Source organism: Balaenoptera borealis, assembly GCF_965194805.1.
Source record: "Balaenoptera borealis genome assembly, chromosome: 11".
NCBI classification, from domain to species: Eukaryota; Metazoa; Chordata; class Mammalia; order Artiodactyla; family Balaenopteridae; genus Balaenoptera; species Balaenoptera borealis.
In genome coordinates this window covers 28,195,383-28,727,798 of record NC_138868.1, presented here as the reverse complement: position 1 = coordinate 28,727,798, position 532,416 = coordinate 28,195,383, and the positions used below count along the sequence as shown (strand labels likewise).

Below are 532,416 nucleotides of genomic sequence, written 5' to 3'. Positions count from 1 at the left end.
CTATAAATTAAAAATAAGCTAAGGGTTTTTAAATTATGTTCTTTTTTAAAAATCAGGGTAGCTATTTTAAGGCAACAGTCAAATATTTAAGGATCATCTTATATGGATATTTCAGCCACTGTCACTGGGAGGAAAATCAGCCCTTGCTAAGTAACTCAGGTTACTTAACACATGGGCACTAACTTATCATGTGTTGTCATTTACTAATCGATCTTTTTAAAAAGTAAATGTTTCCCATATTTACTTCCCTACCTGCTTTTTTTTTTTTTTTGAATTTTATTTTATTTATTTTTTTAAACAGCAGGTTCTTATTAGTTATCCATATTAGTGTGTATATGTCAATCCCAATCTCCCAATTCATCCCACCACCACCAGCACCACCCCCCCCGCCAATTTCCCCCCTTGGTGTCCATACATTTGTTCTCTACATCTGTGTCTCAATTTCTGCCCTGCAAACTGGTTCATCTGTACCATTTTTCTAGGTTCCATATACTGAAGAAAGTATATTTCACAAATTTAAGTTGTGATTTAAATAGACAACAAGCATATTCACCAGGGTAGAACAAGGTTCTGTAAGAGTCAAGGTGTTCAGAGAAAACTAAGAGCGGGTATCAATGATTCTTAAATTTGGGGTTATAAAGGCCCCATTGAGAATATGCTGAAGCCAATGGACCTTCTCTTCACACATGCATGAAGAGAAGGGGCACGCATGCACGCTTGCCCTTACAAGCAAAAATTTTCATTTTGGTTCAAGGACTCACAAACTCTCTGAAGCCCCTCCCTGGAGCCCAGGTTGAGATCTCCTGCCTTTGAGGTTATCATATAAAGCTATAAAGTTGTGACATACTAGGATGCAGTGATCAATTGTGAAGTGTGTCTCAAGTCAATGGTTATTAATAGGTAAAGTGTAGATGTTTGCAAATGATTTACTTTTTAGAAGTATATGTAGTTGCGAAGATTCAATGGTTTTCCTATAAATAGCTTTGCTCTTATTTATCACCATAGCCAATGAGACCTGTGTGATCTAGCACCTGTCTACCTCCCTGACATCGACTCTTACCACTTTTCTCCTCACCCCAAAAGCTCCAACCACAGGGCCAACTTTCTAATTTCCAGCCTTGGGTCACTTCCATGTTCTAGGTATAGTTTGAATGAGGCCACTGCATCTGTCTTTTCTGGATCTTAAATTCTGTGGAGGGAAACAGACAATAGGCACATGAATACATTTATAAGTTTGATGGTTTCAAGTGTTATGAAGCAATTAAAATAGGATGATGATGGGATAGAGACTGACTTATGGGTAGCCAGGTAAGTCCTCTTTGGGGAGATTTTATCTGAGATGGGAGAAATGAGAAACAGCTGCAGGTCAAAGGAAACATTTTGTAGTAGCAAGTGCAAATGCCCTGAGGCTGAAAAGAACTTGCTGGTTTGGAAGGTCAGAAAGGAGCCTGTGGGGCATCTGATATGCTATCTCAAGGAGAAATGTAAATGATCTCTGCTGCTGCCCAACTCATTGATAGGCCATAAGCAGTAATTACAAAATAAGTGCTTTATTTCCTGGAATCATTTTGAGTTTTTGTAAAAATCTAGGTATGAAAGTTGAGGCAATTCAAGATCTAATTTGAGATGGAGTAATATGAGGCCCAGAGAGGTTAAGTAATTTGCCCAAGGTCACACTGCTGGTTAATAAGTTAACTTAGTGGAAGAAACCAAAGGAAAGCCCTGGCGTCTGCATTTGCAGGGTGGTGTTCTTGACCCACACCACTCTGCCTCCCAGGGGTCTTCTTAGAATTTACCAAAGGTTACTTTTTCTTGAAAATTATTCTGGTGTCTGGTTCTATATGCAATTATGATCCAAAGACACACCATCACTATATGTCTTTTTAGCCTTTTTGACTTTTGTTAAAAATCTAGCTCAGGGTTCCTGATTTCTTGGGCTTGTCAGCAGCCAAAGGTGAGCTAAAAATCTCTCACCCCTAACAGGAACCAAACACCACTATCTCCTCTGGGCCAGGCATTGAGATCAGTGAGATTATTATAAGTTCTGGCTGGGCTGCAGATGGGACAGGATGGCCTGCTTCCCATTACTGGATATTCATGTCAAGAAGGATGACCATATGCCCCCGCGCCCTCACCTTGTCCCTTTGGGTCCCCAACAGCAAATGAATTGACAGCAGTCTTTTTCTTTTTTTCTGTTTTGGCCTTGCCGCACGGCTTGTGGGCTCTTAGTTCCCTGACCAGGGATTGAACCTGGGCCCTCGGCACTGAGAGCGTGGAGTCCTACCCACTGGACCGCCAGGAAATTCCCTTGACAACAGTCTTGATTCTAAATAAGTGTGGGAATTCTCTGATATAATAGAATCAAATGATTTTTAAACAGTAGAAAAAAAAATGGAGGTGGACAAGTGAAATATTTTCCGTGATTAAACTGGCAAAGACTAAGCTAATTCCAGCCACTACTACATAACTAATCATCACTGTACTAGTACTGAAAAAATTCCGAGTCTAGCCCAGTCCAATATTGAAATGCCCTTTTAGTAAGAAAGTTTAGAAAAGTGAACCTAGCCCCTTCTCCAGTACCTCTGGTGAAACTCAGGTTCACAATACTCTCCTTCAACATCTAAAATCTGTCTTCTCTCCAGCAAGTCTCTCTCTCCTTACTCATACTGCTGGGGGGAATGTAAACAAGTCATTTTTTCATGAGCACAATTTGGCTATTAGGTATCAAGAAACTCAAAAGACTATGTAGACTTTGACCCAACAATTGTAATTCTAAGATTTGATCATAGGGAAATCAGAAATACCTGCAAGATTATATGGCAAGATTTATATCACAAGATAGTCACAGCAACGTTATTTATGATAGTGAAATACTGAAAATAATCTAAAGGAGATTGGAATCTCTCAAAATGCTTTTTGTAGAAACTGGTCTCATAATATTCTCCACAAATCCACACATACACATACACATACACACACACACAGGATTCTGTGATTAAATAAGTTTGAGACACACACACTATATCCCTCTTCTAAGGAGTCACAAAGTATATTAGCAAGAATCTTCTCTGAAAAATTCCTGCAATAAAGAAATCTATTTAACAATGTTTAACTCAGGGTTTCTCAAAGTCTTTTGGCCATGGAACCCCTTTATTGCATAATCTTAACATACTCCAGAACTAGGGCACTCCAAAATATACTTCAGGAAATACTAGGTTAAATAAATTTACATAACCATATTATGGAATGCTTTGCTGCTATTTAAAACAATGATAAAGAAGATTGATCCTATGGCATAAGTGCTGAAGATACATTGCTGAGTGAAAAAAAAAAGCAGATTACATAAAAAAGAATATTTTGTTATCCTAATTTTGGACAATTGTGTGTACAATTATACCAAAATAATGACAGATTTAATCTTTTGGTGATAGAATTACTGATGGTTTTACTTATTTCTTTGTACTTTAAAAATTTTTCCAACTTTTTATTAATAATAGACATTGATTTTTGTATGAGGAAAAAATATTTTAAACTTTTTATTTTTAAATAATTGTAGAGTTACTGCTATAGACTGATTTGTATCTTCCCCAAATGCATATGTTGAAATCTAAACTTCATGGTGATGGCACTAGGAGGTGGGGCCTTTGGGAGATGATTGGGTCATGAGAGTGGAACCTTCATGAATGGGGTTAGGCCTTATAAAAGAGACCCCACAGAGCTTCCTCACCCTTTCTGCCATGTAAGGACACAGCAAAAACGCAGCCATCTCTGAATCAGGCCCTTGCCAGACATTGAATTTGCTAGTGCCTTGATCTTGGACTTGCCATCCTCCAGAACTGTGAGAAATAAATTTCTGTTGTTTATAAGCCATACAGTTTATGGTGTTTTGTTATAGCAGCCTGAACAGACTAAGACAACTACAGAAAAGTTGCAAAAATAGTACAGAGAATTGTCATACACCCTTTACTCATGTTCCCCTTGTATTGACATCTTGTAAAAAAAACCACAGTGCAATGATGGAAACCAGGAAACTAACACTGATGGAATATTCATTTGGATTTCACCAGTTTCCCCACTAATATCCTCTTTCTGGTTCAGGATCCATCCCAGAATCCCACACTGAGCTTAGTCATCCTGTCTCCTTAGTCTTCTATGTTCTGTGACAGTTTCTCAGGCTTCCCTTGTCTTTAATGACCTTGACACTTTCAAAGAGTCCTGACTAGTTATTTGTAGAGTGTTCTCCCACGTGAGTTTGTCTGATGTGTCCTCCGGTTAGATTCATGCACTTTTGATATTTTGGTAAAAATGTTCCAGAAGTTGTGTCATGCCCTTCTCAGTGCATCATATCAGGAATTACATGATGTCAGTATATTTTATTACTGGTCTTGTTAACTTTGATCACTTAATAAGTACCTTGAGGGAAGATATTTTGAGACTATGCAAATCCTGTTTCTCATTACACTTTTACCTACTGATTTTAGTATCCATTGGTGATTATTGTCTGTAAAAGTTATCACTGTTGTGTTTTTCCTAATGATTTTCTATTTCCATCATTCCACATTTATTACTTGGAAATCTACTATAAGAAAGATTTGTCCCTTTGCTTCCATTTATTTATATATCAATTATTTTTATATAAATTTGGACTAATGATTATTTTATTCATGAATTATCATTACTATAATTTTTATCCTCAAACCATCCCAGAATCGGCCATTCAGAGCCTCTTTAAGTTCATTCCTGTGTCCTTTTAACATGTTTCCATCCTTTTTTGAGCACTTCATTACTTTCTGGAACACAGAGATATTCCAGAATCAACTCGTGCTTTCCTTTCCCCAGCCCTGGAATCAAATATTTCTCCAAGGTTCTTTTTATTGGAGACACCAAGATCTGTCACATGACGAGCTCACTTCTACCAGGGTATTATTGTTTCTAGGCCCTTTTAGTGGACAGAGCTTGGGAATCTACAAAGTGTGCTCACGCATGCATATAGAAACATTTTTTTTTCATACATACTCATTATATAGACATCTATATACCTACCACCATGATTTCACGCTGATACCTCTGATCCCAGGCAAGCTCTGCAAGTTCCTTCTAGTCTTCCTCCTTTTCTCATTTGTAACCCATTTCTCCAACAGTGGGAAACCCAGCTCTCATGATCCACGATACATTTATTTTTGTTTGTTCAATCCTGGAATATATATAAACAGTTTCAGAATTGCTAGCCCATACCCCTGTGAAAAAATTTAAATTTACCAACTGGAGTAGAATATTTGTATGGAATTCTTTTTGTCTTTAGGTGAATAATAACTAAGTACTGCTTTCCAAAGCTACTTAGGTTAGTTTTTTTTTTAAAGCGAAAAGCTGACACTCACTTTAATTTTATTTAGATATAATTGACATATAACATTTTGTAAGTTTAAGGTGTACAACGTGTTGATTTGCTATATTTACATATTGCGATATGATTATCATGGTAGCATTAGCTAACGTGTCACATAATTATCCCTTCTTCTTTGTGGCGGGAATTAAGATTTAGTCTCTTAGCGGCTTTGAAGTATATGATAATGATACAGTAGTGTTGTATTTAATCTTAGGTTAGTTCTTGTCCTCTCCTCCCCTTTTGGTGTAGTTACAGCTGCCATCCCTCGGTATCTGAGGAAGATTGGTTACAGAACCTGCTGTGGATACCACAATCCAGCCAAGGCTCGAGTTCCATAGTTGGCCCTCTGTATCCATGGACTCAGAGCCCCACATTCAACCAACCACGGATAGTAAAGGTAGTATGTGATCTATGGTTGGTTGTATCCATGGATGCAGAACCCTTGGATACAGAGGGCCGACTGTATATGTGTTGTTAATTTGTCATACAGTTAGGTTCATTTTTATTATTTGTATTCCATTGGGTATCTCCTGACATCCTGGTTGATTTTACCTTTTTAAATTTATTTTAGTGATTCGCTAAATATACCTGAGTCAGAGCTACATATTTAAAAAGATACATTCAGGGAAGTGTCACTCTCCCTCATCCCTGGTACCCGCCCCCCCTTCCATTCCTCATTCTTTCCATCCTGCTCCCAACCACCACCTCTCAGTAACGAATTCTATTAGTTTCTAGTTTATCTTTTCTGTATTTCTTTTGCACAAATGAGCAGATACCTATATATTTTCCTCTGTCTCCTTTCTTACATGAAGGGTAACATGCTATAAATACACTATATACTTTGCTTTTTTTATTTAACAGCATATCTTAGAAATCACTCCAGCTTTTTAAAAACCAGTTACATAGTACTCTGTTGAGTACTGTATGGTACAGAGTACAGAGTACTCTGCATTGTTTATTCAACCACTCCCCTACGTATCAATATCTAAGTTCTCACTAATATTTTGCAGTTACAACCAATGCTGAAATGAATAACCTTGTGCATGTGTCTTTATATATTGTTGGACATATATCTTCAGGATAGATTCCAAGTAAAATTGCTGGGTCAAAAATAAGTGCATATGTAGTTTTGTTAGGCATTGCCAAATTACCCTCAAGAATGGTCGTACCAGTTTGCATTTCCGTCAGCAAGTGTATGAGAATGCTTGTTACTCCATAGTCTTGCCAACAGAATGTGTTGTCTGCTGTTTAATTTTCCCCAATCTAATAGATAGGAAAAAGTATGTAAGTTGAGTGTTGGTTTAATTTTCATTTCTCTAATAAAGGTTGGTGGGTTTGAACATATTTTTTGTAAGTTTAAGGGCCATTTTATGGCTTTTTTGTGAATTGTCTGTTTATATCTTTTTTTTCATTTTTCTATCATGCTTTTGGTCCTTTATCACTTAATTTTTAAGAGTTCTTTATGTAGTAAGTCGATTTGCCCTTTGTGGTATATGTTGCAAATATTTCCTCCCAGTTTGTTAGTTTTTGTTTTGTTTTGGCGTTCTTTTGAGCTTTTTAATAGGTGTTTCTTGCCCTGCAAAATTTTTATTTAATTTTATAAAACTTATCAAACCTTTCATTTAACCTCTAAACTTTATTATATATTTTTAAATGTGTTGCCTATGCTATACCTGAAAGACTGAGATACTACCTCAGTGCAAAGAAAAGTAAGAACTTACTCTAGGATATTTTAAACCCGAGAGTAAGAAAGTAGAAACCTCAAGGGTCCTATAGTCAGGGAGATTCTGTTCCCACCTAGTTCACTTTCATCCTTTTAGCTGTGAGACTTTTGGCAAAGTATAAAACCTCTTGGAGCCTAGTTTTTCTCATCTGTAAAATGGGGTGGTAAAACCTACTGTGTGCTGTTGTGAGGATTTGAAAGGCTTGTTTCAATGCTTGGAGACATTTTTTATTATTATATACATAATACATCTAATTCTAAATGATAATTTAATAAAATCTCAAGAGATGTACTTGACATTTTATTCTCCATGTTATCTCATCAAGACTCCACCACTTCTATAAGAGCAAAGAACCTGAGAGATTTTAACGGATTCACCTGTACATTCATCAAAATTGTTCTTCTCTTGGCTTTCTGAAGTACTTTATCTTCTGAAATACTATCATGTCTCCATTCTAAATGAATTCAGAGAAACATTATGAGAATGAAGGAGTTAACATCCATAAGGCGCACTGAGCTGGCAGATAAGAGCATCAAAATGAGTTCCAGAAAGGATTCTAATGAACCCAATTTATTATCACCTTATCTCTCCAAAGCCCTTTCCTGCCCCCAGCCCCAAGTTCAAAGTTTTGTGGTCATTCCCGAAGGACATGTATTCTGTAGAACCAGGAACCTTCAGCTGACACTGGTTCTTGTCAGTACCATGAAGGTACTCATTGGAATTCCCCTTGCCAAATGTGCTTTTCCCTCAACAAGCAATTCCTTTTCAGTGTCCCTATGAAATGAAACAGATGCCCATAAGGAAGTCTGATGTCACTCTTGTTTTCAATACCATTCAAAGCAAACACAACCAAGATGAGTCCCCTAATCCTTTGGCAGCTGCACCCAAATTATTTGAACATGATGAAGTTCCCATCTACGAATAAGTTAATTAGGTGGATGTGTGTCTTTATAGAGTACAGATGTCTAGCAGGACAAAAGAAAAAAAAAGTCTAAGGGCTCCATGGATGGGAATGGATTTTTATCTAGTTAACTGATGTTTGTTTTTCTCATGACTTTATTCCCAAGAGGGTGATTTGGACATAGTTGCCCTTCCACCCTTTTACAATTCCGCAGGGCCTCAGGGTCCATGCAACTGATGGAGGGAAAAAAGAGTGGAAGTGACAAGTGAAAGGCAAATAACTTTGATTGCACCTCTTCTATAATCTGGGCAGTATCCTAGCTACTTAGAGATATATTACTTCATTGGTTCTTAGTCAAGAGGGTACCACTCCCAAGTGGCATTTGAAAATTTGTGGAGCCACTTTTTGTTGTCATAATAATTGAAGAGTACTACTGATATTTATGGGGTGGTGTGGTATCATAAAAAATAAATATTTGTTCTTTGTTCATGTTTCCTGGCACAGAGCCACTAAAGCCCTTGGAATCTCCTAAGTGATGAGTGTCCTTTGTATTCTAGTGAGATGATTCTTAGTCAGGGAGTTTGGGGAAAGGTATGGGGGACTTAGATAGCTTCAGGATAGGGTGTGGTTGCCAGAAAGACCAGCCATGATTAGAGGGTTGGAACTTTCAGCCCCACTCCCACTTCTGTGCAGGGAAGAGGGGGCTGGAGATTGAGGTCAATCACCAATGGCCAATGATTAAATTAATTGATGTCTACGTAATAAAACCTCCACAAAACTCCCTAAATAATGGGGTTTGGAGAGCTTCTGAGTTGGTGATCACATATCCATGCTAGAAGGGGGGAATGCTCAGGAAGGGCATGGAAGCTTGGCAGCTCCTGCAACTCCATACCTGGCCATATCTCTTCCATTTGGCTGTTCCTAAGTTGCATCCTTTATAATAAATCTGTAATAGTAAGTATAGCACTTTCCTGAGTTCCGTGAGTCAGTTATTGAACCTGGAGTAGGGAGCTAGTGGTGACTTCCAAGTCTGTAGTCAGTGGGGCAGAAGGGTGGGTAGCTTGGACACTCCATTTGTGGCTACCGTCTGAAGTGGGGACAGTCTTGTGGGTCTGAGCCCTTAACCTGTGGGATCTGCACTAACTCTGGATAGCATCAGAATTGAACTGAAATTTTGGATACCCAGTTGGTGTTGGAGAATTTGTTGTTGGAGATGGGAAAAAACAACTCAGATGGGGCACAAACATGCATCATGTTAGGCATTCTGCAATGCTTGGAATAGTTCTGCAGAAGGAAGAATTGTCCTGCATCTCACATGACATTCAAAGGGCTCACTGGTGAAAACCTGCTTATAATTATCTGAGTCTAGAACCTGGCTTTATCTTATTTAAAAAGTACATTTTGCCTAGGTTTTTAAAATATATCTATAACTTTTCAGAAATGCAACTGTAAAGTTAAGTAAACTGAGGGAAGACTGCACTTTATTTTGTGCTATGTGGTACTTGAGTTGCTAGTACAACACACCTGTATTGGTCTGCATTTGACTGTCACATATTATGGTGAAAAATGTAGGTGCAAACATTGGACCATTTTGTTGTATTATCTAGTATAGTTGTACCTGAGCATTTACAAATTATTTTATTATAAATTACTTTCCTTTTGTATCTTCTTTATATCCCATATGGGAATTTATTGATTTTTTATGTATGTATATAAGTTACGTTATTTATGAATTTTATTTCAGGATAGTAAAGGAGGCATTACAAAATATTTGCAATAAAATTGCAACATTTGTTCTAAGAGGGTTGAGACTCACTGTATCATTTCATCAGCTCCTCACAATGATTTTAAGAGGATATCCTGTTAGCCCCATTTTGTAGATGGAGGCATTGGAGATCAGAGTGGTTAAGTCTTTTGCCCAGACTCACACAGCCAGTAAATGGCAAAGCCAGGATTCAAACGGTTTCTGTCTGATCCTGAAGCCCTAAATTTAATGGAAATAAGAGGACAAAGGACAGAAGGATAGATTAAGGAAAAAGGATAGAGAAGGCAAAAAAAAAGAGAAGAAAAAGTATAGAGAATAAAAAAGATGCAAAGTAATTTTCATTTCAATTGTTAAACGCTGCTGAGTAATCTAAATACATGTAAAAGTTTCTCAGTGAGAAATATTATTTGATGTCTTCTATATATAACATATGTTAAAAAATGCTGAGGATACAAAAGTAGTTTTTTAAGTGTAAGACACAACCCTATCCTTGAGAAACTCATAGATGGGAAGATAACATACATTTATTTAAAACAAACGAGCAAAAGAACAAGCAACACAGTCCAGTATACATACACTAAGTACAAAAGGAGAGGGGCAGTGTCATCTCTTCATCGAAATGCAAGGCCGAGTTTCTAGATAGCCTTTCTCTTCTCGTGCTGCATTCAGGGGATGGGAAACTAATTGGTTATATGCTCAATGAAAACTTCATATCACAGGCACACACACTTTTCCCTCCTAAGTAAAGCTGATTCTGAGGTTTATCCTGGGTTTATGAGACACAACTTACTGCCAGTTTTCTCTTTCCAGAGCTGATGCCTTGGGGTCACCTGGATTTTTACTGGAAGAAAATACCACAGCCCCCAAAGCAAGGATCAATCGAGTTGTCAGTAAATGCATCACGTTTTGTGCCATGTCCCAAAGCCACAGCCACCACAGCGTGGATGCGTGGCCCACTTCCTGATCCTGTCTGATGCCACTGTTTTTCTGCCATTCTCACTCCTCACTGGCCCTAGGACCAGTCTTAAGGGGAACTGCTGTCTTTTTATCCCAGGGAAGTTATTTCTTTTTCAGGACTCACAGGCAGAGGCAGGTTTCTGTGTTTGCTAAAGAAGCTTAAGATTCAGAGCCCCTCATTTGCACAGGTTCCTCCTAAGATCCAGGGAGGGGGCCAATCATATGTTCCCATGGTCACAAGTTTTAATAACATCCGCAAAAGTAAGATATTGTAATTATAATTGGTTAAGGCCACTGTCTTCATGTGGGCTTCCCCTCCCTCCCAGGCCCCTTTGTCAGGAGGGTGTTGGAGTAGTGACTGTAGTTTTAGCTCCAGCTAAGGAGAGTTTGAGATAGGGATACATTTAGTTTGGGTGTAGTGGGATATACCTTTGCGGTTTGCACTCATTTCTTTTTGTGTGTTTCTTTTCCTTTATTTATTTATTATTTACATATTTATTTATATAAAATTTTAAAATTGGGATGTAATAGATATATAACATTACATTACTTTCAGGTATATAACATAATGATTCTACATATGTGTATGTTGTAAAATGATCACTCACTTCTATATACAGTTAAGTATGGCTAGTTGTACTGGGATAACAATGGCTTCTCGGAATCTGCCTTTCACTGATTATACTGCTCACCTATCATCAAGTGTGTCATGAAGATACAGGCCAGTGGCTGTATGGCACTCTCAAAATGTCATACATACGGTGCCCGGCATCAGACGTTTATAGGTAAAGTAGAGAAACAAGGTGTGAAAGAGCCAGGAGTTGGTCCATGAAAAATTCTTCCAAATCTTAGAGCTCATATACAAAAGAAACTTGTAGAGGCTTTCCCAAATTTGACAACAATCCTGAAAATGTACTGATGTTACCCATCACAACTGGTGTAGCTGAAAGAAATCTTTCCTAGTCTATCAAAAATGAAAGACAAATTTTGATGTGAGGAAAGATTGAATTATCTTTCTCTTCTTTCCCTTAGAAAGTGATATTACAAAATTGTTGTCAAATAAAGAGTTATTCAGAATATTGATCCCCCAAAATGCAAGGAACAAAGAAGTATTAGAGAAGTAAAGGTTCTGAACACCCCAATTCCAGTGTGTCGCAGGGTTTTTCCAAGTAATTCTCAGATACCACCAGGGTGTCCTACAAGTCAACTCAATTCTGACACTATCTACCTGGAGATAGCATCAGATCCCACAGATTAAGGGCTCAGCTCCACAAGACTGCCTCCCACTTCAGATGCCAGTCACAAGTCCAAGTGGTCACCTAGGCTTCTGACCTGCTGGCTGTAGATTGGAGATTCCCACAACCTCATTCTTGGGTTTGATTAATCTGCTAGAGCAGCTCACAGAACTCAGAGAAAGACTTTACTTTCTAGATTACTGGTTTATCATGAACAGATGGAACTCCAAAACAGCCAGATGGAAGAGATACACAGGCAAGGCATGGAGAAGGGGCACAGAGCTTCCATGCCCTCTCAAGGGTGCACCATTCTCCCCAAATCTCTACACGTTCACCAACCTGGAAGCTCTTTGAACCCTGTCTTTTTGAGTTTTTATGTAGGCTTCATTACATAGGCATTATTGATTAAATCATGGGCCATTGGCAATTGATTCAACTTCCACTCCCTCCCCTCTCCCCTCCCCAGAGGCGGGGGATGGGACTGAAAGTTCCAACCCTCTAATCATGTGGTTGGTTCTCCTGCCAACCAGCCCCCATCCTTAGGTGCATTCCAAAAGTCATCTCATAATATAATAAAACACACCTTTACCTTTCTCATCACTGAGGAGATTCTGAGGCTTTTAGGGGCTCTGTGCCAGGAATGGGGATGTAGACCAAATATATATTTCTTACTATAAATCACAATGTCACAGAGGTGTGTTGGGCAATTAATTAATACAATTATTATGCTCTTTTTCTGGCTTTGTGATGTTTGGATTATTATCAGCTTTTTAAAATGTGTAATTTCTTGAGATTTATTTTCTTATTCAAAATAAATATCTACTTTTGTACCTAACTTTGTATTAATAATTTTGTATCACTTTTATGAAAGAGGGCCTCTGAAATTGTATAAGCTTCAGGTCTTACAAGACTTGGATTTATCCCGGCTGGCTTAGTTATTTTCAAAGTGTTGTTATGCAAAGATGATTTGTTTCATAGGGTACCAGAGGGTCAGAAATTTAATTGATGGTGGGAGTAGCAGGAGAACAGATTTCAGGTCAATTTAAGAAGAATATTTTAATATTCAGAGCCTTCCAAAGATGAAGAGGGAAATCATGAGGAGTAGTGAGTTCCATGAGAGTGGAGATATTTAAGTAAAAGCTTCACCATCACTTGACATGGCTATTGTCGTGTGGGCCCAAGCTTGGAAGCCCATTTGGGCATAATGAATTTTCAGATATACTTTGATGCCTAGAGTTTCTGCTTCTTCCTTTCTGTTGTACCCATGGCCCCCTTCTTATGCCCTCACACTGCTTTCACAGTAGATTCTTACTTTCTGTCCAAGTAATGAGGACAGACAACAAGGAACATGAAAATCTTTTTATGAAGAGGAACTGAGGGCTCAGAAGTGAGGTTAATGGCCTGGCATGTTCAGCCGTCAAGAGGGAATCCACTGCAGACAGTTTCTAGAAACACCTTCTACAAGCTTCCCAAAGACCTAATCACATCCTAAAGGAAAGGCCCAGCTTCTCACTAAAGGTGGAGGCAGTTGCTTTGCCATTAACCTTTTCAAGGGGTCACTTCCACACCATGCACCCGACACGCCACCCAGAAAATGTAACTGAACATCAGTTTTGCTTTTCGTCTTGCTTAACTGTTTTAAATGTCCTTGAACTGCATTTCTCCACCAGGCTTAATGTTATGGATTGTGGATTACATTTACTGCTCAGCACTTCTTACTCAATCCTGGACAATGGCAGACCTACTGAGTTGTTAACTCACGCAGTCGGCATTACTGTCTGAGAGTCGTTATACCAAATGACTGTAGCAGAGAACAATTAACACCTGGCCTTAGTGAGGCCCAGTGAAATCAGCACTTTGGTTCTTCTTTTCCACCCAGCAAAAACCCAGGGGGAATGTATGCATAATGACTTGGGTTAACTGTCCTTATCTTCCAGAGAGTTCAGATTACTACTCCAGCCTTCCTAGCTGCCTTATCTTGGAAAATTATATTTGAAAGCTGCAGGATGGCCACTTCTCCCTTCTTACAGGCAGGTTATAGAATTCCAGAGAAAGATGTGAGTTCTTCCCAGTCACACAGAAAGTCAGGTGGTTGCTCCGTTTTTGTTTTTTTTTTTCGTACTAGCACAAGTCACTTGGTTAAGAGATTTCCAAAAAGTTGTTGTGGAAGCTACAAAAAGCTTTAGAATCATAGACTCTTAAAGTTGAAAGGGACCTTAAAAGTTATTTAGTATTTGCATCTCTACACCTTGAACATCTTCTCAAATAAAGATGACTAGAACCTGCTGCAGGTATGACGTCCCCCTGAAGCTACTTTATCTCCTGATCAGGATGAGAACTCCACTCCTGTCAGATAGATGAGCCCAGGAGAGGGGAGCACAGTGGGTACAACTGGCCTCTGAAGGGCACTGGAAATCATTGCTAAAGGGTTCGCAGGTCAGTGTTAATAACTTCGTGAACTTTTCTGGGTCTTTTTCTCATTTTGTCAGCCCTATTCAGTGTAGATTGCTCTGTGCAAGTCTGACATGTGTTGGGACGCTCAGGTTCAGAATGTCAGCAGTTCTATCTAGGAGGAGGACAGCCTGCAGCTGCTGAGAGTAGGGAGAAAATTCCGAAATGTCCTCTCCTGATTCACTCAGCCGTCCCTCCCACCACTCCCTTGAAGGGGAGGTTGACAAATTCCCGATATCAAAACCAGCTGTCAGAACAACATAGGGTAAAACTGTCCTCGTCAAAGGCACCAATTAATTCACTGACTGTCAATGCTAGGATAATTGATAGACTCCACAATCTGGCTGAGTAATGAAAGTCGAAGGCATTGCTAAGTCCATGTCACCTCCTAACAGGTCTGGGAGTGGAACTAGGGTTGTCAGAGCTGGACGATATCAATAAGCCTCTGCAAAAATTAAAGCTTCATTTTTAAAAGTCTGTGTGTAGGCAGGGGGAAGGAGGCTTCCTAATCAACTCGATCTTTTACTGTGGAACAAGAAGTTCCCAAGACTATTATCAGAAAATGCTAACACGGCAGATAGGTAAACATTCTACTGGTTTATTCTGAGGTTTGTTTGCATGTAGGCAGCTCCCTGCTTGGGGATGCTGTTTCAGACTGCAGTAGCCTGGATCTTTCTGCATTACTTACTCACTTTGTTAAAAGTAGAAAATAGAAGTCTGCATCAACAGAAGTCTAGCCAAGAGATGTGGTAGGAAATATTCTTTATTCTTAAGACGGGATAATCCAGTGACTATCATGCAATGTGAATATTCTTATAAGGGTCACAAGATCTATATCTGAGAGCAAGGTTGAACTCTGATCTGCTCATTCTAACATTGCTGTATGTTTCTTATACCGATTTATACTCTTTGGTGAACATGGAACATACTTAGCCCAAAGGTAATAGTAATAACAATAATACAATTTACTGAGCACTTATTATGTTCAAATACTTTGCTTAGATTTTATTTTATTTTTTTAAACATCTTTATTGGAGTATAATTGCTTTACAATGGTGTGTTAGTTTCTGCTTTATAACAAAGTGAATCAGCTATACATATACATATATCCCCATATCTCCTCCCTCTTACGTCTCCCTCCCATCCTCCCTATACCACCCCTCTAGGTGGTCACAAAGCACCGAGCTGATCTCCCTGTGCTATGTGGCTGCTTTCCACTAGCTATCTATTTTACATTTGGTAGTGTGTATATGTCCATGCCACTCTCTCACTTCGTCCCAACTTACTCTTCCCCCTCCCCGTGTCCTCAAGTCCATTCTCTATGTCTGCATCTTTATTCCTGTCCTGCCCTTAGGTTCTTCAGAACCTTTTTTTTTTTTTTTTTTAGATTCCATATATATGTGTTAGTATACAGTATTTGTTTTTCTCTTTCTGACTTACTTCACTCTGTATGACAGACTCTAGGTCCATCCACCTCACTACAAATAACTCAGTTTCGTTTCTTTTTTTGGCTGAGTAATATTCCATTGTGTATATGTGCCACATCTTCTTTATCCATTCATCTGTCGATGGACACTTAGGTTGCTTCCACGTCCTGGCTATTGTAAATAGAGCTGCAATGAACATTGTGGTACAGGATGCTTTTTGAATTACAGTTTTCTCAGGGTATATGCCCAGTAGTGGCACTGTTGGGTTGTATGATAGTTCTATTTTTAGTTTTTTAAGGAACCTCCATACTGTTCTCCATAGTGGCTGTATCAATTTACATTCCCACCGACAGTGCAAGGGGGTTCCTGTTTTTCCACACTCTCTCCAGCATTTATTGTTTGTAGATTTTTTGATGATGGCCATTCTGACTGGTGTGAGGTGGTACCTCATTGTGGTTTTGATTTGCATTTCTCTAATGATTAGTGATGTTGAGCATCCTTTCATGTGTTTGTTGGCAATCTGTATATCTTCTTTGGAGAAATGTCTATTTAGGTCTTCTGCCCATTTTCGGATTGGGTTGTTTGTTTTTTTGATACTGAGCTACATGAGCTGCTTGTATATTTTGGAGATTAATCCTTTGTCAGTTGCTTCATTTGCAAATATTTTCTCCCATTCTGAGAGTTGTCTTTTCGTCTTATTTATGTTTTCCTTTGCAGTGCAAAAGCTTTTAAGTTTCATTAGGTCCCATTTGATTATTTTTGTTTTTATTTCCATTTCTCAAGGACATGGGTCAAAAAGATCTTGCTATCCTTTATGTCATAGTGTGTTCTGCCTATGTTTTCCTCTAAGAGTTTTTTAGTGTTTGGCCTCACATTTAGGTCTTTAATCCATTTTGAGTTTATTTTTGTGTATGGTGTTAGGGAGTGTTCTAATTTCATTCTTTTACATGTAGCTGTCTAGTTTTCCCAGCACCATTTATTGAAGAGCCTTGTATTTTCTCCATTGTATATTCTTGCCTCCTTTATCAAAAATAAGGTGACCATATGTGTGTGGGTTTATCTCTGGGCTTTCTATCCTGTTCCATTGATCTATATTTCTGTTTCTGTGTCAGTACCATACTGTCCTGATTACTGTAGCTTTGTAGTATAGTCTTAAGTCCGGGAGCCTGATTCCTCCAGCTCCAGTTTTTCTTTCTCAAGATTGCTTTTGCTATTCGGGGTCTTTTGTGTTTCCATACAAATTGTGAAATTTTTTGTTCTAGTTCTGTGAGAAATGCCATTGGTAGTTTGATAGGGATTGCATTGAATCTGTAGATTGCTTTGGGTAGTATAGTCATTTTCACAATGTTGATTCTTCCAATCCAAGAACATGGTATATCTCTCCATCTGTTTGTATCATCTTTAATTTCTTTCATCAGTGTCTTATAGTTTTCTGCATACAGGTCTTTTGTCTCCTTAGGTAGGTTTATTCCTAGGTATTTTATTCTTTTTGTTGCAATGGTAAATGAGAGTGTTTCCTTAATTTCTCTTTCAGATTTTTCATCATTAGTTTATAGGAATGCAAGGGATTTCTGTGCATTAATTTTGTATCCTGAAACTTTACCAAATTCATTGATTAGCTCTAGTAGTTTTCTGGTAGCATCTTTAGGATTCTCCATGTATAGAATCATGTCATCTGCAAACAGTGACAGCTTTACTTCTTCTTTTCCGATTTGGAATCCTTTCAGTTATTTTTCTTCTCTGATGGCTGTGGCTAACACTTCCAAAACAATGTTGAATAATAGTGGTGAGAGTGGGCAACGTTGTCTTGTTCCTGATCTTAGTGGAAACGGTTTCAGTTTTTCACCACTGAGAATGATGTTGGCTGTGGATTTGTCATATAGGGCCTTTATTATGTTGAGGTAAGTTCCCTCTATGCCTACTTTCTGGAGGGTTTTTATCATAAATGGGTGTTGAATTTTGTCAAAAGCTTTTTCTGCATCTACTGACATTATCATATGGCTTTTATCGTTCAATTTGTTAATATGGTGTATCATATTGATTGATTTGAATATACTGAAGAAGCCTTGCATTCCTGGGGTAAACCCCACTTAATCATGGTGTATGATCCTTTTCATGTGCTGTTGGATTCTGTTTGCTAGTGTTTTGTTGAGGATTTTTGCATCTATGTTCATCAGTGATATTGGCCTGTAGTTTTCTTTTTTTGTGACATCTTTGTCTGGTTTTGGTATCAGGGTGATGGTGACCTCATAGAATGAGTTTGGGAGTGTTCCTCTCTTTGCTATATTTTGGAAGGGATTGAGAAGGATAGGTGTTAGCTCTTCTCTAAATGTTTGATAGAATTTGCCTGTGAGCCATCTGGTCCTGGGCTTTTGTTTGTTGGGAGATTTTTCATCACAGTTTCAATTTCAGTGTTTGTGATTGGTCTGTTTATATTTTCTATTTCTTCCTGCTTCAGTCTCGGAAAGTTGTGCTTTTCTGAGATTTTCTCCATTTCTTCCAGGTTGTCCATTTTATTGGCATATAGTTGCTTGTAGTAACCTCTCATGATCTTTTGCATTTCTGTGTGTCAGTTACTTCTCCTTTTTCATTTCTAATTCTGTTGATTTGAGTCTTCTCCCTTTTTTTTCCTGATGAGTCTGGCTAATGTTTTATCAATTTTGTTTATCTTCTCAAAGAACCAGCTTTTGGTTTTATTGATCTTTGCTATCGTTTCCTTCATTTCTTTATCATTTATTTCTGATCTGATCTTTATGATTTCTTTCCTTCTGCTAACTTTGGGGGTTTTTTTTTGTTCTTCTTTCTCTAATTGCTTTAGGTGTAAGGTTAAGTTGTTTATTTGAGATGTTTCTTGCTCCTTGAGGTAGGATTGTATTGCTATAAACTTCCCTCTTAGAACTGCTTTTGCTACATCCCATAGGTTTTCGGTCAGCGTGTTTTCATTGTCATTTGTTTCTAGGTATTTTTTGATTTCCTCTTTGATTTCTTCAGTGATCTCTTTGTTATTTAGTAGTGTATTCTTTAGCCTCCATGTGTTTGTATTTTTTACAGATTATTTCTTGTAATTGATATCTAGTCTCGTAGCGCTGTGGTCAGAAAAGATACTTGATGCAATTTCAATTTTCTTAAATTAACCAAGGCTTCTTTTGTGACCCAAGTTATGATCTATCCTGGAAAATGTTCCATGAGCACTTGACATGAAAGTGTATTCTGTTGTTTTTGGATGGAATGTCCTATAAATATCAATTAAATCCATCTTGTTTAATGTATTATTTAAAGCTTGTGTTTCCTTATTTATTTTCATTTTGGATGATCTGTCCATTGGTGAAAGTGGGGTGTTAAAGTCCCCTACTATGATTGTGTTACTGTCAAGTTCCCCTTTTCTGGCTGCTAGCATTTGCCTTATGTATTGAGGTGCTCCTATGTTGGGTGCATAAATAATTACAATTGTTATATCTTCTTCTTGGATTGATCCCTTGATCATTATGTAGTGTCCTTCTTTGTCTCTTGTAATAGTCTTTATTTTAAAGTCTATTTTGTCTGATATGAGAATTGGTACTCCAGCTTTCTTTTGATTTCCATTTGCATGGAATATCTTTTTCCATCCCCTCACTTTCAGTCTGTATGTGTCCCTAGGTCTGAAGTGGGTCTCTTGTAGACAGCATATATACGGGTCTTGTTTTTGTATCCATTCAGCCATTCTATGTCTTTTGGTTGGAACACTTAATCCATTTACATTTAAGGTAGTTATCGATATGTATGTTCCTATAACAATTTTCTTAATTGTTTTGCATTTGTTATTGTAGGTCTTTTCTGTCTCTTGTGTTTCCTGCCTAGAGAAGTTCCTTTAGCATTTGTTGTAAAGCTGGTTTGGTGGTGCTGAATTCTCTTAGCTTTTGCTTGTCTGTAAAGGTTTTAATTTCTCCATCGAATCTGAATGAGTTCCTTGCTTGGTAGAGTAATCTTGGTTGTTGGTTTTTCCCCTTCATCACTTTAAATATGTCCTGCCACTCCCTACTGGCTTGCAGAGTTTCTGCTGAAAGATCAGCTGTTAACCTTATGGGGATTCTCTTGTATGTTATTTGTTGTTTTTCTCTTGCTGCTTTTAATATTTTTTCTTGGTATTTAATTTTTGATAGTTTGATTAATATGTGTCTTGGCCTGTTTCTCCTTGGATTTATCCTGTATGGGACTCTCTGCGCTTCCTGGACTTGATTGACTATTTCGCTTCCCATATTAGGGAAGTTTTCAACTATAATCTCTTCAAATATTTTCTCAGTCCCTTTCTTTTTCTCTTCTTCTTCTGGGACCCCTATAATTTGAATGTTGGTGTGTTTAATGTTGTCCCAGAGGTCTCTGAGACTGTCCTCAAATCTTTTCTTTTTTTTTTTTTTTTTTTTTTTATTCTGCTCTGTGGTAGTTATTTCCACTATTTTATCTTCCAGGTCACTTATCCGTTCTTCTGCCTCAGTTATTCTGCTATTGATTCCTTCTAGAGAATTTTTAATTTCATTTATTGTGTTGTTCATCATTTTTTGTTTGCTCTTTAGTTCTTCTAGATCCTTGTTAAACATTTCTTGTATTTTCTCCATTCTATTTCCAAGATTTTGGATCATCTTTACTATCATTACTCTGAATTCTTTTTCAGGTAGACTGCCTATTACCTCTTCATTTGTTTGGTCTGGTGGGTTTTTTACCTTGCTCCTTCATCTGCTGTGTGTTTCTTTGTCTTCTCATTTCACTTAACTTAACCCTGTGTTTGGCGTCTCTTTTTCCCAGGCTGTGGGTTCGTAGTTCCAGTTGTTTTTGGTGTCTTTCCCCAGTGGCTAATGTTAGTTCAGTGGGTTGTGTAGGCTTCCCAGTGGCGGGGACTGGTGTCTGTGTTCTGGGGCATGAGGCTGGATCTTGTCTTTCTGGTGGGCAGGACTGCATCTGGTGGTGTTTGTTTGGGTGTCTGTGAACTTATTATGATTTTAGGCAGCCTCTCTGCTAATGGGTGGGGTTGTGTTCCTGTCTTGCTAGTTGTTTGGCCTAGGGTGTCCAGCACTGTAGCTTGCTGGCTGTTGGGTGGAGCTAGGTCTTAGCGTTGAGATGGAGATCTTCGCTGTTTGGTGTTACGTGGAGCCGGGAGGTCTCTGGTGGACCAATGTCCTGAACTCGGCTCTCCCACCTCAGAGGCACATGCCTGACACACAGTCAGAGCATGAAGACCCTATCAGCCACACGGCTCAGAAGAAAAGGGAGAAAAAAAGAAAGAAAGAAAAAAATAAAATAAAGTTATTAAAATAAAAAATAAAAAAATTATTAAAAATAAAAAAATTAAAAAGTAGTTAAAAAAGAAAAAAAAAAAGAAAGAAAGAAAGAAGAGAGCAACCAAACCAAAAAGCCAATCAACCAATGATAACAGGCAGTAGAAACTATACTAAAAAAAAAAAAAAAATGGACAGACAAAACCTTAGGACAAACGGTAAAAGCAAAGCTATACAGACAAAATCACACAAAGAAGCATACATTCACAAAAAGAGAAAAAGGAAAAAAAAAAAAATATATATATATAAAGGAAGAGAGCAACCAAATCATTATCCATTAAACTCTAATTACTAAAGTAAGATAAACATAAAACCAGAAACAAATTATGTGCAGAAAGTAAACCCCAAGTCTACGGTTGCTCCCAAAGTCCACTGCCTCAATTTTGGGCTGATTCGTTGTCTATTCAGGTATTCCAGAGATGTGCAGGGCACATCAAGTTGATTGTGGAGATTTAATCAGCTGCTCCTGAGGCTGCTGGGAGAAATTTCCCTTTCTCTTCTTTGTTTGCACAGCTCCTGGGGTTCAGCTTTGGATTTGGACCCGCCTCTGCGTGTAGGTCACCTGACGGCGTCTGTTCTTCGCTCAGACAGGACGGAGTTAAAGGAGCAGCTGATTCGGGGGCTCTGGCTCACTCAGGCGGCGGGGAGGGAGGGGTACGGATGCGGGGCGAGCCTGCAGCGGCGGAGGCCGGCATGACATTGCACCAGCCTGAGGCGCGCCGTGCGTTCTCCTGGGGAAGTTGTCCCCGGATCATGGGAGCCTGGCAGTGGCGCGCTGCACAGGCTCCCGGGAGGGGAGGTGTGGAGAGTAACCTGTGCTCGCACACAGGCTTCTTGGTGGCGGCAGCAGCAGCCTTAGCGTCTCATGCCCGTCTCTGGGGTCCGCGCTGATCGCCGCGGCTCGCACCCGTCTCTGGAGCTCGTTTAAGCGGTGCTCTGAATCCCCTCTCCTCGCGCAGCAGGAAACGAAGAGGCAAGAAAAAGTCTCTTGCCTCTTCGGCAGCTCCAGACTTTTTCCCAGACTCCCTCCCGGCTAGCTGTGGCGCACTAGCCCCCTTCAGACTGTGTTCACACCGCCAACCCCAGTCCTCTCCCTGCGATCCGACCAAAGCCCAAGCCTCAGCTCCCAGCCCCGCCTGCCCCGGCGGGTGAGCAGACAAGCCTCTCGGGCTGGTGAGTGCTGCTCGGCGCCAAGCCTCCGTGTGGGAATCTCTCCGCTTTGCCCTCTGCACCCCTGTGGCTGTGCTCTCCTCCGTGGCTCCGAAGCTCCCCTCCTCTGCCACCCGCCATCTCCGCCCGCGAAGGGGCTTCCTAGTGTGTGGAAACCTTTCCTCCTTCACAGCTCCCTTCCCGAGGTACAGGTCCCGTCCCTATTCTTTTGCCTCTGTTTTTTCCTTTTTCTTTTGCCCTACCCAGGTACGTGGGGAGTTTCTTGCCTTTTGGGAAGTCTGAGGTCTTCTGCCAGTGTTCAGTAGGTGTTCTGCAGGAGTTGTTCCACATATAGATGTATTTCTGATGTATTTGTGGGGAGGAAGGTGATCTCCATGTCTTACTCCTCCACCATCTTGAAGGTCTCTCTCTGCTTAGATTTTAAGTATATTATCTCATTTAATTCTCACAACAACCTTATGAGGCAAATTAAATTAAAAAAACGTTTTTAATGTTCATAGACTTCTAGCCTAAACAGAAAGACACCTGTGATCTTCATCTCAATTTCCCCCCATTCCTCCCTCTCACAGTGGTAGGAGTCTTTCTTGCTGGTAGAGGGGCTAAACACGGATCTAGTTAATAAGATGCTGATAGAGAGAGAAGAGAGAAGGGTGGGAGAATGCCTGTTGATGGTGATGGGAGGCAGTGAGGTTTAGTTTTTCAGGAGTATTTGAGGAGAGAGGCTTGGAACAGCTGCAGAGAGTAAATTAAGTGGGTGGGAGAGTATAAATATTGAATAAACATTGTTGTAAACCAAGTATTTAAATCCTTTATCATGTCCTTTGAAGGAGCCCAGCAAAAACCAGAATATCTTTTCAACTACTTCTGGGCTGTTGAAATCAGTGCTTAGTATATGTGACATTACTCTGAGCTAGAACTACATGATCTCTGAGTTCATTAAGGATTAGGGTATAAATATTACTCATGGATAGATAAGGATATTGGACCTCAAAGAAATTACATAATTGACCCAAAGCTTTCAGAACATTTTGTGGAACTGTGTGATTTAGCATCCCAGATGAAACTACCCATTTTTGCTTTCCTACGCATGCCATCCTGGTACTGTTCCATGTTCAAGGATTTTGCTTGGCCAATTACACCAATTTCCTTCAAAGCCTCAATTCAGAACTTAACTGCTTCTCTCTCGGTAATAATACTACTTTCGAACATTGAGTACTTCCAGTGTGACAGGCTATATGCCAAACACTTGACTTGCATGCTCTCACCTAATCCTCACCTAAGCCCCTGAGGTGTAGGTATCATTATCTCCAGGATATAGGAGAGAAAACTGAGACTTCGGGAATTTAAGGCACTTGCCCAAGGTTGCAAAACTAGTGTACACCCGAACCTGAAGTTGAACCCAGTTCTGCTGAACAGCAAGCCTCTGCCTCCCTCCTTTACTTTAGGGTTGTTTTTGATGCTCCAGGTAAATGCAAATTGTTGCTCCTGGGAGCAGGAGAATCTTAAATCTTGCTCAGAAACACTCTAGGCATCTTTCTCACCTTGGCCTGTTTGCTTTCCAATTGTTTGGGTGGCCACACCATTTGAATAATCTGTGTACTCAGAGGAGAGAAAATCGAGCAAAAGAGTGAGCAGTGAATCCCAGACAGGCTGGGGCGCTAGGGATTAGCTTCCTTGGAGCAGCCTGATTGATAAACTGGGATTTGTCTAGGCAGGCAGTCTTCAGTTTGGATTTGTCAGGATCAGGAAGCTTTGTTTTCTTCTGTAGTAATGTGAGCCTCGGGATGAGTTCAGTGTAATGTTTGTTCACCTTGACTATGATCTTTAAAATCACGACCATGTTTCTCCAGCCACCCACCTAAGAAAACCCAGAGATAGATTTGTGTTGTGTCTTCCAGTGGAAATCGTTTCTCTTGAAATGTAAAACATTTTTCCTCCTTTCTATACTTCATCTTGAGTAAAGTTATTTAATGAAAAAAAAAAAGATATGAAGTAAGAAAGGAAAAGGAAAGAAAGGAAGAAAGGTCCTATCCTGATTTTTGCCCTGAGACCAAAGTCCTTGTATCAATGCAAAATAAATATTTGGTGCCCAGTAGAATTATCTCTCCTCTTCTCCCCCATCACCCCAATTCAAGAGGCTTTCATTTCATTTCATTTTATTTTTACATTGACCAACTAAAGCTGTCATGTTCGGGAGCTAAATGTGTTATCCTCCGTGGGCATCACATCCATCAATTAATGTTTCTGCCTTCTGTGCTAAAGGAAGTATCTCCAAGTTCATCTTGGTGAATTTTTCTCTCTACCTCATTACCCAAGCTAGATACAGCAGAGACTTTTCATGTTTAATGGCGACCATCTTACACACATTCTGATTCTTTTGAATGCACACGTGCTTATTTATAGGGGCCCGTGAACATCCCATCGATTATTTTTGCATTAAAAACACTTAAATTACAACAGCCGTACAAGTCCCTTGTAAAATAAAATCAAACATTATAGAAGTGTTTTTAAAAAGTGAAAACCCTCGAAGAGAATTTCTTTCCAATGCACAATCATAATCAAATCACACTATTCATATACTACTGCAATTTGATTTTTTTTACTTCCTTTTTTCAAATCTGAATACATAGTAATAAGATGGTCATTAATAACTGATAGTTTTCTTTATACCACTTATTACTAATAAAACTTACATTTTGAGAGTGCGTTTAACTTTTACAGCACATTCACATATAATTTCTTAATTGCTCCTTAGATGGACCTACGAGGTTTTATTAGAGGAGACCCTGAGTCACTAAGATTCCTAAGGTAAATTCCTTATGTATTTCTCTGTGTTTACTTGCTTATTTTCTGGCTCTCTCAGTTGAATGCAGATTTCATGAGGGCAAGAGACCCTGTCTGTCTATGTCATGCCTGATTCTCTCTGGTAGATTTTAAGTTGTCAATAAATATATGTGTAAAAATAAATAAATAATTTATTCTAAATATCTCTATCTTCTGGATAACTGACAGTTTGGATTTTTAAAAATCTAAATGAATTTTTTGCTGAAATGTATAAAAGGCTTTCTTGCCTTTATAAAGAGGGCGTATTGTCCATAATCTAGCTATTTCTTGGGAGTACAAGATCATCATTGTATGGTTGACTATTACTTTGTTGTATATTTTACCACTCTGATTTTAAGGCTCAAGATGTACCAGGCTCTCTGCCTCTACCCTAACTCACCTAGGCATTTATTTAATTCTGTTTGAATTCTTGAGTTTTCTGACCAAAAAAAAAATAGCTACAATTGATAGCATCCATTTTATTTCAGCAAACGTCTGTATTGAGTGCCTGGTATATGCAAGATGTAATAATGATTACAAAATACAGTGACACAGTCCCAGTACACAGTGATCATGGCATCATATGTCCTTGATGACAGTACACAGAAATCCTTCTCATTTTGAATCCACTTCTGCTCTGTAATGCTATGTAGTGAGTTTAGGAATCAGTAACCAAGTGTGTTAGCAATGTATGTGAAGTATGAGAAAGCAGGTATAGAAAGGAGTCTCCTATTTGGACTGTCAGGAGATTTTGTATGTAGGTTAAGTGATATCTAGTCCGATGTTTATGGAGGATTTTTTTAATTACATCTGATTCTCAATTATGTTTAGGAGACCCAAGTTTTGTTTGTTTGTTTTGTAGAGGAAGTATTAATCTAGACCCATACGATAGAAATGAAACCGAGGCCCGAAAGAACAAATATCTTGTCTAAGTTTGCGTTGCTAGTTAGAAGCAGAGTCAGAACCAAACTTTACCTTTCTTGACTGCTAATTCTATACATTTCCCACCAGACCACAGACTCACAAGAAATTGTAACAGAATAACAAAGCATACAAGTAAACCTTGTATGCATCTCTGTGTAATATTCCCAGAGCTTTCCAAAATGAGGGACAAGAGCCACTTACCTTCTTCCCTATGAAGCAGCTGTCCTATGTGAGTCTCCTCATATCAAATCATAGAAGAACAAAGAGTTGAGGAAAGTTTTGCAATATGTGTGTAAGGGACAGGGACTTAGGAAAAACAGCCACAGACATGGTAGTCAATTCAAAAGATAATCAGATGTTATCACTTGCTCTTCTCGAAATCTTAAGCTTTTACATTTGCCCTGGGTATTAATTTAAGTGGAGCAAAAGTCCCAGACCAGTAGGAAATGCGATGTCAATATAGTTTAACTTCATATGAACTTGTCCTCAGTACAAGCTTTTCTCGGGCTTCTTGTTGACGTGAGTTTCTAGATCCGGGTCTCTGGCGGCTCAGGCCTCCTCTTGTCCTGGCTTTCTGAATTTTTGTGATAGGCTGTGGCATCTGTGTTGACTGGTGCTGTGAGGGCTCTTCATGCAAGTGCACTGACGCTGAACACAGTAGCCAGAAGGACCTCCCCAACATACAAATTAAATCATGTAATTCGACTACTGAAAACCTTCCACTGTCTTCCTATGGCAATTAGAATGAAATCCTACATTGAAATTTAGTAAGAGAGTAGAACTTAAATGTTCTCACCTATATATATATATATATATATATATATATATATATGTGTGTGTGTGTGTATATATATATATATATGTGCATATATATATAATATATTATATATATATATAGATGTGTTAATTAACAAGTTGGGAGGAATCCTTTCATAATGTAAATATCTCAAATCACAATATAGACACTTTAAATGTCTTACAATTTAATTTGTCAATTATACTTCAATAAAGCTGAAAAAAAAAAAAAAGAATGAAATCCTAACCCCTGCGGGGCCTCCAAGGACTTTGATCATTCGGCACTTGTCACTTCCCCTCCCTTGCTCCCCACCCACCTGCTCTGGCCACACTGGCCTTTTTTTTTTGCATCTCTCTTACTAGAAGCTCTGCACTTGCTGTTCCCTCCGCCTGAGCACTTTTCTCCCAGATCTTCATGAGGCTGCTTCATTCTCATCACTTAGGTCTTCACTCAACTGTCTTCTCATCAGAGACTTGTCTAGGGCTACCGTCCTCCAGGTCACTCACCCACCTCACCACACCCTGCCAATCCACTTGTAGTCCATGACTTGGTTATTTTCTTCATAGGGCTTATCACAATTTGAAATTCTTTTTCAAATGTACATTTTATTTTCTTTCTTCCCCAAAGAAATATGAGTTCCCTAGAGGCAAGGACTTTTAAATTCTCATTTACTGCTGTTTTCCCAAAGCTTAGAACAGTGCCTAACACATAGTAGGGGCTTAGAATTTGGTTGTCAAATGAATGAATAAGTGAATGAACAGAGCACAGATTAGATAAACTTTAGTAACTCTCATCACTGCTTAAGTACTTAGTCCTGCTCTCAAGCTCATTCACAGCAGTCAGGCCCTTCTGACTGAGTGTGCTAGATGCACAGTCAATATTTCTTGCCCACATTCATACCAGTAGGATCATTAGAGAAGCCATGGTAATAAATGTGTTTACAGGTCATACATAATGACAACAAATGCAATAATAATACCACATCATCATCATCATCATCATCATCACAGTGACACTTACTGAGCACATGCCAAATGTTGGACACTACACTTGTCTCACATTTATTTCTGACCCTCAAAACAGTTCTGCAAAGAAAGTGATAGAATTCGTGTTTTGCAGAATAGGAAAACCAGGGCTCACATTCCTTATGTCTCAAACTTATTTGCAGACTCCCTTATTCCTCTCAGCATGCTTATCAATGCTTATTAATAAACTCCTCCTCTGAGCAGATATTCTGCCAGGGACCCAGGACAAAAGAGGCTCTCGGGGAGGGATAGGGAATGAGAGTAGTCCCAGGGCTGCTGACCACAAGGGGCTGAAGAGACACTGTCCCCATGCTCGGCTCCAGCCAGAAAAGGAACTGAGCTGTGGGATGGAGGAGGGTGTGGGAATGACCCACGTCACAACAAAGGGTGAATTAATTTCCTGTTCAGGGGGAAATACTCAGAAGCTTGCTAAGCATGCCAGCTTCTTTGGGATTCCGAGGTGCACTATCCCATCCGCTTTCCAGCAGAGCCCCGCGTGCAACAGAAATTTTCACGGTAACCCCCTTCTCCACAGCCCTCCACGCCATTGCACTCCACGGTCACCCCGTGACAGTGATGCCCTAATAACAGGCAAATGCCCAAGCTTGGCCCTTTCAGAGTTCAGAAGTGGGGACCAGCGGGGGAGGGGCGGTCATGTCGTGTCCTTGGCAGATGCCAGACATGGACGTGGGGGGAGGGCTTTGTGGGAGGAAGGTGGGAGCCTGGGTGTGCCCAGCTGGAAGCTGCCCGTAATTTAACACTCGCAGATGGAGACTGAGGGTGATATGATACCCCCAGCTGTCTGCCACTGCCGCCTTCAAGGGCCCCCCTCGGCTGCCTGGGACTCGGGATGCTTTGGGAAGGGCCCCGCGCGGCTGGGGGCGGCCTAATAAAGCAGCTGGTCTATTAGAAGATAAGCTTTGTGGAGAATCACACAATCATTCCGAATCCCCCTAATCCCAAACTTTATTGCCCTAGATAATAAGCTTTGGTGGCGACGCTCCATTGAAATATGGAATTGTCTGCAGGCTGGAGGCACCTGCTGTGTCACTCAGCTCCCGGCAGGCAACTGCCGAGCACAATTCAGAGGCAGGTGCACAGCGTCGCCTCGGCTCCCGCAGGGAAGGGGGACAGCCAAGGGGGCCGGGGCTGCTCCCATGGAGGACTCCAAATGCCGTGCCCAGGAGGCCCGGCTTAGGCCTGAGAATTTCTCTCTGAGGCTTGTGCGTTAAGCTGTTTGGGGGACTTGGGAGAGAAGGAGCAGGAGGGGGCATTTGGAGATGCTGGGGCTTAGAGGAGGGACCAGCTCCATCTGCAGACCTCGGTGCTCAGCGGCTGGACAGTCGCTCCCTTCCTCCTGCCGCTCGTTCCTGCAGCTGCCTAAGCCCTCCTTGGCACAGGCTGTTTCCTCCTGCCCCCTTACCTGCATGCCCACCTGGTGAGCATCCCTGAGCCCTCCTCTGTGATGCCTCCTGTGCCCCCACCAAGGAGATTTATGTGTCTTCTGTGCGCCTCTGGAGTCCTGGATTCATGTCAGGAGTGTAGTCCAAACATTAATTAATCAAATCATCAATTAATTACTTCTATGCCTGTCTCCTCCACTAGATTGGGAGTCTTCAAGGGCAGGGACAAGATCCCCTGAAGATGCTCAGATCTTGAAGAAGCTCAAAAGATTTAACAAAAAAGAAAAAAGAAGACTAGAAGCAACCTAAATGCACATAAAATGGAATCTTATGTGGCCACTGAAAATACTGAGGCAGATCTACACATACAAAGAATGAAGTCCAAAGCGTATTGTTAAGAGAAAAGAATGCAAGGTACCAGTGCCAAGAATGTTATCTTATGTTAAAAATAATAATGGTGGTATAAGAGCTGCCTCTGGGCAGAGTACTTGGAAAAGGGTTATGATGGGTGGAAAGGAGACTGATTTCACACTTTAAACTCCTTTGTAAAACTGAAATTTTTAGCATGCATGAATATTACCTTTTAAAAAGGTAGAGACAAATACACTTGCACATGTAGAAAGGTATTTGTTGAATGCAGGAATAAGCAAGAAGTTCATGCTCAGGTTGGTCTTACTTCTCTTATTCGTTGCCCAAACATGATCTAGAACAATGGGATGTGTCTGCCCAAAGGTGTTTGCAACAGATAAAGGAAACGTACCATGTGAGTTCCCTCCACACTTGTGGGCTGGAACAGGAATTTGTCAGCTGCCATCAATGAGCTGAGAAGCTATGGATGAGAAGTTTAGAGGATGCAATACAGGAATTCAATGCCTCCTCCAGAATGTACAACTGTGGGTGAGAAGAAATCAAGGGGGGCATTAAATGAACCTCTGTCTGACGAATAATAAATCTGGCAGGGAACATCTTTAAAGAAAACTGTCAGTTTTTCCTCATTGTCCTGATTAGGACAAAAGTGTTCAAATTCTCCTTGGTAACATATCCTTTTTTGTTTCTTCCTTCCTCCCCTCCTCTCTTCCTCTCCCTCCCTCAACCACGGTTATAGATGCCCTTTCTACAAGGTCTGCCCTCCCTCAGATGAACATGACCTAAATTATTTGGCTCCCTCTCTGATGGTGTATTGATTACTTCCCCATTCCCATAAACAACCCCTTGGCACTTCTCCAGGGGACTGGCTGCGCTAGATTAAATTAAGAGCAATCTTGGCTTTTAGCAGGGCCTTTCCACCAAGCAGTTGCCTTGCGGGAGTGATTCATGAGTTTAGTTTATGATCCTAATGGCCTCCAGTAAGGCTGACCCCTTCCTCCAACATAGCCTTTAGGCTACATGGACTGGATTTGGAGACCCTTGATTAAGGTTGGGTATATTCCCAAATACGAGAGAGAGTGTGAGAAAAAACATGGTGTGTGGTCACTTGCAGAACCAAACTGAGAGCTGAGCTCCACTCAGGCAGAAGTGGCTAATCCTCATTTTTGAAAATGGCATCTGGGGCATCGCCGAGTCTCTGTGGGTTAATGTGGCAGAAAGAGCTCTTTGTGGTCCCCCTGCTAAGCTGCTATGCCTGTTTTGCTTCTATGTTTTCATAAAATGTGTGGCTGTGGTTATGATTCTGACAGTCAGAAATTCAGGAGCTCGCTGCTTCCTTTCCTCAGGAGGGATTTAGGCTTAAAATAATTCTCAATTAGCTAATGAAGAATTGTCCTTACTGGCTTCATCTTTGTACCCCATCATGCACTGTGTCCCCACAATCCTGCTTCTCTAGAAAACACTCTGTTGCTTTTCTATGGCCTTTCTGCTGAATTTGGTTGCCTTGACCTGCCTCAAGAAGCCTCTGATTGGCTGAGCCAGGTGATTGCCTGTTTGGTAACTAACTTGGGTAGATAAGGCGCCCTTAGTTTTAGGAACTCCTCAATTAATCTTCTCCCGGGGCTTCCCTGGTGGCGCAGTGGTTAAAAATCCATCTGCCAATGCAAGGGACACGGGTTCGAGCCCTGGTCTGGGAAGATCCCACAGGCCATGGAGCAATTAAGCCCGTGCGCCACAACTACTGAAGCCCACGCACCTAGAGCCCATGCTCTGCAACAAGAGAAGCCACCACAATGAGAAGCCTGCGCACCGCAAGGAAGAGTAGCCCCTGCTCGCCGCAACTAGAGAAAGCCCGCGTGCAGTAAGGAAGACCCAACGCAGCTAAAAAAAAAAAAAAAAAAAAAAATCTTCTCCCCAAGGACAAGATAGTATAACTCAGCCAGAGTTTGGGGCATCAGGGTAGAACTTAAAGACCAAATACAGAGTTCTCAGGTCCATCAGCACGCAAAATGCCCAAGATACTCAAGATCATCAGGGACCCCAGATCATATACCTTTTGGAAGAAACATCCTGTATCATTGATTCAAGCATAATGGTCCACATTAAGTGTATTTTGTATGTAAGCATTGAAATGTAGGCAACTAACTTGGCAGATTATTACATTTGCATTCAATGAAATATTAATTTTGATTTTTAGCTTTCCTTTAAAATATTGGTACAATATTTTCTCCAGATCTCAAATATCATCAGTCTAGTATTCCGGGTGCCCTGCCTGTGCTGCTCAAAGGATAAAAGAGGCCTGAAACCATCCCATGTTCTCTGGAGGAATTTATGGTAGTGGAGGCAGCCTCCTGGAGAGCATCGTTTTCATTGATTACACAGTGGCAGCCTCTGGAGTGTTCCAGAGAAGAGTTTTAACCAAGGATACACCCTTCCAGTGCTCTGAACTTCAAAGGAGCACTGTTTCAGTCAGTCTTTGCTGTGTGACAAACCACCCCCAAAAGCGGCTTAAAACAATGATTATTTTTTCATGATTCTTTGAATTGGCTCCAAGCTTGCCCTGCCCGTTTTGCCGGGGTTCACTCAAGCAGCTGCCTTCAGCTGGAGGGTCAGCGGGGCTCAAGGTCAGGATGGCGGGCACCCCTGGGCTGTGTGGTCGTGGGTGCTGGCTGTGGGCTGGGGTGCCTCACTTCTCTCCCACTTGGCCTCTCATTATCCAGTCGTCTAGATCAGCTTCGTTGTGTGGTGGCCTCAGGACAGCACTCAAAGAGGGTGGAAGCAGACGGGTTAGAGCAAGTCATAACACCACCCAGGTTGAAGGAGGTGGAGAAATAGACTCTCCTCCAGGATGGGGAAGCATGTGGAATTATAGTGCAAAGGGGCCTGGACACTGGAATGGAAGGAATTCGCAGTCATTAAACAGCATACCACAGTGATGCCACAGAAGGATTGCAGGTCCCAGAAGCGAGGGAGAAGAGAATGTCTAGAGCCTTCAAAGAAGCTGGGGCATTGGGTCTGACCCACAGGCCTTGTGGCTTTTGGGCCCCGCTCCCTTTATAGAGCAGCTTCCCCGTGGAGGGTAGCTTTGCAGCATTATGGCCAAGCAGCTTGAGACACAAAGGCTAAAGAGGCACCAGTTTCACATGTGGTCATTTTGCCCTTTCTCTCGCAGGGCTCATACACTCTGCAGTGATGTTGCCAATCAGCCCCTAGATTCCTCACGAGAGATCTGGGATGGGTGCTTAACTCTATCAGTCAGGGTAGGGGAAAAGGAAAACATATTGCCTGAATGAAACAGCAGGTAGGAGTAGATTCTCAAATCAAAATGCCTGGGTTTGAAACCTGGCTCTACCACATACTGGCTGTGCTACATGAACAAGAGACGTAAACTCTCTAAGCCTCAGCTTCCTTCTCTGTAAAGTGGGATGATTATTAAATCTTCTTTTATTTTTAATTATGTATGTATGTGTGTTGTGTGTAGATTTAATGAGATCGTGGCATTTGGCTTTAATATCTGGCATATGTTGTCCTAAATATTAGTTCTCATTATTTTCCAAAGACACAGAATTCAAAGGAAAAAGAGTTGTCTGAAATGAGTATCTTAATATATATTCGTAGAATCTAAAAGAACAAAGAAAAATTCGACCTGCCCAGTTACCCTGACATTTAAAGCCCTGTTGCTGTGCTTTAATGTGGGTCAACAGGTAGTGAGAAAGTGTCCAGGTACTTAGTCAAACCAATCTGGGTTCTCATCTTGGCTCTGCCAGTTACCGTGTAATCTTGAGCAAAATACCTAACTCTCTCAGTTTCCTCATCTGCAAAGTACATGTAATAATAGCATATACAATTACATCATACACAATTACATCAAAGGAGTAGATGTGAGAATTAAGGTAAACTTATGTGAAGCAACTGGCAATACAGTAGGCATTCGAAATATATTAGTTCTCTTCCCTCCACTTTTTGAATTTCTAATTTCTCACTTGAGTTCAAATAACAAATTCAACAATATTTTTGGGGCACTGGTCTGTAGAGGATAGGACTTGACTCTAACCATTTTTTTGTTTATTTGACTTTGGGGCCTTTGCCAGAAGCCACAAAAAGAAGAAGCCTCCCGTCTCTTCAAATGTCAAGTGTGTTTCTGTCCTTGCTGACTGTTCTCACTGTTCTGTCCCTTTAAGGAAAAGACCCTGAACAAGCAGCTAAAGGCTTGAGTTAATACTAAAGGCTGTGAGTTTTGCAGTTCTACTGAACTCTGCATGACCCTCGCAGACAATAATTGCTTTAACATAGGGTTAGGCAACAGCAACAAACTTGTCTAAAAATAAACCAGGGCTTAAAATACAACTTAACCTGGGAGATTTAAGTAGGTAAAGAAGATGGCTTCTCTCCGGAATTGCTTCTTGATTAATCACCCCATCTGAGGCCGATGGAAAAATGACAGTTTTCAAACAGGGCTTTAAATGTCTCCCGCTCTACTTTTTCACACTGGCAGGAAGCCAGTCCCTGTAAGCCATTGGTTCTTAAAGGGGACGGGTTCCCTTGGATTTTCCTGAGCTGCAGCCCAGCAAGAGTGTGGGATAGTAATGGCTGATGGGGGGAATTTTCATGCTCCCCACTTAAGGTTTGCTCATCTTCAAAGCAACCACTGAGCCTTGGAAAAGAGAAGAAGCAATATTAAGGGATATTTTCAGCTTTGCTCTGGACTTAAGGCAAACAGGCTTCAATATGTCCACTAGCTTCTTTCCAGTCACATTATCCACTATCTTGCTATCTATACTGGGTTTCTGGCTTTATTGACTTAGCCATAGTCTGCCCTCTGTCCCTCCTGCTGACCTCTGTCAACCCTAGGGTTCTTCCCAGGCTCCCCTTCTCTGAACATCCACCCCTTGAGTTTGGGAAACTTCAACCTGCAGTCAATCTGGGGATCACCTCCCATCTACAGTCGTTTCTCTTTCTCAGGTTAATTATGAACCATCTGGGCTGCAGTCTTGACACTCCACCACACCTGTTGAGTACCCACAGCATCACTGAAAGATACTAGTGGTCAGTCTCCTCTCCTCTGTGTCTTTGCTAATGGACAAATGGATTTCTGCTCTCACCACACGCTGGACATAGACTCTGTGGTCTTTAGGTGACTTTGGCTTTATCAGCTAGGCCTAAAGCATACCTCCAACTGACAGGAGTTCCATCTTTGGCCTTGGGTAAGAGATTTTTTTTTTACCCAAGATAGATTTCTTCTTGACCTCAAGCCAAATAAGCTCTGTACAGGGATGGGTTGGCTTGGTGGTTGTCACATTGCGTTCCTCATCCAAACCCTAGGGTTCTGCAAAGGATTCTCTGGGAACCTCCCACCTGGTTTTAAGGAGAGTGGTTCTCCCCTGACCAGTCTTGTGTACTGGACTGGAGCTCCATCTAAGATTGCTCTTTCTGTCTGCAACACTCATCCCAAGATATTTGCATAGCTTGCTCCTTCTCTTCCTTTGTGTCTGTGATTGAATTGTTCTCCACAACCACCCCATATAAAGTGGCAACACTACCTCCCCCAATTTCCTATTTCTCTTATCATAGTATTTATACCATCTGACATACCATATAGTTATTACTTACGGTGATTCAAGCTCCCGTGAGTGTTCGTTATGTTTAGTACTTCATCTCCTGCACCTAGAACGCTGTGGACACATAGGAAGTGCTCGAAAAACACTTTTCCAATAAATGAATAAACTATACTAACAAAAAGAGTCTTAGAGTTCCTGGATAGTATGTCTTATTTATCATAAGTCAGATTGACTTTTTTTTTTTTTTTTGTAATTAATTAATTTATTTTTTTAATTTAATTTTTGCCTGCGTTGGGTCTTCGTTGCTGTGTGCGGGCTTCTCACTGAGGTGGCTTCTCTTTGTTGCAGAGCACAGGCTCTAGGCACGCGGGCTGCAGTAGTTGTGGCTCGTGGGCTCTAGAGCGCAGGCTCGGTCGTTGTGGCGCACGGGCTTAGTTGCTCCGCGGCATGTGGGATCTTCCCGGACCAGGGCTCGAACCCGTGTCCCCTGCATTGGCAGGCGGATTCTTAACCACTGCGCCACCATGGAAGTCCCCAGATTGACTTCTTGATGGAATCATTTTTTCTTTTTATTTTATTGCATTTAAAAATACAGTCAATTTGACATATTTGGCATGTATTTCTGAGTTTTAACACATGTATCCATTTGTATAACCACCACCACCATAGTCAGGGAACAAAACAATTACATCATTCCCAAAAAACTCCCCCATACTGCCCCTTTGGAGTCACATAGTCCTCTTGCCCTAATAACCCCTGGCAACCATTGATTACTATAGTTTTGTCTTTCTGAGAATATCACATAAATGGAATCATAGACTGTAACCTTTTGAGACTGTCTTCTTTCACTCAGCATAATGCCCTTGAGATTCATCCATGTTGTCGTGTGTTTTAACGGTTTGTTCCTTTCTATTGCCTGATTTATTGCCAAGTAGTATTCCGAGGAGTATTGCTAAGCGGTATGAATGTACCACAGTTTGTTTATCCATTCACCCACTGAAGGACACTTGAGTTGTTTCCAAGTTCTGGTGCTTATGAAAAGACATGCAATCAACATTTGTGTACAGGTTTTTGTGTGAACCTGAGTTGTCATTGCACTAGGGTAAATACCCAGGAGTGGGATTGTTAGGTCATGAGGTAAATGTACGTTTAATTTCATAAGAAACTTACCAAACTGTTTTCCAGATAGCTGTACTATTTTGTAATCCTATCAGTAACGCATAAGAGTTCTAGTTGCTCTGCAACCTCATTAACACTGGTGTTATCAGGTTTTCATTTTTCACTTTTTTTGGTCTGTTTTGTTTGTTTTAACTTATGGTTACCAGCCGGGAGGGGTGGGGAGGAAGGATACTTAGGGAATTTGGGATTGACATGTACACACTGCTATATTTAAAATGAATAACCAACAGGGACCTACTGTATAGTACAGGGAACTCTGCTCAATATTATGTAACAACGTAAATGGGAAAAGAATTTGAAAAAGAATAGATGCATGTATATGTATAACTGAACCACTTTGCTGTACACCTGAAACTAACACAACATTGTTAATCAACTATACTCCAATATTAAATAAAAAGTTAGAAAAAATGAACTGGTCATACTCATATGGGTTTATTTTGGACTTTCTATTCTATTCCTTTGAAGTATATATCTATCCCTTCCCCAAACCACCCTGTCTTGATAAACGTATCTTTATAGTAATTGTCAAAATCAAATAGAATGAGTCTTTCAACTTTGTTTTGGAATAATTTTCAAACCTCTGTCATGCTGTGCTACAAAAGAAGGAGAAAATAAAGAAAAAAAACTTTTACTGAGCACTGCCCATGTCATAGGCAGTGGACCATGGAAATTTAAAGTATTTAATTTTTAAAACAATGTATTCCAGGTAGGTATTTTTTTTTCCCATTTATGAAGATAAGAGAACTGAACCTCAGAGAATTTTAATAACATGCCCAAGGCTACAGAGTTAATATGAGGCAGAGCTAGGACTTGAGCTAGGGCTTAACCCAGGTCAGACGGACCCTCAAGCTCATGCCCCTTCTACTACATAATAGTTCAACTCTTCTCGATTCTGTAGGTATGGAATATGCCTGAGAATACCTTGGATGCTCTGCTGGATTTAATTTTTAAGATATAATTTATGTTAAAAAAAAAAACCCTCCGTGGTTTCCTAAGAGTTATTTTGTTCTCATGGTTGAGATGCAAACATATTCTTATTTGTACAGTCTGAACAGAAGGTTTAGTTTGGCCTCTTGTAAAACAGTGCCCAGTTAATAATCTAAGAGTAGATTGTCACACTGGCTACAGGAAGATAAATAATCAAGGATTATAAGTCTTTAATTTAATATAACTTATTCTCATTAATTAAACGCCAATTACCTGCTTGTCTTTCCTGGGAACTGGCCTTTGCAATTAATCTTTTCAGAAACGTTGTACACACATGCTCACAGAGGTATTAATATCACTCTCAAGATTTACAGGCACTGGATTCTTTGGCTTAAACCATTCTCAAACACTCTACACTGTAACCGCAGATAATCGTCATAAATTTCCTGATCTTTGACCTAACTGGTTCTTAAATTTCCATTCCCTAACGGGCTTGAGGAGTTCGTATTTATCATACTGAGTCACTTACTTCTAAGGATCAAGACATTCCAGCAAGGCTCTGGATTTCAGATCTGTGACCCATCCTTCCTACTTTGGGTTTTTGCTAGTCACAACAGATGAGAATCCTTGGGGACTAAGAGAGTACTCTGTCCTCTGACTCCCCTGTACAAAATCATTCACTCACGGACAACATAATCTTGCAAAGTACCTGGAGCAACCTGACCCCACAGAAGCTTTTTGAATGCCCCACCTGCACTGATTTAAGCATTCAATGACAGTGCACATCCACTGCTGAAAATACTCCCATTCCAACCTTTAGCAGCTGGCTGTGTGTATCTGCAATTTTTATTAAATTCCTTACCTTCTAGACTGCTTATTCCTTATGCAGGTACATAAGGATACATTTTACAGGTGCTATAAATTTAAGTCTTGCAAGCAGCTGGTGGTTTGCTTCCCAGAGCTGGCCTGCAATATGTGCCTTCTAATTCCATATTTCATCTCAACAAGACAAGGAGACTGAGGTGGAAACCACCTTTATTGAAGGAAATCCCAGGTTTACTCGCAAGCTCAGTCATACCTTCTTAACATCTGATCTGCTTCCACTCTTTCTTTGTTAACATTTTGATTTGAGGGTCCAGAATAGAATTATCTCCATCTCGATCATTAGTTGAAGGTTCTTTGTTTACTTTTAAAATTATATTTAGAGAGTATAAAAAAGTACAAGGGAGATAAGTCATAAAACAGGAATTAACATGTATGAAAGGTCTACTTAAACGATCTGATAATGGTAGCGCACACGTACCAGGTACCATGCTAAGGTCTCTGCATCCTTCTTTTCACTGCTCTCAACAACCCTGTGAGATCAGTACTGTTATCACTCTCATTTTAATGATGAAGGAACTGAGGCTCAAAGAGATTAAGTCATTTGATCAAAATCTCACAGGAAGTGAGTGGTGGAATCCTGTCCTGAACCAGACCTGACTCCAAATCCCATGTTCCAAACATGATACCAAAAATGTGAGCTACTCACCACCATTACCATCTCAGATTCATCTCTTCAACCATACACTTGTGAGGTTGCTTAACCATGTAACTAAATCAGTCTATTATGAGTCTTTAATGTGGACAGGGCCTAACATCTTGCAAGAGATGCTTCATAGCTTATCTTGGTTGGCCAGTTCATTTCTCCAATTTGTAGGTAAACATGGTACTACTGGTTCCTATCAGTACATCAAGGGCTATGAATTATTGCAGCTTTTTCCCCCCTTCAGTAGCAGAGAGAGATTTGCCTCAGTTCACTTACGTACTTTCAAGCCATCTCCATGGTCAGGGTGATGAGTTGCTAGTAAAGGGGGTAGGGGTGAAATTGTTTGGGGCCTTGAACAAGAATAATAAATACTTGTCTTCATGAACACACTGCTCTGACCTAAACTCAACCTATTCCACTCATTCTTCAAAGCGGGTAGCTCTAGGCCCTGTATAACCTTGGCTACTGATCAGGACAGACACATGACCTGGAGTAGACACATTGGCCAGGAAGAAGCTGATCAGATGATTTTTTACTAAGCATCAGATAGAAGATCCATGAACAACTGCTACTGAGGTGCCTGGAGATTCTTGGTTCATTCCCTCCTTAGGCTTACTTGTTTCTTGCTATTTATTATGTCTGTATCCTATAATAAACCCTTTTTTTGAGTGTATTTGAGTGAGTTTTAGTTCCCTGCAATCAAACATCACCCAGACAAGAGAGATTTTTAAACTTTCTTTAATATCAGAAAGAATTCTTTGGAAGTATAAATGGGTAAAAGTCCATCAGCTAAAGAGCATAAAATGGTATGTATCAGACTTGAAAGAGTTAACTTGCCCACAAAGAACTAAAGGGTTGACTTCCTTCTCTTCAGTGGGGCCCAGATTAATTTTGGTGGGTTGTAAATGGTGTTTTTATTCAGGAGGTATGGAACATATGTGATAAATGTGAGGACTATCATATGTCTTATAAAGAGCTAATTGTTTGTGAAAGATGCTCTCCCAGTGACACTCACAAGTCTGATGTACACTGGTTGCTGGCTCTTCCATAACAGTTTCATTAAACCATCAACCCTTACACCAGAACATAATGTGACAAAGCAAAGATTGTCTTCTTTGACCTTGGCAGGATCTGGAAACATTAAAAGAAGATCAAATACTCTTTTTTTTAATAAACAACCTTATGAAGACCTAATCCCCCAGCATACTAAATTCAAGCACAGAACTTATAAGTCGACCATTTTCTCATTAACATTATTGTTAATTTTTCATGCTGTATCCAATTTTCTCCATGTCTTAGACTAACCACTTGCTCTAATTTATTAGCTTAAGAATTTCAAAGGTAAGAAAAAATTATATGTTTCGCCTTTCCTCCAGACTGAGACTCCCATCCTGGGGAACTAAAATTCTTCACTCAAGGAATCATTTCTTCCGATCCTTTAAATTGGTATTCTATCAAATCTCTGACCTCTGGAATGTTGCGAGCACTACCCAGAGTAGAATGTAATGTACTGTTTCGTGTCCTTGTAAAAGTCATTTTACATTTATCTTCAGAATTATTTTATCATTTTATGAGCAGTTTAACATATTTACTCATGTGTAAAGGACAATGGGTGAAGATTAGAGAGGCTTCATTTTCAGTGAAGACCTCAATGGAATCTCAAACAAAAAATGGTTGAACTACCAGCTAAAGATTATAAATTGTGGATATCAAATTATGGCCATAATCTCTAACCTTTAGATACTGCTTTTAAACAGAAGAGACAACATTTCTGAAAAAAATATGGTATATATCTATATCTTTCTATCTATGATATATCAGCCTGACAAATAGAGTCGTGGAACTCAGCACTGTACTGGAGAAATATTTAAAGTCTTGAGTTTGTAGTTAATTCTTTAACTGTAATTAGAGAAACATAGTTGTGGAGAGAAGTCTTTTGGCTGACTTACTTGGAATAAAAGGGAGACACCCTAAAACTACAGGAACATTCAGGAATCCCCCAAAACTTTCAAGCAGTCAAGGCCCTGGCCCATGGTAGAGATATTCCATTCCTTATTATTTGGGTGTCCATTTCAACATCACTTTGCAGATGTCAATGTTAATATTAGCCAGAGAAGTTCTAAATCGTTGAAGAATAGAGAGTGTACTCATTAGCCTGTTTTAAGCTGTATCATCCAAACAATGAAAGTTTAAAAGGCCTAAAACTTTAATTTCCGAGATTTAACGTTAGCCAGACCTCTCCAGCTTATACACACGCACTCCTAACCACATGGTCCGAAGGTCAATTACTTCGTATTCATTTCTTTTTTTCCAATAAAACATGTTTGTCATCAAACATTAATAAATGAATTTACTGGCACCTTTTGCTCTTTATATACATCATGGCTACAAAATAAAAGTTATGAAATACAAATCGTGGTCTGCAAAAATCACTACAGAAAATGGAGACTCTGTGTTACAGGATAGCAGGTAGAGAAAAGGGAGTAGCACCAATGATTTCAATGCAGGTCACTTGGAGGAAAACAGGCTGATTTGCTCTGATGCAGGTTAGATCACTGTGGTTAAGGCTTCAGTTGGAGCCTCTCTTTGGCCTGACTCTGGACTGAATATTATGCTAAGCAGAGTGCCTGGTGCAGAGTGGCCACATGAGAAATATTAGTTACCTGGTACATGGCTAGAGAGGTACAGATACGCATTTCTGCCCTCCATCTAACATCTCCCAGGTCCATGTTACTGGCCACTAACACCTGAAAAGTTATGTACTGGGTGGGCCACTTCCAAACCTCATTCCTAGAATGAGGACTAAAACAAAATCTCTTTGACGTTAGGTGAATAGTAGAGACATTTTCTAACAAACTAAAAGAACTGTGCATATATTCAACTAAAGAATGACAGTTATAATTTTACAAAACTTTCAGATGAAAGGGAACTACATAAGAGAAAAAAATGGCCAACATACATCTCCATCCAGAATGCCTCTAGGTCAGCAACAATTATTTGGTAGGTTATGAAAGGAGAATGCTTCTATTGAATTGCTTTTAACATTGGTCGAAAGTGGTGGTGATGAAGGGCTTCTTTAAATAGCTTTAAGAATGCTGAGCTTTAAAAACAGTAGGTGATGTCCTCAGCATCCCAGCCAAGCTATTCACTGCAAATACTACTAAACAACCACAGCACGACTGGCATGGATATAAATATTCATATCAGTAAGTGGGAGACTGCTGAATCCACAAGTAGAGCTGGAAGAGCCTGCATCTTGTCACTTCACTGGAGGTATATAATTTATTTCTTGGGAAAAGTCTTCTTTAAAAGTAATATCCGCACAAAACAGTCTCCCATGTGCCATTGTGTTGACTGTGTTGGAAAAACCCATCACATATAGGCTGTGATGAGGGGTCCAGCTCTCCCGGTCCCCTATAAAACCAGCAGACCTCATATGAATGAAACAACCAGGTGTCCTAACATTAGAGAAGATAAATCAATCAATTCATAGTTTAGAGAAAGAAAGTGATCAAAAGACATATACAAGTCACACCTATTGGCCTGGGAAATCCAAAAGTTCATTTAGTTTTGGACTTAGACCTCTTGCTTTCTCTCCTTCTTCTTCTCATTCCCTCACCCCCACTTTATCTTTATTGAGTACATTTCTCTGTATAATCTCTGAACTCAAGTATATTTTATTGCTATCCTTGGATGCTGTACCCATAGACCTCATCTTTCTCTGGGAAGATGATCTATTCAATACAAATGCAAGAGAAATACAATGCCAATCTACCACAGTTTCTGACTTTTCTCAGAACACACAGCTTCCGTTTATAAGATGTGAAAGCAGCAGATTTTTCCCACTACTCCCAATGGTCTTATGATTAGCCCCAGATTTTTTATTTTGATTTTTCAGACCTTTAGAAAACAATGTAAGGAAAATTCTTATCCTCCTGTACACCTTATTTCAATTCCATTTTTACCCAGAAATATAGCCAGTCAAGGAAAAGGGTTAATTTGTTATATACAGGACATAGTATTGTTGAGGTATTATCGTCTCTTTCTCTTTCTCCTGTAAGGCAGAAACAAATTGTGACGAGTATCACTATTTTTCTTATTTCCATAAAATTGGAAATAAGAATTTTCTCAGGTGAAAGAAACCCTCCAAGTTACATTTTTCAACATTTTGAGATAAGAACTAAGAAGGTAAACATGCTATTTCGAATCTTGCCCCAATTTGTTAATGCTGCAGATAGGAGTGCTGTGTTTAACGTTCCAGGATCTCTGTACTATTTGATGCTTCAAACTTTTAATCTTTACGCTCACCATCGTTCAATGAGATGGAAACTTTGTGGTGTTTGGGTCAGTACCAGATCTTGTTTAGAGAATGCCATTCTCTGCCTTCTCTCAAGGAAACTTCGGCAGATAAAAATGATCTTTTGTAAAAAATTCATTCATTAATTAATTGAAGTATAGTTGACATACATTATTAGGTTAGTTTCAGGTGTACAACATAGTGATTCCACATTTAAATACATTATGAAATGATCACTGTGATAAGTTTAGTGACCATCTGTCACCATACAAAATTATCATAGTATTATTAACTATATTCCTTACCCTGCGTATTATATCCCCGTGACTTATAACTAAAAGTTTGCCATCCTTAATCCCCTTCACTTATTTCACCTAACCCTCCACTCCCATCCCTTCCGGCAACTGCCAGTTTGCTCTCTGTAAGTCTGTTTCTGTTACGTTTGTTCATTTGCTTTGTTTTTTAGATTTCCCATATAAGTGAAATCTCATAGCATTTGACTTTCTCTGACTTATTTCACTTAATCTAATACCCTCTAGGCCCATCCATATTGTCACAAATGGCAATAGTTTATTCTTTTTTATGGTTGAGTAATATTTTATTATATATATAATGGAATATACACATATATGAGACATCTTTTTTATCCATTCATCTATCAGTGGACATTTAGGTTACTTCCATATCTTGACTATTGTAAATAGTGCTGCTATGAACATGGAGGTGCAGATATATTTTCAGATTAGTAATTTTTTTTTCTGGTAAATACCCAGAGGTAGAATTGCTAGCTTGTATGGTACTTCGATTTTTAATTTTTTGAGGAACCTCCCTACTGTTTTATGTAGTGGTCAAACTCATTTACATTCCCACCAACAGTGTACAAGCGGTCCCTTTTCTCCACTTATTTTTTGTTGTGTTTTTGATGATGGCCATTCTGACAGGGGTGAGGTGATATCTCATTGCGGTTTTGATTTGCATTTCCCTGATGATTAGTGATGTTGAACATCTTTTCACGTGTCTGTTGGTAATTTGTATGTCTTCTTTGGAGAAATGTCTGTTCAGGTCTGATAAGAATTATCTTGATGTTCCTGTTTATCTTCCATTTCTGCTCCAATGATGTGCAAAACTCTGAAGGTTTAAGGGCCAGATGTCTCCAGCCTGGGGAGCAAAGTTCAAGGAAGTAGGACAAATTAAAAAAGGAAGGGAAGTGCATTCATGCATGTAATACCCTTTCTCTTCCTGGTGAATATGAGTTCAAGAGAGCTCATAGGGGAATCTCATTACTTGTTCAAATGCCTACACATAGCATCCAAGCCCTAGTTTCCACCCCCCATAACCCAACCCTAATGGCCACACCCACAGGAATACAAGCTCTTATATCCGAGAGTTACAAACCGCAATGGACCCCTGGACCAGCTCTCCAGGAAACACTGGTCAGGAGATATCAGTGCAGCCCAGGCCAAAGTCACCCTTCCATACAAGTTCAGAGCAGCATAAAGAAACACCTGCTAGGGCAGTATTTCTCCAGGGAGCTATTTCAGATTCCACATAAGAGTAACTGGTGGCCTTGGATAAATCATTCCTTTCATTTATGTGCTGAACAGGAGAAAACAAGTCAACAACTGATGCATGCAAAAGCATTTGGAGGTGATGGATGAAGACATTAGGGTGCATTTTGTCAATGGCTTGCCATTAGAGAAAACCATTTCATAGAGTAAATTAAGAAAACAAACCAGCTACGCGACCCACTCGGAATTGCCACTGGCCAGACCTTTTTTTCTCCTCCAGGAATGAAGCTGCATGGGATTGACATTATCATTATCACTCAGGCTCCCTTTCCTAGGGTAGCTGCCTGTGCTTGTCTGAGACTTATACCCCCACTGAGCACTTCCCCATAACGATGGTCACTCACATAACTGGAGAAACCTGTGTATCACAGACCCTGATTTTCTTGTATTGCTGTCTTGAACTATTAATTAAATCTCTTATTACTATTTAACTTCATGTGTCAATATCTTGCTTTTTGGAGCAAATTATAAGGACTTTTCATGGCAAGAACTGGGTCTTACAAATGAAGCTTTCTAGTACATCACTGGGCTTACAGTGTTCAGTAAATATTTGTTGATTTCATCTGTGATTAATTTCTCCTATCTTTCTCATAGACCTGGCTCTTTTCTGCCAAACAAACACTGATTAATTTATTAAGAAAGCATTTCTCTGGACCTAAATGCTGGGAATGCAGAGACAGAAGACCTGGTCACTGACCTCAGGAAGCTCACAGGCAGACAAGCAGTAATCAGAACGTGGCGCAGGTAGAAGTATGTGTGTGCGTGGCGGGGGCGGGGGGAGGCGGGTGAGGACCTGTGACGGCATCAAGGGTGGGGGGGTGTTCTGGGTAAGGATAAGGGATCTCAGGGAAGGCTTCTAGGAAATATGAGTCCCTTTAAGAATTAAGTTGTTACCGAAGCATCATTGCCGATACGTGCGAGGGCATGTTGGTGAACCAAATCAGGGCGCATTTGGGTTCCGAGTCATTTGCTATTTCAGGAGCTCCTACCGAAAAGCTCAGCCTATGCCCAAGGTCAGCCGCTAAGGTCGGGGCAGAAACGGGCTATGAAACCACAGGCCCTTTTTCCTTGGTAAGCGGGCTCTGAGAGCATTCGGATGCACCTCATGGTAACTGTGGCTTCATAAAAATCAAAGCTGATTGATGGGCGCAGGCTCTCCGCTTCGTGTGTTTAGTCTACCCGTGCTTTTAGTACCACTGTGGCCATGCTTCCTAATGGAAATGCATTTTTCTCTCTCACCATTACCCAGATATAGATGCTCTCAGATATAAAAGGCCTTTTACCTCAAGATTTTTGTCTTGTAAGGCATCCCTAACTCAGGAAGGAAACGAGAAGGAGTCAAGAAGAACCTACCACAAATGTTTTGTCGGGTAGCTCAGAGACAGAGAGAGACAGAGAGAGACAGAGAGAGACAGAGAGAGACAGGAATTTAAAGAGCTTGATTTATGGACGGCTTGGGGCTGCAGCTCCTTTACCCTGACTCAGTTCAGTTCAAGGAATTCACTTTCTCTTGGGAAGGGCTCTGACTAACAGAGAAAAATAAGCTAAATGTTTCTTTCTGCCTTTCTTTTTATGAAAGTATGATGGGCAGCATAATAAAATCTTCCATTTTTTTATAATAGCTCACCGGGCCCAGGACCCTACTGATGTTATATCAACTCTGACAAATCCATTGTCAGGTAGGAAGTATCCCCATTCCACAGGCGTGGAACATGAGGCTGAGAGAAGTAAAGCAGCACATCCAAGGCTACCCAGATGCTAAATGGCATAGCTGGGGTTTGAAAACAAGCATGACTGATGCCAAAGTTGGGGGCTCTTACCAGCGCCCAATGTCTTCCAGACTAGATGTGCATGTCAAAATGCATGACAAAGAGCTGTCAAAGTTCAGAGGTAGCAAAGGCAGCAAGCATGTACCCCTCTCTTTTGCAGGAGGAGGAACTAGCTGCCCATCAGAGGAGGTGGACTGCTTGAAGTGAAAGAAAGTGAACCCTCATGGGAACCCTTGGAGGTCAGAGTCTGAGTTTTTTTTCAACTAATCTGGTTTAATAAGCCTCATATAGGCAGCTTGTTCTCTGCTACAAAATCATATCATGTCTGGCAAACTGATCACCCCATCTTCCATTATTCCTGAATGTCAAGCTGAAAAAGCAGTTCATGTTCAAAATTGAGAGTCCAAATGCCAATGTGGGGCTATCTCTTTGAATTGCTGTGTGACCATGGTGGTGCCACTGACCCTCTGAACTTCTCATAAGCTGCAGAGACTGACACCATGGGCACCAGGGAGGAGGGAGGCTTCTCAGAGAGGCTTTTGAATCAGTGTGGTTTTCTCTTCCATGGAAAGGCAGGATAGGAGCAGAAAGGTAGAGGTGACATTTTGAAAAGGAAGGGAAAGTAGCTTTAAACTTCTGGAAGAGTCATACTAGAGAGTGGACAGACATGCAGCAATCCTGCTACTTCACTACAAAGTAGGACAAAAAACATTTTGTAGGGCTTCCCTGGTGGCGCAGTGGTTGAGAGTCTGCCTGCCAATGCAGGGGACACAGGTTTGAGCCCTGGTCTGGGAAGATCCCACATGCCGCGGAGCAACTAGGCCCGTGAGTCACAACTACTGAGCCTGCGCGTCTGCAGCCTGTGCTCCACAATGGGAGAGGCCGCGATGATGAGAGGCCCGCGCACCGTGATAAAGAGTGGCCCCCACTTGCCGCAACTGGAGAAAGCCCTTGCACAGAAACGAAGACCCAACGCAGCCATAAATAAATAAACACAAAGTTAAAAAAAACAAAAAACAAAAAAGAATTACCTCTTTAAAAAAAAAATTTTTTTTGTATTAAGGAGCTGACATCCAGAAGTGGACCTAGAGCTTTCTGTGAAACCACCCACTAAGACTGTCCAGTCCAGGAACCGTCCCCACATCCCGTGACCTCCTGCCTCATGCCCAGCAATGTTTCCAAATGCCTCAGCTCGTAGCCGAATTCTCAAAATTCACTTAATCTCTTAAGTTGCGTTGGTTTAATAATTAAAAAGTACCTTAAAACTTTTAGGAAAGTGGGACTAGGGCATGAGAAGACACTGGAAAACCAAAATAATATGTGGATGTTAGCTCTGTGGAAGCAGCACGTCCTTGCTGGATGAGGATTGGGGGAGGGGGACATTATTCAGGGCCCAGCAAGTGTTTCATCTGCAATTGACAAATCCTCCATCCTCCCAGCTTCTGTTTCTCCCTACTTAAGACCTGGGTCACAGTATTTATTTACTTAAGTGATGGAGATGAAGGCAGGCTTAATGCTGGCCACCTGTCAGAATAACAGTGACCTGCCTCTTAAGGGGATTTCGGCAACCCCTCGACATCTTTATAAGACAAAAGGGCCTGGGGAGAAAATGTAGAGGAAAAAAATTCACTAATTGAACTTGAAAAAGATGGTGAGATGAAATGGAAAGACCCAAAGGGCAAGCGAGGCTGAGATCCATGGTTACCGTTTAATGAGACTTGAAAGAGTACAGACCCCTTCCTCTTCTGAGATTAGATGGGATTTTGCAAACTATGATACCCAAACTGAAAAGTCAGTCCCCCTTATCTGCCTCTTGCAGATGCCCTTGGCGTCCTTCATATTCTTATAAAGAGAGATTTGTGAGTCTCCAAGGAATGCAAACAAACACACTTTCTCGGAAATAATGCTCTTGAGAGTGAGACGTACAACAACTTCAACGAGTGACTTACAGCTTCAACTTACAACAACTTCATCATCATCATCACCCCCATTTTACAGGAAGGGTAAGTACCCAGCCAAAGGCATCAGTGCCAGTTCAAGATGGAGCCAGGACCCGGACAGGCACGCTGGCTCTAGGCTCTGTGCTCTTCTGCACCACGCTATGCTGTGCTTCAAGCAGAGAGAATGGGCTTCAACTTGATGCAGTCATAAAGCCCCAGGCAGTGCGCTCCAGCAGGCCCCTAGGTGAGGGATAGGAAGTACCCCCAGGCCTGCATCAGTCTTCTATCAGCTCTTGGAGGGCGTCAACTTTTCTGCCCCAGAGGCAGGGTGATGAAAAGAACATGGGCTACGGAGTCAGACAGACCTTCCATTTTCCTAGGGAATGATTTTGAACCTTCCATTTTCCTAGGGCAAGTTATTTAACTTTTGGAGCCTCGGTTTCCGATCTAAAAAGTGGGGCTTATGTGACCTTTCCCAGGATTTTGTGAGGATTCGAAACAAAGTATGAGACCCACTCATTAGAGTCACTGGTGACAGAAGGATAGAGAGTGCCTGGTGTCTAAGAGCTATTTCCGATATTTCCTTGGGACAGTCATCCCGGCCCCCACGGAGGCAGTTCACACATATGGATTGGTGAGCCGGGACCGGCCAAAGGAAGCTCTGTCTGAGCCAGTCCACCCCGTAGATTTAGCAGACTGGGTTGCTTCCTGCTCCCACACAATGGAAAGCAATCTTAGTAAGTGCCTAGCTTAATTAGTTTGTGTCCAGACGTGCTCTCAAGGGCTGTGCACGCACACATGTCATCATGATCACCCACCTGTCTCTGGAAAGCCTGTTTTTCCAGAAGTCTGAGCCTAACTCCCTGTACAGTAACCAGATGAAATTTCCATTCAGTCAACTCTCAGTCCAGCTCCCTGCAAATGAGCCTGAAGTCACGACCCTCTTCTGCTGATGTGTCAGGTCAAGGGAGCACGGTTCATCTCCCACGGCACATCTCAGCTACTACGGTCATGGACCACCTCCAGCTCTGGGTGGCCACCCAAGACACTTAATGAGTATTAAAAGTATGAGTCTGAGCTGGAATTCTGTCCTAGAACATTCTCTGTACTCTACTGGTACTGAAATCAAGAATTCTTTGCAGGAATTACACCAAAGGATGCACCATGGGTAGGAAGGAAGGAAGATGTGTCAGAATGCAATCGAACAGACACTGCAATGCAGACTTCCGGGGGGATAGACTGCAGATTCAAGATCATGCTGCTTTTCTTCAATGGCTCTTCCAGAGAAAATAAAGAAGACATAACAGGGTTTTTTCCACCCCGCCCTCTGCCGCCTCCTGGCTGCCACAGCATTCTAGCTGGGGACATCATTAAAAAAACAGCGACGGGGAGATGGTGTCTGCTCCTAGGGACAAAAGGGCACGTGCAGGGGTTACTCTGTGACCCACTGGTTTACCCTCTCACTACCACACACACGTCCACAATAGCATCTTCAGCCTCCACTGCACGGTCCCTCTGTTCCTGTAGAAATTACTATGGCCAAAGATGAAATCTTCACTCTCTGAAATCTACAGCCAGATAGATGACAGCGTGATGGAAGGAAAGCGTACACTGAGTGTCTTATCGATCTACCTGCCAGCCCGTGAATGGCGGGTAATAAAAATTTATTGAAAATTAGAAAAAAAATGTCACTTATTCTGATTCCACTGAAAGGGAGTATTGATGTTGCATATGAAGAAATCCCTCTTTCCCCAGCACTAAACCGTCATCCTCCCAGCCAGCCAACCCTCCAAACAGCACGGATTTAAAAATCTTGCAATTTTATTTGCATATAAAGGCCGCTAGATATAGAATATCACAATAAATTTAAAGAAACAACTGCTTTCCTAAATTTCATTAACAAGAGAACATAAAATAGAATAAAGCTCAACAGCATTTACAATGGGAAAACAGAAATGACTATTAGCGACAATATTTTGTGCTAGCGCAGATTGCATCGACACACAGTGCAAAATGGGGGGTGGGGTAGGGAGAAGGAAGTAAGGAGACGATCCAGGGTATTTAAATATAAAGGACAACTAAGCCTTATTTTAGTCAGCTTCCATTGCATCCATTTAAATCTATACACGCCTGCGACTGTACCTAGAAGTAACTCAAGCTCTTTAAGACCTTGAGTTCTGAGAAAATGTGTCAGCTCCTTCGGACTTCTGATGCCCTGCTTCAAGCACCCCTTTACAGTTGTACTGTCCTTGGCAATATTAAACTCCTAACTTAGTCATAATACACAAAAAATATTTATATATATAAACCCATATTGAAAAGGAGTCTGCACGCTCTTTTTTCTTTTTTTTTACTGCATGAAATACCGGCTCTTGACAGATTCCATTTCCATATTTTTAAAGCTAAAATAATTTAAAAGAAACAAACATACAATGAATCCTTGTATAACTACAATATGGATCTCACTAGCTAAGCCATCCTCTAAAAGAGGGCCGTTTTCTTCCCTCGACACAGCTTTCTTTATAGTGACAGTGTTGAAGAGAAGTCTTTTCCACGCCTACTTTTGTTGAAAAGATTGTTCTAAATCCGGGCCACGTCTGCAAAAAAGAAGCATTCCCAAGAAAAACAACAACAACAACAAAACATCAAAAAATAAAATACTTCAGACAATACTCTTAAACAGTTGTGCAAATCTGGGTGGTTTTTAAAACACTGCCTACCTGTTTTTTCTTTTTTCTTTTTCCAGCTTAAAGCATATTAAAATAAGACTTTTGTCACCTTTTCAAAAGAAAGCTTGGCTGTCCTTTGGCGAACACTAACAATTTACAATGGCGTGGCCTTTGAGAAAACAGAAGTCATTTTACAAATTCACAACGGTCCTTTGATTCCAAATGGATGCCCCATTTTAAAAAAAAAAATAAAGAAGAAGCACAACCTCTAGCATCATTTGTGTTCCAGCAATTTACAAAAAGAACTCACATGATCTGGAAATAAACAAGGAAGAGAACTAAGTTTATAATTAGAAAAATGGCAGTTTTTAGACCTTCCCTCACATTCCAATTGGGCATTTGGAGGTTCAGGAACCCTGTGGGTTTGGAAGGTCAAATATAATTGGAGGGTTGGTCGGTTGAAAGCTGACTGTACACGTTGAGGCATTGATGTACGTTGTGTAACCGTCGGTCATAATGCCGTAACCTGTGGAGATAGAGTGTCACACTTACTGTAAAATATACAAATGATAGTGACTCAGTGCAGGGCCATCAGACAAGGAAAACAAAAAGTCTTTGCCAGTGGGCAGTGAGATGAAATTCAGTAGAGCATCCCCCAGGTATTACAGCTTTCAGAAGCTGCCTCCCGATTTTATTTTCTTTTAAGGGAGAATCCTCTACTTCAAAGAAAAGTGATTCTTTTTTCTTTATTTCAACACTAGATTTGTTGGGGGAGAGGCTGTGATTTCTTTACTAGTGAAAATAAAGAAAAAACATTTTTTCCTCTTTTTAAAATACGATTTTCATTTCAAAGCCCTTGTATTAACTATTGAGTTCCAGGGAAGAGAATGAGTAACATACAAAACCCCTCAGGGGCAAACACATCGATCATCCAAACCTCAAATGGGCTTCAGGACAGGTGAGAAGGGAAAGAGTATTGCATTGGGAGTTGGGAGAGGTGAATGCTTAGCTTCCTTACCTATAAAATAAGCTCTAAACTGCCTCAATGAAAGTTAACAATAAGTGACCTTATCTTGAATTGTGTGGCTTTAATGCTGAGTTCCATTTCATTCAAAAGAATCAGGTAATCAAATGTCCAAGTGATCTGGACACCATAGGACACTGCTTCCTACGCTTACCTGGACACTGGATCAAGCAAAAACACTTCCCATAAGCAGTATAAACCTCTTGTTACCTATTGGAAGAAAGCTAAGAAAGTTTCTCTGGGTCTTTGGTACGTATATTCCTTTTATAAGTTTTAACATGTTGAAATTTCTAGCAGGTTTGCAAATTTGCACATTTCCCTGGATACCTTATTTTGTCTTACAGCCTCTGCAATTAAGTTTGTAATCCTATGTTGGTATCGGGCTTTTATGGCACAGAAATATATGTCTGTGAAAAAAGAAAATTATCAGGACTACCAGAAATAACTGGAAAGATTTTTTTCTTCCATTTGCTAAAATTTCTCCAAGTAAGCCTGTGGAGAGCTTAATGAGGGTCAACGGAAAAATTTCTTAAGAAAGGAAAAGAAGCATTTCAAATGTGCACTGTTTAGTTCTGGGGTCATAAAGTCTTGTTATCTCTCTCCATCAAGAGGTTGGTATTTGCCCTCTCTCTGCCCTCTTCAGCTGTCTTAAGCGAATAAAAGCAAGACAAAGTTTATTTGAATATGATCTCCTCTCTTTTAAGCAAGTTTATTATTTTGGGACTTCAGTGGAATTCCCCAATTGTCTGGCTAGTTTAAAGCTAATTAATGATTAAAAAAAAAAAAAAGATGAAATGCAAACTTATAGGCACGATGCAGGAATTCAAACCTGATAACTGCTCCCCAGAAATGCTGTTTAGACACCATCTCCCATCCTATTCCCTCCCTCCAGCCCGTATCATGCCTTAGTGCCCTCCTTTGCAGGGAGTATGGCTTAAAGCCAGGGCAGGATGACATCCGCTCTTGGGGAGCCGCCCCCCCGCTGCCACTGCTTTCCATCCACTCAGCTCATGCCTGGCTTGGAGCAAGATGGACTTTCTCTGGCTTCTGTAGGATTATTTTCAATATGCTGTTTATTACCTGCCTAGCCAGGAAGCCACTGGATTGAGGGCTTTGAAAAGCAAACTTCACTTTTTGCTGTGTCAGGCCTAAACTCCTCACCTGTTGCAGGTTCATAAATAACTCCACAGAACAGCCGTAAGCAGGGGCTCGAGTGAATACGGAGGCTGCCTACATACACGCACCCACTGCACACAAATGTCTGTAACCAGGAGAGGCCGGTGCGGCCAGAAAACCTAAGGCCTGCTGAAAGAGGCCTCGGGTCTGTCCCAAGGCCCAGTTACCCCTGGTTTGAAAAAGTCCGGAGAGACAAAACTAGAGCCCTGAAGGTTCCCGTGAGGCTTTCCGGTTCTGTCACCTTGATTCTAGATTACCTGGGAAAGCAGAAAACAGCAACTGGACCAGTTCCCACCTAGGAGAGATTTAATTATGCTGTTTAACCTCAGCCCGAGCTTATAGCACTGATGATTTCTGAGAAGTCTGAAATGGTTTTCTGAGATTAGTAAGGAAATGTCTGCCTGCAAATGTGTGGGTTCTGTCACTTCGGTTCTGTATCTTTCATTGCACATCTGAAGTTATTTTTTAGACAGAGTCTTGTCTTCCTGGGTCTTTGTGTGCATTCCACATGAAACACAATATTTAGGTAGAAGAGGACGTGGAAGTTATTTAGTCTAAAATCCAGGTCATTTCTTCTGATGCTCTTAAAGAGAAAATCTGCCCTTTATTCTCTCAGGGCTTCTCTACAAGCAGTGGTTATCAAACATTCTTCACTGGAGCCCTGAGATTCCAGAACTTGTCTGGGGTTAGTGCTGGGTTTTCCAAAAGGTGGTTTCTTACTCTCCACTCTGCTTAAAAGAGAGCAGCTCCACACAAAACACTTCTCAGCTTTATATATGTGTTTCTCCTAAGATTTCATCTCATGAAAGGGTTCCACTGGGAAAAAGAGTTTGGAAACCACCACGCCAATTACTCCTGGTGTAACTAAGGTCCCTGTTGTGAATGAGATCACGGATAATGACCCAACATGTTGTGAACTCCTTTCTCCCGGTCTTACCTTCATGGATTCCACCAAACACGTGGAGTTTGGGCCGGACTCGCCTCTGGACTGTGTTTAAAAGCTCCACGCAGCCCACTCTCTGAAGCTCCTTTGGAACCCAGTCTCGAAAACCTAAGAGTAAAATGCAATCAATACTCTTAATTTTCTGTCTCCAGGTAAGGTTTCATTTAGACTTTCAGGAAGCCATAACTCACAGAAGGTTTATTACATGATCTGTAATCCTAGCCTCTCCATTAATGCTCACAATGGCTTTTAAGGAACTTTTCACTCGTCACTTTGTCTTCTTTAGGTTCTTGAATTTTTTTTTGGTTTCCCATTTTTTTTTTTCTTCCTGTTAATTAACATTTTTTTTCTGTAAGGGATTTGATTTATTCAGCCCTGGGTTTCAACTCTTCATGGGCCAGTGACATTTATTCCCTACAGTCCCATAAGCTCTCTTTTTCTCTCAATTCAGTTACTTTCTCTTTTTTTTTTTTTTATTGTATCTCTCTTATAGCAGTCTACTTCAAGATGGTTCAAAGAAGAAGGGCTAGGAAGGGCTTCCTGTAAACTGGCCACAAGATACCTTGCTCTCTTTATTTTCTTTTTATTTTTAAAATTTTTGGCTGAGCCATGTGGCATGTGGGATCTTAGTTCCCCGACCAGGACTCGAACCCGCACCCCCTGCAGTGGAAGCGTGGAGTCTTAACCACTGTACCGCCAGGGAAGTCCCACCTTATTCTCTTTAGACACATCAACTCTTAACCCTTGGCTCCTGATGACCCAAGCTTGGGAATGCCAAGTTCCTCCTCCAGTCTCGTCTTTAACAATAGTGCAACCATGGTGACCCCGTGGTGGCATGCAGCAAGCTGGGGCTGACTGACTACCTTTATGCAAAAGCCACTTAGTTCTAAGTCTAATGCAAAAAGTCCATAAAAACTGACATCAATTATAGCAAAAGTCAGCTATCTGAATGATTATGGCCCGGAATGGAATCCAATCACCTCATTGGGATGGGGTATAAAGAAAGCAGACAGGACAAAAGGCTAAATCACAATCAGTGGGAACCCATTCCATAGCTCCATTAGTTGATTTCTACTATTCAGAAATGATCAGGCAGAAAGGGACAGGCCAGCTTATTCCACTTTGTTTGGCAAATGGTAGAAATGAAGGTTTAGCATCTCTGTAAAGACGTGTTGGCTGGTGAGTGGCCAGAAAATATGGAAAATACATCAGATACAAGTAGGGGCCCTATAAAAATCCAGCCAGGGATTTCAAAACTTTGTTAATTAGAGGGAAAAATCTCTAATCCACAGTGATTGGCATATTCCCTCATGGATGTGTTTTTCTTGAAGAGGGAAAACATCTCATTTCACGTGCAATCACCTAAGAAAGTGCCTTGCTCGTACCACAATAGTGAAGTCCCATGTGCCATGGCTCCCTTAGCAGGAGAGAATTCAAGGCCAATCCCCACACCCACCCCCTACCTCCTAGTCCAGAATGTTCACAAGAATCCCAATAACTACACTGATTAAGGTTCAACATTACCTTATGAAAACTTTGCCTGACATTTTATTTTGGAACTCCGTGATGTAGATCTTACTCTGCTATATGCACAGCCACTCTCTGGATTACTCCATCTTTACTACAAAGAGAGGGATGGTAGCCTCTCTATTAAGAGTTCCTGGAATGTCCGAATTCTTTGGGGGCTAGAATTCAGACTTACTGTTACTGCCACTTGCTTTTGCACCAAAATTAATGACTTGATGAAGTCTGTGAATGAACTGTTCTGTTCAAAGTTATATTCCAAATAATACTTCAGGTATGTAAATGTTTCTATGCTGAGGATGCCCAAGTCCCTCACAGTAAACAGCCTAAGGGGGATTAAGCCTGCACCCAACTAGGCTGCTCAGGGGAAGGATCAAGTTGGCTGGGATGTGGTCTCTGTAGGGTCTCACTGTGTAACTCATGCTGAGCAGAATATTTAGCCAGCAATTTAATGATTTGTTAGTCTCTAATGATCGCAAAATAGGGAAATTAACTAATCATGACTTGATAAAGGTTATTGATAAGTATAATCTTGTAAAGTATGGAGGGGGTAGGATGGGGTACGGAAAGAGCATGGGGATGGTGATTCTGAAGCTTTGAAAAAAGTCAGGAAGTGCTGATCTTGTGCAAATCTGTACAATTTCCCTGTCTGTAACAGAACTGCCTTCCCTTCTCTTGCTTCCCTCCCACCCCCCATCATGAAAATGTGCCACTGTGGCTCATGCCCTGGTCCTCCCTTCCGCTGTTTCTTTGTGAAACACAGAGCACTTCCCTTGTAAGGGCAGGAAGGCAGCACTAAGCGGCGTGAAGGGGAAAATATCTACAAAGATTAAATTCACATTAGGGGATGCGTGTTAGATTTTTTATTTTTCAGGCCAACAGAGGAGGGAAGTGAAATGGATAGTAACCCCAAACCACAGGAAAAAAATGATGAACATCATTTATTTTTGTATTGTTTTCCTCCTCTCTCCAAAGCAAGATGATCACGAAAACTTTTCTAGCCCTGTACATTTAACAGTTTGTTAAGAGGATAGATTTCATGTTATGTGGTTTTTAATATAATTTTTTAAAAGAGGAAACTCTCCTACTAAAAGGGAAACATCTGGATTGCCTGAGCATACCTTAGTTTGACAAGGAAGGCTGCTGGTGTAATAGACACCCAGTAGATGGGAAGATCAAGGTGGTAGTCCTGTTTGAAAAATGTTCTGTGGCTAAACCAAACCACTAACAAGCTCATGAATAATTAGAAGATTATTATATAAATCAAACAATCATCTTCTGACCTATAATCTGGGTGACTGAAGGTAGCTTTGAAGCATATTGGCAATCTAAACCTGGATGCAGGTTCACTGTATCTATAAGATGAGTATCTTTAAGTAATATTCAACATAAGTCCTTACTTAACACCTTAGCTAAAAAAAGGATTCTTTTCTTGTATAATTAGCTCGATGTTATACTTAAAGATCTCCTAGGTTCCACTATTATATGGAAAAGGAGAATGAACTACTTTGAATGAAAGTTTCCATCATTTCATTACCATTCAAAAGCCCTGTGATTGGGAGGTCTGTGTCTTCCTTCCATTCCCCATCCCCCTCCCTCACTCCAAAGTGAATATAGTTCTTAAAATAAATTATCAAGCTCAAAAGACTGTGGTGCTCTATACTCATTTGATTTCCCCTGACCTGACTAAATCAAAAAATTTAATTTCAAGAACACCTGTAAGCCCAGCAGAACTGCTCAGTTCAATGATCATACTGGGTTTCTTTAAAGACACTGACTTTTCTTTTTGTATTCACTTTTTTTGTTTTTTTTGGAGAAAAATGATTATGTCCCTGAAGCATTATTCATTATGCTTGGGAAAATAAAAGGCATCACGTATGACGAAAGAACACCTTTGCTTCACTTACCGAGAGGAGGTCCGTGTGTCATGAGTATGTCGATGCCCTCGGGGATAAGGTTCCACTTGTCCAGCAGAGACTGACCTCTGGGCAGGTTAAAGCCCCAACCATTAAACCATGGGGTCCTTTGGGGGAGATAATGCACATGGTATCAGGCCAGCAGAGCCACGTTTCCGCTCTACACTGTATTTCTCTCGCACATTCCCCCACGGTTTGCATTGCTCTCTTTTCTCTTTTTGATGGTTGGCCCTGGCAGCAGGATGCTTTTTTGTTGACTGCTTCAAAACCAATTCATTTGAAAGCAAGTGTGGAGCCTACAAATTGTTCAACTAGAAAGAGGCACAAGAGCCTTTACAGTGGAGACTTTCCCAGCAGACCTCTATCAAAATCTTAACAATGTTTTGTCTTCCCCCAAATCTCAGTGCTTCCTAAAGATGCCCAGCCCAGATCCGAAGCATGTCCATCCTTCCTGTAGTGCCTCAGGGCTAAGAAATTCCATCAGCCCTCCTTCTTCCTCCCCATCACTGTGGAACGGCTTCACTAGAAAGATTCTTACTGAAATCCTTGGGGAAAAGGACAAGTGCTCTGAAGGCAGAAACCTCCACACATAGGGATGTTCTGAACATCCCAGACTGAGAATGCTGAAAAAATATTGGGCGCGGTGGGGGGGTTGGTTAGAAAGGTGAGACGGGACACTGAACAAAAAGCCAAAGTGGAACTTTCCTCCGGTCACCAAAGGGAAGATTTCTGGGGACACCTCTGTTCACTCTGGAATCCAATCTCCTGACAGTGAATGTGAGCATTCCACCCTCTCGGGAATTTCTGCTCCAGGAATAAGTTTCTGAGATCGATGCTCTATGTAGAAACGAATGGCGTCTTTGTCCATCCAGTGAGCATTTCTAACTGGAGCTGAAAACGTCTCTACCATTTATAATAACGGGAGAATGATCCATTTTTCTCTACAAATACTACAGGCTACATCACATCAGAACAAAACAGTGCCCAGTGCTGTCCTATTCCCAAACATCTAGATGTAACCATTATTTTTTGAAATCGACTCTCTTTGTCCTGGAGGAAAATTCCAATTTGCTAGGGCGTACACGTCAAAGACAAGTTGGTCAATATTCTGGCTAAGCCCAACTTTTCCCTTCAGCTTAAGCTGCCCCTTCCACGCCTACTGAGAGAGGTAACCCTGTGTACAAGGGCACCTGGTCTGTCACAGCTAATCAAACAGGGGGCATTATTATTTAAAGCCAATCATGGCTCAGACTAACCAGTGTCTTTCAAGACTCTGCACTCAGAAACACTAACCATCATTCATTTGGTGGTGGGCATGCATAGTCAAGGCCAGAGGTGAAAGGATGGCCCCTGAAAGCCATGTGAAAATCCACCTTACAGGTAAGAACCGCAGTTCCCACTGAGGTGCCTGAGAGAGTAAGTTCCAGAGATAAGAGACTGTGTGGCCTCAGCTAGAAAAAGAGAAACCAAGGAAGTATTTGACTTGGCCCCACTTTCCAAGTCCCTAAGCCATCCTCAGGAAGCTTACTTGTAATAACAATAGCTATATAACAACAATAATCGTTATTAAAGTTATTATTTATCGAGTGTTTGCTCTATGTCAAGGTACTATTCTAAGTACTTTATTTGTATTGACACACTGAAACCTCACAACCAGCTCATGAGGTGGGTGCTATTATTAACCACATTTTACAGATGAGGAAAATGAGGTACAGAGAGGTCAAGTAAATGCAGCCAATAAATTGGACATAAACCCAAGCAGTTTGGTTCCAAAACCCAGACTCTTAACCTGCATGCAATTCCCCTTCTTATATACTACCTGAATTAATTTACTACTTGCCCTGAGTGAGCCCCCTTTGTACTCTTTCAAGTTTGAGTGTCTTATTGCTTGAAGCCAAATGAGCACTGAACTAGAATAATACAGCCATAAGGTGCTGAAGTGCACACCAATGGTTTTTGCCTAGCCAGCTCTTTCCGCCTTCTTTTGGTAACAACATTTGAATTTCTTATGGAGTACCTTTCCCTCCCCGACTCAGTACATGTGCTCTGGTAAGGCTGACTCATCCCTGCTCAGAATGAAGCACGTATGGCCTCTCCGTGAGCAGCGATTGGTCTAGGGATGTGTATATGACCCACGTTGGGCCAATGAGCGTCATCCTCAGGATTTTGTCGGTGTTACCTAAAGAGAAGTCATAGTTTCCTCTCTTTCCTATCTTGAGAACTACGTAAGCCTGCTACTGCCTGGGAGCTATCTCAGCCACCAAGCGGATAGCTTGTGCTTGAGAAGCAAATCACCACAAAGAATGCCAAGCCAAGAAGCAGAGTGCCTTGATGACCTTGTTGGACATGGGGAACCAGCTGTGCCTGAAGCCAATCACATTTTTCTTCCAAGTGTATAAGCCAGAAAAATCCTTTTCTTCTTATTAGCTTGAGTTAGATCCTGTTTCTTGCAACCGAAAGAGTCCTAATATATACAGTTACTGTATTTAGTGTAGAAATGACCTATGTACCTATTGGCAATGATTACCCACCCCCCAAGATGTCCACGTCCTAATTCCCGGAACCTATAAATATATTACCTTACATGGCAAAGGCGGATTAAAAGTTTGTTTGGGAGCTAATCAGCTGACTTTAAATTAGGGAGATTATCCTGGATTACCTAGGAGGACCCAGTGAAACCACAAGGTCCCTAAAAGTGGAGAAGGGAGGTAGAAGAGGAAATTAAACAGGTGCAATGTAAGAAGGACTCAACCTGCTGTTGATGGCTTTGAAGAGGAAGGAAGAGGAGCATAAAGCCAAGGAATGTGGGCAGTGTCAAGAAGCTGGAAAAGGTAAGGAGAGAAAACAAATGCTCCCACAGAGCCTCCAGAAAGGAACACAGCCCTGTTGACACCCGGATTTCAGCCCAGTGAGACCCATGTCAGGTTTCTGACCAACAGATTGTGAAGTAATAAATGTGTTGTTTTAGATGAATGGATAAAGAAGATGTGGTATATATACACAATGGAATACTACTCAGCCATAAAAAAGAATAAAATTTTGCCATTTGCAGCAACATGGATGGACTCAGAGGGTCTAATGCTAAGTGAAATAAGTCAGACAGAGAAAGGCAAATACTGTGTGATATCACTTATATATGGAATCTAAAAAATACAACAAACTAGTGAATATAACAAAAAATAAGCAGACTCACCAGATATAGAGAACAAGCTAGTGGTTACCAGTGGAGAGAGGGAAGGAAGGAAGGGCAATATAGGGGTAGGGGAGTAAGAGGTACAAACTATTAGGTCTAAAATAAGCTACAAGGATATATTGTACAACATGGGGAATATAGCCAATATTTTATAATAACTATAAATGGAATATAACCTTCCAAAATTGTGAACCACTATATTGTATGCCTGTATATATAATATTGTACAGCAACTAAACTTCAATTAAAAAATAAATATATGTTGTTTTATGCCACTAAATTTTTGGTGATTTGTTACAGCAGCAATAGAAAACTAATTCGGTATCTAAACTGTCTGAGCTGGTTATAAAATCCAGGGATTGTGAGTGGCCTGAGTCTCACCTGGTACACAGCATGTGTTCAATCAACACAGCCCTTCCACAGCCACACTGTCTTGCTCAGCTAGGTGCAATGCTTTTGGTTTCCTCTGAGGAAAAGGCAGTGCTCACTTTCTTATCCCAGTCTGTCAGGGATGCACCAGGCATCGTGGGTATGGGGGTGATGCCTCGTAGACCCTTTCAAAAGGCCTCATAGACCCTTTCAGAGCTTAATGAGTCAACCCTGCTCTCTCTTGCCTTCTAGGACTCCCTGCCTGCAGGATCTTAAACATTTTCATTAGACTCTAAAATAGAGTTTTCCCAGTTTGGGATACCCATCTTTCCCCTTTACTTTACAATAATAACCCTCTTCCAAGATTTGTTTTAAAAGTAAAAAGAAAAAAAAAAAAGGCAAGTTCAGAACCCAATGAAGACTCAGTGAGCATTCTGGCACGAGAGAGAGAAAAATAAGCAAAAACATCTGTTTTCCTAGATTTTGCAAACAAGCTTCTGGGCCTATGGTTCCTGTCTGAATGGTGAATAAAGAAGGGTTTGAAAGAGTCCCAAGCACACCCAAGTAGTTGGTACAATGAGGGGCTCTGATTTCACTGCCAGCGTCTGTCTGAAGGCGGTCAGCCCCTGAACCCCGAGGATATCCCAGGGGCTTCCAGAGTCAAAGAACGGGACTTATTTTTTTCACTCTTTCCAGTTTTCCCTCATAGAATTTTCTCTTGGAAACCCACAGCCCTATTCCCCCAGGAAATGCTCAGTTTTACAAGTGGTCTGTAAAAGATTAAGGCAGGTCCATGGTCTAGAGGTCCCTTAAATTTTCTTTGGTTAATGTTAAGCCTGTGACAAAGCCCAGACATTTCCAAGTTAAGGGTAAACTTTGAAAATGTTGGGCTTTTCTTTTGACTCAAACCTGTATGTGCATGAGAGAGAGGTTAAGTTATATGAAAACGAACATTTATGAAGTCCCTGATACGTTTTTACGTAGGGGTTTGGTTTTACATAGGCTATTACATTTAACTCCTCATAACAATACTTGGGCTAGGTATTATCAGCTCTGTTTTTAGATAAAAAGCCTGAAGATCAGTGATATCAAGTAATTTGTTCACTTTCCTAGGATTAGTAAGTGGCGGAACCGAGATCTGAACCCAGATCTGCTGGCTGCAAAGCCGGTGTTCTTTCTTTGCACAATGCTGAACTAAAACCTTCCAGCCCAGTTTTGGTTTTGGCTCTCACATACATAAAGTTAACCGGGCTAATCCATACGGTCTCTGAGGCTGTGCACTGTGCAACTCCAGAGGGCCCCATGGCATTGTGTGATGGAGGTGGCTCTTAGTGAAAATGCAGTGTGAATTCAACAATGCTGGTACGGCTTCTCTGGGATGCTTTCTGTTCCTCTAGATCCCCTAGATCAGGCCTTTTCCATAATACAGTGACCAGGAAATGGGAGAAGCAGCCCAGTGAGGGGCTCCAGAATTATCCCAGCATGGTGTAATAAATGAGGCATACAGAAATGGGAGACCCATGTGCTAATTTGCATTCTGGCATCAATTTGCTAATGCACAAGACCCTTGGATAAGAGAAGGTCCTCAGTGGGCCAGTTTCCTCATCTGAGCAAAGAATGAATGGGCGGATGCGATTACGGGAGTTCAGGATTGCTTTTAGGCTGCAGAAATCTTATGCAGAAGCCCCAGACACAAAGCAGGTACGTGCAGGAGTGTTTCTTGCCAGGGGATGGGGAGGAAGGGGCTCGGAACCTGTTCACTCACTCAGCCCCCTCCTCCTTTCTGACCTACGCCTCTGAGCACAGCTGGCAACACCTGACACTTGATAATCTTTCTGTGATCTGGAAATCCCCAAATTCTGTCATTCTGTGCAGGCTATCAATGTTCTGAGTAAATGCTGCGAATTGCTCTCAATGAATTACCTAAATTGCCTGTAAAGGACCAAGTCCACTGGGGGAGAAATAGCTGCACAGAGCAGAGACCGACTGTGTCAGCATCAATGAATAATGCTTTATCCAGTTGAGTTTCAACCTGAAACACGAAACCCCAGCAGTGAGCCCCCCAGGAGTTCACTGGAAAACGTGTGCACAGCCAACCTCCCGAGCCCCACAATGAGTTTTGTTCTGTAGCAGTGGGGAGGCGAGGGGGGAAAGGAGGAGGAGGGAGGAATCCAAGGGAACAATGTCTACTGCCTTGGCCAAGGACTTAATAATTAGCTGTGACTAACAAATGCCACATGGGAACCGACTTGTAAGAAAATGTCCCACAAAGCACCCTATTGCCAGTGGGCCAATCCGAGCCCACGACCGCCCCTCCTAGATAGGGATTAGAAAATCCTGGAAGGAAGGGGAGTACTTCAGCTGCCTGAAGCCAGTGGACCGAAGACTCAGATGGATGGAAGCTGGGGATGCTTTCAAGGCGCCCTCCCCCTTATTCTCAGAACTAGAGGCACTTGGCCTCTCGGGGCTGAGAGTCCAGGGGCAGGTGCTGCGGGAGTTCACATAGGCAGAACTTGTTCCAAACAATGTCAATACAAAACAGGTTTGCTCTCTGGAAGCACGTTGAGATTAAATCACTGCAAAGGTCATCTGTGTTTGCCGTACACAATGCTGTGGTGTGGGCGGAAGGGAGCTGCCGGAGCATAAATCCCAGGTTTGGACAGGTGAATGGCCATTCACTCCCGGACCAACTTCGGTGGGAGCTGGGCGCACCCCAGGAAAGCAGGATTTGGAAATGAGCAATTGGTACTTGTTCAGCTCAGATGGGCTACCCAGGTTCACTGCCCTGGTGTTGGTCAGCGCCGACGACAAGTTCCCCATGGACCCTGGGTCCTGGGCGGACTGCATCACAAAGACTTGGGATCCCTCTGAATACAGTCTCCTGGGTGCCTGCTGCAGAGATTAGGGCTTGGGATTCTGCATGAAAGCTGTGAAGGGGCAAAGTGCAAGCTCACGAACCCCCAGACTTAATTAAAGGGCTGGCGCGTTGGCTGCGCCACTTCAAACTACGAGAGCCTGGGGGTTTTGTAAAAGTTAGCCATTCTTGTTTTGGAGGCAGTGGGTACGAGTATGTATCATGGAGTCAAACAGACCCACGTTCAGTAGGTCTGCTACTTACTGGCTTCTCTGACCCTCAGTCTCCTCATCTTTCAAAAAGAAGCAGAATATCCACCCACGTGGATAAAGTGAGATAATGAGATAATTTATGTAAAACTTTTGGCAGAGAACTGCCATAGAGTATTAATGTGCAGCTTCTAATTTGTATATGATATACATTGGTAGTGTGTGTGTGTGTGTGTGTGTGTGTGTGTGTGTGTGTGTGGGTATATACACACACACACACACACAAAATTGCTCATGTTATATTTTTTTCTCTCTAGAATTTCTCAAGCTATGGCTCATCAAATCATAGACCCTGCTGCTCCAGACTCTGGAAAAGTCCCCAGTGCATAGGCAAGCATTACTAGATGGCTAGATAGAGCCTGATTTCCTCCGGCTGATTACTTATTAAAAGGCACTTCCTCAGCTCACTTTTGAGTGGAAGTTTTTCAGAAAGGCACTCACTGCCTCGCCTGCCGGCCGGCTCAGTCTTGCATAGACAATCCTGTGGAATGTGAGAGCACAGGGTAAAACGGTTAGTCAAGGCTGCTTAGCCGGCAAGTACAGGTGGCTAGATTTTGACAGGATTTTAAATTGGGGAAGTTCAAGGAAGGGGTTTGCTTTGGGCCCTTGGAATATTTATAATAGGGGGCTCAGAGAGGTTCACTGGAGGAATCGACACACTACTAATTAAAGCCATCACCACCGCCTGGCACCTCTGTGAAGCAAAATTCAGAAACCAGGAGCCAGTTTCCACAATCCCTTTCTTTTCTAAATGGTGGTGCTTCAGAATTGCAACCTCTTCCACACCCGGCACTCCCAGCCGCCATCGGCCCCTCTCCGACTACACATCACACCAGGTCCAAGGGAAGCTAATTTAACCACCGCTGGTTAAAATCACACCGCACTTCACAGTGCCTTTCACATGCCATGAAGCTGTCATGATAATTCTTGATCTCTGGCTCACCTGACAGCTCAGCCCTCCCTTGACTGCAAAGCTTCCCGTCAGTTAGAAATAGCAGTTTCCCTGGCACCAGATGTGTCATCCTGAATATCCAGATGAAAGGCAGACACCTGCCCCGCTCCCCTCCTTGCTTCCCTTTCTCTCCACAGCTCTGGAGATTGTTTAAGAAGCCAGCCTTCTCCCTCCCCAAGTCCCTCCACTTGGAAGCCTGGAAGTTACTCTTCCATGCAATTAAAAGGCTGTCTTGCATTAGCCCACGGAAGAACGTCACATCTTGTGCAGCAAAGAGACGCACATGGTAATTGACATCACTAGGAGAGAGATGCAAAGCTTAACTTCAGGGCAAGATTGACACCTCTGGGCAGCTGCCTGGGAAGCCTGCCTCACCCAAACCAGGACTCAGCTGCCTCCAAAGGGCAGTGCCGGCTTCTCTCACACCAGCTGTCTAGTCCCATCACTTCACTATGGCTTTGTAGCTTGGTCTTCCGTTATAAGGTCCTTGGGATGAAAAGAGATCCTGTTTTGATAAAGGGAAGGCCTGGTTGAATAATGTGGTCTGCTGCCATAGACAGGATAGGAACAAATCATACCCAAGGTAGTCACCTGAGGCCCATGAGCTACAAATAGGGGCTTCATAAACCAAGGCAGCACACACCGCTGTCTTGACAAACATGCTGACAGTGTCCCCATGCAAGTGTCAGAATTAAGCCTCTGTTACCCATTTTCCTCTCTTGCTGGAAAGGAGATGGTGTAGGCAGAGTTTGCTTTAGGAGCCAAGAACAAAAAAAAAAACCACCCTGACCTGTTTTTGAACTTGGTGTGCCCTGAATTATTAAAAATAATGTTACAGCATTTGCCTGGTCCTCCCAAGCATACCTGCCTTTAATCTTATAAACAAGTTCACAGCACGAAGAGAAAGATTTCCAATAGGTTTCCTTCCCATAGGGTTGTGAGGGAGACTATTCCCATCCATCATGCAAAGAGCCTGACAGGGGAGAGGAAGGACCATGGCAGGACTTCCATTTGGTGGGCAGGTGAAGTGGACTTGGGGTTATGCCCTGGTGCTTCCAGAAATGGCTCTTTGTTTTGTGGCCGAGGAAATCAGAGGACCAGGTACCAGGGTACCCTGACCAGGATGGGCCTTGATCTGAGCAGCCCTCAATGGGACCTGCATTGATTGATATCTAATCCCCAGCAGGGAGAATTCCTCAAAGAGGGACATCACGGCCAAGTTTGAAAGGAAAAGAAGGCTCAATGGGTAGAGAGGAGTAGAAAAAAGAAAAGCAGTATTCATCTTTTTTTCCACTAACATTTATTGTGGTAAAATATATATAACAAAATTTAATATTCTAACCATTTTAAGTGTATAATTCAGTGGCATTAAGTACATTCACAATGTTGTACAACCATCACCACTATCCATCTCCTGAACATTTTCACATCCCTGATAGAAACTCTGTATCCATTGACAATAGCTCCCCATCTCTCCCTCCCCTCAGCCCCTGGCAACCACCATTCTTTTTTTTTTTTTAAATTAATTAATTAATTAATTTATTTATTTTTGGCTGTGTTTCTGTGCGAGGGCTTTCTCTAGTTGCGGCAAGCGGGGGCCACTCTTCATCACGGTGCGTGGGTCTTTCACTATCGTGGCCTCTCTTGTTGCGGAGCACAGGCTCCAGACGCGCAGGCTCAGTAGTTGTGGCTCACGGGCCTAGTTGCTCTGCGGCATGTGGGATCTTCCCAGACCAGGGCTCGAACCCGTGTCCCCTGCATTAGCAGGCAGATTCTCAACCACTGTGCCACCAGGGAAGCCCTCTATTTTCTGTCTCCATAAATATGACCACTCCAGGTACCCCATGTAAGTGGAATCTTACCAGATTTTTTCTTTTGGGTCTGGCTTATTTTGCTTAGCATAATATGCTCAAGATTCATCTATGCTGTAACATGTATCAGAAATTCATTCCTTTTTGTGGCTGAAAAATATTTCACTGTATTCCACTGTACGGGTATACAACATTCACTTTTTTTTCATCTAAGGTTTCTGTAAGTCTAGGATGTGCCAGGCACTAAGCTTGGCCATAAGGCGTCATGGAAGATGAGTCTGAGTCCCTTCCTTCAGGAGGTACACAGGTACTGGGTTGAAAGCTCAGAGGACGGGATCAGTATGGTCCTTCTGGGGCATTTAATCATTCCACAGACATGACCTGGATGCCTGCTATGAGCCGGGTTCTAGCAAGGTCATTGCTAGGAATACAAAATTGAATACAGTTTCCAGGATAAACCCACAGCTCACCATTTCATAGGTAAAGTTGCCCTGGACAGAAGTCTTTAAATGCTGGCCTTCATTCCAAAATAACCTAATTTCCAAAGAGCTTGGGGAACATCAAAATGATCTGAGAATGAATCCAGCAATTCCAAGTGCAGACTGGATAGGAGGTGACCTGGGGCACAGCTGGCAGGACTCTGCGGGGGGAGGTCTCCTTCCACGTCCTCCTGTACACTCCTTGAGAAAGCTCTTCAGCCAACACCAGGACCATGAAACACAGAACCACATCCTGCTAGAGAATAAGCCTGCGCGGGCAGCGTGCATCACATGCCTGGCTGGCTCTAAATTGTGGGACAAACAGGACAGGGCAGGAGGCAGGAAGATTGCCAGGTACTCAGCAAACTCAGCAGAGCGCACCTGCCCCCCACCCCTACCCTGTAGACATGTCACAGAAACCTAGCCAGAAGACAGTATTTTTCTAACTTAGATTTCCCAAAAGAGTAAGAAAAAGAGGAAAGGTGGGTTCAGGGTTAGCTGGATTTGATCTTGTTACACAGTGAACTCTTAAGAATTGATGTTAACAGCAGGGATGGACTGATAAAATCTCTGCCCCGAAATAGGGGATAATACAATATTTTATTATGTTTCGTTTAGTTTAGAATGTGCCTGTGTTGAGCGTGTGTTGTCACACATTTATTTTGCTAATGCTGGTTTCTTTTTATACAATTTCATATTTGGGGCGACCAGGGGGAGGACTGCAATGGTAAGAAAGCCTGCTCCTGAAAAAATAGACCCAAAGAGGATAAGTGCTAAGTGGACCATAAAATACTAAGCAGCCAGTCATTAAACGTAGCAAGGAAGACTGGAAGTTCAATGACTCTGGCCTGGTTCACCACCGTGTCCCTAGCACTTGGCACAGAGCAGATGCTTAAGTATTTGTCAGCTGAACTGACTAAGAGTGAGTGTTCATGAAGAGTTTGTAACTTCATGAGAAAATGTGCATTCCGTGATGGTTAGTGGCAAAGCCAATTTGCAGACCAGTATGAACGCAAGGATGTAAAAAATGCTTAGAAAAAAAGAAAGCGATCAAGATGCTGAATGGTTATCTCAGGGGTGGGAGGAGAAACCAGGAGTGATTTTTCTCCCTTCTTTCTATTTGTCTATTATTCTCTACTTTTTCTATACTGACCACCTATAATTTGGAAAGAATTTATCCAGTGTAAAAATCTCCATGCAGTCAAGTGCAGCTTGAGCATGGATGGAGGAATCTGGAGGATTCGTTATCTACTTAGACTGCAAAGCAGTTTCTTCCAGCGGGTGAAGAAACTGGTGGATTTGGGGGACTTGAGCTCAGGAAGCTGACGTATGGCTTGCCTTCTTTCTCTCCCTTCCCCATTACCATTTGTGGGGACAGAAAGGCGTCCTGAGCAGCAGAGTCTTTTATTCATTCAAGTAATTCAATACACATTTACTGAGCATCTGCTACATGCCAGGCACCAGTCTGCTGGGGGTGGTTCATCTTACTAAGGGATTTCAGTTTCACTGTAGATAACATTATATAACTGCATAGTACTTTACTCATTACAAATCATTTTCACATTTATTAGTTCACAATTACCCCCAAGTGGTGGGCAAGGTATTAATTATAGAGAAAACAGTATACAGAAATAGGAATTTTAGTAACTTGCACAAGGTCACCTACAGCTGAGGTGGCATGGATATAATTCTGTAGTCCAATGATTTCAAATGAACGGTTAAAAGTTAGACAGGTCTAGGTTCAAATTCTGACTGTTTTCCACTCAGCAACGTGACCTTGGGCAAGTTCATCCGTCTGATCTCAGTTTTCTCATCTATACAGTGGAGATAATAGGACCACCCACACAGGTTTGTTGTGAGGACTGACTGTGATCATGTATGTAATGCATTTCCCAGAGTGTTTGCCCTACATTAAGAATTCAAAGTGGGACTTCCCTGGTTGTGCAGTGGTTAAGAATCCACCTGCCAATGCAGGGGACACGGGTTTGATCCCTGGTCAGGGAAGATTCCACATGCCGCGGAGCAACTAAGCCTGTGACTACTGAGCCTGTGCTCTAGAGCCTGCGAGCCACAACTACTGAAGCCCGCGCACCTAGAGCCCGTGCTCCACAACGAGAGAAGCCACTGCAATGAGAAGCCCGCGCACCGCAGCGAAGAGTAGCCCCCGCTCGCCGCAACTAGAGAAAGCCCGCGCGCAGCAACGAAGACCTAACGCAGCCAAAAATAAATAAATAAATTTATTTTTTAAAAAAAGAATTCAATGTTAGCTCTTGTTTCATCATTATGAATGTTAATATCATTATAACTATTAATATCACCAACCCTTAGGTGTTTGTCCCCTAATTTATCTTCTTCGTACCCTCACAAAGTGTACCTTCTCTCTCCATTTCTCAGATTTAGAATGTAGATACCAAAGAACTGAGCGGATCTATCGCAAAGCAATGAGTGACGGCATCTGGATACAGGTGGACCAGCCTCGGATAAGGAACGGGAAGGCACTGACTTGGCATTTAGAAGACCTGGGTGCTAGTCTAGGCTCTTCCAACTTACTTGCTACAAAACCTTGAGCAAGCAACGTCTCCCATCTCCTGTTTCCTTAACTGTGCAAGGGGGATAACGATTTCGATGAAACTTGCAAGCTTGTCACACAAATGCCTACATAAACGAGTTTGCAACTATACAAAAAGTGCCTTCTGATGAAGTGCCTTCAAATTCCCATATCACTGGCTGTCTGTGTTGCCTGCTTGTGCTGTTTGAAAATCTCAGAGGAGCCAGAATAAGTGACAAGTAGGTCAGATGTACGTTAAAGTGCTGGCCTCCATTTATCTACCATTTTGGCTCTAAACGACTAGTTTCAGTCCAGACCGATTTAGTAAAGTGAGGAAACTGTGGCTGCAACCTGGCAGGACACACAATCAGAGGAATGAGTGAGAAGTTTAAGCTGCCCCTTCAATTCAGAGGTTAAAGCGAGCAGACAGACCCCGGTGTCTCTGTCTCTGTGTGCCAGCCAACCATGTATTATTAATTGGGCTCAGCAAACGTTATCGAGCACCTTCCACTGCAAGGCTCTGGCAAGGCCTCCAGGGATCTAAATACAATGCAAGACCATCCCCACCTGCCATCTGGTAGGGATAACGAGATAGTCACCGGCAAAACTGTTCTCCCCACCTCGGCCCATTAAAATTCTACTGAGCCCTTAAGGCTCGTTATTTTCCCTAAGAAGCTTTCCCTGATCCCCTCAGCACTTTCTTTGATCATCATTTGTGGAATTTCTCATACTATGCGTTATTCCTGGCTTGTGTGTGTACGTGTGTGTGTTGAACTTATTTCCTACCTCATTCCAACAAGCCTGTGAGTCAAAGTTGTGCTATGAATATGCCTACTTTCCCCAATGGATTGTAAGCCATGTCCTATTTATATTGGGGACCCTGAGATCTAGCACCGTGCTTGGTACGTGACAGATGTCAAGAAAATATTCATAATAATGAAAAAAGCAAGAAGAGTTTAGAATAAGTGCCCAAGGGAGTGATCCAGATAATAAGTGTGTCTGGAGGTTAGAGTAGGGCAAGATAGATTAAGGTTTGGGTTTTTAAAAAACAAAGGCCATTTAAAAATACTGGATTGGGACTTTCCTGGTGGTCTAGTGGGTAGGACTCCACACTCCCAAATGCAGAGGGCCCAGGTTCTATCCCTGGTCTGGGAACTAGATCCTGCGTGTATCCCGCAACTAAGAGGCTGCAAGCCATAACTAAAGATCCTGCATGCCGCAACGAAGATCTCTCATGCCACAACTAAGACCTGGAGCAGCCTAAATAAATAAATATTAAAAAAAAAATACTGGGTTATAAATCTCACAGACCTGTGTTGTCAAATACGCCAGCTACCATGTGGCTACTGAACACTGGAAATGTGGCTAGTGTGAATCGACATGTACCATCAGTGCGATACTTCACTGTATTTTGGATACTTCACACAAAAGAGAATGGAGAATTATCATAATTTTTATATTGGTTACATGTTTAAATGATAACATTTGGATATACTGGGCTAAAGAAAATATATTATTAAAATGAATTTTTTTCGCTATCTAATGAAGCTACCAGAAAATTTAAAATTACATATATGGTTCATGCTATATTTGTATTGGACAATGCTAGCACAGGCCATACAAATGTTTGTACTATGATTCGGTAATCCCTATTTAGGGATTATATCCTAATGAAATAATCTAAAAGTAAGTATAAATGCTACATACAAAGTTGTTCACCTCACTGTTACTTATAAGAGCAAAATATTGGAAGCAAGTATATCCAAAACTCTGTATAAAAATAAGAATGGTTAAGAAAAACAATCGTATATGGAAATGTATAACAGGTGAGGTGGCCGTCTGAAGCAGGTCATACCTAAGCTTTCCTGGGTTGAGCAGTGCAGTGACTGGGAAAAATGTGAAGAAAAACAAGAAAGCTATTCTTTTTGTCAGAATGGTATGGATTTTTCCTCGGGTTCCCAAGCTTTCTTGGAATTTTACGATAAAAAAGCAGAATGGAGATCAGCATCTCTGGCGAGCCTCTGGTCCTGAACAGGTCTATACTGTTGGCTCAAAGAGGAACTGGGCAGTGCTCAACAGCTTTGCTCTGGAGTCAGATCTGTGTCTGAAGCGGTGCTAACACCTCCCACCGCACCTCTCTGAGTCTTAGTTTGCCCATCTGTAGAATGGAAATAATTATAGTATCTACCTCATCGATATGTGACTGAGAAATAAATAAAATAATCCATGTAAAGTTCTTCACAGGGTGTCTTGTACACAGTAAGCACTAAATAAATGCTGACTCTATTACTATTATTGTAAAGATTAGAGGAAGAACACGACATAATTGAGCAGGATGGCAAAGCAGAAGGGTGGAACCTGCGTGCTCTTAACACTGCATTCTGGTTGTACTGGGTCACTTCTTTTCAGTTTCTAGAATCTTTTATAGCCATTGAATTTACTCAGCCAAGGTTTCTTCTTCGTTTTTCATGCCTTGAAGGATGATGAGATTATAAATGTTCTATATAATGTGAAATAATTTAACCAGAGAATCATTTAGATCTGCTCTCTCTCACTCAGCAGCATAACTCTTATCAAAAGCCAGGCTGTACTCTCACTCAAATTGCACTTTTTTCCCTCCAGCATGTTATTCATTCAGTTCCAATCTACTTAGAATATTAAACACAATCTATCAATCTCCAGGTGACCTTTTATTAGTCAAAAACAAAACTAGGTCAATTGTTTTGTTGTTTCTTAAAGAGTTGCTGATGAAGTCAAGAAATCTAGAAAAAGAAACATTTCATTTTTCTGATACTCCGTCCTGCTCTTTCTCTAATATAAGGGACGAAGCAAGTTTGCCTAAAAACAGACTTTGTTTTATAAATAGAACATTGTTCAAGGTTTTCTAGAGGTGTCTGCTAAAAATAAAGAGGGTTACAGTTTACTTCTTTATAGCTTTCAGAACAAAATAAAACAAAACACAAAAGCTTGGGCTTAACTAAATGTGTTATATTTCTATTTTGAAAGGCATCTTTATGTGAGCCAGGCCTGATTTCTTGAAATGAAATTCCTCAGAAATTAGATTTCCTATGTTTATACAAGGTGTGCCTATGTAAAGTAATGACACCAAAGTGGTTTTTATTTTCAGACACAGTAGTGTTTTGTTTTAAACACCTGCCCCGAAATGAATACAACTGAATGTTATACTTCCATCCTATACAGTACTCACACAAGTCCTCTTTGAAAATTGCTCACTTTGAAGAGCACAATAATGATTTCGATATATAAATTCTAGGTTATCTGCTCACATCTTGACAGCATTACTTTGAAGCTGAACCCATTGGTCCCCAAATTGTGAACGGACTGTGTTCTAAACTGTTTCTAGGTAGCCTGGTTGGAACTTAAGTGTCGTGCTGTGGAAACAACGCCACGTTCCCAGGCAAGACCCCGGAGCCAAGCAAATTCATGACTAACAGACAATGACACAGACAATGCTAAGAGCTCCATCACTGCTTAGAACAACGTGAACTTGGAAAAAAAGCTCACTTTTCAGCTCTGGATTCTAGGGATTCATTTGTCCTTGCCCTGGTGGGATGGGGGCTCCCCAGTCCCCAGTTCAGTGGTGGCTCTGGGGCCAGGGGCAGAGACTATGAGTTAGACAGAAGTGAACTGAGGTTTCCTGGTGTAACTTTCCAGGGCAGTATTTCCCATACTATGTCCAATAGAGCTGATTTGCTGAGAGTGTTCTGGATCACAAAGGGTTCAGGGTTAAGTAAGTTTGAGAAATGCCACTGCTTTCCCCCTCCACTTTGGGGCTGTAACGTGAACGCTGCCATAGTAGCTCCGAGAAACCAAGCAGGAGAGAAATGTTTAACTTTATATAACCGAACATGTTCCAAACATATCAGGCCCCTATGAATCCTGTCCCACTTTTTTCTATGATGCCTATTAATAATAGCTAACATTTATTTAAAGCTTACGATGTGGGAAGAAGATACTGTTCTAAGCACTTCACATGCATGAACTCAATGTCCACACATCCAACCCTTTGAGGTGGAGGCTAAGATTAACCTTATTTTATGGATGTGGAAACTGAGGCAAAGAGAGGTGACAGATTCCCAAAGTCACACAGAGACCCGTGCTTAATGCCCATGCCAAATCAACCCTGGAAACCAATCTCCTTGAAAGTCCTTTTTCGAAACACTGTCCAAGGGGCAGGTCCAGGCTGCCTCAGGTGGCCCGTCACCCCTTTCCTTTCTTATACTAGTCCCTCACTCACATTAGTCCCAGCCCATGAGTCTTTAAAAAGCTGGATTTGGAAATTTTCTAAGGGTTACAAGTTTCCCTCTTCTGCAACAGAGACAAAGTCTAACAATGGGTTTTTATTCACAAAAGAAATCCATGCTTCAGAGAAAATCAGGTTTACTTTATCCTGGTGTATTAGCTTCCTACTGCTGCTATGACAGATTACTGCAAACTTATAACAACACACATTTATTATCTCACAGTTCTGGAAGTCAGAAGTCCAAAATCATTCTCATCTGACTAAAACCAAGGTATTGGCATGGCTGGCTTCTTCTGGACGCTCTAGGGGAAAATCCATTTCTTGGCGTTTTCTCGGTTCTAGAGGCCACCTGCATTCTTTGGTTCCTGGCCCTGTGTCACTCCGACCTCTGCTTTTGCAGTCACATCGTCTCCCAGTCTGACCTTCCTGCTTCTCTCTGGTAAAGACCCTTGTGATGATACTGAGCCCACCAAGATAATCCAGGATAATCTCCCCAGTTCACTGTCCTTGATATAATCACATCGACAAAATCAATTTTGCTATTGTATGGTGACATTCACAAGTTTTGGGGATTAGGATGTGGACATCTTTGGGGGGCCCTTATTCTGCCTACCATACGTCTGCCTACCATACTGGCACTGCACTGCTGGGGAGCTGAAGAGGAAAATGGGGACCTGGAATTGGCAGGCAGTGGGAGGGAGGAGATGGAGATTCCTTTGGGGCCCCAAGCTCCTGCTACAGGGGAAGGGGGAAGAGACAGGTCATGGGGCTTCTCCCTTCCTCACCTGCCCCCTTCACCATCACCAGCTCAGCTATGATGGCCTCTGAATAGCAGAGAAGAGATGAAAAAGGAAGGCAGAGCTGCACTTCCCAAACAGGTGCGGGTTTATCCCCAGGGGGCAGGGTTCTATGCTGGGAACACCTGAATCCATAGACCATCCTGATTTATCATTCTGGAGCAATAATTTTCCTTAAAGATGTTGCGATTTTCAAAATTGAAATCACTTTTTTTCAGAATATGACAAGCACAGGCATATTTTTGGTTCTGCTTAAATACAACACTTTAAAAATCTTGCTGGTTGCCAGAGTGTATGAGATAATACCATCTACCTCAGTGGTACTAGGGATGTTTAAATAAATACCGATTCAGTGCTTGGATCAGTGCCTGGCACACAGGAAGCTCTGGTGGAGCAGTGGTTAAGAATCTGCCTGCCAATGCAGGGGACACGGGTTCGAGCCCTGGTCCAGGAAGATCCCACGTGCCGTGGAGCAACTAAGCCCATGCGCCACAACTACTGAGCCTGCGCTCTAGAGCCCACAAGCCACAACTACTGAGCCTGCGAGCCACAACTACTGAAGCCTGTGCACCTAGAGCCTGTGCTCTGCAACAAGAGAAGCCACTGCAGTGAGAAGCCCACGCACCGCAACGAAGAGTAGCCCCCACTCGCCGCAACTAGAGAAGCCCGCGCGCAGCAACAAAGACCCAATGCAGCTAAAAATAATAATAATAAATAAATACATAAATAAATAAATTTATTTTTAAAAAAAAGTGTTACAATTCGATTTGGTTGTTGTTACTCCAGTACCAAAACAATAACACAGTCACCTGCCAGGTGCTTTCAATACACTGCCTCTTTGTAGCCTCACAACAACCCTATGAGATACAACTGATACTTTTTTCTGTTTTACAGAGGATCAGATGAGGCGAGGTCTACAGTATTTAAATCACTCCATAGGGTCGCACATCTGACTGGTAAAGTCAGGATCCCGACTCTCCCTCCAGAGCCCACAGTTTCAGCATTTCCATCTCTCCTTCAAATCTGCTGCTCCGGTTCCTCTGGGGCCAGCAGAGCACAACCACGAGTTAAATCAGAATTAGCAGAGCCTCCGCGTGAGTTCCTAAGGGGCTCTTGTTTGTAGGCTTTCTGAGTTAGTAATTCTGCAGAGAATACACTTCTGTGTACTTCCCTGTTGGTGCCAGTGTCTTAAGAGGATGAGGGAACCAGAACTGGTATCCCCCCACTCTTCCCAGGTCACCTTTCCTCTCCAGTGACACACCATCTCCTGTGAGAAATGGCCCCAGCCTCTAGCTAGTCGAATCCCTTCTTCTCAAAGCCTTTTAATGAACAGTGTCAAAAGTGGCATCGTCTGACTTTTTCAGCAAGTGGAAATTTCCAAGCATTAGAGTTTTGCTCGCTTTCCCTAAAACAAAAAGCTTTGAGCCAATCGTGGCAGCGACAATCACAGTGGCTCTACATTTGGAAGAATACCTAGTATACATACATTTGGGCTGCTTTTGAGGATGCTGGCTAAGCACACCACAGGGAGAAAGAGGGGAAAACGTATTTCCCCCAAACCACCACAACGGTGAAGGACAGGACGTTTGCAAGCCCAGGAGCAGCGACGCCCAGCTGGCCAGCACAGCCTGCCTGTACATCATTCCTTTCTCTTCCCCAGACTGGAGTTTCTCTGGGCTTTGTGAGCTAGAAGTAACTGGGGGTTTGAATTTCCAGCTTTGTCTTTACCAACAACTGTCAAAGTCCCCATGTTAATCCACGTGAGATCAATCTGTAGATGGCAGAGAAGGGATCTGGTCTCAAGTCAGCCTGTCTATAAACTTCATGTTTTTCTCCTGACAAGATAACAGGACAGGGGAGCTCAGGAAAGCATGTCCAGCATAGCACTGTAGCAAAACATTCCAGGCAGGGACCAAGAGACCTGGGTTTTAAACCTGCCTCTGAATGATAAACAGTTGTGTCCCCTGAGGTCAGCTGCTAAACCCTGGTATGCAGCCGTCCCTTCATCTGCCCATCAGTGGGTAGAGGGCTGAGGTTTGGCATATCATTTCTTTCACCGTCTGACCATGTAATCTGCCAAACTGAGAGCACAGAGCTTGGTATATCAATTACTTAATTTTCTTTCGTGTCTGTCTCACTCTCTTAAGCTGTCAGCTCTATGAGGGGAGGCATTTCTGTCTTTGCTGTATTTCCAACAGTGCCTGCCCCTTATTAGATGCTTGAGAATTATTTATGGAAAGCAAGAAAAAAGTCTGGAGAGGGAGCATGGTGTAGTGCAGTGGTTTTCAAACTTTAGGGTGCAGCAGAACTGCCTTAAAGGCCCGTTTCATTGTTTAACAAGGGTCTAGGGTGGGGCCTGAGAACGTGCATTTTCCAACAAGGTCCCAGGGGCTGCTGCTTGTTCTGTGGGTCCTGAGACCTCCTGGTGTTGTGGGAAAGCGCTGGCTCCTGCGGCAGGCCTCCTTCATCCCAATCCTGGCTGTCAGCTTCTTTCACCGCTCTGAACTTCAGCTTCCTCACTTGTAAAAATGCAGATACCAACAAGAACCGACCTCACAAGACTCTTGTAGGTAAAATACTTCCAACAGGGCCTGGTATTTCAAAAACCTTGTGTTTGCTAGTATTATCGGGAGATTTTTCTCTCCTGCTTTGATGTTTTAGTCCGTATTTATATTCGTTCTGCCAACAACAAAACGAGGATATATAATTCGGAAATCCTGGTTCTTACCTCAAGAGTTATTCTGCACGCTACTAGGGACCAGCTTTTCACCGTTAAGATCTATATGGATTTGGACCTATGCTGAGTAACAGAAAGAGATTTCTCACTTAAGAAGTCAATGTACCTTTAGCCTTTTAAGCTGAGTACCTATACTTCCCAAGCCAGGCAACATCTAGGTTCCAGCGATAAATAAAGAGGTCAACTTCTGCCTAGAGAGAGTGGCCATGACGGTCATCTCTGGATGGTCAAGGCCATGATGGATATCACCTTTCTGAGACCGCCTGGGCTGGCTGTGGGAGGTGCAGAGAACTTCCTCTATTTAAGCTGGAGGAAATTAAAACAACAATCAGATTTAAGTGGCCTCTATCAGGAAATTAACTTTAATGGATACTGTCATCACCAGGCCTACTTCAGAGTTGCTGGGCTCACAACGTTGGGATGCAATAAAAAACCAGGCCTAAACACTGAGTTACCTATCCGCAACTCATGATGAATCTTGTCTTTACTACTTTATGTTTGCTTTAATATGTTCCTCTCCCTGTTCATTCAAGCTTTTCTGTGATTCTGTTAAACTGATCACAAAGCTTTGCAAATGATTGCACACCTTACCTGAGACGGAAGCTCCATTGGGAACCAAGAGATGGAATCGTTTTTTGCCACTTTCTCTTAAGTGAGATCTGAAAAATTCTCTCTTCTCCATCACATTCCAACCCTAGAATGGAGCAGTCCCTTCTGAGGGTGCTTGGAGGGGACTGCTCTCTGTTTCTAAGTAAGTCCTTTCCTTGCAGAAGAAGGAGAACCTGCCTTGTTATCTGGGCTACGTGATCTGGGGCTCTTCCCGATCAACACTCACTTGAATTCCAGACCCAGTCCAGTCTCCAGCCCTCCTCGACCCAGCTGGCCTATGAGAACCTCCCTCTATTCAAAACACCTCCAGATGTTGCACTGAAATTCGGGCCTGCGGTTCAGCTGTCATCTTTACTTGCGACTTCAGGATCAAGAGATCAAAATCAAGTGATCAAGGGCAGGAAGAGGGAGGCAGTTTGAGGGAATCTTGACCTCATGGGAGAATCTCTGACTTGTTAACAAAATGGGCCTCTGGGGCCAAGGAGCAGGAATGTGGCAGAGCTGACAGGCCCGGCCACCCGGTCCCTCTGACAGCAGCACACGACGGGGGAGAGCATGGACTCTGGAGCCACACAACCGGGTGTGAATCTTTGTTCCACCACTTGTTAGCTGGGTGAACCCTGGCACACCTCCTTGTGCCTCAGTTTCTTCATCTGTAAAATCGAAATAATAGTTTTTCTACCTATTATTAGGGATTATTAGGAAGCTTAGTTCAAATACGTAAAACAGAATGGTGCCCAACACACATTAAGTGTTAGGTGTTTGTTAAATGAATAAGATGTATTGAGCCCTGCTATGTGTCACAGATGGCCAAGAAATGGCTTTATTCTTAAGGAATTCATGGTCTGGTAAAGGAGACAGGCTTGGGAAGAAGTAAGTGGTGCAAGTACGTGTGGAGTGATGAACTCTAGTTGGAGGATAAATATAGCAGCTTCCTTTTATTAAGCATCTATTAGGTGCTTTCTACATTTGTCCTCTCTTTAATCCTTCTAAGAGTTCTGCAAGGTAGGAATTATAGTCTCAAGATATCTATGAAGGAAGTTTAAGTCACTGACCGACTAGTCACAACCAAGTGGCTGAGCTGGGATCTGGATGCAGAACTGCCCGACTTCAAAGTTCACGCTCTTCCTCCTGACAAGATAAAGGGGTGAGACGCTAGGAAACCACGTGCCATGTGCCCTGCATCCCAGAAGAAACAGGTGCGGCCAGAGGACAGGAGACTAGTTTTTTTTTTTTTTTTTTCCTCAACCCATAGATAACTGTGTGACTTTGGAGCAATTACCGTTTTCCCTTGTGCTTCAGCTTCTCCAGGTGTAAAACAGTGCTCATCTGTGTCCTACCTGCACTGCCAGTTAAGAGTTAGTGTGAGATCAACAGCAATAACCAGGGCAGCCCTGAGACGCATCTAGAACGCTAGAGAAAAGTAGGATGCTCCAACTCTAAACCTCAGAGCACAGCAGCCTTGGTGGGATGATCTGTCATCCTGTCTTTCTCGAGCTGTTACCATGCAGTCCTATCTCCTTACCCAGACTGGAAGCTCCCTGAGGGCAGGGACAGTGTCTCCTCCTTCTTGTAATCCTGTAGCATTCTGACCCCTGTTAGACACCAAGAAGGAACACACTAACCAGTTGTTAAGGAGCAGAACTCCAGCAAGAGAGAACGATTTCAGTAAAAAATGACAAAATGTGTCCAAGGAATCATAGAAGGATAAGGGGTTTGGTAGAACAAGAGGACTAAAACAAATAAATTCAGAAAGGAACATTGTCTGGTTCTGAGATGTCCCAGGCACAGATAAACTCAGGTTAGGTCCTTGTACTTCCAGATTCAGAGAAGAACAAACTCTCTAAACCTCTAAAGGTTTGCCAATCACTAATTATATGGCAATTATTCTATTTTGGGCTTTTGCTAATGAGATCTGGGAAGTGTCTTAATTACCCCAAATTATGAAAATAATTTCAAACTTGACCCTAGGGCTAGTTTTACTCCACTTAGGAAGAAAAATATAAATGAACGTACACGGGGTTATTTTTTATTAAGAAATAGTCTGCATTTGCTGGAACTCTAGGCTCCTATTGTAAATCCAAGTCTACAGCATCCCAATACTTTGATGTTTGACGTTTCGGGCACGTTTGCAGTGTCACTGTTACATTCAATAGACTGCTGGTGGATTTTGGTAACTTCCAGAAAAAGGCAATCTCTTTCAACCGTGGTGCCCTAGAAATCCCAGTCACTGCCAAAGGAGAAGTGAGTAGGTGGGGCCCTAGGACATAGTATAGAAGTAGGAGTAGAGAGGAAAAGAGGAAATGGTAAGCTTGTTATATAATACACGCTTTCCCTCCTGAACTGCTTCCTACAGCCAAGTAAAAGGGAATTTCCTCAGATAGTACTACATCCTATTTGGATATACCTTTGTAATTTAGAACCTGTTTTTGTGATGTCATAAGGAGGGGAGTTTAGTATGGAAGGTAAGAGCATAACTCTTAATCCTATTTAGCAACTACTTAACTGCCTTAAGCAAGTTACTTAGCATCTCTATGCCTCCCTGTCCTCAGGTATAAATCAAGGTATTAATTGTATTACCCCACAGGGTTAATTACAGGCAATATATGTAAAGCCCTCAACAGACCCTAGACTAGGGGTCAGCAAACTATGGTCTATTGCTAAATCTCACGTGGTGACTGTTTCGGTAAATAGAGTTTCGCTGGGACACAGCTATACATATTCCTCTGCATATTGTCTGTGGTGCCTTCCACGCTGCAGTGACCGAGTTGAGGAGTCACGGCAGAGCCCATATGGTCCACAAAGTCGAAGATATTTTACTATATGGCCCTTAACAGAAAAAGTTTCCCTACCCCTGTTCTAGACTCTAGAGCACTGAGTGAATGATGGTTAAGAAGGCAGAAGACCAGGTACTGTTACAGCATTTTACAGATAAAAGAAGAAAAATTCAATAGGGTTACATTCCTGACTTAGGGTAGCAAAGCTAGTAAGTGCCAGGCCAAGACGAAGCCCTGACTGTCTGCCTCCAAGCCCAAATGCTTTCCTACTACATTCTACTGACACGTTCATTTCACTCGCTAAACAAGCAGGGCTGAGTCGGTGCTGCCAGCACATCAGGGCTGAGCCTCGCCGTTGACTTCTGTATGAAGGACACACGCTTGTGAGTCCTGCCAGCTAGGGCTCATCACAAGGATGCATCCAGAGGATGTTAAGAGACCCCACTACAGCCCCATTTTCCAAAGTGTGTTCTGTGGAATGATAATAGGTCTTGGGTTAAAAACAGGGTGCTGTAGTCAAGCCTATTTGTGAAAAGTTGAGTGAAACTAAAGAAGTTTCTTTGCTGCAGGACTTAGAGCCTTCAGTGTATCAGCACACACTGGCACTGATAACACTCCAGGAGGACACAGTGAGAAGCACTTCCCAAATCAACCCCTCCTCTCCCTCCTCATCCCGTGAGTTACCCAGCAGGACTGCTGCTTTTCGGAACACTCTTTGGGAAATACTGCTTTTATTGGCCTCAGAGATACTGTTTCCCTGTTTCTAGGAAGGGACTCTACCTCCCCATAACAAGATGACATATTTTTTAATTAATTAAAAGAAATGAAAACCAAGGAAATGCCCTTTTAATGACAGCTGAAGCATTCACTGACCAAATAGTTCCCAGGAGTTATTACTAGAAACACATGCTTTCCAACGCTGCTGAGAAAAGATTTAAGTAGCAGTTTATGCTCCTTCTAATCTTCCTAGACTTTCATACTTCTGGGTTGACCATGAGACAATCAAGACCATCTGTTCCATGTGGGAATCAGAAGTGGAACAAGTGAGAGATCATAGTTTTGTAAAACATCTGCCACCACCCTCTCTATGAAACCAATCACTTTTAGAAACATCTGTAATGTATGAAGTACTTACAGTCGACTCTAATCTTGCGGTAATAGCTTAATTAGGCCTCCAGAAAAAACGCCCCCTCCTTCCAGGAGCCTGGCAACACATCTGTGATTCTGTGGTTCAGTCTCATGTTGCTCTCCCACTTTGTCTTTTAATTCAATCCCAACTATGAAAGTGGGAAACATTTCTAAAGCTTTGGTCCCCACATGCTTTTCCAGCACCATGGCCTGTATTTTCTTTGTTCCCTTTCTTTTTTTGCATGTTTCTCCATTCCTGAGACCCAATGGGAACATGGCAGTCTTCAGAGACCCTCCCTCGGGCTAGGCTAGGCTGCCCTCCTATTGCCAGCTTAGCACTCCGCAACATTCAGAGTGCAATTCAATCACTCTTGAATTGCTCCATTACTAGAGATTAAGTCCCACGAGGCAGATCCTGTTTACTGCTGTGTCTTCACAGCCTAGTCCAGTGCCTGGCACCTAGTAGACGTTAAACAAGTATTTCCGTTTGTTGATCTCTGGCTCTGTGGAATAAGTTGTTTCAAGAGGGCGAGAAGGGAGCAGTTCATACATGGTCAAGGTAACCTGGTTTCAGTAGAAATATAAGAATTGTTGGGAAGCTGTGGAAGGAAGTGGGAAGAATCTGAAGAAGCACAGAGAAGACCCCTCAAGCACGGCAGCTTAAGAAGAAAATTCTGAGACTCTGGAAGGGGAGAAAACTAGAAAGAGTAGCCTTGAGACAGAAATACTTCAGGGGTGTTTTAGAGAAAAAAGAAACAGAGCCCAACTAACTAAGACGTATGATGTGCGAACTTAGTCGAATGAAGTTGTGAGTGTTTGGAGAATTGTCTCTGATAGGAAGAGTCTCCAAAAGCAACAAAGAAACACTGGCTGATTGCGTACTATGTCGGGGCCGAAGGAAAAGGGGAAGAGACAGACACTGCTCTGAATATGACCAATTTCATGGTCTGATAAGGGAAACAGATATGAAAATATTTAAAAACAATGTGAAAAGTGTTGGCATTCATTCATTACTTCACTCATTCAGTCACACAGCAAAAGTTACTCTACACTCTGTGTAGAGACTGAAATGACCACGTCCACTGGGAGAGTCCCAGAACATCACATGCAAGGTGATAATTCAGCAGACTATCCAATGGGGCTCTTTTTTTAAAAAAACAGTTATTATTATTAATCTTTTGATTCTAATCTGCTTTGAATCCATCACATGAGAAATTCCTCAGATGCAGTATTAATACATCCCTTTGCTCACAGACACACAGACTCTTGAAGCCAGTCCTCCACACCTGCTTCCCCATCTACTCTGCTGGGGATCTAGCAGGAAATAATATATTTTAAAAAGTCATAAAACAGAAACGGCATTTACGATGAGAAGACAGTAAAAATAGTTAACACTAGTGAGAGCTTCCTCTGTGTCAGGCACTAGGCAGAGTGCTTTACATGCTGGAGCTTATGATAACGACTTCTCAGTATCTGTACCGTCTCTGCCTTCACCTGAGGCATCTGAGGTTGAGCAAAGTTAAATAACCTGTCCAAGGTCATGCAGCATGGGTGGTAGTCAAGCTCTGGTCTGCTTGACTTCAGGGTCGGTGTCTTGTCTCAGTGAGCTCCTTTCCCGTTGTGGGAGGGGAGTGCTGGAGGGAGAAGAGGCAGGAGGTGGGAGGGAAAGAGAGAAGGTGGAGGAGAGACAGAGTGAAAGGAGACAGGCGAGAGAGAGGCCAAGTGTTTCCCAGAGGTGGCAAGGGAGAGTGGAACGGCACGCTTTGCATGCAGTTGGGGTTAATCAATAGTAGACCTCTCCTCAGGGATCTTTTGTCTCAAGAGAATGACCAGTAACTAGCTGGATGGAATTCTGTCTGTTTGAAAACACTACGAATCAGTGACATTTCTCACCAGAAGGCAGACTGCCTAACTAAATAAAAAACTCGTCTTAAGCAGGGATGAGCCCACCGTATGTTTCTCCCTTCCGCCCAGGTGCTCAGAACCGTGTACAGCTCTCAATCCACATTTGATATATGGATGAATGCAAGTTGCTAAGGGGCACAAAATTTTCTGGAAGAAGCACTCCTTTCAAAGCCAAATAAACGTGTTTGTCTTCTTGCCATCTTGTGAGAGTTAAAGCAAAAGCAATTACTTGGAATGGAAATTGATTAAAGCTTTTGGTAATGAGTTCAAAAGCAAGTAACAAAACCAAATGGCTGGGAAAGTCAAAAAGAAACCAAACAGGATGGAATCCTAATGTTAGGTGAAAACTTTGCCCTTAAAGCACAGGAAGGTAGAACATATGAAACTGAGAGAGGCAACTGATGAGAGGCATGATTTGCATTCCACCTGCATTCTAACCTAATGAAAATAAAGCCATGTGCTGGGGCAGGGCTGTCACTTTCAATTGCTCCAAATTGTTTTGCTTGTCTCACAAAGTGCTTCAAACATATCAAATGCACTTGCTGTTTTGAAGAAGTAGTCCATAACAAGACTGGAAATTAATAGTGGTTTCTGAATTACTCTCAAACAGACAAAATGTCATCCTTTTCTTTTTTTTTTTAAGACGGAACACATTTTTCCAAGATGACCTAACTTCCATGATGGCTAAATCTGTTTAAAATAAGCATTCCAAATAAACTCACCTCAGGGCTGACATAAGAAATAAAATGCACATTTACTGTGATGCCAAGTAACGTTACACGTTAAGATTTAACAAGAATAAACAAATTAACTCAGTTTAAAAAAGACATTTATTGTAATCTTGCTCCATTCCACTTTTCCTTTTGGTTTTATTTTGATTTTTCCCACTTGTTTAATTGATTCTAGTTTAAAAATGCTTAAATTATTCAGTAATGCACCAAAACATTAAACAATCTCAGATGCACTCATGACAACATTAAGTTCTTAAATCCCTATAACTGTGTATGACATGGAACCAGCCCCTGTACCACCTTAATTAAATAAATTCCACCATGTCCTCTGACTGTATTTGTCACGATTTCTGGGAGTCAGTGATCACCCACATTGGGATGAAAGAACAGGACACACAGCAATTTCTTGACAGCAACTGCATTAATTTTTTTTTTTCTCTTTGGGAACTGTGAAATTAAGTTTGGGGGAGATGAACAATCCCTTTAAAGCTTTTGGTTTTTTTTCCTCTCTTTTCCCTTGACAACACCTAGTCTAGGTGTTCAGTCATTGCCTGAATGACCTGTGACAAAGAGAAAATACAGAGAGCAAAAACCAGGCTGGCCTCATTAAAATATCCACAGGAGAACCAGCAGATGAGGAAGTACCCTGGATGTGTAAGGCTGGCATAATGGGAATACTGTCCAACCCTTGCACATCATAGATAGGAAATAAGTCTCAAAGGGCTGACGTGATTTGTCAGAAGACCTCTGACTAATACATGGACCTAGCATCCACACTTTCTGACTCCTGGGCAAAGATCTTTCCTTTCCACTACCGGACTAGGAATCAGGGGACCTGGGACCTGAGTTCCAGTCAATCTGTCACTAGCTAATGTAACCTTTTTTTTATTATGGTAAAATATACCTAACATAAAATGCACCATTTTAACCAGTCGTCACAGTAGAGTTTGGTGGCATTAAGTACATTCATATTGTACAACCTTCACCACCTTCCACCTTACGAACATTTTTATCTTCCCCAACTGGAAGTCTGTACCCATCAAATAGTAACTCCCCATCCCCCCTTCCCCCATCCCTGGCAACCACCATTCTACTTTCTGTTTCTATGAATTTGATTACTCTAAGTACTTCATCTAAACAGAATCATAGAATCTTTATCCTTTTGTGTCTGGCTTATTTCACTTAGAATAATATTTTCAAGTTTTATCTATGTTGTAGCAGGTGTCAGAATGTCCTTCCTTTTTAAGGCTGAATAATATTCCATTTAGGTACATACATTTTGTTTACCCATTCATCTGTTGATGGACACTTGGGGTGCCTCCCCCTTTGGTTATTGTGAATAATGCTGCTCTGAACATGGATGTACAAATATCTGCTTGAATTAACGTAACCTTTAATCCAGCAATTTCTCCCTTCCCTAGTGTCAATGTTATCATCTCTGAAATGATGGCAGAAGGATATGCACCTTCTTGAGTACCCCATTTGCTACTAGTACAATCACTTCTCCAGGGACCACCCAGTATTTCACTAAGCTGGTTGCAAAGAGCTGTTGTTAACCCAGCCCAAATTTGGATTGCCACAAAATGAATAGCTTTGACGTCAAGGTTAAAGGTGGCAAGTTCCTCCCTGGCCCTGGGAATTCCAACTGGGTACAGAAAAGGGAATATGCTAGAGAATACTGGCAAGTTCCCTCTCCTACTCCCTGCTCCTAGCAACTCACCCTCTAGAAATTCATCCTGTGCAAAGATTCAATTCAGTTCAACCCGACAACCATTTATTGAGCACCTAGCAAGCACTGAGCTCTGTGCTAGGTATTCACCGGCTGGATCTCAGCATCACTAAACTATTTTTCTTTGGAAGACATTGTAATGGATCAGCATATTTTTAAAAGTGCTAGCTGTTACAAGTTGTGACTTTAAAAAGAATAAATTAACTCACTGCAAAGGAAAGAAAAAAACAGTGTAAGTATGCAGAAGAAACAGACACCTTTCCATCTCCTGGCACCTTTGTCCCTGTTTGCTTCCCTCCTGCAGCCTCCATACTCTTCCCTGGCTGTTCCACTCTTCCTTGCAGGCAGGATTTAAAACATCTACAGAGGCTGCTCAGCAAAGCAGTTAGAGAGCCCCGCTTACATTTCAATCTGGTCAGTGGCTTCGCAAGCCATTCCCTGGCTCAGGAAGTGCTTCCCAGCACAGGCAGCGAGAAGCATCCCTCACCTCCGCACCCCTCCGCCCTCCTGTAATGGAAAACAAGCAGGCCAACTTATTTGCCAAGACTGCTGGAGCACCCCCCACCCCCCATGCTAAGTTTCAGTCTAAAACGACTTTTCCTGTCCAAGTTACTGATTTCCCTGAAAACAGCGAGTGATGATGAAACGGTGGACGTTTAACTCAAGTGCTCTTTCGTAATGGTCCTGCATTAGCATTCTGTGAGGCAAAGCAGCAACAAACTTAACATATTGTGTTTTCCAGCTGGGAGGGAGAGACCAAGGTAGAGAAAAGCTGTTGAAAACAAAAGGTCATTTTATTTGATAGCATTTAAAGAACATTAGATTTGTGCTCTGTGACCCGGGCTGTGTAAACAAAGGGTCATTCTCGGCAGACAGGGTGCTGTTTGTCAGGTAGGGTTCTCCCTGCCTTGGAGCAACTGGCATCAAGTCCCATCTCTAAGTGACAGAGCCCAGTGGACCAGAAGCCATCCTCCTGAGCTGCTGCTCGCCATGGAATCTCAAACAAGTTCGGAACTTCTGACTGATCTGATAAAAATCCCAAACCCACAGTAGCCCATTACGTGGGCAAACTATTCATTTTATATTCACCTCCTTGTCGTGTTAGTACAGAGGTCATCCAAAGAGGAGGCCTAATTAATCAAACTGTCAGAGGCAATGAGGAGGAGCTAATAGGACTTGTATTTCACCCAGGAAAGCGGAGGCCTGACAGGGACCAGAAAATATGGCCTTGGTGTTGCTGTTTATTCGCAATGCTGAGATCAGTGGTTACAGGAGCCAAGCAGTGTGTGGTTGATAAAGTGCGGGGTGTCAAGCGGCAGCAGCAACTCGAAATTAGACTGACAAGAGCCAGCACTTGGCGGATATTGATAGCTGATAAATAGGAAGCCTGGCTCAGAGGGGCATATCAAAGAGGGTGGCACAGCCAAGAGGGGTGTGCAGTGAGGCAGGGGTCAGGGAGAAAAGGCAGAGTGCAGATTCTGTCCTTTGCTGATAGCTGAAAGGGTTTGCTTGAAAATGAGTCTTTTTTTTTTTTTAAATTGAAGTATAGTTGATTGACAGTATTATATTAGTTTCAGGTGTACAGCATAGTGATTCAGTATTTTTGCAGATTATACTTTACTATAAATTATTGCAAGATAATGCCTACAATTCCCTGTGGGCATTCCCTACAATTCTTGTTGCTTATCTATTTTATACATGGTAGCTTGCATCTCTTAATCCCATACCCCCAATTTGTCCCTCCCCCCTTCCCTCTCACCTTCGGTAACCACAAGTTTGTTTCTATACCTGTGAGCCTGTTTCTGTTTTGCATATGTATTCATTTGTATTTTTAGATTCCACATATAAGTGATATCATACAGTATTTGTCTTTGACGAATTTCACTAAGCATAATATTCTCTAGGTCCATCCACATTGCTGCAAATGGCAGAATTTCATTCTTTTTTAGGGCTGAGTTATCTTCCATTGTACATATACTTGAAATGAAACTTTACTTCATTCAGCCAGTGTTTCTCCACAGGCTGGTCTGCACTAGTCCTGGGCTGGGTGCTGTGATGCCAAGGTGCATGAGAGGTCACCCCTACTTGCTGGGCTTATTTTGGAGAGCAGCCTCCCTTAAGAATGTGATGAAAGCTAGAGACCTTCAAAAGAGAAGATTCACATTTACACCAAAGACACCGAATTAACATACAATTTCAGGGCTTTTACAGACTTGAAGCCCATTCAGGGGCATTTTCAGAGGGGAGTTCTGGCTTAAGAGTTCCCTGTCTGCTGTCACCACCTACTACAGAGGGGGTATATTTTCAGAGGTGAATGAGCATCATTTGGTGAGGAGAAGGAGACACACCACAAGGGCACCATTTTCATAACAGGATTTCCATCAGAAAACTAGACAATGTCTTCACGTCACTCACATTGAACCCCATCTTATTCTTTCTGCAGCAACATCTCTGTTGCTGAGGAAGCAGCCACAGTGTTCAGAGGCGTCAGCCAGCAAAGCAATCAACAGCTCCGGGAACGAGCAGGGCTCTGAGACTTGAGGGCACAGCAGTTGCCCCTGAGGAGTTCCATAAACCTGGCATAGATGCCAGGCCCCCACAGGGCAGCCCCATTCTCGACCTCTGGGAAGGGGACCAGGCTTCTGATGGTTTCCTGGGCTCCACAGAGGATCACGATGTGCCCAAAAGGTTTATTACAGCTTTATCACATTGATTCTTACAACAGCCTTTACGGAGGCTACTGCTATGTGTCCAAGCTGATCTGTGACTAGGACATGGACTAAACCATTTTAGACAACTTTCATCAACAAGGGAGAAATGCAAAGGGTTAAGTCTTTTGCTTTTTGAATGTATTCCCCTGATTTTTTAACCCCCCCTTTCTATGTTTCTTTCTTATCACTTATTCTAATTCAAAACTGGATGTATTTGTTTTACTCACCTGTTTACTTGCTTGTTCTTTAGTCTCCCCTACTAGAGTTTAAGGTCACCACAGCAGGATCTGTGGTCTATTTTATGCCTAATATATATCCATTGCCAAGCACAGAGCCTGGCACGTAGTAGGTGCTCAATAAATGTTTGCAGAATGAATGAATGAGTGTACGTCCCTAAGTTCAGCTGAAAATACAATTCATCAGAATACCATGAATCTGTGTTTGAATATGAATTCATTACTTCACTTCAAAATATGCATTGGGCATCTAATAATATTGCCAGCCCTTGTTAGAACCTAGGGATTCAGTTACCAAAAGAGCCTTGACACTGCCTTTAAGAAGCTCTACAGTCTCACTCCTTGTCTAGATCAGAATAAATAATAAATATAACGACTGAAACTATATTAGTAATCATAGGTGTTAAATTGTTCTTATAATTCAGGTTACTCAAAGTAATTTGCACATATCTCATGGATGCTCGTAACTATCTTATAAATGAAATGCTGTTATTGGTCCCGTTTTACAGATGAAGATCTGAGCTCTGAAGGGGCGAAGTAAGCTGGCAATGGCCAGCAGGGGGCAAATGGGGGAGCTGGGGTTTGACATCAGCTGGGTCTGACTCTGAAGCCTGGATTCCTAGGATGAGCAATAGGGTCACGCGCAGGTGCTTCTAAAACATCCAGGAAACAGACCCAGAAAAATATTAGCTACATATGTGAACTTCCTTGCGTCCTGTTCTGCACCCAGGTTTTACAGCCAAGAGTTTAATGTCATATGTCTTAATGGAGTTTTTCAGTTTGCAAAGAACGTCCACATAAAACGACACATTTCACCCTCAGAGAAACTCTGTAGGGAGAGAAAAGAGAATATTAGCCTCTTTTTTCAGAAGAGGTAACAGTCTCAGGGAAGGCCTGGTTTGGGGGTCACACAGCTGGTAAGCAGTAGTGAAGAGGTTCTCTGGTTCCCAGTATCATTTTAGTTTTTGCATTTCAAGGATTCAGAAACTATCCTAGTGGATCTTTGGAAGACAATCTGTGGGCGGCACAGGATCAGGAGACAGGAGAGCAGCAGCTTGCTGTGGTGCAAGAGCCACCTGGCTTCTTTGTCCCAGCCTCACCACTGACTAGCTGCGGGGTCTGAGTGAGTCACTTACTCTCTCTGGCTCTGCTTCTTCCCAGCAAAGATGGGGATGGGGACCCCGACGAAAATGAATCTATAAGTTACTTTCCAGCACTGACACAATGGGAAGCTATATCTCACCCCTTGTTTCTTTCTCCTTTTTGGCTTCCTTTCTTCATCTTTTAGATTCTTTTATAACATTTGGGAATTGGATGTGACAAAGGTTGGCTCCTCAGGACTAAGGACCTTGGCTGTCAGGTCTCCGAAACACAATTGCCCCTTGTGCAGGGTGAAGTAGCAGTTCAGAGGGAGGCGGTGGTCTTCGTCATCAGGCAGCATTTGTTAGGATGGATAATGGGGATTCCTAACACCCCATGTCTCATATTTAAACTGGACTGATTCAGGGACTTTGCTACTGAGGAATCTTTACTTTAGGGCCAGAAATTTAGTCTATTTAGAATCTTATCAGGAACCTCCCTAATACTCCACGGGAGATGTTATTTTAATGTTAAAAGAAGCCTATTACCACAAATGTCCATTTAACTTTTACCATTTTCATGTGTGTTCCTATAATGTTAGAGGAACTTTCAAAAGAATACAATTGCTTTGTGCAGTGGGCCTCATTATCACAGAATTTAAAGGGGTGGGGGAGGGATTTTTTTCTATCATCTCCCTGACTGACAGCCCGCAGGGAGAGAGCCAGTTGGAGATTTGGAGGAGGCCTGTGCCCTAGTTCCCGCTCTCCCTGTAACTCAGTGCAATCATGGGCGAGTCATTTAACCTTGATTTCTTAAATTGAGAATGGAATCACACCAATTAAGCCTGCCTCAAAGGAACGGGAAAGTAGAATGGAGCCATGAGACAGTTCCCATTTCCTGCCTCTTCTCGTTTTGCCCTTTCTGTTCATTTAATGCTGCCTAAAACCACCACACTTGGCCACTACAGAATAAAAGCAGAAATCAGGTTGTTTCAGTTCTCTGCTTAAAATTCTTTACAGGCTTTTCATTATCTAAGAATAAACCCCAAATCTGTGAGCTCCCCACACAGAATCCTTACCTACATCCACTCCTTTGGCCTCTCTGTGCCCTTTACTCTTTCGCCTCAGTCTCCTTGATTCTGCTATTTCCTGTTCCGAAGGCCTTCCCTCTCTAGCACTGCCAAGTGGCCGTGGCTGGGTCATCTTTCAAGATCTGGCTTGAACACAACCCTGTCTTTGGGTCCATAAACGTGCGCCGGACCATCTTTAGGGCGACCACCTTCTTTCTCCTCTGTTCCTACAGCCCTCTGTGAGGACCTTCATTTAGGCCGTTTCTGCAGTATTGTAATTAATCATGTTTCAGTGTTCTCACCCCTCACTATATCAGTGTTTCTTTTGTGATCCTTGCATCAGGATTACCTGTGATGCTCCTTAGAAATGAAGACTCCTGGGTCCCACTCAAACTCAATGAATTCACACCTCTGGAGGCACGTCTGTCTTAGGCACGCTGAAGTTTAAGAATCACCGGGCTTGTGCGTGAGCTCTTGGGAGGTGGGCATTATGCCTGATCCCCTGTGTATCTCCAGGGCTTAGCACAGTATACGTGGCACCTAGCAGGCACTCAATAAACATCTGTGAGTGAATAAATCACTTATGCCCTTAGGACATAGGCAAGTGGAGTTTTTGTCCTGAGGGTTTGGCATGAAGATGTTTTGCCTTAAGATGCCTCTAGAAACACATTTTGTCTAGCAGTGGGGCTATAAAAACCACTGTTGGGACGAAAGAGCTCAGAGAGAATTGCCACGTTTCTTTGCCAACACTGTTCTACGTTGCTCTGCAAAAAGGATGGTGGGAACTTACAACAAAAGTGGAATCTGGGAAAGAAGGGCTTTGGGCAGGGAAAGCTGCTGCAGATGGAAACCTTGCAGAAGAGACCCTGCTGGCTGAGAATGCCCGGAACGGACTGCCCCCCTCGTCCACGAGTGACTCCGTGGTGGAGTCAGCAGGCGTTCCCTGCAAGGTTGCACGATCAATCCAGTTCTCTGCTGTGGGCACTGAGAGGAAACACACCCCTCTGAACTTTTTTCTTCTACCCAGGAACAAATAAATATAAAAAAATATAAAATTAATTTAAATATATATTTATGTTGGTATATATTTATATTTCATATAAATATAAAATAAAGGCAAAATAAATATAAAAAGCTAAACTATGAGCAGCTAAAATGCAGCCTCTCGTGACCACCTAAGTAGAAGCAATGGATTCCCTAGGATGACCTCTTCACTAAAAAGAGAATTTAGGGTCCAAGACTAAAGGGGTACACTGTCCCGCCGAGCTGCAGGCTCAGTCTAAGAAGCTCCACACCTCGAAGGCATTGCAGGTCCAGAAAGACGTGGGGACCTGCAGAGGTGGAAGAGCTGCCTCTATTATCCATTGGCCCTCCGGCATCCTTTCATTTAGCTGTCTTGAAAACCCATCTCTTTGAACTGAGACTTTGCAGGGGCCATGACAAAATGAAGATGGAGACTGCTTTATTTTATTTCTGAGACAATCAAATTTCTCCTCAATAGGGCAATTTCAAGACTGGCTATTTCTGTAAATAGCGTACTGCAGCCCACCAGTAATACCACACCCTGCACACCTGCTTCTGGCTGCGTGGTGACATTCTCACTGAATTTGTTTCCTCCGATATTAGGAAAATAACTGATTTTCCCTTCCCATGGGGAAAACTGAGTGCACCAAAATTTGTGGTCATTTTCTACAGTGTGCACTGTGATTTTGAAATGGCAGATTTCCTTGTGCACTGATAAAACCGAGCAAAGGAGACTGCTTCTTCTCTCCTGCGCTTCCCCAACTTGGCTCAAAAAAGGGCACATGCCCTCCCGCTATGTCTAACTTGATTACTCCCTTAAAAGGTTGGCAGGAGTCTCAGACTTGCTCTCTGTGGGGCTGGCTTTGCCCTCCTTGAGGAGGGACCAGGACAGCATCTGAATGGCATTTGCATGGAACTGGCATCAACAAGGCAACTTCCGGTGCTCTCCCGGCTGCTGCAGGACACAAAAGAGGTCAGGGAAGAGTCATTCCTTTCCCAAAGAGGTCATCCCAGATCTTGTCTCCGTGCCACACACCTTTGTTTCATGAATTCCTTTGAGCAAGCAACAATTTCTTCAAAAGATTCCTTTAAAAAGGAAGGGGCTTCTTTTTACCTTGGCAAGGAGACTACTGTCGCCTGAAAACAAAAGGAATCTGCACCTTCATCCTGATGACATTGCTATAGGAACCTTATTTACAGTATGACAAAAACCTGGTCCATTCTTACAGCCTCATTAAGTCTAAGCCTCATTTAACTAGTAGGACATTTTTTACAATGGGTTTACTGGCGCACTGTGATAAATGGCTGTCTAACATCCTTCAACAATAGCTGGGCTCCAGCCATAACCATGATGTGTATAAACACAGCCAGTTTAACAATGCACAGTGCTGAATAGCAGGAAGTGAAGGCAAACATTTTCCCCAAGCGTTTTTTGGTATGTGTAGGGGGGTAAAAAAGAGAAGAAAAATTTACTAGAGGGAAATTTATAATTTTTTTTTTTTACAAGTTTAATGTTTCTGCTGAGGAGAGTAAAGATGACCTTTGAAATTCATGATAGTTTAAAAAAAGTTTTCCTGAAATCTGATCTCTGAAAGATAAAAAGAGTTGGCAATAGACTGAAAAATGACCCTGTTCTTCTTTTTCAAAAATCCTATATCTGAAAAATGAACAGAATGGCTTGTGAATATACATAGCTCACCCTTCTAGAAGCTGAAGTCTCGCTTGCTTACCTGAGAATATGGGTTAGGTTGCTGGGCAACTTAAAACAACCAGTAGCAGGCCAGATTCTAAAGCACTATTTTTTTAAAAATCAGAAGGTCTATAAACTCTGTATTTTTACTCTGTGATAGAGCATTTAACCACTGGATTCATATTCAAGACTGTGGAGGCCTCTTCCAGGTACTTGCGGGGGCCAAAGGGTGAAGAAGCATAAGGTTTCCTAACTTTGGGGAGAAACTCAAATGCACTCATCACATTTAGATCCTACCCGGATTTTCACTGGCCTCTGATTTAATTTCACACCAAATGCTATTGCATAACTGGACAGAGCAAAGCCTCTAGTATTTACACTGGAGACTAAGGTCTGACATTCTGTCTAAATGAAATTTCCCAGATGCCCCAAGAAGTTTTTACCTTGTTTCCACTCTAGCAGTTTGAAATGTCACTACGTATTGCTGGAATGACAGGTGAGCAAAAGCCAAACCTGGCTTGGCTGGTGCTCAGAGCAAACAGGCCTGGGAACCAACCTAAGATCCTCCGCTCCACTCCCCTCGGAGGCGCTGGGAATGTTCTGTCCCACCAAGCAGCTCTGCCAAAGGGGCTCCAAAGCTTTGCCAGTGACCCTCTCAAAAGGCTAATTAGGAGAGACTGTGGACAATTATTACTGAAAATAAAGGACATGATCTCTCTCTCTTTCCCTCTTCATGCTTTAAAAATAAAAGGCTGCCCTTTGGAGTGAGTTTTGGCAATAGCTCTAATTTTATTATTAGAATATACATTTAAAACAGAAAACCAGTTTTCCATAAAACTAGTTTTCATAGTGTTAAAAAAATAAAAAAGCTAAGTGTATATCCTTAGGTTACTCCAGTGTCTGGTCTTTTTCTTCTTTTTAATACCAAAAGGCAGCTTCTACAACCTACGCCTTCCTCTCCATATGGGATGGGAGGTGATCAGAAGGCATGGCTGTGTGCTTCATCAACAGTGTAAATCAATTAAGCATCGCTATTCCCCCCAGGAAGCCATCCCTTTGCAGATCAGCCTGGCTTAACATGATGAGATATGGGAGCTTCCCACTCACAAAGGTAAAGATCCCTCACCTGGACAGTCCTGCCCAGATCGGAACAGCCTTTGGGCATATCCAGAATTCATTAATATGCCATCCATTCTGCGCTTCGAGACTGACATACTGATGCTCTAACCACGAGGTTCCGTGCCTCAGTTTCCCCAATCTAACATAGACAGGACACTGGCCTGGATAATGTTTCATCCTGAATTCAAAGCCTCTACGTCTTACTTTTGAAGTAGAGCATAATTTCTAAAAAATTGAAAACTCTCTCCAGGCATGACTTGAGTTGTTCTTAATAAATATTGTTTCTCTATAGAAAACCTGCACTAGGATGAGTAACAGAGGAAACATTGTGGCAGTTCCTTTAGTTTTGCTTGTCATCCCCAATAATGAGGTGCAAATAAAGAATCTGGGGGAAAATTCACCTGGAAACGAGACAACAGCTAAGGAAAACACCCAATTCTCTTTGAATATCTGAGAAGCTGTCTGACATGTGGACTGAGGCATAGCTGGATATAGGTTCAATCAAAGGAGAACATACAGCCTTGCCTGATGAATGGCCCTTAGCTGAGAGAAACAAAAGCGTTGCAGTGCAAGTGGAAGGAGAACCAGCACCCAACCAGCAAAATCAATCCTGACCATACACGTGGTAACAGGTGGCCTGGCCACATCCTTTATACTACTCAGGTGATTAAGCTGAGAGTGGATGAATTCATTCATTCTCATTCTCTCTCATTCTTAATACCTCTCTCTCTCTCTCTCTCTCTCTTTCTCTCCTGTGTTAAGGACTGTTGTAGAGGCAATGGATGGCTACCTAAGCTTTAAGGAATGTTGCAATCCAGAGATTCTGTCATCCTAAAAATCAAATGAAAACAGGAATGAAAAGAAATGGCCTAGTCTCCTATTTCTTCAACTCACATTTTTTTCATAGGACCAAGTATATTTATTTGGGGCCTTTCCAATTTCTTAAACAGTGTTGTAACAGCCTCATATTTAAGACCTTTTACACCAGCACTGTCTTTCCAGGAAGGTTAGGCTCTTAAAACACTATGTGAGCACTAATTATTCATTCAACCACACAGCTAGCAGTATGAACAAAAACCGTTTAGGCCGATAAATACATGGCAGTAGGAATTAATTCACACCTGGAAAAATAGTGAGCCATACCCCTGTTAAAAATTAATACCTCTGCAAGAGGAATCAGTTGTAGAAAAAAATTCCTGGTGGGGATCAGTCTTCTTAGTCTTTGTTTGATACATTTTACTCTCCATCCTTTGAGACGAGGGAGTTCGCTCAGAAGGTTTTAGTCTTTCTGTGAAAAAGGCTCATCAGCATCTATGGAGTAAACCACCAGTCTCTGAGAAGGCTCACCCAGCTCTGCTCCCTGAGCACGTTCTAGAGGGATGCTGAGAACCAGAAAAGGTGGGGACGGAAGGAGAGCAAGGTTTTCTGTCCTGGTCTGGGACAGGGTTCTTTCAGGGGCTGGATGCTTAATGATGACATAAACCCATAATAAGACAGCTCAAAAGAAGTTTCTCACTCATATACTGATTTGGCATTTCAACCTTCTAAGTTTTCAAAATGGTCCTTTCTTTTCCAAAGGCTGGAAACTGATAGCTTCCTTAAGTCACCTGAGAAGCTTAAAATGACCCCTTGTCATTTTCAAATTGCTGATGTGTGCCCCAAATTTGTAAAGTTTCAGACCCTAATGATACCAAAAAGTAAATAGAAGTCCATGGAAGAAAGCCAGCATTTACTCAGTGCCCATTAAATTCCAGGAATCTGTACATAGGTGGTTGCATTTAATCTGCAAACCAGCTATTTCACAACCTTTATGCTGATGAGGCTCAGAGAGGTAAAGTAACTTGCTCAGGATCTCACAGTTAGTAAGTAACTGAACCAGGGTTCAGACACAGTTCTCAGTCCAAAAGCCATGTTCTTTCCAATGCACCAGAGGCTCCAATAAAGTTTGCAGTCTACGCTGTTTTGGCATTCTAGACCTAGTAACAAGCGTCATCCGGGGTTTACTTGTGGACTGCCATATTCCTAATTTGGGTCTTCATTCACATTTGGGTCTCCCCAGAATCTAGGTTCTCAGAGTGAAGATATGGTTTGATGATACATGCACCCCAATGTTCATAGTTCATAGCAGCATTGTTTACAATTGCTAAGATATGGAAGCAAACTAAGTGTCCATCAATAGATGAATGAATAAAGGAGATGTGATGTACACACACACACATACACACACACACACGGTAATACTACCTAGCCATAAAAAGAATGAAATTTTGCCATTTGCAACACCATGGATGGTATTATGCTAAATGAGATAAGTCAGAGAAAGACAAATACTGTATGATATCACTTACATGTGGAATCTAAAAAACAAAACAAACTAGTGAACATAAATAAGAAACAGACTCACAGATATAGAGGACAAACAAGTGCTTACCAGCAGGGAGAGAGGTGGGGTGGAGGGCACGAAAGGGGTAGGGGATTAAGAGATACAAACTATTATGTATAGAATAAATAAGCTACAAGGATATATTGTACAACACAGGGAATATAGCCAATATTTTATAATAACTCTAGATAGAGTATAACCTTTAAAAATTGTGAATCACTGTGTTGTACACCTGTAATTTATATAATATTATACATCAACTATACCTCAATTTAAAAAATGACACTAATGAACCAATCTGCATTCAATTCCTAATATCCAAATGTCCAGGGCAACCTCTGATGCTACAGCACCTAATGCATATGGGGTGTTCCTGAAACGTAAGAAATGGAGCCCTTCCTGTAACACACAATTCATGTCACAGTGGAAGGAGCCCTGGGCTCTCGTTCTGGCTCCTCCAAAGCAGCACGTCCCATCTGCTTCTCAGTCTGTTTTCTCTTGTGCTAAATAAGCGATTAAGATTAGATGATCTCAAAGGTCCTTTCCTGTTCCATGCATGAGAAAATGTTATGCGGTTGGGAGAGAAAAAGTGAAAAAATAAAATAAGGAACCATGAAATGTTAGTGAGGGAAAGAAACTCGGAGGTCAGTTAGAAATCAATCAATATTTTCATTTTATACATGAAGAAAGTGAGGGCTAAAGGGACAAGGTGACACCCAAAATTACACAACTACAAAGTGAACCATGTGTATAACTGGGTTCCCTGAGTTGTAGCAGCAACCCTTCTGCTGTAACACAGAGCAGAACGAGCTTGAAATGAAACATATAACTAAGGGGAAAATATTTTAAAAATCAATAAAAGTCACAATTATCCATACCTCAATAAACCCAGAGTCCTGAATTAACTGGATTTTAAATTATTTTGCCCTCCACTTTACAGGAAAGAGGCAAAAATATATCCCAATCAGGAGTCAGTTTACAAGGAGAAATTCGAGGAATAAATACACTGCCAACTCAAACAACTGTAACTTCAAAGCCAGTTGTTCTCACATTTTAGGGGGCATAAAAATCACCCTGGGTGCTAAAGTGCAGATTTCCGTCCCACCGTCAAAGGTTCTGATTCAAGTCTAGGCAAGGCCCAGCCACTGGATTAACAAGAACGGAGGTCAAGGCTGAGACCTGTATTCACGAACCACGCGTTCTGAACCTAGATGAGTGGGACCAATAAAATTGTGTTAATTATGGTCACCTGGAGACCCTAGACGACCCTGACTTAAAATCCCTAGGGCAATTTCCAAAAGGTATTGAAATAAAAGAGTTGTTTGTTTAATCCTCAGAAATTTAAATTTATCCAACCACTCCATCTATCAAAGATGCCTGTTTATCAGGGAAGTGTTACTTTCTGTGCCCAACGTCAGCGCATTCATAAATAAACCCAATTTCCTAAAGTGGGGCTTTTATGGGACCATGGAACATCTGGTTTGAAACAGACAAAGTCACTATGACAACTCTAATTTTATAATAAGAAAATCCACAAACATCCCAGCAGAGAAAATAGAACCTCAACTATGGCTTTTGAAATGCTGCATCTCTTGAGGCTTTTCTGCAATTGGAAATGTTCAAGTCTTCATAAGAAAGAAGCCATTGTAGCACCTGTAGGTCACTGTTATAAGGCGAGGCCTTGACAAGAAGATCATAAAATATTCAGTAGAGCAGTTTTCAAATCCACAAAGTTTCACATAGAAGCTCTTTCTCTGGGTCATATTATTCCAAGAGGTATTTCAAGCTAACAGAGTTACATGAAACTGGAAGCAATGTTCTCCTGCCCGTTGCCTCAGCCCCCGTCCCCAACCCAAAACCTGCCAGACGTGGGGTTGCTTAGGTTGGGTTGTCTATACCGGCATCAAACATGTCTTTCTTTCTGGAAATCCTGAGCAGAACATGTGTATTGTGACAATTAGTTTTGCCCAAGGGTGGCAACTGTTTTCAGAAAGCCAAACAGACATTGTCTTCTTCCAGAAAGGAGAGGACACGGTTTGAGCTATCTGGAGGCAAATGGCAGCAAGGGAGTCAGACCGGCATCTGTTCCACTTTGCAGTCCACACGGACACTGGTGTAGAAGAGAAAACACCGCGGGCTCGGTCACACGGAGGCACGTAGGGCGTCCTGTACTTGGCACACAAAAGACCAGGTGCGCCCTGAAATGAAAGCGTGCTGGACAGCTGAGAGTTTCACACCCTGTTTACAGCATTTTCTGTCTAAATCTAGAGGATCCTGTATTCTTTGTGAAAGCTCGCTTTGCTTCTCTGCATTTATTACGCCATAGTTTTAACATTTTATTATTTTCCTCTTTTTTTTATACATTTCTGCTTCCCTTGGTCATAATATAAATGTGGAGTCCAATTCTCACTCTCACCCACCTTCCCCCCAAGTGGAGAAAACCTTTACTGATGAGAATTAGTCATCTCCAAGTACCATATTTTGGGGTGTAGGGTGGTTGGGAATTGGGTGTGCCAAAAAGAACCTGATAAATTGCTGGTCGGAATGTAAAATAGTGCAGCCACCATGGAAATGATTTTGTTTTCCCCTCAAAAAATTAAACATAAAATTACCACAGAGTCCAGAAATTCCACTTCTGGCTGTATACCCCAAAGGAGTGAAAGCAGGGACTCAAACAGAAATCTGTACACCCATGCTCATAGCAGCATTATTCACAATAGTCAATAGGTAGAAGCAACCCAAGTGTCCATCAGTGGATGAATAAACAAAATGAAGTATATACATACAATGAAATATTATTCATCCTTAACAAGGAAGGAAATTCTGACACAGGCTACAACATGGATGAATCCTGAACACAGTACGCTAAGTCAAATAAGGCAGACACCAAAGGACACATACTCTATGATTCCACTTACATGTGGTACCTACAGTAGTCAAGTTGATGGAGACAGAAAGTAGAATGGTTGCCAGGGGTTGGGGGGGAGGGAGAAATGGGAGTTATTATTTAATGGGTATACAGTTTCTGTTTGGAATAATAAAAATGTTCTGGAGATGGTGGTGGTGATAGTTACACAACAATATGAATGTACTTAATGCCACTGAACTGTACATTAAAAATGGTTAAAATGGTAAATTTTATGTTATGTATGTTAACATAATAAAAAAACGTAAAACACTCTGATAGGAAAAAGGAGATGTTGCACCAGAGATACCACTGAATGGGACTCGGTTAGCGCTTCATTTGAGCCACAGCGAAGTCCAGCGCCAACCTGTCTACCCCTGCTGGAGGGGAAAGGAGGCTCTACCGTCTGTAAGTCACACTCCAACATCGGTATCACGTGAAGAAACCCCAAAGGCTGTCAGGGCTGCTACGGGATAAAGAAATGGCTACACATGACCCGACAGCGCAAAGTCTGGCACCATGAGGCAGGCATGTGATAAAAAAGACCTTAAAAACGAGAGAATATTCCTTGAAAGCTGACTACAATGGCTACATCTTTATGAGGAGCAAACGTTCTTCTGGCCCTCGCATATATAAGTGAAAAATCACCTTGACACCTTAATCTCTAGAATTTTTTTCCCACTCTTATTTCAGATTCTGAAGGTAAGCATCAGACATTTCCTATAACAAATGGAAACTCCGCTATGTTTCAGGAGATGGTCCTGTGTAAACATTCAGGCAGAGTTGCCGGGCACTCACTGTCATGCATAAGCTCATCTGGTGAACTTATCAACTGTAATTCAACAAGTGTGTATGCCCCCTTCAGGTGTTGCCAGACCCAGAGGGCTGGGAAGTGGGGCGTTGGGGGATGCTGGGGGAAATACTGCAGGTACCAACACAGTGATCCACACTAAAGAACTAGGAAAGCTCCGCTCTGGTTCTGGGCACATTCTGAGGACATAAAACTCAAAGTTCACAGGCAACACCTGTTCTTCATTACCTCCCTTTCCAGGGTAAAGATACCCCTGTACCAGGGAATAATCAAAGATATAAACATTCCGTTAACTTAACAAGAAACCAAAGACAGCAAAAAGCAGAATGCAAACAAAACCAACTATAAGTACCAACCACCAGCATGAACTCACTTATATTATTCTTTGACCCATCTGGAAAGAGAGAAAAAATCACTCAGCCTACAGATTCAACTTGGGCATGAAGGAATAACAAGACTTCAGTGTATGCTCTGCATAAAAATCGCTGCATAAATAATCCAAATTATTTAAAATAATGTAAAGATACCAAGAATCTTTTAAAAGTATGTTCAGAAACTTTTTTAAAAAGGAAGTGGGGGGGAAGTTAGTCTCTTTTAAGTATTATTTTAAACAATGACTTCCTTCATTTAAGGGGAAAAAAAATCCTATTTCTATTTCTGGCCCTCAATCTATTTTCTTGGACTGGATCTCCAAGAGGAGTTTACTAACGTCCAAGTACTTGCAAACAGGGAATCCAGTAATATCCCATTCCCATCCACTCTAACGTCCATATAACTGATTAAATAAAAAGCCACTGTAGTGTGTTTAACTGATGGAAACTGAAATAAATAGATGTATTTATTACCCACATGGCAAAAAGTATGGAAAAGGGCACAGTTCCTATCATCTGGTATTCCTTTGATGGATGGGAAGTTTAATAAGAAATCTAAAAAGGCATACGTGAAGAGATTTTAAATCTGGAAAGAAAAGAATCCTACAGAAGGGAACTGGTTGGAGAAAAGAGTTTTAACTGTTGGAGGAAAGAAAGAAGGAATTTCCTCAAGAATCTGTGGTTTAGAAAAAAAAGGAAATACAGTAGTTAAGAATAGTTGAGTGACTTTGGAATTTAATTTGTCCATTTTTATTCAAATGGTACACTTTTAAAAGAGAGAGAAGAGGTAAAAAAGAAATCCCGAACATCTTTTCTTTGTACAGATTTATGTCACTAAGAAAGGTTTCTTTGCTATCTATTCAGGCTGATTTTGAAATATCAGTTCCAATAAACCACTGAGAACTACTGAAAGAAATAAACACCAAATAATTGTAATTATGTAAAGGAAAGGAGCTTCAAAGGGGGAGCGGTCCGCTTCCCGCCCCCAGTAAACAGCTCAGAGTGGACATTTGTTGGCTGCTTTCCCATGTTCATTCCTCCATTTCTCTTCCCCACTGCCCCAGAATCCACTGAGCATCCACGGGAAGCTGACTGCACTTCAGGCCCAACAAGACAGCGCTTGCAGCTTAGGCTAAGGCTGTCAGTTTCCATCACTCTGGCCCTGGCGATTGGGCTTATGACCCAAGTCAGCCAGCAGGATTAGCTTCAGGATTTTACTGAGTCTGTCTTCCCCCAAAGCCACAGGCAGCTGTTCTGAAAGCATGAGGAGACGGTATGCCTGAGAATAGAGCCAACCTAAGAAATGGAAAGAGAGACAGTGCCACAGTCACGTGGCTAAGGCCACGTTAAAACCTCCTCTAAAGCCATATTTACCTTTCAAAATACGTGTGCCAGTACATTTGTTCAAGCCAGTTTGGGTTTTCTGTCACTTGCAGCATAAAAATCCTCACTGATATAGAGCTATGCCTAAACTGTTACAATACATATTTTAGTATATTAAAACATCAATCATATGGAACCCATATTGGTGAACTTTTAAAAAATGTAAGTCAGGGAAAGGCTAAGTTGAAATTTACCCATGCAGTGTCTAAAGATACAAGATTAAAAGAGAATATTTAAACTAGTAGACTATAAGCTGGTATATAGTAAGCATTCAATAAAAATTTGATTAGTTATAGTGATCATTTTTAGGCTATCTTAACAGCTATGCAAATACTCATTACAAGTAAGTGAAAGAAAATAAACACATATCAGCCTCTTTGATTTGATCTTTATCATAAAAAGCCAGAGGTAACCAAACTTTTGGATCTCACGGACTTGTAAAATTTCAAGGAATGTTTAAGGTACTAATAATAAGTTGTTAATTTTTATTCTAGCATGAAAGGATACTAAAACACAAACATGCACACATGCACTCACAAACACACCACACTTGACTATCATCTTCTACGTTTCATTAAAAAATAAAATTAAAGCCCCAAATGTAGGATGAACATAATTTCAGAATAAAGAATACCCGTTCACAAGAAAAGTTGATTCCATACAATGAAACATGACACACACACACACTGTTTGTCTTTCTCACTGTCATAATAACACCATGAAAGTTTACTTCAGTTCCTCGATATACATAACTATAATAAACCATTTTGAAACTTAGCCTTTTCACTAATTCAGACTGGCTCTTTCTCAACTGTCTGTATCCAGCAGATAATGAAATACACAGCATTTCATGAGTCTCTTCTGTGCCACTGGGCAGAAACCTGTTAATTTGAGATGATTTTGCCTATCAGGAGAGTCTCTGATCAAGTTCAGAGAAAAACGCATGAATATTCAAAGTTGTTTCCTATTGCTCATCTTCAATCAGTTTACTCTTATGATTTATAATTTTATAAAATTACAATCTTATAATTTATTTTATGTTTGAGTTTCTGTCGTGAGGGTGCAAGGATTTATGTAAGTGCTCAAGGAAGTTATCTGGTCAGGAAGCCAGCAGGAACACCCCTGAGGCATCTGGGTACCTCACAAGCTCTCTGGGACCATCCCACTCAGCTAAGCACTCAGCTTTGCTATTAAGCAGACTGAGTCTGATTACTATTTCTGCTACTCAGTAACTCTATGATTTTAGGCAAGTCACCTGCGAGTCTTGGCTCTGGGGTCGGCACAGGGACGAGTAATATGTCTTTCCCACTAGGTTGTGAAGATGAAATAAAATGTTCAGCGCCGTCTCCGGCACATGGTAAGTTCTCAATCAAACAGAAAGAGCGATACTAAGCAAATTAAAAGGATCTCAAGTGTTTCGGGCTGGGATTGCGTTTAGAGTTCATGTAGGTATGGTAAGTAGGTGAAGCTAGAATATGAAAGCAATTGGAAAAAGTGATGGGGTCCATGGACCTCAGAAGACCTTAAACTTATTTATTTATTCGCTTAAACAAAATACCATACATGGAAAACAACACATTTGGGGTCCAAATATAGCCCTAATTCCTAGTTTAGGGTCTTCGGCAGGTAGAATCTGAAAAGATAGTGAAAAGGAGAATGTTTCAGTGAATGGAATATCTTAGAAAGCTATACCCAAATTTGTAGTAATTATAATGCCTTCCCTAAAGTAGCCACTTGCTAACACATCAGTCTATTTTATTCCTGTGCACCACACTTATTGGTCTTTGACATTCTTCTTTTACATTATTTTTATTTTGGGTCTGCTGATCTCTGGCTAGAATGAAAATTCCACGAGAACACAAACACAGACCTTGCTCCTAAGCCCGGCAAAAGAAGGTGTTCCACAAGTATTTGTTGAATGACTAAAGGAAAGTTATTATGATTTGGTCTTGTGGGTTTCTACACAGTATCATTACTTTCAGATTAGGAATTTCAGTTTCTGAAATTTAACAGATTTATCTTCCGCTTTGAATGAGGACCCAGCTAGGACATCCATGTATGGTAAACAGGTAATTTAATAAAAGGATTCATGTTAATATGAAGAGTTAGTTTCAAAGGTGTTGAAGGGGAACTTGGATTTAGCAACTGTAGGATGCCACTGCCCTCCCATGGGGCTGGAATGACAGAGAGAAGATGCCGTTGCTGGCGGCCTGGACCACCCGACAACCGGGGCCACAACGGCCCACCCAGCAGAAGCTGTGACCCCTGAGGACAGGGCTCTCCGGGGGAAGCTGGACTCCAGAGCCCCACTGGAGGCCAGCTGGCAAAGGAGCCTGGAATCCTAGCTGGCAGCAGTCAGTCTGCCCTGTGATGTAGACAGGAGCAGGGCAAGGGCAGAGAATGGATCTGAATGCAAAGAACAAAGGATCAGCGTGGCCTGTGAGTTTTAAAACATTAATACCAAAGGGGCAATGACGTGCTTGGATCTAATCATATGCCAGGGACTGAGCTGGTTCTCTGTTATCTTCCCCCACTTTAAAGGCTTTTGCAAATTCAACTGAAGTAGTACTTATTGGCCCCCAAAACCTACTGAATTTTTGGATAAAATGCATTTGAAAGAGGCCTATTATTGAACTGTTAAGGCCTATGTGACCATGTCTTTCTGACTCTACTTTTGAGCCAACTCTATTTAGTAAGAATGGGAAACCATGTTCAGTACTGTACATATTTGAACACACTTCTGAGTCTCTGAGATGAAAGACAGAGAGAGAGAGAGTTTGTGTGTGTAATATTATAACAAATACTTTCAGCATATACACATATTTCAAATTTTTACCTTCACACATGACAGAATAGTTAACAGAAATATTAATCTCTGTTTGGTTTTCCTCTGTTTTTCTCTCCCTTATTCCAAGAAGGGCTTTGTGTCCCTTTGCCTCAGGGGTGTTTGTAGATCATGGTTTAAGTGGAAGTTGCCAGAGACACTCCCTACCCCCACCCTTCCTGGCTTTTGTTCTCACTGAGGGCATGAAGCTAGGTCAGCACCCTGGGAGGTGAGCCAGGTGAGTGCCCTTGGGGACAGGGGTCGGGGTGAAGGATGACCAACAGAGCCAGGATAAGCAGGAGTGGAAGCTCCTCAACAGTGAGATGGGAGGTCTGTCTGGAGTCGTGAGGACTCAGCTGGAATTCCTGGCAAGGGGGCAGGGGGGGCGGGGGAGTGACAAGCCCTCAGCAGGAACAGCTGTGTGACGTCCCTCAGGAGGCCAAATCATGCCCTCACCCACAGCTTGGGCAGAGATTCCCCAGCCTGACCCAGGGAAAACAGAGACATCACCTGCTTTCAAGGGACTAAAGGGCCTTGAAACGCCACCAAAGGGCCCTTTGGCAGTGGACCCAAGTCCAGAGGGCCCTCTCCAAATGTCCAGGTTCTTCTCTCCAAGGCCCGGGGTTGGGAGCCTCAGTCATGAGCGAGATCTAATTTCTTCCTGCGCTACGGGGTAAGGACTCAGATTTAAATTTATTTCAACTCTAAAAGCAAACAAACAAATAAGTCGATGTGAAATTTCTTGCATCTGTGTATCCTAGTGGAATAACATTCACACCTTAAAAACTGAAGTTGCTGGCACAGAGTTACCGCTCATGTCTTGGGCTTTCGTCAGTAGATGCAGCTGTGGAATTGCTGGGAGTGGGAATGGTTTGGTTATATTCAGAATCCTGACCTCAGAGATAGACTTGCTGATGGTATGACAGAACCACGGTAAGATGGCAGGGGTGTCTCTTAGAGTAACTTAGGGATGGCCAATCCCACAATCTCTACAGAGAAGGCACCAGAGCTCCCCAGAGGCCCCGGGTACAAGCAAAAGATGACGTATCTTACAACAGTGTTTTCCAAGCTTCAGTCCTCGTGTACCAGAGTCATGATTCATTTGCCACATCTGTGTACCACCTGTATTAATATTTACTAAATATTTCTCTACATATGGCCTCATTTTTAGTACTTACTTAAATAAATTTATCCTCACCCTAAACAATAATAGCCATGAAATCACAAGTTTGGTGTGCTACATGTACACACACATACACTCTCACTTTTCAATGCGCATGCCATAAATACAAAATCACTAAAGGACAAATGTTCATCTGTGCACTGCCTGAGATTATGTCATGCTTCGTTAAGCGGCATAACTTAGCACTGTTTGGGAAACTGCATCACACGCATTTCTGTAAGAAATACAGTTGTCCTGGATGTTCTGATCGCATTTTCTCTACCCTTCGATCCCAGTTTCCAGACTTTGACAACTTTCTGATGATGAATGGTCTGACTATAAAATGGTACAGAGAGAGAGAAAAAGAAAGAAGGAGGAGGAGGAGAGGGGAACAGAAAGAAGGAGGAGGAAGAGGAGAGAAGCAGAAAGAAAAAAGGAGAAGAAAGAGAAAGAAAAGATGCCCAGGCAAGAGATCCAAACAAAAATATGAATAGCCTAGGAACCTCTATATTTGTGTATGTGTGCGTAAACAACGCGATCACTCCAGGAAGTCTGTTTATCAAAAACACGTTACCTCATGAAGGGGCACTGTTATCCTGAACAATTATACAATGCTGGTCCCAAGCACAAACCTGGAAATAGGATGCATTTATACTCTAATCCTCCAGATTCTTCCCTTGCTGCTCCCGCTGCCACTTGATCTTGGCCTCTTCCGTCTACAGAGACTCATAGCTAGCTGCTCGGCCAGCCCTCCCCTCCACCCTTCCCTGCTTACCTTCCTTATCAGCTCAGGAAGAAATTTCTGCAAAACTCTTCCTCTGGTCACTGATATCTCTGGGAACCAAATCCATTAAGATATTTTTGATCCTTACTCATGCTATTTTGAATGTCTGGTGCACAGGAAGGAACCGATAAAAATAGAATTACAATGCCCTTACTGCCAAAGTAGCAAAGGGGCTGATTAAGATTGATGTCTGAATAAATATACAATAGCAGGCCCTACAATTTTAATAGCTTTTGATGGAAGCAGAAAAGGAGTGCAGTTTTCACTGGCTGTATGTGTGTACATTTCTGTTCCCTTACCATGTACTTTTTCCTTAAAATATGGCCTCTCTTTTTTGAAATATTAAAAAGTCATGTAGAATAATAATGATAATAATATAAAATAATGGCTAATATTTATTGAGCACTTACTAGATGACAGGCATGGTTCTAGGAAGTTTACATGTACCAACTCATCCAATGTGCACAACAAATAACCTAATAGGTAGGGATGCATGGTTACTCTTATTCCCTTTTTATAGATGAGGAAACTCTGAATGAGAGATGTAGCAATAGCATAGCAGAGAGATCCAAGTCTAGCCCTGCTTCTCCAAATAAGTACATTAGCATGAGAGTTCCCTAACATCGCTTCTTCCCAGTCTCCTCTGTAGTGAGAGCTATCTAAGATGCAGGTTGCTATGAGGACTGAAGGAGAGGTGTGTAAAGTCCTTCAGAGAGTGCTGGCCACAGAGTAAGCCTCAAAAGCAACGCATCCTCGTCCTCATCACCATCATTCCTTCTTCCATATCCTCCACTGATCAGGAAGATAATGCTTTCTCTCTCTCTCTCTCTCTCTGGATCTAATGATATTAAACAAGTAAATTTCAACGCAAGGAACATGGCCTAACCCCTAGGATCTCTCCAAGGAAATGAGCTCGGGCTCGTTGTCATGATGTCCTGGAAGGTACCCAGAGAACTCCACGGGGAGTGCCTTGAGCCCAACTAGAACCACGTCCCTTAACCAGCAGCATTCAAAGTATGGTTGGCAGTCACTTCAACTCAAAGAGCCTCTCTTGCCTATGAGTGCTTATACTTGTGCTTGGTGATTGAATTCTTTCAGCTATCCATTTGAATCACTCTATTCACTTTTATTTTAGCATGTTTCTTTATGTAACTTTATTATTTAATTTCATTTAACGTTTTCCTTTTTGGATGTAAGTAGGATGGTCCCTCATGGAGTGGTCAGTGGATAGACAGTTAGTGATTTAAACACAAGAGTTCCTGATTCAAACACAAGAAGTTTTAGAAAACATTCTCCCTTCATTTATCTCCTACCCTATCCATCCAGCGTAGACATTCAAGCCAACAACTCCACATGATCGGCAGCAGGCACCAATTAAAAGTAGAGTGCCAACATCTTCATATCATTCACAGCCTTATTTAAATCATCCATGCTCTGAGCTACTTGTGTCTAAGTTCCAAAACTCTCCCACCCCTCCCAGCTGAGGACCTGGGAGCTTATTCCTTGCACACTCACCCTGCTACTACTTTAGCCCAACACTTGGCACCCAGTGTCTGGTTTCAATGGACGCTTCTCTCTTTGCTTCTTCCCCCACCTCATCCACCTCAAGTCATCCTGTAGTCATCAAGTAGGCTTCCGACCTCTAAGACTCTACATGAATATGCCTCCTAGGACAATGAAAGAAGGAAGCTTGTAGGATGTGCCACATAGGAAGGTGCCCAGCTATATCCAAGACAAATAATCAAACATCTCTCAAAATAGGACTCCTTGGAAAAAGACTCCGTTAATGTTAATGTCCATTATCAGGTTACTGGAATTATTTAATTAGTTGGCAAGCCAGAAATCTAAATTTTTCTCTTACCCTCAGCCCATTGGTCCTAAATCTTTCAATTCTATCTTCTCAACATTCCTGGAGTCTTGCTGTCCTTTTCATCCCTCCTGAGAATGTTTTAAGGAGGATTCTCAACATCTTGTTCCTGAACAATTACAACATTTCTGATTATTGTTCCCAGTCTCAATTCCTTCCTCGCTCCGTTCATTTTCGTCTGCTAGAGTTCTTTCCAGAAGATAAATAGAGCCAAATAATTCTCCCACTTCAGACCTTTCCATGGCCTCACCAGAACCAGAAGATAAAGTCCAAATTCTTTCACCTGGCTCATCAGGCCCTTTATGGCCTTCATACCCTACCATACCCAGCATTTTAGGAAAATGGAATTACTTGCAGATCCTAAATTCTGAATTGCTTCTTTTCATTGTATGTGTGGCTCTTTCCGCCTGAAATATCCTCTTACAGATTCTTCTCAGTCTTCCTGAAGGATTTCCTTACCCACCCAAAGCTGAATCGGGTACTCATCATGTCTGTCTCCAAAGGAATCTTACAAAATTAGCTGTAGCATTTGTGACAATCTGTTAAATGAGCGACTTGTCCTCTCTTTAATAAGAGACCTATGAGGTCTTCTAGGGTCAGTATTTTGTTTTGTTCATTCTCATATTGCCAGCATCTAGCACTGTGCACTGAGCAGGCAACTCAACAAATGTTCACTAAACTAATGAACAAATGAAATCCAAGACAGGATAAAAATAAGTTTTACCACTGAGAAGGGGCTCTAGAAGGATCCCCTGAGAATGTCTATCTTCCCTAATTTGCTTTATTTTTCTCATGGACCCAGAATCCAAGGATCTCTGAAGGACAATGAATCAGTTTAAAACACAGATTCAGAATAATCTCTATAAACCTCATGCAATCAATTGACAAAAAGCATTTTTCTTTTCAGGGTTGGTAAGGTCAGGTGTGATTCTTGTTAATCCTATATACAATGCCCACCATTTGTGGACTGTATCTGGGTACTTGTACAGACTATGTTTACGCTCCTCAGGTGAAGCATGAAAGCCAAGGGAAGAAAGAACCCTGGGTGCAGTTCAGGATACTGTGAGACAACAGCGATTTTCAACCTGATACTCATGGGGAGGCTTCAGACATTTGCTCCAAGTACATTCACAGAGAGCCTCCGAATCTCCTTCTCAGCGCACCAAGGACACCCTTCCCAGTATCTAACAGCCTATGCAAATCATATTCAATCTGCTTTGAATGCATCTTTTTTTGTGCCTTAGAATGTAAGCTCCAGAGAGGAAGGACCACACACTCTTACTCATTACTACAGTCTCAGAGTTTGACGCACTAAATACTTGTTCACTGACCCACTGGGGCTCATTTCCTTGGGAATATACATGTTCCTGTACATTCTTCTAAGTTTTCTAATTCTTACAGTCCCTTTACAAAAACCCATCACACATAGACACAAACAACCTCTTTTTTTTTTTTTTTTTTAAGAAAATAAACACATTTTCACTTCCAAAGATTTTGGAAGAGCACAAAGAAAATTTAAAAATCACTGACACCACCACTAGTTGGAGGCAGTCTTTATATTCTGCACAAAGCTTTTTGGCCCCACCACTAAGTTGGGACCATAATTTGACTTTTTTCATCCAACAATCTCAGAGAAGAATTTTTTTTCCAACTGAGGATTATGTCCCATTAGCAGGTCGTCAAAAGATTTTAGGGACCCGCATTTAAAAAATGAAATACGTAATGAGATACTACTTCACACCCATTTGGATGGCTATCATCAAAAAAAACAAGTGTTGGCAAGAATATGGAGAAACTGGAATCCTTGTGCATGGCTGATGGGAATGTAAAATGGTGTAGCCACCGTGGAAGTGGTAAGGCAATTCCTCAAAAAATTAAATATAGCATAATCCAGCAATTCCATTTCTGGCTATATACCCCCAAAGAAATGATAGCAGGGACTTGAAGAGGTATTTATACACCCATGTTCATAACAGCATTATTCAGAATAACCAAAAGGTGAAATCAACCCAAATGTCCTTTGACGGATGAATATACGTACAATGGAATATTATTCAGCCTTAAAAAGAAAGAAAATTTTGATACATGCTACAACATAGATAAACTTTGAAGACATTATGCTAACTGAAATAAGCCAGGGCTTCCCTGGTGGTGCAATGGTTAAGAATCCGCCTGCCAATGCAGGGGACACAGGTTCGAGCCCTGGTCTGGGAAGATCCCACATGCTGCAGAGCAACTAGGCCCGTGCGCCACAGCTACTGAGTCTGCGCTCCAGAGCGCGCAGGCCACAGCTCTGAGCCCTCATGCCACAACTACTGAAGCCTGCGCGCCTAGAGCCCGTGCTCTACAACAAGAGAAGCCACTGAAATGAGAAGCCCGCACACTGCAACAAAGAGTAGCCCCACTCGCTGCAACTACAGAAAGCCCATGTGCAGCAACGAAGACCCGACACAGCCAAAATAAATAAATAAATACATAAATAGAAAGAAGCCAGTCACAAAAGGATAAGTATTGCATGTAAATATATAGGTATATTTCACTTATATTTATTATCCCACTTGTACAAGGTACCTAGAATGGTCAAATTCATAGAGACAGAATGTAGAATGGTGGTTGCCAGAGCTGGGAGAAGGGGAAATGGGAGTTAATGTTTCATAGGTACAGAGTTTCATTTGGGGAAGATGAAAATGTTCCAAAGATGAATAGTAGTGATGACTGTACAACAATATGAATGTACTTAATGCCGCTGAACTGTACAATTAAAAATGGTTAAAATGGTAAATTGTATGTTATGTATATTTTACCACAATTTAAAATATGAAATAGAATAAAGAATATAAAAGTACATCTTATATACAAAGGATAAGATGCAATTTTAATTTCAAGTAAAAGTTTGTGTATATTTATTTTTGATGTAAAACAGATTTTTTATTATGAGCTGTGGTCAAAAAAGTTTAAAACCACTGTTCCAAAAATTATTTTTAATCACTACATGACATTCTATCACATAAATATACTGCAATTTTTAAATCAGTCTCCTGCTTTTAGACATTCAATTCATTTATTTCCTTCTTTCCTCCCTCCCTCCCTCCTTCCCTCACTCCCTTCTTCTTTTTCTTTTTTTTCTTTTTTTTGCTAATTCTAAGTGTTATTTTGGTTGTTCTAACTTACAAAAGTGATTTTGAATAAGAAATACTTGGTGTTCTTTTTATAACCAGTTTTTGATTGGTAACTGTTTTCTGTATTGTTTAAAGGGGATCAAAAAATGTAAGTCTATTGGTAGAGATTAAGTATTTATTGCTACAACTTAGTTGATAAATTGATGTTATTGTAAAGCCATATGTTCTGTTAAAGTCTTGTTTGCTAGAACTGATTATCCCTACAGGTGAAACACTAGAATATTTGGAGTGTACGTGGCTTGTTGTTTGGGTTTTTTTTGTTTTTGTTTTTTGTTTTGTTTTGGTTGTGCATCTGCCTTTTAACCCATTCACCAAAATTTACCTTCTTGACAAGCAACACCAATGAAAGCTTCAGAGAAATCTGCATATTTAACATTCCTAAATCATATTAGGCAAGTCAGTGGAAAAATGCTCATGCTGCTAATGGAATTAGAGTGCGTTCATTTTACAGGCTAGTATTTTTAAACTAGAAATCAAAATCTGGCACCTAAGCATGTTAATTGTTTTACTGTACCTTGTGAGGTTTTCACTTCTAAATTCTAAACCAGTGTATTTTTTTTTAGAACTGGTTTGTGTACATATACAGTGATTATGGATACTAATTCAATGTAATTTATAATTTTCTATGTCAGTATAAAAATACATCACAGCCTTCTCAAACAGCTGAAGCAATATATTGTATATTGCCATACTGTCTGGTGAAAGGGTTAAACTACTTCACCTCCTGCACTTTTAGATGCAAATCAGTTTTTCATTTCTGTAATAGAAAATTATTCACATATTTTTACATCATTTGTTTTTCCTGACAAGTATTTAAAACCAAAAGGATATTCTGAAAAATGGTCAACGATTGTTTTAGAAATAGCATCCCAAGCAGCGTGCCTAAACATTACATTGCATATGGAAATTAAAAAATCAAATGTCAAAAAAAAAAAGTTTACATTTTTAAACATAACTCTTTGTATGCATCTTTATTTCACCTCCTGTTATGCAATTATTTTTTCAGTTTGTTTCTGTAATAATTTTCTGTACCCCACAATCCAACTTCTAACCATAAACATAAAACCCCCTCCTGCCAAAGCCCTCATCCTACTGCGGGAATTTCCTTAGTCCACTTCATGCACCCAGGCCACCATTCGAAGTTCCCAAAAGAAAACTTTTCAAAGGCAAGGGAGATGGGCAAATTCCTTCCTCTACAGCCATTGCCACTGTCACTGTCATGTGCAGCTTCTAAGATGCTCCCAATGATCCTACTTCCTGCTATTCATGCCCATGTGTAATCCTTTCCACCTCGGCTAAGGGTACGGGCTGGGCCTAGTGACGTACTTCTAATGAAAATCATATGGTAGGATGATAGGATGTTACTTCTGAGATTAGATTACCGAAAGACCCTGGCTTCCATCTTGCTGGTCCTCTTTTGCTCTCTCTCTCATTCAAACCAATTGCCAAGTTGTGTGCTACCCTATGGCGAGGCCCACATGGCAAAGAACTGAGGAAGGTCGCTGGCCAAAAGTCAACAAGAAACTGCAAGAAACTGAGGCTCTCAGTCCAACAACTTGAAAGGAACTGAATCCTATCAACAACCACTGAAGTGATCTTCGAAGTGAATTCTACCCAAGTCTAGCCTTGAAATGAGACTATAGCTCTGGACAACACCTTGACTATATGGTCTATAAACCCTTAGCCAGAGGACCCAGCTAAGCTGTGCCTTGATCCTCACCTATAGAAAGTGTAAGATAAAAAATGTCTGTTATTTAAGCAACTAAATGTGATTTTTTTTTTTTTTTACATAGCTATAGGTAACCAGTACAGCTACATCAGAATCTCAGATTGCTGGGCCCATTATAAATAAAGGCATGTGCCACTCCAGAATTTTCAATTCATCATTGCCACCACCCACTGTTGAGAGTGTTTCTAGCTTCCAGTGCCAGAAGCAAAGATACTGGGAAGAAAAAATGACCATGGTTCATGAAAAAATAGGCTGCAAGAAAAGTGGGACCAGAAACTTTAAAAACTTTACCACTGGCAAGATACTCCTCTTCTTACCCACATCAGGTATCTTTTGTGTGTGTGTTTGGATGATCAGACTATTATTTTTGTCTGTGGAACATTCAGTCCGCCTTCTTCTGGTAACAGCACATCAATTTTCCTTGGAAAACTCACCTCTATTCCATTGTTAATTCAAGTGGTACAGGTGGGGCCCACCTCAACCCCTGCCTGCCTGAGGAATGAACTCATGACTAGGCCTAGCCAATCAGAGCGTTCCATCTTTCTTCTCACACTGACTGGTTTTAGGAAGGACATGTAAATCAAGCTGAGATGGTTAGACTCTCTTGATTGAATATAAAGCTGAACGTGTCAGCAGCCATCACAAGGGAGAGTCTGTCTACAGATGAAGTCAACACCTAAAGACCTAGCCAAGAAATAGAGCTGGATTCCTATAATAATGCCTGGGTATCTGGGTCAAGCCATGCCTGATGCCATTATCTCCATAGACTTGTAAGTTACATGAGTCAATAATTTCCCATTTTTGCTTGAATTATTTTGAATAGATTTGTTACTTGTAACCAAGAGTTTTAACGAATACCCTCATCCTGCTTTGCTGCTCCAACACACACACACACACACACACACACACACACACACACACAAAGCTGTGTAACTTGACAAAGAATGTTGCTGATACAAATTGAACTTTTCCTGATTATTAAAAGCAGCAATAGCCTTGGGCTATAAGTTATGGTAAACTTGGTTCTAGAAAGGCCATTCTCTTATATCTAAGATGGACAGATAATGGAATCTAGAATTTGGGTTGTTTTGTTTAAGAAGATGAACTTCTTCCCATCTTTCTCCTATGTTTTCTCCTATGAAAGAAATAACTGGCATAAATATATCTCATTAGCTCCTTCCTTCCTTCCTCCCTCCTTTCCTCAAATATTTGATTAAACATACCAATAAGTGTTGAATGAAATAAGAAAGCCCCAGAAGACTACATGCAGCCTAATATCCTTTTTAAAATCAACTTTATTTGGATAAAATTTACATACAATGAGCTGTATCCATTTAAAGTATACAATTTGATGGAATTTTTGATATGTATACACATCTGTGATGATGAAACATGACCACAATCAAGACACCAAACATCTCCATCACCCGCCCCCAATATTCCTTGTACCCTTTGCAGTATGCCCTTCCCTCTACACCCAACAGTGGTTGTAAGCAACAACTGATGATCTTTTTGTCAAATTAGATTAGTTTGTGTTTTCTAGAATTTCACACAAATGGAATCATACTTTACATACTATTTTGTGTCTGGCTTCTTTCATTCAGTATAACATTTTGAGCTTCATCCATATTATTGCATGATTCAGTAGTTCACTCCTTTTTCACTGCTGAGTAGTATTCCAATGTATGGCTATATCATACTTGTATATCCATTCACCTGTTGATGGACATATGGGCTATTTCCTGGGTTTTGTTATTGTGGATAAAGTTTCTATGAATGCTTGTGTACAAATCTTTACTTGGACATATATTTTCATTTGTTTTGGTAAATATCTAGGAACAGAATGGCCAGGTTGTATGGTAGGTGTGGGTTAACTTTTTAAGTAACGGCCAAAAGTTTTCCAAAGATGTTGTACCATTTTATATTCACACCTGCTGTGTGTAAGAGTTCTATTTGTTGCTCCATACTTGTAACTCTTGGTATTGTTAGAAATTTTAGTCACTCTACACAGTGCATTGTGGTATCTCACTGTGGTTTTAGTTTGCATGTCCACCATGATTAATCATGGTGAATATCTTCCTGTATGCTTAATGACCATTTGTATATATCTCTTTATGAAGAGACAATTAAAACTTTTGACCATTTATTGGGTTATTTGTCTTCTTATTATTGAGTTGTAGGAGTGCTTCAGATATTCTGGATAGAGATTTACATAATTGTGAGCTTTATGTATTGAGAATAAGTTCTCCCAGATTGTGGACTGCCTTTTTATTTTTGTAATGGTGTTTTCTGAACAGGAAAAGTTTTTAATTTTGATAAAGTTCAATTTGTCATTTTTTTTCTTTAAGATTCACGCTTTTTATGTGCCCAAGAAATCTTTGCCTATCCCAATATTTTCTTTTAAGTTTTCTTCTAGAAGTTTTATAGAGTTACTTTTTCTATTTCAGTATAATATCTATTTTGTATTTATTTTTGTATATGGTGTGAGGTATGAGTCCAGGTTTTCCATATGACATTTATTTGTCCAAGTTGATTGAAGACTACTGTTTCTCCTTTAAATTGCCTTGGCACTGTGTCAAAATTCGTTTAACCATATATGTGTGAGTCTGTTTCCGGACTCCTTTTTCTCTTCCATTGATCTATATGTCTATCTTTCACCATTATCACAGTGTTTTGATTATTAAAAGATTTATAGTAAGTCTGAATATCAGATAATATAAGTCTACCAACTTTTATTTTTTAATTACTTTTGGCTATTCTAGATCTTCTTTTTTCATTTTCAAAAAAATATTAGAATCAACTTGTTTATTTCCAAAAATCAAAAGTCTGCTGAGATTTTGACTCAGCCGGTAGACTAAGTTGCACCTATAGATTAATTGGGGGAGGACTGAACAGTCTACAAACACAGTACATCTTCACTTGTTTAAGTCTTCTTTAATCCTTTCAGCAATATTGCTTAATTTTCAGTGAAAAGATACTCCAGATCTTCTGTTATATTTACCCTTGCCATTTTATGGTTTTGGTACTATTGTAATTAACATTGAAAAAAAATTCATTTTCAATTTTATGTTGCTAGGATATAAATAAGCAGTTGCTTTTTATATACTAGCCCTTTATCCTGTAACCTTGCTAAATTTACTTATTACTTCTTGATTCTTAGAAATTCCTTAGAATTCTGTTGTTTTGGAGATTCCTTAGAATTTTCTAAATTAACAACCATGTCACATGCAAAAAAGAGACAATTTTACTTTTTCCTTTACAATCTTCATTCCTTTTATTTCTTTTTTGTGCTTTATTATACTGTTTAGGGGCTCCAAAAATTGGTGACTAGAAGTGTGAGTCCAAGAACCCTTACATTTTCCTGATCTTAGTTTGAAAGCATTCAATATTTACCATGAACTCTGATGCTAACAGTAGGTGTGACCCTGTATCAGATGATGAAGTTCCTTTCTACTCCTAGTTGCTGAGACTTTTTATGAATGAGTGTTGAAATTAGTCAAATGCTTTTCCTGTATCTATTTGAAAAGACAAAATTCAAATTAATGTATACCTGGAGAAGGAAGGCGTAACAGTAAGAGAGGGGAAAGCACAAAGACAAACACAAATTATTGTCAGTTGTCTAGTTCTCTGGCTGTGTAAGTGTGGGTCAATGGATGTTCACTACATTATTCATAAATGGATAAATAACACGATAATAATAAGGGATATGCACAGGCCCATGATAACAGTGTGTCATGAACCAAGGACTTGGATAAATTTAATTTTGTCCATCTAAAAACAAACTTTACAGAGTCCTCATCTTGATCCTAGATTCCTGAAAAGCCTCAATACCAACAAGATTCTGAGAAGCTCTGGTCACAGGGTCTATGAAATGGCTTAGGATTTATGAGATTCATTTATAGGTAAAATTTATGGACTATTCAAATTTAGGCACATCTTAGACACATGGTTAATAATGAGAAAATCCCCTAAATAATGCTGTCATTTTGAATGAGGAGGATAAAAAGACAAAACCATGCATGTGTGGATTGTTTCTTTGTTCACAATACATACAGGCTGTTTGACCGAGACAGGAAAAGTTCCTGAGGGTCAGGGAATAAGAAGAGAGACTGAAGGTAAGAACGCAGAGGATTCTTAAAGCGGAGGAAACTGCAGCTCGCATGCCTGAAAGCATACCCACATGTCAAGGACCGTGGGACATTTTCCCAGAGGGGACTGAACAAGAAGCCTCTCTGGTCTTAGTATCCTAACCGAGGCTGAATGGAACACCAGGGAATATGCTGGAGGGAGGGGAGCCACTGGCCAAAGGGGTGGAAAAAGTGATGCCATCAGAGAGCTCCTGCCCATCTCTAATTTTATGGCTCTCCGTAAAAAGGAAGGAGAATTCAAACCACTTCAAAATAAGATCACTGGAGACCTGGCTTGGAAGACTGGATCTGATGAGAAAGAAGTTTATAAGGATTTATTTTCCTAGTTGATAGTCACAGACCATGCCAAAAGACACCACCACCTGACTACTGCTTTATAGCAAATATAGGGTAAAATTTTAAACTAATGCAGAATAATTTCTCTGGGAATTGGGAACAGTAGAAGGAGAAGCTACAAACTACGTCACTGAGAAATAAAGGCTTTCCTTCCCGACAACCTAAAGCTTGACAAATCATGCCAACATTTTATTTCTCAGGATGTTTAAAAGAGCACAACAGATAGAAAGCTCTCCTCCACCTGCTTGCTAACTGGTTTGATTTTTAAGGAGAGTGCACTCCCAAAGACAAACCTCTAAAGAAAAAATAAAACACCGTTAGATTTCCTTTTCTTTTTTCTTATTTGATGCCATTAATACTAAATTGTATGGGTTTTCCTTCCCCAAGGGGGAAAAAAAATTTTTGTTGCTTTTCACATAAAAACACATTTAAAAAGTTATGCCTTTTAAAAGAACATTAAAAAAAAAAAAAAAGACAGAAATTTGCTAATTGCTCTAAAATTCAAATCTCCAATCAAACTGAACACTCCCATGGGTGTGAGGAAGTAGGGCCTCTTTTGGGGAATGTAATCCTAATTATGCGGCATGAGGCACCCAAGTTTCTGTCAGGAGCAGATTCTGATAAGATATGCACCAAAGGAATCAGGTCTGGACTGTTTCAATGGGAGAGTGTTGGTGTAATGTTGGTATTTAGCTGTGATCTAGAGGCCAGCAAAGGTCAGGCTGGACAAAGCAGAGCCTAATGAAGCTGCTAGTGTCTGGGGTGAAAGAGCCACAAAGCCTTTCAAATTAGCAGCTGAATCCTGACACTCATTAGTGATTATATGTGTGATGGCTGCAACTTAAGTCCCAACCAGTAAAACAGCCTAGACACCCAGTATACACGAAGGAAATAAAGTATGTGCAAAAATAAAGAACCAGAACCTTTCAAATGTTTTCCGCTTTGCATTTTGACATTTTTTTCTTTTTCTTTTCTTTCTTTTTTTATATTAATGACAGAACTGCAGTGTGCTTACCTTCCAACTTGGCACTAAAATAATTACCACTGCGACTAAAATGAGACTTCATTTTTTTTAATCAAGGAAGGTCTAGTCAGAAATTGCTTCTGCTAAGTTCTGTACAAGACATAATATACTCTTGGTAACTCACAAAACCAATAAATCAAGCTGAAGCACTTATTAAAGTATCTTACAGCACTAAATTTATCACTGATGACAAATTTAATTTGGGACTCTGACAGTTTGCTCCTTGCATATACTTCAACAGATTTTTTTATTATTGTTTTTTTTAGAGGGGGCATTATTTCACAAATGAAGGCTGAAATTCACTAGAAATTTTTAGAGATGTAAAAGATGACTTCCAATAGAAAACTGTTTTTCTCCAATAGCATCGCTGTCACTGGGAAAAGTTACACATTAAAATTCTTTTCCAGCAATCTTATCCTTTGCACATTAGAGTTCGCAGAATTTTTAAAATGGTGATAACGAGCATTTTACAAAGCAATTTATAATCATCACTCAGCTCACCCACACTCTATCTCACACAGTTAGGTCAATGCTTGTCCCTTGATAATGAAGATAACAAAATTGAGATACAGAGTTTCCCCCTACCTAACAGGTAGAATAATTTTAAACTGTGCCAAGGTCCTTCAGCACAAGGGAGGGTGGGAAGAAAAGAGCAAGGAAACTCACAAAATCGTATTGGGTCTTCTTATAATTCCTCAATATTGGGGCTAACAGGATGCTGTTCCCACTTTAAGTTATCAAAAAAAAATTACATATAAACACACATAAAATTATTATTAATAGGCAGCCTTTGCTGCACACCATACTTCTCGACTATAGAATACAAATGATGCTTTATTTTCTGTTCCAGTCAACTGCACTGTGCAGTGTATCCTACAGCACAACAAGGCTACACAAGTTATATTTTCTGTAAACTTTTCCTCTTCCTAAAACACATCTCTACAATCCTACATTAGCATTTTCCTGTTGTCTTTTCAAATGGTATTTTCTCTCTTTACAATGCAATCAGCATATAAAAACCAAATTTCACTCTCTGGTCCCATTTAAGGCAAACTGAGCAGCCTGAACCACAGCCTGACAAGGAGAACACATTAAGCTCTGGAACAAAAGCGTCCAAGTCGACCTGTTTTGCAGGCTGATTAATAGAAACAAGCTCCAAGGACTAATCACAAGTCGAGCCCAGTTTTGCAGATTAATAGAACAAAGACACACGAGAGGAGGGGAGGGTACAGCACTGGAATACAAATAAGCAAAGGTAGGCACCAGGCTTTCCTTGACTGAAGTCGCATCCTGTAAAGCCAGACCTACAGACCCAAGTCACACAGGGGGGTGAATCAAAAATGCAGCACCAAAGAGGGCTGGGTTCCATCAGTCACCCCATCACCAAATGAGCCATCTGGGTTCCACCTTTTTTGGGAGAGACTGATTTAAAAGAGGAAACAAAAATTTTCAGCAGAATGAAGCACAGCTCTGGTGCTTTCCGGGAATCTTTCCATTTCAGCAGGGCACACACAGAACTTGTTGATGAGGACAGACATCCACCCCCCCCCCCCCCCATCTTTGGCAATGGCCTGTGACACAGGTAATCCCTGAAGTGTGTGCATATGTGCAGGCCCACAACTCTGCAAGAACTAGATACACAACGACGGCACAAAGTTAGAAAAAATGAGAGAGTCAACGTCCAAATTACCCCTAGCATACATCTTACAGCTAGAGAATGTGGCCTTTTCTTCTGACTGTAAAAATAAAACTTACCCACTGCAAGAACACATAAAAGTCCCAGACAAGTAGAATGAAAGAAAGAAAGAACAATTCATAAGAGAAAACTGTTGTTATACTTGTGGTGTATTACCTTTCGGTTTTCATTTTCTCTATATATGTATATACATTTTTTTGTGATGCTATTGATACCTCTGTATATTTTTGGTGGGAATATAGCTTGTGAAAAGCTTACTGCTAAATGTAAGAAGAAAAACATACCATTGCTCTCTGATGTCTGATGCTAATTCTTGAATGACCAAAACCAGGTGAATGGATGAATTTTCACTGGAATTGTAAAGCTTTTATTCATGTGAGTGTCCGATTAACTGAAGAGAATTTACACAGCTTGGAAAACATAACCTTTAGGAATTGAGATGTCTACTTTTTGCATGATTTCTACCCTTGATATTCTGTAATAGTTATTTTCCTTTCACCTTTTTTTTTTTGTTCTGTTCTTACTTGTAGAAAACCCAGAAAGACAAGTTTTTTTGGTCTCATTCACAAGAAGAGTTATTTGAGTCAATGCACAAAGAAAATGGATTTTCTCTGGCATGTTTGTATTCTGCTCTATCAGTAATCCAATGATTCTGTTTATTGCAACAATCAACAAAGTAAAAACACATTTATAATGAAAATCATAAGTATCAACAGTTACAAAACCTCAGAACTGACTTTAGCGTATGGTTAAGCCTGTGGTTTACAGGCCAGCCAAACTTCAAAATTTCCAAAGAAGTGATCCTGTTTCTCTCAGGCTTTTCAGAACAGAGTTCAAACTCTACAGAGGCAATTTCTATAACAAATAACCTTAAAAACCAATACCGTCCTTAATATCAGATTTTCCCTTTAAGAGTTGTACTGAATGGCATATATGGTGTGTTTGAATGTAGGCAGGCACTTCAATACCCTGAAAATTCCCTCACCTCTCCTGGGCCTGCCTCTGAAGCTGCTCTGTAAGCCAGCAAACCACACAGAATTCGCCTCTGGTAAGAGCTATTTAAAAGCACAAAGGTCAGGGCCAGCATTATATGCACACACTTTGGTCTCCCGTTTTTCATATTCATTCTGCGGGACCTACAGGTAAGTACTTCCCTGTACAGAATTACTACATGTTTTTAAGGGAGAAGCTGAATTTGGGTAAGAAAAATAACTAGTCTTTGCTGTTTCATCTGAAAAATCGGGAAGCATTAAAAAATGTTTAGTAACAAAGGCATCATAAACACAGCCTAAAACCCTCATTCTCAAGTGCTTCCTATGTATTTATATATTTAAATATAAAAGCAAAACTCACGAATTTGAGTTGAATTTCTTAAACAAATGTCCTTTCCACAATTTCTCCCCTTAAGTCATAACACCCAAGGAAAGAAAAAAAAAAAAAAAAGCGGGGAGGTGGCTAATAATAGCCCAACAGCCTATTTCCAACTAGTTTTTCCATCAACCATTTCTGATTAGGTTTTAGTCTAGCAGCTTTTATTTTGTTCTGAAAAGATCAAAGCAAGAAGGTTTTTTCTATTAATTCTTGATTCAAAATGAAAATAGAGGCCCCAATTATGGCCTAGTGATTTGAGGGGTTGGACTTTTAAATCAATAAGACAATAAAAACTTTTTTTTCCCCTAGTTTCTGTTTTTGATAATCCTATTTCTGGAATTATGATGCTTTAAGCTACTTCCCATTGTTTATGGAGCCTTGTGTGGCACGGAAAGTCAGCATACCTTACTGGATTTAGAATTAAAATTGATATGTCCCATCATTTCAATGCATAAAGTAGCTTGAAATGTAGTGAGAGAAACAGTCATCTCCAGTTAAAAAGCCAGGCAGGCATCAGAGGCACTTAGTTTTATGTGCCATCATTTTGTACATCGTATGTAAAAGAAGTTCGTAACAAATTTTAGGAGAAGATGGAAAATCAGTGTGTCAGCTCTGACCTCTTTTTTTTCCTTTACACACATAGCATTGGTTTTACTTAGTCTTCAATGTTGATTTACTGTAGGTTCTATGAAATTTTAGCACTGTTTATTTTTTAATTAAATTAAATTAAATTAAATTTTTATTTTTTTTAAACATCTTTATTGGAGTATAATTGCTTTATAATGGTGTGTTAGTTTCTGCTGTACAACAAAGTGAATCAGCTGTACATATACATATATCCCCATATCCCCTCCCTCTTGCGTCTCCCTCCCACCCTCCCTATCCCACCCCTCTAGGTGGTCACCAAGCACCGAGCTGATCTGTTAGCACTGCTTTTTTAAAAAAATGTGATCCATCCTAAACCCACCATGCCAGACATTAGGTTTTATATACCAGGTGCTTCTCTTCATTTATTTTTCATTTTTTGCTGCAAATTTCGTACTTGGACATTATTAGTCACAGTAATTGTATTTACACTTTAACCTAGCTGATCTTTTCTAATATTTGTGCAAAACAATCTTCCTATATCCTCTCCTGAATTAAAGCAGATTTTCAAACTCATTTTTTCTGCTCTTTACAGAATGCAGACACATTCTGCTAATCCAAAAGCTTTCCGATTTGCCACTAACTTCCTGTTTGAGCAGCCCTCACGGAACATTCCACTTTCAATTTATAGTTCCCATCCAAGATTACCTTTATTTTTTTCCTGGGTGAAAACGCAGTACCGAGCATTACTCATACATTTAAAATGATGCTCCATGTAAGTGACCTTAAAATGCCCCATATGTCTTCATTTAACAGACATCTATTCACTCTTCCACGTCCTTTGACCACATGCTGCCGATATATGGGGTTCCTTTCCTAAATGGTTTCCACTTATCCAGATCATTAGCAACTTGCCGTGCAATGAAACCATACAATGTTTGCTTTTAAAAATTCTTTTCTCTCCCCACCTCCCTCACATACACACACACATAGGGGTAACTATTTTCCTAGACTAAGTTTTTTATTCACCTCCTTTCTGTCCCTTTTTGCTTCTCCCCTTCCACCCTGATATACCATCATAAAAAAAGACAAGAACACAGACAGACAAACAAACAAAAATAGCCATCACAAAACTACACAACTATTACTTGCCAGGGAAGAAAATAATATTTATTGAGCATTTACTGAGTGCCAGGAACTTAACATACACGATCGCATTTTAATCCCACGAAAAATACACAGAGCAGTGAAAAAATTAAGGCTTTGAGGTTAGACTTCCAGTTCTGCTACTTAGGAAATGAGTGTCCTTGTGTAGTTATTTAACTTCTCTATTTTCATCATAAAACTTCAATTTTATCATCTCCCAAGTGGGGGAAATATTACTTTCTTTACAGGGTGGCTGTGAGGCTTAAAAACTATTTTACGTAAAATACCTGTATGTGGGTGATGCTCAAGGAATAGTAGTTGTTGTTCTTTGCATACCCATTTCACAGATGAAACTGTGGCTTAGAGATGAAACAACTTGCTTAAGAAGGTAAGTGAGTTCTAAATGATAAAACTGAGACACAAGCTCGCTGGGGACAGCTGCTTCTAAAGGCTAAAGCCTGCGGCCTCTATACACACACTGCTTCCCCCGACAGTGGGTAGAACAGGGCTGCAGCTGTTTAAGCTACGTCCAGCCTGGGGATAAGACCTTTCGGGGGGTGTCTCCCTGCTGGGGAGGTCCAGCCAGAAGTTTGTTAACCTGAGGAACTGATGTTTTAAGGAAAGAGGGAATCAGCAAGAAGAGCTCAGCCAGTTTCAACAAACCCTTCACTGTCAGAGGGATGTCCCTGAGCACAGCATGTTTTGTCCTGTCTCCCAACAAGCCTCCCACGGGCATACAGGTGACTCTCTGGGAGGCTGAGTGACATCCTTTGATGGTCCTCTTACAGAGCAGCCTAGAAGGGCACAGGGCCTCTCCCCTGTCGAGCGCAGAACACAGCATGGCTTTGATCACCGTGACTCTGTTGTGAAACAACTCTGGCAGCAGGCAGACTCACCCAAAGGGGTAAAGGGGTGACCCGAGGCCATGCAGGTGAGGTGCCCGGCAAAAAGGGAGCACTAGGTAAAGTGGCAACCTCCAAGCTGTGGGCTCCGAAGCCCATTCACCCTCCCTACGGATCATCAGGGGGACTGAAGGAAGCTACCTGTGTAGTTACCTGGACTTCCTTGTGAGCACACCTGAGCTATAGGGTAAATGTATGCAGGAAGGCAGAGCAGCAGCAGTGCCTGAAACCCGGCAAATACGGGTCACAATTGTCAAAGGGACGCCAGTGGGCTCACCATCTGGTAATATCCGCAGAAATTCACATTACACTTACAATTCAAAGGATTAAATAAGAAATACGTGTTTGCCAAATAGCTTGAAAATAAATGGTACAGAATCTGTATGGCTGTAATTCAACTCAAAGAATTCAACCATTGAGAACTCAACCATTGAGAAAAGAGAATACTGCATGTTTAATAACTGGTTTCTAACGTCCAAAGGACATTCTGAGGGCCCACTCGGTTTAGCTTCCAACCAAACTCACACTTTACACTGGCTGCTTTTACTGTAGCTGGAAGACGTAGTCTCCAAATCTAATAGAAATTTCTGTAGCTACTCAGAGCATGGGGATAAGGCAAATGAGGTACAGAAATGACAATGAAGAGTCTAAAAATACTGTTGGAGCCTTTCTTTGAAAATTCTCACTGCCTTCTAGGTAGGTCTGTCCCACTGCCCCCTCTCCTCACCTTTACTAGACCATGCTCACCTGGAGAGATGCCGTGCACTCTATCTTTCCGAATGTTCGGGAAGGATCTAGACATGTTCATGAAGAGCTCATGGACATAGGTTAGTGCTTTGTTTGGTTCCACTTTGTTCTACCATCTCTAGCTGTCCTTGCAGATTCATGGCTATGCTTGATCTTGTCTTGGAAATATTTTTTCTTTTGCAACTGGGTGTCTCATAGGTGTGGACCTTCAGTCAGCCAGCCACAGACACATCTTTACCACTACCATCCTCATTCATGCATTCATTCATTCAGCAGAAACGGACCGAGCACCCCCTGTGTGCCAGGCCCTGGGCTGGCCTAGGGTATGCATGGAGAACAAAGTTGACAGGGTGCCCGCCCTTGTGGAGCTTAGAGCCACTGTATCATCTCCTTCCCTCCACCAGCATCAACTCTGGGTTAAAAAGGAACCTGGGGCTTCCCTGGTGGCGCAGTGGTTGAGAATCTGCCTGCCAATGCAGGGGACACGGGTTCGAGCCCTGGTCTGGGAAGATCCCACATGCCGCAGAGCAGCTAGGCCCGTGAGCCACAACTACTGAGCCTGCGCGTCTGGAGCCTGTGCTCCGCAACAAGAGAGGCCGCGATAGTGAGAGGCCCGCGCACCGCGATGAGGAGTGGCCCCCGCTTGCCACAACTAGAGAAAGCCCTCGCACAGAAACGAAGATCCAACTCAGCCATAAATAAATAAATAATTTTTTTAAAAAAGGAACCTGTCAGTGTAACATGAGAAAATGAAAGAACCCCCAGCAGCGAGCCGGCAGGGTCTCATCGTGAAGTCCAGGTGTGCCTGGAGCACGGTGTGTGGGTCCCACACCAGCCCGACTTCCGTGCGGAAACACGGTCAGCACTTCCTTCTCGGTGCGTGTGCCCGGAGCTGCCGTCTCTCTCAGCTGCTCCTTGGTGCTTCAGAGGGAAATAGCCACGTGCACCCGATACTTGCCCCTCTGACGTGTGTGCAAAGGAAACGGAAGTTGTCGCCATGGAGCAGAAACACCAGAGCAGCTGATCCGTGCCTTATGACGCACAGGTATAGATCCTCATTTTTTGAACCCTAGGCTCTGGGGCACACCATGCAGAAGATCAGGATGATTCTTTTGTTCTGTCCCCCCAACATTCCCATTGTCCCCCCCGCCTTCAAGCACCCCATCACTGAAGCCTGAGAGCTCCTGAGAGGACTGGCCTGGATTTCTGTGTGTCCTTTTTGCAACTAGATGGGAACAGCCAAGGCTTCTAAGTGGCCACTTCCTGAGTTGCCTCAGGTCAAGGAGTAGAGTGACATGTGCGGTTACTAGGATATCCCGGCTCAGCCTCAAGAGCTCAGCAAAGGAAGGCTGGATTCTAGTCCTATTTCTCCCCAAACTAACTTTGGGCAAGTCGCCTTTTCTGCCAAAAGCTCGATCTTGGTTTCCTCTGTCAATAGGAGGCAACACCGGGCGGCACTGTCACGACATAACAGCACTTGTAAATGCTGGCTATTATTAATAATTATTATGAATACATGCCCTTTGCCTTTTAATTGTTTAGAATTGGTTTTAAATTTTAACTATTTAGAATTGTTGTGAAGCCCAAAGGAGATAACACATGTGAAAGTTCTCTAAGTGAAATATATCATCCAAATAGAAGTTTATTATCGTCGTTTGCTAATTGAGTTGGCCTCTCAGAATGTGCCCCCCAAAATTTAAATTAAGCCAATGGCTGATATTAAGCATAACTGAATGCCCAGGAACACTTCTATACCCCCCTCCACATTCGTCTATACGACCACCACCAACACATCAGCTAAAGGCACACGACAAGCAGGCGGAAAGGTATGAGTTGCATCCAACGTCCTAAACTCCACATAAACCAGCGTTTGCCAAGGTATGTACTGGTATGGCTAGCAATGGGAGGTAGGAAGCAAGCGGACAGGGTTTGCTTTCTCCTTTTCCAAATAAACAGCGCGGTTGTTAAACCAGAAATGAAGCTGATCCCGTGCAGCTTTCAGAGCAGTCAGCTGCATTCTGAAGCAGGCGCAAATGTAAACAGAGCCTGTAATTCTAGAGCAGGACAGACCCGCCACAGGTTTCAGAATGGGAGAGTCCGTGGGCCTCACGCCAAGAAAAATGAAACGTTAGCCTGGGCCCTGGAACAGAATCATGTAGAAGGAGAGTGCGTATTTGTTTAACACACACACACAGACCTGTTTCTGTGCCAATACCTTCCTGAGCCCTCCTGAATAAAAGCTGGAATCCCTGAAATCGTGGCACAATATCAGTCTTGTTCGTACAGTCCTGTTCTTTAGTGTGAAAGGACTTTCCTGCTGAACATGGAGATGTTTCTTTCTTTTCTTCTTCCCTTTTTTTTTTTTTTGGCCCAAGTTAATTACAAAGTATGACTTGAAAATAAAATAAATGAGCCCATTCCACCCATCCCCAGATCTGAATTCTATCATGAGTGGTCAATTGGTTTTCTCATCCTCTCACTCAATATCTGCTGTTAATTTTTTCGCTGCTGCAAGAACTTGAAGACTGTCAGCGAAATACATGATGCATTACAAACCTTATAATTGGAAATAAAAACATCTGAAGCTTTCTGACAGGGTAAACTTACAGTACCATTGTGCTGATCAGAACAAGAAAATGTGAGCAACCTTGTAGCTGTTTGGATGCAAACACAATTATAAAGGCTGCAGAGAGTGGAAACAACGCTTAACTCCCACTTTGAAAAACGCTGAGAAAATTACATCTGAACGAATAGACAAACTCAACATGTTGATGATCCAAAATGAGGGGGAGAGAGGAAGGAAAAAAAAAAATATCCTGCACACACTTCCTTTGAAAATGCAGCTCAATGGACTTTCTCTTGCTATTTCAGCCATTTTAGAATCACGCTGCCTAGGCTCGATCTAATTTTCCTGCTGCAGAAGTTAAGGCACTTCCTCTACAATTACTAAATCTGACAAATTACACCTGGGTCTACTCTAACATGAGAAAGTGTGCTCTTTGTTCCTGACCCCTTGGTCAGAGTAGAGATCAAATTCCTGGACATTGGAAAGCCCTGCTCATATTCATTAAAAGCCACAGGAGACTAGCTCTGCGTTTCTGTTCAGGAGGGGAACAAGGTGCATTGCTGAACAATACAACTGCCACACTCAGGTCGGAGCAAGACGGACTTTTTACTTTTTGTGGCTTGGCTACTGATCCGTTTGCACCTGGATTGTTTTTTCTACATAAGCATCTTAGTAGCCAAAGAGCAACTGAAATCAGAAAAAAGGGGCTAGTCGATTTTTAAATGCCCAGTCCCACGAGTGAGTTTATGGAAATCTACTTGCACTAAAACGCTGGCTACAGATCCAGTAACCAAAAATACAAAGATGATTTCAAAATGCCACCTCCCCTCCACCCTGACCAGACAAGCAGTGAATTAGCACAAATATCAGTGGCTGATATTTGACAGATTAGAATTTTGTCTCCTCTTTCTGACCACAATCAGCCTTTGGAAAAGACATTTTTGGGATCAAAAGCTGAAAGTGATCACAAAAGGAGATCAGGAACCACCTCGGTGGCAAAAAATCAACACAAGGGATACAAGAAATCCACGAGCTGTGCTGTTATGAGAGCAAAGTCCTGGGCAGATCTAACTGCTAGGCCACACAAGACCCTCTTCTGTCCCCCAGAGTGGGAGAGAAAAATGTAATAGGAGAAGTTAAGAAAAGCTGTGACTGAACTGTTAGTCCCATGACAATACATCACGCCTGACTCCTTTCTTCACGATTGTTGGAAGAACGAGGTGGCGAAGGAATACATACAGAAGCCACAGAACCCGGCGGAAGGCCTCCTGAGGCCGGGCTGCCCCTTGAGAACTGGTCAACTCTTGCCTTCCTTCCAAGGGAGCACCTTTCTTCCAGAACAAGGCACCCCATGCACAACTTCTTCAGTGTAGGCCGTTGGATTTTCCCAGACCCATCGAACCACATCCAAACCCTCTTCTTTGCAGATCTAATAAGCACGACAGTGTGCTCCAACTGCAAACACACATGAGTGCTCAGGATTGTTGTAAGTTATTTTCCACATACAAGTTCCTCCTAAATTGTAAGTTAGGAGACACTGCGTTAATTCTCTCTGGTCTTTAGGAAGCTTTCAGCGGTGCTACAAGTTACAAACATGTAATGAATATGAGCTAATATACCTTGTTTAGAGTGAAACTGAGTCACAGTCCACATTTTGTAAATACATGAGTTAATAAGCTCTCTCCCTGGTCAGACGGCAATTACTTTAAAAAAAATTTTTTTTTGATTGAAGTCTAGTTGATTTACAAAGTTGTGGCAATCTCTGCTGTACAGCAAGGTGACTCAGTGATACACATATAGACGTTATTCTTTTATATTCTTTTCCACTATGGTCTATCACAGAGATGGCAATTACTTTTGAGAAACCTGTGACAGGATGGAAATCCTTAGTATCAAGGTTCTTATTTTGATTTCTGTTTTTAAATGAAAACCACTAGCAATATCAGTAAATCAGAACTAAATATTCCCTCCAGAAAAGTTATAGGAAAAGCATGGAAATCAAAGTTAAAACTGTTCACATTATATTGGAGTTGGAGGATCTAATGGGTTACTAAGCAGATGTCCACCTATGTGTGAATCTTAGGATGGAAAATCCTTATTTCTCATAGGAGAAGAGTAGCAGCTCTAGTATAAATCACCCACCACCCTCAGATTTGCTTCCAGTCAAATTCTTAATAGTGAAAGAAGCTAAAAATTGTACAAGATATTAAAAAAATCAAGCATGCCTGCAAATATGTATGCTCTTTAAAGATTCTAATTTTGGTGACTATTGAAGTGAGTGGCATCAGAGAGAAAGTGGGGCAGACCTCACTACCCCTGTTTTACAAAATAGAGAAGGGATTTGTTGTACAGTCAGCAGAGACTGAACTAAGGCTAGAAGCCAGCCCATCTGACTCCTAGTGCAATTGTCTCCATGTGAAGGTAGACAAAGGTATAAAGTACATTGGAAACACCAACCCTACTACATCAGTAATAGCTAACACTTATCCAGTACTTACTCCATGCCCGGAAGTCTTCTGCATGCTGTGGATGCATTAACTCACTTGTAACAACCATGAGAGAGAAGTAATATTGCTATTTCTCACTTTAGAGATGAGAAAACGGAGGCATGGAAACATTCAGAAAAATGCCCAAGGTCCCAAGGCTGAATAAATAAGTAGTAGAAATGGGAAAATCTGTTCTCCTTGCATAGAAATGCTAACATAGGCATTCCTAAATCAATGTTCAGATTACAGCAGTTCTGGGAATATTAATTTTTTAACTATTTTAATTATTATTTTTTTAATATCAATACTAATTTTCATCATAAAAATATGATGAAATTGCCATTTCCTTTTCATCAACCCCTGTATTCTTGGTCAAAAGACAAAGTATCAACAATTCCTATGGGTGAGACAAATTCCATTTAAAGATCTCCCTCATTGTAAAAAGAAAGGAAATAGTTCAAACTTTCTAGAAATCCCAATAAACTGTGTGTAAAAACAACTTCAGGGTAACATTTTAGAAGACTAATGCTGCGTGTTTTCTTGACTTAACCAGTTTCTCCAATATTAAAATAAACAATTTTGAATGAGATCAATCCAGTTCAGACATAAACTTTGTCCAAAGTTTGTACCACCACCAAAACCAAATTATGCCCCATCACTTCACATATTTGAACTACTATGTTTTGTTATTTCTTGAGATGCTACACGATCTGCCTCAGAATCCAAAATCACTCCCTCATGCATCACGGCCATAATCTGGTTGAGCTAAACCCTATCCTAAACAGATCTGGACCTGCTCAGATAATGGAGGAAGCTTGCTGTCATCACACCAACAACCATCAATCCAGGGAATCTCTGAAAATCCTGTTTGTTCAGGAATGGGCTTAAATGTTCTGGGCTCTGAAGATTTTTCAAAAATCATCTTAAATTATTGAAAAAATCATCTCAACTCCATGTAGAGCTTCTCTGCCAATTAGAGGTCATTCCTCAACTACTGCATAATCATTAAGAAGTGAGCTGTGGGGCTTCCCTGGTGGCGCAGTGGTTGAGAATCTGCCTGCCAATGCAGGGGACACGGGTTCGAACCCTGGTCTTGGAAGATTCCACATGCTGCGGAGCACCTGGGCCCATGAGCCACAATTACTGAGCCTGCGCTCCGCAACAAGAGAGGCCGCGATAGTGAGAGGCCCGCGCACCGCGATGAAGAGTGGCCCCCGCTTGCCGCAACTAGAGAAAGCCCTCGCACAGAAACGAAGACCCAACACAGCCAAAAATAAAAAATAAATAAATAAACAAATACTTTAAAAAAAAAAAAAAGAAGAAGTGAGATGTGAAGCTGAAAAAGCTCTCTCTCTCCTGCCCTTTACCCAGAAATGCTGATATCGGCATCCTACATTACCCCAAGATCAGCTTTCAGATTATTGTTTGATAGGACTAATTTCTGCTGTGTGTTCTCTTGCCCTTTACCACCTTGTCACATATAAAAAGAACTAATTGACGTGCATTCATAAAGCTGGATATAAACACTGCAGATTATAACCACCAATTACCACAGCACTACCACCACCACCTCAGGCATACCATGTACCCTGCAGCCAGACTCAAATTAGGATGTTATCACTTAGAATCCGTGTGATTCTTGAGCAGTTACTTAACCTTTCTGCGCCCGAGTTTTCTCATCTGCCAAATGAGAATCACAATAGTGCCTGTCTCTTAAAGGTAGTTTGAAGAAAATGAGATAATAGGTATAAAGGACTTTTAGCGCCTGACATTTGGTAAGTACTCAATTAAGAGTTCAGAATCACGGTCAGGTTGATTTTAAACGGAAATATACTTCCTGTATCCACTCATCAGTCCTTCTGGATACCAACTAGTAAAGCTAGAAAACCAAATTACAGGAAATACCTCAACTTTCTATTTTACAGAAGACAATCCAAACTGTTGAGTGGGGTGGCCAATCTGAATTCACTCTGTCCTTTTCCAGCCTTATCCTTAACTTCTAAGGCAGGACTGGGATACTTTACCAGGTTAAGTGAGTAAAGGTTAGTTTTTCTGCTCTGTATACACATAGAGCTCTCAAAAAGTAAGAAAGCAAATAAATAAAAATCCAAGACTCCTCTGCTACTGATCTTCTGATCTAACAAACACTCCCATTTTAGAGATGAAAAAACTGGCTCTAGAGGCTAAGTGACTTGCTCAAGTTCACATAAATATCTCGTGGCAGAGCTAAGGCCTGAAAAATGGTAATTGTTATTCTAAGCAAATCACCAGGCGCTCTTCTCAATCCATTGCAAACATCACCTAATTTAATCCGCATAATAACCCTCTAAAAGTAGGTATTATTTTCACTGTCGTAGAGAAACTGAGGTTCCTTCTCTATGAATTAACTTCTTCAAAACCAGACAACTGGCAACTGATAGAACCAAGGTCAAAATGCTTTCTTGTCTGGTCCCAAGGAATACACGCCTGCTTCAAGTTTTCTAGAGCTGAGAATTTCAGTACTGAGAATTCTAGAACTGAGCTCTCCTTCAGTCTTGTCTGGGGAGCTTTAAAAATACAGGTCACTGGGCTCCACCTCAGGAAGGAGAATCAGAGTCTCAGGGGGGATATGGCTTCAAAATCTGTATTTCTTCAGAGTTGGTCAGGTGATTCTGATGTGTAGCAAGATTTGAGAAACTCTAATCTAAGCAAGATATTTTATGAGTGCTTCCAATGTAAAACGAGAAGGAAACGAGTCACGTAGGCTGATGGGATGTTCAGAGTGGCTGAATCTGCATGAAGGGTAACACGGTGACCTTCCACCAAATCCTTCTGTGTCCCACAGACACACATGCAGCCCCGGTCACACAGACAGACACGTATCTACCAAAGCCATGCTCCCATTGATCTTGCCTAAAGAAATCTGCATCGCAATGAAAACAACAAGCATCATGTTTTGCAGCAAGCAGTGCCAAAATACGTGTTATGTTCTAAATACAGCCAAAAGGTTTCTCTTCATCTTTATCCTTTTGGTTTAAGGCACCTAAGCCGGAACCATGCTTTCTGAGTGCTGAGCTAAAAAAACAGAGGGGAAGACTGTTGGAATGAACACTTACCAAGGTGCACCGTATATCCTGAATCCCTTCACTGTTACCTCCGAGTCTTGTAAGTAAATACTGTTTGTCAGGAGGGACTGAACGTTGTCAAAGTCCTCTGGTTTCAATTTGGACACAGAGGGGAAACGGTAGTAGTCCTGCTTAACAAGGTCTGCCATGAATTCCTTATCAAATGTCAGTTCATGATTCCCAGCAATCACTATTTTATATTCATATGGCAGGTTTCCTGAAATAAGAAAAAAAAAAAGCACCAATTAGCACGTTCATTTCCCATCATGAAGTACAACAGCAGAGACTGCGTGATTAGCAGACAGTATCCCCAAATGAAATAGCTCACGCATCCCTTTATATTTCCATGGGAACCAAAATTTATGACTACTTTTTTATGCTAACAAAAATGACAATAAACGGGAGATAGGAAGTTGCTCAGAAGCTAAAAAGCTACTAAGGAAACATTAAGTTTGCTAGTTCCATTTCCCTTTTCTGTCTGCTACAGATTCACTGTGATGAATCCATACTCTATAATTATCCAGCAAAAAGTACTTTAATCACGAGCCTTAAAAAGGTCTGGACTTGGTTTTGACCCTTACAAAATAAGCCGACCAACTATTCTTAACAACTCAGATAACTGCTAGATGTTTTAGTATAAGCTTCATACAAAAGACATGGCATAGCCAAGCATTTCACAATTTACATAAATGAAAGGAACTACACAGTACAATTGCATATGGCAAGTTAAAGTTTACCTTTTGGCTTGCGAATAAAAAGAACATTAAGAATGGCCCCCTGATTAGAAGGCTAAATTTCCTCCCGTTGGGATGGGAGAAGAAACTGTAAAGCTTAACCCCCTTTTAATATTTATGGTATGGAAATGTGAGTTCTCCATGTGTGTTTTTTATGCAGAAGTTTCCCGATCAAAATGAGATAATTCTGGGAAGAAGAATGAAAGCTATAAAGGAAAACCCAAACACCAGACTTCTGCATAGATTTATAATGTTTGAATAAAGTACGGACCATACATATTAATAACTCACCGTGATGCTATAAGAACCAAAATCCAAAGGGAGATGGTGCCGGGCAGCTGCCCCCATCCTGAAATTAATGCCTTTTTCTCTTCTTTGTCATTATCCATCCCTCAAGCCTCACCACTGGGCAGCTGCTCGTTTTATTTTATTTCATTTTATTTTGAGGAGGAAAAGGGCGGGACGACGGTGCCTATAATTCCAGCTTCCTGAGACTCCTAGGTCCAATGCAAAATTAATGTTTCCTGCTATTCCAGGAAGAATGAAAGTTACCACTAGCAGGAAATTGGATACATTTGTTGTAAGAATTGGTCCTTACCAGCAAGCCAGAATCAATGATTCAATTAATGAAGCTTATAGTGGGGGAGAGAATTATATTGTTTGGAAGGGAAGGCAAGTTTTGTCATAGGCCCACTTGGATTTCAGCAATGCAAATTGTAAATAGTATTAAAACTGTATATATAGCATGTGGGTTAAGGGCGAGACTTAGGAGAGAGGTGAAAGCAGTCAGAAAATAACACTGCAGAAAGACGAAACCGAAAACATTGTGACCAAGCATCAATAGATATCCTTGATTATTAGCCCACAATGCTGTGTGAAATGCCTTTGGCCTCAGTTATTTGCAAGGCTACAGTGAAGAGCTCATACAAAATAGGAAGCCTCTCTTAAATGCATGCAGAGCTTATAATCTGCACTAGCATAAGGCAAAAGACTGTGATGTATGTTGCAAGCTACTTGGATAGAATGATGATATTTTGCACAATTCCCTGCACTTAAAATACGGATGAAAGATATATTAAGGAGCCTGCAAATTCCCAGCACTGCACACGCTGGAAATTTTTGAGATGCCCCAAAATTTCAACATTATGGCTCTGTGAACACACTGGCCTGATACTGCATCCCCAGACTCACCTGTGCTCCCAAGGCTGGAACGGGCTGAAATGCTTTCCTGGACAGTAATCTGCTCCAAGGCAGGTCCTACCTGCATGAACCTTTGAGCAACTCTATTTGTACAAGTCATGCTTTAGCTGCTGGTCCTCCTTTAATCATTCATGATGATGGACTCGCTGTCAACCCTGTCTTTATGTACCACTGCTCTTGCAAGAGGCCTTGGCTTCTTGTTTTTTCCATTTCAGAGCTTTGGTTCAGGGATGGAATGGGTGAGACTGGGAAACAAGGTGAAGGAAGTACATTTCTCCCCTTCAGATCAGTTAAGAAAAAAAAAAAACTGCTGCAAAGTAAATCTTTCTCAGGAAGACAGCCTCTTCAGTGTCTTTCAAATCAAATTTTGGAGACTCAGCATAAAGAAGTAGCCACCAAAATGAACAGCCACAGAAAATCGTGATGATATTTATGCTTTGCCAACAAACTCATCTCTTTCTGAGAATCCAATAGTAGTTTCCAACTTCCATCCTCTGTTACCTATGTTATGAGATTGTCTGACATATTTTTTTTGCTGAAATGACCTTTCATCTATAATCTGCCAACCTTTGTGTTTTATATGAAAATTGTAAGCAGGGCAGCTGACAAATCTCCTGTTACTTGATGGCATTTTTGTTTTTTTCCAGACTAGATTAATTTGGAAGGCTCTGCAGTCAAGCTCTAACTTCTTGTTATTCAAATAGCATTATCTTAAAATTGTCAGACAAAGAGGTGCCTGCCTTTATCCATTTTATTCAGATCAGGCCATCGAAGCTGACCTGCTGGAATAAAAAACCAAGGCCATAGTGCAGTTATTCTAATGTGGAAAAATTCTTGCTTTGAATGACCTAAAGAATTCTACCAACTAACCAGTTCTATCTTTCCTAAGACACGGTATATGTTCTATTGGTAAGATACAAGATTATTTTAGGTGGAATAGAGATGAACTTCTGACAAAATGGCAAGTAGTTTTGTATGTTCTAAATATGCATATTTGGAAAAACACAACAATGCAAGTAATGATATATGGCTTCATTTTTCATTTCTATTTTCATTTTTCTATTTTTGTATATAAATTAAGAGATGATTCAAAGAAAACTATTGTGCAAATAATAATACAGATAATTCACAGATATGGCAAAGTGATGGCTAGCAAGTGAATGAATGAAATTTGGGAAACTAGCCCATCAATCAGTTCAGTTTAGAGCTACTGATCATAAGTAAGACGATAAGCTCTTGGAGGCAGCAATTAAGTCTTATTCAAATCTGTATCTCCTACTGTATCTGTATCACCTCACTGTATCACATAAATAGATGCTCACTTAAAACTAATGGATAATGGAAGTCAGCTGGGTCCTCACTGTTATTCTACAATTCTAATCATCCTATACTCTTGCCACTGCCTATTCCTTAAGCCGCTATCACAAAACTTTTCCAAGTTCCTCTCTAGGTTCCAGGCTCCTTTTGACTCTGCACTTAGCATACAATACCTCACCTCAAGATAGACTCTCTTCATTTCCTTCTCTTCACTTTCCGATCACTGTTTACATCTTCTCATCTTTCTAATAATTGGCCTCTTAATCCATTTCCTGCCACTGGCACTTTAATTTTTCAGACATCTCTCTATGATATTTTGCATCTCTTTATTTCTCCTCCTTAGTGAGCTTATGTTTACCCACCCCAAGAAAATAAAAACAAGCAGCTCTTCACTCACTCACACACACACACACACCCCCACACACACACACTCCTCAAATGCAATCCTAAACCATCCCTAACCTTACTTCTTCTTTGAGATGCTTCCTCATTTTACTTCTAAACTTCTGGAAGCAGGATTCTAGAAGCTTGCAGCTGGTATGCCAAATTTAGCCCACAGATGTATTATAGTGGGCCCTCAACTGTATTTTATTTTATTTTCTTAGTTGAACTAACATTTAGAAATCAGGAAATATCACACCAAAAATTCAGGGTTTCTGGCTTCTTTTGGAAGCTAAAAAATCAGGCAATACTGACCTCAGTCTGCTGCAGACCTCCTCATTCCCTGTTCCTTCTCACACCTTGGCCCACTTATCACGATTGTGTTGCCTGATGGGGCACCCTACTATTAGAATCAGCAACTTAGACATAAATGGCTACTCAGAATTTACCCAATGCAATCTGCCTCTGTTTCTGTACTCTTCCAAAAGCTTCCCTGAATGTCAATAAAAACCTCCTAAAAACCAAAGCCAAGGCTTTTTCTCCATCCTCATCTCCATGGATATCTCCGCAGTGACATCCCTGTCTGACAAAGTATCTCTTCCTGGATTAGTGATGCTGGACTCTGCCTTCTCCCCCTCCCTCTGCGGTATTTCCTCTCCTCTCTTCTTCCTCAACTCCCTTTGTGTCCCACCTCATTCTCAGCTGACCCATGACACTCTCCCTCTTCATCTTTACTTCTATGAATATTATTTAATATTTTCTTACTGCATGTGTCACACTTCTATTCTCTGCGATTTAATTTTCAAATTTTTAAATTTTATTACAAATTAAACTGTGGAGGCAGCAAGAGGGTAAGAGTGGGGCCTCTGCAGGCTTCACGACATGTTAGCTGTATGACCTTGGACAGAGCCCTTATGTTCTCTATGGTGCGTTAGCGATAATAACTGCATCCACCTCATAGGTTGCGTTCAAGATAAAATGACATAGAGCTTCTAAAGCACATGTGTGGTATGGAGTAAATAATCAGTGCACTTTATTATTTTACTCCATTTTTTTAGTTTTACCCTTTGCATGTGACTTGTCTCCTCCTAGACTGTGAGGTGCTTGAAGGCATGGATTGTGGCTTGTGGTTCCTTGTTTGACCCAAAGTACCCAGTTCAATACCTTCCCAAATGGCTGGCACACAATAAGTATCTGTTGAAGGGATGAATGAACCTCTGCAAGACTTATCAGGAACTTCCTACAAAGAATTCCAGGGATGGGCTTGTCATCTTGAGCTATATGACAAGGTTTAAACCAGTACTGGGTTGTCCTCCAAGTTTAAGCCCTCCTGAATTGCTAGTTCAATTAAAAACAAACAAACACAGTTGGGGGCCAATTCTAATACATCTAATTTGGCCTACCAGCTGCAAGCTTCTGGAATTCTCTTTCCAGAACTTCAGTAGTGAAATGAGGAAGCATCTCCAATCCAGTCTAGCCAAATATTCTCCAATACACTGTTTTTAAACTGCAGTTTCTTCAAATATAAATGGGGGGGAAATAATAATACTACCCCTAAGGTTTGATGCACATTAAACAATATACTGCATGTAAAGATTTGCACAGTTTCTCACACTTCATCATCACTCAATACATATTAGCTGTGTTATAATAATTATTATAATGATTGCCCTTCCCAGTTGCCAACCAAGAAAATATTAGTTTACCCGCAAATTGAATCACTCCCTGGTCACATTGCACAATGTCATTGCCTTCAAAGAAAAGCATCTGGAGATGAAAAAGAAAACTTCTATTTTCCAAAGGCAGAAACTGGCATGGTCCAATGTATCCTTCAAATTAACAAAAACATTACTAGGGTCATTAAGATATCTGGATCTGAGGTGATGGTGGGTGGACCTATGAAGCCTTCAACCTATACACAGTGCAAACCTAGCTGCCTCTGTCGAGATGCTTCTAACCTTGAAAATGTGTGCCCTCAACACATCACTTCTTTCCTCCTTCTAACATCCAGTTACTCATCTCTTCTAACATTTACTGATTGCCAAAAAATGGGCCAGGATCGGTCCCTCATTCACAAATGAATAGTGTAACCTGTGATAAGTAACGCCCAGATTCTATGTCTCTAAAGAGTGACTACTCATTTGGAATACCCCTAATATCTTCATAGAATCAGATGAAGGTACTCTTCGATGAGTATATAGAGAGGAACAGAAAAAGAAAAGCTAAGATCTTTGGCTATGCATATGTCTGATAAAGCCGTGACAACTTTAAAGCAGACACACAGCGGATTGTGTCAAGGTCAGCCTCCCTTCCTTCCCAAACTCTGGACATTTAATGTGTCACTTAAAGCGGCTCCCATGTTTCACACCCTGAGTGATTTGAAAGCTGTGCTCTGTAACCCTCCCCGGGGCTGGAGCAGGGCGATGTGAGGAAAGAGACAAGGGGGGAGGAGAGGGGCCTGCTCCCATGTTCACCACTGCAGCACTGCTTTCCTTTATTTTACGATTTGGGGAAAGATTTGATTCGAAGAAAGTTAGCCCTGGCTTAAAAATATTAAAAAGAAAAATCAATGATGTATCCAATTCAATTTTACTAATGAAGAGAGTGAGTGCCAGAGAGGTGCTGTCACTTGCTAAGCAAAGTCACAAGTCAAGCTGCTGGCAAAAGTGGGACAAGAAAAGCTCTTTGCCTCCCCTGCTAGTATTCTGTCAGGTGAGCCCAAATCTTTTTTTTTTTGACACATGATTTATTTATTTACTTATTTTTAACATCTTTATTGGAGCATAACTGCTTTACAATGGTGTGTTAATTTCTGCTGTATAACAAAGTGAATCAGCTATACATATATATATATCCCCATATCTCCTCCCTCTTGCGTCTCCCTCCCACCCTCCCTATCCCACCCCTCTAAGTGGAGGTGAGCCCAAATTTGTAACAGCCTCATGGACTTTGGCTTAAGACCTATCTCTTACATGAGTCCTCCTCATACCACACATGCTGGCTCAATTTAGGCATTCCCCAAATGTTACTGCAGCTGTGGGTGTAATTTCTTACCCACTAGCTCCCAGAAGAATTTGGGAGCCTACCCAAGGAAGGGAAGGTCATAGACTTGAGAAGAAGGAAAAAAAGCTCCTTTGTCCATTGTCATGCAGAGTCCCAGAATTTAAAAACTTGTTGACTGTATTATGAGAAATAAGATGAGGCTTTGACAGTAGAATAGAAGTCCAAGGTAATAAACTAAAATGTCTACAGGGACCAGAGAAATAAGACAAAAATGTGAACTGAGCTAGGTAGAAGTAAGAGAGAGTGGTGAGGACTGGGGCATGTGTGTATCAGCATTTTACAATAAACATATATAAGCACTCCTCTGGCCAAACACGATTCCTTGCTAGCTTGCCCCACACCCACCAATAAAAGTTAATGTTCCTCAAAATTATCACACAACTGCAACCTATTTTTTAAAATCATTATAGAATGTATTCCTCTCGAAAACTCAAGTTCATGTCAGATCAGAATCCAAGGTCATTCCAGAATACTTTCTTTTCCTGGGAATCTGCCTGCCACCTACCAGGAGTTGGCTCCTGCCCCATATTCTTTATTCGTCATGAACGGGGAGTATGGGAAATAGGGGCAACCAAAATGGCCATCAGGTTGTGACTTACGACAAATACCACCTTCACCATGCCCAATTTTTATCAGGGATCTGACAGGCAAGGTTAACTGACTGCTATCTCCTACTTATTTCTGCTAAAAACCCAGGGGGAAAAAACCCAGAGTACAATAGTAGTTCTTTGTGAAGGAGATCATCCCAAAGCAAACATGGCTTGCTGGGTTTCCTGGGTAAAGGAAAACCTACTTATACGAAGGTGACAAATTGATTTAAATATCTCCAATCTCTATATACACTCCCCTCCATACTCCTAAATTCCAGACTTTGAAAATATATGAGGAAACCAAAAATGTTTCTGGCATATCACTCACATAAAATAAAGCTCACTATGTAGCAAGAAGAAAACAACACAGAGATAACAAGTCAGAAGAACCTGCAATGGCTCCCAGATGCCCAGGAAAGTACAACTCACAGGGCATAACCTTCAGGCTCACCTTCCCTTGCCAATGTGCTAGAAAAAATGAACTTTCTGAGATTAAAAAGAATAAAACAGATATATACTCAGACCTATTATCATGGACTGTTATACACAAAAGAGATATATTGCAATTCAATCACATTTCTGAAACCTTTGGTCTGTGTGGGGCACTGTAGATGTTCCCTAATGCCAATGTTATAAAGGGACCTTGTTATAGCCCCAAGGTGGATAATAGAAGGCATTTTTTTCTGTTTAAAATTATTATTATATTTTAATATCATAACTCCAGCAGAGAGGGAAATGTTTAAACTCTTGAAGGTTCTCTATTCCACTGAGGACTAAATAAGAATAACTTGGGCTTGAAAATTGGCCAAGCAGAAAATTTTGCAGGAGGATGGAAGGAAAAAAAAAAATACCAATGGCTATGAGGATGGAAGAACTATGAAGCTCTGGGATGGACTAAGGAGATGTGTCAGTTAAATTCCTTCCTTGATTGGGATTTGGGATTAGCAGATACAAACTATCATATATAGAATGGATAAAACAACAAGGTCGTCCTACTCTATAGCACAGGGAATTACATTCAATACCCTGTGATAAACCATAATGGAAAAGGATATGAAAAAGAATATATATATGTATAACTGAATCACTTTCCTGTACAGCAGAAATTAACACAACATTGTAAATCAACTCTACTTCAATAAAAATGAAAATAAATTAATAAATTCCTTCCTTGATGACTGCTGGGGGCCAATAGCAGAGAAAGGCTGAGTCCAGCCTGGAGGCAGGGAGAGGGCTCTGAAGCTAGAAGCAGGTAGAGCCCACCTTTCCCTGCTGTGCTCCCAGCACCTAGAAAAGTGCTTGACACATATTTGGTGCCCACGGCCTGCATGTTAAATGAATGAATGGACCTTCAGCACTCCCTGTCGGCTCCACGGTTTGCACTCACTTGCCTCGGCTGCAAAGCCACCAGAAACATTCAATCAGGGCAAGCTCCGTCTCTGACCTCAGTCTGTCCCCCGTCAGGCTCCATTAATTTTCACAAGTCCTGACAGCTCTAACGTTAATACTCACACTTGCTGATGGAGCCACACAGCAGGTTCAGACTGCTACCTTCTCCTCTGAAACTCATGCATTAGGGTTTCTTCCATGCTTGCAATGGGAAACCAAGTCTAAGAAATATTAAACACAGAAAACTATATTACAATAATGTCAAGGCTGAGCCGGAAACCCAGGAGCAAGTAAGGAATGCTGAGTGAACGCCCAGTGGTCTGCTGCAGGAATTAGGGCTAGTGTTAAGAAGCCACAGCTGAAATGCTCCCTCCTCCTCTTCAGCCTCCGCCATAAAAAGAATCACAAGGCATCAGGAGATGTTATAAGCCTTAATCCGCAAAGGAGACAAAAGTCCATCCCTCACCCAGGAAAGCAGACCTCCCTCTGGACCCGAGTAGTCACCAGTATATGGCACTGATGACAGGTAACGTGACTAAGAAGTGTAAACCACAAGGCCATTAGTACCCATAATTATTATGGACCTGAAAACATCTCAGAGATTTGATTGCTGCTCAGCAGCAACTTGTTTGCATGCATTCTCGTCTCAACCATAACCTTATTCCAACACAGCTTTCTGTGACTTAAACACACACACGCGCACAAACACACACACACACACATTCACACACTTTACTACCACAAGGTATTAAAAATGAATGACAATCTCCTCCTTGTTTCCCAACTGAGTACCTCTAAGTTGCTACCCAGACCAACATGGCATGTTCTATATGTAAAGCCGTGATGGTAACTGTCCAAGGAAGCATGGCTCCAATTATACTTGAGTATTACCATCTGCCTATGTAACTGGAACCATGGGTAGTCTCTTCACTGTTTATTTTGTCCAACCTCTTCCTTACAAATGAGAGCCTTGGCTTGTTGAGAAAGATTGATACGCCATACAACAAATCTGATCTGAAACAATCAGACTATCTCCTAAAGAGCCTTCAGTCGACTTCCTCAAGTTTCAGAAAACTGGATCCAAATCAGGATTTCACTGGATCGTCACAGGAAGAATTGGTAACGACATTGTCAAGTCTCATCTCAACCAGCCATGTACATGTTTATATCACTGGAGCATAACAGAATGTAGAAATAATAGCATGATGGAGAGATCATGGGCTTTGGAGTCAGACAGATTCGGGACCAAGTTTCTGATTCTGTCACTTACTACCTGAGAAACTGAAACTCAAAACATGCTATTTAACCTTCATATTACTCATCAGAAAAAATAAGGATAATTGCACAACCTATATTACAGAGTGGCCACGCAGACTGAGTGAGATTGATAAAGAACTTCATATAAAACTGACACATAAAGGACGATTATTATTATCATTATTTTTATCCTGTCTTTGTTCTGCATTGTAACTTCATTCGAGATAAGGGGTTCATCTCCTACTTCTTACCATCTTAAAAGAGTGTTCAATGAGTATCTTTAACAAACTAGTAGTGTTGACTGACAAAGTCTATGGTGAGCTGAAAAACAATATGTTGGGATTTTTTTCCCCACAAAGCCTTTAAAAAAGCAACTAAGAAAAAGGTGTTCCTTCCAGCAATAATTACAAAACAAGTGGTAATTACTCTACTGAATAATTAGAGGAACAAATACAAATCCTATGTGTGTGCATTTTAAACCATTAAGTATGGTAAAAAAAATCAAATAAAAATAACTCTGGCATAAAGGCCATCTGCTTTAAAAAATAATAACAATTTTAGAGGCTTTTTAGATTCCCTCCCCACTTTAACCCCACAAGTAATAATAAAAAAAACCTTTTTGTAATAACTACTATGATTTTTGCATGCTGAAACAATGTTTGGGCAGATGAATGCAGGATTTCAGTGTGCAGTGATTCCAAGGGGCTGGTCCACAGAAGCCAGAACAGAGGGTTGACAGTGGAAATAAAATCTCTGCCTTAACAGCGCCACTGGGGCTAGATGAAAATGGTCTTCTAGAACTTGATTAAAACTAAATTGAAAAAGAACATATTTGGCTGATATTACATTAGACTAAAATATAGAAATGAACCCTAATACTTTTGAAATCTAATAAGAAAAAGCCATCTCAATTTCCAAACTTTCAAAAGCATCTTCTTTAAATGCATCACAGATGAATTTACATGGTACTTTTGCCAATAAGCAAAACCAAATCACAGGCTCCAATCGGCTTATATTGGAAAGTGTGAGAGCAAATGCTAGAAAATGCAATTACTGCAAACAAACTCCATTTTCTCCCCTCTGAAGGGAATCTCAGAGAATATTTTATTGCCATCAAATAATATTTCTGAAGGCATCAATACACAATTCTATTTTCTTTTCAGAGTACCCACTCGCTATATAATCTAATCCACTCTATGGATATCTTGAAATTTAGAAAAGAGTCTACAAAAAATGATATTACCTTGCACACACATCCTATGTCAATTTTAATAATTTGCACTCTGGACAGGAAGCCACATAGAGCAAAATTTAGGATCCAATAAAATCGACTTTTCCCATTTTATATTTCAAAATTTTAATGAAGCCTTCCAAGGGTAAAAATTTAAAAGAAATCTCTCAGGGAAGGTTATTTTGATCAATAGTGACAGTGATGAGATGGAGAGAACGGAGATCGCATTCATTTCCTCTTCCATTTTTGCTTCTCCCCCACCCCTCAGCTGGCAAAATTTTCTACTAAGAACTCCAGATAATCGGAAGCTACAAAGAAGACTTGCTGGGTAGTATGAAATCATGAAGTCTCCTGCTAAGGTTTTGGTTTCATTGAAACACTAGTTCCAACAGTCTCTGACCTCTTCTCTTGGGAAGAGCTTTGTGGCCTAATGCCCCAAGCCTCCCCTTTGGGATGAAGCAGTACAAAATATGTAGTATAATTTCTCAGGAAGAAAGGATTTCTGGAAAGTCCATCATGGCCCTTGGGGCCCAAGGTTCCAGGAAGTAGAGTTGGAGGTCTATTTCACTTTCTATATTTTTCTTCTTTACCCACATGTTACGGTCTGAAGATTTGTGTCCCCCCAAAATTCATATATTGATATTCCCAATGTGATGGTATTTGGAGGTGCAGCCTTTGGGAAGTGATTAGGTCATGTGGGTGGGGGTGGACGCCCCATGAATGGGATTAGCGCCCTCATAAAAGAGAAGCCACAGAACTCCCTTGCTCCTTCCACCATGTGAAGACACAGAAAGAGGACACCATATATGAACCACAAAGAGGGCCCTCACCAGAACTCAACCATGTTTGATTCTGTACTTCCCAGCCTCCTGAACTGTGAGAAATAAACTTCTGTTGCGTATAAGCCACCCAGTCTGTGGTATTTTGTTATAGCAGCCTGAATGGACTGAGACATTACAGTTTACTAGTTTCTTGAGATCTAGCCCCCAGCATCTTAAAGCTACAGTTCAAGAGACAAATTTGCATTGTGTCTTCTTAAATCTGTTTTCTCATAAGTAGTATGCTTAAAGCATAAGGTGTTTTTTAAAGCTCTCATTTAAATGATTCAATTAAATATTTTAAGGAATCCAGATAATCAGGCCACAGCTGGAGAACATACCCTGTCTGTGGAACACTGTTTGCAACAAGACAGTAAAATGAAAAAAAAAAAAAAAGAGCACAGGTGGTCTTGTTCTATGAGGGTCCCTATTCTTGAACATTTGAAGTCAAGTGAATACATAGTGCTTTAGCCTTAAAGTGGTCATTAAAATACATGTCCATTTCTGTCCCTTATCGCACACATCCATGCTTTCTGACAAGGTGTGGATTTCCCTACCTTTTGGTTTGCTTCTTTTATGGGCTGAATTGTGTCCCCCTAAAATTCTTATGTTGAAGCCCTCTCCCCCAGTACTTCAAGTATGTGACTGTATTTGAAGATAGGGTCTTTAAAGAGGTAATTAAGTTAAAACGAGGCCATAGGATGGGCCCTAATCCAATCTGACTGATGTCCTTATAAGAAAAAAAAAAAAAAAAAAAAATACGGGCACACAGAGAGACACCAGGAATGTGTACGCACAGAGGAGAACCATGTCAGGACACAGCAAGAAGGCAGCCATCTGAAAGCCAAGGAGAGAGGTTTCAGGGGAATGTAAACCTACAGACACCTTGATCTCAAACTTCTAGCCTCCAGACCGTGAGAAAATAAATTTCTGTTGTTTAGCCACCCAGTCGGTGGTATCTTGTTGACAGCCCTAGCAAACTAATATACCTTCTTATAAGGCTTAATCCATCCTACTCACTAATGCTAAGGTGATCTTATCAGAATAGAAAACTGATCGCATATATTCCTCTGTTCACTTACACAATCACGCACGTTAAAATCCTCCTAGACTCCCTATTATTGCCTATAGACAAAAAGCCAAACTCCTTGTGTGATGTGTACAACTCTTTGTGACCTGGCCCCCATTAGTCACCCCTCCACTCGTATTTTGGGCTCTGAGCTTGCCAAGTGCTTGCAGTTCATAGAACGAAGAATCTGTCTACAGGGCTCTCTTTCCCACTTGACTACAGACTTCAGGAGGGTCAGACTCTATTCTATTCCTCTTTGCATTCCCAGTAGGCTTCAATAATTATTTATCAAATGAATGAATGAAGAAATAATTTTATCCTGGTTAAGGATAATGTGAATATGAGTAGCTAGTATCTCAGTTTTGGATTCCAGATGGCCTTAAAGTGTGACAAATCCTATTTTTATTTTATCCTAAGATGGCACCAGTTATATCCATCACAAGATATTCTATTCATTTGTCATTGAGAAACCAAATCTGATTTTAAAAATCAGTTATAAGGGGACTTTTTGTTGGGGAAGGCAGATGGAAGCAAAGAGACTGGTCTGCACATAGTAAGGAGTCAAATTTGTTGAATGGGTGAACAAATAAATGGACAAATAAATGAATGAATAAGCTATACACATCACGCAAATAATGCTTCAATTTCAAAAGAGAAGGGAATTACTATTGTTGCATGATTAATACTATTCGTGTAAAGATTTTTCCAGCCTTTGTTCCCAGGATTAGGGAGCTCAGAGGAGATAATCAATAGTGGAGTTAATGCAACAGCCATTCATTATTTGAGGAAGGTGCCTGTATTTCTTCTTCATTGTATTGGGAGCTCAGAGGAGATAATCAATAGTGAAGTTAATGCAACAGCCATTCATTACTTGAGGAAGGTGCCTGTATTTCTTCTTCATTGTATCCCTTCATCTGAACGTTTTCACTCCTAGGCCTCTCAGGCAAATCACTGATGTTTTGACAGCTGGCTTTGCAGAGGCCACTCTTCACGAATGAGTCTACTGACCAAGCCAAACAGGACATGTGTGTGCATCTTCTCAGGCCCCCAAGTCACTGGGTCAGATGAAAGAATCCAGGCTAACATACTTGTAGGGCCAGCTTTTTCCTTTTGCTTCCAACAGAAAATCAAGAGGCAGCAGGGTGCTCCTGACCTCTTATCCTCTAATTCCAGGCTCGCTGAGATTCCAACCTAGGCAAGTCCTCTGAGATCAGAATCATTCCTTCCATGGAACAAGAAACTAAGAACCAGCAAGGTTAAATGACTCAGGTCACCCAGTGAGTTTGTGCAAGGTGAAACTCCTTATTTCGCAGACCAATCCTCTCCTCTTCTACCATATCATACAATGGCAGGGTCAGAGTTTTTGAGTTGGAGATCATTTAAATGATCTGCTTTAAAGATTAGGGAACTCAGGTTCTGAAAAACCAAGAGAGTTTTCTGAAGACGGTGCCTACAATCATGAATCCTGACTAAAATCAATCTGCCACTACCTGCAAGGACCAACCAATAACCCCCAGGCATATGGCCACTAATTTCATCGTATCTCATGGACACTCAGGACTGCACAGAGTTTATTGTTGGGATACTCTTTCCTGTTCTTTTTTAAACTTCTACTCTTATAGTTTAAGATTATTTTCTTTCATTTGATCCATAAGGGCATCTGTTTAGCCACCTTAACTGTGAGCTTAAATCAGAGAGTAACTTAATAGAAATGACTGCTCTGGGACTTCCCTGGCGGTCCAGTGGTTAAGACTTCGCCTTCCAATGCAGGGGGTGTGGGTTCGATCCCTGGTTGGGGAGCTAAGATCCTACATGCTTCAGGGTCAAAAAACCAAAACATAAAACAGAAGCAACATTGTAACAAATTCAATAAAGACTTTAAAAATGGTCCACATCAAAAAATCTTAAACAAAAAAAGAAAAAGAAAAGAAATGACTGCTCTGAATCCAGCCGCTATCCTTCTAAACTTTTCTTCTGTTTCTGACACTATTGCTGAAGCATCTTTAATGAAACCCAACAGTAAAGATCTTCCATGAGAGCAACATCGCCATTTTTACTTATTTTTTTCCTTCAGTAGCTAAGGAGCTATATTTGTTGACTCTCAGCCAATTCAGCACCCCTTTTTCATATAAAATACCAAGATGATTTCTCAAGGCTCTGAGCAAAAGATTTTCTAGATTGATATTTTTATAACACATAGGCTCATCTCAACCATGGTATTTCATGTCTGCCTGTCTCTGAAATACTAGCATTTTTCACTAGGATTATTCTCTTCAGAGTGGGAGGTAAAAGCAGTATCATTGATTCTTAAATGCTGAAAATGGCAGTCAAATTTTTTTGAAAAAGACTACTTTCTTAAAATGAATTCTTTTGGAGTGTTTTGGCCAGAAACTGGAGATTAGATACACTAGTAGGAAAAGAAGATATTTTTGCAGGGTCTAACAATTCCCCACAACAGAGAACTACAACTATTGCTATTCAAACCCATCCAAAGACTGTAAAGTTGATTCCTTACTAGGAAGGTCTGGCCAGATTTCAATTATTTGGGTTCGTCTCTTCTCACTTTTTAACTCTGTAGTGTGGCATTTCACTTTAAATGCCACATTCTTAGATTCACCCACTTTGTGGTTTCCTTTCCCTTTGGGCTCATTTCAAAGCTCTTGCAAAGTCGGGTCACAACCTGATTTCCTAATCCAGCAGCCCTGGGGGAAAGAAATCCTATTAGATCCCATTAAATCTCATTAGATCCCTGACCCTCTCAAAGTTAGGATGAGATCTGATAATGAAATAGGGTCCCGAATGCCCATGGAATGATCAGTCTCCCTACAACATTCAACAACTATTCCCTGGGGTCCTAGTGTATGACAGGCAGTGTGCCTGACATAATGATGCACAAAACACAAAAGGTCTCCGCTGTTATGGAGCTTAAATTCAGCTGGGAGTAAGAGACAATAAAGCAGTAAATATCCACTAACGTAACTCAGATTATGGTAAGTGCTAGGAAGGGAATTAGCAGGTGCTATGACAGAGAAAAACAGAGGAAATCTACTGAGATATGGCAATCAAGGATGGTGTCTTTGAGGGAGATCAGTGGACATTTTCAGTCTGCCCAGCCCTTTTTCAATAATAAGATACATAAGAAATAGACTTCCCTGATCATGTGTAACATAATGTAAGGAGGCAGGAAGCACATTCATGCATGCTTACACGCACACATGCACGCGCGCGCGTGCACGCGATGTTTAGAAGAGTATATCATCCACATGGTTCCTTTAAAATCTCAATTTTCATGAGAACACCCATCTTCTATTGTCAATTAGCAGAAAATTAACTTGAGAATATTTTTTTAAACTTACTCTTGTGATCGAAAATATTTCTAAAACGTGTTTATTCAACTTCCTGCCCCAGGAAGACAAGCATACTCAGGGCCTGATGGTGAAGCAGCCATGCAGGAGGTAAAAAGGTACAAGATTGGGCTAGATGTGCGCATGTCCTGCAAGTTAGCTATTGCTGCGGTCTGGGGGTGGTTGGGAGCAGTTCAACAAAGCTGATGTATTTGCTTATTTTCTTAGGCTTTACCTTTGTCATCTTAAAAATCCTCATTATTATAGGGAACTGGGCTCTGGGTAGTTGAGGTTTACTATAGCATGATGGCTTAACTGAACGGATGTCAAACAGGAGGTAAGACTGTCTCGCGAAGACTGTGCTGAGTGGCGTTGAGCCGCAGGAGACCTGGGGGAGGGGATGACTAGGGCTGACTCCTGACAGGGGCTCTGCTCCCCCCCCTGCCATGGTCATGCTACTTGGCCACCACTGACTTTCCATGTTCTATTCATGCAGCCTCAGACCTTCAAGGCCTTAATAGGATTTCTCTCAGCTCTCCAAAGATGCCGTGGACAAGGCTTTACAGGAAGTCGTACCAGCCTGTGTCTTGGTCCAGAAGCAGATCGTTTTTGTTTGTTGTGTGGTGGAGCAAGTGGAGCGAAGGGAAAACTTTGTTCAAAGAAAAGTTTATAAAGAAGCTTGAATTAAAGAACAAGACTCAAAATGCGTCTGCTGTGGTTGAAGAGAGCCTGAAGGTGAGGGGCGAGAGGTAAAGTTCTGCCCCCTTGGCCCCCATTGCTAGCCCCTTGCAACACGGCTGAAAAATCACTGCCCTAGAAGTCAGATTGTGCAAACCCTTTAATCAGTATAAGGTCTGAGATAGTTACTCTAGGCCAGTGGTTTCCAAACCTGTCTGATGTCCTGAATTAGGTAGGGAGTTAAAAAAAAAAAATCAGATTCCAGGCTCCCTCCTGGGAGACTCTGATTCTCTAGGTCTGAGTGGGCCATGATCTTAAGGAAAAATATTCTCTTTTCTCACTTCCACTTTTTCTTTGCATCTTCTAGCAATTAGGTAAGATCTCAGTGGCCAACATGACCCTAGCAAGAGGGGTATTGGAGGCCTCTTGTCCTACTTTCGTTCTTGTCCAGAGGCAGATGGAGTCCTCAGTCTACCCATGGTTCAGGCTAATTCACCTATAAAGGAAATTGAGCTCAAAACCACTAGAACTGAACAATGATATCATTCATTTCTGTTTGTTCTTGCTTTTACTTTTGCTTTTGCCAGGCTTCGACTGCTGTGCATGTCTCTTTTACTGAGGGTTTAACAGGCATCCTTGCTACCCTATATCAACGGGTTCAGATTCCAACCAAGGGTCTTTCCATCTCTTGATGACCAACTGATGGTGACAACTAATTCATCTGGATTATTAAAAGGATACTCCCTGTGCTATCGTTAAGAATCTTGACATGTCAAGTTTAGATGGGTAAGAGAGAAAGAAGATTAAACTACTCTGAACAGCCAGCCATCAAACATAATACACGATTATGGGTTGAGCCTCTCAAAGTTTTGGAATCTGACTGCATAACAGGAATCTTCTCTCTGGACATCATTTCTACTGGAAAGAGACGTAGGTGACTAGAAGCCAATCATCCTGTTTAATATATGGGGCCTGGTAGTTGTTCCATGCGAAGGGCAAGAGATGAAACAGAAGAAAGAAAAGAGAAAAAGAATCAAAGGAAAAGGAAAAGAGAAAAGTAAAAAATTTCAAGATGAAAATAGGAAACAGGTGATAAGCATGACATTTTAAGTGTTACACAAGGCTGTCTCAGTCACCAGCTTGCCATGCCACAACAGCTGTCTCCTGAATTACAGTAAGTCATACTAAATGAACTCTATTCTAGGAAAATAGTAGGTGACTCTCTCCAAGGTGCCATCCAAAGATCCTTCATTATTTGACTCATGAAGCAGACACTGTTGATGGTCTATTAAAATCCTCACCCCAGCTTTCCAAGATAGCAGAGCCTCCAATTTTGTTCATATATTCATCCCTCTTGCCTCCCCCCGACCCCGCAAAGCCATGTGCTCAAGAAAGAAGGGCCTATTCTTAGAAGACCCAGGCAAGTGGATCTTGATTAATCAGCAGTTCTATTTCCCTTGCCAGTGATTGATTTAAAAAGGTGTATGTCACCCAGTCCTAGCCAATGAGACATGAAGGCCAATCTGCTGACGGGCTTCTGAGAAAGGGTCACCACCTGTACAAAGAGACAATACAAAGAGGAAATGGCCCTCTTCTTCCTCTGAACATTGTCATGCCTTCATTCTATGCCTGGAACTTCAACAGTTACTTTCCAACCTTAGTAGCAAGACTAATAGCATATGAGAAGCGGAGAAAGGAAGACTGAAAGAATCCCTGAACTACCAGATCCCGAAAAATGCTTTACTCCCAACCTTCTTGTTGTATGAGATAACAAGCCCCTTGTTGTTTAAGCTATTTTGTTTCTTGCAGCCAAAAGCCTCCTAACCGATGCAACTCACTATGTTTATATGTCCACATGTTTAATTAATAATCTTCCTCCCAAACAATACTGTTTGTATACCTTCTATTCCTCCTTACAACAGCCTAGTAAGGGATACTGATAACTGTAAACAAAATCAAATGATGATGACCATTATGAGGCTTAGAACTAACACACAAAACACTCACCCTCTGTTGGGCTCTGCCCTAAAAAACTTTATACATTAACCTACTTAATCCTTAGAACAACCTTATGGAGTGAGAACTATTATCCCCTTTTACAGATGAGGTAACTGAATTAAACAGAGATCACAATGGAAAAGAATGGCCTATTGTTAAGGGTGATGAGAGTTTGCAGAACGTATCCCTGAACTTGACCATGGGACACTGTCATAAGTGAGAATGGTGGCACTGGACTTGCAGGAAAGCCACAGAGGAGTTCATTACAACTCCAATTATTCAGACTCACCAGTAGAGAATCTGATTCAGTATGTCTGAGCTAGATTCCAAGAATCTGAATTTTTAACCACCTATCTGGGATAAGCAATCAGTTTTAGGAGATAGGGAACTGGAGAAAAGTGAGCTGCCCAAGATTTGGGGGACATAATAAACTGAGTTGGTCTATTAACTCCCTTTTAAGTAAGTATGCAAAAAGCTCAAAAGTTAACTCCTATCAGAGTGATTAGATAACCTTGATTCTTTATAGATTAGGATCATAAACCAAAATTAATCTGCTTCCTAAATCCCATAGAACACAAACAGTTTTGTGTTTTCTTGACTGCCTGATTCACATAATGACCCCAACTTGCCCCAAGGTACACTAAGAACCTCTAGCAACAGACATGAAACTGCCTACAATGTGAAAGAAAGTTAAAAATCCCACCAAGCCAAGGTCACAGTCATTTCAGGAACTTTCTAGTAGAGACATTTGAAAGTCTGGATTGGCCAGAGAGTTAAAATAAAGCAGGCATACATTTTCACTATGGCAATTTTCTGTCTATCACGGTCAGAGAGCATGAGTTTGATAAAAGATGAATGACACTAAACCAGGACCTGTAAACACATGGTATGTGTGTAACCATCTCCCCATCCTACAACATGGCAAACGTTGCTAACTGATCACAATGTCTTTCCCATTGAGTCTGGATGTGGCATGAAGATCCTTCTTAACCAAGTGCTTCAGGGCTGAAATTCCCTAAGAACATGGATAAAAATTAAGATCTTTTACAACTAGAAGAAAAAAAAGATGTGAAAATATTATGCATTCATCTCCCTTACACTCTTCTGGTGCATCCAAGTCTCATTATTATTATAGCTCCTCGTTTCTTGTTCATAAAGAGCATTTGGATAAATGTTTGCTGAATGTAATTTAGTTTTTTCCTACTACTTTGGCCAAAAGATTTAGCATTTCCCTAACATGAATATTAAACTCAGCAGAGCCCATGAAGCACTGGAACCAAAACAGTTAATTAGCAAGTCACCAAGACTGGAGCAAGAAGCAGGAGGTACAGCTTAGGAAGCTGCCCATTTTTCCTGTAATAAAGAAAATAAAGACAGTAATTCTAAGAACATTTATTAACCCCCCAGTATGGGTAATTGCCATCAGATGTGGGTCTGTCAGTCTTGCATTAACATAAGCTACTGCATCTTGGTTTTCAATGGCACAGTAATGCCTATGATACTGCAGATAAGTGCTAACGCTGGAGTTTTGAGAACCAAGCCCTGTGTCCAGCAAATGCTTTTAAAAGAATTTCACTCTCAATGGTTGCTTGCCCAGAAGAAATTCATTTTATGTTAAAAAAAAAAAAAGTAAGAAAGAAAACAAGGAGGCATTCAATTGAGCAAGCATTTTCTTAACTCATTTTAAGATAATCTCTTGCATTCACCAACAATTTCTCCAATGGGTGGAACCACAGAAGGAGACTTTCTATGGTTCAGCTGTATGCTCCATTCTACATTGGTGTACGACCTAAAATAATGGAATGGCGATAAAACAAAAAAAAAAAAGAAAGGCTATTATAATGGTCAGGACACCCCGACCAATTTTAAATTGAATTACACAGCCTGCTAATCTTTATGATGGGATAAAATTTCTTTCTACGTTATGCATTATACTAAAATTTGTAGCACCTCCCCCTCCCCACTTCTTGAGCTAACAGACTCCTACACACACCTCCTGGGTGATAAAGCCTCTCTTCAACCCCAAAAGCATTGCTCCTGCTGACTGCGAAGGCAGGGCACAGCTTGTGCAAGATTTCATTTTTACAGCTATTGCTAGTTGGTGGGCATCTATATTTGACACCAGAATATACACACACAGTATTATGAACACCGGGCCTATTTTCTTAATACCACAAGCACACATTTTTAAAAAGGATGGATTCAAACATACACATATGGTAGGAGAGATTTTTAAAACCAACACTATTGGAGCTTTGTTAAATTTTTAAAAAGGATGTGCAGAATCCTGCATACTGCATATCTGATGAAGCAAGCACACTGCAGAAGCTCTGAACTATCCAAGTCCAGAAGTAGTACAAACTCTTCTGAAGGATGAGCCCGCCTGTGTGGGCTGAGTTCTTGCTCATTCGGTGTGTTTCTCTCACTCTTGAGGTGACGGAGCAGGGTGCCAATGCAAGGGGAAAGTGCGTGTTCTATAAGCATGGCCAACTTCAGACTTCACCTGCTCTAATCCCGACAGAGAAAACTAAGAGAGGATGGCAGGAATCACTTTAACAAGTTTCTTGACCCTTCTTCTTCCTGTCATAAGAGAGGAGTTTCCAAACTGACCTTATTAAAACCATGTATAGGGGCTTCCCTGGTGGCGCAGTGGTTAGGAATCCGCCTGCTAATGCAGGGGACACGGGTTCGAGCCCTGGTTCAGGAAGATCCCACATGCTGCAGAGCAGCTAGGCCCGTGCGCCACAACTACTGAGCCTGCGCTCTAGAGCCTGCGCACCTAGAGCCGGTGCTCCAAGACGAGAGAGGCCACTGCAATGAGAGGCCCGCGCACGGCAATGAAGAGTAGCCCCCGCTCACCGCAACTAAAAAGAAAGCCCACGCACAGCAACGAAGACCCAACGCAGCCAAAAATAAATTAATAAAATAAATAAATAAATAAATATAAATAAAAATAAAAACCATGTATAAAATACTTCCAGGAGACTGGACCCTTCTTAAAACTCGAGTTCTTTCAGACACCTCAGACTATGGAATCTTACTCTGTAATGCATTTTGGCTTACGTAAAATAAAAATGAAAGACACACCCAGATACACTGACTTGCGAACACATGCATGCTCCGTATCACTAAGCTGTATCTATGACCTTTTCTGTTTGGCCGTGCCACGCGCCTTGCGGGATCTTAGTTCCCAGACCAGGGATTGAACCCAAGCCCTCGGCAGTGAGAGCGTGGAGTCCTAACCACTGGACAACCAGGGAATTCCCAACGACCATTTTTTTTTTTTTTTAACATTTGCAAGGCAGGCAAAGAGACCATCCATAAGAATAAAAACTTACATCTGAGGACTACTGAAAGAGCATATGGCAAGTCATGAGCTACAAAACAACTAACAGAAACTGCACACAGTTTCTGTTTTAGATCTTTCCAGAAATCCTAGACTCTTTTAACTGACACTCTCTAGTGCCTCCGAGACACACACTGGCTGCTGCCCACAGTGCACTAAGAACAGTCACAATTATCCCTGGTGACCCCTGTGCACTTCTGCTCCAACATACGGCATCCCAGAGTTACGTGCCTTTATCCCCAAACTAGTTTATGCCGGCTGTACTTTTTTACCATAATCATCTAATCATCTAAGAGAGGATGGCAGGAACCACCTTAACAAGTTTCTTTCCTTCTTCCTCCTGTCATGAGAAATGAGTTTCCAAACTGATCTTATTAAAACCATGTATAAAATACTTCCAGGAGACTTAAAATGACTAGATATGAACATTAAAAGACTGTATAAATTCACTGTTGCATGAGGGTATATGACACCACTTTAAAAAGTGAGGGGAAAAGAATCATAATAATCTAGAACTATTCTGCACTCAGATTGTTTTGCAAGCAAGTTTTCGTTCTTACTCGCCAATAAATAAAGTGGAAATGTGATAAATATGATACATTTTAGATAAAGGTGATAAACTATATGTGTGATTTACCTAAGAATGATAGTGCAGATTCTGAATCACAATGCCTATATTCAAAGAAAAGCCTTCAGACACGGCAGCTATAGATCAGAAGACTGGCCAAAACATGAACATCTGTATGTTTCAAGTTAAAATAAAAATATTTAGCTACATGCTTATCACAGTTATAGTTTCCCGCTTTAGCTGATTTTTTGATTAATTGCACACTTTCCAGTCCCCGTCACGCTGGACAAGAGGGCTTTAGCTGGAGTTGGAATTGCACACGCAAACAGCTGTGAAGGTGGAAATCACACCCTTCCCCACCCCTAACCCTCACGCAGCCTTTTCAAAGAACAAAACATCCAGACTCAAAACCTGTATCTGCACTACAAAAGACATACATGTATTTTTGGTTTCTACCTATTTTTATAGAAGAATGGTAAGTTTCCTCACTTCCACAATGCTACATATTCAAGTTTAGAGATTCATTTGTCAACTCGATATAAGTCATTTTTAGGCTTTGTGTTACATTGCTTTCTAAATCCAGGCTTTCTGTGAAGGAAGGATTCATAAAATGAAGAATATGAAACTATGCAACTATCAGTTCTGTTTCTTTCTTTTTTTTTTTTTTTAATATGAATGTTTTTTTTTTTAGCACCTTTAATTATTATTTTATTTTATTTTATTTTATTTTATTTTTTTATTTTTTGACTGTGTTGGGTCTTCGTTTCTGTGCGAGGGCTTCCTCTAGTTGTGGCAAGCAGGGGCCACTCTTCATCGCGGTGCGCGGGCTTCTCACTATCGTGGCCTCTCTTGTTGCAGAGCACAGGCTCCAGACGCGCAGGCTCAGTAGTTGTGGCTCACGGGCCTAGCTGCTCCGTGGCATGTGGGATCTTCCCAGACCAGGGCTCGAACCCGTGTCCCCTGCATTAGCAGGCAGATTCTCAACCACTGCGCCACCAGGGAAGCCCCTCAGTTTTGTTTCTTAAACCCACAAGGACCTCACAAAGTACAGCTGACCCATCCAGCGTTCCTACTAGTAACACTAGTCCAATCACTAGGACTACCACCACTAAGACTACTACTACAGGCTTTTGTTTGACTATCAATTCCAAATGCAGGTGATAAAGGGAAATAAATGCATAGGTGTTTGATATACGGCAGGCACTGAATCACAAAAGACTGTGTAATGTGAAATAATTCAGAGTCTATAGGTAAAGAATGAACAATCTCATTCTCAGTATTTTACAGAGAAATCAAAGCTTGGAAGTTGTATGTTTTATATCAGATGTCTGTCCTCACAGGCATGTCTAGTCTCCTCAAAATAGGGAAGTTTACCTCCCAACCTTATTTTCACACAAAGGAGAAAAATGCAAAGTAGAGAATAAGTGAGATTCATATCACTGGCAGAAAGAAGGGAGACAACACAGTTTAATGTACAACTTTACCCTGAAATTAGAAGAAAAAAACGTGCTCTTTCTTTCCTGCTCCTGAAATTTCAGGAAGCACCAGGAAAATTTAAGAAATACCAGGAAAAAGGTTTATTTCAGTTTCATAATGCACACAAAACCTTCTGTGATAACATCTAAATCTGATAGATCAATAATGCATGCTATAGTTAGCTGCTTAATTATTCATTTTGGATGTAACCAAATAGGTTTTAAAACAAACTCCAAATGTGAAAAGAACTAGGAAGTACAGGTAGTGTAATCAAAAAGAAAAGTTTTTCCCCAGTGTAATTCTTATCTGGAAAATCATAAAAGTCTCCTCTAGTTTTCAAAATTAGAAAGAGATATTTTGATTAAGAAGTTTATATATATTTTTTACAATTATGTATGTTTTATGGACTATTACAAATGCTAAAATCAAATGCCTTAAATCCTCCATTTCAAAATACAGGACATAAAAATGGCATATATTACATTATCAAAAGGTTACAAGGTGACAAACAAGTAAATGTGAGTCTAAAAACATTATCCAAAGATAGGTAATAAAAAGTGAAAAAAAGCAAACAAAGAGAACGTTCATTTGGGGGGGGGGGGCAAATCAAAATAGAAGACTAATTGAAGGTTGCTGTATACTGTTGCAAAGGCTGTTGACTGCAAAAGAGCAACAGCCAAGAGGGTGAGTGGGAGCTGTGTGCTTTTCAACAAGCATGTACCCACCAGGTTCAGAAGATACCGCTTCACACTTCGTACGAAAGCACTTTATGGACAAGCAGCAGCCCTGATCAGGAACAACATATAGGAAAGACTGGAAAAAAATTTAAGTGAAAATGCAAAACTACTCCCATTTCCTTCCCCAAGTAATAAAATAGAAAAACAACCAGAATAAACAAAAACAAAACCAAGTGTAAGGATCTGAGTTTCAAAATGAATTTCCCCCCCTTTTAGGCTAAATTATGAATGCTACTAACCAGCTGTCTTTGTAGGAACCCTTCCATCTATAGCTCTGGATTTTGCCTTCAAGTTTCCACCAGGACTAACGTAGTCACGTCAGAAACACACAGAAAATCTGAGTATGCAAGTTTCCAGTACCATCAGCCAGGCTATCCAAGCTCTTATGATCTCACTCTGGCACATTCTGGCCAGCAGTCTAAGAGCCTTCCATCAAACAAACCTAATTTATTTGACATTCATTAAGAATTTCACCAATTTTTAAAATTAATTGAGATACCAGGCAGTATATCTCGGAGCAAAAAAACATGTTAGATAACTCTCTACGGTAAACATATTTTCTGGTCTTTGACAGTATAGTGTAAAAACTAGAAATGAAAGAAAGATAACATCACTAGAGTCCCCACTGCCATGAATTTCTAGGATCCTGGAGGCCCACCCTCCCCGAATGCGTGGAAGAAGGCAGGACTCAACACAGACGCTGCCTTTTAGAATTTGGGGATCTATGTTACGGTAGATGTAGCATCTGTAGCTTCAGATCAAGAATAACTTCTTTGTATGTTTGCTCGGAGGACTGAATGAGATAACAAACGTGTTTACAAAACACCCACATAGCGTGGCATCTTGTCAGTTAATATACAACTCTTCTTATAATATTACTTAGAAATGTAGGTATAAATAGGCTAATTTTATAGGGTCAAGTTTCCTTTATAACCTCCTCACTCTTTAAGGGTAAGAAAGTGAGGAACAGTATTTTGATTTAGTCTGATTTGGTTTGGTTTTTAAAACTAATTGCAAGGCCTGATTCTGGATTGGATCCTAGAATAGAAAAAAAAAATGCTATAAAGGACATTACTAGGACAATTGGCAAAACCTGAAAAAAAAAGTCTGAGATTAAATAATAGAATTGTATCAATTTATGTTTGATTTTGAAAACTGTAGTGGGTTAATGTAAATGAATAGCCACGTTCTCAAGAAAGAGTCATTGAAAAATTTAGAGTAAAGGGCCCAATATCTGTAGCACACACTCAAATGCTTCAGAAGAAAAGAAAGAAAGGAAGGAAGGAAGGGAGGAAGGGAGGGAGGGAGGGAGGAAGGGAGATGGAGAAAGAAAGAATGATAAAGCAAATGAGGCAAAACTAACAGTTGGGGAATCTGGGTGTAGGGTATATTGGAATTCATTGTATTATTCTTGCAACTTTTCTGAAATTTGAAATTAGATTCAAAATAAGAAGTATAAAAATGTTCATTGAAAATTGATTAATCAACTGGGGCCACCCACTGGTGTGAGAAGTGCTGTCTACACCTTAATGGCCCTTCTGGTACTTTACCTTGGACTCCACTCCACTTTCCACTCCCTAGGCCAGTGGCCTGCCCCGTGTGCAGGAATGGCTGAACTGAATTACGTGGACAGTGCTACAATTATGTCCTCTTCTCATTCATCTTCCTTGCATGACTCCAAGTGAGCATGCGTGGGGTGAGCTAATGATTTGCCGTGTTATCTCTGATGAGTACTATATTATTTGCATCATAATATTTTCATTTCCCCCCCCCCCTTGCCCATTATGCCAAGTTGACAGCAAGGTCAGCTAAGTTACTATAAGGGATTTTTAATGAAAACAATTATAAATTTAAAATAACTGTGTTTAAGGCATTTAACAGTCAGTAGGGTCAAGTGATTACAGCAGTTACAAGACCCATGGGACGTGTTCACACCAAAACAAAGTGAATAAATTACCTCAGCTGGTGCATGTAATCACTAAGTGACCACAGGGGTCAGGCAGAGTGAAACCCTGAAGACTCGCACGCAAAACCAATAATAAAAATTTATCAGTCAAAGGGGGAGAGGGAGGATGTCAAGAATTAGCGAGTCGAGTGATAGACTAAAAGCAGAACTGACTCTCCATGCAGCTTCAGGGCCAGGAAAATGACGGTTAAAAACCCAGGGGACAGCTGGAAAAAAAGATTACAGGAGACAATATGCAGGCGGGCTGGGAGGAGGTGGGAGAGCTGAAATGGAAATGACCTATGCAGTATCAGCAAGTTCAAAGCCAAACCCGGGGTCACTTGGGTACAAGGATGACTGTCTTTATCCAGAAACCTGTGGAGGGGTCTGGAAATCCATTCGAAGGTTTCTGATGTAAGAACGTGATGTGATGTTAAAATAAAATGATCATCTCTAACATTTACATGGCACTTGACATCTTCTGAGGATGTCCTTCAAACGTTACCCTCACAACTCTATTTCTCCTTGTTGGGGAAAAGAGGTGGCTGAATATCAGGGAAGCAATGCATTTTGTTCATGGAAATACAACTAGGAAGCGAAGAAACCAAACATTTATCAAAGAGTCTTTATTTGCTAAAGACTCTGCTGGAAATACGCTCTTAGGAGACTCACAATCAAAAGAGGAGATGAGAAGCCTTTGAGTAATGTGTGCTAACGGTCTAAACACCATACGGAGGGGAGGAAAAGATGACGACCAATTGGGAAGGCAGGGCCAGTTTCGTAACAGAGGTAAGCTTTGAATTGGGCCTTAAAGAATGAACAAAATTCACAGAAGAAAGGGAACAAGGTTGGCGGGCAGGCAGTGGGACCCACAGGAGCAAATATTCAGTTATTCAGCAAAAATCTGTTGAGCGCTTACTATGCACATGGCACCATGCTTGCGACCTCATCAATGACAAGGAGCAGAGAGACACACCCCTGCTCTCACGGAGCTTGCTTTCCTTCCTCTACCCAACCAATCAGCGCACATGTGTTGAGCAGCTCCTGCACAGAGGTATACTCTTGTAGGTATAGAGGATATGACAGTGGTAAATGGGACAAGTCCAGACCCTCATGGAGCTTGCATCCAGTGGAGGAAGACTGATAATAAATAAGAAGACACAGAAGTAGGAAAAATAAGATCTCACCAAGGAGGTCTGAGCAGAGACCAACAGACCCAGGAAATGGATAAGGTGGGAACGACTTTGGACCAGCATGTGTCTGTGGCCGGAGGACTAGCAAGAGAGAAAAGATATGACATAAGCCCAAAGAGCTAAAGAGAGGGTGGAGAGAAGTATGTTGGGGAGGGAAGCTGGGCAGATAGATTGGACCAGCTCATGAAGAGCCTTGAACGGCATAACAGACTTTATTCCATCAGTAAATGGTTCCTAAAATGCATTCCAGAAAACATGAGTCTGACGGCATAATCTATGGGAAAAGGGTCCTGTGCCTCTACTGCATCTGTAAAAATGGTGATAACAGTATCAACCCACCTGAATGTTGCGAAGATTAAATGAGTTAATTCTTGTAAAGGGTCAGGCAATGGTGAGTACTCAGTAAGCATTAGTTATCAAACAGTTCCAGGAAAATGAATGGTAGGCTGAGCCTTGGCAGTTTCTTTAGGTACAACAGACACTCAAGAAGGAAAATTGACAAAACATAGTCATATTTAGATACAGGAGGTTTAGGAGCCTGGGTTAATGGTCATGTGAATCAGAAATGGGAATTCAGGATAATGAGCAGTATTTGGAGGAGATACTAATTCGGTTTGAGATACATCATCTTTGAGGTATCTGTGTACCTTCTACCATCTATGGCAAAATACCTAGTCTCCAGTTAAATGCAAGTATCTGGAGAGAGAAACAGATTAAGATAAAATCAGGACTCCATGCCACAAATACAACCTCAAAGAATGAGAATAATCTCCCAGGTTTTGATATGTAGAAATAGTGCAGGATGGCATCACACCCAGGCAGAAGATAAAGCCCCTAGTCCTGTGCAAAATTGGGTAAAAGATGTTTAAACTCCCTGAGTTCTAGCTGCCTAATTTATAAAATCAGGGAAATAATACTGACCATCAGGGGCTGGACGCTAAAGGCAGTGACACTGCTCTCTTGTTCCCTTCTCCATTCTCAGCACCTCCCACAAAGCAGGACCTGGTCTAGAGGAGGTCACATGCAAATAATCCTTTGAGGATGAAGTCCCTTCACTTTCTGGGATACAAGGATCCTGGTCCAGATTTAGGATTATACAGTTTGGGGCTTCAATATTGCCTCTTAGCCAGACGGTTTGGAAAAGTTGGGGACTTTTTTATTTCCAAAGAGCTCCTCTTTAAATTTTATTTATTTATTTTTAATAGTGATACAATTTTCAAACAGTAAAGTGAGGAAAGATTCACCCATTTCAGGACAGTGTTTATGTGGTTTTTTTCTGTGAAGCTGATGAAGTAATGGTTATATGTGTCTTGGCCATGTCTATTTCTCTTTAGGAGATGGGGATATTTCAGCAAAGGAGGAAGCAGGAAGCTTTAGAAGTGAAGGTTCAAAGAGTGGTTCAAAGCTCTCGTCTCAGCTCCTGGATTGGCTCACAGTATGACCCCAGTCTGTCCTTCTACCTTTCTGGATCTCCATCCATTGATCAGCAAGACAGGTGTAATACTGTCTGCCCATATCAACTTCCCTGGACCATTATAAGCATTAATGATCTAATATACTCAAAGGTACTTTGAGTCCTTTGGAGGAAAGATGTCATATAAATTAGAAGCAGTATAATTAATGTAATTTAAGAAAATGGCTGGCCATAACAGAGAGGATTAGGTTCACATGGGTCACGAAACAACCTAGCCTTTGTGTCATCAGGTCACTGATGATCCTTTCCATTGGAACAAAACCCAATCTTACTTATTTGAGCATATTCAACTATTCTGTTTGGGTTTTTTTTTTTTTTAAGTACTGTACTTAATAAAATGACCTATACTTTAAAGTTAATATTATCCTTATTGGGAAAATGTATTTATATATGAATTGACTCATAAAGTAATTCACTTTAGGATAAAAGATTCTTCAATATAAAGAAGGACAAGTAAATAGTAAGCATGAATCAACTGTTATTTGGATTACACAGATACTCATCCTATACTGTTACAGACAGGAAAACAGGATCTCTGCATCCACCTGATAGAATATATAGGCAGCTCATAGACAATTTTATTCTAGAATGTCATACTAAGGAAAAAATAAACCTAGGGAAATTGCTTAGAAAGAGAAGCTATAAATAAATTTAAACAGAAAGAGAAGCCATTAAATATAACTCTAGGGTGATAACTGAGAAAAACACATTATGAGTCAAAAGCTGAAGAGTACAGCATGTCAGATACTGTTTTTGTGAGCAAACTGAAGATTAAGAAACTTCTTTGATATTAAAACTGTAAACAATAAGAGCCAGGGAATTCTAGGCTCTGAGAAACTGTCTCACACATTCTCCTCTATAAATCATGGGAAAAGTCATCTTCTTTGCCCTTCTTAAAGCCTCTTACCTTTACCGCGTTATTAGATATGACTATTAAGTGGTCATAAAGTTATATCGCTGTAAACATTCCAATGAGGCTCCCCTGCTCAAATCATTTCTGGAACTTTTCTTTGGGAACTGCTAGGCACTTTACTAGAAAGCAGTTGTCATTATGTCACGTTATTGTTTTGTTCTGTTTTTACTTATTTTTATCGAGGCATAATTGGCATAATATATCAGTTTCAGGTGTACAACATAATGATTCAATATTTGCATATATTGCAAAATGATCACCTCAGTAAATCTAGTTAATATCTGTAACTACACATAGTTACCAAATTTTTTTCAGGTGATGAGAACTTTTAAGATCTGCTCTTTTAGCAACTTTCAAATATGCAATACTTATGTGTATAACTATACTATAGTATATACTACTACACTATACTATAGCATATAGTATTATTAATTATAGTCACCGTGCTGTACTTTACAGACCCATGACTTATTTATTTTGTTGCCATTATGTCACATCATTGTTTTTTATTCAAAATGGTATATCTCAACTTGCCCACTTCGCAAGCTCCAACCTTAAATGTGCAAACCACACCTAGAAAGCATTATGCGTAAGAGTTTAAAAAATAAATTGAAATCTGCCATCGATAACCTGGCTAAAGCCTGGTGTGCTGGAGTTTGTAAGACAGGAACTACTGGGCAGGAATGGTTTTCAGGAGAGACGGTGACACTGTGTGCACGTGTAGGGGTGGCGAGTCAGTGGGCCAGATTCAAGGAGGGAGACAAGGGAGATGACGGGAGACTGAAGCCTGGCCTCCTCAGGGGTGTGGTTCACAGGTTAATTAGAATCCAAGGAGACGTCTTTGTGTGTTGTGTGTGGGAAAGGAGACAGGGCCAGGTTTCTGGGGGCCAGGCAGGCCACGGTGCTCATCCTTTTCTATGCTCCACAGGCAGAGTGGGCCACCGGCCAGAGGTCACTGTGGCACAAGAGAATGTAGGGCTACCTTCTCTGAAGTTCTGGCATCCTGGGGAATAAGAGAAATTCACCAGAAGGACAGAAAGGGGGAGTCATGGCAGCTTGGGTAGTAGGTAATATTTAATGACCATTCACTACTTGTACACATTGGGTACCCATTATCATATTTAACCTCACCACAATCCTTGTAGGTTAGATACACTAAGCATTAATAACTTTCCTTTTACAGATGAATAAATTGAAGATCACAAAATTAACAATGTTGAAGCCAGGATTTAAACACACGCAGACTAAATCTGGTACTCACACTCTTAACCTGACACCATACTGTCTTTTCATACATCAATACACACACACATGCATTCATACACCATACGACAGGATACACTCCTGCTGTGAAGAGTAGTTATCTTGGTTTTTTTCTGTACAGTTATTTGCATTTTTTCACAATGAGTACGTAAGCTTTCATAATTAAAAAAAGAGTCTGTAGTCATTTTTAAAAAGCCCTTAATGGAGGAAGGTAACCTTCTCTATGGGGGTAAAAAAATAAATAAATAAAAAATAAAAAGCCCTTAAAGGGTGAAGATTTTTCTGCCACTGAGGATATTCAAAAATATGTGACACCAACTCCCAAATACTACTGAGAGTATTAGAAAGAAATTACAATCTTTATATAGGGAAATTTGACAATACATATTAAACCCTTTTTTAAAAGTACATATCATTTGAAGCAACAATTCTACCTATAGGAAGATATCCTATAAATTAAGGATGTTTGCAGAGAGAGAGCAAGAAGGATGCTCATCACACCAGTGCAGATAATAATAAAGAAAAATGAAAACACCATAGGCGTCCAGTAGTAAAGATCTGGCTAAATAAGCCAGAGTGCACCCATTCAGCTGAATGCTGTGCTGTAATTTTTTTTTTTTACAGTTACAGGACAATATGCATAGCTCTATTAACTTTTAAAAATACTCCTTACACAGAGATGGTGGCAAGGCCAAATGACCCTACCCATGCTTCTCTTCTTCTTCCCCGTGGGTTCCCTTCCCTCCAAGGTTCCTGCTTGCCCTTGGTGGTACAAACACCATTCTCATCTTGTACTCCTTCTTGCGAAGCCTGCGTTTCCGTTCTGTCCCTAACCTCTTCCCCTAAAACAATGTCCTTCTGGTTTCACTCTGTTGCCCTTCTAGGCTAAGACAACATGAAATGAAACAGGGCCCTTCAAGGGAGTTCAGGGGGAAAAAAAGCTTCTCCAATAACTACCATCCTTTCATGAAATCCTAAAGGAAGAAGAAGGACAATAGTGTTCAGCCATTCTCACAGGATGAATAAGAAACTGAATGAAAACAGTCCTCCCAGGACCAAGAACCCTAGAAAACTTCACCACTTCAAGTAATTACCAGTGTAGCCAGTAACTACAGAGCAAGGGCCAGAGTCCTCAGAACCATCTGCTGTGTACCTTGAGAAATGGGCTGCTGAGAAATGGTCATCTGTGTAGAGACTGACAATTATAGCAGCAGAGAACATGGATGAGGATGGTTAAAATAAAATCAACAAATTGTGAAAAGGAAAAAAAAAAAATTCCTTAAACAAAAACACTTAGAGGGTAAAGACTTGCTGTTATTGAGGATATTCAAAATAGAAAGTAGAACTATTTCTCAAATGCTACACATTGAATAGTAATTACTCTGGAGACAGGATTATACAGAGGAATGTATATTTTCTACTTTGCACATGTCAAAAACTTGAATTTCTATAACATGTGTATCCTATTTATATCGAAAGTGTGCTTTTTTCGGAAAAAGTATTTTAGTCATATTTATTGATGTGGAAAGTTGTTCTTGATATATTGTTAAGATGAAAAACAGACTACAAAACAGTATTACTGTAAGATCTCTATGTTGGTAAAAAGCACTCACGTATATGTATGCGTACGTGTGTATCAATAGAAAACATTCTGTATAGAATCACCCTATTCTATTCAACAGAAAGCATTCTTTAAAAATGTTAACAGTGGTATCTCTGACCATGGGTACTTTTGTTATCTTCTTTCACTTATCTCTATTTTCTAAGTTATCAGGAATGAACATTACATGTATTATAAGAATAAAATAAATAGCCCAGGCTGTGAAAGCTTTTCCCAAAGACCAGCTCCAAAGCTTTGGGCCAATAGCAAGATCACTGGAAGAGGAACACATTCTCCCAGTATGATTATTCTGAAAGGGGCAAAATCAGTTTGTGTGTCTATGATCTGGGATGTTTGCTACAGTCACACTCTGTTATAACTGTGCCTAATACAGTGCTCCTACAAATACAAAGAACCCTTTTCTTGAGATTTTCCAAGGAAGCGTTTTCATTCTTTCTTTTAGGCCTGGAGAAACTGAAACTCAGAGCTATTAAATGACAACTGAGACCCAAGAAAAGCCATAATTTTAATTTCATGGCATTGGTGCTGTGTTAAAAGGGATTTTGAGTGACGAGATTGTTAAACATCAACTTTCAGCTAAAAGAACAGGCCACCCCAGAAAGCTGTCTTTCTAATTATAATACAGGAAACAAAACAACCACCACAAACCCTTTTCAAGCATTTCTGCACAGTATATAGGAATCACTAACAATAGCCAACTGGATACATACTTTGAGGACAAAAAGGAAAAGGAAGGGCAGGGCAGGACATTTTATATACAGTACAACATAATTTTAAAGTTTTGGCCAAAAGTGCAGGCAGAAGAAAAGTCCTATCCTTTATGTTCATTCATTCACTCAGTGATTGAACAATGCTTTGTGTGCACTGACTATGTTCCAGGCCCTACTCAGAACTTGGGTGTACGAGGAGCACTCATTAGGCAGGGGACAGACAAGGAAACAATGGCATAACAACCACGGGAAGGGCTGCACAGATGCCTGACCAATGTGTTAAGGGAAAAAGAACCAGTCATAAAGGATGAAGGAGTTCTCCTGGAGGAGAAGGTCATTCCAGGAAGTGGGAACAGGGTTTGCCACAGGAAAGCGGTGTGGAAGGGCATGTGCATTCGGGGGATGGGAAGAAAGTTGGTGTGAGTGTAACTGAAAGTTGGAAATATGAAGGTGGGTGTGCAATCAAATGATAAGATCTCCATTTGTGCAGCATCCATGGGCATACATGCATATTCAAGAAGAAGGTTACCACAAATATTCTAAAGATGAGAGGACAGGAGCGATGAAATCAAGTGATCAGTAAAGAACATCAAAGAGACACAGGAAGACCATAGGGGCAAAGTGAAGGAAGACCACACACGACCCACTGACTCACAAAAGGTGCCTTCAGGCATTTCAGTGGTTTAGAATGCACTAGCAATAAAAACAATTACATTTTAACTGGCAATTAATCTATAGTTGGCAAGTTTATTTTTAAGCCTAGTCTGTGACTGAGATACTTTTTTGCCAAGATAAAAAAGAAAATGCCATAATGGTTGAGTAGCTAGGATCCCAATTCATCTCACCAAAGCCTATTCATTCATGACACCCCTGGAGCATATCTGAACTAACACATGAATGGGACTATAGCATTTAACTATCACCTTAAAAAGTATTTCTTGGGTTTCCCTGGTGGCACAGTGGTTGAGAATCCGCCTGCCAATGCAGGGGACATGGGTTCGAGCCCTGGTCTGGGAAGATCCCACATGCTGCGGAGCAACTAGGCCCGTGAGCCACAACTACTGAGCCTGCGCATCTGGAGCCTGTGCTCCGCAACAAGAGAGGCCGCGACAGTTAGAGGCCCGCGCACCGCGATGAAGGGTGGCCCCCGCTCGCCGCAACTAGAGAAAGCCCTCGCACAGAAACGAAGACCCGACACAGTCAAAAATAAATTAATTAATTATTTTAAAAAAAGTATTTCTTTGGCAAAGACCTATCTATATCTCTTTCCCACAACTGTGACATATGAGAAATGACATAGACCCACCTTAGGCTCTGAGCCTATATATGTGTTAGTGTGCATGTTTAGAAAGATAGTTATTAAAAAACCACCATTTTACTCAGGATATAGTCCCTCCAGCAGGGATCCCAAGCCCCAGACTGGGAATAGAGAAAGATAGGAGAACACACGTGGGAAGTAGAGTCTGATAGACCTCAGATCAAATCCTCAGGTCACCTCCTAGTCATGTGATCTTAGGTAAGTTCACTTCACCAAGGCTCAGTTTTCCTCCTAAGTAATAAAGAAGCTAATAGCTTACTCATAAGTCATAGAAGCTACTTCACAAGTTATTTTGAGGACTGCATGAAATGATACGTGTAACGGAGGGGTGGGGGAAGAGGTACGGCGTCTAGCCCCTGCCACCCACAGATAATACAAGTCTCAGTCCCAACAAGACCATGAATTACCTGAGTGACCTTGAGTAATTCATATAATCTCTCTGGTCTCAGTTTCCCCTTCCATCAAATGAGGAGGTGGGACCTCCAAGTCTTCTTACAGTCCCAATGTTCTGTCCCACTAGTGTTAATTGTTAAGAGGGAGACCTGTCTTCAGCCTCTATTCTTATGCCTCTTTGGGCTCCCTCTTACACTCTAAATTCCTCTTAAATCTATGGCGCCAGTCCTTTCTAGTCTCTGCCTTTTGCATTCTACGCCGCTGGCTCTGTTGTCTCCCTCTACACTATCTATTGAAAGTCCAGAGGCCAAGGGGTGTGTTAAGAATGGTACAAGCTTTATCACAGAGTATATTCCCACAGCAACCATGGGGTATATTATTATTATTAGGCCCATTTTACAAATGAGAAAATCAAGGCTCAGGAGTTTAAGCAACTTATCAAAGGCAGGGAATTCAACACAGGCTCTTCCCAGATGCTCGTAATCATTACAGGCTGCATTACCTTTCCAACCTTTGGCTGTACCTAGCTTGGGTCCTATCATCTTATGACCCTGTGCCGCCTGCTTATCTCATAAACTACTTTGTATTAATAACTTCGTGTGTTCCTCCTGCCAGGTGGTGTATGTACAAATTAACCAGGGACTCATCATGTCTGAACCAACACAGAACTCGTGATGGGATTCTCAGCCCCTGCAGCTGGTAGGTCAGCGTGAGATTCAAGATGGGCAGAGCTTAACTACATCTTTAAAATAACAGCACGTGGTCAAATAGCTACTCAACTTCCACATGAAGCTGCTGGAAGCTACCACATTTAATTCAAGCCTAAAGTCTGCAAGCTTCCTAGCTGCCATAAACCCACTCATAACACCACGGAATGGGAAAGGGCTAATAACTTGGGGGTCAGACAACCCCAAGTTTACTCACTGAGTGAATCTGGATGGATTTCTTAGCCTCTCTGAGTTTCTTTTCTGCTAAATGATCTCAGGTAAGATAGCCCAGCTGAGCTCCAGGTTCCTCATCTGTAAAATGCGGATAACATTAGCAATCTTCAAAGGATATTCTAGGGATAGAAGGAGTGCCTAGCCTATAGCCGAAATAGATTAGCCTTTTGGGAAAGTAAGGGAGCCTGGGGGATGGTCGAGCTGTTACCAAGAATCAGGGTGGCCTAGACGGGAGAGATGGAAATCAGTTAGAGGTTCACTGGATCTCAGTGCCTGCCAAATCTGTGAGGAACCATTCTGGTGAGAGTTGAATGCCCTGTTATGGCAAAAGCCCTAGACTGATCTGACCCCTGACTCCACTCTCCTAGGCCACCTGGCAGCTGTTGCTGGAAGCACTCTTTTCAGGTGAAAAGTTCCCAACTGAGCCAAGTGGTAGAGTGTCATCACACACCATCTCTCACCCTTGGAGCACGCTGAGGTTGCTGGGGTAACTGAGCTACTCTGGGCTTTCCCTATGGGATTCCAAACTTCTCCATCCTTACCCCGCTGTGGGCTCCCTTCAGCCTCACATTCTGCGTCCCTTGCAGAGAGCTCTTCCTCCTGCCTCAGGAGATCAGAGGGGAAATGGGACGAGAAGGAACTGACCTTGCAATTGGACCCCAGCATTTTATTTCTTTACCTTTTTATTTCCTTATTTATGGCACTTTTCCATCTATGGAGTACATTCCCTTATAAAATCTCCCTGTGTTTACTTCCATTCTACTACATAGTTCCTCTGACCTCCTCTTGTTTTTACCCTTTAAATATCTGTTGATGGTTCGTTCTCCACATTCCCCATTCAGTTATTAATGGCCCACAAAAACTTCCTAGCTGCAATCATTTACTGATTAATCTGCACAACAAACCAGAAAGACAGGTGGTATTAATCCTTCGTTCTACAGAGGGAAACCAAGGGGAAAAGCGAGGTTAACTCAGTTGCCCAAGGTCAGTGGCTAAACAAGATTATAACCAGGATCTATCCTGTCTTTTATTTCTGTAAACGCTTCCCACAGGGTTACCCCTTTACAAATCAACATTGTCAATGCAGCGAGATCATTTCTGTGTTGAGATTCAGTTGTCACAGAACAGTTTAAAACTGTCAAAATTCAACCCCAAATAATTTTGTCTGCTAATAGTTCATAAATACAAGTTGCTAAAATGAAGAGATAATAGTACTTGAAAGCAAATTTGACAGATGCAAAAGAGGAGTGAGAAGATCTGGATTATAGGCCCAGCTCTACCACAAGGAGACTCTGAGAAAGTCATTTAATTTCTCTGTATCTGAGTCATTTGTAAAAATGAGATTATGCCGAATGATATTTAAGATATCTTGCTGTTTTAAGTGAGATGACTGAATACCTACTGAAACAGCACAAAATATAAATCTCCAATATCCAATGTTGCCAAGATCGTGGTAAAATTGGTATATTAAGTACACAGCTACAATCCCCTTGGAAAGCAAGATGCCAATGTACAGCAAGAATCATAAACAATTTCATATCCTTTGACTTAGTAATTTAACTCATACAGTATTTTACCCTAAGAAATAAGTCAATAGAAGCAAAAAAGACGTATACAAATGAAAACGCACATTTCGGTGCTAGCTTCAGAAGAAAAATTGTTATCAATTTAAATGTTCATTTTTTAGAGGGATGTCTTATTAAATAAAAATACAGAACAATACAAATGTCATACTGCTATCAAAAAGGATAAATATGGAAGTTATGCAAAATCAATTAAAATCTTACCAATACTATCAAATGAAAACAGACAAAAGTAAAAGAGCAGATATGTACTCTGATGTCAACTTTATAAAAAGGTGGATAGATGTGCAAGGTCACAGGAAAACTCAAAATAGTTATGTTATAGTTAGGCTCATCGTTTTTAAAATATTTTAACTGTTTTTAATGAATATTGTTTTCCATTAACACATATATTTTATCACTTAATTATTTAAAAATGTCTCAAACCTTGCTTTAGTTTTATGGAAAAATGAATTTTCAAGTTTCTGCTTAAATCTCCCGAGTAATTTTTGTTGGCTGACACATTATTCATGACATTATTCTTGAGGAGTGATTTTTACTCTTTATTCTGTAATTCTTCAGTGTCTTTGGAGATTCTAAAATCTCAGAACCCTTACACTCCTTTCCCTCGTCTAAGAGGATTCCTAAAAAGATCTGTCATCTAATCTCGCTATGAATAACCCCATGACTGCCTTGTAATGCTAATATTTGGCAACTGCCTGACCCAGGAGTCAACATTTTTCCCATAACCCCGACCCATGGGTGCCTCTACAGAAACCACAAAGTTGCTATTACCCTTTCCACAGAGTGGAGGGTGGTTTCGTATTCCAAATTTTTGGAGCTTTACAGCAGGACATCTTATCTTTTCAGGGGTCTTAGGACACCCTTCTGGTTCACTTGGGAAAGCTGCCCCCAAGCAGCCCTGTGCTAGGACCCTCCCTTTATATAAGGGCTTTTACATCCTCCTTCATTCCTTAGAAATGTTCTCTTACTAGTAGGTCTTCACTCATAATATCTGGGAAAGATTGCAGAGCCAATGAGTTAAAAATATGATTCTACGTCTCATGTGTGCCAGTGAACACCCTCATTAAAGCAGAATGAGTGAGATGAGATTGGTTTCAAAGCTTTCCATCCCTTTGCCCCAGAGCCACCGAGGCCAGGCACTGAAAGGATGCACAGTAAAATTAAATATCTAAAAATTCATCTTTAATTAACAGAATTGGATTAAAGCTAGACACCACCGCATTTCATACGAGAAATGGCTGAGCTGGCTTCCAAGTGCTCTAATTCAATTAGGACGCAGTGAGTGACACTCGGACGGGAAAGGTTAATTGGGGGCGCCAGAACGCAATCATTCCTTACCTAACCAGTCATTAAACTTCTTAACCTCTGAGGGCAGTCCCAGCTCGGTGAAATCGCCTGTGTGGAGAAGGATGTCCCCATAAGGCATCTGGATACCATCTGTTCTGGAGTGTGTGTCTGAGATGCAGACAAACCGCGTGTGGCCCGCTGGTTTTGGAGTGTCATATGGGATGGGGTCGACCCTAAAGTAGACATAACAGATCCCATAACAGTTAAACATATTAGAACCCTCGTAATTGTCATCGCACATACATATTGACTGTTATCCGTGAACACACCCAGACAAACCGATGCAAAGACAGAAGTGCCCATTGTAACAAGGAACACTTCTGGGTGCAAAGGAGACAGCATCTCCCGTCTACAAACCCACTGGGCAAATTCAAATAGTCTTACTTACCTGGTAGGAAAATTAAAAGGCCAGACTATCTTACACGTAGAGTCAGAAATAACTCAGGAAACTGAGAGAGTGATTAATGGTGAAGTTTAGGGATATTGAACCCAACTGGGGAAGTAAAATGATGCTCCTTTCTCTCTCATCATGCTCCAATTGATCCCACTACTCATTAGGAAATGGATAACTAATTTATTCTTCCTTAAACATGCATAACTTAAGCAATGAACTAATTTATGAAGAACATTCTGCACATGCTTTGCCAACTGAGATGTGAAGAGACATAGTACTTATATTTAATTTCCTTTCTAGAACCATTCAACCCCTTTTATCTTCTTGTTTTCGCAGGGAGATTCACAAATCAAATTGTGGGGATGGAAGGTGATGCCGAAGTAACAGGGCTTTTTAAATAAAACACTGGATGTTCCAACAACTCTGTCTAGCTCCTTCTTTACCACCATGAATTATCTGCGGTCCCAGTTACACCTTAGGTTACTTGGAATGCTCAAATGCCTTGGGCAAAGATTCTATTCAGTACAAATAGCAAACCTTTTAATGGGTGTGTATAGATCTACATATGCATTAATACATGTACAGTTTTAGAGACCTAAGCACTGTGAAATTACCACTAGGGCACAAGAATCAAAAGGCAAAATGATCCACCCGAAGCAAAGAAAGTGAAACAGAACATTCTCATTTAATTGAGTGTAACAAAGTGTGCTAAATAAACTTGGTAAAGAAATGCAAATCTGACTCTTCAAGCATACAGTTTTAATTATTTAAGGGGTTTATAGCAGAGTTAAGGGTGCTTTAACTATATTAACTCTACACTGACAGCTTCCTGTAATTTCTCTGCAGGAAGATACACTTACTTTGGATTATGGGTGAAAAGAAGTAGTTACCAATGCAACGAAAAGGTCACAAGAGAAGCAAATACACAATGTGGAGATGAGAGTGTAAAACGTTAAATGAGGAACAATATTTCATATCACCGCCCCACCCTGGGTCATTAAAATGCAGCAGAGAACACAGGGAAAGCTCAACACAAGACTCCCTGTACATGTTGCCTCTAAAGGCTTTGTTTAATTTTTTGTTCCTTTTTCCACTTTTTAAAAAAGAAACAATCTGTTTTAACAATGGCAATTTTCGTGAAGGAAATAAAGACATCAGTATACAACCTGGATAGTCCTGCATTTCTTTAATGGTTAACCTTTTAATTTTATTTTATCTTTGTCAGAGAAGAAGGAAAGTAAGGAAGAAGAAAGGAGAGCTGGAAGAAGACAGAAAGGACGGAGGGACTGTGAACTGGTGAATGCAGTGAGTCTCACTGGGAACCCAAAAAGAAAGTTTAACTTCTGCAAAAAAAAAAAAAAAAAAAAGGATTTTTCCTGTAAAGGTTAGAAATTAACAATGCTGTTATCATGGAGAAAATTCACTAATCCACTGAGATCTCATGAGTAACCTGGAAACCCTCCTGATTATATCCAATGTTGATTTTTTTAAATATATATAAGGACATCCCTGGTGGTCCAGTGGCTAAGAGTCCGCACTCCCAATGCAGGGGGCCCAGGTTCGATCCCTGGTCAGGGAACTAGATCCCACATGCCGCAACTAAGAGTTCACATGCCACAACTAAAAGACCCGCATGCCTCAACTAAAGATCCCACATGCGGCAATGAAGATCCCGCGTACCGCAACTAAGACCTGGCACGGCCAAATAAATAAATAAAACTAAATAAATATTAAAAATAAAATATGTATAAAAATGTTTGTCTGCCTTTCCGTTACTGAGACTCTATTATATTCGGTCTCAGTGATTCTAATTGTATCAATTGATATTGCCTATCTTCTAAAAGTAGTTTTTCCAGAGAATGAAGGACTGTTCCCTGCCGCAGCAGACTGTGTCACCCTCTGAAAGTGATACGTAATATTCTATTCTTATACCTAAAGTTAAGATACTCGCTAGAATGGGACTGTGCACATTTATACTGAAACTACCAACATCTGAATGAAAATTCATCAACCACTGGACTTTATATGAATAAATTCAATATTTATATATCTTTATTTTCCAGTTCAGTTCTCATCCTGATGGTAAAGTATAGACAACCCCGTTTCTTTCTTTCCACAACTCAGCTAAGCTATGGGCACAACGACTGCATAAAAATCCTTTAGGAGTCCATCTGAATTTATCAGAGGGACATCAGGGTCATCATTTTGAATTTATAAAGCAGAAAGGAGCACAGATATATGCTATGAACCTCTTCAGTTTAGAGAAGTGAATCATCATGTGGTACATGATATGTTTTTTAGCTCTCTGCTGGGCGATCACTTTCTATGACTATTGAAACACCAGTCAATTTTTGAGTGGCTTCAACATCCTTCCCCACCTTCCTGCCTCCTCCAGAGAAACACTCAAATGTCCAACATCATTAACAGTGAAATAAAGGCCAAGGGATTAAAAAAAAAAAAAAAAAAAAAGAGGGGAGAGGAAGAAGGAAGAAAAATGTGTCTTGTCAGCTTTCAGCTGAAATAAAACAATGAGTCAGAGGGACACAGGAGGGCTGAGAGGGCCCATGCATCAATACCACCAACCTAATGTCATCAAAGAGAAACAATTAGTAGATGTCGGGGAGAGATATGGACGGTTGACTCAAGGTAGAAGATTGGGGAACTGGGGGATATAAAGATGCAGATGCAGAATTTACAGACATCCCCTGACCCAGAGACACTGATGTTCTTTGTTACGCACAGGACTAAGTACAGGAAGACAAGATGGTGCAGCCTGTCAGAGCCACACTGAATAACATGACAAATATCACCTGGGGGGGTCATAGGAAGGAAGGCATTTCCACCCAAAGACATTCGGAGCTGAAGATAAGATATCTAGTAGAGTAGGCAAGTTGCCATGGATATAATGAAAGTTGAGACAACCCTAGGGAAACGACTATTTCCAAATTGGGCATTAGGTAAACGACTTGAAAAAGGCAAGACAGCCTAACATTTTCCTGTGAAAGCAAGTTTAAGGGAGACCCTGACTGCTATGGGAAGATCTACCTGTTCACATTGTGGTAAGACCCTCCGCTGCATTTTCCTTCTTAGTTAACAACCTCACCGCGTACTGCTTATGCTGCTGACTTCTCACATGACCTAACATTTTCCCTAGGGAATCATGTCAAATATCCTAGCAAGTGAGTCTCTTACCAAGGCAATCTAACCCCCAGAGCTAGATTCAAATAGCAGACTGAGATTTGCACGTACATCTGAGTACACCCAGGGGAAAACAAGATGACATGGGAAGATGAGAAGAAAACACAGCATCATAAAATCCCAGAGCTGGACAAAACCTTAGGGAGCATCGGGTTCAATTCTTCATATGAAGCTTGAATCTCCTCTATCCCTTCCCTGCCTAGCTGACATAAATTTTCTCTCCAGCGTTTCCTGAGAAGGGGAGCTCCTGAGTCCCCTCTCCTCCCCCAGGGCAGCCCATTCTGGTTACTGATAGCTCTACTTGCTAGAAAGTTTCCGATCCAGAAACTCTGAGAAAGCTGAGCATGGTCCAAAGTGACTTGGCCTGGAGCCTGAAGACTGAGTAACAATTTGGCCGAGTTATTTGTTTCAGGCAAGTTATTTCATTCTTTTAGCCTCAATTGTCTCCTCATCTGTAAAATGGGAATAATAACGCCTAGTCTATTATATTACTATAAGGATATAAATTGTCAGGCACTAGATTGGCACACAGCACATGCTCTGAAAGTAAAGATGCAGAATGACGTAAGGGTGGGGCATGTTTGGCTATAAAGCCAGACAATCTGGCTCAGAATCCCACTCCACATTCATTAACAGTGTGACACCAAGCAATGTGCTTAATTCCTGTGCCTTGGTTTCCTTACCAATAAAATGAGTATACAAATAGTACCTGCCATGAGGTACTCATAGGACTGCCATGAGGATGAAAAAGAATAATGTGCAAATAGTGTACTCAAGAATAATGTACTTAGAACAGTGCCTGACACACAGCAGACAATAAATGCTAGGGTTTTTGTTTTGTTTTTTTAAATTCAGTGGTAATATTTTTACTACTATTAGTAGTAGTAGTTAGTTTCTCTGACCTCCATCTCTCCTTCTGTTATAAGGAGATAATAACAGCTACCACACAACTTGGTGAAATTAAAGGAGATCACACAAACAACAGCCAGCACAGCACTGGGCACATAATCCACAGTCAATAAAAACATTCGTTTCCTTCCTGTCACTTCCTTCTTAATCCTAGTTCTGCACTCTGAAATAGCAAAGAAGAATTCAGTCTCTTTTCCGTTTGATAGTTCTTCAAATATTTGAGGACATGTTTTACAATCCCCTGAAATCTTCCCTAACCTAGTTGAGCGGCCACATTTTCTTCAAGTTTTCCTTGCGTGATAGGATGTCAAGTGCCCCCAGAATCCTAGTGATCTCCTGAATACAAGCCGATTGGTCAGAACCCCTCCATCTATAGTGTCAGAATTCATGGGCCACGTGGATTCCTGGGCCAGTGAGCTGTTTATCCGAGACAAATGCTAGTACAGGCGATGGAGAACCAACAGAGCTGGACGCCCTGGAGGACTTTCCTAGGGGAGGCCTGAGTTAACATCTTAAATGGTTTTCCAATTAAGTCTCCAGGTTTTGTGCCAAGCCTCAAATCTTGTTCTTAAAGCTTGATTGTCAAATGTTTATATATCCCATGGCCTATTCAAACAAATAAAACATTCTCATTTATTCCATCTTGACCCCTTAGAGTTTTTTACCCACAAAAAACTAATATGATAATATTATTGCTTCCACTATGGAATCCTCTTCTGGCCATATTTGATATTTTTTCCAATAACAAATGTACACAGTGTTGCAAGTCCTATTGACAGATCTTCAGAAAAGCTGTAATCATGTGGTTGGTTATGACATGGATTTCTTCTTTAGGCCGAGAGTGCAGTAAAAGCCTTATGTACACAATTAGCTTATAATTCAGCGTCAGGATAGACTATAACCCTTACAAAACATTTTAACAGGATTTCTATGCATTTATCATCCCCCATTCCACTTGAAAACCCCAATGTTGTGCTTATGCATTCCACTGACTTTAAAAAGTTTTCGAATGTGACATTAAAGCTTTCATTTTTACCCTGAAAGTTCAGATGGTGTGAGAGTTAAAATTAGGTTTGTGATGTTACACCATCCGCCCTAGACATAAGAATTCAGTCCCTTCTCCACTTGACTGTTTGATAAAGATATGCAAAACCTGCCAGCAAAACAATGAATAAATAAATACCAGGCTTAAGTTAGTACAGTGACAGAATTTTTAGTTTGGAAGGGCTTCAGAGATGATCTAATCCTGTGTTTCTCTTCTTTGAATATCCTCTTCACAGTTTTTGCCTTTCTGTGTACACTATTACTTAATTTTTGTTAAGCGTCTTACAGCTTTTACACAATTTTTTTTTTAGTTTTGCCCTAAACAGTATCATCTATGAAGTCATGACGTGGATACATGTTGTATTTTTCAATGACACATTAAAAGAAATACGTAAGTATTAACATTTTTTCAGGTTTGTCCACTCTAAAGAACTAGAACTCAAGTTTTCTAACTTCCAATTCACTTCTCTTTCTACCAACTTAATTTTGGAACCGAAAAATGTATCTGCACTTGGAGAAAAAGACGATAAAAATTATAAAATGAGAGCAAATCAACCACCTAAACTCTTGTAGCCATTAATATCTAGAGAGACTGCTCAAAATTATTTGAATTCGTTGTCAAAACTATCCAAGTTTTAGGGCTCCATACACTGACACCCTCAATTCTTATGTACATTGTCCAGTTGAATGGAGTCTCTTAAAACTTCAAAAACTGCACGTTATAGTTCATAGGGAAAATAAGCAATATAAAATTTGATTTTTAGAATATTGGTAAAGATAAAGAGTGTTCCTCATGCTCAGAGATGTCAGGTCAGACTGATTGTGAATGTTTCCAAATACAGGTGTCGTTAGAGGGGCTACTTTAGTCGAGAGACAAGCCTCATTAAAAAGAGCTCTGGTTGTGGTGTCCAGGGCCTTCCTGCACCCCAACTACATTGGTCATCAATTAGCTATGTGACCCTGGGCAAGTCACTTTCCCTCCTATAGCCTCTGTTCTTCAAGTATGAAAAGAGGGGCAGGACCAAATGATGCCCAGATGACTAGCTGCTTCGTTCCTACACCACTAGGAATCTGTGCAAGACCTCAGAAACAAGTCCGTCTTGCAAGCAGCTTAAAACTTGTTCTTTCTCTTTGCAATTTTACTTTCTGGTCTCCAGACAATGCAAAGGTGAACACAGTCCGGACCCATCCAAATATAATCAGTATTAGCCAGACTTTACATATAAAGAGAAGTGAAACTGCAATTTAGGACCATAGATGGAGCTCCCAGGTATTTCCAGTGTAAAAGAGAACAAAGAAGCCAGAATCCCAGTTACCACAATAAAACAAAAATTAAAGGATGTGGGATTTAAATAGTTCCTTCAGAAATGGGGCTGTTCTTGTTTTTCTACAACTCTGAGCTGGTAAAACTCTCCCAGTTTAGCCATCATGCCCCAGAACAGTAACGGTGCTGAAACACAGTAAGGAAGCATAACAGAACCAGATGCATAAATATACTCACATTTGTACCGAGGGCACTGCTTTCCTTTAACTGCTGAACTGCTGTATCATCACTGTTCTACTACCAACTAATTAGAGCTAACAAAGCCCACTGCACGGAGTGTGCCTCGTGTCTCATCTATTTTTTCCTAGTACAAAAGTACAGCGCTGACATTCAATGAATATTAAGTGGTAACAATTTAATTCTTCGCGCACTGCACGCGATAGGAATTCCTGGTCCTTCTGTTGGTCCCACTGGAGGGCTTTTGGTGCCCGTCAGGCCAGCTACTGTAGGAGCCACTGAAGTCTCTCAGATGGCATATGGTTGGGTCATAAGTATCCCACTGGAAATGTGTTGTCTGGGGTTAAATGTTTCCTATTCTTTTAACCTAACAACCAGGTTAATCGGCTTACACTTCTGGATACTGGCTTTGCATTTGAAAAAAAAAAGGCACGTGACACTGTACTGAAGGTCTGTCACTCTACACAGTCAGTCAGTAAGGTAGTCAGTCAGGAACGATTTCTTAAGCATCTACCTACATGCCAGGTGCCATGGCAAGTTCTAGGAAGACAAAGAAGCAACAAGGGTGTTTCCTTTAAGGATTCTGCAGTTGATCTGTCAGTTCATGACAGGCACACCTCAGAGAGATTGTGGGTTCGATTCCAGACTACCACAATAAGGCGAATATCACAAGAATTTTTTTGGTTTCCCCGTGCATATACAAGTTATGTTTACACTATACTTTAGTCTATAAAGTGTGCAATAGCATTATATCTATATAAAAAAAAACCAATGTACATGCTGTAATTTAAAAAAAATTTGTATTGCTAAAAAAATGCTATCATCTGAGCTTCAGTGAGTTGTAATCTTTTTGCTTGGTGGAGGGTCTTGCCTTGATGCTGATGGCTGTTGACTGATCAGGAGAGTGGCTGCTGAAGCCTGGGGTGGCTGTGGCAATTTCTTAAAATAAGACAATGAAGTTTGTCACATCGACTGATTCTTCCTTTCACAAATAATTTCTCTGTAGTATGCAATGCTGTTTGATAGCATTTTATCCACAGTAAAACTTCTTTCAAAACTGGAGTCAGTCCTCTCAAACCCTGCCACTGTTTTAATCAGCTAAGTTTATATAATACTCTAAATCCTCTGTTGTCATTTCAACAGTCTTTACAGCATGTTCACCACGAGTAGATTCCATCTCAATAAACCATTTTCTTTGCTCATCCATAAGAAGCAACTCTTCATCCATTAAAGTTATATCATGAAATTGCAGCAATTCAGTCACATCTTCAGGATCCACTTCTAATTCTAGTTCTCTTGGTATTTCCTCATATGCAGTTACTTCCTCCACTGAAGTCTTGAACCTCTCAAAGTCATCCATGAAGGTCGGAATCAACCTCTTCTAAACTCTTGTTACTGTTAATATTTTTACCTCTTCTCGTGAAACACAAGTGTTCCTAATGGCATCTAGAACAGTGAATCCTTTCCAGAAGGTTTTCAATTTACTTTGCCCAAATCCATGACAGGAGTCACTATCTGTGGCAGCTACAGCCATACAAAATATATTTCTTACAATGACTCCTTGATCCACAAACTTGAATGGATGCTGTGTTAGCAGGCATGAAAACAACATGAATCTTGTCGGGCATTTCCATCAGAGCTCTTGGCTGACCAGGTGCATTGTCAATGAGCAGTCATATTCTGAAAAGAATGTTTTGTTTTGTTTTGTTTCTGAGCAGTAGGGCTCAACACTGGGCTTAAAATATTCAGTAAACCATGTTATAAACATAGGTGCTGTCATCCAAGCTTTGTTGTTCTATTTATAGAGCACAGGGAGAGTAGATTTAGTATAATTCTTAAGGGCCCTAGGATTTTTGGAATGCTAAAGGAGCACTGGCTTCAACTCAAAGTCACCACTTGCATTAGCCCCCACCAAGAGAGTCAGCCTGTCCTTTGAAGGTTGAAGTCAGGCATTGACTTCTCCTCTCTAGCTATGGAAACCCTAGATGGCGTTTCTTCCAATATAAGGCTGTTTCACCTACATTGAAACTCTGTTGTTTAATGCAGCCACCTTCATTAATTATCTCAGCTAGATCTTCTGGATAACTTGTGGCAGTTTCGCATCAGCACTTGCTGCTTCACCTTGCACCTTTGTGTTATAGAGACATCTTTCCTTAAGCTTCACGAACCAACCTCTGCTAGCTCCAAACTTTTCTTCTGTGACTTCCTTACCTCTCTCAGCCATCACAGAATTAAAGAGGGTTAGGGCCTTGTTCTGGATTAGGCTTTCGCTTAAAGGAATGTTGTGGCTGGTTGGATCTTCTATCCAGACCACTCAGCAATAAGGCTGTTACACTTTCTTATCAATTCATGTATTCAGTGGAATAGCACTTTTAAATTCTTTCAAGAACTTTTCCTTTGCATTCACAACTTGGCTAAGTGTTTGGTGCAAGAGGCCTAGCTTTCAGCCTATCTTGATTTTCGACATGCCTTCCTCACTAAACTTAATCACTCCTAGCCTTTTATTTGAAGTGAGAGACGTGCGACTCTTCCTTTCACTTGAACACTCAGAGGCCATTGCAGGGTTACTAACTGTTGTAATTTCAATACTGTTGTGTCTCAGGGAATAAGGAGACCAGAGGAGGAGAGAAAAGGGGAATGGCTGGTTGGTGGAGCAGTCAGAATACACAAAACATTTATCAGTTAAGTTCCTCTTCTTATACGGGGCATGGTTTGTGGCGCGCCATAACAATTACAATAGTTACAACAAAGATCACTGATCACAGATCACCATGACAAGTATAATAATAATGAAAAAGTTTGAAACATTGTAAGAATTACCAAAATTTGACACAGAGACACAAAGTCACCAAATGCTGCTGGAAAATTGGTGCCGATAGACTTGCTCAACGCAGGGTTGCCACAAACCACCAATTTGTAAAAAACACAGTATCTGCAAAGCGCAATAAAGTGAAGCACAATAAAACTAGGTAGGTATGCCTGTCTTCAACAAATGTTTATTGGCCTGCCTGATTCCTGCTCAGTCATTTAGTTATTTCACAGGCATTTGTTAAGCGCCTTCTCTGAACCACAGATTGTGCTAAGTGCTGGGGAGACAGCTAAAGCCAAGTCCCAGATGGTCTCTGCGATATGTAAACAGGTGATTTATGAAACAATTTGCAAAGTACTATAATCAAGGATATGCATGGTACTGTGGGGTAAAGGAGAAAATGCCTGGCATTGCTTGAGGGCTAGGAAGGACAGGGGACATTACAGTGGGCATGGAATACAAGGTAGAGTGTCAATTTCAAATGCCTGGGACAAAGGATCTTAGGCTTAGAAAGAAGAGGCATGAGAGTGGCCTAAAACTGGAATTTGAATTGGGATTTAAACAAGCACAGGACTTGGAAAGTCAGGCAGAAAAGAAGGGCTGTCCAAGGAACAGTGGGCACTGCGTGGAAACACTGAGCTTACTCAGGGACCTGTGAGTAAAGAGGCATGGCCAGAGCAGAGTCACTGTGTCAATGAGCAGTGGGAGGTTTGAAAGGCTGGTGGCATTGGGGATCACACCACAGAGAGCCAGACTGTGGGACCTGAACCAGTCCTGGAGGCTGTGGAAAACTTCCTCCTCCTTCACTCATTGAAAGGTGCAAGGGGCCACAAAGAAAGCTGGCTTTAGGAAAACTGATGTGGCCCCTGCAGGATGTGAGGGTGATGGGGATGGGGGTGGAGGGGGGCATTAAAGGAAAGGAGGCTGAATTGAAATTAACTGTAAAAATCTACGCATATGATGATAAAGCCAAGCCCAGTGAAAACAGAAAGGAGAGGATATGAAGGAAAGGCAATAGAAACCTGATGATATTACAAACAGAAACTACCATGAGTATACTGTAAACGAGGACTGGAGAAGTAGTCAAAAATGAACTACAACATCCTACATGATTACAGCTCCTGTAGCTTCATCCTGTCTCCATTTTTTATCACTAATCTGATGCTACAGACTGAGTGTCTGTGTCCTGCCCTAAAGTTCATATGTTGAAGCCCTAATACAATAGTATTTGGAGGTGGAGCCTTTGGGAGGTAACTAGGTCAAGAGGGTGGAACCCTCATGAATGGAATTAGTGGCCTTATAAAAAGAGACACAAGAAAGATGACCTTGACAGAGCAAGAAGGCAGCCATCTACAAGCCAGGAAGGGGGCTCTCACCAGGAACTAAATTGGCTGGCACCTTGATCGTGGGCTTCCCAGCCTCTGGAATCATAAGAAATAAATGTTTGTTGTTTAAGCCACCCAGTCTATAGTATTTGTGATACCAGCTGACTAAGACATCTGGATACTGACACAGAATTTTTTGGCTGAAAATAACGATGGTAATGATGAGGAGCAACAGCTACAGTTTTCACTTCGAAGCCAGGTACTATGTGATGCCCTTCATCTGGACAGTGTTCATTTAATCCCTACAGCAGGTAGGCCCTGTCTTTCTCCCATTTTACAAACGAGGAACCTGAGACTCAGATTAAGCAAAGGCACAAGGCCAGCAGGTGGCTCTGCCCCAAGCTGACGGCTCAGTGTCTGCTCTGTCATCCGCCAGCTTTACAACCTCCTCTTACACAACACAACACACAGAGATAAAAGAGCAGGTTCTGTCCTAAAATGGGGCACACAGTTTTTTTAATTAATAATTAATCATTACAATTACAACCTCAAGAACAAAATATGGGTCATTTTTGAACACTGGATCCACCTGAAAACATGTCTTCAACTGGCTCAGTCCAGTAGAAAGAATGTTAAGAGACATAAAAAAAACACAACCATTCACTTTTTAAATGTTGGGGGGATATTCATGAGAAGATGTTGGATCTAACTGATAAAAAGGGAGTTTTTCTTGTATTAAAACTCTGCCAAAGAAAACCAAATTCTATTGTCTTCTTCTACTTTCCACCTCATCAAAGCCAAGTTTTCCAAGTCTTAATGTCTCACAAGTAGCTGTTAATGGAATTCATTATTTAGTTAATTGCACTTATCAGAAGTGCAGATAACTTCATATTTGCATGGCTAATGGGCCTTCTTTAGAGTGTGTAGCCAGATGTTGGGTTTTAATGGTCCTTAATGTTTTTTCCAACTTTGGGTTGAGTTTATTGACTTACTTTCAAAATATCAGTTGTCCCTAAGGCAGAAAGACCATTTTTAGCTACATACGGGACATCATGTAAGTCTATTTCAAGACAACTGCTTATTTGTAAGGCAACTTAACATGATGCCAACATCTAAAGACCTTTCAAAACTAATCCAATACAATCATTTTCAGACTCAATATATGTTACTCTGGAGACTGATTCGTGACAATGAGAGAATGTTTTTACCTTACATCTTTATCTTCTGCTGAAATAGCTAGTCTACTATTCAACCATAGAAATTACATAGTTCCCACACAATGGTAGAATCAATAGGGGACTACTTCCCTCTCTGGCAGTGAGTACTTACTACCTTGGTAGAGTATTTCACAGTTAACATTTCCCCATGGTTATCTCAGGGTTGGTGTATCTAAGGTACAGACCTGGTGGGTAACTTGCCCATGATCACCCAGCTAGTACGTGGTAGAGAAAACATTAAAATCTAGGTCTGACTGCATATCCAGTAGTCGATTTACTTTGAATAATAACAAAGGGAAATGCCCTCTCCCATGTTACAACTTCAGATTAGCACTGGCCAACCTCTGCCCAGGTTTCCCTGTTGAGTGACATTGGCAAGGTCTACCAATAGGTATGACTAGCAATTAGTCCTTCACCCCAAGCTTCTGAATTAGCCATTTTAATCATTTAGTCCAGGGTCAGCAAGCTGTAGCCCAAAGGCAAAATCCAGCCCAGTGCATGTTTTTAGAAAGAAAGTTTTAGTGGAACACAATTATATTATTTGTTTAAATATTATTATGGCTGCTTTTGAGCTACAACAGCAGAGTTTCACAGTTGTGACAGATGCCATATGGCCTGCAAAGCCGAAAATATTTACTATCTGGACCTTAACAGGAAAGTCTGTCCACTCCTGATTTTGTCACTCAACATTTATTAAGCAACAACTACATGACACTTTATTACTAATAATAATACCTGAAATTTAGTAGTATCTACTATGTGCCAGGGGCTTTTCCTGTATTATTACATTTAATCCCCTCAAGATCTTTCTCTGCAGGATGCATGTGTGTGTGCCTGTACACACCTGCCAAGCATGTGAACTTTTTTGTATTCCTTCCAAATTTTATTCAAGGTCACACAAGTAAGCTTGGTACTTTGGATTCAGAGCTTATCTAAACCACGAGCTTCTGCCCTTTGCTATGTAATACTGTTTCTCAAAGGTATAGGGAAAAATTTAAGACTGGAGTGAGCATCCTTTTCATGGAATGATAAAGCCTCTAGGCATTATATGATCCCACAGGGATATAGGCCTTAGTCTGTGGGCTATTATACAACTTTGTAACTTGTAGATAAGTGAAGGCAATGCAAATAATTCTTATCTACAGATGCAAATAAATTCTGTCCAGTGGAGGTTCAATTGACTCCCCCTCCAGTTTTGCATCCATTTGTGAATTCGTTTCAACATTCTTTTATTCCATATAAATTTGTGGTCCTCCTATAAATCTGTTATAACAAATTTCTTGGTTCCCTTGTTTATTAATGAGGTATATAAATTTTTTAACAAGTATTCATTTTATATCTGTGTGAGAGTCAGAATTTTTAAGAATTATTCTTTTACAAGGGTTGTCATTTTTACCATCTTGAACCTCACATTTTTGCTTGGGACGGCATACATACCAAACTGTAATTGATGTGACCATAATGTCATTTATGTCACTTAGAGAATCAACAAGGCATGGGTTTAGGCCATGGCTCTGTCTCTGCCTAGCTTTGAGACCCTGGACAAGTTACTAAATTTCTCAAAGCCTCAGGTGTCTCATCTGTAAACTGGGGATAATAACAGTAGTTGCCTCATAAAGTTGACACGAAGATTAAATGACAGTTGCTTATAAAGGGACTGGTGCATATTAAGTGCTCATTAAGCGTTAGCCATCATTATTGAGAGTCTTCCAAGAAAAGGATTGATGGAAGGAATTAGTTCTATTTGGGGATGGGGAGGGCTTCACGAAGTGGGTATCTTTTATCTGCATCTTGAAGGGGCAGTAGGAGTTCACCAAGCAGAGAGCTACGGTAATGTCATTCAACATAAAAGGAACACTATATTAAAAAAGAGAGAGAGAGAGGTAAGAAGGTGAGGAAGTGAGTCAGAGGGCCGAATTTACAGGAAGGTAATTCCCTGGTAGACACTGCATTTCTAAGGTGACCTAAACTTTCCTAAAATTGTTAAAGCTTGTACCTCTCTACTTCACAGTGGTGTAAGGATTGCTAAGTCAAGTCGGAATGCATTATCCAGTTTCCAATTTTCACAAAATCTGGACAACGAATCATCATGACTACAGTTATGACTACTCCCCCAGTCCAGGTACCCATCAGGAACAAGTGGTTATTTTATTCCAAACTTTATAAAAACAACAAAAAGTACTAGCCAAGACTGACTGAGCCCAAAGTACAGGCCACATTTTATAGAGGCCAAACTTTATACAATGTACTTTTAACAGTTAGCTTACATTCAGTGCAAACACACACACACACACACACACACACACAAAGATTTCCTAAACACCCAAGGAGATAACACACAAATCCAATTACACCCTAGTCCTTATCCTGGCCAGATCCAATTTCTTCCAGTGCCTGGTTATATGTCATTTCTACATTCTTTTATTGGTCTCATGATAGTTCACATATAAAATTACCCTGTTCTATTTCAAATCACTGACTTTCCTGGATACTTTGGATAGGGAATAAACTTCAGCTAATTCTCAGGTCTGTGTCAACATTTGCAAAAGTTTACGAGAAAGTCTTCCTTCACCTTGTTTGCGTAATACTGTCTGCTCCTTTTCACACCTGCATATACCCATTCAAATGCTAAGCTGTAGAGGGCGGTTATCTGAGGTGTGCATTCCGCAAAACTGCCTATAGTAGTGCCCTACCGGTCTGCTAAGACTCAGGCATGTCAGCTATCTCTTTCTGCTACAGCAATGATGGATAAGATGAAAAGGAAGTTAGGCCACTTTAGTTTTCTGGAAAGAAGATAACTTCCTCAAAAAGCCTTCAGCTTTTAAAAAAAAGAAGGAAAAAAAACCCTTACAGGTACTGCCTGTGCCCTATGAGATACCATCCCACCCCCAATCTCTGGAGGTTCTGCTGTGTGATTGTTTCAAGCTCTCTTCCTCATGAAGAGGTGACCATGTGATCACTGCCGTCCATAAAGGCTGAAGTGAGTGTACTTAGCTAAAGGGCATTGCAATAATTTTTCTCTTCCACGTGAGAAAGTTAGCCTTGCAAATTCTCTGGCTCACTGCCTGTTTTTAAATCATCTTTTAGGGAGGGGTGGCCAAGGGGGCATGCTAAGTTCCAACCAGTCCCCTTCTCACTCCCATATCAATTGCTCTTGAAAATAACAACAATAACAATAATAATAATTAAAAGATGGTAGTCGCAATCAAGCCTTCAGATTTGCTTTCCAGGCAGTGCTAAAGACTTGATATTTTAATAGGCAATGCCTCCAAATGCCCGTTGTAGGAAAGCAGTCTTGGCTGACAGATTAAACTTGATTAAGGTTGGAGCTGGCACTGTTCTGTACAGACGTGATTCCTGTTGGAATCTAGGGTGAGTGGTAGCCTGAGAAAGTCACTGAGAGCATTTATAACCCCCAACTACAAAGCAGTTTCTGATTCCAAAGAAATTACTGTGTCTTTCCCACCCATGTTGTAGCATGTCACCATACTGGGAAACACGGTAAGAATCATGAACCCATCTCAATAAGGGCAGCGGGACAGGAAATATAATTTCTCTTTGTCCTGTAGCCAACATTTAAGAGTCAGGACAAACAAAGAGTAATTAAAATGTTTGCTACAGGACCTGCGGCCGGGCAGGGATTTGAGAATAGCCAGGAATTTTGATGTGAGTTTGCCAAAGCAAAACTTCTCTGAGTGTGGCTGGCAATTTAGCACACAGATAATTTTTATAAATTGGTCTGAGGGGGTATGGACCAGCTTGCACATATCTACACTGGATGCTTCCACAGCTTGCCAGGCTGAAGAAATGGGCTGTTTTGTTCTTTTTCTCACTCTCAAGTGAAAGAGTAAACCTTGGCCAGGTCTGTCAGGGAGTTCCCTAATAACCAAAGGCACAACCCTCACTGGGGAAAATATGCAATAAGGCTTCCCACAATGTCCAGTTCGGGGCTGGCTTTTTCTTGATAAGAGGTCACAAGGCAGGCGAATCTGTGAATAATGCTGCTGGGTTTCTGGATTAAAGCTTTTTTTCACAGGAGACTGAGTATAACTCACTCAACTTGTTCTCTGCAAACTGAACTCCTGTGGGAAGTTCCAGTTGCAACCTAAACTCAAGTCAACTACTTTGCTCCTTCTGATCTGCTTACTGTTCCCTTCATCTTTAACTTGTATGTTGGTACAACCCTTCACACTTTTTCAAAAAGCTGCTTCATGTATAATCTGATTTCATCCTCACCTTGTAGGTAAAACAGACAGTGTTATTATTGCCACTGGGGCCTAAGATCCAGACGGGTTGAGTGACTTGCTCACGACCAACGTTAGCAGCAGAACTGGCTCCAGGTTCCATGCTTCCCAACTCCCAGTAACAAAAAAAATGGCTCCCATCAGTGAGTGCCAGGCACTGGGCACTGTGCCTGAATTTTATGAATATTACTTCCTCTATTCCTTGCAAGAACCCTATAAGGTGGGTATTATTAATCCCATTTTACAAATAAGAAATACTGGGTTAATGAGGTTAAATGATCTCCCCAAGGTCAGAGATGCCATAAATGGTGAAGCCTCAATTACAAGAGGTGTCTGTCCAACTCCTGGCTTATTCACTATTACACTGCCTCCCAGTCCAGTACTTTTTTTCTATACAAATCCAATGTTAAATTGAAGAAATACAAGTTTTCTCTAGATCTGAAGATTTCAAATATTAGGTATAACTTTTAAACACCTAATAAGCTTCTGAAATTCGAGTTTTGTCCACTTGGTATTGTCCAACAGAAAATACCCTGAAAACCATAAAGTGCTATCTGTCATCAGGTGTTCTGACTGGTCTACATATCATTCACATCCATCTCTTAGTTCATTTGAAAGAAAAACAGGTAGTTGAATATAAATTCCTGCATGAAATTTACTAGAATCCCTCATAATACTTTATGAGTATAATAAGTTCTCGAGACAAACAGCATGGATCCAAATCCCAAATATACAAATGGACAATCTCTGGAACGTGGGCAAGTTATTGAATCTCATACTTCAGTTTTCCCACATTTACATTAGGGGTAAAAATACCTCATAGAGCTGTTGTGAGGAAATAATGAGAACGCACTGAGTACGGTGTGAAGGACCAATAATGATCATAATTAGTATTGTTTTGTCATTATTCCTGTCTCTACAGAAATTTCTCAGGATAGCCCTAATTTCACTAGGATGACAAAACCCAGTAGTCTGCTTAATGAATTATTCCAACTTTCTCTTCTGTATGGATAATAAAGCAGCCTGCACCCTAACTGCGAAAGAACATACCATTTTGTGACTCATAATTCAACCCTATCTCTTAAAATTATTATTCACCTAATACTATTAAAATTGCCAAGTCTTCTAGGTCATCTCAATACTTGTGTCAAATAGGTGTTATTTTACACAAAGTGATGTGTTAATTCAGTCAAATAAGAGTCACCTGAGAAACCAGAATCACAAAGGACAAGCAAATTTCCCTGATCCAGAAAGGCAAGTTTCCCCCAAATATGAGAAATTATTATTCTGCTGTTAAAAAAGCCTTTATCCTCCTAACTGGAAAATATATGCTTACTAAAGACACAAATAACTAACATCAACAAAATTAAGAATATGTGTATACAAAGCAAAGAAAGATGAACCCAGCTTCATCTACCTAAGAATTGCTACTAGTAACATTTTGGCCTCTTTCCATTTCATCTTTTTACTATGCATTTTTAAAACATAATTGGGATCATTCTGCATTCAAAATGTTATATTCGGGGATTTCTGGGCTCCACTTAAATCATTATAACATCAGCATTTTCAGTGTTACTGCAGACTCTTTATAAACGTTTTCACTGGCTGCAGGATATTTCATGGGTTAGTTTTGTCATAATTTTCTTAGCCGTTTCCCGTTGCTGAACTCCCCCTAAAGGCTTTTAAGCTGTCAAGCCCAGACAAGATTTCTAGACACACAGCCCTAACACTGGGGCTGCCTGTGCTCATGAACTGGGCCATTTGGGGCACTAGCTATATAACTTCTCGCCATAAGTGAGAAACACCGTGAGTCCTACTCTTCAAATGCCAACAGACCAGGAGTTCAGTGATGTGTGAACCCCAAATGCCAATAGTTCCGGGAAAAAAATGACAGCAACTCCTCTAAGATACATAAAATCATGTTCTGGACAGTCCTGGCCACCCACGGCGAGCCCAGGGACGAGCACAAACACTGCCCACCTGTGCATTGCCTGCTCCAATGCAAACACAGGGCACATATGTATCTCCTTTCCTCTTCTTCCCCTACACAGTTTATTTCCAAAAATCACTGTTCCATCACCACTCAACACCATTTGCCGCCAACTGCACCATCAAACCTACTTTATAAAGTAAACTACCACGTTCCTTATATTGTCTTTCAGAAAAAAAAAAAGAGAGAGACGCAGAAAGCCAAGGCTTATGTAGTAAAAAAACAATGTAGATCTTGCTTAGAGTCACATAATGTAACACTGAAGTCAGAAAACACAAACATCAGGGCTCACTCACTACCTCCATGCTCGCCCACGACCATCATCTTAAGATCCAAAATTCAGTGCCGTGCCTTTCAAATTTGGGAAGGATGGTGTGGTCTCAAGAAACAACTTGTGAGTTACATTTGCATTTCCTACAGTTAAAAAACAAACCAACACATATTTTTGTCTGAAGCATTTAAAGGTTAAGCAAAGAGAAGACAGCATTTCTTTCTGTAGATTTCTAGGCACGGCAGCTGGAATTTTGAAAATCTTCATTGTTCCTGTTAAAAACAAGATCGAGACACAGGAAAGAAAGTACTTCAAGTTGAGAGTCAGGGTGGTCTCGTGAAAAAGAATGGACTTTGTAATAAGAAGAGCTGGGTTTGAATCCTGATTCAAGCCTCATGAAGGAAGGATCCGTAGCCACTTCAAAGGGTTCTTTGAGGGTTAAATATGGTATCTACAACTCCAAGGACCATCTCTGGCACAGGTTTGTCTTACATTGTAAGGATTTCAGTATTACTGACAAGAAAAGCCTATACAGCAAGGAGGAAGCTGTCAGGTAGATTACACTGACCATTTATGACCATAAATAATCAGAAACATAAGTCAGGACTTATGAGGACTACTGCTCCTTTTTTTTAACCTTATGAGGCAAACTAAGAACTAGAGAGAAAAAGCACACCCTTCTCAAACTTCTTGGCTTGTCTTGGGGCACCTTAACTAACATAGGGTCCTCCAGGCATTTTGTGAATTTCCCAACAAATGCACAGCAAGGTTCCCTGTCCCCAGGCCAGTTCTCTCCCCAGAGCTATGGCAGCTGCATGCCCACCACTCAGCTCAGTCCCAGGCCAGGCTTCTGGGCTGACCCTGACCAACCCTGACCATAGATGGCATCCAGAAAATCCTAATCCATTCCTCAAGCAACTCAGGGACAAGCCACTTTGGCATCTCCCTCTGCTTTGCTTTCCACTTCAGTTCTAGGAAATGGGCTTCTCCTCCTTCCTGCCATAAGCCCTTATAACCTACAATTCCAGGGAATGCAATCCATTTGCCCTCACTCTGTTCCTTTAAGGCTGGGTTCCTATTTTAAAATTTCTTCTCCCAAACTCAAGAATATCCACTAGAGATTTGCCACCTGCTGCCACACCTTTGGGCTGGAAGATCCCCCACTTCTGCCTTCCCTTAAGCCTGGTCTCCCTTACATTAGTGCACTAGTATACGCTCCTCACAGCCACAGGCCCTCTCGTCCCTTCTAGACCTGCAGCTCACACCAACCCCAACACAGAGAGTCTCCAGGACTCCACAGCAATGCTGGACTGAACGATCTGGCCTCCTCCACCATCCTCCTCGATGCCATTGTGTACGACAGCAAAATTATCATCACCTATTTAACTCATTCCAGAGGACAGACCATTCTCACTGAACTGCATTATTTCTTTTTTTCACTTTGGAATTTTCTTATTCCTCTCCGTAGGAATGATGTTGAGTCCAGGTCCTCTGACTTGGTCATTCGGCCATAACTCAAGTCACTTGGGAGCCCCATCACTCCAAACACCATCTCAATATTGTCACTCTCTGGCTTGTGTGACATCTAAAGATATACTTGATTTACAGATGTTTTGGCAGTTTGGGGGACCTATACTACATCTTACAGATAAGAAAACAAGGCTGGAGAGACTTGTCCAATATCAAAGCGTGAGTCAGCAGCCATTCTGAAACTAGTGGCTTGCTCAGGCCACTGATATATTCTTAGATGAGTGTGTCTAAGAACCAGTGAAAGAAATAAATCCTTGACACACTTCTCTGGAATCTCAAATTCTTCATTTCAGTCAGTAAAAGGCCCAGTCTCCACATCTTTATTTCATACTTCCATATCAATGTGTTCTTTGAGAAAATCTCTGTCTTCAAAAGGCCCCCAAATGTACTTAGAGGTAGAGAAAATCTTTTCCTTCTTAAATGCTTATACTCAGTTTTGGGTGTTTAGTTGAATGGGTTAATAGTCTTGAGCATTCTTTCTGGAATTACATGACTTGTGAGTGTAATGTTTCCATTTGTACCTCTCTTTGCATTATCTTCCAATCCACATAGCATTTGAGTGGAAAGTCCAGGAATACAAGGAATTCTGAGTAACTTCAGACTAAAATCTTAGAATGCTTGAGATGCAAGGATCCTTGAAGACCATCTGCTCTAACCAGTATTAGTTCCATTTTACAGATGAGGGCACTGAAGCCTACACCACTTGAGTCTCAATCCAATATGATTTTCTCCATGGATTCCCCCAGCCTCCTAATAATGAATTCCTCCATACTTGTGTTTCTATCTGAGAGAAAAAGTCATCCTAGGTCATGCTTCTCTACAGAGCCTCAATCAGTGGAACTATTCCAAAAATATGTTTGTGGATCTTGATTGTATTTATTTCATGCTTCTTCATGAAGAAGAAAACAGTCAAAATCCAAGTCTTTAATCTGTGGGTCTATCGCTGCCTCCTTGACAGACTAGCATGATGCATAGACTCAGGTAAACATGTTTCACTGACCAACTGTGAAACCCTGGTCACTCTGGGCGGCTTCTTTTAGCCTTGGTTTTCTTATCTGCAAAATGAGAATAACACCACCTACTTCCAAGGGTTATGGTAAGAATTAAATAAAATAATGTATTAAGGCAGTTAGCACTTACTGGGTAGACAATACGCACTCAAAAGAAGGTAGCCATTATTTTTTATTATTATTATTATAATCTCTGTGGATTTTGTCTTGTTCTGTCTGGTTTGCTCATTTTAACTGGTTTCCTTGGTCTAACGTAGACTGTCTGCCCTGAAGCCCAGAAGATCTAAGATGCCCTGAAGGAGAGGGGAAAAGGGTTCCCTAAAAAGAGTGTTTAACCAAGCAAAATAAGACAACAAAATGAAGAAAAAGCCATCAAATGGAAGATAATCAAAATAATGAGGGTTAGTTTTATACTCTAGGCTATGACAAGTTTTGATTCAAGGCCGATACAGATCATTAGTGTGCATTACATTGAATTATTTTCCCCCATAATAAATTTATGAGATTATCATTTCAATTTGTTAAACAGTCCCAGACTCAAGCAGTTTGCTTGCCTGGGACATAGCATGAATTCAATAAATACTTGAATTAGTGAATGAATAAAAGAATGACCATGCCAAATAAGCAAGGACATATTAAAACTCTGAGACCGTTGTATTCGCCATTCTCTTTATAAGGTTAAGTGAGTTTTAGAATATTTCTGTCTTAACTAGAGGTATCAGTATGAACTTTTTGTTGGAGACAATGTATAATTTTGTATAATCAAAATATAAGAATTCAAATATATTTTTGGAAATGTATATGTATTTTCACTTATTCGTGACTCTTGATAGCTCAAGGCAGCTATTATGTCAAGACAAATTATTAGCTTTCACAATTGTATAATAAACAGAGCTATAATTCATGTTCATTTGGAAGTGTTCTTCCCTAGTTATTATGAGATTTAACATACATATATAGCCAGCTAATCTATTACGATTGTTAGTTTCCTTTGAAAAAAATGGCTACTTGTTAAGTAACCAATCAGTAAACATCTCTAATCAGCCATCTTGGCCACCTAAACAGAATGTGCAATTATTTCAGTCTGTAAGCTGATAGACCATATTTCCCATTTACATAGGATCATTTGGATCAGCTTTCCAGTAGACAGTCTAGTACCTTTGTAGACAAGTATAAGGTTGCCGTAGTACTATTTATATAAAAACTCTTGGGGGCAACCAAAGAAGACATTTAGCCTGGTAACTCTAAAGTGCCCTGTGGCCAGAGTGAGAAAGTCAAAATTAAAAACTCACTGATGAATTTTATTCCTTGGGCACCTTAAGGACTTCACCAGGAAGGTATGAATGAATATGTATGAAGATGATATCTGTAACTGGAAAACAGAACTCTTTCCTTATATATCCATGAATTGGCTCCAAAGACAACCGCTAACGAAAGAGTTTCAGAATCATACTGAGCAAGGTAGGTATAGCAGGAATAGATGAAAATGACACCAAACAGAATAAACACACACACACACACACACACACACATATATGTATGTATGTATGTATTTTATTACTATTTTATTTATTCGGGGGAATTTGTGAAAAAGAAAAGAAAACTCTGTGTCAGTAGTTTACAGTCATACTTCAAGCCCCGAAGTCTTTCTCAGACTAGATTTTGGAGTCATTCTTTCCCTTTCTTCCAAAGCTGGAGTTAAGCTATTCTCATGTAAGAGCTGTCTTGCTTATAAGTATTTTGTGAACTGCCTCCCCTCCTTTTCCTCTTTCTTTTGTTTCTGTCCTTCTTTCTTCCCTCCCTCCATCCTTGTTAACTTTCTTCTTCCCTTTTTTTTTTTTTTTTTTCTAGCTGGGAACACACCAAAATTTGAACAGAAAAAAACTGAAAGCATAAAAATGCTTTACAGTCACAACCAATTCCTTTCAAAATAGTTAGCCAAACTAGTCCTCCTCATTTGGACAATTACAGCCAAAAGAAGGATCTAGTTTCAAAGTGCAGCTGCTCATTTGAAGTGGGATAGGCATGGTTAATTTTTTCAATGAGAAAATGGTGATGAATGGAATAGAAAATAAAGATGTCTTTAAAGCTAGACTAAAAAAAATTATTTTATCTCAAGAAGGTCATCAGTTTGGAAATATTATCCAGAGAATTATCAAATCACAGAGAGGAGCCTTCAGGAAATCTTAAGTGACTACAAATGGAAAGTATGCCTTAGAGACCAGTTTAAATAAAAGTCACAGTAGTCACATATATGCTCAGCCCTGCAACTTCCAACTACAGAGGAATCCTAAGGAGACCCCTGGGATCCCAACATGTACAATTATCTCCTTTGTAAATCACACAGTGCTAGTAACAAAGGTCTCTACAATTTTTATTAATACAAGTTTATCAGAGACTATGATATTTACAATCTTATGACTTTAGAATATTGTTCTGCAGACTAAAACAAACGATCCTTAAAACTACATCCGATACTGATAACATAAGCATGTTCCCTTTGTGAGAATTCATTTAGTCAAATACAGTTAATTTGCACACTTCTATGTCTCATGCTTCAATTAAAAACTTACTAATTAAAAAGAAGTTATGGGCTTCCCTGGTGGTGCAGTGGTTGAGAGTCTGCCTGCCAATGCAGGGCACACGGGTTCGAGCCCTGGTCTGGGAAGATCCCACATGCCGTGTAGCAACTGGGCCCGTGAGCCACAACTGCTGAGCCTGCGCGTCTGGAGCCTGTGCTCCCAACAAGAGAGGCCACGATAGTGAGAGGCCCGCGCACCGTGATGAAGAGTGGCCCCCGCTCACCACAACTAGAGAAAGCCCTCGCACAGAAACGAAGACCCAACACAGCCAAAAATAAATAAATAAGTAAATTTTAAAAAAAAAGAAGTTATACTCAATCCTCTCCTTCCATATGAAACGTTTTTCTAGACACATTTTTTTTTTTAAGATACTGAGAATACAAAACTGCACTTCTCCTTCAAGGTCTTACTGAAAAAAACCTGTAAGCTATTTTAGAATGTTAGTTTTGCTTTTGGATTTAGTATTCTCAAGTCTTCTCTTTTGATAGGCAAAAAACGCACCCTCTGATATTTACATTTCCTATTCATCACATTTAATTCTTCCCATTTTTTTTCTACTAATAACTATCCAAATAACTAAAGATCATCATTCGTTATTCAGCACTTCGATTTTGTTGGTAGATCAGTATAACTGGCATACTTTTTCTTTTTGAAAGCAGTTTTCACATTTACCAAAGGGCCTAATCAGCACTACAGCTGCCCGCTGCCTTGTGGGGTTTTATCAGTAATGTAGTTAACAAACAGCGGTTTTGTGGATAACCACACCATGTTCTAGGTTATCTAAGAACTCATACCCTTCCCTCAACTTCCACCTGAAAAATTCATGAATTAAGAAAACCTCAATGGAAGGGGGAGGGATCTATGAAATAGGGCATTCTCATTTGTCACTGAAATTACTGACTTTTGAAGTCAGTGATTATTACTGTTGTGTTAAATTATTTATTTTCAAGGAAATAAGTGGGGGAATCTCAAAATGACTTTTAAGTCATCTGCCTTAAGAATATCCTAAGAGCCAATTAAGATATGTATTTTATACTGGTCATTAAAAAAAAGTGACTAACTGAAGTTTTTGGTTTTTGTTTTATGTAAACCATTTTGTGGTTTACATAACTGCCTGAAAAGCTTTAGGTTGCATTATACTTCCAACCAACAGTGACTGGCGTTTATTTACTCTTAGTAAGCAGAAGTTTGTCTCAAACTACAGAAAGTGATTACCAATCGCTTGCTACACGACATGAGATAGTCTTAAAACTCCCATTTACCCGCTACTGAACCAATATCTTAGCTCATTCTAGGGAACATGAGTGAGTATTTCTCCAGCAACTAACCTAAGTGAAAATATGAGCCCTAGCTCTGTAGAATGCAACAAATTTGGTCACAAAGGAAAATGAAAGCAAGCACCCTAATACCAACTGAAGACACTTTAGTTGGAGAAAAACAGCCTGCATCCCGTAACATTTTATGATACCAAATGAGATGCAGGCAATGTAATTTCACTTATGCGATTCACTTACAAGCAATGCAAATGCAATCTTGCTGATTACATTTAAAACAAAAGACTGAATCTGCTTATTTATAGAGCAGAGCCATAGTCATGCAAAACTCATGCTACCCCCCACCTGGTGTGGAACCAGAAGAAAACAATCTGGCTGAAGACCTTTTCATCTCCACAGAAAGAAAAATGATGTTAACTGTGAACTCCGGGTTGACCCAATAGGCTTAATAATGTAGCTTCTCGGTGCCCTCAATAGAAAACAAGGTCAACCGTGTTAGTAATCGTTAGCTGAGGTGTTCAGCCCCCATGCAAACAATGTCCAATGTTTTATTTGTTTTTTAGATAGCCATAAGCAGTGTTCAGAAAACACTTTCATCTATGTTTAATTTTAAACCTTCATTTATCTGTGGGCATGTGTGCAGATACATACACACACATTTGTATATAAACAATGGAGATGTATAATTTCTACAGGGAGGTATAGACTGCTACAACTAATATATTCACTAGCTGCACTCCTCACCATGCATATTTTATGAGCTTCTCTGTGCAGTTAAGTGGGGGTCTTGAGCATTCCAGAACTACTCATTTTAATCACCACCCAAAACTAGAGCTTTTATTAGATAATTTTCCTATTACGAAGTTCAATAGTTAGAACTGAATGCAAAAGTTGCTGCCAAATGCCCTCTCTGAACTTCCCAGAAAAGCCACAGAGCTGGAAGAATTCTTCTACTTGTCTGTGCTGCTCCGCTTTTAAAGATCTAACAGGTACTTCTGGCTCACCACCAGCAACTGAGCCAAGGCCCAGCTGCAGGCCACTGCACCAGCATCCGAGGCATTTGGTGAGAGTCTGGCTGATAGCTAGATCTGCAGCACCCTAGGCAGAGAGGACCATCGCCAAAGCCAACTTGGGCCCAGCTGCAGTTTTAACATAAAGAAGTTTAATAGGATACCTCACACCTACCACAGAGCTTTTTTCCAAGAGGAAAACTGCACGTGGCTGGAAATGCTCCTTGCAGAGTGACTCGTGGCTATGGGGTTTCTCAATCTTAGTGAAGAAGACACACTTCGACGGTCTCCCAAGTGATGCCAACACCGATTACGGCTCACGGAAGCAATTTTCTATGCGGTAACACCACTTTTTTTTGGTCAGAGAGATTATTTCCAAATAGCAACCTTTGAGAAATTCTCAAAAATGCAGGTGACTTTGAAGTAACCCTTGATATACAACCACGGTCAGGTCTCAAAACTGTACTCAAATTGAACTTTGTAAAATGTACGGTGTTGAAGCATCTAACCTTCCATCTTCATGTCTCCAAAAGACCTAGAAGCGTATAGGTTTGCTCATTCCCACACAGCACAAGCAGTGGGCCAGAAACCATTTCACTTGTCTGGAATGTGAGCCACCGTCCAAGTCCATGGCATATGGCTCCACACTTCTCAGTTCCCACATCCCAGCAAAGATGCAAGTGCCGTCCAATATGCGTCGTCTCCGAGTAGGAAATGTCCGTGGTTTCTGGACTCTGAGGTACAGAAAAACGCTGCCAGGTTTTAGAGGAACCAAGGGACACATGGGTGGTAAGAAAAGGAGGAGATATTATGAAATGAAAGCAAAGTGTGATCCTCCATGGCAGAAAATAGCTGCTTCTGTTTTATTTAAACAGTTTTCCATAACGGGGTGCCTCCTACAGGGAGCTTTCCTTCTTTCATGTTTGGGAAAAGAATTAGACATGAAGACCCTTTGACTAACCTGGGTTATGTCTACAGTGGAAAATCAGGAAATAAAATTGGAAAGCAATTTAATAGAATGAAGTCAGATTACTCGTAAAAGGCTTATTTCAGATGTGTTCTTAAAGAAATTCTCCCCCGCTTCTCCTACTCACTGCCAACTAAAAACTGGCACTTGCCATCTGCCTCTACAAGGATTAAGTCACTATCCACCACAGCCACTGACCTTCAACACTCCCTGAAAGGAGTTCAGGATGGAGACCAGGAATGAGGCACCTCTGTGATCTGGGGAAAACTGACAGAACAGGACTTCAGATAGTTAAGATATTTTCAGGAGAAGATTTTTTATGAGCGCAAATTCTTGCATCTCCTCATATCTAGAAAAGTACTAAAATCATTAACGGAGACATTTGCTCCTCGAGACTAGCAGCCAGCCTCTGCCAGAACTGGTGCTTCACTAAAATCATATATATATAATATACTGACCTTCCCCGCTACCTCTTTGGAGCAGTTCCTCAGAGCTAGCTGAGAAGCTGTCTCCCAGGCTATGGTCCTCATTTGCCCCAAATAAAACTTAACTCACAACTTTCACGTTATGCATTTTTTTTCAGCGGACATCAGTTAGGATTTATTGTCTGCCCCAAACTGTAAGTTGCTTAAGCCCCTTCTGCCCACTAAGGGTCATAAAGAGACACACAATGTACTGTAAGTCAGGCGTCCTGTGTGACCTTGCTCTGGTCATTTAAACTCTCTGGGTTGCCAATTGTCCATATGTAAAAGTCTTTACATGTTTCCCTCACAGCGAGCACAGCACACAGGTATGCAAAAATACACCTTGATCCTTCTATTACTAACAATGCACACACGGTTATTTTATCAAGTGTTATTTAATTCAGACACATTTGATTGTCTCCCTAAATAAGCAAAACATCCCTACTAGACAAGGGCTGGGTGGTTTGCATTTCTACATTATTCTGACTGCTAGACCCAAGAAGAAGACATCCATTTATTCACTTCTTCATCAGTAACTATTTATTGTACCAGGCACTCTGCTATGCCCCTAATCTCACTCCAGATGTGGACAAAATACATAAATCTGAGTAGATTGGTCGTTCATATAAACAATTCAGAGCCTTATCACGCCTCTCCGAACTGACTCCAATTCATCAAAAATGTACGAGCAGGTTGTATGTGGCATCCTCCATTAACTGAAACACACCAATAAATTTCCAAAATGTAGGACTCAGCACCAAAACAATATCTATGTATGGGTGGAGGAATCCCCACATCTATTTCGGAGCTCCGAGCGCTTTGCGGCTTCTCTGTGCAGTCTGGCATCATGCATAATGCAACACCGCAACTGCTAACAGCAGGCGCGCACCAGATAATTTACACTTGTTTTTATGGACACGAGGAACTGATCTTTGAAGCCGTCCCTAATGAGATTCCGCTTGGCCCTAACAGCATCCTGAGAGAGTGTTCCGGTTTTCTACTTGGCATCCGGTGCATATTTATAATGCAGAATACAAGCTCATTTAAATTGCACATGTGGATTTTGGTGTCTTCCCTATGTTAAAGAGAGATTTTCATATACTAAGGAGCACTGACTACTCAATTACTAAACCATACTTTCCCCAAACAATGTCACTGCCAGTCACTACAGGTACTTATCAAAGAGGCAGGTCCATCAAAGGGTTTCGACCAGCAGGGCCAAAAGCTCCCCCAACTCCATCCAGCTCAGCTCTCTAGTCCTGAAACTCAATTAGGTCCTCAGCCAAAGGGGATCTCCAGAAAGCCTAATTATACAACACCTTTCTTAGTAGACACAGTAAGGGGACAGTCAGGGAGAAAACCTAAAGCCCATCACCTAAATTAACAACTTCCTGCCCCAAAGTGCTTGCCATGCAAATCTCTCTTATTCTCTCCCCTCTTTTATGCTCTGCCCCTTGTAAAATTCTTCCTTAAGCTTGGCACTCTTCAGCAGCATTTTTTTGTCATTTACTTTTCAAGAAGTTTATAGCTTAGTCACCAGTAATTAGAAATCCATTACATACTTCCTTTAAATTGCATTTGTTTCACCTTTAAAACAAAAATTTCAGAAGGCTTTCAATCACTACATAACACCAATGCTGTTATAATGGTGTTATCTGTAGTAAACCCAAATCACAGGTCTCTGTGAAAATAGTCGTATGATAAGACCTAGAAGAGTTTACTACAAAAAAAAAAAAGTAAAGTTGTTAAAAACATAAGGATACAGAATAAAATTGGTTCACTTTATGCAAAATGTGTGATTCCCATGATAAGAGATGACCTGTTTTCATGGTCTTCATTTCAGGTAAACTCCACATATTAGGGACAGCTGACAGGCTCCTGGTACTCGGGCTGAAATATATCCTAATTAATTTCAAGCTTCTAGCCAATAATAGTTGATGCCAAATAGGATAAATAAATAAGCACTTTACAAGGAGTTAAGACAACATACTTTCTAATACCTCAGTTTTTAAGGTAGAGAACAAGATAGGAAACCCAAATCTTTAGGGTCAAGATGAAAGTGAAACTTTGATATTTTTCCTGTGTTAGAAATGAGAGTCTACTACTGTCAAAGTAAGAGTCAACCGAAGGCAGGATAGGTTATAGCATTAGTGTAGGAGTATCAGAAATACTCACTCTGAGCTTCGTCCAGCTCCATCCTGAAAAAGACACGGGAGACTCATAAGTTACCCTTTTTAAAGCCAAGTATACCATCAAGTCTAAATACATGCTCTCAAATTGAATGAATGATTCCAAGGGAGCACACACTTCGTGGGAAAGCACATAGTAAGAGAACATGGAATCCCTGAAAACTCAACTGTCATTCATTCACTCAACAAGTATTTGGAGAGTATCTAGAACGTGACAGCGCTGTGATACGTGCTGTGGATACAGATGGGCAACACAAAATAAAAAGAGTTGCTGCCTTCAGAGAGCTTAAAGCCTAGTGGAAGACGGACATTTCACAAACACTCAGAAAACACATTTATAAAAAGTGCGACCAAGGGAAAGCATTCCTTGTAGGTGCTCTGAGTCCATACACACAAAGGGTTCACGTAATCCAGAGAAAGGGGTAGGGGCAGGTGGAGAGAGGAAAGGAAGTGTATTTAGGGAGGAGGACATCATTCCAAGCCTCAAAGTTGACGGCAGGGGAGCAGCCTCTTGCTTTCCCGGCACCTCTCAGTACCTCTCCACTTGGAAAAATAAAAAATTCAGGAGGCACGCGTAGGAAGTTGGATTTACAATGTACTTCTCTTCAATGTCAGCCCTGAATCCAGACGGAATTGAAGACCTTGGGAAAAACTGGTGGACAGATCACCGAACTTGGCACTAAGTGCTGCCAACTGTCTGGCTGGCACCAAAATACAGGCTCAATTGGCCATAAAAACCGCACTGCAGTCTTGCTTCTCTCAAAGGAAATCATTTTGCCATCCGCAGTGAGGCTTACCCAGAGGCCAGTCTTAGGGGAAGGCCTTGAATTTTGAGCTTAACTCGATTGCACGGTTTGGGCAAGAGTTTCATGTTTCAGATGTGCAGTCAGGTAATCCGATCCCATCAGAGTTTTAATGGCCTCTAAAGAATCCAAAGTGTTAAATCCTTCTCCCAGCCTCCCCCAGAGCAGTCTGAGGGTGCGTTTTTCAACCTCCATTCTCCTCCATCCAGTCTCTCGTTCTCATACGCAAACTGTTCCTAAATCTGAGACACTAGGTTAATACTCGTTTCTTAATCCTAAAATCTGATTGTCATCTGTGCTCTAAAATAATGCACACACACCTACCGTACTCCCTTTAAAAAACACTGAGAGAGGAAATAAAAGGATAACGGAAGTGGAATACGTAGAAAGCATGTTTCATTTCAGGGGCAACACCATTGTCAGGATTCCTTCCTTCTAAGCCTGGGAAGAACATTTTCTGGCTCTGCAGAAACCAAAGGCAGCAGACCCAAGCAAATTCCTCAACTCCAGGAAAAGGCACATCTCTGAGAGCTACACTGTCCCAAGCAGCAGGCAGGAGCTGCGATCGGTGTTTATTAAGTCTGTGCCCTGACTATCAGCAGGTTAACAGAAACTCAATCCCTCCCTCCCAGTGTGGGGAATCCCTTGGGAGACAGCACAACCATAAAAACTTTAACAATGAGAGGAAAACAAAAACAAAAGCTCCTCAACGAGAAGAAAACAGACACACCAAACTGAATGGCAACCAAAAAAAGTTATGGTGATGATGGTCCATGTGCCGCCATTAAAACTCTGCTGAAGTTCAAGCATTGATGTTGTGGGTAAACAATATTAGTAACAGTAGCCACCATGCATTGAGCGTTGGGATACTGTGCTAAGTGCTTTACTCAGTGCTAAGCATCATCTAATATAACCTTCACCATTACCTATGGAAGCATATACTGTTATGATCCCCATGGTAAAGATGAGATACTAGCCACAGAGACTATAAGCGAACACATGTAAGGGGTCCCGGGGTGGAGAGACAGCCTGGATTCTGGATATACTTTCTTTTGGAACTTTTCAAACGATTTCAGTTTTTATGTCTTTAAATGTGCCTAGATTTCTGCTTAGCAATAACCACTTCACTCCCAAACTCGCCCCTCCAAAATGCATGCATGCATTCTTCCTGTCTCCTGTTCTTCTGTTGACCGCTTTGTTAAGACAGTAAGTCCAGCGGTGGCTCCCTCGGCTCAGGATACAGCACCTCACAAAACAGTGCTGTTTGTTTATAAGGAGACTGAACCTTCCCCGCAGAGTGCGGGGGCATGACTAAAATCCACTAATGGCCAGAAAGCTCATTTTAATTCTACACTTGACAAAATAAACGCCTCATAAAGGCAGGTAAGCAGAAGCTACTTTTCACTTTGGACTGCTCTGTCTTAATAACCTTTGAAAGTGAGGAACTGCAGGGAACAGGCTCTCGAGCATACACACACAACACACAATTATGGCACAAAGAGACTGCGATAAAAGCACAACTCCTTATGTAAAGGTAAATTTTTTTTTCCCCCTCAAAAGGGGGTACCTCTCACAAATATAGACCATTCCTGAATTGCAAAGGTTCTTCTGCTGCAAATCCTGGCTGCATTAGCAGGATCTAACCCATCCGGTCTGAAAAACCAGAGCATTTGATTTCCCTGAAACCCATTCCCAAAAGGGCTGATCTTTTTTTCCCCTCTTCTGTCCACAGAAAATGAAGCTCCACTTACATGTTGGAGGAAATATTTCAAAACATTCCCTTTTTTCTCAAAGTGCAGAATTTATGGTAACAGATAATTAACAACAAATGACAAACAATCTGAGCAGGAAAGGTCCCAGTTTGGTTGCCAAGATGATGGTATCCAATTCCAAGATAAACAGTGGAGCGTGCCGGCTGCCGTTAACGTGGTGGAGGGGTCGAGATGGAGAGATGCAAAACAGGCCAGCCATCCGCCACCAAGGGGCACGACATGGGGCCAACCACCTCCCGCGGGGTTATTATTTCCCTTCTGAATTCTCAAGAGTGTCAGTGGGCAAGGGGGTGGTAGTGGACTCACTCTTCTGTAAGGAAAAGGACACCTACCTATGCCTTTATATTTCACATGGGGGAAAACAGATCCTTCTTTGAACTGCATTATGGCAGAATTCGGAATTAATATCCTTTAGGAGTTAATACCTCCTTCCTAGTCTGTCTATTCTTCCCAAAGACTCCCCCCTCCTCATTCTTCTTTTCTCTAAGTTGGTGGAGTCAAAATAGGTTTCAGTGCATCCAGCTGTGCCCAAAATGTGAAGGTCAGGAACAAAGTGAAAACAAGTTAACCTGTAAAAGTCAGAATTTGAGCACAACACATGGTAAGTCTCCTAGATACTAACAGATGGCAGACCTTGGGCAATTGAAGTTTCAGATACTTTTACATTTCTCAAAAGCCAGTTCATAGTTCACTATTTCTCAAATGGATTTTTTTTTATATATATATATTGAAATGCAAACCTCAACTTCTGAGTTACCTAAAAAGGCCTACCAAATTGCTCCTTCTCAGGGATCAAAAATTGTTATTCTGATCCTTTCAAATGCTGGATTCATTGGTATGTAGAGTTGGCATGCATACCCCACAAAGCCAAGGTGAAATCTGTCTTAGCTTCCTGCTGACGGATGTTTAGGGATGCTGACACACTCCTGGTGTTAAAGTCAAGCCCAAGGCCAGGGACATCATAATTGCAAGAAAGAGTTATGAACTAACAGAATATATCTGCTAGGCCCTCCCTCTCCTCTTTTCTCTCTCCTTCACATATACCACTATCTTCCCTCTTCTCCATAAAACATGTATCTCCACATTATATTTGCTGCCCACCCAAGCAGGACCAACATGCAAAAGTTGGTACTTTTAAGAAAAATGGAATATATTAAATATAAGGCAAAACCAAGAGCAATGGGTATGATACTTGTGATTTTTTTAAAAAATGCCTAATGCAGTCTGACAGGCTTCTGTGGTTATCTCTGAAGTCTTAAGGCAAAGCAAAATGAAACAAAAGGGGGAAAAATTTTCCAAAACTCAGGACCAAAATAGAGCTGGTAGAATGTCTATGTCATAGCAAAAGGCTAACTCAGGAAATTAGAGAAACATGCTGAGGTTGCTTAGCTGATGGGAGATTTCACTTTTTTTTCTTGATTTCAGTTTTAAGTCTTTGTGCAAAACACATTTTAAACTAAGTGTACAATATGTAAACGGTTTGAAACTTGGTCTGTGGCCCAAATACCTAAAACTAAATACTACAAGTAAGCCACTTTTCTTAGCCAATCAGCAGCAATGCCAAAATAGCCCACCAAAAGATGGGAAAAGATATTTTTCCAATCCAAGCATTGTCAAATCTTTGAGCTGGAAGGTTTCAGAGACTGTCTAGCCAAAGAAATAAATGGATTTGAGTAGAGTTCATGTTATGGTGTAGTGCCCTGTAATCTTTTAACGAAGCCACTACCAACAAATGAACTTCAAGAAGGGTTTAATTCTCATCTGGAATTTTAAGGCGCAATAGTATCAAGTACTGAAAATTTACTTGTTTGCTTTATTAAATGGTACTAGTGTTTCATTTCCTGTTTTTTTTCTCAACTAATGTCAAGAGCTTTGCTATTTAATATAAAACCATACAAAAATTTAAACCAACTAGAGGGGCTTATATTCTTGATTTGTGGTAAAGGAAAAAAAATGAAAAGCCTGCAACAACGCATTTTCTTATTTGCATATATTTTATCCTTCTAAAGGGACAGAAACTGAAGAAAAAAAATCTTCAAAGCAAAATAGAAGAAAAATATGCAGACCCAAATACTGCAAAGGCCAATAAATTCAACAGAGTTTCCTCTTTGCAGAGTTAGTGTTTCTACATAGACAAAGCCTCTAAGTGTACTCTTTACATTAAAAAAAAGAGGCAGACTAACACGGCGGTCTGGAAAAGTGTGGTAGTTTTGTCTGCACTAATATTGAAATAATAGCCTAATCATGCCAGGATAGCTACTGAAACATCCTGTTTCCAGGATGCTAGGAAAGTCTAAAAGGGAAAGAGACATGGGAAGGAGAGAGCTAAGGAAATACTGAAAAAGAAGAAAAACAAGCTGATGGTGGATAGATCTTCCCAGACTCGGTGAGCTTTTTCTCCTTTTTGGAAATAGTTCAGAACTACCTAGAGTTTGTTATACAAAATGTGGCAGATTTAGTGGCATTAGCTTTGTTTTTATGTCTTAAAATCTACATCTTCATTGACTCTAAATCTCAGAATTAAAATTAAGCATGTTTCAAATACAGACTCCCTATTATAATACTTCCTGTTTAGCTAGTCTTGTCATTTTGTCTATTTTTATCAAAATGTCTCCCTAAAAGAAATTTTTTAAAAAACTGTACTTAGAGCAGGAGATAAATTTAATCCATAAGGAGAGGTGAGCAGCGAGTTCCTAGTTTCAGGATAGGAACTGGCCACACTTTCCGTATGAATCTTTCTCTCTGTAAATGTAGATAACTGTTTCAGGATTTGAAATCCAGGCATACCACAGTAGAAAGAATCCACTTTATTTGTCAAAATTCTTTACCCTCCCAGAGTCAAGTAACCAAAAACAAACTAACAAACAAAACTACCCAGTTTTGCAACATACAGCTAAGTTTCTAAGAACAAATCCATATGGACAAAAAAAATTATTTAATTTTAGGTTGCCTTTTTAAAGCCAGAATTCAAACAAAGAAATTGATGGAATAGGAAATAAGTCAGTTCTAAAATGAAGTCTAACTGCCACGGACCACAAGACCAGTGCCCTCAGGGAGCATATAGGAAAAAGAACTTATTTTTAAAAAGAAATGAGAGAGGAAAAGAAAAATACCCCATGTTTATATATGAGCACAAACCAAAAGGGCCATTCAGCCATCTCCAAGACAAATTTCAGATTGAAAACATTAACAGAAATTATGGCCATGCTAATGTTCAGGCCGGTGATAAATTTGTAATGAGGAGGAGAAAGCAGCTTACCAAGAGAACACTGTTTAGAAATTTTTTTTTTTTTTTTGCACAGCGAATGCAGCCCAGCTCTGCAACAAAGGATGAATTTCTACCTTGTTAGTAATGTGCAATTTTACAGAGCCCCAGACGTTCGCTCATTCATTGATACTCTTCCTCTGTGTGAGGAAGAGGTCATTGGTCTTCCCCCCTCCAAAGCGTCCCCATGATATCTCACTATTATAGTCTTTCCCTACAGAATATCACTAATGATGAGGGATTTGTGTTCTTAATTTCAAACGGACTAAAGAAAAGAGAAGAAAAGGAGAAACCCTAGACTGCCAGAGTAGGAAGGAACGATGCTAAAGGGCATCGAGTCCAATGGCTGGTGAGGAACTTGAAATTCAAAGAGGCTCAACTTGCTCGGGATCACAAACCTAATTAGTGACCAAGACAGGACCAGAATCCAGGTTCCCTGAAACACTGTCAAGTCATCCACTATAGCAAGCTGTTTACTGATACTATATACCCTGCTGGCTTTCAAAAATGAATTGGAAGGTACTTCTTAAAGAAATTTCCCTCCAGTTATAGGACTAAGAAGTAGTCAGCATCCTTGGCCTCACATCTTCCCACACATGACCAAGCTGAATTATACTGAACCAATGAACAGCCTTTGGTCTATACCTTGATTATAACATAAAACAGAAGAAGGTACCTCCCAAGAAAGCGGTGCTCAAAGAAAGTAGAAGATTTACATTAGAGTGAGCCTTTAATGCAAATCTTGCTAACAAAGCAGAAGAGATTGTAGACAAATCACATTTTTATCATTCTTTAAAAAAATGTTTTTATTATCATAAAAGTATTACATAGTTCTTATAAAAATAATTTAAATTATACAAAAGTATATAAAATAAAAAGTGTAAGATCTTTACCCATCACTCCCTCCCCCAGATTTGTTTGCAAATTTATTCCCTACATGATCACCAGTAATGTTGGTATTTATCTTTCTACACATTTTGAGATTTTTTTTTTAACCAAATGGCATCATTCTGTAACACACTTCTGTAACTTTCTTCCTGCATCTAAGGATACCTAATTCAGACCTGAAATAAACATTTACTTCCTACCGTGTAAGAATGAAACTTCAGATCAGACAAACAAAATCCTGTAAGAATTTGGCATGGAATGATCACCCAGATACCCTAAAAGCTTCAGATCATTTCAGATTAGCAATGCCCAAGCAAACATTGACAGATGCTGTAAAACACAACAAAGCAACAAGAACAAGTTGGACTGTCAAGTTTTATGCAAGCAGTTCAAACAAAAAGATGTTAACACTTATTTCATGCTCACCAGCTAATGCACAAGACCATAAATATTATCACAGCATCTATTTATCAAGTGCTATCTTCTGGGCACTATGTCATATACATCATCTCATATATTGTTTACAACCGTCTTAGAGACTCATCAAACCCATTTTACAGATGAGAAGACTGAAGTTCAGTAATCCTGTCCATCATCACCTAGCCAAGCTAGTAACTGGCGGGATCAGCATGTGTATACAGATCTCTGATTTCAGACCACATTCTCAGCTGCCACGTGAATACCGTCCTCATTCCCCAGCTCAAGCTGTGCCCTTTGTACTCAGTCCTAGTTAATTATGGTTAACTCTTGATGCTTCTGTTGTAACCACAGCCATAGGTAGAGAGCCTAAGACACTGATGGGGGTACAAGGGCCTGAGACGAGCACAAGTGAATGAAGGCCACTGTGACTCTGCAGAGAACAAGCAGGTGACACTCAGCTCTGGGGATTCCTTGCCCCCTTGGGACTGTCAGTCCCATGGAGTAACTGACGGCAGGTGAGACACTCCTTGACAGGCAATTAGAAGTCAACGCACAGAGAGAGAAAGACAAATACTGTATGTTTTCACTTATATGTGGCATCTAAAAAATAAAACAAACGAACAAATATAACAAAACAGAAACAGACTCACAGACACAGAGAACAGACTGGTGGTTGCTAGATTGGTAAGAGGTGGAGCGGGGGCAAAATAAGTGAGGGTGATTAAGAGGTACGAACTACTAGGTATAAAATAGATAAGCTACAAGAATGTCATGTACAACACTGGGAATATAGCCAATATTTTATAATCACTTTATATGGAGTATAACCTATAAAAATACAGAATTACTATTTTGTACACCTGAAACTAATACAATTTTGTAAGTCAATTGTACTTCAATAAAAAATTTAAAAACAAAAAATTTTAAAAAAAGAAGTCAGGGCACCTTCCAACCCTGACAGCCAAAACTCCCACCCAGCCAAGTTTGCTAGTAATGAGTCCTGGAGGAAGACAGGACAAACTTACTAGTGATTTTCTTATTTATTCATTTATTTATACTCCAGTGATTTTCAAAATGGACTGAGACAGCTTAGAATAAAAAGGTGCAGAATCAATAAAACAATCATTAATGCGAAGAGCTAACATTTACTGAGTACAGAGTATGTACTAAGCACTCCTCTAAAAACTTTACAAGTCATAATGTTTTTAACCTTCACAGCAACCTTTGGAGATAGGCACTACTTTTATCATCCACACTTTAGAGACAGGGAAAAAAAACCAGATAAGTTAATACCTTTGTCCACGGTTGGTTACACAGCTAGTAAGTGGTGCAACCAGGTTTTAAATAAAACAATCTGATTCCACTGGAGACTCTGACCACGACACTACACTGCCTCCTCAAAATAAGTATAAAAAAACAAGAGCTAAGTAAGTTTCCAGGGGTGTTGACAACTAAAGCCGTAGACAAGGACGTAGCTAAAACTGAAAATAAAATTTGATTTGAGCTTCCTAGCAACCAAACCTTAAAGAAAAAGGTGAGGAATTAACCTCAGTAGGGTAGCCAACCATCCTGGTTTGCAGGGGACTGAGGGGTCTCCCGGAATGTGGGACTTCCGATGCAAAAACGGAGATGGTTGGGTACCCTACTAAAGATGTTTTACAGCATTTCATTAGGCCTCAGATAATCTAAAACATACCAAATCTTGATGGTGTTTTCAGACCTACACTGGCTCCTTGAGCACCTCCTCCCACTATCATTAAAAATACTAAATAATTTTCATCATTAAAAATACTAAATAACATTCTGCTGGGGAAGATGACAGGGTTGTAGAAAAATGAAGCCCTGTTAATTGTTGGTTTTCAACTATCACATCTATCAGTATGTTCAAGAGTCTGGATAAGAGGGGCTCATGAAATCTGGGTTCAAGTCTGCCCTGTCAACTTCAACTGCGCTTTAATTTTCTTTTCCAAGGTCATATCGGATTGCTTTCTTTAAAAAAAAAAAATCCTCCCTACGTCACAGGCAGAGATGTATATAGGCTAGTAACTCTTAGAAAGCTTGGTGGCAACCTGGTCAGAACTCACAGGTGAAACCAAACCAAGACCATGGAGTAAACCCTTAAAGCCGGTGGAAACAACAACTCTGAAATCAGGGATGAGCTTCTAAAGTTGGGAACCGGGTCTTATGCATCTGTGTTCCCTCCACAGCAACACCTTGCAAATAAATGTCTTAATTGCAATCTTAATCTTAATATGTCAGAGCTAAAAAGATCCATAACTATCATTTGGTACAAATGTTTACATTTACTGAGGCCGGGAGAAAAAGAAGTAAATTGCCCAAGATGGGTCACAAAGCTGAGGTGAGACAAACTAAATTAAATGGGAAGTGAGCTATTCCTTAACTAAGGTAAGAAAACCTCAACTAGGTTTCATGAAAGAAAATAACAGATCATTTAAGGGCCCAGCATTGTAACTCCAATCCAGGTGATCTGTCATGGGTCTTCATAGACCTCAGTTGTTAAGTGCCAAAGGAAAGCAAATATTTTAAGAAACCCATGCAAAATAAATGAGCAACTATTCAAGTGGAAAAGACAATATCTTTGTGGAGAGGAGTAAAGCTCTACCATAACATGTTAAAAATTTTAGAAAAACTTAAGACATTTTAGACTAAATATTTTATAGGTATTTTCCAGCCAATTTAAGTTCCTATTTAGACTCAGGGCAATCTTTTAAAATATAACATGATCCCATTTAACCAAGATAGCTGAATGCCCAGCATGGGCCAGTCACTGTGCCAGGGCACCAAGCACGGAAAAGAAAGGCCAAGGAAAAGGTCGGCCATATGCACACATGTTCATACAAACACTCAAAATATTAAGACAGGACAGAAGGATCCCAATGAAAATTTCCAAATCTCAATCACAATTTCTCATCTCAATGCACAATCAAATCAATGGATCAATCAAGCAATCAATCAATTCGTATTTCTAAGCACTTGTTACCTGCTCAATCCCTGCCTTTAAGAAATGAATGATATCGTTGAGAGAGAGGGCAGGTGGGAGAGGGGAGAGATAGAGAGGGAAATTATAATGGAGGTGGTCTGGTTTGAAGTAAACACCAAATAACGAGGGACATCGTGTTGGTAGCGGGGGTAGATAGGCACAGTCATTTTGGATTGGGTGAGATAGAAGAGGTTTCCTAGACACAGAGGGGCCTGAACTGGCTCTCAGCAGAGCGTAAATGTGAGTGTCTCAGCTCTGAGAAACAGTAAAAGCATCGAGATGGAAAGGCTCACGGGGTGCTCAGGTGGCAGAGCCAACATGCGTGGCTGGAACAAAGGGTTCAGGTGGGAAGCCCTTAGTGGGTGATGAAGGTGAAAAGGCCAGCTGGAGTTGACCGTGGAAGAATCCTCTACTTCTAGGAAGGAAGTCTGGTAAAAGGGCTACACAGCTGTCTAGGCTGCCACTGCAAACTCCATTTTTCAAGCCTTGTTTTCATAAAAGGTATAATTTGATCCTTCGAATTTTTCATGGCTAGATCTAAGCACATCAGTCCTAAAGTTACATGATTTTTCAAATATCTCTGTGCATTCACAGTTCACCAGTGGAATCTTAGGGCTACAAACAAGCGAAGAATAAGCTGAGATTCCCTATCAGTCATTTTCCAAGGAATCTGGGGCAAAACATATTTCTTTTGCCTGGGAGGAAACAGAATCCATAAAGTGCTTTGTGATTCCTTAATACAAAACGTCACGCCAGCAGAGCAGAGCTAAAGGAATCCTAAGTCCAGCTTGCACACATTCTATAACATATTTGAAGAAAAAGAAATTATCAGAAGCAGAAGAATAAAAGGAATATTTGAAATGAACACAATTATTGTTCAGAAAAGCCATTTTAACAAAGAAAAATCTTATTCCCCTTAAAAACCTCTCCTTAAAACCATGTTAGGAATCCTTCATTATCATGAATATATTGTGATTTAAAGAAAGTAGAAGAATCTTAGAAATAGTTTAGCATTAACCATTTGCAAGGATTTCTTTCTCTTTTTCTTCTTCTCCTTTTTTTTGCAGAATTCCCATCACAGATAATTGAGTAGTTCTACAGGATATGCATACTTGCGAAGTAACATCCCAGTATTTACTATACTACCCAGGCAGTCAAGAGAAGGATCTTTTTGTTTGGTTAGTGTTTCTAAATTTGGTGGGGGAGGTTGAGAGTGTGTGTGTGTGTGTATGTGTGCGTGTGTGTGTATGTGTGTGCGTGTTGGGTGGGGGGGGAGACCTACTGTTTTTTTTTAAATGCCCAAATAAAACAATTACTTAAAAAAGAGCTTGTGACTTGGACATGCCCCGAGTTCAGTTTTGCCAGCAATGGCAAAAACAGTCAACAGAGCCCTAACCTCTTTTCTCTCTTGACTATATAATGGTTTGCAAAGGGGTTTAGTCCTACTATGAAAGACTCATGTTAGACATTGGAAGAGTCTAATAGAGAATGAGCACCAGGCCTTGAATAAACAAGGGAGATGGTGACCTTTTGCCCCTTCTGCTGAAAGCCCAGCACATCCTGCAGCAAAGGAACAGAAAAAAAGCTGGTGTGCATCCAGGTGCTGCAAAATCTTTGCCTCTGGATTTCTCCCACACTTTGCTCCTGAAACAGTTTAAACTGAGACATGACTTAAATAGTATTAGGGAGTGAGGGGAAAGTACAATTCCTGGAACCAACTGTTCCACTGTCCCTTAATCCTTTGTTCCCCATATTGTTTGAGTCCTGCAGCATGCAGCACACGTTCTACGAGCGACAGGCAAGACGATGGATTTAGCAGTGGCTGGACAATTAGTCCCAATTAGGCCTGTTTCCCAGCTGAATGTAAAGGGGTGGCAGGGTGAGGTGTGTTTGGGGGGGAAACTACAGAAATTTTAAAGATATTTCATCATGGAGGCAAGCAGTATAACATAAAGCAAACTGAATTAGGGGTCAGGAGACTCTGCCAAAATTCACTGTGTGACATTAGGCAAATACCTTAACCTCTCTGTTGTTATACACAAAATGCAGGCAACCCTCAGAGGCTCTGAAGATCTAATGCCAAATTGTAGTTGAAAGGACATACTCTGGAATTGTTCAGCGTTACACCGACGTGGAGGATTCCTCTGAGTTGTACTTGGAACCATAGATGCCCATCTGTTTGGGGAATCATACACCTTTTATTCTCCTGGGCAGAAGTCATTAGTGAATTTCTTATTTTATTTCTAGTTTCCTGATGGCTAATTTTTTTAAGGTCATGAGTGATACTTACATATGTACATGTGGCGGCTGGAATCTGCTCTGGTTGATGTTGTAGTGCGTGAATGCCTGGGTGGGGTTGGAGCTGTACTCATCCACCGTTATGGTAACCTTGCCTTGAGAAGGAATCCCATGTGCCATCCTTCCTCCCTATAGGCATGAGCAATTCACAACTTTCCGGAGCAAAGGATGGAAGCAGGCATGGTGCGTTTCAGCCCAATCTCTGAACCCAAGGGTCTACTCATCAATACTGCTGTGTGTTTCTGAAAAAAACAAATGAAAAAAATGAGAACAAAGAAAAAGAGGATGTTCTAAGCGATGTCAGATGGGACACCTAGACATGAAATTGGTCCAGGAAAAATCTTAATCTGTGTGGTTGCCTCATGGATAAAACCTTTCCCAACTCTCCACCCAGCATGTACTTCAGAATGGACATGACACTCCAAATGATACGGCTGGCTGCTAGCAAATCATTTCAATGGTGTTCAAACTAAGATTTCCTCTTTAATTATAATTATGGCACTTAACGTGAATTACGGAAGGGGCACATCCACAGTTGCCATGGTGTCTAACTATAAATGGTTTGTGCTCGAAGTGGAGAATCTTCCAAACCTTCCCTGCTAATTGGAATGTCTGGTCTGTACAAAGTTGGTATCACAGAATAATTTGAAATCTCGGTGCTTAGCACAGCCATAAAACACAATGCCAAATGTAAATTTTAAATGCTGTGCTCATAACAGATACCTGTGTGTAACTATAATACACGCATAATATATGCACACATCACATATAATTTTTTCTTTCACAGTGGCTCCCAACACACATAGGTACTCAGAGCTTGGTATGTATATGGATTCCACGCTGGCCAAGAACTTTATGGAAGGCAAATCCTTCTTGCTAAATGTAATATAATTTCTTTAAACCCTCCAGTTACTCAGGGGAAAGTCAAATACATCCAGGCTTGGACCACCATTTTGGATGCACTCATGACCGCCCCTCTTGGAGCCCAGAAGGAGAGGTAAAGGAGGGTGGCCATTGGATCTACCACTTCACTCCTGCTTGGTGCTGCATAATTCTCAGTAGCTGGTTTCATACTTTAAAAAATGTTTCTGTTCTTTTTGATTCTTTGTATGAATGTCAATATATTATTTGCTGCCCTGGGTTCGGAAATGAGGATGCTTATTTTTATAGCAAGTGTGCAAAGACTGAGCAGAGCACATCCCTGCTTCGCTGCTGTTGCAATTGATCAGTGAAGTTTTAAAGAAGCGGGCAGCACACTCCCTGGATAACCCTTAGGTAACCCACATTCTTACTTTAAGTGCTCCCCATTAGAATACTTTCACCATGTGCACCATTAAGCTCTGGGAATCTTAGCTGCTATCTCAAATAAAAATATTTAGAATAATAGGATTAGATTTAAATTTGGCATGAAACACCTTAAATACCAAGCAAAAAGGCAGATGGCCTGCCATAGGCCATTTATTTTATTATTTTACAACCCAGGGCTTGTGTAGTCCTCCATATGCTAGCTGGGCTAAGAAATTCCGCAGCGTTCTACTCAAATCATTGTCTTCTTCATATTAGCAAAGCAAGCTAAGTAACACCCACCTTGCCTGCATTCCTAATGCACAACAGCACCGCCAAGAAATGAATCCCCCGTGCTCTGGCATTTTAAACAAAGTGTCACTTTGGGTTCTCTTTCTTCTTCCTGACTTCATGGGAGGTATGAGTCCTCTAAGCACCAGTTGACAGACAACCAGGCCAGTAGGATTAACAAATTAAAATCTTCCCCCACTCCTCTGATGTAAGATATCTATAAGAACTGCTTACAAATCATAATGTAGCAGTTCTCATACCAAGTTTGCAGCTGTTTCCTTAATTTCCCCCACAATTATATTTTACTGTTATTTTGCATAACAGTAAAACACAACACCTGCTTCAAATTGCAGTCCTGTTCTAAGTACTGTAATTCTCTTTTGAGACACAAAGTACCGAGAGACACGACCGAAGCGCAAAACTGCATAATTGCACCACGCTGAAAAGTAAAAACAAATGAAAACATCTTCCTGTTATAGAAATGACTGTCATTAAAAAGAATGTTAGCCATCAAAGCACAGAGGGGAAAAAATACACATTTTCAGACTGCAAGAACTTAGTGTTTGCATAAATTAGAGAGTGGTGTAAAAATTACATGGCAATTCTTATGTTCCTGCCATCAATGTCTATTGTGTGAAATACAGAACATCAAGAAGCAAGGGAAGCAAAATTCATGTCTAGACCATTGTGACCTCTCAGTAACAATCTCTGCACCCGGTGCCAGAAACAGTTTAAATGTTTCTGGAGTAAACTCGCTAATTAAACTAAGCAAAATGGCCTACAAATGAAAGATACATTCCTATTATGTAAATATCTAGGCAATGACTTACAGTAGCTAGCATCAGACCCTCCCGTTTGAAGCCCAGAAAAGATGGAACTTAGAAGGTGATCAGTTTGCATTCCTATATGGTCCACTGTACCCTAAAGTCAACATGGGATTTTGCCTTTTCTATCAAGTGAGATCTGTGCCTCTTCAGCAAGCACAGGCCCCTGAAACTCGGAAAGGCTAAATGGGTGGCTGGCACCTCATTTGAATTCATCTTTACCATGTTCTCTTTCAAATGTTTTATCGAAACAGTGCACCTGCAGTGTCTATCTTCTTTAATCTGGAGTCCTTTGAAGAAAATGTCAGACTGAGGCAGAGAGCTTCAAAACTTTCACAGGAACCTTTACAGACAAATCAAGAAAAAGCTTATTTTTTAAAAATGCTATGTTCACCCCCACTCACATCACAAGATGATCATATCCCAAGAATAGGAAACACCAATACATGGGAAAGGCTTTTTTGTTTGTTTTTTGGTAAACTCCCTCCTCTAACCTGAGAAATCTAGAAAAAGCTTGAAACAAAACAGAATGATACACCACCTAAAACTACCAAGAACCTGCGTCACCTTGCTTCACATATTTAGTCAGTAAAACCTTCCAAATAATCAGATTTTGGAGCATCTCATCCTCATCACACTTACATTACTTTATGTATAATATTTAAAGAGACCAGTATTCTTTTTTAAAATTTCCATTTTTATACTTCAATACATTTGCTCTACAAAACAAAGGAACCCAGTACTAAATGCCAGGAATCCTAAAGAAAAATGTAAAAGGGATTGACACTGCCAAACATTCATGCTGGTGCTACTTTGATTTTCTCTTAAAAAAAAAAATCATGTGAGCACATTTTGCATTTCCTAGACAGCAATCACTTATCCTGTGCCTTAAGCTGTGCAACTTGGAATGTTCTTTTTCAGGAATCTAGTGGGAAACGCTTTTAAAGTCTGCTGGCAATGAAAGGATTAAAAGCTGAGGAATTAAATAACTGTCTCCACCTCCTAGACACCAGAAGTCCAATTTACCAAAAGTTTTCAAAGCAACAACTCATGACCCCTCTGCCCGAGCACCGCACAGCACAGCCTATGAGAAAGGAGCCCGTGATTTCCTCGTTTAAACAAGGATGCTCATTTTATTCACTAGCCCTAAGAAGACCGCCCGACCGCCTGGCCGGACTTTGGGACTCGCCTGCTCCGACTCCGCCAAATTTCGCTTTCTCCTCCCTCTGCAGCACTGATCGAGTGCTTTCTCAACTCACGCCCTTACTCTTTCATGCCCATCTCCAGTTACTCATCCCTGTATTACGGAGCGATGCCCAGAAGCCTTCCGGGAGGCTTCTCCAGCAAGGTTTTTAGACGGATGCACAAAGTTGCACGTGCCTCTGTCCACAGAGCGCCCTCCCTCCCGACGCACTTACACCTGAACTTGTCTCCAGCACTGCGGACACCCGGCTGGCACATTCTTTCGGAAAGAAAGGGCAGGACTTTTCTCCCGCGCCTCTGGCAACGCGTAGAGTCTATATATGGTGGGGCGGGGGGCGCAGAATTCTCTACTTTGGATTGGTGTGTTTGTTTTAAATCTAGGGTGGGCAGTTGGGGGTGGTCAGCAACTACACACACACACACACACACACACACACACTCGCGCGCGCCCTGCCCTCCCGGCTCACGGCCGGCTCGTCCGGACTACAGCTCCCCCTTCCTTCCTGGAGCACCAGCTCGCCTTACTCGCTCAGTCCCCCGTTGCCACCGCCGTCGCCTCCGCTGAGGCCGCCGCTGCTGGCACTGTTGGCGCTGGCGCTCGCGGCCCCAGGCTCCGCTGGGCGCCTGTCTTTCTTTCTCTACCTTTCCCCCAGCCCCGAATTGATTGATGACCACCGGCGGCCAATGGCTCTGACACCGCGCCATCCTCGCTCGAGCATCACAGCCCCACGCCCCCGACGTCAGCCTCCAGGGCGCGTTGGCATCCCCGAACCCTCAGAGCGGAGCCCGCGCCCGGAGCCGCCACCGCCTCCCTGCTCTCTGCCCCGGAGCTGCGGGCTGCTTCCCTGGAGCGGCGGAGAAAGAAAGGGAGGGAGCCACCGAGCGTTGGAAGGGGGTGTGGAGGCCACGGATTTCCCCCCCCCTCTTTGGAAATCTTTTCTTGCACTTAAAGTTTTGTTTGTTTTTTCCACCATGACCTGTTTGTGTTTGTTTGCAGCATCTCAAATCAATTACACATTTTTCATGACCCGCATTTGCACTTAATTTGGGGTGTGTTGAGGGGGAATGTGGTAATAAATCTACCCCACTGGAGCATCCTTAATTTCTTTCCTTGCTGGTGGATTCTAATCCCCTCCCCAATCTCCAGGAAAATGCCCCCTCTACCTCCTAGGCCGCAAACCTCGGAATTCAAAGGCTTTACAAAGATAATCCTGTTACATGTAAATAGCAAAGAAACTCCTGCCTCTCGAGGGAAGAAATCGGGCGGCAACGGTTACTTTTTCTCGCCGCTCGTCCCCCGCCGCCCAGCCCGGGTCGCCTGCTCGCTCGGCAGGCTGCGATCGTGGAGACCGGAGGCGGCGGGGGAGAGCGAGGTTGGGGCGCCGGGAGAGAGTGAGAAACAGCCCCGCGCGAGAGCGGCGCGCACGCGGGCGGCCCGGGGGCGGCCGCGGAGCGCAGCCCGAGCACAAAGCTGCGCGGCGCCTTCCCGGCCACCGCACCTCGCTCGGGCCGCCGCGGGCGCCCGGGGCTCGGGCCAACACAATGCACCCGGGCCTAGGCCGGGGCGGCTCGAACACATAACCTCGGGACTTTCTAGTAAACAGCTCGCCGTGCCCTCGTCCCCACCCCCATCCCCGCTGCCGGGCTTTCGCCGCCGCCCCTCGCCGACACCCCCTCCTTCCCTCCTAAGAAATCCCGGCGGAGGAGGGAGCCGCGAGGTGAGGACCCCGGGAGGTCGGGGGCCGAGGACTGGGGGAGGGGGGAGGGGAGAAGGGCAGAGGGGCAAGATGGGCAGTGGGAGGGAGACAGCTCCTAAAAAAGAATTCGCTTTCGCTCGGGGGTTGAAAATAAGCCCTCCTCGGGTTCCGAATTGCCCGGGAAGCGCCGGCTTGTGAGAATGTCAGGGGCACCGGGGCAGCCGCGGTCCGCAGCCTCCGAGCCCCTCGCACGCGCCTCTGACAAGGCACCTCGCACCCGGGCTCCGCTTTGTGTGTGCATTTTTTTCCCTTCCTCTCGCGCGCGGCACCGGGCGCCCGGCCGCCTCCTCCCCCTCCCCCGCCCTCCGCCTCCCTTCCCGGGGCGGATTACCTTTCCCGGGCTGCGCTCCGGGTCCCGGGGATGCCTTCAGCGCCCGGCGAGCAGGCGATCCATCGCGGAGCAGCAGGAGCCGGCGGGAGGCGCGCGGGGGCGGCGAGGGGCGCGGGCGGGCCAGAACCTTCGACCCCAGAGGTCCCGCCGCGGGCTGGGGCTGGGGGCCGGGGGGCGCGGCGCGAGAGGGAGGCGCGGGGGAGAAAGGACGGGAGCAGCCTCGATCTGGGGAGAGAGCGAGCGAGGGGGCGAGGAGAGGGAGCGAGGGCGCGGCGAGCCGGAGGGAGCGAGAGCGGTGCAGTGACAGGGACTGCCACTGGGGTCAAAGGAGCACAGCTCCAGGAAGCAGGGCGGCCGAGGCGCCGCTCCGTGCGCGCTCCCCGGCGGGACCCCGCGCCCCCGCGCGCCCCTCCTGCAGCCCCGGCCCGCTCGAACCCCCACTGGCGCCCTGAGGCCCCGGGGTTGCAAGAGGAGGAGGGAGCTGAGGGCGAGGCCGGCAGCCTGCTGGTGCTCCCGGGTCAAGCAGGCGGCAGGAAGCTGAGCTGCAAGTTCATCATCAGGAGTGCGATCAGCGTAAAAATGATAGGGGGACCGGGGAGGGGGGCTACGGAGCCCCAGGAAAATAAAGGGAGTTTTCCCTCCAAATGGGCGTCTTCTGCAAAGGGAACACCCAGGCCCCAGGCCCCCCACCCACCGACCTGCCGGGCGCTGTCTGCAGTCCTGGCACAGCTCCAGGGCGCAGAGCTTGCCTCGGGGGCAAGGGGAGCGGCTCGGGCCCTGCGCTGACCAGGGTCCCCCTCCCCGTCTGCTGAGCTTAGGCTTTCTTGGGGGAGAGCTATGCTCCCTTTTCTCAAGCCTTTCAACTCGCCAGGCACACACACACACACCTTTCTTTCTGCGATGTTGTTCCTAGGCCAATCCAGCTGATAATTTCTTTCACCTCCATGAATTAAGGCAGGTTCAGCATATGGAGGCAAGGAGAGGCAAAGACTAATTGTTTCCATTTTTGTGTTTGGGGCACATTTCTCCCAAAGGATAAGCAATTCAAAAACGTAAAAATCAAAGTTTGTCCTTTTTTCTCTGCTACTTTGGATTATGGAAGAAAAGGTTTTCGGAATTGTAGGCAAACACGTAAGGAAAAGAAAAGCCGCTGAAATGCTAGAAGACAGAGGACAAGGAAGAGAAGGCTTTTAGAAAACTTGGTTGGTGGTGTTGACTGTGAAAGATGAGGTGGCCCTGTGATGTTATGCCATTGTCAGAGCTGAAGGATTTGGACGCCAACCAGCTCTAATTCCTTTCCAGGAGGCAGACTCAAAAATCTAGGCATTCTCCAAAGGGAAATCCAATGGATGTGTGTGAGAGGGAGAAGTGTGCTAGGTACACTATGTGACAACTGACTAGACATCCTCGCTGAAATTATATCCCCTAAAAATAAAAAGGAACCGTTTCCGCCTGGTCTGTGGCCTCTGTGCTGAGACTAATTGGTTTCCAGGGTCTGGGGAAGAAGGGAGAGAGGCTGGTTGGAGCCCCTATAAAAAAAGATCAAACAGAATTCACTTGAAAATATGTCCCTTTTACAATGGGCTTTCCTGGCACTTGAATTTTTTTTTTAACATCTTTATTGGAGTATAATTGCTTTACAATGGTGTGTTAGTTTCTACTGTATAACAAAGTGAACCAGCTATACATATACATATATCCCCATATTCCCTCCCTCTTGCGTATCCCTCCCACCCTCAGCTATACATATACATATAACCCCATATCTCCTCCCTCTTGCGTCTCCCTCCCACCCTCCCTATCCCACCCCTCTAGGTGGTCACAAAGCACCGAGCTGATCTCCCTGTGCTATGCGGTTGCTTCCCACTAGCTATCTATTTTACATTTGGTAGTGTATATATGTCCATGCCACTCTCTCACTTCGTCCCAGCTTACCCTTCCCTCTCCCCGTGTCCTCAAGTCCATTCTCTATGTCTGCGTCTTTATTCCTGTCCTGCCCCTAGGTTCTTCAGAACCATTTTTTTTAAGATTCTATATATATATATGTGTTAGCATACAGTATTTGTTTTTCTCTTTCTGACTTACTTCACTCTGTGTGACAGACCCTAGGTCCATCCACCTCATCACAAATAACTCAATTTCGTTTCTTTTTATGGCTGAGTAATATTCCATTGTATGTATGTGCCACATCTTCTTTATCCATTTATCTGTCGATGGACACTTAGGTTGCTTCCATGTCCTGGCTATTGAAAATAGAGCTGCAATGAACATTGTGGTACATGACTCTTTTTGAATTACGGTTTTCTCAGGGTAGATGCCCAGTAGTGGGATTGCTGGGTCGTATGGTAGTTCTATTTTTAGTTTTTTAAGGAACCTCCATACTGTTCTCCATAGTGGCTTATCAATTTACATTCCCACCAACAGTGCAAGAGGGTTCCCTTTTCTCCACACCCTCTCCAGCATTTATTGTGTGTAGATTTTTTGATGATGGCCATTCTGACCAGTGTGAGGTGATACCTCGTTGTAGTTTTGATTTGCATTTCTCTAATGATTAGTGATGTCGAGCATCCTTTCATGTGTTTGTCGGCAATCTGTATATCTACTTTGGAAAAATGTCTATTTAGGTCTTCTGCCCATTTTTGGATTGGGTTGTTTGTTTTTTTGATAGTGAGCTGCATGAGCTGATTGTAAATTTTGCAGATTAATCCTTTGTCAGTTGCTTCGTTTGCAAACATTTTCTCCCATTCTCAGGGTTGTCTTTTCGTGGGTTTCCTCTGCTGTGCAAAAGCTTTTAAATTTCATCAGGTCCCATTTGTTTATTTTTGTTTTTATTTCCATTTCTTTAGGAGGTGGGTCAAAAAGGATCTTGCTGTGATTTATGTCACAGAGTGTTCTGCCTATGTTTTCCTCTAAGAGTTTTATAGTGTCTGGCCTTACATTTAGGTCTTTAATCCATTTTGAGTTTATTTTTGCTGGCACTTGAATTTGAAGTAAGGTATGTCTTATGCCTGAGTAGAAATGAAGGGCTTGCTAATGTATTTATTTTGTTGTACAGTATGTCCAGAGTGTCCGTACTTGTCAAATGTGCTGGGAGCAAGAGGACAGTCACTTTCCTTGCCCAGCATAAACCACAGCAAGTAGCATTGGTGTTAAAGAATGCCAAAGATGGGGAGGGGCTCCTTTATATTTTGTTTTTGATTTCCAGCCCAGCAGCAAACACTGACTGGAATCATGTTTTTGAAGAAATGCTTGGTTTTGTTTTCTTTCTTCTATGAGTTAGCAGTACACCTCTTATCTAAATGGTTAAAAATTTTCGACTGATTTTGACTGATTTAATCAGTCAAAAATAAATCTGCACCAACCAAATTATTTCTGTGGTTTTCTTCCTTTAGAAAAAAAAAAACAACCTGATAGTCAATCAAAAAAGCAAAACTAGTTTGTACATGATCCTGGATCTAAATAATGTGCACACAAAAAACAAATAATAACCTGTTCTACTTTAGTGGCACATTTTATAGGATACTTAATGCTATAAAAAAATCAAGTGAGTGATCCTTTACAAAGTTGATGAAAAATTGTTTATCATTTTATTGAGTGGGGAAAAATGGAGGCAAAAAAAGGTTAAAATCTTAACTTGTAGTGTAGGAAGAAGTCAACCTCTACTGTGTCCCTGCTAATCAGTTATCCACTGAAAGTTAGTGACCAATCTGTATGAGGGTTATGAATTTTTATTTCCATTTGACTACCAAAATAAAGAAGCTGGAGAAGTATAAGTGAATTTAAATATTAAATTAGGAAAAAAAGGAACTCACTTTTCAAATAATTCTCATCCCATGGTTTTGAACATATTGCATTTTGTCAAATCATATTCTCTACAAGCATAGCTACCTACACTAAAAGCTTGTTTTAAAATGATTGGATGTGAACCATGTCTGTCCCCTGACATTAGCTTTGAAACATCAAGCCTCATTATACCAAATTTTAAATGTTATATTCTGGGAGTTTTGGTGGTGTTTTTTTTTTTTAAGATAAGTGAGCCTGTAAGCTCCATTTTTTTTCTTGTTGTTAAATTCAATTTTTATTGCTTCTAATGGAAAACAAAAGAAGGATAAAAATCCAATGCCAAGTTTATGCTTGCCTCTATGCAAATATTACAAATTTTTTCCTTTAATGGAATGTAAACCTGGACCCTTTCTCCAGTGATTTCATCGAAGGAACTGGCAAATATACTTCCTGATATCCTGCTGCAATATCTTTTAAAATATCATTTCAGAATGCATTTAGGGAAGAAAATGAGAGATAGGAGCGTGGGAGAACCTTAGGTGGAAGCTTGGGAAGTGAATGCTAGCTACTTCCCTTGAAAGCTCAGTACTTTATTTGGAGTTGGCTTTCATTCTCCCTATGAGAATAGTTTCCCAATACTTCAGGGATACTTGTGTATAACTAAAAGCTTGGTTCGACCCTGCAGCTCTTCTTCAGAAAAAAATTCAACTATTTTACCTCTTTTTTTCTTTAAATTGGTTGCATTTTAATCATCTTCCAGCAAAACTTAAGATATATATTATCAGAAATCAGAGCCTGTTAATAGAACTATTATGACACAATTAGGAAAATATCTGAGCCAACCAATACCTTTACTTTATTCTAAATTCCTACAGTTTTTACTTTTTTTTTTAGTTTGTTTTAAATGTTTTCATTGTAACCCCCTCAAGCTGAAGAACTATGCCCTCTATTCCTTTGTGGTTTTCATTCTTACGTGCTATGTATGCACTTGGTAGAAACTTGGAAATATTTGTTCAACAATCTTATGAGTCAATAAATGAGAAAAAGAGTAAGAGAATGCATGAGTGATTGAGGCTACTACACAATGAAGGAAAATCCATACCAGATATGCAGGAACGGAAGTGATATCATGAGACCAGCGTGGAGGATAAGAGCTAAGGATTTCCTACGGAGTTCAAATAGTACAATTAAAGGGGTTTGTTACTGTCTTCAAAAGCATGAAATAGTACATAAGACTGCTTCATAAGTTGATTTTCTCATAGAGAAGCTGAAGATTTTTATGTATCCCATCCATTTAAAGGCAGCCTTCTTTTTAAACACAGCAGGATGCAGAAGAAAAAAAAAGAATTTGTATCTTAAAATTTACAGATATAATATATCAAAATATAGTCTCAAAAGAAAATTATGTGATTAACGTGATTCTTTGATAGATTCTTTTTGAAGTGCTCAAAATAAATACATAAATTATGGTTTTTGCCCTTCTTATTTAAAATTTCCTTTTGGTTAACCAATAAAAATGTGTATGACTAAGAAAGATTCAAGAAACACTAGAACACATGAAATTTTATTTCATAAAATAAATTTTATAGGCATTATCTTAGAAAGACTAAATTTGATCCAGCTTTGCCAGCAGCTTAAATAATAAACATGGAGAGAGTGGAAATCTTAAAATTTTACGAAACACTCACTAATTCTTACCATACTTACTAGCTAATGTTTAGCATGTATCAACAAAAGAGACGAGTATTATTTATGTAGTAATTTTAATAATCAGTTTCAAAAAAAAAAATCTTAACAAGATACTGAGCATGTGCTAGTGTGCTTTCTAGCCTAACAGACTTGCATGATCTCTGTTATCAATTAGTGTTTGCTGAGTCCTTCCCTATATCATATCATGGTCCCAATTCTGGAAAAGTGGGATAGAATTTAGTGGTACTTGGGATAGGCTTGTCGTGGTGGAAGATGAGCAATCCCATTGAAGTAAAAGCCAAAGTAATCTCTTTTGAAAGATGGGCAGTATGGAAAACCCATAATAACCAGATTAAAGAAAACATATGTGGGGTTTTTCAAGTTTAATAATTCAGTTTGACAAGCTAGTATAAGATATATCAATATTTTGATTAAGCAATGTATAATGTAATTTTCCCTCTCAGCAAAAATAAATAAATGAATGAATACATTTTTTTAAAAATTGACTTTGAGAGACCAACAGAATCTAAACCCCATTTCTCTCAGTATTAATAATGTTCAGTTATTCAAAAAATATTTTTTAAGCTCTGCTCTGTGACAGGCAGAGTACTCAAACCATGCTGATGGTCTAATGAAGCAAAAAGCAAGAGTTTTCTCCCACATATGAAGTAGGCAATCTAATGAGCCTGGGGAGAGACTGACTTTAAATAATCACATAAATAAATAAAAATTGTATCTAAGAAAAGGAGAGGCAACTGGTACAAAGAAAAGGTAAAACAGGGGTACTTTTCCTCCTCTGAGTGAAGACTCCCTGATGGAGGAAAGGGAAACAAGGATGTTATAGGAAAAAGAAAAGCAGTGTGGCAGGTTGCTGAGTACCAAAGGGGTCTGGATCCGGATCTGTAGGCAGAGGCCAGAACTGAAGGGCCAAGTTAAAAACATTTGAAGGTCACAACTGAGGTCTTGTTGAAGATGTTGACTTTATTCTGAGGGCAACCGGAAGCTGTTTAAGGATCTTAAGTAGAAAGGCTGACATGATTAGATTTATGTTTTGCAAAGGTCACTCTTGCCCCAGCGTGGAGAATGGATTTTAGGGGGCTAGAGTGAACTTTGGGAGGCCATTCGGAAGCTATTGCAGTCTTTGGGTTGGAGGTGATGGTAGCCTCCATCAGAACAGTTTGGAGGAGATGAGACATGGAGAGATGTGAATGGATTTAAGAGATCTGAATACATTTTACATAATAAAAACTAAGATTACCAGAGTCTTGAAATACTGTCTGAAGGTGTGGTAGTACCCAGCCAGAGAGGCTGAGAGCTATACTTACCCAACGACTTCCTTTTATAAACCCCTCATTCTACTCGTAGGACACCCTTCCCATGTCTCCAAGCCAACTTCATTCTATTCTATACACACCTTTTGGAATCCCATCTTGTCATGAAGAACTGCAGTATGAAATACAGTAATGGCATAAAATGTCATTAACTCTTTTCAAACATACAGATTCTAGAAAGTTATCCCTCGTTCAATGTCCCACACCTATTTTTGGTCCACATATGGACTTGTCTTATTTTGTATGAAATATAAATGCAAGAAGTAAGTGTATTTCTGTTTTCCTTTAAAGTTTTTAGATGCTACGTCAATTCCACATTCTGTCTTTATTGGAGCTAGTTCACTTCTATTTAATATTCCAAACAATATTCTAAGTGATTCTTAAAAAATGGTTGTTTTTTAAGTGAAGCATTCAAAGAAACAGATATGCTCTCAGAGGAAATACATAGACACTGATTACAAGTAAGAATATTGTTCTTTTGGTGCAGGATTATTCCATGTGGACCCAATCACAAACCCACAAACCCACTGTGAAGGCGTTCTGATTATTGGGTTCCTGATTGGTGGAAACTAAGTCACTATGGCCCCTCTTAGCAAGTCAGGCTGCCAAGAAAAGATGCAATGGAAATATATATAAACTTTTAAGGACATTTATAATGGCAACCATGTTTTCGAAATTTACCCCTTTCTTGGAATTTCTATGTTTTGAAAGTTCCATCAGTTTCTTCTTCTGTCCTCATGATTCCCCATAGTGACCATCTATAAACAAAGCAAAATCTGCACACAAGAAAAGAGATGAATAACCAAGGTCTACGGGACATGGTTTTACTAGATTCTAAAATAAAAGGAAGGTTTACAGGAGGGTAGTTTTAAAAAAATTACAGTGATATATCAAAATCCCTATTTCATGCTCAGCACAGAAGGAACTGTAAAAAGTTTTTTTTTCCTTTTCAATATTATTTCTTTTTCTATTCGTTGTTTTGTGTAAATTGGAAAATACAAATAAGCAAAAAGAAAAAAATTTAAAATAGCTGTAATTTCATCATTCAGAAATACCTACTGTTAACACTTGGTTATATAGTTTTTCAGTCAAATGTATTTTACAAAAATGGAAGAAAATTAGGAACACAGTTAAGTGTATATTGTAGTAGTTGAGAGCAAAGCAGGATTGGAATCCCACCTCTGCCTCTTACTACCTGCGTGACCTTGGGTAAATTACTTAAACCCTCTGTGCCTTGGTTTCCTCGTTTGTAAAAAGGAGATATTAAAAGTACCTACTTTGGGCTTCCCTGGTGGCGCAGTGGTTGAGAATATGCCTGCCAATGCAGGGGACACGGGTTCGAGCCCTGGTCTGGGAAGATCCCACATGCCGCGGAGCAACTAGGCCCGTGAGCCACAACTACTGAGCCTGCGCGTCTGGAGCCTGTGCTCCGCAACAAGAGAGGCCACGATAGTGAGAGGCCCGCGCACCGCGATGAAGAGTGGCCCCCACTTGCCGCAACTAGAGAAAGCCCTAGCACAGAAACGAAGACCCAACATAACAATCAATCAATCAATCAATAAATAAATCTTTAAAAAAAAAAAAAAAAAGTACCTACTTTGTAGAGTTGTTACAAGGATTAAATGAGTTAGTATTTTTTAAGACCTTAGAATAATACATGATACATATCAAGTAATTATTATACAGTTTTGTAATCCATTTCTAAATCTTTTTAATACAAAATTAATATACTGCCATTGTAAATAAATTAAATACTGAAGTACATTAGGAAGTAAAAGTTTCCCTCTTTCTTCCTCATATCCCATTACCTATATAACCTGTTCTTTTAACTGAATAGATACTGTGAACATCTTTCCATGTCATTAAACATCCTTCTATGGCTCTATAGAACTTTCATTAAAAGAAGTGCTATGCATGTTATAAGTTTAGAATACCTAACAGTCCATATTCCATTTCAGGACACTGCACACATATTATAACCATAGAGATTACTTTAAAAGATGCTCCCTTAAGGATTCGATAGTCCTAAAACATATTAAGAAAATCTCTCTGATATTCACATTTATGGGAATGATTGAATTGATCTTTGAAAGACCGAGAGATATGGTCTTATTGTCATATTATTAATAAAAAACAACTTTTGAGGCAAAAGCAATATTCTAAACAGCAAATTAGGGATTTTATGTTTTGCTAGCTGCAGTCAGTTTTTGGTTATGTTGTTTAAATTCATAAGCAAAACAAATAAGCTGATAGTTTGTTGAGAATGATGACTCATTGATATTTAAACTTTACTACCAATTGTTGATATAACACTTATTTGCATACTTCAGACTTGTCTGGAATATATAATGGGCCCTAATCTGTAGTGTTCATATGACAACAGGAGGTTCAAAACGTGATGGCAATAACATGGGAAAGTTGTAGAACTTAAGGGAGGGAGGATTTAAGAATTCTTTGGAACTTGGCAGTTCTTTGGCAAATTGTATGAGTGCTGCGTTTCCACCAGCTGGGATATGAAGTATATGGAAGTGTATATGGCTAGTGTTTATCTTATTACAAGATTTGCACATCAAGATTAAATAGTCTGTGGTGATCTTCAACCTTCCCCATACGCACAAGCTAATTTAAAGAAATATGGATGTGTTTGGGTGTCAAGGAGTTTGCCTAGTGGAGTCTAAGATTTTCATTTCAGAAAAGATTGTACTAAGAGAAAAACATGTTCTACGGCAGCTATTATCTGGTATCCGAATTCACAGTTAGCTAACTGGTCCTCGCATATCTTTGAGGCATGTGGAAATTGACGATGAAAGTGTCTAGTGTAACTAGAAATATAATTTGATGAAAACTGAAGCAGTGAACTGTGAGAAACTGTTAAAACCAGTGTCATCGAACAGTGCTTCAAAAATAATGAAACAGGACTACTAGCCCTTTTTGAGTAATATTGGGTAAAAATGAGAAAAGCACATGGTATGTACAAAAAGTTTAAATATATGAGGTAATGCTCTTTTTAATTACTGTTATTACAAAGGCCACTCCAAAAGTCTACACCCAGACTCCTTTCCATTTATCTCTAAGTAGACAATGACATCACGTCTCCTCTAAATTATTCAGACTCAGGGGATGGATTTGGCTCATTCAATAGGGAATGCCATGTTTGGTGTTGGCACGGTACTTAAAGTCTCACTCCACGTCATCCCCAAACTGAAGATCACGTTTGATGGTGGCCAAATTATTTTTAAAAATTCCCTCTAAACTTTAAGCACTCAGAAAATCACGAAGAGCAAAAATAGAGCTGCACCATAAGGTATAATCATAAAACGTCATAGAAGGAGGAAAACTTAAAAAGCGGAAAACGCTCCAGTCATCTGAAGGCTAGCAGTTCGTGAAGTCATTAGAAATCATTCCATACGGGCTGAGTTTGAGGAAAAGTCAGAGGTTGCTTTGTTCTTGACTCTGAGTGAAATCAAAACCTACCCAGACTCTGTACAAAGGCAACTGCGGTCTGCCTTTTTCTTGCTCGGTATTTGCCACTAAACACACGTAAATGACTTATGTTCAGAAGAGTCTGTGATTCTGTTCATATTAATCCATGTCTCAGGCTGGACAAATGCCTAAGCACAATCAAAGAAGGGGGTAGAAGCCTGCCTTTTCAAACAGGCTAGAAAATTTGTACCGAAAAATCACAGGGTGACAGAGACAGCTGGAAAAATTGCAGCTGGGGCTCTGATTTTCATGCCAGTGCTACACTTAATGCAAAGGGAATGCAGATGATAGATTGAGAGTTATGTATGTCCTTTAGTTCCTCAGTACTGTACTTACACAGAGGTAAAAATATAAAATTTTAAAAGTAGCCTCATACTAACGTAACACAAAATAATCCTTACTGTTGCACTGAATTAATACATAAGAATCCAGCAACAAGTTGCTAATAAAACTAGATAAACAGACACAACAAATAAAAAGTAAAGCAATACCTCCAAAATTCATCAATAGAAAGGTGTTTCAGTAATGGACCTTAATAATCATTTCTTTGGAAAAATAGTCCTAACAAGTGTATTTACACATAAAACATTCTGCAAGATGGCTTAAAATGCTGGGGCCACAAGGGGTTTTCAAATCAAAGGTTTTAGGACCTTTGTGCTTTTGAAAAGAATGTATATGATTTTTCTTGGGTTTTAGTAGTGGTTTTATTCATAATGGGAAATTAAAAAAACAAGGTATTAGAGGTAATTCTCTGTATCATCCCTATTCGAACGAACCTTTTCACTTAAGGTACTATTCAATATAATTTGTTCAGATGAGGTGTGTCATCCACAACAGAAATGCTATGTGTAAAATGGAGATCATTGAAAGTTTTATTGAGATGTATTGGGAGTCTCTGGGGACCATGCTGATTCGGGCTGTGTTTTCAGACTCCAACACTCTGTGGCCTTTGACAGGCATGAAGAAAAGCCAGACCAAAACAGTTCTCACAGCGCTGCCGGTGGTCACAAAGAACAGCCCATGGAGATGTCTGTCACTGAAAGAGCAGCCTCTGGAAGAGAACCAAAGAGGAAAAGAGGTGGAAATGGAGTGTGTGTGTGTGTGTGTGTGTGTGTGTGTGTGTGTGTGTGTGTGAGAGAGAGAGAGAGAGAGAGAAAGAGAAGATGAAAATATAATATTTGAACACTATAATATTTGAACACTAAAATATAATATTTGAACCCTGAAAAACATCAGTGGCTGAAACCACAGGCATATATTTTTCTCTTCTATCTCCAAGGACTTCATTAATAAAAGAGTAAGTATAGGTGGTTAATCACACAATTACATTTAAAAAATCTTCTAGAACCTTCTGGCATCTTAGGGAAATTGACTAATAAGTTCCAGAAGGAGGGATGGAATATTCCTAGAAACAACATACTTATTCTTTTACTTCATTTTTTATTTTAACATCTTCACCTTTAGTAAAGCAGCACCATAGTCTATATATTAATTATATCATTAGCTATTTTTCTAACTTGTTTTTTGACATTTATGTGCTCTTATGTTAAAATTCTTTTCAGGGTGATATTTTGATGACCGACTGATAATATTTAATGGAACATACATTTTTATTTAATATGTGTATGCATGCCCTGAAGCTTTTTTAAAAAAAGGATTAAAGTGCTCTAAACCCATATATATATAAACTCATGCACCCCTAATATGTAAATTCTTCAAACAAGCCTGTTTAAGATAAAATCATAAGCTAATATGTAGCTAGGCTTCTATCCTGCCATTCTCTTGCCACTTTTTTTTTTTTCTGGTTTTCCAAATAAACAGCAGGCCCTAAGGGCTCCTTGAACTCACTGGAGTGTTTAGTGCCAACAATCACTGGTTCATGCAGCTTATCTTTTCCTGGTATTTCTATGTGATTTAATAGTTCCAGCCTGGCCAAGGGAATGAAAACTTCTGGGTCTGTTTCTGGAAGCACTGCACTCCCCATTGCCATCTGTGATAAACCAAATAACCTTTCTCTGCCTCAGCTATTTTCTTATAACCTTGTCTGTTTTGCAGCGATGGAGTGAAACTTGATAAAATAGTTGGAATCGTTCATCAGTGAAGCAAAGCTGGCTTCTGAGTCACGCAGGTGTGTCTATTAATTAATTAATGAATAAGTACCAACCTTTGGATGGTGATATTAATTAAATATCCAACCTTAAGGTGGCATTTAATTGCCAAGGGATTAATAAACAGATCCTTACTCTATTAGATTGGGATTCTTTAGTTATAAGTAATAGAATCTGACCCTGGCTAAGATCAGCAACAGGGAGTTTATTGAAACGTTAACAGGATTACATCAATCCGAAGGCTCAGGGTGGTGGATTAAATTTTCTGAAAATGATTTCACTAGTATATATTCTATCCCACGTGTTCTTCTTCCAATGTGATGTTGACGGTACTCTGTTGAGAGGTGAGAGGGTTTAAGTTCTTTCCCCTTGAATGTGGGTGGACTTTCGCATTGCTTCAATCAAGAGTGCAGCAGAAGTGCCACGGCGTGACTTTGGAGGCTAGGTCAGCACAAGAGATAGGGCTTCTCCGTGCATCTTTGTTCCTTGAGCTGCTACGTAAGAAGTCTGGCCACCCTAAAGTCATCATATATGGAAAGACCATATAAAGGTTTCAAAACATGCCCAAGGAGACCCAATTATTCTGGTCCCCATCTGTTTCAGCCTTCTCTGAGCAGGTACCGGACATGTGAGCACTCCTTCAAGTCCTACCTTTAAAATCCTACCAGATAAAAATGAGTAGAGGAGAAATAAGCTGTCCCTGCTGAATCCTGCCCAGAATGCAGAGTCTTGAGCAAAATGACGTTATTGTTTTTGTTGTTTTAAACCACTAAATTAGGGATGGATTGTAACACTTGATCAGGAAGCAGGAATCAAGAAGAGAATATGGAAAGGGCTGGGAATGAGGAACTAGAGAAATATACTGTAGCATGAATAGTGTGGTTGCAGTACTGCCACCAGAATGACTCAACTCCAAATGTCTCTTCAATCCTGCATCACTTGTTCAAGAGTCAAAGTCCTAGGGAGTACATCCATGGACCAAGCTGAAACTGTTAAGTCCACCTCCTGCCTATATCTGAGTGATTCAGGAAAGATTTGACACAAAGAGTCGCCAGCAGCTGGTGTGACTCCATCGTAGGAAGGCAGGCACCTGGATTCATCATCCCCACCAAGACTATGGCTCGAGGGGAAAGAAATTCTCCAAAAAGAATTTGGATGTCTTTCAGAAGGGTAATTGGAGACAGAAAGTAAAAAGACAATGAGTACACTCAGGTCACATTTCATTCTACTTAAATAAACAACTTTCTATAGTTATAGTATCCTTGAATACAAATTAATAGCAAGGATGTCTTGTCTGCTAGTGGTTTTATTGACTGAAGTCATTGAAATAGTCTTCAAGATAAAGTAGTTCATTGGGTGTTATATATTAGCTTCCTTCCTTCCCTCCCTCCTTCCATTCTTCCTTTCTTTCTTTCCTCCTTCCTTCCTTCCTTCCTCCCACCCTCCCTCCCTCCCTTCCTTGCTCCCTTTCTCTCTCTCTTTCTTTCTTTCATAATCTTTAATAATTTAGCATTTAGCACTCAGTCTACAAAATAGTCACAAACATAAGACAAAAGCCTGCAGATTATATATAAAAACACTCAGAGCTACCCTAAACCTTTTTTGGAACAAGATGGAGAAATAAACAAATACTAAATTAATAAAATACTAAAAAAATTTTGAACACCATTGTTTCTCAAACTATGGTCCTTTTCCACTTGTATTTCATCTGTGTCAAATGTGGGGCTCAACATTTGCATGCATGACACATGCACTCACACACACACACACAATTGCCTCAATCATTTTCAATCAAATAAGCTGCTCAATTTCTTGAAAATAGTAAGACTCACTGATTGTTCGACTGGATCAGTGGTTTATTTGACTGAATTGAAAGGCCATTGATCCAGTGGCCCCATGATAGAAAATGTAAAGGATAATTTTCCCTTACTGTCATGGTTCATTCAAGTTTTAATTTGTTCTAGTTATTTAACAGGAGACATTGTTCCCTTTTAAATGATAATACACGCAGTGAGAAAAAATGATCCTTTGTCACTGAGATTTCTCTAAGCCTTTAAACATGAGCAATAAAGACATCCTTTAAACCAGGATGCCTTCTTTGCTGTAGAAAAGACATCTGTAGAAGACTCATGATTTTTCATAAGAATTGAAATCAGATTACATATATTTACACACAATATATACTGAAAGTATACATCATTGCTAAAATAGTTTATTGTCTTTTTCTTGACCATGCATAGAATAGACTTGGGAATGCAACAAAATATGAAGAGTTCAAACCAAGCTTGGGAGTCTTTTACATAGTTTCAAACTTTATTGGTGAAATTATTTGAGAGAGAGAGAAATATGTATCTCAGAAATTGAGAATTCCAAAATTCTGTTTTGAGGTTTAAGTGATTGTTTTTCTCCTTTTTTTTTTTAACTACTTCTGCTTTTTTTTTTAGCTTGATTTGGGCAGTGAAATCTAGCGAAATAAGGAAAGTGGCTTGAGTGTGGAAAAGCAGTGTAAAAGTGAAAAGACCAGTATCACTGTACAGTCTCTTAACTGCTGTTCTTTCACTTATTTGTGGAAGTGAGATATCTCAACCTCAGCACTATCAACATTCAGGTTGGAAAGTTCTTTGTTGAAGTAGCTGACCTGTACATTGTAGGATGTTTAGCAGCATGCCTGGCTTCTACCCACCTGATGCTAGTAGCACTTCAGTCTTTTTTAAAGTTGTGGTAAAATATATGTGCATAAAATTTACCAATCATTTTTAAGTGTGCAGTTCAGCGGCATTACGTACATTCCCCTTGCTGTGCAACTATTGCCAGCATCCATCTCCAGAACTTTTTCATCTTCCCAGACTGAAACTTCATACCTATTGAACAACAGCTTGCCTTTCCCACCTCCCCACAACCCCTGCTAACCTCCATTCTACTTTCTTTCTCTGTGGATTTGACTTCTCAAGGTACCTCATATAAGTGGAGTCACACAATATTTTTCTTTTGTGACTAGCTTATTTCACTATTGTAATGTCTTCAAGGTTTATCCACGTTGTAGCATGTCAGCATTTCCTTCCTTTTTCAGGTTGAATAATATTCTACTGTATGGATATACCACATTTTGTTTATTCATTCCTCTCTGAATGGAACTTGGGTTGGTTTCACCTTTTGGCTATTATGAATAATATTGCTGTGAACATGGGTATACAAATATTTGCTTGAGTTTCTACTTTCAATTCTTTTGAATACATAGACAGAAGTAGAATTGCTGGGTCAAATATCTCCAGACATTGCTGAATGTCCCCTGAGGGGCAAAATCAACCCCGATTAAGAACCACTTGTCTAAAGGAATAAACATCTTTGAACAATGGTATTTCCACAGAGCTGAATCATGGGCTTTTAGATTGAGAAAGGCCATTGGAACCCATCTGGTTGAGTAAATGATCTCTACTTCATCCCTAAGACCTGTATTTGGCCACCAGCAGTGTTTGGTAAGTCAGTTACCCATAAGGCCACCTCAAACTTGCCCTATCAGTTCTTCTCTCCTTAATCTCTTTTAGTCCACTGGCTCCTTCACATCATCTTCTACATGTTCATGTCTGTATATCCTATATCTTCCACCTTCTAGTCACCAGCGAACATCTTAATAGAGTAATCTATAAAACTTCAACTTCCATTTATTCTTTAATCAATTAACATCTGAAACTGCTTTGAATACAATCACCTCACTGCTAGAGTCTATCAGTTTTCTCTTATCTTTCTTCTTGATATAGTCATCACAATATCCAGTTTCATCTGACCTAACTCTCAGGTGTGTCATTTATTTACCAAGTATTTATTACACTATGTACTACTGTGTAATACTATGTAATACTATGTACTACTGTGTAATAAACAATTTTATTGGCCTTTCTCTCGGGTTCCTGGAAGTAACCTCTAAACAGTTGGAATTTCCCAAGTGACAGGTGTATCTTTGTTATTCATTATGCACCCCTCAGGCCACATTTATGCACATAAAGTTTATGCTAATGAGGAGACTCATGGTGGACTCCTAGATCGTTTATATTAATGAGATGAGTCAGGAGAGGGGCTGGCCATGCTAGAAAGACCAACCACACGATTAGACTTTGGGGCTTTGAGCCCCAAAAGTAATGTAAGCCTGACTTCTGAGGAGAGGGATGGAGCTGGAGATTGAGTCACATGGGCAATGATTCAAACAACCCTGTCTGTATAATGAAACCCTGATAAAAACTCTGGAAACTGAGGTTCAGGTGAGCCTCCTTGGTTAGCAAACACTCTGTGTACTGGCACACATTGGTGTACCCAGAGGTAACGTACACCCTGAGGACAAGGAAGCTTCACATTTGGGACCTTCTTAGACATCATCTTATGTGCCTCGCCTTTTGGCTGGTTCTGATTTGTATCCTTTTGCTATAATTAAACTATAATGATTAAGTATAGTGCCTTCCTGAGTTCCTGGAGTTATTCTAATGAATTATCAAATCTGAGAGGGTAGTGGGAAATTTTGAATTTGCAGCCAGCTGGTCAGAAGTGAGTATGGCCCGGGGACTCCTGAACTTGTGACTGGTGTCTGAAGTGAGGGCAGTCTTGTGGAGGACTCTGCCCTTAATCTGTGAAGTTTGGCTTAACTCTAGGCAGTTGGCGTCATTACAGTCACCCTGAGGCACTCTGCAATACCATGGTGAGCAAAACGTTGATTCCTAGCCTCATGGAGTTTAGAGTAGAGAGAGGCAGAGAGAGATAAAAATATAACCAGAAAACCAAACATAGAACCTCCTCTGGGTACAAATGAGTTAAATTTCCAAAGGCTATTCATAAGTCTATTTGTTCCTAAGTCCAAGATGATGCCATAAAAGTGATGAAAATATGCATATCAATTAATGTTAGGTTTCATTTTCTTTTCCTCATAATCTTATGCCACTAATTAGTAGTTTTCATCATTCTCACTGCTTGTACATTCATTGGGCATAATGAGATTAATAATGCTCATAAAATACCTCAAAATGACACACAAACATAGCAAGCTCTAGAGAACCAAGAAAAAATGAAAACAAGATGACTAAGATTAAAATGACTGTACATGACCACGTCTGTCTTAAGTCATTGGTAAACAGAATTAACTTGGCTTTGTTCCAGGGCAAAACTTTGTGTATACAAATGTCTATGAATTTCTTAAGTTGTACTTCACAAAGGAAGGATATACATACATACATATAAATGGATAAATAAGTGGCCCATTTAGATGGAAGTTTGGGGAAGGCTTCTCAGCGACCTGAAAGTTGAGTAAAAATTAGGCAGAGAAGGGAGAGTACCACTGAAGAAAGAAGTTTTAGCAGGTACAAAGGTCCTGAGATAAGAAAGAGCTTGGCACACTGGTGGCAAAGGATAGTCTATGTAGGGAGTGTGTCTGGGAGTGAGAAGGCAATTAGGTGAAGCAATCTGCCTCAGCAAGATGGCACCAAGGCTCAGGTATCAGAGGGTGGTGATGGTTGAAGATATATTTGGGTAACTAATATGGCTAATACTGGGAAACATGCCAAAACAGTCACCCCGCTGGGATGTGAGCTTTCTGGGGTCTATGACTGTGTGTGTGTGTATGCACTTGCTTACTTGCCTGTATGAGTGACTTAGAGCTATAATAATCTGGGGTTAATAATAGGGAGACATCTGGTATGAATTCAATCAGGAGCTTTATGAATACTTTTGGTTAATATTAACAGCAATTATGAGATATGTATTATTATTCATCTATTTTAAACAAGAGAAAGGAATACAATTGAATGGTTACACTGGGATTTGAACTCAAGCAGCGTGGCTCCAGAGCCCTCTCAGCCAACTTGGTTCTGAAAACCACGCCTGTGGCAGGGTGTACCGCAGTGGGAGGCGCATTCTCTTCTCCACTGCACTGGGCACCGATTATGAAAATGGAAAGGCTGTGGCTGGATTTCCACACATCCAGCCCTCAGTTAGCAGTGGCTGTGAATCGCTCTCACAACTAACCCAGAGCCAGGCATCCAGACTTGGGGCTGGTGGGGTAGAAGTTGACATATAAGACCTCCGAGGATTAGAACTATATGGGAGAATGAGTTTCTTTAGAAGCCTGGACTTTGTTAAGTCAAGTGAAGGGGATTTGGCTTATGGAGGGATGCTGGGATATCCATGCAAAGGGGACTGAATTTCGACTCACAGCTGATAAAGGCTAGAATATTCTGGTTCCATGAAGTTATCCAGCTCATCGTTGCTCTTCATTTCCATGATGATATTAACACAGCCACTCCCATCCTGAGCCTTCTGTGCACAAGTTGAAGCCACTACTCTGAACTGATTTCCTCTCAGTTTGTATTAATCTAGCATCAGAGCTCTCCAAATTGAGCCTCTTCAAACTTACTTAACTATTATTTCCTAAAGTTCTTCAAAGTGTTCCTGTAGTGCTAGTCATGCTGATAGTCTTACTGTCCCCAAAACTTCTCTTGCCTCCCCACTTTAGTGCACATCTGGCCAAAATAGTCTTACTCATTTTATTCCACTTTTAAAGCCCATTTCCACATCCTTCCATGAAGCTATTCCTTGAAAGTCACTTCCTTTCTGAATTACCCATTGTCCGTGTGATAGTTTTTGCACATGGTTGTAGTTATTCTTTATTATATGCCCCTTTGGTGTTTCCCTAAATGTTTGGCGCAGAGTTCCTAAAATGTGCGACACAAACTCCTGGTGGGCATACAGGAGGTTTTAGGTGGTTTTACAGATGTAGCCATGAATAGCATCATATCACATTGTGAGAAATGTATTCCTTCTTTGACTCTTTTTCAATAATTGGGATTAGGACAAGTAACAGTATCTGTTTTGTACTAGTCTATATTTAATACCTATATAACACACACTCCTTCTTACATAGAAATGAAAATCTCTTAGTATCTGGATAGAACATAACAAAATATTTTGCTTTCTTTGTATTTAGTTTTATAAACATAAATATAGGCAAGGAATAGAAGTAAGTCATTTACGATAGTAATATAAAATTTTTAAATAAATAGCTTTAAATAAAAATGTGAGTAAATTTTTAAAAGTAAGTAATACTAGTACAGTTTGTGTGTACATGTACCAAAAATCATGAAGTGATACATGAATGCCTGAGGTTTGGAAAACTCTGGTTTTATAAATATCAGTGCTATGTCACCATGAAGCATATAATTCACTGAGGTAATGATATTCTTAAGAAGAAATAGTGGACAATAGGAAGAAAGTTCGTGTGGATACTGCGAAATCTTGGTTCTGACTTTGGCAATGAGGGCTTAAAAAGACAAGTTCAGAAGTCAGGTCACCTAGATTTGCGTCCTGGTTCTACCATGTGTTAGCTGTGTTAACTTAGATAATTACTTAGACTTTAAGGCAACCCTGTCTAATAGAAATTTCTGTGATGATTTTCTATGTCTGTATAATCTGAGGTGAAGAGTACAGTAGCCACTATTGAGCATTTGAAATTTGGCCCGAGGAACATCTGGGGAACAGAATTTTAAATTTTGTTTAAATTCATTTAATTTGAATAGCAACATGTAGCTAGTGGTGACTTAGGCTGTGCAGCTCCAAGGCTCAGCTTTCTCATCTGTAAAAGAAGGATCATGATACTATTTGCCTCAGAGCGTAGTTTGAGAATTAAATGAGATAATGCACATAAAGTACTTAGTTTAGTACTGGTACAGAAAAAGAGCTTAATAATATTAGAAATATATTTAACTAGCTTTAGTAATTTGTTTCAAGTCTCTGAAACTCAGTAGTTGCTTTTGAATTTTAATTTAATGGTGTCGAAGATCCTCTGAGTACAAATGTATCCCGTTCTGGTCTACCACCAGACCCAAGTATAGGATGTATAGTAAGGGCTCAATAACTAGGAGAATAGGAGAGTATTTTTGTTGTTGGGGGTGGATTTCTTTAATCTTTCTTGACCTCAGTTTCAAATTTCTTGGAGCTGTGAAAGTTGAAATGTTTAAGACAATAAAAAATTGCAGGGTGACCAAAAGAAACTGTGAGTAATTTAAAAATATTACTTCATGACAAAAGCATTCTAAGTTGGATCTCAAAGCAAGTGTGAAGGTTTGCTGAATGGAGTCTGTCATATGTTTAAGTTTCTGATATTCTGGTCTGATTGTATCAAATAGCCTCCCTCCCTTGAGAATAACAAGAGTTGCCATTTATGAAGAGCATATGGCATGCCTAGCACCTGCCTAGTTATTATTGCTTATTTCACAACAACCTTACAGCGGAGATGCTGTTATTCCTGTTGTAAAGGTCAGGAAACTGAGCCTTGGGAAAGTCAAATGAGTTGTCCAAGGTCACACACCTAAAAGTAGAATCCACCCCTACCTGGTTCTAAAGCTTGCTGTCTTTCCTAAAAGTAGAATCCACCCCTACCTGGTTCTAAAGCTTGCTGTCTTTCAATAGCACAATGCATTTCTGAAGGCACATCTAATGAAGTTTTAATAGCTACTCAATCATTATATGATCCCATTACCTTACAGTTTGGTTTCAGCTGAATCTATATAATTATTCAGACTCCTTTCCCAAAACTATTGCCAAGGATTATGATTTTGTTTTATGCTTTGAAGGGTTCTGCTGTGAAAGCTAGAAAAGAAATTACTAAGATATAGCTATGGCTTTCATACTTAATGTTTGTTGACAATTAATCAGAATCAAGATCTAAGGATCTAAGTGCTTTACTTGGAATATCACACTCAATCCTTTTAATCCAATCCTATATAAGCCATTCCTACATCCATTTCGTTGACAAGTAAACTGGGGCACAGAGGGCAAACAATTTATCTAAGATCACCCAAATTCAACTAGGAGTTAGACCCAGATAATGTGACACCTGCAATCAGGCTGGTAGTACTGCTGTGAGGCCTGAGCATCGGTCAGTTCTGGACACAGGGATTTCTCTAGCAGCTTCCCTATCATAACCTGAGTCTTTCTGCTACCTCCTTCCGTAATACTTTTCTTCTTCATGCCTCTCTTTCTCCAGTTGACTTTTTGTCCTTCTAGACTCCAATTCCTTTTTTCCTCTGCTTATTTTTATTATCGAGATACTTTATGCAGCATTAGGAAGTATGTGGGTTTTCTGCCAAAAAAACAAAAAACAAAAAACCTCTATTGACTGGAATAGTGAACTTTTGAAGCAACTGGAATAGAAAACTGTTATGTGAATTCATTAAGTAAAGAAGCCGGAATCTCAGTTCTTTCTTCATTTTGCTAGTATAATTTTCTAGTGGTAATTGAAAGAGAAGCTATGTTGTACAGAAGCTCTAATATTTAATTTTCTGTTAAGAGAGTTTGGTTAAAAAAGTCTATGTAACTTTCTGCTTGTAGAAAAACTGCAGTTCTCAGGACTACAGTATTAAAGAATATTGAGGAATATCCAAGGGAAACCCTCATCATCTGAGGGGAAAAATACATTTTCTATGTCAAAGAAAAGATATTCCTGTGTTGTGAGCCAAATTATGAGAATTATTCACAGACTATTTTTGTATAGCACTTACCAGAGCAGTTAGGATAATCTATGCTCTATTACATCATTGTGGTACGTTCAGGATTTGGTATTTAAGTATGATACATGCTTAATTGAAAATATCCACTTGTTAAAAAGAAAGAGTAAGAGAATTTTATGAGTGGTTTTTCACCTGTCAGAGGTTACTGGAAGCTGCAAGTCAGGGGAAAAAAAATGAAAGGAAAAGATGTAGGTTGCCCAATAGATTAATACTACTTAGTGAAATTTCAACCTCCGTAGTGGGGTTCGATAGCCAAAAAAGTGACACATTTTGATGATGACAATCTTGGGAATCCAAAGGCATTCAAATAGCTTTTAGAATTTGTACAGAATATGTGCAAAATATGCAAAAAACCCAGCTAACCTTAATCAAAAATTTCTTTCTTCCATTGCTGCCAGCCTAGAGATGCTGGAACACAGTAAGTTGGATGACACGGAACTCTACCATTTGTAAGTTTATGTGTGAATTTATATTTATTCTAGCACTTGCTTTGGGCACATGTTCTGAGCTTCTATGAACTGTAAGTCTCCATGTTTCTGTTAAGCTGTGAGCTTTCATCAGGGAGGAAATAATATATAATAGGCAATATGAATCATATTTTTACCTGATGTCACCATTACAGAAAATGTGTTGATTTTAATAGGATTAACCATATGAAATTGCCAGTATTTGACTGTTTTTGATGTATGAAATGTCAATTTTATATGGTACAACCTAATATTTTAAGATGTGAATAAACCACAGGCAAAGATATTATTTTTTGGATTCCAACAATAGCTGGAGTTACACTGGAATTTGTTCCACTTTACAGAAGCTATGGAGATTTGAACATTTTTACTTCATGATTGTATTTTTGATGTGATGGACTGAAAAATAAATACAGTCGTCCCTTGGTGTCCATGGTGGATTGGTTCCAGGACCCCTGTGGACACCAAAATCCATGGATATTCAAGTCCTTTACATTAGATGGCAGAGTACAATTGGCCCTACATATCTGCAGATTTGGAACCTGCAGATAGAGAGGTCTAACTGTAAAATTTAGTGTCCTCTCACATTCTTAAATACTATATCAGATTTGTTCAACACAGCAGACACTTTCAAAATTATCAGAGACTCAAACAAACATTATAAATAGATAAGGCACAACATCTAGTTATTGGGTTGAGTGCTTTCTGTGTCAACCTGAATAGCAATTAAATGGCAAAGAGAAACACAGATAGCTTTTCCTCCTAGGAAAATCTGTTAAGGGTCCTTTGCTTATATCATAGTAATGATTAGGGAAATTAAAACAAGAAGAAAAAGACCACTGTACATTAGGAAATATTTAAGACCTTAATCCCTTGACTTAGACATATAGAGAGACCTCTCCAAGAGTGAAAATAAAGTGAGTCATTAAAATCATCATTACTAAAAATCAAAGGTCAGCTAATTCCCAGAAAGAACAAGTAACAAACTAGCGAAATATTTTCCCCCATTGTTTATTTTGAAATATGTTAAACCTACAGAAAATTTGCAAAACAATACAGTGATTCGCCGTATACTCACCTAGGTTCACCAATTGCTCAAATGTTATGATTTTGTTCTCTCTCCCTCTCTCTTTTTTTCTCTCTCCCTCAATTTTTCTATCTATTCTGACAGTCATAAATAAACAAAGATATATTTTAGGGTTATTTTCAAGGATTTTTGAATGTTCTTCATGAGGGATGTGAATCTCTCCCTTTCCCCAGTTTAACCAATGTGTTAAAGATTCATAGAGAGATTCTGTCTCTGGAAAGTACCAAGTTACTTCAGGAATTCGCTCCTAATCCAGCCCACTTCATACCATAGAGTTCTAAAGTTCATTCCTTCAGGAAAGAGGAAGCTGGGATGGTAATTCTATCATTTACCCACAAGGCATGTAGACGACAAAGGTATATTCACTTGGTACCTTCAGCAACAAAACAAAGCTCCAACAAATCAATTTAAAGGGGAGAAGGGAGTATATTACCTTCCTCCTATAAAGGCAAGATCTAACTTTCACAGCAAAATCCTTCGGGGAGTTGATGTATTCTCCTCTCCTGATCTTGTGCGTCTTCTGCAATAACCTGCTAACTGATCTTTGCCTCCAGCTTCCCCCTCCACTGCACACAGCTGCCAGTTCAACCTTCTGGAAACTCTACTTTGATCATGTCATTCCCCTGGCCAAAACTGCCACTGATGTTCTACATCCAACAGGATAAACTTCAGACTTTTTAGTCTCAGATTGATATTCAGCTGGTAACACCTGGCATGGCTGTATCGGTTTATAGAATATTAAAATACTTCCATACCGCCTGTAAAGAGGAATAATCTACTGACTCTATAAAGACCTAACGATCTAGCGCAGGGTCAGCTGTGGCAGAGAGTAATGGGGCTTAGGAGCAATGCTGGCAGGAAGGTAGGTGGTCGATGGTGACTGCTAAGGGGTGAAGGTGATGGAGGTGATGCCAGCGGTGGTGGCCTGTGCAGCTCCTGTCAGCTCCAAACCAAGACATCATTCTTGTTTTAGGTCTTGCCTTCAGACCGCACATCCAGTCCATTAAAAATAAGTTAATAGATTTTAAAATCTGCCAATATTTCACTCTCGGCGCTGCTACAATCCATTCTAGCCCTCCATCACCTCAGCTTTCACATCAATACATTACCCTCCATGGACCAGTCAGAGTGACCTTAATGCTTAAATGAAAACGTACTAGGGCGGACTTCCCCGGCAGTCTAGTGGTTAAGACTCCGTGCTATCAAGGCAGGGGGTATGGTCCCTGGTTTGGGAACTAAGATGCCACATGCCGTGCCACCAATAAATAAATAAATTAAATAAACAAACCATACTAGGGCACTGCTGAAAAGTCTCAGTGGCTTCCTTGCACATCATAGATGAATGTCCAACCTCCTGATCATGGTCTACAGTGCAATATGGTCCTGCCCATCCTCTGAGCTCATCTGCTCTACTCACACTGGCTTGATTTCCATCCCTCAATTATGCCAAACTTGCAGCCACTGCAGTATCTTTAGCATTTGCTCTTCTTTCTACTTGGAACAAACTTCATAAATTTTGCTTCATGACTGCCTTCTTCTCCTAAGTCATGTCTTTATCCAAAGTCAACTCCTCGGAAAGGCTTTCCTGGACCAGTTTTGAAAACTCTTATCTCCCCTACTGCAGTCAATCTCTATACCATTACCCCATTTTCTTTATTATATCACAGAACACTTGCAATCATCTTGCACATATCTCTTTGTTTACACATTTATTTACTCTCTTCCTCTTCTGGACTCTAAGGTTCTGGAAGGCAGGCTCCTCTGTCTCGTCATTGCTTTATCCCAGCACATAGAACAGTGCCTGGTTGAACATATGTTTGTTGATGACAGTCTGATTGACAAAACACTGAGCACAGTGGCTGGCACATAGTAAGTCCTCAATATCTGTAGCTATTTTATCATAAGTATTCTATTTAGTTGTACATCTGTTGGCCTCCCGATTTTTTGGCCCCATCTCTCTCACTTATACATACCAGCATCAGCAATATGCTTGACACTAAAATGATTTTGTTGAATCTATTTTTTTACTACAATAAATAATAATCAACCTGTTCTAGAGCTCAGACAGACTTCTTGGGGTAGCTTTATCCTTTTCTTTCTCTTGATTTTGACTTTGGGAAAAGAAAGAATCAGATTTCTTGCAAAGATTGGTTCTAAGTTTCTCAAGTTATGCATATCTCCTAAAAAACAAATGTTGTAAACTGGCAGCCCAGGGGTTCAATATAGCACTTGAATGTGACTTGTTTTGCTCGGCACTGTATTAAGGTTTTTTCAGTGTACATTTAAAACTCAAAAGAGTTCACAGTTTGACTTGGAAAAAAGAAATTATATTTTCGGTTTCTCTTTAAAAGAAAAGAGAAGACAGTCTGGATCCAGTGAGCTCAATTTCATGCAACCGTTGGATGGAGCTGGGTAACAGTTGCTCATTTCAACCTGGGCGTGAGCCATTCTAGCCCTCACTGATCCTTTTTCATTCATTTGTCATTTGCTTGGATCCCTGGAAGAATTTGAGTTTGTGATTCGTATTGTAAAGAAAGTTTCCATAAGCAGAATAATTTTTTTTTACCTTGTTGAATAGAATTAGAATTTCTCCAGCTCACCTGATGCAAGGTCCTGGTTTCATTTGTTGAACTAAGAGTTAAAGATGAAAATTTGAGAAAGGAAGCTAACTTAGATATTAAGGAGAGGGGGAGAGAGGAGGTAGGAAAGAGGCAGATTTTATACAAGGGACAAGATGCTTTAACCTTTTGGATCCTCTGTTTTCAGAAAGCATATACAATCATAAATTTTAAAAAATAGTTAAGATCTTTCTCAGAACTCTAGAAGAGGTTGGAGCAAGGGTAGGGCCCTGAGGTTTAAGAATCATTAGCTCCATTGTAAATCCTCCTCTGATTGGAGTGAGGAAGATGGGAAGCTCTATAAGCAATCATTTAGACATTAAACATCTGTGCTTACTACAATATCAAGCATGAAACTGAAGACCAGTTCAGTAAGTTGATAGAGGCTGAAGCATGGGCTTTGTGCCAAAGCATAGTTTTATTTTTTTCCCTTTATTATCTACTTCATTCTGGGGGTAATCCCCTTCTTAGATCTTAGGATTCTTAGATCCCCTGCAGCCTGAGTTTCCCAGGTTCCCTTGTCAGCTGGCTTTGGCTCATGGGAGCCACTGGGTGGAGATGGGTGGTGGGAGGAGGGGCAAAGCTTGGGAGTTTCTCCCCCTCCCTCTCTGTCCGGGTGGCACCTCCAGAAGCAGCTGCATCTCCCTGGTGGTTCCAGCTCCCACAGGATAACCCTTCACGGATCCAACTTCCAAGGAGACTTCAGCTCCTGGGCTCAGTTTCTGAGCCCCCTCACTTGTCTCTCTAGCAGAGGTGGTAGATGTTCCTGGTTGCTGTCAATTTCTGGGTTACCTTATTTTTCCCCCTTTGGCTTCTCAGCTCCTCTGTCACCTGTGTAAAAAATTCCCTGCCTCAAATCCTCTTGTTTGAAATACTCAGAGTGGATTCTCTTTTTCTACTGGAATCTGATTGATGTCGGGACATTTCTGTCTAGCTTTATTAATACATTGTACTTATGCTTAATTCTATGATTTTACTATTCTTATTATAAACTCTGATTTTTAATATAAAATCTTTATACGTTTGCCACTATATTCTTTACATCATAAAATTTATTAAGTACCCCCCTCCCATTGTTGTCAATGTTTTTTTAAATAGAGGAAGATAAGAACAAGTGCTTAAAAACTCTCTGTATTAAATTTCCCTCCTTTGATGTTTCATTTGATGAACTGCGAGACCATGACATATGCAATGCTGGATTCAAATGCTGAAGTATAAATTCATTCATATTTTTACTTAGTAAATGTTTATTGAACCTACTATATGCCAGGTACTCTGCAAAGTTCTAGGAATGTAAGAAAAATGAGTAAGATTTGCAAAGACCCCACAGTCTAGTAAAAAGGACAACCAATTCATAGATAAATATAAAGTAACATGATAAACAGTATAATAGAGACACATTAGAGCAGCGGTCCCCAACATTTTTGGCACCAGGACCGGTTTCATGGAAGACAGTATTTCCACGGGCGGGGGGGCAGGGGGGATGGTTCAGGCCATAATGCCAGTGATGGGGAGCGACGGGGAGCGGCCAACGAAGCTTCCCTTGCTCGACAGCCGCTCACCACCTGCTGTGCGGCGCGGTTCCTAACAGGCCATGGACCGGTACCATCCCACGGCCCGGGGGTTGGGGACCCCTGCATTAGAGGCTTTGTGGGAGCGCATGGCACAGCTATCGAACCCAGCCTGGCAGTATTAAAGTAAGAAGTTTATTATAAAAGGTATCCTTTAAGCAAAAACACAGAGGTATTTAAGAAACCAAAGAATGAATAAGAAAAAAAAACTCAATTCACTTCCAAAATTTCTAGAGGGTATTCCATCTCAATGAGAATTTAGTAAACACTTACTGTGTAACTCACGTTGTTCCAAACATTAAGGAATTAAATAAATTCTTATGAAGCAGCTCACAACATAACCAAGGAAAAAGCAGAGAAAATGGACATCCTCTGAAGGTCTACATTCTACTAGACCTTTTTTGTTTAATGACATTAATGATAATAATGTCATTAATCCTCACCAGGACTCTTGGAAATATTTTTTCCAATTTGAAGGCAAAAAACCTGAATGTCAGAAAAATAAATAACACATTTAAAGTCATATAGATAAGAAAAATCAAGACCAAACCCAATCTACCTGCTCCAAAATCCATACTATTTCCATTAATTTTTTAAGAAGATATTAAGAAAAGTTCTAACAGTTTATTTTTATACCATTTTTAGAAAATAAAAATTAATATATCACACTACATAATTTAAAAAGTCAAAAATTCTATGAACTTATGATAAAAAACAAAGCTCCCAACCATGGAAGAGCATCTGAAATGGAAAATTAACATTCCAAAGCACAGCAATTTGTATAAGTATTTATCTAATATTAACATAGTATCATGTTTGTAAAATGATAAAATATACTGAGTGTATAATCCACTTGTTATTTTAATAACAAGTAGTTTATCCACTTGTTATTACACCTTTAACTTTGTGCTTTCAGCATTTACACTGAGATTTTACTAGTTGACTATGTGCCTTAATGATGAGGTAAAAATAAAAAGATGAAGACAGAAAGTTCTATGTCAGATGACTTGATAAAATATAAGATTAGCTTTATTCCAAATAATTCCTGAGTACTCATCTCAGATTCTGGGAAATTATCGCAATCAAACTAGTACTTATTCATCACTACTTCAAGATAGAACTATGCAGAGTATTCAGGTTGCTTTGAAAGGCTAAACTCTCACTACTGGGTTTACTAAGGTATGCAAAATGTTACAGGTGTCATTTCAACTACTAGCTGAGTTCTGTGACATGAAACCAAAGTTTGAATCGTATGCCACACTCAAGACACCAGCAAATCATTTTTTGTTGTGTCTCAAGAGAAAAAAATAATAATGGCTCAGATCATAAGAGGGACCCAGTTATGTCCTTGGGTAAAAGAAAAGAAAGCAAACAAAATAAAACAAAACAAACACATTGCAATAAGAGTATAGCAAGAAAGATAATAAAGCACAAGGGGAAAAGAAAAGATGACCAAATATTCAAAAGTGCATTGGCCCCGACTCTGTGCACTACCAGAGTCATAGCACACCTAACAATGTCAACACTTCCTAACAAAGGTTTGTGTTTCAGAAATTCGTTTCTAGGGCAAATATGTGTAATCAGAAATAACTTTGCTAATTTAAGCATGTTATAAATGGTGTTTGTGATCTAAGTTTACACCAGAGAAACCCACTTAATAGTTAACAACTTGATAACATACTCATACTATACAATGTAATCACTATTGATAATGTTGTTTCCAAGAAAATGCATTCTATTCTCGTCCTTGGAAATCTAGAAATACATTTTCCTTAATCGAGGAGGTGGCTTTAGTAGTCTTCTAGGGTTAGAAATGCCGAACAGGTCTCAAACTAGAGGAACAGAAGGAAGTAGAGACAGAGGAAATTGCAAGGGTAGGACTCTGATAGGGGCAGCAGAAGTTGCAACCATGGATGTGAATAGAATTAACTGAGTAGTGTTTCAGGAAAGCTATTCCAGAAAAGGGAAAAGGAACATTCTACTTGCTCTTTTTCTTTGTTTTTCCTGCCCAAAGTATAGATATGATGGCTGGAGCTGCAGTGATGATCTCATAGTCATGAGCTGATTTTAAGCATAGAATCCATGTACTAAAGAAGTAGAAGAAGAAAGAGTGAGCCTGGAAAATTTGCGAAAATGGGAGCTGTTTTACCAGCCTGAATCTCCCTGCCTTTAAACTTCACTTCCATGAGGTAAAGTAAACACAAATCTTGTTCAAGTTGTTCATATTTGGGGTCTTTGTTCCTAGTAACTAAATTCTATCTGTAAGTAATACAAGGAACATAATGAAAATTTATTGAGAACTTCTCTTTGCCAGGCACTGTTGTGAAGATAATAAATGAAAGACATCACTCTTGCTTTCAAAGTACTTAGTCTATTGCAAGCAAATAGATGACTACAATAATGTGTAATGAGTGCTTAGTGTGTTAGGAGAGCACTTTGGAGGGATACGCAAACTCACGTGGGGCATTCTTTTAAAGAAAAATCTTGTGTTGTTTGGTCATGATGCAGACTTAGCTAAAGAATTTCAGTATATTCCAGCTGTATAATACTGGTAGGAATAGATTCTTACTTCTCATCAGTCCTTCCCCAATTTTCTTCATCCCAGTGAATGGCATTTAGGCTTTCATTTTTTTTTTTTTTTTTAAAGATTTATTTATTGATTGATTGATTGCTATGTTGGGTCTTCGTTTCTGTGCGAGGGCTTCCTCTAGTTGTGGCAAGCGGGGGCCACTCTTCATCGCGGTGCGCGGGCCTCTCACTATCGCGGCCTCTCTTGTTGCGGAGCACAGGCTCCAGATGCGCAGGCTCAGTAGTTGTGGCTCACGGGCCCAGTTGCTCCGCGGCATGTGGGATCTTCCCAGACCAGGGCGCGAACCCGTGTCCCCTGCATTAGCAGGCAGACTCCCAACCACTGCGCCACCAGGGAAGCCCCATTTTGTCTTTGGTGATGTGTCTAGCTATGAAGCATTTTCATGTATCTTCATGGGATTAGTTGGGCTTTTTGAACCTGTAGATTGATATCTTTCATCAGATTTGAAAAATTCTTAGCCACTCTCTCTTTGAATATTGCTTTTGCTTATTATCTCTTTCCTATTCTCCTGATGACAGTTAAATGTATGTGAAACCTCTCCTACTCTATTCTATGTCACATATGCTGTCTTCCGCATTTTCTATTGTTTTGTCTTTCCCTGCTTCATTATGGATATTTTCTTCTAGTTCAGTAATTATCCCTTCAGCTATGTCAACTGTCCATTGAATTCTTAATTTTGATGGAATTTTCAGTTGCTGAATTTCTATTTGGTTTCTTCTCAAGTTTGCCTTGTCACATTTTAAGAGCTTCTGATTTCCTACTTGAAATTATTAAGCCTAAGTTTTATCCCCTTGAATATAGTTGATTTACAGTCTGCGGTTGAAAATTCCAGGATTTAGAGTATCGGTTGGTCGATTTCTAGTCACTTTACATCTGCTGGTCTTGTATTCTCATGTGTCTAATAAGATCTCATTTAATACTGGGCTTGAAGCAGTATTTGTAGAAAAATTTGTGGAGGACACTATTTTTCTCTAGAGAGCATTGTCATTTGTCTTACACAGACACTTATGCATTAGCAATTGAAGATCATCTTTAATTCAATTTCCATGCCTGAAATTTTTCTGGGTCTCCCAGATGACCGGAAGCTGGTTCTATCTGTGCAAGTGCTGGTTTGCTTCCAGTTTACCTAACTCTTATAATACAGCCCTTTGGGGTTCCAGGCTGAGGTAGAAATGGCTCAGCAGAGTTCCAAGTCTTGCCAAATTTTGGACTTTGACTTTTATTCTCTAATCCGCTTGAGGATGTTAAAAGAACAACTCAACCTCCAGACCTCCTCTTCTGGCTGGGCAAATATAGGGCAAAAATAGCCTCAAATATTGGGCTTACCTCTCTGGATTTCCATCCTCTTTTCATCTTAGTCTACTGACTTCTCACTTATTTGTTAGCTCTTTGATTATCCTTAAAAGATTTTTTTAGAAACCCTATATTCCACCTTTATTAGTAGTCTTCAGTAATGATTTGAATGATCAAGTCTGCCATAACCAAAATCAGAAGTCTAGTTCCATCAGGTTTTCTCTAAACTGTATCTGGAATCCATCCAATTCTCTCCATTTCACTACCAACATCCTTGAGTAAATACCATTGTCTCTTACCTAGACCACTGAAATAGTCATTTAACTTAATTTTCCTGTATCCTTGGTTGACTCCTTGAATCTAAGGTTTTTCAACCTCAGCACTATGGACACTTCAGGCCAGATAATTTTTTGTTGTGGACTGTGGGAGCTGGGTGCAGAGGAGCTGTCCTGTGCATTATAGAATATTTGGCAGCATTCTTGGTCTCTACCCACTAGATGCTGGTAGCACTCTCCCCCTTTCCTCCCTAGTTATGACAATCAAAAATGTCTGCACACATTGCCAAATGTCACCTGGGAACTAAATCACCCTCCATCGAGAACCACTGTTCTAATCTATTTATTATACAAAGTTCAACCTAAAAAGTATAAAAGTCATTATCCCCTCATCATTGAACACCCTTTAGTGGCTCTAAGGCAATTATTCAAATTTCTTGTAAAGCCTTTCAAGGCCTTATATGCAAGGGTTACTGCTTACATTCCTAACTGCATCTCATGCCAATTTTCTGTTTAGACTTTATTTTGTAGCTACATTGATCATTTTCCTTCTCAAAACTCTTTATACCTATAGGGCCTTTACATGTGATGTTTCCTTTACCTGGAATGCTTTTATTCTTGCTTTTCATCCTGTAGATCTCAGCTTAATTACCATTTCCTAAATAGACATTTTGCTGAATGAATGAATGAATGGATGAAGCTATTTTAATTCTAGGTTGGACACCATCTCAGATGAAACACCTCATTCTATACCCTCTTAACAAAACAAGACAAGTCAAAACAAAACAAAACCTAAACCTATCAGCTACTCTTATCTTCTCTACCAAGGCAAATTATGATTTTCTCCTGGTTTGCTGAGTCCCAGGAAACAAAGTTCTGGAAAACAACACTGTCCAGTCCTCAGGATTTTTTCTGCTCATCTTTTTTTTCCTTAATACTATCCCTCAGATTGTTTCATGATCCTATTATGCTTTATGACCAAACTAATGACTTCTGAGTGGATTAAAAACAAACCAAGTTTCTTCTTTGTTTTCTTTTGTATTTCCTTTACCCTTTCTCCATATTCCTACAAACTGCAATTTTAAGCATGCAGTGAAATCACACAGATAGTATTTCTCAAAGGGAATTATATCAAATGTGGTTTACTTCATTTTTATAAAAAACATTACTTGGACTCCACATTTCTTTCTTTCGTGTTTAGGTTCAGGAGGATGTTAAGTAACATTATTTCTATTTAGCCCATTATCTCAAGTTTCAGCATAATAATGTCCCTGCCTTAAGGTAGAGGTTAGTTTAATTATTCAAATCTCAGTTGAAAGAATTCTGGAGAACTCTATCCAAATCACCAGACATTTACATTAGCTAACTTCCTGTTGGAGGATAAACAGTCTGCAGATGCTGAATATGAAAGATAGGAAATAATGCCCATTCACAATATTTGTCTACTATTCCTGCTGCAGCTAAGATTATAAAAGATAGAACGTTAACTTCAATAAAAGAGAGCTTGAATTGACAAGACTTATAGTAGAAAATATTGTGAAACAGTATACTGTCTTTTCATATGTACAGTTTATCATCATTATTTATATCAGACTATGAGAAACAGATGTAAGATGTCTGGAGTTTTCTCTAGGGAGAAATAAGTAATACTAATGAAATACAGATTATGCTTAAACAGATAATCAAGAAATTAAAATTTATGGCATCGAACAACTCTTGGCATGGGAATGATCTACTTGAAGCTTCTGAAGGCAGCGTGCACCTGAGAAGAAATATCAGATACTCTGAAAAGAGAGAAAGGGTAATTGAACATTTTACATGATTCCATATTCTCTCCTTTCTTGGCATATCAATTGTTCTTTTTTTACTTTTTTTAGTGGTTGCACTAGAGTTTGCTATATACATTTACAACTAATCCAAGTCCACTTTCAAATGACACTATATTGCTTCACATATAGTGTAAGTACTTTATAAAAACAAAATGTTCCTAGTTCCTCCTTCCTACCCCTTATATAATTGCTGTCATTCATTTCACTTATATATAAGCATATATACATACATGAACATACATAATCAAATACATTGTTGCTATCATTATTTTGAACATTCAGTTATCCTATAAATCAATTAAGAATAAGAAAAAGAAAAGTTTTATTTTACTTTTCCTTATTCATTCTCCAGTGTTCTTCTTTTATGTAAATCCAAGTTTCTGACCTATATAATTTTCATTTTTTCTAAACAACTTCTTTTAACATTTCTTTCAAGGCAGATCTACTAGCAACACATTCTCTCAGTTTTTGTTTTTTTGAAAAAGTCTTTATATTTCCTTCACTTTTGAAGGATAATTTTCCAGGGTACGGAATTCTATGTTGCTAGTTTTTTTCTCAACACTTTAAAGATTCCACTCCCTCTCTTCTTGCTTGTATGGTTACTGAGGTGAAGTCAGACATAACTGTTTTGTTTGCTTCTCTTTAGGCAAGGTGTTTTTTTCCTCTGGCTTTTTTCGAAAATCTTTCTTTATCTTTATTTTCTGAAGTTTTAATGCAATATGCCTAGGTGGAGTTGCTTTTGTTTGTTTTTTTTTTTGTTTTTTTTTTTAACTTGGTGTCGGACATTAATTTGGAGACATTCTCAGTCATTATTGCTTTAAATATTGCTTCTGTTTCTTTCCATCTTTCTTCTCCTTCTGTTACATGTATTGTTACACCTTTTGTAGTTGTCCCACAGTTCTTGGATATTGTGTTCTTTCTTTTTCAGTTTTCTTTCCCTTTATTTTTCAGTTTTGGTAATTTCTAATGCGTCCAGCAATTTGTCAATTACACTTCAGGTTTTCCTACCCTAATATTGGTTCCTGCTTATAAGTGTCTGCTCTGGTAAGTTATGACTCTCTGTATCTGCCTGTTTGTCTCTCCAGTTTTGGGGCAGTAGTTTGCCCTGTCACTCTACTTCTCTGACGGATCTAAGAAGAGTTGTTGATTTTTCAGTTTGTTCAGTTTTTCTACTTGTTGTTAGAATGAAGATTTTCAATCTCCTTACATTTAGTTTTCAGAGGCTCAGTTTCATTATACAGTAATGAATGCATCTGCACCCTCTATAGTAATTAACTTTTTTAAAGTAAATAGGACATTCAAAAAATTATGTTAAAGACACATTTGTTTTTCATTCAAAATGAAAACTATTTTATCTCATCTCATGGAAAATGTATACATTTATAATTTAAACTGAATACACCAAAGAGAAGCAAATATGGAGGCAATTTTTCAATTATTCATGCTGAAATTAGATCTTAAATCCTACAGAGAAGCTGGGCAGGATTCATTCTCTGAGACCAATAGCTGCTCATCAAAGAACTATGTTCATTTTAGGTCTAAAGTTACATAAATGCTGAAATCTTATGTGATCCTACTACCCATTATAAGATATTTAACGTACAGCAGGTGTTATTTAATGGGATGAAAAAATTACATAGATAGTTAATTCTATAGTAAGTCACAATGAGAGAGTCTCAGAAAACACAGAGAACTGAAATGATAGTTCATTTTTTAAGAACACTTTAAACAGTTTCTGAAAAACATGAATTTTCCCATGAGCAAAAAACAAAGCAAACAAACAAAAAACTAAAACAAGGCATGAATATAGAATGCTCCAAAGATACCATATAAACTGCAGAGCTCATCTGTTGCTCATCAGAAAACTGAGACTATATCAGACCTTCACAGAAACTTCTGTAAGTATGAGTGAGTGGTATAGAGGCATGAAAGGCAGCTGGACTTTTAAAGGAGAGGGTTCATAGGTTTGAGATTCATTCTAAGTGTTGAGTGGAGCAAAGGCACAATGAAGAAAACAATGATCTCACCAGGGAAGAAGAACTAAAAGGATTTCCTGAAGATTATGGGTCAAGAGAATGACACAGATATGGGTGTTTTTGGATTTATAGTGACATCAGCTGTTGAAAAGTTTACATATCACACATTGTCTAAATGGACCCAGATTTGCAGAGGTGAAATGTCAGCCTGCTAATCTAATATGTCTCTTAGCTTCAGAAGACAAGGGAATATATGCCTAATTATTATGCAGGGAAAACAGGTGGAGATGATGTGGACATCCAAGTGATGGGGTGATGGATCTTTGGCCATTCATTTTCCTCCTCAGGACATTGAGTGTCTGTTCTCTTCTCCAGGGAACTGCCTGACTTTCTGCTCACTATTTTCCTGGTTATTTGGAAAAGAAGTTAATTACCCACATAGATTACATTATGTTCTTCATAATTTCAACTCCTCAAGGCAAACCCCCTGTCCGCAAACTCAAACAGAATACGAATTTCTCTTCTGTGTCCCTAAATACTTGTGCATATCTGTGTCATAGCCCTTATCACTCTGTATGGCAGTAGGTTTCAACTTTTTGGTTTTTGAGCATAGAATTTTTGCCAGAATATTTGAAGACATTAACACGTATCTATCAACGTCACTGTGTTCACTGGGTAGCACTTCAGTCTTGTGTTGCTATTTGAGAGGGACATTTAACCTGCTGATTTATACACTCAGGAGGAAAACTTCTCAAACTTTTCAGTAAAGTGCACAATTTCTCAACAGCTATGGCTTAATATCGCATCTCTTACTCCTCATGGTTTTTTTTCCTGCAATATGCCACAGTGCATAAACTGTTCAACCCCTCTTTCATCTCATTGTATATATCCTACTTTGTAATAAATAAAAATTTAAGTGCTCAAACTTTGGCACGTGCCTCTGGAAGATTCAGAGTATACCAATGTCACCTCATAGTGGCTGAGAACCACTGATTTATCAAAATGGTTGGGCTTTTTTTTTTTTTTTTTACTATTACAGTTAAATAAATGAATCATTTGAATTGAGCATAAGATACTGTTAATATTAAGTCTATATAGTACAAATGGAAGAATTTAAAGGACTTTAAAAAAATATGGCATGCTCTAAAATGTGGGCATTTAATTTTTTAAGTCCCGTAACTCTGACCTAAGCAGCCACTAATTTTCAGAACTTTCATGTAAAGATTTTGCAAATATGCCTGCTCTTTCTTCCTTGATCCTGGCCTCTTCTCTGTCTTTTGCTTAGCACAAACATTTCCTGGCTCTTCCCTAAAATTTCATTATAACTCAGAAGTTACATAAGCCTCAGCATGAAAAACTTTAAAACATTAAACCTCTTTTTTTTTTTTTAAAGCTGAGGAATGTATTTTATGGGGTCTGCCCAGGACAGTTCATTATCACAAAGCTAGTTGTGGCACCTAAATAATTAAACTATAACCAATATACGTGTGAAATCACTGACTAAAGCTTACCTTGGTGACTGTTTGCCATTAAATTAGTAGGATAAATAATTTATGTCAAAATGGAGGCCTGAGATAAAGCCATTAAAACTGATAGGACTTGTTCATTAATTTTAAGAAATTAGATGAAACACAATTCCCCAAGTGCAAGCTATTCTGTGGCAAAAAAGGTGTGTTAGCTCTATAGTTGTATAGATGAGGATTATGGAATTGCTCAGCTGATGTGATAGCTAATGGAGTAGGTGTGTATAAAGCATTGTGCTAAATATATATGGAAGAAAGGGTGAGTGTCTATGTGAAGCAACCAAATCAGTACAAAAAAATTCTTGGGTTAAAAAAAATAGAACTGTTTATTTTGGTTTTCAATTTATGGCAATGATTCTTGAATTTTGATTGGTCTCAAATCATTTATCCCCAAAGAAAATCTGATTCAATAGGTCTAGGGTGAAGCCCAACAATATTCTTTTAAAATGAGCACTGCAGATGTTTCTGATGCAAGTGATTAGTGGACCAAATTTTAAGAAGCACAGGCCTGTGCAGTTTGATGTGTTTGACCACCGCATCAGCCAGGTCCCTGTCTTGTTCACGTGTATAGCTCTAAACTTAGCTTGGTGCCTTCACTCAGTAAACATCGTTTCTCCAAAGAGCACTTGAGCCTAGGTCTGTGCACAGAGTGGACAGCAAGGCAGACAGAGCTTTGACTGTGTGGGTGGAAGGAGCCCTTTTCAACACCTCATCTCTTAGGACATTCTCTCAAGGTGGCTCTTTTTTGACAGCTGACATTCTGGTGGGGACTATGATAGAAATATGTCAAAGAAAATAGTTGAAACCAAGAGTTAGACTGGTCAATCCACAATGGAAACATCAGTGTTTTCAGGGTAAGTGTCAGTCTGTTTGGGATGCTATAACAGAATACGATAGACCAGGTGGCTTAGAAACAACAGAAATTTATTTCTCACAGTTCTGCAGTCTGGAAGCCTAAGATCAAGGCACCAGCATGGTTTTGTTCTGGTCAGGGCCCTCTTCCTGGTTCATAATGGGTGACTTTTCAATGTGTTCTCACATGGTGGAAGGGGGGTAGAAAGGAAAAACTGACTTATCCTGTCTTTCTCCTTAACTTTCATGCTACAGCCATACTGACAGCACTTCTGATGCCAGATGTATGGGTTTTTTCCCTACACCAAACAGTTCTTTGTGATACCAGCTGAGTGTCCTGCAATTCAATTCAACTCTGACACTAGCTGGAGTTAGCACAGACTCCATAGGTTAAGGGCTCAGTCCCATGAGACAGCCCACCCCCTCCCTTCAGATGCCAATGGCAAGTAGCAGGTCCCCAGGTCACCCACAACTTCTGTCTGACTTGGCTACAAATCGGAGGTTCCCATGACTCCCCCTCCTTGGAAAGACCAAATATTAGAACAGAAGATGCTATTCTAGATGCTCCTAGTACTCTTATCACTTAGGAAATTACGAGGGTTTTAAGAGCTCTGTGCCCTGAACCAGGGGCAGAGACCAACTGATGTATTTTCTATTACTTCATAGGGGCTAGCTGGCTTTCTGGGGCCTTTTACAAAAGCACTGACCCCATTCACGAGAGCCCCATCCTCATGACCTAAGCACCTCCCTAAGGCCCCACCTCCTAATACCATCACATCAGACATTAGGGTTTCAACTTACGAAATCTGGGGGGATACAAACATTCAGACCATGGCAGTGAGACAGATAGGAAGAACTGTGTTGCTTTCTTTCTGTTTTGCTCCCTTGCAAGCCAATAGGGCTGACCTCATTTCTTGGCCTAGACCCAAGGATGTTCTCCTATTGTTAGAACTGGGGGAGTACCCTGGACTAGTGGAGAATACAACATCAAAGGAGTAGTTGTCAGTCTTATGATTACATGAAAGATGCTAAGTGAACAGGTAATAAGGGCTGCTAACTTAGGGGTGGTTGGGGGAACTACACTGAAGAATTGCTGTTTAAGTTGAGAATTGAAAAGTCAGGGGAATTTAGCAAAGTAAAGAATACAGGAGTTGGGTTGAGTGGTGGAGATTTTCATGGAAAGCAAATTGAATGCATACTGGGGTGACTTTGAGGAAGAAAGCCTAATTTGTAACAAAAGCTGAAAAACCAGTAAGGCTGGATCCCTAGAGAATGATGGGAGATAGGCTGGGAAGATAAGCAGGGTTTAGACCAAGGAGAACTTTACAAGTCACTGAAGTTTTAAACTGAGTGACTAAGCACTTAATAAATATTGTGATTGAATATCACAATAATCTCAAAGTTGAGAAATAATCTCAAAGTTCATAAATAAATTTTGTGATTGAATATCACAATAATCTCAAAGTTGAGAAATAATCTCAAAGTTCATAAATTTCCTTGAACCTTGATATGGCAGACCCTACTTACATGCTAACAGAACTCCAGTTTGTTTGAGGTTAGCAATATACCCAACCCCAGGGCATGAATCAAAATAGGTCTAGTACAATCATGTCTGTTTTCTTCCTGTTTGCCAGCTACTTATTCTCCTAGCCTCCCTCATGTCAAGGAATGGCCTATATCTGGCCAATCAGTTGTAAAGGAAAGTATGCTCAGGGCTTGCATTAGTTTCCTGCTGCTGCTATTACAAACTACCACAAACTCAGTGCCTGAGCACACAGATGTATCCTCTTAAAGTTCTGGATGCCAGAAGTCCAAAATCAATCTCATTGGGCTAAATTTGAGATGTCAGCAGGGCTGTTCCTTCAGGCAACTCTAGGAGAGAATCAGTTTCCTTGCCTTTTCTAGCTTCCAGCGGCCAACTGCATCTTTGCCTTGTGATTCTTTCCTCACATCACTCCAACTTCCTGCCAGTCATTATATGAACTATTTTTCTTCTGTGTCAAACTCTCTCCACCTTCCTCTCATAAGGACCCTTGTGATTACATATAGGGCTCACCTAGTTAATCCAGAATCATCTCCCATCTCAAGATCCTTAATCATACCTGCAAAGTCCTTTTGCCATATAAAGTAACACTCACTGGTTCTCGGGGCTAAGATGAGGATATGGTGGCTATTATTCCACCTACCGGGTCTTTGGGTAAGTATTTGCTTTCTGATCATTGGAGAGCCCTCTTTTCAGTCTCCCCCTTCCTTGCTAAGAATTCATGGGAGAGATTTTTTTTGTAGCCATGGTTTTTTATTAAAATTTTTTAAAATAAATTTTTTCCAGCCTTATTGAGGTATGACTAACAAATAAAAATTGTATGTATTTAGACTGTACAGTGTGATGTTGTTTTTTTAAGGTGTAAGATGTGATGATTTAATATACATATACATTGTGAAATGATTATCACAATTAAGTTAATACATCTATCATCTCAGTTACTTTTTTGGTGAGTGTGTGTGTGTGTGTTGAGAACACTTAAGATCCACTCTCTTAGCATATTTCAAGTATGCAATACAGTATTATTCACTGTAATCACCACAACTTAATCAGCATATAACTGAAAATTTGTACCCTTTGACCAACAGGCTCTCCATTTCCCTTACCCTTGAGCCACTGGCAACCATCATTCTACTCTCTGGTTCTTTGGGTGTGACTTTTTTAGATTCCATACATAAGTGAGATCATACAGCACTTTTCTTTCTCTTCCTGGCTTCAATCACTTAGCATAATGTCCTCCCCAGGTTCATTTTTGTGGAGGCTCAGATGCTTGGAGCTGCTGCAGCCATTTTATAACTGGTAAATGACATCAAAGGATGAAAACCCCACACTAAGGACAGAGAGAGGCTGGGCTCTTGATAGCAGTGTTGAGCTACTGCACAGAACCGTGAACAATATGCCTCCAAATTTCCTTTAGTGAAGACAATTAACTGACTTTTCTATTGATGCCACAGTTAGTAGGTATTGTTACTTGCAGCTGAATACATCCTCATGGTTCCGTTTGACAAATGAAGTTCAGTGCTGTTTGTAGCCAGGAAAACGTTATATTATTTCAATATTATGTGGATCAGACTTTAATAATATAGACCTTAATATTAATATAGAACCAGAAATTTGCACAGACAGAGGAGAATGAAGAGAATATCTGGTTCAGCCTCTTTATTTTAAAGATTACTAATTTGAAGCTCAGAGAGTTGATAGATTTCTACAAAGTCAACAGCCAAAATTCATTCATAAGTAGGATTACAATTTCATCTCCTGGCTCCTGGTTCAACAATATTTCCCCTACCCATGAAGCCTTGGAACAATTGAAATGATAACTGGGAGGGGAAAAAAAGGCAAAGAACAAACATCTTACACTTTCTCTGGGATGCAGGCTTTAACTAGGTTTCAAGTTCTTCTAAGATAATATAATTTAATGGGGAGAGCTCTTGACATTAAAAGGCAAAATTTGTATTTAAAAGGCTAGGATCGTGACACATTAAAGCACTTTCAGGAGGTTAGCAATGAATACCAAGAATAACTGATGGTTGTTATGATACAAGAACAAAGAAGTTGATTCTCTGGAATTAAAGGTGTTTCAGTGTCATTGTTGCTCATGAGGAGGAGTAGACACCTGGATTTCTTTTTTTCTCAGGACAGCTTTATCCAAATAAAACTCGGTGTGTTTCACCACCCATAATGGAAAGTGCCCGTCACTCCTTGAATATCATCATATGGTTGGTGGCCGGTGGATAATGGAGCACTGAGTGTCAAGGTGACTGGCTTTCAATGAACACAAAACTAAAAATTATAGACCTGTCATTCCAGAGGCAGGCCACAATTAGCTGTCTATGCAACTTGAAATTTCCATTTTGCCAGCTGAATAATCCGTTGACTGGAGTTTCTCATTTTGGATGCATTTCCAAGCCTTTTGTGTGCTGGTCTTTTAAAATGTGGATTCTAATGTAAATAAACAGTGCACTTAATCAGAGGTATTCTTTTTTAGAAACATCCCCTTCCCAAATACAGACAAACCCCAATATTGTTTTAATAGTTTGTCACACAAACTATTAAACAAAACAATTTAAACCTTAGGTATTTTATTTAGGGATAGTAAAAATTCAAGCTGAAAAATGAGAATCATGCCTTAATATCTGGGAGTTCAGGGTTGAAAAAGAGAAATAGAGTTTTTGGCAGTTAGATGAATTGATAAGATCACCAAGTGAGAAGTAAAATCAGTGCTAAAAGTCAAAACTGGGGAATTTTAGTCTTGGAAACACTTACTGGCTGAAAACTGTCTGTTTACCTGTTTTCTATCTAGATTTGGTTTCTAATTCTATATCTGAGTTCTATCTTTCCTCTATCCTAGTCTTTCAGAGCTAGAGAAAATGATTCCAAAGTGAGGTCTATTGGAAAATTGTATTGCAATTTCCATTCGTTTGCTGTAAATGCAGTAAACTCCAGGACTCTGCAGTCTCAGATCTGATTCTGGACCATCTACTTGAACCTGGATCTTCACTACCCTCCATGTCCCTTGCCCCCAGTCCGCAGTACTCTCTGCCTCACTTGGATGATCCCTGTCTAAGTTTAAATTGACTGGCCACAAGGACGCAAGTAAAGTTGACAATCAATACTAATTAAGGAAAAGATCAGAAGTCTGGATCAGAAGTCTTTGAGTGAAATTCTCTCTACAAGTCTTGGAAATCTCATGATTCTATTTAACTTTCCATTATCGTTTGAATTACTGAAAATGTTAGGCAAGTTTACATGAAATAGAAGAGGTTTGCTAGGCACAGAAAAAAATTGAATTTGTATTGTATTGAAATAGGTCCTAACTAGACTGCTGATGGTGAAATATTGACTATTCTATTGTTTTGAATGACTGAGTGTCATATTTTACTGGGAATTGATTTCTGAGGCTCAGTCAAGGAGTGATTGAATTTGCAATTAGAGTCACTCTGTTGTGTAACTCAGATTATGCAAAGACCATTCTGAAACAGCAACTGAGATTTAACCCAGGATGTAGTGCATGGTTTCTCTTTAATTTCTCTTTATTTGTTGTTGTGTATTCAGTTTTTAAAAGAGCAAAAGACTTTTTTCATCTCTCTAGAAAAAAAAAGGACGTAATCTAGGCTTGACTATCTGTTTGATAAGAATCTAAACCTAGCAATTGGTTAATATCCTGTCTCCCATTTCAAAAAATAGTAAGCTTCGTAATTTATTCCTAATGATTAGCACAAAAAGGGAAAGGCTTTTCAAAACCAAGATAGAATCTCTTTAATTCCAAAAGTGTCCATTTAAGAAATATAAACTGTGAAGATAAGCAAAGGCTATTTTCTCTAAAGGAAAGCATTTTCAAATGAACAGAACAAGCAAATGTGGATTTAATTAGGTGGAGTCAGATGGGTATTAATTATTCACCTTTCCAGGGCGAGAATAGCGTTGCTGAAGAAATGAATAAGGCATGCTACTGGCTTCTTTCCTTTCCTTTCTGTTGCTGCTGCTCTGATCTGAACTCGCTGAAGATGTGATAGCAGGGGGACAGAATGAAAATTTCTCCTTCCCTTCACAACTGGGGGTAGATTGTCTTTGAAAAGCATAGTATCTTCCATTGAAATAAAATGTTATTGACTATCCACTTTGAGACATAATAAACCTTCTTATATTTCTTTCTTATGTCTGGAATATACACACACTCATTTGTTATACTCTTTTTAACACTTGAAAAATAGCTAAAGTTTGTCCTAATTTTCAGAGTTACATATATGCTAGAATTAGAGGTAATAGCCAAAGTGGTCAAAAATTCAAGTTGATGATAGTCACACAATGACTAGACCTGTTTACTTCTGCACAGTCCCTTTTAAAAGCATTTGTTAAGCATCTGCTCCCTTGCCCAAGTAGGATGCATGATGCATATGGAGTCTACCAATGAACTATACTTAAAACCAGTGCAGTAAAAGATCAGCACTTATCTGAGTACCAAAAAATGTGTTAGTTCCAAGTGGCAAAAAGTGGAGTCAGAAAGAACCTAGGGATAAGATTTAGCAAATTTGGGTTCTACTCCTGACGCTGCTAGTGACTACATGTTACATACCTCTCAATATTTGTCAAAATATTTGTCAGTGTGTGTGTGTCGGGTGGTGGTGAGCACATGGGACAGGATGGGGCTGGAGGGAATAGAGGCAGAGAGAAACCAACCCTGAATAGTGTTTCCAAGAAGCGAAAAGACTCTGTTATCCTGTCTACGTTCTAATTACATGCGTACTCTACATGCTTTTGATTCTTTAGGTAACTTCCTGTTAACTGCCTTTTATAGCTGAGGAAACCAAAACACATGAAGACAAAGTGAGTTGGCTCAAACTGGACAGCTTGTCAATAGCAAAGCTGGAACCAGACTCTAAGCCTCTGATTTTCTGTGTAAGATACATTTTCCCCTTAAATGAGTTATTTTAACCATGGGTCTGTGAAAATACTCAGTCTTCTCAAAGTAACTCTGCATCCCTATAGGTTGTTGCAGATAGCTCTTTTAAAAATTGAAATAACTATGATCATCTTAACAAGTCCATTATAAATTTTGATCCGGTATAGAAAAATATGCTATATTTATATGTTAACTATGTTTTAAATTCCATGGCTATAAAGGAAAAGAATTGTAGATATATAGGAAAAGATTCCATTCTTAATTTTAAAACATATTTTTTTGGGGAGAGGTATGTAAAGTATAGAATAGGAGTCAAAAAACACTGAATCCACTTGTGCAACGGCTGTTCAGGTAAAATTCCTTGGTGAAGCTGGAAACCACTTGAAGAAATGTGTATTTGTATACATGTGGAGGAGTTTGTATTAAACTTGAATCATCTGGTATTATTTTTAAAAACAATATTCCTTTTGGTAAAGTCCAGGAATCAGGTAACAAAGTGTCCCTTTCATTGTGAGAGAAGTTAAATTAGGCCAGTTTTCTTAAATGATTGAAAGACTTATGAAAAATACTGTTAATCCCTATAAACATTGTCTTTCTATACACCTCTGTAAATGTATTTTTTCATAGTAGTTGCTACATTTGTAAAGAGGTAGGTGAGTCAGAAACAAAATAAATGCTATGGGGAAGGTTATTTATAGACAAAAGTAATGAATAAGCTAAACTCCAAATTAGTACAGCCCTAATAATGCGTTCTACTTCTCTTCCAAATCTCGATTGATTACTATTTTGTAACAGACTTTCTGCATATTATAACTCACTGATGCCTTGGTGTTGTTTTCTGCAGCAAAGAACTCTTTTTTTCTTTTCTTTTTTGATGGAATAAAGGTTAACCAAATTTTATAGCTTAAACTAATTTTTGAAGACCAGAATTATGCCATTGCTATAAATTATCTTAAAACTATATGTACATAAAGATTGGCCATTTAATGAATGTATTATTCTTTGTTAACATTATCGGCGGACTTATATCCCGCACTAAAGTGGTCATAAATAATACAGCAAGTGCTAATATTAAAAGCAGGTTACTATTAAAACCAGAATTTTGTGGTGCATCTTAAATACCAGCATTCTCAGGGGTCTAGTTAAAAAAAAAAAGGCAACAGAAAGTCACGGAGCAGTAGTTTATTCCTCCCCCCCACCCGCCCCCAATTCATCTGGCTAAGTTTTGTGGGGCTTTTTCTTCTCATGAAAATTATTCTGTCACATCAAGCGCGTGTGTATGTCTCTGGATCTGAATTGCATGTGAATTATACCTTGAATAGATTCCCCAAATTGGAGAAGCGCAAATGTTCCCCTTCTGAATATTTTAGACTTGTATGAGTTCTCTCATATTTTTGTTTTTGTGCAAGGCCGCTTGTAAGGCGGCCTGGAGTCTTGAATGCTGACAACCTCCATTAGCATTAATGCTGTTCTCTTATCTCCCCTCGCTCTCCTCAGCTCCCCCCTCGCTCTTTCTTGTCTGACGGTTCCCTGACACCGTTGACAAGGCTGACACCACCAATCAGCTTCGACTCAGCAAGGTCACTGTTCAGACTTGACTCGGGATTGGCTGCTGCGCTTCAGCGTGTTATTACTGTCTGATTTGATCGGAGGCAGGGGGTGGTCTCCAATCAAACAGAGAAAAGGTCCTAGAGAAGGTAATTAAATCCTGTCAGAGGCAATTATCGGTTCCAGGGCCATGACTCTGGCCCTGAATGCAGATGATCTGAAACTGTATTCTTGTAGAAATTCAAGAGGGCTCCTGGCATGGTTCAGCTAGGCATAAAGGAAGCAGCAGGCTTTCTGCAAACAATGCAGCTCTGTGTTATGAACCTTTCTGCCTTTTTTCCCCTTTCCCCGAAGACTTCTGTTTTCACTGATCAAAAATATTCCTTTTCAGGTCACATTCTAATTAATTTAATAGACAAGGTTTTCCTTTCTGGTACATAAATAATGACAAGTTTTACTAAAGAACTTCTGCCCCCAACACGGGCTGTAACAAACAGCCTTTATCAAGGCAAACCAAAGCCTTTAATAGAAGGGCACTAATCTGTAGTTTGGGCGAAGGGAGAAAAAAACATTTAAAGCCTCTAATATGGATGTTCTGCCTGAGGTGGATCCTGCCCTGTTTATACCTTCCCGTGCTCATGATGGAGTTTGCTGCTGTGACAAATCTTGAAGTTTCTCTGACGTAGTCTAGTGATGGCAGTGTGCATTTAATGACTACAGTTTCTAAAGGACAGAGAAAAGCTGCCACAGATTTCACTCTGTGAAGAAAGGACTTCTCCCTACCCTTCAAAAGAATATTTAGGAGAGTTAAAATTTTAAATTGAGCCTGGGAAATAAAAACAGAAAGAATGGAATGTTGTATTTTTTTTTAATTTTACTCTATTTTATTTATTTATTTATTTTGGCTGCTCCGCACGGCATGTGGGATCTTAGTTCCCCGACCCGGGATGAAACCCTTGTCCCCTGCACTGAGAGCACGGAGTCTTAACCACCGGACTGCCAGAGAAGTCCCAGGAATGTTGTATTTTTAATTGGGAAGAGAAAGCTGAGATAAACTCCATAGGTGCCCTTCTGCTCATCTATAGACAGAAGACTTTGGTTTTGTTTCCTGTGTGATTTCTCTTCAATTGTTATTAAATAAGCTTTGAAGTATGGTTTTTGCCCAAAGAACCCAGCCCTAAAAGGTAAATCTCTCTCCCCTTCCTGAATCATTATTAATTGTTCTCAGTGGTATTAACCAGTTTAGCATGAAAAATATTTGATAGGAGGAAGGTACTTCATTAAGTGTCTATATGCTCACCCTACTGGCTTTAACAGACTTTATGAAATATCGCTCTCAATTATTGTCAGTCTTCCAAATGGATAGCCTTGATTTCAACCTTTGTGTTTGTGAGGCTGGGTATTACTTTTTCCAGAATAAGATGTTCAAAACACCATTAAAACAATTTCTGTATTGTTGCTGATGAATCAGTTTAACCACCAGGGTTTCTCCCGAGGGAACAGTTAACTTTCCTCTAATCTTGGTTGTTTTCTTTGTTTCTAAAACACCATATTCCTGACTTTATTTGTTTTGGTGAAACATAAACAGATGCTTTAAGCAAAACATCATTTAAAAAAAGTTGTCCCTGCTACGAGTCCCTTAATCCGGATGAGGTATCAGGCTGGGAAAGAAATTGGTGGGAGATGTTAATAATAAGGAGAAGTGCTTTGGACACTGGTCGGCTGAGTTAAAAAAAAAATCTCAAGTCCAAATCTGCACACATGACTGTGAAAATGATGTTTAATTCATCCCATATTGCATTGTTGGAACATCAAAGGCTTCATCAACTTCCCTAATAAAGATAAAATAGATACGGAGATAGAAGCAAACTGCTCAAGAATCTGGCAGCATATTTTAGATCATCAGGTTTGCTACTATTACAGAACTATTTCACTTTTCCTCCATGTGAGTGACAACTTTGTTTCATTTTTCATCTAGGATGTTTATTTTTATTTGACCAACCATTGTATATTATTGTGTCATGAGATTATTTTGTTTTGTTTTGTACTGAAGTGGTAGCTATTTTACTGAAGACACCCCTTCTGAAAGAAATCTTTATCTGTGAAGAAAAGAAAATTTTTGTAAATAAAATGAAAGGAAAAACATTTGAAATATTTTCAAATTATAAATAAATTATAAATAGTAATTAAGATCAGTGCTCCTCAAAGAGGGGAAAAAAGAAAAAAAGAAAACCTGGGTCACATGTGCCTCTTTTACTGGAGTCCTCTGTACTCCAGGTATCTTTATCCTTTTTGCTCTAGATGCATCTTTCAAGCTCCCTCACTTGACTGGGAGCTGCTTAAGGATAGGGATGGTGTCCTACTCCATCCTGTGTACTCAAAAGCCAATAAATTGAAGACTGTCTTATTCTACAGACCTTTATAGGATGCCCCTATGGGCCTCTGTGAGATGGGACCACTCCCAAGTTGAGATCCTGGAAATCATCAATAACCATACAGTAACATTATTTAATCAGACAAGGGAGTTAACTAAAATGTCCTACTGTGGCATTATGTGATGGCTCTTAGCTGTGTCAAAGTGTTTGATTAGTGCTCTAAATAAAGATGGGAGTTCTTTGTTTTTACTTAATTTTGTGGCCATTGAAGCACCAACCATCAGAACTGCCTTAATGCAAAATATCTGAGATCATTGTACCTTTAAAAAGGTTTGTAAACAGAACTCTCCAGGGGACATTATGTTGTGTTCAATGCTGAAATGTATTTTAAAATTTACAACGATTATGCAAAACATGGAAAATAATTCACATTTATCTCCTTATGTTCAGTTGCTTTGGTCAGTGTTATTGGATTGGGAAGAGTGGATTTGCCTTTTAATTGGTCTTTTCCAGATTTCTGGTGAGATTCCTACCACCACTGATGACAGGAGTATACACAGCCCAAACAAAGCCCACTGAGGTACATTTTCAGGATGGTGCATATGGGAACAATAATTTATGAACAGTAATAGGAGCTGGGTATGCAATTCCCTGCCTAACACCAGCATAAGTGTACCCCACTGATTACTGAGTGCACTGAAAATACTTGAGTAAAAAAGATAAAAGTCATCTGCTGTTCACCTCGTTTGTAAGTTGGAATTCCTCGAAAACAATTGGAAAAAAAAAGAATGATGTGAAAATCACGATTAAGCATTGTGTAGTAAGAACTATATATTTTTTAAAAGGGGGGTTGGCAGTGAAAAATTAGCTAGACCTTGCCACATAGGGAATGAAAAAATTAACTTTCCCTGTTCGGTGATATTGCTGCAAATTCGCTGTGTTGCAAGCTGCATTTCACCCCTCAAGGGATCTGGAAACTTATCAGATTTTATTAATTTATTGGCTCTGTGCTGAGGTGTATTGTAAACCAATTTTAAGTACTTCATTTTGCTATTTATTCACTGCTTCCTAAAAGAAGCAGCCTTTCCTACAAACCCTGAGGGTTTCCATAATCAGTTATATTATAACTTTCCTCAACCTGAGGATATGAAATCTAAATACATTTAAATGTTTTATTTGATGTGGGTGGGTGTCACCTTCATTCCTGATCTGCAAAATTAGGGACATATACTTTCAGCATTGGCATCAGGGTTGGGGATTGAGGTTGTGATTGAAGGAGTACCCCTTCTTCCTATTTATAGTAGGTGGCAGTTTTACCCCTCCCCTTCTTCTGGAGACAAAAATCTGCACATGTGGATGGTGGAGTAGAAATGCTCATTTTAGAAGGAGCATGAAATTGACTGGCAAGGTCAGAGAATGGTGGAGAGGAGGGGAGAGCCGCGGTTTGGCACCAGGAGATCTGAAGGCTAAGAAAAGGGAAGGAAGAAAATGTGGGAGTGTTGATGGGACGAATGGGAGAGAGGTGAGGTCGGGGTGGAGGTGGAGAGAAGAAAAAGAAAACCTCTCTGGTAAATGGAAGCAGGGAAGGGCACCCAACTAGAAGTCACAGGACTTGGTGGTTCTAGATCGGGTTCTGTCCTAACTAGCTGCCAGGGGTGATAGCTGTAATCAGTCCTGCTCAGCACCTGCTCCATTTCCTTCCCTCACCCCAGGGTTGCCAGGTAAAATACAGGGTGCACAGTTAACTCTGAATGTCAGACAAATAAGAATAATGTTTTAGTAAAAATATGGCCCAAGTGTTGCATGAGACATACTTATACTAAAAAATGTATTCCATATTTATGTGAGATTCTGATTTTATTGGACATCTTGTATTTTCTTTGCTAGATCTGGCAACTCTACCGCCCTGACCCACAGTGATATCTGGAGCTTCGTGCAGGAAGATGCAGAGGTTCTGTAAGCATGGGGGCCAAGGTCAGTGTCAGTCTGAAAATTGCCCCTTGGTCAAATTTCTGCTAAGAGCCTTGAGGTTTGTTTATTTCTTGCCTCTTACCCCTGTCATCTTTAGATACCACCGCAAATATTTTCTCTTTCATGTTTTAATACCTAAACGCCTCTGTCCTTCTACTGCCCTCCTATTAGCCACTCTCTTCCTCTCCTTCTCTCAGCTCTTCCCACAGTGTGTCCAGGAGTCCACAGTTCATTATTGTTTATCTACATGTTTGAGTTTCCTCCTCTCTTAATGGAAACGCTGTTCTTCCCTGAGGATCTTACTTCCTTTGTAGCTGTCTTAAGTGGAGACCACTCTCTGTGAGTTACTCCAAGAACTATGGAGCGAGGACACAGAGGGGACATTCTCACTGTAACTTCCAAATCCCATGAGAGCCCATTCCCTGTCTTTACCACACTCTTCCCTTCTCTGCTGGCAACTTCTCATCTCCTGTTCATTCTCCATAGGTAATAAAGCCTCTGTCAACTGCCTCACCCAAAGACAAGTGAGTGAGGCCGTTCTAGACCATCCAGCCCCAGCAGAGCTGCCAACCAATGACAAAAGTCAGCTGATTCCACCTAGACTAGAAGAGCTGCCCCAGCCTTTTTGGCTGTCCCTGTCATCGCAGCCAACTCACAGAACATGAGCTAGATAATAAATAATTGTGGTTTTTAGCTACTAGGTTGTGGGGTACTTGGATCATCTTTTCCTTTTTATATATAAATTCTATCATTATCCTTGAGAATTTCAGTGTCCATATAGAGATTTTACAGACATGCTTTCCTTACATGATTTGGCTTCTTCATCTTTGAAGAACTTTACCTTCATTAAAAAAAAAAAATTACAGCTAACATTAATGGTTAGGATATGGAGAAAGAGGCAGAAGAGGATAAGGGGGAGTGGGACCAAGTCTCAAAGTTGTAATCTAAAGGATTGAAATATTTTTTGGATGGACAGCAGAAATGATGACAGGCAAGTTGGAAACCTTATGATGAAGGATAGTCAAGTCTAGACAATTTAATCAAACTTCTCTGTCTAAAAAATATCTTCCCCTCAATCTGCCATGGGCCATACTCCCCCAAATATTGATAAATACTCAAGCCAAAAAAATGAACAAGGTTTGGTTCAAATAGGCTGTAATTAAAGAATGTCTATAATTGTGGGGACTCAATCTAACAATTGTGTGATAATGATGAATTTTTTTCATTTTTAAATAATTGACACCTTGAGTTCTGAAGAGATGAGATGCCAATAGATATATTTCAGTGCCTTCCAGAGAAGAGATAGGAGTGATAACCTTCAAGTGGTGGTAGAGGTAAAAAGAAGGAAATAATATGGGGATAATGGGAAAGGGAGATAAATTTTACGAGCTCGTAAACCTAATGAAGAATAGGCATTAACAGTGGAGGAAGATGCTGAAAAGAATGGACTCTATTGGGCATTTCATCCATTTTATGAATCAATAAATTCAACTCTTTGGGCCTTGTTTTCTTCCTTTGTAAAATCAGTGAGTTAGACTAAAGCTGGGACAGCACATTTTTGGCATGCTTACTACCACTCTCCCTTTCCATGACCAGGTCAGAGTTTGATAATCAGTTATAGCCCATTCAGCTATGTCCTGTTCAGCTTGGATGTAGCTTCTGAATCTCCTTTGGTCTAGCAATCCAGGAAACACCATCAATACAGTAGAGGTAACATCTGAGATGAAAACCTCTTCCTTTACCCTAGACTAAATTATCGCAAACAACCTTTGGAATATTAAAATTCATCATGCTTAATATGGAAAAATCTAAATGCTTCTTTCCATCTCTGCTTTAGGAGATGACGCAAACAGTGGCATATTATATATAACCTGGACACTCACATCAAATTACTTCAAGTTCTAGAAAAAAAGTCAATAGAGATATTTGTTCTGTTTAATCTACTTTTCAAAATTCTAAACATGGGAAACCAAAAAAGACATTTAAATTGAATTTTCTCAAGATGAAGGGGAAAATTGATTTCTGACATGGCTAACCACCACATTATCAGATATATAGATTTCAGGGAACCAATATTCAATTTCATGAGCTTTTTTTCCTTTCCCATATATGTCTTATTGTAAATCCATTTTGAAGATACCATGATAGTTTTAAAAAATTTATTGTTGTTTCATTGGATTTTTTCCTAAAGCAGAACCCAAATCTAGCCTTGAAAACAAGTTTCCTCAAAACACAAAAACCAACCCTTCTCTCAAAGATCATCTGCATCTCTCCTCTTTGTTCTAACAGAAAGTTGCACTTCCCAAATTATGCATCATGTTGGAAAATTGTAGTAGGGTGACACCCAGTTAATTTTTTTAAAGCTTATTAACATATCTTGAATAATCTTACCCTCTGCCTATGACACCAAAGTTTGCAGAAATGTAGGCTAACTCATGTTTTGAATTTTGTTCCAACAAACAATCTTGAAAAAAGCCAGTATTGAATATATATTGAATACATAGTTGAATTATAAGAAAAATCTGACTATCTTCCTAAACTCACACTTTTTGGGGGGTCATTTCATACTTTTAAAAATTTGTTTTGTTCTCTTCAAAAATATCATCAATGCGTAATGTGGAAAACTTCAAAAACACAGAAAATAGAAAGGGAAAGAGTGACTCAAATTTCTTCCACCCCAAATTTGCCATGCTTATCACACTTTTATGTCCTTTAGTATTCCTCCCTCCCTTACTTCCCTCCCTCCCTCCCTCTCTCCTTCCAGCATCATGAAGCATCTATTGTTTTTATTGTCTCTGTTTTACCTTCAGGAACATACTATGAAAATGCTTCCACATAAAGGCACATTCCTTCTCAATAAGTTTATTAAAGTAAATCTTACAATGCACTGTACAATTTGATGAGTTTTACAAATGTATACAACCACATAATCAACACAATCCAGACAGAGAACTATTCCTCCTTCCAGTGAGTTCTTAACATTACCTCAAAGATAACTCATGTTTAGTTTTACCTGTCCTTGAGCTTATTTAAATAGAATCATACAGTTTGTAGTCTTTTAGGTTTGGCATATTTTCCTCAACATAATGCTTTTGTAATTTGTTCATGGTGCTACACATAGTTCCATCTTTTTTATTGCTGAGTAGAACTTCATGTGATATATGAATATACCACAATTTGGTTAGGTTTTGCATTCTCCAGTTAATAAACATTTGAGTTATTTCCCAGTTTTTTTGCTACTTTGAGTAAAGCTGCTGGAAACATTCTTGTACAAGTCTTTTTGGAATATATAAATGATTTTCAGTGGTTGCGTAGTATACCATTGAATCTGTATACTATATATACAACTCCTATTAATTCAACCCCTATTGTTGGTCAGTAAATTACTTCCTGTTTTCACTAGCATAAAGAATGCTACGGTGTAAACCTTTGTGAGTTTTCTTGCCCCCCCCTTTTTTATTATGGTAAATACACATAACATACAATTTACCATTTCACCTTTTTAATTGTGTAGTTCTGTGGCCTTAAGTACATTCACAATTCTGTGCAGCCATCACCTAGATATATCTCCAGATATATTTTATCATCCCAAACTGAAACTCTATACTCATTAAACAGTAACTCCCTCCCCCAGCCCCTGGTAGCCACTATTCTACCTTCTGTCTGTAAATTTCACTGTTCTAGGTACCTCATATGTGTGGAATCATACTTTGATTGAATATTTGTTCCTTTGTGTCTGATTTCACTTAGCATAGTGTTTTCTGGTTCACCCAAGTTACAGCATATATCAGAATCTAATTCCTTTTCAAAGCTAAATAATATTCCATTGTATGTCTATACCACATTCTGTTTACCCATTCATTCATTGATGAATGTTTGAGTTGTTTCCCCTTTTTAGCTACTGTGAATAATGCTGCTATGAACATTGGTATACAAGTATCTATTCCAAGTCTTTGCTTCCAAGGCTTTTAGGTGTATGAATGGAAATGGAATTTCTGGATTATACAGTAATTTTATGTTTCATTTTTTGAGGAACTTCCGTACTGTTTGCCACATTTTACTTTTTTACTCCGTGGAATGCACAAGCATTCCATTTTTTCCACATCATTGCCAACACTTATTACACTTACTGTTTTCTGTTTGTTTGTTTTTGGATAATAGCCATCCTACTGGGTATGAAGCAGAATCTCCTTGTGGTTTCCACTTTGTGAGTTTTTGTACATAACTCAGAACATATCCCTGATTATGTGTTTAGGTGAAGTTTCTAAAAACATAATTCCTGTGTACAAAGTTCTGTCCATTCTGAAGTCTCCTAACATGCATAGTCACACTTCACTGCAGAAAGGTTATGCTGATTTATGCTATCAGCAGTGATACGAATCCTTTTTACTTTGGCTTTTCATTTCCTTTTAGACAAGTCTAAATTATTCTAAATCATTCACTTGATGGTTTCCAACATCTGGATATTTTGCCTTTATTACGGCAATTATTCCGTTATTTGGAAGTGTTTCATATTTTGCATACTGGTGATCACTGATGGTTGTGATGATGACCACTAATTAACTGTTATCCATCAATAACTTGAAACCTTTTATTAATTAACTATGATTCATCCATATTTTGTAGATTGTTCCTGCCTTGCTCTTCTTGTTCTCCATGTAATGCTCTGTCTTCTTTTTTTTTTTATATCGGTACAAATTTTATTTTTTTGTGATTAGAGAATTTAATATCTACTCTCTTAGCAGCTTTCAAATACACAGTACAGTATTGTTAGCTATATTCACCATGCTGTACGTTACATCCCCAGGACTTAATCATTTTATTTTAACCTCCTTCACCCATTTCACCCACCCCTCACCCCAGCTTCTGACAACCACCAATCTGTTCACTGTATCTATGAACTTGGTGTTAATGCTTTGTCTTCTTAAAAAATCTTGATAAAAAATAGTAACAATGATTATTCCTTGTATTTGCATAAAACTTTAACTCTTTAAACTCTTCCACACATGTTATGTTCTTGGAGTGTCATAGCAACCCTTCCAAGTACGGAGGTAGGAAATGTACTCTTTTAATCATTATTATATGTGAAGAGGCTCTACGGTCAGCCAACTAGTTAGTGGCATAGGCAGGGTGGAGACTGAGTGTCTCAATTCCTATTCAGAGCTCTTTCTTGGAGACTTCAAAAGCTTTCATAAATATGTGGAAAAAAGTCAGTTTTTAAAAAAATCACCATATGTATAATATTTAATGTAAAAAAGTGAACTCCAATAGAATTTTCCACTTTGTCAGGCTCAACACATTTAATTTTGATATGATGCCAGGATTTAATGAGGAAAGGTGCATAATTTCATCATTACTCTGAAAATAGACATTTCAAAGCAAGCACAGTGGACAAATTAACTCATCACAGAGAGATGATAGTTTTTTTTTTTATGATTAATCAGCTTTTAATTACTTAAGACTCATAGAACCTTTCAGAAAGGCAGGAAAAACACTTTCCATAAAAATATCTAAAGATAAACCAAAGATGAATGTATAACATTTGATATCACTGAATGCTCACAGTGGCATTTGTGGTTTTCTTGAGATTTTAGCAAAGTACTGTCAATCTTTCCTTAGTATTCTGCATTTGACTTAGATGTGTATGTTTCAAATGACAATATTACCTCCTTGACCAAGCTTTGTCAGTCTCCTCCAAATCCTATTCTCATGGAGGCTTCAATGTTTGGAATTCTGTGTTCCGCTTTACATTACCCAATGGTAGCAAGAATCTTGCTAAGTCACTTTAGCAAGAAATCCCACCCTGGATATCTGATCTCCCTCAATATCTGATCAAATCTTATCCCCACCGTTCACCTTGGCCTGTCTTCATATTTTCAACTTCTTCATGAGTTTTTTCTCAAAAGTGTTGTACTGTTGCAACTATCTAATGTTATTCCGTGTCCAGTAAGACATTTGACCTTTAGGGTAGGAAAAAAAATCTCTGTAATGCTTTCGTAGTTGTGAAAAACTTATCAATATGAAAGCTGTCATGCCTTTAAAAATTAAGTTAGGAGGTAAAAAAAATAGAATCCAAATTTTAAAATTTACACTCTTGTAGTATGAACAAAAGGTAAGAGTTTTTCAAATTTCGAGTACAGCTGCTTTCTGTAGAAATGACATTCCTGCATGGGTGTCTGCTGACTCAGCTTTGGCTTTAGACCCAGAAGCCCTGTAGAGGTAAAGAAATTTCTAGCTCATGGCTGTCAAACATATTAAGACATTCTTTTTTTCCTTCCAGTTTTATTGAGATATGATTGACATACAGCACTGTGTAAGTTTAAAGTGTACAGCATAAGGATTTGACTAACATACATCATGAAATTATTACCATAAGAAGTTTAGCAAGCATCCCTTACCTCATACAGATTCAAAATTAAAGAAATAGAAAAAAATTTTTTCCTTGTGATGAGAACCCTTAGGATTTACTTTCATATGTAACATATTGCAGTGTTACTTATATTTTTCATGTTGTACATTTCATCCCGAGTATTTATTTATCTTATAGCTAGAAGTTTGTACCTTTTGACCACCTTCATCCAATTCCCTCTTCCCCTGCCTCGTCCTCTGGCAAGCACAAATCTGATCTCTTTTTCTATGAGTTTGTTTGTTTTTTTGTTTGTTTTTGAAGTATAACTGACCTACAACATTATGTTAATTCCTGTTACACAACGTACTGATTTGTTACTTCTATACATTTCTAAACGTTTACCATGGTAAGTCTAGTTATGATCTGTCACCATACAAAGATATTACATAATTATTGACTGTATTCCCCACACTGTACATTTCATACCTGTGACTCATTTATTTTGCAACTGGAAGCTTGTACCTCTTAATCTCCCTCACCTACTTCTCTCCTTCCCCTACACGCCGCCCCTTTGGCGGCCACCTGTTTATTCTCTACCTATGACTCTGTTTCTGTTTTGTTATGTTCATTCATTTGTTTTGTTTTTTAGATTCCATATATAAATAAAACCATACAGTATTTATCTTTCTCTGTCTGACTTATTTCACTTAGCATAATACCCTCTAGGTCCATCCATGTTGTCACAAATGGCAAGATTTCATTCTTTTTTATGTCTGAATAATATTGCATTATATATATGTATGTATGTATGTATATATATATATATATATCTCACATCTTCTTAATCCATTCATCTATTGATGGGCACTTATGTTGCTTCCATATCTTGGCTATTGTAAATAATGCTGCAATGAACATAGGGGTACATATATCTTTTCAAGTTAGTGTTTTCATTTTTCTTGGATAAATACCCAACAGAATCAAATTGGACTACTTTCTCATACCATGCACAAAAAATAAATTTAAAATGAATTAAAGACTTAAATGTAAGACCTGAAACAATAAAACTTCTAGAACAAACATAGGCCGTTCACTCTTTGACATCAGGTCTTAGTAATATTTTTTTGGATGTGTCTCTGTCAAGGGAAACAAAAGAAAATATAAACAACTGGGACTACATCAAAGTAAAAAAGCTTTTGCACAGTGAAGGAAACTATCAACAAAACGAAAAGACCACCTACTGAAGGGGAGAAGTTGTTTGCAAACAATATATCCGATAAGGGATTGATATGCAAAATATGGAAAGAACTAATATAACTCAACATCCAATACGAGTCAACTGTATGATGGTTGTAATGGAAGTCATGAAAAGTGATGAGGTCAGCTGCGGGGAGATTAGAGAAAGAAAACGAAGGTGCCTAGGACAGAGGCTGGAGAAACTCTTATCATTTGAGGGTCAGGTAGTTTAGTGGTTAGACAGTGTGTGACACCAAAGAATGTGGCATTACAGAAGCCAGGTGTATTATTTTCCAGGGGCTGCAATTGCAGCAACTGTGTGGCTTAAAACAACGGGAGTGTATTCTCTCATAGTTCAGGAGGCCAGAAGTCTGAAATCAAGGTGTTGGCAGAAATTGGTTCCTTCTTAGGGGTTCAGAGAGAGAATGTTCATGCCTGTTTCTTAGCCTTTGGTATTGCCAGCAATCCTTGGTGTTCCTTGGCTTGTAGACGCATCACTCCTGTCTCTACCTCTGTTGTCACATGGAGTTCTCCCCTATATGTCTCTGTCTCTGTGTCTCTTCTTCTCTTCTTATAAGGACACCAGTCGTATTGGATTAAGGGTCCCCTCCACTCTGGTATGACCTCATCTTAACTAATTACATATGCAAAGAACCTGTTTTCAAATGAAGTCACATTTCAAGGTTTGGGGTATACGTAAATTTTAGGGGGACACTATCCAACCCAGTACACCAGGGGAAAAGACAAATTCCCAAAGGAGGCAGTGTTAGCAGCATGTGATGCTGCAGAGCGGTCCAGAGAATGGTTTCAAACTTGTCCTGGTTTATTGGAAAGCGGAGATCTGCAGATAAAATTATAGTGGGTTATCCTTAAATCTGAATGAGCAGATTCCCTTCTTGTTTTCAGTCATCCTGAAGTTTTATTGATGACTTGTACTAGAGAGTCTGTCTGAATCTTTGAGAGATGGCTCAGTTGGTGTCCCTCGCGTGGCACTGGGGTCCTGGCTCTGGAGCGATGTGAGAGTACAGATGTCATCTTTGGAATTTCTCTTTTTGATCTCTGCAATCACTTGATTCCCTTGGAGAACTTTCCTTAAGTAATATCCAAGCCCTCTCCTATTTAGAGTGCACAGGGCTAATGGGATCACTAGCTGAGGTGAAATTGTTGCAGATGGTAATGTGAAGACTAATTTATTTTCAGAGGCTTTTAGGAATTCATGTGCTTTTAATGATAGCTTACTATAACCACAAATCCCTCATTTTCATTCTTTAAAGGGAGAGGATATTGCCCATTATTAACAGTAGAGGAAGATAGAGTAGGCAGCTAATTGACCCAGTGGATCTGACACGATTGTGGTGGGGTTATGAAAGCTGAAGAATTTTACTGCGCTCCTAGGATTCTGTCTTATTTTTTATATCGACTTTTTTGACCCCCTTGCAAGCCACTTTCACCTGCTCGTCTTTCTTCCTCAGTCAAGCATCCATCGGCAGGCCCCACAGTGAGGTTGGTTTTCTATGATCCTTTTATTGATCAAAAAGCTGAGACAGCCTTGTGCCCCCACCATTACGATAGCAACTTTTTCTTGGAGAGGGCAAAAATGGGTGGGATTACTTCCTGTCCTTTACTCTGCCTTGGGGCCCTATTATCTGCTTCTTCTTAAGCCAGGGGATGACAGGGAAAAGGGGGGTAGGTAGGGATGGAAAGATGTATTTTCTTTTAATCTTGACATGAAGGGAGAAAAAAAGTCTTCCATAGCCATAAATCATTAATTTCAGGAGGGAAAATGTTAGTTCCTTCCCTGGTCCTTTAAGCCAGCTGGACTTGGTGATATCATATGTCTATAATTTACAAAGGCCAGAGGCCCTGAGACAGTGCTCTCATTTGCTGCAAGTTCTCTTTTGACCACCATCTCTACTGATGGTGGACTCTTGGTCCTGCTACCCAGCTTTATGTTCTGCCTCTGATGAGTTGCAGGTTAATTGTTAGTCTTTCTAGGTCTTAAAGCTTGGATTTCTCTGAGGGGTTTTCACAAGGGTTGCACCTCCAGCTCTTAGAGACCCCAATTCATCCACGGCTCTGCTCTGCCTCATGTTCCACCCATCCCAGCCAGGAAAGCCCTAGAGCTTTGGCACCCAGGACAACAGTCTGGTTCTGAGATCCAGAAGGAGATTTTCATTGTTTCGAAAGTACCACATGATCATTCTTAATGGGAAAAGTGTGGGTTTTAAAGTCAGGCTTATTCAGGGATTGAATGTCAGGCTCTGACCGCTTCTAGTTTCACTTTTTGAAAAAAAAAATTTCATTCAAAAGTACATTCTGAAAACAACACAACAATGTTTATATCTAAAATGTATGTATAAAAACATGGACTGGACTATACATACACACTGTGTGATTGTTATTGCTCCGAGGTGAATCTGGGAACCAGATAGTACTAGAGAGGAAATGAAGGGACTTCAGGTTTATCAGTAATGGCTTAGATTTTTTACATTAAAAAAAATCTGAAGGTATGATGACAAAATTAACATTTAAAAAATTCTGATGGTGGGTTTAATATATAGGGAGAATAACATTCTCCCTATTTTTCTGCATTAAGCATCTTTTCATAAGTTTATTTGCCATTTTTATTTCTTCTGTGAATTGTCTATTCGTAATAGCCTCCTATTTTTTCCACTGGATTATTTATCTTTTCCATATTTCCTTGAAGTGATTTGTATATTCTCATATCAATTCTTGGTTAGTTATGTGCATCGTGAGTATATTCTACCTGTCTGTGGTTTATCATTTCCTTTTACTTTGGGCATCTTTTGATGGACAGTAAGTGACAGAAGTGATAAACAGAAGTTGATTTATCAAACTTTTTCTTTATGCCTTGATGTTTTGGTATATTGCCTATAAAGTGCATCTTTACCTTGAGTTCATAAAGTTAGCTATTTTCATATACCTTCTTCTGATAGTTTTATTTTCCCTTGTAGGTATCTGATCAATCTGAAATTAATTTTTTGGCATGCGTAATTTAAAAATTTAATTTAATTTTTTTCTATATGGAAGTCCAATTGTTTGAAACTACGTAATGGTTGGTTACAGGAATGCTATGGATTTTTGTATCCAGAAAAATTGCCACATTCTCATACATTTTAATAATCGTAGTTTTATTCTATTCTCTATGTAAACAAATCCATAGTATTGCAAATAATGACAATTTTGTGTATTCCTGTCTAAGTCTTATAGACCATATTTCCTTTTCTTGCCTTGTTGTAGTGTCAAAGTCTCTAGTACAAGGTTGAATAGTAGTGAAAATGGTTGGTGTCCTTATCTCATTATTTACATTAATGAGAATGCTTTTAAACTTTTACTATTAAGTAGGAAGTTTGCTATAGGCTTTTGTTAGATATTCCCTTATCGGGTTAAGAAAATTCCCTTTTATTTCTAGTTGGCTAAAAATCCATTTTTTAAATTATAAATGAAAGGGATAAAGTTGTTTATTTCTCTTTTATGGAATATTTACCATGTGAATGGCTCAAACAGGTGGTTGAATGCTGCTCCTCGGGGTCGTTTAAGGACCAGGCAAGTGCTCTGCCTTTCATTAGGCCACTGTTCTCATTGTGAGAAGAGGGAAGAAAGACTTGAAGGGTGAGGCCCAAGATCTTAATTTAAAACCCAGGCCCCAAAGTTACATATGTAGATACCCCTCCCTTTGCACTGGGGGAGAAATTGGTCACAGGGCTACACATAACTGTAAGGGAAGCCAGAAATTGTAGTGGGCAAGAGTCTTTGCCAAAAAGATTAATCTTATGCATTTAAAAAAAATCTCTATTTTAATTATCTGAAATTAACATTGTTGTTTATTTGTGTTATTTTTTTCTCAATCAGTTGCTGGAGTTTTTTTCCCCTTTTATTAGTTTTTTTTCTTAAAAAACTCAAAATGACAGTAGTGGAAAAACTGGCAAAATCCAAAGGAAGTCTGGAGTTTAGTTAATAGTAATGTACAAATGTTGTGCCTACTACCAAGAGTAATACAGAGTATACGAAGACATAATAAAAGTAGTCAACATTTGTAAGCACTTACTATGTGCCAGGCATCTTTCTAGCTATTTTAATCCTCAAAATAGCACCATGAGGTAGTTTCTACTAGTATCCATTCTGTTTTATAGGTGAGGAAACTGAGATGTAGAAGTTAAGAAATTTGTTCAAGATCACGTGGTAGGAAGGGTTGAGTCATAATTTCAACCCAGGCATTTGGACTCTCACACTAGCACTTGGAACCATTGGGCTCCAAATGACCCAACACTGTAGTTATGAAAAGACTTTAGCCAGTTTCAAAGGTGAATGTATCAGTCAGAATTCCAGCAGGAAGTGGATGACGTACTCAAAACTGGCTAACTGAGGAGTGTTTAATAAAGGACATATTACAGAGTTTGGGGAAACCAACAAGGAAAGGTGTAATCTTCAAGGGCTGGTAACAGTGGGGAGCTAATATGACCCTATGACGTGACTAATCTGTAATTCTCACCTTTCCAGAATGGAAATCACTTTTCCCTCTCTTCCACTATTATTTCTATGTATCCTACTTTACACCAATCATACAGCTATATTCAATTTTTTAAAAATATTGCTTAGCCACACCTAAAAGGGTAAAAGGAGGGAAATGGTTATTAGGATGTAGAGAGACTAGATACAGCCAAATGTGAGGGCTGCCAGGTAAAATCTGTGGCATTTGGTTGAGGAATACAGCCAACCTTCCCTGACTACACAATGAAGGAGCCAGAAGAAATACTTCCCTCTCATTTTCCTCCAATCCACCCATCTCCTGCTGTTCTCTCCTGTTGGTTAAACCCAAATGGAACACAGAGAGCCAAGAACTCAGTTGACACAGTCTATAAAGCTTTGCCTCCCAGGGTCCAGAGCAGGATGGGGAATATCTTGGAAGAGGAATAGGAAATATCCAGCAAAGTGAATTTCTCTGTTAAGGAAATCTTTTAGCTCCTGGAATAGTTTTGTACAAAACTGAAATCTCCAGTAAAATTAGCGTATTTAACAAGGTGTTTAAAAAATCCCTTTGTTTTCTTTATTTTCATCACTTTGGGAAAGGAGCTAGGCTTTGGTAAATGCCCCTGCATATTGTCTGCTTAGTTAAATCTCTGTGACAAAAATATTTATATGTCTTTGAGTATGTATATGTAACTGAGTGGATAGAAGCCATATTTTGTTCCCAAAGAGTCATCAACTTAGGAATAGTGGTTCACTTTTAGGCTATTGTGTACAGTCATTACAATACATAAAGGAATGCTCAAGGTTAGAGGAATTGAAAGTCATTCATGTCTTTAGTGCTAGAAATCAGGTTGATCAAATCACAGAAGTTTCAACAGGTATTTAGAAATTGGATGAACCTTTTGGATTCTCTGGTTTAACTTCCCACTCATTGAAGGAAGGCTCTCTATAAGAAATCCTATAAGATAATTTTTAAATCTATAAATCTATAAATCAAGGGAACAGAACTTCCTGGGACCCTATGACATGACTGATCTATAATTCTCACCTTTTCCAGAATGGACTTTTCCCTCTCTTCCACTATTATTTCTATGTATCTTACTTTACACCAATCATACAGCTATATTCAATTTTTTAAAAATATTGCTTCAACTCATCTAATTTCTTAAATAAACAGGAGCAAGAATATGGTGATGCAGAATGAACAGTGAATTAAAACTCTGTTCACCTGCGTAAGTATTTCCTGGGGAGAGAGGAAAAAAAGTTTAGATGCTATGCTTAGTTCAAGCTAGCATATTCACTTGGATGGGCCTATGTACTTTAGTATGTATCAAGCATTGCATTTTACATGTTTCATTTAATCTATACAATAAAGTAGGTACATCGTTTTACAGGTATGGAAATCAATTCATTTCCCATGACTAGATAGATAGAACCAAATTACTTTCCTAATTCTGTCGCATCTCAACCAGTGTTTCTCAAGAGGGTAGAAGGAAAGAGAGGGAAAAATGTCTCCGGAGGGGATGCTTGGAAACATGTGTGGGGCTTTATTTATTTTTTTGATTGTCACATGGTTGGGGAAGGCTATTGGTGGCCAAGGATGGCAACACAATAGTGCCCAATTAAGAACACTGACCTATGACACCCTAAAATAAGGTAGAACACTGAAAATGTTTATGTTTTAGAAGTGACAATTTGAATATTCACACATTTTTTATTTTATGGATTTTAATCATGTATATATGTCTTTTGCTTTAAAAAAAAGTGGTGGGGGAAGAAGTAAGATTTTTATAAAGAAATCTTATGGATCTGGATGAAGAAAGTGGAAGCCAAAAGAAATTACATCATGGTTAAAGTTGGTATGAAGAAGTATATTGTCTGGATCACCAGTATTTATTAGTGTTTCAGGCAATCATTTTTAAGCAGCTGAACTGGTGCTTGAAAGATGTTTCTGGGAAGCCGTATTGTTAAGCTCGTCTCCTCTCTGATAGTGGGTGAGTTATAGCCCAGCCATTGGCTCATATGCCTTCTTGTTTATGTCAGATAATGTAAATTAGCTGGGGGGGCGGAGCAAAGATTTTGAACTTACTAACAGTCTCCCTTTTGCTGTGATTTGAGAGGTACAGACAAGGAGAAGCATCTTCTTGCATGATTCAGTCTCTGTATTAATCTTCCCTTTTCCAGGCCCTGGAATGCTTACAAAACATTTCCCTGGAGGACACTGTAGGAGGAAGTGAGGTAGGTATCAGGGTGTAAATGAAGTGAGGATGTGGATGTGGGCTCCAGGCAGGCTGACTCCAGAGCTGTGCTCTGAATCACTACAGCGTAGACCAAGTTAAATCCTAGCTCTACCCCTTATTAGCTATGTGACCTTGAGCAGGTTACTTAACCTCGTACGTAAAATGAGGGGAATAAGGGGCTTCCCTGGTGGCGCAGTGGTTGAGAATCTGCCTGCCAATGCAGGGGATGCGGGTTCGAGCCCTGGTCTGGGAAGATCCCACATGCCGCGGAGCAACTGGGCCCGTGAGCCACGATTACTGAGCCTGCGCGTCTGGAGCCTGTGCTCCGCAACAAGAGAGGCCGCCATAATGAGAGGCCTGCGCACCGCGATGAAGAGTGGCCCCCGCTTGCCGCAACTAGAGAAAGCCCTCGCACAGAAACGAAGACCCAACACAGCTAAAAAAATAATAATAATAATAAATTAATTAATTAAAAATAAAAAATAAAACGGGGGGAATAAGATCACTCATGGAGTTGAGAAAAATTAAATGAAACAATAGGAGTAAAAGTACCTGATCTATAGTAAACATCCAATTAATGCAAACTATTATGATTATTCATCATTTGGCTCTTTCCTGTCTCCCCAGCTTCTACTTTCTCTTGGCAATTCCACACTGTATACTCTAGTTATATCAGATGAACTAGTTGACATTTCCAAACCACCTTTTTACTGGGGCTCATGCCGTACCTCTTTTATGAAATAGTGTTCTTCTACTTTACCGGGCATAATTCTATTGTCTTTCCAGGTCTAGCTAAGATGTCTACGTACTTCACTTATTAGAACAAATTCCACCTTCTCTTGGCTTCTGTGGCAGCCAGCCAGCCAATATTCTGTCCCCAACTCCTCTTTGCTAACATAACCCAGACTTTGCTTAAAGCAGCAATATGCCAAGCCACAGGAAAGATCATGATTTCTCTAAGCCAATCACAACAATACTGTTTCCCACTTTCCCAAACTTCACTATAGCTGGGAGCAGTCATGTGACTCATTTCTGGCCAATAGGCTATGAGGGCAAGTCAGCTGGATGAAATTCTGAGGAAACCTTTGCTTTCCTGCTACAGGGACTTGTGTGGCTACTGCTTTTCTTACCTCTTTTTCCTCTTTTCTTCATTGAAGATGTTAGGTCTATAGCAGTAGCAGCAGCCATGTGTGAAATGGGCTGCAAACATGAGGGAAAAGTCAAGAGAACTGACAAGAAGTTGGCTCTAATATGACTGAGTTGCTGAACCAATGCTTGAAGCCACCTAACCTCACACAGGTACTTCTTATTATGTGAGAGAATAAGGCTTTCCTTTTTAAGCCATTGAAAGTCAAATTTTCTATTATTTGCAGCTAAATGCACTTCTATTTAAAGAGAAGTAAAATTACTTAAAAGTCAAAGGCTCTGATATTTTTCTTTTAACAAATATTATATTCACTCATTGCAGAAAATTTGGAAAGTACAGGAGAACTTGTGGTAGATTATTTTATTTTTTTAAATATTTGGGGCCTCTCCTTATGGGAGGAATGCAATTCCTCATCACAAACATAGGGCATGGCCATGTGGCTTGCTTAGACCAATGAAAGGTGAGGGAAATGGCATGCATCACTTTCAAGAAAAAACCATTTGTTTTGACCTCTGTCTTGAGACTGGAATGTTCCAGGTAGAGGCTTCTCCTTTAGTTATGGATAAGAAAGAAGAGAACGTGGAACAGTGCTGTGTCTAACCCCATGGTGGACGTGAAGATGAACTACAAATGAAATTTGGGGATCGTTTCTTCTTAAAGCATCAATGAACCTAAGCTGACTGATTTAGAACCAGGAGAAGAAGAAGACGGAGAGGGAGAGGGAAAGGGAATTAGTAATTATTGTTTTCTTCATCAAAATTATCAGTAGTAATTTTCAGTGCATGTTTTTAATATTTGAGATGTCATATTTTCACAAAAACTTTCATTGTATAATTATTTCCCCTGCTACTAAAAACCTTTAGATTTTTCTTAATAATTATTTAATGTTCCATTGTTCAAAAACACTTCTTATAAACCACAAAAAGGGCATTTGTATCATTATTATTTGGGTGAACACCTTGAGCTCCCCCTTAGAATTCCTTATGTATTTATGCAGCCAAGTACCTAGCACAGTACCTGCTATATAAGCTCTCAAAACTTTTTGTTCAAGAGAAGTAAAAAGAAGAACGGAAATGATAAAGTACTGGGGCAGAGATACAATAGGAGGCCTGGGAAGAGTGTCAACAACCTAAACCACATTTTGTCCGATTCTCTATTTCTTTTTGAAGTTTACTGTTTATAGCTTCTCTGTCTGTATCCCTATATCCCATTTCTCACCACCATATTGATTTTTTTAGAATTAAAAAAACTTTTTTATTGGAGTATAGTTGATTTACAATGTTGTTAGTTTCAGGTGTACAGCAAACTTTTATATATGTAAAGTTATACATATACCTATATACATAGGAGGACTTCAGAGAACTATGTGCTTTCTGTCACATAATTAATTACATAATTCATCCATATTTTTACTCAATACACGTTTTTTACTGAGTAAATGCCTATTATGTGCCAGGTCGTATTCTAGGCCCAGCAGATGGAGTAGTGAATATGACAGACAGGTCTCTGCTTTATGGAACTTTATATTTGGCTAGCGACAGAGGGGAGGTAGGGAACGAAGAAGTTAACAAGTAAGTACCAGATGATTTTATATAGAGATGTGCTGTGAGGGAGGTAACACAGGGTCACGTGAAGAGCATATGGGGAAGTGGAGAATGGAGCAGATGGGTTAGTGTGGGAGTTGAGGAAAAGTCTCTCTCAGGAGGTGACCTTTGAACTGATGGTCCGATGGCAAGGAGTATTCAGCCATGTGAAGATGCGAGGCCTAAGTGTGACGAGCAGAGGGAACGGCAGGTGCAATGGCCCTAAAGAGAGAATGAACTTGACATTGTTGAGGAACAATACAAAGGGCAACGTGATGAATGAGCAGGAGAGGAGAAGATGAGGTGAGGAGGTCGGCAGACCGTATGTGGTTTTAAAGACCATGGTCAGGACTTTGGATTTATTCGAATAGGGATGGAGAAGCCAGTGGAGAGCTTCACGCAGGGGAGCAAAATTAGAAGAAAGTCTGTTTATAGCCTAAAATGTTCACTTGGCGGCTGTGTGGAACACGGGTTGTAGGAGGGTACGAATGGAAGCAAAGAGACTAGTTGAAGCTTTGCGGTTCTCCAGGCAGCAGACGATGGTGCTTTACACTACGGTGAGGTTGGTGAAGATGGAGAAGAGTGAGTGGACCGGCCACAGGTTTTGGAAGTAGAGGCAGCAGAACTTGCTGGTATGTTGTACAAGTGTTGAGTCTCCTTTGTGTTTTGTGCACTGTTACCGGGTGTGGGCACGGGGGTCAAAGGGTTTCACTTGGAATCCCGGTTCTACCTCTGACTAGCTGTGTGATTTGGCACAAGCTATTACACTTCTGTTAACTTCCACTTCTGCATCTGCCAGGTACCTCATAGGGTTGATTAAATGAGCTAAGGCATGTGAATTGTTTAGCACAATACTCGGCTCATAAGCAATGTTTGAATAAATTTTAGCTGTTATTATCCTTAGGACTATGCAATCTAGAGCATTTTGTTCAAAGACAAGTGTGCTTAAACCACTTGGCTTGAAGTGGGTAGTGAAAAGAAGATGTGGGGCGAGTAATGCAGGAAGTTTATCTCAGGAGACTTCTGTCTCCCCGAGGGATAGCTTCTGATTTGGCTCTAGACTAAATGGCTGGAGATGTAGTCCGGTGATAATTCAGTGCAGGATATAAAAGGACTGTTCAGGAAGAAGCATAATACTTTTTTTCATCTTTGGTAATTCCCCCTAAGATGCCCCCTTTTATTCTAGCACATTATTCATCTGTAATATAAAGGAGATAATGTGGAAATTAAAGTGCTAATTTCAGCTGTTATGGGAATCAGGCCACAGTGTGGGGATTAAGAGACAAAAGAACAGGAAAAAAAAAATCTTCCCAGCTAGGTTGCTTTAAGCCTGTGGATTTTTATGAACAATTTGCCTAACATTGAGAAAATGCCCCTTTTGTTGGTAAATTTCTGAACACCTAGAGTTTAGTGGCACTCACAGTAATTCATGGCTCCATACATGGGTTACAAATGTTTACCTGATAGACTGTGAGAAATGCTGAAGGCAAGGTGAGCATTCTACAGTCTGCCTCATTGTTAGATTTTTGTTCACTAATAGTAAAAGCTGCCATTTACTGAGTGTTAACCACACACCAGGTACTGTTGCTAACATACCCTATGCTGTTTAATTCTTACTATACCCCTATAACACAGGTATTGATATCTCCATTTCAGAGAGGATAAAATCGAGGCTCAAAGAGGTGAAGTAATTGGCTCAGAGTTACACAGAATAAGTGTTAAAGCTTGGGTTTGAACCCAGATTCATCTCTAAATCTTGGCTTTTTAAAAAAATTGGAGTATAGTTGATTGACAATGTTTCAGGTATACAGCAAAGTGATTCAGGTTTTCTTATATATATATGTGTGCGTGTATATGTATATATGTTCTTTTTCAGACTGTTTTCCATTATAGGTGATTACAGAATATTGAATATAGTTCCCTGTGCTATACAGTAGTATATAGTAGTGTGTATATGTTAATCCCAAATTCCTAATTTATCCCTCCCCACCTTTCCCCTTTGGTAACCATAAGTTTGCTTTCTATGTCTGTGAGTCTATTTCTGTTTTGTAAATAAGTTTATTTGTATCATTTTTTAAGATTCCACATATAAGTGATATCATATGGTATTTGTCTTTCTCTGTCTGACTTACTTCACTTAGTATGATCATCTCTAGATCCATCCATGTTGCTTTAAATGGCATTTTTTCATTCTTTTTTATGGCTGAGTAATGGTCTATTGTGTATAACTATATCTATATCTATATAGAGAGAGATATATAGATATATATAGATACATATATATCACATCTTCTTTATCCATTCATCTGTCAGTGAACATTTAGATTGTTTCCATGTCTTGACTATTGTAAATAGTGCTGCTGTGAACATTGGGGTGCATGTATCTTTTCAAATTAGAGTTTTGTCCAGATATATGCCCAGGAGTGGGATTGCTGGATCATATGGTAATTCTATTTTTAGTTTTCTAAGGAATAAATCTTGTGCTTTTAACCACTATATTTATAATACCTACATATGCCAAATGTTTTATTAGACTTTGTATAAATTGTACATATGCCTTATGTGAAATATAAACCCATGAAAATAAAAAAATATACTTTCCATAGGAGTAAAGGCAAAGAAATTTGCATATCATAATTCAGGTGGATTGGATACCTTGTTTGTAACTCACCTTTAGAATCACAATCTTATATTGTTCATCACTTGCTGTATGCTTGAATGCCTAAAAGTGTCTTTATTTTTTTTTTCTAAGTTAAAAATTACCTGTCCTGCAGTTTAAAGGCAAGTGAACAGAAGAAATAAAGCCTGAAATATTAGATTCAGATATGGCTTGGTTTTGTCTTCAAATTACTCTTCTAATCACTTCTGGCCATGAACATTGTCAATTTGACATTTTGTTTATTTCAGAGAGAAATCATATAGACCAAAGTCATAATGTCAGAAGAGCCAATGGAAATCCTCCCTACTCTGTCTCATCCCAAAGAAATGTGCAATGGCTCTGCCTTCTCCTTCAGTTCACAAGTGGGAAATGTCCTACAGCTGCACTCTCCAAAATGGTAACACTAGCTACCCGTTAGCTATTGAACACTTGAAGTATAGCTAGTCCGAACTGAGGTGTACTTGTCAGTGTGAAATGCACACCGGATTTTGAAGACTTAGTATCACAGAAAAAGAATGGAAAATATCTCAACAATCATTTTTTATTGATTACATGTTGAAACAATAATACTTTGAAAACAGTGGGTTAGATAAAATAGATTATGAAAATTAATTTCACTTGTTTCTGTTTTCATTTTTTCATGTGGCTACTGAAAAATTTAAAATTGCACATGTGGCTCACCCTATTTTTTGCTTGATAGCGCTGTTCTGGAATCCTATATTTAACGTATTTGTTTTCAGACCCATTTTTGAGGTTAATGGGGGAAGAATTCATGCCCTCAGATATACCAAGAGTGACTGTATAATGGTCCACTTCTGATATAGTGTAAAATCAATACCAGACCCTTGTCTAATTGCCAAGGGTAATAAACTCATGCTTTAGTAACACAAAGCCACATCTCTTCTTGGGCACTCACCTGAATTATGTAAGGCATCCAGGTCTTGCAGTCATGCAGGCCTGATTTCAAGTATTGAATAGCCTTATGACCTTGAGTATTAGCCACCTCTGTGTATCATTTCACGTCTTCCCAGCCCCACCTCTTGTTTAGCCACTGCTGTCCTGGCCGCTTTGCACAGGCTTCAGCCAGCTGTGCACAGGTGAAACAGGAGAGTGCGTTGCCACACTCCACCCATATCTCTAGCTTCTTACCCTAGGGCTTAGCTGTGGGGCACCCATGGGAATACTCTTGGCTTTGTATATGCAAAACTAGAAGGGCACAGGAGCTAGCACCTGTGGGACCACCTTGACCTGTCAGGGTAGAAAATGATAAATTCTTCTTCCTTTCCAAACCCAGGTGCACAGTTCTATGACACACTCACAGACCTCCTTGGAAGGGCCCTGCCGAGTCAAGCTCTGTCCACTTTGGAGGTGGCCGAATTCATAATGCATCCTTGTATTGGCTTTTCCTTCTTCCCTGTCCCATTCCTGGTGTCCCTCAGGCTGGTTCCCTGGCTCACTTCCCAAATAAACTACCTGCACATAAGCCTTTTTATCAGGCTCCGCTTTAGGGGGGACCTAAGCTAAGGCACCTTGCGTAAGTGAGGTGCCCTTATGGATCTCAATTTTCTCATAAGTAAATTGGGGATAATAATATCTATTTTAAGTGTTGTTGTGGGAATTAGAGAGAATGTATAAAACTCCTAGCAGATAATCATAGCCATGATTATCTTCTCCCCTGACATTTCTTAAGGCAAAATTCCATGTGGATGGCAAAATACGGTCCTTTAAAGAAGTTCTTTCACATGAGCTCTGGGAAAGGCAGTGGTTTTGAAAAATTTTTTTTGTGGGAGGGAAGGTCTCAACTTTACCATTCTATGATAACCCAAGAGGACTAGAAATAGAAGTATATGTTGAAGGGAAAAATCTCTTCTTTGGTAAAGTAATCCATTTTGAAATGAAACGGGGAAGGAGATAATGACACCATGGGACACAGGGTTCTGCTCTGGGGTCTGTCACCCCAGATCTTTGTCTCTAAAGTTTGAATGTGAGAAGAAGTACAAGCACAGCTGAGAACACACACACACAATGGTTTTACAAAAGAAAGCAAAAATGCTCATTCTAATTTAAAAAGTGTTGAAAGTTTAATGTGCATTAAATATCAGACAATAAACTCAAATGTGAAATATGCTTTTTATACCCGTACAAATGTACCTAATTTATATGTAGAGCCCCCAATCTATTGATAGTGGAAAATTAGTCCTAGTCAATTCTAGGGAAACTCAGTTAATTTGAGGTTTCCCATTTCTTTTCTCCCTGAGGTTGCATTCAAGTTTACAGGGCACTATGTATCATAAAGTCATTGGAGTCAGGAGAAAAAAGTCATCTGTTTCTTGGCTGCCATCTTTCTGTGCTGGAAGCCACTGAAATGAACATGGTATCTGGTTTCTCATTCTTAGTCCCTGGTCTGTTGTATAAATATCCTGCTATATTCTCCTGAGTTTGACAGTACAACCTCTCTGGGCACCTCCAGTCTCTCTGGAGGACCTCCAGTACCTACCCCATGCCATGTCCATGCTATTCTCAAGTGTATGAGGAAGAAACATTTTGCTGTTCCCTGTGATACCTTAGACACCCAGTGGAGTTGTGTCAGTCATCACAAACAGCACAGCTGTGGTTGGCAGAATAATGGCTTCCTGAAGACGTCCCTGTCTGAATCCCCAGAATCTGTATTTATGTTATGTTTCATATCAAAAGGGAATTAAGGTTGCAGGAGGAATAAGGTTGTCAATCAGTTGAATTTAAAATAGGGAGATTATCCTGGATTATTCAGAGAGGCTTAGTGTAATCATAAAAGTCCTTAAATATGGAAGAGGGAGGTAGAATAGTCGGCATTAGTGATTCAGTGTGAGAAAGACTTGACTGGCCATTGCTGGCTTTGAAAATGGAGGAAAGGGACCACAAGTAAAGGAAGGCAGGCAGCCTTGGGAAGCTGGAAAAGACTTGAGAGCCTTCAGAAAGAAATGCAGTCCTGCAAACACCTTGATTTTAGCCTATTGAGACCCTATTTGAAACTCTGAGCTCTGTAACTGTAAAAGAAGAAATTTTCGTTGATTTAAGTCACTAAGTTTGTGGTAATTCATTAAGGCAGCAATATGAAACTAATATACTCAGCCATTTCTATTTTACTGTCCCTGCCAATATTGACTGGAGGGCTTTTCTACCCATTTGCTCCTTTGCTTAACCCTACACAGAAAAAGGGTGCAAAAGTCACTTCTGCTCTCAGATCACAAAACTTAGGAGATTCTGTTATTTTGTCCCCTTGATGGCATCATGTTGGGACCCTGCCAAAACTTATACTTTGTACTTTCCCTCTTATGCTCTTTTCTTTCCCCAGCCCTTTATCAACTCTGGACTGGAGGAAAAATCCAACTTTGACCGATTATGTATTCTTCCAAATCTACCAGCTATGCCAAGACTTCTGCAAAAACCTGACTCATTAGCTGTATTTTCCCTTCCCTAATGCAGGAAGTCTAGAATACCTTAGCAGCTGCTTGGATGGAAAAAGTATCCAGAAATTAAAAACAAAACAATAGTTCATAGATAAAACATTATCTTATTGCAATATCAGCCAGTTATTCCTTAAATGAAATTTGGTTGAATTCAAAAGTTTTCTTTGTCAGTGTAGTTTGTCTGAATGTGTGTGCATGTGTATCCCTATACAACATACAGAGATGAACATGCACACCTCATAGACAATGAAGGAAAGAGAGAAGAAGGACAGGTAAGAGGAAGGCAGCAGAAAGATGATAAGAGGCAGGAGGAAATAAGAGAAATGAAAACTAAACAGGACAGAGAGAGGGAAGCAAGTCAGCTATCAATGATCCGCTGAGAAGCTGGCCATAGATGTTGTGTCAGAAGAAGGAGGAAATCAGAACCAGATAACTCCCTACTGAGGATGGAGAGACTTCTCCTGGGCCTCCTCTAGAGAGCAGTGACTCCTTCCTGGCAAATCTCATGAATGCCTTGGTTTTCATCTTTTCACCCAGATTTTCTACCTCTCTTCAGTACTTTCTTTACCATGAGTTTCTTGTGTTTATTTTCATCACTAACATTTTCTGGGTGTTCCACTGGAATTTCATAACATTTGTCAACATTCCAGCAAACACTTTTTGAGCATCTTTTATGTGCCAGTGTAGTAGAGATGAGACAAGCTAATTTACTGAGTCAAGTGAACAAAGATAAGTTTTTTCCTTACTGAATAAGTATAAAGGTCAGAAATAATAGAAATGATCAGAATGGATATAGAGCCACTTATCTCAGTATTCTTCCCATATTCAAAGAATTTATAGCACTTCAATAAAGAAAATTATGAGCTACTTATGCAATGAGATAGAAGGGAAATATTTGCATAACATTTTATACTTAATATATGAAAAGTTCTCTGTTGCCAAACTAATGATGTATTATTATCAGTATTATCATTCTTCCAACATTGCAACTAAGGAAACTGAGTCTCAAAGAAGTAAGTCTTCTGAAGCGGATGCTCGAACCCAGATCTTTTAACTCCAAATCCCATAATTATTTTATCATACCATCTTACTGTACCACATACCAGATTACTAAATAAAAGTGAATTTTATTATGTATTGCATTTTATATTTTATTTTACAAACTGTTAAAGCCATGCAGTTCATTCAATAGCCATTATGTGTTTGATAGCAGTTTTATAGAGACTAGAGCTTTAGAATTAGTTGTATTCCAGAAGAGCTCACCTTGTCACATTTAATTGATAAAAAATGCTCTTTCTTTGGATGGAAGGACATTTTCAAAGTCTCCCAAATGCAGAGTCTTCCAGTGTGCAGAAGTGTGAATCATCCTATGTCAGAGAATAAATTCCAAACCTATCATCAAAGAAAGTGTAAAATCCACTGGTAAGACTGGGCCTATGAGCAACCATTCATAAAATCAAGAGTTTCTTAATTTCATCCTTCACTGATTATATTGAAGAAATAAAAATTTTAGGAGAAAAAAAATTGGCCTACAACTTTTGCAGAAGGTTGACCTGCAGTTTCATAACATTAAAAAAAAATAAAGTTAAGATAAAGAAGATGTGGTACATATATACAATGGAATATTACTCAGCCATAAAAAGGAATGAAATTGGGTCATTTACAGAGATGTGGATGGACCTAGAGACTGTCATACAGAGTGAAGTAAGTCAGAAAGAGAAAAACAAATATCGCATATTAATGCATATATGTGGAATCTAGAAAAATGGTATAGATGATCTTATTTGCAAAGCAGAAATAGAGACACATATATAGAGAACAGATGTATGGATACCAGGGGATAAGGAAGGGGTGGGCTGAATTGGGAGATTGGGATTGACATATATACACTACTGTGTGAAAAATAGAAAACTAATGAGAACCTACTATATAGCACAGGGAACTCTACTCAGTGCTTTGTGGTGACCTAAATGGGAAGGAAATCCAAAAAAGAGGGGATATATGTATATATATATAGCTGATTCACTTTGCTGTACAGCAGAAACTGGTACAACATTGTAAAGCAACTATGCTCCAATAAAAATTAATAAAAAGTAAAGTTAAAAAAATAATTTTATTTTAAGATGAGCTCCAAACTCTGGTCATGTGCTGACATCCCCTGACCTGCTGAGGCAAGGACAACTTGGAAGTTCTCCTCAAAAGTGGATAGAATTATTTTTAAAATGAAAAAACACAAAAACCTGGTGAATGCCATCATTACAAGGTAGGCAAAAGAAAAGAAAACACAAAATATCTTAAGGAAGATCATCACAGCCTAAGAGGACAAGGTTGGATGGAAGAATAAGAGGTGAAAATCTGGTGATGGATATTTAGTTAGTTATAAGCTTAGAGACAGAAACAGAATAAAATGATTGGATTTGATAGTGCTTGTGGTTTCATCTGACTCTGAAATTCTATGATTCTTACCTAGAAAGAATGCAGACACAAGATTCTGATTTATGCAACCCACTTATCAATTTATTGATATTATTTGTATTTAGGAACAGTAAGTGGGGAAGCATAATACTCCTTTTTGAAACCAAGTAGGAAACAAGATAGATAACTTTGAGCTCTTTACATAAAACAAGAAGAATTCTGAAATTTAGTTTTTCTTCCTTTCTCCAGTGGATGATATGACTGTCTCTTTCCCAGTGGTAGTAAATAATCTAGGTAGGGGCTCAGGGACTCCAGCCAGCGGCTCTGACTGCCCCTTTACTTTTTCTGTAGGAAAGGAATTAGTGACATAAGTCTAAGTGAGCATCTGGTGACAGACCAAGAGCACACAGGCACAAAGAGGGGGCGCATCTTTCTGGATCCCCGTGGATTGAAGAGCTTGCCTCTGGAGCCCTTGGGAATCCAGAATAAGTGTGGAAGATTTTTATGAGGTAAACTGACAAGTAAGGTTTGATGAACTGAAAGAGAGGGAATCTTGTGTGCTATTAAAACCTTTCTTTAAAATAATAGTCGGTTTTGTTATATAACGTACTGTTGCTTTTGGTTTGATTCACAAACACCTTGAAGAGAGTCTTAGCCCATTTGGGCTACTATAACAAAAGCAAAAACTGGGTGGTCTTTAAAAAATTTTTTTTTATTGAAGTATTGTTGATTTAAAATGTTGTGTTAGTTTCTGGTGTACAGCAAAATGATTCAGTTATACATACATATATATCTTCTTTTTCATATTTGTTTCCATTATGGTTTATTATAGGATATTGAATATAATTCCCTGTGCTATACAGTAGGATCTTGTTGTTTATCTATTTTATATATATAGTATTATGTATCTGCTAATCCCAAACGCCTAATTTATCCCTCCCCCATCCCCTTTCTCCTTTGTTAACCATTAGTTTGTTTTCTATGTCTGTGAGTTTGTTTCTGTTTCATAAATAAGTTCATTTGTGTCATATTTTAGATTCCTCATATAAGTGATATCATATGGTATTTGTCTTTCTCTTTATGATTTACTTCACTTAGTTTGATAATTTCTAGGTCCATCCATGTTGCTGCAAATGGCATTATTTCATTCTTTTTTATGGCTGAGTAGTATTCCATAGTGTATATATATATATATACACATCTTCTTTATCAGTTTGTCTGTTGATGGACATTCAGGTTGATTCCATACCTTGGCTACTGTAAATAGTGCTTCTGTGAACATTGGGGTGCATGTATCTTTTTGAATTATAGTTTCGTCCAGATATATGCCCAGGAGTGGGATTGCTGGATCATATGGAAACTCTAATTTTAGTTTTTTAAGGAACCCCCATACTGTTTTCTATAGTGTCTGAATCAATTTACATTCCCACCAACAGTGAAGGAGGGTTCCCTTTTCTCCATACCGTCTCTGGCATTTGTTTTTTGTAGACATTTTAATGATGGCCACTCGGATTAGTGTGAGGTGGTACCTCATTGTAGTGTTGATTCACATTTCTCTAATAATTAGCAATGTTGAGTATCTTTTCATGTGCCTATTGGCCATCTGTATGTCTTCTTTGGGGACATGTCTATTTAGGTCTTCCGCCCATTTTTCGATTGGGTTGTTTATCAGTCACAACATTTGTAAATATTTTCTCCCAGTCCATAGGTTGTGTTTTCATTTTGCTTATGGTTTCCTTTGCTGTGCAAAAGCTTATAAGTTTGATTAGGCCTCATTTGTTTATTTTTGCTTTTATTTCTATTGCCTTGGGAGATTGACCTAAGAAAACATTGCAATGATTTATATCAGAGAATGTTTTGCCTATTTTCTTTTCTAGGAGTTTTATGATGTCGTGTCTTATATTTAAGTCTTTAAGCCACTTTGAGTTTATTTTTGCATATGGAGTGAGGATGTGTTCTAACTTCATTGATTTACATGCAGCTGTCTAGCTTTCCTAACACCACTTGCTGAAGAGACTGTCTTTTCTCCATTGTATATTCTTGCCTCCTTTGCTGACGATTAATTGACTGTAGGTGTGTGGGTTTATTTCTGGACTTTCTATTCTGTTCCATTCATCCATATGTCTATTTTTGTGCCAATACCATGCTGTTTTGATTACTGTAGCTTTGTAGTATTGTCTGAAGTCTGGGAGGGCTATGCCTCCAACTTTGTTCTTTTTCCTCAGGATAGCTTTGGCAATTCTGGGTCTTTTGTGGTTTCATATAAACTTTAGGATTATTTGTTCTAGTTCTGTGAAAAAAGTCATGGGGAATTTGATAGAGATCACATTACGTCTGTAGATTGCTTTAGACAGTATAGGCCTTTTAAGAATATGAATTCTTCCAATCCAAGAGCATGGGTTATCATTCCATTTCTTTGAATCATCTTCAATTTCCTTTATCAATGTTTTATCAATAGGTTTCAGCATATAAGTCTTTCACCTCCTTGGTGAGACTTATTCCTAAGTATTTTATTTTTCTGATGCAATTTGAAAAGGGATTGCTTTTTTTTTACTTTCCCTTTCTGCTATTTCATTGTTAGTGTAAAGAAATGCAACAGATTTCTGTATGTTATCTTGTATACTGTTACCTTACTGAATTATTTTATCAGTTCTAGTAGTTTCTGTGTGGAGTCTTTAGAGTTTTCTATATATAGCATGATGTCATCTGCATATAAAGACAATTTTACCTCTTCTCCTCCAATTTGGATTCCTTTTATTTCTTTTTGTTGTTTGACTGTTGTGGCTAGGATTTCCAATACTAGGTTGAATAGAAGTGGTGAGAGTGGGCATCCTTGTCTTGTTCCAGATTTTAGTGGGAAGGCTTTCAGATTTTCACTGCTGAATATTATGTTAGTTCTGGATCAACTTGGTGGTTTATAAACAAAGAAAGTTTATTTCTCACTGTTCTGGAAGCTGGGAAGCCCAGTACCATGGTGCTGGCAGATTTGGTGAGTGCTGAGGGCCTGCTTTCTAGAAGACTGTAACCTCACGTTGTAGAAGGAGCTAAACCTGGGGTTTCTTTTATAAGGGCACTAATATCATTCAGTTGCACTCCACCCTCATTGCCTAAGCACCTCCCCAAAGCCCCACCTCTTAATACAAACACGTGCTTAGGTTTCAGTATATGAATTTTGGGGGGATACATTCAATTTATAGCAAAGAGTAAACTAATAACAGAGTGAGAGAAATTTCTGGAAAAAGTTTCCCAGTCCCCTCTCTGTCAGGGCTGCATTATGACTTACGTGGACCTTGGGCATATCTGCCTTCATGGGCTCCTTCGTCCACCAAAAAAAAAAAAAATCTCAATAATAATATTTTACGACTGTATTCATATAAAGACAAATATAATCCAGGTTGGGTTGATTATTATACATTCATTGTTATTATATTCATTTCGTTCTTCTGATTTTAAAAGAAATTAAGATGAAAAGATTTCATGGATCCCTAAAAGTACTGTGGGTTCTAGACCCCAGCACTGGATGTCAGCCGTGCTGTTAGAAACACCTTCTTGTTTTCCCGACTATGTTCTAAGTCCTATCACAGGCCCCCCTCCTCCATGAAGCCCTCCTGCTCCTGTCTGTGGGAATTCTTTCAATAGTTATTGTCTAACTCATTTTGCAATTAGTGTATTCCACATTCTATTATCATTTATGTGTGAGTCCTTTTATTCCAAATAGACTTTAGGCTGTTCAAGGGCAGTGACCATGTTTTATACCTCTTCCCCTCCTTGGCACTCACCATATTCAGTGATAATTACTATTTATCAAACCCATGCTATATGCCTGGCATGGTTTTTTTATATATGTGGCATAATCCTCCCTTTACAGATATGGAAAATGAAGTGCAAGAAAAAAAAGTGACTTGTTCCAGGCTTCCCATCTAGACTCAGAATTGCAATCTAAATTTCTCTGGTTCCAAAACCAGCCATCTTTCCATTCAATGCCACTGCCTCCACATGTGAATAGTGGTGATGATCATGAGGAAGATGAACCAGGAGACTTTTTTTCTTTTTAAAGCCAAAGAAAATGAAATCAAAGTAAAACTTAGCAGGCATTTAAATTCTGTATATTAGAGCAAATTTAAAGCCAGTACTGCTCAGATCTCTTTCATAGCTAACTTGAAATCTTTATTTGAAGCATTATTGACAAGAAAAGGGAGCTAGTTATCATAGTGGCTATGTGTTGGGTAACTTACTCCTGGTGTAAAGGAATCCGTCACTCCACATGGTAAGATTTTACTGCTACGTTTTCTTTTTACAATACATTTTTAATAAAGACAGATCAGGAAAAAAGTACTATCTTCCCAAGGACAATATGCTCAGGCACTACCTCTTCTTTCTATATGTCATAATCATGTCCCATATTTCAGCCAATATTGGGCAATGTCAGAGTTAGACCTAATAACACCTATTCAGTGATTCCAAATTCTGAGTAATATTAGTTATCCATTGACAAATCCAACACCAATATATTCATATCTGATATGCTTTCATGACATTTCGGAGAGTGGCCTCCGAAATGATTTTGTCATTTTCTCATGATGTCATATAGCAATTGTTGAGTAGTCAAGTTTCCTTTCTTAGGTATTTCCCCACCACAGCTTCAAGCGGGAATAGACTCAAATTGTGTGTTGCAGTTTGTCAATTTGAAATCTTCTCTGTCTAAAATGTGAGAAACCACAGAAATCCAGAAGAGAAAAACTGTTTTTGCATATGCAAAGTTTACTTTCCTGGAAAGACTATGAGCTCTGGATTTCAGCACATCTGACCTTGGATCCTGCCTCTCCCACTTAAATCTGGTGTGGCCTCATAATAGTCACTTAATTCTGTTTGCATATCTATAAAATAGATGATAAAATTATGTACCTTTACAGGTTAATTGTGAGGATAGGAGATTACCTATGGAAAATACTTAGCATAGTACCTAGTATGTAGTAGGTGCTTAATAAATGCTAGCTTATTTGTATTGGTATTATTGCTACCATCTCTGAATGATCCTGAAGGACCAATTAGGAAAATTAAGATAAAAACAGCTCTTGAATTTATTCACTAGGGCCCTGAGATGGGATAGGCTTTTTACGTTGCTGAAATAGCCAGGTAAATATAAGTGTAAAATCACATTGAAATGTTTCATGCAGGGAAAAATAAGTGGTCCCCTAACTTGATTTTGCTCATTTATTTTTCCAGCAAGCATTAAACCATAATCAGACCCTTACAACTGGGAACATCTCATGGCAATTAGAGGTTCATGTGTAACAACTGAGGTCTTTGGGGAAAGAGATGCGATCAACACATCAGCCCATTCTCTTCTCTGCAATCTAAAGCTCCCTTTGTTACAACAAGAATTTGGTAACGCACTTTTACTATCCTGCAATGAAGCTCATAAAGTAAATTTATCTGTGCAAATAATTTTTTAAATGCCCTAATTATAACATGAAGGAAAAATAAAAAGAAAGTAATAAATAATAAAATAATATAAAATGCTTGGACTTAATGAAGTCATCGGACGCTTGTGCTTATAAATAACATCACCTTGACTGTGATAACTACAGATATGGATTGATACAGGTTGCTGAATTGACAACTCAGATACCAAGAAGTGTTCTGCATCATTTTTTATTTTCTGAAATGGAGAATGACTCTTGATAGAGTTCCAAACAAAGTAAAGTATAATCTTTCCTTGATTTACATGATGATTGCATTTCTGTAAAATTCAATGTACATAAAAACTCTGCAAAACATATTTTGTATTATATGTAATGTGGGGTTAGGCTCTAAGCCAAGAGAGTTATAAATTTTTCATTGACATGAATGTCTGAAGGGACATTCCATACTTGTGTAGAACTTGGGACAATTTTTCATTATGCGGGATTGCCCTGCCCATTACAGAACATTTAGCATCCCTGGTTCTTTATCTTTTATAGGCCAGTAGTACCCACCAATCATTGGGACCTAGTACTAAAGTATCCCCATTGCTTTTTCAAAGTGTCCCCTAGGGGGTGGCCCTGCAGCCACTGAGAATACTGCTCTAGTCATACTGAGTACTTGCAGTTCTCTGAGCAGCCAGCCTTTGCTTATTCTCTTCTTTCCGCATGGGATGTTCTTCCTCTACTTGGAATCGCTACTATTCACTCACCCCTAAAGACTCACCTCAGGTGTCTCTCAACCAGGAAATCCTCTGTAAAGCTCCAGTTACTCCTTCTTTGTGTTGCCATAGACCCTCTGCTTAGGACTCTTATGAATTTGATTGTACTTTATTCTCTGTTTTCATTTCTGTTTTCCAACATTATTCTAAGAGCTCCTGAGGACAAAACCAATCAACCAATTTATTTATCTTATATTGACTTATTTTAAAAATTTCTTTATCCTTAGTTCCTGACTCATGACTTCCACGTATGAAGTATAGATGAATGGACAGATGCTTGAAAGGACTAACAAGTAAATGATAATGTTTATACCAAAGGTTTATTATCTACTTTCCTAAGGTACCATGGTTGGCTCTGGGGGAGACAAATTAAAAGTGGATCCCGCTCTCAAGATGTTTGTGGTCAAGGAGGGGACTTGCATCACCCATGGTCATTTTCAAACAAAAGTGTAAGATATAGCATGTTAATTAGATATGGGTTGAAAGTAATCTACATGGTGCCATCTACTTTATTTGGAATTAGTGGAGAAAAAAAAGGCTTTTTGTAAAACCCCAAGTTTAAGAGTCATTAGTGTTATTTCAGGTGGGTTAGCTAGGTTATTCTGATATAGTGCAGAACAGTGGAGAATTGTTTTTAAATAGCAGTTTTCATACTTGGGGTATTTTAAAGGACTTTAAAGTGCTTTACAAAGTAATGAGTTAAACGCTGGTAGTGAGAAACTATGTTTGCTAATGGGAGAAACCTATTATACTCTTGACAGTAGCTCAAACGGGACTGTGGAAATTAGAGGCAGTTTTATTGATATTGGCCAGGATTGGGGATTAATCCTTGCTCCTTTTGAAAATTGCCATGGGATCTTTAAATTGCACTTGGATGGTCACTGTGTTTAACACAATTGTTTTCAGGACCTGAAACTCAACCAAAAAGTTTTTGCATTGACATTCTACAAATAAAGCACATTTGGAGACAACGATTTTTTTCCTAATGAATTTAGATAATGAAAGATTTTCATAGAAGAAGAAGAAGAAGCAGGGAAAAAAGAATCCCCATGACCCTTCCTTAGCTTTTGGAAGTAACCTCATTGGATGTTCTGAAATATTCAGATAAATGTGTTCCAATTTTGCCTTTGCTCTTCAGGCTTCTGGCTGAGACTGAGGTAGAGATGCCAAAAATCTAATGAGAAAGCCTGTTCATGAACAATTTCCATACCACTTTCATCAGATTTGCAAGGTTAAGAAGAAACTTTATGATACCAAAAGGAATACTGTCTCATGCCTTTGGCCTTTTAAAAATTTTGTATGAAATTCCATCTAAATTGTATTCAAGTACAAATGACAATTTAATTGGAAAGAGTGAAGCAATCTGAAGTTTAAAATTTATTTTAATAGATTGTATTATCTATTAAGTTAATATGAAATTAAAAGTTAATACCATTATTAGTATGCTTGAGAAATCTCCACTATAAGCATACAATGAAATCTACAACTTAAATGGTAGATGTTAAACTAATCATTCAACAGAAATTTTGTTAAAATTTGCTGAAAACTGTGGTACTGTAATTCACCATTCATTCAACAGTATTTGATTGGGTACCTAATGCCTCGAAGACAGGGATACATGTTAAGAAATGAATCTTTACATTAAGAATGAAATAGCAGAAAGGGAAAGTAAAAAAATATCCCTTTTAAAATCCCATAAAAAAATACTTAGAAATAAACCTGACCAAGGAGGTGAATGACTTATATGCTGAGAACTATAAAACATTGATAAAGGAAATTGAAGATGATTCAAAGAAATGGAAATATATCCCATACTCTTGGATTGGAAGAATTAATATTGTTAAAATGGCCATACTACCCAAAGCAATCTACAGATTTAATGTGTTCCTTATCAAATTACCCGTGTCATTTATCACAGAACTAGAACAAATAATCTTAAAACTTATATGAAATCACAAAAGACTAGGAATTGCCAAAGCAATCCTGAGAAAAAAGAACAAAGCTGGAAGCATAACCCTCCCAGACTTCAAAAAATACTACAAAGCTACAGTAATCCAAACAACACGGTATTGGCACAAAAACAGACATATGGATAAATGGAATAGAATAGAGAGTCCAGAAATAAACCCACACACCTACAGTCAATTAATCTTTGACAAAGGAGACAAGAATATACCATGGATGAAAGACAGTCTCTTCAACAAGTGGTGCTGGGAAAGCTGGACAGCCACATGTAAATCAATGAAGTCAGAACACACCCTCACTCCATACAGAAAAATAAACTCAAAATGGCTTAAAGACTTAAATATAAGACATGACACCATAAAACTCCTAGGAGAGAACATAGGCAAAACATTCTCTGACATAAGTCGTAGCAGTGTTTTCTTAGGTCAATCTCCCAAGGCAATAGAAATAAAAGCAAAAATAAACAAATGGGACCTAATGAGTCTTGATAAAGACCCTTAAAGTGGATGTTTATTTAGTCCAGATTTTAGAGTTAGCAATAGTGAGACCATATATTTAGCCTTGGAATTTAAACTAACCTCCAAACAATCAGCTTTTAGTTTTTAGCTCTTTTGATATCTAACAGAGGTTTAATATGCCAAAATCTTCATTTTGAGATTTGCTTCACTCCCAAATCTTTCAAGTCCATGCAGAATATATCAACCAAGCCATCTTTCAAAGGAAAATGAGAAGGAACTGTTTTAAGCATCAGTTTCTGCAGTACTTATCCCTTTGATAGCAAAACAAGGTATTTTTCTGTAAGTAAAAGTTACATAAAATTGACCACAGAAGGGCTTGCCTTCCTCAGTATAAGCAAAGGTTATCAGCAAAGGTTATGAACTCGTCATTAGGATTTAGGGCTCACATTAGTTTAGCCCCAGTGTGGGTTATAGAAATTGAAGGTGGGTAAGAGGCAGATGCTTTCCAGATCTTAACATTTCAATGCAACCCTGAAACTTTCCAGGGGTGAGAGTGGGTAAGGAGATACAGCTATTGGAAATGTAACATCTTTCTTAAACACAGGAATATTTTGAAAGATAACTCTCATTTCAATGATGTTATGTCTCTCTCAGTTACTGGGATTGTAATGGCAACCCAAATTAAGGCAAAAGTTGTGTGTCATAATGGCAGGAACACTGATTTGCGACATAATCTAGACCTCATAATCTTACTTCTGCCATTAACCCTATTTTCCCGCTAGGCAAGGCCCAAGCCTATCTAATTTGCCACTGTATTTCCACTGCTTACTGTGTTGAGCATGTGTCCCTTAAATATGTCTTTTTTTTAAACTTTTTATTTTATATTGGAGTATAGCTGATTAACAATGTTGTGATAGTTTCAGGTGCACAGCAAAGCAACTCAGCCATACATATACATAAATATCTTTTGAATGAATGAATTTTTTTAAAAATTGCATTTGGCAATAACTTCTGTCTTACTCTCAGCATCTTCATTTGTAAAATGAGCTGGGTGAGCTAGATGATCTTTTTGGCCTCTTCCAAATTAAGACAGTTTCTTAACTACTAGCCCTGGTTAAAAATACAGATTTCAGGACCCAACTGAGTCAAAGTCTTTGGGGATGGAGCCCAGGCACTTGCCCTTTTAATGCTTCACAAACTCTTCTTATGCACAATAAATTTGTTCTGGAGCCAAAACGGGTATCTTAAATAGGTTTAGAAGTCAGAGCTTGACCACACCAAGGTATCTGCATGCAAAGGGCACGTAGAGAGTAAAGGAGATCATCCAGTTAATTTGGTTTTCTAATTTCTAACACTCTTTCCTTAGAGATATAGATATTTTATATAAGGCCTTTCTATCGAGAGAATTTCCCCTGTTCTTGATGGAAGTAGACAAGAATATAGTATTTCCAGATTTGGTTGAAAAGCTGTAACTCTTAAATTAAACTCTCCTTTTTCTTTCTTCATGAAGATGTAATTTTCAAGCTGTTCATCTTTCCATTTGCAGATACACTGCTAAAACTGGGTTTTGAAACATTATCCTACAAACACAGAAAAATTTCTTTAACTGACAGATAAAAGTATAATTGGCTTTCTCAATATTCAAACAAATCAATCTCCTAAAATGTTAACTGACATCTACTTTTATGGATAAGTGTTTTCTTTTATAAAAGTGTAATTTTTAAACCCCTAAATTTAAAAGTTGGCACTTGTAGATGTGATTTCTTCATATTGACAATAAAAAAGACAACTCCTTTTACTCAAATTCCTCTAACCACAGAAAGTACCAATGAAAAACCATTAAACAAACAACTAGAAGTCCTTTCGTTGACATTCTCAGAGGCCAAAATTAACAGCTGAATTTAGGACGCTCAATCGTTTCTTTGTTCTTCCAAACTTCATACTCTTGATGAGGTGTGGATTGATATGACTCAAGAGAAGCCAAAGCAAAAATATTTGGTTTATGCATCTGAACTTCAGTCAAAGTGAAATAGGTAGGCTGTTAAGGTAGACGCAAGAGCCAGATTTTCAGACATCACTCGGGCAGAACTCGTGCTGGGCTCTCTCTCGTTCGAATGAGTTGTCCAAACCAAACACAGCCAGTCGTTTCCAGTTTTTTCCATCAGTGTGCATAGTTTCCAACTGCGGAAATAGAGAGACAATTTGCTTGACTTCATGTCAGATGTCAGGCCTGCTGACCTTCAAGGAAAGCTGAGCTTGACAATGGTGAACACTGCCCAGAGTATGCACATCTGTGGTCTCATCTCAAATACTTGCTCCTCTGCCAGAAATACAGATGGATGTAAAATAGGAACATTTTAAAGGTTTAAATTTCAACAGTGTGCTTTAAAGGACACATGATACTGAAACATTTTTTCTGTAATTCAGAGTTATCATGTACTTAGGTTATAGGTGCAGAGGATTAAGCTGATTGATAAGACACGGCATCTTCCCCCTCCCCCCATATTTTAAAATATACTGTTGATTTCCAGGGCATACTGTTACATTAAAAAGCAAAGTACAAAAGAGATCTTGGTTTCTAAGCACCATTTGACAATGAAGGGAATGAGGGCTCCAAGGAGAAATGGTTGATTCCAGGCCTGAGTCAAGAAAAACACAAGATGAACCTGAACATCTTATGGTACTGGTATATAAGGAAATGCTCAATAAAAGATGGAGCCTATTGAAATTTCCCTTTTGTTCAAGAGCCTACTTGAAGGAGTGCCTCATGGCCAAAGCTGGAACAATTTGAGCAACGAAATAAATGACAGTATTGGATTATAATCTGTAGAATAAAATAAATTTATATGTGTCCACACTGATATAAATAAGTCTTTGGTTAAATAAATAAATTAGGGATAAGGAAGAACTCTTCCTTACTGTAGAATTATAGTTAATAAATGTCCAAGGGAGGAATGAAATAGAAAATCACCAAAATGTGTTCTTTTACTAACTACAAAAGGAAAAATAGTAAATTTACAGTGGTGAAATGCAGCAGACACCAACTTACCAAGCAATCGGGATCAACATCATTAGCAATAAAGACACATCCATATCATGAACGCTTTGATAGGATATGACACAAGGAGAAAGACACAACATCATTTCTGTGGTATTCTTGCTAAAAATGCATAACCTCACTCCAATCACAAGAAAACATTAGACAAACCCAAGTTTTTGTTTTTGTTTTTTTACAAAATATTACACAAAATATCTGATCAGTGCTCTTCAAAGTATCACGGTCATGAAAGCCAAGGAAAAAACTGAAGAACTATTACAGAATGCAGGAGACTAAGGAGAAATAAGAATTGCAATGTGGTATTTCAAGTGAGATCCTGGATGAAATCCTGGAACTCAGAGACAACATTAGTGGGAAAATGGGTGAAATTCAAATAAGGCCTGTAGCTTAGTTAATGGTGTTCGACCAATGTTAATTTCCTGGTTCTGATTAGTGTACTGTGGTTATGTCAGATGTTTACAGGGGAAGCTGGGTGAGGGTTACATGGAAACTTCATGCTATTGTTGCAACCTTTCTGTAAGTGTAAAATAAGTTAAAAATAAAAAATTTAAACATGAAATATAACATGATGAGTGAAAATTGGTTTAATGACAACTGTGTGTCCTTCAAATTTTTAAAATAATTTTTATTAAAACTTATTTCCTTCCAGTTTTTTTGAGATATAATCGACATACAACACTGTATAAGTTTAAGGTGTACAGCACAATGATTTGACTTATATACATCATGAAATGATTACCACGATAAGTTTAGTGAACATATCTCATTTCATATACATACAAAATAAAAGAAAGATAATTTTTTCTTTGTGATGAGAAATCTTAGGATTTACTTTCTTAACAACTTTCATATATAACACAGCATGTTAATTATATTTATCATACCGTATATTACATCCCTAGTACTTATTTACCTTATAACTGGAGGTTTGTACTTTTTGACTTTCTTTATCCAATTTTTCAAGAGCTTATATAGTCCAAACTCTTTACCATGGCTTGCAAAAATGTACACCATCTGGCCCTTTCTTTCTTACCTCTGCTTTGTCATCTCCAATTTTGTGCCACCCACACTAGTTTTCTTTGTGTTCCTTGAGCACGCCAATGAATGCTCAGCCACACACACACACACATGCATGCACGCACACGCACACAATCTTTCCGTGATCTTCTAAAAATTGGCTCTTTCTCACTGTTCAGCAGTATATATTAGTCAGCTTTTACCAGATTATAGTGTCTCAAAAAGACAAAGTCTTATTGCTTGCTTATTGCATGGCTGACCCATGAACTGTGAGTTAACTGTGGATCTGCTCCCCCATATCTTCTTCATTCTAGGATCCGGGTTCAAAGAGCAAACCCAATCTGGAAATGTCAAATTCATGGCAGAAGGAGAACAAGCAAGCTGATGAAATCAAATGCTGGTTATCAGAGCTTCACCATGGAGTTGCCACACTGTTGCTCATGCTCCCATTTCATTGGTCGAAGCATATCACACGCCAAGCTTGATATTAACATGGTAGGGAAGGAAACTCCTCCTACAGAAGACGCTGCAAGTCATAGGGTGGGGATGCCTAACCTTCTTATAGGAAAGAGGGAGAGAATTGGGGAACAATAATGCAAACGACCGTAAGACTCAGCTCGCAGGAAACCTTCTTAAAGGAATCTTCTTGTACCACCTACACCTTCTCTCATCCTTCTTTCCCAGGTTACTTAATATTCTATTATTTTGTTTTATTTTCATATCACTTTCTGGAATTTTCTTACTTTATTTAGGTTTCCTTTTATTATTGGTGTCTACCACTAGAGTATAAATTCTATGAGAGCAGAAAACAGATAAATTGTTCATAGCACTATCCAACAGTTCTTGGCCCTTAGTTATGTGCTCAGTAAATATTTGTTAGGTAAAAAGCAGGCACAGCCTGAAGCTCCATAATGTTCATGTCTTTACAGAACGTATCATATACAATGTCTCACGAATAGTAGGCACTGGTAAATGCTTGTTAAATAAATAAATGAACACATATTTATATTGAATAAAATTAAAGGGGAAATAATATATATTTATACACACATTTTTTTTTACATGGCTAGGACTACAACTAGAGAAAAGAACCTCCCTATTAAGAAGGGACATTTTAAAAAATTATTTATTTATTTGTTTTTGGCTGCGTTGGGTCTTCGTTGCTGCACGTGGGCTTTCTCTAGTTGCGGCGAGCGGGGAATACTCTTAGTTGCGGTGCGCGGGCTTCTCATTGCGGTGACTTCTCCTCTTGCGAAGCACGGGCTCTAGGCACGCGGGCTTCAGTAGTTGTGGCTCACGGGCTCGGTAGTTGTGGCTCGCGGGCTCTAGAGCGCAGGCTCAGTAGTTGTGGCGCACGGGCTGAGTTGCTCCGTGGCATGGGGGATCTTCCCGGCCCAGGGCTCGAACCTGTGTCCCCTGCATTGGCAGGCAGGTTCTTAACCACTGCACCACCAGGGAAGCCCCAGGGACATTTTTATACGTTGAACTTTTCTCCAAGTATACTTGGACCAGGTAGATGAGATTTGATTTTTCTCATGTACTTCCAAGTAACCTCACCTATGAATAAAACATTTGAGGATTCAGTCTGGCAAATGCAAAGCAGGTTTGCAGAACCGACAAATTAACAGTTTGTCTTAGAAGTGGAGCTGCAGCAAGATGAGAGATTGGGATGGGGGCTAGCGCTGGAGCCAAGGCAACAACATGCTGGTGTTTCAATGTTTCCAGTGCTTTTTTCTTCCTTCTACTGGTCAGAGCTACTTTGGTAGGTCATTTTAATCAATGGCACTTTGCATTTATTTATTTATTTATTTATCTCTGTCCATCTTGCCTTTCCATAATATCTGTGAAAGTTCCAGGACATTCCCCTGTTTGAGTTCCCACCTCCCCCGCAAAACAGCAAAATCACATTCTAGTTTCTTTCAATGGACATGACGCTATAAAGGTTGCTTTGTTTAGCAATGACTCTTCACAGGCCCAAAACATTCACAGACCAGCTCAGATTTAACCTCAAGTATTAATGGAGTCAGCGCTACAATTGCAGAAGTTTTGGTAAACGTTGCCTTCCCTGGACATAGATTTCCACTGTTAATCTAGTTATTTTCCATTTGAATTAGATGTTCCAAGATATGAAGGTTGCTTTCAGTCATAACTGTCTTAATGTGAAAAAGATTTTGATGTTTTAAAACCAGGTTCCAGAAAAGAGTGCTAGAGTGAAATGTCATTGTTGGGAAAAGTGACACGGAAGAACATGGGAGAAGTAGAACTATGAAGCTGAAAGATTCATGAAGACAAACCTTTTTTATTTTCCAAGTTTACCTTGAGCTGGCTTTGACTTTAGAGTAAATTACCCACTGTGGGAGCCATAAACCTGCAACCTGTTATTGCACAGACTGAATTAAGATGAAGTCTTTAATAAACCCTGTGAAAGGAGGTTCAGTTATGGGAAGTTATCAATGGACCAGTTATTCCAATGGTCCTTCAGCATTGTACTTTAATAGCATAGAGGCCATTAGAGTGAGTTTCTAGAATATTTACTTCTTTTCAATCTTTCTCAAATGCAGGGTTTAATGATTCCAGCTAATAAGCAATATTATTATTGCTTATTAATAAGCAATATTATTATTAGCTTTATGATGGTAATGATGAATTGTAAATCTTTGTAATGAGAGATTCTGAGATTTAATCCTTAGTCCACCATTTGTCATCTATGTATAGTTGAGCAAGATACTTAACCTCTCTGAACCTCAGTTTCTTCACCTGGAGAATGGATACATTAATAGTATCTAAGAGCATGTTGTAAGGATTAAATGAAAACATTTTTGTGTACTGTCAGGTTATCATCAGTTGTAGGTCACAAAAATCCAACTCAAACCAACTCAAACATAAAGGAGAATTTATTAGTTCATGCAATAGGGAATTGGAAGTGCAAGGCTGACTTTAGGCAAGGTTGGATGGAGACATTCAATGAACGTATTCAAAATCTACCTCTTCTCCAACTTTTGGCTCTGTTTTTCTTGGGTTTGGCTTTGTTCTCAAGTAGTCTCTCTACTACTTTTGAGATTTTGTGTTGCAAAGAAGATCACCATAGCAAGCTCCAAATTTACATCTTACAGCTTAGCAAGTAACTCTTTTTTAAGGTTCCAGAAAAAGTCCTAAGACTGAATCACCTTTCTGGGTCCTGAGTCATTTGCTCCAGACTGAGGCCAGGGGAAAGGATTCTCAGATAGGCCTGATCCTGGAGCCAGTTGGCTATGCCAACCCCACCCAAAACAACATGGACAGAAAAGTGGATGAAGGATACCTCCTCTCATCAAAAAACAATGGGGCTTTGTATTGCTGCAAGAAAAATTGGGGGTAGACAAAACAACAGATGTCCACTACAGTGCTTAAGGCATTCAGCACACTGCCTGACCATGGATCAAGCCATCCATGAATATTTGCTCTTATTAATGATATCGGTTTCCTGGAGAAAAATGTAGATGCTGACTAGGCAGAGAACACTAGGGGAGAATCTGGTTGATTAAAAGTTAAACAAGAATGTGAAATGTGAGAGCATGACCAATTCTTCTTGAACTTTCTATTCCCAGTAACCAACACAGTAGTTGGCACGTAACAGGTGCTCATAAACGCTTGTTCAGTGAATGAATACATGCCAGGAATCACGCCATGCACTTCCTATCCAATAGCCATTGTAACAGCAACATAACTAACTTACTTCTTGGTCTGTTTTCCCAGTAGTCTCTCTCTTCTGACAGGCTTGTTGTAGGGTACTTTAAACTTGGAAGTGCATGTGAATCACCTGGGAATCTTGTTGAAAATGCAGATTCTGATACAGTGAGTCTAGGGTGGGGCTCGAGATATTGTTTCTAATAAGCTCCCAAGTAGTGCCTTCATGGCTGGTCTGCAGTTCACCCTTTGAATATCTAAAGCCTCTAAAGTGCTAAACTATTTCCAGGTAGGAGCTGACACAAAGCTCTTACCATGGGTCATTCAATTCCACCATTCAGTAGAGAACCTGCTTCAGGGTGTTCTTGTAGCATGTCATTTCTTTCACGAGCAAGGGGGCAAAAAGTAAAGAACAGAGAACTTATGCTAAGGGTAATTCTCTTAAAACAGAGAAGCAGAGAAAACAGTGTAACATGTGAAAACACAGCAAACAATGTAAAATGTAGTTTTGAAGAGGTTGATCCAGTTTTTACAATTGTTCTCTATTTATTAAGGAAAGAGCTGCCTTTTATTGAAGATGAACTCTGTACCTGGGCATTGTGATTTATATCTACTATTTCAGTTAATCTCACAACACTCCTGTGATGCTATAAAGAGGGTCCCCAATTCACAGATGAGGGAAATCATTCTCAGAGAAGTTAAAGGCACCCAGGTATGCAATGGATTTATGCACTGATTTGTACTTCAATCTCTCTCTTAATCTCTATATTTTAATTTCTCATTTAGAATAAGAATGTTAGAGAATGCACCCATGGCTATTATTAATATCAAGCATCATGATTTTTACCTCTTTACTTATTTCCTCTGGCACTTTATGGTGTGCAAAGCATGCAGGCATTTATCTTAATAAATAAGATTAAAATAAAATAACAAATTAAAACTATTCCATTTAAAACCATGAAGATTAAATGTGATTAAAAAATAAAGCACATTTGCCTTATCTGATTTGGTGATCCCAAGATAAAAGCTGACCTTCTGAAATAAAATGCTGAAGATGATTCTGATCAGTTTGTCTGAAAGAACACACAGAAGAGAGAGAATATGAGGTCACTTGGACCATACGATGCAGAGGAATGATTTTATCACCATGTTGGCAGTCTTGGGTTGACTGTAGCACAGACTGTGGGCATTGGTGTGAACAAGACCTGAGTTGGGTTCTCGGTTCAACCATTAACCAACTGTGCGACCACAGGAAAATGACTTACCTTTGTTCTGCCTCTATTTTCCCATATATACTGTTGTGAAAATTTAATTTAATTATGCAAGTGAAGAGCTTAGCTTAGTGCCTGGCACTTAGTAAGCACTGAAATTTAAAAAATATATATAGGTAAGGGGGTCTGAATATCACCAAATATATTTTATTAAAGATGAATATTACATACTATTTCTTTTCTCTTTTGGCTATAGATCTCATTTTTTTTTAATTAATTAATTAATTTATTTATTTATTTATTTTTTGGCTGTGTTGGGTCTTCGTTTCTGTGCGAGGGCTTTCTCTAGTTGCGGCGAGCGGGGGCCACTCTTCATTGCAGTGCGCGGGCCTCCCACAGTCGCGGCCTCTCCCATTGCGGAGCACAGGCTCCAGACGCGCAGGCTCAGTAGTTGTGGCTCACGGGCCTAGCTGCTCCGCGGCATGTGGGATCTTCCCAGACCAGGGCACGAACCCGTGTCCCCTACATTGGCAGGCGGATTCCTAACCACTGCGCCACCAGGGAAGCCCTAGATCTCATTTTAATGTGCTCATTGTCATCCGCAATCTCTCCCCAGTCAACTCTTTTTCTAGGATTTTGAATTCTTGGCTCCACACCTGAGATTCCGAATTGCTCCCTTCTGTTTGGGCGGCTTAAGTTCACATGAAAATAGTCTCCTTCCTCTCTCTGGATCCATGACATTGAACATGCATTTTCCCTCCTCAGCAACTACGTGGAGGTTACATAGCCTACTTGTTGAGTTGGACTAGCATATCTAGACTAATAAAATTTTACCATTGACAGACCCTTATAGTTGATCTGTGTGTAGATGAATCAGAAAGACGTATTTGCAAATGCAACACAGCTAAGCAGAAAGATTTAAATGAATCTAGACAAAGGAATCCAAGGAGAAAACAGTTACTCTGTAGTACACCTGGCTTCTGTAAAGCATGTCCAGGGCAGTGGGCATACCCACCAGAGCTAGTGACTGATATGGAAGTTTCTGTCCAGGTGTCATATCTGTCCAGACTTCTGCCTCTTAAAGTGGGTAGGAGATGATGAACACCTTGCCAGTTTAACTTCATTTCTCTAGGGGCTCAGCTTTAGGGCTAAACATACTGTACTGTTTGATTCTTCTTTTGTTAGACAGTCTGATTCCCAGTCATATCTGGGGTCTCCTTACATGTGTGTCTCATCCCTCACGTTTATTATTTAGGTGGGAATATGAGAAAGAATTCTACCCATGTTCTAGGCTTCTTTTGTCACAGTAATTTGGTCACTTAATTCTTTCTTCTTAGTAATAAAATAAAATGAATACTTATCCAATAATAAAAGTAAAACTTGTTTAATGTAGAACATTCAGAAAATATAGAAAGATTATAAAGAATAAAATAAATACCTCTGGAAATTCTACCCCTCATAAATAACCACCATTAACCTTTGGTGTTTAGTTTCCCTCATTTTTTCTGTTTTTCCTGATTTTTCATCTTGGGTATCTGTGTGTATATTTTTAAATCATACTGGGACCATACTGTAAAAATAATTTTGAATTATGCTTTTTTTCACTTAGTATTATATGAAGTATCATGAATTTTGTTTCTTTCTTTTCCTTTTACCTTTTGACCCCCTTCACCCATTAAAATTTTAAAAAAATCTACATGGTAATTTCATTATAAGAATGTACCATGATTTATGTAACAATTCCTCTATTATTAGATGTTAGGTACATTTCATATTTTTCATTACAGATCTGAGGCTGGCAAAAGTTTTCTATAGAGGGTCAAATGGAAAATATTTTCAGCTTTGTGGACAATAATGTCTCTGTAACAACTACTCAACTGTGCTGTTGCAGACATAGCCATAGGCAGTGTGTAAATGAATAGTAGTGGCTGTGTTCCAATAAAACTTTATTTACAAAAACAGGTGGCAAGTAGGATTTGGCTTGTGGCCTATAATTTGTCCAACTTTGACATAGACAATGCTAAGATCAACATCCTTGCACATGACGTTAATAATTATTTCTATAAAATCAATTCTTAGAAAGGGAATTATGGGTGAAAGGGGATGAACATTTTTAAGGCTCTTGATATACATTACTAAATTTCTCTCCCAAAATATTGCAAAAATTATACTTGTACTAAGTGAGAGTAAAAGTCCTGATTTCTCTATGCATTCACCTACATAGATTACAATCAATTAAAAAATAATTTGATAAATTAGTGCTATCTCATTATTTTGATTTATTTTAATTACTATTTTTAAAATGTACTTGGATATTTACTGGATATTTATATCTATTTTCTGTGGGTTCAAAATGTTTTTCAACAAATAGGAGGTTTTTTTTTATTGCATGTCATTTAATTTTTTTCTTAAAATTGAACATTAAAAATCCACTATAACACCTAATTTAAGGGAGACACATCCAGAAGTTGAACATACATGGATAATATTAATCTGGGTAAGTTAACTATTATAACAATCAAGCCTTGACTCTTAGGAGTTTAATACAGTAAAGGTTTATTTCTCACTCACGCCGCAGTCCAGTGCAGGTCTTTGGTGACTGCTCTGTGGAGTCACTGAAGGACAGACTCTGTCAAAACTGCACCATCCTCATTTCATCTTTTTCCTGTACATCGAAATCCACCTTGCAATGGGGGAACCACAGTGTGGAGAAGGTGGGCATTCCCTTCACTGTTTGAACCTGCAAGTGACACAGTACCTCTGCTCCTGTCCCGCTGGGGATGACATCACTTGGCTTCACCCAGGAGAGAGACAGGAATGTAGGTTAGCCCTACGCCCAGGAAAAAGAAATGGATTTGGTGAACAACCAGCCAGTCTCACGACATAACTGAAATTTAACCTCCAGATTGCAGGACTTTTTTTGAAGTCCTTTTAATGTGTATGGTGAAGACTAGTACTCTTTTATATAAAATATTGGCTAATAAACACGAATATAAAATGTATATTTCTATAAGAAAAAATAGAGAGCTGAGGATAAAACTATAAATACTTTTGTGGTTTTTTGAGGGGGTTCTTACACTAAAACTATTAAAGTGTATCTTTGCGTTTGTAACTGGCCGCATGCTATTATAACAGTATCCCAAATTTTGCTAATTTTCTCGAGTAAGAAGATTTAGCCACTGGTTTTCCTCACTGAGTGAAGCCAAGTAGAAAATCAGTACGTTAAATGGCAAAAAAAGAAGCATCTTTGAAGAGAAAATTTAAATTTTGTCAAAACAATTTCTACGATTAATCACCATTAAATAAAAAATAATATCACACTTGACATGTTAACACAATCTTCCTAACAACGAAGCCAGGAAAACAGAAGCAAGAAAGAGGAGATCATTAAAGATTTATATACAAGTTCAGAATGAGGAAATTTAACATTTTTTCTTAGGTACATGCGATTGAAAATGGAAATAGTGTGCGTCTGTCTTTGATGCTTATATATGGTCTTCTCATTGAGAAAGTTTAAAAGCATCAAATCACTGTATCCCTCCTCATTTTAAAATGTTTAAATGAATGCAGGATAACCTGGCCAGAAAAGCACAGGAAAGTGAGGGGGCTACTCAGTGAAGGGAGGTTACCACCTGAAATTCCAAAAGAATAGATTAACATTGTCTGCTTCTAAACTCTTGAAAAAAGACTGTAATTGTGCCTTTTATATCTTACCATGTGCTCCAACTGCAGAATTCCTCAGCTCCCAGGAGGGGTCTCATAGAGATGCCGTGCTGTTTGATTTGGCACTATTCACAGACCTTGGCAGATGATCAAATAGAGGGCACAGAAGTGCAGGAAAAGCCTTAAGAAACTGTCTTCGCTGTTGTCGTTACTGCCTTCATGCACTGAAATCTCAATGGTAAGCATAAGGAAGCCATAGATATTAACCGAGCGTGCATAACTCCAATTTAGATGTTTAACACACCTTGGCATGGAGAAAGCATGTAAATTTACTGCTTTATGTGCTTTATCTTTTTTTTTTATAAATTTTTTTAAAATTAATTTATTTATTTATTTTTGGCTGTGTTGGGTCTTCGTTTCTGTGCGAGGGCTTTCTCTAGTTGCGGCAAGTGGGGGCCACTCTTCATCGCGGTGCGCGGGCCTCTCACAGTCGCGGCCTCTCTTGTTGCGGAGCACAGGCTCCAGACGCGCAGGCTCAGTAGTTGTGGCTCACGGGCCCCGCCGCTCCGCGGCATGTGGGATCTTCCCAGACCAGGGCTCGAACCCGTATCCCCTGCATTGGCAGGCAGATTCTCAACCACTGCGCCACCAGGGAAGCCCTGTGCTTTATCTTGAGTTGCCTTTGTCTCAACTTTCAAATAAACCTGCTTTCTTAAAATAATTATTTTTGGGCTAAGTGTGTAGACGTGATGCCTGGGCAAATCTTGGCTTCAAACCCAAAAAAGATCTGTGTTCTAGTCCTGGTACTACCAGTTCCTAGCTGTGTAACCTCAGGCAAGTGGCTCAACACCTCCAAGCCTTCGTTAGTGTATCTATTAAATAAATAGATACTGCCTAGCATACTTGTCTGGATTTCTGTTAGAAGTGAATAAAAATTATAGTTGGGATCATGCAAAAAAAAAATATAGAATATTTGGTAAAATGTAAAGAGCAATACTGTTGTGAGAAATTATTAGCATAATTAAATAAAACTTTGCAGAAATGTTGTGAGACAACATTAAGGGACAGATATTTTAAGCAATCTATTTTACAGTGAAAGAACAATCCAGAAGAGAAACTACTAAACTGTTTCTGAATTTAAAATATAAATGTACAGAAAGTCTATACTAAAGAAGAAAAAAAACATAGAAAGAAAATGAACACAAAATTGAGAAAAGTTATGCTATCTATGGAAATGATTACCAAATAGTGGAATTTCTAAGCCATGAAATTCTCAAAAATAGATTAATTGGAAAGAAATAGGTGAGGGAGATTAAGAGGTACAAACGTCCAGTTGCAAAATAGATGAGTCGAGGGTATGCAATGGGGAATATCGTCAATAACTATGTATGGTGACATGTTGTAACTAGACTTCACAGTTATCAGTTTTAAATGTATAGAAATGTTGAATCATTACCTTGTGTAAGAGGAACTAACATAGTGTTGTAGGTCAATTACACTTCAAAACCAAACAAACTCATAGAAAAAGAGATCAGATTTGTGGTTATCAGAGGTGGGGAGTGGGATTGGGGGAATTGGATGAAGGCAGTAAAAAGGTACAAGACTTTCAGTGATAAGATAAATAAGTATTATGGATGTAGTGTACAACATGATAAATATAATTAACACTGCTGTATGTGATACATGAAAGTTAAGAGAGTAAATCCTAAGAGTTCTCATCATAAGGAAAACATTTATTTTTATATTTTTACATTTTGTATCTATATGAGATGATGGATGTTGACTAAACTTATTGTGGTCATCATTTCATGATACATACAGTTCAAATCATTGTGCTGTATAGCTTAAACATGCAGTGCTGTATGTTAATTATATCTCAATAAAACTGGGAGGAAAAAACCAAAGTAATTGTTAAGTCAACTATACTTCAGTTAAAAAATAGATGAATTATATATTTGGGAGATCTTTTTGGAATGGATTTGGTGATCTTTGGTTGGTTTCTCTCAGCCTATTCATTCACTCATTCATTCTTTCATTTTTAGAATGTAAACTCTTTTTGTTGTGTTCCCTAATTTATTCTAAGGGCACAGAGTAGATGCTCGTGAAATATTTCTGGAATGAACAAGTTGATGAACTAATGAGTTTATTAACCTACAATTTTCTTTGCTCTTCACTGTGCTAGTTGCTAGAGGTGAAAGGCTACTATGGACACAGTTGCTACTCTCTGGGAGCGCCTAGCCTAGTGAAGGAAACAGGCACAACAATATATAATAAAATAACATATGAGTCCCATGATCCTGCTCTTACTGATTCTTTTGGAAAAGAATCACAAATAATAATAAATAAAATATAAATATAATAATAAAACAGAAATATAAATACAAAATATAGATAAATAGTATAAATATATTTATATAAGTATATATAAATATAATAATAAAATAATAAATAGAAATCAGCACAAATTTAAGTTTAAGCTGCTCCACAATTTTCACTTAAATTCTTAAAAAATTTCTTTTGAATTCCTATTCATCTCATTCAAAATTATAACATTACATATATGGAGAGAGTACTTTAATAGTCACCCCAATCTAGGTCCTTTATCCACCACAAGTAATTATTGCTATGACTTTAGTCCATATCTTTCCAGAAACTTTGTATGTATGTATGTACACATACACACACACACACAGACACATGCACACACTATTGTTTTTCAAGTGTATATTAATTTGAACAATAGCATGCATGTATAGTCTTTCTAAACTTTATTCCCCTCAACAACGTGTCTTAGAAATCTATCAATATTAGTACCCTTTAATCTATCTCATTCTTTTAAGATGCTACAATAGCGGTCACAACAGGGTTACCATTCACACGTGGCACCTGTGGAATGGTGCAGTGAACAACCTGCACAGCTGTTTGTGGCAGCTCTCAGCCCTGCCTACATAATATGACTATAGTACAGCTCATCTAGTTGTTTCTCTATTAATGGTCACACAGGTTATTTCCAGTGTTTCAGTATTACCAACAATGCTTTAATGTATATCTTTGTACAAGCTATAATAGCTAAAATGTCCAGATGAAATGTCCCTAATGAAATCATTCATCTATTTCAAATCTTATACTTGGCATCAGAAATTCCTTCCTGAATTCTTGCATGTGTGTGTGTGTACACTGAACAGCAGAAATATTAAAAAACAAAACCAAAATAAGCCTTTTGAGAAACTGAGAGGGATGAATAGCCCTCTTTTGCTCTTCAAACCCAGAAGCTTTGAAAGAAAAGCACTTTCCCTTTATTCTGCCATGCAGTACTCACAGAGATTAAACTTTTCTGAGCCAGTCTTTTTACCTCACCCCTGACTTGATTTAGTTGTGGGAATCTGAAGATGTAATATGTATGCACTATTTGAAGCAGGGGGGTTTTATGTGTTTTTGAATGGCAACATTTCTATTCCACAAAAGATAACTTTATGACAAGTTGCATTTATATTGTACTGCTTTGACTGATGCACTCAGCAGAGACAGATGCTTCCGCATAATGCCTTTGATCTTCTTTCTGTACAGAGTGCTTTTGAATATTGAGAGCTGTTTGTCTGAGGCACAGCCACTTGTAAACATGTAGGAGCCCCTGAGGAGCTCTGTATTGCCCAGGTAATGGTGCAGGGACCAGGTCTTTCTGGTGCCAAAGACAGCCTTTAGCGCAGGTCCCCTAAGAAAACATGGGCTAATGAAACTGACTTAATGAAATTGCTTAGTGTTAGGAATGGCATTTTTAAAAGAGGAGAAAATGGACAAGAGCCTCCTTGCTGTCACTTGGTTGTGATTTGTGGTATTGATTCTGGCCTTTGGCTGCATCTTGAGCTAAGTACAGCAGAGGTCCAAGTACCTTAACCTCAAGTGGAATGTTTACTCTATCATGGAAGAAGCCAGCTTCCTGTATATGAAGAAAGGATGGTGGAGTAGAGACTGGAGAAAGAGCAGTAGAAGCCGCTCCCTAGGCCTGAAGGTAAAAGGCCACTTTCAAGGACCAGATGAGGCTGCCTTCCTGAGGGAGCTTGATAACCTGACCCCAGCTGCAGTTTTGTTTCAGGATGTTTCGCAGAGGATTCTAAGGCTGCAGGCAACTCTTCTCACAGTGGCCTTGTGAGCCCTCCAGGGGCTGGTTCTGTGGCAAGGGCAGCTCGCCTGGCTGCCTCAGCAGGCTCAAAGCACTCATTCCTGCCTTCAGCTTTGCATAAATACGTATGACTCCACTTGCTTCTCAGTATGTATTTACTGAATTTTCAACCTGGAAAGGAGCATAAAGATGACCTATCAAGATCGCTTTCACTTGATGAGGGCAGCAATCCCCTAAAAGGCTAGGCTGTTCACCACAGTAGTGATTCTACCAGTTGGTTTCCTTTTGGGCAATTTGACAATTTCTGACTCTTCCTCCTTCTCTGCCTCTTAATTATCATCACCATCATCAACATATTGTGTTTTTTTTTTTTCTTAATTTGTTCTCCATACCTTCTGATTCAGGTCCATCAGTATTCAGTGGCAAGGACCCAGCTGCATTTGTCCTTCTTGTGTAATGAAAAAGAGCTCTGGATTTGGAAACAGACACACTTGGATTTAAAAACAGACTCAACCCTTTACTTTCCTCTGGGTGACCTTGAAAGCTACTTTATTCCTCTGAGCCTGTTTATTTGTGTATAAAATGGAGACAATAACATCTGCTTTAGAGTTCCTATGAGGCTTAAATGGGGGCAAAACCCCTAGTGCCTGGTGCATGGTAGGCCCTCAGTAAATGGGACCTGGGAGCACTATTATTATTGCTATTATTATCATTAGCTCCAGGAGGTTTGAGTTTGAGTCCTGGCTCTGTTACCTAAGCTTGAGCAAGTCAGTTCCCCTCTGAGAGCCTCATTTGTAAAGTGGGGAGTTGGACCAGATTCTTTCTAAAGCTCAGTGCAGGCACTTTGTGATATGTCATGATACAGTGTTCTGCAGTTTGGTGTACCTCCCAATCACGTGGAGGTCCCATGCCTAGAGATCCTGATTCAGTAGGTCTGGGAAGGGCCCAGGAATCTGCATTTTTAACAAAGACTCCAAATCTTAGTTTTGTCTTGTTAGAACTCGAAAAAGTATTATCCTAGACCGCGCAGTAGGATAAAGGTGAAGAGCAAATTAAATTACATCTGTAACGCACTTAGTGTAGTTTCTGGCACGTGCCACTTTTTACCACTAAATTACCAATTGCTGTTACTCTTCTTTCCCTTTGTCACATTGTATAGCACATATTCCCACTTGGTAGGCTAAATTTGGCTCATAAACTGACTTTACCATACGTGACTTATATACATTTTTTTTTTAATTATAAGATTTCTGGATTCTCTTGAAATCCCAAGAGGTCTGGCAACACCAAGCTTGCAACAATTTACACTGACAGCTCCTGGACATTGGTTGTCCCTTTATTTTATTTATTTTATTTATTTTTTAAAAATAAATTTATTTATTTATTTTATTTTTTGGCTGCATTGGGTCTTCGTTGCTGTGCGCGGGCTTTCTCTAGTTGCAGTGAGCGGGGGCTACTCTTTGTTGCAGTGCGCTGGCTTCTCATTGCGGTGGCTTCTCTTGTTGGGGAGCACAGGCTCTAGGTGCGCGGGCTCAGTGGTTGTGGCTTGCGGGCTCTAGAGCTCAGGCTCAGTAGTTGTGGCGCACGGGCTTAGTTGCTCTGCGGCATGTGGGATCTTCCCGGACCAGGGCTCGAACCCGTGTCCCCTGCATTGGCAGGCGGATTCTTAACCACTGCGCTACCAGGGAAGTCCCGGTTGTCCCTTTAGACGTGAGCTCCCTATTTGAACCAGTCCCCACTCACTCTCCTCCACTTATTTACCTTTCTCCTTTGTCCCCTGTGGCATTTGGACTTGTAGATTCTTGTTTATAGGCTCTAATTCAGCCTCTCTGTGCAGAGTTTTAGAAGAGCTAAGAGACTGTCCTTTCATGGTGTTATTCCAGCTATTCTAGATCAACTAACCAGCTGTCCATGGGCAGAGGCATGGCCCCAGTCACAGCTCCCTCTTAACCTAACAAAAATAATGGAGAGAGTAGTTTATAACTTTTATGATTTAGTGGCATAATTTAGGATGAGTTCCAAGGGGTAGCATTATGAAAGTCTACTGAAATACTTTGCCAGGGAACCTAACCCAAGCTGAGATGTTGCCTAACAGAATCAAAGCAGGGTTTAAAGTCAGCTGCTGCCTTTATTACACACTCAAAACTTGGCAGATGAAGTTCTTTGGGCTGGGACCACATGAAAGAAATCAAGGCAAGTGAAGGGTGGTTGAAGAGAACAGATGGACTTGGACATCTTACACCATCGGAGTGAGGCTGTGACTTCCAAAGATACCTGCTTGGATGCTCTGAAAGTTATCATCAGCTTTGTATTTTTTTCTCTCTAGCTACGGGTGTCACACATGAAAAAAAATGAGGTAAGAAAGGGCTTTATACAAAGGTATCGAGGCCACATTTGTCAAACCCAGAATCCCACGCAGATTGGGGAACTGTGTTTCAAGCTGAGCTCAAAACTTTCAACTCTCAAAAGTGCTACTTACCCCACGTAAAAGGCAATTTTCCAGCTCAAAGAAAGGCAGTTCTGCAAGGTTCAGGAAAAAAGGTCAGAAGACTCCTTGTACATCAATCAGCTCCTGGAAAACAACATGTCAATGAGTTAAGTGAACACGAATCAGGCACATATGGATTGAATTTCCCTTGAAATACTCCTGGGGTCCAAGTTTAAGGGGTGGAGCGGAGGAGGGGTGAAAATTCTTAGGAAAATTTAACGTATTGTTCTGCAGACCCCAAGCACTTGAAAATACTTCCAAGATGTCAACTGGCCAGGCCAAGAGTCCTGCTGGCCTGAGTCAATGTTGAGTCCAACTGACCTTTGTTTCTGGAGATTAGAATGCACGTAAGGCCCATATGACAGCTCAGGACTTCCCCGCCTTGATTTAAACTTCATTCCATGGCATGGAGCTAGGGAGATCTGATAGAGGGTGGCTTTGAAGTTCCAGGGAAGGGGATTAGATTTATTTCAGAGAAAAAATGAACTGTAAGAAACATTCAAGCTTACCAGTCGTTACTGCCAGTAGCCTATGTTTCTAAGCAAGTAAATCAATCCTTCTATGCTTTCTTATTTCCTGGAATCATAAGAAAAGCAGCTGGGAATTAATATAGCTGTGAGGGAGAAAAGCAAGTACAGGAGGATTTTCCTAACACCATTCCACATGTAAGTGTGTGGCATCGTGGAAATTTGCTTTATAAATACAGGTTCTTATAAATTCTTAAAGAAGAGAGCAATGCTGCATTGAAGTCTATTCTAACCAAAACACTAAACAATAAATGTAATGAATAAATAACATTCAGATTTTGCATCCTATATAAGTTCATACATGTTGCGACTATTTAAAATAAATCTAATTTTAGAGTGAAATTCTAAGAATTCAGTGTCAACAATAAGGTATTCCATTATATTCACATGGGACCTGAAATTGATCAGTACCAAATCCTTTCTCCAGAAAGCATCAAGAAAGCTAAAACTGGGAATTACACATTTTAAATTCTTTAAAAAGAAAACCTATTGAGAAACAATACGCTTTATTTTTTGTTTTCTAGGGCAGTTGGAGGTTGCACTGTAATTTCTCTTTAGGAAAAGTACAGAATGAGAAACTTCTTGGAGGCAGAGGGAACCATTATGCCATTATGGCCTTTTCACCCCCTTTCCTTTTCTTTCTTTCTTTCTTTCTTTCTTTTTTTTTTTTTAAGGCAGGAGGTAATCAGACATAAATGTTAATGGGATTTTTTTTTTTAAACAAATGATACACTGTCAAGAGAAAATTTTTTCACAATTATCAAATTGTGTAGACAGTGTTCAGATGGCTTTTTCATTATCACCAGCACCACCAAGTTGAAAACATACTTTTTCGAGTCTGCAGTTGATTGATGTACATTACTCATATCAGCCTAATGGCACTTTATTTTCCAACAGTAGCAAGTAATGGGTGACCTTGAGTGCATATTGTTTTCCTGAAAGGGTTTGTTCCTCTGTTTCCTTCATAAGCACCCCAAGGAAACAAGGCCCCTGTACTGGTGTTTTGCAGCAAACCTCATTTCTTTCATGGCTTTCTGTAAAAGAATTTGATACAGGGATAGAAACTAACCTCAGTGAGTAAATGAAATATTGATCCATGCTCCTCTGGCCTTGCCTCCACCTTGTCCCAGGGCGGTGAGTTACTGACTTTTCCGTTTTGGCTGTAATAGGAATTATTACAACAGGCCTGTGCAAGTAATTACTTGGCATGGTAAAAAAGGAGGGTCCATCATATATTTCTGTAGAGACGTTCATTTCCATCAGCCCAGCAGTCTGCTTTTTTGGCTCTGTCTTTCCTACTCTTGATTCAATTCTTTTAACCATCATTAATCACACTCCTTGTCAGCAGAAGTTTATCAAAAGTATTAAGTGAGCAAGGTTGCCTGGCCTCCTTAAAAAAAAAACCAGCCAACACGGGGCAGTAAATTTCAAAATATGGAAGGTTGGTTCCGTGATATATATGAGTGTCTCTTCAGCTAGAATGAGCCGTTTGTTTTAGTGATAGATATTGTAGTTTGAGCTGTGATAGAATCCTTCTCAAGTTTATATGTCGTGGGCTATCGTTTATGAGAGACCATGTGTTTCTAAATGGTGAAGGTCATGGCTGATGGCAAAAGTAAAAGCAGTGGTGATTCATTAAAAATAGTTAATAGGGCTTGCAGCTGACAGAGATAAATAAGAGCATGGGGTTTGCCAACCCGCCAGCACATAAATTGACATTGTGTTTCTTCAGCGCCAGCTTGCCACTTCCAATTGCCAGACAGCTGTGAGTGGACAGACAGTAAGATCCCCTCCTGTTAAAAACAGATGCAGAAGAACTCTTTGGAAACACAAATGCAGATGATGCATTGAAACTCACTTCCCTCCAGTGTGGTGTGGCTAATATTTATTTTAAAATTGGTGCTGATTTTTTTTACTGATCACAAATATGTTCATTACAGAAACACATGATGTAGAAAAATGAAAACCTTTTCTGTCGTATCTGAAATGTTTAATTTCTTTAAAAAATGATCTGAAACAAAGTGTGGCACGATATTAGGATTTGATTAAGCTGAGAGATGGTTCTAGGGTATTTCTTATGTTACTGTGTGTACTATCCCTGCTTTTTGTTTGAAATAGTCACAACTAAATTTTTTTCCCCATTTTCCTAACTAAAATGAAGCCTCCCCCACCTACTGAATCCCATCTCCCAGAGAGAATCGGTTTTATCAGTATTTGTATATCCCTCCAGTTTATTTTTCTTTCCTATATATGTACATATACAAAAATAATATATTCAATATAATAATATATAAGCAATCCATTTAATGCAATAATATGTAAAATAATATATTCAACATAATAGTTGAATATATACAAAATAATATATATTTAAATATTAGATCATGTTGAACACCGCTTGCAACTTGCTTTAACAACATTCTAATATTTAAATGTGAATATTTGGTTAAACTCATGGATTCATTCATTCATTCAGAAAATATATGGACGGTTAACCTACAGCAAAATATGCAAACCTTGAAGGGAGCATAGGGCAAGAGGTCTACTTCCAGTTTGCATTAGCATTTATCTAGTAAATGTTTCTGCTCCTGGTTTTAATTTTTTGAAACCATACATTCTCCTTGCAAAACTTCCTGGGTAATTTGGAGATTCCTAAGAACCAGAAAACAAAGACGATTTTGCTGATTAAGATCAATAGAGTTTGACGATTCATTTAAGAAGTGTAAATCAACTCAGGAATGTGTAGAAATGGATACAACCCTTAGGCAATTTCTAAATGAGCAAGTATGGATTTTCTATACATTACTTCTAACAAAAAAGGTTTTAAAAACAGCATTGTTTGAGGATTTGTTGGGGTTTTGTTATTTGTGTGTTTTTGTTTGGTTTTTCCTCTCTCTCTCTTTAACTTGAGAAGACAGTGAAAAATGGCACAGTGGCTTGAAGTAATACTGGGAGATAAACATCTTCACTTTTCACTTTAGATTGCCTCTTTTCCCTAGAAAAACAAATTGTCTAGGATAATTAGAGAGTGGTTGCTTCCTCCGATGGAAAATCATAATAACCAAACGGCATCGGGAAACAGTTCCTGAAGCCATTAGACGTTTCAGAGCATAAAACAAAAGCAAAAACAAAACTACAAAATTTTACGTAAGGATATATGATAGAAGGAAAAAAAAGAAGTAGAGAAAAAAAAAGAAGCTGGTCTTTAACTTCCCCACTTGGCAACTACAGCTTTTGTCTGCCCTGCCGGCAGAATCCACCTAGATAATTCCAGGCGGCTCTGCTTGTGTTTGCAGTCTGGGTAGCAATTCTGCCCAAGGAACACCCATCTCACAGAAAGGACCATCCCTTTCCATGATTTGAAAAGGCAGGGTCTTCCCTTGTGGCCCAGTGGTTAGGAATCTGCCTGCCAATGCAGGGGACGCGGGTTCAAGCCTTGGTCTGGGAAGATCTCACATGCTGTGAAGCAACTGGGCCCGTGTGCCACAACTACTGAGCCCGCGTGCCTAGAGCCCATGCTCCGCAGCACGAGAAGCCACTGCGATGAGAAGCCCGCGCACCGCACCAAAGATCCAAAACAGCCAAAAATAAATAAATAAAATAAATAAGTTTAAAAATAAAGAAAAGGCACAGGTAATCCCACAGTACAAATAGGTTGAGGTTTTGCAAAATAAGTCCTCAATCTAAACTTGAGTTTTATACTGTTGACAATTTAGGTTTGGGGGCCACAATCATTACAAGAAAACTGCTGGCGTAACAGCAGTGCATTCAGTGGAGAAGGGTTCAGCAGTAAGATAGAAGAGCATTGTGAATGAACATGTTTACAGGGAAAAGCACTTAGCATCAAATCAGCTAGAGAGGAGAGGGGAAATGTATTTTTCTTAATTCAAGGCCAAGTGACTATGGGCACAGGGGATGTTTTTGGATGCCATCATCTTGAAGAAGACAGTCACAGTGGTTACAAATTGACTTTTTATGGAGAAACTAAGACTGTTCCTAATCTATTGCGCTGATATGATACTTAGTTAATATTTCATGAAAGAAAAGTTCTCCCATTAGAGGTTGCAAATTGCTGTATAGTTATAGTACTTCACAGAACAGACTGTCTGCTTCATTTTATGGCAAAAGCACAAAATACAACCACCTTTCCCACATAACTTCTTTTGCAGAGTCCTTGTGGTAAATGCCTCTCCCTCCCATTATTTTTTTCTTTATTTCAAATATTAGTTTAATTTGAACAGAAAATCATATTGCATATTTGGTATAGGTTAATGACATAACGATGTAGAAATTTCACTGAAGCAGAGCTGGGGTACACGGGGGAGTACAGGTGAGCAAAGATACAGCCTTCATCTTCCAAACTCTGTTCTGTCTCCATGCCACTTTGACTGTGACTGCAAGCCATTAAACATGATGGCTATTTGGGAATCATGACAGTAATGAATTGGTGGGTAGAACAGCATCGAATTCTCATCAGAGAGTATAGACTGAATGGGAATGGAGATTGAACTAGTTTCTCTTCCTCTTTCTTTTTCCGCTTTTCTCCATAATCTTTAATGAGAAGTAACAGAGCTAAGTTTCTAGCAGGCAAGGAACATGTTGTATTTACTTCTGAATTCCAAAGAACATCACAGGTTGGCACTAAATAAAGGTTGCCATGAAAAAGACTTCCTTTGATTGAAATGTGCTGTGTAGCAGAAGCTGTTAGCACCCTGACATATCCCATTAGCGGTCCTCATCCCTGTGCACACCGACGGAGTCTTACTTCAGGCACCTAGGACTCTCTGCCGGGGGCTTTCTCTGGCCACTGGGCCCTGCTCCACTGGGGGATGGGGGTGGGGACCATGGCCAGCTGGGATTGCCTCGGGGAATTAGTGCCTCAAGAAGCTACTCTCAACCAGCGATGAATGGGAGTTGGTGAATAAATCCCCCCCCCACACCCCTCAGGATGGACAACTCCAAGGTGTATTTTACAGACTTTTCCAGAAGTCCCCAGTAGGACTGAACTTCAGTTACCCACACAGCAATCTGCTCATGAACATACCCTGTTGTCACTTCCTTTCCTTTTTTTTTTTTTGTTTTATTTTTTGAGTTGATTTACCATGTTGTGGCAATCTGCTGTTCAGCAAAGTGACTCAGTTATACACATAGAGACATTCTTTTTTAAATATTCTTTTCCAATATGGTTTATCACAGGACATTGAATATAGTTCCCTGTGCTACACAGTAGGACCTTGTTGTTTATCCATCCTGTATATAATAGTTTACATCTGCCAACCCCACACTCCCAGTCCTTCCCTCCCCACCCCCCGCCCCCTTGGCAAGAACAAGTCTGTTCTCAACATCACTAATTATTAGAGAAATGCAAATCAAAACTTCCTTTCATTTCTTGTCTCACCTCCTTGTGGCGCCTCTACCAGGGATGGCATCTCCAATAAACTACTTGCACTCAAATCTTATCTCAGGTTGTGCTTCTGGGAAACCCAATCTAAGACATGCTGCTATCCCAGGTGACCTGGGGAATCAGTTGATAAGAAATGATAGAGAGTCTCCTGTGTGCCTAACCTTGTGCCAGGTACCATGGGGTTATTAAGGCATTTAAGATATTTACTCTTATGCTGCTCAGAAATCCCTTGCAAATTAGCTTGGAAGGTAAGACATACAAATTTAAAACAATTAGTGGGCCAGACAGAATTATGTAGGGCTATAACAAAGTGTAAAGTGTGTTTTATAGATAATTGGAGACAAGGGCAGCAGAGCAAGGTTCTACAAGTGCAGTATGGATGAAAGTCATAAAAGAGTGGTTTGACTCGGCGGAGGCTAATGGGAGCTGATGCTGTGGACGATTCAGAGGCACTGGTGCATTTAGCACACGGGATGGGTAGGGCCCCAAGTGTAGTGTTCTGCATGCAGTGGGGGCTTCATAAGTGCTGTGTGGATGGAGAAATGAGCAGGCGAATGAAAAAGTCATCGAAACTGAGATAAGCTATGCTATATATGCCCCCTACTAAACTTTTGGTTTATATTATATAAATGCATAAGTGCAATCCTCTCTCACATGCTGGGATTTTATTTTAAGTATTAGCCTTCCCACTTTTCATCTTTTTCTCTTCTCCACCTACATCAGCGTGTCTCTCCCCATCAGGAGATCTGCCATTTCCTAGCTGGATGACCATAGCAAGTGATTTATTTAATCTCTTTCATCCCAGGGTCCTCATCTGTAAAATGTCCAAAGGTGGCCTATGACCCTGTGGTTTATTTGACTAGTGTCTCCCCCATCCCCCAAGAAAAACAGAATCCCAACCTCTCTATGTCATCTTATCCTCAACCCTCCCCTATACACTTTCATTGCCAAGCTCCTAAAAATATTGGAATTTGCCATCACTGAATTAGATGACATATAAAATTCTTTATAACAAAAAGTTTGGACCTAGGATTTTATGGCCTTGAAGAAGTCACTTAATCTTTCGGAGGCTCAATTTTCACTTTCAAAACACAAAGCTGTTGCTTTTGAACTAGAGATAATTATGTAAAGCACTTGGCTCATGAATGCTCAGAAAATTGTACATTTTTTTCATCAACTATATTGAGATATAATTAACATATAATAAAATGCACGCATTTTAAGGACACGGTTTGATGAATTTTGAAACGTGTGTACAGTCATGTGACTATTCCTGTCAACATATGGAATATCTCTATCACCTCCAAATGTTCCCTTGTTCCTCTTTGCAGTCAATCTACCCCTTCACCCCTGCCTCCAGGCAAGCACTGATCTGCTTTCTGTCACTATAGATTACATGTGTCTTTTTCTAGAGTTTTATATAAATAAAAGCATATAGAGTGTGCTCTTTTGTGTCTGACTTTGCTCAGCATAATCTTTTTGTGATTCATTCATGTTTTGGTGTGTATCAGTGGCTTGTTTCCTTTTAATAAATGGTAGATCTTATTTTGCTAATGTAGCAAGAATGTTTTTTCTTTCTAGGGGCCTTTGGATATTATATATTTTGCAGATATAACTGTGGCCAGAAAGAGACAAACAAAATAGGCTGGAAAGATGAGCAGAGGCCAGATCACTTTGGGCTTGCAGACTATTGGAAGGAGTTCAGATTTTATTCAAAGGGCAATAGAAAGTGTTTTAAGCAGGACAGTGGTGTGTTTTAGATTTTAGAAGATGACTCTGCTTGCCATGTGGATAATAGGTTGAAGAGAGGCAAGGATGGCATGAGAAGACCAGTTTGGAGATTACAGCAGGAATCCAAGCAGAAATCCAAGAAGTTGGCTGAGGGTGAGGGAGTGAAGGTGAAAGGAAGTAGATAGATTATAGAGAGGTAAATAGGTGCTCAAAAGTATAAGACTTACTCATTAGATGTGGAGAATAAGGATAAGGAAAAAGGAAGACTCAAGGATAAAGCCACTGAACTCAGAATAGTCTTCCTCAAGTAATTGAAAATCCCATTCACTTTAAGTATGGACTTTATCCATTCTGGTACCTTCAAACTTAGAATTCTTTGTCACTCCCTATTGCCTGTAGGAAAAAATCCACACTCCTTAGCGCAGTATAGGGCCAGCCTCCATCAGTCCCTTGTTTAAATGGCCAGCCTCACCTCTTCGCCTACATCTAGTCATACTGTTCATCCTCCTGGGAACATGGCACAGCTAACAAAACACATTCCATCCCCTCTGCCTGCAATGTCTTTCCAGCTGACATCCATAAAACCTTCCGTATCAGCAAGGTGTTTCAGCACCCCACCTACTTGGCTCCCATAGCATCCTGCATACCTCTCTCTTTGTTCTTATCCCACTGTGTGTTGATTATCTATCCCACCATATAGGTCTGTATGTTCCATTAACTATGGGCCTTCTGAGATTTAAAAAAAAAAAAAAACAAATCTAATTCTTATTTTATATCTATATTTGCTCCCAGCACATCTCTTGCACATTGCAGTGACTCAAAGTTTCTCAAAAGAATAACAGAGATGGGGGAGGAATATTTGACAGTTAGTGGTAAATAGAATTATTTCTGCTGAATATCAAGATGTCATTTTTTCTCCCTAAATTAGAATCAAAGAACCCCAAAGACCCATCGGAAAAGACAGAAATATGATTCACACATTCACTAAATCATTCATTTGACAAATACTTACTGAGCACCTACTATGTGTCTATCATGGTTCTAAGTGTAGGAAGTAGGATCAACAAGGCCTGAATTCTCATAGATATGACATTCTTTTGAGAAGAGACAAAAAATAATCAAACATACAAAAATGTGAATAAGGTAACTTCAGACCATCATAAGGGCTGTAAAGAAAATAAAACAAGGGTGATATAGTTGAGATGAGTAACAGTCTCTGACTGGTGGTCAGAGGAAACTTCTGTGAGCCAGCCATGTGGAAATCTGGGAGAAAAGTTTTCCAGTCAGACAGACCCTGACTGCAAAGGCCCAGAGTGGGAGCCACTGCAGTGTATTTGAGGGGAAAAAAGTCAGTTATATACACTAAGCTCTATTCCCAAATGCCATGGCAGGGTTTATATTTAAGAAAATCAAAACAAACAAAATTGTTAATATATTTTAAAATGAATTTGAAATGTCATTAAAATTATACTGTATATCTATATATCCCCTACTCCCCTTTCTTAACTTATCTTTCATTACCAATAGGTTTGTTTTAAAAAATTTTATGGGCTGTATAGTATTTCCATGGATGTAACTATAGTTTAATCATATCTCTATGATAAACATAGATTAAACAAACTTCTACGGTAAATATCTTTAATTCTGAATATTTTGCACATACATGATTATTTTTCTTGTGACAGGTTCTTAGAGGAGAAGCTGCTGAGTCAAAGTTTAATCCACATGACCAATTTGCCCTTTAAAAAGTTTGTAACAGTTTACTGCCCCATGAGCTGTGCACAGGTAAGTGGGCTTCCTTAGCAGCAATAATGGAGGTTAGACACCTGATCAGAGTTAGCTTGTTTTGTATCATATGCACAGAAGGAGAATTGTGCAAGTTACTTCCAAGCAAAGCCCCAAATATGATTGGAGTTGCCATCATTCAGGTTGCCTCCATGAGCAACTTTCCATTAGCAATTGTTACTACCATTATTGGGGCTGTAGGTTCAGCCCTGAGCTATTTGAAGTAGCTCAAAATCAGCCAAATCATTCTCTGTGGACAGAATGAGAGGTACCCCATCCAATGAAATGCTCACATAGCTGTTTTCTGATTCAACTATCAGTTTTCTTCAAGTACATTATCTAGACAAGGTCTAAGAGTTCCTAAGATTTTTGAAACTGATCACCATTAGTATAGGAAATAGCCAATTTATGCAAAGAAAAAAAAAAAAATCACTGAGGGCTCAAAGAGGAGCCATTGCTAAATCTACCAGCTTCTGCTTCTCACTGACTACCCTAACAAAGAATTGGGGCTTCACTGTCCTTGCCCAAATAAAGTAATACATGATAGTTCTATGTTTGAGTAGGAAAAAGTAATCAAAAAGCATTGCTCCTGGACATGAATCCAGGGTGCAGACGCTTGTCAAGCCCAGGCAGAGTCCCTGGTGTGCTGGGCAGTGCGGGTGGCGCAGATGGCCTGGCTCTGACCCCGAGGACACCAGGCTGCCTTGTGCACCTCAGGCCACTGCCCTGCCCCTCCAGCGGCTCTGGGTCCCCATCACCGTGCACCAGCCAGGCGGCTCCAGAGATTGGGATGTCCGTGCCTCTGGGGGACCATTACTTCGCCTGCCACATGCTTGCGGGATCTTGGTTCCCAGACTGGAGGTTGGGCCCAATATCCTGTGGTGGGAGCTCCGAGTCCAAACCTCTGGACTAACAGAGAACCTCAGACTCCAGGGAAATCAGTTGCAGTGAGGCTTCCCAGAGGTCCTCATTGCAGCACCAAGACCCCGCTCTATCCAACTGCCTGCAAACTCCAGTGCTGGACGTCTCAGGCCAAACAACTAGTAAGACAGGAATACAGCGCCACCCATCAAAAAAAAAAAAAAAAAAAAAAACTGAAACGACAAAACATATGTTACAGAAAAAGGAGCAAGGTAAAAACCTACAAGACCAAATAAATGAAGACGAAATAGGCAACCTACCTGAAAAAGAATTCAGAGTAATGATAGTAAAGATGATCCAAAATCTCAGAAACAGAATGGAGAAAATACAAGAAACATTTAACAGGGATCTAGAAGGACTAAAGAGCAAACAAACAGTGATGAACAACACAATTACTGAAATTAAAAATACTCTAGAAGGAATCAATAACAGAAAAACTGAGGCAGAAAAACTGGATAAGTGAGCTGGAAGATAAAATAGTGGAAATAACTGCCAGGAAGCAGAATAAAAAAAAAACAATGAAAAGAATTGAGGACAGACTCAGAGACCTCTGCGACAACATTAAATGCACTAACATTTGAATTATAGGGGTTCCAGAAGAAGAAGAGAAAAAGAAAGGGTCTGAGAAAATATTTGAAGAGATTATAGTTGAAAACTTTCCTAACATGGGAAAGGAAATTACCAATCAAGTCCAGGAAGCACAGAGGATACTACACAGGATAAACCCAAAGAGAAACATGCCGAGACACATATTAATCAAACTATCAAAAATTAAATACAAAGAAAAAATATTAAAAGCAGCAAGGGAAAAGCAACAAATAACATACAAGGGAATCCCCATAAAGTTAACAGCTGATATTTCAGCAGAAACTCTCCAGGCCAGAAGAGAGTGGCAGGACATATTTAAGGTGACGAAAGGGAAAAACCTACAATCAAGATTACTCTACCCAGCAAGGATCTCATTCAGATTCAATGGAGAAATTAAAACCTTTACAGATAAGCAAAAGTTAAGAGAATTCAGCACCACCAAACCAGCTTTACAACAAATGCTAAAGGAACTTCTCTATGCAGGAAACACAGAAGGAGGAAAAGACCTACAAAAACAAACCCAAAACAATTAAGAAAATGGTAATAGCAACATACATATCGATAATTACCTTAAATGTAAATGGATTAAATGTTCCAACCAAAAGACATAGACTGGCTGAATGGATACAAAAACAAGACCCATACATATGCTGTCTACAAGAGACCCACTTCAGACCTAGGGACACATACAGACTGAAAGTGAGGGAATGGAGAAAGATATTCCATGCAAATAGAAATCGAAAGAAAGCTGGAGTAGCAATTCTCATATCAGACAAAACAGACGTTAAAACAAAGACTATTACAAGAAACAAAAAAGGACACTACATAATGATCAAGGGATCAATCCAAGAAGAAGATTTAACAATTGTAAATATTTATGCACCCAACATAGGAGCACCTCAATACATAAGGCAAATGCTAAAAGCCATAAAAGGGGAAATCGACAGTAACAAAATAACAGTGGGGGATTTTAACACCCCACTTTCACCAATGGACAGATCATCCAGACAGAAAATTAATAAAGAAACAAGCTTTAAATGACATATTAAACAAGATGGACTTAATTGATATTTATAGGACATTCCATCCAAAAACAACAGAATACACTTTCTTCTCAAGTGTGCATGGAACATTCTCCAGGACAGACAATATCTTGGGTCACAACTCAAGCCTTGGTAAATTTAAGAAAATTGAAATTGTATCAAGTGTCTTTTCAGACCACAACACTATGAGACTAGATATCAATTACAGGGAAAAAACTGTAAAAAATACAAACACATGGAGGCTAAACAATACACTACTAAATAACCAAGAGACCACTGAAGAAATCAAAGAGGAAATCAAAAAAATACCTAGAAACAAATGACACTGAAAACACGACGATCCAAAACCTATGGGACGCAGCAAAAGCAGTTCTAAGAAGGAAGTTTATAGCAATACAATCCTACCTCAAGAAACAAGAAAAATCTCAAGTAAACAACCTAAACTTATACCTAAAGCAATTAGAGAAAGAAGAACAAAAAAACCCCCAAAGTTAGCAGAAGGAAAAAAATCATAAAGATCAGACCAGAAGTAAATGAAAAAGAAATGAAGGAAACAATAGCGAATATCAATAAAACTAAAAGCTGGTTCTTTGAGAAGATAAACAAAATTGATAAACCATTAGCCAGACTCATCAATAAAAAAAGGGAGAAGACTCAAATCAATAGAATTAGAAATGAAAAAGGAGAAGTAACAACTGACACTGCAGAAATACAAAGGATCATGAGAGATTACTACAAGCAACTCTATGCCAATAAAATGGACAACCTGGAAGAAATGGACAAATTCTCAGAAAAGCACAACCTTCTGAGACTGAACCAGGAAGAAATAGAAAATATAAAGAGACCAATCAGAAGCACTGAAATTGAAACTGTGATTAAAACTCTTCCAAGAAACAAAAGCCCAGGACCAGATGGCTTCACAGGCAAATTCTATCAAACATTTAGAGAAGAGCTAACACCTATCCTTCTCAAACTCTTCAAAAATATAGCCGAGGGAGGAACACACCCAAACTCATTCTACAAGGCCACCATCACCCTGATACCAAAAACAGACAAATATGTAACAAAAAAATAAAACTACAGACCAATATCACTGGTAAACATAGATGCAAAAGTCCTCAACAAAATACTATCAAACAGAATCCAAGAGCACATGGAAAGGACCATACACCATGATCAAGTGGGGTTTTTCCCAGGAATGCAAGGATTCTTCAATATATGCAAATCAAACAATGTGATACATCATATTGACAAACTGAAGGATAAGAACCATATGATAATCTCAATAGATGCAGAAAAAGCTTTCGACAAAATTCAACACCCATTGATGATAAAAACCCTCCAGAAAGTAGACATAGAGGGAACCTACCTCAACATAATAAAGGCCATATATGACAAACCCACAGCCAACCCCATTCTCAATGGTGAAAAACTGAAACCATTTCCACTAAGATCAGGAACAAGACAAGGTTGCCCACTCTCACCACTATTATTCAAGATAGTTTTGGAAGTTTTAGCCATGGCAATCAAAGAAGACAAAGAAACAAAAGGAATCCAAATCAGAAAAGAAGAAGTAAAGCTGTCACTGTTTGCAGATGACATGATACTATACATAGAGAATCCTAAAGATGCTACCAGAAAACTCCTAGAGCTCATCAATGAATTTGGTAAAGTAGCAGGATACAAAATTAATTCACAGAAATCTCTTGCATTCCTATACACTTATGATGAAATCTGAAAGAGAAATTAAGGAAATATTCCCATTTACCATTGCAACAAAAAGAATAAAATACCTAGGAATAAACCTACCTAAGGAGACAAAAGACCTGTATGCAGAAAGCTATAAGACACTGATGAAAGAAATTAAAGACGATACAAACAGATGGAAAGATATACCATGTTCTCGGATTGGAAGAATCAACATTGTGAAAATGACTATACTACCCAAAGCAATGTACAGATTCAATGCAATCCGTATCAAACTACCAATGACATTTTTCACAGAACTAGAACAAAAAAGTTTACAATTTGTAGCGAGATAAAAAAGACCCGGAATAGCCAAAGCAATCTTGAGGAAGAAAAATGGAGCTGGAGGAATCAGGATCCTGGACTTCAGACTATACTACAAAGCTACAGTAATCAAGACAGTATGGTACTGGCACAAAAACAGAAATATAGATTAATGGAACAGGATAGAAAGCCCAGAGATAAACCCACACACATATGGTCACCTTGTTTTTGATAAAGGAGGCAAGAATATACAATGGAGAAAAGACAGCCTCTTCAATAAGTGGTGCTGGAAAAACTGGACAGCTACATGTAAAAGAATGAAATTAGAACATTCCCTAACGCCATATACAAAAATAAACTCAAAATGGATTAAAAACCTAAATGTAAGGCCAGACACTATAAAATTCTTAGAGGAAAACATAGGCAGAACACTCTATGACATAAATCACAGCAAGATCCTTTTTGACCCACCTCCTAGAGACATGGAAGTAAAAACAAAAATAAACAAATGGGACCTAATGAAACTTAAAAGTTTTGCACAGCAAAAGGAACCATAAACAAGATGAAAAGACAACACTCAAAATGGGAGAAAATATTTGCAAATGAAGCAACTGACAAAGGATTAATCTGCAAAATTTACAAGCAGCTCATGCAGCTCAATATCAAAAAAACAAACAACCCAATCCAAAAATGGGCAGAAGACCTAAATAGACATTTCTCCAAAGAAGATATACAGATTGCCATCAAACACATGAAAGGACACTCAACATCACTAATCATTAGAGAAATGCAAATCAAAACTACCATGAGGTATCACCTCACACTGGTCAGAATGGCCATCATCAAAAAATCTACAAACAATAAATGCTGGAGAGGGCATGGAGAAAAGGGAATCCTCTTGCACTGTTGGTGGGAATGTAAATTGATACAGCCACTATGGAGATCAGTATGGAGGTTCCTTAAAAAACTAAAAATAGAACTACCATATGACCCTGCAATCCCACTACTGGGCATATACCCTGAGAAAACCATAATTCAAAAAGAGTCATGTACCACAATGTTCATTGCAGTTCTATTTTCAATAGCCAGGACATGGAAGCAACCTAAGTGTTCATCCACAGATGAATGGATAAAGATGTGGCACATATATACAATGGAATATTACTCAGCCATAAAAAGAAACGAAATTGAGTTATTTGTAGTGAGGTGGATTGAACTAGAGTCTGTCTTACAGAGTGAAGTAAGTCAGAAAGAGAAAAACAAACACTGTATGCTAACACATATATATAGAATCTAAAAAAAAAAAAAGGTCATGAAGAACCTAGGGGCAGGACAGGAATAAAGATGCAGACGTAGAGAATGGACTTGAGGACACGGGGAGGGGGAAGTGTAAGCTGGGACGAAGTGAGAGAGTTGCATGGACATATATACACTACCAAATGTAAAACAGATAGCTAGTTGGAAGCAGCCACATAGCAGAGGGAGATCAATTCGGTGCTTTGTGACCACCTAGAGGGGTGGGATAGGGAGGGTGGGAGGGAGATGCAAGAGGGAGGGGATATGGGGATATATGTATACGTATAGCTGATTCACTTTGTTATACAGCAGAAACTAACACAACACTGTAAAGCAATTTTACTCCAATAAAGATGTTAAAAAAAAAAAAAAGCATTGCTCCTGAAAGTTTTAAAAATTAATAGTCAAATCATTATCTTCTCTCTTGCAATCACAGAAATATACAGCTGGGAGGGTTTTGAGATTATCATCTTGACTTACGATTTCTTAAGTTTGAAGAAGCAAAGGCCCAATTTTAATCTAAAAATATTTTCTGGAGTCCTGATTTGATAGTAATAACTCTTTTTTTTTTTTTTTTAAATCCGAATTGTGGGGGGTGGGGGCCACGTGTCAGTACTTTTTTTTTTTTTAATTTTTATTTATTCATTTATTTATTTATTCATTCATTCATGGCTGTGTTAGGTCTTCGTTTCTGTGCGAGGGCTTCCTCTAGTTGCGGCAAGTGGGGGCCACTCTTCATCGCGGTGCGCAGGCCTCTCACTGTCGCGGCCTCTCTTGTTGCGGAGCACAAGCTCCAGACGCGCAGGCTCAGTAATTGTGGCTCACGGGCCCAGTTGCTCTGCGGCATGTGGGATCTTCCCAGACCAGGGCTCGAACCCGTGTCCCCTGCATTGACAGGCAGATTCTCAACCACTGCGCCACCAGGGAAGCCCAGTAATAATTCTTTTAGTTTGTTGTTTGAGAACATGCATCATGACAGTCTATAAATTCAGAAATAATTTTTAAGTTTATTTCAATATTCCAGAAAGAAATCTACACCCCTCTTAAAAAGAAGGATGTATATAAGCAAAACATATCACTTATTCACTTAACAACATGGGTCACTTGTAATGAACTTCAAACCCATTTCCTGCCCCTTCTCCACTTAAGGAGGTTGTTGACTGCAAATTAGGTATTACTGAGCTCATAATTTAACCGATGAGGAAACTAAAGTGCATGAAAGTCTTGTTAATTATCCAAATCACAGAGTTAGAAAGGAGCTAGAAGTGGAACCAGAATGCCTGGTTTTCCTCTAAGGCTCTTTCCTGGGCTGAGCTGGAACCACAGCTAAACCATTTATTACCAGTGTGATCTTGGGCAGGTCACTTAACCTCAGTAAGCCTCATTAGCTTAGTGCATGAAATGAATAACGAATTACATAAATCATGTGGGTGCTTCCTCAGAAAGCACAATGCCTGACCCAGAACAAGTGCTCTGTACACATCTATTTATTATTATTATTATTATTATTATTATTATTTTGATTATTCTAATTTCCACAATATCTCTGCTTCAGGCTTTGTAATGAACAAATTAAAGAGCCCCAACCTGCTTTACAAGTTCCTTGCCAGGACTCTTTGCTTATCAATTTTTTAATTACCGGATACAAACCTATGTAATTCAAGGCTGCAGAGATGCCGTTTAATTTGTTGAGTGGGAAGCAGTTCCTTCTCTGCGACTTACAAGCTAACCTTGCCTCCTGGGTATTTACATAAGAACACAAATTCATTTGTCCAGAAACTGTGGGAATAAATTGCCTTTAACTCTTCTCCTGCAATTATGTGCTATGCCTTTCCATCATTTGCACCTATCTCTTTGCAGAGTGAAACTGTTTTTTAAAAAGTAAAACCTTGTATGTCTTGTCTTGTAGGATCATGAACTTCGCTGAAAAAAATGCTATTATTTCTGCTATGAAAATTGTTCTATTTACTGGGTTTTCATTTAAATACATTGTTAAGGTAAAACAAACAAACAAAGCATAAAACAGCAACATTCTGATTTCTCAACACTACTGTTAGAGCATAGAGAAATTCGGAGATTTCCTCTCCTAATTGTTATGGTCAATTTTGTTGTTACGGTCATAAGAACTACATACAAGCAAAATGTGACTCTAAAACAAAGCAAAGCAGGAGCTAAGAATTGTGTTATATTTTGCAAAGGACTCTTGTGACTTTATTTCCAATTGCTTTTTTTTTTTTTAAATATCTTCCAGCACTTTTTTTTTTTTTTTTTTAATTTTTATTTATTTATTTATGGCTGTGTTGGGTCTTCGTTTCTGTGCGTGGGCTTTCCCCAGTTGCGGCAAGTGGGAGCCACTCTTCATCGCGGTGCGCGGGCCTCTCACCATCGTGGCCTCTCCTGTTGCGGAGCACAGGCTCCAGACGCGCAGGCTCAGTAGTTGTGGCTCACGGGCCCAGCCGCTCCGCGGCATGCGGGATCTTCCCAGACCAGGGCCCGAACCCATGCCCCCTGCATTGGCAGGCAGATTCTCAACCACTGCGCCACCAGGGAAGCCCTCCAATTGCTTTTCTATATGCACAAGTGACAACATATCTGGAGCTTTTTTTCTGGACCATACGTGCATATCACAAATTATCATATACACTGGAGAAGTGCTTGTCGGAAACAAAAATAGGTATGAGAGAGAAGTATTCACTATTCCTTTGATGTAAATCTTAAACTAAACTGACACAAGTCATACTGGTTAAAAGGTTCGTGAATCTGATGCAATAAAATAGTTTGCCAGCATGGGACACGGTGAGCTCTGCGGTGATGGAGTCAAAAACTGAGTTAAGTGAGAAAAGAAAGGAAAGCCTGTGAGCACGTGCAGAGACAATGTCCCAGCTGTGAATTCTGGAGAAAAGGACTGCGTTTTGACGTAGAGAATGGACTTGAGGACACGGGGAGGGGGAAGGGTAAGCTGGGACGAAGTGAGAGAGTGGCATGGACATATATACACTACCAAATGTAAAATAGATAGCTAGTGGAAAGCAGCCACATAGCACAGGGAGATCAGTTCGGTGCTTTGTGACCATCTAGAGGGGTGGGATAGGGAGGGGGGGAGGGAGATGCAAGAGGGAGAGGATATGGGGATATATGTATATATATGGCTGATTCACTGTTATACAGCAGAAACCAACACAACATTATAAAGCAATTATACTCCTATAAAGATGTTAAAAAAAAAAAAAAAAGACTGTGTCTTGCCTCAAACAGGGGCAATTTGATCTGAGACTAATCACTTCACCTCTTTGAACATTGTTTCCCATTTATAAAGTGGGAATAGTGATCATCTCAGCCAGTTTTACCTTTCAGAGTTGTGACGAGAATCAAACGAGATGATGAATGTAAACGGGTTTTGTAAATTATAAATGTTCACAAAATCATATAAGTAAAGTTATAGCGATTTAAAAGTCTCTCTTAATTTGTTTTCACATTCCAGGGGAGAAATTCGGTAGGACATAAAAGCAGACTCAATTCTAATTCTTTATTTTCACACATAGTGAAATATATATCATCTGAGAGAGAAATAAAACAATGCTTTGATTCTTGCATCATAAAAAAAATAAAATAAAATAAGACCTCCTCTCTCTGCACATTGTGATCTAATCAGACTTTGCTGAGTTTCATTTCCTCTATGGTGGACATTCTTATCTGACTATCAAAGGCTGGGGTCACAATGTTGAAACTCTGTATTCACTTTTCTCTCCCACCTCTCCAACAATCTGCTTGATGTGATCAATATCAGGTCTGCCTTATCTGCCCTCTAAAATATTTTTCTGTTAATCACCAGATAATTCAATTGAGACAGTAATTGCTTCTTAAAAATAACTGAATGTATACAGTTTCCTTTTTGATGTGTACTAATACCCAAAAGATAAAGTTTCTGTTTTTTTATATATCCCTCTATGACCTTTTAGAAATTATCAGCAGCTTTAAAAATATCACTTTTTGCATAAGTTTTTAGCATAAATTATCTAAGAAAGACAAACCATAATAAAATATGGTATTTCCAAATTTTAAACTAATGATCAACTTAAAAAAAAGAAAACCTTTTCATGCATGTAATCAGGCTGGGGTTCAGACAGGGTAAGAAATGTCTCTTTAACAAGAGTCAGAGTATTCGGAAAGGAGAATATTATTTGTTCTTTTCAGGCAAATCTGAATTTCTTCGTGTTCATGGCTGTCATCAGTTATACTTAATTTAAATCTCTGGTTAATATACGAGGTCCCTGGCTCCTGGGGGACATATTACTTTCTGAGCATTGTTTCAGAATGATTCTAGTGCCTATCTGCTCACAATAGAGCAAAAATAAAATAAGAAAAGAACTGAAGAATAAAATCTTACAGATGAGTTCTACAATCAAACTCAGATACAGAGTGTTTTCTTAGTGATGCTTGCATGCTTTTAGCTCACAGGGTGACATTCATGGCTGCTGTACCAGCAGCCAGTGTGTGTTTGGTGGCAGCACCCACATGTTATAACCCAGCAGGCACAGCCAAAATCATCACCGTGTGATTTACCGGGGAATCAGACTGCACTTGGTCCTTTTAAGAAGAATAGTGACTGTATGTGAAAATCACGAAGCACGCACTGCTGGGTGCACTTGGTGGCTTATTCATTATTCTGTTTGGTGGACTGGTGAGGTAGAAGAATAAAAAGAGTTATTGTTCACATTTCCATATGATTGACTCAGGCATGTTTATAGGGTAGTTTTTGTACCATGGAGATGAAGATTTGATCCTACATGGCTCCTAAAGTAAATATTTATACTTAATTTTATCTAAATGAACATTGGACTCAACCATTTTTTTTTCTCCTGGTATTTTCTCTTCTCATTAAAATCTCTGATGCTGCTTTGTCATAGTTTCCACCCCAGCTCAGGGTCTCATGCTCATTATATGCTGGCTCTGAGTTTTAGGACAAAGGTCACTTAAAGAAGAGAAAATCATGTTGTATAAAACTTGGGGAGAAAATTTGAATATGGCAACCACAACTACAAATCTTTTATAACTATAATGAGTTTTGACTACTTTTGCTCTAGAGAAAAATTCAAGATGTCAAAGAAAATTCTTTAACTGGTAAACTTTTATTTCATAAAACACTGTCTTTTAACTTCTCACTGATTTATCTTCTTTTGGAAATGTAAGTGATTGCTTGATGACATATTGACTCTTGCCCAAGCCACAAGCCAATTACTTATCTTTCCAAATACTGTAGATTTATTTCATGGAGGTATAGGGATTGGGATGTATAGAAGATATATATAAAATTTAAAATTCATTGGGAAAACAGAATAAAAGCCATTTAAATGTGAAATCAGTTGTAAATGACACGGTTAAAAAAAGGAGGTGAGTTATATCTTTTATGAATCAAATGTAAAAATTGAACTAGATTAATGAGAAAGATGTAATAGCAAAACTGTGACAATAAGATAACACCAATTGCCATTTATTGAACATTTTCTATGTGCCAGGTATGTACTAAATATAGTGTTTATCTCATATATAGACACATCCACAGAGCCTATTGGGATTATAGCTCAACTTCTTGAGCCATTTCATTTTTTTTTTTTTAAAGTCAATTTGCAAACCATTGTTATTTATCTACAGTGGCTAGGAAAGGAATAGGTTTTTTTTTTTTTTTAAGACAATCAGATGGGTTTTTAAAATTTTTTTATTTATGTATTTATTTATGGCTGTGTTGGGTCTTCGTTTCTGTTCGAGGGCTTTCTCTAGTTGTGGCAGGTGGGGGCCACTCTTCATCGTGGTGCGCGGGCCTCTCACTATCGCGGCCTCTCTTGTTGCGGAGCACAGGCTCCAGAGGCGCAGGCTCAGTAATCGTGGCTCACGGGCCTAGTTGCTCCGCGGCATGTGGGATCTTCCCAGACCAGGGCACGAACCCGTGTCCCCTGCATTGGCAGGCAGATTCTCAACCACTGCGCCACCAGGGAAGCCCTGTCCATTTTTTAAGAGACTATGTGGTTCAGGAAAGATAACACAGGGACATAAGGAGAAATTTATTTCTCTAGAAAATTTTTCTGAAGGGTAAATTCCATAGGAGACAATGGGATAATGTATTCAAAGTGCTAAGGGAAAATAACCATCAACCTAAAATTCTATACTCAGTTTATTTATCATTTAAGTAGGATATAGAAACTTGCTCTCTGGCAAGATCATGGGGCAGGCAGGGGGATGGAAGTTGAGAAGAGTCGGATCCTCGTAGGTAGCAGTCAGTGATGATTAGGCCAATTGAAGGAACTATGGGCAACTTGCAGAAAGATTTCTAAGGGAGATCCCAAGATCCTGACAGTCACAAATATATCCTGTCATTTGTGATGAGTGCTTGGTTTGAAAAACTACTTACATTTTCTTTTTCTCCACTTTACCTTCTTTCCCTGCTCCCTGTTTCAGGCAGGTATTCACCAATTCTGTTTATTGCTTCAGGAGAGGGATGAGGTAAATGGCTTATCAAACACTTTTCATTGTAGATTTTATTTCTAGAAGATCAAGACTCTAAAAATATCCATAGGCATAGACCAAAAACAAATGGACAAGATATAATGATATGAGGGAGAAGTTCTCTAAGCCTCAAAAGAAACGCCTTACCCCAGTCTCCCCATCCTGTCCTCTTGCCCCTATGACTTCTCATGCTAAGAGAACAGAAGGTGGGAGAGAGAAAGAGAAAGATTGAGGGAGGTCTGGAAGACTCAGGGTAGAGTGGAACTCCACTTCACCTCCTATGAGAGGTAGAGATAGTGCAAGTCCTCAGAAAGGTTTGTGGAACTCAATATAAGAAATAACTTGTCTCCTTCTTTCTAGAAATATCACCAAATGGGCAACACATCATCACAGAGGCAACAGCTATGGTGTAAGTAGAGGGAACCATGGACAGCCTTATAAAAAAAGTTTCCTGTGGCCAAAAAAATAAAATCAGAGAATTTCCAGATCTGAAGAATTATGCTGCCTGGTGTGAAGGATATCTCAGTGGTAATCTGTGTGGATATATGACCTATTAGCATGGCAGCACACTTCTCCCAAAGTCTTGGCACTGCAAGGCATTGTAGAACTGTGGAACCCAGTTTGGGGTTTAGAGAGGAGTAGGTAGGTCGTTGAAAAAGTGAAGAGGAAGAGGAGAAAGAAAGACAGTAGAAGGACAGAGGTTAAATCTTTGCCTGAGAATGAAAACTTAGGTATAATTATAGAAAATGAATGTGATAGTTCTTGCTTACCTGAGTTTTCATAGTGTGAATCATATCCTAAAGACACTCAACCTGTCCAAGACAGGCTTACTTTTAGCTCGGTTGTCCCCTGTTCACATTAAAAAATAGTCATGGTTTTAAAGATTTAATAATACTTATAATGTAATTGATTTATTTTAATATTCAAATTGCACAACTCTAGACTTCAAGGAAACATGGTAGACTGACTGAGGGACAAAGGATCCCCTTCCTATTAAAAATACTTATAAATGAAGAATTAAATATCTCATAGCTGATTTTGAAAGAAAGAAGGGAAATTCCCAGGTGCCAGAAACAAAGAAATACAGGCCAAATAATAAGTTTTTTGATGCAGCAGCAATCAACAGAAGCTTTGGATGCACTTATTGTTCCTGAATGCTGAGGCCTGGGATTCTGATGTTCTAGGGGATAATGGAGACATAGGTCATGGAAGCTAGAATTGCATTTCCTGAAGAATCCCTGGAGTCTTAAAGAATCTTCCATTCAGGAAAAAGAATGTAGCTTAAGAATATAGTTTCTAGATCTCTAGATCAAGAAGGTTTACTTGGGTGAGAAAAAAATGTTACATGTGTGATGGAAAACCCGAGTTCTGCACCTCACCCTGGTATGTTGAACACATACACAGTGCCTTCAACGTGAAGGAAAACCAGATGGAAATTAAAAATTTTTTAATTCCAAGAATGTTAAGATCACTAGGGCTCTGGCAGAAGTGATTATAAAATCTTTTTATGGACGTTTTCACAGCACAGGATTCATAGACGCCTATTTACAAAACCAAGCAACGAAAAAATTCCCTCAAAAGATGAGCTCACAATAAAAAAAAAATTAAAAATGAGATGAAAGTATTATAGAGACAGTAAATGGAACAAACAAAAGAATCAGCACTTAAAAAAGAACAGATAAATTCACAAAACTCCTAATATATAAATATATTTTCATGGAAATCAAATGCTCATAGAATATTTGTGAAAGAATCCATGGAAATCTGGCAACAGTTTGTTTCTGAGAAGGGAAACCTAGGGAATGGAGGCGGGAGTGGAAAGGACACTTATGTTATGCACACTATCTTTTAACAATATTTGGATTTTTATGGCATGTGTCTTTTTAAAAAATGCACCTTTTACAAAACAGTCTGGTGTAGCAATATTATTATTAAGCAAAGTGGAGTTTCAGGGAAAAAAGATGATCATTTCTGATAAATTCTTCTTACCAAGGGGAATATAACCATCCTGTTTCTGGGTGCCCCCAAAATAGTTTCAAAATACATAACAAAAAACCCAAATACATTATCATAATAGATTTTTAAATTATACTTCTAGAAATTACTAAGTGAAATAAACAAAAATCAATTAAGGATACAGAAAATTTGAACAACACAATTAACAACTTTGATCTAACGGACATATGTAGATCCTGTACTCACCAAACAAAGATTATGTATTCCTCTCAAGGCCATTTGCACATATAAAAATTAATCAGTAATCCTTGGCAAAGGCATGTCAACATGTATTAATGAGTCATTTTCCTGTAGACCACACTCAGTGATGTAATAAAATCAGAAATCAATTAGGAAAACAAGGGAAAAAACCCAGTATTTGGAAACTGGAAAATACGGTTCTAAATAATTCATGAGTTAATGCAGAAATCACAGTGGGATTCATGAACTATTTGGAACTGAATGATAGTGAAATCGTTCCATATCTAAACTGCCAGCATGCAGCTAGAGAAGGACTTAAAAAGGACATTATATCCCTAAATACACAAATTTTAAAATAAGAAACACTGAAAATAAGTAAAGCATTGAGCTCAAGAAGGTAAAAGAAAAGAGCAATATACATTTAAATCAAGTGGAAGGAAACGATAAGTGCAGAAAATAACACAGAAAACGAAAAAAGACTTGAGATCTGAAAGTTAAATGCTGTGTCTTTGTAAAGACTAACACACTATATAAACTGACAAGATTTATCAATGGAAAAAGAAATAACACGTAGACAAACAATATTAGGAACAAAAAGAGAATAATATTAGACATTGAAGATGGTTAAACAAAAAAAAATCATGAGCTTTGAAATTTTAGATGACGCATATAATATACCACCCCAAAAACAGGAATTACCAAAGTGAAATCAAGAAGAAACAGACTATTGTAATGTACACGCAATTATTGAAGAAACTAAACTAATGGGAACTTTATTCACCAAAAGAAAGTATCAGACCCAGACAGGTGCCTTCAATATTGGCATATAAGCATCATCTTATAGAATTATTCCAAATATTAGAATGAGAATGAAAGCTGCCCACCCATTTCTTTTGGGTCTATCAAAACTGGACAGAAATAGTATTTAATGGGAAAATTATAGACCTATCTCACCAATGAACACAGATGCAAAAAACTTAAATAATATATTAGCAGAATAAATACATTATTGTATTTAAAATACATAATGACCAAGCAGGATCTGCTTCAAGAATACAAAAATGGTTATAATTGAAACTTTGTCAGTTAGAAGTGCATTCAGGTTCAAGGAATAGGAAACTTGTAAACTTGTCTAGAATGGCTCAAACGAATAGGCATGTCCTTTACTCATGCCACGAGAATCTGGAGTTAGACGGTTGCCAGTATTGGATCAGTGGCTCATCAATATCAGGACTGATGATCTGTGATTCTTTAGCCTTTTTTTTCATGGTCATACGAGTACTGCTGCCAGCTCCAGCACTGGACCCAGGTCCAAGAAAGGAAAGGGAAGGAAAAGTGAAGGGATCGGTCTGCCATGTTTTCTCCTTTTATTTTCCTGGAGTTTTCCTGGCAGAATTCCACTTCCAGGTCAGCCAGACTGGCCAGAAGTCCACTTGTAGCTGAAAGGGAGGATGCTAAAACAGTAAAGAGTAAGCAACCTAAATGTTCATCGACAGAGGAATGGATAAAGAAGATGTGGTACCTATTTACAATGGAATATTAGCCATAAAAAAGAACGAAATAATGCCATTCGCAGCAACATGGATGGACCTAGAGATTATCATACTAAATGAAGTATGATAATACTTCAGACAGAGAAAGACAAATATCATATGATACCACTTATATGTGGAATCTAATTTAAAAAATGATACAAATGAACTTATTTACAAAACAGAAACAGACTCACAGATCTCGAAATCAAACTTATGGTTACCAAAGGGGAAACGGGGTGGGGGGGAGTGATAAATTAGGAGATTGGGATTAACATATATACACTACTATATATAAAATAGATAACTAATAAGGACCTACTGTATAGCACAGGGAACTCTACTCAATATTCTGTAATAACATATATGGAAAAGAATCTGAAAAAGGACGGATATATACATATGTATATGTATAACTGATTCACTTTGCTGTACACCTGAGACTAACACAACATTGTAAGTCAACTATACTCCAATAAAAATTAAAGCAAACAAACAAACTTTAAGTGCATGAAAAAAAATAACAGTGAAGGGAATAATCAGAATTAGCCTCCATCACTGCTACCTTGAACAGAACCAGGATTCTGTTTGGAAGAAAAAGAAGAATGAATACTGAGTAGACAACTAGTTGTGTCTGCCTTAAATTTAAAAAATTCATTATATTAACAATTAAATGAGAAAATACATATGATCATCTCATTAGTGCAAAAAAATCATTTGGTAAAGTAATAAAAACTCTTAGTGAACTTGAAATATTAGGAAATTTCTTTACCACGATAAAGGGCACATGTCAAAAACCTCTAGCAAACATCATACTTAGTGCTGAAATTTTAGAAATAATATTTTTTTTAACATTTTTATTGGAGTATAATCGCTTTACAATGGTGTGTTAGTTTCTGCTTTATAACAAAGTGAATCAGTTATACATATACATATATCCCCATATCTCTTCCCTCTTGCATCTCCCTCCCTCCCACCCTCCCTATCCCACCCCTCTAGGTGGTCACAAAGCACCGAGCTAATCTCCCTGTGCTATGCAACTGCTTCCCACTAGCTATCTATTTTACATTTGGTAGTGTATATATGTCCATATATACACTACCACTCTCTCACTTTGTCCCAGCTTACCCGTCCCCCTCCCCTTGTCCTCAAGTCCATTCTCTAGTAGGTCTGTGTCTTTATTCCCGTCTTGCCCCTAGGTTCTTCATGACCTTTTTTTTTTTTTTAGATTCCATATATATGTGTTAGCATACAGTATTTGTTTTTCTCTTTCTGACTTACTTCACTCTGTATGACAGACTTTAGGTCCATCCACCTCACTACAAATAACTCAATTTTGTTTCTTTTTATGGCTGAGTAATATTTCATTGTATATATGTGCCACATCTTTATCCATTCATCTGTCGATGGACACTTAGGTTGCTTCCATGTCCTGGCTATTGTAAATAGAGTTGCAATGAACATTTTGGTACATGACTCTTTTTGAATTATGGTTTTCTCAGGGTATATGCCCAGTAGTGGGATTGCTGGGTCGTATGGTAGTTCTATTTTTAGTTTTTTAAGGAACCTCCATACTGTTCTCCACAGTGGCTGTATCAATTTACATTCCCATCAACAGTGTATGAGGGTTCCCTTTAGAAATAATCTCTTTAAAGTGATGAACAAAACAAGGATACCCATAATCTCTGATATGGCAGGGAATAAATAAATTACAGTCTCTTCATTCATTCACTCCTTCATTCATTCATTCATTCATTGAAATGCTATTCATCACTTAAAATAAATGCATTAGATCTTTATCTATCAACGTGGATACATCACAAACGTACATAAAAATATCAAGTGGCCAGAGGATGTATATTGTATGATGCCATTCATGTAAAGTTTGAAAATCTAGAAAATATTACTACATACTTTTTATGAACATCTGAATTTGTAGTAAATATAGAAGCCACAGCACCACTTCGTCTAGGGAGAGAAGGAAGGGAAAGACACAGGTGGTGGCTACAAGAAGGCTTTTATTGACTTGAAATGTTTTCTTTCTTTATTTTTTCAAAGATGTAAAGCAAATATGTCAAAATGTCAGAATGTCTTAAATCTGGATTATGGGTACATGGTTGTGTCTTTTAAATTCTTTTCTGCACATTTCTGAGTTTCACATATTTTATAAGGATAAAACCTTAAAGAATGTCTTTCTTTTGTCCTGAGGTCCGTGGTCTGTAACAAGCCCTAGAAATCCAAGAGTGTTTTGGTGGTTTGTCTGATGTCCCTCCCATGTGAGACACCCAGACGCCAAGCTGTAAGGGAGTACGCGGATCTCAATTGCCCTGCCGGTTGCCCTGGACCCTTTACCTCTCACTTCCCACCCTCAACCAGCTTAGGCCCCTGAATTAGGAAACTACAGTTGGTCCTGATTCTTGTTGCTTCTACAGAACCCCGTAATAGTTTTCCTAGGTGGAAGGAAGGTACTTATCTCTTAGTTTCACTCCCAGAAGAGCAATTTATAGCAGAAACTAATTGCTTTAGGCCCCAAGTGTTATAACTGTGTACTACCCTTGTCCCTTCCGTTAGGCAGACACATTGCCATTTTCTCCAACACTGGATCACATTTCCCAGGTGGACGAAGCAGGAGACGCCCTATTAGCAATGCCTGAAACCAGCCGCTCCCTCCAACCCGCCGTGACCCCAAGGCCCCAGGAAAGAGCCTGCTTTCTCTGGGGATAAATAAGTACTGGTTCCTCTCTGCTTTTAGGTGCTTCCTGAAGCTAGCACCTCTGTTGTTACCACCACTGCCGCCCAGCAGGGGAGTCATAGGAAGTGGAAACTAAGCACAGAGGGTTTGAATACCTTACCCAAGCTCACATTGCTAGTCAGTGAGCTGGGATTTGAACTCTAGGAGTCTGATTCCAAAATGCTTACTTTTGACTACAAAGCTCTACTTCCTCTGGGTAATTCAAAATTTAAACCAATTTAGACAACACAAAATCTGCTTTAGAGTTGTAGAGGACATGGATTTCTCACCTCCTCATCATGCAAGCTGTTCCTCACACTCTCTTGCTTTCAGCAATGGTACTCTGGTTCCGCCAGGTACTTCACCTTCAACCAACGTGGTTTGAATTGGGGTTGACCTGGGCCTGCTTTAAAAATACATCCAGATTGTCTTAAATTAGCTAGCCTATCTCCTCCCTTGGATCGGTTTGGGGATTGGAGTCAGTGTGAGGAGAAGTTAGCTGGTGTTTCTGGGGAAAGAAGGATTCTTTGTTTACCACTCTAATTGACAGAGTAAGGATGTGAAACCTGGATCTGCAGCCGCCTTAACACTCCTTGGGTCAGGACTGAAATTCACAAAGCCTGAAATGGAACCAACCCACAGGAAGCAAAGCCAATGAATCAGATGATCCTGTCTTTGCTTGGACCATGATCAAGCCGTACCTGCAGGCAGAGGTACCTGTGGACCTTTGAGTTCCCTGAGCCAATTAATTCCTCTTTTCACCTTAATCCATTTTGAGTTGGTTTTTCTGTCACTTGCAGCAAAAAAGCTTCTTAAATCATACAAAAGTAAACAGAACAAACAAGAGCAACAATAAAATACACTATGTTCTATAAGAGGTATAACCTATTTATTTCTACTCAAGGGGTGATGGTCAATCTGAATTAGTAAAATGACTGAATTCACCTGAAACTAAAAAATTTTTATTCAAGTATACTTGATTTACAATGTTGTGTTAAAGGCTGAATTTATCATTATTCAACAGCGAGAACAATAACAAAACAGCAGGAACTCCATTTCATTAACTTTGGGGATACACTAACAAAGTATTTAATGGCAAAGGGAGACATCCTGTGGATCTTAAGTAACTTATGTCTGTTTTGTTTTTAAGCAAATGACTAAGAATCACTTATAACTGACACCATTAGTCATTGTTGTAGTACAAGGGGCCCTGCTCAATGCAGTTTCAAGAATTTCAATTTCTAATTTCAAGAATTAGATTTATTCCTTAGGATGGCTAAAATGTATTCTGTTATATCATTAGGCTTCCCTTTTAAAAAAGTACTTCTGGGGGCCTTTTCAGGACAGAAGTTATATTTATTATTTGCTGGTTGGATGACCCAAAGCTCCTATGAATTTAATAAAGCTTTTAAATAAAGTTTTATTTTATCTGTCACACGGCATTCATGTGCATTTGGAAAATAGTCACAAATAAATGTACTGGCTTGGTTCATGGCAAAGCTTGCCTCATATACAGATTCTCAAATCTAGGAGCTAACTCTATAAACATCCCCCTCCCCAACTGATGCTGAAGCCCAATTTCTTTCCCAGCTTTCCAGTTATTACCGTTGTTGAATCGGTATGGTCTACAACAGGGATTGGCAACTTTGTCTGTAAAGTCCAGGTAATAAATATTTTAAGTTTTGTGAGCCATATGATCTCTGTCATAACTACCCAACAGTGTTGTAGTGTGAAAGCAACCACAGACAACAGGTAGACCAATGGGCGTGGCTGCGTTTCAATAAAAGTTTACTTACCAGAGCAGGCTTGGCTGGTTTGGCTCATAAGCTGTGATTTGTCAACCGCTTGCCTAAAATAATGATATTTTAAGGTGCTGGGCAGACATCTCAAACCTGTGAGATTTCTGTTGCCTAGGTTTGAGTGGTTTTAAGTGGCCAGATCATTTGATTTGGGAATAAAAAAGCAAATATCTTGAGTCCTATGGACTATTTCTCTGGTTCGTATTGACTCTAATTATTCTTCCTTGTCAAATGAAGAGAGTATGAAGATAACAATTTAATAAGTACCACATGTACTTTATTTATATGACAGTCTTCAGTTCTCCCTATAACCCTAAGAAAGATACATGTTTAGAGATAGAAGAGCTTAGTGAGAAAGAGAAAATTTGTAGATGTGAGGCAGTGAGTTTTGGATGCATAGACTTGATATCAAGTCCTGGCTTCACCACAATACTCCATGTGACCTTGGCTAGATCTCATGCCCCTCTCAACTTTAATTTCCTCATTTATAATTGAACGTATAAAATATGATGAAATTATATTGTAATTATCTTTGATAACATCACCTACATTTCAGAGACATTGTGAGGGTTTATTGAATTGAGCAAAGAAAGCATGTAGCACAAGAACATGGTAAGCACTCATTAAACGTGAGCCCTGCCATGTTTTACACTGACGATGCAGTGGCTTGCTGAAGGTCATACCGTAGGATGGGGTGGAACTAGGATTTGCACTGCAGCCTGTCTGACCTCAAAGCTTGTGAACTTTCCATGGCATTAGACTGACCCCCAGCTATAAATTCGAAATGGTGGTATTTAGCTCATGTATAGAAATTGCCCAATCTATTAAAATACAAAATTTCCAAAGCTAGTCACATGAGGTGGATCCCCCGTGTTGGGCCATGGAATTGGGTGCATGTTTCTAGAAGTAAACACGACATATCAGGTATACCTCGTGGCTCAAGCTGCCTTGGAATACTTGATCTGTCTTTCCTCCTCACACTGACACTGTGGGACATACTGTTGACCTGCTAAGTCTAGTTCAGATTCTCTTGCTGCCAAATTCCGAAACAGCCATAAAATGTGATCTGCACTCTTAGCCTCTCAGGAATCTCTCCATTACCTCAGAGGGTCTGGCCATAGACAGATGGGGTGGAAACAGGCCCACTTTCTTGACTACTGCTCTCTCCACAGAGGCAGGATAAGATCAGATCAACAGCTCTGGCTCATGACATGCCTTTGGTGATGTCAAGGACATTCTCAAACAAGACGAATTTAATTTATGAATACTACAGCTGGAGAGGAGTAGAGAGATGATCTGGATTGACCCCCTCATTTTGCAAATGTGAAAACTGAAACCCAGAGCTGTTACTAACAAGCCCAACTCTTCTTAATTCCAGTCTCCGACCCTTTCCTCACACCACCTATAATTTTGGAGGAAAAAAGTCTAAATTAGGGTTGCCAGATTTAGCAAATAAAAACACATGATACCCAGTTATAGTTGAGCTTCAGGTAAATAAATACTTTTTAGTATAAATACATCCCATTTGATATTTAGGACAATATTTGGGACAGATAGTTACACTAAATAATCATTCTTTATCAAAAAATTCAATTCGAACTGAGCATCCTGGATTTTATCTGGCAAACCTAGCCTAAATCAAATAAACAATGCTAAGATTTCTACCTTCTGAAAAAGATTTGAAAGTGATCAGTTAGAAATCTGGCTGAAGTGGCAAAAAACTGAGTGGACAGGAAAAACTCAAAACCTTACTAAAAGAAGCTGAAAACAATCAATGGCTAGAAAAGAAGTAACATGAAGCTTAAGAACCAGGAAGGAGGGAAAGAAAGAAAGATGGGAACGGAAGGAACAAAGAGTGGAAGGCAGAAAGAAAAGACTCTAAGTGTGGTAGTCTCTCCTCTCTCCGTGTGAGCTCTGCAAAATAATGCTCAGCTCACTGTCTTTTCCTCCTTTGTCCCATTTACCACCTGCCCTTCCTACTCCACTGCTTTTTTTTTTTTTTTAACATCTTTATTGGAGTATAATTCCTTTACAATGGTGTGTTAGTTTCTGCTTTATAACAAAGTGAATCAGTTATATGTATATATATGGCCCCATATCTCTTCCCTCTTGCAGCTCCCTCCCTCTCATCCTCCCTATCCCACCCCTCTAGGTGGTCACAAAGCACCGAGCTGATCGCCCGGTGCTATGCAGTTGCTTCCCACTAGCTATCTATTTTACATTTGGTAGTGTATATATGTCCATGCCACTCCCTCACTTTGTCCCAGCTTACCCTTCCCCTCCCCATATCCTCAAATCCATTCTCTAGTAGGTCTGCATCTTTATTCCTGTCTTGCCCCTAGGTTCTTCTGACTATTTTTTTTCTTTTTTCTTTTTTTTAAGATTCCATATATATGTGTTATCATACGGTATTTGTTTTTCTCTTTCTGACTTACTTCACTCTGTATGACAGTCTCTAGGTCCATCCACCTCACTACAAATAACTCAGTTCCATTCCTTTTTATGGCTGAGTAATATTCCATTGTATATATGTGCCACATCTTTATCCATTCATCTGTCGATGGACACTTAGGTTGGTTCCATGTCCTGGCTATTGTAAATAGAGCTGCAATGAACATTTTGGTACATGACTCTTTTTGAATTATGGTTTTCTCAGGGTATATGCCCAGTAGTGGGATTGCAGGGTCGTATGGTAGTTCTATTTTTAGTTTTTTAAGGAACCTCCATACTGTTCTCCATAGTGGCTGTATCAATTTACATTCCCACCAACAGTGCAAGAGGGTTCCCTTTTCTCCACGCCCTCTCCAGCATTTATTGTTTGTAGATTTTTTGATGATGGCCATTCTGACCAGTGTGAGATGATATCTCATTGTAGTTTTGATTTGCATTTCTCTAATGATTAATGATGTTGAGCATTCTTTCAAGTGTTTGTTGGCAATCTGTATATCTTCTTTGGAGAAATGGCTATTTAGGTCTTCTGCCCATTTTTGGATTGGGTTGTTTGTTTTCTTGATATTGAGCAGCATGAGCTGCTTGTATGTTTTGGAGATTAATCCTTTGTCAGTGGCTTCATTTACAAATATTTTCTCCCTTTCTGAGGGTTGTCTTTTCGTCTTGTTTATGGTTTCCTTTGCTGTGCAAAAGCTTTTAAGTTTCATTAGGTCCCATTTGTTTATTTTTGTTTTTACTTCCATGTCTCTAGGAGGTGGGTCAAAAAGGATCTTGCTGTGATTTATGTCATAGAGTGTTCTGCCTATGTTTTCCTCTAAGAGTTTGATGGTGTCTGGCCTTACATTTAGGTCTTTAATCCATTTTGAGTTTACTTTTGTGTATGGTGTTAGGGAGTGTTCTAATTTCATTCTTTTACATGTAGCTGTCCAGTTTTCCCAGCACCACTTATTAAAGAGGTTGTCTTTTCTCCACTGTATATTCTTGCCTGCTTTATCAAACGTAAGGTGACCATATGTGCGTGAGTTTATCTCTGGGCTTTCTATCCTGTTCCATTGATCTATACTTCTGTTTTTGTGCCAGCACCATACAGTCTTGATTACTGTAGCTTTGTAGTATAGTCTGAAATCAGGGAGCCTGATTACTCCAGCTCTGTTTTTCTTTCTCAATATTGCTTTGGCTATTCAGGGTCTTTTGTGTCTCCATACAAATTTTAAGATTTTTTTGTTCTAGTTCTGTGAAAAATGCCAGTGGTAGTTTGATAGGGATTGCATTGAATCTGTAGATTGTTTTGGGTAGTAGAGTCATTTTCACAATGCTGATTCTTCCAATTCAAGAACATGGTATATCTCTCCATCTGTTTGTATCATCTTTAATTTCTTTCATCTGTGTCTTATAATTTTCTGCATACAGGTCTTTTGTCTCCTTAGGTAGGTTTATTCCTAGATATTTTATTCTTTTTGTTACAGTGGTAAATGGGAGTGTTTTCTTAATGTCACTTTCAGATTTTTCAACATAAGTGTATAGGAATGCAAGAGATTTCTGTGCATTAATTTTGTATCCTGCTACTTTACCAAATTCATTGATTAGCTCTAGTAGTTTTCTGGTAGCATCTTTAGGATTCTCTATGTATAGTATCATGTCACCTGCAAACAGTGACAGCTTTACTCTTGTTTTCTGATTTGGATTCCTTTTATTTCTTTGTCTTCTCTGACTGCTGTGGCTAAAACTTCCAAAACAATGTTGAATAATAGTGGTGAGAGTGGGCAACCTTGTCTTGTTCCTGATCTTAGTGAAAATGGTTTCAGTTTTTCACCGTTGAGGTTGATGTTGGCTGTGGGTATGTGGTATATGGCCTTTATTATGTTGAGGTAAGTTCCCTCTATGCCTACTTTCTGGAGGGTTTTTATCATAAATGGGTGTTGAATTTTGTTGAAAGCTTTCTCTGCATCTATTGAGATGATCATATGGTTTTTCTCCTTCAATTTGTTAATGTGGTGTATCACGTTGATTGATTTGCATATATTGAAGAATCCTTGCATTCCTGGGATAAACCCCACTTGATCATAGTGTATGATCCTTTTAATGTGGTGTTGGATTCTGTTTGCTAGTGTTTTGTTGAGGATTTTTGCATCTGTGTTCATCAGTGATATTGGCCTGTAGTTTTCTTTCTTTGTGACATATTTGTCTGGTTTTGGTATCAGGGTGATGGTGGCCTCGTAGAATGAGTTTGGGAGTTTTCCTCCTTCTGCTATATTTTGGAAGAGTTTGAGAAGGATAGGTGTTAGCTCTTCTCTAAATGTTTGATAGAATTTGCCTGTGAAGCCATCTGGTCCTGGGCTTTTTTTTGTTGGAAGCTTTTTAACCACAGTTTCAATTTAAGTGCTTGTGATTGGTCTGTTCATATTTTCTCTTTCTTCCTGGTTCAGTCTTGGAAAGTTGTGCATTTCTAAGAATTTTTCCATTTCTTCCAGGTTGTCCATTTTATTGGCATAGAGTTACTTGTAGTAATCTCTCATGATCCTTTGTATTTCTGCAGTGTCAGTTGTTACTTCTCCTTTTTCATTTCTAATTCTATTGATTTGAGCCTTCTCCCTTTTTTTCTTTTCTTTTTTTTTTTTTTTTAAATATTTGAAAAGTTTTTTTGTTGTTTTTTTTTTTTAATTTTATAGCTACTTTATTTATTTATTTATTTATTTTTGGCTGTGTTGGGTCTTCAGTTCGTGCGAGGGCTTTCTCTAGTTGCGGCAAGCGGGGGCCACTCTTCATCGCGGTGCACGGGCCTTTCACTATTGCGGCCCCTCCCGTTGCGGGGCACAGGCTCCAGATGCGCAGGCTCAGTAGTTGTGGCTCACGGGCCCAGCTGCTCCGTGGCATGTGGGATCTTCCCAGACCAGGGCTCGAACCCGTGTCCCCTGCATTAGCAGGCAGATTCTCAACCACTGCGCCACCAGGGAAGCCCAAGCCTTCTCCCTTTTTTTCTTGATAAGTCTGGCTATTGGTTTATCAATTTTGTTTATCTTCTCAAAGAACCAGCTTTTAGTTTTTTGGTTTTTTTTTAACCTGCTGTCCTTTTTTTTTTTATTTTTTTTTTTTATGGCTGTGTTGGGTCTTCGTTTCTGTGCGAGGGCTTTCTCTAGTTGTGACAAGCAGGGGCCACTCTTCATCACAGTGCGCGGGCTTCTCACTATCGCGGCCTCTCTTGTTGCGGAGCACAGGCTCCAGACGTGCAGGCTCAGTAATTGTGGCTCACGGGCCCAGCTGCTCCACGGCATGTGGGATCTTCCCAGACCAGGGCTCGAACCCATGTCTCCTGCATTGGCAGGCAGATTCTCAACCACTGTGCCACCAGGGAAGCCCCAGCTTTTAGTTTTATTGATCTTTGCGATTGTTTCCTTCATTTCTTTTTCATTTATTTCTGATCTGATCTTTATGATTTCTTTCCTTCTGCTAACTTTGGGGTTTTTTTTGTTCTTCTTTCCCTAATTGCTTTAGGTGTAAGGTTAGGTTGTTTACTTGAGATGTTTCTTGTTTCTTAAGGTAGGATTGTATTGCTGTAAACTTCCCTCTTAGAACTGCTTTTGTTGCATCCCATAGGGTTTTGGTCATTGTGTTTTCGTTGTCATTTGTTTCTAGGTATTTTTTGATTTCCTCTCCAGTTTCTTCAGTGATCTCTTCGTTATTAAGTAGTGTGTTGTTTAGCCTCCATGTGTTTGTATTTCTTACAGATTTTTGCCTGTAATTGATATCTAGTCTCATAGCGTTGTCGTCGGAAAAGATACTTGATATGATTTCAATTTTCTTAAATTTACCAAGGCTTGATTTGTGACCCAAGATATGATCTATCCTGGAGAATGTTCCATGAGCACTTGAGAAGAATGTGTATTCTGTTGTTTTTGGATGGAATGTCCTATAAATATCAATTAAGTCCATCTTGTTTAATATGTCATTTAAAGCTTGTGTTTCCTTATTCATTTTCATTTTGGATGATCTGTCCATTGGTGAAAGTGGGGTGTTAAAGTCCCCTACTATGATTGTATTACTGTCGATTTCCCCTTATATGGCTGTTAGTATTTGCCTTATGTATTGAGGTGCTCCTATGTTGGGTGCATAAATATTTACAATTGTTATATCTTCTTGGATTGATCCCTTGATCATTATGTAGTGTCCTTCTTTGTCTCTTGTAATAGCCTTTGTTTTAAAGTCTATTTTGTCTCATATGAGAATTGCTACTCCAGCTTTCTTTTGATTTCCATTTGCATGGAATACCTTTTTCCATACCCTCACTTTCAGTCTGTATGTGCCCCTAGGTCTGAAGTAGGTCTCTTGTAGACAGCATATATATGGGTCTTGTTTTTGTATCCATTCAGCCAGTCTACATCTTTTGGTTGGAGCATTTAATCCATTTACATTTAAGGTAATTATCGATATGTATGTTCCTATGACCATTTTCTTAATTGTTTTGGGTTTGTTATTGTAGGTCTTTTCCTTCTCTTGTGTTTCCTGCCTAGAGAAGTTCCTTTAGCATTTGTTTTAAAGCTGGTTTGGTGGTGCTGAATTCTCTTAGCTTTTGCTTGTCTGTAAAGCTTTTAATTTCTCCATTGAATCTGAATGAGATCCTTGCTGGGTAGAGTAATCTTGGTTGTAGGTTTTTCTCCTTCATCACTTTAAATATGCCCTGCCACTCCCTTCTGGCTTGCAGAGCTTCTCCTGAAACATCAGCTGTTAACCTTATGGGGATTCCCTTATGTGTTATTTGTTGTTTTTTCCTTGCTGCTTTTAATATTTGTTCTCTGTATTTAATTTTTAATAGTTTGATTAATATGTGTCTTGGTGTGTTTCTCCTTGGATTTATCCTGTATGGGACTCTATGTGCTTCCTGGACTTGATTAACTATTTCCTTTCCCATATTAGGGAAGTTTTCAACTATAATCTCTTCCAATATTTTCTCAGTCCCTTTCTCTTTGTCTTCTTCTTCTGGGACCCCTAGAATCCGAATGTTGGTGCGTTTAATGTTGTCCCAGAGGTCTCTGAGAGTGTCCTCAATTCTTTTCATTCTTTTTTCTTTATTCTGCTCTGCAGTAGTCATTTCCACTATTTTATCTTCCAGGTCACTTATCCATTCTTCTGCCTCAGTTCTTCTGCTATTGATCCCTTCTAGAGGATTTTCAATTTCATTTATTGTGTTGTTCATCACTGTTTGTTTGCTCTTTAGTTCTTCTAGGTCCTTGTTAAACGTTTCTTGTATTTTCTCCATTCTATTTCCAAGATTTTGGATCATCTTTACTATCATTATTCTGAATTATTTTTCAGGTAGACTGCCTATTTCCTCTTCATTTGTTAGGTCTGGTGGGTTTTTGCCTTGCTCCTTCATCTGCTGTGTGTTTCTCTGTTTTCTCATTTTGCTTAACTTACTGTGTTTGGGGTCTTCTTTTTGCAGGCTGCAGGTTCGTAGTTCCTGTTGTTTTTGGTGTCTGTCCCCAGTGGCTAAGGTTGGTTCAGTGGGTTGTGTAGGCTTCCTGGTGGAGGGGACTAATGCCTGTGTTCTGGTGGATGAGGCTGGATCTTGTCTTTCTGGTGGGCAGGTCCAAGTCTGGTGGTGTGTTTTGGGGTGCCTGTGGCCTTATTATGATTTTAGGTAGCCTGTCTGCTAATGGGTGGGGTTGTGTTCCTGTCTTGCCAGTTGTTTGCCATAGGGTGTCCTGCACTATAGCTTGCTGGTCGTTGAGTGGAGCTGGGTCTTGGCGTTGAGATGGAGATCTCTGGGAGATTTTCGCAGTTTGATATTACGTGGAGCTGGGAGGTCTCTTGTGGACCAGTGTCCTGAAGTTGGCTCTTCCACCTCAGTGGCACAGCGCTGATGCCTGGCTGGAGCACCAAGAGCCTGTCCTCCACACAGCTCAGAATAAAAGGGAGAAAAAAATGAAAGAAGAAGATAAAATAAAATAAAGTAAAATAAAATAAAATAAAGTTATTAAAATAAAATAATAAATAATTATTAAGAAACAAAAATTTTTTTAAGTAATAAAAAAAGAAAAAAAAATGGACAGACCGAACCCTAGGACAAATGGTAAAAGCAAAGTTATACAGACAAAATCACACACAGAAGCATACACATACACACTCACAAAAAGAGAAAAAGGGAAATATATATATATATCGTTGCTCCCAAAGTCCACCTTCTCAATTTGGGATGATTCATTGTCTATTCAGGTATTCCACAGATGCAGGGTGCATGAAGTTGATTGTGGAGCTTTAATCCGCTGCTTCTGAGGCTGCTGGGAGAGATTTCCCTTTCTCTTCTTTGTTCGCACAGCTCCCAGGGTTCAGCTTTGGATTTGGCCCCGCCTCTGCGTGTAGGTCGCCTGAGGGTGTCTGCTCTTCGCTCACACAGGACGGGGTTAAAGGAGCAGCTGCTTCGGGGGCTCTGGCTCACTCAGGCCGGGGGAGGGAGGGGTACAGATGCGGGGCGAGCCTGCGGCGGCAGAGGCCAGCGTGACGTTGCAGCAGCCTGAGGTGCGCCGTGCATTCTCCCAGGTAAGCTGTCCCTGGATCACGGGACCCTGGCCAGGGCGGGCTGCACGGGCTCCCGGGAGGGGCGGTGTGGAGAGTGATCTGTGCTCGCACACAGGCTTCTTGATGGCGGCAGCAGCAGCCTTAGCGTCTCATGCCCGTCTCTGGGGTCCGCGCTCATAGCTGCGGCTCGCGCCCGTCTCTGGAGCTCATTTAGGTGGTGCTCTGAATCCCCTCTCCTCGTGCACCAGGAAACAAAGAGGCAAGAAAAAGTCTCTTGCCTCTTCGGCAGCTCCAGACTTTCCTGGACTCCGTCCCGGCTACCTGTGGTGCACTAGCCCCCTTCAGGCTGTGTTCACGCCGCCAACCCCAGTCCTCTCCCTGGGATCCGACCGAAGCCCGAGCCTCAGCTCCCAGCCCCGCCCGCCCCGGCGGGGAAGCAGACAAGCCTCTCGGGCTGGTGAGTGCTGCTCGGCGCTGAGCCTCTGTGCGGGAGTCTCTCCGCTTTGCCCTCCTCACCCCTGTGGCTGTGCTCTCCTCAGTGGCTCCGAAGCTTCCCCCCTCCACCACCCGCAGTCTCCGCCCACGAAGGGGCTTCCTAGTGTGTGGAAACATTTCCTCCTTCACAGCTCCCTCCCAGAGGGACAGGTCCCGTCCCTATTCTTTTATCTCTGTTTTTTCTTCCTTTTTTTTCTTTTGCCCTACCCAGGTATGTGGGGAGTTTCTTGCCTTTTGGGAGGTCTGAGGTCTTCTGCCAGCCTTCAGTAGGTGTTCTGTAGGAGTTGTTCCACATGTAGATGTATTTCTGATGTATTTGTGGGGAGGAGGGTGATCTCCGTATCTTACTCTTCCGCCATCTTGAAGCTCCTCTCCACTGCTTATTTCTCTGCTGTGCACAGTTACCTTTTTCTTCTCTACTAACAGAACTATATTTGTTTTAAATTTTAAATCAAAGCCATAAATGTAGATGATTTAAAACTCAAAGATTACTAAAGGTTTATAAATAAAAATAAAAGCTTTAGTCTTTTTCTCCACCTCTTGGTTCACTCCTTTCAGGAGCCACTTTTAAACTTGGCATCTATTTCTAAGGTGACTAGTTGGCCCTGTTTTCCCAGAACTGAGGGATTTGGAAGGACTTGGGATTTTCGGTAAAAAAAAACAAGGACAGTTCCAAACAAACTGGGACTACTCATTGGTCATGTTATATCTTACTTCAGAGACATTTTTATCTCTCTAAATAATATCCCTTATTTTTGCTTACTTTATCAATTTTAGGCATTATCATTTGATTTCCCCCTTTGAGAAGTAAGTATTTATTTTGGTTATTTTCAAATGGCTGGTAAAACAGCTTTTCCAGATGGTTCAAGTTCACAAATTTGGCCTCAAAGGCTTCAGAGAGAATGTTCAGAGGGACTGTGTTTTCTCTAATCAGAGAAAACAAGAATCATGTTGTGTGTTTCAGGTGCCATTTTTATTTTCCCACTGAAATTATGTCCCCCAGTTAGGAATCCTTTCAAATATTCTTAACTTTAATTGCCTTTTTACCCCACAAAGAAGTCAATTTAAATTAAGCAGAATCCATCACTGTGATAATTTTTTAATTAGTAAAGATAATGTACTGTTCAGACATTGAAATGAGGTGTTCCCGAGATCATTTACAAAGTCTCGAAAAGTCCTCCTAAGAATGAACTGAAATTAATGAATCTCAAGAGTCTCACGGCCATCAATACCTTATAACTGAGGACTGGGTTCAATGGAAAAAAAATTCACAATAATAATAGTTACACTTTCCAATTTGAGTATTTAGTTCCTTTCATCCTGAGATCCTGAGGAATTTTATAAACATTAATTAAGCCTCACAGGTGTGATTTATTGGATTAACTCACTGATAGCCATCGAGAACTCTAAATGTACATAGTACAGTTTAAGGGAGCTGGATAGAAAAGAGGAATAAATTAGCACCCCAGGCAGACTGCCACCCTGGGCTACAGCCCCCACGATTTGGGGAAAAGTATGCAAAGAAGACATGCTCCTTAGCTCAAACTTCTTGAATTAACTCTGATCTCAAAACAAAGTGACCACAGTTTGATGTTTTCTAATTTCTGCTGAAATATTCCCCTTCACAGCTCATTTGAGCCTCTCCTTATTGCTTTGTCCTCATTATACCATTGGGTGTCACAGACAGACATGGCTTGTGGAATGAGTGCCTTCGGTTTCAACGAAAGAAGTTGTTATGCTTCGTGGAAATCCAAACATCTTTTTGGTAAAGTTTTTAGGACAGAGGAGGTAGTCATGGTACAGATTCAAAAACTAAGGTTTTATATTACAGGTTATTCAGACCCTTCTTGGGGTTGAAAGTAGGGAGAAAAGAGTCACTACACTTTGGGTACCATACTGTGAGCAATGTGTTGCCTTGATATATTTCTTTGCTCAGAAGGCAAATCGTTGCAAATTAAAAATAAATTCTCAGTGATAATTTTCAATAATAGATTGACTTTATGGAAGTAAAAAGGAAATTTCTGTCATCTACCCTGTGAACTGAGGGGTTGATTAATTAGCATGAATAATACAAGGACAGTAAACTGAGGGATATTTTCTTGTTTTAGCAAACCCTGAATTGAGAGGGGGGTCAAATGTGATGAGGTTAGGGAATTGGAAAGACAATTCCCCACAGTCTGACATTTTACAATAGAATTGGAACCCTAGACTTGAACATTTTTCCTCCTGGATCAGCAAATTCCACTCCATTTAGAGAACTAAAATGACTTGAACAAGTTAAGAAAGCTAATTAGTGTCAGGTCCAAGACAGGAGCCAATGACTCTCTCTTTCCCAATTCTTGTAGCTCTGCTACAAAACCTCATGGACACTTTGGCTGTTTTCTTCTAATACTGTACTGGCTGAAAGTATTTTCTAGAGAAATGAGAAGTCAGGTTTGTTTATCTGACCAACATGGAACAATGGGTACAATTGCTGGAACTTCCTTGGGGGCGTGATAATGGTTTTTTAAAATGGCCTCTTGCATACACTAAGCAATGGAGGAAGGCAGCCAAACATCATGGATAATCCAGAAGAAGAATAATTCAGCTTTGGGTAACTGAGAATTTACTGGGATCATATTATTTATCAATGGTTCAGTATGAGATATCAATTCCCACTTATTCATCCATCAAAAAGGCCCCCAAAAAATAGTCAAGTGGGAAAAAAATGGTAACAGATTGTAATATTTAGTGAAACACTGGTATGATCTTGGGGAAAAGATCATGAATAAAAGTGTCTTTGGAACCAACGAACCATAAGCAGAAATTCCATCTACAACACCAACCCCCCAACAGATAATCATCCAACTACTGATCGAATTTCATAGGAACAGGAAGCTCACTGATATATGTGGCAAGACTTTCATTGTCACACAAGTTGGATTATTGGAATGTTCTTCAGTATAGTGTGCCAATATGATCATTGTATAGTTGTTGTTTCATAGGTCAGCCCTACACATATTTGAGGTTTGTTATTTTCCAGGGTGTGCTGAGTTTTCTCTATTGGTTTTCCTTTTTCCCACCTGTCCAAGATCCTTTCTCTGCCTTACATACACTAGTTTGGGTCCTGGGAAGCTGAACCCTACAGAATGCAATGCAGGGCTTTCTTACCAGTTGATTCCCATTTGTGTTGGTCAGTGGGAAGGACCAAGAGGAACCTGGAGGTGAGAAGGAAAGAGAGGTTAGCTATTTCTTTCCTGTACCTTCCTGACCTACATTTTTGGTTGTGTTTATGTCCTTTGTGACTACAACTCCTGTCCAACAGCCCCTCTTGCATGAATCCCCTAACCCCGCCCACACCTCTGTATGCAGTCACTTCATTAAAGTCCTTGAGCCATCTGAGCCATCTGGATCCTCTTTCCTGCTAGGACTTTTGTTAATACCCAGGTTAAAGAAACAGCCTCTGTTTCTTGAACTTCTCCTCAATTAATATACTTTTCTGACACTCTCATTATTTTAGTTGCTTTTATCTGGACACACTGTAGTTGGTCAAGTCTATCCTAAAGAGTTTAACCCCTAGCTGGCCAGAACAATCCAGATTTAACCTGTTAGTTCATCACATTAACCACCCTTGTTAATGGTACCTTTTCTCTGTTGATCCATGCTGTATTTTTCTGGGATTTCTTTTGTTTGTTTCTTTTGGCAGCTATATTACTCTGGTGCTTCATGTGGAGTTTTCATTCAATTAAACTCCTAGATTTTTTTTCCACGTGATTTTTCTCTTAAGCCAGGTCTCCCTCATCTTATATAATTTACTCCTTGTCAGGAGACTGAATTATTGCAAAGACCTGGCTGTGGTATTAACATGTTGTTCCCAAACGGACACAGAGCACAAGGCACAATATTTTTAAAACACTGTTAGAAAAGAACATTTTAGATTATCTTGTCCTAGATGCTATTTGCTCTCAGAGACTGCATCATAAAACTTTCATGAACCTTAACTTCCTTTGGCTTCCATGGCCTTATTTGTCCTGACCACTAACTGCATTTTCCTGATGCCCTTCATTTCTGTTGACTAGTTTTCCTTTTTCTCCTCTTCTAGTTTTAAGTGTCTTGCAAGGTTCTCTCTAAGGCCTTTATCATTTCTTTCTTTGCAAAACAGTGAAGACACATCTATTGAAGGCCTATTCTGGGTTAAACATTGTGTAAGTCACTTTGCAATCAATCCTCACAAAACCCTTTTGAAATATCTGTGGCCTTATTGGATCAATGAAGAACTGGACATATACACACTAAAGAAGTTAAGCAAGGAGAAGTTCTGCCTTTTAGAGACAGGCCAGATCATGTAGAAGGTACCCTAATGTAAACAAGCAGGACCCTATGGGGCCTTCCCAGGGCAGGACCCTCCCACCCCAAGTCCTCTGCCTGCCTTTTGTCTGTAGAGAAACTTTAGTCAAAGAATAAGTTTAATCAGAGAAGTGAGAAAATGCAGAAACAAAGGAAAACAGTCAAGCAAGACAAAATAGTAATAGTTTAGCCATTAAACAAAGTCAAGGACATTTAGTTCCTCCTCAAGGGCTACAGATAATATTCTGAGCCACGTCCTTTGAGCTGTTTTGCAGATACTGAAACCCCCACCAGGTGGAAGAAGTTAACTGTATGCTGCCCACAAGCACATAGACCCCAGACTGGTTGGAACCAGAAGGTTGATGATGTTGACTCCCAATTACCTCACCACCAACCAGTCAGAAGAATGTCCATGAGCTGATCACATGTGCCACAATCCCCCTCCCTCACCCTGTCTTTAAAAACCTTTCCCTGAAAGCCTTCAGGGAGTTCGGGTCTTTTAAACACTAGCTACCTAGACTCCTTGCTTGGTGCCCTGCAATAAACGCTGCACTTTCCTTCACCACAACCCGGTGTCAGTAGATTGGCTTTACTGCACGTGGGAGAGCAGACCCAAGTTTGGTTCAGTAACGTTTAGGTAGATTGCCCTGGGAGATCTTGGACAGCCTTCCTGCCCACACTGCTGAGATGAATTGAAGGAAGCATGTTGTACACATGGATGGTATGGTGGCCTCCCAACAAGACACTAAGCCACCTGTATAGTTACTACTGACCAGCATAGTCATTTTATATTTGTCAGAGTGCCTTAATGGTAAGCTTACTGGGGAGAGGGCCCATTTCTTATATTTCATAAGAGTAGATAATTAAATATTCCCCACCTTAAAGGGACTTCTATTTTTGCCACATTAATATTTTGTTAAAGAAAGAAAGACTATTACAGCATTATTTACGGGAGTTACTGATGTATAGATTAATGGGAAACATTGTTCTTTAAATATATAGTTAACATATTAATTACTAGGAAAACTGAAAACTGGGAGGTAGAAAAATCCTGATGAACAAACACAAATTGAATATAAGAACGAAAAGCAAAGCCTTCTATGGTAAATGCACATGAGCAAATCTGGGATAATATTTTCCAATTGTCAGTTGATAAAGTAGATTTTTATAACACATGTTAGAATATAATACTATGTTTATGTTACCCATTAAAACTGGCAAGTAATTTAGAAGTGCCGAGATTTCAATATTTCTTAAAAAGTAAATTTAGGTGGGGAAGGTAACACACATGCACAAGCACACACACACATATGTAAAAACACAAAATAAAACATACTATGCCATGCCCACCCTGTAATTTATCAACTGGGAAGGAAATTGGCATGTCTTTTCTTGCTGATTTATTGGTTAATTCCAACAATTCACTGTAGAAAAGGCCAACAATGAGTTACAATGTGGGAAAAAAATTAAGCAGAGCATTTAGAAAGGTGTTTCAGTATACAGCCTTTAGAAACAACTTACATAGCTATCTTATAGCCAGTCTCAAAGCAATCGGTACATGTGAAAAGCTGTATACAGCATGGGAAGTATACCAGAAAATGTCACATGTTTCGCTTTTCATATTTAGAAGAATATGCCATGCCACAGGAAGATTAGAATTCCCCCTTACCTTCAAGCTAGAATCAGATAACATTAGAGCCCACTTACTATTTGTTTTGGGAATCACGTTGGAAGGGCAGTAACAAATGTGAACTATCTTAGAGAAACCAGTGATGGGCACTCTGCTTTAGTGATAGAGACATTCGTCTTTGATCCAAAAGGCGCAGAAACTCTCATGAGGAGGAACAAATGGTGCAAGTTTGAATTCCTGTCACTACCATGCACCCTTTCCCCAGCCCCACTTCCAAGGATCCAGTGCTAATTTAAGAAGGGAATTTCCCCACCAAAAATCTCCATTTCTAATTTCTCAAATGTGGTTTAACAAGCCAGTTGCCTCTATTTTTTTTCTAACAGGAGTCCCTTGGAAATGATTTAAGACACATGTTGTGGATCATTTTAAGTGTTAACTTGGCTGGGTCATAGGACCAAAACGAGATATTTGGTCAAACATTAATCTGGATGTTTCTGTTAAGGTTTTTTTTTTGTATGTGTGTGGGGGGGGGGGTGAGGGAGATGAAATTTACATTTAAATCAGTGGACTTTGAGAAAAGCAGATTGCCCTTTACAATGCAGGTGGGCCTCATCCAATCAGTTGAAGGCCTGAATAGAACAAAAGACTGACCTCCCCTGAGCAAAGGGAATTCTGCAGAAGACTGCCTTCAGACTTGAATTGCAACATCAGCTCTTCCTGGGCCTCCAGCCTGATAGCCTATGGACTTCAACAGCTACAGTGACTCTTTCTTCCTATGTCCTCAGCCTTCTGGCCCACCCTACAGATTTTGGACTTGCTGGCCTCCATAATTACATTAGTCAGTTACTTAAAATAAATTTCTTTCTCTCTATGCATACATCCCATTGGTTCTGTTTCTCTGGAGAATCCTGACTAATACAAGGCACGAAGTACATTGTAGCTTAAAACTGTAGAAAGCATTATAGATGTAATTTATGGTGTTCATGTCAGGAGACAGGAATACTACACTTTTTATAGGCTTCTTTATTGTTATTGTGCTTCAGGTGGGAAAGGAGGAAAGGAGAAAATATATATTGAGTGCTTACAATGTGCCAAGCATTGTATAATACATATGTATTTATTTATTTTTATAAACACCATTGATTCTTCACAATGTTCCCATGAAGAAGATATTATCCCCCGTCTATAGATGAGGAAAAGGAGACCCAGGAAGATTAAGCCACTTTCTGGAAGCCACATGGCTATTGTGGAGCCATTTGACTCCAGAGTATCTTTCTGTCTTTCTCTCTATTTCTGTTTGTTTGTTGTTTGTTTGAGTCAATGCTTTTCCTACTCTTCCACACTGCTTTCTCAGGTAATGTGGTAAGTCCTGCTAGAAACACATCTGTATACTCCTTTGTGAATGGAAACTACCATTGCTTGGAGTTTACTATGCACAGGGCTTTTTCTATCGCTATATCGTCTTTAATCCTCATTTTAACTGTGCCAGTTAGGTGTTTCTATGTGGCACCCAGGGAAACTGAGCCCTAAAGTCAAATAACAGACTTCAGGTTACACAGCTAAGTGGGGATTTACCCCAAGGGTGGTTAACTGTTTGCCCGACTCCACCCTGTTCACTCCTACACTAAGCTGCATGCTCATTTCCTAGGAATTCTATGTCAGTGATTTCCCACAAATCAGAACCCTTGGTTTTCAGGCAGAAGAGCTTCCATGTTGTTGAGTTTCCTTCTCACTAGCTGGAGGAAATAGCAGAAGGATTGCTACCCTTGCAGCATGCTATTTACTGAGCAGAAAAAGAAAAAAGTGTTCTGTAGAGAATACAGAATATGTGCTATAGCTTCTGTTGACATATTCTTTCTACTGACAGCAGGGTCTAGGGCTGCCTCCGCCCTGACTTGCTGCTTGATGTTGGAGCAGCAGATTTCACGGGCAGGACTCTTTCAGTCTTCCAGGCTCATTCCTATCAAGTTATCTGTCAGCAGCCCTCTTCCCTCTTCTTGTTTGGTGCCCATCTGGTCTGAAAAATAAAGAAGATGAAATAAGCACCATGTTGGGGTTATTTTCTCACCTCTACTATTTCCTAATCATACCCAGACATCATTGTCCAAAGCCACATACATGTCTAGAAAGAAAAGAGAAATGAGAGAAATGAAATAAAATTTCAAAAAAAAAGGTACAAAAATGATGCTGAAAGAAAGGTGAGTTCTTGTGGATGGGTGAAATGTGGACACCTCATTTCAAACATCTTGTGGATGTTTGTAAATGTGCAGAGAAACATGTCTTGACGTGGGAGCAGTGATGTGCTTTTTGATGTATATGCCTCTGCAGACTTCGGGAAGGTGAGCCCATTTTTTACAGAGGGAGAGTGACAGAAATCTATCAACCTGGCTTATCATCCCACAATTACAGCAATTTATAATGTGCTTTCCACAAGGTCACCTGCACCAGCAACCAAACAAAAGCTCTCTCTTCGCCTTTGTTCCAAAGAGACCTAATGCACTCACTGTAACTCAGGTTATCCAGGATATTTTTCAATTAATTTGCAACCACTTGGGCTTAGCGTCTCAGAAGCCTGGCATATATATAACATTTTTTCATTGGCTGGAAACACTGTCACAACCACCATGTTATAGAAGAACAGCTTTTCCTGTTCAACTCACTTCCTTCAGCTTTTTCCTTCCTCTTGAGATAAAGAACTTGCAGGGAAAAAAAAAAAATTCCTTGAGATTTCAAGAAGCAGCTTTCCTTTCTGATAAGCTGCCTGTATTTTTCTATCATTGTCTGAAGGTGTCTGAAGCAATTAAAAGCATGGCTAATTCTTCTGAAAGGATGTAGAAACCTCAGCATTCAGAATGGGACTTCGCTGAAACAGTGCTGGGTGCCAGGGTCTGGTTCTTCAACATCCAGGAGCTGTTTGCAGGAGGAATGTGTGGAGACAAGGACTGAAATTTTTAGGTCAGAAATGTGCTCATGAACATTCTAAGGGAAGAGATTAGAAAGCTCCTCAGCTGGGTCTTCTTTTCTCTTCTCTGTCTCTGTTCAGTGCTTTGCTTGTCACGCAATCTTTTCTGTGACTACCAGCTGCGGTGCCTGCCCCCCTCCCCGTGCTGCTCACTCCAGCTACAAGGGCTTCTGCTCTGTTCTCCAAAGCTCTAACCCCATCTGATCATTTCCCGTCTCACGGTGCACATTTTCAGAGATTCTCAAATCCATCATCCTGTTGCCCTTCAGATTTGAGGAGAAATCTGTCATTCAAACACCTCCCAGCTGAGAGGGTTTTTCAATCTATTCTGCCCACTTGGCCACAGCGAATGTTCTTTTAATCTTTTTCAGTCTTTACCCACCTCTGGGTGCCACTGTCCCCTCACCCATTTTAATCTTTACTTGCTTTTGCTGTGATTTCTTCTGCCATCTTCTTTCAGCACTTGGGAGGATATTGCTGAGTGGTTAAGAAATAGTAGGGGCTCTGATGTCAGACCCACCTGGATTCAAATCCTGGTGTCATCACCTCACTTCTGCTTCCTCAAGTCTTTTTGCAACCATCATTACTTCATAGGATAGGTATGCTCAGATTTGGGAAGTGCTTAGTACAGGGCTTCACCACATATTTTAAACAAATATAAATGGTAGGAATTCTTGTTAACTCAGAACTTTCCCTCTAATCTCCCCTTTTTGTGTTTGTTTTGTTTTTGTAAAATCATATGCTGTGCGCCCTGTTATGTAAATTAAAATAATTGCCACCAGTGAAATGTGTACTAAAAATCTAGGAAATGATGTGCTGATGCAATGTGTGCATTTTACAATGGAGAAAACTGATGCCCATGGATATACCCCAGTGTCAGAGCTAAAAAGTGTCTTCTCCTCTCTCCAGGGTGACATCAGATGGAAGAAACAAAGGGACACACTGTCTTGGAGGATCTGAAATTGGCAAGCAAGGTCTTCACAGGAAATGGAATTGGTGCCACAGATCTGGACATGCAATGGATCAAGTCCAAGAAGCTAAATAGGTGGGGTTGGGAGGTGTGCAGTAGCCAGGGCACTGGGAGGCTGATCAGGGAAGAAGCTGTTTCCTCTCCTCTCCATTATTTGCTTTGGGTTACGGACACTCTTAGCTCCATGTGGGATGATAGTAGCCAGAAACTTTAACATTTTTACAAGCATGAACAAACTAAACAGCTATTAGATTCTCCCAGAAATCCCATGGTCTACTTGTAAGTGTCTGTTGAGGCCAAGTTAAGAATACCATCCAACTCTCAAGTACTTACTCATTTAGTAGTTTTTTTCATAGCCTGGTTGAAATATTCTGAAGACTTTCTAATTTCTTTTGCATAAATCTATACCAATCAAACAACCTTTTCCTGATTAATTTCATTTCTCAGAGACATTGAAAAGAGGAAAAGGGTATTCTGGCTAAAGGAGAAATGTGTTGCCACACAGTATACCAACACATTTTATGCGTATGCATGCCATTTTGTCCTGATGAATTTAGGCCAGATCTCAGAACCCTTCCCAACAGGTACCCAGGTATTTCCCTACAAATTGACTACAGTTGGCATGTAACAATTCTCTCTTATATTCCATGTGTTCTACCCTTCTCAGCTTCCCTTGAAAAGACCGGAGCTGTATGGCTAGTTCTACCCAACAGACAGTGAGTAGAAGTGATGTGCGCCACTTCACTTTTTTTTTTTTAACGTATTTTTAAAATTTTTATTTATTTATTTATTTATTTATGGCTGTGTTGGGTCTTCGTTTCTGTGCGAGGGCTTTCTCTAGTTGCGGCAAGTGGGGGCCACTCTTTATCGCGGTGCGCGGGCCTCTCACCGTCGTGGCCTCTCTTGTTGCAGAGCACAGGCTCCAGACTCACAGGCTCAGTAATTGTGGCTCACGGGCCCAGTTGCTCCGCGGCATGTGGGATCTTCCCAGACCAGGGCTCGAACCCGTGTACCCTGCATTGGCAGGCAGACTCTCAACCACTGCGCCACCAGGGAAGCCCCACTTCACTTAATTTTAACTGCCTGAAGCCATCAAGAGCTAATGTGATGCTCCACATACTCTTCTTTCACTGCGGCAAACTTGGAGGTCACGTGTTGCAGGATGCATAGCTTAAAGAGGGGGGATGGCTGCTTCACGTGCACAGGATTTTCATGAACAAGACATACCAGTGTTGGATAGCACAGCTGAGGTTTAGGATTTGTCTTTGAGAGCAGGAGAATCAGGCCTAACCTGATTAATAGTGCATCCCAGATAAACCTTCTTTGCCATTCCTCCTTCTTACTAAGATGATAAAGCAGCCAGCTTTAATAAATATATGGCCGGCTGCAGGTGAATGGAATCAACTTTCTGGACCTTGAGCTCCAGGGGGATGCCAGCCTGGACACATCCTGAGTCTGTGCCTGAGTTACTGATGGGCTTCCCTCCATGGCATCTCTCTCTTTACTTTCAACAGACCTAATTTTCATAGATGAAGAAGCAAGTCCTTATGCGGTTAAATGGCTTGCCCAAGGTTACACACACAGTAGATTAGAGCTGGAAGCCAGCTCTTCTGACCCCAGACCTAGGAACTCCTCCCTCTGCACTGATGACGAGTGGAAGCAGCGGGGGTTCCAGCCGTAGATTTGCTTTCCTCGACAATGTGGAATAAACACCAGGCAACAGCAGTGCACACACTCCAAATTACAAAGACCATCAGTCTTAGGAATTATCTTTAAATCTGCAAACTCTGCCTCCCATTAAGGAGCACTCCTTTTTTATTCCACCCCAAACTAGCAAGCACAGATTCTCATTGCAGCATCAGGCATGACTTTCTCTCCTTGATTGATTGATTAATTAGTTATGTGTGCTTGGGTTCAGCAGGGAGCCCAGTGACAACTGTGACATGAAAATTACCAGAAAGTTACAAAAATATGTAACAGTGTTGACTTGCTGAAATGTAGTATACCAGGGATTGATTAGAAACAAGACACATACAACAATCACATCTTGAAATTACCTGTCATTGATGAGGCCTTGAGAAGAATCCTTTTGATTAGGATAAATTAATTCAGTTCCAATCTAATCACCTGCCAAGAAAGAAGTGAATATTCTCTATTCTTATTTCAACTTTTTTTTTTTGGTGGGAGACGGGTGTGTATGTCTAGAATCCTGGAGTTCAGAAGCACAAAATGATCTTTGAAAAACTCAAGGCCCTGCTAGAAATCCTCTAATGGTCTCCTCATGCCTTAGGGATAAAACAAACTACTGAACACGGTCTCTAAGGCCCCATCTTGTCCAACCTTCAGCTTCCTCCCAGCCTCATCATATACCCCTTTTCCCCTCCTTCTCTGTGCTCTGACCACACTGCCTTCTCTCCTGACCAGGTGTTATTTTGAACCCCCCTCCCCGCACCTACCACAGGGCCTTGGCACTTGCTATTTCCTCTTTCTGAAATTCTCTTATCAACTCTTTCTTATTCTTCAGGTCTCAGCTCACATCACTGTCTTAGGGAGGCCTTCCCTGACCTCCTCACTAGGTCAAGCTCTCCCTATCAAAGATTCTCCTGGAATCATGTACCTCACTTCATAGCACTTGTCATGGATATAATTTTACATTGTGTGTGTGTGTGTGTGTGTGTGTGTGTGTGTGTGTGCACAATTACAGAATTAAAATTTCCTTCCCCAAATTAGAAATTCCATGAGGACTGAGACTGCCTCTGTTTTCTGCTTACAATGCTTTCCTCCAGCTCTGGCACAGAGCAGGCCCGCAGTTTATATGTGATGAATACATGAATGAACGAATAGTTAATTGACTCAAAGATAGAGCCTGGTATTAATTTAATAAAAATCACAACCAGGCCTTTATCTTGTACTCTTTGGACAAAGAAAATGTATACGTAGATAAGAATCTTAAAAGAATCTGAAGCTTGGTGTGATTTCTAAGCAGCAGATATCCTGTTGCACAAATAAAATGGCAACTAAAAATTCCGTCCTTCAGATCTCACCTGCGTGATTCTCAGATGGTTTAGCAAACCTGAGGCATTTATAATTCAGAAGAGTCTGAAAGTTGTCTGGTGCCTTGCATGCCCAATAGAATGATTACCTTTGTGCTTGACAACCTCTTCTGACTGCAATACTATTATGAGCAAGAGGATACATATATTAATATTGGTCAGTTGTGTCAGTCAGGGGCCCAGCAAGCGAGAAGCACTTAGCTCCCTCAAAAGGGATGAACTAAATAGTGCTTAAGAATGTAAAACAAATAGCTAGTGGGAAGCAGCCGCATAGCACAGGGAGATCAGCTCGGTGCTTTGTGACCACCTAGAGGGGTGGGATAGGGAGGGTGGGAGGGAGACGCAAGAGGGAGGAGATATGGGGATATATGTATATGTATAGCTGATACACTTTGTTATACAGCAGCAACTAACACACCATGGTAAAGCAATTATACTCCAATAAAGATGTTAAAATAAATAAATAAATAGCGTTTAAGGAAGAGACTATTTACAGAGGTGTGGGCAGGCTTAGGGGAACCAACAAAGCATGGTGAGGCATCCAGGAATTAGCAGCAGTGGGAAGCTGTTACTACCCAGAGGTGTGAGGAAGCGAGGGAAGGGAACGGTGCAGAGAAATCTAATAAAAATTGGTGCCCCAGAGGAGGGGCCGCCATCAGGAGCTGAAGCCATGGAAGAACGCGGCCACTGCCAGGACCTTCGAGCCTGGGGTGGAGCCAGGGAGAAGAAAATCCTGGATCCTCTGTCCCCTGATGACCCGCTGAAAGCCAGAGCAAAGAGAGTTTGAGGCGGTCTCTGGAGGTCAGCTCCTGGGGCCCGGAGCAAGCCGAGAAGTGCGAGGTTGGCTTTGCGAGGGGGATAGGGAGGGCAGACAGAGAGTGGCCAGCATGCCTTTGATTTTATAAAGCACTCCCTGTGTGCCACTGTTTTAAGCTCTGTGCATATTAATTCAGTCAATCTCTACAACAACCCCACAGAGAAAGCACCAATATTTTCCCCTCTTGTAGATGAAGAAACCGAAACATAAAAAGGTTAAATAACTTGCCCAAAGCCCCATAACTTGTCAGTAGGAGGAGGAACTAAAGTTCAAACCCAGGCATTCTGATTCCAGAGCCATTCACTTCACTCTAGTGCATCAGAATTCCGAAGGATAGTCTCCATCTGGGGGTGAAGATTCAAGGTTTCTGTGCTCTTGCCGGGAACAAATCACCAGTGCAGGAACTATATACTTCTCCCCAGAAATACGATAAATACTAACTAGTCCTTTGGAGATTGGGGAAATTCAGTTAATTTTATATATACTGGGAATATACTGGGAATCTATCTTCCAATAAGCTCTGTTTTGGGTTACTGACTAATTGCCGTGGTGATTCTAAATATTTGAGCATTAATTAGGCACTTTGATTAAGGATATAATTGAAACTAAACACAAAAAAGAAAAAAAAATCTGTAAGTGTGTCCACACCATCTAGGCAGATATTAATATTAGAGATGGAGTTAAAGAATTTTTAGTGGAGGGAGAGAACACACACAAGATCTGTAAGCCTCACATTCACCCGTTTGCTCCATGACTTTGAAATTCCAATATTTGATATAAGCTTGAGAATTGAAACTGAGTCTGAAAACAGAGTAATATCAATCATATCTTATTTCTATGTAAAATAATTTACAGTTGTAAAATTTCCCTTGCTGTAAATTTGGGAAATACAGATGTACAAAAGAAAGAAAAGAAAAACCAACTATAAAGTCATCATCTAGAAAAAAAAATAGCTCTGCACTTGGTGTGTCACCCTGACCGTGTCTGTGTGTATTTACAGAATTGAGATCATACTGAATGTACTGTTTTGAACTTTACCTATAACAATTAGTATTTTACAAGCATCTTTCTGTGTCATTAAATATTTCTTCTCATTTTATTTTCTATGATAAGACTTTCTTTTATAAGCATAGACCCCATTTTATCTATTTAATCCCCTAAAGCTGGACATTTTGGTTGCTTTCAATTTTTCTCCATGATAAACAACATCCTCACAACCAAACCTTTGTATTATTCTTGTAGGGATAGTATCTGTGAAGTTATTTTTTCCCTATTTGACATTCTTGACACCACTAACCTAAAGTCAGGGATTTTCTATTAGCATTTGGCTGTTTTACATGGCTAGGTTTGGAGGATGACAGATCTTTGAGAATTTAATGAAATCGACTCAGCTCACCAGTATACATCAGAAGCTTTAATCTATATCCTAAAATCCAGTTTTGAAATGTCAGTTTCATTCTTGCTTAACTGAACTTAATACTGGATAATTTTTAAAAGAACCTAAAATTTAAAAAAAAATACATGTAGGTCAAAAACATCTTTCTGCTAGGGAAAAAAAAAAAAAAAAACCTCTTGCACAGTGGGCTGAGCACTTTCAGTTAAGGAAATGTGGCTCATGAAAGCAGACCTCTTTGTTTCATTTGCTAGCCTAGGCAGTAGCTAGCTATATTAGTTTGCAAAAAAAAAAAAAAAAAAAAAAAATCCCTCACAGACCTGTAAGTCTATAAAAAGAATGTAAGTGTCATGCACTGTGGTGGCTTCTCTCTGAAGTCCTAAAGGCATTTTTAGATGCTTGAGCAGTTCAGTCATAAGATGAAAGGACTTTGATCTTTCTTGCTAACTTAGCATGAAAAGAAATTAAGAAACTGGTCCTTTATGATGATGGTATTAATTCTAAGCAAATGTACTTGCAAAATTCAGGGACATGTCAGTATCCTAAATGGAAAAGTAAAGTATGGGGGGAGGGGGGAAAGTGATCTAATTTCTCAATCTAAGGGAGAGACATCCAATTATCGGGGCAAAGGATGCTTCCTCATTTAGTACAACTGCTGAGAAAAGGGTCCTTCCTCCTAGATCCTGCTACGGTTTCCTGTTTTAGGAATATGGCTCAAGCTGCAGGCTACTAATTGCTACATTTTGTGTTATTTTCTCATTTCAAAGACTCTTTGTCGAAGGTGTTTAGAAAAGTCTTGCTAGGCTATCAGCCATTTAAGATTCAAAATGAGGAACATATCTTCCTTTAGGAAAAATAAAATAATAAATCCTACTGTGTGCCACGGTTTGCATGGATTATGCCCTTATTCCCAAAACAACCGTAAGAGGGAGAATCCTCTGAGATCCTCTGAGAATCTGAGAGCTAACAGAGCATCTGCCAGGTCACAGAGCTAGAAAGTGGCAGGACCAGGCTTTCAACCAAGTCTGTCTGACCCTAAAGTTCATGCTATTTTAAATATACTATATATATATATATATATACCATAGAGTGACATACTTAGGGTGTACACCCTATTATAATGTACTATTATTGTAGCAGACAGTTATTCTTTTTCAGCTGTCTGGCATTCAATCGTACTCTGCCCCAATTTCCTTTTGGATGGCTCTCCTCTTTGAATATTGGTTTAATGGGTAGGCAGTTCTCACCTACCTCCCACTATAGTAGCCTAGAAGGTCAGATCATTCCCTTTCAGGCCCCCTGGTACAGCTAGGAGACAGTCATGTGACCAAGGTGCCCTTCAGATGCCGTTCTGAGAGGTTATGCTCATCAGAGCAGTAGATGTAGCCTAGGGATAAGATGTGGACTTTCCTCTCCAGCCCCAAGAGCCCCTTCATTCCGGTCCATTTCCTATCTCAGGTCCTCTAGCCCCTCATTGACTCTGTGAACTTCTCTCTCCCTCCAATAAATTCTCTTTCACCAAGTAGCAAGCGTTAGTTTCTAAGGTTTACAACCAAGAGTCTCAGCTGATATTATCTCTCACTTTTATGGGTAACTGGCCAGAAAATAACCCATGGTACTGAAATCTATAATAGAGTTTCAAGGGACCCTCTGAAAATTATTTCTGGGATATTAACAGCAATATATTCATTTAGATCAATAAGAGGTAGATAAATTATTAGGGCCAAGTATTGTGCTTAATGATTACCTTCACCCTTTAACCCATTTGTATTTGGGCTGTCCCCACTGACCATTTAGAGTTTTATAACTGTAAGGGACCCTGGTGATCATCTAGACTAACACCCTCATTTCCCTTTTATGAGGCTGCTTCCTCATCAGCCGTGAGAAGGATATCACATTCTCTTTACCCTTTGGACTTCAATATTCACAGTGTCACTTCCAAGGCATCCATTGTCCCTTTTGAACATTAGCCCAAAGTTATTAAGCTTAATGCACAGTTGCTTAATGCATAGGGAATGACAAAATGGTCACTGAAAGAAATCTATGCTTCTCATTTATTCTATTTTGTGGGGTTTTAATTTTAAGTGGCCTTTCCTGCTAAGTCTAAGGAGTTTTATTTTAAGATAATAATAATAAAAGGAAGGGAGAAGTATGTCATTAAGAAAAAAAAGAAGAAATGAAATCTGCAAATCATTTAAGTGATTTAGAATGGCAAAAGATAACTAACTGAAAACCAGAGAAAACAGCAACAGTTCATAATTCTACCTGGCAGCATAGGGCAGCCTGAAATATGGGTCTGACAGGCTGATCCTCTTGGGAGCGCCTTATTAGGCATTTACTGCGAAATGATTATACGCTCCAGTTAAACATGCGTCCATGTACTGTGATAGTAGGAGCACACTCAGGAGTAAGGCATACAGGGGCTGGGAGAACCAAAGTTTCTATTGAGGTTAGCAAAAGCTCCAGGACCTGACAGATAGGACTGGGTTAGGAGATGCCCAGATATATGGTTAAATATTATTTCTGGGCGCGTCTGTGAGATCGTTTCAGGAAAAAGCATTTGAACTGGTAGACTGAGTAAAGAAGACTGCTCTTCCCGACATGGCGTCATCCAACCCACTGAGGGCCTGAATAGAACAAAAGAGCAAAGGAAGGTTTCATTCTCTCTTTCTGCCTGACTGAGCTGAGACATTGTTCTTCTAGTGCCTTTGGACTGGGACTTACACCACTGACACTTCCTGGTTCTCAAGCCCTCAAGCTCAATTGGACTTTATACTACCAGCTTTTCTGGGTCTCCAGCTTGCAGATGGCACTTCATGGGACTTCTCAGTCTCCATGATCACATGAACCAATTTCTTACAATAAATCTCATTATAGCTAGATACATGAGAGAGAGAGAGAGAGAGAGAGAGATGATAGATGGATAGAGTGATAGATAGCTGGATAATCTCTTAAAGGTTCTGTTTCTCTGGAGAACCCTGACTAATACACTGAGCTTCGGCAACTGGTACTCACACAAGTGGTTGTACAGTTTTTTAAACACAGTGTCAAAAGATGCTGTAAGCTTAGAAGCAGTTAGGGGATTGTTTGAGGGAGTCCAGAGTTGAAAATTTCAGGCAGAATGTTGTAACTGCCAGTGAAGGTAGAATTCTTTCGTGGTTCTTGAGATTGTACTAATGTAGAAAGACTCCTAACTCAGGGTGGGGTTCTAAGAAGGAAGAGCTCAGCCGGGTCTCAGAGATCTAGTCAGAAAATGAGTATCTTCATTTTGCACAATAATTCATAGCTAATTTTACTACATGATAATGTTAACCAATAAATATCATCTATCATTAATCTTTAAACCAGAGTTCTAGTCCCAGAGGCAGACGGGGTGCTAGGCAGTATAGTTTTAACTATGTGGGTGCTGGAGACATTGCCCAATTCAAATTCCATCTCTGCCACTTATTAGGAGATTGGCTTCTGCACTGTTTAATCCTTTTAAAAATTAGTATCCTCATCTGCAAAGTGGTAGTAACATCAGTACTTACCACAGATGGTTATGAGGATTAAAAGAAGAAATGCATTTAAGGTACTGGGCATATAGTAGGTGTTAAAAAAATGTTAGCTATTATATTAATGGGGAAGCCTATGGAAAGGGTAGGTGCCTGCTATAGACTGAAGGTTTGTGTTCCCCCAAAACTCATATGTTAAATCCTAACTCCCAATGTGATAGTATTTAGAGGTAGAGCATTTGGGAGTTGATTAGGTCACGAGGGTGCAACCCTGGTGAATGCGATTAGTGCTTTTATGGAGGAGACCTCAGAGAGCTCTCTGGTTCCTTCTGCCACGTGAGAACACAGTGCAAACATGGCCATCTGGGAACCAGGAAGCAGGTCCTCATCAGACACTGAATCTGCTAGTGCCTTGATCTTGGACTTCCCAGCCTCCAGAACAGTGAGAAAGAAATTTCTATTGTTTATAAGTCACCCAGTCTGTGGTATTTTGTTATAGCAGCCCAAAGAGACTAAGTGCCTAAATCTATAGTCTTGGTTGGGGGGCCGGGGGGATGTTATAACTCAGAGACTTTAAACACATCTTGGGCTATCTCTACCATGACAGCTAGTGAGCCTGGTTGACCATATAACCTATTCTAAAACCTCAGGCTATATTTGCTTCCTACGCTATTTCCAATTAACCCAGAAACTGGGGCAAACCTGAGGCTGCCAGTCAGGTCTGTCAGGGAATGCAGATGAGAGCAGTGAGACAGGTCAAAAGCAGAGAGACCAAGTCAGGGGCTTAATGTTATGCCGCTATCTTTTTGGCTTTAGAGATAAGGTAGCTTTGCTGTGATTGTTTTAAATGGATAACCACACTAATGCCTCACCTGCTATAATTAGTTTGAATATTTTCATTTTGCACAATAATTCATAGCTAATTTTACTACATGATAATGTTAAACAATAAATATCATCTATCTTTAATATGTCCTGGTGGGCAATCGTTAAAATTTCCCATCTGATTTGTTGACTGAGCCAGGTGAACTTGATCAGGCAATTTGTTAGCAGAGCTGAAATATAGTCAAAAAGACTCTCTTGGCTTAGAGTTTGCATTTGTTTTTCTTTTATCTTTTCCCCAGTCATAAATCTTTGATGGGGAAGAGAGTGAAAAGGGAATGAAAAAAAAAGAAGCATTTGAAGGGATCTCTCACTCCCCATACATCCATCCTCGGAGCTGGGCAGCAAAGATTACAAATCATACTACACAAATCAAAAGTCTCTCACAGCTTCCACAGAGGAAACCATTGTCTAAATATATTCTTAGGGCTCTGTTCTCCCCAAACACTGCTCATCATGAATGGGGTCTACTCAGAGGAACATGGCATTCTGACTTGGGAATCAATGAGAAATTATGAAAAGTACAACACTTTGCATTTTATGGTGTTGTATGAGAATGACAGAACTGGGAATCAGAAGCCTGGGAGTCCTCATGCTAGATGACTTGCTGCCACTCTGGGTCTTGGCATCATGGTCCCTAAAGAGGAAGAACGACTCGTCTTGGAGAACAAATGGTCTCTAAACACTTTTGGGCTATTATTTTATCTGATTTGCATGGCACAGCTTTTCCCATCATTCCCATTAAAGCTATCCATGTCCTTTTATTTAAAGCCTAAGCAGTATACAATTAAGTTTTATTAATTTTCATTTTTAAATTGGATTATTTAAAAAACTTGGGTTTACGTCTATTTATTCTTGGGTTCATATCCACTTATTTTCTGTTTTCCTCACCTGCTTTATTTTCTTTTGCTTCTCATTTCTTGACTTATTTTGAATAAACCCAATATTTGTAGTCTATGTCTTCCTCCTCTATAAACTGCTTAGTTATACATTCTTTTACTAATGTACAGCTTTGATTTATTACAAGTTAATGTAAGTACTTTTAGGACTTCACAGATAACACAGGGACTTTAAAATACTTTAACTCCATTTACTCCTTCTGCCTTTTCTGTTATTGTTATTATGTATTTTCATTCATACATAGAATAAAACCTCACATACTTTTTTGCATGTTCGATATTTGCTTATATTTATTCACCTATTTAACCTTTATTTTGCTCTTCATTCCTTCCTATATTCATGTTTCCTTCTGGGATCATTTTTCTTTCTTTTTTAAAGTAATTAATTAATTAATTAATTAATTAACGGCTGCGTTGGGTCTTCCTTGCTGCGCGCGGGTTTTCTCTAGTTGTGGAGAGTGGGGGCTGCTCTTCGTTGCGGTGTGTGGGTTTCTCATTGTGGTGGCTTCTCTTGTTGCGGAGCACCGGCTCTAGGTGCACGGGATTCAGTGGTTGAGGTACGTGAGCTAAGTAGTTGTGGCGCACGGGCTTAGTTGCTCCGCGGCATGTGGGATCTTCCCAGACCAGGGCTCGAACCCGTGTCCCCTGCATTGGCAGGCGGATTCTTGACCACTGCACCGTCAGAGAAGTCCCTGGGATCATTTTTCATCTGCACTTTGGTATTTCTTTTAGTGTAGGTCTCCTAGTGAATGAATTCACTCAATTTTTGTTTGTCCAGAAACATCCTTATTTGACCTTCAGTTTTAAAGAATATTTTTACTGAATATAAAATTACATGTTGGCATTTTTCTTTCAGTACTTTAAAGATATTTTCCCACCGTCTTCTGACTTTCATCGTATCTGTTGAGGAGTAACCTGTAAGTTTTAATGTAACTATTTTATGTTATTACAAATTATGCTATAATAAATGTATTATATGATAATATATAATTAACATAAATATATTATTTTACATATATAACCTTTAAGAATATATATACATATATATATTTAATTTTTGACTGCTTTCTAGATTTCCTCTTTGTTTTTTCAGAAACTTTATATTCTGAGCTTGGGTGAAAGATTTTCTGTTTGTTTGTCCAAATATGCTTCTTGGGTTTCATAAGGCTTCTTGTGGCCAACATCTTTTATTAGTCTTGGAAAATGTTTACTTTTAACCCTTTAAATACTTTTTCTTTCATTTTCTATTTCTCCTTTCTTCTCACCATGTCCCATATGTCTTTATGCTCTTTTCTACTTTCTATCCTTTTAGCTCTCTGGGCTTCACCCTCAATATTTTCTAGCAATTGGTCTTCCAATTTGTTAATCAACTTTCCTTCTATGTCTAATCTGATAATAAACCATTCTATTGAGGTCTTAATTTCTACTACTACATTTCAATTCTTTAATTTATATTTTGTTTTTAAAATAAATTCCAGGTATCTAGTGAATTTATCCATCTTGACACCTATTACCTTGAACATACTAATTACAGCTATGTTAAAGTTCATTTCTAATAACACTGAAAAATGGATCATCTGCAGGTCTGTTTCTATTGTCAGTTTTTCTCTTGGTTCTTTTTCTTGTCATACCTGGTAATATTTTACCAATGGACAGACATTTTTTTTATGATAAGCATTAGAAGCTCTTGATGCTATATCCTTCCACAAAGAGTTTATCTTATCCTCTGGTAAGCAGATGGAGAAGTAGCAGATAACTTTAATCCAAAAGGCGCTGAACTGGCTCAAGGTTGGATTATAGTTTTCCAGACTTCTGTCCACCTCTAGTTTGTCTGTGCTCCTGAAGTGTCATCCTCAGAGATTTTACTAGTGTGATGGAACAACAACTATATGCAGTCTACAGTGCCTTACAACAGGTGGAAGACATTACAAAAGACCTACCTGAGTCATTGTGCAACACAAAAAAACCACTATTTGGGGTCTAGAATAGGTGTGTGACATACAGGACCCCCATGGACATCAATAGTGACCAAGGAATCCGCTTAATCTGCCATGAAGTCCAGAAATGGTCTGATAAAAATGACATACAGTGGCTTTTCCACCTGCCTTACAACCCCACTGCTGCTGGGCTAATTGAAAGGGTGAATGGACTACTTAAACAACAGTTGAGATGGGAAACCACTCTCAACATGTGGACGCATCCCAGGAGCAGTGTCCCAGTGCTTGTACCATGTTAACCCAGAGAAAAGTAGTCAACACAATCCGAGTTCAACTTTCCGTTGCCATCTATCAGTTGGGACAATAGCTCGTTTTTGCCCTTGCCACAGGATCTACCCCAAGGGGAACACATTATAAAGTGGCCCTGTGTGACAGGTTAAGTCCCTGGTGGTTTGGGTTTGCTACCCCGTGGGGAATAGGATTAGAAAGGGCCTTACAGATTTCACCCATCTTCTACTCGGACCCACCTAAGACTACTACGGTAATTAATATGGGCCCCCTACTGGAGAAAATTACATTAACTTTGTTGGTCTATTGTTATACCACCTTTTCAGCATTTGGCACCGGCTGTGGGGACTGAGGATGGACAGGCGGTTTGGTACTGCAGCACAGGACAAACCACAGGCAGGGGTGGTTATTATCCCAGAATGTTGCTACTGTTTGTATTTTGTTAAATGGTCATGGTCTTCCCTGTACTGTGCCTGTTAAACATCTTGCATTTCATCCCTAGTCTGAGCGGAGGGAATCTGTTTGCAGACTGAGCAAAAACAGTGGCCTCACTGCGAAATGAGTTTGATCGCTGGGTCTACAGCGAGATGCCATTGTTGTCCTCTGGACTTCCATGAAAAATTGATAAGCACCTGGCTCCAAAGTGTGCCCACGTCTTGGGCTCTTGATACTCTTTTAGCTGTTGTTTGTATTGCATTTGTGGTGTTTGGTGCACTGCTATATGCCTGACCCCAGGGATATCGCAGAAGAGGGGCAGACCAAGATTGTGAGGGTCATGCAGGGTATGTAGGGGTGGAGTGTGTGGTCAGTCCACTCAAGATGGCTGTTCTCTTCTCGGTACATCCCCTGCTTGACCAGTCCCTGATTCACTCACATGATTATCCCGTCATCTTAATTATAGGGCTTAATTATATGTTTCTGGCAACTGATAAGCCCACTGGACGTCAATTCCACCTATAACTGGTAGTCTCCTTCTCCCCTGAGGAGCAAAGACTGCTGCCGTGTCATGCCTGCCATCTGCCCACATGGTGTGGTGCCGCTCCAGGACCTTTGTGTAAGATCCCCCTGTCCAGTAACTCATTGATGTCTCAAAAAAAAAAAAAGAAGAGTGTTACTGTGATAGTTTTTAAAAGATTGTTATGAATCCTTTGACCCCACTCCTATTGAGAAGTGAGGTCTATGACCCCTCTCTTTAAATTTGGGCAGATTTGTAACTGCTTCAACCAACAGATTACAGCAGAAGTCATAAATGGCCATTCAACTGCTTCCTTGTGATCCAGGAATACTTGCTTAAAGCCCTGAAACACCATCTAAAATATCCAAGTACTCTGTGACTTCCGTGTTGGCTAGACCACACATAGGAATTCTTGTGAACGGTCCTATCTCATCCTGTCCTTTAGAGGTTCCTTCCCAGGTTCCATGTACATGCCTGAAGAAGCCATCTCAGAAGCTGATCTCTCAACCTTACCTCTTCTTGCTCCCCGACTGAAATCCCAGACACCAAGGAATAGAGGAGAGTCATCACCACTGTGTCTTTTCTGAATTCCTGATCCACAGACTCTATCAGCATTATAAAATGGTTGCTAAACATCTACCTAGTCCAGTAAAATATACCTCCTTTGCTCCCATTGCTTCAAGATTGTACTCTCTGCTTACCAGCTGTTAAACCCATCATGAATTATAGGAATCTGTACATCATGGAATCTTCAGTTGACACAAGACGATCTAGTCTAACCTGCCACCCAAATCAGATATTCCCATCTCTAAAATGTTGTTATATAACTCCTGCCAAGCAATTTATTGCTCTTGGCAAACTGAATTAGAAAATTTCAAGAAAATACAACCAGTTAGCAAAGACTGTCTTAAGAGTGATTTAATAATATTTGCTATTAGAGAGGGGCTGGGAAACGAAGAAGAATGAGACTTAGTCACTGGCCTCAAGGGCATCACAGTCTTTCATGGAGAAAACATACTCACAACTAACTATCCTCTAATGTTATAAGAGATAAAAATGTACAAAGAATGACACATCTATAAGGAGGAATAATTTTAGTTAGGTATATGGGAAGGTCCAACAGAGAAAGTGACATCTAACTTGCCCTTTTTCCTTAGTTGATGTGGTTTTCAAGTCCTTCCATGTCCTAATCGCCACCCCTCATCTGGACACTATCTAGTTTTTCAGTTTCCTGGGAAATATAAATTGCCTAATATTTTTAAATAGTCTACTTGAATGTGTTACTTCTATTTATTTTATTCTATTTATTCCATTCTAATATTTCATCAGCATTTTTATCATCTGGGTCATAGTTGGTCCATATACAGCTTAGAGTATATTTAAGAATCTTGGGACTTCCGTGGTGACAAAGTGGTTAAGAATCTGCCTGCCAGTGCAGGGGACGTGGGTTAGATCCCTGGTCCGGGAAGATCTCACATGTTGCGGAGCAACTAAGTCCGTGTGCCACAACTACTGAAGCCCACGCACCTAGAGCCCGTGCTCTGCAACAAGAAGCCACTGCAGTGAGAAGCCCGCATACCACAACGAAGAGTAGCCCCTGCTTGCCGCAACTAGAGAAAGCCCGCGTGCAGCAGCAACAAAGACCCAAAATGCAGCCAAAAATAAATAAAATTAAAAAAAAAAAAAGAATCTTTTCCACCTGGGTTATTTTGAAATCAGGTTTTTGTGCCATTTGTATTTTGCACCTGCATTCAGGACTTTAATTCTACATCTGAGTCCAGTGTTTCAGCATCTGTAGACTTTTGTGGGGGAATGGGACAGAGTGGAAAATTTCTGATCTCAAATTCTAACAAATGAGCTCTTCCAGGTCTGTGTCTGTTGCAAATTTAATGAGAAAGCCTTGTGTGACTTTCTCCAAGGTGGTGATTAAAAATGTTGACCAAGACCGAACCATGTAAACTAGGCTTGGACAAAAATATATTAATGCATTTCTCCTCTTAGGTGACTGATTTGCATTTTAACAGTGGCCTTCTGGAGAATAGATATCTTTACCCAAAGAAATGATGTAGATGATAGGAATATTAGGCATGATAGATGGTCACTTTGGGAGATGTTATTAGGCATGGAGTCCTTTCATGCTTCTTAAATCAGACTCTCTGGGCAGCCTTCCATGCAGCCTATTTTGATGTGTCTCCATCATTCTCAAACTCTCCTGCATACTGGAATCCCCTGGAGAGCTTTAAAAAGTACAGAAGCCTGGGTCCCACCCCTAGTGGCCTGGTCTTTGGTAGTTTGGGAAGTTAACCAGGTGATTCTAATATGCTGTGAAAGTAGAAAACTGCTGCTTTTGCAGAAATTCATTAATTCTAGAAGAAAGAGTATGGGGTTAAAGGTCAAACCAGGATAGATTTGAACTCTGTTGCTTAATAGATTTTTGACTTGGACAGATTGCATCATCTGAGCTTCAGCTTCTTTATCTATAAAATTGGGGCCAATAAGACCAAAATGCAAGGTTATGGGAAGGATTAAAAGAGATAATGTGTTTAAAGTAACTAGTGCATAGTAAGCAAATTATGGATGTCACCCCTCTCGTCTTTCTTCCAAGAGTCCCCTGAGTTGATCTATAGAACAAGGTCAACTATGGCTGGAAGACAGATTCGATGCTTAACCTCTCTTTGCTGGTGCCCCTCCAAAGATCAGATAACCTGACCTTTGGTGACCTGTCCCTGAACTCTTCTGCCTCATGGAATGACTTATTCATCATTTAAAATGCACAAAAGTAGCTTAACTGAGAAATAAAACATATAATTGACTTTAAATTGCCAAGTAGAAATGTTTCACTTTCCAGTTTGTAACAGAAACTGGAGGGCCTCAGAAATGCATCCTATTGACTTGAGTTGTGGCTTTGTCCTGACGGCCTTCTGAGACCTGTTTATGGGGAAGAATGCACCCCAGCCAAATAGTCAGCATGCCATTGATGTGTATCAGAGAGACAGAAAAAGACTAAAGTGTTATAGTCCACTATTAGTCTAATAAAAAAAGTAGTTCAAGAAAAAAAAAAGAAAATTTTCACTTTCCAACTGTGGCCATAGAAGAGCGTGCACTGACCAAGTTTCATCAATAAGCCCTTCTTTCTCATTAAGAAAACTTTTCATGAATGTGGAATTTTTTGTGGGCATGAAACTCAGCAAGAAAAATATGTACTAGACAAAGCTTTTATTATTTTTTTAGCTATTCCTTTTGGAAAATCCTAACCAAAATACCAGATAGAATAAGAGTTCTCAACATCTGAACAGCTAAATGGTTGTTTGAAAGAAAAGGTTAACTGATGTGTAGCATGTGTAGTGAAATTGTATGTGTTCTTAAGTTTTTGAAATGTAAAGATATAGAGTCAGAAGTCAGAGTATAGAATTTAAATTTCACTAAAGTTTTAATGTTATTAAAGTCTATTGTTTCATTTACATCCTTTCCTCAACTCAAAGATACACCTGTAATTGTTTAAATAATATGAGCAAACAAACCCAAATTTATTTAATCTTATCTCCTCTCTTGCCTCTCTCCTCTCTTCTTATTTCATCTCATTGATTCCAAAAACATTTATTGAGCTCCTAGTATTCCTTAGGCATTAAGAATATAAAGATGAATCAGATACATGGTCCCTGACTTCGAAGAGCTCACAATTTAGCATAAAAAATAATCAAAACCAAACATAGTTGATGAAAACTGAAGAAGGTGTGTAGTCTAGTTAACAGTATTGTAGCAATATCAATTTCCAGGTTTTGTTATTGTACTACAGCCATGTGAGTTGTCAGTGTTGGGGGAAGTTGAGAGAAAGGTACATGCTACTATTTTTACAACTTCCTGTAAGATAATTGTTAGAAAATAAAAATTTAAAAAAATCCAGCATGGTAAGATAAATACTACAGTAGGGCAGATTTTTTTCAGGATAACAATAAGAAAACATGATCCTACAAAGAGAATGATGGAAAGCTTCACAAAGGAGATGGTAGGAAATCTGGCTCCTGAAAGATGGCTAGAAAATTCCCTGCTGTCTTCGTTTCCTATGGCTACTGTAACAAATTACCACAATCTTAGTGGTTTAAAACAACAAAAATGGGGCTTCCCTGGTGGCGCAGTGGTTAAGAATCCGCCTGCCAATGCAGGGGACACGGGTTCGAGCCCTGGTCCGGGAAGATCCCACATGCCGCAGAGCAACTAAGCTCGTGCGCCACAGCTACTGAGCCTGCGCTCTAGAGCCCGTGAGCCACAACTACTGAGCCCAAGTGCCACAACTACTGAAGCCCATGTGCCTAGAGCCCGTGCTCCACAACAAGAGAAGCCACCACAATGAGAAGCCTGCGCACCGCAATGAAGAGTAGCCCCCGCTCGCCGCAACTAGAGAAAGCCCGCACACAGCAACGAAGACCCAACACAGCCAAAAATAAATAAATAAAATAAATAAATTTATTAAAAAAAAACAACAACAAAAATGTATTCTCTTGTAGTTCTGGAGGGCAGAAGTTCTGAATCAGTCTGCTGGGCTAAAGTCAAGGTGTCAGGAGGGCTGGTTTCTTCTAGAGGCTCTAAGTGGAAAAACAATTCCCTTGCCTTGTCTAGATTCCTGAGGCTTTCCACACTCCTTGGCTTGTGACCTCTTCCTCAAATCACTCCAACCTCTTGCTTCAGCCATCACCTCTCCTATTTCATCTTTTCCCTGCCTCCTTCTTATAAAGACCCTTGTGATTACATTTAGGGCCCTTGTGAATCACCTAGGATGATTTCTCCAACTCAAGATACTTAATCACAGATGCAAGTCCCTTTTGCCCTGTAAGTTAACATTTACAGATTCCAGGGATTAGGACCTGGATATCTTTGGAAGCCCTTATTCAGCCTCTCAGATCTGACAAGGGCAGTATTTTGGGGGCTTTACAGCTGTGAAAGACAATTTGCCCAGGTGAGGAATGATTAGTAGTTTACCATGCCTGGAATACAGAGATGGGAAGTACTGGGATATAAGACTATGAAGACAGATGGGTCTATTGGTCAGCTTGGGCTACAACAACAAAACACCACAGACTGGGAGATTGAAACAACAGAACTTCATTTCTCACAGTTCTGGAGTCTGGAAGACCAAGAGCAAGGTATTGGCAGATTTGGTTTCTCCTGAGGCCTTTCTCCTTGGCTGGCAGTTGGCCATCTTCTCGCTGTATCTTCACATGACCTTTCTCTCTGTGCTTTAATAGCCCTGGTATCTCTTTCTCTTTCTTATAATGCCAAGAGTCATATTGGATTAGAGCCTACTCGTATGACCTCATTTAATCTTAATTATCTTTAAAGGCCCTATCTCCAAATATAATCACACTCTAAGGTACTGGGGGTTAGGACTTCAATATATGAATTTGGGGAGGATATAATTCAGTTCATAACAATTGGGATCAAGTTTTGAAGAACCTTGACTCTGACCTGCATAGTAACCTTGATCTTGAGAGTTATAGTGAACTAAGAAAGGCTTTTAAGAGGATTAGAATGACAAAATCAGATTGTTTTTTAGGCCAGTAACTCTGAAAGTAGAAGGAAGAAGGAAGCAGTGACCTGTAGCAAGGAGAACAGGTAGAAGCTTGCTGGTATTTAGGCAGCACATGTCACAGGGGAGGTACTGAAGGAGGTAGTGTTGGCACTCTGTGAAGACAAGGGCAATGGAAACATCAAAATTGTCCCTGTTTTCTCCCACCACAGACTCATGGAATCCTGAATAAAATATTATAACAAAACTACCTTTTTGAGGGGGCTGCATAGCTGAATTTAAAATAAAGCCCAGTTGCCAGAAATTGGGCAGGAAATCAGAGCCAGAGTGGTAAGAAGGGCCTGGCACTGCATGGGTATCAGATGAGATATTGCACCTATGATCTGGGAGTGGATGTTTTAAAGCCCATGTAGGGGATAAGACCCACCTTTGGGTCCAAAAGATTATGGAGTCTATAAATCCAAGAACTTCAAAACACTGTCCTGCCTATGGAAGAGGAACTAGATAAACTTGGATCCCTTATTCTGGGAAGCCATAAGAAGCTTGTGATTATCCAAGAATGTAGATGGAGGAGAGTAGAGGGTGTACTCTTTAAGAAATGGAACCACTGATCCTACTTTAAAAGACTTTAAAAGGTCTGAATTTATTTTTCACGTGTTGCAAGGGAAACCGAAACTAAGAAATTAACTCAAAACTTCCTCCAGGACTGTTGAAACCCCTAGGGCAAAAAAGGATTAAAAAATGGAGTGGACTAAAGAGAGAAAAAAAATGAGAAAATGAGATGACCAAGCAACATCCCAACATCTGAATAATAGGAGAGCAAGAATAGAAAATGGAGGACAGTCTAGCCTGAAAGAAATAAATCAAGAAATTTTCCCGAATCCAACTAGCATGAGTCAAATGGAATAGAAATGTAAAGTAAAATGCCAAAAAAATTCATCTAAAATAGTTGAAAGGGACTGCCTTTGGATACAGCTGGGAATTGGTGTCTTTCTTGTTCTTTATTTCTATTTCTGGACCCTTGTCCCTCCCTTCACCCTCCCACCACACCATCTTTGGACCACACCATTTTTTCCTTCTCCCTGTTTCAGCCACCTATCCCCTAAACACTACTCTCAATCACTGAAGATTTTAGCAATCAGCTCACTGTCTTTCCCTCCACTGTTATTCGTGCCATTATCCCTGGAAATTTCAATATTTACACCCTGCCTCTCATTTCCTTGACCTCATTACATCCTACAAACTTTCATCTGTAGACCTCTCAACACCTTCCATGGTCTGATCCTAGGACTTGAAAGTATTAATAATTTCACCACTTCTAAAAGTTTTTGTGTCGAATACCCCATACTCTAAACATTAAAATCTTAATGAATACTTACTCCTGGCAAATTGCAAGCCCTATTTAAAATTTACCCCTATGTTTTAGCAGCTAAATAGAGTTGCAGACAAAACAAAACAACACAAAACAAAACCAAAAACTATACAGACTAGTTTCCTTTTAAACTGATGACTCAAATCTCAAGAAAACCTTGAGCACAGTCTGGAAATCTTATTATAGTCTATTAATTAATTTGCTTTTCTATTCTCTAAGATGATTATCTCACCTTGTGCTCTATTTTCAAAACTCCAAAATTGTTTCTTCATTTTCACTTTCAGCTAATGATGGTGCCTTTTTATTTCACTCAAGGAAAAAAAATGGCACTTGGAAGAGGCAGTTTTAGTTTAAATCCTAGTCTTGCCACCCATTAGCTGGGTGAACTACTTGGGCCAGTTACTTGTTCTCCCTGGGACTCAGTTTCCTCATCTATATAAGGGGTAAGATAATAATAACAGTATCTGCATATGAATGAGACATTGTTTATGCTTACAGAGAAAGAAACTGAAAACTGCCTCTTTTTTCCATTGTTAAGTCTTCTGTCCTACCAGCCCATGTACCCCTGGACCTTGCCTCTCTTCTGATACATGTACCTGTGGACCCTGCCTTTCCTTGTGCATATATCCATGGACACAGCCTCCCTTTCTGTTACAATGGGTGAACTGCCCCTGCACCTATTTAAGGACAATCCTTCTACATGCGCATTGGACCTCATTCCCTCTCCCCTATTCAATGACTTTGTTCCTGCAATTATCTCTCCTCTATCACGTCTCATGTGTTTTTCTCTGTCTACTAGATCATCCCATCAGCATACAAGCATTCTGTAATATCTCCCATCTTAAACGTTCTCCTCTGATGTGATGGCTCTCTCCATCTATCACTCATTTCTCTGCTTCTCTAGGTAGCAAAACTTCTTGAAAGAGCTGTCTATATTTGCTTTCCTTTTCCGCACTGTTTTCAACCAATTTCAACACTTCTTGTCAAGGTTCATCTTAGAACATTCTAGTGAATTTCTGGCCTTATTTCATTGAATGTTTCAGAAACGTTATCTTTCTAGGCTTCTAGATTTTACTTGGTGCCTTAGTCTTTTTAGGCTGCCAAAATAAATACCATAGACTGGTGGCTTAAACAACAGAAATTAATTTTCTCACAGCTGTGGAGTCTGGGAAGTTCAAGATCATGGTTCAGGCAGGGTTCAGTTTCCAGTGAGGGCTCTCTTCCTGGCTTGCAGTATTCGAGTTTCTGCTCAAATATCACCTCCTCAAAGAGGGCTTCCCTGAACACCTCTCCCCAGCATCTAAAGCCACTTTCTTTGTGTGGTATCACTGTTTTCTATTTTTTAGTAGAGCATTGGGTTTAAGAGCCTGGAATCTGGAGCAGGCTGCTTTGGTTGAAACCCTCACTCCATCACTTATAAATGTGTGACCTTGGCCAAGATATTTAACTTCTCCATGACTTGGTGGCCTCCTCTGTAAAATGAGGATAATGATAATACCCCTGTCCTATGAGTTAAATGAATTAAAATATGCAAAAAGCTTAGAATGTTGTCTGGTGAAATTTAATGGCTCAATAAATGTTAGCTATTATTTTTTATTCATATATGTCTATTGTCCCCAATAGAAAAACATAAAAACTCCAAGAGGACAAAGACTTTCTGCCTTGCTCACCACGGGATCTCCAGAGCCTAGAACACTACCCAATGCATAAGAGATGTTCCATATGTAATTGCTGAAAGAACGAACTATGAACGAATGGTTTCTTGGAAGAGTTTCAGACAGCGTGGTGGATGGTGTCAAATGCTTCAGACAGCTCAGCAGATGAGGACTTAAGCCATTTGTCTATCAGAAGGTCATTGGTGACTTGGGCGGTAATAACAGCCGTAATTTATTAAGGCACCTTGCTAAGTGTGCTAATCTACACAATGACCCTACAAGAAAGCCATTATTATCACCATTTTATAGATTACAGAGCATTTCAGCAGCTCTGTGGCACAGAAGCAAGACTGAAAAGGATTTAGAGATGAACAGGAATTAAAGATGTGGAGACAACTTTATTATGACTGGCAGCTTGTTTAAACATATTAACCTATATGAGGAAAATGAATTTAACTGATCAGAGACATAATCTATCAGCCAGTGTTATCAAAGAAACCAGTACCACTGATGAAACAGGAGTGAGTAAAATATAAAATAAATCAAATTTCTCAATTTTATAAATTTTTTTCTCTTGGGTCATTTTAACTGCTACATCACTGATGACCTCAGTTTCAGTTGTTCTTTGGATCAGAGATGATATATAAAAATTACTGTCTTGTTAAGAACCTTACTGGATGAGAAATATCTTTTTACAAATCAAATTGCTGAAGAGATTCCAACTGGATTTGGAATCCAAATTAACTCAGCCTGTGGCAGAATGACTTCAGAAACAAGTTCCTGGAACATTTGAGAATTTCCAGCCTGCACTTCTGTGAAGATTGGTATGTTCTTTAGAACATAGGTAAGGAGCTAGGAGGAAATTTTCTAGGTAGGCCTACAAAAACAAGCTTTCTGATAGGTTGCAGTGATTATGAACTACATTTCTGAAAGCTGGGACTAGGGTTTGAATGTTTATATTGATCTTTCTTGGATAATTAAAGACACAGTTGCCCATATCAGAGAATCTGCCTTCTTCTACCTCGCTTTATATAGGTGGTATGACCTGGATTCTTTTCTATGTCCATCCTGCCTGTCACTTTTCAGAAGCAATAGCAATGAAGAGATCTAACAGTCACCCTGGCTATGGAATATTTTTAAATTTTTGATTTTTTGTTTTAAATGGGGGGCTGAAATACTATTGTTTGTTTTCAGGGCAATCGAGGACCATGAGCAATGCTCAGATGGTGAAGTTGGATCCAGAGAAGGCACGGTGCATATCCACCGATGTGTTCATTTCTTTATCTGTGTTAGTTTTCACGAGCTATGTCTCCTCTCAGCCCAGCCTCCCTGTTTCTGTTTTTCATCAGCTGTTTACAGTTCTCCATTTCCCTATTCCTCAGTCCTAGCTGTTTGAGAATTGATAAAGAGGCCTGCTAGGGGTTGGCAGGGGCCAATGGGTGTTTAGAAAGTCTGGTTTGCCAAAATAAGAAAGTTCATTTCATAATGTATTTCTCACTTGGAGTAAGGAAAATTAAAGCTGAAAAATAAAGCTCATCACCAGTCTTTTTTTTTTTTTTTTTAATTTAAAGCCTCTGTATTGCTGGGGTGACCTTTCCTGTTCTGTCCTGTGTTAACATTGCCATATGAATTTTAAGTCCTCCCCTGCCCCTGTAGCTATGTTAGCTTGGTAGTTAATTCCCAGGCTTCTGTTCTGAAGTGCTGCACTGTTCATCTCAGCTCCGGGCCACAAGGGGTTAACTGAGTCTCCAGCGCCTTCCAAGTTGTAAAAGGAACTGCTGAAGCTGATCAATGACCACTGTTAAGACCTGGAAACCAATTATAAACCTGAAATTTGTGATGAACAAAGCCCTGAAACACTGGGATGAAAACTACTGAATTAGTCCAGTTCATTAAAATCATTAATAGTCATGAAATGAAAACCACCAGAGTCCAAAAAGGCTTAATGCTCTATCCATATTAATTAGATGGGAGCAAATCTGAACTGAAAAGCAGCACATGCTTTGTAGAATTAGCAATTGGTCTCTACAGACTACACAGATCTCTATTAAAATTCAGTTTAATTAAAATTGATCACGTTAAGAAACTGATGTGGTTAATTAACTGAATTCCTGGACTTCTTTTCATACATTTCACAGACGCCTGTACCCTGCTTTCCTGGGTGACACTTCATGTTGCACAGAGCAAATCTGATTGCAAAGGTTAACTCTCTGTGTTCCTGGAGAAGATACAGACCACAGAGGAGGGGTGTGGATGGGGGAGAGAACTCTACACTTTGTGGAGGATCAAACCCCAAGCTAGACTCCTTTGGAAAATTTGCACCCTTCGTGGTGTATAAATTAATGTGTACCTGGCAATGACAAAGAGGTTCTCTCTCCCAGGCTGCCGTCTCTGGAGGAGCTGAGAAGTATTACCCCAAATTAGGAGAGTCTCTCTAACATCAAAGGTAAGACAGTGCAGAGCCGGCAAAGTGCAGCCGTTCAGCTAAGGAGATACAACACTAGTCTTGCTGCAGGCATCTTTTTTACTGCCCTACACAGCTTCTTATTCTGTTGGGTTCAGAATCAGTCATTTTGTGTTTTTCCATCTGCAGAATGGGGCTGATGACATTTCTGGATTTCACCAGGGTGTTGTGGGCTGTCCTGGCCAAGTCTACTCCCCTCCAAGTCCACCAAGCATATTGCTGCCAATAGAGCCTTCCCCTCAACTGCTGTTTATTATGTCATGACCTGCTCGAGACTCTCCAAAGAACTAATGTACTGCCAATGGGAGAAATTCCAGACTCTGTAGATTTGAATTCAGAGCTCTCCATCATCTGCTCTGACATACCCTTATCTTCCTCACCTCTTGGCTTCCTATGAAATATACTCCCTTCTTCTGACCAAACTGGCCATTTACAGACTTTGACCTTCTCATTTTCTCTCCCACCTCCACTCCCTCTTCCTCTTAGAAATCTATTTTTAACCAGTGCACCCTTCAGGGTTCAACTTGAATCCCACCTCCATGAAGTCCTTCTGCCATCAACCTACCAAAAGGGATCTATCCCTCCCCTGTTCTCCCATAACAGGTATTGAATATTATCTCAACTGCCTATTTGCCTCTTCTTCCCCAGAGTCTGAAATAGTTACTCATGTGTACACATCAGCTCCTAAAAGATTTTAAGTTCTTGGCAGGTAGAGGTCATCGCTCATATTTCACTGAAAGGTCACAGGTCTTGGACATGATGTGTGCTTCATAAATGTTTGTTAATAATGAGGATGATGCTTATCTTTGATAGTTTCTGGAGATTTTTCTCAGAGAGGCAAGTTTGACCTTTATCTTCTAATGAACTGATAGAAATATTTGAATGTGATGTGCTAGTAACAGTAATAATGATAGATGACATTATTAAACTCATATGTAAAGCATTGGGCTAAGGACTTATATTTTACAAAGAAATCACCCCTTTCCTCTGGTTTGTTGCCAGGATTGCAAGTGCCTTTCTGAGCATTCTCTTGATTTCTTTTGCATCTATGATTGTGTCTTCCATCTCATTTCTAATCTTGTATATGTTTGCTTTTTTTTTTTTTCTAATTGGGCTTTCTGGATTTTTTTTTTTTTAAATAGATCTTATCAAAGAATCAGCTTTTGAATATCTATGTTCTTTGTTTTTGTCTTCACTCAATCAATTTTAGCTTTTGTCTTTATTAATTTTCAATTACTGTTTTTTGATAGATTTTGTTGCTTAGTTTTTTTCTAATAATGAGTTTAAAATTTTTTTGTAAGTATTCAGTTCCTTTTCTCTCCTTTTTCCCTTTTTAGTCTTTCTTCTTTAATGATGAAGACATTGAAAGCCATACATTTTCCTCTAAATACAACCTTTATTATGATCCTTTCATTTTGGATGAAATATTTTCACTTGCACTCCCTCCCAGACCATCTGTAATTTCAGATTTGATTTCTTTTTTGATCCAAGGTCTTTTATTAATTATTCTTTCAATCTATTTAAAAAATTACTTATTCCCAACTTTATTATATTTTAATCATGGAGCATGCCCTATACAGTTTCTTTAGCTAAGAATGTAATTAATTCTTATAAACATTCTATGGATATACATACACAATGTATTTTTCCATTTAAAAGTTATAAAATTGTATTATTCAGCTCCTTTTTGTATGTTCTCATTTTTGGTCTAACACAATTGTCTAATTCTGAAATAGGCAAATTAAAGGGTACCACTATATTTGTGTTTTAATTAAATTTTAATTGCTTTTCTGTGCATTTTTGCTTTATATTCAGTTGTTATGCATTTTGATGCATGAAGGCTTATGACAGGTATATCTTATTCCGCCTAGCATTTTTAAACTAAATTCATTATCTGATTTCACTAGTCACTCTTTTTTTCTTATTATTTGCCTTTGACTATTATCTCTTTGCCCATTCCTTTACTCTCAAGCTTCTTTTCATTTTTTTGTGTGTGTTTTTTGTCATATTTTCTAAAATATTTTTGTATGGAGGCTCTTTTTTAAAAAAAAGTATATTACATCTTATTATCAAAGACTTTTCAAAATGTATACTATATCTTGTTATAAAACTTATTTAAGGCAATTTACAAAACTACATGGACTGTCAAAAAAGAAAATATCTGGGAAAATTAGTGCCAAAAAGGGAAAGTTAGAAAGTTCAGAGCCAAAATTTTTGCTCAATTCTAAAATGCAAAGTTTATGGTACATATTTTTCTATTAATTGTTAATTAATTAATTTTTTGCCTCCATTTAGATTTTAAATTTTATTGTTCTTTGTATTTCAACCATTGTAAAGATAGAAACAAAATCAGCTGATGATTGACCAAATCCATGTGCCCTTTTTTTTGAGATTTGATCAAGCAAACTATTCCAACCACTGTACCTTACCTGCATCCATTGACTTAGTATGGTTAATGCATTTTCCATTTCATTAGTGGTGAATTTCCCTTTCCTGAAACTCCTACTTTTCTGTTAATACTTCTCTATTATTATATGAAACCAAGATACTAACACTCCCCTCTCAACCTCCATCCCAACTCAAGAAGATCTATTTTCTCACAGTTTGTCTGCTGTCTCTTATTCTTTCCCATTTCTACCACTTTGACAACTCAGGTTTTGCTAAGATAGTTCAAAACTTTTAGTTCCAGTCCATTATTATGTCTTCTCTTGAACTATAACTCTTATATTTTAAGAATCCTTGTATTGCTCGTATATCTATGCTCTCAAATTTTGGCTGCATATTTTGCAAGGTTTATTGTTTTTCCTCCTCTTTGTCTTATCCTATCTTGAGTTCTCTGTTCTGACTCATTTATTTATGTTTTGATGAAAGTCATTTCCTCAAAAGGGGCATATGGGCACTAAATTTTTTGAACTCTTTCTTGTATCTGAACATCTTCCCAACCTCCTAGTGGTTGAATGATTGTAAATCCTTCTCTCTCAACCATCTATAGATGTTATCCCAATGCCCGAGTAGGTGTTTTCCTTTGCAAATAGTTGTTATTTCTTCTCAAATAATACTTGGAACTCAGTGAGGACTTCTACTCATCAGACTCAAGCTTTCTTTAGCATGGGTACTTTAAATCTATGCCTCTCTTCTGTTTTATTTTCTCCTACTACATCTTCTATTATTTATGCTTAGCATGTTCCAAGTCTTTGACCTTTTTCCTCACAATTGCTTTCATTTGCAGTTTTGCAATGTTTCAGGATACATATTCCACTTGATATGCTGGAATACCAATTAATTCTCTCATTCAATTTATAAATTAAATTTTTAGTTCAAAAATCATGATTTCTAGGTCCACGGTTTCTTTTCAGGCTGAAATTGAATCTTCTAAGTGCTTGCATTATTTTAGTTGTATTATTTTAGTAATTGCCTTCTATTTAACAGCTCTGTTTAGCTAAGGACCACATTTTCTGGATGTTCTGAGTGTTCTTCCTCTCTCTGGACATTAGGACGCTTTACAGAAATTATAGTTTTTCTTTGCCTATTCAGAGGGCTCAGGCTGAACTCATGGGGTACTCATTTCTGTGGGTGGTGAATCACAAAGATGTCTCTGCCTGTGGGGCTAGTCAAGTACCATCTGGCAGGTGTCAGTAACCAGTTGAAGCTCCCAGAGAAGAGGAGAGGGAAATTCTCCCTGGAATACTTTGGGGGATGACACTACTCTTCCTCTTGGAGTGCCATAGATTTCTAACAGCTATGTTCTCTCCAGGATTATGGATGTGCTGATGTTTGCTCCAGACTTCTCCACAGTTCCAGGCTCTGCCCACAGCTGGAAGAAAAAGTCTGGCTCCAGCATCCTCTGTCTGTATCTACAGAGCCCAAAGCCACACTCCTACCCTACAGGCCCTGCCGGCTAGATGGACTTGGGGGAGGAGGATAGCTATTAGATAGGAACTGAGATTAGCGAACAGCTGGGACACATTCAGGGTGCCGTATTCCCAGCCTTCGCCTAAATACATTTTAAATGTTTTAAATATGAAATATAAAACTCATACAGAAATGTGCATAAATCATAAATGTCAGTGTAATAAATGATTATAAAACGAACTCTTGTATAAGTACTTCCAACGTCAATACATAGGATATGCCAGCAACCCAGAAGACCCCTGTGTCTTCCTTCTTTAACACAATACCCTTTCTGCCTCTCTAGAGATAAATAACTATCCTGTCTTTTATGGTAATTAATTTTCTTGCCTTTCTGAAAAATAGTCATGTACATGTCTCCTTTTGGTTCTGTTTCTCTGGAGAACCCTGACTAATTTAACCTATAGGCTTTCCTTTGAACCTGGAAAGAGACCGTTCTAGTGTCTCTTCCTCTTTTTATAAGGGCACCAGCCCTATGGGATTAAGCCCCACATTTGTGACCTCATTTAATCTTAATTACCTCCCATTTTATCTCCAAATATAGTCACATTGAAGGTCAAGTCTTCATATGAAATGGGGTGGGGGGGAATACAATTTCATCAAAATGGTGCTGCTATAAACATTCTCAATATTTCTCTGATTCACAGGTACACACGTTTCTCTAGAACATATAATTAGAAGTAGAACTGATGGCAAATCAGGCTGCATATCTTTTTTTTTTTTTTTTTGGCTGTGTTGGATCTTCGTTTCTGTGCAAGGGCTTTCTCCAGTTGCGGCGAGCGGGGTCCACTCTTCATCGCGGTGCGCGGGCCTCTCACTGTCGCGGCCTCTCTTGTTGCGGAGCACAGGCTCCAGACGCACAGGCTCAGTAGTTGTGGGTCACAGGCTTAGTCGCTCCGCGGCATGTGGGATCTTCCCAGACCAGGGCTCGAACCCGTGTCCCCTGCATTGGCAGGCAGATTCTCAACCACTGCGCCACCAGGGAAGCCCCTGCATATCTTTGATATGAGATGATGCCAACCTGTTTTCCAAAGTAGTTGTATCAATTTACAACAACTAGGAATTTATTAGAGTTTTTATTGCTCCATGTCCTTTTCAACACGTTGAATCGTCAGATTTTTAAAAATACATATTTACCAATCTGCTGGGTGTGTAAGGTTATCTCATTCTGTTTTTAATTTACATTTCCCTGATTCAAGGTTAAGCAATGTTTTACACAAGAAAAAAAAAAAAAAAAAAAGAGACAGGCCTAAGGAGCCATTTAGAGCTAAGAGAGTGGAAGTAACATAGCTGTGCTAAGTGTTTCATAGAGTAGTAATTCCTATAACAACCCTGGAGATAGGTACTGCTATCACCCCATGTTACAGATGAGGAAGCTGAAGTTTAGTGAAGACACAGCCAGACAGTGTAGAACTGAGATTTGAACCCAGACTTGAACTTCTCAGCCCTGAGTGCCCTACGCTTTCAGAAGCTCACACAACAGCCATGTGGATGATTGTCTAGAGACAGGAGTTACTAATGTGAGGGAGATCAGACACGAGGCTGCAGCAGTTGGTGAAAATTTTGAGTCAGTCACAAAAGTGTAGTTTTTAAAAGCTTGTTAGCTAAGGACTTAGGAAAAAAAAGCAAAATGTCAGATAAATTGAGATTTAGCCTGAACTATGCCATGGGGATTTGAGTATTCGTGGCACCTAAAGTGAGAGGTTTTTGAATTTTAAGACTCAAAGTGATTTTCAAAAATAACATTTAAACATTTCCTGATGTTAAAAAAAATGTGCATTTTTACCGTCAAAATTTTGGAAAATTCAGAAAGCCACAAAAATGAAAAGAAAAATCACTTAATCTTACTACCCAGAATTAACCATTATTAAGATTTTATTTTATCTTTCCAGCATTTTCAAGCCCATAAACATGTACTATTTTTAAACAAAGTTGAGATCAGATGGTTTATGCTATTTTGAGGTTTTTGCCCTAAACAAAATATTAAGAATAACTTTTCATGTCATCAAAAAATGTTTTGCACATGATATTTAATAGTAGTTTACTTTATGGTTGTATCACAATCCTTTTATAATATTTCAGATAACTAACTGCATGATGAAAATGCGCATAGATAAATTTTTGCTAGTTTTCTGATTATTTCTTTAAGTCATAGTGCAGGCCTGTGGCTCATATTCCACAAACTTAGGTTTGCAAAAAAATATATCGTACCTGTGTAGTTTCTTTAGATCAATGCAAATTTGATCCCCAATCCTCTTACCTCTGATTGGCAGGAAATCAGATTGGCCCTTTGGATTTTAGAAGAATCTGAGAGGCTTCTGTGGTGCCTGGAACGTAGGGGAAGGACACGGTCACCCCACACCACCTGGTCAGCACGGACAGCACCCCCCTTGTTCCTTGAAGCCACGTAAGTACTTCTGTTACTTCTGTTACTTCTCAATCTGGAAGATTTTTCCAGACCTCGGAACCTCAGTGCCCGGTGTCTCCAGGAACAAAATCCAGCAGCTTCTCTCTGAGCTTTTGTTACCATTCTGGGTGCTGCCAGGCAGAGGGTATGGGTCACTCTAACCTCCCTCTGCAGTTCGGGAGAGAAAAGCTCGGTCTTTACCTTTTCATGTTCTTCAAAGGCACTCTTCTCTCCCATTCTCCCTGGAACACTTAACATTGGCTCCTCCATGATTTTAGGCTTTTATGTGAGACAGAACGTGTTCTTGACAGTAAGCAGCTTCAGCTTTCCAGCAAGCAGCAAACTTCCCTTGGGGAAAGGGGGCCTCAAGATTTTACCAACAGCTTGAAATGGGGAGGAGAAAAAAATATGAGAATACTACCAGTCCAATTACCTGTGATTCTCATCTTTAAACATTTCCTTTTTTTTCTTTTTTACCACCTTCACGCATTTCATCCAATGCCCCCCACCTGCCTCCAATAACCAGCAATCTGTCCTCTGTATCTGTGAGTTGGTCTGCTCGTTTTTTAGATTACACATATCAGTAAGCTCACATGGTATTTGTTTTCTCTAACTTATTTCACTTAGCATAATCCCCTCAAGGTCCATCTATGTTGTAACAAATGGCAGGATTTCAGTCTTTTATGGCTGAATAATATTCCGTTATACGTAAGTATCACGTTTTCTTCATCCATTAATCTATCAGTGGGCATTTAGGTTGCTTCCATCCTTTGGCTATTGTGAATAATGCTGCAGTGAACGTGGAGGTGCAGAAATCCTTTTGAGTTAGTGTCTTCGTTTCCTTCGGTTAAATACCAAGAAGTAGAATTGCTGGATCATATGGTAGTTCCATTTTTAATTTTTTGAGGAAACTCCATACCGTTTTCCATAGTGCTGCACCAATTTATATTTTCACTTACACATTTCTAATATATTTTCTTGTCATATCTAAAATGCTTGTCAAGGTGATTTCTGTTTAGTGGAGTAGATAGAATATGAGTAATTGCAACACAAGGTGAAAAAGTAAAAAGTACCATATGAAAGACACCGATAGAGTTCTAAGGAAAAGCAAACAAACAAAAACCCTCAGGGCACCTCCTCATGGAACAGAAAGCTTGAAAATGGGTAAATTGGACACTTCAAGCAGAGAGAACACTGTGAACACAGGTATCGAGGTGGGAAATCACAAGTGTTTAATGTCTTGCTATGGAAAGTGTGGTCCATGGGCGAGCAGCCTCTGCATCGCCTAGAAGCTTGTTAGAAATGCAGAAACTCAGGCCTCCTCCAGACTGACTGAATCAGAATCTTCATTTTCACAAGAACTGCAGTGATTTGTAGGCAATTAAGGTTTGAGAAGCATTGCTCTAGGGTGGTGATTCTCAAAGCGTGACCTCAGACCAACAGGATCAGCTCCACTTGAAAATTTGTTAGCAATGCAAATTCTCAGGCCCCTCCCCACCCCAGACGTACTGAATCAGAAGCTCCGTGAAGGTGGTGCCCAGAAGGACGTTTTCCCAAGCCTACAAGGTGACTCTGGTGCATGTGCAAGTTGGAGAACCACTGCTCCAGAGCAGAGATTGGAAAACAAAACCTAAACGTTTCAGGCTTTGCGGACAATGAGGTCTCTGTCACAACTACTTAACTGCTATGGTAACAAGAAGGTACCAGTAGGCAACATGCAAACAAACAAGCATGACTGGGTTCCAGTGAAATTTTATTTACAAAATAGGTGCTGGCTTTGGCCATATCCATTGGGTCACATTTGCTTATAGCTGCCCTAAAACACGGACTTTGAAACTTGACTGTACATCTGAATCACTTGGGGGAGGGTCGTAAATCTTGATACCCAGTCCATGCCCCATACCAATTACAGCAACATCTTTGTGGTTGGGCTGAGAACTCGATATTCTGAAAAACTCTCCAAGTGATTCGAATGCATGGCTAAGGATGAGAATCAGACGCTATAGGACGTAATAGATGGGCCCAGAAAGAGGGTGTGAGAGGACCAAGGGAGATTAAGTATAAAGGATGGCTGGGAGCCTGAATGTGGAAGCCTTTTAAATGGGGATATTCCCCAAGCACCACAATCACACGGGAATTTTAATATCCATATAGGTCAGGGTGCGTATTTTCATATTTTCTTAACCACGTGTTACTGCATTTACACCATGATATTAAAAATGAGAAACGTCTGAATAAGGGATAGGCAAAATGGCCTTTAATTCCCCAACAGCGAAATCCTGTTAATACCTTGCCCTGTGTCAGCAAAATAATTGTGGTTCAAGTGAATATAAAATATTTCCATTCAATCTTCTCCCTCCTCCCTAAGGCAAACGCTTTCTTATCATGGAGAAACAGTAGTCCTCAAACTGTCAGACTGCATCAGGGGAGCTGAACAAGAATTATAAAGCCAGGCTAAATCAAGGCATCAGCTAAGAGGGTAAAATTCATTTGCAGGTGAGCTTTTTAGCCTCTTCTCTGACCAGAGCCTCCCTGGTGCTGCTGTGCAAATGCTGGAAGAGAAGAGGCCAACACTTTTGCAGGAGAATGAACTGAATTTCTTTGGTAGCAGAAGCTGTCACTGACTAACTCAAGTGAAAAAAAAAAAGCATTAGCTGAAAAGATCTGCAGTGGTCCGTAGATCTGGGTCTTTGTAACAGGATCTGTGGACGATCTCTTCATGGTGCTTCTTTCTAGGTGGATGAGCTTTGTCTACTTTCTGCCCTAGAGTTACTTCATCTAAGGTGTCAGTTTCAGGAAGAGACCATCTGATTGGCCAAGCTTGGGTCACGGGACCTTAATGAACAGTTCCACCTTGACTGATGGGTCCCCAAAGTCCAACTGGGATTCTTTCACCTCAAGAAGGAAGAAGAGATGCTAGGAAGGCAAAACAACAGATGTCCACTACAGAGGGCAAGAATCAGTATTTTTAAGCACTGCATCTAAGTGCAGTGTTTAAACTCTAACAGTTTGTCAGCATATCCACACATTGATCATGAGTCTGGAGTACACCATCTCTTAAAATTCAGAAAGGAAATTGCTCATTGAGTCATAAACATTGGAGCAGGAGTAATCTTAAAGATCCAACCCCTCATGTTACAGGGGAGGAAACTGAGGAAGATGGAATAACTTTCCCCTGCCTATTCCTATTTATATTTAATGTTATTCATGAAAAGCATACAATTAAACAAGAGTCCAAGTTAGACTCTTCTAGGTCATTCTGCCTGTGGTTGTGAAAGTGAATGTTTTTAATTTCCCTGAAGACTCTGTGCACACGTCATGGCTGCTCTTTTAAAGATGAAAAATAACAGGCTCTCACATTTGTCCAGAGGTTCTTATTAAAAGCACCAATTCCCAGGCCCCAGCCTCCAGAGATTCTGATTCAGTAGGTCCGAGTTAAGACCTAGGTCACTGCTTTTTTAAACGAGCACCTGTATACAGATGGTCTGTACATAACACCTGGAACAACAATGTGGTCCCACACGTAAATGTTTGCAGAGGCCAAAATGTAATATGAGTAAAGCTGGGTGGGTATAAGAGAATAATAAGAAGAGTTGAGGATGGTAAGTGGGTGTGTCCTATCGAAGGGTACTCAGATTCAGTCTATTTTTTTGAACACCTTGCAAACCGAACAAATTCTATTTGCAGGACATATTCTGCTCTCATAGATGCCATAAATTGTAAGCCCTATTAGTGCTTTCACAAGAATTTTATTATTCACTGAACTTCTAAGATAGATAAAACAACTATTATTCCCAACTCCATGAATAAAAATTGAAGAGAGAGAGAGACGTAAAGTAACCCACCCAAGGCTAATGGCATCTGCTGAATAGGTACACACATCTTCTAATTCCTAAACTTAGGTACTTTAAAATATACCCAAGTAATGCACCCCTGCCCCCTTTATTTTTTTTTAACTCTTCTCTGTGACGTAGTTTGCGTAAACAACATTCCTTTCAAATGTGATTATGTCTGTCCAATCACAAACAGAGTAGGAAAAAAAGCCTAGCTATTATTTTTTAAATATGTGAAAAGCATGTAAAACATACATAATCCTTAGGATTTTAAATCATGATACAAAGCTTGGCACATCATTATATAAAATTACTACATGCCTCTTTAAGATTGGCCCAGTTTTCATCATTTTACCCAATAAAGTTAATATATTATTTTTGTATCACAGCTGGATGATTTAGAAACACAAAATATGTTTGGCACAGATTCACAATTCCTTAATAAAATAAAAGACAAAGTCTCCACAGCAGTTAGAAAATAAATATAATTATTTATCTTGGCCAAAGACTCCGAATGTGCTATGTCAGACATTTAAAAAGCACTTTTCAAATAAGGTGGCTATTTGATGTTAAGCTTTGAAAGTGCTGGGCTGAGTCCCTCTCACAGTAATTGAAAATTCTGGGTGTGTGATTCAACACTTCAAACCATTGCAGTATTTCTATATGGTGCTGGAGTTGGAGAACAGAATTAGGACTAGGTTAGAGGTTAACTCTGTAACATCAATTTTTTACTGAACAAAGCTTGGTTCAGGAAACATGCTTTGACCTATCTTACCTTAAAATCTTGGTGATAATGAACCAAGTTATAACAAGGTTTTGCGGTACATAGAAGACCTTTTGTGGACGTTAGAATTGATCAAAGGAACAGAGAGAAATACAACCCCTTTGGTTACAAGGAAACATATACTTGTGGTTTTAATTGGATAAAGGTAGGATTCAATAATTACAAAAGTATATTAAAATAACACTTAAAATAAAGTTTTATAACAAATGAGAGAAATAAGTCATTTTCTAGAACATGTAAAGAGTGCTTAAAAATCAATAAAAATGTAAAAATCAACCAACTAGAAAGATGGTAAAAGGATATTGACAATTTACAAAAGAAGGAATCAAATGGTCAATACACAGATAAAAAGGTCTTTCTTTCACTAGAAATGAATTAAATTCACATTGAAACCAAAATATGATATTTCACCTATCAAAATGGTAAATATTGTTTAAAAGATATTTGAGGGAGGAAAATGTGCAGTGAAATAGGAATTATGAAATAATGCACGTGGAAGTTAAATTTGGTACAATAATTTTGGAAAGCAATTTTACAAGTTATATCAAAATTTTAAAATGTCTTTACCTATAAGAAGATATTATAAATAAAACACTAGAAGTACAGGCCAATATTAATTTATAATAATACCTATTGCAGTATTTTTTATAATTGGAACTACCTTAAATATCCAATGGAAGATTATTTAAATAATCCAAGGTGTATCAATATGGTGAAATATTATATACCTATTTCAACAATCAGATTTTCAAAGAATATTGAAAACTTTGGCAAAATTCCAATCACTTAAAAGGAAGGATATAAAATGGTATATACAGTATAATCTTAATTTTGTTTAAAATATGTATTCTGTATTAGTGTGCTCAGGCTGCCATAACAGAATACCATAGGCTTGTGGCCTGAATAACAAAAAATTATTTACTCACAGTACTGGAGGCTGGAAGTTAAAGTTCAAGGTGCCATCAGGCTTGATTTCTGCTGAGAATCTCTTCCTGGCTTGTAGATGGCCCCTTCTCACTGTGTCCTCACAAGGCCTTCCCTCGTGCATGCACACTCCTGGGGTCTCTTCCTCTTCCTATAAGGAAACCAGTCCTACTGTATTAAGGCCCCACCCTTATGATCTCATTTAAACCCACACCATTCAGCAGCTCTCTGACATCAGCTGGATGTGGTACAATTCAACTCAATTCTGACACCATTTGCCCATAGAGAGCATTTGATTCCACAGGTTGTGGGCTCAGTCCCACACGACCACCCATCTTCAATCACAAGTTCCAGGTTGTTACCTGTGCTTCTGATCAAATGGCTAAAAGTCAGAGGTTCCCATGACCGCTTTCTTGGATTGAATTAATTTGCTAGAGCAGCTCAAAGAGCTCAGGAAACCAGTTTACTCATGAATCAACAGTCAGATGAAGAGATACATAGGGTAAGGTCCTGAACAAAGGAGCTGCTGACCTTGTGCAGTTTGGGGCCAGGCATGGTGGCACGTGGAAGCTTTCTGGTTCACCAACCTGGAAGCTCTCTGTACGCTCTCCTTTTTTGGATTTTTGTGGTGGCTTCATTACATAAGCATGACAATTAAATCATTGGCCATTGGTGATTGATTCACCCTACAAGCCCCTTTTCCCTCCCCTGAAACCAGGGGATGGTACTGAAAGTTCCAACCTTCTATTCCAGGTTTGCTCCCCCGGCAACCATCCCCTATCCTTACATGAGGTCCAAAAGTCACTTCACTAACATAACAAGAGATACATTTGCCCCTCTCAACACTTGGGAAATTCCAAGGGTTTTAGGAGCTCTGTGCCAGAAATGGGTCTAAGACCAAATATATGTTTCTTATTATAAATCACAATATCACAATTCACTTTGAGAATATGTAAACATGCTGTTTCTCATCAAACTTTTACCCAGTATTTTTAGCCAGTGGATTGATGATTCTTAGCTGAATCAATTATTACTATGATGGTTACCAAATGGTGATTTCTCTAATTTCATCATTCATTCCACATTGATTAGTTGGCATTCTATCATAAGGAAGAGCTTTTACTTCTCCCCTATTTATGTATTTATTCATTTGTATCAGTACTGACTCATGGATTCTTATCTTATTCAATAGTATTTAATAGGTTCTAGTCTGCTATTATTTTGATGTTCAAATGGTCCCAATTGCTCTCCCTTTTTATATTTTCACTTCTCCTGTTGCTTCACTCTCCTCTTTTTCTTAATCTCTTCTCCAGTCACATATTTCCCTCTTTCTCTGTTTCTCACCTGCCATCCCCTTGGTTTCCTATCCCCACCCTACCACCTCTACTTCTTTAGTTTTGGTTCTAAGCTCATTTTTCTCCTTTATTCACTGGCTGGTCTGAAATGCATGGAGCTTCTCTTTCATCACAGCTTTTCTCCCTCATTTCCTTGGAAGTGCCCCAAACTTCGATTGCTACTGGAGCAAATCTAGTAGTTTCAAAAGATGGTACTTCTCTTGATCTAATCGTAAAGATGCCAACTGCAGTTAAGTGTCTCAGTATTTCCAAGGGTTTATAACTTAGCTATAAAAATTCACTTTAGGCTAGAGCTTGACATATAATCTTTCAGCCCAAGTGTGAATTTCTTTAACCGTTTTCCCTTTAATCCAACACCACTTGATTCAATGTAGCTTTCATCCTCTAATAATATATGTTCATGAGTTATTACTGCATCAATACAAATCATGTCCTTTGCTGAAGTAATTACTGCGGGTAAATAAGAAAAAGGATACAACGTCCGTGGTTCAAGGGTTATAAGATGAAAAAAGTATTGATCTTCTGTGATGCTTTCTCTTCTATCTATCCTTTGACCTGTAAACCCCCAAAATATGAATCCTGAAAAAAAAATCTAATGTTTAAAAAAAGATAATATGTTATTTTTAAGATACTAGCTTCTCTGGGAGCAGACTGGGTCCAATTTTTGTTTCATGATACGGCTTCAAATTAAAGGACTTAACCTGACCAAATAATTGGTCAGCTATTGTATTTTTTGAAGTAGGTAAACAGAATTTGTAGAAGGAAAATACTTAGGAATATTTTTTGTGGGAGACTGAGTAACTAGCTGAGCAGCTGTGGACAAATGTTAGGGAGAGAAACATGCTATGGGAGAGAAAGGGTTGAATATGAAAGCAGGAGCCTGGGATTCCAGGCTTGGTTTACTCACCAACAATCGGAGTACATCAATCACTTCAGCTCTCCCCTGATTCACTTTTCCTCATCTGTAAAAATAGGTAGTTTGGGACACAATGACCCTTAAGGTCCCTTCTAACTCTAATATAGTTCTACAATCCTTCAGATCCATGAAAACAAGTGCTCTCTCAGTTAGTTTCAGTGGATAAAGCAAGTCTAGCCTAGGTTTGGGTGCGATGAAAAGGGTAGGATTGGAGGCATTTCAGCCAGAGCAATTGATTTAACTAATCTAGGAAAGAAAGAAAAAAGAATAAAAACTAGGGCAATTTTGGTGGGAAAAGTTGTTTACTGATTTGCCTAGTTACTTGTTTAAACTCATTTAATCCATTTGATCAAAGTGGTCTCCTGTGTATATCGTCTCAAAGGGCAGCTGGAGGTAGAACTGTCTTTGAAATTGACTGTGCATACTTTTCTCTCTTTCTAGTCCTTTACCATCATATGTATAGGAGGAAGGATGCTCTTCCTGGATAGAAGGAGAAGTGTTCAGGAATCTTGTAACAGAATCATCCATTGAACCTAACATAGTGCCTTAGGCTTAATGGGCACTAAATGGATATCTATTGCATTGAATTACACCCAATCTAAATAGTAGCCCTCTTAATTCTTTTATAGTTTCTTTGTGTTTCTTTCTCTTTGTTTTTCCACCTCTTTAAAACAAAGGGTGGTCTCAAGCATGTCATTGGTGCTCTTATAGTGTTACTCTATGCTCTCTCCCTAAATGATTTTGACCTATTTTCTGGTTTCATTTACCTCCTGAATGCCAATGACTCCTAAATCTTTATTTCTGAGCAGACTAAACTTGAATTTCCAAGTCCCATTTTCAACCAGAGACCCATCAGCGTCATAAACTCAGCACGATAAAAATGGAAATATTTGTTTTCACCAGGACATAAAGCGGTCTGTGTTGTGGTTAAGGTGATCACCTTTTGCCTGGTGAGTTGGCTGGACACTGTGGTATCATCTTGGATTTCTCTCTCTACTTCCTCTACTTTTTCCCTTCCCTAAATCTAATCAGACTGCATATACTAGTCAAGTTGATCTCCACTTCAAGATTCCTGTATTTAAATTCTGGCTCTGACAAGAGCAAAGAGACCCTAAGCAGGTGGATTTAACTCTTAAATTTTAGTTTCTTTCTTTATTGGTCTATGGTGAGGATTATAGAGGATAATGCAAGTGAAGTACTTACCTCAACTCTTGGCACATAACAAGCACTCCATAAATATTGTTATTATCTTTGCTTTTATTATACTTTCCTTTGGCCTCTGCAATCCCTTGACATTCCTGTTTTACCTCCTTGGGGCATGTACATCAAACTGTCCTGTAGTATCATTTGGCGTTCATGTGCCAGTTTTACCCAGGATAGTATAAACTCCTAAAGTCCTAGGCTGTGCCCTCTGTGACCAGCTTTCCGATGAACAGAGAAGGCGCATGGAGGACCATGTCTTAGGGGCAAACTTCTCCTCTTGCTACATTTCAGTGACCAGGATTAGTCACAGGGCTTTGCCGTGGTGAGAGAGGGCAAGGACTTTTCTTCCTGAGGACCCAAGAGAGAAATAAAAAGGGGTGGAGAACGCACAGCACTATCCCACGGGGGGGGGGAATGGACACAAAAAGTGAAAGACGAGGTAAAGATAATATAATTTTCTTCCCCCCAGATGTCTACAGGTCTTTAATGTAATGTCTACAGTGTCACAAACTTCAAACATTCCAGACACACTAAGTTTTACATTATGTTACGTAGCATTATTACTTTTTCTTTGTACAGATTTTTTTTTTTTTACTAAATATGTTTTTTTAAATAGATTTTCTGTCACTGCTGTAAATGGAAAACCAGTATTTTTCTAATCTGCATTAAAATAAATCATAAATACTAAAATAAATTCCTCCCCGTCTCACCTAACACATTGTGTACATCACTAGCGAGCATTCTACACTTGGGGAAACACTGCTTTAGTGAAGGAGAAACACACACATGTATACCCATCTCAGATGAGGAATGTTTACTGTTCAACACATGTGTTAAAGAAATACATACCACGGAAGAAATTCAACCCTGGAGACTTCTTCCTAAAGGAGGATTTTTCTTTTCTTTTTACCCTCTTTCTCTCTTTCCTCTTTCTACCATTCCTTCTTTCTTTCTTTATTCCTTTCTTCATTTCCTTCTTCCCTCGCTCCCTTCCTTCCTTTCTCCCAGTCTTTCTGTTAGATTTTGAAGAGGATAAAGCAGGGCAAGATCTGGGGAGAAATACGGGCTTTCTTAACTCCCCGCAGTACTTTTCTTGAGCTTTAATGAATTCTGATCATGAGGGCAACAGCCCAGGAGAATTTAAAAACCCTGTCCAATTAAATGCCCTTTTAAGCTCTGGGATGACCTCACAACTCCCCTTCCCACCCCATCCCCATGCCATCTTCATTCCCCAGAGGCAGCCTCCTCAGCACGCGGGGCTTCTCGTCACCATCTGCGACCCCTCTTCAGAACAGAAGAATGGGAAAATGTTTCCTCTCTGACCGTAAGTGTTAACAGGAGCAGAATCGGTCAAGGCCCTTGAGTGGCAGGTCAGATCACACCTGTCAACCTTGGCCACAGGGCTGCAAAGCTGGAGTTGTTATATTTACCTGCCCTCAATTATGCTGAAACAGGAGGAAAGCCTTCTAGCAAGGTCTGGATTCAGTACAGTGATCAAAACCACTCAGTGAGAGTGCTTGTGAAAACAGTTCATTTTCCTATCAACAGCGTTTTACATTTATCCAGTAAATTTTATCTGAACCCTCCAACTCTAGTAAAATACAGCAAAGCGTAATAAATTTCACTTTATGGGTTTCACAGTTTGAAAACTGCTTCAGGGCAGTCTGGTTACTGAGCGGACCCAATGGGAGCAATTTCCAAGGGTTGTTTTCTGCACACAGGGAGCTCTGGAGACGACCCGATACCCCTTGGTGCCCAGTCCACTGAGGTGAGGCATTGCCCCCGACCTGGCCATCGTTTAAGGCGTGATACACGTCCTGTGTGTATACCTGCAAAGCTGGATTTAAACAGTGAACAAAGAGAGCAATTAAATTAGAAAGCAAAGGGCTGCTAGCTTGCCTGGGCAACGAGCAAATGAGCTTCATTAAAGACTGGGATAGGGCTTCCCTGGTGGCACAGTGGTTGAGAATCTGCCTGCTAATGCAGGGCACACAGGTTTGAGCCCTGGTTTGGGAAGATCCCACATGCCGTGGAGCAGCTGGGCCCCAACACAGCCATAAATAAATAAAAATAAATAAATAAATAAAAATTAAAAAAAAAAAAGACTGGGAAAAAGTCACTGACATACTACAACATAGCTGACTACCCCAGAAGGTCCCTAGGTCTTTTTCTCTTTTTTCCAAGGGGTTTTCAACTGGGAGTAAATCAAATAACATTTCTTAAAGGAAACTATTCCAACTGCCCCCCAACCAAAAATGTATCTGCAATTTACTCGGAGGCAGGCTTTCTTATTTTCAACTGGCCTTTCATTGACTGTTTTCCTTGTCTTTACAAATTGTTAAGATTTGAGAAGTTCTCCTACCTTAACGAGGCCTGGTCACTGTAGCATTTTGCTCCACATAGGACCTCCCTCTCTCTCCCCAGACTTCAACCATCAAATTGTGATTCCTATCATCTTTTGTTTCCACTTTTTTCCAAATCAGTTAGGATCCATGTTGAATCCTTGAGATGAAGCCACACTTGAAAGTCTTTTACCTTCATGTGATAATACCACCATGTATTGTCAGTCACAGTTGGAAGCACTTCATCTATATAACTTGGTTTCATCCTCACCAGGAGCCCATGGGGTAGAGCTTTTCTTCTAGTTCCTTTAACAGGTAAGGACACTGAGGCAGAGGCCAGTCACAAAGCTAGCAAGTGGGAAAGCCAGTATCAAACTCAGTTACTCTCACTCTTATCTTGGGGTCTTATCCTGAGGCTGTACTTCCTCCTGGGGAGTGCCTGGGTGGTGGGCACAATGTTCCCTGTGTCAAAGCAGCCAGAGGCATGAATTGGTAAGAAGGAGAGCTTTAATTTTGACCTAAGGAGGAAGGAATTGTCTTTGGAGAATGGAAGGAGTCTGAGGCAAAAGGGGTAGAAGAAGGAATGAGTCCAGATGAATGCTTGAACACCTTGGAATAGAAGGTGGAGGGCGAGAACCTAGAGGTTCTGGTTCCATGAAGGACTGGGAGACTTTGTGTTTCGGGAATCAAGTGATGCAGTTGAGCAGAGGTGGGGAGGCTGAGCAGGAAAGAGTTTGGATGATAGGAATCCACTCCTTCCACAGCACGGCCAATTCCCTCCAGCCACAGGTCATAGGCATTCCCCCCGAGAAAGCACCAGCAGAAGCAGTTGTAAAGCAAATGACTTATGTGGCCTGCAGACATTCTCATTGCTCCCCAGAGAAGCTTAGGCGCCCCCACTTCCCCCTTCTATGTCTTCTAACCTAACCCTGTTTTATATTCCTGGGTAGTAATCATCACTGCTTGATATGAACATACTTATCTTGTTTTCTCACCTTCCCTCTCACTGAGATGTCATCTTTGCGAAAGCAGGGACCGTATTTGTCTTGTTTTTTGATTCTCAGTGCCTGGCATATGGTAAGACCTTAGTAAATATTTGTTGAGCAAATGAATAAAAGACCTAGAAAGCCAAATCATAAACCCATAGACCAATTTGTCCCTAGGTAGACAGGAGATGCACCTGGAACTCCCAGAAATAATTCAGAGATGGTCAATTGGCATAGGGGTGGAGGTTGAAGGTACCGAGACAGAAGTCCTAAAGTAGGGACCAAAAGGCATCATCATTTTGGAATAGTAAAGACTTGAACAGTTTATTACAAACATCATCTCAATATAATTACAACGTGTAATTATACATCACCATTTCGTTTTTGCAGATGAGAAAGCAAAGGCTCATAAAAAAACTAAATAAATTACTTGCCCCTGGTCCTATAGCTAGTATCTGGGAGAACAGCCATTTGAAATACTGTCTAGCTGTTTCTATAGGTCATGCTATTTTCATTACACCACATTGGTTAACGTCTATCCTTGGGCCTGTTCCCCGTCCATGAGGGGGATGTAGGGGAAGAGACAACACGTACATAAATCTTTCAGAAGAACAGCTGCAGCTTGTACCATGCAGAGCCCAAATTAAAAAACAAAACAGAAGCAAACATGGCCGAAGGTCATGGCCTTTGCCTGCCAAGGCATAGCCAAAACATAAAGGAGATCTCTTTGATGTAGGTGATCTTAAATGATCTCTTCATGGTCAGCTTATGACATAAAAATGTTTTTAAGCTGCAGTTACACAAAAATGATATTGAGCTATCATATTTCATGGCCCACATAACTGTCTAGGTACCAGAGCATGTGACTGATAAGGTCACTTGAAGGAGACTGTGGTGTTGAATATGTGAGGTCTCCTTGTTTAAAGCTAGCTTCTTTTTATTGTGGTTGACAATCAAAGGATTTGCCCAGTTTTCACTATCCTTGAAATATCTTTTCAGTCATCAATGATGGAGTCTTTGTCCCATCTTTCTTTCCCTCACAACTCCCATGAGAACGCTCAACCTTGTTTTGCTGGTGCAAAGAGAGTCAATGAGTAGTCAATGGTTGTAACTAATCAATTCCTTATCCCCAATTCAATTTCAACATTGGAGAATGAGGTGACTTTTAAAAGACCAAAGGGAAATACTTTTACGAACATTCCAGAAACTGTACACAGGATTCAAATGAAATCTTTAATCTTTTCTATGAAATTCCATTCTGTAGATAATTCTTAAAAAAGTAATACTAAAAGCAGAAGAAGTCTTATGCAAAAAGCTCTTTATCAGAATAGTACTTATGGTATTAGAAAATTGCAACTAAACGTCTATAGCAGGTAAAAAGATATGTAAGTTACAGTTACATCCATATAGGGGATATTATTTAGCAATTAAAGGGATTATGAAATAACATAACAAGGAATTGCCCATGTTAAATGTCAAATGGAAAAAAAAGCAAAAAATAAAAGTGAATATTAGGTATCAGAGGAACTATAAAAAATAATTTTATTACATGAAAAAAAGATTGGAAGAAAATACGCCAAAATGTTTAAAGGGCTAGATTTGTGTTTTGGGACTATAGATTATTTTTCTTTCTTCTATCAGCCCATCTGCATTTCTAAGATATGCTTTATGTTTATACGAGATAAAGTACTCTAATAAAATTTATTTTTTTAACTGCATTTTTTGAAAGAAAGATTTCCAGCCCTCCACTAGGAAAACAAATTCATATCAAATAATTTGTATTCCTTAAAGATTATGGCTTCAGGCTGAGGAGCAGTCTGCATGAGAAGAATCACCCAACCTCTTTTAGAGCACTGTATATGAACTGCCAGATATCTCTGAACATCCTTGAAAGATGCAGGTGCTTTTTAGAAGTGTCCCTCATCTCAAAAGAAACTGGGAATTAACAGACCACAGTTCTCATATCTGAGTTACATTAGTTACATTGCTAAATGAGAGAAGATGCTGGGGGTGGTAACCAGAATTCTAAGATGGTCCCCAAAATTCTTGGCCTCTGGTATGTACAAAGCTGCTCCCAGTTATTCAATCAAACACTAATCTAAGTGTTGCTGTGAAAGGATTTTGCAGATGTAATTAAATTCTCCAATCAGGTGACATCAAGATGCAGAGAGGTGGCCTGATCTAATCATATAAGCCCTTTAAATCTGGATCTAGAGTTCAGAAACTGGGAAGTCAGAGATTCTGTGCACAAGAAAGATTTGACATGGCTTTGCAGACTTGAAGATGGGCCATGTGGAGGAATGTAGGCAGCTCTAATAGCTGAGAGTGGACCTCAGCTGACAAACAGCAGGGAAACAGGGACCTACCTCAGTTCTACAGCCTCAAGGAACAGAATTCTGCCAACAACCTGAAAAAGCTTGGAAGTGGATTTTTCCTCAGAGCTTCCAAATAACAGCCCATTCTGGGCTCTACACTGATTTCAGCCTGTGAGACTAGGCTGAGGACCCAGTCATGCTGTGCTGGACTCCTGACCTACAGAAGAAATACATATTGTTTTAAGGCCCTAAGTTTGTGGTAATATGTTACTTAACAATACAAAGCTAGTATAATGGGTACAGAGTATTTATAGTGAATGAAGGAAGTTTTGAGCTATACAGAAAAGGAAAATTTTCCTATCTTACCCTCACCCCCAATCCATTTCCCAAACGCATAATTCGCTCCAGAACATTCTGCAGAGTGTTGATGATGATGGTTTTTCTCCTTTACAGAGGTTCAATACTAAGGAAATAAATAATGGTCATAATACTAATAATAGATAACACACAGTATTAGCATTTTGCTAAACACTTTATTCGCATTCTCTCATCCAATTCCTATGACAATCATTTTAAGACAGGAATTATTATTATCTGCATTTTTTCAGGTGAGGAAACTGAGGCTTAGAGAATTATAGGAACATAAATCTGTCTGATTCTAAACCCTTTGGCCTGGTGGGGAGTTATCAATGGTGTTCAAAGAATTCACTGTTCTCTTTGTGTTTCATGTACTCAGGTCTGGTGGTAAACATGAGAAACTGAGAGAAAGGAATGTATAAAGGAGATGGCAACAATTTAAAATCTCAAAATGAGGTTGATTTAAAGTGAAATTTGGCAACTATTGCACAAAAAAATTTTTAAATGCATTTTCCTTAGCAGGATAGATAATGCAATTGCTTAAATTAAATAATTGTCTAGGCTTGGTTCACTAAGATTTTTCAACTATTTTTTATCTGTGGGATTTTGAAAAATATCAGGGAAGTTTATTTGCTGAGAGTTAAGAGTCAATCACTTAAGTAGAAATTATAGATTCATTGAGAGGGACATAATAATCTGATTCTCTTTATTACATTATGGTAGTGCAGATATTTTAAAAACCAGGAAGTAAATTCTGTAGAGTAAAGCAACTCAAACACACATAAAAAGCATTAGAAGTAATTGCCACTGTTGACCAGTGAATAGAAAGAAGGATCATGTATCTCAGAAGGGCCAAGTGTGAGGAACTCACCCAAGAGCATGCTGTCCAGTAAAAATAGAATGCAAGATACAAATGTAATTGTAAATTTTCTAGTAGCCACATTTAGGAAAGCAAAAAGAAGTGAAATTAACTTTAGTACTGTATTTTATTTAACCTAATACATCCAAAATGCTATCATTTCAACATGTAGTTAGTATAAAAAATATTAATGAGATATTTTGCATTCTTTTCCATACTAAGTCTTCAAAATCTAGCACGCATTCTACACATAATACTTCCATTCAAACTAGTCACGTTTCAAGTGCTCAACAGCCACAGGTGGTTACTGGCTCTCCTTGTACTGGACAGCACGGCTCTAGCGTGTGGGTTCTCCTTGGGGGGTGAAGCCTTACACAAGGGAGCAAAGTTGAAATTGATTCTAGGGGATAGGGACCTTAGTTGTTTTATGTATAAAACACAGATATAAATACAGGGCACAAAAAGATATATAGATCATCTGTGGTATTAAAATTTTGTGGAGAGGGTGTGTATTCAGGGCCCTCCAGAAAAACAGAACCAGTAGGATATATGTGTATATATATATAGTATAGCTGAGGGCTGACCCTTCTCATTCTGAAAGGATAAAATGCCATGGAAGATCAACTGAAGTAGTTTTGGAGCAAAGCACGAAGATCAAGCTCATGTTCCCCACAGCTGTGCTGTCTGATATGGTAGCCACTCTCTAAAGGTGGCAATTTAAATGTAAATTAATTGAAGTAAAATTAAATTAATAATAAACGTGGCATTAGCCACATTTCACGTGGCTACATGTGGCTAGTAGCCAGAGTATTAGATAATGTAGTACAAAACTTTTCATCATTGGGGAAAGTTCTATTGGGCAACGCTGGTCTAGAGCGTGATGAGTCAGCATTCAAATCCCACTCCCTCACTTGCTATTTGTGTAACCTTGGGCAAGTTGCTATACCTTTGTCTCTGTTTCCTTACCTGTAATGTGAGCTAATGATAAAGTATCTATCTCAGGATGTTTTGTGGGAAGTAAATGAGTTAATGCATGCCAAGAGGCTAGAAGTGCCTGGGATATAATTAAATATTTCATAAATGGTACTTGTTTTTTTGATTATTGCCTTTCTATTGAGGGTTTTTTGGGGGGGGTGTTGTTTTCTTTTCTTTTCTTTTTGCTTCGGGTGACATTTGTAGTACTACTTGACCTGAAAAAAAAGAAATATAATGCCCACCCACCCAGATAACTTAATTTTTGCAGTTTAAATTAAATCATCTTGAAATAACCTCAGTCATTTGAGATTTTCTCTTGGTGACTCCATTATTATAGTATTTAAAATATGATTTTCATTTTGGACTGTTTCAGTGACAGAGAACTCACCCTCATCAAGATTTTAATTAATGCCTCAAATACTGCTGTACTATCATTTCATCAGTGTCATAATTTAGCTGTTATAATGTCAAGAAAACAAATTGCATTAATCAGAGGTGCTTAGTGACACAGAGGTAGCACTGGAACTGGCTAGGCCATTGGCAAGTGCTAGGTGGGAGGTAGGGTGTATCCTTTTCTTTCAGAATTGTCCACTGAGGTCATTTTATATCATCGAATTCCCATCTCCTACCCTTGACATATATTTTCCCCCTCAGTCACTTTTCCAGTGGGTACAAACCTTGCTATTTCCTGTTAGAAACCAGAAGGAACTCGCTCTCTGAGTTGATAATACATTGCTAATAAAGTGTCACATCCATGAATATACCAGTTTGGCTCCTGCGTTCCAAGACTTGGTGAAAATAAGAATTTCTGCTCATTGGCATTGCTGGCTTTTGATCTGCTGAGTTCACCGACAGTCTGATTATTTAAAAGCTACCCAGAGATGCTTTCCAGGAGAATGGGTGAAGCTTTTGAATGCGTGAACATTTAGCAGTAAAGAAAGCTGCCCAAGTTTCCAATTCTACTTGGTACAAAAGTAGTTTTTATTTGTTTAAAATAAATGTTCGATGCTGATCAGTTATAAGAATTCTACAAATTAAGTGCAGCAAAGCGCAGTGTCTCTTTTACGGAGTGGTTGCAAATCAGAATACACTTAGAGTTAGTGAAAACTGGGGGAAAAGCTGATGGGCAGTTAGTCTCCCATCTGCTTGTTTCAGGCCCGGCCCGGAGAACACTCACTGAGTATACAGCATGAGCTGCTATTCTAGTTAGACCCTGGATTTAGGTAAACCTTTTCTCATATGTTATCCTAGAAGCTTGTAGAGTTTGATGAGGTTTAGTGATTTCTAAACTTTTTTTCCCGAAATTAATCTAATGTGGGACATCAACATATCTTTAAAGGCGATAAGAGTGAAACTGTTCTGGTTAGAAATGAGATGGCTCCCCTTCCTCCCCCTCACCCAACCACCAGCTTCCTACCAAATTGCTTTAATGCCCTAAAGCCCTCTCTCACCCTTTTCCTTTTCTTTTCTTTGGCCATACCGCGCGGCATGTGGGAACTTAGTTGGCCAAATAGGGATCAAACCTGTGCCCCCTGCATTGGAAGCGTGGAGTCTTAACCACTGGACCACCAGGGACGTCCCCTAAAGCCCTCTCATATTTAAAATTTTGGAGCTTAAGATGATTCTGAGTCTTACCACTAAATAACCTTGCGTGACATCTCTGAGAAAAAATGCGGAATGCAGGGCTTCAGAGAATGTTGTGCTGAAATCAAATTAAGGAAACGGAGTAGAAGGAACTATTCAGTTTATGTTACTTTGTGGAGAACACTCTTATCATCTATGGGTCATCTTCAGAAAAAAGAAGAAGTTACAAAGGTGAAGCCGGGAGACAAATTTGAGTCCTGATCTCCACTCAGCGGCGGGGTGTCCTTCAGCATGTCATTTAACCTCTAAGCTCTGTGTACTTTGATTTCTTCATCCGTAAAATGAAAGGATTGGAATAGATATACCCTCGTAACCAGGTATCAAGTTCTACAATGCTGTGATTCTAAATCTAGACACATACAGGGGATCCAACGTGGGTTTGTGGGCAATACAAATGCAAGTTGAACGTTGGTAATTTCATGTGGTTAAACTACTAGTACCTAGAGGAATCCGGACAGTGACTTACTGATACTAAACACACACACAACAGTACCTGAATATTAAAATTTATTATACAGGACACAGTAGAAAAACAATTAAGGAAGGAAGAAATGGGAAATTTTTAGAAAATGTATTTTGAGTCATGTATGTATCAATAACTTTTTCAGGGAATAAAAGTAAGTTCCGTTACAGTAGCATAATGTGTCGGAGATGTGACATTCCCAGGTCATTTTCTCTGTAGTGTATGATGAGCCAAGGCATGGTAATAGGAGCCTGTGTTAATTCTGTCTGAAAACACCATCTGGTTCTAAGCACTTATCTAGGCTATGGATGTTACAGCCTAGATGTGGTCACCATGATATTCAAAGGTCAGAGAGGGGTCTAATTACATGCCCCAGTACTTAAAGGGCAGATTCACCAGAGCATGAACATAATCACTCAGGCCAAAACAAGACCCATTTATAATTTTAATTATCAGTGAATCAGACAACTCTATCAAATACCAATTATTTGGCTGTTGCTGAAAATAACTGTCTTGTCTTGTTAGTCTCTAGAATAACCCCTTGAGGGATGTTGAAATGTTCCCCTTAATGTAAATATTTGTTAATATCCATCAAGCAGAATTAGACTCATTTAATGATGTTCAGTATTGGTCGTTTATTTTACTTATTGTTAAGGAACTTCCAATATGGGGAGAATGCCATGGAAAGGCTATTAACATTGCACATGATTGCCATCCAAAAAGGTGTGTCAGGACACAAGGCAGGTTCTGCTCCAAAAGCTCACATTTTGTTTTCATTTAAAGAAATAGTTCACTTCACAACTCAGCAAAAGCTTTATTTGGGGCCTTATTCATAATTATCGCTCAGGGACAAACATTTTTTGTGTGTCTGTGCACCTGGGACATACAATAGGAAAAACAGGGAGCCTCCCTCAGGAGTTGACAGAGAAATGAACACGTGCTAAAGAAAGATTTAGCTTTGGGCTATAAATGATTTATTTTTCTTTACTTCCAAAATTATGTTTTGCATAAGGGATTCCAAGAAATATTCTACAAACAATTGATCTTAACTTGAAGCAGTGGTTACCCTGAACATTCTATTAAATGAACCATTCGAAACAGCCAATTCAGTAACCGTAGCATACCAGCAATTTCATATGGTTCAACCTAAAAGCCTCTGGGAGAGACAAAAAAATGATAACATCCAGACTGTCCCAGTTTTTTAAAATGGACTATCCTGAGAATGAATACCTTTGAATAAATAGTTTGTCATCCTGTTCAGGGCTGTCATTCTGAGCTCTGCCCTCTTGAGAGCGCCTCTCAAAAACAGGTCTGACCCCAGCTTCCTGTACTCTGCCGTCATCACTCTCCCCTTTGCTTTTTACCTACAGCAATTAAGACACAAGTAATATGTTATCTCCATGGCTTTGATATTTCCATTTCATTTGCAACTTCAGAGCTCTTCAGTCATTTTTGACACTTATAATTTTTATCTGCAATTATGCTTTCATTATCCTCCTTCCTGATATTTTAGATGTCCAATAAGCCTCTCAATTTCCTTAATTAACAACTAGCCTTCCTTCTTCATGCTAAAGGCTGTTTTTATTCCTACAATATTTATTACTAATTGGCACACATACACTTTTATACTAACAATAATTTTTCTGGTCTGCCCTTTATTTACCCTCTGTTTCTCTCGTCTAGAAACACTTCCTTCTCCTCGGTAATACTCGATTTAAGTTCTTGGGAGGGACAACATACTGTCCATTTTCCTTGAACATAGTTTGAGGGCTTGCTCTTCATTTATGAATAATACTTTATGCTTCTGGAATGGTTGCCTCCACTCCCTCCCCCAACTTTTTTTTTTCAAAGAAATATCACCATCAAGCCCTGTAACCAGAACACTTAGTTCTTTCTATGTGTTGCTGCTTGGTTTTGCTGTTTTTTCTTTTACCACTTAAATATTTTGCACTTCTCATTCTGGCCTTGGAACAGAGAATTTGTGGCTTTCGACAGACAGCACCATTGATACCGCTTCCCTGTACGTTTGGAGCACGTCTCAGAAATGCTGTCTCAGTTACAAGTTTAGGTTGCCAATGGCTTCTTCATGTGAGTGGACACTGGACTTCCGCTCGGTACATTCTACATTGTCAGAAATGCATGAGAAATTAGCGTGCTGGATGTGCCTCACCAGAACCTGCCCTTTTAAAAACAGTAGGGCTCTCTTTTAAATATATATGCTTTATTAAACTAGAAACACATATTAAGTGCAGATATATCAGACAATAAAGATAAGAAAATGAAAATAAAACCATTTGTGTTACTCGCACCCAGAGATAACTACCACTCTTGAATATTTTTAATAAAGTTTTCTTTAAGTCCCTTTCTCTACTTTCCAATTTATATTTTTCTCTCTCCTGGTATAAGGGTTCTTGTTTTCTCCAAAGATTTATAGTGTGTTTTTGCTTTTTCTTTCATTTAAGAAGTCTAATTTGTATTTATTCTTCAAGAATGATTTCTCCTAAATTCTCTGAATTTATCCCCTTTCCATTTAGCTGAATGAGTTTCTCTCCTTGGCTTTTCCTTCTTGACTCTGCACTACACACAAAGCTAACATGCTTGGAGACTCAGCTTTCCTTTTAGTCTGGATGAAAGTTTTAATTTCATCCAGTGCAATGAGAAGCCATTAAGTCAGAGACTAAAAACCCTCTCCTGTGCTTGGGACAGAAATGAAGGACAACTGGCGATTATGATGAGGTGCCCGCTCTGCAAGTCAAGTGTCTGCCCCCAAAGCTGTGTGACTGGAAAATGTAGCAGGCACGAGAACAAAAGAACGCTCGAACTAAAAGTGTATTATCCTAAAGAGCACGTTGTTATTTAATTTGGGGTAAAGTAGAATGAATCATAATAGGTCAATAATAATGACTTATGGCTTCCTTCATATGGCACATTTACCATCAATGGTAATTTACCGTTAAAGAGTGGCATATTCCTTTTTTGTGTGTGCAAGAAAAATCAGCATTAGGTCATACTGAGAAAGAACAGGTTCTCCTGTTCTTACATTTAGGATTTGTATTCAGTTATTCAGGCTAAGAATATCATATGACAGCCACTTTCTCCCAGCTTCCCCCCTCCCCATTCCCATTTAGAAAATACAGGAAGGATTAAAATGTAACCATTTATGACATCATTCCAACTGTATGCTGATGGACTACAGATCCATTCAGTGGAGCCATTTGGAAAATATTTCATGTTCTAGTCATTAGACTTGCTAAATGAGTTCAGACTCGGAATTATATGAGTTAAGAAAGAGAAAGGTAATATCTGCAGGCGACTGTACATAAATATATGTAATGTGAGCATATCATCCAGGCTCCTATTACCCTGATGTTTTAGTATGTTTTGTACTTGGCCTCCTTCCCTCTCTCCCTCCCTTCCTTCCTTCTCTCTTTCTATATAAAACACTCTGATGCTTTACTTGAGGTATAGGTTGCTTGATTTTGTTTATTGACAAACTTATAGGCCATTATTGTTTTCACCAATAAAAAGCATCTCAGACCTGGACTCTTATTAGGAAAAGTGGAAAGTGATTGACCCTAATTTGTTTGGTATCAAACCCCACTTTCTTTCTCCGGGAAAAGAAGTATCAGTGTAAAGTAAACTACAAAAATACAATTCTGAAAGTTCAGTCTCTCCATCCATCTTGTAAATATTTGGCTAAAACTCTCCTCCCTCTCAGAGAGATGCCAGATTAAATTATAGGGAACACCCTAACACTTTCAAACCTGCATATTCTATTTCTGTGGTCTATAAACTGGCTCACAATAACTTAATTACAGAAAAGTCTTGAGTAATTGGATGAAGTCAGGCTCAGAAGATTTGCCCAGTAATCAATGAAATCTAGTGCTTCTAACTCTGCTGGTTCCACGTTGCTTTTCTATCTATCCAAATAGCCTTTTCAAAGTTGAAGCTGCAAAGAACAAATATCTAATCCTCAAAACTGAGCTAATTTCAACAGCTTTCTGAAAGTAGATTGGATTTAACAGGGCTGTGCTTTTGGAAATGAATGGTTGATATAAATCAGAGGTAGTGGAAAGGTAACGTTTACCTGATTTGATTTAGCAGCAATCTGGTCCAGATGGCAACGCAGAATTTAAAGATATTGAAATATACGGTTGCAGCTGGAGACTGTATAAAACTAAATATAAATAATTCAGATGTGCTTATGCATTTAACAATGTCGGTTTTAAATATAGATAAGAGCCAAGCCTTTAGGCTAGCATTTGAAAACGGGAAGATGACTAAATGCAGGTGCTCTTATGTATGTGGCCATATTTCAATGCCTAATTTAGCTCCAATCTGAAAATGCAGGTAGAATTCACCAGATGTACCTGTCTGGCCTAAGGAAATGAAGCCCAAATTAGTATAAGGTTAAATCTGGTATATCAGAAGCAAGAGGTCTGATGAAAAACACAAGTCTGTAGGATGAACACCTGATTTAATGACTCAGAAATATACAACCTTTCTACCCATGCCAGGATCACAGACCTATGTTTTTAAAAAGGAAACAAAAAAAGATGGAACTATGTCAGTGTGAGTCAACAAAGGTTTGACACCCTCCTGAAAGCAGATTGGAAAAAATCCCACAATGCCAGAATGTGGAGAAGAGTTTCTAGTGTTTGTCATGCCACTCATCTACCTGTCACAAAGAACCCTGAGCTTAAAGACCTGAATTCAGATCTTGCCTGTCACTCAAGAGCTCTATGGCCGTGGGCCAAGTACATAAAGAAGATACTAATCCACGTCTCCACGTCAGAAGGACCCCTGTCGGTAAACGTTACTATATATGAGCGCCTCTGTGCTGTGCTGTGTGGAATGGAATAGGTTGGCTTCTGGACACACAAGTCTACCCAGTGGGGCTATTTTTTGTTTGGAAAGACGTAATGGGTCCACCCCTGATGGCACCCAACATAACAAGGGGTGGCAGACCTGTACTGTGGCTGCTGACTCCTGCTTAGGCCACCAGCATGTTTCTTTCAGAGCCGAGGCCCACCCCTCCCCGTGGGGGTGGCTCTGGGTGTTTGTGGTGTCTGGTTGCAGTGCCCCCTACATACCTGACCCCAGGGGTATTGAGGAAGAGGGGCGGACCACGATTGGGAGAGTCATGCAGGGTACGAAGAGATGGAGCGTGGGGTCAGGCCACTCAAGATGGCTGTTCTCTTGCTCTTGGTACATCCTGTGCCCGACCAGGGCCCTACTCATGGGACTGACCTTCCTGCTTACTTGCCCCAAACCCCAGCTAATGATTGTTCTTATCGAAGGGGTGGTGAGGGGCGTGCCTCTGCTGGTTTCCCTGGTAACTAAGCCAACCTGAGGTCAATTCCCCTATAACTGGCAACCTCCCCTTCCCCCAGGGAGTGAAGACTGTCCCCCTGTCCTCCTGCTGTGCACAGCACACGGTGGGGTGTATCTCCAGGACCTTGCTTCAGGAGTGTAAGATCCCCCACCCATGAAACCATTGATGTCTCTGTAAAAACAAACAAACAAACAAACAAATAAATAAATAAAATAAAATAAAATCCACATCTCCTAGGCAGCTGTGAGGTCTTATTGATCAAGGAGTATGAAACCGTGACTCCGGAATACTTGCAACTTTCTTTCCCTGATTTGGTCTTTCCTTTTCTCTCTTCTTCACTGTCTTTCTTTCAATATATTACCTCTCTGGGCTAGGGTTGGACTAAGACTTGTCTGAATTTGGGCTCTCCTGAGATTCAGAGAGATGGCAATTTTTGCCAATTGTGCCGACCTCAGATGATCTTCGCTCTCAGATCAATCCTACACACCTACACTTCTTCAAGGGCAATCTTTTGTACGTTGCTTTGGACTCTGAATCTTCATTTCTTTCCCTTAACCGAGGGCCTACTGAGAGGACCCTCAAAATAATGGATTGATACTTATAAAATCTTAAACTAAAGTTGGAGATAGAAAAAAAGCAATGACTACAGAAAACATTGTAAATGAAAAATTAACAAGATTTTTATAGGGTATTTGTGGAAGGGGAATGGTGATGATTAGGAAATGAGAATTTAAGATGACTGTAGGCCTCACACTATCTTATAACCACACCTAGAATCAAAAACCTTGCTTGAATATGAAAAATCTTCTTGGGATATTAAGTGACTTGTGGAAGGTCACAGAGCTAATTATAATTTGGCTTAGAGAGTAGGTTCCCTGGCTCTCAATACAGAGTCTGTTCATTCCATCTCCACAGAAGAACTGGGTAAAGAAACTCACTAGAGTCATGGAGAAAGCAAGATTGATCTAGAAGATTTTCATAATTGAAAACATGTCTTTGGGAGGATGCTGGAACCTTGGCATTCTTTCTAAAGTAGATCAATGTCATCATTTTTCCTGGAGTCTATTTTAGGAGGAGGAGCAGGAGGAGAAAATCTTTTATGGGAGGAGAGGAAGGTTGGGAGGGTTGGACAAGAGGCATTTTCATCTTGACACACCTAACATTGTCTCAGCTGCTTAAAATCATTTTATGATGTTTTTGGTATCACATGTAGTAAGGCAGTGCCAACAAGTCATAGCATTACATCATGCATGTCTCACAGTGCATTCCGAAGGCTCACAGCATCTGGTCTGCACTTCTCTTGTGGTCCACTGAGCTGCAGTCTGTGGTAACTATTCACTTATACCTCAGACTTTCCTACTTGACTGTGAGTGGGAAGGGGAAGAAAGATTTTTGTCTGTCCATCCTTGTATACCCAGCCCCTAATACAGAGAATCTGGAACAAGGGAGTCAAACTCTAAATGTCAGTTGAACAATATTATGATAAACTATTTACATCTGCATAGCAATTTAGTCATTCACTCATTCATTCATTCATTCATTCATTCAAATATGCATCCCCAGACAGTTCTAATTCTGGGATTACTACAGGAATTATGATATAATCTCACCCTTGAGGAACTAAGATAATCTTGTCATTAAGACTGTGAATTAAAAGGCAATTCCAATAGAGTGTAAAAAGTATTATGATAATGAGAATACAGGGGGCTTTATGTAGAAGGACCTGGAAACAGCACCCAGCTCAATCTTAGGGACAGAGAAGTCTTCTCTAAAGACGCAATAACTAAGTTGAGAGTCAAAAGACTGAAGGAAAGGAGGGAAGGATGGAAAGAAGGGAGAAAGGAAGAAAGAACATAAAAATTATGGAGATTAACAGGTAATAACATGGTAGAAAGGTATTACTGGGGTAAACCTGGGGAGGCAAGAGCACATTCAGGAACTGCATAGTCTCCCATTTTCACGAGGACTTTCAATCCCTTTATCTCGTTCGATCCCTATCCTCACTCTGGGATAGACAGTGCATTGGGGGTGGGGCTGAGTTAACTGTTATAGCTACTTTACAGGTAAGGAGAGGGAGACCCAGACTCAGACAGTTGAAATGACTAGTTCAGATCACATTTGCCTGGGGCTCCTGGTCCCAACTTCAGTGCTCACTCTCCCATATCACAGTGAAAATCATTTTGGCCTTGCTTGATTCCTGAGTTTCATGCCTAAGTGATCCAGGCCAGGCTTGCCCCTGGGCCAGAAGGGCATGCTGTCCCCATGCTTGAGATAGCATTGACCTTGCTCAGCCCAGTGGTCTCTGGCCTCCGCCTAAGTGCACAGATGCCCAGAGGTTTTAACTTCAAAGACATGCCAATCCCAGAGGCTCCAGCTCTCCGTGGCTTCTCCTGGAATCCACACTCCCTGTGCCAGGAACTCCAGCTGCCATAAGAGGAACAGCTTGCTCCTGAGCCCATCCGAAGGCACCTTTGGGAAAGGCCCTAGGAAACCAGGATGATGGGAAAGCTCCTCTAGGCTGAGCTGACCTCTTGGTCCACCACAAACGGACACCACATTGCACCAAAGTCATAACCCTTCTAGGGTGGGGATGGTCACAGGGTGAATTTCAGTTCTTCCTCTCTTCCCTTCAGGATCCAATCAGCACCCACCTCCAGAGGAACTGTTTCTTAAATTCCATTAGAATCTATACCCTGCTGTTCATAACTGTTGCACGTTCAAAACATGCCAGATTCCAGGAGAACCTTTACAGAGCCCTCACTGTGTGGCAGGCACTGTTTTAATTGCTCTACATGGATTAACTTGTTTAATTTGTACAACAACCTGTAAAGTCAATAATAATATCCTCATTTTACCAATGAGGAAACTAAGCCAGAGAAAGTTTAGGTAACCTTCCCAAGACTGAATAGCCTGATACAGGGAACTGCCAGGTTATGAGTCCCAGCAGCCTGGCTCTGCAGGACACACTGAACTGATATTTCATCAGCTGTGTCACAGACTGAGGGTGGAAAGAAGGGGCCATGGGGCTGCACATGGACTTTCCCACCTCCCTGTGCACACTCATACCTTCCCTTTCCCCCGCTGCCTTGCTCTCTTTACCTTCTTCTCCATTCTCTCCCTTCTGTTCATAAAACTAAATTCCACTCATTTACTCACTAATGAGTAAATGCAATCTCCCTTCAGCTTCTCCTACCTCCCAACGCCCACCAAAATCGGGCTGAATTTATTACTCCTTACTCAGTGTGTTCATGGGTATGCAGTACGATGTTACTATGAGCCTGACCTCCTATACCCCCAAAAGAGGCAGTTCTTTCTTCAAGGGTAAGGGCTTATTCATTTTGCAAACCTACCACACAGCACAGAGCCTGACATACGCTGGCAACCGCACAAATGTTGAGTTGAGAAAACAGGGAAACATGCAAAGGCTGCCACTGCAAGAGGGTTTACATTTGTTCCTCAGCCCAAGCAGTGAGAAAAACAACAGCTGGAAGCTGCCCCAAGCCATAGTTATCTTAATAGAAGTAAAATCCAAAGGTGGAGCAAGCCGACAGCAGGTCCTGGGTCCCTTGTCACCTGCAGTCTTCAAGCAGGTCTGGGCAGCGACATAAAGGAGAGGTTATGAGGGGGTCCCAGGTTCAGCTGGGGACGCAGATAAGGTTCTGAAGAGAGACTCTGATTTCCACTGCCAAGGCCCCCATGAGTCTTGCCTGGGCTAGCACAACAGCCTGCGTGAAGGTTAAATTTTTGTGTGCATTTGACTGGGCTAAGGGATGCCCAGTTACCTGGTAAAACATTTCTGGGTGTGTCTGTGAGGGTGTTTCTGGAAGAGATCAGCATTTACATTGGTAGACTGAGTATAGAAGATCTCCTTCACCAAGGTGGGTGACACCATCTGGTCCACTGAGGCCCAGAACAGAGCAAAAAGGCAGAGGAAGGGAAATTCTCTCTCTGCTTGCCTGGGACACACATCTTCTGCTCTCAGACATTGGCAGTCCTAGCTCTCAGGTTTTTGGACTTGGACTAAATTACACCATCCACTTTCCTGGTTCTAGAGCTTGCAAATGGCACATCTGGAGACTTCTCAACCTCCATGTGAGCCAAATCCTATAATAAATCTCATTTATATATTATGTAGTGTATATTAATATATTCTATATTACTGCATTCTAACTGGTTTCACTTTCACAGCTATCCCTGTGCTAATGCCAGTTACTTCTCCCCCTCTCTCTCCCTGTCTCTCTGTCTCTGTCTCTGTCTCTCTCTCTCTCTCTCTCTCACACACACACACACACACACACACACACACACACGGTAATTTCACTTTCCTACATAAAAACCTCCAAAGCTTCCCACTGTGCATAGCAGTTGTTCTTAAATTCTGTTCTGGCATAATTCCATGGCTTCCTGTGGAGTAGAAGGATGGAGGTAGAGAGACTCAGCCAAAAGGGTGCTGAAAACCCTCTCCTGCTTGACAGCAAAAGTAGCCTCACTTCTTACCTTTGCCCCCAAATTCCCCTGGGGTCCCTATCTCTATGTTTTTGGACAGGCTGGAGGTGGTAGGGATCCTGTCAATCACTTTCTCATTTTCGTGAGGTAGTCTTCTTTTTAAAGGTTCAACTCATTTATTGTCTCCTTGGTGAAGTCTCCTATTAGCCTTCCACTGACTTTGGCACTTATCACAGGCTTAGCACCTACTACTTAGATATCTATCCCACTAAACCATGACTCCATGTCTTCAATGCCTTTCACACCTGCTGACACACAGTGGGTGCTTAGTAAATGCTTATTAAAATAAAGTGATGGTGATACCCAAAGAAGAGTGATGCTTACCAAAGGTTGTAAGAAAATCTCAGATCAAGTCTTCAGCAGCAAGATAAAATAGTAACATAAAATGAAAATGCATGCCCAGAGCCTACAGTCCAACTCAATGTTTTGCTCTAACTGTTGATGGTCTTGAACTTTCTTGCCTGAGATTCATGACTGACCCCATAGGAGGGGAGAGAAGATGAGCAGGACTTGAGGTATAGTTAGGGATGGGGCAGCTTTCCTGAGCCTACAGAGCTGCCCTATTCATGCATGTTGTCAATTAATCTAAATCATACATCGTCCCCAGCTCTGTATAGATTCAAGGAAGCAAGAAAATAGTCTGATGAGTAAAGGGAGAAGGCCAGAGAAATGCTCAAAGATTCCAACCTGAGCCTTTTCTAATTTAATGAGATCAGACATGGTGTCCAAGCGTTGTCATGACTAGAAGCAGAGTTTGCACCAGGTGTCACCAGGTGGAAATACCCACAGGGTAGAAGAAGAAAATGATGTCAGTTCTGCCAACTTTCCCAAGAGAAAACTGGACCCCTTGAGCTGTACTTACTCTTGTGGAATGTGCACTTGTTGTAAGTATATATGTATATTAGATTATGAAAGCTGTGAGATTACCCAGCAAAGATTAATTTCACTTCATCTCAGGAAGAATGTTTCCACTGTGAAAATCTGACAGGCAGCAAAGGAATTGTGACAGTGTGTGTGTTTCTAGAGTCCAAGGAGAAAATTTCAGCTGCAGCTTCTGAAAACTGCTCTTTCATATCTGAATTTCTAGCAACCAGTATTTTTATGTTATAGCACCAAGGTTTCTAAGAGTCATTCATACCAGGAACTTTAATTTACGAAGGCCAAATCTGAAGCAACTTGAAAGACCTCACCTTCTCCTACAGTGGTCCAAAGATGAGAAAAATGAAGGGAGCTTTGATTCATTAAAGGCTGTGGTCACCAGATTCCAAGATAGCCCCGCCTGATCTTCACCTCTTGGTATTCACACCTCTGAGTAGTTTCCTATTATTATTCATTGTAAAGAGTATGCTATGTATCTGTTATATCGGTAAAATTTATAAGAAATGAATGTATGTATATGTATGCATAAATTTCCTGCCCCTCCACCCCCAGAGCACTGGTCATTAAACATTTACCAGGATACTACAGAATAAAGGAGTAAATATGCAGCCTTATGTCAGGCTAATAATTTGAGACTATTCTTCAGGCAATGGGAGCCATCAGGGGGTTTTGAGGAGAGGCATGACATGATTCGATTTGCATTTCAGAAATTTCATTCTGGCAGGGCTATGAAGAATAGATTGGGGGTGGGGGGAGATGAGAGGAAGAGATCACTTAGAGAGTCTATTCAAATTCAAAAGCACTGTATAGCACAGGGAACTCTTCTCAATACTCTGTAATGGCCTATGTGGGAAAAGGATCTAAAAAAGAGTGGATATATGTATATGGATAACTGTTTCACTTTGCCGTATGGCAGAAACTAACAACTTTTTAAATCAACTATACTCCAATAAGAATTTTTTTAAAACATATATATATAAACTTTGGAAAATTCTATAGCACAATAGAATTTAAAGAATCTTTCATTCAATAAAAATATATACTCTTTGTTCAAGCTGATATTTATAATCATGGATTAAATCTTGGCTCCTTAAAAAAGCATAAACAAAATTATTATTGCATAAAAAATATATAGTTGTAAAAAAAAAAACCAAATTCAGAAGCAGTTAATAATATCCTTCAACCAAATGCTAGACTTTATGCTAAGCAATTTCTTATGCTATTTCCTGTGCTCCTTATAGCTACCCTATTGAGGTAGACCTTAACACAACAGAGGCAGTGGGGCTAGACAAAAAGGCAGAGACTTAAGAAGGAAATAGAATGAGTAGGGCTACTGACGCTAGCACAGATGTGGACGTGCAGGGCTGTCTGGCAACCAGCCCTTCTAGCGAACAGCATGTCTGGTACCCTCTGAAGAATTACCTCTCCCATCCATCGTACGTACCAGCCCTCGCTACCCAAAGCGTAACCACATCACCCAAACTGGGCCGTTGGGCCTCTCTCTCCTTGTATAAAAATGCAAGGATGGGAGAAGGATGGGAAAATCAGTAGAGGACATTTATTTCAGAAGTAGTGCTTAGTGTAGCTGGCTAAATGGTTAGTTCTGCCTGTACCTAGAGCCCACTTGTTTCTGTCCTATTTCTAAAGCTAAATTCTGGCCTCCAAACATATTCTTTCTTCACTTAAGTTTTCCAGAATTGGCCTCTATTGTTCACAACCAAAAACCTCTCACCAATACAATGACTGATGAGAAGAGAGGGTATAGGACTGAGCGATGTTTAAGGAGAATAGTTCTAATTTTGAAATGTCACTGACACAAGTGACCATAATTTGTTCTATGGGTCTTTTTTTCTCTGGAGAACTATCTCCATTTTAACACATGTGTACGGTGAGTTTCCTGAGCTCACATAAAAGGGAACCTCGGCTCTTTTATTTCTCTCACTTTCCCGACCAGCTTCACTGAGGTGCATGTTAATGATGGTGTGGCAGACCCCTGCCCACGAGGCTCCGGAGCATGAAAGACACACCTATGTGTGTGTGATCTGTGCTATCAAAGGCCACGGGAACATCAGTGAGAAGGAAAATTGACACAGCCACAAGAATCCACCCCTCATCAAACAGAAGGTCTTGACAAATCCTCATTAGAGAGGGCTCTGTGCTTTGGCCTGATTGAAATTTTCAGTCTGAAAGGATCCCGAAGCAAAGGTCAAAGTGGCCTTGCAATCGAGTCTTTTAGCTTCCCTTTCTGTGGAGGGGATGAAGGGAGACCTTAACATCAGCCAGGATCAGACCCTGGGCTAGCAGCAGTGCTTAATCAACTGCCCTAGGTCCCAGACAGGAAAATTCTGCCTGCTGCCGAAGAGGTATTAATGACGGAGACCATAAAAGGCAGTGACCTCATATCTCTCAACTTTTCTGTCCAACCTCTTTTTGGCCACAGAACAAGAAGGCAGGTTGCCAGGCTGGTCACATCTGGCTGTGTCTATAACAAAGATCAAAGTGACAGACCTGTGAGTATGAGAGAGGCCCACTTGTCAGTTTCTATCTCAGCAGCCCACTGCCTGGCACCTGGGGGATGCTCAGAAAAGTGTATGTGGGTAAAAGGATGAACAGTAGAAGAAGGAATGGACCATCCAGAAGCTGGGAGAAAAGTCTTCTCTTTCTCATCATTGCCTTTGGTCCAGAGGAAGAATTTCCACCTGTTCCACTCCTGCCTCCTCATTCCCAGCCTCCTGAATAAGGTACAACAGGTTCTAGTGAATAAGGTACAGGTGCTTATCGAGGCAGGTCTGGGACTCTCCTGACAATACTTCCCATCATTTATCCTGGGGACCACTTGAAAAATAAGTATAGGTAGAGCTCCAGCCTGGAACTGCTACTTCAGATATCGCAGCTTTGCCTATAACAGTAGCTCCTTCAGGCATCAGTCTCTTCATCTGTTAAAAGAAAGGATGAACCAAATAATTCTAAGGGTCCTGCTCAACAATAACCTTCCCTGTGTTGGGCTGAACAGATTTGTATCTGTCACTGTCACCCCGTATGACAGAATGTGTCTTTCCTTAATACACAGATTCCCTAAACAGTGTAGAATGCTTTCCCTTCTTGACACCGTCTTTCATGTCATTATTATTATACCCTTTCTCTGACATTATCAATGTCCAGAAAGCAAAAGCTCGATGCCAGGGATAATAGGGCAAAAGCACCCGCCACCAAAAGCCCAAGTCATGGTCCTCTACTAACAGCCAACACAGCCACCATGGCTGGGGGATGCAATCTCCCGGTTAAGCCATTTCCTGGAGTGAAAACCCACATTTCTTGACAGAGCCAACCATTCAAAGCTGCCCTCTCTGCCCTTTCAAATTTAATTTGTTTCAAATCTTATAGGAGCCACGGAATTATTTCAGGATTGGAGTCAAGTGAAAACAGGTGTGCTGCTCTTTTATCCCTCCTCCTCCTCTTCAAAGGGGACTGATTAGGCGCCAGATTAATCAGACTGGCCAATGAGGATGGAGGAACCTCTTTGCTCTCCTGGGCACCAGTCACCAGAATGCTGACCCATATTCCTGGAGGCCCCAGTGTAGGACCCCTGGCCCAACTGACCTTCTCGTGCCCCATCCAAGGGCCCAGGCAGTGGCAGGACCTGGCTATGGCATCGTCCATCCTGTGCCAAGAGCCTTCTTTGCTTTTGTGCAGGTCGGTCTGGCCTCGAAAGCCAAGGCCTGGTGGTCCTGCCTTCCAAGATAAACCAGAGTTCTGTTCTTGGCTATCTCAGCATTTGCTTTGGCAGTTCAATTTAGGCTGACCTTCCTGATGTGTCAATATTTAGGGGGCTAAGCATGGAAAACATTCACAATGTTTAAAATTGTATAGAAAAGTCTTATTCAAATAGGAAAACTGGAGTTCAGCAAAAAGTCAAACTAATGGTAAAAATGATTCTAGCTGTGCAGTCCTGGGAAGGGGAGCTGTTAGAACTCAGAGACACCCACTGATGGAGATTTTTTTTGCCGCAGTTCTTGCTGTGGAGGGCTGCAGGGCTCAGGCTGGGCCGTGTTCTCTCACAGGTTGTCTATACAACCTCCTTGCTTTTCATATTTCTTCTCATGGCTTTAAATACCATCCTGATGCTGGCACTCCCAAGCTTAAATCTCCATCCCATATGTCTCTCTTTAACCTAAGTCTTGTATATCAGTGATTGACTTGATAGCTATTAACAACCAAAATATGCAAATCCACTCCATCCTAAGCCTTACTCTTCCCTCAGTCTTCCCTAAGGAAGCATCATCCCATCCTTTGCTCAGGCCACAAACCTTGGCATCATCCTTGCCCCCTCTCTTTCTGCATCCCCACATCCAATCTGTCAGCCTATATCATCTATCCTGCCTTCAAAATGTTTCCCAGGTTCAACCTTTTATTCTTACCATTTATATCACTACCATCCTGGCACAAGCTACCACAGTTTCCTGCCTAAAAATTGCAGTAGGTTCCTAGCTGGTCACCCTGCTCCCACTTTACCCCTTCCACCCCTACCCTGGTTGCACAGAGAAATGAAAAGGATTCTTTTAAGATATAAATCAGGTTATATCACCATCTGCTCAACACCCTCCAATGGCTTCCCATCTCACTCACAGTCAAAACCAAAGATTTCACAATGGCCTTAAAGACTCCCCAAAGGCACCCTGTCCCCTTTCCCACCATTTAGCTTCTAACCTCATCACCTACCTCTCTTCACCTTGCACCCTCTGTTCCAGCCATATTGGTATCCTTGATGGTCCTCAGACTCTCCGCATATGCTTCCACCTCAGCGCATCTGCTCTTGCTGTTCCCTCTGTGTGGAACGCTCTTCGGCCAGGTGTCTGTGTCTAGTTTTCTCCCTCATTTTCAAATGTCACCTTAAGAGAGGTGAGAATAAGCTCCAGGTGAAATTTCATTTTGTTCACTACTGTATCCCTAGAACCTAGACTCATGTCTCTTACGTAGGATCTGAATACATCACTTCTTAGATAGTTAACACTCAGCACCCTTTAAGCCTTCTGGCACCCTCAGCTTCCCTTTGCACGATTATGCCAGTTTTTTGGGTGGAGCATGAGATTCAGACCTGACCAATAATGTCATTTCATATCACTCCCTCCACCCTCCCCCCAAAAAACACACAAAATGGATTGGATCAAGGATGATCGTGTGACTCAGTCAGAGCAGATGAAATGCAGTGAAATTTCTCTGGCTTGTGGGAAAACAACACTATTGCTCTTTGCCATTAAACTGGGAGCTAACAAAACATAGAAGGGACCAGACCCGCTACAGCCATTTGGTCACTGTGAGGAGAGTCTGTGAAGCCTTTGAGATGTTCTGGTGGGAGGCATCCACCCATCTTGAGGACAGTGATTCCACTGACTGTGACCTACTTGTCCCACATAGAGAGGCTTTCTTCTTGGCCCCTGTCCTCTTGCTGAGCCTTTCCATTTCCACCATCTAGAACTGTGATGGTGTTCTTATCTGGAATAGGGACAGCAGATAGGTGGCCTGTCATATCCATCTCCAGTTGACATGTGGTGGTAAATGGGAGCTTAATTTGGAGAAAGATACAGAAGCTGTAAACAGCTCAGTGGGAAAATGTGCCCTGATTGACTAGTAATGTCTGTTATGAGCACAAGAGTGGGGAATGGTGTGTGTTAGTATAGAATTTCTCTGAAAATAAAACATGAAAATGACACAAAGCAGGGATATGTTTTCATGGGTAAAGCATGAAAACTGAGCTAATTTCAGGAACAAAATCCTTATTCAATATGTATATGATGAGGGAACACAGAAAATAAAAAGTGTGATTAGACTGAGGGGAAATTCAGGGATGGTGTCTGGCAGGTGAAACAGGAATGGAAGCCAGAAGTACAAACGACCTGCAGACTGGTTTATCTGGAGCAGAAGGGACGTGTCAAGGAGAAATGTGAGATAAGGCTGGCCGTGTTCCACCGGGGACAGCATAATTGACGAGGGCCTTGAATGCTAGGCTGAAGGCGGGGGGGGGGGGGTTGGTTGCAGGCAGCAATAGGGAGGCTCTGTAGGGTCTTGGGCAGGTGAGGTTGCAATAAGATTGATGTTTGCAGCAGATTATTCTGTCAGTTGAATCCGGGATGAATTGAAGCCGTGGGAATTGGCGGTGGGGAAGCCGGTTAGCATCCTGCTGCAGTGAGTCAAGGAAACGCATTCTGGAAAATGTCTTAAGCAGAACTGTCATGAGTATGACCACAGACTCCTTAGCTGTGTCCAAACCTGTGCCGTGGATATATTTAGAGAAGTTTCAGAACCTCCTTAGAGCCATCAAAGGAAATGACCTGAGCAATTGCGGAGGGCCCTTCAATTCGGTTTACTTGACGGTGGCCAGGGCAAGGAGCAAAGCAATTCTGGAGCAGCTGCTAAAGGTTCTGGTATGGAAGGAATTTGGTGCATTTTTTAATTGTGGCACACAGAGTTGGCTCAATAGGATCTCCTGAAGTTTCCACTGACTCATGTAAAGGGAAGATTTGTTAATGATGCAGTTTAACTCATGTAAGTGTAGGAAGTCTACTTAGGTCAGCCACGGTAAGGGCGTGGAGTACAAATTCAATGTCGGCAGGGTCCAAGCTGGTAAAATAACAAAGCAAAGCATGGTGGAGACTGTGGATATACTGTGGAGAAAGGGAGGCCATATTCCAGAAAAGCAGCAGTTACTTAGCTTTTACTGACAGTTTCCATCCCTAAATGTGGGCTAACTACTTCAAAATTTTAAAGAGAAGTCCTCTGTCTAGAGTTGTATGTACAATTTCCAAATGTTTAAACGGTCATGTCTAATTTATTTTTCAAAATTAGTTGAATCCTCCATTCAGATCCCTCAACTCAGAAACTGCACATGCGGGTTTAGTCCCTAACATTGGGTCTAGCCCTTGATTCAAGGGAAGCAGAAGATGAGATCTGAAACAGACTAGGATAAAATCTGGCCTTTCCCTCCGTAATCATGAGCAGGAGATCCAACAGCAAGCAGCTTCCATTTCATTACCTGATGAAATGGAGATAATAAGGACAACATTAATTTAGCACTTACTGTCAAACGGAGATAATAAGGATAACACATTAATTTAGCACTTACTCAATGCCAGGCACTGTTTTAATGGCTGTACTTGTATTATTTACATTATTTCATTCTCACAGTCATCCAGTGGGGTAGTTGTTATTATTTTCTTCATTTTTCAGGTGAGAAGACTGAGACGCAGAAAGTTTAAGTAATATTTCCCTGGACCATGATAATAATAGATGAGAAGCAGTTGTGATGTTTGCAAAGCACATTTATAGATATCAGTTATTTTCCACCCTTTTTCCTAGTTTTACTGAGATATAATTGACACATAGCACTGTATCAATTTATCTTTGCAGACTGATTGATATGTATATATATTAGAAAATTGCTACCACAATAAGTTTAGTTAACACCCATCACATCCATCACCTCACAGTTAACAATTTTTTTTCTTGTAATGAGAACTTTTAAGATCTGCTACACTCTTAGCAACTTTCAAATATACAACATGATGTTCTTAATTATAGTCTCCATGCTGTACATTACATCCCCAGAAATTATTTGTCTTATAACTGGAAGTTTGTACCTTTGGCCGCCTTCATCCGTTATTATTGATATTTTTATTAGTAGTACGATGGAGAGAAAAAGTGGCTTTTAAAAATCACAACTACTAGCAGTTGCTTCTGCTCCTAAGGGTGTGGCATGCTTCCTTTCTTGAAAGGGCTCTTTATTTAGGAAAATGCTGGGAAGTCTTAGGGTCTAAATGCTGAAGCTTCTGAGGGATGACTTGAAAGATGCATCCAGGCAAAGAGTGATGCTGAACCATTCTGAAAACTAGTGGGAAGGTTTCGAGGGTCCAGAGGAGCCTAAATGGAGGGAATTAGGGGCCAGGAAGAAGGAAGGAGGAGGAGGGAGAGAGGAGGACACAGAAGAAGAGGCGCTCAAGCTCCCTGGCCAGAGATGGGAAGACCGAGGAGACAGCCAGTGAGCTTGCTCTCAGCAGGACAGGTGGGGGACCTGCACTCCCTGGAAAATCAGACCAGAACACATTCACCTCTGTGACTGCTGAGACTTGAATTAAACACTTGCACTTCCAAAAGCTGCTTCAGGGAAGCAGAGGGAAATGGGCTGTGTCCTTTTGGGTAGGTGAGGAGCAGGGAGAGTAATAACTAACACAAGTGCTTTCTGCTCATCTAATGCCAACAAGAACCTCTGAGGAGGTGTTCTATTAGCCCACTTTTACAGATGGGGAAACTGAGGCAGAGTGGATACGTGGATTGCCCAAAGTTACCCAGCTACAAGTGACTCCAGAGTCTATGATCTTAACCTCTATATTATCCTGAAAGAAGAGCCCAACAGCAGGAGAGGAGATACTTGTGAAATGAGGATTAAAAAGCAAGGAGACAGCAAGAGTAAAAGTGGATAAGAGACATGTAACCCCCCAGCCGCGAGAATCTCCAGGGACATTGGGAGGATCAGGAAGTGGGTCACTTCTTACTGGTTTTCCACTGATCTGTGAGGTGGGGGCTTGAACCATTTTAATAAAAACATTAAAACAAAGTGACCCAGCTTGGGCTCATCTTTGGGTGACACCCTGTTTATTTTCAAGACTCAAAGTATGCAAGTGACTCAAGTTCATCACTCTAAGTGAGTTCAGATGTAAACCTTGTCTTTGACCACTTGCCCTGTGCTGATGGGTCATTAATATATCCAGGTAGTGCACTCAAGTAGTGATAACTGCTTCCCCGAGTGTGAGGAGAAGGTACTAACACCACAGACACCTCCTATGCATCAGAGGAGACTTAGTTTAGAGGGTGTTCTGAATGCGGAGGGGAAGAGATAATGTTGTTAAGCAGAGGCCTATCAATTGCTTTCAAAGACACAACTAATGCCTAGATCTAAAAGGAGAAAATGGTGGAGCAATCATTAGGGAGGCTTTGATTGTATCTGGTCACGGGGGAAAAAAGAGACAAAACTATTACATTGTTTTGAACTTTGTTAATTTGTGTAAAACATACTACTTATGTTCTTAAGGAAACGAAGATCTGCATGATGGACACTTTTTTTCCTTATTGATTCGCTAAGCATGGGGCATTGCAATTACCTTTAAGAAACGATTTAACTTACAACAATGGAAAAAAATCTTGGAACGAAAATGCTATCCATCAAAGGTAAAATAGTTGAGGCTTGTCACAGAGGAAAAGGAGACAGGCATGATCAAAATGCAAAGCATTTAATCCTTAAAGAGATCAGGCGATCCCAGGATGTGTCATCTCTAACATTCTTCTCTTTTTTTTGCTAATAATCCACCAAGCAAGCGTCAAAAGCTTATATTTTACTGATGACCCCTTATCAACGTTGCCAGCATAGAAACAGCGTCCTTTTTTTCTCTCCTGCTTCTGCTTTTTTTTTTTTTTCTCAGATATGACAGTGGAAAGTGGAGGGGAAAGAAGTCTCACCCATGAATGATGACCTCCTTGCAATATCCCCACGCCGAGCCTCGAGAGTTACTTTCCAAATCCCTTTTTCTTTTATCAGGAGTGCATTGCTTTTGCACTTAGCATACACTTTGCATCCACATTTTCTTTCTTGGAAATTATACACGTGAAGCAACTACAAGGGGCGACTGTCCTGAGTGACTGGCATATGTAGGGAGTATTTACAGAGAATCAAATCATGTGACCTCAAAAAAGACGAGCTTCTTTTAGGTGGTATTTTGTTAGACTGATTGTGAGGAGGTAAACTCGAGGCAGAAGGGAGGCCAGGGACTCAAAGTGAGAAAAAGGCACTTATGGAAGCTCAGAATTAAACAAAGAAGTCTTTTTGAGTATTAAGAAACAAAAACAATGGATCCGGAGCCATGGAATGGTGCCCAGTGGCCCCAAATGCTCATTTGCTTTTAAGGTTGTTTGGGCTTTAATTAGTGAAGCCTTGCCCAGAGGGATTAAAAATCTTGAACTTTGAGAAAGAACAATTTTGCAAGGCCAAATGGGAGGAAGGCTGAGCGGATACAAATGGCAGTGCAGAGCTCTCAGCTTGTTTAGCCAAGGATTAGAACTCTTAAGTGCTAAGGTGGGGCGGTAGTTTTATTTAAAAGAAAAGTTCAGACCACTTTATTCTGCTTTAGGCACGAGATCAAATTTACCATGAAGAAACTTATAGAAATGATGTTTCTCTTTGTGTCATTTTAATCCTTTTGCATTTATCAAGAATCAATAGCTCACTTTTCCCCCACGCTCGGTGCCCCGAAGCATATTGAATGTCATATAATTCTTCCAAAGCTCAAGCTGTTGGTATTTTATGTGTCTGAACCCTCTGCATAAAATGCCCCTCTCTGCTTCTACCTGGTAATCTCCTGTGTCCCCTCATATCCTTTTCTCTCTGAAATGTCTCTGAATTTTGTGTCATTTACTTAAATCTACCTCTGTGGTTACACTTATCACATTGTGTTGCAATTATTTGATAACAAAAGAATGCATGTAGCATATATGTACATTTTTAATAATAATAATTTTAAAAAACACATAAGTGCTAACCAAACAGCTTAAGAAAGAGAATATTGCCAATAACTTAAAACTTCTTTCATGGGCTTCCCTGGTGGCGCAGTGGTTGAGAATCTGCCTGCCAATGCAGGGGACACGGGTTCGAGCCCTGGTCTGGGAAGGTCCCACATGCCGCGGAGCAACTGGGCCCGTGAGCCACAATTACTGAGCCTGCGCGTCTGGAGCCTGTGCTCCGCAACAAGAGAGGCCCACGCACCGCGATGAGATTGGCCCCCACTTGCCGCAACTAGAGAAAGCCCTCGCACAGAAACGAAGACCCAACACGGCCATAAATAAATAAATAAACCCAAAGTTTAAAAAAAAAGTGCCTTTAAAAAAAAAACAAAAAAAAAACTTCTTTCATGACTCACCCATCCCTCTGCCAACTTACACTGCAGAGGTAATTACTAAAGAAATTTTATATTTGTCCTAACTTTGCTTTTCTTTCTAATTTTATCACATATGTATGTATCCTTAAACAACATATTGTTGAGCATTGCCTGTTTTGAAACTAATATAAGGAGAATTATATATGTTTTTAGGATTCATCAATTTTGATGAATGAATCTTGCATTCTTAATGGGGTGAAAATTGGTTCTAGGAGTACAGAAAACTCTTACTCTTTTAATGTATAAAGCAAATATATACATAGAGTATATAAATATAGTTTGTCTGTGGCATTAAAATGTTATGGGGCTATTAGGAAAAAAAGTCTAAAAACACTTCTGAGGGGTGTGATAATGAAAAAACATTGAGAAACAGTCTGTGAGTCATATTTTCATTGCTGTATAGTATTACATTAGATGATTCGACCACAATTTATCTATTTTAATGTTGATGGATATATCGGTTGTTTCCATTTTAAAAAATTAAAACAGTGTTGCCCCCACTAATTTGATAACCTAGATGAAATGGCCCGATTCCTTGAAAGACACAATCTGCTAAAACTCACACAAGATGAAATAGACAATCTGAATAGGCCTATATCTGTTAAATAAATTGAATCAATTATTAATAATCTTTCAAAACAGAAGACACCAGGCCCAGGTGGGTTCACTGATGAATTATACCAAACATTCAAGGAAGAAATTATACCAATTATCTATAATCTCTTCCAGAAGATAGAAGCAGAGGGAATACTTCCTAACTTATTTTATGAGGCCAGCACTACCAGCATTTGGTAATTCTCAACAAAATTAAAAAGTCAAATCCAACAATGTGTAAAAAAATTATGCACCACAGCCAAGTGTGATTTATCCCAGCTATGTAAGACTGGTTGAACATTAGAAAATCAATTAATGCAATTCATGACATCAACAGACTAAAGAAGAAAAAAAATCACATGATCATATCACTAGATAAAGAAAAAGCATTTGACAAAACCCAACATCCATTCATGAAAAATACTTTCAGCAAACTAGAAATAGAGGGGGAACTGCCTCAACTTTTGTAGCCGTAAAGAACATCTACAAAAAACCTACAGCTAAAATTTTCTTAATGATGAGAAACTTGAAGATTTCCTACTAAGATCAGAAACAAAGCAAGGCTCTTTCTTCTCACCACCGCTTTTCAACTACATACTGGAAGTACTAGCTAATGCAATAAGATAAAGGACGAGTATTCAAAATATACAAAGAACTCTTAAAACTCAACAAGAAGAAAACCAACAACCTCAATAAAAAATGGGCCAAAGACTTGTCACCAAAGAAGATACACAGATAGCATTTCATAAGCATATGAAATAATGCTCCACAACATGTCAGCAGGGCAACACAAATCAAAACAACAATGAGATACTACTTACACACCTATTAGAATGGCCAAAATCCAGAACACTGGTAACACCAAAGGCTGGGGAGGGTGTGGAACAACAGGCCCTCTGCTACATTGCTTGTGGAAATACAAAATGGTGTGGTCATTTTGAAAGACAGTTTGGCAGTTTATTACAAAACTAAAGGTACTCTTACAATACCACCCAGCAATCACAAATCACTTGGTATTTATCCAAATAAGTTGAAAACTTATGCCCAAACAAACCAGCCCACAGATGTTTATATCAACCTTATTCATAATTGCCAAAACTTGGAAGCAACCAAGATATGCTTCAGTAGGTGAATAGATAAATAAACTGTGATACATCTAGACAGTGGAATATTATTCAAGACTGAAAGGATATTATGAGAATATTATGCCATGAAAAGACATGGAGAAACTTAAATGCATATTACTAAGTGAAATAAGTCAATCTAAAAAAAGTTATATTATATATGATTCAACCTATATGGCATTTTGGAAAAAGCAAAACTATGGAAACAGTAGAAAGATCAGGGGTCACTAGGGGAGGGATGGATAATTAGGCAGAGCACAGGGGATTTTTAGGGCAGAGAAAATATTCCATATAATACTACAGTGGTGGATACAGGACATTGTACATGGGTCCAAACCCAGAGGATGTACACCAAAAGTGAGCCCTACTGTAAGCAATGGACTTTGGGTGATAATCATGTGTTAATGTAGGTTCATGGATTGAAACAAATGTTGCAGGATGTTGATAGTGGGGGAGGTTGTGCGTGTGTCTGTATGTGGGCAAAGAGCATATGGGAACTCTACACCTTCCTCTCAGTTTTGTTGTGAACCTCAAACTACTCTCAAAAGTAAAGTCTATTAAAGAACAACAACAGTTGTTTAGGAAAATTTAGGAAAAGCCTAGAAAATGAATTGATTCATTGTATGGTACTCGCATGTCCACGTTTATTAAGCAATGCCAAGTTATTCACCAAAATAATTGTCTCATTGTACACTGCCACCAGCTGTGTGTGAGTTCCTATCACTCTACATCTTCACCAACACATGGGACTTCTGTCATATGTTAAAAGTTTGCCATTCTTCTGGATGTCATATGGAAATTTATTGTGGATTTAATTCACCATTAGCTGACTATTAATAAAATAGAGCATCTTTTCATACATTTATGCAAATGCAAGTTTCCTCATCTGTAAAAAGTTTCTTTCTTTTGCCTATTTTTAGTTGAGTAGTTTGTCTTAATGGTTGGGAGGGATTCTTTATGTTCTGAATACTGGTCTTTCATGGCTAATACCTGCTACAAATGCCATTTCCAGCATGTGTTTGTTTTTTCACTGTATGGTATGTTTTGATGAACAGAATTTCTTAATTTTAATGTAATTGAATTTGTCAATCTTTTCCTTTATTTTTAATATCTGCTCTTATTTTTTAACATTTTTCCTCCACTTTCTTGGGTTTTTTCCTGTTCTAAGTCAAAGGTTTTAATTTTCAGCCTTCCTTCTTTTCTTATATAGACATTTATAAGGTATTAAATTTCCCTCTATGTACTACTTTACTTTTCCATTATTTTTCAGTTGTATTTTTTAACTTCCATTGTAATTTCTTTTGCCCATGTGCATTCCCCCAATGCATAAGATTATTTTAATTATCTATTTGTTATTTATTTCTAATGTATTGTGTTATGGTTAGGAATGTGGTATGATACTCTTTGAAATTTGCTAAGCCCTCCGTTATGGCCTAAAATGTGATCTGGGCCCCATGTGTGCTTGGGAAAAAATGTGTGTTCTCTAGTTATTGGTGTGGTGTTCCATAATGTCTGCTAGATCAAATTTCTTAATTGTATTGTACAAATCTTCCATATTTTATTCCTTGACAGTGTGAGCTATCAATTACTGAGAGAAATGTGCTAAATATCTCCTAGTCTGATGGTGATTTGTCCATTTCTCTTTTCCATTTTGTTGATATTTACTACATATATTTGATAGGTTATTAGGTGCATACAATTTAGAATTATGTTATATTCCCATCTCACTGTTGCTTTTTGCCTTAAAGTCTATTCTGTATAATGTTAATATAATGACACCATCTTTCTTTCTGCCAGTATTTGCCTGCAGTATCAGTCAGCGTTTGATTAAGACAACAGAAACCTTCTTAAATATCTAAACAGAGGGAATTTAGTTCAGGAAATGGGTTATACACATAATAGAAAATCTGAAAAACCCAACAGAGATGATGAGACAACTTGGACATTAGCAACAACAAGAAGCTGCTACCACACATACGGTGGGAAGCCAAGGGGGGATACAGTGACATCAGAGCCCAGAGTTCACGGCCACTGAGCAGAAGTGGAACCCCAGTGACCAAGAGGGTGCTGTAGCAACAGAGGAGAGCTCCCCCAGTGCTGGAGACTGTCTTAAGGAGAGAGTAGGGAAGAAGCCCCTGGCCACTGACGTTCACTGTCAGTCCAAACTCAGCTTCTCATTGACCAAACACAGACAGAAACCAGCCAGCCTTGGGAAAGCAGCTACTGGGCCTCAGCATCGCTTTGATTTGACCAGTGGGAGCACCTTTACACTGGCTTCTGTGTCTTTTTGACATGTTCCAAGTGTTCTTTGAGCACTGCCTTGCGTTATGACACAAAAGATATTCCAGGCTCATCTTGTTCTTTCCCTGCTGCCCTCCAGGGAGATCTTCCTCAGCCTGCTCTGGCTCTGACACATTATGCAGGGCGCCCATCCTGAGAAGAGCTCTCCTTACCCGCTTGGACCCGATATCTCTTGCTTCCCCAGAGCAGGAGAGTAAGGCCATGAGTCAGGGAAACAGCTTGGGACCTTTTCAGACTTCATCCCAACCTTCTAGGTCTGGCTCCTGTGAACTGCGTAGATGGATTCTGGTTTTGAGTCCGATCTGATCATTTATATCTTTTAACTAGAAAGTTTAGTTCTTTTTTATTGATTTTGATCACTAATACATTTAGATTAAATTCTACCAACTTACTTAGTACTTTCTATTTGTCCCCCCACCCCCCATTTTTTAGTTTCTTGTTTTGTTCCTTTCTTGCCTTTTCTTACATTGAACTGGTGTTTCCTCCTTTCCCTTATTCCATTTTTTTCCCTTTCTGCTAGTTTGGATGTTAAATATTATATTTCTATCCTTTTAGGGATTACCCTCGAATGTATAACACACAGTTTTGGCTTAACAAAATTTAAAAATAAAATTCTTCCTTTTCCACTTCTTTTTCCATTTTCCCTCCTCTTCTCTCTCCTTCTCTCCTCTTCACTTTCTGCTTCCTCTCTTTTCCTGCCTTTCCTTTCCCTTCTCAAGCAATTTGGTTCTAAATGTATAAGGTGGTCCTAACAAGGTAGGTGTTCCACTGGGGTGGAAGTGGCAGAGCTCAAGGGGATAAAGGCAGCATCTCCATGGGTGTGCAGGGGTGGCCCCATGTGCTGTGACAGCCCATGTGGGGAGAAGGGTGTTCCTGTAGGAGGGGTTCCTGGAACAAGTCTTACAGTCTGCTCAGAATGAGTAGGGTAACCCCACGGAAAAGGAGTTTGTCGAGGGGTATTGGAGCTTGAGTGGGTGGGTTGGCTATACCCTCCGGAAGGAGACCTAAGCAGGGAAAAGAGGTATCCATGTAGGGGGCAGAGGTGGTGGGGGGTAAAGACAGGCTCCTGGTTCAAGGTGTTAAAATTCGAGAGGGTGAAGAGGGTATTCATTTATGTGGGAAGGCAGCCTGCCGGGGTGTCAAAATCTTAGCTGTTAAAGAGGGCTTCCCGCCAGGATTGGGGCTCTGCATAAGGTGTCAGAGCCTAAGCCGGGGTGGGGGGAGCGTGGGGGGGTGGAGGGTGGAAGATCTTCTTGTAGGGGCTGCAGAAAAAGAACAAGATGAACGTGGAACGTCTTTTTGTGCCATAAAGTAAGGAAGTGTTCAGGAATGCTGGGGACATTTCAAAACAACACAGAAGCCAGCTTCAAGGGTTTCTCATTGATAAAATTGAGGATAATTTGAGCAACAAAATAAATAATAAAAATCATGGATTACAAGCCATTTAATAAAATAAGAAAGCATGGGTCCATAGGACATAAATAAATAAATATTACATTGAAAATTTGATGAGGAATGGGCTATTTAATAATTTTATTACACCTTCCGTCAGGTACTTATTAACCACCAAGGGAAACAAACACTCACTGTGGAAAAGCTTGGCAGATATCACTTTAATCCAGTGATCAGATTTAGCATCTCCAGAAAAGGACAGCCACAGGACAGAGTGCATTGAGAGCACAGCATCCTTCTATGCTATTTCCGCCAAAGAGGCATTAACTTAAATCAGATCATGAGGAACCATCAGACAATTCCAAATGAGCGATATTCTTTAAAATAACTTGTCTGTAATTTTTGAGTGTCAAGGTCATGAAAGTCAAGGGGGAAAATGATTGAATTAGACTAAGGCGACATAACCACTAAAGGCAACCCATGATTCTGAACAGAATCCTTTCACTATAAAGGATATTTTTAGGACAGTTGGCAAGATCTGAATAGGTTTGAGGATTAGATGTTACTTTACTGATTCTGATGGGTAATTGTGGCTATGTAGGAGCATGTTCGTTTTCGTACGAATCACACACTTAATTCAGGGTTAGTGGGGTATCTGGCCTGCTACTTACTCAGGGGAAAATGTTATTTATAGTGCCCTTACAACTCTTCTGTAAATTTGAACATAAAATTTTGTTTAAAGATAATTGATATTTTTACCCTTCCTTGAATCATTTTGAGGGAGCTTAGATCGCTAACTCCATTCATCTCCTTTTTGATTTAAATACTACTGTGCAGGGTTTTCATTATATTTTTTTAGTCCAATGGATTAAACATTATCATTACTTTATACATCAGGGTATCTTTAGATTTTCTCATATGTTTTCTTTGCTACCAATTACTTCTGACACCACAGACCTTCTTTCTGAGATTATTTTCACTCTCTCAGAACAAAGTCCTTCAGGACCTCTTTCAGTGAGAGACCATCTGTTGGTAGCATACATATCTTTCTGTTTATCTGAAAATATTTGTACATAACCCTCATTCTTGAAATGTAGCTTTGCAGGTTATATAATTTTAGAGGGACAATGATTTTCTTTCAACATGTTGAAGATATTATTTCTCTGTCTTCTGGTGTCTACTGTTGCTTTAAAGAAGATGTCATTCTAATTGTTGTGTCTTTGTACTTAAGCTGTCTTTTCTTTCTGGATAGTTTTAAGGTTTTCACTTTGTCTTTGTTATTCTACAGTTTCACTACGAAGTCCATTGGCCTTTCTGAATCTGATGATTGGTATCTTTCATAAATTTTAGAAAACTGTCTCTCCCCATCTCTGTTAGCAACTGTGGAACTCCAATAGGCATTTATCTTTCACAGTTTTCAATTTTTGCATTACTCAAAATTCTAATACTCTTTTTATTTTTAAACATATTAAATAATATGTTATAGTCTATGTCAGATATGTCAGATAACTCCAACATCTGTAGTCTTTGTAGGTCAGATTCTACAGTTTGTTGCTTCTATTGACTTTCAATCATGGTGGCTTATTCACTCATATATTTAGTCATTTTTCATCATTGACACATGTTCCTTAGAACAATTTATCTATGGTAATTCTTTTGAATTCTTTAAAGTCTAGTCTTCCAAATAGTATCTCCATTGTTTCTGCCAGACATCTGAGGGTACTGTTATCCAAGACCTTTTAAATTGCATTTCAACTTGTGGTTTTTCAGGCCCAAATCTGGTAGAGTGTGGGTTTATGGTTATAGATCCTTAGGAGAGACATTTCTCCCACTTCTACCAAGAGCCAAGATCCAGAAATGTATATACTCCTACAATATCTCTTTATTTATTATTATTTTTATTTTACTTTTATTTTTCAAGTTCACATCCTGGGGGTATTATCCTACAGGGTTTCTATTGGATTTGTATAAGAGTCAGAAGTCTTTCAAACACTTCTCCTCCCATTCTCCTCCCATTTTCCCGACCAGGAGGCCTCCTATATATAATAGGATATTACTTTGAGAAGGAAAAGGAGGCCGGTAAATATCAAGCCCAAATTTTTCACTACTCTAGCATGGTAGGATCTGGAAATCAGACTTTATTTGATTTAAGGCAAACAAAATACTGCCCTAGGCACTAATCAAGAAAAATATGAGTTTCCTCACTTTCAGCATGAGGTAGTTTCCTTTGCTTTGATCTTCTATAGCAATGTGAATCAAAGAATCTAAAGAAAACAATAACAACAACAGAATAATAAACTGGGGAGACAAGACATCTAATATAAGACAGCAGGTGATGAGAGAGTATTTCCCCCGAAACCATCAGTAGCTATTATATTCCCTTCTGCAATTTCTCCCAAATTCCAAATGTGTTGATGATTTATTTACACAAAGAAGACTTAAACAAAAGTAGTTGCCAAGTAGATTGTAAGTTCTTTGAGAGCAAGAATAATACCTCCTGGTTCTAGAGAGAAAAACAAAAAATATAGATTACTTGATTGATTGATAAAAGTATATCATATAACCTTTCATTGAGAGGAGACAATATAACACAGAGAGAAAGCACACTGACTGTGAGTCAGGTCTCCTGGTTTCAAATCCAAACTCAGTTACTTGCAAGAAATATGATCTTAGGCGAACCTTATCAAAGCTCCATTTTTAATCTATAAAACAGAAAAAATAGCAATGGCTTTGCTATGAGGAGTTCCTAAGCTAATTTGGGTGAAGTGATTACTATAGAAAGGAGTATGGAGGTTCAGAGAATCTTTCAAGGAAGCAGTTGTAGAGAAGTGGGCTCTGACCAGAGCCTTGAAAAATGGTGAATATTTGGATAGTCAGGAAAAAAAACCTAAGAAACTTCTCACATAGATGCATTCAGCTTCCTGATTCCAGAGGGGTTAGCAAAGCTCCTAAAGCCACTTTGTATTTCAACTTTTATCCTAATTCATGGAAGAAACACCAAGCAGTACTTATATTCTCAGACTCTGGATACATTGCCTGGGATCAAATCACAGCACCATAGGTCTACCTGGCTAATTGCCTATGTAAAAAATAAATACATAAATAAAGATGAAACCTCAGATTTTTTTAATCTGAAAATCAGGAGAGTACTTACTTTACAGTGTTGTTGAGAGGAGTAAATGAAACAACCAATGCAAAGGGATAATATAAAGTAACTATTCAATAAATATTAACTTTAAACTCTTATTAACATTATCATTTCCCCCTAATGTTTCCTTCTCAAGTCCTCACTCTCTGAAGTATTGCTACACTTGCCTGCTCTGCCTTCCTCATTCCCCCTTTGCCCTAGGAGGAAGGACACATACCCTGATTAAAGGGGGCATCCCGCAAAGACTGACTATGAAGGCAAGTCCACAATAGATGGAGAGACAATGCAGTCTTGTTCAGAGCAACCACCAACAGTGATGACAACAGCCAGCAACAGGCTGGGGTCAAAGGTCAGCAGTCCCTCTGTCACTCCATTCTTTTTCTGGCTCCCAATGGAGTTCACAGGAACTCAATCTCAAATCTCAAATCCAATCAAAGCCCATCCATACAAGCCCAAAGTAAGACACAAAATGAACAAATTCACAAGGCAAAACAAAGCTCTCACTCAGTCTTCTGAAAAGTAAGTTCACCATCCCTTTGGTGGTTGTGGAAACACGGTGCAGCCAGCAGCCACGTGGGAGACATTGGGGGAAATTGGTGATTCAAACCTTGGAGGTGGGGACTACAGGTTAGCAGGAAAGCTAGATGGAAACCCTGGACACCCTCAGGAAATACCAGAATGACAGCGGCCATGTATCTCCAGGTAGGCATCTGAGGAAGCTTTAAAACAGTGTGTGAGCACAGAGGGTGTTTCTGACAAAGCTCCTTTCTTGTCTCTGTCTCATGGAAAATAGGAATATCAGCTCCCTTGGAAGCCATTAGTGTAGTTGATGCCCTTCCTACACTGCTCAGGGCACGTGCATGACATTTGTCCTGGATGCAGCTGGAATCCATCCTTTATGGTGCATTTTATCCCTTGATACCATTGTCTGCTGGGAGATTGCCCGGATACTGAAAGTGTGTAAGCAATACTTTTCAATTACTGTACATACGTTCTGACACTCTGTGAGGCCTTCACCAATTTGCTGCACAATCTGTCTTGATAGTATCCACAAAGCAGGCATCTTGATAGTGTGGACAAAGTAATTTCTCTCTTTTGTTGCCTAGGAATCCTTTTACAGGCTCAATTCTCTAAATGAGCTATGCAGATGAGCATGTGGGAGAAGCTTGAGCGGTCTCTACTAAAAGAGGATGGGAGTGGAAATGGAGAAATGTGGACAGGGCCCCTGTAATGAGTTTTGGCTAGCAGATACTCTGCTCCAGGGAAGGATGTGTCCAGATCAGGGAAATCCAGCAATCACATCAGTATGAATGACTCTGCTAGGTATACTTGGTACCCTGCTCCTCTTTAATGTGGTTGGTTAATTTGTCTTGGGGGATAATCACATTGTAAAAGCAACTATTGCCAAGCATTGTGCTCAATATTTTAAATATATGACTTCATTTAATCCTCACAGTAACCATATGAGGTTGATATAGTTGTCTCTATTTTGCAGATGAGAAAATTGACACTTAGGCTTAAGGAATTTTGGTAGAAGCTGGAATTCAAACACAGGCTTGGGAGAGTCTAAATCCCATGCTTCCTACCACATTGCTACCAATCTCGGTTTCTCGAAATATAAAATCTGTCCTCTTCTCTCTGCTGCAGCTTGCAGTGGTTTTTCAGCAGCTGAGGCTGCCACAAAGAGTCTTAGAAGAACAGAGGCAAAGGATTTGGTCACTTTTTATAGTTCTTTGGATAATAATGATACATAATTCTCTTGTTAAAGTTCTATAAACTTATATTGTTTCAAGACAAAGTTATTTCTCCCTGTTCTGACCTGTCCCGTGTATCACCAGAGGAGTCTGCTCTAGTCACCTCTCTGCTTGGAAACCTCCCAATGCCTCCTGATTATCCCCAGGCTCAAGGCCATGCTTGGGTGTCCAAAGCTGGCCACACCCTGCCTTCCCAGGCTGACTTCCTACTGCTCTAGTCGCCAGCCCTGGGGTTTCAACTCTGCTCTGTGAATCTCTAGAGCTGCCAGGATTTTAGACCAGAGCAGCTCTGCTTTTAACATTTTGTGGGTCTCCATAGAGTCTCACTTCAAGAAGGATTCAGAAGTTTTACAAAGTTTGAAAAGTACTTCTCTAACCCCACTACACCCCAGATCATTCACCTGGATGAATGAATCTCCGTACTGTACATCTCTGCTCAAGCTCACCCTTCTCTTGAACCGCTCTCCCTTCCAACACTGCCTTTCAGTATCTTACAAGTCCTTCAGGGCTTGGTTGGGGTATCACTGTCTCCATGTCCTTGATGTAGGTCCATAGCTCCGTGACTACACTGCTCCTGCGGAACTTGCTGCATCAAACCTTGTGGCGCGATAGCACAGGGAGAACAGCTCGGTGCTTTGTGACCACCTAGAGGGGTGGGATAGGGAGGGTGGGAGGGAGGGAGATGCAAGAGGGAAGAGATATGGGGATATATGTATATGTATAGCTGATTCACTTTGTTATACAGCAGAAACTAACACACCATTGAAAAGCAATTATACTCCAATAACGATGTTAAAAAAAAAAAAATCCTTCTGGCGCGGCTATTTGTGCTCTTCTCGTCTCGTCTCTCCCACTCTACTCTGATGGTCTATCCTAGGGTTGGGCAGAAAGAGATTATGTCCATATTCCCATAACATCTGTGCATTACCTCAGCATCTACTATTTATGTTCTGATCATGCCAGGCACTTGATAAATATGTGCTGATTTGAACTTAACTGATATTGATAATTGGGTATCACTTTAAGCAAGGAGTTTGGTGATCTGATTGGTAAACACCATCTTTAGTTCTTGAAAACTTTCACGGTTTAATTATGTCCCCCTCAAAAAAGATATGTGGCAGTTCTAACCCCCAGTACCTCAGAATCTGACCTTATTTGGAGATAGGGTCTTTACAGAGGTAACCAAGTTAAAATGAGGTCGCTAGGATGAGCCTTAATCCAATATGACTGGTGTCCTTGTAAGAAGGTGATATTTGGATACACACATAGAAGAAAGATGATGTGAAGACATAGGGAGAAGATGGCCATCTACAAGCCAAGCAGAGAGACCTGGAACAGATCTTTCCTCCATAGTTCCTCAGAAGGAACTTGATTTTGGACTTCTGGCATCTAGATCTGTGAGACAAATTTCTGTTGTTTAAGCAGCCCACTGTGTGGTACTTTGTTATGGCAGCCCTAGCAAACCAATATAGAAGTCAAGTGTTACAGGGACCAACAAAAGCATCCTGTGCCTGCCTTTATAAGCCTTTCCAGCTCTCAGCTGTAAGGCAGTATGAGCTATTTTCACTTTCTTCCTTCAGAGGATCTTTATCCAGGCATGGAGGTGTGTGTGTGTGTGTGTGTTTACAGATATCTTTCCAGATATTTCTTTCTTCAGCTGGAGGTCTGCTGAGGGCCAGGCACGGTGCTGATGCTGGGATATAGCCCAAACTCATTCATGGATTTAGTTTTGTCTCTCTCCAAGTTTCCAAATTCCTTAAACACAAGAATGGTGACTTTCACTTTTCTTGTATCCTCACTAGCAACACTCTATCTATATGGACATAGTGTGAGTGCCAAAATAGCTGTGATTCTATACTTCCTCTGAATTCCGCTGTGCGATATCTATCCCTTCTGACCCTCATCACTTTCTAAGTCTACTTACAGTTATGTGTACGTGCTTGTTTCATCTTTCCTTCTAAACTGTAAAATTTCTGAGGTAGAATCCATGGATGAACAATACCTAGTACTCAGTTATAAATGCATATTAAATGATGAATAGATAAGGGGGGGGGGAGGGAGCAGTGGCTAGACACCTAATCTTGGAAATAATAGAGAGGAAAACCTAGTCCAAAAGAAAAAAAGGAGGTGGATCATCATTCTTTGGCTCTTGATTTAAATATATGATGCTAAGTTACGCCTGGGGCTCATTTATAATTATTTACAGCCACAATGTCAGAATCTAATGGACAGAACCTAAAGATGTATGAGGGGACCTATGGAATATTCATTTTGGCTGTCACTGACTACACAGGACTTCTAAGAAAAGCCATTCATATTAATAATAATAACAACAATAATAATGATTCTAATAATAGGTAATGTTTATTGATCTTTTGCTCTGGGCCAGCCACTATACTAAGAGTTTATACACATCATTTAATTTAATCCTTCCCAAAACCTTATAAGATAGGTGACATCTTTAAAATATAGCTTCATGAGATGTTAACTAAAATACTGAAGGTCTCAAGACAGGAACTGGTGGAGGTAGAATTCCAACCCAGTTGGTACAGTGCCAGAGCCTAAGCTCGTGACCTCTGCTACAAAGACTCATTCGTAAAATTTCCTTGCCAGAAACAGCCAAAAGCTCTAGTCCTGTTTGCAAGGTTGTCTTTTGTGACAAAAATTATGAAAAAGTTTTGTTATGCAATGTATACTGTTTTGTTTTACAATGCATAGTTTCATGTATATCCATCTGTATCTAATTAAAGAAGTATGAGCAGAGATTTTAATGGGGACACCTTGGTGAGGGTAGAATACCAAATATTTCATGTAAAATTTGGTTTTTCATATCTACTGGTGGTCAATGAATGTTAATTTAATTGAACGCATTCGATTTTCTTGAACAGCCAGGAGTTATTTCTGGATGGCAGCCCTTGGATGCCATTTGCACCTCATGATGATTTAAAGCAAAAGACCAGAATCATCATCATAATAGAGATGGAATCGGTATGAGAACAGGGAAAGGAGGAATAACTCTGAATTGTGTCTTATAGAGTGGCCCTTGCAAACATTTCAAGGCTTTTAATTTAGAAGTCAATGAATTCTTTTATTCTTGCCTAGAATTTCATTTGTTTATTCAGCAACTATTTTGTGAGTACCAGGCACTGTCATGCACCCCCTGGGGACACAGTGGTGAGCAAGACAGTCAAGTTCTCTGTCCTCACTGAGCTTACAGTCTAGAGGGGGAGACAAGTATTAAAAAACAGGTGGATGTAGTCCTGTGTAACAGGGGCAATGATGGCAGAAATCGGGTGCAGTGGGAGCACGTGGGGGTAACTTACCCAGGCCTAGGAAGCCAAGGAAGACTTCATAAATTCTAGGATCTTCCAGTAAATTTTTTGAAGAACTGAAAGTTTTTAGATGAAAATGAAATATTACTTCATAAAGCATATGACTATTAAATTAAAGATACTTTTGTTAAGTTTGAAAGATGGCAGAAGGTCTTTAAAATGTTTTCCAGGCTAGTTATCCAGGTAGGATAAAGGTCACCTCTTGGAGGGTCACGTGAATACAAGGGTCACCACCTGAGGAGGGATTGTACCAGAAGCATTCTCTTCCTCCTCCAAAAGGATGTTTTCTGAGTTCAGAAATACTGAATGCTGGAAGAGGGCCTTATTGTCTTTCTAAATCTGGCCTAAATGACACCAGGTAGCCTGTTAATTGCTTATTTAAATGCCTTTTGCGTCACATTTTCTGCTGGTGTATATAGCTTTTAATCACACATCACAGCAACTGGAGTTACCTGACAGTAGTGCCTCCATACCAAGTTTTCCATCCTCGGATGCAATTTCAGAACAGCACTCCATCAGAAAGAACAGCTGGATTCTATCAGAACATCTCCTAATACAGAAACATAGTTCCTTCACCGCGGAATATTCCAGTTCACAAACGCTGAGTGTTTCAATGATATTACAACCATATAGTTCAGTGCAATTTAAAACGTATTTGTAAAACAGTATAGTGGATTCACCTCCAATGCATAGATCCAGCTTTCTGTGTGTTGAGATGCCACCTAGTGGACTGTATTACATACAAAAAGTAAAACTAATCCTGTATGAATTGCAACTAGCATTTTCTTCCTAAAATTTGAGGTCCGAGTGACAAATCTTCTTAGCTAGTGAAAGCTCTAAATTTTAAAATGTAACATCATATATTCAGCATAGGTTCAGCTTGAAAGGGACCAAATTTGGAATTCCCTTTAAACATTTTACCAAGGAAGATTTAAAAGGAGAGTATCAGAAAATATCTGCATCAAAGGGATTGGTTTTGAGTTATCATTAGTGGTAGTGGAAAGAGAAGCTGATGCAAAATAAAAGTAGCCTGTTTTATCTAAGGTGATTAAGATTTGGAGCAAATAGAAAATTCAGGCTTCAGAATTTGAAGTAGTTAACAAATCTAAAGATATATAACAATTCACAACTTCTTACAGGATTAGGCATCTTTAATGCATCTCTGTATTCAGTGAGGGCTGATGTTCAAAGAATGTTTATTGACTATCTACTATGTGCTGAGCACAAAGATAGGGACCGAGATAGAATAATGAGCAAAACTGAAGAAGAAGCAGAGTTACTACTTCAGAACATTCTGGATTTTGCCACTTAATTTACAGCACTATGTCACGATTTCACCCATGTTTTCTTTGGTGTAATCCTAAGGGAATTGATAGGTCTGTTACTAAAGGCCAAAGAGTACTCTGCTAAGATGATATGAGCTCAACGACTTTCCAGAATTCCAGGACTCTTCGGAGAATTGTAGCATCTACAGCAGGAAGCTTGTTCAAGCAGTTTGATCTTTCCTTTGACTTAAGATCAATCTTACCATTTGCTACCATGGGCTTTGGGAGAATTCTTCGTACTCACCTGGGGTTGGCTGTAAGTTGCTCACCTTTCATGGAGTGCTCAAACCATTTCCATAAGGACCGGGCATCAAGCAGTTAAAAGGGCTTGGGACAATGGAAAAGACCAATGTCCACCAAACTGAAAATTCAGTGCACACCTTAATTCAGATCATTCCCCAGGATTACGTGAGTGAAGGAGGAGAAGTTAAGGGGCTGAGCTGAATGTCTGTCTTGCTTTTCTATCATCTTGGTGGAAGCAGTAATTGCTTTCAACTCCCCTTTGGCTCCCCAAACCACTGTATAGAAAACAACATCAAAACTCCCAAGAAATCTAAATCTAAAGAGCAATCTGATGCTTTAAAGAGTAAAAAAGAGTTAATGAAAGTGTAGGCAAGATACTTCCTACTCTCCCACAACCTTCCCCTACTTTTGATATACTTTTAGTCCTGGGATCCAGCAGTACAATCTCTATCAAAGATGTATCATGCAAGCAAAATGTACCAGTAATGAGAGCCCTAGCTCTGCAGGTCAGCAGACAGATTGTTAAAGGTTGGTGAAATCTTGGTGAGAACAGGTCAGGAAGAATGGCAAAAAAAGCTAATGGAGTTTCAGTGATATTAAGAGAAGTACAGTGAAGTGGATAGTGTGTGAGCTCTGGTCTCAGAGACACCCAGATTTGAATCTCATTACTACCACTTACTAGTGGTGGGAATTTGGGGTGAGTGACTTAACTTCTCAGAACCTCAGTTTCCTCATCTGTAAAAGGGGATAATAACAGAATCTCTGAAAGAGTTGTATGGAATAAATTAAGTCTCGTAAGTAAGGTGCCCATCACAGTGCCTGGTATATGGTGAATGTAAATTTAGCTCAGTTAGTTATTATTATGACTTATGATCATTAATACTTAGCGCTGTCATGGGCTTTATTTGGATGATGCTTGGCTACTGCATTCAATTCTAGATGACACACTGTAAGAGGGCTACAGTGGAAAATGAGAGAGAATTCAAAGAGCTTTTGACCAGCTATGTCATGAAATTATGTTGCCCAAAGTCTACATGAGAAAGTTATGCTGGAAAAGCATCACTTTAGACTTCAACTACTGAAAGGCCTCTCATATGGAAGAAGGGTTAGGCTTGTTTCTTGTAGCCCCAGACACAGAATTAATCAGAGTGACTAGAAGTCAGAAGCATATATATTTCGGGTAGATAAGGAAGAATTCTCCTTAGAATGGGCTGTCTGGGAAGGTGGTAAATTTCCTGTCCATGGAGGTGCTTAAATCGGGATGACTAGTTGTCATAGATACTATGTGGTGGGGGAGGGAGAGAGGGCTGCATTTCAAGCACTGGATAATAGCTGGCTTAGGAAATTGTCCAGATCTCATTCAATCCTGAGATTCTCTCATTCTAGGATAATGAAGAAGAAGAAAAAGATGAGAAAGAAGTGATAGAGGCAAGAGATGGAGGAAGGCAGCCATCCCTGGTTCCTTCCTTTTCTCCTTTACTTCCGGGTGGTGTGGGATTTAGCGATGGCCGCTGCTAGCCCCTAAAACACCTTGGTCCCAATTAGAAAACGGTATCTGCTCTGGGCTGATGCAACACCACAGTTGCCGGGGTCAGCGAGATGGCAGTGTCTTCACGAAAATTACAAGAAGGAGCCTCTTCCTCTGGGCAGACGTGTGATGAGAGGAATGAAGATGAATTTCAGCCCCACTTGCCTTCTCAGCTGGGCACTCCTGTGCAGTGGACAACCTGCACCATTGTGTGTGGCCATCCGAGCTCTGACCTTCTGGTCCTTTCACTCAAGACAAACTGGCAGTCGCCTTCAAGTCTTCTTCAGCCCTGAGAACCTAGGAATGCGACTCCAGCAACACGATCATTACACCCAAGAGCGCACGGCTTAGAGTGAGAATTCTGTGGAATGTATTGTAGAAGGTTAGATCAGTAATGATGGACATTTATGGGTTTTAGTTGCCAGAGTACATTTTCCTTTCTTATAATATCCTAATTTCCCCTTGTGTCCGTGATTGAGGTAGGAGTATAATTTCAGGGACGGATCTTCTACAGATTTTCTTTTTCCTGCCCCCCTTGCACAGCCAGGGATTGGGCATGTAAACTGAGCTTAGCCAAACAAGTACCATCTCCCCTCTTGAGACTTAGTGACCTGGGAATGACAGGAAGTCATTCACATGCCTGGCTGTCCTGGATGCCGGAGGGTTTCTGTGTCCCCTGCTCTGCTTCCTGCCTTCTGCTTCTTGGGCTTCCTGTCTGTTTCCAAGGCTGGCATCCTTCCATCCTGTAAGCCTCCTGTTAACCTTCCAGTGATCTCCTGGTTGCTTATGTTGTCAATAGTAAATTTCTGTAGCTTGCAGCCAAGAACTCTAACTAAAATACCATATTAAAGTTGAAACTAGCAGGCAACTACTAATAATATGAAAGTCTTGCGAGTCAAAATCTCCACTGCTAAAGACTAAACTCTTTCCATGCTGGAATTATGTATCACCTCCTAGTCCAAACTCCATTCCTAGAATAACAATAATTATCATGTTAACTTTACACTGATTGAGCATTGATTGAGTGTTAGGCTAAGGGTGTTATATACATCGCCTCATTTAATTCTCACCACAACTCTTTTAAAATAAATACCAATATTATACTCATTTTAAAGATAAGGAAACTGGCTTAGAATAATTTACTCAATATTGAGTTAAGAAGTGGCAGAGGCAATATTTAAACCCAAGTCCAGGTCACTTCAAGACCTGTGCTTATAATCACTCTAATATTCTGCCTCTTATTTCCCCTTACTGACTTATATATAGTGAACACATTCATTATTTCCTCATATAGTGAAATAGTCACAATAAATCAAATAATAGGAAGTTGGAAAAAAACACATGTATTTACAAATTATGAACTAGCTTTAGGAAAAGACTTACATTCAGCTCATTTACATTTCAGCTTTTGCTTTCAACATGTTCCGGTCAGGAGTCCGTGCTCCCCTCCCCCTCCCCCTGCCCTGCCCCCCCCCCCCCCCCCCCCGCCTTTCTTGGTGCATGGGGGCAGCCCAGCTATCTCAGCTGGGTCTTTCCTGCCTGTTAAATATCCACTGGACTGAGCAGTCTTCAAGCTCCCAGCAAGTTCATTAGTTACCTGAAAATACCTACCTCATCTGTCATCAACACTCAAATGGCCTGCGGGATTTTTCATTTCCACTCCATTATCCAAACCCTTTCTAGCATTTACCTCCCACATCTGGAATCAATCCTGACCAGAAGCAAAGTGCTGAACGGTTGGGCTCCTCCTGGGGCAGCCTTTCTCCAGAGGAGTGACAAGAATATGTTGCGGATGAATTAGCCATTCTCTTCTAGAGGAAGCTGCTGTGGCAGAGGCAGCTTTCATGCATTTTAATTTGCTCATTTACCCCCTTCGTCTTTACTTGTTTAAGCAAAATATTTAGTTTAACATTTTCAGTCATTACAGCCTAAAAACACATGTACTTTAAAACTAGATTTATTTGAGTTGCAAATTGTGGGAATCCTTTAAAAATACCCCAGCTCATTATCCTTTTATCTGTCTCTGTAGAAAAGATTTTAGATAGAGTCTCAGAAAACATCACTGACTTTCAAGCCTCCTACCGCTGCCCACACCACTGTTTCTGTCTGTCTGATACCCACTCAAGAGAGAAAAGAGAGTACCAGTTTGCCAATTACAACGAAGTCAATTACAGGATTTTGATTTTACGCTATTTTTTTTCCTTTTCTAAGCAGCCTGGAGGCCAACATCATAGACTTATAGAATTGCTTTCAGGTGATAATTTTCAGATCCTTGTGAAGAAAAGAATTTAACTGGAATTTTTCTTTTTTCCTTCCTTCCTTCCTCCCTCCCTCCTTTCTTTCTTTCTTCCCTCCCTTTGTCCTTCCTCCCTCCCTCTCTCCCTCCCTTCCTTCCTTCCTTGTTTGGTGGGGACTGGATAGGAAAAGGTGACCTCAGGATGCTAAACCTCCAGACGCCTTTCTTTGGAAATATCTTCACGGAAAAAAAAAAAAAAAAACCCCAAAACAAATGGTGATGAAAACTGCTTTCTCACAGCCCCGAGGAGAATATGTGCATGCATATGGAAAAAGTCAATCTCTTGATTAGATAAACTGCATTATTTTAGTAATACAGCACATCCTGTCTTTAATTTTAAATAACTGATTTTTTTTTTTTGTAGTTCTAGAGGAAACAGCAATAAGAAACATCCAAGATATCCAATATATATCAAGATACAGCCCTTGGCACCTGCAGGGAGATTATCTATGCTGATGAAGTGAAATATTACTGTGGATAATAGAAAGTTACAGAACACACGAGAAAAAAAATAATAGGAGGCAATCAGGAAGCTAGAAAAGCAGTTTTCTAGGAAAGAAATCCTGATTTAAGATAGTGAGTCTGGGCATTTTTGTTCTGCTTTCTTTAAGGTCAATAACTGAGCCAGGAAGAGGTTCTGAAGCAGAGTTAGCTGTAAGCAATTGTGAAGGGTCTGGGCTGTGCCAGTCATCGTGCCAAGTGCCTCGTCGACCGTGATGGCACCACCATGCAGCCTCACACACGTGCTGGGCACGGCGAGGAATGCAAACCAGCGACCACGACCAGGACCCGCTCTGTGCTTCTCTTACCCACCGGGCAATGCAATGGGGAAACCGCTGAGAAAGCAAATCCGACCTCCAGATTGAAGGAACAAAAACAATGTGAACAGTGAGCTCTTTGAAAAGAAAACTGCTTCCCTATGGTAGAAAATAGGGGCAAGGGGCCCACGCAGGGAGCCCAGCAAGCGGGGAAGGTGGGCCCTGAGGAGTGTGATATTAAAGAGGAACATAATGGGGTTGACTGCATACTTGTCTAATTACTGGAGCTATTAAAATCTCTATAATTTAGATTCAGGCAAAAAAAAAAAAAAAGCCTATATAAATGCACACACATGCTCCTGATTGGATTTTATGAATCTACTCCTCTCGATTCTAAAAGGACACCACCCTGCTGTGTACATGTGGCAGCTAAACCTGCGTGACCTTCTCCCCCACCCGGCCCTGCCCCTGCCCCCCAGACTAGTGTACTCTGTTACTGTAATAAGCAGTTAGGTTAGATAAGGCGACGGGTGATGGGATCATCTGTGCTGAAGCTGAATTATAATGCCTCGGTCAACGGATTTAATCTAAACCAAATGCTTTGGGATTCTGAAAGCTCCGGGAACAGAGAAAATGTAAGTTTTATATTTGCCCAAGTTCAAACAGAGAGCAGTCAGAGAGATTCCAGAAGCTCAGAGAGTGGTAGCAAAAAAAATGTTGTTTCTCCTGAGTTCAGTCAAAGGAACAAGTAGAGTATACTTTGTATTCACCTCTTCCTTTTCTTCCTCCTCTGTGCACTTTTTATTCTCGACACAAAGGAGGGTTATCACGTAATGCCAAACTGAACTTGATCAAAGAAGTACTTAGCACATAGTAGGTGCTCAAAAAATTAATACTTCTCAAATGGACAAATGGAGTGGTAGTTAGTATAGGGGTTGTGTCCATGCTTTTAGCGTCAGGCTTCATTTTGCCCCTTCTTCAATGCCTCAGTTTCCAGATCTGCAGAATGGAGCTCTAGTAATACTTGTGAGGCCTAAACAGGTTATGAATGTTAAGAACTAGCATAACGCCTGATACATAGCAGGTGGTTTCCTAGCTAACACTCATTGCCTCTGGCTCCTGTGCTTCCACCTAGTGGGCGACACTTCCCCTCCTGACAACCTGGTGGTGATGGTGGAGGTGGCGGCAGTGATGATAATAACGTTCTCCTGAGGCACCGAAAGAGATAAATATAAACAATAACATTTCTGACGACAACTCAACATTTATCATACTTTGCCTCTGTTAGAAGCCGGCATATCTAAACGCTTAGAGTTTTCTGCTGAATCAGATAATAGTTGCTGGTCTATATTCAAGACACAGATAGGATAGGTGAATTTCCCAAGGTCACACAGCTTGATGAGAATAGCAGACATAATTCCTTATTTACTAACTCAAAGTCCACTGCTCTCTTCCCAAAACTGTACAAAAAAATGCTTTCAAAGTAGCAAGTTAGTTATTCTTCTCTGAAAATATTTTTATAATTTATAAAATTTTTATAATTTTTATAAAAATATCATAAAATGGTATTTTTATATTTTTATAATGATATTTTTATAACTTTCTATCCTTTTATCCAGTGTTCATTCCATCATAGCGTTTATCATTGGTTGTTTTCTTACCTCTTAACTTGCTTCCTTTTTTTATTGGCTGTGTGCTTTCACTAGGCCAGTAAGGTCCACAAGAAAGAAGACGCTGCCTTGTTTAGCATTGTAGCCCAGCCTCCAGAGCAGTGCTAGCATATCACAGAAATTCCATAAATATATGTTACGTGAATAAACAATGCCAATTTCCTGAGTTTAGGGTATTCCTTGCTGCTCAGATACTTGAGTAAACCAGAATCCTATAAATATATGTCATCAATACCCCTTTAAAATAATTTTTGCTAACTTTCAACTACAGCATTTGCCCCCCCCACCTCCCCTATTTGAGGATCAGAAGTTCCCTTCTCCCAACTTACATGACTGTCATGTAACCCTTCCCCTACTGGCCACAGGGCAGCTCTGAGATGTCTTAGGTTGTACCCATGAATGAAAGAAAGCCCATAATTTTGATGCCTTAAATCCTGGGGTGCGGTGGTCCTTCACTTCTGGTGACGGAGCAGTCCCCTTCTTCGTTTCAGCATTAAAATTCTATGAAATAAAAATTATACTATTTTGGATTATTAGTCTGTGATCTCTTTCTTTCCCCTACAATGGTGTTTACTTCTTTTATATCTGTATGAAATGTATGCCTAATTTTGAAGACTATTCCTTTCTTCAGGTCAAAAGGAAAAATGCTTTTCCATGCTTTATTTCATTGGATGCTAAAAACAACTTTTAGATAGTAGAAGGAAATGTTATTATTCTCATTTCACAGATGAGAAAATAGATAACGTCCCATGGTAGAAGAAGCACAGGTAGAGTTGAAACTCAGGTGCTCATTTGATATTTAACAAAGATTTAATGAGCACCTCCTGTGTTGCAGGCTCTGTGCTGGGCTCTGGGAACAAAGCAGAGAGCAGACAGAGCAGCTTTGCAGGGCATCTTCGGCTCCAGGTCCAGTGCCCTTTTCTAATCTGAGAACTCCAGCCAAGGACAGTAAAGTTAAATCATAATCCAATATATTTTCATATAAAGATTTAACAGTTTTAAGGAGGTTTCTAAACAAAACCTTAAAGGGAGTTAAACAGCATTTTAACATCGTTTCTTACTGACTGCACAGAACACTTTGACTAAATTAAGTGAAGTAGAGTTGAAACATGACTTGGAATAAAATAATCCAAGTATCTAAACGTTTGGAAATGTCACCAACTTATATAAAAGGGAAGTGCACGACCAGAACAGCAGTGGAGAGAGCTGGGTGTTCTCAAAATATTCTGTTTCTCTTTGGCCAGGTAGCAGTGAATTCCGGGCAGGTTCTGGACACCTGCGGCCTCTCTTCTGCTGAGTTTCAGCTCCCAACTGCCAGGGTTGTCAGTGTTCCCTATTATTCTCCTGACAGACAAAAGGGAAACAGCAAGTATTCCCTTCTGTCTAAAAGAGTAGCAAGTAAAAATGGCTTTGTGATTGTAAGAAATGTCGACTTAATTAGCTTTTTTCTTCCAGGTAATAAGTGTTTTCTCCAAGGAATGCCCAAAATTAACAACACTCTATGAAGAAGTTTTTATTTCCTTATCTCTTCCCACTTAAGATCCATAGATGCAAAAATCACACTCAAAGATGATAAGAAATCTTCATGGTTTATTGTTTTTGTAGATAACATTACCACAGTGAAAGTTAGAATCTGCATCCGCTGACATTTTGAAATCTTCCTTTGAGAGGTATGGCTCCTATGTCCTCCCAAACCTTAAAGATTATGGAAATCAGAAGTATCTTCTCTTATATCAAGAGTTCTTTGTTTGGAAGTTCACTAATGTTTTTCAGGTAGGCCTGTGAACCCCATGAAATGGTATGAGAAAAATATTTTTTGTATGTCATTTTGTAAGTTTATGGCTTTTCAAAAGATTCTCAAAGGAGTATATGAAACAAAACAGTAGGAGAACTCCTTTACAATAGTCTATTGAGGCTTTGAATGTTGTCAATACACTCATAAGTAATTTCACATAATTTTTGGATGTTTCTTCAAACTCGGCATTTGAGAACAAAATATATAATCATCACTGATAGATTTTAAGAATATGTGATGCCTAGTTTACACCATGACATTTACTCCATTTGCCCAATTTTGAGAAGTGTTTCTTGCCTCTGAAAAGCAGAAAGGACTATCCAACTATAACTCGATTTAATTTGACTCTGAGGATGGTAGTTGCTGAACAGCTGACTGAAATAAAATTCTATAAAGCAGACCCTCTATTCCCATTGAACTGCTGTAATTTTGGTTTGTGGTTTAGCACAAGAGTGGAAGATGGCTGAACCTTGTCTTCCCGTCACGTTGCTCTGGCAGTGGGACTGCTGGGCATTATCACTGAGCCCTGTCCTGAGTAAATAAAAATAAGGGTCTCTGCCCTCTAAGCAATTGTTATCTAGCTGGGGAGACAGAACATGTGCTCAATACCTATGCAATTTTCTTCCCAACAGGCCATGCTATAGAATGGAAAAAATAGAGAATGTATGTAGGTTTTCACTAGAATACAAAATCCCCGTGGCTAATGCTGCCCTTGATTGTCATACGTCTTATTATGAATTTATAGATAATCTATCAGTGTTGGTAATTCTTCAAAATCTGCCCATGAAAACTCCAGTTATTTTGAAGGACAAATTCTAGGACTAAATTTTTAAATAAACTACACAGATTTCTTTCATATTTTCCTAAGTTCAGAGTCTTCAGCAATCTAAATTGGACTTTCTGTCACAGTCTTATGTTTCCAAGTAGGTGAAGAAAGTTTTCTTTCCTGTATGGGAGAGAGAGAGAGAAAGAGAAAGAGAGAGAGGGGAAATAAATATATCATACACACACATATATACAGTTTCTTATATACATACATACATATATAGGAAGTTCAGTAGAAGTTGCTATTTTAAAAATGTTTATCAGAATAGGTGCATTAAAGCTTGATAAGGTTTGTAAAATTTATAGAGGCATCTCCTTCAAGGCCTGATGTGAGTTATGAAATCTAATTTTGTTTTCATAGCTCTGTGATAAAATTTTATCAGTGTTATAAAAGGGGTCTTTACTAAGACTGACCGGAAATCTGAACTATCTGACCAGGCAATAAAAACACATTCCTTAGCTGCAAAGTGTCAGACAAGCAAGGTTTAACTGAAATTGATCGATAAGTCTTCCTTTGACAGTTGAGTGCATTCACTTTACCTCATAGGATAATAGTTTTTTTTTTTCATGGTTTTTCCATCAATATCAGACTTCAGTGTTAGTAAGAAACAAGAAAGACATAAAAGGGAGAGAGACATGCCATCAAGAGAGAATGTTGCGATCTTTAATGGTAGAGCACTTGTGCTCAGATGAAGTGCTTGTGTGAGTGAGGGTTCAGACTTTCATTACTGATTGTTATGGGTTGAATTGTGTTCCCCCCACCAAAAATTCACATGTCAAAGTCCTAACCCCCAGCATCTTAGAATGTGCTCTTATTTGGAAATAGGGTTGTTGCAGATGTAATTAGTTAAGATGAGGTCATACTAGAGTGGGTTGTCCCCTAATCCAAAATGACTAGAAAATTTGGACACAGACAGGTACATGGGGAGTATGTCCCCGATGAAAGTGAGGCAGAGATTGGGGTGATGATTCAACAAGCCAAGGAATGCTAGATTGTCTACAAACCACCGGAAGCTAGGGCAGAGGCATGGGACAAATTCTTCCCTCACACGCTTTAGAAGGAACCTGTCCTCCTGGCACTTCGATCTTGGAATTCTGCCTCCAGAACTGTGAGAAAATAAATTTCTGTTGTTTAAGCCACCCAGCCTATGGTACTAGGCCTAACAACTAATACATGGATGAATACAGCCATTGGGGTAGAGAAGTGAGACCCCCTAGTGGCTTGCTATGTCCTGATGAATCACGCATGTGGCAGTGCTCTCCCACCGCCCACCTTGAGTTGGGCATCCAAATGCAGCTCACTTTGCCTAACTCAGCTGTCATCAGAGAAATTTTCCAAGCAGGCAGTGACTAAACCATAAAATTATTCCTTGAAGGCATCCAATGAAGGCATCCCATTCAGTTTTAGAATTGCCGATAACCATACCTACAGGCTTTGAGGTTAGACAGATCTGGGTACAAATATCAGCTCTGCCACTTATCAGCTGATGGCTTTGGCAAGATATTTCACCTCTCAGAAACTCAACTTCCCCATTTTTAAAAAGTAAAAGGAGAAGTAGGAAAAACCCATCTATTTCCAAGGGTGGTCAAGAGTATGGAATGAAACAGACAACAACAGTGTAAAAGTCCAACAGGGTGCCTGGCATGTGTACACACTCTGACAGCGTTAGTGCCCTTCTCTGTCCATGTTTATAATCGATCTTATTTGATCCTTATACCAATGGACTTGCCCAACAGTGCAGGAGGCAAGACTCCACTTAGGCCTTTGACACCAAGTCCAGAGATCTTTCCATAGGAGGAACCACTTCCAGTCCTTGGCCATCCCTAAGCTGTGTCCTGGCCTCCCTCTGTCACTCTGGTGAAATTTGGATTGGAATTCTGAGGCTGAAGATGATCTGGATGCAGGTTCTAGTAAACACCTATCAAAAGGCTCTACCAAGCAGAAGGATAGGCTCCTGGAATTCTGGCTGTCACAACTCTTGTTGCCCAATTGCACCTTGCTACTGAATCAGAATCAGACCTTTAAAGTTGGGTGGGACTTTAGAGATGGAAGAGTCTACTTTCCTTATTTTTAAGAAGAGGAAGCGGCAGCTCAGCTGGGTCCTCAGCCAGTTGACATCTAGTTAATGGTCTTATGAACAACAGGCTAATTTTCCTCCAATTTTATTGTGTCCCCAGTAGTCACAAAGTCAGCCCAGAAATGGAAGAACCAGAATAGATCCAAAGATATGTAAAATATTCTCAGAATAAACCTTTGCCTGATGAGCAATGTGGCTTTAGTCAAATCAAGGTCCTTCCTAACTCTATGATGCTTAGACCAAGTTAAGGTGAAAGTGGACTTCAAAATGTTGCTGGGACTGCCATATATTCAGTAAAAGGGGTGGGTGCATCACTGAGTGCTCTTTCAAACCTGCTCTCTGGCGGGGGTGATGCTTGCTCATCTTAGCCCCCAGCACCTCACGGCTCCTGGAGGAGCTCATGGCAGTTTCAGAGCAGGCAGAGGGGCCGAAGAGCAGTGACTCTTGTTTGGAAATCTCCTGAATTGGCTGACTCCCATTTACATGCTGTTTCTGGCAACAGAGATCAGTCTGGGTCACCTCTCTGCCACTGAATAAATATGCTGAAAATTATTACTATTTCAGACAAATGTTTAACTATTCTCAGATTATCTATGACACCAGAGGCCAAAGTCACAACAGTCTAACCTGGGAGTGAGTTTACTTTGTGATTTATGGAATGAGAATTCTGGGCGCTCTGTGGGACTAATTTAATACGAAACATTCAGATGTCTGTCTTATAATGCCATTCGTCTTTCCTTAGCCTGCCTGCACCAGGGGGCATGTGGTTCAGAGAGCAGGCTCTCCCTTCTCAGCCACAAATCATCACACTTGTGCAAGGGGGTGACACGTCTTCTCTTCCAAGCCAGGCTGCCTGCAGCAGTCAGGCAACCAGTTAAGGGTCCATCTGAGCACTGATGGGAGAAGAGTGTTTTCCACTCTATCGAGCCTTAGGAGTGTTTTGAAAGTTACAATGGGCAAAGAAGGGATCATAATCAACATTGCCTTGGTTTGCCTTCTGATAAAGGAAGCATAATCAGTCTATACTGTCTCGTCAAGTACAAGACTCGTTTTATAAGAAGGTTATGTGATATTCTATGGATTGATGTGACAATGTGTGTCTTCACTCAGATTGCTGTAGCAAAGTACCATAGGCTTATAAACAACAGAAATTTATTTCTCACAGGTCTGCATCCTGGAGTGGAGTGCAGATCTCTGGGAGCAAAGGGGTGAGAAAACCGAGACTGCAGGGCGAGGGGAGCACAGTCTTCCCAGGGGTGTGTGGTACCACGGGGCGGAGTGTGTTCTTCATTTAGATGACAGTCAGGGCCGCCGAAGGTTTTTAAGCAAGAGAGTAACACGATTTGATTTTCATTCTAGAAAGATCATTCTGGCTACTACTTGGATGAAGAATTGGAGAGGAGTGAGGCTGGGGGTGTACCATGACTAGTTAGAAAATCATCAGTATTATCCGTGGGAGCAATGACAGTGGCCTGAAGTAAGATAGTGTAAATAAACACCTTTGAAGTACTTAAAAATCCCACAAAGAAATCGCATTTTTTTCGTAATTACTGTTGTAAGTTGCTGAAATGAAAAGTGGCTTTTGTTGTCATTTCCTGAACGAGCCGGAGGATAGGGGTGCGGAGTGTTGCTCATGCTGTCTTGTGCTGCTGCTGCAGTTTGCCCCCACTGCTGTTGAGAACGCCTCCCTAGGAAGCCTCTTAAACACACAGCTTTAGTTCAATGCATCGTTGTGGCCCATGTCAACTTTATCATGGGAACTGGACATTAGGTAACAGAGAATACTACTCCTTGGGTGTCTTGGAACATAACAAGGATTGAAAGCTCAAACACAGTTGACGATGGTCAAGCCCAAAGAGCAGAACACACGTTTCAACATTGGGAAAGTTGGTAGGCAGGCTGGCCTCGCAGAGTGCAGGGAGAGGGAGAGATGGTAACAAAAATCAAAATCCACAATGGAATTCAGCCTGTCAAAATGACTGCATTAAACAAGAGGCAAGGAAAAGTCTGATAAAAAGGGTTTGACATTCTGAATTGATTTGGAAAAATTCCCTGGATGCCAGAGTGTCTTCAGTTTTGCCAGGATGTCTCTGCAAGATCCACTTCCTCAAACAGACTTAACTTGTATTCGGAAGTGTAACTTAAGAGTCCAACTGGTATCCATCCTGATATTGTAACCAAAGTCCTGATATTGTAACAGATTGCATCCTCAAGGTCATGCTGCTTGTACAGCAAAGACCACCAAGGTTACTCCATTAAAGTGAGTTTGGAGGATGCACCCAAGGACAAGCCTTTTACTGACCGAAGAGGACTAGAGATAGGCCAGCTGATTCCATTGCTAATGTCATCGCTCAGTGGTGAAGGGAGAAAATAATCATAACAACAGCAGAATTATGGGTTTATACTGAAAATGCCATGGAGCCCCTAATGCCAGCCAGATCCACAGCTTCCTAAGGAAGGAACAACCCACACCAACGTTGCCTACATAGGCAAGCTGTGCTTTGTATCATGTGATCCCTGACATCCTAATGTAAAGGGATGAGTAAAAGGCAGCTATTGGCTGGCCTCCAGCCATTCAGTCTTCCATCAGAAGACACAAAGGAAGTAATTCAGATGGTAGAGTGGCCCTAGAGACAAAAGAAATACAAAGGGAAGGCAGGAAACAGAAGCCATGAAGCAGCAAAAGTCATGAGAAGGCAAGTGAGCATTTTAGCCTAGAGCAGGAGGGCTCATGAAGAAGTAGGAAATTCACAGAAGCAAGAAGCACAGAGAAACAGGGAAGTCAAGAGCAGGAAGGGCAGACTATTGGGTGATCATTTGGACAGTCAAGCTCTGCGTCTGGAACAGAGACCACCGTGAAGCCTGTGTGCTGGGCTCTCCTTTGCTTTCCCCCTTCTTTGTTAACCCTCCTAACAAACCTCCACCTCCGGAGGTAAATCGAGTGTATCTCTGTAACTTGAAACCTGAGCAAGCTTAATATACGACGTCTAGTCCAGCTTTCATATTAGTTCCCTTTAACCACTTCTCACTTAAAAAAGAAAAACCCAGACTCCTCAGCATGACCTACAAGGCCCTCCAATCTGGCTGGCAGCCACCTGTCCCACCTCACTCCAGGCCTGTTACCCCAACATTCCGGCCTCTGTACTATCCAAGTAGCCACACATCTACTGCATTCACCTTTGCATGCCCAGTCCCCAGAACAGTAAGTGCCTGGAGATGCATACATATGAATTAGTTCTTTGAAAAGCTAATTTTCTTTATAGTTTCGGTCTTCTAAGGAACGTAGCTGTCTCCCAACCTATATGGATTTCATTTATGGGACGAGAGAACTACCTTGAAAATTAATGTTTCTGAGAGCACTTGTTAGTGAACCGAAATAATATCCTGTGCAATTTCACACTCTTAGATGAGCCTGCCAGGGATGCGGGTGGCTCAGGCTTCTGTATTAACTAGACTTAGAGCATACATGGAACAGAGAGGCTCAGCCCTCCCCCTAGCAAGCAGCTCCTCCACTGGAGAAAGGGTTACTTTACAAATAAGACCCCTGTCCCTGTTCCAAAACTCTCTCTCTCTTTGCACATACAAAAATGCATAAGAAAACTCCAGGAAGCTGGCTATTTCCTCACCCTCAAAATTACTCTGCTCCTTGATATATGTACCATAGCCCTGACATTATTCCTGTGACCTTTAAAATAGCAAGATTTTATCAGCACCGAAGGCAGCTTAATTAACACGGGAAGCTTCAGCACCTCAAACTTCCTTGTTTTGCTTCCAATGTGCTGATTACCATCTCTGGGTGGTCAGTCCCGACTCAAGAACATTTCCATTCTTTCTCGAGGAAATAGTGAGGAGAAAACATGAGGACATTTAGACTCAAACCCTCAGATGGGCAGCAAGTGCTTCGCTACTTTCGTAGCCCTTGACACAAAGGTAAAAGGGGCCACAGGGCTCTTAGAACTGGTAGTTAGCGCTTGAGCCACACCCAGCTGACAGGAACAGAACCTCAGCTGAGTTGCCCAGCGTGTGGTCAGCTACCACCCTCCGTGGCTGGGGCCTGTTCCTGCACACTCCCAGCCCCACCTCAGGTGTACAGAAGAAGAATCTCTGCCATTAAGCCTGGGACTCGGTATTTTATCAAGCTCCCCGGTGACTCCTGTGCACAGGAAACTTTGAGAATCATATTAAGGAATCATCCCTTGCCGATCCACAGACTGCTCCAGGGAGGACAGCTTTTAAAATGAAAGACAGAATTTAAAGGCCCTTCGAAGACAAAAAGCAAGGAAGACAGAGGAGCTACGGCCAAAAGGCAAGGAGAGAGAAGAACAGAAGGAAGAGGAAAAAGGGTGGTGGAAATAAAAACAGAATCAAATCTTGTGCTTTGGGGGCACTAACTCTAGCAGTTGTGGGAGGTGCCCTCCTCTCCTCCATTCCTGTCCAGCACAGTTTGCAGAGCAATTTAAGGAGAGCTGCTGGTGGTGGCATCTAGACATTCACCCCCCGCAACTGTCTTAGCTGGTCTGCCAGAACTGACATTCTTGGGCAACCGCACCTGGGGTTAAAACCCCAAGTTCAAAACTTCTAGAAATGATAAGTCAGGACCTAATGGATCCAGCGGTTGACTGAACGCTCTATCTACCCCTAAACCAGCACAGGAATACAGCAGACAATGAATGATAGCACATCCAATTCAGAATCACCACTGTACTTGCCATATAAATATAATTTCCTGTCTCCTTCTTCCTCCCTCCCCCAACCCAGTTGCACCATGGGCATAAGCACTTCCTCTCCCCTCATATATTTCTATTTGCACATATGGCACAGGGTGACAGCCTATTGATAGTAGTTTCATATTACAGACTTGCAGAATTAGGAAATGCTACAGCTGGCAGCAGGCAACCACTGAATGTCTGCCGTTACTCGGTTGGTCCATTTACTTTCATCAGCACTCCCCTGAGTGGTCTTTGTTGATCCTGCTTTGCATTTGCTTATGGCCAAGCAGCCCCAAACCATGCCTTTTACTTAGAATTCTAGCTTATTGTGTTAAGAACACAAAACTGCTGCTCTTTCTTTCTGCTTAACCTAGCCTTAGGAGGGGTTGAGATCTTTTCAGAGGCAGGAGGTAACTGGAGCCACTGATTTAATAAAAGCAACTGACTTCCCTGGTGGTGCAGTGGTTAAGAATCCGCCTGCCAATGCAGGGGACACGGGTTCGAGCCCTGGTCTGGGAAGATCCCACATGCCGCGGAGCAACTAAGCCCGTGCGCCACAACTACTGAGCCTGCGCTCTAGAGCCCGCGAGCCACAACTACTGAGCCCACGTGCCACAAATACTGAAGCCCGTGCTCCTAGAGCCCATGCTCCACAACAAGAGAAGCCACCACAATAGGAAGCCCGCGCACCACCGCGAAGAGTAGCCCCGGCTCTCTGTAACTAGAGAAAGCCCACGCGCAGCAAGGAAGACCCAGTGCAGCCAAAAATAAAAAAATAAATTTGTAAAAAAGAAAAACAAGCAACTGAGGGTCACCACTGGGTCCAAATTCCATTTACCTGAGGACATTTGCATCTCATTTTGCGACAATCTAGAATAACACAGACCTGTGGGTTTTGATCGCTCCCTTCCAAATGATGTCAGAAAAAGAACTGCTGTCTTGGTGAATCACAAATCTCAACAACACTCAGCAGCACACCTGGGCTATTAATAAAGGTTAGCTCACAAATGCTGCAACAGCCAGTGGCCACAATTTCTAAGTGATTCTTTTGCAAAAGAGAAGAAATTTATCTTTAGCTTTCTGTTATTATTTGCTTGCTTGTTTGTTGCTTTGTTTTCTTGATCCACAAAAAAATATTTAGTCATTATGAACAATCAAGAACAAAATGGAAATTCAGGGTTATCACACCACAAAGCTACATTTGGATTTTGAATCATTTCTAATGTGTCCTGTTTTATAAACCTGACATAAGCACCCAGATAAAATGCTTCTTATGTATAAATGCTGTCATAATCTCAAAATGCTTGTCAAACTTTCAGACATATTGCTTTTAGTCAGTTTGCTGAGAAACATGCAACTTCATCCCAACACTTAATCAGGCAACGAAAGCTAGAGGTGGGGCGGAAACATCCGGAAACTCCTTTCTCCTGAGGACAATCACAAATGCTGGTACACTGTTGATTAACATCTGGATCAACTTAAGGGTGTTTGTGAACCAGCAGGAAATAAATTTCTGGAGAAGGCCATGGACTTGAGGATGGTTGCTTTAGTATTTAATAATAAATGATTTCCAGTTGATAGAAAAATTTTGAAATGTGACTTATATATATGAGGCTGATTCAAATTTGATAAACATATCCCCAAAGGAAATTACTGGGTTTATTAAAATCCTTGGAGGGCTGAACAGAATTGCAACAGTCTTATCCTATAGTCCTTGCTGAAGGTGGAGTAACTGCTCCCCAGCCCACCTTCCAGCCAACCACAGAGGAAGGTCAATAATAAGGAAAGAGCAGGGCTGTTCTTAGTCTTAAGTTAAAAGTGGCTATGAACTGCCAAGATATATCCCCAGCAAGCCGTCGTCGACAAAGTAAGTGCCGCTGCCTTGCTGGTAAAATGTGATGTGTTGATGACTGTTATATTACATCTAAAATCCCATTTACTAGTAATAGAAAAGTTCAGTTAAGAGTTTTGCCTTACGTCTCCTGGTGCTTGATACAATGTTGTGTGATATTACCAATTTTCACTTCAGGCGTGTTCACACGCAACAGTGAAGACTTCACAAGAATCTGCACATTTGATCTATGGTGAAATTATGCCATTTTCATAGCAAATCAACTTTTCCTTGGCAGCAGAATGATAGGTACTTTTGCACCTAGAGAAATGCCTTTGTTTTCAAGGAATTTTGAAAAGAAATAACAAGTTCCGTGTCTCTGGGGATTGTAATCCAGTTATTGTAAGAAGAGGCCCAACAGGTAAGAATCCTACTGGCCCACTTTCTGACTGGAGCATGTTCCTTAACCCCTCTCCTTAAACAAAAGGAAAAGCAAGGTGGGGACACGTGCAATTTTTCTCTCATACGTATCACAAAGGTGTTGTGGAATGACTTCACATCTCTAACAGTGCACAACACGTAGAGAAGATGTCTGCGAAAGGGCAAATTGTTGTGTACATAATGTGAAATTTTGCCTCAATGGTCTCTGCTTTTAGTGGTGTCGGAAGCTGCAGGAATTTATTCATGCGGCCTTACTGATTTGCAGACTGGGAGTAAATGCTAGGCCTTTTGCAGCGATTACCAAGAGCCCCCTTCAGTAGAAATGATCTACTGCCTTCCTACATCACATTAAAGAAGTGGATGGAGGAGTGAGCCCAGCTGAGCCATTCTGTACACATCTAGCCAGGCTGCAATTTATATTCAGACAGAGGTGTGAATGGCTCTCAGAGACAGAGAGAGAAGAGCATTTCTCTGGAAAATTTTCACCAGAACCAGAAGCCAAACTCTGATTTGTCACTGTTATTTAAAAAAAAAAAAAAAAAATTCTTTCTTCATCACAGAAAGAAATTAAAAGGTTAAGTTCTTCTCTCCCTGTAAGATTGATACTTAAGATTGCTAAGGATCTCCCTTGGCCCCTTAAGAAAAATCCTTACATAACTTTTCTTACAAGTAGTGCATATATCCTTTCCCTAAGTTTCTGTATTGAGGACACAGTCTACGACTTTTGGTTACTGAGCTTATGTCAGGAATTATCCAGCTTCACTCTTGTGAACAACATCTAGCTGTGCCCCATAAGGAGTCCTGTGCTGTAACCACAAGCCAAACTGAAGGAAAGTGGGAGGAAGAAAGATCGATTCATGTGGTGGCCACCAGCCATTCCATTTAGTAAATGTAGGATTTTAACATGGAAGTTTGAAAAATATAGTGGCTGAGCCAGAAAACTGTCAGTTTGAGTCAAATTTAGTATTAGGTAGTCAAAGAGTCGTTTTTATTGTCAAATTATATATGTATATATAACTCATATATATATAAAATAAATAATATAAAGTTATTTATATATAGAACATATATACTACTTGACCCCACTAAATCTAAGTATATAACTATACATATACACTCGAAGTGTCAGAGTCTATTATCAAATTATATATATTATATATATTATATGATTTTAAAAGTATATATAATAATATATACTACTTGACCCCATTAAATTAGTTTTCAATAATAGCTAGTATTTTCCTTTTTCTTTTCCCGGAAGAAAATACACGTAAGATAGTTATTTTACTGGCATTGCTTTGTCTAGTTTTGTTGTCTTTCTAAGAACAGATTTGAGGCATCAAATGCCACCCTGTGTAAAAGGTAGAGGGTATAACTTTTAAAAGAGACTGCATGAAATTATGAAAACAATGACTAATCATCATATAACATCCTAGCGAGCATATGAGTATGTCCACACAGGCTACCCCGGCGAAACACAGCACAAACTATGATGGGTCTGACAGGAATTCACTGTGTAGAGGTACCAGAGATTGCAGCTTTGTGGATGGTGACAACACAGCGTCTGTGGCTTGAGGGCCCTGCTGCCTTTGGATTCGAGCATAATTTGCTCTGACCTCCACCAGTTGCTTTAACTCTGTTAAAAAAAAAAAATTATTTTGAGAGACAAGTCAATGTATTTATAGAAAATAATTAGAAGTTCAGGATGATGAAAATCTTGAAGATCCTTCAGAAATCCTCGACTCCCACGTCAGCCTCTCTCATTACACACTTGACTTGCTTATCACATCAGATATGTGTTAACATCCTTTGGATTTCTACAGAATGGCAGTTGCTAGAGAGGGCTCCCTTCCAAGCTTTTTATAAAGCCTGAATTGGAAGCTAACCTAGGAGTGGTCTAAAAACTGAACCCACTGAAAAGATGGTAAATACAACATAGAGAACAGTGTTCAGATTTGATGACAAACAGCATAAAGCACCCTTTTAATTTTGTTGGGGGTTTGTGTGAAAGAAACTATTCTAACAGCATCTGATTTGTTTTGCCAAAACAAATCCATTTTTCAAAGACCCAGTGTGATTCTTTGATGACTAACTTTCACATGCTAAACGTTTTTACATTATAGTACATAAAATAAGTTTTTATAAGGTGTTTAGTTTTGAAATTCCCAGGCTGCCTTATTTTCTACGACATAGTTAAGCCAGTAGGTCACAGAAAAATTATGAGTAGAATGATTAATTAAATGTCCCTTCACAAGTATATATATGTGATATATAATATATATAAATGCTAGTAGCCATTTCTCTCTTGTTTTAAAGCATTCTGAGTATTTAGATTTCTACCAAATGATTATTTCTCAATTATTTCAGGAAAAATAATAAAATGACAGCTCATATAATAAAAGAACTTTCTAAAGAGCAACTAAATTAGACTCTCTGCTATCAATCAGATTTTCTAGAACATATATCACCCACCGAAAAGAACTTAGACAACTGGGGAAACCACTAACACTTTCACCATTAAGGTAATATGGGGACCCATTTTCAGAGGAGATGAAACAACTCTTTCACGTCATAGTAATTCATGTGGTTAAAGAATTGAAGATGCAGAAATGAAGGTTTGTCTACATAGTCTTGTCAAAGGTCCACAGAGCTAACAAGGAGGAAAATGGTAGGGAGAGTAATATTTGCGTTTCTAGTTTTCTCTTTTCTCTTTGCAGTTTTTCTTGGTAACAAGCTTGCTTCTGGGAAGGCAGCCTACATATCTCTTTGTGTTTTGGATACCCTTTTGGCTAGGTTGCCTGAAGCATACTTAGCTTTATTTATCAGAAAGGCCTAATGAATACAGTGAGGCCAGGAGGGTGGGGGGGGGGGGGTCCAGGTAACAGAAAGTCATCCCAAGAGTATGAAAGATTAAGCATAAATAATGAAGGGACTGGGAAAGTACCTTCTACTGCACCACTTGTTTGCTTACTATTCAATTACTTCAAGTGTGTTCATATACTCAATTAGATCAAAAACTCTTTTAGCGAAGGAACCCTGGCTTATATTTCTTTTATAGGTTATGTACTTTAGGAACACAGAAAGCTGTCAACTAATACTTATTCACGATAGGAAGCCCATCATTGGTGTGTTCTTCTAAGTAATCACATAGTGAGGATCACCAAGAGCTGGAGTGAGGGGTACTGGTGAATGCTGGGACAACAGAATACAAAGAATACACAGATTGGCGCCTCTTCCTTGATGTAAGGTGGTGCTGGGGGAACAGGCGTGGCATCCTCACAACAGTGCTAGGCATCCCAGTAAATCCTGGTCTTCCTACTTTTTAGTTTCCGTTCCTACACTTTTATCCCTTCTGGGCTAAGTGTAAAGATATGATTGCAACTGTTTTAAAAGTTTTTGGTTTATATACCTTATATACAACATAGTAATAATAATCTTATGGTGATTTTTTTTTCTTTAATTAATTAATTAATTTATTTATTTTTGGCTGTGTTGGGTTTTCGTTTCTGTGCGCGGGCTTTCTCTAGTTGTGGCGAGCGGGGGCCACTCTTCATCGCGGTGCGTGGGCCTCTCACTGTCGTGGCTTCTCTTGTTGCGGGGCACAGGCTCTAGACGCGCAGGCTCAGTAGTTGTGGCTCACGGGCTTAGTTGCTCCGCGGCATGTGGGACCTTCCCGGACCAGGGCTCGAACCTGTGTCCCCTGCATTGGCAGGCAGATTCTTAACCACTGCGCCACCAGGGAAGCCCTGTTATGGTGACTTTTAAAAGAGATAATCTAGCATTAGTTATTTTAAGGACCCCAGGTAATTCACTTCTGAATCTTTTAATTTCTTTTAAAATGATATCAGTGTTCTTCAGAATATCCTGAAAATTATGTCATTGCTAATGTATACCTACCTACTCCAGAAAAGGGTTTTAAATTCCTCAGGATAAATAGGATAAAGGACAAGAGTTAGTTTAATAACAAACGTGTGTTCTTTTCCATTTCTAACATTTAACAAAGAAAATTATCAAAGGATAGACAAGATAATAAAACAAGCATATATTTACTTATTACTAAAGAAAAAAATCTGTAAACTGTATATTTGCTATTAATGAAACATTAGGTTTTAAATAACTTGCAGAGTAGGAAGTCAAGGAAGCCTCACTTTCCTCAGGTTTCATGCTAAAGAATGAATACTTTCAAAGGAGGCCCTTTAGAATTTCTACAAATAAAGCCCCTTGGATAAAATTCAAGACTAACAGAACGTGAATTCTTTAGATCAAACAGTGTCAAAAGTGAGGTTCCAACAAATAAATACTTGAATTTAACTTTAGTAACATGGAGTAGAAAAGCGTGGAGGAGGATACTTATTAAAAATCATCATGATGGGATGTAAAATTCAGTAAACAAGCTCTTTGAAGAAACAGGTGAATGCTTTAATTCTTCAAACACTTGATGGAAAAGAAAACGTCACCCATACCTCTTTGGGTTCTAAAGCCATGCCCTGTGGACACACAGATGACCATGTCTCGCTCTATGTCGTCCCACGAGTGAATTGGCTCTCCGTCAGGGGTGTACAGTGTTCTGGCTGGGTGGGCCAGTTTGAGACGAGAGGAGCAGTCACTCAGCAGCTGAAACACAAAGGGACACACATACTGGGATGTGGAATGTCACACCATAATTACATATTAAAGAATCAACTCCTTTAAGAGAACTATTATCATGATATAAATATTCATTTTACCTATAATTGTTAGAAAGAGGTACACTGTATAGCACAGGGAACTCTACTCAATACTCTGTAATGACCTATATGGAAAAGAATCTAAAGAAAGAGTGGATATATGCATATGTATAACTGATTCACTTTGCTGTATAGCAGAAAGTAACACAACTTGTAAATCAACTAAACTCCAATAAAAATTTTTTTAAAAAAAGGAAGAGGTATAGAAGGAGATGAGAAGAAGGGCTTATAAATGTTCCCTAATGTGTTAAACGGTAAGGAACTTCAGTGCTTGTCCTTGGATTTGTCCTTGTAGTTCTCTATTTTTCTATGTAGAAGAGGCTTCTTGCTGTTTAAGAAATGCCTAAATATGAAAGACCCTGGCTTGAAGAATCTAGACTTGTCAGAATAGCTCAATTTTTTTTTTTCAACGAGCAAGAAACTAGAAGGACAAAAGCACTGACCTGGCTCTGGCCTCTGTATGACCTCAGACAAGTCAGGCGACTTCCCTATGAAAGAGTCTCTTTAACTATAAAATCAAATTTTTGGTCTAACACCTCTTTGCCTCTATGATTCTATTATCAAAAGTCTTTTTCTTTTCAACTGGTAAATTAAAAAACTATGTTTAGGGGCCTAATTCAATTTCTCTCAATTTTCCTTGAAATATTCATAAAAACACACGTACAGATACAAAGTGTCAAGAGTACTAAAAAGATTGGTTAACCTGTCACCAGACCCCTAAGGGTGGTTCCATTAGTCTGAATAAGACTTTAAGACAAAACAATGCAAGCAAGCAGGAGGAAAGTAAGAGGTTTCCACACACCTGCCCGGATGGCTTTTACCTATCATGCAGGTCAAACACCTGCTCTCCCAAAATGAAGGAGCCAGGTCCACACGAGCTCCAAATCACCTTCTATACTTTTTTAAAAAATTTTAACAGCTTCATTGAGGTTTAATTTACATGCCATAAAATTCATTAATTTCAAGTACGAAACAATCAATGATTTGTAGTAAACTGATAAAGTTATGCAACCATCCCACGATACAATTTTAGAACATTCCCATTACCCCAAGAATCTCTCTCATGGCCACTGCAGTCACTTCTGTGACTGCAATACTTCTTTTTATGTATCGAATTAGGGGCTACAACTCACAACAATGCAGGGTGGCAGTGGGCAGAGCTGGGCAAGTAACGGCATCTTGCATTTGGAAAATGAATCAGTAATATGAAGGAAGACATGAAGGAAGTGGTGAGATAATGCAATTCAGAGAGTGAAGTTTTCATCCACTGTTGTGAGCCAGAGATGAATGCATTGAATTGAACAGTAATTGAAATTATCCCAGAATACATTCCCATCTGCAGAGTGGGATAGTTAGAGAAGAGCAGTGGGAGAATGGACTTAAATGCAGTCCTACACCTCCTGCTAAATAACAGCCAGTCAGCAGCGATTTGATTCTGATTCAGGATCTAGGGGTGGATCCTAACAGCTCCCAAGTCAAAATTTAGGAGAACAAAGGAGAACTAATATCTTCTGTCAAGAGATCTCTCCTTGAACAAGGAGATATAAATAGAAAAATGAACATCAGCAACAATATGAGGCTTATGAAAATATTCTACGACATAAAAATGGTATCTGTACACAAGGTGAAGATCTTAAAAAAAGATTCACAGCACAAATACATTTTAGAGTGTACCTATATTGTGCTCCCCCCAAATTTGGTAAAATATGACTTCCATAAACACACACACACACACTCCCACACACACACACACACACACAGAAATGAGATGACAACAGCTCAAAGGAAAGGAGCATTGCTGAGATGCAGGCAGAGATAATGATGGTGATAATGATGATGGTAACAATAATAGCAGTTAAAATTTACTAGCACATTTCTGTGGGCTAGAAACTTTTCTAAAAGTTTCTAAGAACAATATAATTTTTTTCTGTGGAAACAACTGTTATCCTCCTTTTGTGGATGAGAAAAATGGAGAACAAAGAGATTATTATCATAACCAAGGTCACACAGCTGGTAAGAGAAGAAACAGAGGTTTAAATTGGGATGAATAGAGAGCCGAATGAGAGGTAAGGAAATAAAAGACTCAATAGCAGAATTAAACTCCGTCTTAAAAGCAGGAAAAAGCAGACTCAATATTGTAGAAAATCAAATCAGTATTAGGGAGGGCTAAGTTGAGAAAATCTCATAGGATACAGAGAAAGGATAAGACAAAATTTATGAGAAAAATGTAAAACATTTGGAATGTCAAGACATCAGATATTAATAAAACCTATACATTATTGGTGTTACTGGAGAAGAATCCAGAATAAATTAAACTTAAGCAATTATTCAAAAAATAGAAGAAAACGTTCCTGTTTCAAAGACCCATGTCTTCAGATCAAATAGGCTAACCTAGGATAAGGCAAAGTTAATGAAAAAAATGACTAGTATTTAAATATAACTGGGCAAAAAGTATGACTTTCAGACATGGGGGGAAAATTCAGTTATGTTTAGACCTGCTTTCTGCAACAATGAATACCAAAAAAAAATGAAAGAAAATCTCTGAAGTTTTTAGGGGAAAAGGTTTCAGTATAAGAACTCAGTATCCAGCTAAATTATTACTTAGGTTACAGGAAACAAAAGCTATCCTTATGTGTACAAAAATTCAGAAAACATATTACTCAGATACATTTTGGATTATAAAAAAATGAATGAAATTCCATCACCATGGAAAAGTCATAATATAAAGTGACTAATATTAAGCAGTAAGACCACTAGAACATGATACAACTGTTATAAAAATGGTCAGAAAATAAATGAATTTAAAATTTTAAGGTAAGTCTCCATAGAGAAAAAATAAAGTAAAAATGTAAAACATCACCAAAAAGGAACATGGGCAAGGAAAAGAAAAACCAAAGCATTCAAACTTTCTAGCTATTCATGGGGGAAAAAGATGCTGTTTCTTCTTTTTTTCCATCGTTAGGAATATTTACTTTAATGATTATAATCAACGCAATAAAACAAAAAATCAGAATAAGAGAAACAGTTCTTCTAAAGCAGTAGGCAAAATCATCACCATGTGAACTTTATATGATTTCATTCTTAGAAAGTTTATGTAAATGGAATGAGAAATTAATAACAAAAAGAATGCTTAATAAAGTGGCCAAGCACAAAATAAATTATAAAACATCAGTAGTTTTTTGTTGTTCACCAAAAAAAAAGTATTTAAAAAAATACAGTGGGGGTAAATTCATTCCAACATCAAACCAACTCAGAATGTCAATTATTTTAAAATGTGAGGCCCTTTCCTTATAAAAAATTATAAAATTTTACTGAAGGACAAAAAAAAGATGTATATGTATATAAAACAATGCCACAGAATTCAATCTGGCTGCAAAGAATGAATATTGTAAAAGGTCTCAATTCTTATGAAAGTAATTAATAGCCTAACATAACTACAGTCAAAACTCCTGTAGGATGATTTTAGGGTGTTGAAATGTAATTCCAAACTTCATCTATAAAAGTCAACAGGCAAGGATAATCAAGTAAAATCTGAAAACAAAGTACAACAATAGGCAACTTCTATCAGATATTAAAATATATTAAAAAGCTACAGTAATTCTAAAAGTATTAGATAGCTTAAAAGCAGAAACTAATAAGAATTTAGTGTATTATAAAGTTTGTATTCCAACTCAATGGGGAGAACAAAAAAGATTATTCAAAAAAAATAAGTAGGGCTTCCCTGGTGGTACGGTGGTTGAGAATCTGCCTGCCAATGCAGGAGACACGGGTTCGAGTCCTGGTCTGGGAAGATCCCACATGCCGCGGAGCAACTAGGCCCGTGAGCCACAATTACTGAGCCTGCGCATCTGGAGCCTGTGCTCCGCAACAAGAGAGGCCGCGATAGTGAGAGGCCCGCGCACCGCGATGAAGAGTGGCCCCCACTTGCCGCAACTAGAGAAAGCCCTCGCACAGAAACGAAGACCCAACACAGCCATAAATAAATAAAATAAATAAATAAAGATACATGAAATTGCTAAAATTAAAAAAAAAAAAAAAAAGATTATTCAGCAAGTAGGGCTGAGATAATAATTTTAAGCCAATAAATAAAACAGACAAAATAGCTTCACTCAAATTTTACACCAGAAGGAAGTTTCACACAGTTTAAAAAGTAAAAGGGAAAGACACAATTATAAAAATCTTAAGATGAATCTTTATATGACATAAGGATAGTAAAATACTATTGGAACATGAAAAGCAAAGAACAAACTTTTTAAATATATTAATTTCTGTACCTTAAAAAATCTCGTAGACACAATGGCAAATTGGATAATTGTTACAATAAATCTGACCAAGTTACACATAGTAGGCTTGTTACTTTAAAAAAAGAAGATTCATATCAGTGTGAAAAATACTTCCAGCAGAAAAATAGCAAAGAATTTGTCAGGAATTCACAGATTACTAATAAATGGTAAAACAAAGCAAAACAAGTCAAAATCACTTTTACAAATAATTAAAGACATATAAATTAAAGCACGGGTGTAACATTCTCTCCTGTCAACCTGCAAATACATGTTTCTAAGTGACGGCAATTAGCATTGTTGATAACTCATGTAAACAGCAGGTAAGTGGGAACTCTCATTCACCACTTGTGGGAGCATCGACTCCTGAAATAGTCCTAGAAAACAAGCTGGCGGTAGCTATCAAAATTCTCAAGCACATTTACATCATTTGACCTAGCAATTCTTCTAGGAATTTATCTGGGGGAAATAATCAGAAAATTAAATAAAGATTTATATATAGATATGTTCATTGGAGCATGCTTTATGATAGCAAAAAAATAAAAACAATCTAAATGGCAAACAATAGAGAACTGGATGAGTAAGTAATAATCCATCCATTTGATAGAAGATGATGATGTCATTGAAAATAATGTTTTGTTAAAGAATATTAAATTCTGTGGGCAAAAAGTCACAATAGTTTGTTAGGCGAATAACACAGGTTGCAAAATTATATATACCATGTGATCTACTATGATCACAATGGCAAACAAATACATAAATAACCATGTAGAAACCATAGGAATATATCTCCTAAAATTATAATAACTGTGGTTATTTGTGGGTGATAGAATTTTCATTTCCTTCTTGGTGCTTTTCCTTTTTCTAATATTAATGCACTGGCTGTATGTTGTTTTATAATTAGAAAACAGAACAAATGTTATTCAAATAATCAAAAACTTCATAGTGATTACAATAGATTTGTATGTTTCATATGGTTTTGCAGTTTTTCTAAATTTTCCATAACAATAGTCACTATCTTAGTCTGCTTGGGCTGCCAAAACAAATACCATAGACTGAGTGGCTTAAACAAAGGAAATTTATTTCTCACTGTTCTGGAGGCTGGCAAGTCAAGATCAAGCTGTGGTTTGATTTGGTTTCTGGTGAGAGCTCCTCCTGGCTTACAGACAGCTGCCTTCCTCATATGATGGGAGAAGAGAGAGAGAGATCGCTCTTTTTCTCTTCTTATAAATCCACAAATTTTATCAGGTTAGGGCCCCACCCTTAAGGTCATTTAACCTTAGTTGCCTCCTAAAAGCTCTATCCCCAAATACAATCACATTGGGGGTTAGGGCTTTAACATAAGAATTCGGGGGGTGGGAGGTGGAGACACAATTCAGTCCATAGCAGTTATATTTTTTTCTGCTTCAAGGCAGCCAAAGAGTATGATAACTGAGTTTCTATCTGGACTGGGAGTAGTGGGGAGCTGTCCTAGAATTGTGTGGATAGGTCTCTGGGAGAAATTCCTGTAGCTTGAAAAGATCCTACATAAGGATAATTCTTATATTTTCCCCTACTTTACCACTAAGATGTCACTCGTCTGTAGAGATTGTGTTTCTGTTTATAATCAGAAAAATAAATATTATTTAATAATGACATATACCAAATACAAAATATGAATTAAATCTGTAGCTATTTCACTCGGTGTTCACAAAGATCTATTACATGAGACTCAGTTAATGAGTTTACGAAAATCTTTTAAAAGTAAATTTGAAAAAAAAAAGGCATTTTCAGTACAATTAGGTTCTAAAATATCTAGTTAGCTTATGACCTTTAATGACATTCTTAATTCTCAGTTTTTCAAATATATCTAAATTTACTCAAGTACCTTCTTTAAAGTGGGTAATATAAATTAAATGTTTGTAATTTTTGCAGTAACAAAAGCTCATAATAAAAGAACAATGTTCTATACATAATTCTTCACCCACAATCTCTTTTGTGAGTTTTCATAGGCCAGGTCCTCTCAGGGTGGCGCACGTGGGCATCACAGAACTATTTCATATTCCCTGAGGACATGAGGTACTTGCCTCTACAAATCAAAAAAATCTGTTTCTCATTCTTTCAGCTTCCACTCATGCATTCAGAACTGTGCTTGGCTGTGAGAGAACACATTGCTTTTGAGATTCTGTAGAATGAGAGAGAGGTTGCTGGGATGGGAGGAGACAGATGCTCTAGGACCATAGAAGGAGGGGCCCTGATAGTCATAAATCAGACAAAGATGATGGCCCTGAAGAAAGAGCCACTAACCCTAGAGAGGGCGCCACCTTGGTGCACTGATGACAGATGAGACTACACCAGTTGGAGATGAGAGTTTGCTCCAGCCATGTTCAAAGACTGTGTAGGAAGAATGTGGTTAAATCATCCAGAATAGCCACAGCAGTGAACGAAGTTGAGGGAAAGCCTGCATTAGATGGGATTCAAATACCATCTGGGGGTTTCATTACAGAAAGTAGAGTGAAGCACCTTGAAATGCGTTCTGTTCCTCATCCTTCTGGTAAAAGTACCAACCATTGAAACTCTGAGCTTCTCTGGAATTGGTGTTGTTAGCCAGATTCCCCTAGTAAAATCTGAACCCTACTCTTCCTGTTGTTTATTTGTTTCACACACACAGTCCATTCTCCTGAACTTTTCTTTACAGCCTGAGAGCCTGAAAGGATACATTTCTAACTGATGACAAAGAATCTCATGCAGATCCCTAAAAACAAAATCAAAATGGAAAAGGGAAAGAAAGAGATTAGAAAGAGCATTTTTTAAATAAAGCAAAAGAAGAAATAATATGCAGAAAACTTTCTAGACATTGCCTAAGTAGCTTTCTACACACTGAGGCCACATGAGTCTCCCCAAAACATTGGTTTTACTATGCCATTACCTTATTCAGAGACAACTAGTCGTTCATGCACTTTAGTCTGGGGTAGTGTAATGGACTGAACTGTGTCCTTCCCCAAACTCATAGGCTGACAAGACACTAGAGCTCCCTCTCCACATGTGCTCAGAGGAAAGGCTCTGAGAGGACACAGCAGTGAGAAGCCAGCCATCTGCCACCCAGAAAAAGAGTCCGTATCAGAAGCCAACCCTGCTGGCATCTTGATCTTGGACTTTCCAGCCTCCAGAAGTGTGAGCAATAAATTTCTGTTGTCTGAGCCACCCAGTCTGTGGTATTTTGTTACAGCAGCCCAAGTAGACTATACAGAGAGTATGTGGTGTCCGCCCTATATGCTTTTTGAACAGTCTCTCCAGTTGTCTGTATCTCTCCCTAATTCTCAGTCCAGGTACCATCTACTTATATGTTTATGAATTCTAACACCCATACCTCTGTGTGTGATGCCTCTCATGCTTGTTAATGCTTTTTTCTGCCTAAATGTTGAATCTTATCCATTTCTCAAGTTCCATCAGAGCTCCTCATTGAGTCCTCTGTGGAGTCTTTCTCCTTCACCCCAGGTGGGCCCAGTGTTCCCTCCTCTGATCTCCTACTGAACTTCCTGTATGTACTACTAACCTGACCTTCATCACATGCTGTTAGTATTTCTCTAAGAGGAAGGTCAGCTCCCTTAGCAAATTTTTCTTACAATCTGTGTTCATCATAACCAAATATGGAACACAAAGAAAAACACATAATAAAGAAATACCACCTTTATTAGGCCACCAGTAATAAGACCATCCGACAAACACTTCCAAAAATAAAATCTTTCCAGTCTTTTTCTTTTAGGTATGTGTATGCATGTGTATAGAATCTAACTCTACATGGTTTATAGTATGCTTCTTTCATTTAGTATATCTTGAACATCTTTATTGCCATTCTTTCTAAAGTTGATTTTAATTATGATAATATTCCATCCTATACACTATAATTCATTTAACCAACTCCCTATTGATAAGTGTTTATTTCTAATCTATCTATGTTATAAATAGCCCCATGATAATTATTCTTACCAAACAAACTTTGCATAAATTCATGAAAATATCCTTGGGATAAGGTTCTAGAAGTGCATTTTCTTATGATTTGTATAGCCACATAGTCCTCCAAAAAGTTTTACTTCCATCGACATGAGAGTGCCCATTTCTCTATAAACCTAAGTAAAGCTTGATATATTTTCAAATGTTTTGCCAGTTGGAAGTATGAATTTAATGAGAACATAGATCATGTGTCATTTTATGCCTCTTATTGCTACCATTACTACTGAGGTTAACCTGTCAATTATACTGCACTATAAAGTTTTCAAACTCTTTTCACACACATAAATTAGGATAATACTTTACAGCATCTAGCACAGTGCCCCTTATGTACAAAGTTTATAAAAAATTATATGATCATGGAATAATATGTATGGCATGCCTTTTATATGCTACATGAGAGTCACATAAATCAAAAAGTCATTCTTTCACCAGGTATATGTAATTTTTGTAAAAGTTATGGTAAGTTTTTGCTATCCTGAGTCTGACAGGCTATCTTTAATCCTCGTCCCTGCTCTACTTTTTATCCATTAATCATTTCATATTCCCTCACGAATGTATCAGTTCTAGTAGCAATGGTTACGTGCATCTTAAGACTTAGCATCTGCGATATAAACTCCATGATTTTCAAAGAAACCAGCAAGGAAGAAACATTTCAGGTTTGTTATAGAAACTGTCTAGGGTGTTCTCTCCTGAAAAAGTTTCACTCGTTTTAAAAAATCACTTTCCTTTTTCTTCCCCATGTGTATGAAGTTCCTTTACTTGTATTCCTAGTTTTGAATTTATTGTCTGCATTTTTTTCTCTTCTTTCTCAAATACAGCAAATTGGTTGTCAACTTCTGAGATGCAATTGCTTTCACAGTTCTTATTCAAAGTCCTTGTCAAAGGGGAGTGGTCTCCATCACACTTTGAAATCACCAACCTTCAGGGGCACAACCCCTCTGAGGTGCCCCTGCCACTCTAGGTGCCCCCATCAGCCTCCATGAACTCCTCTAGGCCTTCCTATTGCACTGTCTTGCCTTTCCCTCCACCTCCCACCAACATCTCACCTTTATGTGACTTCCTCTTGTCCCAGAAAAAATTATAAAAACATTTCACAAATAATAAAGCCAAACAACTATTATAAGATATCACTGCAACAAATAAGACTTTTAAAAATTCTACCAAAATCCATTTATTAGGTACCTACAGTTTTTATTTAAAGACTAAGACAAAATGTCAACTTTTAGAATTGTATCATTGATACTGCAAACAATAAATGAACTGCTACTCATCTTTTCTTTAGTCAATGTTTTAATTCTGGAAAGTGGAAAGTTTGCCATAGTTCCAGGAATCTGGTGACAAGAATATGATAGATTTCCTCTAGTGAATACTATTGTTTTCCCCACGGGGAACATATCCAGTGAATAATCACTCTTTTGTGAACTAGGTTTAAAATGGAACAGGACAACTATTTTAAATTATCTTAAAGTTTAGATTTACTCTAAACTTGGGTGTAATGAGTTTAATTGTCATTGTTCTCTGCTGGCCAAGTGTCATATTCTGATGCACACATTATGTCAGACAGCATTGGACTCCACCCTGTGAGGAAAGTATTACTCCCATTTTAGAGATGAGAAAATGAGATTTAGAGAGGTAAAATAATTTGCCTGACCTAACAATCTATAAATGTCAGAGCTGGAATTTGAAAACAGGCCTATAAAACACTCTCCTTTCACACTAGGTTTACCTCTGAAATAGTTTTGCCCCGGGCATAAGTGCCATCTTCAGGTCTGCCTCCATTTAGGTAAACCCACGCTCTTTTTGCATTGGGTTGCTTATACAAGCTGCTCCTCTTGAATGATAAACATTTAGGTGCAGTTGGAGAATTTCTCTTGGATTGCAGTTCTTGGACTTCAGAAAGCTGTGCCTGTTAAGAAAAGCCCAGAGAATGCCATGGTTAGAGAATTGTCTGTTTAGTGTGTATGTGTGTGTGTGTGTGTGTGTGTGTGTGTGTTTGTGTGTGTGTGTAGAATATGCTGAAAGAAATATCTTATAACTGTACATCATATTGAAAAAAGATTCAGGAATTACATTACCCTCTCCTATCACTGACTCTTCTGTAAATTCCCCTTGCTTCAATGCATCACTGTAAGCAATAATAATCATTAGAGTAGTAATAATAAGGCACTTATTTTGGCAAAGCACTTAACTTTCATTTATAATTTGGAGAAATAAATAGAGATATGTTTTTGGATTTGTGCATGGCGTTTCTCCTACCGAGTGATTTCTCTGCATCTAACAAATGAGTTTTTGATTAGAATCACAGCATCATTTCCTTTAAACAAGAAATGCTTAAGGGAATGTACATGACTATTGTTTAAATCTTTACTCTCTGTCTTTTAAAATACAGCAGCCACCTTTATATTCTGCCAGATCCCTGCCAGGCAGCTTTTCATCCTACTTCAAGCATGTCTTAGTTCAATGCTTTGCATTCATTCCCTGGTCAGTGATTTATCCTTCTTAGCTTGGCAAGAAGTCATATTTCTAGCAATGTCAATTTCTTTTTTCTAGTAACCTTGACTTGGGCACATGCCTAAGATTTAGATTGAACACATTTCATGATTTGAGAAACCCTATTAAATAAGAACACATCATTTTGATGAAAAACTTCACAAAGCAAAAAGTTTTCCCAGGTCTCTCTATCCCCAATCCTCTCTCAACAGCTGACCTTTCTCTTCTCGACTTTTTTATGTCTGGCAATCCTGTCTGATTAATCAATTGGATTGAAACTGCTTTCTGAATTCCTCACTTCTGAATGTCTCCATTGAAATTAGTATTTTGCTCCTTCCTCTTTTTACACATTGAGACATACCCTTAGGAGTGATGAGCAATGAAGCCATAAGGCTCAACTTGACTACATTTATTATAATTACCTTTGTACATATCCACTGGGCCTTTTTCTCATCTTTGCTAAGGTCATAATTTCTGGTCTCCATTCAAACAAAACAGACTTTCATATGAGCTGGCTGTGTCTTAGATAGTTACTCTCCAAATGCCAACTCAATGCTTGGCATATGCTTATGTGGTCATTACTGACCAGATGCCGAGAATATATTAATAGCATAATTTAAAAATTCAATACTGTACTTTTAAAAGCTTATAAAAGAGTCTGAGTCTTTAATGTCTGGAGTCCTAAAGATCATACCTCTGTATGTCTTATAAGGTCCATGAGTTTAATTTCCTCTTGAGTCTGCTTAGTCCAGCCTCCTTCCACTACCACCGGCTGCACAGGGCTTTTGTTGGGAACCATGGTGGCTGGCTGACATGCTGCTACCCGCCGCCCTGGGGAAAGAAGTCTCTGGAAATGTTTCTGATGATAGGCTTTCAGATTTCAAATAAATTGGTTTGGCTTTCTATGCATAAATCATTTCACTTGGGAGCAGAGGGTAAAATACTAAATATATCATAAAAGCAAAGATGCCTAAGGTAATAAGATCTAACAATGTCTCTTCATACGGGAGCTTGAGGCTTTAAATAGCCAGGATATGCATACTCAGTGTACAGATGGAAAAGAAAGATAATAGGCTGACTTCCACACTGGCCCCAACCTCTCATCCACGATATGGTTCAGCGGTAATTTAGTCAAATAGAATCCATGACCTATATAGCCCATCATCTCTTCCAGTCATGGAACATATGTTTTGTTCTCTTCACTAATAATAAGCCTTTCCCCCACAATTAGTTTAGCAGCCTGGGGATTAAGTATTTCTAAAATAATATTAACCCAAGAGACAGGAGGCCTTTTTTTTTCTATCTAATAATACCCTGCGAACACGATTAGTTTCTGACACCTCTGCTGTGTCCTCTGGGCTCTTAAGAAGCTGTGGTAAGAGAAAATATTTATCGGAATGGTGTATTCTAAAGAATCACAGGCATAAGTTAATAAGTGTGGTGATTTGAATTTATGCATTCTTTCAGCTAGACCACTTTAAATCATTATAAAAGAGGTTTAAAGGTCACACTTATTAAATTGTTTTCTTTTTCTGGGTTGAAGATATACTGAGCACTGAGTCTCAGACTGATCTCGAAACTTCTTAAGTACAAATAATGCTTTCTCTTGTATGTTCCTTCTAGAAACCTATGTTGAACACCAGGTATGAGTCAGGCATTGTGCTGGATGGTGCAAATACAAACATGTTCGAGACTAAGTCCTTGCCTCAAAGGCTTACACTTTGGTAAGGAAGGCAAATGTCAAGGAAATGATTACACCAATAACTGATTGTAACTGTGTTGCACCATGGAAGTACAGGGTGTGTAAAAGCATGTAAAACAGGTTGCTGACCTAGTCTGAAGTGTCAGAAAAGGCTTTTTTGAGAAAGTAACACTTAGGTGGATAAAATAATAGAAATACTGAAATGACGTTAAGTCCTAATTTTGTTGCCAGGAGACTTACAATGTGCAGGTTTTCATACCGTGACTATGAACAAAACCTTTTGAAAATAACTCAGTATTTGTAGAGGATAACGCATTTGTGCTCTTATAGCTCAAGTTTGTGGAAATAGATCCAGCAATAAAAATAGGTGGCAGCAATGACTTTTCAGGGAAATCAGAACTCTATGTACCTAATAAGCATGCATATGCAATTTATGGTTATGGAGAAAACATAATTGAATTAACAGCCAATGAGTTACAGTGACAATGCCATTAGGCAACAGGTTTTGGAGAAGAGCACAGTGGCACCAGAAAAATACATAACACAAATTTATGCCAAATATAGTTTTCAGCTGACTCTATTCATAATGTACAGACAACATTAATTTGTGACACATAAATTCTTGTGGATAATATCTCAATAAATATTTTATTTATAATGCATTTTGAACACTAAAATTTTGCTCAACTAAAGACAGTTCTCCAATAGTTTATCATTTACACTGTTAAGAGCCAGGATTTGAATATAAGAAAGAGCAAAAAACATATGCATTATTGTTTTTTGTCAACTTGTTTCTAATGGTCTTAAGAAAATGAAAGCATTTGCACTCTAATTTTTATAAAGGGACATAATATCATCACAAAAGATTTTCATAATAAACTATCATTTATGTAGGTAAGAATAACAAATAGAAACAAAACAAAAATGTATTGAATAAATTACTTTTTATTTTCTTATTACATTTTCCATATATTCTGTTTTATTTCACATGAGATCGGTTGGGGGGGGGGGGAAGATAATATCTAACTATTAATGGGGAAAGCTAGAGAACGTGAGTACTTTGCTGTTCTTTCAGACTATAAATCTCACCTGGACAGCTCTCCTCATGCCTCTCCTTTATTGGGAGGGCCCATCCTGGTTCAGCACCATATGTGCCTGAAAGGATTAGTCCACCTCATTTGGGGTTTCAGTTAGCAGATCCATTTAGCTCTCACACTAAACAAAATGTTCCAGCATTGCCTTTATATGTAACAAAGGTGATACTTTGGCCTGATCTGCCATCCCTCAGTTTTGTTTATCTGTTTTTAAGATCCCACCTGGGAAAATGGACTGCCTTCTCAGGAATCCCTGTTCTAATGTTTACTGAATATTCATTCTGTACTAAGCACATAGTAAATATTTGACATTTGTAACTTAATCATAAAAAACCCAAAAAGTTATTACTACTATTTCATTAATATTAGCAATGATCATGCTTACAAATGAAATGTAAAATCAGCTTACCATAGTACTTTGTACACGGTATACGCTCAATAAAAACTTGTTGTATTTACCAATCCTTATAATAATATGATATAATTGATTTGGTCACTGTTCATACCTGCCAAACCTCCTCTTTCATCCAACGCTCAAGAAGCTCACTATCCAGAGGCAGACCTGTGGAGAGCCAATCCTGAGTCGGCCACCATCCAAGGGCCGGAAACCTGATTCCTTCCTGACTTGCCCATCATCCAGCCATGTGGCTGACAGGGTCTTGGTGCACTGGCTGGGCGTCAGGCCTGAGCCTCTGAGGTGGGAGAGCTGAGCTCAGGATATTAGACCACCAGAGACCTCCCGGCCCCACATAATATCAGTTGCCGAGAGCTCTCCCAGAGATCTCCGTCTCAAAGCTAAGACCCAGCTCCACTCAATGACCAGCAAGCTACAGTGCTGAACACCCCATGGCAAACAACTAGCAAGACAGGAACACAACCCCACCCATTAGCAGAGAGGCTGCCTAAAATCTTAATAAGGTCACAGACACCCCAAAACACACCACCAGACGCGGTCCAGCCCATCAGAAAGACAAGATCCATCCTCATCCACCAGAACACAGGCAACAGGCCCTTCCACCAGGAAGCCTACACACCCACTGAACCAACCTTAGCCATGGGGGCAGACACCGAAAACAATGGGAATTATGAACCTGCAGCCTGCGAAAAGGAGACCCCAAACACCGTAAGTTAAGCAAAGTGAGAAGACAGAGAAATATGCAGCAGATGAAGGTGGAAAGTAAAAACCCACAAGACCAAAAAAATGAAGAGGAAATAGGCAGTCTACCTGAAAAAGAATTCACAGTAATGATAGTAAAGATGATCCAAAATCTTGGAAATAGAATGGAGAAGATACAAGAAATGTTTAACAAGGACCTAGGAGAACTAAAGAGCAAACAAACAATGATGAACAACACAATAAATGAAATTAAAAATTCTCTAGAAGGAATCAATAGCAGAATAACTGAGGCAGAAGAATGGATAAATGACCTGGAAGATAAAATAGTGGAAATAACTACCGTAGAGCAGAATAAAGAAAAAACAGTGAAAAGAAAGGACAGTCTCAGAGACTTCTGGGACAACATTAAATGCACCAACATTCAAATTGTAGGGGTCCCAGAAGAAGAAGAGAAAAAGAAAGGGACTGAGAAAATATTTGAAGAGATTATAGTTGAAAACTTCCCTACTACGAGAAAGGAAAGAGCCAGTCAGGTCCAGGAAGTGCAGAGTCCATACAGGATAAGGCCAAGGAGAAACACGCCAAGACACATATTAATCAAACAATCAAAAATTAAATACAAAGAAAAAGTATTAACAACAGCAACGGAAAAGCAACAAATAACATACAAGGGAATCCCCATAAAGTTAACAGCTGACCTTTTAGCAGAAACTTTGCAAGCCAGAAGGGAGTGGCAGGACATATTGAAAGTGATGAAAGGGAAAAACCTACAACCAAGATTACTCTACCCAGCAAGGATCTCATTCAGATTTGACGGAGAAATTAAAAGCTTTACAGACAAGCAAAAGCTAAGAGAATTCAGCACCACCAAACCAGCTTTACAACAAATGCTGAAGGAACTTCTCTAGGCAGGAAACACAAGAGAAGGAAAAGACCAACAATAACAAACTCAAAACAATTAAGAAAATGGTAATAGGAACATACATATTGATAATTACCTTAAATATAAATGGATTAAATGTTCCAACCAAAAGATATAGATCAGCTGAATGGATACAGAAACAAGACCTATATATATGCTGTCTACAAGACACCCATTTCATACCTAGGGACACATACAGACTGAAAGTGAGGGGATGGAAAAAGGTATTCCATGCAAATGGAAATCAGAAGAAAGCTGAAGTAGCAATTCTCATATCAGACAAAATAGACTTTAAAATAAAGACTATTACAAGAGACAAAGAAGGACACTACATAATGATCAAGGGATCAATCCAAGAAGAAGATATAACAATTGAAAATATTTATGCACCCAACATAGGAGCACCTCAATACATAAAGCAAATGCTAACAGCCATAAAAGGGGAAATCGACAGTAATACAATAATAGTAGGGGACTTTAACACCCCACTTTCACCAATGGACAGATCATCCAAAATGAAAATGAATAAGGAAACACAAGCTTTAAATGACACATTAAATAAGATGGACTGAATTGATATTTATAGAACATTCCATCCAAAACAACAGAATACACTTTCTTCTCAAGTGCTCATGGAACATTCTCCAGGATAGATCATATCTTGGGTAACAAAACAAGCCTTGGTAAAGTTAAAAAAATTGAAATCGTATCAAGTATCCTTTCAGAACATGACACTATGAGACTAGATATCAATTATAGGAAAAAAAACCTGTAAAAATTACAAACACATGGAGGCCAAACAATACACTACTAAATAACCATGAGATCACTGAAGAAATCAAAGAGGAATTCAAAAAATATTTAGAAACAAATGACAATGAAACCACAATGACCCAAAACCTATGGGATGCAGCAAAAGCAGTTCTAAGAGGGAAGATTATAGCAATACAATCCTACCTCAAGAAACAAGAAAAATCTCAAATAAACAACCTAACCTTACACCTAAAGCAGTTAGAGAAAGAAGAACAAAAAAACCCAAAAGTTAGCAGAAGGAAAGAAATCATAAAGATCAGATCAGAAATAAATGAAAAAGAAATGAAGGAAACAATAGCAAAAATCAATAAAACTAAAAGCTGGTTCTTTGAGAAGATAAACAAAATTGATAAACCATTAGCCAAACTCATCAAGAAAAAAAGGAAAAAGACTCAAATCAACAGAATTAGAAATGAAAAAGGAGAAGTAACAACTGACACTGCAGAAATACAAAGGATCATGAGAGATTACTACAAGCAACTATATGCCAATAAAATGGACAAGCTAGAAGAAATGGAAAAATTCTTTAGAAAAGCACAACCTTCCGAGCCTGAACCAGGAAGAAACAGAAAATATAAACAGACCAATCACAAGCACAGAAATTGAAAGTGTGATTAAAACTCTTCCAACAAACAAAAGCCCAGCACCAGATGGATTCACAGGCAAATTCTATCAACCATTTACAAAAGAACTAACACCTATCCTTCTCAAACTCTTCCAAAATATAGCAGAAGGAGGAACACTCCCAAACTCATTCTACGAGGCCACCATCACCCTGATACCAAAACCAGACAAAGATGTCACAAAAAAAGAAAACTACAGGCCAATATCACTGATGAACATAGATGCAAAAATCCTCAACAAAACACTAGCAAACAGAATCCAACAGCACATGAAAAGGATCATACACCATGATCAAGTGGGGTTTACCCCAGGAATGCAAGGCTTCTTCAATAGATTCAAATCAATCAGTGTGATACACCATATTAACGAATTGAATGATAAAAACCATATGATAATGTCAATAGATGCAGAAAAAGCTTTTGACAAAATTCAACACCTATTTATGATAAAAACCCTCCAGAAAGCAGAAAGAGAGGGAACTTAACCTCAACATAATAAAGGCTATATATGACAAACCCACAGCAAACATCATTCTCAATGGTGAAAAACTGAAAACATTTCCACTAAGATCAGGAACAAGACAAGGTTGCCCACTCTTACCACTATTATTCAACATAGTTTTGTATGTTTTAGCAATAGCAATCAGAGAAGAAAAAGAAATAAAAGGAATCCAAATCAGAAAAGAAGAAGTAGGGGCTTCCCTGGTGGCACAGTGGTTGAGAATCTGCCTGCCAATGCAGGGGACACGGGTTCAAGCCCTGGTCTGGGAAGATCCCACATGCCGCGGAGCGGCTAGGCCCGTGAGCCACAACTACTGAGCCTGCGCATCTGGAGCCTGTGCTCCGCAACGAGAGAGGCCTTGATAGTGAGAGGCCCGCACAGCACAATGAAGAGTGGCCCCCGCTTGCTGCAACTAGAGAAAGCCCTCGCACAGAAACGAAGACCCAACACAGCCAAAACTAAATAAATAAATAAATAAATTTAAAAAAAAAAAGAAAAGAAGAAGTAAAAGTGTCACTGTTTGCAGATGACATGACTATACATAGAGAATCCTAAAGATGCTACCAGAAAACTACTAGAGCTAATCAATGAATTTGGTAAAGTAGCAGGATACAAAATTAATGCACAGAAATATCTTGCATTCCTATACACTAATGATGGAAACTCTGAAAGAGAAATTAAGGAAACACTCCCATTTAGCATTGCAACAAAAAGAATAAAATACCTAGGAATAAACCTACCTAAGGAGACAAAAGGCCTGTATGCAGAAAACTATAAGACACTGATGAAAGAAATTAAAGATGATACAAACAGATGGAGAGATATACCATGTTCTTGGATTGGAAGAATCAACATTGTGAAAATGACTATAGTACCCAAAGTAGTCTACCGATTCAATACAATCCTTATCAAACTATCAATGGCATTTTTCACAAACTAGAACAAAAAATCTTAAAATTTGTTGGGAGACACAAAAGATGCCGAATAGCCAAAGCAATCTTGAGGAAGAAAAATGGAGCTGGAGGAATCAGGCTCCCTGAGTTCAGACTATACTACAAAGCTACAGTAATCAAGACAGTATAGTACTGGCACAAAATCAGAAATATATAGATCAATGGAACAGGATAGAAAGCCCAGAGATAAACCCACACACATATGGTCACCTTATCTTTGATAAAGGAGGCAAGAATATACAATGGAGAAAAGACAGCCTCTTCAGTAAGTGGTGCTGGGAAAACTGGACAGCTAAATGTAAAAGAATGAAATTAGAACACTCCCTAACACCATACACAAAAATAAACTCAAAATGGATTAAAGACCTAAATGTAAGGCCAGACACTATAGGTCTCTTAGAGGAAAACATAGGCAGATCACTCTATGACATAAATCACAGCAAGATCCTTTTTGACCCACGTCCTAAAGAAATGGAAATAAAAACAAAAATAAACAGATGGGACCTAATGAAACTTAAAAGCTTTTGCACAGCAAAGGAAACCATAAACAAGACCAAAAGACAACCTTCAGAATGGGAGAAAATATTTGCAAATGAAGCAACTGACAAAGGATTAATCTGCAAAATTTACAAGCAGCCTATGCAGCTCAATATAAAAAAAACAAACAACCCAATCCAAAAATGGGCAGAAGACCTAAATAGACATTTCTCCAAAGAAGATATACAGATTGTCAACAAACACATGAAAGGATGCTCAACATCACTAATCATTAGAGAAATGCAAATCAAAACTACCATGAGGTATCACCTCACACCGGTCAGAATGGCCATCATTAAAAAAATCTACAAATAATAAATGCTGGAGAGGGCGTGGAGAAAAGGGAACCCTCTTGCACTGTTGGTGGGAATGTGAATTGATACAGCAACTATGGAGAACAGTATGGAGGTTCCTTAAAAAAGTAAAAATAGAACTACCATACAACCCAGCAATCCCACTACTGAGCATATACCCTGAGAAAACCATAATTCAAAAAGAGTCATGTACACAATTTTCACTGCAGCACTATTTACAATAGCCAGGACATGGAAGCAACCTAAGTGTCCATCCACAGATGAATGGATAAAGAAAATGTGGCACATATATACAATGGAATATTACCCAGCCATAAAAAGAAACGAAATTGAGTTATTTGTAGTGAGGTGGATGGACCTAGAGTCTGTCATACAGAGTGAAGTAAGTCAGAAAGAGAAAAGCAAATACCGTATGCTAACACATATATATGGAATCTAAAAAAAAAAAAGTTCTGAAGAACTTAGGGGCAGGACAGGAATAAAGACGCAGACATAGAGAATGGACTTGAGGACACGGGGAGGGGGAAGAGTAAGCTGGGATGAAGTGAGAGAGTGGCACTGACATATATGCACTACCAAATGTAAAACAGATAGCTAGTGGGAAGCAGCCGCATAGCACAGGGAGATCAGCTTGGTGCTTTGTGACCACCTAGAGGGGTGGGATAGGGAGGGTGGGAGGGAAACGCAAGAGGGAGGAGATATGGGGATACATGTATACGTATAGCTGATTCACTTTGTTATACAGTAGAAACTAACACAACATTGTAAAGCAATTATACTCCAATAAAGATGTTAAAAAAAATGATAAAATGATTGAATTTTAAAAAAAGAAAAAAAAACCAGAAGCTCACAATCCAACAGGGACTGCAGTTAACTGAATTTAAACTTGCTATTATTTCTCCTCCTAATCCCAACAACTAGAAAAGACCATCCTCACAGTAGGTATTTTATAAGTTAGCACTGAATTTACATGTAATAGCAGAAAACATAACAGTTTAGCAGTAGAGACAAGATTTATCTTAGTACTAAATTTTAAGAGAAACTGCATTAATGGATTTCCCCATAATGGACACCATCTGACTAAAAAGACTGTTTTCTACAGTGATATGGTGGATGATGCCAACTGAACTTTAAAATACTTTTTTAATAATTATAATAAAAGCTAAAGACATAATATAAAATCAGAATTCAGTAAAAGCAGCTCTGCCAGGTGCTATTTTTAATACGTTACTTTCTATTGATTTAATTTGATAAAGAAATAGAGCTTAGAAAGCTCATTGGAGTGGGTGGTTGAAATTCCATTTATTCTTTAATTAAATAATTCTACAACTATTCAGAGAACAAATTAGAAGGGTATAGAATTTATAATGTAACATAGGAGAGACAGTCATATGATCAGGTATGTATAATAAAGTGATAAGGGCTATCAGGGGAAGTTAAGGGTATGATAAACCACACTATTCCTGACTTAGAATGTTAGGGAAGACTTTTAGGAGAAATAACGGGTAAGCTGAAAAGTAAATAATGAGAAGCAATCCAAGAGAACAGAAGAGAGAAAAGTTTGAGGCAGAGGGAACTGAATTGTTTCAAAAGCTCAGAGTTAAGAAAGCACATGATAAGTCTGGGGGACTGAAAAAAAAAGTCCAAATGGGTAGAGAGGAGTAAGTAATAAGGGGAGGGAGAAGTTTCCAGAGAACCAGATCATGAAGGACAACATTAAGGAGTTTCACTTTTGCCATAAAGATAATAAGAGCTTTGAAAGGTTTTATGCCTGGAGTAACGTAACACCTTTGCATTTTTGCATGATCACTCCCGTTCCAGAATGTCACCATTATGAACAGGATGGAAAATACTGTCAAGACTGGAGGCAGGGAGACCAGTTAGAAAGCTAACCCAGTAACCCAAAGAATAGATGACGATAGCTTGAACTTCGATAATGACAGTAGGAATCAAGATCCTTAGAATTCACTTGAAAAAACAGATTCAAAGCAACAAGACTTACTGATATTTGCTTAGAGATAGTGAGAGTGGGAGATGCCAAGGATGACTCCCAGCTCCTTGAGATGGAACACCTGAGTGGATTGTGGTAATGTCCACAGAAGAAATGAAGGAGGCATTGGTGTGATATGATATGCAATGAAATGGTGGTATGGTCACTATATGGTGACGTGTTAACTTCAGTTTTGGACATGCTTATGGGACATTCAAGTGAAAATGTCAAGTAGTTGGAGTAGTAGAGGTTAGCAATAGTAATAGATGCTTTTCAGTTAAATCCAATAATTCTTTTGGTAAAAACTGAAAAATAGCCATTTCAACCCAGAGTGCTGTCTAGTGCACTTAGGACTAATTGTCTTATTTATTGAAGTAAGATTCACATGTTTCTGACACCAGACAGTACAGCTACTCAGGAGCTGAAATCCTGCTATGGCAGTTACAGAGCCTGAAATGTATTCCTTCCCAGACTAAAGTCCATAACATACTTATTCCCCAAAGAATCATTTGGTGTCTGAAGTGCTGGGAATAACATAAGATCAGGAACTTAAGATTCTGTGACAAAGAGAATGGAAGAAGAGTACAAATATTGTCAATCAATCACTTTGTCTATGAATAATATATCTTATGCCGCATAACAAGATACCTCCCTTCTGTGATAAAGACACTAATCTTTGAAGAATTTAGTACTTCCTCACTCAGATTATTTAACAAAACTTCTTCCCAAGCAATACCCAAGAAATAACAGAAAGCTTTGTTTAATGACTAATTCCAAAGTCCATAAAATGTCAGTTCAGGAATTGTTTCAAAACCAAAAGGGTGGTTATATGATCCACACATCCTCCAAATTTTAAAAATGTATATATAAATCAGGTGATATTCATTTTAATATAAAATTTACAAATATAAAATCAGTACTGAAAAGATATATTAATAGGTTTTAGACTTGCTCAAGTGACTTTTGTAACACAGTATATAATGTTCAGTTAAACATCTGGTATCTAACGGTAAAAAAAAAAACCTACCAGCAAATTAAGGTTACATTTAGAATTAAACACGGTGATACCTGATTTAGTTCATACTGACCTTTTAACTGTCTCAGTTTGTGTTTCATAGTGTGTAGATCAGCCAAAATTTTGTCCTTTTTTAGCCAGTTCTGTTTTTCTATTTTTTCTGCTTTCTTCAAAGCTAGAATTAAAAACAATACATGATATTTTATCTTGCATTCTTCTTATCAACAGTAATTTATCATGCAAGTCAATAATTTATAAAGAACTTTCTGCTCCAAGAAACAGATTCAATTAGAAACAAGTAATTAAAAGGTAAGGGTCATTAAAAGAAACTTCATTTGAAAGATGACAGGGCTTAAGGCATTTCTTTATGGAATGGAGGGGGAAAAAGAAGAACAGTGCTGTTTTATTATATAGATTTACCATATGCAGTAGCCATATTTCATTTTCTATTTCCACAAACTATTTGGAGGTGATGAAAGCCTTCCTTGGAACCATTCATTTTTTTAAACATCCACCTACTGCCTAAAGGGTGCAATTCTTAAAAATGAAAATGTGCAGACAGGTCGTCTTCAGTGTGAATTAAACTCATTTGTTATTTTCTAATGTATATCATTATTCTCAGTCTTATAGACCAAGGATCTCTTTATCAATGAAATTAGACACTTTCCATGCAGAATACTCCATTCCAGTAAGAAAAAAACAGGCAATTGTGCAAATATAGGAGTATAGCTATCCTTGTGCACATGTTAATTGATGAACCTCCCGTTCTTTGCATAAATGTGATGTTATTATATTGACATTATACACATTTAATTGATTTTCTTATGGTGACAAAAAATTTATTTCTCTCTCTCTTTATGCACTTGCTTGAAAGAAAGCAAAAACAAAACACTTACCATTCGGACTTAGAAATGGTTCACCACAAGATACCCAGATGGCAATAGGATTTCTGAGGATGAGGGTGAGCAAAGACTTATCTATATCATTCAAACTATCAGATGTCACAGACTTTGGAAATAATTTGGTTTTCACTTGCATTCTTGCAGTTCCTGGGAAACAAATGACACATTTACTATTGTTCAATGAATAATGAATAAATTTGCTTGCTGAATTCACTTGTTTATTCAAAATATTTTATTCTTCATTAATGACTTGATTTAAACAGGTTAATGCCAAAACCAGATGTAAATATATAAATTTGATCAGAAACTTCATATGCAACTAAATAATTTAAACAAATCTTATTGTAAATATACATTTTAATTCCTTTCTTACCCTTTATCTAGTTATGAAAAAAATATGAGGTAGCTTACCAAAATATCTACTCTGAAAAGGGATAAAATAAAGAGATAAAAAAGCAAGGAAGGGGAGAAAGGAGTATAGGAATAGACCAAAGCCAGAGATAAGGTGCTTCAGAGAACTCATCAATTAAATGATTAATAGTATCTATCTCATTCTGCTGTTGGGATGATTATAAAAAGGAAGTGTTTAGAATAATATTTGGTCTAGTTAATTGTGCAAGCATCCAAAAAATGCTAGATAATATTTTTATCATCATTATGATACTAGACATGAATACCACACTGTTTTTATTTGCTGGAGATAAAGCACCATTTGGGCGCTGAGAATCCTTGTGGCTAAAGCAAAGAGGAAAACACCATTTCAAGACACACATGGCTGACAGAGAGAGATAAATTCCTCAAGATACAACTTTCCTGGTCCTGAGATCTTAGAGAAATTTATTTCAGGGTCTTCATAAAGGGGTTATTTGTGATACAGCAAACAGTATCCTGCTATATAATTAATACACATTGAGAACTTACTATGTGCTGGGCATTTATTTTACTAAGACCTCTATATACATTATTGCATATAATTCTCAAAATGATACTCTGAGGTAGGTCCACTCCTCTTTTGTACAGTAACTGAGATTTAGTCACATAGCCAGGCGGGGGCAGAGCCGGAATTAGAATCAAGGCCATCTGCTTCCAGAGCCAGTGCCTTTAACCACCGCCTTTATAGTAAGCATGACACTGAGTTTTTGATTGATGCCTGTTTCTTTTAATTTCCTCAATGCAAACCGATGTCATAACTCCAAGTCATGATTCAGTAAAGGGGACAGCCAGCTAATGCCCCTGCCTGATTCAAGGATAACCTTTAGAATATGAGGGGAAGGGATGGCCATGCCCTCTTGGTAGACCTGCATGAATAACATTACCTCCAAGCAGGTTTTAAATAAGAATTTGAAAGAAGAATGTTTGACATTTTAAATCTTCCAGAACCTGGAGATCAGATATTCCACATGCCAAATAAAGGCAGAACTATATGCTTTAGTGATCAGTTAGGCATTAAATGTTCACATAATTATTTTTTAAAACTCATTAGAAAACCAAACAAATAATAGAAAAAAATATTGGTCTCTGCCCCCAGTTCCTGACACAGAGCTCCTAAAATTCTTGTAATTTCCTAAGTGGTAAAGAGCACTAGGGGCATCTTTTGTTCTAATTCCTGACACAGAGCTCCTAAGTTCTTTGGAATTTCCTGGGTGCTAGCAGTGTCTTTTGTTCTAATGAGATGAATCTTGGTGGGCTCCTGGATGGGGGCTGGTCACCAGAAAGTCCAAGCCATGATTAGAAACTTGGAATTTTCAACCCTACTCCCCATTCTCCAGAGAGGAACTAGAAATGGAGTTGATGATCAATCATGCCTACATGACGAAGTCTCCATAAAAATCCCCAAAGTACACGGTTCAGAAAGCTTCTGGTTTGGTGAACACATGGAGATGCTGGGAGAGTGAAGTGTCAGAGAAAACATGGACTCTTCATGCCCTTTCCCACATACCTTACCCTATGCTTCTCTTTCATCTGGATTTTCATCTGTATCCTTTACCATATCCTTTTATAATAAATAGGTAAACAGTAAGTAAACAGTTTTCTTGAGTTCTGTGAGCTGCTCTAGCAAATTAATTGAACCTGAGGAGGGAGCCAATTTATAGCCACTCAGTCAGAAGCACAGGTCTGGACCTCTGAAATGGGGTGAGTGGGAAGCAGTGTTGTGAGACTGGGCCCTTAACCTGTGGGATCTGCCCTTATCTCCAGGTAGGTAGTGTCAGAATTGAGTTAAATTGTAGGACATCCAGCTAGATGGTGTGGGAAAAACCCCCACAGGTCTGGTGTCAGAACCACTGTGAATGGGATAGTAGTATGAGAATAAAGGAGAGACACAGAGGAAGGAGTGGGTTTTTCCTACTGAATCCTACACACAATAATGATAACTAACATTATTAAATTGCTAAGTATCAACCAGGCATTAATCTAAGTGATATATGTTCATATGCATATATATTCATATGCATATATATTCTTATGAATACACATTCATATTTATGAAGACTGAACTAGTATATATTCATGTGACTATTAGTGTCCTCATTTTACAAATGAGGGAACTGAGGTACAGAGAGTACCCACGATCACTCATCTAACAAGTGGCAGGTAGGAGCTGAACCCTGGTATTTTCAGCTCCAAAACCCACATTCTTAACCTCTAAACCATGCCTCTCAACACAACAATGGAAACCTGAGACAACCGCCGAATCACTGCTAGCAAGACTCTTTTTCATTTAGCAAATTGTTGCTGGGGACACAGGCCCTGCCCTCAAGTTGTACCTAGTCTAATGAAACGCACAAAGATGTAGACAGATAATTATAACACAATGTGCTAGGAGCTGTGATAGGGGTGCATTTGCTGTAGCTTCTGGGAGTTCATAGGAGCAGTGGAGATGGGGGAGGGGAGTTGGAGGACAGGAGGTGTGGAGGGGACACCTTCTCTTCTAATAGTAGGAAGAGATTTGCATTGATCTAGTGCCACTTTCTTAAGCGGTCTCCAGTTGGTTTTGATTCTGAATTTAAGAACAGAACCTGCTCATGTTGCATAAAGTAGCTAAACTGTCAAACATATTTTATAAATTCTAGGCAATTTATTTACTGTTTTGGTGCTGAAATCAAATTTACATTAAAAAATGTTTTTCTTATTTTTCTGCAAGGTAAAAACATGATGAGAATTTCATATGAGTAGCTTCCTGTGATTTTTTTTTAACTCTCGAAGGGGTGACTGAACGAAAGAATTACATTTAACTTTCACATGATCAAACATAAGTAGAATCAGCTAAATCCTGTAGAATGTAACCAACCTTCCATACTTTTAACAGGTGTCTCTTTTGTTCCAACAGGGGCTGCCTCTTCCTTTTGTTCCTCAGAGTCTCTCTGGATAAAAGATTTATCAAGAGCCCATAAAACCAAATCCCACAAGGAAAGGACTGTGGTTCCATCTTTGGTATATACTTTGGAGGCTGCTCTGGCAAGACCAAGTCGTTCCGTGCATTCTGCAAGCAGCTAAAAAACACAGACTGTAAGGAACTGAGAAGAAATAGTGGTAGAACTGAGAATAATCATGACGAGCGTGTTATTTTAGAACTCTGAGAAAATCCTTTAATTTGAGAAAATAGAAAGCAATAGCTACCAACTTCATCTTTGATTAGAGATGATTTTTGATATTGGATTGTCCTACGTAATCTCACAAATTAGTCCAATCCAGCTGTGAAAATTCTTAGCTCCAAAAATTTAACACAGCAGCTATTGTATGTTAATACATTTTATCATCAGAGTATTTATTTCCTAAGAAGTGTAAACCTAGAAATCCACTTTCAGTTGTGTGCTTAAGAATGAATAAAATTATTCTAACACTTCAGATGAACTGCTTTAAAATAAATGAGTACTTGACTTTCAAACCAAGAACTGACACATTATTACTTCCATTTGGCAGATGGGAAATCAGGCTGAAAGGTTAATATTTTTGCCCAAGACCACAAAAGCCAGGGTCCCAGGGTGAATTCTGGAGTTGCTAACTTTTGTCCTTTGCTTAGTCCATTGAACAACAGTATCTTAATAAAAAAATCTATTCGTACTCAGAGGGGTGAGTGAACGATTATGTGTGTGTGTGTATTTGCAAGGAAGTCTCCAGGGTAACTCCATATCATATTTAACATTGCTTGTAAAATATGTTGTTAAAGGTATTGGCCAGAATGTACAGACACAAGACAACCATCATGCAATGGAAGGACAAGGCTGGGTTTGGGCCCTGGGGACTCTCCTCCCTTCCCATGGCTGTGGGAAGCAGCCTCTAAGACAGAAATCACATGTTCCCTCCTAGCACAACTCCTGCCTCTCCAATTTGAAAATGAAATGAAACCCCCTATCAACAAATTAGTGCTCCGATTCTCCAGATGATAAAGGAGGTGGCATCTCTTTGGATACTGAGCTGACATACAACTTGAAGCTGGAAGGGGAAGGAAGGCAAAAAAAGGCTTTCTGTTTCTCATTTTTCTAAGTCTGTATCTGAAGAAATACAATCAAAAATAACTTCTTTAAGAAAACAGAGATCTTGATCTCAGCAGCTTCAATTGGTAAAACTGGCTAGGGATATTTGTCACTCAATCTCACTGCTTTTTTTCTTGTCAGAAAAATCACCATTATCATTACCTCTGAGGATTCGAGAAGCATTTAAGTGATAGCCACTTACCATGGGGAACGTTCCAGCCACAATTAACTTCCCATTTCGATATCCATCTCCATTTTTGTATGCAATTATTTTCACTGCCTTCTGGTGAGTAACTGCCATGCCACTATGAGATACAACTTGCGTGCAGGTCTTCATCCGTAAAGATAACAGACGTTCTTCATAATAACTTAAAGTGTTTTCAGCCTCATAAGAAGATAAATCAGCCTGATTTTTTTAAAAAAACAACAACATAGATCAACTCAAACATTTTTTCTTTTAGTTTTATTATTTTGTTATACTTCAGCCTCTTGATTTGTGTGTGTACATGGGTGTGGCAACTAAATTTTGAAATGTTCACTTCATATGCTAAAAGTATTAGGTGCTGTAGTAGGAAGGACATTGGGTCCGAACTCCTCAGTTCTCTTCCCAGCCCTGTCACTGAGTCTCTAGGTGACTTTGGGCCTCTGTCTTGTGTTTCTGGCCTTCTCCTGTTTTCTACTTTGCCTTCCGCTGGACAGGAGATGGGGAAGAAGGATGCCAGGGCCAGAGAGAGCCTGGGGTTGAAGTAATGGACACTAGCAGTAAAGATATTCTCTTAATCTTTAACTTTAGGATGATGCCATCCTATGGTGGCAGATATTGATGAATGAGGAGGGGAATGAGTGTAGCCTTAACCACATGACAATGAGGGTGGTGAATGCCACACTTCACATCTTCCTTTTCATTGCTACTCAGGAAGCTGCCCTGAGGGAGAAGTTGTGTCCAAGATGCTGTAACACTGGAGATTCTTTCCGATCAGCTCACCCCCACCTCCTTAACACAACCCTACTGTCACCAAAGCAAAGCCAAATGCCTGCAGGCTTTCCCAGAGGACTGACTCCCCCTTTCCTTCAGTTATTGTTTCAGTTGATGTTTATTGCAACTGTTACTACCCTGCTCTTCTGCAATGTGTATCAGGTTTAGGGGAGAGAGGACAGTGACCTGGGAATAAGACCGGCAAGCCCTGAAGAGCACACCAGGTGGAAGGTTCCCACCCCTAACGAATTGTTCCTTTTTACACAGTTGTGTAAGTTCCTCTTAGCTCTTCTCACTTCTAAACTTGAAGGAAAGGATTTTTTAAATGGTGCCATTTTAAATTAAGATCACAGGAAAGCAGCAGAGATTATTTTCTCCATGAGCTATAAATAGTATTAGACATGAATGCATGAATTCAGGCACCCAACCTGAAGAGTCATTAACAACAACAGATCAAATTAGCCCTGAAAATACTAGGAAAAAAGGAGTTTACCCTGTGGATATAGGCAAAAAGCTACTCCACTAAGTAAAGATTTGCAGTTACTTCCTCATCTAAAAGCAACACAGGGAGTAGTGCAAGGTGTCAGGAGATGATTAAAGCTGCAGAAGTGCCCAATTAACTTCAAAGAGTATATTGAACTATTAACAGATAATGTATTTTAAGTTACAATGGGGAAAAGGAAATCAATGCGGGTGGAATGGTAAAGGTGCATCAACGAAAGATGAATTGGATGAGTGGAGATGAACATGAGTGTAAGGCAAATAATGAATGTATCAAAGTTTCCAAACTGATGTCACACATGTATTAGCAGAGCTCAGATCATTACATACTCTGGCCACATCGATGACCTTGAAAGGTCCTTGTGAGAAGGGCTTCTGGGTCTCGGAGCCTGAGGCACAGAGGAATGGCAGCCCTGGAAGCAACTGTTTCAGTCTCTTCTCTGCTCTCATGGACTGCCCACATGCCAAACAGAGCATTGTTTTTTTCTTTCCACTGGGTGAGAGATAATAGTATCCCTGAAAATGGAGGTAAAGATGTTTTTATTTGGATGCATCTAAATTATGATAGCACTTTTGTAGAATACTTTACCATACAAATAAAGCACTTTTATGATCCGCAAATGCTAAATTTGAAATCTCAACATGAATGAATTATTTTGCTCTCTAATTATTAATTATTATATTATAGAGCAAAATATTTCCAAACACTGTTGACTGAAAAAGCCTAGAGGCAATGACAATTCAATATCAATGAGTGTAACTTGTATCCAGAATCAGAGTTTCTTGAAGGAATGGCCAATTCCAGATTTGGGGCAAGAAATATACAAGACAAGCAAGGATTTCTTGCGTGCCCAGAAAAAAAGAAGCCACCCAAAAGTAAAGGCATTATGTCAAAAAAGACACAGGTGCCAACATGAAGGACATTCCACTGGCCCAAAGTGGGACAATTTGGGAGTAAAATAAAATGATAACCAAAACACTTTAAATATGTTTGAATACGTAAAGTCCCGTGAGTTCATAATCATGTTAAAAATATAAGTAAAAAAAAAAAAAAAGCAACAAAAAAGCCAACAAACAAATAAAAACAAAACCACTACTTACTGGAGTCCATTAGAAGTAAACTGGCACCAATTTACAACTCTGAAATTGGCCATTAGAAATTGTGGCAGATTATTTGCAAAGATGGTCATAGTAAAACCATCCCATTCTTTGCATGCCCTTTTGAAATGTCATTTTGCTGCTCCTCCAATCAAGAAATAGAGTTCCTTTCTCCTTTCCTCCTTTCCTTGAATCTGGGCAAGGCCATGTGACTCGTTGTGGCCAATGTAGCATTAGCAAATGTGATGCAAGCAGATGCATAAGAAGTGCTTGCACATTTCAGCTTGTTCTTTCTTGGCTGCATTTGGAAGCCTGAGACCATAACGTGAGCTCACTTGAGCTAGCCTACTTAAGAAGCCTTGAGGAGAACTAAGGCCCCCACCAGACATGTGATTTGACCATTCAGACACCACAGAACCACCAAACTACTGGTGTGCCACCAGATAACTACAGCCACATTAGTGACCCTGGGCAAGACCAGCAGAACTGCCCAGTTCAACCTAGCCCAAATTGTTGACTCCGAGCATAAAAATGGTTGTTGGCTTAAGCCACTAAATTTTTCAGGTGATTTGTTATACTACAATAGATAAGTTACATAGAACAATTTAAGCATTTATCCTACCGTCCTTTACAAACCATATTTCTGGGCAGTCAAATACCTAGTTGAAGAGGTAAAGTTCTTCCTTACACTAAAAGTTCAGTTAATATATGTAAGGGAAAGCAATAGAACTTTTTAAAATTGACCCTTTTGAAACTTCTAATGAAATTACTGATTTAGACAAAGATCACAAAAAAGCCAACACTAAATGAAAAGTCATTGGGAATTGTTTTTTGATGTGAGATTAGGTTGTAATCACCTGAACCCATGGAAAATCCACACTGTATCCCTGCATAAGTGATAAATATGAAATACACAGTAAAACCTATGAAGACTCTTGTCCAAAAAATGCTGAACATAAATATAATTAAAGTCCAGTGCTAAATATCTTTTATAGGCGTTATGCGAGCCAGAGAAACAGGTTAAAGGATGCCATAGCTAGCAAACAGAAAAATCCAAACAAGAGGAATTCTATAGGATGGATTCTGCGACCAGTGTCACATAGGGACCTTGTTTGAATCCTGACTCAAACCAACCGACCACAAGAAGAATTTTTTAGGAAACCTGGGAAATTTTATTATGAACAGGGTAGTAGATGGCCAAAAAATTACTGTTAATTTTATTAGGTGGTAATGGCATAATGGTAATGTAAGAAACTGGTCAAATTTTTACAGGTACATGCTTAAGTTTGAGGTGAAATGGTATCATGTCTAGGATTTGTAAATATTGCAAAACCTTGATAATAGTTGAATTTGGATGATAGGTACATGAGAATTCACTGAACTAGTACTCTTGAATATGCATGAACATTTTAAAGTACTTTTATATAGACTCTCTGATTTGCTTTGTTCCTCACAAGGCTAAAAGTTAAGTACAGCCGGAGTTAATATCATCATTCTCAATTTACAGATGAGAAAACAAAAGCTAAGAGAGGGAAGTTTTTAATCCAAGGATATCCAAGTAGTATGTGGCAGAGCTGAAATACAAAGCTGTGACTTCTGATTCCAAGTTTTTGGCTTTTTTGCCTTTGTCATATTTCTTCAACTATTCCATTAAATACTTAAAGCTACCTCAATTCAAAGCCAACATTTAGATGATACTTTTGAAGATGTAATTCTTAAGTTCCACTATGGATTTCTCTATATGCACATCTTATTTCCATTTTCCTAAAAATTACTGGGAGACAGAAAATTAGAACATCTCCTCTCAGATGGAATTGAATGAATACTACATACAGAATAATTTGTACAGAAAAACATGGACTTCATGATGAATCGTGTGCCAATGATATATCTTATTACACTAAAGAAGCCTATTGAAAGTATCTAGAAAATGTATTTTCATTCATTAAGACATCAATCCCTATGACTGTGGTGCTACTATTTTGATGGTTCCCAAATTGTTTTATTTTGGCAGTGGTGCACGTACACAATGCAAACTGAATTTTTGGTTAATTCATTCACCCTTAACACATTTAAACTGCTGCTGGTAAGGAAAATGCAATACACTGGGGTAGCTCCCTAGGTTAGGCTATGTCTACAGAATGCAAACAGAGTTTAAAAGTTCAGCAAGTCAGATGCTGGCTCTATACACAGAATACCAAGCAACTGGTTTGACTGATTATTTTCCTCTATAAAATTTCCTTGATTTATTGAAATGACTAACTTGCTCTGTTCATTTGACCTTATAGAAATATGGTCTATAACATGGAGTTTGTCTGATCAACAATGACCCTTACTGTATATATAATAGCTAGTGTGACTGTGAATAAATTATTCAGTTTCTTCATCAATCTTAATGTAATGAATTATTGATATTGTTTATATTTATTATTTATGTTATATTATTTATTATAAGATAATCTATGTAAAAATAACTAATATTGCATCAGTATCTAACATACAATAGCTTTCCAGCATATAATAGTTACTTCGTATTAGTTTTCTTTTCTAAGTTTGCCAAGCAAACGTGGCCTAGAGAAGAAGTTCTTACCCTATGTCCAAATTGGATTTCAAGGGGAGTCTACAAACTCCCTAAAATTTTATACGAAAAGTGCTGTGTACACATGTGCATTTTGAGGGGAAAGAATATCCATAATTTTCACGAGACTCTCAATGAGGTCTACATCTCTGAAAAGGTTAAGAATTAATTACTGACTTAGAGCCTTTGTGTAGAGAGTTGGTTTTCCCAGGCCCAAGAGAGAGAAGCATTTTTTAAAATTTGTGAATCCCAGAATTGATATATTATTGTACTCTTCAGATTAACCATATTAATTTCTATCAGATAGGTTATCATTTAACTAGTAGGAAAGGAAAGTTATAATCTTTTAGAAGAAATACTGTTGAAAATTGGGAAGTTTTATCCTTCCCAAATTTCAAATAAGAACTCTTTTATCGTAACATCATGCCTAAGATTAATAATAATAATGCCCTAATATAATCAAATATTCAGTCAGTATTCAAATTTCTACAATTCTCTCACTCCCTTACAACTTATTTGAAAGAGAATCACAATAAGGCCAATACCTTATAATTAGTTTAAATACCTCTTAAGTCTCTCTGAATCTTCACATTCCTCATTTCTTTTTCTTTTTTCTTTTGTTGTAATTATTTGTTGTACATTTTCTCCAGTTAGATTTGGGGGGGCAAGACCCCTTCATAAATGGTACAGTGTATTTCTATCAAGGAGCAACTCTTTTGTCTCTTTGTGTTATGTTAATAGTTACTGATGATCATTGCCTAGATCCATTAATTTATTAAAGTTCACAGTATAATGATATTCTGATTTCCTCATACTTTACTCATGTATTAGCTGGGGTATTTCTACGAAGTGAAGCTTCTTCTTGTCAACTGTTTTGTTATCTTGAGGTACGGTTCATAAAGGAAGGGAAAAATAAATGCTTGATTCTTTATCTACTGGTTTTCAAAGTAACAAATTCGTTCCTTAGCATCATCTAATTGTGACAAATTGAGTTGCTGTTGTTGCTGTTGTTTAATATCTCTATGAACATATGGATTTAAACATATCTAATGTATGTCAATCCACTGCATTCAATAGTCATATTGATGCTTAAATTGTCTCATCTTTGGAGCGTTTTCAAGTTGACTCGATTCTTTTTAAGATGACTTCAGCAGTCTTTGGCAGCATATTGGCTAACAGATATGAGATCACAGACAAAGGAGAAAAGGTCGGGGGGGATAGCATAGTTGAAACCAGAGACATGCAGAATGGTATGGTACACTTGACATCTCATATTCAGTAGAGCCAGGGAATGACGAGTGAAGAAGCAGCAGTGGTTTAGAGATGACTGAGGGGAACAGTAAAGAGGGTCTTGGGCAGTCTTGTAATGTACATACATTATGAGATTTTGGTTTCTGTAGGCCAATGGTTATCAACAATAGCAAGGTGCCTTGATCCACTGACCCACAAATATCTCAGGTATCTGTAAAGTATGGTGCAAATAATTCCTTACTAATAAAAATTAAAGGACCAAACTTGAGAAATTATTTCTTTTAAAATTAGAGTATATCATACTTAGCCCTATGCTTGGTATAATGTAATATAAAGCAACTTACAATCATTGGCATTTTAATATGCTTTCTGGAGTGGAGTGACATCGAGTGTGGCAAGCACACCTGTGGGAGTGAAGTATGTGTGATTATCCTGCTTCATGCCTGTTCTGGTGAGCCAGTGATGAACTAGAGATGGTGATGGTGATAGGGAGCCATCAAAACAATATAGGCAGAGGGTAATATCAATATTCCTTCATTCTTTCCTAACCAGAATCACAGAGTCTAAATGATTCCACTCACAAGTCAGTGTTTAATTTGTGTGAACTTAAGGTTTTTCTGGAAAAAAGTTCCTTGCTTTATTAAACTTATCCATTCCCCCACCCCTCTTTTTTGCCCTCAGTAGGAAGGAACCACTTACTGGTTGATCAATGTGTTTTTCTTTAATCACAGAGGATGTACAAATACCAGCATAATTTGCTGCTGTGACTTCCTTATCCAGTGTAGTGCTATGAAAGGCCATAAAAGCTTTCATATTTTTCATGTAATTCCACTTCTGATTAGAAGTCCCATTGTTATGTGGTTTGTATTTCTGAAAAAAATGAGAAAAAATATGGAGTCAAATAGGAGAGGTTATGATTTTTCTACAGCAGTCCTAGTTTTCATTGCATAAAGTCAGAAAGTACAGATAATTACTAAAAACTCTACTATGTAGTGATAACTACTATTGATATTTGATGATTATACATATATATATGCATTCTTGGATTTACAAAAATGTAATCACAAAATACACACAATTTGGTAACAGCATTAGTTTTTTGTTTTGTTTTGTTTTGTTTTAAAGGATATATACTATTTGATCCTAGGGTATTTTATTTTACTAATATCCAATAGTTAAACATGTAGATTGTTTCTCAGATTTTCCTTAGTAAAAGCAAAAGAGCAATCAACAATCATAAAATAAACCTTTGTGTAAATCCATAACTTCTTGAGAACAAACTCAAGTAGAATTGCTAATAAAGGAACAGGATCGCCCTCCCATCAGGGAGCTTGCACAAGCCTCTTAGATAGCCTCATCCACCAGAGGGCAGACAGCAGAAGCAAGAAGAACTACAATCCTACAGCCTGTGGAACAAAAACCACATTCACAGAAAGATAGATAAGATGAAAAGGCAGAGGGCTATGTACCAGATGAAGGAACAATATAAAACCCCAGAAAAACAACTAAATGAAGTGGAGATAGGCAACCTTCCAGAAAAAGAATTCAGAATAATGATAGTGAAGATGATCCAGGAACTCGGAAAAAGAATGGAGGCAAAGATCGAGAAAATGCAAGAAATGTTTAAAAAAGACCTAGAAGAATTAAGAACAAACAAACAGCCATGAACAATACAATAACTGAAATGAAAACTATACTAGAAGGAATCAAAAGCAGAATAACTGAGGCAGAAGAACGGATAAGTGACCTGGAAGACAGAATGGTAGAATTCACTGCTGTGGAAGAGAATAAAGAAAAAAGAATGAAAAGAAATGAAGACAGCCTAAGAGACCTCTGGGACAATATTAAACGCAACAACATTCGCATTATAGGGGTCCCAGAAGGAGAAAAGAGAGAGGAAGAACCTGAGAAAATATTTGAAGAGACTATAGTCGAAAACTTCCCTAACATGGGAAAGGAAATAGCCACCCAAGTCCAGGAAGTGCAGAGTCCCATACAGGATAAACCCAAAGAGGAACACGCCGAGACACACAGTAATCAAACTGGCAAAAATTAAAGACAAAGAAAAATTACTGAAAGCAGCAAGGGAAAAACGACAAATGACATATGAGGGAACTCCCATAAAGTTAACAGCTGATTTCTCAGAAGAAACTTTACAAGCCAGAAGGGAGTGGCATGATATACTTAAAGTGATGAAAGGGAAGAACCTACAACCAAGATTACTCTACCTGGCAAGGATCTCATTCAGATTCGATGGAGAAATAGAATGCTTTACAGACAAGCAAAACCTAAGAGAATTCAGCACCACCAAACCAGCCCTACAACAAATGCTAAAGGAACTTCTCTAAGTGGGAAACACAAGAGAAGAAAAGGACCTACAAAAACAAACCCAAAACAATTAAGAAAATGGTCACAGGAATATACATATCGATAATTACCTTAAACGTGAATGGATTAAATGTTCCAACCAAAAGACACAGGCTTGCTGTATGGATACAAAAACAAGACCCATCCTTATGCTGTCTACAAGAGACCCACTTCAGACCTAGGGACACATACAGACTGAAAGTGAGGGGATGGAAAAAGATATCCCATGCAAATGGAAATCAGAAGAAAGCTGGAGTAGCAATAGTCAAATCAGATAAAATAGACTTTAAAATAAAGAATGTTAAAAGAGACAAGGAAGGACACTACATAATGATCAAGGGATCAATCCAAGAAGAAGATATAACAATTATAAATATATATGCACCCAACATAGGAGCACCTCAATACATAAGGCAACTGCTATGCTAACAGCTATAAAAGAGGAAATCGACAGTAACACAATAATAGTGGGGGACTTTAACACCTCACTTACACCACTGGACAGATCATCCAAAATGAAAATGAATAAGGAAACAGAAGCTTTAAATGACACAATAGACCAGATAGATTTAATTGATATTTATAGGACATTCCATCCAAAAACAGCAGATTACACTTTCTTCTCAAGTGCGCACAGAACATTCTCCAGGAAAGAGCACACCTTGGGTCACAAATGAAGCCACAGTAAATTTAAGAAAATTGAAATCATATCAAGCATCTTTTCTGACCACAACGCTATGAGATTAGAAATGAATTACGGGGAAAAAAACGTAAAAAACACAAACACATGGAGGCTAAACAATACGTTACTAAATAAGCAAGAGATCACTGAAGAAATCAAAGAGAAAATCAAAAAATACCTAGAGACAAATGACAATGAAAACTCGACGATCCAAAACCTATGGGATGCAGCAAAAGCAGTTCTAAGAGGGAAGTTTATAGCTATACAAGCCTACCTCAAAAAACAAGAAAAATCTCAAATAAACAATCTAACCTTACACCTAAAGGAACTAGAGAAAGAGAACAAACAAAACCCAAAGTTAGCAGAAGGAAAGAAATCATAAAGATCAGAGCAGAAATAAATGAAATAGAAACAAAGGAAACAATAGCAAAGATCAATAAAACTAAAAGCTGGTTCTTTGAGAAGATAAACAAAATTGATAAACCATTAGCCAGACTCATCAAGAAAAAGAGGGAGAGGACTCAAATCAATAAAATTAGAAATGAAAAAGAAGTTACAACAGACACTGCAGAAATACAAAGCATCCTAAGAGACTACTACAAGCAACTCTATGCCAATAAAATGGACAACCTGGAAGAAATGGACAAATTCTTAGAAAGGTATAACCTTCCAAGACTGAACCAGGAAGAAATAGAAAATATGAACAGACCAATCACAAGTAATGAAATTGAAACTCTGATTAAAAATCTTCCAACAAACAAAAGCCCAGGACCAGATGGCTCCACAGGTGAACTCTATCAAACATTTAGAGAAGAGCTAACACCCATCCTTCTCAAACTCTTCCAAAAAATTGCGGAGGTAGGAACACTCTCAAACTCATTCTATGAGGCCACCATCACCCTGATACCAAAACCAGACAAAGATGTCACAAAAAAAGAAAATTACAGACCAATATCACTGATGAATATACATGCAAAAATCCTCAACAAAATACTAGCAAACAGAATCCAACAACACATTAAAAGGATCATACACCATGATCAAGTGGGATTTATCCCAGGGATGCAAGGATTCTTCAATATACACAAATCAATCAATGTGATATATCATATTAACAAATTGAAGAATAAAAACCATATGATCATCTCAATAGATGCAGAAAACGCTTTTGACAAAATTCAACACCCATTTATGATAAAAACTCTCCAGAAAGTGGGCATAGAGGGAACCTACCTCAACATAATAAAGGCCATATATGACAAACCCACAGCAAACATCATTCTCAGTGGTGAAAAACTGAAAGCATTTCCTCTAAGATCAGGAACAAGACAAGGATGTCCACTCACACCACTATTATTCAACATAGTTTTGGAAGTCCTAGCCACGGCAATCAGAGAAGAAAAAGAAATAAAAGGAATCCAAATTGGAAAAGAAGAAGTAAAACTGTCACTGTTTGCAGATGACATGATACTATACATAGAGAATCCTAAAGATGCCACCAGAAAACTACTAGAGCTAATCAATGATTTTGGTAAAGCTGCAGGATACAAAATTAATGCACAGGAATCTCTTGCATTCCTATACACTAATGATGAAAAATCTGAAAGAGAAATTAAAGAAACACTCTCATTTACCATTGCAACAAAAAGAATAAAATACCTAGGAATAAACCTACCTAGGGAGACAAAAGACCTGTATGCAGAAAACTATAAGACACTGATGAAAGAAATTAAAGATGATACCAACAGATGGAGAGATATACCATGTTCTTGGATTGGAAAAATCAATATTGTGAAAATGACTATACTACCCAAAGCAATCTACAGATTCAGGGCAATTTCTATCAAATTACCAATGGCACTTTTTATGGAACTAGAACAAAAAATCTTAAAATTTGTATGGAGACACAAAAGACCCCAGATAGCCAAAGCAGTCTTGAGGGAAAAAAACGGAGCTGGAGGAATCAGACTCCCTGACTTCAGACTATACTACAAAGCTACAGTAATCAAGACAATATGGTACTGGCACAAAAACAGAAACATAGAGCAATGGAACAAGATAGAAAGCCCAGAGATAAACCCACACACCTATGGTCAACTAATCTATGACAAAGGAGGCAAGGATATACAATGGAGAAAAGACAGTCTCTTCAGTAAGTAGTGCTGGGAAAACTGGACAGCTACATGTAAAAGAATGAAATTAGAACACTCCCTAACACCGTACACAAAAATAAACTCAAAATGGATTAAAGACCTAAATGTAAGACTGGACACTATAAAACTCTTAGAGGAAAACATGGGAAGAACACTCTTTGAGATAAATCACAGTAAGATCTTTTTTGATCCACCTCCTAGAGTAATGGAAATAAAAACAAAAATAAACATATGGGACCTAATGAAACTTCAAAGCTTTTGCACAGCAAAGGAAACCATAAACAAGATGAAAGACAACCCTCAGATTGGGAGAAAATATTTGCAAATGAATCAACGGACAAAGGATTAATCTCCAAAATATATAAACAGCTCATGCAGCTCAATATTCAAAAAACAAACAACCCAGTCCAAAAATGGGCAGAAGACCTAAATAGACATTTCTCCAAAGAAGACACACAGATGGCCAAGAAACACATGAAAAGGTGCTCAACATCACTAATTATTAGAGAAATGCAAATCAAACCTACAATGAGGTATCACCTCACACCAGTTAGAATGGGCATCATCAGAAAAATCTACAAACAACAAATGCTGGCGAGGGTGTGGAGAAAAGGGAACCCTCTTGCACTGTTGGTGGGAATGTAAATTGATACAGCCACTATGGAGATCAGTATGGAGGTTCCTTAAAAAACTAAAAATAGAATTACCATATGATCCAGCAATCCCACTACGGGGCATATACCCAGAGAGAACCATAATTCAAAAAGACACATGCACCCCAACGTTCATTGCAGTACTATTTACAAGAGTCAGGTCATGGAAGCAACCTAAATGCCCATCAACAGACGAATGGCTAAAGAAGATGTGGTACATATATACAATGGAATATTACTCAACCATAAAAAGGAACGGAATTGGGTCATTTGTAGAGACATGGATGTATCTAGAGACTGTCATGCAGAGTGAAGTAAGTCAGAAAGAGAAAAACAAATATTGTATATTAACGCATATATGTGGAAGCTAGAAAAATGGTACAGATGAACCGGTTTGCAGGGCAGAAATTGAGACACAGATGTAGAGAACAAACGTATGGACACCAAGGGGGGAAAGCGGCGGGGGGGGGGGTGTGATGAATTGGGCGATTGAGATTGACATGTATACACTGATGTGTATAAAATGGATGACTAATAAGAACCTGCTGTATAAAATAAATAAATAAAATAAAATTTTAAAAAAAAGGAACAGGATCATTTAAAAAATTATGATGTATAATATAAAGCTTTATCATATCAAATGCTTTCTAGAAAGGTTATTCTAGTTTACCCCTCCACCAATATTATACGAAATGGCCTCTTTTCCTCACACTCTTGACAAAGCATCATCAATTTAATGAATGAAAAATAGTACCTTGTTGATATTCTAATTTACATTTCACTGGTTATCAAGAAGGTTTTTAAAAAAAATGTGAGTACACTCCATTTTATGTATTAGAAACAGCATCTTTATTCTAATTATTAAACTTGGTTTGAGCATAAGTTAAAAAAATGAGTAGTTTCAATTTCAAGGAATTTAAACCACTAGATTAGTTCCAACTAAACATATCATGACACCTCAAGTAACTTTATAATGAATAACACCTACTTTACCAAGGAGAGATTGATAGTGAAGAGGAAAATAAACGAGTCTCAAGAATTGATTTAATAGGTCAAACAACAGAGCATCCCTCAGAGGTATGGAAAACAAAGATTATATTTCAAGGAACAGGGAGGGGGTTTAGTAACATTAACTTAACATGTCTCACTTTTATTATTTTACACGAACTTTAATATATTCTCACAAACTGATTGCTTTAAGAAATAAAAATGAAACACCAAGCAAAGAAAAAACTCTTGAAAGGTAATATAAATAACTTTGGGATCAAACTCATTTCTTATAAAAAGGGAACCTTAGGAGAAAACATCCATATCTATAATTTTATGAAACAGATTAAGGTACAAAATTTGCATCTGCATAAGGTTTTATCTCACTGTGGTCCGTGCCAAAGAGGCACCTGACAGGGAAAAATTTGATGTTATATATACTGTGTCTCCTAGAATAAAATTTTAGTCCATATTTATCGTCAGGATAGAAGACTTAATTAAGCTTTGGTATTTGTCCAGATTGCTATATCCCAATTTTGGATTCAGGACCTGCAAAACAAGTTGCCTCACTGTTATTAAAATATGGAATAAAACAAATGTTATTTGGAGACAGTATATTCTGTTCAACACAAAGATGGCAAATACTGTGGAGGACACAGAAAGTAAATGCAGAGCAGGGACACCCCTAAACTTTTTCTCCTCCTAACAAGGAAAAATATATACCCGTCTAGGTGTGTCTTTGGTAAGTGAGGATGACAGACAAACGTGGGAAAGAAAAAACCAACCCCATAGGTCTTTACCCAAAATTCAAATGAAGCCAGCCTTCTCTGGTGTCTTCAAAAATTGTTTGGCTGCTATAAGCATTTGCAAAAGTACGTTGAAAGTATATTTCAAATGAGTCTCAGTGGAATTAGCATTGAAGAGCTCACACCCTCCTGAAAGACTCCTCTGACCACGGTCTTTCCCACCAGTTGCCAGGTGAGAGGGGACTCGCTTATGTCTCCAAATCATTGAACTTAAAATGCATGCATCTAATAGCCATTCACCTGACTGCACCCACAACTGAGACGCTCTGAATGCTATTGGGATAATTTCTCACGCTTGCCATTGGATTTGATTTAAGTAACTAGCACAGTTCCTGACATGCAGCAAGCCCACAGTCACCATCTGTTGAATTAAACTAAATTCAGAGCTACAGGAACATGTTCAATTTGAAATCTAGGCAGACTATTGTAAATATTTTAACAATGGCATTCAAGATAGGTTTCTATGACAGCCATTTTCTTTCTCCACAGCAAGGAAGCATGGAGCTTTCCTTAAATTTAACTAAACAAAGGGCTATAATTACTCTTTAGCCTCTACATATCTTACCTGAGCAATAACCGGATAGCCACAGACTTCATCTCCAGCCTTGGTCATAGACACTGCCAGTACCAGGTCTGGGTTACTCACCAGGTGAAAGGTCCTTGGGAAAACAGGATTAGGCACATTACAAAGCAGCATGACCAGTTTAGAACTCCCTCTTTGCCCCTTATCTGTGTGTTGCCTCTTGGCTCCATACATACTCTGCGCTAATGGATGTGAAATCCTTTGGGCATTTCTCCCCCACCATAAGCACGATGTTGAGGTTCCTCAGTGCAGAGTGCTGGAAGAACGCTGAAGGAGAAAGGGGCGCTCCTGTTCTTTCTGGCTGCTGCCTGGGGTCAGTGTTTGGGAGTGAGGGTGTCCAGGGATGCTCTGTCCCAGCCACGTGCCCGGAATGCACGTGGTCCTTTAATACCCTTACAGCCCAGGCCTGGCCTGGTGATCATCCGCTTATGGCCCTCCCAACATGGACACCACGTGCTCCAGACCTTCTGCTGTACCAGCAACCCCGTACCTTTGCATCTCCACGTGCCCAGCAGTAGCTGCACACCCACGTAAGTTCCAGAGGGTTGCTTCCTGCTTGCCCAGCAACCACAGAACAGATCTGGCCACGCAAACGAACATATTTCCCTGCCATCCAGTGGACAGCACCCATACTTCTTCCAATGAGCTCTGAACTCCAGCCTTAGGGAGGGACCCAATCCCTAGTTTGTCCTCAACTCCCTCAGCCCTAGAGTACCGTATAGAGGTTTTTTTTAAAAAAATCTGATAGTTACTCGTTTAGCATAGCTTAATAATTCTTTATGTTAAACATCCCTTGTTTAAATGACTGTGTGTTTTCTGTCTCCAGATTGTACCCAGACACTCTCCTCACCTGTTTTGCTGTTGTGAGAGGCAATGTGGCAGAGTGATTAAGAGCATGGATTCTGGAGCCACAATGCCCGAGTTTAAATCTTGAGTATATCTCAAGACCTGCTTAACAACTCTGTGCCTCAGTTTCCTCATCTGTAAAATAGGATAATGGTGCATACCACACAGGACTTTCATCCTGAGACTATAATGAGTTAATGCATAAAAAAATGCGTTGGGGGCTTCCCTGGTGGCGCAGTGGTTGAGAATCTGCCTGCCAATGCAGGGGATACGGGTTCAAGCCCTGGTCTGGGAAGATTCCACATGCCGTGGAACAACTAGGCCCGTGAGCCACAACTACTGAGCCTGCGCGCCTGGAGCCTGTGCCCCGCAACTGGAGGGGCCGCGATAGTGAGAGGCCTGCGTGCGCACCGCGATAAAGAGTGGCCCCCGCTCACCACAACTAGAGAAGGCCCTCGCACAGAAATGAAGACCCAACACAGCCAAAAATAAAAATAAAGAATAAATAAATTAATTAATTTAAAAAAAATGCGTTGAATATTGTCTGGCTCATGGCACTTAGTATGAGCTACTATTATCAATTGTTGTGATTTTTTTTATAGCTTTCCCTCAAATTCTTCTTTTCTAAATGAGTATTCCCTAAAAGTCCAAGAGATATATTGAATATTTTTAAGTTATCTTATATTGGAACTAAAATAAAGCCTTCTTGACTGAAAAAAAAAGAAAGCAAAGTACAGAGCTAAAACCCTCAAATTCTTTCCCGTACATCGGTTAAAAGCAAGAATAGACCAAACATTCAAGGATATTGTCTGTATAGAAAAAGCCAGTTCTTTATGTCTGTCAACATAGTTACATTACAGACCAGCAGTGGCATTCCTGCTGTGGAAAATATAACTAGTCCTGAATATAAAATGTAATGATGTGGGAATGGAGGAAAGGAGAGAAAGCAGGGGTGGGGGAGATCTGTGATAAGAGTAACGTATTTTTCCTTTCAAGACAAAAAATTCTAGATATCTAATTTAAATCTCTGAACATAAAACAAAATATCCTCATTGTAAAGCATTTACAAAATACTAGAAAATATAGTAAAAATTAAAACAGAATTTGAAACATCGTTTATATTCCTAAGACAATCACGATTAATCTTACAACGCGTTTCTTCCTTCTAGTGTTAGCTAACGAAGTGTCAGTTTAAATCCAAAGTGGGTATTCAATTTTATCAAATACCTTTTTAGCATTTATCAAGTCTGTGCACAGCACGAGAGCTGGTATTCAATATTGTTCATCTCCATAGCCTCAGCATGTGGCATAGTTTGCATCTTGCATTTTTACTGGCACTCAATAGTAGTCAGAAGAATGAATCATTGTATATTTCCTGCAACAACTTACTGAGGTGCCTAGATTAGTTACCTAGCTTTCTCTGTTTTTGCTGCCTAGAATAGATGTAGCAACTTCTCCCATGCTTCAGTGCCATGCTCCGCCATGATAGTGTTGATTTTTCTTTTCCTTTTTGGACTGTCAACTGTCACTTGCCCATCGCAGGAGTGCTTACATTCTGCAGGAAGCCTGAGCTTTTAGACTTCTACATAAAGCCCACTACGTGCCAAACGGCAGTGTGAGAACTGACTCTGTGTCCCAGAAATATCCCAGCACGACAGCACGGCCTCTTCTACTAACCCACAGTGCGAGTGCGTACAAGTCACTTCATCTCCTTGAGCCTCAGTTTACCTAGCTTTAGAATCAGGTGACTAAGACTAGAAAATTTTCAAAATCTCTTTCAGCTCTGAATTCTATGACACTGTATTTTCCCTTTTATAATTTTGAATCTTGTTGAATGGGATTTTTTTCCCTGAGCATTTTTTTCATATTTCCCTTTTGAGACCAAATGATTAATTCAGATTGTGCCAGGGTTGAAAATGGGAGAAAGATACCAGTTTATCTCAAAAGTTGACCTGGACCACTTTTCTGTGTGGCTAGAAACCAAGTAAGTGTGTCTTTGGTAATCTCCTACTGCCTGCCAATGCCCCCTTGCTCACTTCTTATACTACTCTCCTAGACTATGTGCTCTCCCAGCTAGGCCTTGTTCTCAGAGTCAAAATTTCCCTTAAGAGGTTTTGCTGATAATTGCTTAAGATATCAGATTTCCTAGTTATTCTCTATTTTAAATAGAAGGCCAAAATGAAAAAGTAATTCAAGACCCAAAGGACTGAATGAAAGGACTAATGGTAGAAAATTCTAGGCACAGTGATAGCACTTGGCACCTCCCATCATGCTGGCAGTGAGCTACTGGGCTTCTGCTCTATTGACACAAATTCTGATTGGGCAGTTGCCTCAATAAATGCTAATTTACTGCCTGGGAAAAATACGGAAGATCAAAAGACTATGGCTCACATAAATGGAATTTTCTATAGGTTTCTGCTACATAGTGTAACTCAAGGTTCTCCAGGCCTCACCAGCTTATCAGAACAAATGGGTTTCAACACCCAATTACATGAAAAAGAAAAAGCAAAATGTCAAGGGAAAATGTAGAAGAAAGCTCAGAATTACTGTCACTATACAGACATTTCTGCCATGGGACATACGTTCCTCTGAATGATGCCCACATCTAATCATCAAGACTTCCGCAAAACCTCTCCTGCCCAAGCGTCTGTGGGAGTCCCTAGACGGTGGCCCATGTGTTCAGGAGCAAACCCTGTCCCACTGCCCCTCCCCCTCACGGCTCCACCTCTTCTCTCCGGACTCTGCAGTTTCCAGCCAGCGATCGGTCAATACAACCATCTCCCTCCAACTGTCCCTCTCTTCTACGGCTTGACATGGGGAGGCCTCAATACGACAACACTGCAGAGCGTTCTGGAAAGTGGAAGGAAATCGGAAGAGACCATCCTCTTTGGTGTTACATGTGGTTAGATTTTCCAAAGCAGCGAGGGAGTGCATAGAGTTTTAGGCAAGCTTCCCTTTGTTTTTACTTAAACAGTAAGTTTAAGTAAACTTAACTTAAGTAAACTTTAAGTTTACTTTAAGTAAACTTACTTCCCGTCCTCCTGATTTCCCCACAGCACTTAGGGTGAAAACCAAAAGCAGTACAGACACTGAGCAGGACTCAGAACTTGCTCTCTCTTCTGATGACCGAGTGTTCCTGAGTTAAACTTATCAAGTGTGGCTGTCTAGTGCCTTGGGTCACTTCTCTCATTCCCCACGCATGTCCACCCTAGCCCTTCAGCCATGCTCGAA

At 39.7% G+C, this 532,416-nt stretch overlaps 2 protein-coding genes and 2 long non-coding RNA genes across 27 annotated transcripts in view; 1 reads left to right on the top strand and 3 right to left on the bottom strand.

Moving 5' to 3' along the window:
* Positions 1-50,234: 50,234 nt before the first annotated feature.
* Positions 50,235-223,923, bottom strand: MPPED2 (metallophosphoesterase domain containing 2). 11 transcript variants are annotated; one of them, XM_082343855.1, is made up of 7 exons: positions 223,238-223,923; positions 217,540-217,789; positions 205,087-205,109; positions 135,264-135,489; positions 57,675-57,790; positions 54,238-54,351; positions 50,235-51,626 (listed from the first exon to the last, which is right to left on the bottom strand). In XM_082343855.1, exons 2-7 carry the CDS (start codon positions 217,665-217,667, stop codon positions 51,508-51,510), a joined length of 726 nt encoding a protein of 241 aa, XP_082199981.1. In that variant the 5' UTR covers positions 217,668-217,789; positions 223,238-223,923; the 3' UTR covers positions 50,235-51,507. The 11 variants fall into 11 exon arrangements, with proteins under 11 accessions (XP_082199981.1, XP_082199976.1, XP_082199984.1 ...); XM_082343850.1 differs by lacking the exon at positions 205,087-205,109 and adding an exon at positions 175,164-175,345 and having other exon boundaries at positions 223,238-223,916; XM_082343858.1 differs by lacking the exons at positions 205,087-205,109; positions 217,540-217,789 and adding exons at positions 144,070-144,167; positions 175,164-175,345 and having other exon boundaries at positions 223,238-223,910.
* On the top strand, positions 221,945-294,983 carry LOC309606581. 7 transcript variants are annotated; one of them, XR_014231951.1, is made up of 4 exons: positions 221,945-222,867; positions 252,934-253,108; positions 269,201-273,600; positions 286,851-294,983. It is a non-coding gene; the product is annotated as an uncharacterized lncRNA (long non-coding RNA). The 7 variants fall into 7 exon arrangements; XR_014231952.1 differs by lacking the exon at positions 221,945-222,867 and having other exon boundaries at positions 250,861-253,108; positions 286,851-286,905; positions 287,858-294,983; XR_014231953.1 differs by lacking the exon at positions 221,945-222,867 and having other exon boundaries at positions 250,861-253,108; positions 286,851-287,911; positions 291,173-294,983.
* A 112,515-nt stretch (positions 294,984-407,498) lies between these two features.
* LOC309606579 lies at positions 407,499-448,065 on the bottom strand. Of its 8 annotated transcripts, none has more exons than XR_014231946.1 (6): positions 441,852-448,065; positions 415,260-415,314; positions 414,829-414,931; positions 413,360-413,428; positions 413,000-413,148; positions 407,499-407,839 (listed from the first exon to the last, which is right to left on the bottom strand). It is a non-coding gene; the product is annotated as an uncharacterized lncRNA (long non-coding RNA). The 8 variants fall into 8 exon arrangements; XR_014231948.1 differs by having other exon boundaries at positions 414,829-414,907; XR_014231944.1 differs by having other exon boundaries at positions 414,829-415,314.
* A 23,081-nt stretch (positions 448,066-471,146) lies between these two features.
* The window catches only part of DCDC1 (doublecortin domain containing 1), a 471,890-nt gene continuing 410,620 nt past the window's right edge, over positions 471,147-532,416 (bottom strand). The window contains exons 29-40 of the mRNA XM_082343680.1: positions 528,322-528,415; positions 520,808-520,978; positions 515,512-515,697; positions 513,907-514,110; positions 512,528-512,720; positions 509,224-509,376; positions 508,401-508,502; positions 497,440-497,576; positions 495,982-496,161; positions 485,719-485,869; positions 482,782-482,891; positions 471,147-472,317 (exon numbers count right to left, since the gene is read on the bottom strand). Of these exons, the coding sequence (XP_082199806.1) occupies positions 472,258-472,317; positions 482,782-482,891; positions 485,719-485,869; positions 495,982-496,161; positions 497,440-497,576; positions 508,401-508,502; positions 509,224-509,376; positions 512,528-512,720; positions 513,907-514,110; positions 515,512-515,697; positions 520,808-520,978; positions 528,322-528,415 (1,741 nt within the window). The 3' untranslated portion in view covers positions 471,147-472,257. The remainder of the gene's footprint in view (positions 472,318-482,781; positions 482,892-485,718; positions 485,870-495,981; positions 496,162-497,439; positions 497,577-508,400; positions 508,503-509,223; positions 509,377-512,527; positions 512,721-513,906; positions 514,111-515,511; positions 515,698-520,807; positions 520,979-528,321; positions 528,416-532,416) is intronic.

Coding starts and splice junctions, on each gene's coding strand:
- MPPED2 (XM_082343850.1), bottom strand. CDS start 217,667: ATGGCACATGGGATTCCTTCTCAAGGCAAGGTTACCATAACGGTGGAT. Junction 175,346..217,539: donor CAGCCGCCACATGTACATAT/GTAAGTATCACT, acceptor TGTCTACTTTAG/GGTCGACCCCATCCCATATG. Junction 54,352..57,674: donor GACACACGGACCTCCTCTCG/GTAAGTGAAGCA, acceptor TTTTACTCTTAG/GTTTTCGAGACTGGGTTCCA.